The sequence below is a fragment of the Chiloscyllium plagiosum genome, unplaced genomic scaffold (genome assembly GCF_037043375.1).
Source record: "Chiloscyllium plagiosum isolate Xiang-an unplaced genomic scaffold, Cpla_swu_hap1 HiC_scaffold_33, whole genome shotgun sequence".
Classification (NCBI taxonomy): Eukaryota; Metazoa; Chordata; class Chondrichthyes; order Orectolobiformes; family Hemiscylliidae; genus Chiloscyllium; species Chiloscyllium plagiosum.
In genome coordinates this window covers 62,940,350-63,517,065 of record NW_028270171.1, presented here as the reverse complement: position 1 = coordinate 63,517,065, position 576,716 = coordinate 62,940,350, and the positions used below count along the sequence as shown (strand labels likewise).

General features: G+C 47.9%; 2 long non-coding RNA genes and 2 other non-coding genes across 4 annotated transcripts; 3 read left to right on the top strand and 1 right to left on the bottom strand.

The window, feature by feature from the left end:
- Positions 1-187,084: 187,084 nt before the first annotated feature.
- On the top strand, positions 187,085-187,166 carry trnas-uga (transfer RNA serine (anticodon UGA)). Its single transcript has one exon. It is a non-coding gene; the product is annotated as a tRNA-Ser (tRNA).
- Positions 187,167-203,590: 16,424 nt separating this feature from the next.
- On the top strand, positions 203,591-203,672 carry trnas-aga (transfer RNA serine (anticodon AGA)). Its single transcript has one exon. It is a non-coding gene; the product is annotated as a tRNA-Ser (tRNA).
- Positions 203,673-233,017: 29,345 nt separating this feature from the next.
- On the bottom strand, positions 233,018-481,903 carry LOC148141511 (uncharacterized). The gene is made up of 3 exons (XR_015752546.1): positions 481,811-481,903; positions 302,897-303,043; positions 233,018-233,111 (listed from the first exon to the last, which is right to left on the bottom strand). It is a non-coding gene; the product is annotated as an uncharacterized LOC148141511 (long non-coding RNA).
- Positions 481,904-505,486: 23,583 nt separating this feature from the next.
- On the top strand, positions 505,487-567,503 carry LOC148141510 (uncharacterized). The gene is made up of 3 exons (XR_015752542.1): positions 505,487-505,603; positions 536,892-537,020; positions 567,153-567,503. It is a non-coding gene; the product is annotated as an uncharacterized LOC148141510 (long non-coding RNA).
- Positions 567,504-576,716: the final 9,213 nt, after the last annotated feature.

Here is a 576,716-nt window from a genome sequence, read left to right as displayed (position 1 = left end):
ACACCAAAACTGCACACAACATTGCATTCTGTTGGGAATGGGGTCTCACCAAGGCCCTTCACATGACCCTTACTCCTGTACTCTAAATCCCCCTGAAATGAAGGTGAATAAACCATTTATCTTCCTACCTGTTTTCTGCTCCTGCCATATTGCTTTCAGTGACTGGTGTACAGGGAGATCCAGATTCGTTCAATGTTACAGCTCCCACTTGCTGGTCCTATGTAGGCTTTATACAGCGTGCTAATGCCATTCCTAGTATTGATTTCTGTGTTCAGAACTCACTGCCCTACATGGACTCAGAAGGCTGCGCAGGAATAAACAAAAATGCAGCTTAATTTCATTTATAGATCAACATCTTTCAACCAATCCCTTTTCAAATGATAGGCTGCCATTCAATTGATCTTATCAAAGTACACAATCTCTCATCTCTGCTATTGCTCTCCATCTGTCAGGTATTTGCCCAGTCACTCCACTTGTCTCAATCACCGTGAAGCCTTTTTTTTACATCCTCCTCATCCACTCACAAGCTGACATCGTTTAGTGCTGTCAGCAGACTTGGGAATATTGCAATTGAGCCCCTCAACCAAAGATATGATGTTTATTGGGAATAGCTGGATGCCAAGCCTTCCATTAAAAAAAAAACATGGTTTTATTCATACTCAATGTTTCCTGCCAGCTCTCCCATACTAAAACATTAACAAAGCATTAGCCCCAGTCCCACAGGATTCGAATTTGCTCAAAAGGCTTAGGGCTTTATCAAAAATATTTCTGAGATTCAATCGTATTGCGTTGATACCTTCTCCATAATTTTGCTAACAGCCACTTTCTCAAATATGATTCTTATTTCATAAACCTCAGTTGACTTTGTCTATGCTCATTAATTTCAGTCCAATCTTTTCTCTAAAACGTTTTAGTTGCTAATTTCATTCTATTCCCTTTTTCTCACCAGACTAAAGTTCCCTCGTATTGCGAGGAAATTTTATTTTTGTTTTTTTCTTCTGTGAAGGCATAACTGAAGTACTTGCTCCATTAATCTGGTATTTCCCTGTCCTCAATTATCTGGTATCAGACTGGAAGGAAACTGCACATTTTTCTCTTTATATTTCCATTGATGTATTTTCAGAAGATATTACACGTTCAATCAGAAACACTTTGACAAAATATTCTTCAGAAACCCATCAATTCCTATCTTAAGCTACAGCCATACAATCGCAGAAACACAGACTCTGTACTATCATAAATACAGCACGGTCTACATTAACCCCACTTTCCAACACAAAACCTGTCGCTGTGAATCTTATGGCATTTCAAGTGCACAACCATGTATTTTCTAATGGTTTTGAGGTTACCATGACAATTCCACTCTCACGAAGTGCATCCCAGACCCCAACGTACTTTGGGTGAAAAACAGTCCTCCAATTCTCACTAAGCGTCAAACCCTTTACTTTAAAAGTGTGTCCCTTTGAGTAAAAGGACCAGCTGCTGTCTATCCACCCCGTCCATATCCCTCGTAATCTTCTCCTCCTGATTCATTTCCCTCTTAGCCTTCTCTGCTCCAAACTAAACAACCCGAGCTTATCCAGCCTCTCTCCATCCCAGGGAACGTCCTGGTGAATCTCCTCTGCACCCCTCCAGTGCAATTACATCGTTCTTGTAATGGAGCTCCCAGAACTACACACAGTTTTCCATCTTGGCCTAATGAAAGTTCCGCATAGCTCTTATAATCTATGCTTCGATGTGTGAAGGTTGTGTTTATGCTCGCGTACGCATTCTCAAATTGTGTGTTACCCTGTCCAGCCACATTCAGGGATATGTGGAGAAGCACCCTCTCAGCTTCCTAGTGTGCTGTCATTCATTGAGTCCTTGCCTGCCTTGTTCCTTCTTCCAAAGTGCATGACGCCATATTTATCCTGGTTACATTCCATCTGCCATTGACGTGACCATCTTACCATTCCATCTGTATCTTCCAGTAACATAAGGCCTTCCTCCTCACTGCCAACTACCCGGCCAATCTTTATATCAAACACAAACTTACTTATGACACCCCCAACTCTTGTCGATATTCACAGCTGCATCCTTTATGATAAGGTTTAAAAATCAGGAAACATCAGCTTATAGTCCAACAGGTTTATTCGCAGGCACGAGCTTTCGAAGCACTGGTTTTTCATCAGGTGGTTGTGCACTTTAATGAAGCACTTCGAAAGCTCGTGCCACCGAATGTACCTTTCGGAGTATAACCTGGTATTATGCGATTTTTAGCTTTGTCCACCCCAGTCCAACATCAACACCTCCGAATCACAAATATTAAGAGAAACAGCACTGATCCCCGTGGTAGACCATTGGACACTAGCCTCCAATCACACAAACAGCCTTCTACCACCACCGCCTGTTCCCTACCACTAAAGTTGATTTGGATGCAACTTGGCAAGTCACGAATGAGTCCTACCTGTTCCCTGGTTATTCTGTTCCGCTGGACACACTTGGAGAATATCTGTAGATTCTCACCAATCTTGCCCTGCCAGTAGGTTTCCATACCCCTGTGTTAGTTAGTCCCCTCCATGTGAAAAATGTTCAACTTATTGCAGTCTTAACTGTCCTATCCCAGATCCTGCCATTATTTGCCTTGAATGTGGAATAGACAGATGTTTTGTGAATTTTCTAAATTTCACTGTGACCCACCTCTCATTCTTTGAAACTCGAGAGAACACAAGCCGAGTTTCCTCATCAGGCAATCTCACCATCTGAGGGATTAATCAGGAGAATGTCCACTGCACTTCCTCTCAGGTCAGTATATTCTTTCTGAGATTGGGTCACCAAAACTGTATACAATACTCCAGGTACAGCCCCATTAAGACGCAGTGAAACTGCTTCAACATGTCTTTACATCAATGTTCTGACTCCCTTAAATAAAAGCGAACCAAACTTTAACTTTCCACTTACATATATTCCTCCAAATAACCTTCACATTCATTGCATTTACGAACTCCCTGAGACCTTATAGAAACCCTTCCGAAAATCCAATATATGCCACTTCTACTGGATCCCCATTATCTATGCTGTTAGAAACAACTTCAAACAATTCCGAAGTTTATCAAGTACGATTTTTCTATCAGAAATGCATGCGGATTCTCTCCATTGTTGCTGTTGATTTCTAAATTGTCATCCTGTGTAATAGCTTCCTACAGTTTCACTATAAATCTAATGCTTGTTTCACATTTATCCACAATATTTTCCGGTCTCTGCAGAATGTACAGGAAAATAAAACACAGTCATCGACAGTGTAATTAATACTTCTATTGGTGATTTATTTCCGACATTTTGACAGGAAGTACATCTGTTTCGCCAGTCTTAGCAATGCTCAATCCAGCACCATGTTCAAGTACTACCTTGTTACTGATATAAAATGACGTTATGTCTTTAGCTCCAGAAGGCCAATATGATTACTTGGTATTACTGGGTGATTTTCTGGATCTTCCTCCATGAAGACAGATGCAAAGTAACTGGTTGTTTTCTTGGCCATTTCCCTGTTCTCCAAATGACCTCTCCTCTCCCGATTACAAATTTCCACATTTGACCTTGCATTTAATTTGTTTCCTTTGAAATATAGATGCAGATTGGTGCAGTCTTTGTGTTCCTGTTTGTTAGCATGTATGTTCTCGTTTTGATTTCCTTTTCAGTTTCATGGCCTTTCATTTTTGGATCGTTAATTTCTGAGAATTCTCAGGTTTCCACAATAGCTGGAATTCTTCTGAAGTCACTTCCTCTGATTAACGTATTTTCTAATTTGTTAAGTTAACCATCATTGAATCACTTTCTCACTCTTTGGTGTTTGTACATATGTTTCAGACTTTGCAGTATTTCTAAAAGCTCCTGGTCCTGACCAGATATATTCAGGAACACCACAGGAGGATAGGAGGATAGAGAAGAAATTGCGGGACCATTGCTTGCCTATTTTCTATCATCGCTGGCCAACGAATGAGGTCCTGGACAACTGGAATATAGCGAATGCTGAGCCCGTATTCAAGAAATGCTACAGAGACAGATCTGGGAACTAAAGACCAGCAATCCTAAAAGCGAGTGGGTAGGTTCCTTTAGAAGATTCGGAGAGATTGGATATACATGCATTTGGAAAGACAGGGTGTGTTGCGGAGTAAGATTAGAATGGTGCTGGAAAAGCAGAGCAGGTCAGACAGCATCCGAGGAACAGGAAAATCGATGTTTCGGGCAAAAGCCCTTCATCAAATTCAGCATGGGAGTTTATGCAAGGGAGATCATGACTCAGAATTTTATTGGAGTTCTTTGCTAAAGTGACCAGCAACGTTGAGGAGGTCCGGGTGGTATACGTAGTCTGGATGAATTCCAGTAAGGTCTTCAATAAGGTTTCACATGGGACGCCGCTCTGGAAGGTTGGATTGCATGGAATTGAGGGAGAGCTGGCAAATTAGGTACAAAATTGCCTTGATGATAGGAAGCAGAGAGCAATAGTGTAAACATGCTGATAAGACTGGAGACCTGTGAATAATGGAATGCCTCAGGGGTTGATGCTGGGGCCATTACATATTACATGTATCTATGATTTACATGAAAATATACCGGCATGATTTGTAAGTTGGAAGACGGCACTAAATCAGGCGGCATCATGGAAAGGGAGGAAGGTTATCAAAAAATTTCAGAAATTACAGCAGTATCTTGATCAGCTGGAGAAGTGGGCTGAGAAATGGCAAATGGATTTTACTATAGATTAATGTAAGTTCTTGCATTTTAGAAAGTCAAATCAAGGTTGGAGTTTCATGGTGAATGGTTGGATCCTAAGGAGTGTAGTCGAACAGAGGTACCTTGGAATTCAGGTGCATGGATCTCTGGAAGTTGATTCAGAGGTAGACAGTGAAGAAAGCTTTTGGCACACTGGCCTTAATCGGTTTGTATCACTGAGTATCGAAATTAGGGAGTTATGTTGCAGTTATGCAGGATGCTGGTGCGGCCATATTGGTAGCGTTATGTTCAGTTTTGTTCACTTTGCTGTCGGAAGGATGTTATTAAACTGGAAAGAGTGCAGAAAAAATTTACAAGGATGTTGCCAAGGTCTCAATGATCTGAGTTATAGAAAGAGATCGGACAAGCTCGGAGTTTTTACTTTTGTGTGCATGAGACTGAGGGAGGATCATATTGAAGTTTATATAATCAAGTCAGGCATGGATAGAGTGAATGCACCAAGTCTTTTTTCCCAGGGTTCGGCAATCACAGACTAGAGGGCATCAGTTTAAGGTCAGAGGGGACAGAATTAAAGGGAAGCTGAGGAACAACGTTTTAATACGGGCTGTTACACACATAGAATGAGAAGTTATTGAGGCGGATACATTAACAACATTCAAAAGGAATTTGAACAAATACACGGATTGTAAAGGATTAGAAAGATACGGGGCAATGGCAGGGAAATGGGGTCAGCGTGGATAGGCATTTTGGTCGGAATGGACCAGTTTGGGCCGAAGGGCCTGTCTCTGTGCTGTCGGAACTCTATGACTCGAACAATCATTGCTTGTCTCCCACTGAATGTTACATTGTACTTTCCAAATTCCCTGAAGGTATCTTGAAACTCTAGCCTCCAGTCTTCCATGATGTTTGACTGGAATATTCAAGCATTCTATAATGTATGCAGACACCTTGTAAAATGCATCTTATAAATGCCATTATTCCTTAAAAGCTGCTTCAGACCAAGGTTAATAATTCGTCCTTCTGACCACACAACACCAAATCTGAAATAACCTGCTCTCTAGTTTGCTTCACAACATACTCTTCCACCCACCTCATATACACGTACGGAACTTATCTTTCACAGCTTCAGCTGCCATAGTTAACGCAGTTTGGATACAACTTGAGACCATCCAATAAGACTGCAGTATCCACAATACTTGCCTATCTAATTTCCAGAGCATATGATGCTTAGACTTTCTGCTACCGTTTTGGTTTCGATATATAACACACCAATATGTGATTCTCCTTGCTATCTGTAAGCTCTACCTGAACTGATTCTGTGGAAGCTGAGGGACAGGTCTGTGTCGTTATTAGTGACCGACTTGGACAAGACATTCGGATAGGCTCACCTCGACGCTGAGATGATCTGAAGAAATGTCCCACAATACTGGGCAAGCAACAATATCCTCCTCGCTCTGTTAGGATAAGAGTTACCATATACTCTCTGCTCCCACACACTCACTGTATATCCGTTATAGCACCTAACCTCGAACAAGGTTCACGCTCTGTCTCCAAATAAGGCCCAGGTACTACCATCTCACTATTGAATTCAGCAACTAATCATATTATATTGATTCAAAACTGTCGACTACTCATTCAAGACACCTCACAACTCCCCCCCCCCCCCCCCCCACCCCACCCCTACACCAGCACATACAGCCGGGTCACCCATTCCCACTCTCCCTCCACCCCTTTCTCCCATTCCAGAAGAAACAGCCTGAATAGGATAAAAAGGGACAAGCCAGGTAGTGGAGTGCCCGATATCCATTCCTTCACTCCCCTCCCACCGTCATGTGGGGAGGACTCTTAAATAGCTGGAGAGGACCAGGACGCCTCGTGTGGAGAATCTGAAACATCCACGTCCTGCTGACCAGTTAAGGAGCAATGTTCAGTAAAAGACAATTCTCACTTTAAACCCACTGGCAGTTCCAACAATAGGCCTTGCACTTCCAAAAAAAAAACACAGATACCTAACTGCACAGGGACGTAGACGCAGACATACACAGACGAACACACAAACTACTTACAAGGAGATAGGTATACATTCACGTATAAACACAAATACATATACAATGACATACAAATCGACATAAATACAGATCGAAACACAGGCTGAAACACAGACTGACAGATGTAGACACACAAACACACAGATAACAAGCACATGGACACACACGCACAGACACAGGCACAGACACATGCAGACACACACAAACAGATGCACAAATAAACACACAGACACGCACAAACACTTACTAACATACAGACACACAGAGTCACAGACGCTAGTGTCATTAAGACACAAATCGATTTGTTTTTGATTTGTAAGGGGATCAAGGATTCGAGGGAGAAGGCAGAAGAATGATTTCGAGGTACATATAAGAAATTATTGAACGGAATTTCCGATTCGATAGGCTGAATGGCCTCAATCTGCTCATTTCCTTAATGCTCCTGCAGTATTATGCTATCAGGCATTCTCTTCCTGAGACAGCAGCAGAGGCTGAGTGCGATACATATTTGATTGGAAAGGATCAGAGGGAATGTGGGATAGGTTTGGAGTCCGGAATGGATTATGTCCCTAAGTATACCGAATTGTTCTGTCCTTATCTCTGAAAAGAGGTGGTGATTTTATGTTCGGTTAACATTGTTTTAAAATAACAGTTCCCCCAGTGATATAAAGACTTCCCTTCCCCTTTAGTGTTGTGCTACCTGTGGTGTCCTCATCCTCAGTGAGCAGTGAAGACTCGGTTATTGAAAGTATTCAAGGCTGAGCTCGACTGATCTTTACTGGACAGAAGGGTCAGTGTTTATTGGGAAAAGACAGGATATGGATGGTCAGACACAGTCGGATCAGCCATGAACATTGTGAATGGTGCAGCCGAATGGGCAATTGCTGCCCCATCCCATGTGGTGTTCCCTCAATCCACCCTCGATGCTGTTACAGGGTTGGGGACCGCTCCATTCTGTCAGACAGGATCGTTACACTGACACAGGAGGAGACCACTCTCCCCCTCTAAGGAATTACACAGGAATATAGAATGAAGTAATTCAGCTCGTTCAGTACATTACACAGCCCAGGAGGAGGCCATTCGACCCACCTGAGCTGCTACACAGGAACAGGGAAGCTGTTGCTTACAGGAAATAGAAAGTAGAGATAAATGTTTATTTGCAGGCTGCAAAGCTGCAACTGATGGAGTGCCGTAGAGATCACTGTGGGGACATCAATGATCAACAATCTGTATCAAACATCTGGAGGAAGGGGTGGGAATGGCTTGGAGGTCAATTAGCTCGTACACCAAGATGGTCATTCGATGTGTCGTCAAATGGAGGTAGTGAGTCTGCAATGTGATACAGGCAGGGAAGGTTAGTGAGCAAACCTTCAGCAGAAATAACATAACGTAAGTTGTCTATTTTGGTATGAAGGTTGAAACAATGGTAAATAATTTAAGTGGAGAGAGATTGCCGAACTCTGTGATACAGGAGGTTTCCATGTTCTTGCGACATGAATAATATGAAGTCAGATGCAGCAAGTGGAATGATGCTGTTTTTGTCAAAAGGTATCAGGTTTAATTGCAGGAATGTTTTACTGTATCTGTACAGGGCATTGCTGAGACCACACATGATGTACTGTGTGCAGGATTGATCTCCGAAACTAAAATAAAAATATACTTATTTTCGAAGATTTTCAAAGAGGTTTCCCTTTGCTCATTCCTGGAATGCTGACCTTTTGTTATGGGGCCTTATCAGTTTTGATCTTAGCTGAGAAATTGTATTGAACCATCCATGACTTTCTGAAAAATGTATCAGCTGGATGCATATTATCTCCTGTCAGGTAGACTAAAGCTAGAGAATAAATTTTAAGAAAAAGATGCATTGATATTAGCACACATACTATGAAGACACCTACCAATTTTTACAAATTACACAGACACATGTAAGCATGTCTTCAAATTATAAAGTGGGGACATTTTTTTGCGATTGGAAGGAATTGCGTACAAGAGCAATGACGCACCTGCATATAATCCATAATCAAGTTTTCCAGAGAATGTTGCAGGAGATCGCACATGGTCCAGTTTGGTGTTCAGTGACAAAATTGTATGTTCCAACACAGAGAGGTAGAAAAATGTTCCCTGTCTGAGAGGCAGCAGCCGATTGATCCCTCTCTCTTACTTTGTTCCGCCAGATAACAAAATGTGAGACCATAAAATCCTTGCGTCATCTTTAACACTTGTGAAGGATTCCTGGTGAGGATTCATTGGAATCTCTCCACTGCCTGAAAGGAAGGGAATTCAGCCAAATCCCACTGTTCCAGAAAGAAATCCCACTACCAGTAGCTTGTGTGAGCAGAATAACTTCAATGGCAGAAGAACATTTTGGGGAACTCTATAATTTTACCATTTGTTATAAGTTCAACATTCTGTGTCTCACATTTTTCTAGAAAATGGCGGAGTCTGAGACCTAAATCATTGGCCACCTCTCTAAACTGTCTGCATTTATGATGGGTGTAACCAGTGGAGAAGTAGGACTGGAAAAGGACATAGTGACCCTCCAACATTTGTTGGAACTCAAATGAGAAATTCTCAAAGGGTTGATCAAGTGGAAATTCCCTTCCCCAGAGGATTGTGGTGCCTGGATGTTTGCATTTATTCAAATTTGTTTTTGAAATGTAGTAAAATGATATACAGACAGAAACGTGTTGCTTTGAGCAAAAGCACATGAAGCGGTGACAAAGTATCTCATAGCCCACTCCTGCTCCTCAGTCCTGTGTTGCTGTATTCTATTCAACCCCTCACATCTCCTGCAAGGAGCAGATGGAGGCCACTTGCTCCAAATATCTGGTCAACAGTAATGCAGGATCTCATTCAGTCCCTCAAGACTGTCACACATGGTTTGCTGTCGTTTGGAAAATGTTATTTGTTTCGACAGACGCCTCTGGTCTCTTTACAGAGTGTTTCCTCTCTGCAACACGTGGTTCATTTGTTGGTGATATTATAGAGCCAGATTCACCGTGAATACAGTCCCCATACCTCAACCAGTGATGACTCACAAAATACTTTATCTCTCTGATTGCAACGTTCAATAATAGAACAATGAGGAAAATTACAGCCATTAACATTGCAATTACTGAATATGAGCACAACAGGAACAGGATCAGGCAATTTGGACGATCAAGCCATTGTATACCATCATGGCTGATCATCTTTGACAGTAACTCCTCTTTTTTAAGCCCAATTCTTCACCCCTTAGCTCTTTGGCATGTGAAAAATCTATCTAACTACTCCTTAGATGTTTTTAGTGATAAACCTCACCTAGCTCTCTCGCCCAGATAATTCCTGACAGTGATTACTTTCTGTGAGAGGAAAACCCTCCCGACACATACACCGTCACCTATTGATATGAACAAGAGGTGAACACAGGGGGTCAGGGAAGAGCGAATGGCTTTCATATCAAGACAGTATTTGACTGAGGATGGCATCGGGAGCACCTACTTGTTATATCTGAATGTGGATCAGGTGTAACCTTCCCACTGGACGGGGGTCTTTCAGAACACAAATAAAGAGGTTTGGGGTCAGTTGCCAACAATCCTCTCAGTCCCCGGACAACTCTGCAGGACATCCTCAGGTGAGACTCCTCAGCACAAACATCTTCAGCTGGTCCATCAATGTAATTCTCTATCATAAGATCTGAAGTACGTATGATGACTGAAGATCACAGAATGTTCAGAACATTTTTTCCCCCATCAGCTCCTGAACGATTCTGTGTCTATGAGCAACAAGACCCGGACAGCATTCCGCTTTGTGCTGATAAAGTGTCGGCAACATTTATGAAACAGCACAGCCAGACACTGCACATTTCCACAGTTAAAAGAGGAGATCATTCATCATCTCAAGCTGGATGCATACGGGTATGAGCTATCATTCAGGAACAGGAAGAGTGACAGCACATTCAATACGCTTGCCTATGACACATGAAGAAGAGTCGTCTGCTCAGTGCATCGAGCTGTTAAACAGAAACAGGTAGAGCCCAATCAGACCCTTAAACCAGTTCCATGAGACCAGGAGGAGGCTATTCAGCCCCACGAGATAGTTATACAGGAACAAGAGGGGATCACCGATATTCCAACATGACAAACCAATGAAACCGAGACTGCACTGATAGACGACTCCATGATGTTAATCTTGGTTCCATTGTTTGTAGAACGTGTGCTGCTTTAACATAGTTTGCTGGCAATGAGGAGGGAAGCCAAATGATTTGTGCCAAGTCTCAAGGAGGCATTTTCCATCGCCGAGAAGACACACCCATCTTCTCCAGAATCTGGTGGGAATAGTTCACTGTTTTGGCATGAAGGTATTGTGGCTGCTGTAGGGATTGCGGATAACGAGACTTTCAGTGCAGGACCCATACACCAAATGCACTGTATTAATGTGGGGAGAGTTTATTCAAAGGCTGGTCCTCTGTCTCCCTCATGCGACATGGGGATTGGGTGTGGAGTGAGGGGAATATTCTCAGAGGCTCTTAAACTATCGACAATCATGCAACCCGAGTACAAAAGAAGCCATGGAATTTTTCACCGTATCAGTGTCTATTTAGAACATTGTGAGTGACTGTCCTCCCCCTCAAGTTTCAATGCAATCGCCCCTCATTCTTTCACAACGCCAGAGATTAATCTTCACTTTCTCCTCACGGTACCATTATCACATGGATTAGTCTGGTGAAACTCCATTGCACTCAGTCTGTGGCAAGGCGATCATTCCTTACAAAGGAGAGAAAGTCTGTCCACAATATCCCAAATCCTGCCTCAACAACACTCACAGCGATGACCACAATAACTCTTTTTCCTCCGAAACATCTCCGTTTCTTTCCTGTAGCATAGAAAGAATTTCCTTCTCTCTATAATGCTGGAAAGAGTTAACACATTTATAATGAAGGTACTGTTCCTGCTGTCGGGATTATGGATGACAAGACGTTCATGGCAGGATCACGCACCAATTGAAATGCATTAATGTTGGGAGAGTTTATTCAAAAGCCTGAACCTGTCTCTCTCTCGCTCGCTCTTTCTCTCTCTCTCTCCCTCTCTCTCTCTTCTCTTCTCTCTTTCTCCTCTCTTTCTCTCTCTGTCTCAGTTGAAATAGGGAGTGGGCGTGGTTGGGGAACGTTCCTCAGACGCTCTTAAACTATCGAGAATCATGCAATCTGAGTGAAAAAAGTCATGAAACTTATCACTGTATCAGTGTATGTTTAGAACATCATTAATGATTGTCCATCACACTTAAGGTTCAATGCAATCACCTCTTATTCTCTCACTGAGTTTCACTCACTGCTCATGGTTCCATCATCCCAGGGATTAGTCTGGTGAAACTTGAGATAAAATCTAACCACAGTATCCGAAATGCTGCCTCAGCAACACTATCAGGGATTGTCAAAAAACATCTTTTCTCTCGCTTAGACATCGCCATTTCTTTCCTGTGCCACAAAAAGCCATTCCTTCTCTATGCACTAGGACTGACATGGAATGTACAAGTCCTTTACATCTGTACGGCGCATCAATAAAGCTAGCACCAGAGATACCTATGGAGATGTGTATCACTCTCGGGGAGAATTTTAATGAGATTGATCCTAAAATAGGGGATGATCATGTACCTGAATGGAAATGAGATGTAGCAAGTCAGAAAACAGGCAGAGAAAGGGAACTATCTTTACCTTTGTTCTTCTCGCACAGGATGGATGAAACCCTGGACAGGGCAGCATGTTATGCAGATCTTGAACTGAGTGGCTGATTCAGGTGTTTCACAGTACCGTAAAGAGTAAAACACATTGCTATGGGTTTGTAGCGTTGCAACACAGGTAAATCTTCCTGCCTATTTAAAACCAGCAACAGAGAAAAGACTTATCCCATGCGGTAATCTCTGATAATTCTAGAGTCTAAATATATTTAAAGTAAAAATTAACAACTTTATTTCTAAAAGTATGACAGAGAATAATAAACGAACGACTATTTACAACTTCTTCCTCTAAACTGTCATTTAACTTCCCCTGCCACAATACTAGTCCGATAAGACTCCTAATTAAGATTTACAAAACAAAAATTCTTATCTCAAAACCAGGAAGCTTTCGGTTCTTCTCCATATTCCTGTCTTATTTTCTTCTTGGGGACTCTGCTTCACCAGTTACTCTTCAATAAAGGTACCAATAGGAGAGGTATTTCTCAGGCAGTCTTAGGATGCTGGTAGCTTGGCAGTTCTCCTCTGAACTGTTCAATCTTCCATGGTCTTGTACTGCCAAACTATTGGATTGCATCATTGGCTGTTAAGATTGTCAATATAATAAATTGAAACTCGGTTGGAGGTGGGTATTTTGGGGTATAATTTAAAATGTTTTGCTGAATTCGTTTTGAGACAATGAGCTAATCGGGTTGTTTGACAAAATGTTACATTATATCTATTTTTCAGAACTTTTGGTGCTGTCAGGTAGTTATTGTTGGTTTTTCATTCTCTCAATGGTACAGTACACCCACGTGTTCATCACAGAAGTCACAAGGAAACCTGACGATGGAAGCATGACACTTTGACTTCCCGAAAGGACTTGAGGCAAGCGGATTGTTTTTTTATATAACAAATGATAAAGTTTGCTTTTAAACTCTCCAACTTCCTTCATAAGATATCAACAGACTATTATTCTGTGGCTTTCGATTATGAGTACATGCCTTGACCACCATAAACTGTCTTCCTTTATGTGCAGAGAACAAGTTAAACATTCTCAAGAGCAATTATTTAGTGACGGACATGGTTACTAGGAACGTGAAACTGTTGCATCCGGATTGAACGAAGGCACAAATGGTTTATTCAGATATTGCACTGAGACTGAGGACGAGACTGGGATATCATGATGGTGATATTGGACAGAATTGGTGATTGGCGAGGACATGGAGATGTAAATCTGTGAAGGACAAAATGGATTATGGAGTTTGAGAAGAATCTGGTCCCTTCTCGCATATCACTGGGTAACTTATAAATCGTAGTTTGATAGTTATAATATATAAGGAAATGAATTTTGGTTTGGAACTGAAGATATTGACTTGCACTTTCCAAAATGCACATATCATGCGCAAAAAATCAGTTTAACCCGGTTTAGTAGACAAACATAGTGACTTACCAGGAACACCAACTATTGTGAGGATGGGATAGTAACCACCTTGAATAATCCAAAGTCTATTCTGGATCCGATATGCTAATGATATCCAGGGCTGAGAAAGCCAGTAAAGACCCAAGGATAAACTCCTGTCCATTGTTGGAATATTTCATTCTAATGTTATCAGATTCTGATCCATTGTTGGAACATTCCAATACATGGCCTCAGATTATGAACAATTATTATAACGTTCCCGTCTAATGTTCTCAGATTCTGATCTCTCCTCCCCCCCCCCCCTCTCGAGCTGCTCATCCCTGTTAGTGCTGTCAGTGATGTTCCCACTCAAACTATGGGATAACACATTGAATAGAGCCCACTTATCTTTCAACGATAGAAATTCTCCACTGGGATAATTAGGATCCACGGAGATGGACATTAATCACAGTCAATGAACAAATAGCTTCATTTAAGCCCTTTAAGTTGAATATTCATTGTACTAAAATTCAAAAGAACGTTTAAAATTTACTCATGTAACTTAGGATTTATTGGGGGTGGCTGAGGGAAGGAATATTGGAGATGGTAGATGGATTGCGTGTAATCATTCATTCTGCCTTTGATATGGGAGTAACGTCAAAGGATTGTCAGGATAACCAAGTTTCTCCGTTTATAAATGGAAACATACAGACTGTAACTACTGATCAGTGATTATAGTGTCAGTATAATATGGAGACAACTTTTCTAGCCCATAATCTGTCAGGCAAATGTGCCTACGACAACATGAGTTATAACAGACAAATGGAATGTATATGTTACAGAGAATATGATGCGACACACAATTCAGATGGTTAGTCGAGGATCAGAGAGGGCAGGTGAAGGTCATGCTGTTAATATTGTCGGTGTCAATCAACTGTGATTAAGTACCATGCACTGGTTTTCAATTTGAGTGTGATTATGATATTGGGGACATGGCTGCAGAGACTGGAGGGAGGGAACATGATATTTCCCAGTCATCAGTATTGGGATGTTACTCTTTATTAAGCATAAGAAGGTCAAATTCCAGGATACATCTCCAATGAGGAATGAGGAGAGCCAATATTAGCCATACGAACAGAAGACATTGGAGCAGAAATGTGGCCTTTCAGCCCATTGAGCTGACTCCGCCATTCAATGATGGCTGTTAAGCTTCTCAACCCCATTCTTCCGCTTTCTATCTGTAACGTTTCATCCTTTTTACAATCAAGAGGGTATCTGTTTTAAACATACTCAATTAACTGGCCTCGACAGCCTTCTGTAGTAGTGAATTCCCTAGATTCACCACTCTCTGGCTGAAGAGTTTCGTCTTTATCTGTGTTTGAAAAGGTCTTCTCTTTACTCTGTCCCATCGGGTCCTAGTCTCCCCTCCATTGGAAATATCTTCCCAAAATCCACGCTGTCCAGGTCATTCAATATTCTGTAAGTTTCAATTAGACCTTCTAACATCCTTCTGAACTCTATCAAATATAGACCCAGATCCCTCAGATGTTCTTCATATGTTAAGCTTTGCATTCCTGGGATCACTTTCGTGAAACTTATCGGAAAATGTTCTAGATCCAGCTCAAAAATCCAAATGTAGCCTAACCAAAATCTTATAAAGCCTCAGAAATATATCCCTGCATTTATATTCAAGCCCTTTTGAAATGAATGGAACCATTTTATTTGCCTTCCCAACTGCTGACAACCTGCATATTTACCTTTCAAGATCCTTGGACTAGAACACTCCCCCCCCCCCCCCCCCCCCCCCGCCAAGTCTTCTGAACTTGCTCGCGATTTATAAGATAGTCCATACCTTTATTTTTCCCGGCAAACTGCATGACCTCACACTTGCCCACGTTATACTCCACCTGCCACTTCTTTGCTCAATCCCATAACCTGTGCAAATCCTTCAGCAGGAGAAAGCGAGGACGGCAGATGCTGGAGATCAGAGTGAAAAAGTGTGGTGCTAGAAAAGCACAGCCAGTCAGGTGGACTCCGAGGAGCAGGATATGCGACGTTTCAGTCATAAAGCCTTTATCAGGAATGAAGTGGGTGGGCGGAATGGGGTTGAGAGATGAATGGGAGGGGCTGGGAGGAAGATAGCTTGGAAGGCGATGGCTAAATGAAGGTGAGTGGTGAAAATGGAAGGTGGAGTAGATAGATGGGAAGGAAGATAGACATGTAGGACAGTTCAACAGGCAGTGCTCAGTTGGAGGGTTAGATCTGGGATAAGGTAGAGGGAGGGGAGATGAGGAAACTGGTGACATTGCGCTGGATACCGTGAGGTTGAAGCGTCCCAAGGTGGAAGACGATGCAGTCTTCCTCCAGACGTCTGGTGGCTAGAATGTGGCAGTGGAGGAGGCCAAGAACTTGCATGTCCTTGGAGGAGTGGTAGGGGGAGGCGAAGTATTCAGCCACAGGGAAGTGGGGTTGTTGGGTGTGTGACAGAGAGTATTCCCTGAACCTTTCTGCAAGTTGACTTCCAGTCTCCCCAGTGTAGAGGAGACCAGGAGCAATGGACAGAGTATATGAGGTGTTTGGATTCACAGGATATTCTCTGCCTGATTGAAGGATCCTTTGGGGCCTTGGATGGAGTTGAGGAGGAAGTTGTTGGCACAGGTTTCATACGCCTTACAATGGCAAGGGATTGGAAGATGGCTTGTTGGGGTGTGGGAGGGGCGACGTGTGAACCTAACGAGGCAATCATGAAGGGAATGGTTTCTGCAGAATACTGATGGGGTGGGGAGGGACGCATATCTTTGGTGGTGTGGTCTGACTGTTGGTGGCAGAGGATGATGCGTTGTATCCTGAGGTTGGTGGTCTGGAAGGCGAGCATCAGAGGGGTGCTACTGCACCTTCCTGCAGCCGAACCACCTCTTCGATGCTACTTATCCCTCTATTCCATCTTTGCACTGTTTGCAAACTTAGCCGGAATTCCGTCAGTGTTCTTCATGTAGACCATTAATGCACCAAGCGAATTTTGTGGTCCCAACACTGAGTCTTGAGGAAAACCACTTGTCTCTGGATACCATCCTGAGCAGGACACTTTTATCCCCACTGTCATACAGCCATGCATCACTCCAAGCTCGCACCTTGCCAGAAACACCAGGGGCCCTAATCTTTCTCAATAGCCTCCTGCGTGGCAACTTATCAAAGGGATTTAGAGAAGCAGGTGGATGACATCTACTGGTTCTCCTTGGTCAAATCTGCTCGTTACTCCCTCAAAGTATTCCAGCAGGTTTGTCAGGCATGACCTCCCATTGATCAAACAATGATGACTTTGCAGTATTTTACTAAATACTTTCAAGTATTCAGAAATCCCATCCTTCACGATGGATTCCAGGATGTTACCCACAACCAAGGTTAGGCTAATCAGTCTGTAATTTTCCATCTTCTGCCTAAATCCCTTATTAAATGGAGTGTCACATTAGTAATTTTCCAGCCTTTCCTGATTTTAGTCATTCCTGAAAGATTACCACTTTCACTTTCACTACCTCTTCAGTTATCTCCCTTACAATGCTGGGGTGTAGTCCATATGGTTCAGGTGATTTATCCAAATTCAGGCCATTCGGTTTTCTAGCATGTTCTTCTTGGTGATGACCACCATACTCAGCTCTGCCCTCTCACTCTCTTCAATTTTTGGAAATTGCTCGTGTCTTTCACCATGAACGTTGATGCACAGTTCCTCATTCATTTCTTTGTTTTCTGATACTGTTTCCCCAGCATCATTTTTCAGTGGTCCATATTCACGTCTTCCTCTCTTTTGCACTTTATATATCTAAAGAACCTCTTACAATCTCCTTTCTATTACTGGTTAGCTTACCCCCATATCTAATCTTCTCTGTCCTTTTTTGCCCTCTGTTAGTCTTTGTAAGTTTCCCAATTCTCTAGTTTCCCACTGCCCCTCACCACATTATACGCTTGCTCTTTTGCTTGTATGCAATGCCTGACTTCCGTCGTCAGCCCTGGCTGTCTCATCCTCCCTGTACCATGTCTCTATTCCTCGGCAAGAGTCTCTGCTGTGTCTCCTGAATTAACCTTGGAATCTGCTGCCATTGCTGTCCCCCTGTCTTTCATGCTTGACCCCTCTCCCAGTCAATTCTACCCAGCTTCTCCCTTATGCCTCTGCAGTTGCCTTCATTCAGCTGAAATACTGTTACCTCTGATTCTATCTTCTCTCTCTCAAATTGCAGAATAAATCCGTCCATGTTCTGATCATTGCTTCCGAAGTTTACATTCACCCTAATCTCCCTTACGAATCCTGCGTCATTACATCCAATATCATCTGCTCCCGAGTGGGCTCCACCAGAAGTTGGTCCAAAACGCCATCTCATAAATATTCCTAAAATTCATTTTATTGCGAACCACTACCAATCTAATGTTTCCAGTTCCTCTGCATACTGAAATCACCGATGATTACTGAACTTAGCCTTTCTGACACATATTTTCTAGGTCATGGCGTATCTTGTGCCCCAGCTCCTGACTATTCTTTGGAGCCCTGTACAAGACTCCAACTGTGGTTGTCTTGCCTTTGTCGTTTCTCAATTCTACCCACGCACATTCTACAACATCTGACCTTACTTCCTTTCTTACTATTGATTGAATTTCATTTCTTACTAGCAATGCAAATCCACGCCCTCTGCCCAACTGCCAATCTTTTCGATAGGATAAATATCCTTAAATATTCAGATCGCATTGTAGCCACATCTCCGTGATGCCCATCGCTTCATACCTGCCAATTTAATTCTGCGCCACAAGCTCATTTACCTTAGTCCTTATACAGCATGCGTTCAGTTGTAACCCCTTCAGTCCTGCATTAACCATCCCTCTTCTCATTGACATTCATTTGTGCAGCGAGCTTGAAGTGTGATAGGTTAAACATTTCCAGATGCTCTATCCTATTTGTGTCAGTGCTGGAGATTTTAGTAACCTCTCCTGAGTTCGGTACTCTTACCTCCTCTTTTAATTCGGCTTTTCTAATTAAACCCTAGAAATGCACCCCCACCCCGAGCACACACATACACAAACACACAGACTCACAAACACACACACACACACCCGCACACACACACAGACAGACACACACAGACACACACACATACACATACACACACACGCACACAGACACACAAACACAAACACACACCCGCACACACACACACACTCACACTCACACACATACTCACACACATACAGACACACACACACACACACACACACACACACACACACACACACACACACACACACACACACACACACACACACACACACACACACACACACACACACACACACACACACACACACACTCCCCTAATCAGTTTAAAGCTCTGTCTCCAGCCCTGGTTAGGATTCACTCGGATTCTGCTCCCAGCGCGGTTCAGATGACGACTGTCCCATCGGAGCAGGTCCTTTCTTCCTCAGTAATAAAATGTGTTTATTCAACACAAAATGCAAGGATAAAAAAGCTTTTCTGTACATACCAAAATATGAAAACTACAAAAAGACAATATTGTTAAAATACACTTACTATGTGGAGCTATATAAATTGAAATGTGAATTACAAAACCATGGAAGTGGTGTGCAGACTTTATCAATCATTATTTGACCCAGAGCTGAGATCCTGATTTTACCTCTGCCAGTGAGTCCCTTCACTAAGACTCCACCCTGCCCCTCACGCAGTGTCTAGAGGGGCGACAAGTTCCTGTTGGCCCAGAATATTTAAATTAATCCACCTTCTCCCTGAAACCAATCTATTGTTCTATTGGATTTTGTTTAGCTGTCAGCAACTCACCTCTGGGATGTTATTGGCGATAAATGATCTGGGATGACAGCCAGTATCAGCATGGTGCTCACAGGGTATGGCACCAGACAAAGCGCTTACAGTCTGTTGGAGTTCCTAAGAAAATTTTCTGTGCATTTCTCCTCATGCTGTCTCCTGATCTAACTTCACATTCGTCTGACACCCCTTGCTCTCATTCATTCTGTCTCTCCTTTTTTTCACTCTGTTTATCTCACTTCACTGTCTTTCTTTCTGTTTATTTCTCTCTCTTTCAGTCTAGGTCCGATCATTCCCTCTATTTCAAGTTGTTAAGTTGGAGAGCTCATGGACGCATGGTGGGCTGAATGGCCTCCTCCTGTGTTGTATTAATTCTGAAGTTCTCTGACCCACAGTCACAAGTTTTGGTGCCTGCACAGACAAGCTAGTCCAGTGAAGGACACAGTGGACAATTAACCATTATCTCTTCCTATTTTCTGACATGCAGCGACATCGAAATATCTGTTTTCCAAACAGATTCCTCATGTTACAATCAGTACACTTCAGACTGCCAGGCCACTGAACACAGTGGCCTCTGTTTTGTTATTTTGGTCTTAGCTGTACTGGGATTAGTCTCAACTCCTCCTCAGTCACTGTACCTGTGGATCTATTGCTGTAGCTCCATACACTCCTCCCCCACCGCCGCCACACACTAGTTTAAACCCTCGTAAAGGACAATAGCAAACCTGCCTGCCAGGAGATTTCTGCCAGTTCAAGTCCATCCCGTCCATCTTGTTTATATCCTACCTACCCGGGAATCCCAATGATCCATATATCGGAGATTGTTATCAGTTCATGTGCATCCCGTCCTTTCTGTGTGTATCCTACTGACCTGCGAATCCCAATAATCCACATATCGTAAATTGCTGCCAGTTCAGGTTCCTACCGTCCTTTTTGTGTATATCCTACCGACTCGTGAATCCCAATTTCCACATATCGGAAGTATTGCCTCCTCGACCAGCTCTTTGATCGTGTATTTAACTGTGCTAACTTACGATTCCTCACCTCACTCGCACGTGACATATTCTAATGTCTCCAAAATTCAAATACCCTTTCCACACAACTCCAGCAAGGCCTTTTCTTTAATCAAGATAGACTTGATAATAAACACTTAAGTGTGACGTCAGGAAAGTGAGACCAGTGAATCAGTCCAATGACCACCGGATCTGATATCTATCCCCGCCACCAAACCTGTTTGACAAGGCATAAATATGGGCCATCTATTTGCAGATGGACGAGGGTAAACAGAAGAGTAGAAAATGTCAGAGCAGATGGATGTAATTAAACCTACTTACTCAGCTTTGCTATTCAATTGGATTCTAGTTATTTTATTCCTTTCAATGGCGGGGTCTTTACCCAGCATGCCCAGCGTTCGGAAAGTTCCCAGTGTCGTTTTGTGCACAGTCCTGCGAAGAGAGTATCCAGTGCCAGGCAATGGGTTGTGGGGAATCCCTGGGTGGCACAAGAAAAGGCTGCATGTAGTGACGATGGACTGAGGGAACTGAGAGAGATGGAATGGGCATCCAGGGACACTGCACTCAGACAAGTGGCCGGGCAAGATTCCTAAACACCCAGAGGAAACGGCCGCTTTTACAAAAACCTATCACATTTGCTGCAGTTTTCCATCGAACAAAAGCAAATATACTGTAGATTGTTTCAATCTGTAGCAAACACAGAGACGTACTGTGGAGAGAGAAAAGAGTTAATGCTCACAATTCAGACACGGGAAGAATGTACAAAGTCCACACAGACAGGGTCCAGAGATTGGAAATGAACACAAATCCCTAGCACTGTGAGCAGCATTGCTGTGTCACCAGGCTGGCCAATGCAGGATAATAGGGGATAGTATAGTTAAAAGCATATATACTGCTCTCCGTGTTCGGGATTAAGAGTTCTGAAGGTTGTGTTGCCTACATGGTGCTCGGGTTTGGGATATATCATCTGGGTTGCAGAACTTGGAGCGGGAGGGGAATGATCCAGTGGTCAGGTTCCGTGTATGTACCAACAGCTGGACAAACAAATGACAATGAGAAGAGCGACAGGTAATACAGAACTGAACTATTACACAGGGAATGCATGCAGTATAAGGAATAAGGTAAACGAAATTGTGACTCATCCATAAATTGGCAGGTACGACATAGTGGGCATTACATTTACAGTGACATCGCTGCAAAAGCATCAGGATTCGGAGCTGTATATTCAAGGATATTCATCCTGTCGAAAAAATAGGCAGTTGGGCAGAGAGATAGAGTTGTCTCAGTATTAAGAATGGATTTGAATCAATAATCAATAATAAGAAATGAAATAAGGTCAGATGGTGTAGAATCTGTGTCGGTAAAATTGAGGAATCCAAAAGGTGGAAAAATGCAGTTGGATTTATATACAGGGAGCTGGGGTGTAAGATATGCCAGGAGCTAGAAAGATCTGCAGGAAAGGTAAAGTTACAGTGATCATGTGGGATTTTATTATACAGATGGACTCGGAATTCAGATTGATAATGGTTGGCAGGAAAAGGAATTTGTGGAATGTCTACGAGATGGCTTTTGGAGCAGCTTGTGCAGGCAGACTAGATGAGTGGAGCTGAAAGTGACAGTCATCATAATATGATTGAATTTACTCTGCAATTTCAGGTGGAGAAGTTATAATCAGAAGAAACGGTGTTACAGCTGAATAAAGGCAATTACACAGATATGAGTGAGGAGCTGGGTGGAATTGACTGAGAGACGGGCCCAACAGGAAAGACAGTACAACAGCAATGGCAAGAGATTTTTGGAGTAATTCAGGATACATCAGAGATTTATCCTAAGGAAAAAGAGGCTTGTATAGGGAGGATGGGATAGCCATATCTGACTAGGGAAGTCAGGTACAACATAGAAGCAAAAGAGAAATGATATAATGTGGCAAAGTGCAATGGGAAACCTGAGGATTGGAAATCTGACAAAGACAAAACAGAGGGCAAATTAAAAAAAATAAAGAGGGAGATTATTAAATATGGGGGTAAGCTAGGCAGTAATATAAAGGAATACTGTAACAGTTTCTTTCAATATATAAAGTATAGAAGAGCGGCAAAAGTGAACATTGGAATGCTGGAAAATGATATTGGAGAGGTCGCAGTGGGGAACGAGAAAATGGCCAAGGAACTCAATAATTACTTTACATCAGCTTTCATGGTGGAAGCTACGAGTAATACCTTAAACATTCAAGAGATTGAGAGGCCAAAGGTGAGGATGATGGCCCCCACCATGGAGAATATGTAGAAACAAAATCACGAGGGTAAGGAACGATCCCAGAGCACTGGAAATCCACGAACGTGACACCCCTTTTTAACAAGGGAGCAAATAAAAAGACAAAAAAAAACACGAATAGTTTATCCTCTGTCATGGGAATCCATTGTGAAGGATGAGGTTTCTGAATATTTGAAACTGTTTGGTAAAATAAGGCAAAGTCGACATGCTTTCATCAAGGCAAGTTAATGCCTGACAAATCTATTGGAATTCTTTGAATTCTTTGAAACGGAAATGAGCAGCTCGACCAAGCACAGCTAATGGGTGTTATCCACCTGGAATTCAAGAAGGCCTTTGACAAGGTGTCACACAGGAGATTACTGAGTATTATTAGGGTCCGTGGTGTTAGAGGCAAGGTAGTGGCATGTCTGTCTTGTCTGTCTGGCAGAAAGCAGAGAATGGAGATAAAAGAGAACTTGTCAGTATAGCAGCCGGGAACAAGTGGTGATCCAGAATGCTCAGTGTGGAATCATAACTTTTTACTTGTTACATTAACGAATCCAGATGAGGGAATTGGGGGCACTCTGGTTTGGTTTGCAGACTATACAACGACAGGGAGATGGTCAGGTCGTGTTGAGGAAGTGGAGAGGCTGAACAAGGATTTGGACAGGTGAAGAGAACGTCAGATGCATTCCAACGTTGGAAAGTGTGAGGTCATGCAGTTTAGCACGAAGAATAGAGGCATTGTCTATTTTCTAAATGGCGAGAAAATTCAGAAATCTGAACTGTAAAGGGAATTGGGAGTTTCAGTGCAGGATTCTCTCAAGATCAGCTTGCAGGTTGAGGCAGTAGTTAGGAGGGCAATTGCAATTATGATTGGGAGCATTTACTACGAGAAGAATTGAATATAAGAACTGACTGTATACGGCTCTGCTCAGACGACATTTGGAGTATTGTGCTCATTTTTGAGCTCCATACCTCAGGAAGAATGTACTGGTCCTGGAGCTTGTTCAGAAGATTTTCACGAGAATGGTCATAGGAATGAAAAGCTTATTGCATGAGGAATGTTTGAGTACTCTGGGTTTATACTTGATGAAGTTTGAAAGGAGGAGAGGGAATGTAATTGAAATAGACAGGATACTGAATGACCTGGAGAGAGTGGATGTTGATAAGATGTTTCCATTGGATGAGAATCCGAGGGCACAGCCTTAAATGAAAGGGAACACTTTTTAGAACAGTGATAAGGAGGAAGTTATTTAACCATAGAATGGTGAATCTTTGAAATTTATTGCCACAGTAGGCGGTGGGGTCAGGTCATTGAATATATTTGACACGGAGATAGATAGTTGTTGATTATCCAGGGGATGAAGGGTTATGGGGAGAAGGTCGGAGATAGGGTTTGAGAAATCTATCAGCAATGATTGAATGACGGAGCAGACCCGATGGGCTAACTGTCTTAATTTATGCTCCTATGTCTCATAGTCTTATGGTCTAAACCTTAAGGAGGCACCTTGCATCTCCGAGAATATGGATTCATGTTCTTCATGAAGGTCAGCAGATGTTAGGAATAGTTAACTGTTTTAGAATGAAGGGACTGTGGCTGCTGTCGGGGTGATGGATAATATAGCATTCAATGCAGGATCAAACACCAACTGCACTGTATTAATGTGGAGAGAGTTTATTCAAAACTTGGACCTCTCCGTCTCTCTCTCTCTCAATGGGGATTAGGGGTTGGGGTGGGTGGGCGTAACATCTGCCCAGGGACTTAAACTATCACGAATCATGCATCCTGAGTGAAATAGCACTCATGGAATTTATCAGCTTCCCATTGTCTGTTTCGAATAAAAGGAGTGATTATCCATCCCTCTCAGGGTTCAATGGAATCACCGCTTATTCTCTTACACCGCTACAGATCAACCTTCACTCACTCCTCATGGTGCCATCATCCCAGGGATTAATCTGGTGGAACTCATCTTCACTCTCTCTGTGCTAAGGAGATAACTCTATATAAAGGAAAAAAATCTATCCATAATCTCCCAAATACTGCCTCAACAACACTTTCAGGTTTGATCACAATAATTCATTTCCCTCACTTATCTGGCTCCATTTCTTTCATGTGACACAGAGACCAATTCATTTACAATGCACTGCCACTGATGTAGAATTTAAAAACATCCTCACATCTGTAGGTCAGCATCAATAAAGCCAGCATCAGAGGTGCCCATGGAGATGGACATCACTCTTGGAAGGGAGTCAATCACAAAGAATACATCCAAATCAGTGAATGGCTACCTACCTGAATGGCAATGAGCCGTTGCAATATGGGATGCAGGCAGAGGAAGGGAGCTACCTTTCCTTTTGTTCTGCCCTCACGGGATGTGTGCAGCCATGGTCAGGCCAGCATGTTATGCCGATCTTGAACTGAGTGGCTGGTTCAGCTGTTCCACAGGACAAGAAATAGTAAAACAAATTGCCGTGGGTTTGCAGTTAAACAGAGACTTGACCCGAGAAGGATGACCCACTGCTTTCTCTAATGGGCATAAGGCAAGCCGATATCAACAGATTATTATTTTGTGGTTCTAGAATACGAACCAATGACGTGACCCACCATATACTGTCTGCCCATCTTTCAGATTTTGTCCAGAGAACAAGTTAAACAGCTTAAGTGCAATTATTTTGCAATGGACACGTGGTTAGAAGGGACTTGAAACTGATGTATCTGGAATTAACAAAGAACAAACGATGGTTTATTCAGGAATTGAACTGAGGCTGAGGAGGAGACTGGGACGTCTTCATGGTGGTACTGGACAGGATTGGTATGTGGGGAGGATATGGAGATGTACACTTTGCAGGAGAAGACGAATCAAAGAGGTTGAGAACAGTGTGTTTTACCCTCGCATATTTGTGAGTAATTTGTAAATAATAGTTTGCTAGTTGTAATTCTTAAGGAATGGAATCTTTGATTGGAGCTGTAAACGTTGGCTTGCATCTTTCCAAAATCTGCACATCATGACCATCGAATCAGTTCATACCGTTTCACTAAACAGACAGAGTGACTTACCAGAAACACCAACTATAGCAAGGATAGGATAGTAGCCAGCTTGAATAACCAACAGTACATCTTCAGTCCGCGATGCTAATGATATCCAAGCCTGGGAAAGCCAGTAAAGACCGTAGGATAAACTCCTATCCAATGTTGGAACATTCCAGTCTAATGTTCCCAGATTTCCATCTCTCCTGCCCTTCTCTCTGAAGCTGCTAATCCCTCTTATTGCTGTTGGACATGCTCCCGCTCACACCACGGGATAAAACACTGAAACCATTACCTTATTGATAGAAGAGAGAAACACCCTTGGGATGCATACGATCCATGGAGACTGACATAATTACAAATAGCTCCAGTTAATCCCTTTGAATTCAATGCTACTTTATTAAAATTCAAAATAACTTTGAACATTTATGCATTCTGGTTGTGATATGCGAATGTGACTGAAGGAAGGAATGTTGAAGATGGCAGATTGAATGTGTGTAATCATTCAGTCAGCCTTGGATATGGAAGTAATGCCAGAAGTTTAATGGAACATAACCATGCTTCTCTGTTCATAAATACAGAAATAAATCCCGTAACTACTGATCAGTTATTGCAATATCTGTAAAACATTGAGAAAACAACTATCATCCATGATGTGATCGCAAAATGTGCCAAAAAAGCCCTGGGTTACAACAGACAAACGGCATGGATACGTTAACAGAGAATTGCACATGGCAAACACAGTTCAGATTGTTATTCCAGGATCAGAGAGGGCAGCTGTGGGTCATGCTGTTGATGTTATCGATATTAAGAAACTGTCATGAAGTAACATTTAATGGGCTTCGATTACATTGTGATTATGATATTGGGGAAAAGACAGAAGACGGAGAGGACTGGGGGACATAGCTTATTAGGCTGGATGGAGGGACAGTGATGTTCCCCATTTACCAGAATTGGAATGTTACTCTTTATAACTCATATGAAGAACAGATTCAAGAATACATCTACGATGAGGAATTAGCAGATACAATATTAATTAAATGTGTTTATGCAGTAAAAATACAGGAACAAAATGATTTTCTGTACACACCATTATATGCAAAGTACAAAGAGATAAGGTTGTTAAAATACACTCCTGATATTGAGCTATATAAATTGAAATGGGAATTACATAACTAGGAAAGTGGTATGCAAACTTTATCAATCATTATTTGACCCAAAGCTAAGATCGTGATTTCACCTCTGTCAGTGAATCCCCTCAATGAGATTCTCTGGCCTAGTCTCTCGTACAGTATCGGTGTGGGCGGGAGGGGGGGTCGTGGAGGCGGGGTAGTGGTTATCATTTCCTGCTGCTCTTGGCACAGTCTATTTAAAACCTTTGCTTTCTCCATGGAACCAATCTCTTGGCCTAATGGGTTCTGTTTAGCTGTCAGAAACCCAGCTCTGTGATATTGTTGGAAATAAAAAAATTGGGAGTATCAGCACAGTATCAGCACAGTGCTCACAGTGGATGGAACCCAGACAAAGGGCTTGCCGTCCAGAGGAATTTCTAAACAAAGCTTTAAACTTTTGTCTGTTCATATTTATCTCCCGTTATTCACTCTTCTGATCTATCAGACTTCACCCTCATCTAACACCTTTCCTCTCACACTCAGTCAGTCGCTCCCCTTTCAATCCTCTCTCAGTTTATCTCCCTTCACTTGCTTTCTCTCTGTTTATTTCTCTCTCACACAATCTCTCTTCACACACTCTCTGCATCTCCAATTGTGCAGTTGGAGAGGTTGTGACTCCACAATGGGCTGAATGGCCTCCATCCATGCCATAATAATTGAGGTTCTCTGACCCACAATAAATACTTCCTGGACAGACCTGCCGGCCCGGTGACAGGTACAGTGCACAATCACCCATTATCTTTTCCAGCTCTTCTCTCGTGTACGGCTGCCTTGAAATGTCTGTTCAAACAAAACAGACTGAATGAAATTCGAGCAGTCGAGAAGACGTTCATGAGTGTATATTTCAATCAGGATTTAATGAAGGATGAGATTCCAGAATAACATAAGCAATGAATGAAAAACATGTGGTTCCAAATAGGTCTCATGTTATTACCAATAAATTATCAATCCAGAAAAATCAGCTCCTGTTCTGTGGACCCAGGTTGAATCCCGCCACTGCAGATGGTGGAAATTAAATTCAATAATGTAAAAATATCCGTGGAATTAAGAATCTACTGATGACAATGCAATCATTGCCGATTGTCAGAAAAATCCATCTGTTTCACCAATATACTGCAATGAAGGAATCTTCCATCCTCACCTGGTCTGGCTGACATGTAACTCCGGACCCAAAGCAATGTCATTGACTCCTTATCGCCCCCTGAAATCGTCTAATGAGTCATTCAGTTGTACCAATCGCTACAAAGGTACAAACAAATGATACCGGATGGACCACCTGGCATCGAAATGGGCACTGGAAAAGTCAACATTACAAACATCACTGTAGCACGTGCAAAGTCTTCCTTACTAACATCTGAGGTCGAGTGCCAACATTGGAACAACTGCCTGACAGACTAGTTAAGCAACAGCCTTACATAGCCATACTCACGGAATCATACCTTACAGAAATAACAGAAATTAAACATGGACAAAGGAGTGTCTTACTGATTACCACGTAACGTCGTTCCTCAGCTGAATCAGTCCTCCTCCATGTTAAACAACACTTGGAGAAATCATTAACTGTGGCAAGGGCACAAAGTGTATTCTGGCTGGGGGATTTCAAAGTCGACTGTCAAAAGTGGTTTGGCAGCAGTACTACTGATCATGCTGGTCGGCTCCTAAGGATATAGCTACTAGATTGGGTCTGCAGAAGGTGGTGACGGAATGAACGAGAGAGTAAAAAAGCATACCTGACCTCATCCTTACCAATCTACCAATTGCAGTTGTATATGTCCATTACAGCATCAGTAAAAGTGACCACCACACTGTCCTTGTGGAGACAAAGTCTATTGTATCCATATACTCTATTATGGGACTAATACCATGCTAAATGGCACAGAAGATCTAGCAACTCAAGACTGTCCGTCCATAAGACACTGTGGACCATTAATAGCAGCAGAACTATACTCCAACACAAACTGCAACGTCACAGCCCAGCATGTCCCCCACTCAATCATGACCATCAATCCAGAGGATTAACCCTGGTTCAATGGAGAATGCAGGAGGCCATGCCAAGAGCAGAACCAGGAATATATAAAGATAAAATGTTCATCTGCTGAAGCTTCCAAACAGAAATACTTGCGTGCTCGATAGCATAAACAGCAAGGGACAGACAGAGCTTAGCGATCACAGAACCAATGCATCAGAATTAAACTCTGCTGTCCTGCTAATCCGATCGTGAATGGTGGCGGACGATTAAACAACTCACCGAAGTAGGAGTCTCCACAAATATCCTCAACCTCAATGACGGAAGAGCCCAGCACATCAGTGCAAAAGATAAGGCTGAAACTTTCGTTGCAATCTTCAGTCAGAAATTATAAATGGATGATCCATTTCAGAAATGTTAATGGAATACTGGCTGACACTGAATCTTCCCACCGTCCATATCACAGGGGTTACCATTGAACAGAACGTGAAGTCAAATCAACATACAAATACAAGCGTTACAAGAGCAGGTCAGAGACTTACAAGTCTATACTGAATAATAGACACTATGACCTAAACGGCATGAGATATAGCAATAGATTTAGGCCATTCAGTCCATTCCTTCACTCTGATAATGTGCCATTTTGTCATTGTCGCTATGAAGAGTGGAAATATCTTCTCCATACTGACTGTATCAATCTTTGCAGTAATCCATTAGTTTCAATCAGAAACCCCAACCCCCCACAATTCTTCTAAATTCCATCGAGTACACACACTGCTGTTCATATGACAAGTCGTCATCACCTGGAGGGATCACCTCCAACACCAGCAGATCTTTCTCCAGAGATAGTGTCCAAAACAGCTCACAACTGGCCAAATGCCGTCTGTCCATAGCCCATTACATTCTCAGCAGTATGTCTCCCATCTTGCATTCTTGCTCTCTTGAAATGAATGCGAACATTGCTTTTGATTTCCTAACTGCCAACTGAACATGCACATTAACCATAAGAGAGGACGAGTGCTTCAAAATCCTTTTGTGCTTCAGATTTAATGGATCCTATTAGAACAAATTGTCTCCTCTATTCCGCCTACCAAAGTACATATTCTCACACGTTCCCATATTGTGTTCCATCAGCCACGTGTTTTCCCACAGTCCTAAACTGTTCAAGCTTTTCTGCAGCTTCCCTACTTCCTCAATGTCATCTGTAAACTGAGCAAAACTGCCCTCAAGTCCTTTGTTCAGTTTGTTCATATGTAATATATTTCCTGGCTCCCTAAGGATCATCCACCATCTACAAGGCACAACACTCAAGGTGCTTGACTCCATTCAGGTTGAAGCAGTGGCTTGACTTGAACTACACCTGTAAAGTCTTCACTCCCTGCACCACTGACTCTCAGTGGAAGCACACCCTACCTCCTTTTGTTGTGAGTTTACTTCATTATGGCGCACAATCCCAGTCTATTGATGTCACTCCCTCTCAACACTAACTGAGTTGTACTCACACCAACCATGTCACTGTGTATTGATGATGATGGAGGGAGGTCAGCGAAGGGATGTCTATGATGAATAACTGTGTGACTGCCAGGCTGAAACCTGCCCCGACAGCCTCGGATGTACCTGTCTCCGCTGTCACCGCTGCAGGCATGATCAGTCTTCCTGCAGGTCAAATCAAGGAAAGCGCCAGGACTGGATAGTGTTCCCGGCTAAGCACTCAGATCCTGGGAGGACCAACTGACAGACGTATTCAGCCTTTCCCTCCCACAAGCTGAAGTCACAATCTGCTTCAAGAAGACCAACATCAACCTTCATCATTGTGCTTCCAATTAAACCTGTTGGACTATAACCCGGTGTTGTGTGATTTTTAACTTTGTACACCCCAGTCCAACACTACCACCTCCAAATCTGTAAGTGAGAAAGCTCATGCTTTAATGACTTAATGATTACCTCCCAGTAGCTCCAACCTCAATAAATATGGAGTGATTTGAAAGGCTGGTTATGGCCCACATCACCTCCAATCTCCCAGCCTGACTTGATCCCCTATAATATGCCAACTGATATAACGGGTCCACAACAGATGCCATATCCGAAGCCCTGCACTCATCCCTAGGACATCTGGACAACGAAGACACCTACACCAGACTCCTGCAGATTGACGACAACTCCACCTTAAACATCATTGTCCCCTCCAGACTGATCTCAAAATTCCGTGACCTTTGTCACGGCTCCACCGTCTGCAACTGGAGGCCCCGGTTTCCGAACCACAGACCACAATTAGTGAAGATAGGTGTCTGCACCTTTGCCATATACCACTCAACACTGGAGTTCCTGGAGGATGTGTCCTCAGCCCCCTAATGTACTCCCTGTACACCCACGGCAGTATCCCTCAGCCACCTACTGCACTCCCTGTGCACACACGGCTGTGTCCTCAGCCCCCTACTGTACTCCCTGTACACACACGGTTGTGTCCCTCAGCCCCCTAGTGTACTTCCTGTACACACACGGCTGTGTCCTCAGCCCCCTACTGTACTCCGGTACACACGCGGCTGTGTCCTCAGTCCCCTACTGTACTCCGGTACACACACGGCTGTGTCCTCAGCCCCCTACTGTCCTCCCTGTACACACGTGGCTGTGTTGCCAAATTCCAAACAATGCTGACTGTAAGTTTGCTGATGACATCACCAAAGCAAGAGGGATATCAAACAACGATGAGTCTGAACACAGAAAGGAGTCATTGGGTTTGGAGGCATGGTGGAATGATAAATTCGCCAAAAGTAAAGAACTGATCATTGACTTTAGAACGCAATGAGGGGAACAAGCCACTATCTACATCAACGGTCGAGACAGTGCAGAGAGTCAAGTCCCTCGGAGTTCTGATAACTGGCAACCTACCCTGGACTTCTCACATAGGTGTGACAGTCAAACTGGTTCAAAAACGTCTCTCCTTCCTCACTTGTCTCAGGATATTTAGCATGTACTACTTCTGCAGATGCACTATTGTGAACGTACTGTCCGGATGCATAATGGCCCACACTCTGCCCAGGACCATCAGAAACTACAGAAGATTGTGTTCACAGCCCAGACGATGACGGACTCCAATCTCCCAACCATTTACACGGCTCGTTGCCACAGAAAGGCTGCCAACATCTATTCAAGATTACTGAGGGAATAGAGAGAGGAAATAGCTAGGGCCTTAACAGATATCTTTGTAACATCCTTGAACACAACTAAGGTCCCGGAGGACTGGAAAGTTTCTAATCCCCTTGTTTAAGAAGGGTAGCATGAATAACCTAGTTAATTATAGACAGGTGAACCTGACGTTTGTGGTAGGGAAGCTGCGAGAGAAGATACCGAGGGATCGAATCTATTCTCATTTGGATGAAAATGGTATTATCAGTGAGAGGCAACATGGTTTAGTGCAGGGAAGGTCATGTCTATCCAAGTTAATAGAATTATTTGAGGAAGTGACAAAGTTGATTGATGAGCGAGGGGCTGTTGATGTCATCTACATGAACTTCAGGAAGACGTTTGATAAGATTTCCCATGGTCGGGTTATGGGGAAAGTGAAGGCACATGGTGTTCAGGTTGTGCTAGATACATGGAGGAAGAACTGGCTTGGCAACAGGGGAAAGAGCGTAGTAGGGGAACCGAGTTTCTCAACATGGAGAACTGTGATCATTAGTGCTCCATTTAAGATGTTTCGGGAAATATACATGAATGGGCAGGGAGCATAGGGATACAGACCTTTAGAAAATAGGAGACAGGTTGAAATGGAGGATTTGGATCGGCACAGGCTTGGACCCCCGAATGGCCTGTTCCTGTACTTGAATGTTCTTTGTTCTAACATTGCCAAAGTCCCATCATATACCTGTAAAGATATCCCATAACCTCTTCCATCAGGCTAAATGGTACAGACGCTTGAACACACAGAGCAGTAAGTTCAGGAACAGCTACTTCCTAGCTGTTATTAAACTGATGAATGGACTCTCTAATCTCAGGTAATGCTGATTTTGTTCATATTGATCACGCCTAGCGCACGCCCTGTGCAGCGTAATCCAAATGTCTCTCAGACATGTTTTACAGCCATCGTTCAGTACATCCATGTTTACCATGATCTTCGTGGACATCATGGCACAGGACAAAATAAATCCTCACCAACCTGCCCCCAGTTCCCACCAGTGCTCACGCCCATGTCTCTCCAGTCCTCAAACCTAGCTCCTCACATTTCTCCCCAGTCCCCTTGACCCCATCCCCAGCTCCCTTTGACATTTGTCTCTCAATGTTTCTCTCACACTGCCTATTTCCCTGTGTTTTCTTTTTCCCTGTCTTCTGTTTCTTTCCATGAACCTATTATCTTCCCTGCTCCCTGCACATGCGACTGTTTGTTTCCTTGTTTTGTTTCCTGTCCATCTGTACCCTTCGCTGTGTTCTCTCTCTTTCCTTCCCTTTGTTTCTGTCTCTTTATCTTTCGTTGTGATGGTGATGGCTTCTCTATTCGTTTGAAGCAGGTTCGATGTTGGCTCATTGGTTCGATGTTGGCAACACAATACACTCAATAAGGTTTTGGTGTAGAGGACATAATTTAAAATTATCAGTTAAATTTCAATTGTTGTCAAAACAGCAACCGGAACGTGGGTGTCCATTTAACAGCCAATTGTTACATCCAACTATTTTGAGACCGCTCGTCTCCCAGTGCTCTGTATACTGGCAAATCAAAGCATTCTTTTCGGGTGCATAATGACCTGATATGGTAACTGCTCTGCCTAGGACCATAGGAAACTACAGACGGTTGTGTGCACAGTCCAGACCATCACGGAAGACAACCTTTCGTCCATTTATACTTGTCATTGTCGCAGAAAGGCTGGCAACATTAAAGATCTCTCCCAAACCAGTAATGATCTCCTAAAACCTCTTCCAACAGGGAGGAGACACAGAGGCTTGAAAACATGAACCAGCATGCTCAGGAACACTTCCTTCTCTACCATTATTAGACTGACAAATTTACATCTCTCACTTTTCAAATAATACTAATCGTACTAATGTCGATCTTACTTTTCACACCTCCTGTGAAGCTGTAACCTTGTTTGCCTCACTCTGTCCAAAGACCCTGTGATCTCTGTTTTCTTGGTTAGAGTCATGTGCCTGCACTACAATAAAAACAAACCTTTTGATTGTACATTTGACTGAAATAAACGAAACCAAATCAGATCAAACACGTGGACTGCAGAGGCTCCAGGTCTTCTCAAGGGCAACTGGAAAAATGAACTAATGCTGCCCCAGTCAGAGACACGCATATCTAATTAATGAATATAAGAAGATGACCACACTTAGGAAGGACAGACAGAGGGAATCAAATCGCTTTAAACATGATCTTAGATATATCCAGTTTCCCCTCACTATTTGTAAGTAGAGTGTTCCTACAAAACCATTCACAAGCAGATATGGTGTAAAGTGCAGTAGCACTGATTTATAAGGGAAAATTTTCGGCTTTTTTCGTAAAAGTGGAAATCCTGTTCGGATTTCTTTTGGTTAGCGAAACAATGTCCTGATGTAAGTCATTCGAAAAGGGAAGTGGCGAAAAACGAACTTTTGAAAAGTGTGGGATCCCTGTGTTTACAAGGGCATGATGTTCAGGAAGATGGAAAAGGCGAAAAATAAATGAGGTGAATCTTACATTTTATTTCCAGCCCAGCTGATCATCATTCTCTTTGTTTGCTGTTTTTCTTCTATATCTCTATATCTTCTTCTATCTCTCTCTCTCTCTCTCTATTGATTCCTCCTCCCCTTCAAAGCAGACTTCCTTGTCAATGGTATTAATCACACTTCTTTCCAGCTGCTTTCAGTTCAGGAAAGTTTCCCAGCACTTTCTGTTTGTTTCTTTGCATTTCTATAATTTCAGAATTTCAGCTACATTTGATTTCACCTTCAATTTTGTTAATTTGTGGGATGTTGGCATTTGTGGGAAGGGCAGCATTCGGTTACCATCACTAATTGCTCTAATTATGAGGCCATTCCACAAGCCAATATAAAGTAAAGCACATTGTCATGGGTCTCAAGTCACAATTAACCCAGACCGGGTAATAACATTAGATTTCTTTACCGAAGGTGATCAGTGAAAGATGAAGGTTTTCAGACAAAATGTTGCATTTATGTTTGTTTTTCTTGAAATTCACTTTTGTTCCAAATCTTATCATTTTTATTTAAGTTCTGTCATCAGCTGTGGTGGACTTGAAACACTATTTTTCGTTTAATAAGCTTAGTTTCTGAATTACATCCAGTGACATTCCTACATTTATAAATTGTCCTAATCATGAAGTAACTTCCGAGGCAAGAACAATTTTATGATTGAAATATTTGTAATTGGAAAATTGGTCAGAAGAGAGCTTGAAACATTAAGTCTGAATTTTACCAACGTGCAGCCAATGGTTTGTTCAGTAACAATACTGACACAGAGATGAAGATGGTGGATATGAGCAGCTGCGAGTGGACAGGTTTGGTGACAGAGAGAAAAAGAGACATAAATCAATTCAGGGCAAAAAGGGATCGCGAGGTTGTGCACAGTTTTGTTTGCAGATGTTTGTGAGGGAGTGGTTTACAATTCATGGGTAATGAATGGAGACTGCAATTGAAACTGAAGACAATAGTTTCTTTCTCTGACAAATATAGATAACAGAAATTGCAAAGAAGTTCAAACTTGTTTGCGGGATTAATGAATGGACAGAGGTAGAGAACACCAACAATAGCGAGAATAGGTGAGTAGCACACCCTCCACCCCACCCAGAATAATCATCAGCATTGCTGATATCCGATATGGTAGAAATCCCCAAGATAGGGAAATCTTGAAAAGACTCAAGGAAAACCTCCTCTCCATTGTAATAATGCTCCAGTCCGCTATTCTCAGACTCAGACCTGTGCAGCTGTTGATCTCTGTTACTGTTGGAGCTGATACATCTGTTAGTACAGTGGGATAGCGCACTGAATGAAGCCTCTTACTAATAGGAGAGGGAAACCCTCCGTGACACAGTTGCATTGCATGGAGACCGATATCAATCACAGTCAGAACAATACAACTTTCAATACAGCACATTCGTTCACAATATATCTGGACTGGATTATATGTTGACATTGCTCGCTATTGGTCACATTTCCAATCACCAATTGCTGTTGTGACTTCAATTGTGAGGGAGAATAAAAATATTTTCTTTTTGTAGGCTACATGATTCTGCTCTGTTGTCCGTTTACTATGGCGTAACCATCTTTCCAAAAATCCCTCCACCCTCCAAAAGAATCACAGTCAGGATGTTGTGGCTGTGCTGATCTCTCCTCCACCGGAGCAAACACTAGCGAAGAGACTGTCATTGGGCACAGTCGCCATGAACATAGACAGGAAGTGTGGACTTCTCTGAATGTTCCTCTCACTACTCGAATAAGGCAACTTTGGAACTTCCATAGAGAACATGCTTCAGTAATTTATTTATAAAAATTGACAGACTTCTTAATGCAGTTTCATTTGCTGTAAACCATACTTTTTTATGCATTTTGTCTTCAGTCCAACACTAAAAGTGACAATTAGAATGAACGTATATATTTAGACGTATGAATTAATGAGGCAGGTTCGAATGAACATGTTATTGGCTGGGAGATAGGGCAGAATGGGAGCAGTGGCTGTGGAGACTGCAAGGGGAGTACAATGATATTCCCCATTCATCATCCCTCTTTCTGACAGACAGAATTAAATCTAATGCATAACAAGGAAATAGCCAACATTTGGGAGATGCAATACTGAATGACATTGTGAACTAAAAGGATATTATTCAATGTGATAAAGTGAACTATACTTTATATACATACCATTTTATCATTGGGAATACAGATCGAGTAGCGTCACCGGACCTGAAACATTCACTTTGATTTCTCTTCACAGATACTGCCAGACTTCCTGAGCTGTATATTTGAGATTTATCATGTTGTTCATATCTGGCAGAGTACTTACAATTAAAAGCAGACACTCGTAACAAGATGTGAAAGGCAATGGGGACAATACAGGAGTCTAACAGTAGAGATATAGTCATTCCAAATTGGAAGAGACGATGGACTGAGTTTCCCCCACTTTTGCTGTAAATAATTCTGTGATATATAATGAAAGCCTTTAGAGAGGGGGTAGACAAGCTAGTTTAACGAAGGTCACAGAGTGCTCCATCATCAATAATCTATTCCTAATATCTCATGAAATTTCAGCTGCCTCTAAAATGTCTTTTCAAACAAAGTGGAGTTCCTGAGATTTACAGGATAATCAGAAAAATATTCTTTTTTTTCCCTTTGAGTCTTAAAGAAGAAACAGATTTCTGTCGTAACACAGGTGTCACAGACACGCCAACTATAATAGGAACAGGAAAGGACTACATTGTCAATATATAACTAAATCCAGCATGTAACCCTGTCCGGAAACATGAAATATAGTGATACAGAAACATGACATACAAACAGAAATTGATGGTAGAAGCGCAACAGATGAGTAAGTATCGGCAGAGGGAAACAGAGTTAACATATCGAATATGATGTGACACTGTTCTGAAAAAGTCATATTGAAATCAAAGGTTAATTCTGTGTATCTCTGCTCAGAAGGTGCCAGACCTGCTGAGTTTCCCTCTATCGATTTCTTTTTCTTTCTGAACTATGACAAATTGACTGATCTGAATGATATAAGCAAAGCTGCTCCCTCAATTGAATCTCGAATATTTGTTTATGCACATTAAATGAGAAATTACAAAGTTCCTATGTTTGACAGAGCTCCAAATATCCATGACGTATTGCATTGTGATACAAGTACATTGAGAGACATTGTTGAAGCAAAAACCGAAGTTGCTGCAAACACTTCTGTGCAGAGAAATCAGAATTAACGTTTCTAGTTCAGTGGCCCTTCATCAAAACGGATGGTAGCCCTGAAACTGCTGATTAATATACCGAAGAGGCTGAATAGCCGTTAATGGAGACTGTTAGTCGCTAACAATAGGGGATGAGTAATGGGAAGCCACGTGAGAACTAGGCCTGGTGTATGGGAATGGGGCATTGAGGAGTTCAGTCCTTAAAATTATTGAACATTGTTTTGAGTTTGATTGGCTGCAGGGTTCGCCCGCGGAAAATGAAGTGTTGTTCTTCCAGCTTGTGTTGAAATGTCCTGGAACACTGCAGCAAGCCTGACACAGAGATATTGGCCAGGGAACAGGATGGAGTATTAAACTGGCAAGAAACTGGAAACTCAGGGTTATTTGCTTGGGAAAACCTTGGATATTCTGTGGAGTGGTCACCCAGTCTACCTTTAGTTTCCCCAATGGAGAGCAGATAACAATGTGAGCAGCAAACGCAGTAGAACTGATTGTGGGAATGGATAGTGACAAGGGAGGAGGTAAATGGGAAAGTGGAACACCTCCAGCAGGGGAAAGTGAGTTGTACCTGTGGTGGGGGCTGGGGGAGGTGATGGGAGGGAGGTGTGGGCAGTGAATAACGAGCCGACCAGGGTGTCCTGGATGAAATGGTCACTTCAGATGGCGGAAAAGGGAGAGGAGGAAAATATGTGTCTGGTGGTAGCATCTCGCTGGAGGTGGGGGAATGCAGACTGATGATCTTCTGCATGTGAATGCTGGTGCGATGGTAGGTAAGGACAAGGAGAACTCTAACACCGTTGCAGGAGGGAGGACAGAGGGTGAGCGTAGAAGTGCAGGAGGTGGGTCAAAACTGGTTGAGGCCCCTGTCGAGAAGAGTGATGGGGAATTCTGGTTGATGAAGAAAGTGGACATTTCAGAGGCCACATTTTTGAAATTGTCATCATCAGAACCAATGTCGTGGAGACGGAGGAACTGGGTGAATGGAATTGAGTCTTTGCAGGAAACAGTGTGTGAGGATGTATACTCTAGGTATCTGTGGAAGTAGGTGGGTTAATACTGGATATCAGTGACAGGTCTATCCCCAGAAATAGAAACAGATATTTCGAGGAAAGGAAGGGAGGAATCGAACTAGAAAGTGTGAAAGTGAGAGAGGGGTGCAAATTGGAAACGATGAACTTTTCTAATTCTGGACAAAAGAGAGGAGCAGCAGCGATGATATCATCGTCGTATCGGAGAAAGAGTTGTGGATGGGGGATGGAATAGAACTGGAACAAGGAAATGTCCACGAACCACACGAAGGAGCAGGTATAACATGGGGCCGCGTATGTCTCCATGCACCCCCTCTGTATGGCAGGAGCAGGCTGAAGCAATGGACTTGCATGGGCAGTTCTGTTTGTGGATTTTCAGCAGGAGATAAAAGCGAACTCTGATATCAGAGGACCATCAGCCTCGGGACTTTTAGGTGGGGGGGGGGGAGTGGCTGGGAATCTCCAGATAAAAGGGTTATAGAACAGCAGATGACGTGTGGAGGTATCTGTAAGCTGGCAATCAGCCTCTGAAATGTAGAGGTGAGTCCACCAGACTACAGCAGCACCACCCTTATCGGCACAGGCTGAGTAACATAGTCAGGGTTGGATCAAAGCATACAGCGTACATTCTGTTGAATGGTGATAGGTTGGAAAGAATGACGGGACACAGAGAAGTTAAGACAACCAAACTCCCGTGGAGCGTTCTCAATGAACAGATTGAGTTCAAGTAAACGCCAGAGGAATGGGAGAGTTTTGGAGCTGGGCGAAGGGGCTATGGGATAGGAGAGTGGATTCTTGCCCAAAGAAATGGACACGGAGGAGAAGACGGTGGAAGAGAAGTACAGCATTATGTCGTTCCTGAAATTCATTAAAGTGGGGCACAGAGGGATAAAGCTGTGACCATTGCTGAGTACAGAACATTCAGCATTAGAGCGTGGAAGGTTAGGAGGGATGGTGAATACACGACAGGAGGTTGGCTTGGGGGAGGGGATGGACTCAGATTGCAGGGCATGGGTGGGATGGCAGGTTCCAGAGGCTCATAGTCATCTCTGAGTTATTCCGTCTTGTGGGCCTCATATATCTGGTGAGCATGGCAAATGAGCTGGAGAATGAAGTAGAATTTGGGAATGGTGCAACCTTGAGCCAATGTGATGTGATGCTGTTGGACAGAGAAAATGTTGGTCTCAGTGGCACTGACATCGCACGGTCAATCCTCAGAAAGTAACGGACTGAAAATTGGAATCGCTATCTTATTGTAATGCTCTGATTTCATTGGGGTGACACTCAACCATCAAGGTCTTACTTTTCTAAGACTTTAGACCAAACTGTGAAAACAGATGTACCCAATGTTATTAATAAGACAAGTCCATCCATGGTTTTAGAAGGCACTATCAAGAGCTGAGTTTATTTGTCATTCCCAATAGCTCTCGGGAAGGTTTCATTATTCATTGAGGAAATTACCAGCACAGAATTTCCTCTGATTTCCATTAACCACAGTTTGCTGAGGGTGGATGATGCTACATGAGTCAAATATTACTTTGATACAAGGGAAGTTACTCTGATATCACCCTCAAATGAAATTGGAAAATCAGTTAAAATGGCAAAGAGCAAAATGATAGAACACGGGTTGTTCGAACACTGTGGTGCATGTCCTCACAAGGTTTAAGGATAAACTGATGCATGAACTTCTGATTCTGAGGAGAGGTTCATCCTATTTGTGATGAGGCTGTTTTGTTACGCACTGTGACACAGAGACAGAAGAAAAAAGTTCCACTCTGTATGTGGAACAAAACCACCCTCTTCAGAGTGCATTGGACAGTGACAGACACACACTATTGTCTGTTCCTAACTGGACATTGATCATCCAAATCTCATAATTCGCTGATGACCAATAGCAGCACAGAAGCCAGCAGTTCCCATCACCCCAGTTGAAAAGCAAAAAAGGAAAGGAATGGCCAGTGGAAGTGGGAGTAACTTGGGAACTGGTGTAACTTACAGTGGGAGTGGCAGAGGAAAGATGTGAAAAGATATCATTAGTGGAAGAGTATGTAGCAGCAGAAGGGATAATGCAAGGGAAGTAGGAGTGTCAAAAACGAGTATGAAGGCGGAGGAAAAATGGCTAATGAAGTTTTAGTGACTGGGAAAAACTTGCCTTAGCAAAAGTGAGATTGGGTGAAAAACATGACTGTTCAAGAAAATTGGGATGTTGTTCCATTGAAAATTAAGATTTGATGTACTTCTGTTTCTTTTCACTCTATATTTCTGTATGTCCATCAAATGCAGATCACGTGTTTTTTCTCCCCTGGTATGGTGTCTGAACATTTTTGAATTTTTTAACAGTATGTATTTGCTTCCAATTCAAGGTAGACATAAGAATATGATTTGATCTCCTGCAGTTTGTCCATAACATAGAATTTAATTGAATATTTATCCTCATCACATTAGCTGATTCAAGCAATGAGTCTGTGTCCATCCTGCAGATGAAAAATTTCTTCAGTTCTGACTATTGTTACAAAGAACAGTACCACACAAAAGGCTAAATTTCCAGTGGAAGGTGCCAAACCCTTGAGCAGGTAATCTCACAAACTGTCTAAAAAGCCTTGGTCGTGCAGGCTCGCAGGTTCATTCAATGATTCTATGTGGTGGCAGCCATAAACACTCTGATATATTCTGAAGCAATAGGTAATGGTAGTTGCTGGTTTGTTCCATTTACTGTACTCAGTAAGTGAGCCTCCAGTGAAGTGCTGGTGTTATCTTCCACTTTCTCTTTAAGTGTTTCGGTTTCCTGAAGTTGGTACTGTAATTTCCTGTGTCGATGATGTCATTTCCAGCTCTTTTTCTCAGAGAGTGATCGATGGAGTCAAGATTCATGTGTTAGTTGATGTAGTTCCGGTTGGAATGCCATGTTTCCAGGAATTATTGTTCTTGTCTCTGTTTGGCATGTCTTAGGAAGGATATGCAGACCTAGTCAAAGTGACGTACTTCCTCATCAGTTCGTAAGAAATTAAGGTTGGGGTCTTGTGGCTAGTTGATGTTCATATATCCTGGTGACTAGTTTTCTGCTTGTTTTCCGTTGTAGTGTATGTTACAGTTCTTGCAAGGCTTGTTGCTGGAGCAGAACAGACAAAGGTGTGAATTTATTGCGGTGCTCAAAAGTATGAAAAAAGTTGCTCAGTAAAAAAAATACTCTGTTAGTTGGCATGACAGCCTCAAGGAATTCTAATTTCAAGGTTGACAGCAAAAGAGCTAGGTGTGAAATAGGGAAAAACGTCTTTATTTAGAGAGTTGTAACGAATTGGAAATGACTGGCTGGGAAATTTGTGGATGAAGATTCAAAAGAGAACTGGATATATATTTGAAAATTATGAATTTAACGAGCAACAGAGAGAGGGCTGGCAAATGGGAGGAGGTTGGGAGACATTTCTGGAGTTGATGCATACATAATGGCCAATTGTCTCCTCCTGTACTTTAAAGATTTGTACTCTATCAAGTGTCAGCTGTGAATGAAAGTCAGTATACAATTATTTCACAGTGTAAATGCTCGCAAATATCTGTTTATTTGGTGCAGCATAAGCATTTAAGATGCAAGTATTGCAAGGTCAGCTTCATTATGAAATCTAATTATTACTCAGAGCATAAAAAGTTTACATGTCGTATTCCAATTCCTAAAACAAATACATCATTGCTTTGGCACAAAACACTTTGGAAAGTTCTGACTTTTCCCTGACACGATATTATCTTCGTTGTTTTTGTTTTCACTCTCCACATCTCATATTAAACATCATTCATTCTAAAAATTGAAAGTTTTCAAATTATTGTTCACTAACATTTGATAACAAATATTTTATTTAGTTTAATATTCAGTCTATGTTGAATTGTTGCCATTTTAAAATTACTAGTAAATAGCTGAAGATCGTACATTTCAGTAAGAAATTAAACTGATTGATTATATATAAATGAATAAGAACGCTAATTCTATTTGTATGTTCAATCTTCTGCTCACGCTGAACATGGAATTATCCAGAAACCAACCACCTTAAAAATATTGGAATGGCAAAAATTGCTTTGAATCCTGACATTAAATATTTAATTCTAATCACAAGAGTTATGTTCTTTTTTCGCTAAGTAAAATATACGTGTTTTATTTCTGTGTTAGAAAATCTTGACAGTAGTTTATATTTTATTTCCATAAATATAGAATCAACATAATTGATTTAAGAGATTATAGTTCAGTTGAATGATTATTGTTCACATCTTAGTTTTGCCCAATTCATGAAATATAGCAAACATCCGATTATTGTTCTGGTCAGTAATCTCACCTTGCAATGAGCTACGCTTAAAATTGCTTCCAGTAGATCTGAAATCATTTACAGTGCGATTGTACCTAATAGCTGCCTGGGATATAGACAGACTCAGTGGCCCGTTCCAAAATCTGTGCAGAGAGCGTCTAACCTGGTCCAGGGAAATCAATCAAACATTACTTCAAAACAAATAATTTGGCATCCACCTTGGGCAGGAGAAGAACCCGTCAACAGGCTATCACTGGTCTCAGTGTAGGTACAAATATTGTCCAGGTTAAATAATAATGGCTGACCAGCAACCAGGTTTTGAAATTCATCTTCAGTCAGAGACTGACCCAGAGAGCAGTGTTGATCTGGAGAGCCAGAATCTCACCATGCAAGTGACCTATGGTGATGAAATCTGACCTTCCTCCCAGGCCCCATACTTCTGCACCCCGGACCAGACATGGGTGAAGACTTTAACAAGTTGACAATCTGTTGCAGTGCCTTGTGTCTCACAAAGAAACCTCGAAAGCCATATCCAATAAATGTCACCTTCACATTCTCCAGTGTCATAATAAAATTGTACCTCTCTATGAATGGTCAGAGATTACTACATGGATCACACAGTAGAATGTATGTGAAGTAACCAGCAGCAAACAGCAATCCACAAATCACATTAATAACTGAACTTGGTGGATTCTGTCTGGGCTAAGTAACCACACAGATTATACTGGCTTTCAGGTGACTGTAACAATGGACACCATAACTGGAGGTTTGGCCATTCACCCCTCCAAAGCTTCCTGCTCTCACACATATCACTCCCGCACAAATTCAACAATTGATGAGAATCCACATGCTGAGTGAAACTGGAAACATAGAACAGTGCAGCACAGTGCAGGCCCTTCGGCCCTTGAAGTTCTGTCGCCCTTTTATCCTAGTCTAAGTTCAGAGTAACTTACATACTTCTCATTATACTATCATTCATATGCCTATCCAATTAAATATCCCTAATAGAGCTGACTTTACTACAACTGCTGGCTGTTCATTGCACACACCCACCACTCTCTGTGTAAAGAACGTACCTTTGACATCTCCTCTAAACCTTCCTCCAATTACTTTAAAATCATACCCACTCGAGATAGCCATTTCCACCCTGGGAGAAAGTCTCTGGCTGTCCACTCTATGCCTCTCATCATCTTGTACACCCCTGTCAAGTCACGTTCCATTCTTCCTCGTTCCAATGAAGAAAACACCTTAGCTCCCTCAAATTTTCTTTGTAGGACATGCCCGCTAGTGCAGGCAGCATCTTGATAAATCTCCTCAGCACCCTCACCAAAGCTTCCACGTCTTTCTTATAACGAGGTAACCAGAACTGATCACAATATTCTAATTGTGGACTCAACAGGGCTCCATAGAGTAGCAGCATAACCTTGCAGCTTTTGAACTCAATCCCTCGGATACTGAACACATCAAATGCCTTATTAGTAACCGTATAAACCTGGGTAGCAACTTCGTGGGGGCTATGCCATGGACCATATATTTCACCCTGTTCCTCCACAATGTAAGAATCCTGCATTTAACCCTGTATTCTGCATTCAAATTCGAATTTCCAAAACGAATCGTACCCCACTTTTCAATATTGAACACCATCTGCCATTCAGCAGCCGAGTCCTGCATCCAGTCAATGTCCTGTTGCAACCTACAACAGCCCTCCGCACTATCCACAGTTCCACCAACCTGTGTTACATCATACAACTTACGAACCTACCTTTGTAAGTCCACTTCGTCATCCAAGTCATTTATCAAAATCACAAAGAGCAGAGGTCACAGAACCGATCCTTACGGAACACCCCTGGTCACCTAGTTCCAGACTCAATATTTCCCATTTACCACCACCCTCTGTCTTCTATGGGCTAGCCAATTCTGTATCCGGCAGATAGGTCACCCTGTATGCCATGCCTCCTTACTTTCTAAATGAACCTACCAAGGGGAAGCTTATCAAACACCTTGTTAAAATCCATGCACTCGGCATTCACTGCTCTACCTTCTTCAGTGTGCTTAATCCTATCCTCAAAGAATCCAATAAGAGTTGTGAGGTATGACCTGCCCCTCACAAAGCCATGCTGACTATTTCTAATCAAACTATGATTTTTCAGAATCTTCTCCAATACTTTGCCCAATACTGATGTAAGACTGACTGGTCTGTCATTCTCAGGACAATCCCTGTTTCCTTGCCTGACCAAGGGAGTAACATTTGCCACTCTCCAATCATCCGACGCTACTCCAATAGAGAATGAAGACACAAAGATCATCGCCAAATGCACAGAAATCTCTTGCCTCTCTTCCTGTAGTAACCTCGGGAGTTTCCCTTCTGGCCGAGTGATTTTTCTATCCTTATGTTCAATCAGCCTGTATTTCACCTCAACTTGTTTACTCCCCGTCCCACCAACTGATTGACTGCTTTCCATTTCAGGGCTCTGTGCAGTTCTGCTTTCCTGAGCATCTATGGTTCCTAATATCCTGTGTATTATGGAATGGAAAACATGGGAAGGGCAGATGTCCAAAGCTTTGACTCTGCTGCTCCTCAGATGTTGCCTGACTGCCTGTGCTTTTCCAGCGCCACACTTTTCGACTCTGATCACTAGGATCGGCAGTCCTCACTTTCTCCATTACTGAGCGCTGTCCCCCCTGCACACTGAGCAGGGAACTAATCAGCCGAAACTCATTCAGTTCTGAAAAGTTGCATTTGATGAACACATTTACTAAAAGCGAAATTAAAATTCAACAAATATTCATTAAGTCACTGTGTTACAGTTTTTGTTCATGAATTGGACAGGTTGATAACGAACAATTAATGACTGAAGATCTCCAAGATACAGAGTATTCCAGGTGATATATTCCAGGTTGGATGTGCTTTACCTTAATGCTGATAATTTTAACAGACAGACAGATAGATAAAGAAAGAAGGTGACATGTCGAAGTTTTTTTTGTACCATTTCTGAGATGAGTTTGAGGGAGGTCAGGGCTGACAACTCAATATTCTGTGGTAGCAGAACTATAGTCAGGACAGGAGAGAGGGTAAAAAATGAGGTGGTGTTGCCTTATTAATTATGGAGTCAGTTACTGGCGTAAGAAGGGACGATATCTTGAAAGGATCTTCGAATGAGGTTTGGTGGTTAGAGCTCAGGATCAAAACCATGACAGAAACACTGCTATGGATATATTATAGATTCCCCGATAATGAAAGTTAGGGAGCATATACAGAGTACGGTATTAACCAAGTTATTGAGGTGTGTTAAAACAATAATATAATCATTATATTCAGGCATTTCAATTCCAAATATTCATTAGGGCAGTGATAACATTTTTTAAGAGAGGGCAGGTGCTTTGAGCTATATTCCAGAGAGCTTCTTACATTAACACCGAGCAGATGCAGCAAAGGGCAGTGCAGTTCTGGGCCTCACTGTGGGGAACCAAGCCAGTCAGCTGTTCCAGCCAGAGGTCGGAGAGCATTATACAACCAGTGACCGTGACATCACACATTTTGAGTTTGCTAAGGAAAAGACCCTCAAAAAATTTGAAAAATGAAAGCTTTTTGGATTGGGGAGACAGATGTTATGGAAAAAAATGACAGGATCTGGCCAAAGTGTAGTTGCTTCTGGGTGAAAGTGTAGCAGAACTGCGTGGGGCGGGGGGTTAGGGGATCATTTGATTAAAATGGAATTGAGGACAGTGTCGGCCCAGCATGTTACACCGCAGATAAAATTTAGGAAAACAAGCCCAAAGAACCTCAGATGTCGACACAAATTCCGAACAGAAAGAAAAAGGAAAGAAAAGCTTAAAGCAGGTATCAAGTGAGCAGGTCAATGGGGGTCTTAAAAGAACATAGAAAGTGTAGGGCTAAGCTTAAAAAGTAGTGGTGATAAAATAGTAGGGGGTAAGATTAGCAAGAATCCAGCGTCATTTTGTTTTGTTTCTTAAGGGGAAGAAGTTAACGTGAGAAAGAATGGGGAGTACTAGGAACCAAGGGGACAGCCTATTCACAGAGCCAGAGAATATGTTATATACATCCAACGAATCGGTCTTCAGATTACAGAAGCAGTTCCTGGATTCAGGGAGATTGACTGTGTGACCCGTGAGCGAATTGATATAGGAGCTGAGGAAGAATTGGAAGTTTATACAAGATAAAGATTTGGCACATACCCAGATTAAAGACCACCACGTCTCACATCAGTGAGAGGGAAACACTTGTAGAAAATTCAGAGGGCTGTTGAAGCTGGATCATTAAATATCTTCAAGTCTGAGACAGACAGATTTTTATACAAGTGTTACTGGGAAATTGCAGGAAAGTGGAATGGGGCATTATCAAAATAAATATAACCTAATCGAAGGAAAAGCAGACTCAGTGAGCGGACAGACATATTGTTGCCCCTATGTCTAATGGCGTTCTTTTCCAATAGCCCTGTATCCACAAGAACATCCACTTCTCTCACTATGGAGTGAGACACAGTTTGGAATGCAATCGAGGGATTCCAGGAATTCAGAAACGCGATATTAATAGACAGAAAGGACCAGAGGACTGCGACAATACAGATTGCCGGACGGGGTGAGGATTTGCAGCGATACAGTCACCCCTTCCAGAAAGAAGATTTTAGTAAGACTCTCTCCAAGGCCAAGCAGCGACCTGCACTAGGGAGCAGAGTAACACGGGGGCCTGTGTTAACATACGTGGCCCTTCCTTGATAGCAGGGGCCAGGAATCAAGGAGTGCTGACGGTCCAAACACTACATTACTGTAGTGTCTCCTTCCTTCCCTGACCAAAACTAAATGTGGAGGGGTAGAGAGACATGCCGTTGGTAGCAGAATAAGCAGTAAGGCTTTGACACGAGAGGTTTTGGACAACAGCCAAGAGGAGATTTTGGACGTACTAGAATGTTTGAAAGTGGATAAATGTCGCGGTCCTTACCTGTTACAGGAGGAGGCCAATCAGCCCTCAAGGTCTGTAAAACTGCACCTCGAGTAGATCATGCAGCACCAGTGTCCAGCTACACGGCAACATGATTAGTCTATTCAGCTACATTAAGTCAGTAACACAGGAAATGGAAGAGGCCACAAAATGACAGGTCTATAGGGTATACTGGAATAACAGCAGGTTACATAGCCCCTCAGGCCCGTCCTTAAATTCAGTAAGGTAGGGGCTGATCTGCATTCGGCTGCAATTTCTCTTTCATGCCCAATTCTTTGTAGCCCTCGACTTTCTAACGGTTGAAAATCCATTGACACCCACTACCACCCCCCAACATTTCAGTGATGTAGCCTCCCCTTACTGTCTGGTCCCAACCATCATTGTCCTCTGAGAGAAGGAAACACTCCCCACACATATACCTTGGCCTATTGACATGAACAAAAATGCTAACACAACTTGAGAGTGATTGGCCCTGATATCACGGCAGCATTTGACTGAGCAAGGTGTGAAGGAGACTGAGCAAAATTGAACTTGATGGGAATCAGTTGTGAACTCCCCACTGGTTGGATCATTCGGAACACAATGGGGCTGGTGGACATCAATCCTCCCAGTCCCTGATATCTCAGTGGGGAATACTCAGGGTAGCTTCTTCGGCACAAACATCTTCAGCTGCTTCATTAATGTCTTTCCCTCTGTCATACGATCAGAGGTGGGGATGTTCTGTGAAGATTATGTAATGTTCAGAACAATGAGTCAACACCGAAGTTATTAAAGTATCAAACCTGGACAACATTCAAGCTTGTGTTGTTAATGCATAGGTAACGTTAGTGAAACGCACTGCTGGACACTAAATATTTTCACTGTTAATAAAAAGAGGAACCCCTTTAGCAACTCTAGCTTATTTTACAGTTATATAAGAAAGTCATTCAGCCCATCAGACCTATTGGATAACAAGAGGCTCAACACATTCACTCTCTCCTGCCTATTAGAACATAGAACATAGAACAATACAGCACAGAACAGGCCCTTCGGCCCACGATGTTGTGCCGAACTTCTAACCTAGATTAAGTACCCATTCATGTACCTATCCAAATGCCGCTTAAAGGTCGCCAATGATTCCGACTCTACCACTCCCACGGGCAGCGCATTCCATGCCCCCACCACTCTCTGGGTAAAGAACCCACCCCTGACATCTCCCCTATACCTTCCACCCTTCACCTTAAATTTATGTCCCCTTGTAACAGTCTGTTGTACCCGGGGAAAAAGTTTCTGACTGTCTACTCTATCTATTCCTCTGATCATCTTATAAACCTCTATCAAGTCACCCCTCATCCTTCGCCGTTCCAACGAGAAAAGGCCGAGAACTCTCAACCTATCCTCGTATGACTTCCTCTCCATTCCAGGCAACATCCTGGTAAATCTTCTCTGCACCCTCTCCAAAGCTTCCACATCTTTCCTAAAGTGAGGCGACCATAACTGCACACAGTACTCCAACTGTGGCCTAACCAAAGTCCTGTACAGCTGCAACATCACTTCACGACTCTTGAATTCAATCCCTCTGCTAATGAACGATAATACTCCATGGGCCTTCTTACAAACTCTATCCACCTGAGTGGCAACCTTCAAAGCTCTATGTACATAGACCCCAAGATCCCTCTGTTCCTCCACCTGACTAAGAACCCTACCATTAACCCTGTATTCCGCATTCTTATTTGTTCTTCCAAAATGGACAACCTCACACTTGGCAGGGTTGAACTCCATCTGCCACTCCTCAGCCCAGCTCTGCATCATATCTAAGTCCCTCTGCAGCCGACAACAGCCCTCCTCACTGTCCACAACTCCACCTATCTTCGTATCATCTGCAAATTTACTGACCCAACCTTCGACTCCCTCATCTAAGTCATTAATAAAAATTAAAAACAGCAGAGGACCCAGAACTGATCCCTGCGGAACTCCACTTGTAACTGGGCTCCAGGCTGAATATTTACCATCTACCACCACTCTCTGCCTTCGACCGGTTAGCCAGTTTTCTATCCAATTGGCCAAGTTTCCCTCTATCCCATGCCTCCTGACGTTCCGCATAAGCCTACCATGGGGAACCTTATCAAATGCCTTACTAAAATCCATGTACACTACATCCACTGCTCTACCCTCATCCACATGCTTGGTCACCTCCTCGAAGAATTCAATAAGACTTGTAAGACAAGACCTACCCTTCACAAATCCGTGCTGGCTGTCCCTAATCAAGCAGCGTCTTTCCAGATACTCATAAATCCTATCCCTCAGTACCCTTTCCATTACTTTGCCTACCACAGAAGTAAGACTAACAGGCCTGTAATTCCCGGGGTTATCCCTATTCCCTTTTTTGAACAGGGGCACAACATTCGCTACTCTCCAGTCCCCTGGTACCACCCCCGTTGCCAGTGAAGACGAGAAGATCATTGCCAACGGTACTGCAATTTCCTCTCTTGCTTCCCACATAATCCTAGGATATATCCCGTCAGGCCCGGGGGACTTGTCTATCCTCAAGTTGTTCAAAGTGTCCAACACATCTTCCTTCCTAACAGGTATCTCTTCTAGCTTACCAGTCCATTTCACACTCTCCTCTTCTGCAATACGGTCCCTCTCGTTCGTAAATACTGAAGAGAAGTACTTGTTCAAGATCTCTCTTATCTCTTCCGACTCAATACACAGTCTCCCACTACTGTCCTTGATCGGACCTACCCTCGTTCTCGTCATTCTCAGGTTTCTCACATACGCATAAAATGCCTTGGGGTTATCCTTGATCCTATCCGCCAACGATTTTTCATGCCCTCTCTTAGCTCTCCTAATCTCTTTCTTCAGGTCCCTTCTGGCTATCCTGTATCCCTCCACTGCTCTGTCTGAATCCTGTTTCCTCAACCTTATGTAAGCCTCCTTCTTCCTCTTTACCAGACATTCAACCTCTCTCGTCAACCAAGGCTCCCTCACACGACCATTTCTTTCCTGCCTGATAGGTACATACATATCATGGACACGTCGTATCTGCTCTTTGAAAAAGTTCCACATTTCCACCACATCCTTCCCTGACAGCCTATGCTCCCAACGTATGCTCCTCAAATCCTGCCTTACAGCATCGTAATTTCCCTTCCCCCAATTATAAAATCTACCTTGTTGTGCGCACCTATCTCTCTCCATAACCAAGGTGAAAGTCACAGAATTGTGGTCACCATCACCAAAATGTTCACCCACTAACAAGCCCACCACTTGTCCCGGTTCATTACCGAGCACCAAATCCAATATGGCCTCCCCTCTGGTTGGACAATCTACATACTGCGTTAGAAAAGCTTCCTGGACACACTGCACAAACACCGCCCCATCCAATCTACTTGATCTAAAGAGCTTCCAATCAATATTTGGGAAGTTGAAGTCGCCCATGACTACTCACCTGTGGCTTCTGCACCTTTCCAAAATCTGTTTCCCAATCTGTTTCTCCACATCTCTGCTGCTATTGGGGGGCCTATAGTAAACATCCAACAAGGTGACTGCACCTTTCCTATTTCTGACTTCAGCCCATACAACCTCCAGAGGCAGATCCCCCTCAAACTTCCTTTCTGCAGCCGTTATACCATTTCTAATTAGCAATGCCAACCCCCTCCTTTTTTCCCACCCTCCCTAATCTTACTGAAACACCTGTAACCAGGAACCTCCAACAGCCATTCGGGTCCCTCATCTATCCACGTTTCCGTGATGGCCACAACATCGTAGTCCCAGGTACCGATCCACGCCTTAAGTTCACCCACCTTATTTCTGATACTCCTTGCGTTGAAGTATACGCACTTGAGCCCATCTCTGTGTCCGCAAGTAGTCCCTGTCAGTGCTACCTTCTCCACAGCCTCCCTACAGTCTTGGGCATCCTGACACACAGCTAGCTTACTTGCTGGACTACAAGTCCGGATCCCATCCCCCTGCCAAATTAGTTTAAACCCCCCCGAGGAGTGCTAGCAAACCTACCCCCCAGGATATTGGTGCCTTTCTGGTTCAGGTGCAACCCGTCCTGTTTGTACAGGCCCCACGTTCCCCAGAATGCAGTCCAATTGTCCAAATATCTGAAGCTCTCCCTCCTACACCAGCCTTGCAGCCACGTGTTCAACTGCACTCTCTCCCTATTTTTTGCCTCACTGTCACGTGGCACCGGCAACAACCCAGAGATAACGACTCTGTCTGTCCTAGCTTTTAGCTTCCAGCCTAACTCCTTAAGCTCTTGAATGACCTCCCCACCCCTCTTCCTACCTATGTCGTTGGTGCCAATGTGTACCACGACTTCTGGCTGCACACCCTCCCCCTTAAGGATTCTAAACACACGGTCTGAGACGTCTCGGACCCTAGCACCCGGGAGGCAACAAACCATCCGTGAGTCTCGCCCATGTCCACAGAACCGCCTGTCCGTCCCTCTAACTAGAGAGTCCCCTATAACTAGCGCAAGAACATATTTTTAAAAACAAAAACAGCGGTTGTTGGAATCCAAAATAATCAAGCAGGAATCTGGAAGAACAGAATAAGCAAACCAGCTTCAAGACATTGAGAAGTCAACGCCTTGGATACAACCCTTCATCAGGACTGTGGGTGGAAGCAAGGGGTCTATAGATAAAGGGGCAGGTGAGAGAGGAGGAGGTAGAGTGGCGAGGTCGGGACAAGTGAACACTGATAAAGGGTATCAGCGGGTTGGTGATGGGAGGGCTGAATCCAATTGGTAGCTGGACAGAGTGTCGCTCACAGGAATGGAAGGTAGGGGAGGGCCTGGGAAGGGAGTCAGGGGATTGAAAGGGAGGTTATTTGAAATTGGTGAATTTAATGTTGAGTCCCTGGGGTTTAGGCTGCACAGGTGACAGTTACGATCTTTAGATTAGATTTTTAGATTACATTACAGTGTAGAAACAGGCCCTTCGGCCCAACAAGTCCACACCGACCCGCCGAAGCGAAACCCACCAATACCCCTACATTTACCCCTTACCTAACACTACGGGCAATTTAGCATGGCCAATTCACCTGACCCTGCACATCTTTTGGACTGTGGGAGGAAACCGGAGCACCCGGAGGAAACCCACGCAGACACGAGGAGAATGTGCAAACTCCACACAGTCAGTCGCCTGAGGCGGGAATTGAACCCGGGTCTCAGGCGCTGTGAGGCAGCAGTGCTAACCACTGTGCCACCGTGCCGCCCTCCAATTTATGGTTTGGTTCATTGTGGCAATGGAGAAGGCCAAGGATGGCCATGCTTGAAAGGGATTGGGAGAGAGAATTGAAATAAGAAGTGACTAGGATGTCAGGTCAGCCCTGACAAGCCCGACTGAGATACTCAGCAAAATATTCCCATCATTTACATTTGGTCTTCCCAATGCAGAGAAGACCACATCGGATGCACCAGATGCAGTATATTCGGATTGGATCCCACTACCGGGCCCATCTCCGACTAATCAACACAATTGCCCCCAGGTACCTTCTCCTACAACTTCAAAAGATGCAAAAGTTGCTGGCACAGCACCTCCTCCACCTCCTCATAGGGCTTTAAACAGTACTTCCTGCTCAGTCAGAGGTTAACTTACCTCTCTTCCAACCTACTATACTTCATCAGGTGCTCCTGATGTGGTGTTCTCTGTATTCCGGAGACCGAATATAAACATTTCACCGAGCATCACACTTGGGCCTGCAGGGGCTGACCTGACCTCCCAGCCATCGCCCATTTGAATATTCCTTCCCACTCCCTTTCCGACATAACCATCCCTGGCCTCCTATTTTGCCATGGTGAGGCAGAACTGCAAATTGGAGGAACAAAGCATTATCTTCTAGGTAAAAACAAGGACTGCAGATGCTGGTAACCAGAGTCTAGATTAGAGTGGTGCTGGAAAAGCATGGCAGGTCAGGCAGCATCTGAGGCACAGGGAAATCGTCGTTTTGGGTAAAAGTCCTTCATTAGGAATGAAGGCAGGGTGGCTGCAGAGTGGAGAGATGAATGGGAGGGGAATGGGATGTGACAAAGTAGCATAGAGTACAATAGTTGAATGGGGGTAGGGATGGAGGTGATAGATCAGAGAGGAGGGTGGGGGAAGGTAGCAAAGAGAACAACGGGTGAATGTGTGTGGGGATGAAGGTGATAGGTCAGAACGGAAGGTGGAGTGGATAGGTGGAAAGGAAGATAGGCAGGTAGGACAGGTCATGCGGGCGGAGCTGAGCTGGAAGTTTGGAGCTGGGGCGAGGTGGGGGAAGGGGAAATGAGGAAACTGGCGAAGTCCACATTGATTTCATGGAGTTCAAGTGTTCCAAGGTGGAAGATGAAGCGTTCTTCTTCCAGGCATCGGGTGGTGCGGGAGCGTCGATGGAGGAGGCCCAGGACCTCCATGTCCTCTGCAGAATGGGCGAGGGAGTTAAAACTTTGGTCCACAGGGCGTTGGGGTGATTTGGTGCGGATGTTCCGGAGATGTTCCCTAAAGTGCTCTACTCGGAGGCATCCAGTCTCCCCAATGTAAAGTAGATCGCTTCGGGAGCAACGGATACAAGAAATGATATCGATAGATGTGCAGGGAAAACGTTGATGGATGTGGAAGGCTCCTTTGGGGCCTTGGTTGGAGGTGAGGGGGGAGGTTTCGGCGCAGGTTTTGCCATTCCTGCGGTGGCAGGGGAGAGTTCCAGGAAGGGAAGGTGGGTTGAAGGGGGGCGTGGACCTGACCAGGGAGTCACAGATGAAACGTCTTTGCGGAAAGCGGGAATGGGTGGGGGAGGGAAATATATCCCTGGTGGTCGGGTCCGTTTGGAGGTGACAGAAATGTCTTCAGATGATGTGGTTTATGCAAAGGTTGGTCGGGTGGAAGGTGAGCTCATTTCCAATTGCGGCCGAGACATTAACTGCTTCAACCTGTCTAAACCCGTCCCCCACTCCAACCTTTCACCTCACAATGCTCAGAACTCCACTCCCTCTGTTCCAATCCCAACCTCATCATCAAACCAACAGATAAAGGGTGTGCAGTGGTAGTTTAGTACACTGACTACTACACTGCTGAAACCAGACGCCAACTCGAAGTCACCTCCTCCTACCGCCCCCTTGAACATGACCCCAACTCTCACCACGAAACCATCATTTCCCAGACCACACAGAACCTCATCGCCTCAGGAAATCTCCAAATCACAGCTTCCAAACTCATAGTCCGGGAACTCCACACTGCCCGGTTATACCTCCTTCCCAAGATCTACAAACTTGAGCACTCTGGCCGACCCTTTGTCTCAGCAAGCTCCTGCCCCATCGAACTCGCCTCCACCAACTTTGACACTGTCATATACCCCCAATCCCGGAACTCCCCATATACGTTCGAGACACCACCCACGCCCTTCACCTCCTCCACGACATCTGTTTCCCAGGCCCCCAACGCCTGATCTTCACCATGGATATCCAATCCCTCTGCACGTCTATCCACAACGACCACAGCCTCCACCCCTCCGTATCTTCTTCTCGCGACATCCCCAACAATACCCTTCGACTGACACTCTCATTCGTTTGTCTGAACTGGTGCACACCTTAACAATTTCTCCTTCAAATCCTCCCACTTCCTCAAGTCCAAAGGGGTAGCCATGGGACTCCGTATGAGCCCCAGCTATGCCTGTCTCTTTGTTGGCTACATAGAACCGTCCATCTTCCATAATTACACCAGCACCACTCCACACCTCTTCCTTCACAATATTGATGACTGTGTTGGCGCCACCTCATGCTCCCGCGAGGAGGCTGAGCAATTCATCAACTTCACCAACACATTCCATCCTGACCTTAAATTCACCTGGACTATCTCTGACACCTTCCTCCCCTTCCTGGACCTCTCCATGTCTATTAATGAAGATCGAATTGACGCTGACATTTTTTACAAACCCACCGACTCCCACAGCTACCTGGATTACACCTCTTCCCCCTCTGCCTCCTGCAAAAATGCCATCCCTTATTCCCAATTCCTCCGCCTCCGCCATATCTGCTCCCATGAGGTTCAGTCGCACCATTGAACACACTAGATGGCCTCCTTCTTTGGAGAGAGCAATTTCCCTTCCCACGTGGTTAAAGATGGCCTCCAATGCATCTCATCCACACCCCGCCCCTCCGCCCCCAAACCCCACCCCTCTAATCGTAACAAGGACAAAACGCCCCCGGTGTTCACCTTCCAACCTACCAACCTTCGCATAAACCACATCATCCGAAGACATTTCTGTCACCTCCAAATGGACCGCACCACCAGAGGTATATTTTCCTCCGCATCCAGTTCCGTTTTCTGCAAAGACCGTTCCCTCCTTGACTAAATGGTCAGGTGCACGCCCCCGAACAACCCACCCTCCCTTCCTGGAACCCTCCCCTGCCACCGCACGAATGGGAAAATCTGCGCCCACACCTCTTCCCTCAAGTCCATCCAAGGCTCCAAAAAAGCCTTCCAGATTCCCATTCACCCATTGTACTCTTTGCTACCTTACACCAACTTCTCTCTGATCTATCACCTTCATCCACACCCCAATTCACCTATTGTGCTCTATGCTGCTTTCCATCCACGCCCACCCCCTCTCATTTATCTCTCCACTATGCAGGCATCCTGCCTCTATTCCTGATGAATAGCGTTTTCCCGAAACATCGATTTTTCTGCTCCTCGGATGCTGCCTGACCTGCTGTGTTTATTTTCCAGCATCACTCTAATCTAGACCTTATCTTCTGCCTGTCAAGCCTACAGCCTGGAGGACGCAACGTTTTGTTCTCCAATTTGAAATAACATTCCTACCCATGCCCCTTCTCCCTTTCCAGCCAAACTCCCTCGCTTCCATTCCACCTAACGACGATGTCTTCCAGCTCCCAACTGGATAAATCCCTCCCATCGTCCAACTACGTGTCCTCGTATCTGTACCTTCCCATCCCGCTGCTCTCCCCACCCCAACCACTCCTTTCCCTCTTTACCTGCAGCGCTTCCTACCCTCACCCCCAGTCCTGAAGAAGTGTTATACCTGAAATGTTGACTTTCCGACCTCATGATGCTGCGTGGTTTGTTGTGTTCTTTCAGCCTCTTGTTTGTCTCCTATAACTCAGGAAGATAGAGTCTAGTCAGCACAATACGCCGGTAAGCAGGAAGCACGGGTTGCCAATTGGAGTCCTTAAACCTCTACCCTCGGGCCAGGAGGAAGACATGCAGTTCCTCGAGACACTGACACATGAACGGAAGAGGCCATTCAACCCCACCAAACTGTTACACTGAAATAGGAGGTTGTCATTGATGCTGCGGGGCGACAAATCAATGAAGCAGAAACTGCACAGGCAGGCTCCTCCATGTTGTTCCTCTTGGTCCCATTGCTAATGGTACACACATGTTACGTTAACATGGTTTGCTGACCATGAGGAGAGAACGTGATTGGTTTGTATCAAGTACCAAGGAGGCATTTTCTATCGTCGAGATGTTATGGACTAGGCTAGACCACTCAAATTGCCCGGAGCATAACTTGGCAATTTATTTCGCTAAGTGTATAACGAAAATTACCAGGAGTAATTTAGCTGATTGACTACTTGATTTTAAAGCAGACAAAAACTTTATTCATAAAATTACACAATGCAACACAAAGGACAGAATAAAGAATCCCGACAGTATTCAACCCATTCAGCTCAACTCAATTACGCTGTTCCGAATATACACAACTCTTCCAATAAGCAAACTCCTAATTAAAACCAGTATCAATGGAATACATGCTTCCAGGTTGAAGTTTAAGGTCATAAAACAGAAAGAGTTTCCACACAGCAGTCTGTTGAAAATTACAGTTCAAGACTCAACTGAAAACTACTCTGCTCAGCTCAGCTAGGACAGTGAAAAGAGCTCACCCCTCCCCATTCATTATACAGGTCACTAATAAAGCATGGCCACTTCGGCCTGAAGTCTCATCTGTTTCCAAAAAACAAAAGGCCTCTGAAAATCCTTTTCATCTCGATAATAAACGAGCCCGGCACCGTTTTATTGTCCCTCTGAAAAACATCAAGGACAGATACAAGGAACAATTTTTGGACAAAAAAGGGACTAGCTTTGTGACACCTCCCCCTCCCTTGAATGAAATAACCCGAGTACAAAAAGATGGTTGCATTTTTATCCCTTCAAACCCAGACATATAAACTATACTAACTAAACATGCAAACATGCACAAACCCATGCAAATTCAGACCTCCACCGAACGCCTCCGTATCTCATTGCAGTCTGAATAACTCATCAGCTTACATGTTTTCGCGACCTGCCACATGCACAATTGTCAGATTGAACGACTGCAACAACATCTAAACAGTCTGGCATTTTTGTCCTTGAATCTTTCCACAAACGTCAATGTGTTGTGATCAGTGTCTATGATTGTCTCGGATGCATTGTTGGTAATATAAACACTGTGATGTTTCAATGGCAACACCAAGCTTAAGGTCTCTTTCTACATCGTTGAACATTTCTGTTGATACAGGTTCGACTTCTTAGAAAAACACCCGATGGATCTTTCCATTCCCTCGTCATCCTCCTGCAGGAACACCAGACTGGCACCCACATTACTGGCATCGATAGCCGCCTTGAAATGCTTCGTGTAATCCTGTGTAGCTAATACTGGGGGCAATGGTTAACACAGTTTTTAGGCTGTCAATTACCATTTGACAGTTCTCTGTCCACTGAGAGCTTTTGCCCTTGACAATTCAGTGAGGGGAGCAGCCACACTGCTTAACGTTTGGCATAAATTTTCAGTAGAATCCAGTCAATCCCAGGAACCGTAGTACTGTGTTTTGTATATGTCGACGGTGTGGAACATTCCCAACTACGTTTATTTTCGTATCTCATGAGTCCATTTGTCCAAGTCCAATAACGTGACCCAGGAACGTGACTTGGACTTTCGCAAATTCACTTGTAGCTGAGTTTACCACCAAACTTGCCTTCTGAAGTCGATGGAAAAAGTCCGAAAAATGCTGTAGATGTTCCTTCCATGAGTGACTAAAAATCATCGGGTAATCAATGTACACCACATGATTGGGTAATTCGGCAATGACCTTATTATCAGTCTCTGAAATGTGGCTGGATCGTTTCCCATAGCAAATGCCACGGCTGTGAACTGATATACTCCATTTGGCATTACGAAAGCCGAAATTGCCTTTGCTCTCTCTGACAGAGGTCCTTGCCAGTAGCTTCTCAGCAAGTCCAACTTAGTAACATAAATAGCTTCTCCTACTTTTTCGACACAGTTCTCCAAACATGGAATTGGATATGCATCAGTCTTTGTAACAGCGTTGACTTTGTGATAGTCCACACATGACCGTTGGGTGAAATCTGGCTTTGGCACCATGACTATAGGCAAGGTCCAGTCATTGTAACTCACATCAATTATGCCATCTTGGAGCATGCGCTCTACTCCTTCTGAACCTGTGCCAATTTTGGAGGGTCATGCCTATAAGAATGATGCTTAATCAGAACAACATCTCCTGTATCTAAATCATGCACAATTACGTTCGTACTTCTCAGTTTATTTCCGCATATCTCCACATGAGATAGTAATGCTCGCTTTGCTTTTCTTGTGGAAGGTAACTCAATAATTTATCCCAATTTTTGACAACTTCCTCATTGTTCAAATTGATTTGAGGAATGTCCAATTCAGAATCCTCTGAACTTGGTTCTTCCTTCTGTGCTGTAATCATTAAAATCTTATCGTCTTGCTTTCCTTCCCTATATAAATGCCTTTTGAGCATATTCACATGACACACACTGTGAGATCTCTTCCTGTCTGGAGTCCGTATCAAGTAGTTTACCTCATTGAATTTATTCCCAATTTGATAAGGTACACTAAAACTTGCTTTTAAAGTCTTAATTGTTACTGAGAGTAACACTAATACCTTATTCTCAATTGCAAAATTCCGAATTTGTGATTTCTGATCCACTTCCTATTTCATTGTATACTGCGATACTTTTAAATGCTGTCAACCCAAATCTCCAGCCCTATTTAATCGTTCCCTAAAATTTGACACATCATCCAAATGGGTGGTCTCTGAATTCTGACTTATTAATGCTCCTTAACCAATGTTAACGGTCCTTTTACTTCATGCCCCAAAAAATAATTCAAATAGTCTGAATTTGGTCGATTTGAATTGCTTAATTCCCAAGTTATCCATCACTGCCTTGAATAGTTCGGATGTGAGTTTGATCCTTGATCTACCTGGATATCGATTGGCAGTCCGTATCTAGTCAAAAACGTAAGTATTGTTTTCTACAATTCTTTTATCTGTGATGCTGCATAATGGGATTGCCACTGGACATCTAGTGGACACACCCATTATTGTTAATAAATTGCTGTTCCCACTTTTTGTTTGATGTAGGGGAGCTACGCAATCTATCAAGACACTTGGGAAAGGTTCCTCAAATGCTGGAATAGCTATTAAAGTCGCAGGTTTTATTACTGCCTGTGTAACACGTTTGAGAAGTCTGGCAAAATTCAACTACACCTTTGTGTAGTCCAGGCCAGTGAAAATATATTTGTATCTCAATCTGCATTGTCCAACACACCGAAATGATCTCCAAGTGGTCGCTCATGTGCCACTCACAACACCTCCTGTCTATACCCAAAAGGCAAAACATTTGATGAATTTATTCCCAAGTCTGATCTGCTTCAATGTGTGCTGATCTCCATACCCGCATTAAGATATCATTTGTTAAGTAATAACACACAGGAATACATTCATTTTCTTTTTGCTAAATGTCTTTTGATATTACTGTTTTAATTCCCCATCTTTCTGCTTCAAATCATTCAGCTAGCAGAGCTAAAAATACTTGCATGTTTTCTTACTTGCTCCTTCTCTGTTCCACTTAACTGGTAAAAAAAAATGGTTTCGGATAACTTTATGTCAGCTTCTTTATCTGTGCCTCTTGATCTCTCCTGCCTCAAACTGTGCATCTGTGATCTTGTGATCACGCAATCAGGGAAACTTCCTGTATAACCATTCTCCAGTTCTCCACTGGCCTTCCAATTAGATTAGGCAGCATGCCTACTGTTGAATCAGCTATATCATTTGCAAGGACAAATGTTATTCCTTGAGCTGAGGGTTTGAGGTCCAGTACTCCTACCACACATTCTCCACTCTTCTTTGGGCTCTCTAGCCTCACTTTACATAACTGAGCATTTCTTGTCTCACCATGAAACCTGCTACCCGCACATTTTCTGGCAATAGTCTGTCAGGAGTACATATCTCGTCATCCCTCAGCATTACAGACTGAGAAGATCATGTGTCCCTTAATATTGGAACCTCCATATCTATTACTCGTGGTCGATGTGAATAAACTTTACCCTTGCGTGTAGATATTTTAAGCAGATCTGGCACGTCCTCCTTGATCAACCTCTGACCATCTTGAACACTCTGAGGCAGTTGTCTAATTTCCCTTGAGCTTTTTATTACTTTCCAACAAATCTTACAGTCTTCTCTGGTTTTCTTACAGCTGGTTTTCTCCTCGCACAACCACTCTGTGATTTTGTGTGGCTCACTTTATTGTAATGAAAACGCTTGTGTCTTTTATCTTGTTTGTTTCCCTCAAGGGTTGTTTTTTGACCTTGTGGTAAATTCGCCTTATGATCTTCACTGAGATCTACTTTTCCCTTTCCACGTGAGGACATCTCTTTGCTCCAATTTGTATTTGTGATGGACTGAAATTGATTCTGGAAGCCAAACCGAGTTTATGGAACAGCTGATATTCCTCAGTTACTTCAGCTGCTAACCTTGATGTTATCACACTCTGCTCTTCCAGATGAGTTCGCACAACTTCAGGCAGTGAATTTGTGAATTACTCCAAAATAATTACCTCTCTAAAGGCATCATAGGTTGCTTGGCTTTTTGAAGCTCTTATCTTTCTATCGAAATTACTCTGTTTGATCCTTTCAAACTCAATATATGTTTGACCTGGGTATCTGTTCGATTCCTGAAACGTTTACTATAGGCTTCTGGTACAAGTTCATATGCAGTTAAAATGGCTTTTTCCAGCACCTCATATTCCGCCGATAACTCCTCTGATAGGGATGCGAATACCTCACTAGCCCTACCTACAAATTTCGTTTGGATCAACAAAACTCTTATTGCCTCTGGCCATAAGAGGCAATTTGTTTAGCCACCTTTCAAATGAGTGAAAAAGACTTCCACATCTTTCTCATCAAATTTAAACAATGCTTGTAATCGGCTACGCTTCTGACTACTGGGGCTTGCTCATCCTCACTCTCTTCCTCACTAACGCTACCCCAAACTTTCTCTCCTGCCTTCTACGCTGACTTTCCTTTTGAAGTGTCAGCTTTTGCTGTTCAAAAGCTTCTCTTTCTTTCTCCTCTACTGCTCTCTCTTTTTCTCTCTCTTTTTATGCTCTCTATTTTCCCTCTGTTCTGCTTTTAATCGTAACAGAAACTGTTTCATTTCTGCTGCTCATTTCCTACCTTTCGCCGCTAAGTCAAGCTGCTTCCTTTGCAATTGAATTCTTACCATCTGTATAGATTCTGATGGTTTCTCTAGCAAGTTTAATTGATGACTTACTACTACAACTAACTCTCCTTTCCACACAGAAGCAGGCAGTTCTGATTCCAGCTTCTCTGCTAATTCATGCAACTTGGTCTTATTCATTTTCTTCAAAACTTCCAATCACTGCATCCACAAACTTTTAGCGACTGAAAGAGCCATTGCTATGCCAAGCTTTGTCTACCCACCAAAACCAAAATCCGAAATACAGATTCGAGCATCTGACGCTTGCTGATTAAAATCCTGCAAAGAGCCCCCAATCTGTTATGGACTAAGCTAGACCATTTAAAATATTCTTAAGCAGGCAGCCCAGGGCATAACGTTGCAATTTGTTTCGGTAAGTGTACAATGAAGTTTAGCAAGAGTAAGATCGGGAGGTTGTCAACTAAATTTTAAAACAGACAAATACTTTATTCACAAAAGTACACAATGAAACACAAAGAACAGAATGAGGACCCCCTATCGAACTCAACCTATCCAGCTAGACTTAATCATGCTGCTTCAAATATACACAATAGTCCCAATATGAAGCCCCCTTTTAAAACCAGTAGAAATGGAACACATGCTTACAGTTTGAAGTTGAAGGATAGAAAAGCGAGAGAGTTTCCACACAGTTCCCTGTTGAACTCCCCAGTTCTAGACGTAACTGAAAACTGCTCAGCTCAGCTCAGCTCGTTCAGCTAAAACAAAATCTGACCGCTCCCCTTTTATTATACACGTCCCTCCTAAAACATGACCCCTTTGGCCGAAAGTTACATCTACTTACATATATCATGTCTGTAAGAGGCCAGACTGATCGGAGTCACGCCCCATTTTAATGCTCCTCTGAAAACAATCAAGGACAGAGTCTCCTTGAGCCAAGGAAAAGCATTGAGAAAAAAAGCTCTGTGACAGAGAAGACGGGCTAGTTTTCTGTACGGAGGTCAGAAGCTGGTGGGATTGGCTAATTCTATCAGAGTGTGACTGCTGACTAGTTTGTGAACAACAAGACGTTCAGTGCAGGGTCACAAACTAACTGCACATTGAGGCCGTGAAAGTTCATTCAGAACCCGGAGCTCTCTCTCCAACAACATGTGGGTCCATAGAGCTATGTAAACTAACATAGAATCATAGAGCCCAACACCACGGAGACAACCCCATTAGCCTAAAATGGTCCATGCTGACCAAAATGTCCATCCATGCTCACCCAGTTTTCCTGCACTTGGCCAATATCCTTCTCAAAGTTTCCTATCTGTATATTTGTACAAACGTGAAGACGTGTATTGCAGAAAATTCTTTATATTTCACGGTATCAACGTTTGGTTTTGGAAATACTGAGTGTTAGTTCATAACACTCAAGTTTCAATGCAATCAGTTTTTATTATTTTGTAGCGATACAGATTCAGCAGTCCTTTCCTTCACAGTCTCCTCATGGTACCACCACTGCAAGGAGAGTCTGGTGAAACTCCATTACACTCTCTGTCTGCAGCAAGGAGATCATTCATTATAAAGGAGAGAAAATCTGTTCACAGTGCCCCAAATACATTACAACTGCAGGATGGTGTCTTCACTCTTAGACTTAATCATTGTGTAATGAAGGACACCACTCATTTACTGTGCTGATTAGTTACTGCTTCATATGAATTTTGTCAGTGACTCATCACCAAGGACCATTTCGCCTTCTCATAAAAACAAAATGAGAAGGATGATATGTTTTACCAAATCATTTCTTTGCCCTATGAAGCAAAGCCAGACCAACAGCAACATCACTATTGCCATTGGAGATGGTTGGAAATGCTGAGGAGGCAACGGAGGATGTATTTTCTCTGGAATATTAACCCAGGAACCCAAACAATGATCCAGACCCCGGATTTGAATTCCACCACAGCAAATCTTGGAATTTGAATTCAATAATATATAAGGAATTAAGAATCAAATTAAACGATGAAGCCATTGTTGATTGTCATACCTGGCACCTTTATGCCCAAAGTTGTGCGAAGATTTGTAGCTCGGGTGCTCGTTGTTGTGGTTCTGTTCGCCGAGCTGGAAGTTTTTGTTGCAAACGTTTCGTCCCCTGGATAGGCGACATCATCACCTTTGTGCCCTTCAGGGAAATCTACCATCTTCACCTGGTTTGGCTGACGTGTGACTCCAGACCTACAGCAATGTGGTTAACTCTCAGTTGAAGTTTGCATTGGCCAAGCCAGGCACTCAGTTATATCACTCACTACAAATTTTCAAATAAATGAAACTGGATGGACCTCAGCACTATCAACTTACAGTCCACGGACTGCATTGGGTCAGAAAGGTTGCTCACCAACACCTTCTCAAGGATAATGAGGAAAGGGAATTTAATACTGAACCAACATCCCATTATTGAAAAGTAAATGATCACACTTTACCAAAGAGAGACAAAGGGACATAACTCACTTTACGCAGGGACTTTGATGCATTCCCTAAATGGGTATGATTTTCAGTAATATGGAAACAGGAGAAAAATAGATGAGGTTAATCTTGTTTCTCTTTCCATTCCAGCAGATCATCAACAATTCATTTGTTTTCTTCATTCTGTCTACGTGTCTCTTTCTACATCTATTCAACTCACTCCTTCTGCCCTTCACAACAGACGTCCCTGTCATCAACATCAATTACACTATTTCCCAGCGATGTTCAGTTCTGATGTGTGATCATTGGACTCGAAGTGTAAATTCTGTTTTTCTCTCGACCCGAAGCTGCAAATGCTCCTCAGTTTCTCTGAAAATTTCTTGTTGTTTTTGTTTCTGATCTTGAGCATCATGCTTTGTTTTAGTTAATGTTGTTATTACATGGGATGCCTGCATCACTGGCAAGGGCAGCATTTGTTGACCATCACAAATGCCCTTTATTTTGATGTCATTCTTTGAGGCAGTATAGAGCCAAGCACATTACTGTGGGATTGAGTCAGACCAGATAATAATGCTAGATTTCTTTACCAAAGGATATCAGTGAATAGATAAAATTATAGATAAAATGTTGGTGATGTTATGGTTGTTCTTAGTGAAACTCGCTTTTATTTTCAATTCCTGCATTTACATATATGTTCTGACATCATTTGTGGTAGCATATGAAACAGTGTCTTTATGTGTAATAACCTGTGCCTCTAAATTACATTTCTTGCAATATTACTGCTCTGACACAGTAGTAGTAATCGTGGAGTTACGTTTGAGACAAGAACAAGGTGGTTATCGAAATATTTGCAACTGAAAGAAAGCTCACAGGAGAGTTGGAACCATAAAGGCAGAATTTTACCAAGGCATAGATAATGGTTTATTAAACATCAGCATTGACACCAAGGTATAATCGAGCTGGTCATGGATAGGTTTAGTGATGGACAGAATACTGAGACATAAATTAATTCAGGACAAAACGATACATCGGGATTGTGAACAGTGTTGTTCTGAGATGTTTGTGAGGCTGGAGGTGTGGGTGGTTCTGAAATGTGTGGGTAATGAAAAGAAGTTACATTTGAAACTGAAGGCAATAGTTTTCGTCTTTGCCAGATATAGATAACAGAAATAGCAATGGGTTTCACCATGGCTAATGGGCTTAATAAATTGATAGAGATGCGGACACTTACCAGGAACACCAACAATAGCGAGGAAGGGATAGTAACCTGCCTGGAGAATCAAAAGTACACAGTATATCCGATATGATACTGTCATCCAAGGCCAGGAAAGATACAAAAGACCATCGGATAAACTCCTGTCCATTGTTACAGCATTGCTGTCTACTGTTCTCAGATTCTGATCCATTAATGGAACATTCCAGACTATTCTCAGATGTTTATCTCTCCCCTTCCGGTCTCTGCAGCTGTTGATCCCTGTTAATGTGAAGGTGGTGCATCTGCTGCTACAATGGGACAAAAAATTGCAAGAAGCCCCTTACTAATAGAAGAGGAAACCATCAAGTGACACAATTAGGATCCATGGAGACTGACATCAATTACAGCCACTGAACAAACACATCCAGTTAACCCCTTTCAGTGTGGTTAGTTCATGTCACAATAACAACTGAAATGAATTGAATGTTGGTATCGCTTGGATATTGGTCACATCTCCCATCACCAATTGCTCTCGTGAAGTTCGTTGTGAGGGAGAATGATGCTTGTTTTCTTATCACGGGCAAGATTATTCTGCGGTGTTTGTCTGTTTGCAATGTTGTAACTGTCTGAACCTCCCACCACCCCCAGAAAACACAATCTAGATGTTGTTATCATGTTGATCCCTCCTCGACTAGAACACGTGCCAATCTGTAGATTTACAGTGGACATATTTGCCCTGATCATACTCAGGAAGTGTGTATCTGCCTGGACTTTACTCTCATTGCTCTAATAAGGCAATTTTGTTTCTTCAACACACAAAGTGCGTCAGCACTATTTTATATAAACTCACAAACACTTTAATGCACTTTATTGGCTTCAAAGGAATAAGACTCACATTTTTTGAATTCAGTCCAAAGCTAAATATGACATGTTGTCACAATGCCCGTCCCTTTACAACGTCATGTAGTCATTGATTTTTTTTTTTGTCACAGAGGGTCGAAACAATCAGGATTCCAATATGTTTGAATTTAGAAATGTTCATTGGGTCACTTTTATTTATACCTAGGAGGTAATGCCTCAGGCAATGGGCTTTCAAGTCGTAAAAAATGTCTTGTATAATCAAGAGGATGCGGTCATCTCTCTAGCTCGGCAGATTGGTTCAGTTTGGGGGTTAGTTGAGTCAGGGTAATTGTTGAAACTGGATGCTCTCCCACTTCTACTGCCCTTCTGACCGCATAACCTGTAAGTTTTTTGTATCAGATTTACTCCTTTTGCTCAGGGGCTTGTTTATTGTGAATTTGCAAGCATTTGGAACAGTATCCTGAAGTCGGGATACCCTGTCGAGTTTGGATAGGATAGGTTATTCGGGTATTCCATTTTGTTCCTTGTTTTTCATTCGGTAATTTGGTAAATACATTCTGTTTGCTTAAAACCCAGCATTCTGACCAGTTAGTTCACTCTGGGAATATCTATGATAGACTAAACATCAAAAAATACCAGAATTACTGGTGGACTACCTGCTTAAAGATATTTGGGGGGGCCTGGCCTGGTACATCACAGATTGGGGCCATTTGTGGGATTTAGTCAGCGAGTGGCAGGTGTTAGTGTCTCTTACTTCGGGTGTTGATTTGGTCGAGTAAACAGAGCTTCGGATAGCAATGGCTCTTGCAGTCACCAAGTATGTTTTGGAGGTGGAAGAATTAACTTTGTGGCTTTTTACAAAATGCACTTTAAGTCCAAGCTGCGGGAATTAGTGGACGAGCAGAAGTTGAAGGTATCTCCTTGCGTGAGGAAAGATGAGATGCTTGCAACAGTGGCTCACCATTCCAATTTGCTGGAAACACCAGCAGGATCTGTAGAGATGACTAAACTTCAATCGCAGATGAAGCAGCTTACGTAATGACCATTATCAGAAGAGAAAGAAAGAGAATGAATAGGTTTAGCAAAGGAAATAGAAAAAAAATAACAAATAGCTCTTGTAGGAGAAAAAGGAAAAGAGGGAGCATTTGAGCTTTAGAGGTGGACACTTAGAATGGAAAGTCAGCTTAAAAGGACGGAGATGACGGCTGTAGGTAAGCTTAGTGAGGAACAGCGTGAGGGTGAGCAAACCCATGGTGGTCGAAAGCCTGGACAGAAAGACTTTAGGTATATTCACGGAAAAGCACCACTGGAGACAGAGCAGGATATCCAAAATAAAGGATATACATGGTATATTCACGGAAACCTTTTTCATTTCACTTGAAAAAAGTAGCTAAACAATTGCAGTGGCCAATGAGCATGTGGGTTGTGTTGATCGAAACAGATCTTGTGGGTAGATCTAGTGAGGTATTCGCAACACTATTAAAGGAGAGATCTGGGGAGTATGACGAGGGGGAAAAGTGCATATGAGCTTGTGCCAGAAGCCTACAGACAACGTTTCAGGAATCTAAGGCCAAATCTGTTCAAACCCATATTGAGTTTGAAAGGATCAAAAAAGTAATTTTGATAGATGGATAAGAGGCTTTAAAAAGACAGCAAAGTTATGATGTTCTTCGAGTGAAAATTAATTTGAAGGAGTTCAAAACTTCACTTATTGACATTTTGCAAACTCATTTTAAGAGCAGAGAGTTAAAACTGCAAGGCATGTACATGAAGTTGCTTACGAATGTGAGTATGTCTAGTGATTAATCATTCTAAAACTTTGTTTAGCTTCCAGAATCAATTTCTGTCCTTGAGGGATAGAAATTGAGGCAAAGAGAAATCTTCACGTGGAAAGGGAAAGGTAGATCTCGGTGAAGGTCATAATGATAACTTACCACAGGGAAAAAAGGAAACACTTGAAGGAGACAAAGATGTTAAAAAGTTGTGGTGTTTTCACTGCAACAAATTAGATCATATGAATCACCGTGTTGGTAGGTTCAGGAATAAACACAGATGCAGGAAAAGAGGATAAGCCTAGGAGTTTTGTTGGAGTGGTAAGAGAAGGCGCAGTGGAAGCTGGAAAGCTGCATCAGCATGTACAAGCTGATTGGAGGTTTGTTATGTTGGAAATGCCGGATCTGCTTTGAAAATATACCTGCAAATGGAATGTTTATTCACATAGGGCAGGTAAAGAGGATGCAATATTAAGAGACACAGTATCCTCTCAGACTGTGATGTTGAAAGATAAGGAGGTATGTACTACTGAAGGACTATTTCCAGAAAAAAAAGGTACTGCTAAAGGAAATTCACCGAGAGAGAAAAAGTGCAAAATTATGTAAAGCGAAGGTAGAGTGCCCAGAAAGGTGTGGAGAAATTGTGGTAGGAAAATTGGACAAACTCTCAGCTCCAGGAATACAATTTGTCCTTGCGAAAAATATAGCTGATTCACTAGTACGAGTGCTATCTGCTCTGGTTGAAAAGCCAGTGGAGACGCAGGCAACTGAAGCAATGCAGGAGTCTTATCGTGGAAACTTTCCTGATTGTTGGGTAACAAGGTCCCAATGTCACCAGTTCAAACAGGAGAGATCAAAAATGAAAAGATAAGGAAGCTTAAGTGGCATTAACAGAGACTTGCTCCATCAGATAGTTGAAAAAAAAGGAACAAATAGGTGATCATGCAAATGTTTTTAGCTCAGCTAAGCTGATTGATTACAGTGGAAAGATAAAATGTTTAAGTAGTTGTATCAAAAAGTACATCCACTAGGAATTTTGCATGTATCCTCGAGTGTTATTACCTTAAAAATGATGTCCGAATGAGGAAATAGAGACGATCATATATTCAAGGAGATGATAATTGGGCAGAGTTTCATCAAATCGTATTGCCCATGGGGTACAGAAAGGAGGTGTTGCGGATTGACTAGGTCCCCGACCTCAAACAAAAAAAAAGTGGACGCCAGTATTTGTTAACAGTAATGGACGCATCAACTAGATTTCCAGAGGCAATCCCGAGATGCCATAGCTGAAAGAATTGCAGAAGAATTAATCTTTTTAAAGAGATACAGACTACTAATTGAGATACAGTGAGATCAAGGTTCAAACTTCACATCCAAATTACTCACTATATTGTCATAGGAATAAAGCAATTCAAATCGACTGCGTACCATCCAAAATTGCAGGGATCGCTACAAAGGTGACATTAAACATTAAAGATCATGTTGAGGGTTTATGGTCAGGGTTATCCTGATGATTAGGGTAAGGGAATCCCATTCATGCTTTATGTGATCACGAATGCACCAAATTAACCCAGAGCAAATTCAATCCATTTCGAATTAGGTTCTGGGCATTAAGTGAGAGGACCATTATAATAGATTAATTAGAAAATAATAAATCAGAATGCAAAGGCCACACATTTGGACTAGGTCGGAAATTTTAGAGAACAATTAATAGCGCTGGGGAGTTGGCTAGACAGCATTTAAAAGTAATGCAACATGCAATAAAACAGGAAGCTGACAGGAAGTCAAAATTTTGCAATTTTAAAATCGGTGTAAGGTTTTACTGTTACTTCCAGGGATAGGTGAACCTTCAAAAGTAAGGTTTAGTGGAGCTTAGCAAATACAAAGGATATTGAATGAGAGCAACTACTTGATAAGGACTCCAGACAGAAAGAAATCTCACAGTGTATGTCATGTGAATAGGCTCAAAATGTACTTTGACAGGGAAGAATTGCAAGAAGACAAGGTGTTAATGATTACGGCACTGAAGGAAGAACCAAGTTCAGAGGATTAAAATTGGATATTGCTCAAATTAAAGTAGACAATGAGGTTTTTGTCTAAATTGGGATAAATTATTGAGTTACCTTCCTGAGAAAGATTGAAATGACTAGAAAGAGATATTACTATTACATGGGGATATGCAGATATTAACTTGGAAGTACTAACCGAATTGCGCACAATGTAGCAATAGAAGATGCAGTTACGTTTAAGCAACATTCTTACAGGGATAATTCTCTAAAGCAGGCATAGGTTCAGAAGGCGATTACCAGCAAGGTGTCTGAGAATCTTTTGGTGACATTTAAGGACAGAAGTGCTGAACTGTTAACTTGGAGCCTGTTGTAACAGCCATTCAATTCGAAAATTGTGACGGGGCAGGTCTTGAAAACATGATTGCCAATGCATTGTTGAGACTTGAGTGACAAATGGAGGCACTCAATAATGGGAATACCGCACACTGAATCCGGATGTTGTACACATTTACATGTTTATAGTAAACGAATGTACATGCGCATTTTAAAGTACGAACCATTACTTTTGGGAGTTTTGAAAACCGAAGCCATCTTTGGATATTGATGATTCAATTATATATCTGAGGAGCTGTCACAGAGGCGGTCTCTTTACAATATTATGTTGTCTTTGAATTGTTTTTAGAGAGGTTCTAAGCGACCAAAGGTTCCAACATGTCTCAATTTTGAACGCTTCATTGGAGTACTTTGTTTTTCCCTAACAGATAATGCCTCGTAAAGAATGCTTTCAAGTCTTTTTTTTTAAAAAAACTGGTGTAATCAAGAAGATGTGGCCAGCTCTCCGGCTGCACGGGTCAGTTCAGTTCGAGGGTTAGTTGAGTCAGGATCACTGTTGAAACTGGATGCTCTCCCCCTCTTTTAGCCCTCTGACTTCGTAACCTATAAGCTTCTTTTTTTGTGTAATTTTTGCTCTTTGTGATTAGGGGTTTGTTTATTAGGATTGTTGTAAGTAATTTGGATCAGCGTCATTAATTAGAGATTGCCTGTCAAATTTGGATAGGATGAATTATTCAGGTACAGTATTTTCAGTTCGTGGTGTTACATTCCTTATTTTTGTCAATACATTCTATTTATTTAAAAATCGGTAATCGGACCAGCTCTGGGAATATCCACTATACACTTAACTTCAACAAATGGCAACATTATGATCTGGGCAATGTGCTTAAGAATGTTTTGAGGGGTCGGCCCTGGTCCATAACAATGTACAATAACCTTGATAAGTAACAGTCATGAATTAATGAGTCAGTGACAGAATGAACATGATAATGGCTATGAGACAGAAAGGGCTGCGGACAGTGACTGAGGAGACCTGAGGGGAGTACCGTAATATCTCTCAGTCACGAGTATTCAGCCATCACTGTTTCTGACAAATGGAATGAAATGCAATGCTGAGCAAGATAATACATGAACTTTGTTACATGGAATGCTGAACAACAATTTGAATAGAGCAGGATAATTTTAAATGTGATGTGCAAAAGTATATCTGACATACAAACTGTTTAATCACAGGTAATACAGGTTGTTAAGATTGTTTATATCGGGACGGGATATTCAGAAATAAAAACAGACACAAATAAGAAAATGTGTTGGTTTACTGTGAGTTACAACAGAGTAACAATTAGGATACAGCTCATATCAAGCTGGTACAGAGATGATGGGCTACATGGCAACCATTCTTGATGAAATTATTCAGAGAAATATATTGAAAATGTTCAGAGACTGAGGAGACAAATTTAGACATAAAATGCACAGACAATGCCATAATTAATAACCTATTCCTATTTTTACATCAAGTGTAGCTGTCTCTAAAAGGCTCTTTACATCAAAATCACTTTGATGAGATCTGCGCATTTATTTTCAGAACTTAACGAAGAAACAGACTGTAGTGCAATACATGTGTCACTGGCACAAGTGATAGGAACAGGAGTGGAGCATATTATCCAAATATAACCGGGGTCAACATCCACACCAACCAAGAAAAAGCAAAATATTAGAGATCGTGGAAATCTGAAAGACTAATGCAGAATGATGGAGAAATGCAACAGATGACGCAGGATCTGGGCAGATAAACAGAGTTAACATATCGACTCTTCTATGAACCTGTTCTGAACAAGTTATGTTGGAATCAGTAAGACTTAATTCCATTTTGCTCTGCTCGGATACTGCCTGAACTGCTGGGTTTCTCTCCAGCACATTCAATTGTTGCAATGGCAGGAGATAGAGAGTAATGGTGGGCACTTGCTTTTTGGACTGGATCCTTTTTCCACAGAGGTTGGTTCTTGGTTTTCATTGTTTGACATTTATGTAAATGATTTGAGTGAGAATATCGAAGGCATGGTTCGTACGTTTGCAAATGACACCAAAACCGGTGACATAGTGGACAGTGAAGAAGGATTTCTACGAATAAAAAAAGATTTTGATGAAATGGGTCAATAGACTGACAAATAGCAGATAGAGTTCAAGCTTGATGAATGTGAAGTGCAGTCAATAGTGTGTGTTTGCTGCTGTCTGATTCACCAAGAATGGAATGATTTTAATCCCCATTTCCTGGGTTCAAAACATCGATATCCTTCATGATCTTTGAGAGATCTTACCGTCTTGCTGTGAATGTAGTTGCACAATGTCTTTGGATTATCCTTACAATTATCTGCCGAAGCTATCTCACATCTCCTTCTTGCTTTCCTGATTTCTCTCGACATAATGTCCCACACTCTTTATATTGATGAAGAGATTAAATTGAATAAAGTTGTCCATATCTAAAGTAAGGTTTTCTTTGATTCTTGAATAAAATGTCAATAACTGTACTTGACCATTGCTCCTTAATACTACCGGCCTTGCACTTCATTCTAATTGGAACATAATGCCTCTCAACTGCCATCGTCAGGCAGTTGAGCGCTTCCCACTTGTCATACAGCGTTTTACTTGCTAACAGTCTACTCCAATCAAACTTGCTAAGTCCTGTCCCATGCCATTAACATTTATGGTACTCCAATTAAATAACTATAATGAAAACCTTATTCTTTTCCATAACTATTATGAAAGGAATAGCGTTATGATTACAATACACAAAATATTCCCTCGTTTACTTCAGTCACTTGCACTGCCTCTCGCACAAAAGAAGGCATGGTTTTGCCCCTTCTCTGTTAGAATCATCCGCATATTGATGAAGTATGTCTTCTTAAACACATTTGACAAATTCTTCACCATCCAACCCTTCCTTACGTTGAAATAAATGCAATTTCGTGCTTCAGAATTACAATATACTCTTGACTCTCTCGTTTTTTTTCTAATTGACATGCTCTCCTCATATTCATAAACTTCTACAACCATCCTACCATTTGTACTGCTACTTGGAATATCCCCCTTGCCGTCTCTATCAATATAACGTCTCCCTACATAGAATGAGCAAATCTCCCTGCGAAGATATTCGTTGCATTACAGTTTAGATTAGACCAATCCATTCTGAACAGGTCATTTGTTTCTAAAATAGATTCCAATTTCCCAAAAATCTAAATCCCTCAGCAACACAGTAGCTCTTCAGCCGTTAATGTTTCTCCTTTAACCCTTTGTTCCTTCCCAGCTGAATTTGGCGTTGAGAGTAGAGCAGGAAGTATTGCTTTAAAGGTTTTTCTTTTTAAAAATACTCACATTCACCTCTTAAGTACACCCTGTACTGCTTTAATCTATCCTTAAAAAATGTCATTCCTACCAATATCTACAATAGCCTTTGGCTACTCAACCTCACCTTTATCAACGTGCTTAAAATGTTTCGATATGTTCTTAATCCAGCACAGGGAAAGCACCAACCCATCCTAAATTAACGATCACTGCCCCAGATTCTCCTGTTGATGCCCTGAAGCAACAATTCTACTAAATCTTCTCAAACGCTGCTAAACATAAGAATAATTCCAAGTGTCCAACAAAGGACAATCCCCTTCTTCTGTTCGAAAAGCTGAAAATCATTTTGATAGAGGAATAGCCACCGGAGAATTTTGAACTACTTTCTTATCTTTCCGGACAGACAAACATCTAAATGACTGATGTGCGGTATAATGTTTTTTTTTCTAAATCTTCCAGCCATCCTCTCTGTCCCTTATTTGTCACCTTAATAATATTATGACGAAAAGCCGGACTTTTATAACACCTTCTGATAACTTTCATTATCTACAGACAATAATGTTAAAATTAAATAAATATATACATATGCGTATCAAACAAAGAAAAATTGTACAAAATCAAATATTCAGCTAATTAAATGAAAAAAATCCTCTTCAATAAACTCCAAGATGAAAATAGTCTTTTCCGGAGCTGAAAATGTGTAGGTCTTTTTGGAAGGAAGGTATAATTCCTTTTTTTTTAAAATAGAAACTGATTAATTTTACAAAACAAAGAAAGCGTTCACAGTGTAATAAAAGAAACCATTTAAAAACATGAATTGTCCATTCCTTTTTTTTGTAAACTAGCATTAAAAAGTTATTTTAAAAAATATTCGTTTGAAAGAAAATCGTGAGTTTGTTTTGTTTTTTTGATCGGATTTGAATGTAAAAAAAATTAGCAAAAATAATGTTAAATTAATAAACTATAATATCAACTGCAAAAAGGACTACATTAAATATTTAACTGCCTGCAATTCCAGGAGCAGCTATACGATCAATGCTACTCTAAGAACATTTTTTGAAACTGTTTTTACAAGATGAAGAAAACTGGGCGTATGTTTTAATAAAGAGTTTCCAACTCAAGATGGACTCGCCGATATGATTTGAACTCTTGCTGTGAGTCGATATGTAGAATTTGTTTGAATCGCATCACTCCAGCTCTTTCAAACAAAATTATGAATTTCTGCCTGTTGTAGACGGAAAGTTTCTTCAGCTCTGCCTATTGCAGGGAATGATGCAATGAAAATTATCCAGGACCATGTAGAACACAAATGTTGCAGTGAAAGCCACCAAAACCTAATTCAATACTAATTACGTATAAGCATAATTAATAAAACATACAGAGGCGCATACTATAAAAGGAGAATTCAGCTCCACGTCCAAAATAAAAATTGTGGCTCCCTCGTCAAATAAAACCCAACTGCATCATGCTGCAAATTCACCAAAATAGGAAAAGCAAGAGAATGGAATTCTCAATGCTTTCCCTGTGAACAACGTCTGAAGAACTAGATAAAATCAAGGCTTAGTTGCGAACTTCATAAACGATGATGATGAGAATGGGAGGGATGGAGTTTGGGGGAAATGATAAATAATGTTGTAGATGACACAAAGATGAGCTGGTGGTTCACAGTGAGGAGGAACGTGTGATGGTACAGGAGGGTATAAATCGATTGTTCAGGTGGACAGATCAATCGCTGGTGAAATTTAACACTGATAAAACGGATACCTTTCTGAAGTAACAAACAAGAGTGTTCTCAAACTGAAGAAAGGCCAGATTTACTTGATTTCACTTTTAAGCAAAGAAAGTTGAGAGGTGCTCCTGGTGGAGGTGTTCAACAGCGTGGGGGGTATGCACAGGGTGAACAGAGAGCAGCTCTTCCCCTTACTCGAAGGCTCAATAATAAGGAGACACACTTGTAAATTGAAAGTGCCTTCACCATTAATCTCTACATTGTAGATATAAACTTGCCTATTTCTAAATGCATTTGGTTTTAAAATATTTCAAGATTTATATTGCCTCCTGAAAAAATGTGATGTTGACGCAGAGGTTTTGTTTTGTGATCCAGGTTCACTGTTCCTTGTGCATCAGTTTTGCAATCGATTCATTGAAATAATACACTTTTTTTTCCATTCAACTCGCCACTGTGCTCAAACACAGACACATTTTCCCAACTAATATCCACAAATCAATATTTGCCCGTTCCCTTGACATGCCAAGAACTTTTAAAAGACTTATATCGGCTTCACATTTTCCTCTTCTAACCTTTTCAATGTTTGTATTCTCCCACAATACATTCAAAACACTTTCCATAACATATAGGTTGTGGACACTTTCTAACAGAATTGATGATGTGATATTTTTATTCAATATTGAAACTATAAAGTTGCAACAATGCTGACGTATTTTGTTGTCCCATCATCCAGTTCCAGCCTGCAGTTGCACCAAACAGTTATTACATCTCAGAAGAATTGCCAGGTCTTTACTTCTGATCTAAATGGTCGTTTGTACCTTTATTACGAAATGGGCATATTAATTACGGACTGTCTGTCTGACTGCAACATTTTGATGCGGTTTACTCCAGGCAATTAAACATCAGGCGGTAAGAACAGGGATAGGCCATCTGGTTGCCAGGCCTGTTGTCGTAATCAACAAGGCCTGACTGCTGTATTTTATCCACACTGACGTCATGTGTCCTACTCACAGAGCACCTGCACCTCCCTCAACCAAACCCCTCGACCCCTGTTACCCCAGTCACCAACGGTGAATAAAATCCAAAGAACTGTAGATGGACCAAACAAGAAAATAGAAATTAGCAGTGGCGGTAGGAAATTAAACTGTGCAGTTATCCACATTTAAAACCGTCTGCCAGATATAGCAATCAGCCCCATTTTCTAAGCCTATCAGTATTCATCTGTAACCTTTTTAGCTCCTCATTACAGCCTGTTTGAAAACCTAGTTGAATACGATCTGTGAATTTAGTTACTACACTCTGTCTCTGCTTCCAGGTCATTTGGGCAGATTGCAAACAATTGAGGTTTGAGAACTGAATCCTCACTAGTTTCTGTTTGCCAGAGAAAGAACATTTATCCTAATGCTCTGCTTTCTGTTAATCAGCAAATCCTCCATCCAATTCAATACTCTACCATTAACACCTCGGATCTAACCTTCTAGATCAGTCTTTTACTCAACACCTTGTCAAATGCCTTCTGAAGTTTAGATGTACAGCATTTGCTGCATCCCCATTATCCAGCTTGTTGGTTACATTCTCAAAGAACCCCAGCAGGTATGTCAGACACAACCTGCCCACCATGAAACCGTGCTGACATGGTGAATTCATCTTTGTTTTTCTAATTGTTCAGTTCTTTCCTACTTTATGGTTGACTGAAGAAACTTCCCCACTACAGAGGTTAAACTCACTGGTCTATAGTTTGTGAAATTTTGCCTATCTGCACGTTATTACTTTTTCAATACTTCATACCGTTCCAGAATCCAAGGATTTTTTTCAATATCCTAACTAACACATCCACTATCTCTGCTGTTACCTCATTTAATATGATAGACAGCAGGCCAAGGATCTGACCTGCCTATAAACCCATCAATGTATTTAATATCTTCTTTCTCGTCATCGTACCTCCATCATGATCCTTTGCTGTTTTAAAGTTTGGGAAGAAATTATCTTGCACTGTGAAAACAGGAAGTGTTGGTTTTACCTCTGCCGTTTCTGAGTTTTGCATTATTACCTCGCCATTTTCATCCTCTCAAAGTCCAACATTTACTTTCAGCATTCTGTGACTTTTTTTTCAACTTGGAGAAGAGTTCTTTATTATTTCTTAAGTTTTCTACTGTTTTTCCTTCGTAGCCATTTTGATTTTGTTTTTAGTAACCATTTGCTGACAAATAAAGTATTTTTCCGAAATTCAGAAAACGATGAGCGTGTCGCTGGTTGCACAGCACTCATTGTCTGTCCCTAATTGCCCCGAGGGTAGTTAAGCGTCAACCGAATTTGTATGAGTTGAAAGTCACATATAGGTCAGACCCGGTAAGGATGGCGGTTTCCGTCCCTAACGAACATTCATGAAACATAAGGCTGTTTCCAACAATGAGCAACGAATTCATTATCATCAATAGATTCTTAATTGCAGATTCATATTGAATTTAAATTCCACCATCTGCCATGGTGGCATTTGAACCTGAGTCCCCAGAACATTATCTGGATTAGCATTCAGCAATAATACCATCAGGCAAGAACCTTCATGTTATTGTTGACGTCCATGTATCGCTTTTACAATTCGTCTTCCACTCAGGATTACCCTTTAGTTGAGGGGGTTTGACGATCTCTCTAAGTAGTTGCCATTGTCCTTCAAATGTCCTGCACTATAATCTTTTTGACTTGTCCAATCAGGCCAAGCCTTTCTTCAGGCCAGTTAGGGTATCATTGTCCAATACTAAACCTCTGCTATATGACTCTGTCTTCACTGTTACAGTCTGAATGTGAAACTCCACTCTTTCTAAGATGATACTGTACTACAATATGATTTATAACTCCCTCCTCATGAAGTAATACCAAAGCCAGTTCTCAGGTTGGTTGCTTTACATGTTGTTCAAAGAAATAATCCGTCTATATTCGATGCCCGTGCCAAATTGATTACTCCAGTCAATATGCATGCTCAAATTCACATAATCAATCTTGTGTCCTTGTCTCAAGCCATCGTTATTCCCTGGTTCATGCTATTCCCTACACTGAAAGTAATTTGTGAGGGGTGGGAGTGGTTTGTGGGCTGTAAATGCTCATATCAATGGGTTTCTTTTCATCTGTTTTATTTCAAACCAAACTGATTCATCAGTTTTGACCCACGTGTTAATATCATTTCTTAATACAGCCTTGGCATAATTCTTAACCAATACAGGCACTCCACCTGCTGTTCCTTCTTGTCTGAATACTGAGCAGCCTTGGGCATTTAACACCGCAGTCCTGACGTTCATGTAACAACATTTCAGTCATGCCCACCATGCCATAAATTTTTATCTCTATTTGCGCTATCAGCTCATTCATTTTATTCCAAATACTGCACACATTTAGTTAAAAACGTTTCTGGCATTAGTTCTATTGATTTCTCTTTCTCCTTTAATACTTGTGTTCACAAGCTCTCCATCCTTATTTAATGATCCACGATAATAGTGAGCCTCACATATACTTCAACTTTCAACTCACAGTTTTAAAATTGCTATGATCCCTTCAGTCAGCGTGGTCATTAAAATGGCTCAGCATGTTTATTTGACAAACCTTTACTTTCTGCTCAGTTTCTGACCTGCTATTTTGGTTCCCAGTCTCCTGTATCATTAGCTTAAATCTGCACGATCAAACCTCCCTTTCAAGTTGTTGGGGCCTCTCCATTTAAAGTGCACACTTTCCGTTTTGCACAGGTCCCACCTGCCCTGGACGCGATCTGAATCATCCAAAAATCAGAAACCCTCCTCCCAAACTAGCTTTTTACCACATATTGAACTCGACTATCTTCCTCTTCCTTGTCTCACTTCCAGGTGCCCGAGGAGTAATCCCAAGAATATAACGCTTGAGATTCTGCTTTTATATGCACTCCTAACTCCCTGAACTTCCTTTGCAGGTCGTTTCAACCATTCACTCTTCTCACCTATGTCATTGGTATCAATGTGAACCACGACCGCTGTCTGTTCACCCTCCCACCTCTGTACGCCCTGAGCATGCTCGGAGACATTGTTGATCCAGGTACCGACCACCCTTTTTATGAAGAAATCGTAGAATCATAGAATCCCTACGGTGGGGAAGCAGGCCATTTCACACAGCATGTTGACCCTGACACATTGAAGAGTAACCCATTCCGACCCATTCCCCTATCTATTATTCTACATTTACTGCTGACTAATGCACCTGACCGGCACATCGCTGAACACTATTGGCAAAACATAAACAACCCAGACCCATTCCTCTACATTATGTTCAGTTTGCTTTCTCACAAAAGATACTGACAGAACTATTGTGCATTTCTAGCAACTTCTGCTTGTGTCACAGATGATGATTGTATATTCATAAAAACGTATGCAACACAGAATTGAAAACAAAAGCTGAATTTAAACTCTCAAAAGAAAACTAAATATTTGGTCGTTCAATGATCCCAGTAAAGGTTCATTACATTACTGCTGTTCGGTCCATGAACGTCATTTCTTCACTTTCCCAATCCATGAGTAAAGGAGGTTCTCTGTCTTCCAACTATCTCAATGATCTATCTCTCCAGCCTCTCTGGGATAGAGAAGTCCCGATGGTCACTCCCCTCTGTGAGAAGGAAACACACCGCACACTTACACTGTGACATTTTGACATCAATAAAATATATGAACACCAGGTAAGAGTGACTGTCCATGACAACAAGGCAGTATTTGGCTGATGATGGTACCAAGGAACCTGAAGTAAATGGAACATAATGGAGATTAGAAAGAATCTCCCCACTGTTTTCTGTTTGAGTAGGAGCAGCAGCAAAGTTAAGGCGAACTAGGAAGGCTACAGCTAAGGAGCGGGAGATTTTTTAAATTAGCTACCGGTGTTGACCAGCGGTGTTTCTCGTCTACAGTAGGAGCGGGAGCAGCGGCGAAAGTGACGCGGACCAGAGGAGTTGCCGTGAAGGAAAGTAAGTGACCATATATATTAGCAAGGCTCTGTGGCCAAGAAGGAAAGGGGTCAGAATAGAAAAGCGCTAGTGGTAGGCGACTCGATTGTTAGGAGAATTGACAGGAGATTTTGTGGTCAGATTCGGGATTTCCGGAAGGTATGTTGCCTCCCTGGTGCGGGTCTGGGACGTCTCCGATCAGATGTATCAGTGTTCTCGTGTTAACTACCAGTGCCACGAGATAGCGAGACGAGGAACAGGGAGCGTGCACAGCTTAACACGTGGCTGTGCAGCTGGTGCAGGAGGGAGTGTTTCAGATATGTAGATAATTAGGATGCCTTCTGGGGAAGATGGGACCTGTACATGAAGGAGGGGTTGCATCTGAACTGGAATGGGACCAATGTCCAGGGTGGAAAGTTTGGTCGAGTGGTTCAGGAGGGTTAAAATTGTATGGCGGGGGGTGGGAACCTGAGCTATAAACCGGTGGTGAGCGTTGATGGAGATGAGGCAATAGCAAGAGGTAGCGCAGCCAGTGGGAAGGTATTTCCTGGGGAAGAACCAAGGGATTAGTTAAAGTGTGTTTGCTTTAATGCAAGGAGTATCAGGAAAATACGTGATGAGCTTAGAACATAGATCAGTACCTGGTATATGATGCTGTGGCCATAACAGAGACGTGGGTTTCTAAGGGGCAGGAATGGTTGCTGGATGTTCTAGGGTTTAGAACTTTTTAAAAATAGGGAGGGGGAAAATAGGAAGAGGTGTAGAACTGCTAATCAGAGAGGGTATCACAGCTACAGAGGTTACCATTGTCATGGAGCGTCTGCCGACTGAGTCAATATGGGTGGAAACTAGGAACTGTAAGGGAGCTGTCACCTGATTAGGGGTCTATTACATGCCCACCAAGAGGAACAGGGAGATTGAAGAATGCAAAGGTCGGCAGATTTTGGAAATGTGTGAATGGAGTAGGGTTGTTGTAATGGGTGACTTTAACTTTCCCAAGTTTGATTGGAACCTCCTTCGAGCAGATGGTTTGGAAGGAACTGTTTTTGTACCGTGTGTTCAGGAGGGTTTCCTAACTCAGTACGGTGACAGGCCGACGAGGGGAGAGGCCATTTTGGATTTGGTGCTCCGCAATAAGCCGGGGCAGGTGTCATATCTTGTGGTGGGAGCGCATTTTGGTGATAACGACCATAACTGCCTCACATTCTACATAGCTATGGAGAAGGAGAGAAACAGGCACAATAGGAGGATATTTAATTGGGGAAAAGGAAACTATGATACTATCAGACGTGCGTTGGGAAGCATGGACTGGGAGCAATTGTTCCATGGAAAGGACACTACAGACATGTGGAGACTGTTTAAGGGACAGTTGTTGCGAGTGATGCATGAATGTGTTCCTTTGAGACAGGCAAGAAGGGGCAAGATAAAGGAACCTTGGATGATGAGAGCGGAGGACCTTCTCGTAAAAAGAAGGAAGCAGCTTACGTAAGGTGGAGGCAGCAAGGGTCTTGCTCAGCTCTAGATTATTACACGCAGGCGAGGAAGGAGCTCAAAAATGGTCTGAGGAAAGCCAGGAGAGGGAAGGAAAAAGGCTTGTCAAGAAGGCTAAGGGAGAATCCCAAGGTATTTTACATGTATGTGAGGAATAAGGGTATGATCAAAGAACGAGTAGGACCGATCAGGGATAGCATAGGATTCTTGTGTATAGAGTCTGTGGAGGTAGGGGAAGCCCTAAATGAGTTTTTTTTTTTGCTTCTGCCTTTACTGAAGAAACGGATCTTATAGAGAATGAAACCATTGAGGAGCAGATAAGCATGCAAGAACAGATAGAGATAGAGGAAGCTGATGTTGAAAATTTTGACAATCATTAAGATTGAAAAGTCACTAGTGCCAGACCAGATTTGTCTTCGGCTGCTTTGGGAAGTGAGAAATGTGATTGCTTCGCTGTTTGCGAACATCTTTGCATCCTCGCTCTCCACCGGAGTCGGACTGGAGGACTGGAGGGAGGCAAATGTAATTCCTCTCTTCAAGAAAGTAAATAGGGAAATGCCGGGCAATTACACGCCAGTCAGTCTCACGTCTGTCGTCTGCAAGGTGTAAGAAAGAATTCTGAGGGATAAGATTGATGACCGTCTGGAAAAGCATGGCTTGATTAAAGGCAGTCAGCATGGCTTTGTGAGGGGCAGGTCATGTCTCACAAATCTTATTGAGTTCTGTGAGAATGTTACTAGACAGGTTGATGTGGGTCGAGTGGAGGATTGTGTGGATGCGGACTTCAGTAAGGCATTTGGGAAGTTTCCCCATGGTAGGTTCGTTCAGAAGGTCAGAAGGAATGGGATACAGGGAAATTTAGCTGTCTGGATACAGAATTGGCTGGTCGATAAAAGACAGCGAGTGGTAGTGGAAGGAAAATATTCTGCCCGGAAGTCAGTGGTGATTGGTGTTCCACAGGGCTCTGTCCTTGGGCCTCTATTTTTGTAATTTTTATTAATGACTTGGCTGAGGAGATTGTAGAATTGGTTAGCAAGTTTGCAGACGACACAAAGGTTGGAGGTGTCGTTGACAGTAGGGAGGACTGTTGTAGGCTACAGCGTGACATTGACAGGATGCAGAGATGGGCTGAGAGGTGGCAGATGGATTCAAACTGGATAAATGCGAATTGATGCATTTTGGAAGTTCGAACTTGAAATTTGAGTACAGGATTAAAGTCAGGATTCTTGGCAGTGTGGAGGAACAACGGGATCTTGGTGTGCAGGTACATAGATCCGTTAAAATTTGCACCCAGGTGAACAGGGTTGTTAAAAAAGCATATGGTGTTTTGGCTTTCATTAATGAGGGATTGAGTTTAAGAGCCGTGAGATCTTGTTGCAGCTCTATAAAACTTTGGTTAGACCGCACTTGGATTACTGTGTCCAGTTCCGGTCGCCCTATTATAGGAAAGATGCGGATACTTTGGAGAGGGTTCAGAGGAGGTTTACCAGGATGCTATCTGGAATGGAGGGCTTATCTTTCGAAGAGAGGTTGAATGAAATTGGACTTTTTTCTTTGGACAAAAGAAGGAAGAGAGGGGACCTAATTGAGGTGTACAAGATAATGAGAGGCATAGATAGATTTGATAGCCAGAAACTTTTTCCCAGGGCAGAAATTGTTAACACGAGGGGTCATAGTTTTAAGCTGTTTGGCGGAAAGCATAGAAGGGATGTCAGAGGCGGGTTCTTTACGCAGAGAGTTTTGAGAGCTTGGAATGCGTTGCCAGCAGCAGTTGTGGAAGCGAGGTCATTGGGGATATTTAAGAGACTGTCGGACATGCATATGGTCACAGAAATTTAGGAGTTCATACATCAGGTTTACCTCACATGAGGATCAATGGTCGGCACAACATCGTGGGCTGAAGGCCTGTTCTGTCCTGTACTGTTCTATGTTCTGTGTTCGAAATAGTAAACAGTGACAAAACACAACAGATGAGTCAGGATCTGGAGGTAGAAATAGAGCTAGCATATTGAGTCTGATATGATCCTCTTCTGAAAAACATATTGGTTGATTGTGTTTCTCTCTGCTTAGAACCTGCAAATGTTTTCCTGCACTTTCAACTTAGTTACTCTTTTGGACAATGGATATTTGTCTGATCTGAAAGGGAACAGTGAAGCTGCCAGTTATGTTGATGCTCAAGAATTTGGTTATGGTTTTGAATGAAAAATGAAAAATTATGTGCCTGACAGCTTCCCAAATAACGATATTTTATTGCCACTGTCATAATGCATTATGAAAATGTTGAAATTGGTGGTCAGGACATCACATGATCAAACCTCTGAAAGTAACTGTTTGAAGTCCTGATCCCAACCGTTATCAATATCTTATCATGCTCCTGATGTCACTGGCATCATACTATCCAGCAAGGTTTTACCTTTTCGAGAGTTTACATACAACGATGAAAACATAAACTATCTTTGTATTTTTAACAGGACATATTCATCCCGGGATTTGGAAGGCACTAGCAAGGGCAGAGTTTATTTGTCATTCCCAATGACTCTGGAATAAGCGATACAGAGTTGTCCAGTTTTACCCCTTCAATCCAAAGTGATACAGATCCAGACAGAGCTGTTTGTTGGGGCATTCCAACATTTTTCACAAGTACTTGTGAAGGAACGGCAAATGAGTCCCTAGTCAGGATGACATGCAGTTTAGAAGATGCCTTGCAGAGACTGATTTTTCTATTGCTCCCATTCACAGTGCAGAATGTTCTCTAATTCCCATTAATCACAGTTTTGCTCAGTGTCCTTGATTCCACCCTCAGTCAAGTCCTGCTTCGATTGAAAGGGAAGTCACTCCGATCTCACCTCAAATTACATGGGAAGATCAGTTGAAAGAATAAGGAGCAAAAGACAAGAGCACTGTTTGCTTGAACAATGTCCTCACAATATTCAAAAGAAAATTGATGCATGGTCTTCCTTAATGCATTATTTCAACATGACATCACTTTTCAAACAATATTCAGAACGGTGGGTATTTGGTTTCTTTTTTCATTTTCTTCCAATTCAACGTAGAAATGAGAACGTGAATTGATCTTCTACAGTGTGTTTATAATCCAGAATTTGACTCAATCTTTATCATCATTGCTCTAGCTCTTCCAAACAAAATTAATGAATGAGCCTGTGTCCACCCTGCAGATGAAAAATGTTCTTTCAGCTCTGACTATTGCAATGAATGTTGTAAAGGATTTTCTGCAGGCCGAAATAAAAATGGAAATGTTGCAGGACAAGGTGCCAAAAGTGAATCCAAGGTGAATGATGTCCAAGCATTATGAATAATACATGCAGAGGGGCGGAGTATAAAAGCAGAATTCAGCTCCATGCCAAAAATACTATTTGTGGCTCCCTCACAAAAGACCACAACTGATCCACGCTGTAAATTCACCAAAATAGAAAAAACACGAGACTGGAATTCCCAATTCTGCAACAACGTGTGTAGAACAGGAAGAAAATCAAGGTTTGTTTCTGAAATTCATAAATGTTGATGAGAAGAATGTGGGAGATGGAGGGGATATTGGAGGATGATAAACTATGTTGTAGATGACACAATGATTAGCCGGGTGGGTCACATTGAGCAAGAACGTGTTGGTTAAAAGAGGATACAACGGATTGTCAGATGGTCAGATCAATTAATGATAAACGGTAACACTGAAATATGTTAGATGCTGCATTTTGGAAGGTGTAATAAGACAAGAGAGAACTCAAACCATGAAGATACGTTATATTTGCTTTTGCAGCAGAGAATAGTGAGGGGTGAACCTGACAGAAGTGTTTTATAGCATGAGAGGTATGGGACGAGTGAACAGACAGCAGCTATTCCTCCTAATCAAAGGATCAAAAACAAAGAAATACATTTGAAGCGAAAGAGAAGATACTAAGAGAGGATTTGTGAAATCTGTTTTGAGCCCAGAGCATGATATGTGTAAAAAAATACATTGCCTGGGAGGGTGGTTCAGGAAGGTAACCTCACAAACATTACAGAGCACTTGTATCATCACTGGGTGGTGCAGACTCAATGGGCCTTGTCTTTATTACATGATTCCATGTGGTGACAGACATGAAAACTCTCATATATTCGGAAGCAGCAGCCAATTGGACTTGTTGGTTTGTTAAATCGAACTGTGCTCAGTAAGTGACGAGACACAACCTAGGAAAGCCGATCCATCTCTGAAATCATCCAGGATAATTCACATGCTCAGTGCAAGAATCGTCCAACAACATCATCAACATTATTCCAGCTGTTTAACGCCATTATTTTAAGTTCACCAATAACATAGAATCAGACTTCGTTTCATTATTATATCGACTTCTCGTGTAAGGTTGTTATTTATCTAATGCATTCCTTCCCATATATTCGTATTGACAAAGAGTCTGTTATCCTACGAGTTGTTCATCACAGCGTGGCGGCTTGTGTAGCACTCCATCCACCACCAGTAATATTTCCTTCCAGTTACACCGGCAGGTGAGATGCACAGCTGGCACTCTCTCTCAACAGCCACGTGGATGGACCAACATAAACTGGACTAGAACTTCTCAAGGACAATTAATGCTGGTCTAGCTCCACTAAAATCCCAAATGAACTAAAAATACAATCCGATTTTCTAATAATTATTAAACAATGAGGACATTTTGTTGATCTGTTGAGCTTGTCGCTGTCTTTGAAGTTGTGTGATCTATTTCAAGAATCTGCCTGCGTCTTCCTCAGGAATATTCAATGCCTTATCCTGCACCGCTCTCTAGGGAGAGAATTGTACAAAGGCACAACACTCTGAGAGGATGACAGCAAATCACCGTCTTCTTAACAGAGACGTTTTTCAGTTTTATAGTCAGCAGATCCAGAGCTGGTCATTTCAAGATTTCCTCCTGAAATAAGCACCCCTCCCAGGAGTCAGCTAGGTGAATCTTCTCTGGATTGCATTTCATATCATTGTGGCCATCGCTCTCTCGATGTGGTTACACCGCTACATTGTAAATCTGCAGAAGATTGTCTCTATTTTTAAATGTATTCTGTTTCAGAAAGTTTCAACATTTGACTTACATCCCTAAAAATGTGATGTACACGTAAAGTTTTTATTTTGTAATCCAGGTGCCCGGTTCCTCTGTGCCTCAAACCAATCGCTCCACTGAAATAATTCACAACATTTACATTGAACCCGCCAATATATTTTAGTATAGACACATTTTTCCTAATATGTTCCATACACCAATATTTGGCTGTTCACTTGACCCACCTTAATCTCCTTATAGACTCATGTCCTCTTCATATCTTTCTTCTCGAACAATTTCAAATTTGTATTCTTCCGAACTACAGTCAGAATATTTGACTAAAGAAATTCACTGTGGCCATATTGCAAAATAATTGACAATGAAATATTATTACTCCATGCCTAAACTATAAATTTGAGACAATGCTAAAGTGTTTTGCAGTCGCATCACTCAGTTCCATTACTTAAAATAGAGTTTGATGGTGTGAAATGTGTGTGGGTAGAATTGAGGAACCGTAAAGGTGAAAAACCGTAGTTGGGGTTAGGTATAGGTCTAAACATCGTAGTCAGAAGCTGGGGCGTATGATAGACGAGGAGATATGAACTATATGTCGGAAAGGCAACGTTACAGTGACTGGGGGATTTCAATAGCTAGGTGGACTGGGAAAATCAGTTGTAGTGGCTTGCAAGGAAGGGTATTTGTGAAATGTCTTCGAGATGGCTTTTTGGAACAGCTTATGGTGCAGGCAATGAGGGATCGGGCAATACTGGATTTAGAGGTGTGCAGTGAGGCAGACTTGATAAGGAAGCTTAAGGTAAAGGAACCTTCAGAGGCTGTGATTATAATATTATTGAACCTACTCTTCAATTTGAGAGGGAGAAAGTAGAATCGGAGTTAATATTACAGCTGAACAAAGGCACCTTCAAAGACGCACGTAGAATTGACTGGGAGAGGAGCCGAGCAAGAAAGACAGTGGAACAATAATGGCGAGAGTTTCTCGGAGCAATTTAGGAGTCACAGCAGAGATTTATCCCGAGGTAAAAGATGCATTGTACAGCGAGGATGAGGCAACCATGGATGACTGGGACAGTCATGGCTAGGGTAAAAGAAACAAAGAAAGGAGATAACATCGCAAATAGCAGTGGGAAACCAAAAGCTTTGGAAGCTTTCAAAGATGAACAGATGACAACAAAATAAGAAATAAGGACGGAGAAGATTAAATATGAGGTTAAGCTATCCAGTGATATAAAGGAAACTGTAAGAGTTTCTTTAGACATATAAAGGGCAAAAGAGAAGCAGAAGTGGATATTGGGGCACTGGAAAATGACGCTGGAGAGATAGTCGTGTGGAACAAGTAATAGATGAGAAACTGAATAACTATTACGAGAGTGGGCAAAGAAGTGGCAGATGGAGTACAACTTGGGAAAGTGCGAGGTGATGCACATTAGTAGGAAGAAGACAGGCATGGGCTACTTTATAAGTGGAGAGAAATATCAGAAGTCTGAAGTGCAAAGAGAGTTGCGAGTTCCAGACCAGGATTGTCTCTAGTTAAACTTGCAGGTTAAGTCAGCAATTAGGAAGGTGTTGTATCTGGTGCACAGTGTGTTTGAAATCTTATATTCAGCAAAAGAACTGAGTTAACTCTTACAAACAATATTTGTTTATTGAACACAATTAATATTAGAACAATAAATCGCATTATAACGCAATGATAAACGCTACAAATTATCTTATGCTTTAACGTATCTTTGGATGGTCACAAACCACCCCACTAGAAGTTGACCGGGCTCGACTTGGTGATGTCTTCTTGTCCTGATGATCTTGGAGGTGTCTTCTCTTTCCGTGGTTATTCTCGGGTTACTGAACTGTGTGGGGTTTTGTGGTGATTCTTATCCTTCCAAGTCTTCACGTCCTTTTGGGAAGGTAAGAAGGATCTGTCAATGGAATGATCAGGTTCATTTACCCTGATCAATCAGACTCAATCATGGGTTGGCTCAAGGGCAACATTCCATTGTCCCATTCAGGTCCACCTTCAGGTGAGTATTACAGGGTCTGGAGCTGTGAGGTTTGTTTGCAAACCGTCTGTGGGTAGCTGCAGCCTGTCTGGATTCTGCAGCATGTGGATTTTCACAGAGACTTTAGTCAAGGCTGGAATCCATTTCCCAGCATGCATTAATCATTGTTCATTTTTGTAACTCGATGGTTAATTTATTATTGCCCATCGTAAGATTATTCTTTCAGGTGGCCCACCCGGTCAAAAAGGCAAATACAGTGATGGCATTTATTTTGAGAGTACTTGAATATTAAAGCAGGGATGGATTTCTGATGCACGGCAAGACTCTGGTCAGACCACATTGGAGTATTTTGTACCGTTTTGTGCCCCATAACTAAGGAAGAATGTACCGTCCCTGGAGTGTGTTCAGACGAGATATTCAAGAATGGTCCCAGGAATGAAAATCTTAACAGAAGAGGTCTCTGGGTCTATACTTGTGGAGTTTATAAGGATGAAGTGGGTTCTAATTGAAGCATACAGAATGCTTGTTGCCTGGTCAGAGTAGATGTTGGGAAGATGTTTTCACTGTTAGGTGAGAAAGAACTCAAGGACATAGCCTGAGAGTCAAGAGAAGATCTTTTAACCGGAGATAAGAATAAATGCCTTCAGCCTGAGAGTGGCGAATCTATGGTAGAATGGCAGTTTCCTTCCCTAAAGGACATCAGTGAACCAGGTGAGTTTTCCTTGGCAATCGATTAATAACCACCATCTTCCCCTTAATTCCAGATTTCAAGTCACGCTCCGCCATTTGCTGTGGCAGGATTTGAACCCAGATCACCAGAACATTGTCTGGGTTTATTACATAAAAAGTCACTGATAACACCACGAGGCCATTAACTTGCCTAATCCTCCACAGTGTGACTAACCTGTGCAGCATGATATGCCCTGGGATTTGCCTTCATGTTATCTTTGACTTCCTTATCAAGATATGAATGATTTTTTCTCCGTTATGCAATTCATCTTCGGTTTTTAGTATCTCCCTAATTATTTGCCAAATTTCTTCAGCTGTCCTGCCTTTGACTGTTTATTTCTCCCCCAGTCCACCCAGGCCAAATCCTTCATTAGACCAGTATAATTATTATTGCCTAACACTAAAACTCTCATTTATGACTCAGTCTTCACTCTTTCAATCTGAATGTGAAACTCCAGCATATTGTGGTTACTCTTTCCAAGGACAAGCTCATCCATCAATCCTTCCTTGTAACATAATATCAAATCTAAATTGGCCCATTATCTAATGGGTTCTATAACATTCTGCTCGCAGAAATAGTCTCTCATAGACTTAATGTAAATTTATTCGAAGATATCATTGTCGAGATGATTAATTGAGTCAATTTGCATGTTCAAACCACCCATAGTTACTGTTTTGCCCTTGTTACAAGTCGTCACTCTTTTCAACCTCAGAAGTACTTCTGGGGGACAATAGCTGAAAATTACTCTTCCCAAGGGTTTGCTTCCCATGTTTTTTTTTATTTGCACTGAGACGGATTTCAAATATATTTTGGCACAAAACACTTCGAAAATGTCTGAGTACCCACTCACACGAACAAGTGTTTATTTTCTTTTCACTAACCACATTTGACAGTAAATATCGAGAATTAAGAGGGCGAAAAGTGGTCATGAGATATCTTTAGCAAACAGGATTGAGGAAAATACCAAAACCTTTGTTTTCATATATAAGGAGCAAGAGGGTAATGAGAGAACTGTTTGGCGCACACAAGAAAGTTATGCATGGAGTCAGAGAAAATGGTTGAGATTCTTAACGAATACTTTGCATCTGTATTCAGTAAGGAGAGGGACATGATGGGTGTTGAGGTTAAGGATAGATCTTTGAGTACTCTTGGTCAAGTCGACATAAAGAGGGAGGGGTTTTGGATATTCTAAAAGGTATTGATGTCGACAAGCCCATAGGTCTGGATGGGATCTACCAGGTGTTACTAAGGGAATTGAGAGAGGACATAAGTGGGGCTTTAACTTGTATCCTTGCAGGATCTTTGAACATGGGTGAAGTCCCAGAGGCTGGAGAATTGCTAATGTTGTCCCCTTGTCTAAGAAGGGTAGCGGGGATAATCCAGGTAATTTTTGACCGGCGATTCTGACATCAGTGGTCAGGATGCTGCTGGAGAAGCTACTGAGGGACTTGAGTAAGACTTTTTTTTCGGTTCCCTATAGTAGGCTGATTGAGTAGGTGAAGTCGCATGGCGTTCAAGGTGTTCTATATTGATGGATAGAGAACTGGCTGGGCAACAGGAGACAGAGAGTAGTAGTAGTAGAAGGGGATTTCTCAAAACGGAGACCAATGACCAGTGGTGTGCAACAGCGATTCGTGCTCGGACCACTGTTGTTTGTGATATATATTAATGATTTGGAAGAAAGTATCGTTTGCTTGATTAAGCAAGTTTGCAGATGACACCAAGATTATTGGAGTAGCAGATAGTGAAGAGGACTGTCAGAGAATACAGCAGAATATAGCTGGATTGGAGAAATGGGCACAGATATGGCAGATGGAGTTCAATCTGTGCAAATGCGAGGTGATGCATTTTGGAGGATTCACTTCGAGAGCAAACTATGCATTAAATGGAAAATTCCTGGGGAAAATTGACGTACAGAGAGATCTGAGTGTTAAGGTTCATTGTTTCCTGAAGGTGGCACCGCAGGTCAGTAAAGTGGTCAATAAGGCATACGGCATGCTTTCCTTCATTGGATCAGGTGTTGAGTACAAGCGTTGGCAGGTCATGTTACAGTTGCATCGGATTTTGGTTTGGCCTCATTTGGAATACTGCGTATAGTTCTGGTCAACTCATTACCAAAAGGATGTGGATGCTTGAATCAAGTGCAGAGTAGGTTCACCAGGGTGTTGCCTGGTATGGAGGGTGCTGGTTATGGAAAGAGGTTGGGTAGATTAGGACTATTTTAATTATAAAGAAAAAGGTTGAGGGGGGAATTGATTGAGGTCTACAAAATCAAGAAAGATATAGACAGGGTGGATACCAAGAAGCTTTACCCCAAATTGTGTACTCATAACCCCGAGTAATTGATTTCCAAAGTGAGAGGGAAAGGTTTAGGGCCTGAGGGATATACGTGGGAAGCTCTTTACACATAGGATGGTGGCAGCCTGGAACGTGCTGCCAGCGGAGGTGGTAGGGGTAGGAACGATAGTGTCATCTACGATGAATCTGCTTGGAGGGCCGAAGGGTCTGTTCCTGTGTTGGAATGCTCTTTGTTCTTTATCATTCATTCTAAAAATTGCAAGTTTTAAGCTAATTGTATGCTACAATTTAGTAATACAAACCATTTATTTATTTGACAGTGCGTGTAAAATTATTGTCATTGCTAAATTACAGTCACAGAGTCATACAGATGTACAACATGGAAACAGACCCTTCCGTCCAACTCGTCCATGCCGACCAGATATCCCAACCCAATCTAGTCCGACCTGCCAGCTTTCAGCCCATATCCCTCGAAACACTTTCTATTCATATACCCATCCAGACGCCATCTAAATGTTCATTCCATACACGTACCACCCTGTGTGTGAAAACGTTGCCCCTTACGTCACTTTTGTATTTTTGCTTCCCAACCTAAACCTATGCCGTCTAGTTCTGGACTCCCCCACACCAGGGAAAATACCTTGTCCATTTCCACATTCATGCCTCTCATGACTTTATGAACCTCTATAAGGTCACCCCTCGGCCTCCAACGTTCCAGGGAAAATATCCCCAGCCTATTCAACCTCCACCTATAGCTCAAACCCTCCAACCTTGGCAACATCCTTGTAAATCTGTTCAGAACCCTTTCAAGTTTCACAGCATCCTACCGATAGGAAGGAGAACAGAATTGCACACAATATTCCAAAAGTGGGCTAACCAATTTCCTGTACAGCTGCAACACGAACTTCTAACCACCGTATTCAATGCTCTGATCAATTAAGAAAAGAATGCCAAATGCCTTCTTCACTGTCTTATCTATCTGTGACTCTACTTTCAAGGAACAATGAACCTGCACTCCACGTTCTCTTTGTTCAGCAACACTCCCTTTAACCTCACCATTAAGAGTATAACTACTGCTAAGATTTCCATTCCCAAAATGCAGCATTTTGCATTTACCTAATTTAAAATCCATCAACCACTCCTCAGCCATAGGCCCATCTGATCAAAATCCCGTTGTAATCTGAGGTAACCTTCTTCGCTGTCCACCACACCTCCAATTTGGGTGTTATCAGCAAAGTTACTAACTATACTTCTTATACTCACATGCAAATCATTTATATGAATGACTAAAAGTAATGGACCCAGCACCGATCCTTGTGACACTCCACTGGTGACACGCAAACAATCTGAAAATCAACTCTCCACCACCACCACCCTCAGTCTTCTACCTTTAGACAGTTCTGTATCAAAATGGCTAACTCTCCCCGTATTCCATGAGATCTAACCTTGCTATCCAGTCTCCCATGGGGATCCTTAACGAATGCATTACTGAAGTCCTTATAGATCACGTCCACTGCTCTGCCCTCATCAATCATCTTTGTTACTTCTGCAAAAAACTCAATCAGGTTTTTGAGACATGTTTTCCCACGCACAAAGCCATGTTCACTTTCCTTCCCTTTCCAAATACATGTACATCCTGTCCCTCAGGATTCCCTGCAACAACATGCCCTACCGTGACGTCAAGCTCACTGGTCAATAGTTTCCTGGCTTGTCCTTAACACCTTTCTTAAACAGTGGCACCATGTTCTGGCACCTCATCTGTGATTATCAATGGTACGATTATCTTGGTAAGAGGCCCAGCTATCACTTCCCTAGCTTCCCTCAGAATTCTAGTGTACACCTGATCGATCGGTTCATGGGGATTTATCCACTTTTATGCGTTTCAAGACATCCAGCACTTCCTCCTCTGTAATATGGACAATTGGCAAGATGTCACCATCTATTTCTCTGTATACCTACATCTCCCATGTCCTTCTCCTGAGTAAACACTGAAACAAAATACTCTTTTACTATCTCCCTATCTCCTGCGGCTCCACACAAAGACCACTTTGCTGATCTTTGAGGGCTCTGTTCAAGCTATATCATGTCCCTATTTGGCCCTCCAGATTTCCCTCTTTAGTATACTCACACGAGCTTTATACTGTTCTAAGAATTCACTCGATCTACCCTGCCTCTACCTGTCATATGCTTCCTTCTTTTTCTTAACAAGACTCTCAATTTCTTTAGTCGTTCAACACTCTCTATATCTACCAGCCTTTCCTTTCACCCTAACAAGAATGTACTCTCTCTGCTCTCTGGCTATCTGATTTCTTAAGGCTTTCCATTTTCCAGCCATCCCTTTACCTGCGAACATCTACCTCCGATCAGTTTTTGAAAGTTCTTGCCTAATACCATCAACATTGGCCTCTCTCCAATTTAGAACTTCAACTTTTTGATCTAGTCTATCCTTTTACATCATTATTTTAAAACTAATAGAATTGTTGGCAAATAGCTGAAACTCACACATTTCAAGTGAGAAATTAAATTGATTGATTATATTTAAATACGTAAAGAGTTATAAGTCTATTTGATTGTTCAATCATTTGTTCACTCTGAATATGCAATCAGTCAGAGGTCAACCACTTTGCAAATGATAGAGCGACAATGTGTGTATTTGAATACTGAGGTTCAATGTGTAATTGTGATCACCAAAACAGTACGAAAACATGTTCTTTTTTGGTACAAAACAAAATGTGCATTCTTTACTTTTGTATCATAAAAGGTTATTCGGTGTTTATATTTTACTTCCATAAATATCGAATCCATTGTTTTCAGATATGTTGCAGCTTTTGTTCAGTTGAATAATTGTAAATCATACTTATTATTGCCCAATTCACAAACATGGCAAACTCCTGATCATTGTTCATGTCAGTAAACCCATCACATTGCAGCATGACCGACATTAAAAGTGGATTCCAAAAGGCCTGAATTCGGATACAGTGTTACTGGGCCTCACAGCTGCCTGTGACACTAAGTGAGACACTGGCCTGCTCCTGAATCTGTGAAGAGAGTTTCCAACTTTGGTCAGGGCAGTCATTCAAACATTCCCTCACAGAGAATCATTTGAAATCCACCTTGAGCAGGAGGAAACTAGCCAACAGGCTATCACTGCTGTCACTGCAGGTTCAAATGTTGTCTAAATTAGATACCAATGACTGAACAGGAGCCAGGTCTTACAAATTCATCTTCCGTCAAAGCCTGGCCCAGGCAGCAGATTTATGGACATGGAGGGTCAGAATCAAACCGCACAGGTTACTTGTGGTGATGACCTCTGGCATGACCCCAGGACACCATAAACCTGCACCCTAGACCAGACACCTGGGTGAAAACATTCACACTTTGATAGTCTTCTGCAGTATCTTGTGACTCACAATGACCCTTTGAAACTTTATCCAATAAATGTACCTTCACATTCGCCAGTATCAAAATAATATTGTACACGTCTGTGGATGGTCAGATATTAATATATGGGTCACCCAACAGAATGTATCTGAAGCAACCAGGAGCAAACAGCAATCCAAAAATCACATTAGTAACTGAACTTTGTGGATTTTGTTTGGTCTAGGGAACCACACGTATTGTGCTGACACTCAGATAACAGTAACCATACACACCATAACTGGAAATATAGGCCTAACGCCCCTCCCAGCTTCCTGTCCTCACACACCTCACTCCCTCACACATTTACCAACTGATGAGAATCCACAAGGTGGATGAATCCTGGAACATAAAAAGTACAGCGCAGTCAGAGCCCTTCAGCCCTCAATGTTTTGCCTGCCTTTTATCCTACTCTAAGATCAGGCTAACCTTCATAACCTTCAACGTACTAACTTCCATGTACCCATCCAAGAGTCTTCTTAAGTTTCCCTAATGTATCTGATTCTACGACCACCGCTGGCGGTGCATTCCGCTCCCACCACTCTCTGTGTTATGAACCTACCTCTGACATCTCCCCTAAACCTTCCTCCAATCATTTTAAAATTGTTCCCCTTGTTGAAAAGACTCTGGCTATCTAATCTTTGTCTCTCAACATCTTGTACACCTCTATCAAGTCAGCTGTCATTCTTCTTCACTCCAGGGAGAAAAGCCCTAGCTCACTCAGATTTTCTTACTAAGACATGTCCTTCATTCCAGGCAGCATCCTGGTAAATCTCCTCTGCACACTCTCTGAGCCTTCCACATGTTTCCTCTAATGAGGGAACCACAACTGAACACAATATTCCAAGCATTGTTGAACAACAACTTTATAGAGATAAGCATTAACCTCGGTATTCTTAAATTCAATCCCCCTGCTAATGAAAGCCAACATACCATACATCTTCTTCACAACCCTGTCATCTTGGGTGGTAACTTTGCGGGATCTATGGACATGGACCCCAATTTCCCTCTGTTCCTCCCCTTGGCCAAGAATTCTGCCTTTAATCCTATATTCTGTATGCAAACGCAAAATTCCAAAATAAATCACTTCACACTTTTTTTAAGCTTGAACTCTATCTGCCACTTATCAGTCCAGCTCTGCATCCTGTCAGTGTCCTGTTGCAACCTACAACAGCCCTCCACACTATCCATAACTCCATCAACCTTCATGTCATCGGCACATTACTAACCCACCATTCCACTTCCTCGTCAAGGTCATTGATAAAAATCATAAAGAGCACAGGTCCCAGAGCCAATCCCCGGTGAACACCGCTGGTCACTGACCTCCAGTCTGAATACTTTCCATCTGCTACCATCTTCTGCCTTCTATGGGCGAGCCAAGTCCATATCCAGACAGCCACATTCCCTGCATCCCATGCTTCCTTACTTTATGAATGAGCCTACAATGGGGAACCTTATCAAACATCTTTCTAGAATTCGTGTTCACCACATCTACTGGTCTACCTTCATCAACATGTTTTTTCACACCTTCAAAGAATTCAGTATGTTTTCTGAGGGATGACCTGCCCCTCACAAAGCCATGCTGACCATCTCTAATCAAACTATCGTTTTCTCAATAATTGCAAATCCTTTCTCTCAGAATCGTCTCCAATACTTTGCCTACCGCTGATGTAAAACTTACTGTTCTATCATTCCCAGGGTAATCCCTATTCCCTTCCCTGAACAAGGGAATAATGTTTGCCACCCTCCAATCATCTGGTACTACTATAGTGGACAGTGAAGACACAAAGATCATTACCAAAGGCACATCAATCTCTTTCAATACTTCCTGGAGTAACCTCGTGTATACCCCATTTAGCCCAGGGCGTTTATCTATCCTTATGTTTGTACTTCAATCAGACTGTACTTCCCCTCAACTTGTCTAACCCTGTCCAACCAATTGATTGACTGCTTTCATCTTCAGTGCTATATGCAGTGCTGCCTTCCTGAGTAAGTACAGTTCCCAACGTCCTGCGAATCACGGAATCCAAAAAAATGCACCAATGCCTTCCTGATAAGGAGCACATGCACGAACTGTTGACTCTCCTGCTCGTCGGATGCTGCCTGACCTGCTGTGCTTTTCCAGTAACACACTTTTCGACTGTGATCTCCATCAACTGCATTCCTCACTTTCTCCACTACTGAAGGCTGTCCCCTCTGCACACTGAGCGGGGAATTAACCACCAGAAACTCATTGTATGTGGAGCTGACTGCTCAGATCTGGAAAGTTGCACTTGATGAATTCATTTTTTTAGAAGAAGTTACAATTCAATAAATATTCATTCAGTCCCAGAGTTACATTTTTGCTTCATGGATTGGGTAGCCTGATAACAAATTGTTAATGATTGAAGAGCTCTGAGGCACAGAATATTCCAGGTGTTATATTCCAGCTTATATTAATGCTGGGAGTATTATCAGACAGACTGATGAGATAATAGCATGAGTTGACATATGGAGGTGTAACATTTTGCCATCTCAGAGACGTGTTTGAGAGAGGTCAGGGCTAAAACTCAATAGTCTCTTGTACTGGAACTATAGGCAGGACAGGAGAGGGTGTTAAAGAGGAGGTAATGTTGCATTATTAATTAAGGAACAGTTACTGTAGTAAGGAGGGACGATATCTTGGACGTGTCTACAAATGAGGCTTTATCAGTCAGGGTGAGGGTCCAAACAATGACAGACATAAGGCTGGAGATATTTTATCGAGCTCCAGAAAGATGAAAATACAGGAGCAGATATATAACCAATTCACTGACGTGTGAAAAAGCCATTTCACTGAGGTGTGAAGGAAAGCAAGGCTGGAGATGTTACAGAGAAAGGAAAGCATGGCTGGTGATATCACAGTTATAGGAAAGACTGGCTGGAGATGTTACAGAGAGAGGAAAGCAAGGTTGGAGATGTTAGAGAGAGAGAGAAAAGCAAGGCTGGAGATGTTGCAGAGACAGGAAAGCAAGGCAAGAAATATTACAGAGACAGCGTGGCCTGTGCATGCTAGAATAGATTAGTGAGATATTTTTAAATTCATTCACAGGATATGGAGAAAGGTGAAGCATCTGGAGGTGAGAGAGATGCGGAGAGGTGTGGGGACTGGCGGAATTTACAGTGATAGATGGGGCTGGAGTATGAGATACATATTGTGGCTTGGAAAAGTAGACTCCAAGGCAAGAGTGTAAATGATATGTGGAGCTTGTTCAAGGAGCAACTATTGAGTGTCCTTGATAATTATGTACCTGTCAGGCAGGGAGGAAAGGGTCGTGCGAGGGAGCCGTGGTTTAATAAGGAATTGGAATCCCTTGTTAAATGGAAGAGGGCGGCCTATCTCAAGATGAGACGTGAAGGTTCAATTGGGGCGATTGAGAGTTATAGGGTAGCCAGGAAGGACCTGAAGAGAGAGCTAAGAGCAGCAAGGAGGGGACATGAAAGGTCCTTAGTCGGTAGGATTAGGGAAAACCCTAAGGCTTTCTATAGGTATGTTAGGAATAAAAGAATGACTAGGGTAGGAATAGGTCCAGTCAAGGATAGTAGTGGGAAGTTGCGTGTGGAGGCGGAAGAGATTGGGGAGACACTGAATGAATACTTTTCTTCAGTATTTACTCAGGAACAGGGCATTGTCGTCGATGTGAATACTGAGTCACAAATAGGTAGAATGGATGGCTTTGAGGTATGTAGAGAAGAGGTGTTGGAAATCCTGGAAAAGGTGAAAATAGATAAGTCCCCTGGGCCTGATGGCATTTATCCTAGGATTCTCTGGGAAGCAAGGGAGGAGATTGCAGAGCCATTGGCCTTGATTTTTATGTCCTCTTTGTCTACAGGAGTAGTGCCAGAAGACTGGAGGATAGCAAATGTGGTTCCCTTGTTCAAAAAGGGGAGTAGGGATAACCCTAGTAACTATAGGCCGGTGAGTCTCACTTCTGTTGTGGGCAAAGTCTTAGAGAGAATTGTAAGGGATAGGATTTATGCACATCTGGATAGGAATAATGTGATCAAGGATAGTCAGCATGGTTTTGTGAAGGGCAGGTCGTGCCTCACAAACCTTATTGAATTCTTTGAAAAGGTGACGAAGGAGGTTGATGAGGGGAAAGCGGTAGATGTGGTATATATGGATTTTAGTAAGGCGTTTGATAAGGTTCCCCATGGTAGGCTACTGCAGAAAATACGGAGATATGGCATTGAGGGTGAGTTGGAGGTTTGGATTAGGAATTGGCTGGATGGAAGAAGACAGAGGGTAGTAGTTGATGGCAAAGTTTCTTCATGGAGTGCCGTCACTAGCGGTGTTCCGCAAGGATCTGTTTTGGGACCATTGCTGTTTGCCATTTTATAAATGACCTGGAAGAGGGGTTAGAAGGTTGGGTGAGCAAGTTTGCGGATGACACGAAAGTCGGAGGAGTTGTTGACAGTGAGAAAGGATGTGGCAGGTTACAGCAGGATATAGAGAAGCAGGAGAGCTGAGCAGAAAGGTGGCAAATGGAATTCAATGTAGCTAAATGTGAGGTGATTCACTTTGGGAAGAATAACAAAAAGATGGGGTACTGGGCTAATGGTCGGATACTTGGTAGTGTGGATGAGCAGAGGGATCTTGGTGTCCATGTACACAGATCTCTGAAAGTTGCCACCCAGGTAAATAGTGCGGTGAGGAAGGCATATGGCGTACTGGCTTTTATTGGTAGAGGAATTGAGTTCCGGAGTCCTGAGGTCATGATGCAGTTGTATAAGACTCTGGTGCGGCCGCATCTGGAATATTGTGTGCAGTTTTGGTCGCCATACTATAGGAAGGATGTGGAGGCACTGGAACGGGTGCAGAGGAGGTTTACCAGGATGTTGCCTGGTATGGAAGGAAGATCGTATGAGGAAAGACTGAGACACTTGGGGCTGTTTTCATTAGAGAAAAGAAGGTTTAGGGGTGACTTGATTGAGGTGTACAAGATGATTAGGGGGTTAGATAGGGTTGACAGTGTGAACCTTTTCCCGCGTATGGAGTCGGGTATTACAAGGGGGGCATAGCTTTAAATTAAGGGGGGGTAGATATAGGACTGAAGTTAGGGGTAGGTTCTTCACTCAGCGAGTCGTAAGTTCATGGAATGCCCTGCCAGCAGCAGTGGTGGACTCTCCCTCTTTATGGGCATTTAAGCGGGCATTGGATAGGCATATGGAGGATAGTGGGTTAGTATAGGTTAGGTGGGCTTGGATCGGCGCAACATCGAGGGCCAAAGGGCCTGTACTGAGCTGTATTCTTCTATGTTCTATGTTCTATGTTCTATGTTCTATATTGTAGTGATACGGAAGGTTACTGAGATACATATGGATGTAGCGGCTGGAGGACATGATAGGGAAAGATAGAGATAAACATAGATAACATAGATAGTTTAAAAACGGAATTGTGCAATGTCTCAAAAGAGAAAATATTGCAGAAATCAGTGGAATAGACAAGGCAATTGGATGAACTGAAGGAGAGAGACCTGGACTGTCCAATCACAAGCGTCATAGAGTGAGTGTCATACAACACAGAAGAGGCCCTTCGATTGATAGTTACAAAAAATTAAAAGCCCTGCAGACACTAGAAATCCCTCCTTCCTAACGTCTTGGGACGAGTGATAGATGTAGGAGAGACGTCCTACAGACTTCTAAAGCAACAACGTGACATAACGAAACCTCTCGGTGTCAGATCAAACTCTGACACGGAAACCTCCTGCTGAATGCCTTCCCTCAGCTGATGAATCAGTGTCCCTCTACATTGAACAACACATGGAGGACTCACTGACAGAGTTCATGAGCTGGAGAATGTAGACTGGGTGGCCATTTCAAAACCACCACCCAGAGGGGCACAGCAGCAGCATTGCTGATCGAGATGGTCGGGTCCAAACGAACATAGCTGCGAGACTGGTTCGGCACCGGGTGGAGAGGGAACGATTGACAGGGAGAAACATATTTGACCTCATCCTCAGCAACCTATCGGCTGCAAAGACATTAATCGATGAGCACATTGGGAACAGTGTATACCGCACACACAGTATATCTGGAGACAAAGTCCCACTTTTACTTATTGTGCCTGTCCGTGTGTGTGTGCACGTGCGTGTGTGTGTACACGCATCAGCGCACATGTGAGATACACATGTCCCGAGCTTAACGGGACAGATTTTAAAGAGATCTAGAACTCAGCTCTGGCCTGTGTGAGGTGATTCGAGTCATCAGCAACAGAATTGTACTCTCGCAAAATTTTCACTGTCACTGCCTGGCATATGCTCAACTTTACCCTGACCATCAGGCCAGGGTATAAACACTTGTTCAATGGAGAATACAGGAGGGCTGGCCAGGAGGAGCACCAGGTACACCTAAAAATGAGGCGACGTTACTGAACAGGAACCACTTACTCACCAAATAGCATAAACAGCCAGTGACAGACAGATCTAACTAACAATTCGATCTAATCGCTACAATCCTGTCATATGCAGTCAGGTTGAATGGTGGTGTCAATCAAACAACTCTGGATGAGGAGGATCTCCACATATCATCTTCCTCAATGATGGAATGGCCCAACACAACAACAGAAAAGCTCAGTCTGGAACGACCACAACAAAGTTCAGACAGAAGTATCGATAGGAGGATCTATGTTAGTCTCCTCCAGATGGCAGTCTTCAGCGAATTCGAATCACTGTGTGTGGTAATTCCAAACGACTGGAGAGATGGGGAATGCAAAGGCTGTGGGCCCTGATAAGATTCCATTCAAGCTGTTCCTGCTGGGATACAGCACTGGCATCGACCTGTCAATGTGGGAAACTCTCCGGGTGTGTCCTGTACACACACAGACAAACCATCAGACAATCAATGTCTACCCCATTGCTCTCCTCTCTATCATTAATAAAGGGATGGAAGATGTTACTCACAGTGGGATCAAGCAGCACTTTCTCAGCACCAAACTGCTCACTGAAGCTCAGTTTGGGCTCTCATCCCTTGGGCTCATTGAAGCCTTGGTTTAACGATGTACAAGAGATCATGCAGCTGAATTCTAGAGGCGAGGCAACAGTGACTGAGCTTAACACCATCATATCTGCAGTTGACAAAGTTTCCTATCAAGGACTAATGACAAAACTGGAGCAAATAGGAACCGTTTGCACTGTTTGAAGTTATACCTGAAAGGAAGGTGGCTGGGGTTGGAGGAGAGCATCCATCTCAGCTCCAGGACAGCTCTGCAGCAGTTCCCCAGGGGAGGGGTTTCTGGGTAAACCTGTAGATCAGAAGTGGAAAGGTAAGGCACCATACCCCGACAGGATGATGGGGCTGCTCTCTCTTTGGACAGAGACGATTGGTGGCAGTTTAACTGGACAGTCATCATGCCTCAAATAAGGGAGAGGTTGAGTTCTCCCTTTTCAGTCACGTCAGTCAGTGCAGAATTGAACCCACACTGTCGGCATTAATCTGCATTACAAACCGGCGGTCCAACTGATTGAGGTAGCCAAGTCCTCGCTCAGTTATTTGGGGAAGCTACTGTAACATTATTGTTTTCAGATATGTTGTTAGATACCTCTGGAGGAGGTGGAACTAGAAGCCAGCTTCCGAGCTCAGAGAGAGGGACAGCATCAGTGAGCTGTCAGAGTGCTTTCTGCCCTCGGCCCAATAATTTTCAGCTGCTTCATAAATAACAATCCCTACATTGTTAAGTCACAACTGGGGATGTTTGCCAATGATTGGACAATGTTTAACACCATTCGTGATTTACTCAGATGCAGAAGCAGTCCTTGTCCAAATGTACTAGGACCTGGAAATATGCAGGTGTGTGCTTCACAGTGACAATACCATTTCCATTACACATGTGCCAGTCAACGATTACTTCTAACAATGGAAAATTAAACCAAATCCTCTAACGGTCAATGCCACCAGCATAACTGAACACATACCAAGCAATATCGCGGGGATTATCGTTAACGTGAACTGAACCTACCATATGATTCAATTACCTATTCCTGTGAAGGGCTTATGCTAAAACATTGAACCTCCTGTACCTCAGCTGCTGCCTGACGTGTTTTGCTTTTCCAGCTTTTTGACGCATATAAATTCATTGGCTACAAGAATATGTCAGAGGCTAGAAATTCTGCAGTAATAACTCACCTCAAAATTTCCAAAAGCCTGTCCCCTATTGTTAAGACACATGTTGAATACTTCCATTTGCCTGTGTGGGCGCAGCTTCACCCCTCATCCACTGATGCTCAGTAGCAGCAATACCTGCCATCTACTTGATGCTCTGCAGAAATTTACCAAGGCTCCTTACAACGAACCTCTGAACCCCCGAACATCAATAAGGACAAGGAAAGCAGATACACGGGACCTCCACCATGTTCGCGTTCTGTTCTAAACCGCCTACCATCCTGATTGGGAAGTATATTGCCGTTCCTACAGTGTCACTCTTTCAAGTTCCATATCTATCAATAAATGCCGTCCCAATCACATTGCATGAATAAATTAACATAAAGAATATTGTCGAGACCTGTTTAATGCTGGACACGGTTTTGGGTTTTGTGAACTCAGGGTGGTTGTTCCAGGCAGTTCCTTGCTTGTTGTGAACAGCTGAAGGGATATGATGTTTGAAACAATCTGTCAGTCTCTCAAAGGCATGGCCTACATACCGAGCATCCCAGACACTGGCATTCTCATCCCACATTACTGAGCTCTAAGATAGACAGAAGCAACTGAAAATGTACTCATATCTGACTGGGGCATGTTTAAACACACAGTGACATTGTTGCCATGAAAATGATTATGATTATTAGCAGGGAGAAAGCGAGGACTGCAGATGCTGGAGATCAGAGTCAAAAAATGTGGTTCTGAACAAAACCTCAGACGTTCAGGCAGCATCTGAGGAGCAGGAGAATCGACTATTAGTTAACAGTATTAATACAAGGGAAAATAATTGTATATTTTCAAAGTCCTTGTACTGAATAATAATTTGGTCTTGGGTGTGGCAATAAGACTAATCATTTCTATGCTAATTACTGCGAGTTTTCATCATATTGTTGTTATAACAGTGTACTGAATAAATGGGTGATTTTGTGCTTTTTGGACAATCTAAAAGTTGGTATTACGAAAGGATATCGGACCTTCAGTAAAGAGACAGTACTTAAAGGCTGTTAATGGTTAGAAAAATGCTGCAAACATTTACACAGAGATTTCCAGCTCAAGTTACACACAAGCTCGTTGGGCTGGGATCATACTGGCCATCAATGGAGCTGCACAATTCTGTTTGGATACTAACATTGTGGGGCTAATATACACTGGATATGGTTTATGACGGATTCAATGTTAGATACCATATGCTGCGGGAGTCCATCACCTTTATAACACCTTCATTCAGGATCAGGACCAAGGTTCAGAATTACAGAGTTTAGGTGGCACAAAAGAAGAGATATATTTGCAAGACATGGCTGTTTACAGGTTGTTTTAATTGAACTGCGTCTGGACCAGCGCCATGTGCTAGTCCATTGACCAGTCTGCCCCACACACATTTTCCTATTGTTCAGGTATGTCTCTAACCAGTCTATTGTGAGGGATTGTGTGAGTAACTGCCCAGCTCCAGTTTGGAAGGTCTCTGGACACATTTTGGAGATGGTCAGTGTTTTGGAGGTCGTGGTGAGGGCTAGTAATACTGTATCGGAATTCAGGCTTTTCCTCAAAGTCATTTTCAATAGCTTTGCTGCTTGCAAGATGGTGGGTTCACTGATCTGAACATGAATCAGCTCTTTACTGTAGTCACTGAATTGTGTATTAGTTAGGTGGACGCTCTGGTAGTTCAATTATTGTACACTTCAATTGTTTTCTACTGAAAAACAATGATGTTTGGTTTATTTCAAAATATGTAAGAAATAAAGTGATATTAACTCTTCATTACAGAAAATGTGAAAGTGACCAGGTATATATTTCCCATGGACTAATCAAGTAACAGTCAGATATTGTCTGTTAAGCAGGATTCTGTGAACAGGACTATGTCCCAGGCAACATCACCACTCTCTCTCTGTTAGGTTCTATCCCACTGACAGGACACAGACAGGCAGAGGGGACAGCTCCTTGGTATACAGTCAATATAGGTTGTCATGGTGGCTCAGTGGTTAGCACTGCTGCCTCATAGCACCAGGGTCCCAGGTTTGATTCCAGCCTCTGGCAACTGCCTGTGCGGCATTTGCACATTCTCTCTGTGCCTGCGTGGGTTTCCTCCCACAGTCCAAAGATGTGCAGCTCAAGTGAATTGGCCATGTTAAACTGCCCATAGTGTTCAGCGAGGCGTGTATTGCTCTTCTGAGGTTCGGTGTGGACTGGTTGGGCCGAAGGGCCTGTTCCCATCCTGTAGGGAATCTAATCTAATGATAGTACTCAGCATTGATGCTGGATCCTGTGGCTGCTAGACTGCGCTGTGGCAGGTTATGGTGGAATCAATAAAAGGGCAACATATAACTGACCACATCATCACCGATCTGCCTGCTGCAGATACACCTCTCCATTTCATACATCAGGAAGAATGGTCACTGCACAATGGGGAGCAAGGGTTACCTTCGCATTTTGCAGACCCCCCACACCATGATATGTAGCTCCATGAGTACTGAATGGAACAGACTTTACAAAGATTGAATAACCAATGATGATGCAGCCATGAGGTGCAGAGGGCCATCGGCATCAGCAGAATCATACTCTGTACAGATCATACAGTCTGCAACTTCACAGCCAGACAGACTCCCCACTGTACAGTAACCATCATGGCCCGACAAACCTCCCACTGTACAGTAACCATCACGGCCCGGCATACGTCCCACTGTACAGGAACCATGACGGCCCGACAGACCTCCCACTGCACAGTAACCTCACAGTCAGACATACCTCCCACTGTACAGTAACTATCACGGCCTGACATACCTCCCACTGTACAGTAACCATCACAGCCTGACATACCTCCCACTGTACAGTAACCATCACGGCCCGACATAGGCCCCACTGTACAGTAACCATCACGGCCTGACTTACCTCCCACTGTACAGTAACCAACACGGTCTGACATACCTCCCACTGTACAGTAACCATCACGGCCCGGCATACCTCCCACTGTACAGTAACCATCACGGCCTGACATACCTCCCACTGTACAGTAACCATCACGGCCCGGCATACATCCTACTGTACAGTAACCGTCACGGCCCGACGTATCTCCCACTCTACAGGCACAATCAAGAGAGGCACGGTGGCTCAGTGTTCAGCACCGCGACCTCACAGCGCCAAGGTCCTATGTTCGATTCTGGCCTTTGGCGACGCTCTGTTTGGAGTTTGCGTATTCCCCCCCCCCCCCCCCCCCGCCCCGTGTCTGCGTGAGTTTCCTCCCACAGACCAAAGATGTGCAGGCCAGATGAATTGGCCATACTGGATTGTCAAGTGTTTTAGTCAGAGAGAAAAGGATCTGGGTGGGTTACTCTTCGGACGGTTGATGTGGACTGGTAAGGCCGAAGGGCCTGTTTCAACACTGTAAGGAATGCAATCTACTCTCCAAGGTTCAAGTCAGGATTATGATGCAATAATCACTTGGCTGAATGAGTGCATCTCCAACAGTACTCTAGTATGGACTAGCAACAGGCAACACATTTGTGTGGGGAGGATCATGTCTCACAAAATTCATTGATTATATTGAGGAAGTGATAAAATTGATTGATGAGGGCATGGGACTGGATGTTTTTGACCTTAGGAAAGCCTTTGATATGGTTCCTTATGACAGGCTCATACAGAATGTGATGTGAAACGGGATCAGCGGTAAGTTAGCAAGATGGATAGAGAACTGCTTGGCCATAGAAGACAGAGTAGTGGTGGAACAGTGATTTTGTGACGAGAGATCTGTAAATTGATTGGCAGAGTTGCAGATTGTGATGATGATTGCCAGAGAATAAGGCCGGATATAGGTCAGCTGCAGACTTGGATAGAGAAAACACAGATGTAACTTTATTTGGACAATTGTGACGTGATGCCTTTTGGAAGGACTAATGCAGGAAAGAAGTATAAAGTGGATGGAAAAAACTACTGATCTCATCAACATCTGAAGGCATCTTGGTGTACAGCTCCAAAGTTCCCTGAATATGGCAACACGGTGGATAGGGTGATCAAGAAGACTGACGGAAAACTTGCAGACATGCATTGGAGCATGCAATATGAATAAATACAGGTCATATTGCAGCTGTAGAGAAACTTAGTTCGAGGTGCATTTAGAATACTGTGTAGGTAAAAACAATGACTGCAGATGCTGGAAACCAGATTCTGGATCAATGGTGCTGGAAGAGCACAGCAGTTCAGGCAGTATCCGAGGAGCTTCAGCAAAATCGACGTTTCGGGCAAAATCCCTTCATCAGGAATAAAGGCAGAGAGCCTGAAGCGTGGAGAGATAAGCTAGGGTAGGATGGGGATGGGGAGAGAGTAGCATAGAGTACAATGTGTAAATGGGGGAGGGGCAGTAGGGGTGGCGGAAGTCACTGAGCATGTGGCATCGGCAATGATGTGAGGGCCGGAACTGGCTATGGGAGTGGCCATGATGGGTGCGGAAGTGGCATCATCAATCAGCGTGGGGGTGGTAGCTGCATCAGCCGCATGGCTAATGGTGTTTCCGAGGCCAGGGGAATCTTCTGGAATGTTTGAGGTGCACTGGTTATGGACGTGGGTGGATAAAAGTTTGTTATACTTGCAGTTTTTGATGTTTGAGATGGAATTGAAATACTGTTTGTTCAGAGTATTTATTCTCCTGAGGATGTAGTACAGAGTGGGTCCTTTGCAATTCTGAGAGAGTGTGGCCCTCAGCTGAGGCAGGGCAGACTGTATACCTGTCTCTTGTTGGCGACGTAGAACAGTTGATCTTCCGTAGTTACACCGGCACCACTCCCGACGTCATCCTCCGCTACATTCATGACTGCATTGGCGCCACCTCGTGCTCCCGCGAGGAGGTTGAGCAATTCATCAACTTCACCAACACATTCCACCCTGACCTTAAATTTACCTGGACCATCTCTGACACCTCCCTCCCCTTCCTGGACCTCTCCATCTCCATTAGTGACGACCGACTTGACACTGACATTTTTTACAAACCCACCGACGCCCACAGCTACCTGGATTACACCTCTTCCCACCCTATCTCTTGCAAAAATGCCATCCCCTATTCCCAATTCATCCGCCTCCGCCGTATCTGCTCCCAGGAGGAGCAGTTCCACCATAGAACACACCAGATGGCCTCCTTCTTTAGAGATCGCAATTTCCCTTCCCACGTGGTTAAAGATTCCCTCAAACGCATCTCGTGCACATCCCGCACCTCCGCCCTCAGACCCCACCCCTCCAACCGTAACAAGGACAGAACGCCCCTGGTGCTCACCTTCCACCCTACAAACCTCCGCATAAACCAAATCGTCCGCCGACATTTCTGCCACCTCCAAAAAGACCCCACCACCAGGGATATATTTCCCTTCCCACCCCTTTCCGCCTTCCGCAAAGACCGTTCCCTCCGTGACTACCTGGTCAGGTCCACGCCCCCCTACGATCCACCCTCCCATCCTGGCACTTTCCCCTGCCACCGCAGGAACTGTAAAACCTGTGCCCACACCTCCTTCCTCACCTCTATCCAAGGCCCTAAAGGAGCCTTCCATATCCATCAAAATTTTACCTGCACATCCACTAATATCATTTATTGTATCCGTTGCTCCCGATGCGGTCTCCTCTACATTGGGGAGACTGGGCGCCTCTTAGCAGAGCGCTTCATGGAACATCTCCGAGACACCCGCACCAATCAACCAAACCGACCCGTGGCCCAACATTTCAACTCCCCGTCCCACTCTGCCGAGGACATGGAGGCCCTGGGCCTCCTTCACCGCCGCTCCCTCACCGCCAGACGCCTGGCGGAAGAACGCCTCATCTTCCGCCTCGGAACACTTCAACCCCAGGGCATCAATGTGGACTTCAACAGCTTCCTAATTTCCCCTTCCCCCACCTCATCCTAGTTTCAAACTTCCAGTCCCCTTGACTTGTCTGGACTTGTCCGACCTACCTAGCTCCTTTTCCACCTGTCCACTCCACCCTCTCCTCCCTGACCTATCACCTTCATCTCCTCCCCCACTCACACATTGTACTCTATGCTACTCTCTCCCCACCCCCATCCTCCCCTAGCTTATCTCTCCACGCTTCAGGCTCTCTGCCTTTATTCCTGATGAAGGGCTTCTGTCCGAAACGTCGATTTTGCTGAAGCTCCTCGGATGCTGCCTGAACTGCTGTGCTTTTCCAGCATCATTGATCTAGAATACTGTGTACACTACTGGTTGCCACACGATATTGAAATGTTGGAGAGGGTATGGAAAAGCTTTACCAGCATGTTGTCTGGTTTGGAGGGTATTAGCCAGAAGGATAAATTGAAAACACATGGTTTGTTTGCACCTGGGCATCATTGGCTATGGGGTTACCTGATAGATATTTATAAAGTTATCAGAGGCATAGATAGAAGGACAGTTAGAGGCTTTTCCCCCCAGAGTAGAAGTATCAATTACTCAGGACCGTAGATTTTATGTAAAATGGAGAAAGTTCAGGAGATGTGATCGGTAAATGTTTTTTTTTTGCTGTTCCAGACAGAATGTGAAAGTGCCTGGAATGCACTGTTAGAGGGGAAGAAGCCAATATAGCAAGGTTTCAGAGGGATCTTGGCACGATTATGAGTTAGTAAGGAATAGAATGACATAGAAGGTATTGGAGCAAATACTTTTGTTTTAACTTTGGAATGACACCATGTGTTGGTGCGGGCTTGCTGGGCTGAAGGGCCTGTTCTTGTACTGGACTGTTGTTTAATTTTATCATTATGGATCTGGGTCTGCAACATGACCAACAAATGAATACAAATGATAAAATGAATGATCGTTCTAAACACACGCAAAAATCCAAAATCAAAACAAAGCCAATTACACGGCATGAGGGGAGAACTGACCAAGATTGGATAAACAGGCTAAAATGTTTGACTGTAAATGAAGTTTGAGAAACTTGTCAAGAAGTCCTGCAGGACAGGACGTAAATGTATGTGGAAAGGCAAGGACTGATTAGGAATAGTCATACGGCTTTGTGCGTAGGAAACTATGTCTCACAAACTTGATAGAGTTTTTTTTTAATGAAGTAACAAAGAGGATTGATGAGGACACAGCAGTGGACGTCTTCGATGTGAACTTCAGCAAGTTGTTCGACCAGATTCGACTGTTTACCCAGTTTAGATCTCACCGAATACAGTGAGAACTAGCTACTTGGATACAGAACTGGTTCAAAGGTAGAAGACATAGGTGGTTGTGGAAGGATGTTTTTCAGATTGGAGACCTGTGACCAGTAGAGTGCCACAAGGATCGGTGCTGGGCCTACTACTTTTCGTCATTGATATGAATGATTCGGATGTGAGCATAAGAGGTACAGTTAGTAAGTTTGCAGATAACACCAAAATCGGAGGTGTAGTGGACAGCGAAGAAGGGAACCTCAGATTACTACGGGAACTTGATCAGATGGGCCTATAGCCTGAAAACTGGTATATGGAGTATAACTTAGATAAATGTGAGGTTCTGTATTTTTGGGAAAGCAAATCTTACCACAACTTATGCACTTGTTGGTAATGTCCTCCAGTGTAATGCTGAACAAACAGACCTTGGACTGTAGGTTCATAGCTCCTTGAAACTGGAGTCACGGATCGATAGCATAATGAAGAAAATGCATGGTATGCTTTCCATTATTGGTCAGAGCATTGAGTATAGGAGTTGGGGCTGATGTTGCGGATGTACAGGATATTGGTTGGGCCAATTTTAGAATATTGCGTGCAATTCTGGTCTCCTTCCTATCGGAAAGATGTCATGAAACTTGAAAGGTCTCAAAAAAGACTTACAATGATGTTACCAGGGTCGGAGGATTTGAGCTATAGGGAGAGGTTGAATAGGTAACGGTTGTTCTCCCTGGAGTGTCAGGAGCTGAGGGGTGACCTTGTTGAGGTTCATAAAATCTTAAAGGGCGTGGATAGGATGAATAGACAAAGTCTCTTCCCTGGAGTGGGCGAGTCGAGAACTAAAGTACATCGGTTTAGCGTGAGAGAGGAAAGATATAAAAGAGACCTGAGGGTCAACTTTTTCAGACAGAGGGTGGTACGTGTATGGAATGAGCTGCTAGAGGAAGTGGGGGAGGCTAGTATGATTGTAACATTTAAAAGCCATCTGTATGGTATATGAATAGGAATGGTTTGGAGGGATATCGAGCAAAGAGTCTGTTTCCATGCTATACATCTCTGACTGTATGAGTCTATAAATCATTCAAAATTATCAATGAAACAACAATCCATTGAAAACCAAGTTAGAAACCCCAGCCACCGGCTGAAGGTGCCCCATGCATTTCCCTGCAGTCCGTTCCCCTGAGACTATCAGACGTATCAGAGACTTTGTTGCAGATGCAGTGTGTTTGGTACGATCACTCTTGCCATGTGGTATAAGGGTTAGAATGACATTGGAACAGTGATATATAACAGGTGCAAATGTCCCTGACTGAGGACAAGACACAGTACCGCCAGTAGCCTGGTTGTGTGTCTGTGCCAACTGCCATCACAAGGCGCTGACAGGGCAAGGTAAAGCATGCTGTGGGCATGCTTGGAGGCAGGGAAATGCATGCTCATGTAGCAAGGGAGCAGCCCTGATAGGCAGCCTGATCTGGGATGTGAACTGGGTGATTTTCCTTGGCAGTAACTGCATGCCATGCAGCCATACATTCCTAGTTGTTGGTCTACACTTCTCGGCAATAGAGTGAGGAGACAGAACTGAGTATGGTGGTCATCACGAAGGAGAAGATGCTAGAAAAACGGAATGGCCCGAGGTTGGATAAACCTCTGTTCCAGCTGGACTGCACCCCAGGGTTCTATGGGAGATACCTGAAGTGACAGTCGTAGCCTTGTTGGCAATCTTTCAGGAATTTGTAGAATCAGGGAAATTCCGAGAGGACTGGAAAATCACCAAAACAATATCCCCGTTTAAAATGGGAGTAAGGCAAAAGACAGAAAATTACAGGACAATTACCTTAATCTCAGTTGTGGGTAAAATCCTGGCATCTATTGTGAAGAATGAAATTTCTGCATACTTGGAATTGCATGGTAAAACACGGAAAAGTCAACATAGTTTCATTCAGAGAAGTTCATGCCTGACCAATCTGCTCGATTTATTTGAAGAAGAAACGAACAGGTAAGACTGAGGAGAGCGAATGGATGTTATCTGCCTGGGCTTTAAGAAGGTCTTTCACGAGATGACACACAGGAAGCTACTGAGTAAGGGTCCATGGTGTCAGAGGTATGGAGAAAAGTTTGGCTGTTTGGCAGAAAACAGAGAGTGGGGATAAAAGAGTTTTTCTCGGTCTGGCAGCCGGTGACCTGTGGTGTTCTCCAAGGCTCAGTGTTGAGAGCACAACTTCTCACTTTTTATTGAATCTCTACATTGTGGAAACCTGCCCTTCTGCCTAACTAGTCCACATCGATCCTCCAAAGAGCAACCCATCCAGACACATTCCCTTTCCCTATCACTCTTCATTTTACCCCGACTAATGCACCTAACCTACACATCCCTGATTTCTGTGGGCAATTTATCAGCCTCGTCCCTCCAACATGTCCATCATCCAACATTCTGTTCAATCCATCAACTCCACCTTCCCTGCCATCTACCTCCATCAGTTGCCACCTGCTTGCAACAATTCATGTGTTCTACTATATAAGCACATTCCACAATAAGCCCTCACCCACAATCCATTTCTCCCACTATTCACTCGTCTGTGGAGTTTTCAGAGATCCAGGCTGTTCACATTGATCCCAAGTAGAGGGAGCTGGACCATTCCAGCTGCTCACAACGAGACTCACATTTTAGAGAGCGCGAGCACCTGTCTGTTCACACTGAGATTCCCAGTTCAGGGAGCTGGATATTCCCATTGTTCACAACAAGTTTCCCAATTTAGGGAGATAGACCAAACTGGCTGCTCACAACGAGATTCCTGGTTGAGGGAACGGGACCATGCCGGCCATTCACACTGAGATTCCCAGTTTAGGGAGCTGGACTATCATGGCTGTTCACACTGAGATTTCCGGTTTAGGGAGGTAGACCACCATGGCTGTTCACATTGAGATTTCCAGTTTAGCGAGTCAAACCATCCCTCTGTTCACACTGAGAAGCCCACTTTAGACAGCTGGACAATTCCAGCTGTTCACACTGAGAATCCCAGTTTAGGGAGCTTGATCATCCCCCTTTTTAACACTGAGCATCCCAGTTTAGAGAGCTGGTCCATCTTGGCTGTTCACAATGAGCATCCCAGTTTAGAGAGGAGGAAAATTCCAGCCGTTCACACTGAGAATCCCAATTTAGTGAGCACAGTCATCCCAGCTGTTAACGCCGAGATTTCCAGTTTAGAGAGCTGGACCATCCCGGCTGTTCACACTCAGAAGCCTAAATTAGAGAGCTGGACCATCCCGGCTGTTCACAGTGAGATTTCAAGTTGAGGGAACTGGACCATCCTAGTTGCTCAGAAGGAAATTCTCAGTTTAGAGAGCGGGACCATCTCGGGTGTTCACACTGAAATTCCCAGTTTATGCAGCTGGATCATCCAGCTGTTCGCAACGAGATTCCAAGTTTAGAGAGTAGGTCATCGCGACTGTTCACACGGCGATTCTCAGTTTAGGGAACTGGACAATCCCAGTGCAAACAATGAGATTCCTAATTTCGAAACACGGACTATCATAGCTGATCGCACTGAGATTCCCAGTTCAGGGAGCCTGACCCATCCCACCTGTTCACACCGAGATTTCAAGTTTAAGGAGCTAGATCATTCCATTGTCCACACTAAGTTTCCAATTTTAAAGAGTTGGAACATCATGGTTGTTCACACTGATATTCTCAATTTAGAGAGATGGACCTTCCCCCCTTTTCACACTGAGAATCGCAGTTGAGAGAGTAGAACCATTCCAAATGTTCACACAGGGATTGACAGTTTAGAGACTAAAACCATTCCGACTGTTCACTCCGAGATTTCCAGTTTAGAGAGTTGGATCATCCCGGCTGTTTACACTCAGATTCCCAGTTTAGGGAACTGTATCATCCCGTTGTTCACACCGATATTCAAAGTTTAGAGAACTACGCAATCCCGGCTGATCAAACTGAAATTCGCAGTTTAGGGAACTGTGTCATCCCACCTATTCTCGTCGATATTCCCAGTTTAGGGAACTGTATCTTCCCTGCTGTTCTCTCAGACATTCCCATTTTTGAAATCTGCACACCCCGACAGTGGTTGAGACCCATATGCAAGTGGAAACAGCTTCAGTTCATCTAGTCTTTTCCAGACACAAGCTCTACTGCCTAGGAAAATACTGACATGCTCCCCAGGACGTTCATGTTTATATGCACATACTCCCTAATGCACCCCAGCACATTCTGACACAACCACGAGCGACACACTCCCTGGGACCCCCTGTGAATCGCAAAACCCTCTCCAGGACGCCCCTGCAAAAAGCAAATGAAACGCGATGGATCCACCTGTAAATCCTGACACACTGCCCCGGACGCACGTGTAAATAGTGACAGAAGCACTGGGACACCCCTGTAAATGCAGACACACTCCCCGGGACCCGCCTGTAAATACCGATACACGTCACAAGACCCCATTGCAAATAATGACACATTCACTAGCACCGTCCTGTGAATACCGATACAGACCGCAGGACACCCTTGTAAATAACAAAACACTCGTTGGGACAACCCAGTAAATACTGACACACTCCATGGTATCCCGATAAATACTGACACAATCCCCGGTAAACTCCGTGTATATACCAACACACTCCCCGGTAAACTGCCTGTTAATAGCAACACACTTTCTAGAACTGTTCCACAAATACTGATACATTCCATAGGAACCCCCTGTAAATACTTGCTGACTCCACGGGACTAACCTGTGAATACTGACACAATCCCAGAGATCCCTCCTGTAAATGATGACAGATTCCCCGTGACTACTCTGTAAATACCAACACACTCCCTGGTAAACACCTGATGAGTACGCTTCCCAGGACCACCCAGTAAATATCGACACATTCTGTACGTATTCCCTATCGATACTGACGCACTCCCATAGACCCTGCTGCAAATACTGACACACTCTCCATACTCCCACCCTTGCAAGTACAGACACTCACCAAGGCACCCCTGTAAATACTGATACACTACCTGGGACTCCCCTGTAAATACTGACAAAATCCCCAAGACATTCCCTCTCACCTATATTTCCTGAAAAATTTCCCAACAACACTCTGTCAATACTGACACACAACCCAGGACCCCACTTTAATACGGACACACTCTGCAGGAACCCCTGTCCATACAGAGAGACACCACGGGATATTCGTTTAAAAATTGACACAGACCCTGGGAATCCCCTGTAAACAATGACACCCTCCCCGTGGCACATTTGTAAGTACCGCCGCAGAACCCTGTGAACCCCATGTAAATACTGACGCATCTCCTTAAAGCCCCTGTAAATACTATCAAATTCCCCAGGACTCCTTGAAAATGCTGATACATTTCCCGGTACACCCTTGCAAGTACTGATACACACCCGCGACACTCTTGTAAATAACAAACCACCCCCGGGAACATCCTGTAAATAATGACACCCACCTGGCGCACCCTTGTAAATGAGACACAGCTCTATGGAAACCTCCTCTAAACACTTACACACTCGACAGGACAGCCCTGTATGCTGACACACACCGTAGGACCATCTTGTAAATACTGACATGCTCTCCCGGACGATCTTGCAAATACGGACACACTCCTTGGGACCATCCTGCAAATAGCAACTCACTCTTTGGGACCCCCTGTAAGTACTGACACTCCCAGGATCATCATGTAAATATCAAAACATCCTTGGGACCTTCAGTGTGAATACGGTGATATTCATTGTGACGACCCTGTAAATACTGACACACAATCCGTAACCACCTATAAAATACCGACAAGCTCCCCAGAATCCGTGCAAATACCTAAACACTCTGTGGGATACTCTGTAGAAGCCAATCCACCTCACGGGACTCCCCCTGTAAGTACCAACACAATCCCCGAGAATCTTGTAAACACCAACATACTCCAGGGAACTCAAGGAAACACCGAGACACTCCCCTAAATACCCTGCAATTACCGACATAGGCCCTGGAACACTCTCTGTAAGTACCAACACACTCCCCGGAATCAGTACAAATACCGACACACACCTGTGGCACTCCATAAGTACCAACACATTCGATAGTACACTTCCTGCAAATACAGATACACTCCCCAATAAACACCTTATTAATACCAACACACTGAACAGGGACTCCCTGGAAATAGCGACACAATCCCCGCGAAATCCCTGTCGATACTAACACACTCTCCTCGCTCATGTTGTAAATAAATTCCGACACACTTCCTGGACAACTCCCCTGCAAATGCATATACTCAACGGGACCGCTTTCTTGTACCTGCACACTCCCTGGGACCCCCCGTAAATATTGACACAATCCCCGGGAATTCCGCCCCCCAGTATTTACTGACATTACTGACAAATTCCTCTGCAGCACCCTCTAAATTCTGACACACTCAGGGCCACCCGCAAATACGGACACACTCTCCGGTAGACGCCTGGGAGATACTGACACATAAATGCCCTGGGATGCATTTCTAAATAATGATACTGGGAATCCTCTGAAAAGAATGACAAGCTCCCCGGGGCACCTTGTAAATAATGACACCCTACCAGGGGCACCCTTGTAAATAATGATATCCATCTCGGCGCACCATTGTAAATAATGACACCTTTCCCAAGAGCATCTTGCAAATGCAAACACAATCCCGGGGCATCTTACAAATAACGACACCATCCCCAGTGCACCTTGTAAATATCAACACACTCCCTGGGAACCCTGTCTGAATACTGACACATAACCTGGTTCCCCCTGTACATACCGACACCCTTTCTGGCATCCGCCCTGTGAATACTGACACACTCCATGGGACACCTTGAGAATACGGGCGCTCTTTGAAATACCGATACACACTCCAGGAACACTCCAGTAAAGACTCAAATACTCCAAGGGAACCACCCGTACTGCCTGTACATACCGAAACACACCTGGGTCACCGTTGTAAATACCAAACCACTCCCCAGGACTAACCCTGTAAATAATGACACCCTGCCCAGCACACTTTTGAAAATAATGGCAAAATTCCCTGGAACCTTCTTATAAGTACCAACACACGTGATGGGGCTAATCCTGAAATAATTATACATTCCACGGGACCCGCCTATAAATAAAGACACATCTCCAGGACCTCCTTGTTAATATGGACACACTCCACAGGAGCCCTTTGTCAATACTGACACACTGCTCGGGAGCCTCCTGGCAATATTGACACACTCCCCGGGCCCCACTCAGGAATACTGACACAGTCCTCAGAAAATCATTGGAAATACTAACACGCTCCCCAGAACATCCCTGTCAATATCGAAACCCATCCCAGGACAACCCCTGTAAACACCAACGCAATCCAAGGAGCCCCTGTTAAATACAGACAAACTTTCTGGAAATTACTCTAATTACTGACAGCCTTCCAGAACACCCGGTAAACAGCAAAACACTTTCCAGATCCCCTGTAAACACCGGTTCAATCCCTGGGAGCCCCTGTCAATACTGACACACTCCATGGGACATCTTGTGAATGCCAGCACAGTCCCCGGAACCACCATCTTGAAGACCGACACACTACCCGGGAAACAACTATAAATAACGACGCACTTACTGAACCCACCACTGCAAACACTGGCACACACACGTGGACAGCCTCTGTCAACACGTTTTTCTAGTGACACTCTTCCCCCGGAAATACCAACACACTGTCGGGTACCCCTTGTAAATAACGACACAGTCACTGGAAATCCCTTGCTAATACCCATGTTTTTTTCAGTGCCCCAGCATTTTCACACACTGATGCAGTCCTCAGGAGCCCAAATCCAACCCAATAATAACGATGCACTAACCGGGACAGCCCTGTAAATACTGACAAATACATCAGGACTCCGCTGTCGATACCGACGTTCTGCCCGTGACATCCCACTGGAAACACCAACAGACTACCAGACTACCTCGCTGCAAATAACAACACATTCCCCGAAACCCTTTCTTTACTACCGGCGTTAAGCCTGTGACCCTGCTTTCCAAATACTGACACACTCTACAGAACTCCACCCTGAAAATTCCGACACTTTCGCTGGGACACACCCATGCATACCGACACACTCCCCGGGAAACACTTATAAATATTGACACACTCACTGGACCCACCCTGTAAATACTGATGAACGCCCTTGGAACCCACTTGTCAATACCAATCTTCTGATCATGACAGCCCCCCTGGAAATACCAACACTCTCCCAAAATTCCTCGCTATAAATAAAAACACACTCCACAGAACCCCTCCTGTTAATACTGACATTCTGCTCGTTACCCCTACTTTGAAATTACCGACACACTCCCAGAACACCTCCTATACATACCGGCACACTCTCTGGGAACGCGGTATAAATACCGACCAACCCAATAAAACATACCTGTACATACTGACACAATCCCAAGAACCCCCGGTAAATACTGACATACTGCCTGGGAACCCCCACCCCGCCGCATGTACTGAAAACTCCCAGGACCCCCATGCAAATGCCAACACATTCCTCAGGTCCAGCCGATAAATACTGATACACACTCCGTGGGACGGCTTGTAAATACTGAAAAACTTCCCGAGACCACCACGTCAACACTGATACACACCTCAGAACAACCCTGTAAACACTGACAAACTCCAAGCGATCATTCTGTAAATACTGTCACACTCCATGGTACCTCACTGTAAATACCCGGGACCCAGCTCTCAATACTGAAACATGCCACGGTACTACACTGTATACACCGAGACTTGCCCAGGACCCCATTGTAAATACGGATCCACTCCTCGGGACTCAACATGCCAAACCTGACACGCTCCCTTTCACATCTTGTCAAAACACCAACACACTTCCCAGGACTCACGACTTCTCAAGAGTCGTGAAGTGATGTTGCAGCTGTACAGGACTTTGGTTAGGCCACATTTGGAGTACTGTGTGCAGTTCTGTTCGCCTCACTTTAGGAAAGATGTGGAAGCTTTGGAGAGGGTGCAGAGAAGATTTACCAGGCTGTTGCCAGGAATGGAGAATAGGTCATACGAGGATAGGTTGAGAGTGCTAGGCCTTTTCTCGTTGGAACGGCGAAGGATGAAGGGTGACTTGATAGAGGTTTATAAGATGATCAGAGGAATAGATAGAGTAGACATTCAGAAACTTTTTCCCCGGGTACAACATAGTGTTAGAAGTGGACATAAATTTAAGGTGAAGGGTGGAAGGTATAGAGGAGATGTCAGGGGTGGGTTCTTTACCCAGAAAGTGGTGGGGGCATGGAATGCGCTGCCCGTGGGAGTGGGAGAGTCAGAATTATTGGTGACCTTTAAGCGGCAATTGGATAGGTACATGGATGGGTGCTTAAGCTATGACAAATGTTCGGCACAACATCGTGGGCCGAAGGGCCTGTTCCGTGCTGTATTGTTTTATGTTCTATGTTCTATGACTCCCCTGTGAATACTGACACACTCCAGGGATCGTCTCCCTGTAAATAAAGACATCCTTCCCGGGAGTCTCCCGTAAATATTGACAACATAATGATCCAAGAATTAAAGCAGAGCGAAAAATTCCGTTTAAATGTAAGCTTCAGAGAAACATATAATGAATTGTTAAAGCTCCTGAAGGCATATGCAGGGAAAAAAGAACGATTATTGAAAACAAATCCCTTACAATGAGAAACAGAGGACGTTATAATGTGGGATTAATATATCCCATACCAAACAAACATGTATATTGGTTCTGCCATCACAAATGATGACACAAGTAATATTCCTAAATTACTGGGAAGAAAAAGAAAGGAAAGAACTGAAGGAAATCAGTATTATCAGGAAGATGTTGTTGTGGAAATTGATGCGATTAAAGACAATAAATTCCACCAACTGCGAATCAAACAACCATGTACTTAAAGTCACCCGAATTGCAGTGAATGCCTTGCGTAACTAGAGTGTGGAGGATACGTAGAGCAAAGTAATTTTCATATTTCAATATTCTATCGACTCTGAAACATTATCTATGAATAGGAGGTCAGTTAATGTGACCTGACTATTTATAAAAGGAAGTAGTGAGAAAACATGGAATGACAGAGAAGTTAGCCTCACACTGGAAAACAGTAACTGAATTGGACAGAACCATCATAAATTTACGAAACTAAAATAGGAAAACAGATCTCATCTTCTTGTATACAAATCATTGAACGTAAGCATGCCAGCGCAGCAGCAGTTGAGGAAGACAAACGGTGTTTTAGTCTTGGTACTGAGAGGATTTGAACACAGGAACAGGGATGACTTGCTGAAATTGTGCAGGGTCTTGTTGATATCATAACCTAGAATGTTGTGTGCAGTTTTATAATCCTTTCATGACAAAGATGTTCTCCATACGGAAACTGCGCAACAAAGGTTTACCAGACTGATTCATAGGGTGGCAGGACTAACGTATGAGGAAAGAATGGATTCGTGAGAATGGAAAACAATCACGTTTGGAATGAGGTAGGATGCCACAGAAACGAACAACATTCTAAAAGGTATGAACAAGGTAAATGTAGGAAGGATGCTGTCAGTGACCAGGACGTCCATAACGTAGGGGGTGGAAAGGTGGCGTCACTTCTAAGAATTTGGGTTAGTTCATTTAAAACTGAGATGAGGATTTTATTTTTTAATCAAAGACTGGTTACTCAGTGGAATTTGCTGCCACATAAAGCAATTAAATCCAGAACTTGTAATGTTTACAAGATGAAAATGTCCATAATTTTGAGGGTACGAGCGATCAAAAGGTACAGGTCAAGGGAGGTAGCAGGTTACTGTGCGAAATGACCAGCCAAGATCATATTAAATTATGGAGAAGGATCAAACATCACAACAAGCTAGTCCTGTTCTGATATTTTAAATTTCCATTCTGTTAAACGTGGGATATAAAAAAAACAATTGTCTTGAACTGACACAGATATCAGTAACACATTATCTAGATTACAAAAAGTCCTGTAAAGCCTTACCAAACAGCAATCGGTGAGCAATTTTAGCACAGAGCTTCAGCAGTTCGAGGAGGTGCAAAATGATTGTTGATGTTCATACACTGGCTGCCCTCTCTCTCAATTTCAATCCAGTCCACAAATTACTGAATGCTTTGACAAAGCGAAATATTATGTATGAAATAAGTAAACGTCTTTAAAACGTTGCTGATACTGGGTGGAGGGAGTAGTAGGGTAGGGTGGGGAAGAGGAACAGTGAGTAAAACAATGGGTCTTTTTTTGGTGTTGGGATTAGCAACGAATGACCCCAAATTCCAAATACCCCGCGACCCGTTAGCCTGCTCAGGAGTCCTGTCCCTTCACTTCCTGCTCCATTCTTTCCGTCTCTGTCACATTTACAGCAAGTTAAGTGGTAGGAATATTCATGGGGTACACTTTCCCACCCATCTCAGTCACTAATACGCAAATATACGTCTCCAAAAAACATTAAATAATCATGGACCACAGCAATGATTTAAAACAATATCATTTATTTTCAGCTCTATTCACACGAAAGGTAGATAAACCAACAGTGACCTGATAAAATTAAAAAAGAAACAAAATAAAACTGAGCCAGGAATAGCGGGCCTGTTTCTGGGAAGAAGTTCAGGGTCTCTGTGGCTTAAATCGCGGCCCCAGATACAGTATGTTTGGTTCCAGAATCATACTATGACCAAACATGAAACCTCTAACTGGGATTTAGCACCTGGTGCTTCCATCCCCTTTCGCCCTCACTCACCGACTGTCGATTGGAGACAACAACATTTCGGTCCAATGATCACTCGCCGCGAGCATGCGCACAGTTCATGTTAACCCTGTGCATGCTGTTGTTGACGTATAATGGCCAACTGCGAAGAAGAGGCGGCCCTACAGGACAAAGCAGGAGGCACTGGTCCTCCAACCAATCAGAGGAACTATTGGGCGCGCTGGGAGCCCTGATAAATCAAAGAATGCTGTTGGGCTAAATTAAGCTAAGCAGAACTTCCACACCTCAACTCTCAACCAAACTTCGCTTGAAAGATTCTTCCAGTTCAAAAGAAAATTGTTAATGATGACTCTGTTTCCTTTCATTCAGGTGAAAATGAGGACTTCAGATGCTGAAGATCAGATTCAGCATCGGAGTGGCACTCAAAACACACAGCAACTCACGCGGCTTCCGAGGAGCATGAAAATTGAATTTCAGGCAGGCAGCCTTCATCAGTAACCTATCACGCAGCCAATTTATGATCAATATTGTTACTTTACGTTATATTCCTTCATCGCCAGGTTTCATGGACAGCGGGATCACAGAACATTTGCCATTTCCCCCCCAATCTACATTTATCTGATCGTTTTGGAATATTATCATCAAGACGTCTGCCTACCTCATCAAAAACATCGGCAGACAGTTCACTGCAATCTTCTATGAACAATTCTATTTTAGCTTTCCTGACAGAAACATATATTTCTTCACGTGGTACCTTATTTTGACTGGTAAGACCGTTTGCAACACGCTTCATACAGCTTTGAACGGTTGTCCTTTCAGTACCGAATTAATTGACAAAACGTTTCTCATGGCAAACTAAAGGCGTGCATTCCTTTTTAAGATGAGGAAACGTGTCTGAATGAGTTGTGACTTGGGCATTAGTTATCATGAATACAAAGTAAAGACAATCAGGTTGTGATGCCGTTGATCTCGACCACACTTTCAGAAGCTGCCAGACAACTTGAATATTTCCAGTATTTTCTGTTTTTTTTTTCATAAATAACAGATTGCCAGTATTTTGCTTCTGCACTTGTTCTTGGGAAGAAAGGAATTAAAAGTTGTGGGTCGAAAGCAGGAGCAGTAGCCTCCTTCCGTCATGAAACTCCCAGCTCCTCCTCTGCTTTTGTAGTTTTGCGAAAACACTAACTGGCTTTAATATTGGATTTTATTGATAATCTAAGAGTTTGCGTGTGGCTCTTTCTGACCAAATATGGAATTTAAAAATCAGATCAATTTTTATCAATTTCACCATTTATGTGCTTATGTTCAGGTTCATAATTTTACTTTAAGGCGAAGGCCACATTTCATATTGGTAACGAAAAATGCTAACGATTTGCAGGCCATGGCTGTGTGAGCACGGAAACCAAATGACGAGACTTCCAGGAACAGTCTCTTTCTTTCACCCTGGACACTGTCTGATTCGGCATTATATTCTCTCATCCTTCTGCACATGATGCCTTCAGTTCTGTCTTGGTTTTGTTACGACTGATTTCTAATGCACAGGCTATCATTTCATCTATTATGTTGCAGTTTCTAATGAATGAGAATCCTTCTCTCAGAGCACACTGCCTCCGTCGCTCAATGCTTTGATAGGGGAGGAACACGGACACGGGAATGGCTGAATGTTTCCTTTCTTTGCTGTAACCAGACTCTTGTGTTAAAATCTGAAATGACACAAAATAAGTGAATTGAGTGAAATCCTTCCGTCTGGTTGATCTCTCCTGAGCCCTCAGTCACTCCGCCAGAACGTGTCTGTGTGTTTCCTTCTATATTGGAAATGGGGTTCAGCTAACCGAGGGGATATGAACACAGGTTGTCCATCTTAACCTTCAGTCACATTCATTGTAAAACGTGATTGGATAATAGCATTTGACGAGTGCTTGAAAAGTCTGAGAACACAAAGGGACAGGCCAAGTGCTGAAAACTTGGATGATGGGCCTCTTTCTGTTCAGTAAACAGTGGATGACTTGTTCAAACTTATGACCTGATAATTAAAACACCAAACGCTTTGACAGTAAGAAGCTGTGCAACAACTCATGAGGCAGCACTGGTGGTGTAATGGTGGTGTAAGAGTCGGTGTTTCCTTCACTGCAGCCAAAGTTGGGTGCCTGGTCAGGGAATCAGGTTTTATTGTTGCTGACAGTGACAACAGCGAGAGGGGAGCAACACTGATGGGGATACTTTCAATGTCTCAGATCAGTTCATGCCTCGAGAACATCAGAGTTATTCCCCTGCTCCTTCCAGAAGGGGAATGCCCCTTGACAGTCTCGCTCAGTCGGTCAGGTCACCCTTCATTCCCCTCCAACAGAGTTTCTAAAGATTCACAGATTTGAAACGAGGCTCTGTTTAATAGTTTTCTTTTCGCTCCCAGGGATTGCAGAGATTGGGTTGGGTTGAAATTGATAATGTGCAAAAGAGCAGCGTGCGAGACTATTCTATCTTTCCCTCTTCTGACAGCGCCTTTAGATTGACTCTGATGTTCTCGGTTACATTTATCGATCGGAGACGTTAACCAGAATATTAAGAATTGCCACAATTAATTCCAAACACAATGAAATTCTTTCAAATGTTCTGACTACAAAGTACTCAGAAACTGCACAGTTTAGAGAGATATTGAGGAATATCAAGTTTTAGAAGATAAACCATTTACTTTACAAGATGCATGTAATGAAGACCGTCAATTCTTTTGAATGATTCGGTGCAATTGTTTTCATCATGTTAGTACTTTCTATTATCACACCGAACTTCCGTTTAAAAGCGAATCTGATAAACAAAGAATTGCGGTATAATCGATTGAAACATTGTCAACAGTAAATCTTGGCAGCCGACAATACTTATAAGTGGAAAATAGATTGAAGTTGGGCAAAGGTTCATATCAATAGTTCAGACATCCCAGCATTTCAAACATTCTTGTACATAAGGAAGCGGTGCATTGTTGTTGAGGAAAAATTCTTCCTCCTGCAGATAAGGAACTCAAAGCACATCTCGACTTTGGGGCAATTAGTTTGCAAGTGTAATAAAATGCGGCAGTGTTCTTGTGAAATTGAAGAGTCGAATGAACAACCCCCAGATTTCCAAAAAGCAAATCATGAAGCCACTGATTCAAGTCTGTGCAGGTCTGTGATGATATCAGGGACAGGAGAAACAATTGTAACCGTCTCAGGGTGAACAACTAGTAAATATAATCAACTTCACCACTAACTGCAATAGTTCCCACATTGTGAAGCGGACAATTTCGCAAAGAAAACACACTTGTTCTCATAAAGCTTTGATTCACCCTATGTCTGCATATTCAAAGGAATTACCACTTATCTTAAAAAATCTACGTCTACTTTCGTGCTTTTCCTCGATATGTCGACGTTAAGTTGAGCTGAATGAAAATGTCGAGTATCTCATTAGTTTGGGAGTTTCGCGGCCATACAACTCAGTTTCTCTGAATGGTAATTAAATATATGTGATCGTTGTCAGCAGTGATTACTTCCACTTATGAGGTAAAGGCTGAAGTAAATGATGTTAAACTACATGACAATTGAAACATACACTTCAACAATATCCCAGGCTATCCTCTCAGCCTTTGATATTCTGTGCAAAACAGTTCATATCAGTCGTCATTCATATCCATTGATGGAAACTCCACAGCCTCTGGAAATATCGAAGTTGAAGTTTCAGCCCATTCTGAGTTCCAACATCTCAGTCGAGACTTCGCTAAGTGGTCTTCCTATGTTTGTGTTGTTGTTTCTGATATATCCTCTGCCACTGTTAGTATTTTTCTTTAAGTGTGTTAGTTTTTGTGATGCCGCGTTAGTATTCAGTGGTCAATACCTTGGTTTATGGCCGCATCAGTACATTTAGAATGCGAGTCATGGTACGTAATATGTTCCCCCTTTTACTCTATGTGACATGTACTAAATCAGCACAGCATGGAATCAGTTGTTTTCACATGAAAATATTATCCAAGGTGATGATTTTCTTTCTTCAGAACCTGCTCTCTCACATCTCGGCCTGTTATGTATAAGGAATCGGAACCACCCATTGTCGGATATTTTTGTCTTTCTCCCACACTTACTGACCCTTCTCTCAATATCCTCTTCAAGTTCCCTCAGGTACTGCGCAATCTAACACTTAATTTCACATTGACCCCATTCAATCTGTGGTGCTGCAGTCATTCTGCTGGGTGCACATGCTCCAATCTCAGCTTTGGCAACTTGAAACGAATGGATCCTGTTAGATGACGTGGTTGTTCGAACAAAGCTCAAGTAGCAACTTTAACTGGCATGAACCAGAGATTCTTGGAGCACGAGTATCAGGAGACGAGAAGATTTAGGTGAATTGGCCATGCTAAATTTCGCATCCTGTTCAGGCATGTGGAAGTTGGGCGCATTAGTTAGTGGTAAATATACAATAAAAGGACAGGAGAATAGGTCTGGTTGAGTTACTCTTCGGAGGGTCAGTGTGGACTTGTTGAACTAAACGGCCTGTTTCCACACTGTACAAGTTCCATGATTCTATGAAAAGGACACAAGATATTATTGAGCAAAAGAGAGTTTTCTGGAAAAGTGTATGTGACTTTCTGATCATTTATTTGATTTGTTCATTCGGCTCTAGCTGGACTATTGTGTGCAGTCTGCAATTCACTTTACCAAGGAGATGTGATCGCTTAAGAGACGGTTCAGAAGAGATTTATCAGGATATTGTCTGGGCTGAGGAGTTTCAGTTATAAAGAGAGTTTGGGCTTTTATTTTTTCTTGTAGCAGAGGAATTGAAAGGAGACAAGATCGAGATGTGTAAAGGAACGACGGATATGGAAAGGTTAAAGTTAAAGAAACAATTCCCCTTGATGGAGTGGCCAATCACCAGGGATGCAGAGATTTAAGAGGCAGAAAGATTTGAGTATGTGTTTGTGAAAAAAAAACTCCTTTTCAGCCATCGCGTGTTTGGAATCTTGAACTCGCAGTAAGGGTCAGAAACCCTCATCACTTGAAGAACTATTCAGGTGTGAATTTCTGAAGCCATCACATGGCTATGGTATCAGTGGTTTTAAAGGGATTAGGATAGTGAAATAATTGTTATTGCCCAGTCCCGACATAGAAACTGAGGGGGCTTCGTTTTTCACAGTCGCCCTGGGTAGTAAGTCTGCCTGTCACCGCGCATATCCGAGGTTCAGCTACCCATCGAGAAAAGTGCTTGCCTTTTCAGGCAACTCTGTGGTTAACACTGTTGTCTCTCGGCGCCAGGAAACCAGTTTTTTATATTAACCTGGAGTGATTGATAATGTAGAGTTTGCACATTATTCCGCATGGGTTTCCTTTGGCTGCTTAGATTACTTCAAAGTACCCAGTGATGAGCACGTTAGGAAGATGGTAAATAAAATGCCGAAAGAGATGAAAGTACTGTAAATCAGAGACAAAAAATAGGAATTAAAGCATCAGAGAATTCGGAGTTAACATTTCGACTCGAGTGAACTCCCTCAGAACAGTTCTTGATAGAAATGTTAACTCTGATTGGTCTCCACTGATGCTGTCAGCTTTTTTTAGTTGCTTGGTAAGTGCGGGGCTGGAAAGAAAGGGTCACGGAGTGTGAAGCTCTTCGGATTTGCGGGAGATCAGAAATGTAGTTTCTGCACGTGGTGGGTGGGGTGTTGCGGGGATGGGACATTATACAAACGGTCGCAGAATTCTTGTAGCATGTAGAATGTAGCATACTTAAGGCTAAGACTTTAAAGAATATAGAGGGTCTTTTAACGAAAATAGTTTCAAGCTAGGAAATAACTTTAAAGTGATGTAGTTGACCACAAAAAGAGGCAGCGGGGACATTTCACAATAAAGATTACAGTATGATAAGAGAAACTGGATAAAAGAACAAAATGTAACAAACAAGGAACAAAAAATGCAACCATATAAGGACAACAGGATGGCCAGATAATAAAATAACGAGAGAAAGAAAACAACAAGTGAGCTAATCGGCTTATGATAGGATGGGAAAAGGGAGGCGTGATTCCACAACTTGTAAACTGAATAAGAAAGCTAGCATGTTCTGTTTTCGCGCGCATTTCTGCTTGATTGTAGAAGCGTCCGGTACTTGCAAGGCTGTAATAAATTGTTCTTGTTTCCAAGGCTTTTTCTCAGGCTGATTTATGAGTGAGTTCTGTTTCTCACAATTGGGGACCTCGTTCCGGGATCCAAAACTTCGACCGCTCGACACTATTGGGACGACGGGGGAGGTGCACCTCGCCGATTTCGGTGATCTCCGACTCCCTTGCTTGCTATTCGCGGTTCGGGTGAGTATGAGCCGGACTTAGAGAAGCTGAAAACAAGGCGGCAGACGCGGCGGGTTCAGTCGGGCAACTCTTGTGCACAAGACACGGGTAGGGAAAGGTCTTAAAGGGTATATCTGGGCGACCGAGGACAGCAGTTTTTGCTGCAGGAATTGCCGGGGGGGGGGGCGGGGCACACCAAAACGCCCAAGTAACTCTGTGCACAGACGATGGTAAGAAAAGAGACCTGAAAGTATGGCCTTGGTGGTCAGGATGCACGAAAGTACGGGGAATTGGCGAGATATAAAATAAAGCAGATGTCAATGGAAAACAAACCGTGTCAGAAGGGCTAGTCACTGAAGGGCTACTGAGGGTGCACTTCGTAACTAACTTACGGCCAGACGTCCAAAAAAATATTCAAAAGCTCGAGGAGTTGTTGCGGGAAGCTCAAAGTGTCTGTGAGACACGGTTTCTGTGTGTGTCTGTACAGCTTGTAGAAAGTTTAACCCTTTGTGATTCGGTTTCAATGCACATTTGTTTGTTGGTGATTGAATGCTTGTACTTTGTTCCTTGGAGCTTCAGATCCGGGACTGTTTTGAATCTGATTTCTACTATGGAAATTTTAATACGATTTCTTTTAAGGTTCAGGATTTTAAAGATTATGAAATAAAATGTAAACTCCTGTTATTTTTACAGGTCATGACTGCCTTGCTGTCAGTTTCTAACTAATCACTTTTGTCCTTGCGTAAAAGTGATTTATGGAGAACAGTTGAAGTTTAAAAAACATATAATTGGTCAGATTAATCGGACGAGTAAGGTGTCTAGTCAGGACACTGAAGGGGGTGTGGAAGAAAGTGACACCGGACCTCGTTAAGATTAATTAAATTAGCAACAATGGGAGGCACGGGGAGTTGCCTGTGTAACGATCGATTTGTAAGTAACGTTAAAGGGGGTATATCCCGCCCGACAGTTCTTTGGGGAGAATGTTGAGTAAGTGGGAGAAAGATAAGGCTACAATGATAAACTATTGTTGTTTCATTTGGACGAGAGAAATTATTAAGGCACCTGGTATTTTTTTGGGCCAAATATGGGTCCGATGAGGATTGGCTGTGTCAAGATCTTAATATATATGTCAATCGAAAAGAACCATACAGTCAAAAACGGTCCGATTATTCGGCTTGTTGGGTAGGGAGCGCGGGAGTAAAATTATGTCCCATGAATACGGAGGAATCAGGGAAAGTACAGAAAAAGAATGAACAAGGGAAGCCACAATGGGATCCCTTAACGTGTTTGCCGCCCCCATATCCTACACCCCGGAACGAGCCGACAGATCCCGAAGTAGAACCGAGTCCAGACACAGAAAGGGGAACGGACTCTGAACTAAAAGACACAGAACTTAGGGGGCACAGAATCACTCGATCCACCACACGTAAAGGAGAGACAAGGATAATGGAAAATGCAAAATTATGTCCCTTAAGAGAGGTTCCAATTGGGGAATGTGCAATCGGATATGTAAACGCTCATTTATCCAGCAGTGAAGTTAGGGTCTTTCAAAAGGAACTGAAAAGTTTAACAGAGGATCAGGTTGGACTAGCCGAACAGTTAGATCAATTCCTAGGACCTAATTTATATACCTGGGGAGGACTGATGGCAATTTTAGGAACGTTATTTTCAGGGGAAGAACGACTTATGATTAGGAGAGCGGCTTTATAGGAATGGGAAAAGAAGCACCCAGTTGGGGAAGAAGGGGCTCCAGCAGAACAGAAATTCCCAAATGTTGACCTCATTAGGAAAACAAGGTCAGAGAAGATAGGGAGTCAATGCGGGATCTATGAGAAATGAGAACATTAGGAATTAAAGAGGTGGCACCTCGATCACAAATCTTTGTTAATGCCTTTGAAGAAAGATAAGAGAAGGATGAAACCGCTTCTGCAATTCTTAAAAGGCTCAAGGAGGCCACAAGGAAGTATTCGGGAATGGGTCCCAATAATCCGATAGCACAAGGACTCTTAAAGGTCCAGTTTCTAACTAAATCATGGCCGGACATAGATGGATGGAGTGAAAGAAACAGATGGAAGAACTGTTATGTGAGGAACAGAAAGTGAATGTCAAAAGGGGAGACGAGAAGCAGAAAAAGAAAGCCAAAATGATCATGGAGGCAGTAGAAGAAATAACAAAAAGGAGACTGGGATCAAAGGATAATAGGAAGGGTAGGGGCGGACACGAAAGACAAAGGTCAGACATATGGGGAAGGAGGCAACAGGCAGGGTCTTACCATTGCGGGAAAGTGGAGCATTTTAAACGGGAATGCCCAGAATTAGCACGAGAAATGGAAGCCGTTTCCATAATAACCTTAGCTGAAGATTAGGGGAGTCAGGAGTTCCTTGCTGCTGAGACCCACTGTGAACCCTTGATAAATTTAAAGGTGGAACCTGAAGGGGAGGAGGCAGTATTTTTGGTGGACACGGGAGCGGCCCGATCATCCCTAAGTTTGAGACCTACCGGTATTAAACTGACTAACAAGAATCTCCGGGTTTCGGGAGTAAAAGGCGAGGAGTTCTTGGTGTCTATTTTTGAACCAACCCTAATTAGAAGAAATGATGAGGAAGTGATAGGACAATTACTATATATTCCTGACATTGGAAGTAATCTATTAGGTCGGGATTTGATTATATTGCTGGGCTTAAAGGTTGGGGTGGAGGGTAGTGCAGGAACTGTAACGATGGCTAATTCATCCCAAGGAAGATGGGTCCTCCCAGATGGAAGGGAGTTATTAAATAAACCAGTCATGAGAAACATCCTAACCACCTTGCATCAATGCAGCCATTGGTGCCCACAAGCTATGTGTGACATAGTGTTAAGGAAGTATGTTCGTAAAGGGATATACACATTAGCCAAGCAGGTATGCGCAGGATGCCCGACTTGCCAAAAGATTAATAAGAAAGTAACGGGGTGGGGGGAAGAGGTGGAAGAAAACATAGGGTAAGACCTTTTCAAAGAATACAGGTGGATTACACAGAATTACCCCCAGTAGGGAAACAAAAGTACTTATTAGTCCTAATGGATCACCTAACTGGGTGGGTGGAGGCATTGCCAATGTGCTCAGCTACCAGGAAGGGAGTAGTGAAAACTCCTTTAGAACATATAATTCCACAATATGGAGTGGGGGAATGTATAGATTCAGACGAAGGTAGCCATTTTACCTCTGAGATCCTACAAGGAGTAATGGCGGGATTCGAAATCTCTTAGGAATTCCACACACCTTGGCACCTGCCTTCCTCTGGATGGGTGAAACGAATGAATCAAACCTTAAAGGAGCAATTGTCTAAGCTAGTCCTAGAGACTCGTATACCATGGACAGAATGGTAAAAACAATGACTGCAGATGCTGCAAACCAGATTCTGGATTAATGATGCTGGAAGAGCACAGCAGTTCAGGCAGCATCCAATGAGCAGCGAAATCGACGTTTCTGGCAAAAGCCCTTCATCCTGATGAAGGGCTTTTGCCCGAAACGTCGATTTCGCTGCTTCTTGGATGCTGCCTGAACTGCTGTGCTCTTCCAGCACCACTAAACCAGAACCATGGAGAAAATGTTTACCTGTCGCGTTGCTACGCATTAGGACTGCGCCGAGGTGTGATATAGGCCTCTCTCCTTATGAGATGATGTTTGGATTACCTTTCGTGTGTGGAAGAGGGGAATTACCAACTGCAGAGTTCAATGATAAGTTTTTAAAGTACTATATTGTGGCTCTTGGCACTTCTTTGTCTGTCCTTCAGAAGAAGCGTCTTTTGATTCAGACACCTCCACTTGAGTTCGCCGTACATCGAATACAACCGGGTTATTGAGTCCTGATCAAAACCTGGAAAGATACCACACAAGCTGGGCGGGATCGTTCGTAACCCCCCTGACTACCGAAACAGCCGTCCGAACTTCTGAAAAAGGGTGGAGTCATCACACTCGTGTTCAGAGCCCCGTGGACGCTCCTTCCCCTTCGGCAGAGTGGCAAGCTCATTCTACAGACAACTCTCTGACAGTCAAGCTGAGCAAAAAGAATGGACTGAGATAAGAGACTATTAAGTATTAGTTGAAAAGAACGTTCTTCCAAAACAATTGTAAGTGTTGCATGGACTCACTCCTCCCTGGCATACAAAGGGTTAGGGAATAGACAGATAGGGTTGTGAGCTGAAATGAGTGGTCAGCTTTATATTGTCACGATAATATTGGCGCTAGCTGCCAAAGGGGGTGGAAAAATCATTTTACCACTTTTTGTCAGAATTATGATAAACCAAAGGGGCATACCGACTGTTGGGTATTTGCGGAGATCCCACCCCATGGTGAACCTGGAATTCCTCTCACGGTAGTACCACTTAAAATAGAATAAGTGGACGATGCACAACAATGTGACTCGGGCTCAAACAATCCAAAATGGAGATCTGACAGGTGTATTTAAAACTTTGCAGGATGGTTCCGTCGACCAGCCCCGAAAACTCTGGGTACTATCGATGGCCTGAGAGTTTCACCCCCGCAAGGAGCAGTAATAACCACTTGTTTCTGTAATCAAAATGATGCCACACCATTCCGATTAGGAAAATCATCTTGTGTCTACACCAGCCAAGCCACTGCCACAACCAGTCCCCAAGTGTTGAATGGGACATATTGAGGGGGTTGCTTAAAGGCCTTCACATTTATCCCCGACGAGAAGTATGTTCGGAGTGGCGAATGTAACGGGAATGGGTGCTGGGACCATCCAGTTGAGACACTACGTCAAAACAAGAAAGTATGGTGTGGCTGCTGCTACCTAGCCGATATATTTCCCCACTTGAGGCTGTTATAGGGAGCCCCAAAAATAGCACGGAATAAACAGGGAGGAAGGTAACTAACCCGGAAAGTAACCAAAAGAGATCGCCTCCTCTGGACTTTGATACCTATGTATGGGACTGCTCGAGCAGGAGTAGAAATACAAAAGTTAGCGGCTCCCTTGGAGGAGTTGGCCAACAATACTGCTCATGCGTTGGCCGAAACTCAATCCTAAGTAACAGCCATAACGACCGAAATGATTACCACTAGGCCAACGACTCTTCAGTACAGGATGGCTCTAGATTATATTCTGGCAGAGAAAGGTGGTACCTATACACTAATTGGGGAAGGTGATTAGTCAATCTGGCTATCTATGGATTGTTGATATTAGTGGGTCTGGTGATAGGGTTCAATGTCCTAAAATGGGTCATGAGCCGACTGATGACATCCCTTGGGGAAGGTACCCAAATAAATCATCAGATGCTTTTACAATCAGCCGGTGATATGCAACAAAGAGAAAGTCAAAGAATGCTTCTGGAATTCGAGGGACGAACAACACAAATATAAAACGTAAGATTGTGAACCTCATCGCCAAACGGCGTAAGAGGGCAGAACAGAAGAAAACGGATTAAAAGAGACTTAATAAGTGAAGAAATAACAGTTCTTAAAAAAACAAAAAGGGGGAATTGTGGGAGGTTAGAAATGTAGTTTCTGCACGTGGTGGGTGGGGTGTTGCGGGGGTGGGACATTATACAAACGGTCGCGGAATTCTTGTAGAATGTAGCATACTTTAGGCTAAGACTTTAGTAAATGTAGAGGGTCTTTTAAAGAAAATAGTTTTAAGCTAGGAAATAACTTTAAAGTGTTGTAGTTGACCACAAAAAGAAGCAGCAGGGACATTTCACAATAAAGATTATAGTATGATAAGACAAATTGGATAAAAGAATAAGCCGTAACAAACAAGGAACAAAAAATGCAAACATACAAGGACAGCAGGATGGCCAGATAATAAAATGAGTAGAGACAAAAAAAAACAAGTGAGCTAATCGGCTTATGGTGGGATGGGAAAAGGGAGGCGTGATTCCGCAACTTGTAAACTGAATAAGAAAGCTAACATGTTCTGTTTTCGCGCGCATTTCTGCTTGATTGCAGAAGCGTCCGGTGCTTGCAAGGCTGTAATAAATTGTTCTTGTTTCCAAGGCTTTGTCTCAGGCTGATTTATGAGTGAGTTCTGTTTCTCACAGATTAAATGTGCAGATTCAATGGGCTGAACGGTCTTTGTCTGCAGTGAAGGGATTCTATCAGTTGTTTCCCTCCGACGTTTTGTCGTTTGTATATTTTTTTCTTCATTCTTTAACACCCATCCTAAAATGTGACTTGCAGATCTTCACACAAGATTCTAGCTTTAGCCAAATGAACAAATTAAACAAGTTTAGGAATTGTAAATTGTTCATTTCATTCCCAAACGGGGGTTACTTAAACATCTGCTTCCATGATCAATATGATTTGTTTCAGGAAGGACGGTGCTGTATGAGTCTGGGTGGGGAAGGAACGCAGCTCCCGGAGAGACACAGTGTCAGTGAAAGTGAAAACACGTTTGTTCTGGAAACCGTAACCTGTCCCCGTGTTGAAATGCGAACCATTTGATAGGTATGTTCCAAATTGAAATGCTTACTGGAAGCAGGAAGCGGTGGAAGGTATACATTCTGTTCCACTTTCACCAATGTCCAATCACACTGAACTCCACACCTTGCCACCACAATGCAGGACATTTTCTCTTGCAACCCCCTGTTCCAGAATTCCTTGCATCCAAGCAACTGCCCATACAGCAGCATTCCATAAAATCACAGAAGGTGTGGCTCGACCAACTGGTAGGGCTCCATCTGGAGTATTGCATGCAATTCTAGTCACTGAATTTTGGAAATATGTGAAAGTTTTTAAAAGGGTTCAAAGGAGATTTACTGGGATGTTGACTGGTGTGGATCGAAGGTCTTACGAGCAAAGTCTGAGGAGCCTGAGGTTGCTTTCGTCGGAGAGAAGAAGGTTGGCAGGTGCATTAATCGAGACTTATATGATTATCAAAAGGTTAGATAGAGTGGACAGTGAGAGCCTTTTTCTTTGGACGGTGAAGGCCAACACGAAGAGGGATAGCATTAAATTGAATGGCGATTGATTTAGGACAGATAAATGTACAGGCGTGGATTAGCCTGCCTGCAACAGTCGTAGACTCGCTGAGTATATGGGCATTTCAATGTGCATTGGACATACATATGGATAATAATGTAACAGTGAAGGTTAGATGGGCATCACATTTTTATTCACAGGTCAGTGCAAGATCGAAGGCCGAAGGGCCTGCCCTGCACTATAATGTTCTATCTTCTAAGCCATAAAACCTTCTGGGTTCCGATATCTCTCCTCATTGTGTAACTTTTCAGAGACATCTTTCAGTGCTTAGTCTGCACTTCATTCAGTCCAGGCGACTGTACTTCCTCCTCAGAATGTTATCTCTCAACAATGGGGAGTGAAAAACAGAGTCAGCGACAAAGCTGATATCGCCTACGTTCTGTATGGAACAAACAAATGTTATCCTGATCTTCCAGTCTCCTGTCACTTGAATGTTGCACTGTGTTCCAAAGGCACGATTTCAGACTCCGGTCCGCTGCAGTGATACTTGAAGGCACAGCTCAAGCTGGAAGAATCGCACCTCATTTTCTACTGACAGACTATGCAGTGTTCAGGACCCAGCAGCGAGTTCAATCATTTCAGAACCCGTCCGCCTTCTTCCATATTCTTTCCCCACCCACACGTCCCATTAGTTCCAAAGACGGATCATTGGACTCGAAACATTAACTCTCCGTTCTCTCCACAGATTTGCAAGAGCGAATGATTTTGTTCATACGTTTTGGCATTTCTTCAGAGAACGTTTTTCCATTGTAGGCTGCCGGAAGCGTCTGATTGCAGGAGATGGTGTTCATGGGAGATGATAAGAATGACAACGGCTGAACCATTCCCGTTGTGAAGGGAGACAAGCCAAGCTGGCGCTGATTATGTAAGTGCAGAGAAGGCTGTGTGAGAAACTGATAAACATGCACATATTATGAAGAGGACAGATAAGTGTGACAGAAATGAGCTTGTTTTTGGGAAGTAAAAATAACCAGTTGCACAGATGAAAAACAAGAGACAAGGGATTAAGAGGAGATTTAGGATAAATGTTTTCACCCATACAGTGTTGCTTATCTGGAATTCACTATATGAAAATGTGGTAAAGCTAAATGTCAGCAGAACATTTCACCAGTATCTCGCCAAACATTTGAATAACCAGAGCACACTTGGATAAGCAGCAGGTACTGGAAATTGTGACAAAGGCAGACATACGTGAATTTGGAGTCCCGAGTCAAAGGTAACCCTGTGTGCTTAGGCGCATTGGTCCGTGCGGCTATGTGGCGCAATGGTAAGCGCGTTGGCGTTTTATGTGGTTATTCAAGCTTTTGCAAAAAGGTCGTGTGTTCGAATTCCACCAGAGTAGAGTTTGGTTTGAAACGTGATCAGAGCAGATTCGGCTGGTCCTCTGTAAAACCGGTATTATGCCTGCAGAATCCCAACTGTCTTGAAACGGGAAAAATCTACTTTTCCCAAATGAACAATTTCGATGTCTGTTGAAGGTAGAGCTCGATAAATGTCTGTTAGCCAATAGGCAACACGATGATGTTGATAGGCTGAAAAAAGACATTAATATGCTGGCTCAGCCATGATGATTTTGAATGGCTGGGCTGGCAGGCGTGGCCTCCTCATGCACTGTCTGTGCAGTTTCTGGCCCAGGTTTCTAAACACTAACATAATGAGGACAGTGTGAATCTACGTCATCAGTGGCACGGTGGCTCAGTGATTAGTACTGGTGCCCCACAGCAACAGTGCTCCAGATTCGATTCCATCCTTGGGTACTGTCTGGGTGGAGTTTGCACGTTCTCCCCGTGTCTGCGTGGGTTTGCTCTGGGTACTCCGGTTTCCTCCCGCAATCCAAAAATGCGCAGGTCATGTGAATTGGTCATGCAAAATTGCCCGCAGTGTTAGATGCATCAGTCAAAGGGAAATGGGTCTGGGCGGATTACTCTTCGGAGGTGTGGACTGGTTGGGCCGAAGAGCCTGTTTTCACACTGTAGGGAATGTAATCTAATCTAAACTGAAATTCAATTTGCCCCTGCATAACGTTGCTCCATCTCTACTATTTATACAAACCACGCCACGTGCCCTTGGATGTAGTAATGCTGAAGATTGTTGACGTCGTGTGCAATGTGAGTCACTGTGTCGTATGAACTGTCCAAAGGAAGTTGGAGAAGTGTCAGTGATTCGAATTCTGTGGCGAGTTGAAACTGATGGAAGGAAAATCTCATGACAGTGGCGATGCAAAATTGTCCGTGATCAACGCAGGAAGGCATGATAAACTTATATTCAGTATTATCTGTTTTTCACAAGTTTTCTCTGTGTTTTTCCTGAACCTGATGCGACATGATCGATGATCCATTCTCATTACAACCACCTCTAAGCTGATTTTCATTTCAGATCCACAGCAAAAAATTGAGTAATTGGATTTATGGCTTCAGTGGCAAGATCAAGAGCCGTTGGTCGTCCTCTTTTGCCAGGTCCAGTGCTAAAATTTATCAGGTTGCCGTGCTTCTATAACAGATTAGAAGTGTGTGAGCTGCCGAAATTGCGAGATTGATCCTCGCCAGGCGCTCATTTCACTGATAGTAACCAGGGATGATTGCAACATCAGGCTGAAGAACAGTTCGAGGACCGAATATTACTGTGCAAAAAAGGGTCTTTGGCCCTTGATGTTGAAAGCAACCTGTGATATTAATCAGGAGTCCAGCTTAACGACATTTCATCATTGTAACTCAAAAGATTATCCCCTGATCATTTAAAAGCCCTGAAAGTTGATGAGTCTTCGACTGTTGAATGCAAGAAGTTCTGCACCTTTCCTACTCTCTGAGAAAAGAACCTACCTCGCCATCTGTCAGTCTCAACTTTAAACTGTGTGCCCGTCTGCCAACCATTACCATTTGAAGAATAAAGTCATTCACTGTCCACCTTAACCAAACCTCTGATTATCTTGTATGTATCTAGTAAATCACTTCCCAAACTTCGTATCTCTCTCATAAACAACCTCACGTCCCGCAGTCTTTCCTCGTAAGACGTTTCCTCCATACAAGACAGCATCGTAGTAAATCTCCTTTGCGCCCTTTCAAATGCTTGCACATCAGTCCTATGATGTGGCGACCGGAACTGTATGCAACTTCACAAGTGCAGCCACGCCAGAGAATTTCTGGAGTGCAACATGACCTCATGGCTGTGAAACTCAATCCTTCTCCCAATAAATCTAACATCACGTGCTCCTTCCCAACAAACCTATCAACATGGGTGGCAACTTTCAGAGTTTTATGCACATTAGCACCAAAATCTCTCTGCTCACCTAAACTTCAAAGAATATGACTTTTGGCCCAGAACTTTTTCTTCTTGTTGTTCCTTCCAAAGTGAATGACGAGACATGTTCCCACATTAATCTCTGTTTGCGACCTCTGAGTTCAGCTCTGCATATTGTACATGTCCCACTGCAACCTGCTGCAGCATTTAACACAGTTGACAACTCCATCGAGCTTCAAGCCATTGACTAATTTACTGACCCATCATTCCATGCCCTAATCCAGGTTATTTATACAAATGTCAACTGCAGTAGATCAACGAAAAAGCTTCTGGTATACCATTAGTCTCTGAACTCCAGGACGAAGGTTTCCCATCAACTAACCACTCTGTCTTCTTTCAGGTGGCCATTTTTTGATCCAAACAGCTAAATAGCTTTCAATCCTATGCCTGCGTAATCTATGCAATAGCCTACCGTGGGGAATATTATCAATGCCTTCGTGAAAACCATATCCACCATTTCAATCGCTTCACCCTCATCACCTATTTGCACACATTCTCAATGAGCTCCTTAAGATTTGTGAAGCACAAACTACTCTTCACAAAATCGAATTGACTATCCCGAATCCACTTCTTCCTTATTAGATAATGATAAATCCTATCTCTCATAATCTTTTCGAAAACTTTACCTTCACCAAAACAAAGACTCATTGTTTTACAATTACCAGAGATTTCTCTACTCCTCATGTTGTAGAAGGGGACAAGATTTGCTAAATTTGAGTCTTCTCGTGCTAATCACATAGACACGGATGACACAAAGTTCATAGTTAAAAGTACAGCACTCTCCACCCACGATTCCCTGAGAATCCGAGGATAAGTACCATCAAGCCCAAGGGAAGGTCTATTTTCACATTTTAAAGAATTGCCCAAACAAGCGACCTATGACCATCAATTTCATATATTGCAATAGGTTGCATCTCAATATTCTTCATGACATCATTGTCTAATTTCATTTGTGACACTGATGAAAAATATTCATTCAGCGCCTTACCTTTCCTCGGTCTGCACGGACAACCTCCCACTACGATTCCTGACAGCTTCTAATCGTATGCCAGTCATTCATTTGTTCCTGAAATGCCAATAAAAAGCTTCAGAGTTTTCCTCCATCCTGCCAGCCAAATACTTCTCGTGTCCCCTCTTAGATCGACTTAGCTCTCTCTTTAGGTCCTTCCTGGCTCATTTCTAATTCTCAAGCACTCGATATGATCCTGAACATCTCATCTTTACATCATCCTCCTTCTCCCTCTTGACAAGAGTTTCAACATTTTCAGTAGACACAGCTCTCTGACACGACCACATTTTCCCTGTATGATGCATACATACTTATTAAGGGCATTGCAGTTGCTCCTCCATGAGCAAGCTCCAGATTTCAGTTGTACCCAACACCTGCAGTTAATTTCTCCATCGTATGCATCCTAACTCTTGCTTAAACACCTTTCTCCCAGAAATATCTCTTACCCCAAAATATAAACCTGTTCCTATCACAAAAGTGCTCACTTCCCTCCAAATCGGACACATGGCTTGCATCATTATCCAGTACCAAATCGAATGTGGCTTTGCTTTTTGTTGGCCTGTCTATATGCTGTGTCAGGAAACCTTCCTGCACACATTGGACAAAAATTCACCGATCGGATTTACTCAAACTATAAATTATCAAATCAATATTTGGACAGTTAAGTTCCGAGAACAACTACCCCGTTATTTTTGCTCCTATCCAGAATCATCTTTGCAATCTTTTACTCTATATCTCAGGAACGTTTCAGTGGGCTATTGAAAACTCCATTCGCAGGGATCTCTCCATTACTGAGTCTGATATCAGATCATTCTAGCTCAGTCGACTCTGTAGAGTGCTCATCAAATATCCTTTCTGCGACTGTAAGACTGTCCTTGGTTAATCATGTTACACCTCACCCTCTTCCACCACCTTGCTTGCTCTTACTGAAAGATCGAGACTGCGGCACCAGGAACACCCAGTCCTTTCACTGCTCTATTCATTTCTCTTTAATGGCCACAACTTCAAAATCCTCGTGAACAACCCATGCTATACGTTATCCTACATTATTCCAGATGATCCTGGCGTTGAAGTAAACACCCTTCAAACCATCTTCATCCTTGCCAGGACACTCTTGCAAACCTGAAAACATAATTATGTCCTCACAACTCAAAACCTCGTGTACAATTGAGCTAAAATTCAGGTTCCCATTCGGCTGCTGAATTCGTTTCCTAAAGAGCATTAGCAAATTATCCCCGCCCCTACCCGCAGGATATTGGTTCTCCTGTGGTTCAGGTGAAAACCATCCTATGTGTAGAGGTATCATCTACTCCAGAAACAGACAAAATTGTCCAGGTGTCCGAATCCGTCCCCCCTGCACCATGCCAGTAGCCACATTTTCAAAAGCTCTGTCTGTGTTCTTCAACTTTGTAGGATGTGTCAGAGGTAACAAATCAGAAAGAACAACTGTTAGATCTGGATCGAAGATGTCACTCTAGCTCCCTGAATTTCTGCCTTACATCGACATGCCTTTTCTTATCTGTGTTGTTGGTGCATATGTGGACCATGACTTGGTTCTGGTCCCCGCCCTCTTAAGGATAGCAAAAACACGATGCGAGACATCACAAACTGTATGAGCTGGGAGGCAACACACCAAACGTACGCGTGTCCCATACCCACTGAAACTGCAATCTATTCCCCTCAATATGAAGTCTCCAAAAATAATGGTCTCCTTCTCTCTCCCCTACCGTTCTGAGCAAAAGTGACAATCTCTGTGCGAGAGACCTGTACCCCATGTCTAACCCCTGGTAAGTGACTCCCCCTCAAAAATATCAATAACGGTATGCTTGTAACAGAGGAGTACGGCCACAGGAGATGCATGCACTGTCCAGCAGGTCCCTTTTCGTTTCCCGACTGAAACCCATCGACTTTTTTCTTGTACCTGAGGTGTTACCGACTGCTTATAACTCATCTCAATTATCTCCTCAGTCTCCCGAATAATCCAATGTCTAGCATCTTTTCCCGAACACGCTTTCCAAGGAACTAGGTCTGGATGCCGTTCCCGCTGATGCAGATATCTGGGACACTATTAGTGACTCTTACTTCCCGCATTTACAGGAAGAACATTCAATTGCCTGACCATCTATTTCCAACCATCTCAATTCTTACAAACACACACACACACAAACGCACATATTTACACACACAAACACGCACACACATAAATATAAATGAGTGCATGCATGTATGAATGCATGTGCGTGCATATGTATTTAAACGTTACAAAACTACGTTGAATAAAACAGTTTTTACTCTAAACATCTAACTTCTGATTTTGTGGAGTCTTCTGTACCTGGGAAATGCCTCCGTTACTTACGAACAGTCAGAAATACTCCCCAGGAGAATATCCACCTCTCGACAGAGATACCGAGATGACGTTTGAGATGGATTCTCTTTCTCATAACGCTGATCCTGCACTGTGTCATACTGTGGAGAAAGTGAGGACTGCAGATGCTGGAGAGGACTGCAGTTGAAAACTGTGGTGCTGGAAAAACACAGCAGGCCAGGCAGCATCCACGAAGCAGGAGAATCGACGTTTCGGGCATCAGCCCTTCCCTTCTTCCAGCACCACACTTTTCAACTGTGTTATGCTGTGGAAAGGACGCGGAGCATTTTTCATATTGTTGCAATTGCTGTATACTCATACCGGTTATTAAAACAATGCAAAAAGAATGATGCTTATCTCATTGGACATTTTGAATGTTGTTGGAAAATTCAAATCGAAATGATAAAGTTATTTTAAATTTCTGCTGTGAAGTTTAGAGGATTCAAACAAGAATATATTTCGAGTCTTTTCAATGGATATTTTGGAGGTAGACGAGTGTGCAGCAAATGGACTCAATCCCTTCTCTGTGATTGCAGCGAAATGTTCAAGGCAACAAATGAAAACAAAAAGGTGCTTGATATCGATAGATCAGTACAAACTCACTATGGTATAATTTCCCTTTGATTCTCGCCATCGTCTAATGGATTAGGCAAGTGGGGTTATCAGGATCAGAATGGTAAACTGAGACATTGCGAGAATTAATCCCACACTGTTGGTATCACTTTATATCGTAACCAGTTTTGCAACGGTCTGAACTAACCAGCTTTCCTGAAATGTTGAGCTAACACAAACAGTTCAGTTCTTACAGAATTTATAGAAGTTGATTAGATCAAGCTGCAAAACCGTTCCTAACAATAGGATATTTTCACACTTAGTCGTACTCAATTGTTGGTGTTATACAATTTCTTTCCAATTCACCTTAGCAAATTAGAGAATGTGCATTTAACACAACCCCATCCGTACAGCGCAGAATCTCTGTCCCGTTTAAATTCATTCTTTGTGTGTCGATTCGCACCTTTATAAATATTTTAGAATTAGCTATTGAAACTACTTTTCTCTGAAAAAAATCATTCCCGATTTCAATAACTGTGGAATGAAAACAAAACAAGCCGTGTTCCAATTTTTTTCTTTATAATCCATCACTGGTTTTGAGATTCTAAACTTTAGTTATAGATTCATCTGCCCGTGGGAAATTCCTTCCTGTTTATTCTCACCAAATTCACATCATCTGGAAAACTTCCATCTGGACACAACTGTGTTTTTCAGACCACGTGATCTATTAGTCAGTTCCACCACCCCATGAAACCCCGCCTTGCCTTTTCTAATGGCTTTATCCATTAGGACCTCAGTGGCTTCCTTTGCAATGTTTTTAACCATTTGGCTTCTTCTTCCTTCACTTTAGATTTAAAACCAGAGTCTGTTTACGTAAGCAAAGAGGTAAACCAGCAGCAGGCTGCCGTGGGAGGACAGGCCCAGCCATGAAGTATTGATACATGCTGAACGTATACCTCCTGAGGCAGCCTGGCTTCCGGTGTTCTTCCAACCCCTGCGTGTTTTCTTTGGATTCGCGTAGTTGTTTTGTCGCTACGTAAGGAACAGGAGCATTAAGCCGCTTCCCTGTACTTTTCCTCCCCCACTGTTTCCCCATTGCTCTATGGCTTCTACTGTGTCATATTCTTCGCATCAGTTGCTTGTTTCCTCATGTTTCTCGAAGGGGAAACACAGAAGTGGAAATCCAAACTCAAACAGATTAGCCCTGGAGAGAATGGCTTCACGCTTTTTCATCAGAAATAATTCCGAATATCAGTGAGAAAGCACATTCGACTATTTGCTGCAGTATATGTGAGAAAATGCAGCAAGGCCCCAGTGGGACTTCTCATAACCACTGGCAAACAAGACGAGAGCTCCAATCACTGAGCTGTGGATCCATGCGCGAGTGTGTTGCTTTTATACTGACAAGAAAATGATGGTTTTGTGTAGAACAAACTCCATGACCCGAGGTTTGTGATGCAACCAGAGTTTTGTGATGTAAACTTCTGCTTGAATCCTTCTGGCTTGATCACTTGTTTCTTATAACACTTCGTTAGCTTCCCAATATTTCGTTATGCGACTGCAATCAAAATTTGCTTAAACTCCTTTCAGAGGAATAGCTTTGAAGTTTCCATATATGAAAGGCATGATGCAGGATTGATACAATTTACTGCCGTTGATTTCAACTCGTATCACAGATTTTCTACATCACTTGGTGAGTTACTCCTTTTCTATCGGCATTCTGCGATCTCCTGAGTGAAGAGATTTCATGCTTTATGGCCTTGATACGTGAGATCTCGGGCGCCAGACATGAAACAGTTAAAATCGACAGTGATCAAAAGGTTGGAATTCGAGGGAAGGTAGATATCTGAGAGAGTTTTTTTAAAAAAAAAGAAATAAAATCTTGGTGTGTTTCGCTGGCTGGGTTGGCAAATATTGACCATCTCTAATTGTTCTTGAGTGGGCTGTAGGACATTGCAACAATAGATTGAGCGGAGACAGTTTAAACATTTGAATAAAATGACGAAAATTTTGATAAGTAGCAGAGCAGTGATCGGTGAAGAACCCCTGTTGCGAATACTCCTACGTGCAGCAGAGTTGTTCAAAAACCTCAGGATTGGAACATTGGGTGAACAACCGACAAAATTCAGGTAAGTGCTGAATTTTGCTTGTATTATTTAGACACAGTTTTTGTTTAAACAGTTAGCTTTAGAGGGATGGCAGTGAAGGCAGTGCAATGTTCCTCCTGCAACATGTATGAGGTGAGGGATGCCATCGACGTCCCTGCCGATTACACTTGCAGGAAGTGCACCCATCTCCAGCTCCTCCAAGACCGTGTTAGGGAACTGGAGCTGGAGTTGGATGAACTTCGGATCATTCGGGAGGCAGAGGGGGTCATAGATCAGAGTTATAGGGAAGTAGTAACTCCAAAGATGGCAGATAGATGGGTTACAGTGAGGGGGACTGGGAGGAAGCAGCCAGTGCAGGGACCTCCTGCGGCCATTCCCCTCAAGAACAAGTATACCGTTTTGGATACTTGTGGGGGGGATGACTTACCAGGGGTAAGTAACGGGGCTCAGGTCTCTGGCACGGAGCCTGTCCCCGTTACTCAGAAGGGAAGGGTGAAGAAGAGCAGAGCAGTAGTAATTGGGGACTCGATAGTTCGTGGCACAGATAGGCGGTTTTGTGGGAACGAGAGAGACTCACGTTTGGTATGTTGCCTCCCAGGTGCAAGGGTACGTGATGTCTCTGATCGTGTTTTCCGGGTCCTGGAGGGGGAGGGGGAGCAACCCGAAGTCGTGGTCCACATTGGCACCAACGACATAGGTAGGAGGAGTGCTGAGGATGTTAGACAGGCTTTCAGGGAGCTAGGTTGGAAGCTTGGAGTTAGAACAAACAGAGTTGTTGTCTCTGGTTTGTTACCCGTGCCACGTGATAGAGATTCGAGGAATAGGGAGAGAGAACAATTAAATGCGTGGCTTCAGGGATGGTGCAGGAGGGAGGGGTTCCAGTTTTTGGATAACTGGGGCTCTTTCTGGGGACGGTGGGACCTCTATAAACAGGATGGTCTACACCTGAACCTGAGGGGAACCAGTATCCTTGGGGGGAGGTTTGCTAGTGCTCTTGGGGGGGGTTTAAACTAACTCGGCAGGGGCATGGGAACCCAGATTGTAGCTTCAGGGTGCAGGGCCTGGAGTGTAGGGAGGTGAGGAACATGGCATCAATTTCCAAGGAGGGTGCCTGTAAACAGGGAAGTGGTTTGAAGTGTGTATACTTCAATGCAAGAAGTATACGAAATAAGGTAGGTGAACTTGCAGCGTTGGTTGGTACCTGGGACTTCGATGTTGTGGCTATTACGGAGACATGGCTAGAACAGGGACAGGATTGGCTGTTGCAGGTTCCGGGATTTAAATGTTTTAGTAGGTTTAGAGGTGGGGGTAAAAGAGGGGGAGGTGTGGCATTGCTTGTCAAAGATAGCATTACAGCGGTGGAAAGGACGATGGATGAGGACTTGCCATCTGAGGTAGTTTGGGCTGAGGTTAGGAATAGGAAAGGTGAGGTCACCCTGTTAGGAGTCTTTTACAGGCCTCCTAATAGTCCTAGAATCATTGAAGAAAGGATTGGGAAGGTGATTCAGGAGATGAGTGACAGTAATAGGGTGGTTGTTATGGGGGACTTTAACTTTCCTGATATTGATTGGGAAAACTATAGCTCAAGTTCGTTAGATGGGTCAGTGTTTGTTCAATGTGTGCAGGAAAGTTTCCTGACACAATATGTAGACAGGCCAACAAGGGGTGAGGCCATACTGGATTTGGTTCTGGGTAACGAACCAGGCCAGGTGTTAGAATTAGAGGTAGGTGAGCACTTTGGGGATAGTGACCATAATTCGGTGATTTTTACACTCGTGATGGAGAGGGATAAGTGTGTACTACAGGGCAAGAATTATAGCTGGGGTAAGGGAAATTATGCTGCGGTGAGGCATGACTTAGGATGTGTGGCTTGGAAAAGTAGACTCCAAGGCAAGAGTGTAAGTGATATGTGGAACTTGTTCAAGGGGCAACTATTGAGTGTCCTTGATAATTATATACCTGTCAGGCAGGTAGGAAAGGGTCGTGCGAGGGAGCCGTGGTTTAATAAGGAATTGGAATCCCTTGTTAAATGGAAGAGGGCGGCCTATCTCAAGATGAGACGTGAAGGTTCAATTGGGGCGATTGAGAGTTATAGGGTAGCCAGGAAGGACCTGAAGAGAGAGCTAAAAGCAGCAAGGAGGGGACATGAAAGGTCCTTAGTAGATAGGATTAGGGAAAACCCTAAGGCTTTCTATAGGTATGTTAGGAATAAAAGAATGACTAGGGTAGGAATAGGTCCAGTCAAGGATAGTAGGGGGAAGTTGCGTGTGGAGGCGGAAGAGATTGGGGAGACACTGAATGAATACTTTTCTTCAGTATTCACTCAGGAACAGGGCATTGTTGTCGATGAGAATACTGAGGCACAAATAAGTAGAATGGATGGCTTTGAGGTATGTAGAGAAGAGGTGTTGGAAATCCTGGAAAAGGTGAAAATAGATAAGTCCCCTGGGCCTGATGGCATTTATCCTAGGATTCTCTGGGAAGCAAGGGAGGAGATTGCAGAGCCATTGGCCTTGATTTTTATGTCCTCTTTGTCTACAGGAGTAGTCCCAGAAGACTGGAGGATAGCAAATGTGGTTCCCTTGTTCAAAAAGGGGAGTAGGGATAGCCCTAGTAACTATAGGCCGGTGAGTCTCACTTCTGTTGTGGGCAAAGTCTTAGAGAGAATTGTAAGGGATAGGATTTATGCACATCTAGATAGGAATAATGTGATCAAGGATAGTCAGCATGGTTTTGTGAAGGGCAAGTCGTGCCTCACAAACCTTATTGAATTCTTTGAAAAGGTGACGAAGGAGGTTGATGAGGGGAAAGCGGTAGATGTGGTATATATGGATTTTAGTAAGGCGTTCGATAAGGTTCCCCATGGTAGGCTACTGCAGAAAATACGGAGATATGGCATTGAGGGTGAGTTGGAGGTTTGGATTAGGAATTGGCTGGATGGAAGAAGACAGAGGGTAGTAGTTGATGGCAAAGTTTCTTCATGGAGTGCCGTCACTAGCGGTGTTCCGCAAGGATCTGTTTTGGGACCATTGCTGTTTGTCATTTTTATAAATGACCTGGAAGAGGGGTTAGAAGGTTGGGTGAGCAAGTTTGCGGATGACACGAAAGTCGGAGGAGTTGTTGACAGTGAGGAAGCATGTGGCAGGTTACAGCAGGATATAGAGAAGCTGCAGAGCTGGGCAGAAAGGTGGCAGATGGAATTCAATGTAGCTAAGTGCGAGGTGATTCACTTTGGGAAGAATAACAAAAAGATGGGGTACTGGGCTAATGGTCGGATCTTGGTGTCCATGTACACAGATCTCTGAAAGTTGCCACCCAGGTAAATAGTGCGGTGAGGAAGGCATATGGCGTACTGGCTTTTATTGATAGAGGAATTGAGTTCCGGAGTCCTGAGGTCATGATGCAGTTGTATAAGACTCTGGTACGGCCGCATCTGGAATATTGTGTGCAGTTTTGGTCGCCATACTATAGGAAGGATGTGGAGGCATTGGAACGGGTGCAGAGGAGGTTTACCAGGATGTTGCCTGGTATGGAAGGAAAATCGTATGAGGAAAGACTGAGGCACTTGGGGCTGTTTTCACTAGAGAAAAGAAGGTTTAGGGGTGACTTGATTGAGGTGTACAAGATGATTAGGGGGTTAGATAGGGTCGACAGTATGAACCTTTTCCCGCGTATTGAGTCGGGTATTACAAGGGGGCATAGCTTTAAATTAAGGGGGGGTAGATATAGGACTGATGTTAGGGGTAGGTTCTTCACTCAGCGAGTCGTTAGTTCATGGAATGCCCTGCCAGTAACAGTGGTGGACTCTCCCTCTTTATGGGCATTTAAGAGGGCATTGGATAGGTATATGGAGGATAGTGGGTTAGTGTAGTTTAGGTGGGCTTGGATCGGCGCAACATCGAGGGCCCAAGGGCCTGTACTGCGCTGTATTCTTCTATGTTCTATGTTCTATAACCCCTTCCTTGCCACCATGTGAGAGCCCGTGTGGAAAGATAAAGCTGCGATGGCAGCAGCACATGGTTGGGAAAATGGGCGGTGGTAAAAACTTCTTTCAAATAAGTTACAATAAAACATTGAACAAAGATCAAGTATGCGCATGAATAGAGGCAGAGGATGTTTGACCAGAGTAGAGAGGGAATGTGACAGGACGGATGGAATTGCATTACAATAATTTAGTCCAAAGGGATGGAAAAGAATTTGAGCTGCAGATGAGCAGAGATATCGAAGAGCCGTATGATGTTAATGAAGTGAAGTATGTCTCCATAGTCATGACGTAACTGGTTCAGACTCTGACAATTATCAAGGGGAAGATTGAGTCAGTGGTGAGGCAATTTCTCCACCAATGTGGCCGATTTTGCGCTCCAGCGCACCTCATCCACTTCCAGCAACTCCGCACTCAAGACCCACCCCTCCATCTATGAAAAAGACGGAATCCCCCGGTCATCACCTTCCACCCCACCAAATACCGTTGACATCATATCATCCTCCGCCATTTCCCAATATTCAAACGGACGCAATCAGCAGAGATGTATTTCTCTCCCCGCCTCGAGCCACTTTCTGTGAAGATCATTCCCTCCGTGACTCCCTTGTCAGGTCCACGTCACCCACCAAACCACCCTCCCCTCGAGGCATCTTCCCATTCCATCACAAGAATTGCAAATTCCACCCACACATCAGCCTTCAACTCCGTCCAAAGACTCAAAGGATTCCTCCACATCCATCAGAGTATATCCTGCATTTCCACACATGACCTTTACTCTATCCGTTGCTCCCAATGCAGTCTTCCCTACATTTGGGAGACAGAGTGCCTTATTGCAGAGCGCTTCACACCAAATGACATCTCTGCCCTGTGGCCGAACACTTCAATTCTCCCACCCACTCAGACAAGTACATGCAGGTCCTGGGCATCCACATTTGCTACACATTTACCACCCGACTCCAGGAGGAAGAAGGCCTCATCTTTCACATAGGAACACTCCAACCACACGGCAGCAATGTGCACTTCAATATATTTCTCATTTTCCTCCCATCTTATCCCAGTTCTAATGTTCCAAGTTGGCACCGATCTCATGATCTTTCCTATCTGTCCAGCTTCCTTCTCGACGATCTGCTCCACCATGATCTCCGACCGATCACCATTACCACCACTTCAACCCGCCTATCGCACTCTTAGCTACCAGACCTCCTCCTATTTTTCTCTCTACCGCCTTGGCTCACGAGCCTCATTTCAAATGATGGGCTCTTGCTTAAAACGTCGATTCCCCTGCTACTCGGATGCTGGCGGTCCTGCTGTGCTTTTCCAAGACCGCACTCTCTTCTCAGTGGCGAGGCCGTGGATTTGTGTTGGGGATTGAAGACAGAGGCCTCATCTTCCATTATTCAGTTAGAGGAAATGTCTGCTCCAACGGACAGGATGTCAGACAACTCCGGACAGTGTTTGACCTCGAGTGAACAGGGAGTTGATGGTGTTCACATCCACCTGCTAACCTGCTCATTCTCAGTAGTGGAGGGTGTGTTTATGAAAGATTCTGGCAGAATTCCAGTCAAATTGTTAGTGTCTAAACCCCTTAACTTCAATCCCTATCTTCAGGCACAATCCAGAGTCTATGAGAGACTCTTTCTCACTCTCTTGATTTTTAAAAATATACATCAATTTCGGAACATATTAGAAGGGGAAGCTTTAAAGAAAGAACTATCACTCCACCATGATCTGGTCAAATCACGCATTTTATCCCAAATAAAACTTGATCAAAGGTAGAACATGGAATGAAAAGGCTCCGGTTAGAGTAGGAGAGAATCGTTCACTTGTTGTGTTTGTGGACAAGGCTTCTGCTATCGTCAGAGCTCACAAACTACAACTGCGGTCATATTTATGTGAGACTGTAGACATTTGAGGATTCATTTCTACATCTGAGCTTGAACCCCATGAAAGCAATTATATCAGGAACAAGCTCTCTGTGTGTGAAGGCATGCATTCATTCTCTGACCTGCTGCGACCCCTGCTCGATCACAATGAGGATAAATCATCTCAATGGCTGGATTGCGTCAAATGGTTTAAAACGTCCGTTGATTGGATTATCCAACACAATGCTCATACTATTGATAAACCCTTTATCTGTCCAGACTTTGGAAAATATTATCAGACCTCTGTGCAGTTAATGCATGGAAAATGTGCTCACACGAATGAAAGTCCTTTAAAACGTACTCACCCGAAGGACAGACATCTTCAATTCCACAATTGTAGAACGTGCTGCAAATATCCGAACGACGTGAAGTCCCATCAACATTATTAACAGGTCTTTTCAACGCCCAGAGTGGGAAGTGCTGCAAATGTTCCTTGGCATGGCATGACATCAACGTGTTCACAAAGAAAAGACCTTTTAAACGCTCAAACTGTGGAAATCACTATACAAGATTCTTGGGATCGTTTTATCATGAACGTCTTCAAATTGAGGAGACACCTATCAAATATCTCATGTGTGGGATGTGCTCCCAGTATCTTCAGCACTGAACTTCCATCGATATTTTCACAAAATGAGAGACATTTCAACGGTTTTCATTGTGGGACTACGTTCAGGCTATTATCTCAACTCTCAGTACACCAGCGAGTTTGCACGGGGCAGAACATATTTACCTGCTTCATTTGAGAAAAACTGTTAGCTCACTCATCGACCCTGCTGAGTGAGCAGAGAGATCCACTGGGGGAAGGAATTCACTCTCTCATCGAGCCTGCTGAGACAGCGCAAGTTCACATATCTCAACTGCGAATGGATTTTGTTGTTCATGACATTCAGGACTGAAAACAAAGTGTTAGTATTTCAGATAAATGTCAAACACATCAATTTTGGATTTAATCACACATGAGAGGTCAACGTAAGGATGGGATTACGTAGTACTTGAAGCATCAGAATAGGTTCTCAAGGATAAATATATTAGAATTTTATGAGGCGATAATGAGCAAGGGAGAAAACGTCTATTCTGTGAATGTGATCAGCTTGAATTTCCAGTAGGCATTTGTCAAGGTGCAGTATCGGAAGCTGCGAAATAAGAGTCTCTGGTATTAGGGGCAAAGTACTGGCATGGCTTGAGATTTGGTTGACAGGCAGAAGGCAGACAGTTGGGTGAAGGGGAGTTTTTCCAGAATTGCTGGTCCGTTTGCAGAATACACAATGACAGGTGGAAGGAGAGATCGTATTGAGCAGGCAGACAGGCTGCGGAATGACGTGGACGGGTTGAGTGCTTGGATTAAAAATATTGCAGATAGAACACTATGTGAAAAAGAGTGAGGTCATAAAGTGATGGAATGATTAGAGGCCTCGACCATTTTGTGACGGGGAAAGGCTTCAGAGATCTATAGTTTAAAGGCACTTGAGAGATTTAGTTGAGTTTTCTCTTATGTTTAGCATGCAGGTTCTGTTGATTGTTAGGAGGGTAAATGCAATGTCAGCATTCATTCACGCGAGGTAAAAACCAACCACAGAGGTTTGCAGCAGACACGATAAGAGGCTCTCGTCAGAAGCATTTGGCTAATCGGGAGTAGCTTTTGGACCCGTGTCTAAGAGAAGATATATTATGAGTGGTGGATAGGAGGTTTACAGTGGCTGACTCAGTGGTGAGCACTGCTGTCTTCCAGCCTCAGCGACACTGGTTCAAGTTCATCTTCGGGCGACTATCTGCACATGAACATTCTTTCCGTGCCTGCCTGGGTTTCCTCAACATAGGAAAGATATGACGTCATTTGGCTATGGGAAATGCAGAGTTACAGGAATCGGGTAGACGTGTGAGCTTGAGTAAAATGATCTTCGCATGTTTCATGTGTTCTTCTTCGGCTGAATTGCCTGTTCCCACATTGTCGGGATTCTATTAGAACAACGTTGATCTCAGGGATGAAGGACTTGTCGTCTCAGAACTTATTTTTTTAAAACAATCACAGTTTCCATGCAAACATGCGCTCTCAAGTCAATCCCTTGAACAATATAAGGCGTGGAGGAGCGTTCTTCAAAGGAAATCATGAAGACAATGTGAACATATTAGATCGCTTTAGCGCACAAAGTTAAGGATGATCGAAAGAGATTTTATAATTACATTCAGAGCTGGAGACCAAATAGGATCCCTGAAAGATGTAAGATCTCACATTTGTCTTGGACGTCAGCAGATGGGAGAGATATTAAAAGTTCATTTCGCATTAGTTTATGCCATGGAGAGCAAAATGGCTGCGACAAACATTGATGTTTTAAAAGTAGTTCACATTGAAAAGAGGAAGTTCTGGAGGACTTGGAAGATATAAAGTTGGATATTTCTCTGGGATCTGATCTCGTGCAACCAGGGCTTTGTGGGAAATCAGGAAAATAAACTGTTGGGACCTAGTTAAAATATTTGCATCATCTATTACTGCGAGTCCTGTGTCGAATAATTTGGGGGCGGTTTTGTTGAGGAAGGGATGAATGGAGAAAACTGAAAACCATAGACCTGTGAGGCTGGCTAAGCTCGTGGCAAAGGTTTTGGAAGCAATTCTGAATGATAGGATTTATAAGCATTTTGAGAGAAGAGTAATGAATAGGGATAATCCCTATGGTTTTGTGCGATGCAATTTGTGTCTCACAAACATGGTTGGTTGTTTTGAGGACGTAACCAATAATATTGATGAGGACTGAGTTGTCGGCATTGTTCAGTTTGATTTAATACATCCTTTTAAAATGTTCCACATGGTCGATTAATTTTTAAAGTTAGATCACATCGAATTCAAGGTGAACTTTCAGATAAGATATAAAATTAATTAAATGGTAGTTGGATGGAAACGGTAGTGGAGGGTTGTTCTCAGACTGGAAGACTTTGACCAGCTGCGTTCCACAAGGATAAATGCTGAGCCCACTTCCGTTTTACATTCATACAAATGATTTAGATTAAAATACAGAAAGCATGGTCAGTGAGTTTTAATATGACATCAGGGTTGGTAGTAGACTGGACAGTACAAAAGGTCATGTCAGATTTTTTTAAAAAGGGTTTATCGTCAGATCAGTTTCTCTCTGTCTTCGAAATTTAAAAGCGTGGGTGAAAAGTATCATTCGTCCACCGTGCAGCGCAAGTCATCAGGGGTCCATATATTCCAGTCCCAGTTTGTAGCATTTTACGTGTTTTGATGTTTCCAGGGTAAATATCAATGATATTCTTTCTGTGATCTTACATGACACAACAATGGGACTGAAAATTGACATGGTCAGACTGCGTTGTAACCCCTTTGAGGAACTTATTCTCATGTTCACTCACACAGGCAGACACACCAGCACATTCCAGACAGAGACTGAAACCTCAGCGTTATGTTTTTCAAGTCTGCAAGTTTCTCTGGAAAAGAAAACTTCACGTACAACACAAGCCAATTCCACAGAAAATGTGAACCGTTGCTGGGAGCTTGGGTATGAAATGGAAAGTGAGTTGAAATAGTCCAATGCACTGCTCGTGTGTAACTTTAAATTTCCAAATTCCACCCAAACACTCCCTGCGACTCCTGGGATCTGACAGGATACCGTTTAGCAGACATTTACCAGTAAAAACAACCGACACACGCAAATTCGAAGCACTTTCAAGTCTCGTCTCTTCCTGTTTTTGTCCCTGCCACACTTCCAACTTCCTCATAACATCCAACTCCGTGCTCAATGAGCTGCTTGATACAAACAGAGACAGATAATGCAGGCAATCATTATCTCGAAAGCATAACTAAGTTTGGGACTAAGATATGATACAGAGCTGGCCTGAGGAGTGGCAGATGGAGTTCAACCCTGCCAAGTGTGAGGTTGTCCATTTTGGAAAGACAAAGAAGAATGCGGAATACAGGGTTAACGGTAGGGTTCTTAGTGATGTGGAGGAACAGAGGGATCTTGGGGTGTATGTTCATAGATCTTTGAAAGTTGCCACTCAGGTGGATAGAGCTTGTAAGAAGTCCTATGGTGTATTAGCGTTCATTAGCAGCGGGATTGAATTCAAGAGTCGTGAAGTGATGTTGCAACTGTACAGGACTTTGGTTAGGCCACATTTGGAGTACTGTGTGCAGTTCTGGTCGCCTCACTTTAGGAAAGACATGGAAGCTTTGGAGAGGGTGCAGAGAAGATTTACCAGGATGTTGCCTGGAACGGAGAATAAGTCGTGCGAGGATAGGTTAGAGTGCTAGGCCTTTTCTCGTTGGAACGGTGAAGGATGAGGGGTGACTTGATAGAGGGTTATAAGATGATCAGAGGAATAGATAGAGTAGACAGTCAGAAATCTTTTCCCCGGGTACAACAGAGTGTTACTAGGGGACATAAATTTAAGGCGAAAGGTGGAAGGTATAGGGGAGATGTCAGGGGTGGGTTCTTTACAGAGAGAGTGGTGGGGGCATGGAATGCGCTACCTGTGGGAGTGGTAGAGTCAGAATCTTTGGTGACCTTTAAGCGGCAATTGGATAGGTACATGGATGGGTGCTTAAGCTAGGTCAAATTTTCGGCACAACATCGTGGGCCGAAGGGCCTGTTCTGTGCTGTATTGTTCTATGTTCTATCTATGTTCTATAACCAGGAAATGTAAGACACAAGGGCTTGCACACGGCTGGAAAATGTGACACAACGATGTTATCTTCTTGATTATCCTGTGGACTGATTCCAGGAATGTGCACCATACCAGTTATTTCCAATGGAAATTTCCCAATGGATGCCGTGACTGACAGACAGATCAGGAGAGAGTTGTTCAAACCCTTCAACACTCCGGAACATTTTGCAAAAAAATTCGTTACTTCACAAACTGAGGTCCCCACAAATGGTCATGGTGATCACTAGCACAGAAAATGTGCTTTGGCCCACCAGGACAGCTCCAGTTCCACGTCATCTCCTCACTGTTCTTATCTCGTTTTGCAGCACTTGGCGCAGAGGTGCAAATGAAGTCAGTAATGGAAGTGTACAAGTAAATGGGTCTCACGTCTTCTGAAAGATTCTGCTTGTTCAACCTTGAAAAGCAATGGTTCCAGATTCCCAACATTCCCAATCTGGGTTATGTGCGTTTTTACCGAGTCAGTGTTTCGAATCTCAAACATGAAAGCAAAGAACACACTCTCTTCCAGTTTAGTCGCGGCTGCCAATTACAGTCAGCAAGATGTGAAACTGCACGAGAAAACCTTATTGTATTAAAACTCATCACCTTACCTACTTGGCAGCAACTGCAGCAGCACACGGCTGAACTGATTTGCCAGTTCTCTCTCCCTGTGGAGCTGAGGGACAGTGAACCATTGTTAGGTTTGTTTCCATTCAATCAGTACAGCTTCGACAGTGTTAAATGTCGGGGAAGCTATGGTCTGTGTGATCCATCCCGATAGTTGGAATGGATATTAAGTTAAAATCAGAAGCAGATATATCAGAGAAACCAAACACGTCTGGCAACATCTGCGGAATGAGAAACTGAGACAACAATTCAGAACTTCTTCCAAGGTTTGTTAGAACTCTGTTTTCTCCCACAGTTACTGCAAACCGGCTGAGTTTCTGCAGCAGTTTCAGCTTTTGTTTCTGATTCAAGGCATCCACAGCTCCTTGGTAGCCACAAAAAAATATAGAAACGCTTTTATGGTTCCTCACTGGGTAAGGTGTCCGTTTGGGGAACATATCCCTGACCACATTAAAAACACAAAACTATGCAACAAAGGAAACAGATGGAGTAAGTACAGCGACCATTCCATCCATGAGTGGGTGCAACCGAACACCCTCTCGATTAACTGCTGAACGCGCTAACCCATTGCACCACAGAGACTGGGGAATAAGCTTCTTGTAGCATCTCATAAAGCAGGCGGTTAGTGGATCCAAGCTTTTGCATGGCCTTCACAGAATAACAATTGCCATCTATCGGTTTTGCTTTTCCATTCTAAAGTCTGGAACATTAATTTTGGAAACTAGAGAACAGTCTGATCCCACACTCTGAAGGCACCTCCATGTCACTGGGAACCAGCTGTCCTCCAACTGGGATCTTCTTTCTTCGAAAATTTCAATGCCTTTTCTGTTCCCATATTTTCTCTTTGTTCCGGAACTGAGATGACTTTTGAATTTCTGACGTGCAAACACGGGAGTCCATTCAATGTTTCAGATTAGTTCTTATCCAGAAAATACCAGAGTCAATGTATCGGCCTCTTAAAGCATGGGAAGGGGTCGGGACTGTCTCTGCTCAGTCGGACAGTTCACCCTTCATTCTACTCTGAATCCGCTACCCAAGGAATGTCTAAAGATTCACAAAGCTGGAGAATGGAATTTCTTTTTGCCTCTTGATGATTTTTCCATGTGCACTTCGCAACATTTTCACAATCCCCTGCTTTGCACCAGGTCAAGAGATGAGGAAATCGTCTTTTGTGGAGAAATTCCCGTCTCTGCGAACGGTCTATTTGAAGCAAATAAAGTTAATGGGAGATATCCTGGGGAAGTTTCAAACGATGTTGGAAGGAACAATGGGGATGGGAGAGTTGATGATCAAGAGGAACATTTGCCTCTGACCAGTTCAACTCCCCAGAAGACTGGGATTGAGGACATTTAATTGAAAACAGCATTTGTGTCGAATAAACTTTGCGAATTCCAAATAAACTACAGAAGTCTGGAATTATCTGTGGTTGGAGGAACAGAGCGAACGTTTTGAGTCAGGTCCGTTTCCGGTTCACAACCCAAGTTTCCTGCATGTCAACAAATGAGCAGACCTGACAAAATGTAGGGTTATTGAGACGTGTTTCCTGTAGTTTGAGGGATTACGTATCCACCGGAAAGTCATTTAAAATCACCAGTTAAGGAATCGTAGTTGTGATTGAAATCTGCGCGGGAAACCCCTAATAGATATCTAATACATCGCCTTACCCACTCAGCCACAATTATTACCCTGAGATGCTGCTTAATATTTAAATTGGTGCTTCGAAGAGAAACGTGAGTACACTATTCGGTTTGTTCTGTCTGCGCAATGACTCCAAGATTTGGGGTCCCCCTGTAAGTTACTAGAATGGATGAGGCTGATAGGAAATTGGATTGAACGACACATATTGATGAGAGGTAGAATGCTTGGGAAGATGCATTTTTATGACCAGAGAGATGAGTAATAATGTAATGGATCGAGAAATGAAGATGTTATAGTATTTTAAAGCGCCTTAATATCATTATCTGTGTCCCAGGCACTGAAGAAAATTTGAAGCAGATGTGTCGTTTTCAAATCTAATGTGCCAATCCGGGCAGATTGTTCAACCAGAAGTTAAAAAGAAACTGCTACAAATACTTAGAACTGACACTGGAGACGCCAGTGAGATTATGCCTTACATTTAGCGTTTGTTCTGCTCTGATTGCTATCCGGGATAGTATAGGACTGGAGGTCCTAAAAAAGGAGAAGTGTTTACCCAATTAAGACACAGATAAGGAGGCTGTTGTCACATTCTCAGGAGAGCAAATATGTGTACTTACTTTCAACAGAGAGGTCTGTCAATACTGGGTATATTTACGGCTTCAATTACTCATCTCTTTGTTTATAGCATGGAGCAAGTGGCATTGTGAAATGTGTCCAAGTTTGCTGACGATAGACAATAAAGGGAGAGCATGTTATGGTGAGGACGTGGGAATCTGCAAAGGAGTATAAATAGTTTGAGTGAGTGGGCGAAACACTTTGCAGATGAAGTTTCATGTTGGGAGAGTCAGGTTGGAAGAGTCAAAAGGGAGAGCACCATTAAAATAGAGAAAAATAGAAAAAAAAACTTGAAGCACAGAGGAATCTTGGAGTTCTTGGGCCTGACGCAAACAAAGTTTTGTGTAATTTGTTTTCGGACAAAACCCAATGACCTCGTTTGCGAAAGGTTGCAATGAATGATGTTTTCCCGAAAAAAAACTATAAAACGAAGACAAGAAAAGACTTGTGCCGTTCTATTGGCCAACGTTGATGTGTATGGTTCAGTATAATTTGTTTACAATGGAGTCGGGAGTTAGAATTGTGGGAGCTGGGGAGTGGAAGTAAGGAGATCCATGATTACTACCATCCTTTGTCTGTCTTCCTCAATTTTTGGACGTTTTATTTCGCATTGTGGTTCTTGTGAGTGAACTTGTAAACTACACGCTCTGGTGACTTATTTCTCTCACTGTTTCTCGTCACTCCACGAAAGAATTCAATGATCTTAACTCCTGCATCTAGATAACGTCTAAATATTGTACAAATGTCAGTAAAACCTCGACGTTTCCCACAACTCTCTGGCTGTTTACAATATCCATTGATCCATCACTGTGTTACTAATGCACATATGAAGAGCAACGCAAAACAGCAGCAATCGATACTGGGTTACAAACACAGATGACTGCAGCCATGTCTCAGAGTACTGACAAATGTACGATCACAGAAGCACATATCGAAACGCTAGGAAACTCCATATAAGTACACTGCCAGAGGCCGTGCTAGGCATAGCACCGGAAACACAACAGAAATGCTCTTTTCTGCGAGGGACCTGGTTGTGTTTCTCAATCTGCAATCACATGTTACACTGGTGACATTAACAGTTCCCTCAAAGAGAGAACTAACCACTGCTGCAGACGGAAGTGAAAGTGAGGACGACATGTGCTGGAGATCAGAGTCGAGAGTGTGGTACTGGAAAGAATAGCTGGTCAAGCAGCATCCGAAGAGCAGGAAAGTCGACGTTTTGGGCATAAGCCTGATGAAGTATTCATACCCAAAACGTCGATTCTCCTGCTTCTTGGATGCTGCCTTACATGCTGTCCTTTTCCAGCAACAAAGTCTCCACTGCGACAGACTGCCGTATAATGTGAGTTCCCAGCGACGGAATCAGAGAGTCTGAGTGCCCTGAGAACACCTGCTGGGGACACCTCGCGGTGGTGTTTGGGGTTAGCTGTTCTTCATGAATGTGGGTCTCGATTTGCCTTCCTCTTGGTCCTTTACAATGTTTTCTGCAGTCGTTGCGTGGAGTATTGTTTCTCCACATGTGTTCAGCACATGCTGGGTTTTGGTCATTTGTTCTGGTGAGTTGTTGGCTGAACCTGGCTTTCGATTTATGTTCTCTCATAAATCCGAATGGTGAGAGGAGTGTGGCTGTCAGCTCTGAGATATTCTCTTCATATATAAGGTAGAGTGCTTAGGATATGGGGTCATAGCATGTCCTCCGAACGTTGTTTCTCTGTAAGGATTCTGCGGGAATATCTATTGCTGGCAAAGCATTTCTGGAGTAGCCAGTGAAAACAAAGGTTAGCTGCCCCTCGTCGCAATACACACAGTCGACTGGAAAAACAATTTGGACTGGGTCAACACATAAATAATAGGAGAAACCAAATAGAGGGCGGTCAGAGAATTTCTAGAAGGACAACACTCATCCATGAACTCCATCAACAAGCACATTGAGCTAAACCCAAAATACTGGGACCTGCAACGAAATAACAGAACCAACAAACGAAAGCAGTGCAAACGAACGCAAATCAATTCCAAATGCCACAGGACAGTCACGCTTCACAGGAGTCTCAGCACCCCTGAAGCTGTCGCCGAGAAAGGGGAGGAAACGGCTGCAAACCAACTTCCCAAAACCGCCAAATTTATTCACAACTGCACCCTGCACTAGAATTACAAATCTTTACACAAACCTTGAAATCCCAAAACAGTCCGGGCCGTGGCAGCAAGGAAATGAACTCTGGACACCCACGTGACAGGTGAGGATAGTAAATATCACACGACGGAGGAGGTCAGAGCTAGCCAAGCTCCCAGATCCTTGTTCGTAACCTTGTTAAAAATAACTGGTTGACTCTCCTCGTTCCGTTTTCCATCCTTCGGCCTTGTGTGCCGTCAGCATTACAAATTCACAAGTGAACACCTCAGAAGGTTATTAGGGTTTCTGCCGCTCTGACGCTTGGAGACAGGAGTTCCAGATTCCAAACACTCGCTGTCTGATTAAGTTTTATATACATCTACTCAAACGTTCTTGCATCTTACTTTAAATCTCCGGTTCACTGGTGATTGACAACTCCATCATAGGGAAAAGTTTCGCTCAATGTGCTTAATCCATACCCCTCATTATTTTCTGCATATCAATTATGTCTCCTGTCAATCTCCCCTGCTCTCAGGAAAATAATCCCAGTCTGTCGAAACACTTCAATAGCTGCGCTTCTTCAATCCAGACAATATCTTGACAAATCACTTCTGCACTGTTTTGATAGCTGTCATATCGCTTCTATCATGTGAATTGCAGAATTGTAGTCAATATCCTCGCGACAACTGAATGATGATATGAAACAAATGTGCAGAAACCACCAAAATTCGTCTTTTACAATAAAGTCTCTTTACTTCGATTCGGGTCAGAGCCTTTTTCGTGAGCCTGATGTTCCAATACTCTCTGGTCCATTCAAATAAATCACTATACGTGAGGATTGATCATGCAACCACCTTATCTGAGTGCATTAAGTGGTTTGTAGGTCCTGATGGTGATATTGGGGCACGTTCACCGAGCAACAGTGACTTAATGGTGTCAACGTGAAAGTGAGTGTTAGACGGTGGAATGCATCAGTGACATGGTAGGACTGACAGAAAGGGGGGATAGTGTTTGTGAAAGAGAGAGAAGTCTCCAATATTGGGTGAATTGGAATCCTGATAAATGTGCGCAATGACGTCAGAGAGCAGACTGAAGGAATAAAATTATCACCTTGGAGATGATTTTCCCGTTAAAAATGGATTGATTCATTTCGGTGTTTGTTTCACACAGGTTACGTCGCATAACATGGAACAAATGTGCCATGCCATTACTCAGAAATGAGCGGAGTTTGCTGCAGTCATAACGCAGAGTACGAACCACTATATGACCATGTGAAAAAAAAAACACGATATAAAAAGCAAAAAACGCAATGGCAAAGGTAGGTGAGGAACAGCACCGCATGAACAACAGGAAATCTTTTCACATACTGGACTGAGGTGTGGATACTGAGATTGAGTTGAAACCTTTTCTTCAATATCCCCAGAGACTGTGGATATTCGATCATTGAGGATGTTGAAGACTGAATCCGATAGGTTCCTACAAAAGATGAAATGTACAGGCGATAATTCACGGTATGGTCGAAATGTAGTTTTCAGTAACACCGAAGTTTCACATCGTTATTTTATCAGTTCCACGAGACAAGGAAGTAAATATTGTTCACACTCACATCACACCGGTTCCCAGGTCTGGAATCAGAGAAAATGAGTGGCGCAGAGGCGATAATCTAATGGGAAATGGGGAGTGGAGTGAATGCTTGTTTCTACTCTGTTGTCCGGTGATGAAATCCATGAGAACACAGTTCTTCTATGAAAATATAGGGCCGATAAAACGCTGAGGGTGGAAGCTCCAACCTCAGCTGGAGCAACTACTGTTCACTTGGAGAAGGGAGCATTGGGACATCGGGCTGGGAGGTCTAAGATCACCTGAAGATGCTTGAATTGACATGGCACAGGGTGCACTGGGTTGGGGGGGGGAGGGGTAAGATACTGAATGATTTTAATCAGAATTGAAATAGTTCCTGGCAGCACACATGATTGTGCATTGAGAGAGGATCTGCCCCAGGGAATTGTCTCAATTGTAAATAAACATTTCGCAAAGATTGAGCACGTATACAGTGAGAAAAATGATTTAATGATTTCGCTCTCTGACATTTCTTGTATGTCTGACTCAACAGTCGGTCCTTTCTGGAAGGGTTTTTAAAATCTTTTTTTTCAGACTATTCAATTTCCTGCAAGCTTGTTCAGGTCATTAAAGTAATCTAAAAGACCGAACATTAAAGGAGATATATGATGTCGTGATTCGACTTGCGTTTCCCTCGAATAATGGAGGAACAACAGGAGAGACGATGTGGAATTTATCAGATCGGCCGTAATCAAATTCAATATCTGGGCAGACATAGGGTGAAAGAAAGCTTCATGTGGACAAATGTGTTTTCTTTGCCAATGAAACTGACCATGGTACAAAGTGGTGATGGCATCAGTGGCAGGGTTCCTTTCGAAGCCTCGGTTCAATTAATCACCCGAGAACATGAGTGTCAATGTGTCGGATTCTGACATAAGGGGAAGATGCCTGGATATTCCCTTCTCTGTCGGTCATTTCAGCCTTTGTTCTCCACCAGTTCCGTTTCCAAAGGAGTTTCTGAGGATTTTGAAACTTGAGATTGGGTATTTGTTTGGTTTCCTTGCCATTCCCTGGAGCTGCAGCAGTTGAGCAGCTGGGTTTGGTAAATATAAAGTAGTAAGAACAAACTATTTCAGCTTCCACTTCTGTGGTGACCATAGTATACTCAGGGAATTTATGAAAGGGATTCCTGCACTTGCATATCAGGAATTAAATCTACATCTTAGCCTCACAGCAACTCGTCATCAGTTTGGTAAAGCCGAAAGGCCTTGCTGTCGAGCCAAACAGGATTCCAACCTACAAACTCCTGACCCGTAGACAGTTGCATTACCCATTGCACCACTGGCCAGGACATTACGGCATGTATCCAGGCTGCAAAGCAGTGTTATTAACATGAATATGAACAACAACGTTCATGTTCACAAGTTGAATAACCAGCAAAGATAATCACCATCACTGTTTCACATCAATGGCCCCTACTTTTTGAAGTAACAGCCACAAAGGAAATACATCTGCCCCCATGAAGCTGACATTCACCAGATATCTGCACTAGCATTCAGTACGATCACTGTTAATCTGATAAATTTCAACTTTAGCTCCCTGCTTTTCGTCCATAAATCGAGGTAAACTCGAGTGTAATCACAATGGATGTTCCGATTAATTTTCGTAGGTTTAGATTACTTAAACGATCTGTGCGACTTCGCAGGAAATTCAATAATATGAAACAAGCTAAAACATGCTTCTGTAAATTTAACTCAGTGCAGAGTCAGCCATATGAGAAAGGTCACAGAGCGTAAAAAATGCCCCTGTTTGTCTCTGCACAGAATAGTATTTCTCCCATTTCCTCATATCCCGATACAAATAATCTGATTTCCTGTTGTCTTCGTCCAGATATCCCACTTAAGGGTGCCCTACGCTCAATTTCGCATTTAAAGGTGCATTTCACATATTTTCTGATTTAGTTCCACTCTGCTCCATTTCTTCCATTAACTATTTCTCTGCAATGATTCTCCCATGTGGTGGTCCACTGCCAGAGTTTTCCAATTTTGTTTTTTTTTCTGCATAAAATCTCCAAATTGGCAAACCTGCACAAATCCTGACTTGCATGATGAACTGCACAAACTGTCCCATTGACTATTGTCTTGTCCCAACTCTCCCATTTGGTTGCTTCCTTGCATACATCTTCCACATAATCGTGCCATGTCCAATTCTATTCATTTTGTGTTGCCAGAATCGAATCTTCACTTTCCTGCTCTTTATAACATACCTCTGACCTACTCATTCCCTGCCCGTGTTCTCCCATTAGACATGCTCTGTTCCCATGCTCTATGTTGTGAGTACCCCACACCAATTCTCCCATTCAATGTTACCCGAAACAATTCTCATATACATTGATAATCAAACGAAATTCTCCTAGCGAGGGATGCCGTATTGTGACTCGCTGAGTTAGTGGTACCATACTCCAATTCGCTGTAAACCTTCCACTGCACAGTTTTTTTTTCATTCCCGTGGTTCGTACAACAATTTTCCCAATTGCAGCTTCACTTCCGTGCACCATTGTCCCATTTTAGAATCCTGCAGAAACCCTCTTTCAGTCAGCAACTGCACCTCCAGCTGCATTGAGTGTGATCCAGCACCATTTCTCCCACTTCCTGCACCAATTCTCTAATTTAGTGACTGGCACCAATTCTCATATTACTGACGTCCTCCATCATTTGTACCATTGAGTTGTTTCCTGATGCATTTTTTCCACATATGGCTGCCCTGCTAAAAGTGTTTTTTATTTTCATTTCGTGGTGGACGGACTCGAATCTCTAATTTATTGATGCTTGCAACATTGCTTCTTTTCACCGTTTCCCTCCCACTGTTCTCCCACATAGACGCGTTCTGCACCAATTCTGTAATGAATTCGCAATTCATAACATTTTTCTAATGGAATGGCACCGTGCAAATATCCCATTTACTGACACCGACCAATTTTTCCTCTTGCTGACAGCCTGACATTCATTCTCCCATACACTGATGTCCTAGCTCGTATTTCCTATTTAGGTGTGTCCTACTCTAATACTACCCTTCACTGGTACCATGCCCCCTTTTCGCTAATTTAGTTCCACTGTGCACCGGCTCTTCCATTTAGAATTTCCCTGCGACAATTCTCCCATTTAGTGGTCCCCTTCCAGGAATGTCTATTTTTGGCGTTTCCTGCATCAAATTCCAAGTTGCCAGTCCTGCACAAATTACCCCTTCAGTGGTGAACTACACCAACTCTCCCATTTGTACAGTACTGTATCATAATACATCAATAACAGCTTTATTAAAATTGTGATTTGGAGATGCCAATGTTGGACTGGGGTATACAAAGTTAAAAATCACACAAGACCAGGTTATAGTTCAACAGGTTTAATTGGAAACACACTAGCTTTCGGAGCGACGCTCCTTCATTAGGTGATTGTGGAGGGCTCGATCGTAACACAGAATTTATAGCAAAAATTTGCAGTGTGATGCAACTGAAATTAGACATTGAAGAATTGACTGTCTGTTAAGCCTTTCATCTGTTAGAATACAGTGACAGTTTCACTTCTTTCATGTGTAAATCACAAAACCCGATTTTTTAAAGTTGCATTCTAGGGTTCGCTCTTAACAATGGTGATAGCTAGACAATATGTTGATAGCATATTGTCTGGCATATTTTCTAGCAATCACCATTGTTAACAGCTAACCCGAGAATGCAACTTTAATCAAAACGGTTTTGTGATTTACACATTAAAGAATTGAAATTATCACTGTATTCCAACAGATGAAAGGCTAAACAGACCATCAATTCTTCAATGTATAATCTCAGTTACATCATAATGCAAATATTTGCTTTAAATTCTGTGTTACGATCGAGCTCTCCGTGGGCGGCACGGTGGTTAGCACTGCTGCCTCGCAGCGCCAGAGACCTGGGTTCAATTCCCGCCTCAGGCGATTGTCTGTGTGGAGTTCTCCCCGTGTCTGCGTGGGTTTCCTCCGAGTCCTCCGGTTTCCTCCCACAGTACAAAGATGTGCAGGTCAGGTGAATTGGCCATGCTAAATTGTCCGTAGTGTTAGGTAAGGGGTAAATGTAGGGGTAGGGGTGGGTTACGCTTCGGCGGGTCGGTGTGGACTTGTTGGGCCGAAGGGCCTGTTTCCACACTGTAAAGTAATCTAATATAATCACCTGATGAAGGACCGTCGCTCCGAAAACTAGTGTGCTTCCAATTAAACCTGTTGGTCTATAACCTGGTGTTGTGTGATGTTAAACTTATAAAAATTGAATCTAGACGGTCCGTTTTTTCCTTTAGTTAATCTCCATCACTAACCCTGAGCATTTATCCGATTTCCTGATTCGGTGCCTCTGTTCATCAATTTGTTGCAAGTCTCGAAGATATTAGTGTCTTGCACCATTTCGGTCATTAACTGATGCCCTGTACTAATTCTCCAGTTCAGTGTTGTACAATACCATTTCCCCCATTTCCTGATATCTGGGAGAGTTTCTCTACTCAATATTGTCCTGTGCAATTTTTACATTTACTGGTGCTCCAGTCCAGTTCTCTTATTTAACATTCTCTGCCCCATTTCTCCATTTTGGTTTTGTGCTCGCTGTGTTTTCCCATTTCGAGTGACAGTTCCCCAATTCTCCCGTTCAGAGCTACACCGCCCACATTCTCCCATTTAGTGCTGCGTTGCCCAAGTCTCCCATTCAGTGCTACACTGCACCAATGTTCCCGTTTAATGCTACACTGCCCCTTTGACACTGAGGCACTTCATCTGACATTGAGGCACTCTCAGACCCACCGTCTGACAAAGAGGCACTGCCTCATGCTGACCATCTGACCGTGTGGCACTGCCTCACGCTGACCCTCTGGCGGTGCTGCGTTGTCTCAGGCCGATCTTTGATCGTGAGACACTGCCACAGCCTGACATTCTGATGATGAGGCATTCCTCCAGGCTGCAACTCTAACGGCGAGACACCGCCTCACGAGTGAAATTGCAGTCCTCCTTCAGGAGTGCCCTCATTATCGATCTGCAATAACCACAGTGCTGATCCTCTCATTTTGACTGACTCCTTTCACACTAAAGTGTCAGACAGAATCTCCAGGAATAGTGCACTTCCTCAGTTCTGGCCATCTGAAAGCGCAGGCTCACGCACACGATACTGGCCGTTTGACGGCGCTTTTGTACTGCCTCTGACCTCACACTCCAATAGTATGAAATCCTTCGTTTCTGGTCTTGTTGCACTTTGCAACTGCGGAACTGAACTATTAACAAAGAGTCAAGACACAGCCAGTGGCTCTTTTCACTGCAGTTGCGGGGAGCAGAAATGAAGTATTCTGAGATGCTTGGAGGTTTAGAGCGGGGTAATGCTTCGTTTTAGAAGGGTCAGTGATGAGGACGTGCCTTATTGTCTGCGATTGATTCCTGAGCGAGTGACTTGTCAAACATTCAGAACTGTGTTAAAAATCGCGACGGTCCGAAAGCTAGTGTGCTTCCAATAAAACCTATTGGACTATAACCTGGTGTTGTGTGATTTTTAACTTTGTTCACCCCAGTCCAAAACTGGCATCTCCAAATCATTCAGAGCTGTGATATTGTCTGAGAACTGGTGGAGTGCCCTAGTTGCATTCTCCCATTTATGGGTTCTCTCCTTTAATTCTCCCATGCAGTATGTCCTGTTCCATTTACTGCTGCACTGCACAAAATCTCCGATTTACTCCTGCCCTGAACCAAATCTCCCATTCGCTGCTGTACCTAACCGTTTCCCCCATTATCTGAGGCCCTGTTCCAAATGTTCTTACTGAGATAAACACTTGGCTATGGTTCCATTTCGTCATTCTTTGCAATTATTGTCCCATTCATTGGCGCACTGTTAAATTCATAAATATTAGGGATGCACAAGTTGGACAGAGTGTCTGTTTCTATGCAGCGATTCTCCATCATTATGTTCAGTGTTTCACTACGCAGCACACTTTCTCCCATTTATCAACCCTGCACAAATTCTGGAAAAGCATCAACTCTTCCATTTAATATTATCCAGCCCCAGCTCTCCCACTTAGAATTTAACAGCACCTGCGTGAATTCTCCAATTATTGATGCCCTGTATCACTTCATTCCCTTCTGTTATTCCGTGTACACCTCTTGCACGTATGGGTGCCCTGCACAGTTTTTTATTTTCATTTCGTGGTGCTCTGACCCGAATACTTGTTTTGCTGTTGCTTCCAACATTTCTCCTTTAAACTGATGCCCTGCCCCGATTCACCGACTTAGACGTGTTCTGCTCCAATTCTCTCATATTTTGGCACTCCCACCAATTTTGTCATCTCCCACTTACGGATTACCCCATTTACTCATACCCCTATACTTATTCTCCCATTTCCTCATACTCCGACACTAAATTCTCCTGCTTATTCATATAATGATACTAATTTTGCCATTTCCTCATATCCCAGGATGATTCTCTCATTTTCTGATGTCCGAGTTCAAATCTCGCATTTAGGAGTGCCCTACTCTAATTCTACATTTTAATGGTTCCTTGCACCAAATATCTAATTTAGGTCCACTCCGCACCACTTCTTCCATTATCTATGTAGCTGCAACGATTCTCCCATGTCGTGGTCCACTGCTGTAATTCTCCAATTTTGGCGTTTACTGCATCAAATTCTCAAATTACCAATTTTGCACTAATCCATCCTTTTGTCATGATCTAAAGAAACTCTCCCACTGAGTATTGCCTTGCCCCAACTCTCCTGTTTTGCTGTTTCCTGACATACATCTTCCACATAATGGTTTACTGCTCAAAGCTTTTTCATTATTGTCGCCCTGCATCGAATGGCCACTTTCCTGCACTTTACAACATGTCTCCGACTTACTGATTCCTGCCCGTGTTCTCCCATTTAAATATGCTCTGTTCCAAGTCTGCATGCTTAAAGCACCCCACACGAATTCTCGAATTCAATACTGCCCTGAAACAATTCTCATGTTCATTGATACCCAAACCAACTTCTCCCAGTGTGGGAAACGCCACTCTGACTCTCTGAGATGGTGGTGCCATGCCCCAATTCGCTATTAAAGTTCCACTGTGCAATTTTCCCATTTTGTGGTTCGTGCAACAATTGTCCCAAATACAGCTTCAATTCCGTGCACCATTCTACCATTTTCGAATCCTGCACAATCTTCTTTTCGTCAGCATCTGCACCTCCACCACATTTAATATTATTCAGCACCAGTTCTCCCACGTCTTCCACCAATTCTCTACTTTCGTGACATCGGCACCAACTCTCCCATTATTGATGCCTTGCGTCAATTGTCCAATTGCGTTGTTTCCTGATACACTTCCTCCACGTATGGATTCCCTGCTCCAAAGGTTTTTTTTTTCATTTCTTGGTGGGCGAACTCGAATTTCGACTTTACCGCTGCTTGCAAAATTTTCCTTCTCAATGATTCCATGCCACTATTCTTCCAATTAGAGGTTTTCTGCTCAAATTCTTTAATGAATAGGCAATTTGTACTAATTTACCAATGTAATGGCACAGTGCAACAACTCTCCCATTTACTGATACCCAACAATTCACCCACTGCCTGACACCCTGACACCCTGACGCCTGTCGTGGAAATTTAATCGACTGGAATCAACTGCTAGCAAGAGCAAAGGAAAGGTTTTATTCAAAGTTTGTGCGAAGATTTGTAGCTCGGGTGCTGGTTGTTGTGGTTCTGTTCGCCGAGCTGGAAGTTTTTGTTACAAACGTTTCGTCCCCTGGCTAGGCGACATCATCAGGGCTTGGGAGCCTCCTGCGAAGCGCTTTTTGATGTTTCCTCCGGTGTTTATAGTGGTCTGTCCCTGTCGCTTCCGGTTGTCAGTTTCAGCTGTCCGCTGTAGTGGTTGGTATATTGGGTCCAGGTCGATGTGTTTGTTGATGGAGTTTGTGGATGAATGCCATGCCTCTAGGAATTCCCTGGCTGTTCTCTGTCTGGCTTGCCCTATGATAGTAGTGTTGTCCCAGTCGAATTCATGTTGCTTGTTGTCTGCGTGTGTGGCTACTAAGGATAGCTGGTCGTGTCGTTTCGTGGCTAGTTGATGTTCATGTATGCGGATTGTTAGCTGTCTTCCTGTTTGTCCTATATAGTGTTTTGTGCACTCCTTGCATGGTATTTTGTACACTACATTAGTTTTGCTCATGTTGGGTATCGGGTCCTTCGTTCTGGTGAGTTGTTGTCTGAGCGTGGCTTTTGGTTTGTGTGCCATTATGAGTCCTCGGGGTCGCAGTAGTCTGGCTGTCAGTTCTGAGATGCTCCTGATGTATGGTAGTGTGGCTTGTCCTTTTGGTTGTGGTATGTCCTCGTTCCGTGGTCTTTCTCTTAGGCATCTGTTGATGAAGTTGCGTGGAAAAAGGTTCTCATGGCCAACCTTATCTAAGCCCCTAATCATCTTGTACACCTCTGTCAAGTCACACATAAACCTTCTTTTCTCCAATGAAAACAACCCCAAGTGCCTCAGCCTTTCCTAATCTGATCTTCCAACCATACCAGGCAACATCCTGGTACACCTCCTCTGCACCCGTTCCAGTGCCTCCACATCCTTCCTATAGTATGGCGACCAAAACTGTACACAATACTCCAAATGCGGCCGCACCAGAGTCTTATACAACTGCAACATGACCTCAATCCTCCGGAACCCAATTCCTCCACCAATAAAAGCCAGTACGCCATATACCTTCTTCACCGCACTATTTACCTGGGTGGCAACTTTCAAAGATCTGTGTACATGGACACCAAGATCCCTCTGCTCATCCACACTACCAAGTATCCGACCATTAGCCCAATACCCCATCTTTTTGTTACACTTACCAAAGTGAATCACCTCAGACTTAGCTACATTGAACTCCATTTGCCACCTTTCTGCCCAGCTCTCCTGCTTCTCTATATCCCGCTGTAACCTGCCATATCCTTCCTCACTGTCTACAACTCCTCCGACTTTCGTATCATCCGCAAACTTGCTCACCCAACCTTCTAACCCCTCCTCCAGGTCATTTATAAAAACGCCAAAAAGCAATGGTCCGAAAACAGATCCTTGCGGAACACCACTAGTAACGGCACTTCAAGATGAACGTTTACCATCAACTACTACCCTCTGTCTTCTTCCAGCCAGCCAATTCCTAATCCAAACTTCCAACTCACCCTCAATGCCATACCTCCGTATTTTTTGCAGTAGCCTACCATGGGGAAGCTTATCAAACGCCTTACTAAAATCCATATACACCACATCTACTGCTTTCCCCTCGTCCACCTCCTTACTCACCTTCTCAAAGAATTCAATAAGGTTTGTGAGGCACGACCTGCCCTTCACAAAACCATGCTGCTATCCTTGATCACATTATTCCTATCCAGATGTTCATAAATCCTATCCCTTACAATTCTCTCTAAGACTTTGCCCACAACAGAAGTGAGACTCACCGACCTGTAGTTACTAGGGTTATCCCTACTCCCCTTCTCGAACAAGGGAACCACATTTGCTAGCCTCCAGTCTTCTGCCACTACTCCTGTAGACAACGAGGACATAAAAATCAAGATCAATGGCTCTGCAATCTCCTCGCTTGCTTCCCAGAGAATCCTAGGATAAATGCCATCAGGCCCAGGGGACTTATCTATTTTCACCCTTTCCAGAATTTCCAACACATCTTCCCTACATACCTCAAAGCCATCCATTCTATTTAATTGTGACTTAGTATTCACATCGGCAACAATGTCCTGTTCCTGAGTGAATACTGACGAAACGTACTCATTCAGTGTCTCCCCAATCTCTTCAGCAAATACTTAACTACACCATTATGGTCAAATGATGTCCCACTGTCACTACTAAGCCTAGAGTGTAGGTTTGCTCGCTGAGCTGCAGGTTTGATATGCAGACGTTTCTTTACCTGGCATATGGAGGTTAGTGTGCTAGTGTAGGTTAGGTGGGCTTGGATCGGCGCAACATCAAGGGCCGAAGGGCTCTGTATTTTAATATGTTCTTTGTTCTAGGTAACATCATCAGTGACGAACTCCAAGTGAAGAGAAGCTGTTGTCTCCTGCTTTCTAGTTATATGTTTGTCCAGGATGGGATTCCTGTAGTTTATGGTGATGCCATTTCCTGTTCGTTTTCTGAGGGGTTGATAGATACTATCTAGATATATGTCTTTTTATGGCATTGTGATTCGAGTGCTCGGTCTCAAAGAATTCTCTGGCATGTCTTTGCTTAGCCTGTCCCAGGATAGATGTGTTGTCCCAGACGAAATGGTGTTTATCTTTCATCCGTGTGAAGGGCTACGAGGGAGAGAGGGTCGTGTCTTTTTGTGACTAGCTGGTGTTCTGTAACCTGGGGATAACTTTCTTCCTGTTTGTCCTATGTAGTGTTTGTGGCAGTCCTTGCATGGAATTTTGTATATGAGGTTGGTTTTGTCCATGGGTTGTACTGGGTCTTTTAAATTTGTTAGTTTTGTTTCAGACTGTTGGTGGGATTCCGAGGGGTCTTAGTAGTGTGGCTGCCACTTCTGAGACTTCATTGATGTATGGAAAGGTCGATAGGGTTTCTGGCTGTGTTAGGTCCACTTGTCGTGGTTTGTTCCTGAGGAATCTGTGGACTGTATTTTTTTAAGTGTCCGTTCTTCTCCTCTGTTTTCCGAAGTTCGTCTGGGCTGAAATGTGTGGTGGTTCGTTGGAATAGTGTTCTGATACAGCTTCCTTTTTGCGCGTTGGGATGTTGCTGGTGTAGTTAAGTATTTGGTCAGTGTTTGTCGGTTTGCTGTATATGCAGACACACCAGAGAATTCCGGGAGACCTCACACTCCAATCACAACGCCATAAACAAACACATAGATCGATTTACCATCTGTCAACCCCTCAGAAAACGAATAGGAAATGACATCACCACGAACCCCAGGAATCCCATCCAGGACAAACATATGAATAGAAAGCAGGATACAACATCTTCGCTTCTCTTGGAGGTCGCCAATGATGATGTTACCCAGCCAAGTAATGCAACGTCTGGATAACAAACGTGCAGCTCAGCGAGCAAACCTACACCCTAAACCTCAACCAGAGCTATAAACGTTCATAAACCTTGGGACTACTAAGCATCGCAGGAAGGCTCCATCTCAGAATTATTTCAGTTAGGAAAGCTTTGGTTAGGGCACTGGCATTCTGTTTTGCCGTGGGGAACGCTTGCACCCATTTGGAAAACATATCAACTATTACCAGACAATACCTTTTTCTTTCGCTGGTGTTACTTTGGTAAAATCCAGTTGTAAATGTTCAAATTGTTTTTGGGGTTTCGGAAGTGCTACATAACTCATCTGTACTCCCCTCTCCACATTATTGTGGCACAGATAACACATCGTTCACAATATTTCTGGAAGTAATGAGTAAATCCCTCAATGTATCACTGTGGTGAAATGCTGTCATATCTCCCCTCTGTGGACACATGTTCCTTACCGTGTGTCAGTTTGGCATAGAATGGAAATAATGATCGTGGCAGAAAAGGTTTAACATTGGGGCCACACCATACCCCTTACCTCAAACTGCACTCTGCTTTTTTCCCACTCAAACGTGTCTTCAAGCCTGGACTTCGAGTGTGACTCCCGTACGTCTGCTGTTTGGGTAAGGATTTTTGTCATTCCCATGTCAACTGATCATTTACCGGCTGCTGGGCTGCCGTCCTAGCCGCTGAGTCTGCCCTTGCATTTCCTTGAGAAAGGGAATCGTTATTTTTCGTTGGGGCATCATAATTACACACAGCGATTGATTTAGGCAATACGACCACTTCCAAGAGGTCAGAAATCTGATCACGGTGTGTGATGGGCTTTCCGGTGAAGGTCAAGAAGTCCCTGTACTTCCACAGGGTTCCAACATCATGTGCAACTCCAATGCGTATCTGCTATCGGTTAAATATTCGCTGTGTTTCCCTTAGCCAATTTACATGCCTCAGTCAAGGCAATCAGCTCCGCTGCTTGCGCTGACAGTTGAGAAGCGAGTGATCCCGCTTTGAATACTTCATGGGTAGTTACTACAGCATGCCCAATAAAATTCTGGCCTATCTCCTTGTTCCTGAATGCTGACCCATCCACAAAAATAAAACGCCATATTTGGATTCTGAAGTGGTGAATTCTGCAAGTCTTGTCTAGGCAGCACATTTCATTAATTACAGCGATACAATCATGTGGGTCTCCGTCTCCTTCTCTAGTGAGAGGATTAACAGCATTAAGGACGTTAAATCGTTTCATTGCAATGTTAGGCTTCTCCAATAACTCAGTAGTGTATCTGAGTCAACGCGCTGCCGACTTTTGTGCTGTCTTTTGCTCGGAAAGCAGTAAGGATACTGCATGTGCGATCAGTTTGGTTCAGTCGCCATAGCCAATTATATCCCTGGACACTGCAACAGCCTTTTCAGCTGCAACCACAGCTCGCAGGCATTTACGCAATCCTGCAGCTACGCAGCTCGCAGGCATTTACGGCTAGCTTAGCCGTAAAATAAGCTGCCAGCCTGAATTTCCCCCCATGATCCTGCAACAACACAGATGTCATGCAGCCATGTTTCTCATCTACCGTTTGACAGAAGGCTTGTTTGGATTCGGAATCCCCAGTGTAGGTATACTTTGAAACGCCTTTTTCAATTCAACTCGGCCTCTGGGATCCTTTGCATCGGACCTTGGTTCTGCTACCCTTTTCCATGGGCCATGTCACTTCAGGGCGCCTCCAGATTTGTGTAATGTGGGATAAACGTTCTTCAGTAGGAGCGTATGCCGCAAAAGGACAGCAATTGTTTCTTCATGTGAGGCCTTGGAATTTGCTGAATTACTTGCACTCTGTCTTCACCAATGGCCCTCCCTTGTTCACATATTAAGTGACTGAAGGACTTCACCTGTTGTTGCATAAATCAAAGTTTTGTGAGACTGGCTTTATGCCCTTCCCTCGTGCAATGCAAGGGAATCCTTCTCACATTGTTCCTCTGTCGGTGCTACTATTAAGCAATCGTCTACAGATTGCAGAAGCTCAGACCCAGGGGTTAAAACAAGAGTCTCCAGACTCCTGCATAGAGCCTCATTATATCTGGTGGGTGACTCACAGTAACATTGACAAAGTCGTGTGAACTCATAGGATTTCCCTTTGAATGAAAAAGCGAACCAGAATTGACTATCTGGATGCACCGTTACACTAAAGAATGTATTTGCTAAATCCACAGCAGGGAACTATTTACTGTCCGGTCTAAATTGATCTAATACAGTATAGGGTTTGGGAACATTTTATGCGCGCGGGACAACACTGTTATTGACTGTTTGTAGGTCTTGAACAAACCTGCATTCCTCCGGTTCTCTTGGAATTTTTGCCTTTTTGATCAGAAAAATGGGAGTTCTCACCGGTGAGTTTACATAGAGGATTATCTCTCTAGCCTTTGGGAAGGATTGAAAGACTGGAGTAACTACGTTCATGGCCTCGGGTTTTAACGGGTTTTGTGCCCTGCAAGGACGATACACCGACTTCGTGGTTACTTGTATGGTTCACAACCTCGAATAAGCCCCAAATCATGTTTTCCTTTTACGCATAATTCAGTTAGGACCGTTATTAATCTTGGGTCTGAGAAGTTTATGTTAGGGAAACGCCAGGCCAGCCTTCTAGGCTCTTCAGGGCTCGCGGGGGTTACCTCGACTGTTCTATTGCCTGAGTTGGATAAATTAATTTCTTCCTATATGTCCGCACATCTGCATTAAACCACATACCCACATCGTCCCAGAACACCCAACATTTCGTTCTTTATGCCTTTAGTACCCATGGCCCCAAATCCTGCCACCAGTCACTGGACACCTTCGCCAGTGACACGCGAGGAGCATAGCCTTCCACATCAAAAATATAGAGTTTACTTGCCGTCACAGGTACCGTCATAAGTTCACACTGACTGCACATCTGCCATCCTTTCAATAAAATTCGCACAATAACAACTGACCTGGTTTAATCAATCTCCTAAACCAATACTTCTCTTATGGTTCCTCGGGGCCACCGTGGTGTATGTGTGCTGTGCAGTGCAGCATGTTCCCGCAAAAACAAAAATCGGTGTTAATAGGATTAACATGGTTACCTGCTTCCAGGGCGAGTGAATTGCTCAATGAACTCATTGCTCTCTAGCTTAATCGCCACTCATAGACATATACCAGGGGTCGTGCGTTGTAATTTGCAGTTTACACTTGTGAATCTTCCCTTTGAAGTACCTGCAAACCCGTCGGATTACTGAGCAAATACAACCCCAGTCTCACTATGAGATTCCGAGCCATCAAATGTAAAGGATGGAATTCCACTAACAAAATTGAGAATTAGAATTTTTACACATTACTGATTTCACACAATATGGGTGCGGTAAAACTCTCTCATATAACGACGCCTGATGCCTCCATTGAGTTCAGGAACATTCCACTCATCTTTATTGGCGTCAAGTTTCTGAACTGTCTTGATTTGAGGAGTGAATGTGCTGGTCATGTATCTACCAAATAGGTCCCTTCCACAAAAACATAGAGGTCGGCATCGACAGAAATGCATCATTGTTATATTGAACATATTGTCCACATTTCGCAATCTCAATGTTCAATATAGAGTTGGGACACATCTCAGTGCCCATTAGGTTCGTAGAAGTGATTAGCATAAGGGATTCTTCGTTGCCAAGTATAAAGGAAAGAGGTTTACCTGTACCTTGTGGCCTGCCCACCTCAACCTCAGTCGTCCCCTGTCAGTCACCATGCCGTCCCGTCTCCAGGACCGATTGAGGCTGTCTGTGCGGGCACTGTCTCGACCAGTGGTCCATTGCTCCGCAAACAAAGCACCAGCCAGATCTATCTCTGCAAGCGCACTTCCACGATCCCTTCCTCTTTTGCGAACTCCACCCGTGCCTCTCTCTTTTCCCGCAGTTTCTCCCTCCAACGGCTGAACGAACATTTGCATCATAATAATGGAATTGCTGTTCCATCTTTAATTTCCGGTTATGGTTCTCTTGAGCCAGCAATTTTTCAGCATGTATCACGTATTGTTCTTTCGAATTCAGCTTTCCCGTGTCCCAGGTAATACACATATATTGTTACCTATTTTGTTGTTTCATACTTCATTCCATTGATGAAGCTGCTCCTCAGGTGTACCTCATACGGTGTGATCTCTGCCGTCGTTATGTCCTTGGGTTGTATCAGTCCACGTAGACGTTATCGACTTTCGTGAGGTGCTTAAGGTACTGGGACATTGTCTCGAATTCTTTAGCGATTCTTTTCAATTGATTGTGGGTACGATATGCTATTGGTGATTCAGCAGAACTTGAGGCGGCGACCGTTGACTTGGAATCTTCGCGAAGTGGATCTCGTTGGGGGGGCTGTAGCTCTTCGTGGGCACCCATTAAGGTCAGGATCTGATCCAGTCTTAAGACACTGTACAGCTTCATTAGGTTGTTTTCCGTGTGTGTGTGCATGTGCACTGGTGTTTGTACCTGTACTTGACCTATCTTTTATTCGAGATTTTCTTTCCCTGTAATCAGGCTCAGCCTTCAACATGTTATAAGCACTCCAATTCACAGGTTCTATTTTAGCCTTCCGTTTCTCCTTCTCTCTCTCTCCTCCAACGGTGACCTCAACATTTGCAACTGCATGTTACTAAAACATCAACTAGCCACGAAACGACACGACCAGCTATCCTTAGTAGCCACACACGCAGACAACAAGCAACATGAATTCGACTGGGACAATACTACTATCATAGGGCAAGCCAGACAGAGAACAGCCAGGGAATTCCTAGAGGCATGGCATTCATCCACAAACTCCATCAACAAACACATCGACCTGGACCCAATATACCAACCACTACAGCGTACAGCTGAAACTGACAACCGGAAGCGGCAGGTACAGACCACTTTCAACACCGGAGGAAACATCAAAAAGCGCTTCGCAGGAGGCTCCCAAGCACTGATGATGTCGCCTCGCCAGGGGACGAAACGTTTGCAACAAAAACTTCCAGCTCGGCGAACAGAACCACAACAACGAGCACTCGAGCTACAAATCTTCGCACAAACTTTGAACTAAAACTTCCTTCGTCCAGAAAAACACATTCCTTGATTTATATTTTTACAGAATACAGAAACTGGGCCATAATTATTTAGCATATATTGTATTTTTTCTTGACCATTCCGAGTTTTCTGTCGACCCTCTTTTTGTTCGCTCTTGCTGGAGCCAATTTTCATGGATATTGGAAAAGTGTTCATCTCTCTCTGTCGGTCTCTCTGCCTGTATCTCTCTCTCTCTCTCTCTCTCTCTCTCTCTCTGTCACGATGCCATAATCTTCTCTTTGCCAATGTAACTTGTTGTTACCTCCGGAGGTCCCCTCTCATTGGATGCCACCGCCTCATTGCCTTGGTTTTCACAAACCAAGAACCCACGTAACCGGTACAGCTTTGGCGACTCCAACGCTGCCCATGGTGGCTCCAAGTCTCAAACCACCGTTAATCTTGCTGTCTCTTAAACTCTCGAGAGACGGCAATCCTTTCCCTTGAGTTTTACTCGAATAATGCACGAGAGTTCACTGATCCCTCTTCCTGGTTCATTTATTCTCTTCGAACGAGTCTCTATGTCGGATTACTTTAGCCACAACTCTTACCCCGACCCTATTCGATTCGGAACGCGACTCTGGGGCGATCCACTTATTCCCAGTCCTCTCACGTAAAGGTGTCAATTCAGCGCTCGAGATGAAGTGAAAGACCTTCAAGGCAGTGGCGCGTACACCTCCTGGGAATCTTCAAAATCTTACCCAGTCGCAGAGTCCCAGGCGAGCCCCCTAGTTTACTGCCGTGGAATTTCAATCGACTCGATGCAAATGCTGCCAAGAGCAAAGAAAAAGTTTACTTTTGAAATTTGCAGAGTGGACCTGACACATTTGCAAGACGCCTCATAAAATGGACGCCTGACGGTTTTCACATATTCCCTTTATACTATATATCGCGTTGCCTTATCACACCTCAAGCCAGGAACCTGGATCAGTCGAGTTCCTTTCCACACATGGAGTTGTTTTTTCTAATTCATTGGCTGCTGATATAATAGATTATTGGCCTTGAGAGTCAGCTGTAAAATAGGTTGAATTTTACATTTTTTCTGTCTTTTTGCAAAGTTAGGTCCATACTTCTTTGTTTCAACCATACTTTCTCAGATTTCACAATAAATGATCATTTTCCATTACAGGGGATCAGGCTGACAGTGACTCAATAAGTGGGATGGAGTGAGGATGATAGTGACACAATGAGGGTGAGGTGTTAGCGTGGCAGTGACGCAGACTGTGTGAGTGGATCAGGCCGATAGTTACGCAGTGAGGGGGTTCGGAGTGATAGTGATGCAGTAAGTCTGAGGGATCAGACCGATAGTGACGCAGTAAGTGTGAGGTGGTCAGACGATAGTGAAGCACTTCGTGTGAGGGGTCAGTGTGACAGTGACGCAGTAAGAGTGTGTCGTCAGGCTGATAGTGACGCAGTAATTGGAAGGAGATCAGGCTGATAGTGATGCAGTAAGTGTTACTGTGTCGGGCTGATCTTGACGCATAAAATGGGAGGGGACATGGTGATAGTGACGCAGTAAGTGTGATGGGGTCAGGCAGAGACTGACGCAGTGAGTGTGAGACAGTCAGGGTGATAGTGAGGGAGTAAGTGTGTGCGTTCAGGCTGGTAGTGACACAGTAAGATGAGAGCGTCAGGCTGACAGTGGACAATGAAAGTGAGGTGTTAGTGGAATAGTGACACAGTAAGTGTGAGGTGTCAGTCTGATAGTGAAGCAGAAAGTGTAATAGAGATGCAGCAAGTGTGGTGGGGTCAGGCAGATAGTGTCACAGTATGTGTGAGGGGTCAGGCTGATAGTGATGCAGTAAGTGTCCGTGAGTCAGAGTGATCCTAATGCAGGAAGTGAGAGGGGACAGGATGATAGTGACGCAGTGAGTGTGAGGGGGTCAGCGTGATGGTGACGGAGTAAGTGTGTGTGTTCAGGCTGATATTGATGCAGTAAGTTGAGGGCGTCAGGCAAATACTGGCCAGTAAGTGTTAAGTGACAGGGTGACAGTTATGCAGGAGATGTGAGGAGTCAGACTGATAGACACGGTGAAATTGTGAGGGGTCAGGCTGATAGTGATGAGGGAAGTGTGCGAGTATCAGGCTGATAGTGACGCAGTAAGTGTGTTGGGAGCAGAGTGACAGGAACGCAATAAATGCGAGCGGGTCTGGATGACAGTGACATGTCAGTATGAGGGGGAGGATGGTAGTGATGCAGTGAGTGTGAGATGTCAGGATGACAGTGAAGCAGACTGTGTGAATGTGTCATTTGTGATGGTGACATGGCAAGTGTGATGGGGTCAGGGTGACAGTGACGCAGGGGGTCAGGTTGTAGAGATGCAGAAATTGTGAGGGGTCAGGGTTATAGGGACGCAGTGAGTGTGAAATGTCAGTGAGATAGTGACGCAGAACATTTGAGGGGCCAGGCTTATAGTGACGCAGTATAGGCAAGGGGTCAGGGTAACAGTGATGTAGATGCACTCACAGGGCCAGGTTGTAGTAAAGCTGTAAGTGTGAGTGTCTCAGGCTGATAGTGATGAAGTAAATGGGATGGGGTAAGGTGGATAGGGATGCAGTAAGAGTGCGGGAGTAGTGCTAAAGTGACGCAGTAAATGTGAGTGTTGAAGCTGATAGTGACGCATTAGTTTGAGGGGATCATGCTGATCTTGACGCAGTAAGTGTGACGTTGTCAGGATGATAGTTACGCTGTAAGTGTATAGGGGCACAATGATCTTGACGCAGTAAAAGTGGGGAGTCACGGTGATAGTGACGCAGTAAGCATGTGTGGGTAAGTCTGATAGTGACGCAGTATATGTGAGGGAGTCAGCCTGGTAGTGGCGCAGTATGTGTGAGATGGTCAGGCTGATATTGATGCAGTAAGTGTGTTGGGGTCAAAGTGATAGTGACGCAATAGGTGTATGTGGCTCAGGATAATAGTGACACAGTGGGTGTGAGATAACAGTGTGATAGTGACGCAGTAAGTGTAAGGGGTCAGGATGACAGTGACACTAAGTGTAAGGCCCTCAGTGTGATAGTGCCGCAGCAAGTGTGGGGTGTCAGGGTGTAAATGACGTCGTAAGTGAGAGAGGGGCATTGCGATAGTGAAGCAGTAAGTGTGAGGGGGTCAGGCCGATAGTGACACAGTCAATGTGACGGAGCAATGTTTTAGTGACAAGATAAGAGTGAGGCGTCAGTCTGATAATGACACAATAAATGTGTTGGAGTCCGGCTGATAGTGACACAGAAAGTGTGAGGGGTCAGACTGATAGTGACACAATAAGTGTAAGGATTCAGGGTGATAGCAACATGGGAAGTGTGAGGCCGTGACACAATAAGTGTGTGGCGGTTAGGCTCATGGTGACGCAGTACAACTAAGGCCGGTAAGGTGAAAATGGCAAAGACTGTGTGAGTTGGTCAGGGTGATAGTGACGCAGTAAATGTGAGGAGGTCATGGTGATAGTGACGCATTAAATGAGAGAGGATCAGAGTGAGAGTGACGTAGTAAGTCTGAGGGGTCAGGCTGATAGTGACACAGTCAGTGTGAGGGGAAGAGATTTAGTTACACAGTAAGTGCGAGGCGTCAGACTGAAACTGATTCAAAAAGTGTGAGTGGGTCAGGGTGATAGTGACACAGTACGCCTGAGGGGTCAGGCTGATAGTGACGCAGTCAGTGTGATGGGGCAGAGTTTTAGTAACATGGTAAGCGTGAGGCTTCAGTCTGATACTGTCACAAAAAGTGTGATGGAGGCAGGCTGATAGTGACACAGTAGATTTTAGGAGTGAAGGTGATATTAACATAGGAAATGCGAGGGCGTCACTGATAGTGACGCAATATTTGTGTGGCTGTCAAGTTGATAGTGACGCAGTAAAAATGAGGATGTCAAGGTGAAACTGGTGCAGTAAGTGTGAGGTTCGCAGATGGACAGTGATGCAGTAAGTGTGAGGGGTTCACGCTGATATTGAGGCATGCAAGTGTGAGGGGCCAGGTTGATAGTGACGCTGTGTGCCGGCGGGTCTGGCTGATAACGACGCAGAAAATGTGAGTGTCTCAGTGTGACTGACGCATAACGTGTGAGAGGGTCAGGGTGATAATGACAGAGAAAGTGTGAGGTGGTCAGGTTGATAGTGATGTTGTAATTGTGAGCTTGGTCAGCGTGATAGTGAGGGGCTCAGGCTGATAGTGACACAGCAATTGTGAGGGGGTCAGGGTAGTAGTGACGCAAAACGTGTGAGTGGGTCAGGCTAATAGTGATGCAGTACGTGTGAGGTGTCAGGCCGATAGTGACGCAGTAAAGGTGAGAGTGTTGATGTGCTAGTGAGGCAGTAAGTGTGAGCCGCTCAGGATGATAGTGACGCCATAAGTGTGAGGTTTCAGGGAGACACCAATGCGGTATGTGTGACGTGTTCAGGGTGACAGTGACGCAGACACTTTGAGGGTGTCAGATTGAGAATGACGCAGGAAATGTGAGGGGACAGTTTGATAGTGACACAGTAAGTGTAAGGGGTCAGGCTGATAATGATATACTAATTGTGATGGAATCAGGATAATAGTGGTGCAGTGAGTATGAGTTGTCAGGGTGATAGTGATATACACGGTGTGAGTGGGATAGAGTTATAGTGATGCAGCAAGTATGAGGAGGTCAGAGTGATAGTGTGCAGGTTCTGGCTGAAGGTGACGCAAGAAGAGTGAAAGGTTCAGGGTGATCTGGACGCACTAAGTTTGGGGGGTCAAGGTGATAGTGATGCTGTAAGTATGAGTGGATCAGTCTGATAGTGACACAGTACATTTGAAGGGATCAGGCTGGTAGTGATGCAGTAAGCGTGAGGGGGTCAGGCTGATATTGATGCACTAAGCGAGAGAGTGTCAAGGTGATGATCAAGGCATTAAGTGTGAGCAGGTTAGAGAGAGAGTGACGCCGTTACTGAGTGGGGTTTCGCTGATAGGGATGGAGTAGGTGCGCATGTGTCAGGGTGTGAGTGATGCAGGAAGTATGAGGATGCCAGAGGGATAGTGACGCATTAAATATGAGGGGGTCAGAGTGATTATGACGCAGTAATTCTGAGGGGATCAGAGAGATACCAACGCAGAAAGCATGAGGGGGTCAGGCTGTTAGTGACGCTGTCAGTGTGAGTGCCTCAGCCTAATAATGATGAAATAAATTTGAGAGAGTAATGCTGATTGTCAGGTGATAAGTGTGAGTGAGTCAGGCTGGTAGTGACGCTGTAAGTGTGAGTGTTGAAGCTCATAGTGAAGCAGTGTGATTGTGACGCAGTAAATGTGAGCGGGTCAAGGTGATAGTGACATAGTAAGTTTGAGGAGGCAGTGTTGCAGTGACACGGTAAGTGTGAGGCGTCAGTCTGATACTTACATAATAAGTGTGATGGAGTCAGGCTGATAATGACACAGTAAGTGTAAGGAGTCAGGGTGATAGTAACATAGGAAGTGTCAGGGCGTGACTGATAGTGACAAAGTAAGTGCTTGGCAGTCAGGCTGATAGTGACGCAGTCAAAATGAGGGTCTCGAAGTGAAAGTGGCGCAGTAAATGTGAGGGCGCCAGATGGATAGTGATGCAGTAAGTTTGAGGGGTTCACGCTGATATTAAGGCGGTAAGTGTGAGGGGTCAGGTCTATAGTGATGCAGTAAGTGTCGGCGGGTCAGGCTGACAGTGATGCATTCAAAGACCAAATATCCAAGGCTCACTGTAGTGCTGAATCGTGAGACTTCTCAAGGCTAAGACAAAAATCAATAGTTCTCATCCTGGTCATAAATCACAATGCTTAATTTTAATATTGTCCTCTCCTGCTTCTAGGTTCACCAATGAGGGAACAAAATTTAATTGCACCACCCTGTTTATCTCTTCAAATATTTTGCAACTCTCAATGAGATTACCTCTCTTGTTTTGAAACTGTTAAGGAAAGGTGGGATTTGCCCAATTTCAATTCAGAGGACTAACGTTCATCCATTATATCAAGGCTAATCACCATTCGTGGTATTCCTCATATGGAATTGGTATCTTTCCTAAATTGAGGATTATAATTCCTCATACTGTAGTCCAAGTGCGTTCGAACTGAGCCACCATACATTGGAAATAATGCTTCGTTCTCGTGCCTTGAAATCCTTCTGCAGCTTTCACAACAGACTTCTACAACTGCTACTAGACCTCAATGACTTGTTAAAAACTTCTCCAAGGTGCATTTCTAAAAATCTGTACATCAGACTTTCTACTTCAAACCTTCGACAAATAATCTCCATATATTTCCCTCCTGACAAGTATGATAAAGTCAAATCGTTGCTATGTATTAGATCATGAGGGACATGGATAGGTTGACTCGTCAAGGTGTTTTCCGGCAGGTGAGGAAGTCAAAATTTAGAAAACATCGGTTTAAAATTAGTGGGTAAAGATTTAAAAGGGATGTCAGGGGCAACTTTTTCAGACGTGTCCAGAATGAGATGACAGAGAAATTGGTGGAGTCAGATACAACTGTAACATCGAATGGCATCTGGATGATATATGAGTAACAAGGTTTAGAGGGATGTGAGCCAAATGTTGGCAAATGGGACCTATTAATTTAGCATAACTGTCCACCATGGTCATGTTGGAAAGAAGGGCCACTTTCCGTGTTGCATTGTTCAACGACTTGATGACTCTACATCAACCGCAAAAACTTTGCAAATAATTCCGTCAAGACGATTTCAAGTTCCAAATCTTCGGTTAATCCTCCTCTCTTGTGCTCACAAGTTCATTACCTGGTGTCAGAACTTACAGATTAGTTGCTGGATCCATTCCCGTAAATTGGTTCTGCATTCTTTCTAATTCCGATTTTTTTTTTTACGAATGTAGCTAGTGTTTATGGACTTAGCATCAGTTTTTCTAATACCATATTTCGATGAATATTAAAACACAACAGCATATCTAATTTGGCACCAAATGATGAGCAATTGAGTCAAAATCGATCGGACGCAGTGAGACAATGATCCTCTCTTCGTGGTGTACATCCGCGATTCTATAATTCGACGAAGAATCATTCACACAACTTCAGCTGTGTCAGAATCTAGTTTGCGGTGAAAGCCTGTCAATCTGCTAAGGTAACGTTCGTCTGGGTCTCTGCAAAGGTACTGGGCTAATGGTCGGATACTTGGTAGTGTGGATGAGCAGAGGGATCTTGGTGTCCATGTACACAGATCTCTGAAAGTTGCCACCCAGGTAAATAGTGCGGTGAGGAAGGCATATGGCGTACTGGCTTTTATTGGTAGAGGAATTGAGTTCCGGAGTCCTGAGGTCATGATGCAGTTGTATAAGACTCTGGTGCGGCCGCATCTGGAATATTGTGTGCAGTTTTGGTGGCCATACTATAGGAAGGATGTGGAGGCACTGGAACGGGTGCAGAGGAGGTTTACCAGGATGTTGCCTGGTATGGAAGGAAGATCGTATGAGGAACGACTGAGACACTTGGGGCTGTTTTCATTAGAGAAAAGAAGGTTTAGGGGTGACTTGATTGAGGTGTACAAGATGATTAGGGGGTTAGATAGGGTTGACAGTGTGAACCTTTTCCTGCGTGTGGAGTCGGGTATTACAAGGGGGCATAGCTTTACATTAAGGGGGGGTAGATATAGGACTGAAGTTAGGGGTAGGTTCTTCACTCAGCGAGTCGTAAGTTCATGGAATGCCCTGCCAGCAGCAGTGGTGGACTCTCCCTCTTTATGGGCATTTAAGCGGGCATTGGATAGGTATATGGAGGATAGTGGGTTAGTATAGGTTAGGTGGGCTTGGATCGGCGCAACATCGAGGGCCAAAGGGCCTGTACTGCGCTGTATTCTTCTATGTTCTATGTTCTAAAGGGTTTGGCGAAATCTTTGGGTCTTGATAATTTGTTCTTCCAACAAATGAATTCAGTTGTTTTAGTGTGAAAATTGATGCTCTTGCTGTGGCTGTGATGGCCGAGAGGTTAAGGCGTTGGATTTGAAATCTAATGGCGTGTCCCTCCGCAGGTTCGAATCCTGTTCACAGTGTAGAATCATTTAAAAGTCATTAATTCCTTTACAGGCTTTGCATTCAATCAAGAGTAAATTTTCAACTGTGAAGAATCCGAAGTAATTTCAAGACTGACCCAGTCATCTAATTGTACAAATTATATGTCGAGACACAAAAAGCCACCAACTTCCAACACGAAATCAGTTTCAACACATTTGTCAAACTATCGTGAAATTTGGATATTCGGGGGGTGGTCTTCAGCAAAACAAGAAGCAATGTAATACACTTACCTGCAGGTGATGAATTTTTTTTTAGGATCAGTTGAAAGTCAAGCTGAGAAAGTTCAACCTAATTTACAGCTGACTCTCAAGGCCAATAATCTATTATATCAGCAGTCAATGAATTAGAAAAAAGCAACTCCATGTGTGGAAAGGAACTCGACTGATAAGTGGTACATAATGCACAGGTTTCCTTCTCGAAAGAAAGAGCGAAATCTTATTCAATGCAGACACAAATTCAAGCTGTCCCTGGTCGACCAGAAGACAGATGTCGCGAAACAAAGTGAATACAGAAAACAATCAATGTTTTCTGGGCGTCAAAAAGATGTACTGGAAGAACGGAAACATATATTTGGAACTAAAGTCACATACCACTTCCACAGACTAAATGTTCTTGAACCGTTATCTTAATTTGACCTTCATGCCCACCATTGCTGCAAAAAATATCTCAACAACTCAGAACTTTGTGTTCTTTGATATTCTCTCCTTCATGTTTCTCTTGATTTTGAAACTAAAACCGAGCAATAGTAATGCACCCTATTTCACTTGCAAAGATCAGATGAAGATCAATTTATAAGAGAACAGAAATAAAGCTACGTCTGTCTTTCGAGAGAAAACACAGTTACCATTTTGACTCCAAAAAGTCTTCTTCAGAAGTCTGCGCAATGAACTCGAAATAGTAGACCGAAAATGAAAAAAAGAAGCCAAAATGCCGCGAATACACCACCCGCAAGCGCATCAAGTCCTACTCGAATATGCCGGTTTACTACCATCAACATCAATGGAGAACGGAACAAAGCTCATTCTGCAGTTGTCAACCTGTTATGACGTAGTTTGTAAAGTCAGAAATATGATCAGGTAAAAAGCGGGATGAAAGCGGGATATAGGAACTCTGAAAAAAAAACAAGTGCGTGCTTTGGTTTGAAGAACGTTGGCAGTGATGAAAATGGAAATTAACTACAGTGAGGGGGGCTTAATGAATACTCAGCATCGTTGCAACACACAGGGACGCAATTCTTTGTGCTAGGTTTCTGTTCTGTCATTTTATAATCACGACTGCTGTCGGGTTTGGTTTCCATTCCAGGCTTAGGTGACAGCCTGATGGAAGTTTGCGCATTCGCCCAATTTCTTTGTGGTTGCTCTGGTTTGCTGCCACATTCTCAACATTTGCAGGTTATTTGGAATCGCCATTGAACGCACGCGTTTACAGAGACACTGATGTCTCTGTAATAGGAGTGTCTGGATAGGACGTACTTCAGAGGATTTTTGTGAACTTAAATAGACAGAGTGGGGTTAATCTGCTGTTTCCTGTGTGAGCTACATAGACAGAGAGGGGTCAGGGTCTTCTTCCCTGAGGGAGATACGTTGACAGAGTTGGGTAGTTGCTCTTACCTGTGTCAGTCACGCAGATACAGTAGGGTCAGTCTGCCCTTTCCTGGGCGAATTTCTTTCACAGAGTGGTGACAGTCTGCTCTTCCCTGCCTAAGTGAAATAGAAAGAGCGGGGTCAGTATTCTCTTCCCTCGATAATTTATGTTGAGAGTCTGGCCTCCGTCTGCTCTTCCCTGGCGAGTTACATTGGTAGAGTGGGTTTAGTGTTCATTCATTGGGTGAGTGCCATAGACAGAATGGGATCAGTCTGCTCTTCCCTGAGGGAATTATATTTATAGAGTGGTGTCAGACTGCTCTTCAGAGAATGACTTATATTGACAGTGTGGGATCAGTCTGCTGAGTTCCACTGAGAGTGTGGGGTCAGTCTGCCCTTCCCTGGGTGAGTAACACTGACTGAGTGGTGTCAGTTTGCTCTTCCCTCAGTGAGTTACATTGACAGAGTGGCGTCAGGAGTGGCGTCTTTGAGGAGTTGACAAAAGTCACTCGTCCCCTACATCTTTGGGATAATTAGGGATGGGCAGTGAATCTTATCTCAGTGAAAGACAACTGTATCCCAGAAATGCATTTCTAATAATTGCATGTACTAATTCGACACTGCAAGCGGTCGGGAATAATTTGAGGAGAGGTGCAGGGTAGAACAATTAAAGTCAAATGCATTGATGACGAGGAGACATGACACAAGATGTGAGTGTGGAGCTGATGGTGCAAGGCTCAGTGTCAGTGCTATTGGTTCAGCATTTATTGCTCACTGTTCGCAATGACTCACACACCACTGCTGTCAATTCACAACAATGAGCCTGTTCATCTTTGTTTGAAAATCCCTGCGTGTGTATTAACGTGGTTAATGGGACGCGAGAGGAGATGAGCACATCCTCTTTATTCTGTCAGTTTAAACAGATGAAAATATCTGTTGGATGCCAATGCAAGAGGATACTATCTTTTTCTATGCCTTTTCAGTGGGGCATGCTCAACATTGAAATGTCTGTTTTTGCACAAGCAGAGTTTGATTGCCATTCATACTGAGCAACGCTAATACAGAAAACGCGTTTTCGAATTCCTGTGATCAAGTGGTTCAGGCATTGCACATATGGACGAGAAATCTGGCTTTTAACGTGGCGCCGTGGCTTAGCTGGTGAAAGCATCTCCCATCACACTGGTGCCTGCTCATTGTATTGAAAGCTCGTTATTTCTCACAAGTATTGTGTTGCTGATCGAGAAACTCAGTGTCCTGTCTGAATTGATTTATATTCTGATTTCGAGTTCCGTCTTCATTTTCCAGGTTTAAATCCAGTAGTGTATGTTGCTCTTTTTAACTACTATTTTAACCTGGAGATTCTTCCCGCAGTTCCACAAGCACTTCTGCTTCTCATCCTCTTATTCTCATTCCTTCATTCCCAGATTTGTGGAAATTAAGTGGTGAGGCAGGAGACACTGCAGCATTCCCGGGGAATGTTATGGTAATGGCACTGACACCACGACATGATCACCCTCATTCTCTGCTGTCACCATTCATTGGTTGTACACCAACAGTAAATGCATCCTTCAGCTATCATGTAATTACTTTCTTTTTCTGTTGGATAAAGAATTCAACTTTAACTTCGAAAGGGTCTTTAGATTTTGAGGAAGAAATGTCTCCTTGCCTCAGGTCGAAGTGACAGACGCATTATCCAGAGAATGTGAGACTACTTCGACCGACTCCAGCCGGGCGTCAGAAAGCCTCTCAGCAGTTCGAATCTCAAACTGTCTCTGAATGTCAGGCTTTTCAAGAGCAGAAATGGGAAATGAGGGATATGAACAGCCAGAAAGTCGGAGAATGTGAAAAAGGCCCAGGAGGATACAAAGACAAATATAGAAAGAACAAAGACACATTTTGAGGCAGACACTAAAAGAAACTATTCTCCATTCGGCGTGACTGCTAAATAACAGAAAGCAAAAGGAAATGTTGCCATTAAAACATAGCCTTCCACCAGCTCAGGAAAATGAAAGTAGCATGACAGCTGATTAAGTCCTTTTAAGATTGTAAATTCGACGTTTGTAAGCTCAAGAGTGATTTTGATAAATATCCTGATTCGACAGGGAAGATTATCATTTTCCCAACAGTATAATCTAGAAATCTATAACTAACCTGTTTCATGTCCATCTAAAAACAAATCTGTTTCTCTTCACAGATGTTGCCAGGTGTAGTGGGTTTCTCTATCAATTCTCGTTTTTAGTTCAGCTTTCCAAAACCTGCATCTTTTTGATTTTTGATAACCTGGCACAAAACCAAGCATTACCAGGTTCGGACCAGTGGTCAGAAATACTGCTACCACGATATACTTGCACAATTAAACGTTCATTCCCTGTCCGAAAATAGAACTAATGTCATGGCAGTTCTAGTTCCAAATCCTAACTATGACATTACACGGAATGAAGACAGACGCTCTTGCACTTATTCTCAATGAAATGGCTTTTCCCTTTCATTCCTGATCAGTTTCACTGCAGATTGTTTTCTGCTCGTCTTCAAGTTTTGCAGAATGGGAAAGCCCATTTGGCCCATGGTGCAGTCTGGTTTAAAGACATTCGTCTATTCCATTCCCAGTTTCCAGGTTTGGTCCATAACCTTCTGTGTTCTGATGTTTCCAGTGCAAATGACAGTGAGGTTCTCGCTTTGATCTTAGATGACACAACAATGGGATTGAAGTTTGACATAGTCACACTGTGTTATTACCCACGTCGTGTCTCCCACAGAAAGAGACACACAGACACATTCCCCGAGAGTGGCAGAGTTCTCAGAATTTGACCAGCTCCTTGTGCTTCACTTCAGCTGTCCGCTCCAACATGCAAGCTCAACCGCCAAAAGGCAGCTTTTGGTTAAACCAAAGCCAGTTCTACAGACAATGAGAGACGTTGATCTGAGCTAGAATTTGAAGTGGGCGAAAGAAACTGTAAATTCGAAAACCCAAACCCTTCCGTTCCTGACAGATAACAGGAATGGACTAGCACGCTGCATCCTCGTGATTTTAAATGCGAACCGATAATCCCCTAACTCGATGTCAGGCGTGTTACCAATTCTGTCACTGACCCAAAGACCAGGTTTGGCTGTGACAGTTTGTCTCTAGGTAATGTAAACGTCCACATCAGGGAAACAGCATTCACAAGGTGAAAAATCAGCAAACATAATCACCGTCACTGTTTCACTTGGAATTCCCCACTCAGTGAACCATTTCCTTTCACTGTACTTTCATATTTGAAGTTTTTTACATTCCAGAGCCTGAACTAATTCAGCGAGAAACCACTGGTCATTTCGAGCCCGTCATCTGGAATGAGGCGATTTGAGCGATGCCTTTCTTGCTGCCAAAACATCAGCACAGCTCAAAACGAGCTCGTGTTTGCATCAGTCTTTACTTAACTTGCTGCAGTATATCTGCTGAACAACATCAGATTATCACAGCGTTGACTTCTTCACATTGAAACCAAGGGTGATAATATGAACCGACTTGGAAACTTGGAGAGAGAAACACTGCTGACGAAGACGATTATGACGTGAAGAGCAAGCACTAGAGTTTGTACAGGTCCCAGAGGCTACTGCAGTATCAATGGACATCCTTGCATACGGGTCTGAGTTTACATCGCCCAGAACAGGCTTTCATTCTCAGTTAGGAAATGTAGATTTAATTCTCTTCTTGTGAATTATCCGAATGAAAACTAAATCCTGGCTGCACCCAGAACGGATCCTGCCAGAACAATTCAGTGATCGATCAGCATCTGTCTGGAAGGACAATGGCAGCAAATACAAGCGAAAGCTATCACAGCAATTACCCCTCCAAGGTTCTCACGTTTCTCAGTTGAAAATATTTCGCTGTTCCTTCAATGTCACGACGTCTAAACCCTTGCCTCATGGCATCATACCTGTACCCCGCTACTGAGGACATCCAGGGTTATGCGGAGTAACTCAAAATCTCAATCTCTCGAGTAATTAGGGATTGACGGTGCATCCCATCACATTGATCAATGACTTTATCCCAGTAATACTTTTCCTAAAGCTGCAGTTTCTAAGGGAACACTTGCAAGCTGTCGGGAATAAGTGGAGAAGTGGAACGGACGAGAGGAAAATGTGAAAGGCAAAGATGACTGGGAGGCATGAGACAGCAAGTTAGTGAGGAGCTGGTGTTGCAACGTTCAATGTCAGTGTCAGTATTTACTGACCACTATTCACTCTGAAGCACACATCACTCCTTAACAATTCACCGCAATGAGCCCATTCCGCTTAGTGTGAGTTTACCTTTGCTGATATTAACGCGGTTAAAGGTGCCCAAGAGGATGGATGGATCCGCGTTATCCTGTCAGTTTAAACAGTCTAAGTTATCAGTTTACAACAAAAGCAATAAGAGATTGCCTCTTCCTGTGCATTTTCAGTGGAGAATATCCAGCTTTGAACTCTTCTGCATAACCAGAGGCTGTTTTAAATTTACACCGAGTAACTGTGAAACACACAAAAAATGAGTCCGAGTTCCTGTGTTCGAATAGTCAAGTAAATGCACACATGGTTTTGAATCGTTGAGCTTGGGCAGCCCCTCTGCCTTAGTTAGTGAAAGTTCCTGTGAAAAAACAGCCGAATACGGGATCAAATCCTGACATCTCAATGTTTATAGGTCTTTCATGAAACACAGAGTTCCCGACTTCACCTGTGGTTCAGGTCGTGGTGGGAATTCAAATCAATGACTGGATCGTGGTTATAGTTTAAAGACAGATCCTTCGACACCTCTGCCACGCTGCCACACAAACCCCCGCAACCACGTTTTTCAGGATGAGTGTTTCAGCATCGCCTCACTTCAGGCACTTTAACACACGCCCTTTCAATGGCGAATTTGGCGCAAGTTCGATAATATGTATGAGGATGTTGCAAGGCTTACAGTGTTAGGATTGTAGCGTAAAGCTGAGTAGGATATGAAAATTTTCCCTGGAGCTTGAGGGCTTAGGGATGGGCTTACAGAGGTTTATATAAATATGAGGGAGACTGCAGAGTAAATGGTCAATGAATATTTCTTCCCAAGACAGGCAAGTTCAAAACAAGGGAACACAGGTTTAAGGGGGGAGAGTGGTAAAATTTAAAAGGGATCTGAAGGACATTTTTTTTCACACAGAAAGTTTTGCGTGTTCGGAATGAATTGTCAGATTTAGTGGTGGAGTCTGGTACACTCTCAACATTTCAAATGCATATGGATCATTATACTGACAGGAATGTTGAAAAAGAATAAACGTGAAAATTTGGCAAATAGAGTGGTTGAGATGCTGCAGTGGCGATCACCAGTTTGAATAGCCACTCATCACTTGGTCAGTGCCTAGTTTTCTGGAAGATGGTTAGATTAGATTCCCTACAGTATGGAAACAGGCCCTTCCTCGCAACGAGTCCACCCCGACCCTACAAAGAGTAACTCACCCAGACCAATTTCCCTCGAACTAATGCACCGATCATTATGGGCAAATTAGCATGTCAAATTCACCTGCATTGAACATCTTTGCAGTGTGGGAAGAAACCCACGCAGACGCAGAGACAATGTGCAAACTACGCACAGGAATCAAACGTGGAACACCGGTGCTGTGAGGCAGCAGTGCTCACCACTGAGCCACGGTGCCGCCCTAAAAGGGGATGGAGAATGCAGCTAGCAACCCCGCAATCTCTCGTATGCAAAGCGAGTACTCTCCCATTTGAGATAACTCCCACAGGCTGCTTCGGTTAAAACCAGCAACGAATCATTTTTTTTTCTGGTCTTAGGCTGCCAATGACCATTCTTCTTGAAACATTCCCAACTTCTCAGTGGGAGATTTTGGCTGCGGAACATATCTCACAAATCATGTTGCACGTGCTGCTCTCCAGCGAAACCAAAACCTGACAACTGATGAACAGAAGCAGAACTGACAAAGACAACCTATGTTCAGACACACGGACTCATGAATGCTGTCTGTGAGGCAGAGCGAGTCGTCTGGGTCAAAGCTGCTCACACAAATTGCAGCGAGGCAATTACAAATGGTGCTTTCAACGTACTGGCGCCTTAGTGCACCAATACTTCCAGGAAAGTGCTCAAGTAACATGAATCAGAACTGACTAACAATGAACCATGAAAAGTGAAGATTACCAGTTACAGTCTCGATTAGATGAGGTTAACAATTGGGCTGATGTCTCCACCGGATCGTGAGGACCAATCACCAGCCTCTCTCATCAGGACAGAAATTAAGGAAATTAGGGAAAAGTAACCAAGTTTCATATCGCAATTACCCTCCTTTTCGCAACAACAACAGAAAACTGCGAGCAGATTCAATGTAGAACCTAATTTCACATAAACAGGAAAATAAATATCCCATTCACTTTCAGAGAAACGGTGAAAAATGCAAATTGTCTGGAATATGAATGATTGGCGCAGCCTGTTTTTGAGTCGCATATTATGCTGGTGGCCTTTCGAGCTGGAGGGGAACGTGACAACTACAGCACAAGGGGAAAACATGGGCACTGACATGTTGGTTGTTTTCTGCTGTGCCACATCACAGCCGGGTTAGAAGAAATGACTGCATTTTTTCTGTTCAACTTTAACAAAACTCATCCCTGCAATACGTTGCCAGCTTAGTCCATTAGCACACGTGGCCGCGCAGGGATGCAAACCCAAGCCTTCTGAATAAGTGGAATCTGAAATCAGAGTCTCAGGTTGCTCAGCCACGCGAGCACACTGGCCAAAACAGGGAACCCAAGAGTATGTACCTGATGATACCCTGCAGCATACTCACAGCAACTGCACCAGTTCTGCAGAATAAGCGGTGGGCAGGAATTGCTCTATCTGAGCGGTCGTGCTTGTTGTTCTCATCAGCAAATCTGGCTTTGAATTTGCTAGCCCATATCTGCTGCTATGCTGAAACGGAATGCAATTCCGATTAGTCGCTGTGTGAAACTTTGTTCATTTTCTCTCCTCAGATAAAGTGATCACTGGAGATGAAGAATTCTGCTCCTGCCAGAAACGCCGACTCTCCTGCTGCTCGGATGAACTGAAAAACTGGTTTAGCACTAGAATCCGAGAATGGCAGAACACGTAGCAAGATTATTCGAAACCCAGAGCCAATAAGAGTTCCAACTTTCCTTTTCTTTCTCCATAATAGTGCATTATCCAGCAGAGCCATGAGGAACTGCCACCTGGCTGCAAGCTGAGTTGGAAACCTATGTGGCAATCAAGGACATGCGACTCACTTATTGTCGGTAAATCAAACACTTCTCACTTTGAGGTGTACAAAAATTAGTTTCTATACATATTCAGGGAAGGTCAAAGGCGATCTGAGATGTCAAAGAGGTGGTCACTGTTCATGATTGCTCTTTGTTCGAGTTGTGAAAAGGTTTCCCGCTTTAGTCGCATTCACGTTTCTTGTTGATGACTGAATTAGACAGAAGGTGTTTCACCAGAGCTGCACTTGACTTGCATTCCTCTCCCTCGCTGTCATACTTTCCTGGAACTCTGTGAGAACAAGAAAACAAAATACATACTGCGTCATTCGGCAGCCTGTCTGCGATTTCCTCATTTTCAGTGACAACAAGGCTTAGACTTCAGGCCACACAGTAATATTATTACCAGTATGAGAACAAGAGTCGATAGTTCATCTGTGCCTGTAAATCTTTTCATTCTCGTGGTTGACTGAATGAACTGTGTGCGTGTCTGCTGCTTCGAAACTCGAATATGTGAACTCATCAGAACTATGATTGAGGATTTCTGCTTTTGGTTGACACACGTTGAGAAACGCCAGACAGCGTTCAAATGAAGCTTTCAGAGCACATTTTCGGATGCATTTGACAGAGATTAACATCATGAATCCAGTGTTCGCTGTGACAGAAGGAAATGAATGCTCTCCTTGTTACTGATCCAGGCCACCTTCGCATGTAAAGCAAATGCGGTACTGTTGTTACAGAAAGGATCAGTGCCCAGTAACCGTGTCCTTAAAGAGGACATGATTGAAAAAATAAAGAATACCATGTTGAAATATCCAAGAAATATTGGCTGAAACGGCGCAGACAATTTTCCCTGCAGCGCCAAGACAGAGGAACATATGTAACGGCACTCTTAAACAGGATGGCCAGCAGTGATATAGACATCACCACATATGAAGGACCACTGCAAATAGAAATTTGAAAATGAAATTCACGCAGCAGGTGTTCGGAATTATATTCTTTTCACCGCTACAGTAGTATTGGGCGAGTAAATTCAAAACAAGGTTTGCTGATGAGAATGCAATAAAGCCCCATCGATCATGATATGAAAGACTGTCGCCCGGAAAGAGGGAACAACAATGTTTCTTCTAAGCTTTGTACTGGGCCACTTTCGCACAAACTGATACTGCTACTCTCCAGAAAAGATCAGGGCCCGCGGCATGCACTCTTAGAAATGGTGACCATCAGTGCTGGAAACTCCCTGCATATTCAGAACAAGGAAGAATACATATCGAATAAAAGTGTAGATGGCAATAAATTGGACTTGCATTCCCTTTCATCACGACAGCTAGAATTTGCGGGGATATACAGAGTAAGGTTTACTGACCAGGTCAGAAAGCAATTACCTACACATATCTTGACACACAAGCCTATCTTTCTTTCTGTCCATTTTTTGTTTTGAAACGCCGATCCTTTCCGGAGGAGATGAAGATGATTACTGCTCCCCCGCAGGATCACAGTGGGGCCAGAGAGCCGATCGAGCTGCTCAGAACAGTTCGTGTTTGCCAGAATCACTGAAACTGAGATTGATGACACGTCGACACGGTGTAACAGCTGCCAACACATGTGGAGGGTTTTGGGACGGATTAGGACCCACTCTGGGTAAAAGACTGGATCCTAAGACTGGGGAGTAAGTGTTCAGGTAGAGGACTGGAGAATGGAGTTAAGAACGATATTAGCCAAGATCGAATGGCGGAGCAGACTAGATATTCTGAAAGCGCGAACCATCCTCCTATGTCTTCCAATCTCTGGCCATCTGGTATCTAAGGAAATAGAAACAGAGTTATTTGTTCAGTTGGAAGTCCTGGGCAAAGTCAGAGATAGAACAAGAGATACAATTTTAGAGACTGGAAAAATGTTTGGAGAGGAAGCAATGAGGGTGAAGCTGAATATAAAGTTTGAAGTCAGGACATATTCAATAAGAAGGAAGTTTGTAGAAAGACAGAGGGACATGAAGATGGAAAAAGAAGTGTCACCAGTCCCGAAATCTCATTCGGTTTTCATTTTCAAGATGCGACCGGACCTGCTGAGATTTTCCAGCAATTTCATTTGTTGATTCTGAAACAGAAGATGGGAGTGATCCTGGACCAATCAGCTCTCTCATGTTCTGGGAATATTTGACTTACTCATTCGATCAGATCAGGTCTGTCCCACACTGAAACCTCAGAATCCTTCCCCACCCCCACCCTCGTTACTGGCGCTAAACTGTTCATTACATAAACTTACATGAGCACACAACAAGAACAATTGCAAAACGTTCAGGGAGAGCTCCGTTCCGTTCCATCAGCACATTCTGAATCAGTTAATTGTCGTTCAGGGCCCATGAGACATTAAGCTGTCTCTGTCAGACCACTAACAAATGGCCATTCGCGTTCTGTGTCTTTGAACACTTTGGTTGGTGCACGGATGCAGTGGAATCTCATGTTGTTAAAATGGACACCATTCATAGCATTTTCAGCTGCACTGATAAACTTGTCTCTGGCGCTTCCAGTAAAGTGCAGACAGTTTTCACTCAGAAACCGACATGTGATCAAAGCAGGAGGACATATGTGTCTATGAAAGCAACAAGAATGCTCCACCAGCGTTGGCTTGCAATTCCGCATGCGGAACGAAGAACTGGAACTCGATTAAACAGTGAAAACGCCTATTATGGGGCTTGGACGCACGACTCTCTGATTAAACACCTCACATTTCACCGAACTGAGATATCCAGGGTTGGCACGCGATGAATTAGTTTGCTATTTCATTCTGAGCATAATTCACCTGGCACAACAATTTGCAAAGATCCAGCTCATTCCTCCCAATCACAAAGAACATCATTCGCATCTTTCACTTTTGTTATTTCTTCAAAACATTACAATCTATTTAACACTTGTCCCGGCATTTAATATTCAACCCGAATATTTTCATATGAAGTGATTTCCATTCACTCTGGCAGCAGTAAATCAGTCGGAAAATTACCTTAGGAAACCCAATCATTCCTGTTTACAATATTGGGAATTTCCCATCTGCTGACAAGACAGAGTCCTCACAATCAACATTTTCTTTGTTCTTCCGGCCTAAAACGTTTACCACTTCTTATTTTCAAGATAGGAGTTTTGTTTATACCACGTTCCAAGAACAGGAACAACCTTCCAATCTCCTGAATTTTCAATTTAAAATGGAAGTTTTGTTCCTTTCCCACGGGAAGAGCAGTTAATGAGAAAGGAGTTTCCACGAGCTGTGTCCCAGGGTTTGGCAGGAAGCCCTGATTGAAGCTGCAGTGGCCGCTTTCAGTTGGCATCGGCGGTTTGGAGAACATGGTGTCGTATTCTGCTGCGTGTAAACGTCTTGCTCCCTGTGGACTCGGGGTGAATCATGGATGAGATTTCGGAACAACACTGCCTTCCAGCCTCTGATCATTTGCTATCTAAGGAAATAGAAACAGAGTTATTTGTTCAGTTCGAAGTCCTGGGCAATGTGAAAGATGGAACAGTTCTGATACAAAATCGGAGACTGGGAAAATGGTTGGAGAGGAAGTAATAAAAGAGAAGCTGAATATAAAGTTGGAAGTCAGGAGACATTCAATAAAAAGGAAGAGTGTGCAAACGCAGGTGGAGATGCACATGGAAAAGGAGTGTCACTAGTCCTGAAGTCTTAAATCGATTTATATTTCCAAGATGCTACCAGCATTTTCCAATAATGTCATTTGTTGGTTTAGTAAGAGAAGATGGCAGTGATCCTGGACCAAACAGCTCTCCCGTGCTCTGGGGATATTTGACTTACTGTGTCTATGTCCCACACTGAAACCTCACGATCCTGCCGCACCTCCACCCTCGTTACTGACAATATACTGTTCATTACGTTAAACACAAGAAGAACAATTGCAAAACGTTGAGGGAGAGTTCCCTTCGGTGTCCATCAGAACAATCTGAATCACTAAAAATTGGTTCAGTACCCATGTGACATTGATCCGTTTCTGTCAGACCCCAAGCAAGTGGCCATTCGCTTTCCGTGCCTTTGAACACTTTGGGTGGTGCACGGTTGGTTTGGAACCTTACGTTTTGAAACGGACATCATTCATCGTATTTTCGGCTGCACTGATAAAGTTGTCTCTGGTGTCTCCAGTAAAATGGAAACAGTGTTCACTCAGAAACCGACGTGTGATCAAAAGCAGGCGGACAGATGTGTCAATGAAAGCAGCAAGAACATTCCCCTGAGAAGGGTTGCAATACTGCACGTGGAAAGAAGAGCCGGAATTGTATTAAGCGGTGAAAGCGCCCATTGTGAGGCTTGCACCCACCAACCACAGATTAAGCATCTCACACTGCACCGACTGAGCTAACCAAGCACGGTGCACTGTGGATTAGTTTGCTATTACTTTGCGAGCATAATTCATCAGCAATTTCTTAGGATCCAGTTCATTCCTCCTAATCACAAAAATATCATTCACACTTTTCATTTCAGTTATTCCTTCAATGCATTACAATCTATTCAGCACTTGTCCCGGGATTTAAGGTTCAACCTTAATATCTTCATATTTTTTACCCTCATCTTTATATCGCTGATGTGATTTCCAATCACTCTGGCAGACAGTAAATCAGTCGGGAAATTACCTAAGGAAACCCAATCATTGCCGTTTACAGTGTTGGGCATTTCCCATCTGCTGACGAGACAAAGTCGTCTCAATCAACACTTTCTTTGTTCTTTCTACCTAAAACCTTTACCACTTCTTATTTTCAAGTCAGGAGTTTTATTTATAACATGTTCCAAGAACTGGAGCAACATTCCAATGTCCTGAAGCCCTTTCCAATTTAAAGTGAAAATTTTGCTCCTTTCACACGGAAAGAGCTGTTACTAAGGAAGGAGTTTCCACGAGTTGTTTCCCATGGCTTGGCAGAAAGTCGCTGATTGAAGCTGCAGTGGCCGCTTTCTGTTGGCATCGGGAGCTGCGGACTTGGGATGAATCATGGAAGAGTTTTCCCAGTTACAATGTCAATACATGGTCGAGGTAAATGCTTGTGCTGAAATATTTGAGGCTTATTCCCTGGGTGGGCTCGAACCACCAACATTTCAGCCAACTGCGCTGACCATTTGAGATACAGAAACTGGCAACGCAGATATCCAAAAGCAATGTCATCGACGGGATATGAGGATACGTCGGACAGCAGGAACTTGCGTTGTTTTCAGAGACGGTCGCTGATTTTATCACCGAGAGGGTAAGCACACTGAGGAGCTGCAAACACTCAAATTAAAAGGCATCCACACATGCGCAGTTCTCTCACATACATCTCCACAAAGGAGCTCACTTTCGATGCTGGTATTTGAAGCCACGATTCGATAGAAACTGAAGCTTAAAATCCAGTACATTAGACCGCTCGACCACGCTACCACACAAAAGCCAGCACTGAGATTTGTTATGACTAGTGTTTCAGCATCGATTCACTTCAGGCAATTAGATCTCACAAATTTTGTAATGATATTGGCGTAATTTCAGAAGAAAGACCAAAGAAAATGCACAGACAAGGAACAGGCCCTTCATCTATTCAAGCCTGAGCCGATCCAAATCTACTGTTTAAACCTGTCACCTAATTCCTAAGCATCTGTATCCCTCTGCTCCCCACCTACTCATGCATCTGTCCAGACGCATCTTAAATGTGTCTACCGTGATTACCTCTCCCGTCTCTGATGACAACGCGTTCCAGACACCAACCACCCGCTGTGTCAAGTAGTTGCCGCGTGTATCCCTCTTAAACTTTTCACCTCTCACCTTGAAAGCGTGACCTCTCGGTATTTAATCCTTCAATCTGGGAAATAAAACTTTTCTCTATCTACCCTGTCTGTACCTTCATGATTTTGTAAACCTCATAAAGGACCCCCTCAAACTCCTTTTTTCGAATGAAAACAAACCTAACCTACTCAACCTCTCTTCCTAGATTGCACCTTCCATACGAGGCAACATCCGCTTAAACCTTTTACGTGCCCTCTCCAAAGCGTCAACATCCTTTTGGTAATGTGGTGACCAGAAATTTACACAGTATTCTAAGTGTGGCCAGAACAATGTATTGTTCAATTTTAACATGACTTGCCAGCCATTTTATTCAATACCCCATCCAATGAAGCCAAGCATACTATATGCCTGCTTGTCTACTCTATCCACGTGTGCAGCAACCTTCAGTGTATAATGGACCTGCACTCACAGATCTCTCTGTCCATCAACTTCCCAAAGCTCTTCCGTTCATTGTATAACCCCAGCTAGAATTAGACTGACCGAAATGCGTCACCTCACAGTTGTCTGTTTTGAACTCCAGCTGCCACTTTTCCGCCCAACTTTCCAGTATATCTCTATCCTCCTGTATTCTTAAACAGTCACTTATACTTTCTGCTAGTCCAGAAAACTTCGTGTCATCTGCAAACTTTCTGATAATTCCAACAGTGCTCTCTTCCAGATCATTTATGTATATCACAAACAACAGTGGCCTCAACACTGACCCCTGTGGAGCACTACTGGTCATCTTTCTCCATTTCCAGAAACTCCATTCAACTGCCATTCTCTGTCTCCTATTGCTCAACTAATTCTTTATCCACCTGTCTAGAACACCCTGCACACCATGTTACTTTACGTTCTGTATTTGGTTACCATGGGGAACCTTATCTAACTCCATACTGTAGTGCATGTATATGACATCAACAGCCTTTCCTTCATCTATCAACTTGGGCACTTCCCCGATAAACTCTGTGCCTCTCACTGATATGCACATTATTTTCTAAATATGAATAGATCCTATACTTCAGTACCTTCTCCAGCAACCTTCCCAACACTGATGTTAGGCCCATTGTTCTGTAGTTATCCAGAATATCCCTACTGTCCTTCTTGGACAGGGGACAATATGAGCAACGTTCCAGTCGGCCAGAACCTCACCTGTGCTGAAGCATGCCACGAAGATATCTGTCAGGGCCCCAGCTATTTCCTCTTTCACCTCGCTCAGGAACCAGGGATAGAGCCCATCTGTTCCTGGGGATTTGGCCACATTAATTACCCCTAGCCTGCCCAACACAGCTTCCCTACTTATGTCAACATGATCCAGACTAATCAAATGTTTTACTCTAGACTCATCATTCATCATGTTCCTCTCCTCAGTGAACACTGATGCAAAATAATCATTCAGAATCATACCCACTCTCTCAGATTCGACATACAGCCTTCCTTCATTTTCCTTCAGTGGACCAATCCTTTCTCTGGTTACCCGTTTGCTTCTTATATATGAATAATAGGCTTTAGGATTCTCCTCAATTTTGCTAGCGTGAAGTTGTTTCATGACCCCTTTTAACCCCCTTCATTCCTCGTTTAAGACTTGTCCTAATCTTCTCATGTTCCTCCAGGGACCATTATGTTCTTAGCTGCCGGGGCGTTATGTATGCTTCCCTTTTCCTCTTGGCGAGTCGTACAATTGTCCTGTCATCAACAGTTCACGAATATTGCCTTTCACATCCTTTGCCTTCAACGGGACATGCCTATCCTGCACTATATTATCCTACCTTTCAAAGCCTACCACATATGAACTGTGCTCAACCCTGCTCCACTGTCTGTAGTCATGTCCGAGTGGTTAAGGCGATGGATTAGAAATCCATTGGGGTTTCCCCACGTAGGTTCGAATCCTGCTGACTACGTTATGAATGCTTTCCTGCTGGAACAATTCTCGCTCAAAGTTCAGAAAACCTGTTTTGCAAAGCAGGCCGGTAATTTGATTCGACTTGGGAAACTCGAGTTCTTCATCAGAAATGACCCATATTTAAAACATTATCTCTGTCTCTCTTTCCAGATACACTGCTCGACACATCGGGTTTCTGCAGCTGTTATTGAACGTCCTAAGCAGAAGTGCTGCTTTTCATTAGATTCCTTTCATCCCTGTCCACTGTTCTCTGACTCGGGTCAGTGGCAACACTTCCTCCTGCTCGTCAAAGTGCTCATTCCCCACCGCTCCCTCTCCCATCATTAGAAACAACCGCAGGAAATTGCCACTTAACCATCTTTGTTCCAAAGTGAAACTCACCAGCCTCGGGAATCTCTCCACCAAACGGGATTTCTCATCCCTGGACATGGTGCAAGCTAGATGATTCTGAAGAGATACTGTGAAAATATTGTCAGTTGGCAGTTGGAAAAATGTTTAAGAAGCAAACCATATAATTTAGGCTCCAGCTTTGGAAATCTTGAGAAACTCTTTGGGAAATCGAATCAGAGGAGGATGAAGAAGTGTGAACTTTCGGACCGAGTAGAGGACGGGACATTGACTCTAATGTTGTCGGGACAGGAACTGATCTGAGACATTGAAAGAATTATCGCTCACGTACGTGAGGAATACAAACTTCATCTGGACTCTGGGACAATGAAAAACTCTGGAACACTCAAGACAAAATCCAAATATTGACTGGGATCACGACAGTACGAGTACTATAGATGGGTCAGTTTTTGCCCAGTGTGTGAAGGAGGGCTTCCTGACACAGTATGTCGACATGCCTTCAAGGGACGAAGCCACTTTCGATTTAGTACTGGGTAACGAGCCTGGCTAATTTTAGATTCGGGAGTAGGTGAGCACTTTGGAGACAGCGATCACAATTCTCTCAGGTTTACTTTCGTGATTGAAAGGGATAGGTGTACTCCACGGAGCAAGAGGTTCAGCTGGTGGAAGGGAAATTACGATGCAATGAGGTAAGATTTTGAAAGGGTAGAATGTGGTAGGAAACTGCAGGGGGTGAGCACATTAAAATGTGGAGCTTATTCAAGGAAAAGCTCCTGTGTGCCCTAGATAAGTATGTATCTGTCAGACAGGGAGGAAGATATAGAACGCGTGAGCCGCGGTTTACTAAGGGAGTGGAATCCCTGGTCAAGAAGAACAAGAAGTCTTATGTTAGGACAAAATGTGAAAACTCAGTTAGAGCGCTCGAGGTTTCCAACGATATCAGGAAAGACCTAAAAAGAGAGCTGAGAAGAGCCAGGAGGAGACATGAGAAGTTGTTGGCAGATAGGTTCAGGGTTAACCCAAAGGCTTTCCATAGGTATGTCAGGAATAAAAGAATGACGAGAGTTAAATTTGGGACAATCAAGGAGAATAGTGGGAAGTTGTGCGTGGAGTCAGAGGAGATGGGGGAAGCACTAAATAAATATTTTTCGAAAGTGTTCGCTATAGAAAATGAAAATGTTGGCGAGGAAGATACAGAGATACTTGCGTGTAGACTAGAAGAGATTGAGGTTCACAAGGAAGAGCTATTAGAAATACTGCAGAGTGTGAAAATAGATAAGTCAGCTGGGCCGGATGGGATCTGTCCTAGGATCCTCTGGGAAGCAAGGGAAGAGATTGATGAGCCTTTTGGCATCGATCGTCAAATCATCGTTGTCTACAGGAATAGTGCCTGTGGAATGGAGCATAGCATATGTTGTTCCCGTGTTCAAAAAGTGTCGTAGAGATAACCCTGGTAATTACAGACCAGTGAGTCTCACTGCAGTTGTTGGTAACGTGTTGGAAAAGGTTATTATAGATAGGATTTATGACCATCTAGAAAAGAGTAATCTGATCAGGGACAGTCAGCACGGTTTTGTGATGGGTAGGCCTTGCCAAAAGAATCTTATTGACTTTTTTGACAAAGTGACCAAACAGGGAGATGACAGTAAACCGGTTGACGTGGTGTATATGGGTTTCAGAAAGTTGTTCGATAAGGTTCCCCACAATAGGGTATTATACAAAATGCTGTGGAATGGAATTGTGGGAGAGATTGCAGCTTTGATCAGTAATTGGCTTGCCAATAGAAAACATTGTTGTAGTTGATGGAACATGTTCTTCTTGGTGTCCAGGTACTGGCGGCGTACTACGAAGGTCGATGATAGGTCCACTGCTGTTACATGAGATCTAACCTTGCCAATCAGTCTCCCATGGGGAACATTGTTGAACGCCTTACTGAAGTCCATATAGATCACAGTTACTGCTCTGCCCTCATCAATCTTCTTTGTTACTTCTTCAAAAAACTCAATCAAATTTGTGAGACATGATTTCCCACGCACAAAGCCATGTAAACTGTCCCGAATCAGTCCTTGCCTTTCCAAATACATGTACATTCTGTTCCTCAGGATTCCCGCCAACAATTGGAGTATTCTTGGCAGATGCAGTTTCATGTCGGGAATGCGAGGTCATATACTTTGTTGGGAAGAATCAAAAGACACGCTACTATTAAAATCGATAGAAACGCAAAAGATGTGCACTGCAGATGAGTCTCAGTGTTCTTATACATGAAACGAACAAAGATTAATCACATATTTATTTCTTGCTGGCAAATAAAAAGCCTTTTCTGATGCTCACAATTCAAGAGATGGTTTCCAAGAAAATAGCAAAATTAAGTCACCAGTAGAGTAATCAATTACCAAGATATTCCTTCGTGATGTTTTATGGGACATGTGGGATTTTTTTGATTATGGTTCTCCAAACGTTTTTACAATGGAACGGAGAGTTTTAGATGGGAAGTTAAGATCACGCATGATTATTGCCATTTTTGTCACTCACACAAAATTGTTTTTCCTTGTATGATTTATTTCGCTTTGTGGTTACTGCGAGTGGGTTTGTAAACTACACATGCTTGTGAGTTCATTCCTCACTGTTCCTCAACTCCAGCCAAACAGAGTTTACATCCTTCTTTTCTGAATCAAGGTAATCTCTAACCATTGCATAGATGTCATTAACACTTCGGTATTTCACAGGCCTCTGTATATCATCTTACAATATTAATTGATCCTTTACTGTGTTGCAGTTGTGCATAAGAAGAGAAAAATAGAATAGGGAATGGTGGACCTCCGCTTCACACACCCGTTATTGAAGCGAAAATACAGATTACTGCCCATAATACGATCGTGGAAGCATGTGCCAAACCCTCAGGAAACACAGAATAAGTGCAGTGCCACAGGGCATGTCTGGTACAGCACCACAAAGACAACAGAAATGCTTATCTGAGCTTCTATTTTGGATGTATTTCTAAATGAGCAATAGAGTGTTACGTGTGTTCCATTAGGAGTTACCTCACACAAGGAAGTAACCAGTGTTGCAGACGGTCATATCATCCGAGTTCCAAGCCCTGGAATCAGAGACATTCAATATTCTGTGCATAACTGCAAGGAACAGCTGTCCGAGCCGTTTACAGTCCAGATGAAATTATGAATGCAGCTCTCTAGCTGTCAGCCTCTTTCTCCTTTGTCGTGTTTCGTGCAGTCCCTGCGTGGAATCTCGTCAACCACGCTTGACCTGCACATGATGCGGATTGGGCCTTGTTTTCTCGTGAGTTGTTGTCTGAGTGAGGTTCTCGGTTTCTGTGCTGTCATACGTCCGAGTGTTCGGAGGAGTCTGGATATCGTTTTCCAGAATTTGTTTTTAATACAGGGAAGCATGATTTAAAAATTACCTCAAAGCATATCCTCGCTGCGAACTTTGTGTGCCATGCATTTGCGAATGAAGGTGTGTGGATATTGGTTCTTGGTAAAGAATTTGTGTGGGCGTCAGTCCAGCAGTCCCTAGTAGCAATACGTACAAACGGCAAGGGCCACACATTCGACTAGAATAGCACAACAATAATAGGACAGGGCAAGCAGAAGACAGCCAGACAATTCCTGGAAGCAGGGCACTCATCCACGGATTCCATCCGTTGGACCCAATCTGCAATCGCAACAAGCGGAAGCAGCGGTAATGAAACCAAATGAATTCGTACCAAAACGTGAGAGCAGCGTTTCACAGGAACCTCTGCAGCGCTGAGAATGTCGCCCAGACAGGCGAGGAAAAGTCTGCAAACCATATTCCTAGCGTCACCGAACTTTCCAACAAGAACTCCAGAAGCATCCGAGCTTCACATCTTTCTGCTCCAAAACACTCTGCTTTTCCACAACAGAGAATTGCACACTCAACTACCGCGTGTAAGATGAGAATACCAGCCCCTACACTACCAAGGGCGGCAGTAAGAGCGAGGGGAAATAGCTGACACTGTCATTCCACAGCTACAAACGCTCTCTTTGAAAGGTACATTTTCGTATGAATGTCAGGGCAGCATTAGAATATGAGATCTAAACAGCCCGCGCTGTGTATTCATATTCTGGACAATGTGAGTTGTTCACAGCTTTCCCTGAAAGTGAGTGGACGTCGTTATTTCACCGCTGTTGTGAAGCCAGATCCTGCACTGAATCTGCTCCCTCGTTTTTTGTTGTTGTGGCTAAAAGGTGGGCAATCGCAACGTGAAACTTTGTTATATTTCTCTCATTTCCTTCATTACTGTCCTGGTGAGGGAGCCTGGAGATTGGCTCGCTCGATCAGATGGAGGCACCAGCGCATTGTTGAGCTAATTTAATCGAGAATATAATTGGTAATATTCACTTTGCATGGGACATTTTTCTGTTTTGTTTTATGTTACTTGAGCACTTTCTGTTACTTGGCAATGCACTAAATCTCCAGAATGTCGGCAAGCTCCGTTTGGAATTGTTTCGGTGCTATTTGTGTGAACAGTTCTTGACATACACGTCTCGCACTGCCTCACAGACAGAAGTAATGAGTTTGTGTGTCTGATAATGACTCTGCCTTTTGAGTTTTGCACCTTGTCCACGTTAAGAGCTGTCAGTTTTTGGATTCTCTGGAGAGTTGAGGGGATAACACGATTTGGGAGGTTTTTTTTAGTCAACGAAATGATTTGATGGAGAACTTGGGAATGTATCAAGGAGAATGGTCATTGTCTGCAAATGCCTGGAAAACATTCCTCTCTGTGTCATTTCAAAACATTACGCCTCAAGAAAAAATAAAATTCAAACACGCTGACTTCGTAACAAACAGCATGCGTTTTTGCAAGTGGTCTATTGAAACTGTTGTCAGGTACTGGAGTGTCACAGAATTGCCGAGCACGGAAGCAAACCTTCCTATCCAACTTGCACCTGCTGAACAGATGACCGTAACTAATCTAAACATATTTGCCAATATTTGTCCCTTATCTCTCCGAACATTTCCTGTCTGCATACCCATTTAGATGCCTTTGAAGTGTTGTGAGTGCACCAAAATCTGCCACTAAATGTGGCAATTTATTCCACACGCACAAAAATGTCTGTATTAAAAACAACTGTCGCTCACATCCCTTTCAAATTGTACTGCTCTCACATAAAACCTATGCTATCTCGCTTTAAACTCACGTGACTTCTGAAAAAGTGAAGATTGACTCTGTTCTCTGCTCGTCTCCCTCATGATTCTCCCTCAGGCTTTCAGGGAGCTAGGTTGGAAGCTCAGAGTTAGAACGAACAGAGTTGTTGTCTCTGGTTTGTTACCCGTGCCACGTGATAGAGATTCGAGGAATAGGGAAAGAGAACACTTAAATGCGTGGCTACAGGGATGGTGCAGGAGGGAGGGATTCCGGTTTTTGGATAACTGGGGTTCTTTCTGGGGACGATGGGACCTCTATAAACAGGATGGTCTACACCTGAACCTGAGGGGCACCAGTATCCTTGGGGGGAGGTTTGCTAGTGCTCTTGGGGGGCGTTTAAACTAACTCTGCAGGGGCATGGGAACCCAGATTGTAGCTTCAGGGTGCAGGGCCTGGAGTGTAGGGAGGTTAGGAACATGGCATCAATTTCCAAGGAGGGTGTCTGTAAACAGGAAAGTGGCTTGAAGTGTGTATACTTCAATGCAAGAAGTATACGAAATAAGGTAGGTGAACTTGCAGCGTGGGTTGGTACCTGGGACTTCGATGTTGTGGCTATTACGGAGACATGGGTAGAACAGGGACAGGATTGGCTGTTGCAGGTTCCAGGATTTAAAGGTTTTAGTAGGGTCAGAGGTGGGGGTAAAAGAGGGGGAGGTGTGGCATTGCTTGTCAAAGATAGTATTACAGTGGTGGAAAGGACGATGGATGAGGACTTGCCATCTGAGGTAGTTTGGGCTGAGGTTCGGAATAGGAAAGGTGAGGTCACCCTGTTAGGAGTCTTTTACAGGCCTCCCAATAGTCCTAGAAACGTAGAAGAAAGGATAGGGAAGGTGATTCAGGAGATGAGTGACAGTAATAGGGTGGTTGTGATGGGGGACTTTAACTTTCCTGATATTGATTGGGAAAGCTATAGCTCAAGTTCGTTAGATGGGTCAGTGTTTGTTCAATGTGTGCAGGAGAGTTTCCTGACACAATATGTAGACAGGCCAACAAGAGGTGAGGCCATACTGGATTTGGTTCTGGGTAACGAACCAGGCCAGGTGTTAGAATTAGAGGTAGGTGAGCACTTTGGGGATAGTGACCATAATTCGGTGATTTTTACTCTCGTGATGGAGAGGGATAAGTGTGTACTACAGGGCAAGAGTTATAGCTGGGGTCAGGGAAATTATGATGCGGTGAGGCATGACTTAGGATGTGTGGCTTGGAAAAGTAGACTCCAAGGCAAGAGTGTAAATGATATGTGGAGCTTGTTCAAGGAGCAACTATTGAGTGTCCTTGATAATTATGTACCTGTCAGGCAGGGAGGAAAGGGTCGTGCGAGGGAGCTGTGGTTTAATAAGGAATTGGAATCCCTTGTTAAATGGAAGAGGGCGGCCTATCTCAAGATGAGACGTGAAGGTTCAATTGGGGCGATTGAGAGTTATAGGGTAGCCAGGAAGGACCTGAAGAGAGAGCTAAGAGCAGCAAGGAGGGGACATGAAAGGTCCTTAGTCGGTAGGATTAGGGAAAACCCTAAGGCTTTCTATAGGTATGTTAGGAATAAAAGAATGACTAGGGTAGGAATAGGTCCAGTCAAGGATAGTAGTGGGAAGTTGCGTGTGGAGGCGGAAGAGATTGGGGAGACACTGAATGAATACTTTTCTTCAGTATTTACTCAGGAACAGGGCATTGTCATCGATGTGAATACTGAGTCACAAATAAGTAGAATGGATGGCTTTGAGGTATGTAGAGAAGAGGTGTTGGAAATCCTGGAAAAGGTGAAAATAGATAAGTCCCCTGGGCCTGATGGCATTTATCCTAGGATTCTCTGGGAAGCAAGGGAGGAGATTGCAGAGCCATTGGCCTTGATTTTTATGTCCTCTTTGTCTACAGGAGTAGTGCCAGAAGACTGGAGGATAGCAAATGTGGTTCCCTTGTTCAAAAAGGGGAGTAGGGATAACCCTAGTAACTATAGGCCGGTGAGTCTCACTTCTGTTGTGGGCAAAGTCTTAGAGAGAATTGTAAGGGATAGGATTTATGCACATCTGGATAGGAATAATGTGATCAAGGATAGTCAGCATGGTTTTGTGAAGGGCAGGTCGTGCCTCACAAACCTTATTGAATTCTTTGAAAAGGTGACAAAGGAGGTTGATGAGGGGAAAGCGGTAGATGTGGTATATATGGATTTTAGTAAGGCGTTTGATAAGGTTCCCCATGGTAGGCTACTGCAGAAAATACGGAGATATGGCATTGAGGGTGAGTTGGAGGTTTGGATTAGGAATTGGCTGGATGGAAGAAGACAGAGGGTAGTAGTTGATGGCAAAGTCTCTTCATGGAGTGCCGTCACTAGCGGTGTTCCGCAAGGATCTGTTTTGGGACCATTGCTGTTTGTCATTTTTATAAATGACCTGGAAAAGGGGTTAGAAGTTTGGGTGAGCAAGTTTGCGGATGATACGAAAGTCGGAGGAGTTGTTGACAGTGAGGAAGGATGTGGCAGGTTACAGCAGGATATAGAGAAGCTGCAGAGCTGGGCCGAAAGGTGGCAAATGGAATTCAATGTAGCTAAGTGTGAGGTGATTCACTTTGGGAAGAATAACAAAAAGATGGGGTACTGGGCTAATGGTCGGATACTTGGTAGTGTGGATGAGCAGAGGGATCTTGGTGTCCATGTACACAGATCTCTGAAAGTTGCCACCCAGGTAAATAGTGTGGTGAGGAAGGCATATGGCGTACTGGCTTTTATTGGTAGAGGAATTGAGTTCCGGAGTCCTGAGGTCATGATGCAGTTGTATAAGACTCTGGTGCGGCCGCATCTGGAATATTGTGTGCAGTTTTGGTCGCCATACTATAGGAAGGATGTGGAGGCACTGGAACGGGTGCAGAGGAGGTTTACCAGGATGTTGCCTGGTATGGAAGGAAGATCGTATGAGGAAAGACTGAGACACTTGGGGCTGTTTTCATTAGAGAAAAGAAGGTTTAGGGGTGACTTGATTGAGGTGTACAAGATGATTAGGGGGTTAGATAGGGTTGACAGTGTGAACCTTTTCCCGCGTATGGAGTCGGGTATTACAAGGGGGCATAGCTTTAAATTAAGGGGGGGGGGTAGATATAGGACTGAAGTTAGGGGTAGGTTCTTCACTCAGCGAGTCGTAAGTTCATGGAATGCCCTCCCTCTTTATGGGCATTTAAGCGGGCATTGGATAGGTATATGGAGGATAGTGGGTTAGTATAGGTTAGGTGGGCTTGGATCGGCGCAACATCGAGGGCCAAAGGGCCTGTACTGCGCTGTATTCTTCTATGTTCTATGTTCTATGTTCTATGATTTTGTAAACTTTTCCAAGGACATCCCTCAGGCCTGAAGCTCCGGGGAAAGCTGTCGAAGAATATTCAGCTTTTCACTAATGTCCACACCGTGCAAACCTTTCAAATCGTTGTAAATATTTTTTTAATTATGCGAAGGTATTCATAGAAAGTGCCTGGGGAAATTGTCTGAAGTGAAGCGATGCTGAAACATTAGTCTTGACAGGTTTGGCGCTTAGTTATCATCAGGGAGCGTCGCCGAGTGGTTTAATGGAGGTAAAAACAATGAATGCAGATGCTGGAGACCAGATTGAGGATTAGTGCTGCTGAAGATCCCTGTATTCCTGATGAAGGGCTTTTGTCTGAAACGTCGATTTTACTGCTCCTCGGATGCTGCCTGAACTGTTGTGCTCTTCCAGCACCACTAATCCAGAGAGGTTTAATGTGCTGTGTTTAGGGTCCAGTCTCTATTGCGTCGTGGGTTTGAAACCACACTTTGCAATAGAACAACTGCAGGAAGCTTCTTATGACAGAACTACACAGGTCCTGATGTTGCTTTATGGGTGTGTTTGTTACTCCTCGGGTCTCTCACCCTCTCTGCGATAAACACGGGAACATGAGCAACTGATTCTTAAAATAATGAGAACTACTGCTGTCCACTTCCTCTCGAGCACTGTGCGTTTGGACGTGTAGACGCACAATTTTGCTGCCAGTTGCTGTGTCTCAAATGGTCAGAGCATTTGGCTGAAATGTTGGTTGTCCGAGCCCAAAAAGAGCACAGAGCCTCAAATATTTCACATCAAGTATTGTGACCGACCATATACTGACAATACAACCACGAGAACTCATCCATAATTGACCCTGAGTCCACAGTGAGTGAGACGGTCACGTGCAGCAAAATGTGACCCCACTCTCTACAAGCCCCTGCTGCCACCAGAAAGGGGCCACTGCAGTTTCAATCAGCGGCTTCCTGCCCATCCCTGGGACACACCTAATGGAAACTCCTTCCTCAGGAACGGCTGTTACCGTGTGAAAGGGTAAAAAATTCGAATTCAAATTGGAAATGGCTTCAGAAGATTGTCCCTGTTTTTAAAACATTTTATAATCAGAATTCCTGTCTCGAATATTAGAAGTGGTAAACTTTGTAGGCAGGTAGAACAAAGAAAGTGTTGAATTGTGAGGACTCTGTCTCTTCAGCAGATGGGATTCCCTACACTCCAATCAGAAATGATTTGGTTTCCTGAGGTATTTTCCCGATTGACTGGCAGTCTGCCAGAGTGTCTGGGAATCAGTTCGGCGACCTAAGGATCAGGGTCAAAATATGAACATATTAACAGAGAATCGTAAATCCCGGGGCAATGCCTAAATGGATTGTAATGGTCTGAAGGAATAAATCTGAGATTTGAAAGACTTGAATAATGCTATTTGCAATGGGGAGGAATGAACGAGATTTTTGAAAATTGCCATGTCAGCTGAATTAAACTCAGTATGAAATCATAAATTAACCAACACCAATCCTGTCCTGGTTCGCTCAGTCGGTAGAGCTTGAGACCTTTAATCTCAATGATGTGGGGTCGAGACCCACGCAGGGCGCTGTTGTTTGCTAATCGGTTTGCCGCTCTTCATTAATGTTGCAAGAGCGAAATCGCTCGCTGAGGCAGGTTTTGTTGACACATTTTTTCCTCCGTTTTTGATCATCTCTTGGTTTCTGAGTGAAAACTGTCTCCATTGTACTGCAGGTGCAAAAGACAAGGTTATCAGTTCAGCCGAATATGCTATAAACAATGTCCCTTCCAAAACGTGAGTTACCATTCCAAACGTGCCCCAACCAAAATGTCCAGAGACGTCGAATGCGAATGGCCACATGACAGTGACAGCTGCATGTCAAATGGTGCTGTAATATAATTAACTGAATGAGAATGTTCTGATGGAAACCGAATGGAACTCTCCCTGAAATTTTCCCAATTCACTCGGTAAATGATGCTGTTGTGTACCCACATGGGTTTACGTCATGAACAGCTTATTGTCAGTAACACGGGTGGGGGTGATGCAGGATAGTGAGGTTTTCGTGTGGGTCAGAAGTGATTTGTTCGAACAGGGAATTCAAACGTCCACAGAGCAGACATAGCTGATTGGTCCAGGATCGCACTTCTCCCTTCTGTTTCAGTACCAACAAAAGAAACTGCGGGAAAATTTCAGCAGGTATGGTAGAATCTTGGAATGGAAAACCGAGTTAAATCTTCAAGACCAGTGACACTTATTTCTCCATGTCCATCTCCGTCGACCTTTTTTATTGAATATCTCCTGACTCTCAACTTTATACTCAGTTTGTCTTTTATTACTCCGTCTCCAAACTTTCAATGAACTTTCAATGTACGGAAAGTGAAATATGGCGCTGTAAGTTTTCTCAATGAATCCACTTTTTTGTTCATTTGTGATCATTATAACTGCACATCAGTTTCTTTCTTTCTTCCATTTCTCTCCGCTAGGAAAAGGCCTTTCCGCCCATCTGCAGTTCGGGTTATTGAACATTCATCTTTTCGAGTCCAGGAGCTACTATTTCTTGGAGGACCTTCTGCACTGCATCTCGGGTGGGGTGGGTGCGAGGCTGTACCACTATATTCATCTGTCTATAGATATCGGAGCAGGGTCTATTTATTCCACACCACCAGGCTTCGTCATCGCTCTTCTGAATCTTGGTTATTATTACCCTTGCCATGGCACCTCCTTCCTTGATAACAGGAAACCGATATCACGTGTCAGGTGTATCTGTAGCCGTGGTGGATACTACTAAGTGCCAGTAACTTGGTACACAAGGATCTCTGCGTAAATATTTAGTGACTTATTTATAGTCGTCTTGGTTACCAAATGGGCATGGGTGGCATGTAAATGTCAACTTAACATCCTTGGTTAAGATTACCGACTGCGGTTGTATCCCAGACACCCCTGCCTTCACGATTCGTCCTGCCATGCAGCCCCATATTTCTATGAGTCTACTAATCACTACTTACACTGATTTGGATCCGGTGTTGTCCAATGTCTCCTCAAGGTCAGCTACACGTTTGCAATGGCTGGCGTGTATCAACGTGGCTCTTTCGGCGATCTTAACAGCTGTCTGTGTTGTAGGGAGCCCTTGGAACAATCCCAGCCAGCTCTTCGCCTTCATGCTTTTGCTCCTGAAGTCTTTCACCACCAGCCAGTCTTCAGGTTCTAGATTGTGCATCTTCCCTTCTGTAGGTTGTGGTAGTGCTGCCCTTCTTTTGATTCTGTATTTGAGACAGAAGTGTGGAGAGTTTTATTCCGCAACATAACATCTCGTCCTCACAGTGGTCTGATACCTGTCTTACAATCGGTCTTGGGCCAATTCCTGTATTGGGCCACCTTCCAAACAAAATCTCAAACGTCCAAAGATTTACTCTTCCTCTCCTTCATATACATTAGCACAATTGGAAATGCCTTTGTCCATGTCACCTCTAGTTCCTCACAACATTTTGTCAATTTATTTTAAAGGGTAATTTTCTCTCTTTCCACTGCCCCACCGCTCGCTGTGTGGTAGGCACAATGTTGCCTCACCTTTATTCCCAAGTAATCACTGATCTGCTGGAGGGCAATATTTATAAATGGCTTTCCATTGTCACTGATTAGCCTTTCAGGGATGCCCCATCTCGGAATTATTTCAGTTAGCAAAGCCTTGGCTACTGCACTGGCATCCTGTTTAGACGTGGGAGCACTTCCACCCCTTGGGAAAACATCAACTATTACCAAACAATGCCTTTTCCCTTCGCTGGGTGTTAGTTCAATAAAATCCATCTGTAAATGTTCAAAGGGTCTTTGGGATTGGGAGTGTTCTGCCTGATTCATTTGTATTCCCCTCCCCACATTATTAGTGGCATAGATAACAGACTATTCACATTCTTTTCTGAGTTATGAGTAAATCCCTTTCTGTACCAGCGTGCTGAAATATTGTTGTCCATCCCCACTTTTGACACATGGTCCTTACCGTGTGTTACTTTGGCATAGAAAGGGAATAAAGATCGTGGTAGACAGGGTTTACCATTGGGGCCACACCACACCCATTCCCTCATTCTGCACCCTGCCCTTGTCCATTCACGCTTCTCCTTCGATGTGGCCTGCGACTGTAACTCCCATAAGTCTGCTTTGGATTACAAATATTTGACATACACATGTCAAACTGATCACTTGGCGGCTGATTGGCTGCCGTCCTTGCCGCTCAATCTACATTTTCATTGCCTTGAGAAATTGAATCATAAATTTTCCTGTGGGCTTCACATGTACATACAGTGATTGATTTCGGCAATCGGACTGCTTTGAGGAGGTCAGACATCAGGCCATGTTATGTGATTGGCTTTCTAGTGGAGGTCAAGAAGCCCTTGTTTATCCACAGGGATCCAAAATTATGTACAACCCCGAATGCATATCTGCTGTCGATGTAAATATTCACTGTTCTTCCTTCGGCCAATTTACATGCCTCAATCAAGGCAATCAGCTCTGCTGCTTGCGCTGACAGATGAGAAGGAAGTGATCCCGCTTTGACTACCTCGTGGGTAGTTGCTACAACAAACCAGACACTGGCGAATCTCTTTGCTTCTGAATGCTGACCTATCCACAATAAAACGCCGTATCCAGATTCTAAATTGGTGAATCCTACACGTCTGGTCTCGGGCTTCAAATGTCATTAATTACAGCGACACAGTCATGTGGGTCTCCATCTCCTTTTGTGGGGAGAAGAGAAGCAGCATTCAGGACGTTACATCGCTTTATTGACATGTTAGGCTTCTCCAGTAGCATAGCATTGTATGTGAGCCAACGTGCTGCCGACATGTGTGCTGTGTTTTGCTCAGAAAGCAGTAAGGATACTGCATGTGGGACCAGTCGGTTTAATTCAACAAAGCCGACTATGTCCCTGGAAGCTACAACAGCCTTTTCAAATGCAGGCACGACACGGAGGCATTTATGCGATCCTGCCATTACGGGATCTCAGTTGAGGTGAGAAATAAGCTACTGGCCTCAATTTTCCACACGTAATTCTGCATCAGCACAGATGTCATGCAGGCACTCTTCTCATCCACTGTTTGTACAAAAGGCTTGTTTGGATTTGGAATCCCAGTGTCGGTGTAGTTTGGAGTGCCATTTCAATTCAACAAAGGCACTCTAGGCCTCAGGGGTCACTGCAACGGACTCTAGCTCTGCAAACCTGAACCATGAGCTATGTCACTTTTGGGCGCCTGAAGGGTTGCGTAATGCGGGTTAAACATTCTAAGTAGGATCACATGACCAAAAAGGATAGCAATTGTTTCCTCATGTGAGGCTTTGAATTTTGCTGGATTGCTTGAACTCTGTCTTGACCAATGACCTTTCCTTGTTCAGATATTAAGTGACCTAAGAACTTCAACTGTTGTTCCGCAAGTTGTAGTTTTGCGAGACTAGATGGCAGAGCATCGCAAGCCTACCTTTCTCACATTGTTTCTCTGTTGATGCTGCGATTAAGCATTCGTTTACATGCTGCAGAAGCGCTGACCCCCTCCCCGGTTAAAACAAGAGTCTCCAGACTCCTGTGTAGAGCCTCGTTAATTATGGTGGGGACTCACAGTAATCTTGAAAATGTCACGTGAAAGTATACTATTTGCCTTTGAATGGAAAAGTGAACCAGAATTGACTGTCGGCGTGTAACGGTACACAAAACAAGGCATTTGCTAAATCCACAAGTGAGCCATTTACATCCGGTGTAATTTGAGCCAATATAATATAGGGGTTGGGAACATTTGGGGTGTGCGGAACAACAGCGTTCTTGATAACCTGCAAGTCATGAACAAACCTCCATTTGAACGAAAAAAATGGGTGTTCTCACCAGTGATTATTCACGGGGGATTATCACTCCAGCCTATAAGAGCGATTCAAAGACTGGGGTAATTCCTTGCACAGCCTCGGGTTTTAACGGCTCTTTTGCTTTGCAAGGATGATACTCAGACTTCGGGGTTATCCTTAAGGGTTTGTATGAGCCCCACATCATGTTTGCCTTTTGCCCTGAAATCAGTTGGGACCCTTCTTAATCTTGGGTCCGAGACATCTACCGTAGGTAAACGCCAGACAACACTCCTGGTGGGGATTACCTGGACTGCCCTGTCTGCCTGAGTTAGCCAATTTAGTATCTTCGTATACGTCCTTATAACTGCATTGAAGCAAATAACCACACCGACCCTGAAGATACAATCTTTCGTTTTTTGTGCCTGTCGTACCCATTGTCCCAAATTCTGACACCTGTCGCTGGATGCCTTCGCCAATGATCCGTGAGGAAAAGAGCCTTCCACAGCAACAAAACAAGGTCTACTTACCGTCACAGATACTTAAAAAAGTTTAAAGTGACAGCACATCTGTGATCATTCCAATAAAATTGGCACAATAACAACTGATCTGGTTTAACCAATCTCCTGAACCAATCCTTCTGTAATGATTTGTCAGGACCATCGCGGTGTATGTGTGCTGTGCAGTGCAGCATATCTCCAGCAAGAAAATCGGTGTTAATGGGATTAACATGGCTACTTGCTTCTTGGGTGAGTGAATCGCTCACGGAACCTGTTGCTCTCTGACATGCATCAGGGGTCGTGATTCGTATTTTCCAGCCTGCACTATTAAATCTTCTTTTTGTATTACCTGCAAGCCCGTCGGGTACTGCGCAAATCCGACCCCAGTCTCACTATGAGATGCCGAGACATCAGATTTAAAGAACAGAATTCCGATAACAGAAATGAGAATTGGAATGTTTCCCCATTAATGGTTTCGCACAATAGGGGTGCGGTAAACCTCTCTCGTGTCACGACTCCTGACGCACCCATTGAGTTCAGGAAGCTTCCGTTCATCTTTATTTGCGTCGACTCTCTGAACTGCCTTGATTTATGACCTGAATATGTTGCCCTTGTATCTTCCAAAAAGGTAAGAGGTGCACCTTCCACATATAACATAGATGTAAGCATTGACCTATATGCGTCATCGTTGTACTGAAAATATAGTTCACGCTTCGCAAACTCAGTGCTCAGTATAGAGGTGGGACATGTTTCAGTGCCCATAAGGTTAGTAGTAGAGATGAGCATAAGCGAGTATTCGTTGACAAGCATAAAGCAAAGAGGTTTACCTGTAACTTTGGGGCTGTCCCCCTCCACCTCAGCCTTCCTCCATTAGTCACCCTGCTGTGCAGCCTCCAGGGCCGATTGAGGCCGTCTGGGCGTGCACTGCCTCATTCAGTGGTCCATTGCTCTGCAAACAAAGCACCCGCCAGATTTACCTCTGCCAGCCCTTCTTTTCACGCAGCACCTCCTTCCAACGGCTGGGCGACCATTTGCATCATAGTCAGCTGAGCTTTATGTGTTTGCTGTTCCATGTTTAATGTCCGTTTTTCCTTCTCTTGGGCCAGAAAGTTTTCAGCATGTAGCACGTTCCATCAAATTCAGGTTTCCCATGTCCCAGGTAATACATTGGCAAGAGGCCTCATGTAATGGGCGCCTGATAGCTTTCACATATTCCCTTTAAAGTACAACTCGCTTCTTCTTATCAACACTTCAATGTCAGTGGCAAGAAAGATTCGAGTTCCTTTCCAGATAAGGAGTTGTTGTTTTCCTAATTCCTTGGCAGTTGATATGGTAGTTTGCTGGCCTTGTAAGTCTGGTATTAGTTCGGTTTAAATATACATAGATTTTCTTTCTGCCTGCAACACTTGCCCTCTGCAAAGTCAGGCCCTTACTTTTTTGTTTCCCTGTGCTTCTATTGGTTTCAAAAGAAATGTTAATTTTCCATTGCAATGGACATCACATTATTTTCACAGGTCGGTGCAACATCGAGGGCCGAAGTGTCTGTACTGCACTGTAACGTTCTATGTTGTAAGATACATTTCCTGCTGGTTTCCGATGTCTCTCCTCAATGTGGAAACTTCCAGGCACATCTTCCAGTGATTTGTCTGCACTTCATTCAATCCAGAAAACTGTAGTTCCTGCTGAGAATGTGATCTCTCTACAATGGAGAGAGGAAAACAGAGTCGGTGACAAAGCTGAGATCACTTCAGTTCTGTCCAGAATCAACAAAAATTACCCCGGTCTTCCAGTGTCCTGTCACTTTAACATTGCATTGCATACCAAAGCCATCATACCAGTCTCTGGTCTGCTGCAGTTCTTCAAGGCACAGTGCAAGCTGGAAGATCGGCAACTCATTTTCTACTGAAAGACCATGCAGATTTCAGGACCCAACATCAATCATTTTGGATCCTGTCCGCCCTCTTCCACATTTTTCACCCAGCCACACATCCCATCAGTTCCGAACACGAATCTTTGGACTCGAAGCGTTAACTGTCCTTTCTCATCATAGATGGACAAGAGCTGCTGATTTTGTTCAGACATTTTGGCATTTCTTCAAAGAACATTTCTTTTTCCGTTGTAATCGCAACACTGCAGGAACTGTCTGATTGCAGGAGGAGAAGTTCACAGGAGATGAAAATAATGCCAAGGGCTGGAATATTCCCATTGTGAAGGTAGATGCGCTAAGCTGGGGCTGTGTAACTAAGCACAGAGAAGGCTGAGTGAGAAACTGATTAATATGCACGTATTATGAAGAAGATAGATATGTATGACAGGAATACGGCTTTTCGGGAAGGAATAATAACCAGTGACATAGATGAAAAGCAGGAGAAAAGCGGTTGAGAGGAGATTTTGGAAGAACGCTTTCACCCATAGAGTGTAGTTCGTCTGGAATTTCTTATCTGAACGTGTGGTAATGCTAAGTGTTAAGAGGATATTTCAGCAGTATGTAGCCGAACACTTGAAGGTTCAGAGCACACGCGGATAAGGACCAGATACTGGAAAGTGTGACGAGGTCAGACAGACGTGAGATGGGCGTCCCGAACGAAATCGTTCTCAGGCAAACTTTAGTGCTGAAAACTGGGTGAGACCGCGACTCTGTGGTGCAATGGAAAGCGCGTTGAATTTCTACGTCTTTCTTAAGACTGCCATTCAAAAGTTGTGGAAACAAATCTCATCAGAGTCGAGTTTTAGTTTATGGTTTGAAAGGTGTTCAGACCAGACTCGGCTGCTCATCTGCAAAACCTTTAACATTCATGCAGAAACCTAACTGTCCCGAAATGCAGCATTTTCCTCTCAGCGATGAATAACTTCGATGTCTATTTATGGTAGAGATCGATAAATATGTGTTAGCCACTTGGCAACACGATGATATGGATACGCTGGAAAAAGACAGAGAACTGCTGTGTGAGCTATGATAGTACAGAATGGCGTGCCGAGGCAGGAGCGGTGTTTAGAATGGCCTACTACTGCTCCTTTCTGCTTGAGTTTTTTCTGGCCCAGGTTTTTAAACAATCACAATGAGAACAATGTGAATCTACAACAATTAATATTTTCTGTCTCAAGTCCACTTCCCTACCCTCCAAGCTGGAATAGTTCCTGTTTCAGCTTTATGTCAGGCAGTGGAGGATTCTCATAAGGTCTCTGTCAGGCTGAACATTGCTTCACATAGGTTTCCACGTGTACACATGGAGCAAGCGATTATATGGGGATTCAGGGACAGATTTCCCTTTTGCTGGGCTAGAATTCTGGCCAAGGTAATGAACATGAATTTCTGACATTTTCAAACTTACTGTGGATTCTTGCGACTTTACTACTTAAACTAAAATTCAATTTGCCCTTGCATAACATGATTAATTTTTCACTATTTATAAAAGAAAAACCATGCCACGTGCCCTTGGATGTAGTAATGCAGAAGATTATTGACGTTGTGTACAGTGTAGGTCATTGTGCCATATGAACATTCCAAAGGATGCTGGTGAAGTACCAGTGAATCGAATTCTCTGACGAATTGATACCGATAGAAGGAAAATCCCAGTACAGTGGCGACAGAACATTGCCTGTGATCAATGCAGGAAGTCACGGTAAATTAACACAGAATTCTATTCTGCCTATTTTCACCACATTTTACTATGTCATTTTCCAGAACCTGATGCTCCATAATCGATGATCCATCATCAGTATAATCTCCTCTGCGCTGTGATTCATTTCAGATCTTTAGCAAAAAAGGAGTAATTGGTTTGAAGGTAAGATCAGTAGTCATTGGTCATCAGTGCACGGCAGCTCCAGTGGTGCAATTCGTCAGTTTGATGTAGTTGCACGACAGAATGTAAGTGCGTAACGTTCCAAAGTTGCACATTCGGTTCTCGCCAGGTGTTGGTTTTACTGATAGTGACCAGAGATGATTACAACTTCAAGCTGAAGAACAGTTCAAACACCGAATATGACACCGCAATAAAGGTAATTTTGGCCCTAACGTTGCACCGACCTGTGATACCAATCTGACTAGTATTTTACCATCATAATCCGCAAGTTTATACAATGACCATTGCCCTGAAAGTTGTTGAGTCTACGAGTGTTGAAGGCAAGGCGTTCAGCACCCTTACTACTCAATGATAAACAACCAACTCGGTATCTATCACTCTGAATTTACATCGATGTGCCCTTGTGCCAAAATTACCATTTGAAGAAAAATGCCTTCACTGTCCACCTTATGGAAACCTCTGATCATCTTCTATGTCTCTCTAAATTCACCCTTCAAACTTCTTGGCGCTATCAAAAACCACCTCAAGCCCCTCAACCTTTCCTCGTAAGACCATCTGTCCAAAGAGGGCAACATCCTTGAAATTGTCCTCTGCACCCTTTCCAATGCTTTCACATCCATCGTATAATGTGGCGACCAGAAATGCACGCAACGCTATGATTGCGGCCACACCAGTTAATTTCTGGAGCTGCAAAGTGATAATTTCACTCTGAAACTGAATCACTCTCCAAAGAAAAACTAACACACCGTGCTCCTTGCAAACAAACTTGTCAATGTGGGTGGTAACTTTCCGAGTTTTATATACATGGGCACCGAGATCGCTCTGCACATCTACACTTCCAAGAATATTACAATTAGCCAAGAACTCTTTATTCTTGTTGCTCCTTCCGAAGTAAATTATCTCACATTTTTCCACATTAAAATCCATTTGCCACTTCTGAGGTCAGCTCTGCAGATTATCCATGCCTCTCTTTAACCTTCAGCAGATATTGGCACTATTGACAACATCGTTGATCTTAATGTCATCTGCAATTTTACGAATCCATCATTCCATGCCCTAAACCAGGTCATTTATGAAAATGACAAACAACAGCAGACACAAAAAGGAACCTTGTAGTACACCATCAGTTACGGAACTCCAAGATTATCATTTCCCATGAACTGCCACACTCGATCTTCTTTCAGCGAGCCAATTTCTGATCCAAACCGCTAAACCATCCTCAATCCCATGACTCTGTATTTCATGCAACAGCCGACACTGCCTTACTGAAAACCATATCCACCACATCAACCAGTTTACTCTCATCCACCTGTTTGCTCACCTTCTCAAAGACCTCAACAAGGTTTGTGAGGAACAACCTGCTATTCATAAAATCGTACTCACTATCCCGAATCAACTTCTTCCTTTTTCGATGATCATAAATCCTATCTCTCATAATCTGTTCCAAAACGTTAGCTGCAAGAAAGCTAAGGATCACTGTTCTATAATTACCAGCATTGTCTCTACTCCCCTTCGTGAAGAAGGGGACAATATTTGCTAAACTCGGGTCTTCTAGCACTAATGACATAAACATTGACGAAATAATGTTTATTGTCAAAAGTTCTGCAATCTCCTCCCACGATTCACAGAGAATCCTCGGATACATCCCATCAAGTCCAGGGGACAAACCTATTTTTAGACTTTCATGAATTGCTAACAGCTCCTCTTTATGAATATTAATTTCGTTTCTTCTAATAGGTTGCATCTCAATACTCTCTTCCACAACATTGTCTTTTTCATTTTTGATATGATAAAAAAAATACATTCAGCGTCTCTGCTGTCCTTGGACTCCGCTGACAACTTCATAATTCTGTTCTTGACAGGCCATAATCATATGCTCGACATTCTTTTATTCTTGAACTATCAATTGAAAGCTTCAGGATTGTTCCTGCCAGACAAAGACTCCTCATGCCTCCTCTTCGCTCGAAGTAGCTCTCTCTTTGGCTCCTTCCTGGTTAGCTTTTAATTCACAAGCGTCCTACCTCAGCCTTTATATCTCATGTTTACATACGCCTCCTCCTTCTTCTTCTCAAGAGATTTAACCTCTTCAGTAAACCCAGATCCCTGTGTCGACCTCATATTCCTTGCACGACGCATAAATACTTACCATGGATATGCAGTAGCTTTTCCCTGAACAGGCTCCATATTTTAGGTGTGCACAACCTTGAAGTTACCTTCCATAAGTGGTGTATCTTAACTCTTGCCTAATCGCATCATAATGGCCTTTCTCCCCGCGATATCTCATGCTCTGCAATAAATATCTATTCCTATCCATCACTAAATAAACATAACCGAATTGTGGTCACTATGGACAAAGTGCTCACTTACCTCCAAAGGGAACAGCTGGCTAAGTTCATTCCCCATAAGCAAATCCAATGTGGCTTTGCGTCTTGTTGGCCTGTCTACATGCTGCGTCAGGAAACCCTCCTGCACACATTGGACAAAAACTCTCATACACTCACATTCTCTCTCACACACACATTCTCTCTCTCACACATTCTCTCTCTCACACATTGTCTCCCTCACACACACACCTTCTCTCACTCTCTCACTATGTGTGAGAGTGAATGAGTGTGCGTGAGAGAGAAAATGTGTGTGTGTGAGAGAGAATGTGTGTGTGAGAGAGAGAATGTGTGTGTGAGAGAGAGAGATTGTGTGTGTGAGAGAGAATGTGAGTGTGAGAGAGAGAATACGTGTGTGTGAGAGAGAGAATGCGTGTGTCAGAGAGAATACGTGTGTGAGAGAAAGAATATGTGTGTGAGAGAGGGAATGTGTATGTGAGAGAGGGAATGTGTGTGTGAGAGAGAATGCGTGAGTACGAGAGAGAGAGAATGCGTGTGTGAGAGAGAGAGAATGCGTGTGTCCGAGAGAGAGAGAGAGTGTGTGTGTGAGAGACAGAGAGAATGCGTGTGTGAGAGAGAGTGAGAATGCGTGTGTGTGTGTGAGAGATAATGCGTGTGTGTGAGAGAGAGAATGTGTGTGTGAGAGAGAGAGAATGCGTGTGTGCATGAGAGAGAGAGAATGCATGTGTGTGTGAGAGAGAATGCGTGAGTGAGAAAGTGGGAGAATGCGTTAGTGAGAGTGAGAAAATGTGTGAGTGAGAGAGTGAGAGAATGTGTGTGAGAGAGAGAATGTGTGTGAGAAAGAGAATGTGTGAGAGAGAGAATGTGTGTGTGAGAGAGAATGTATGTGTGTGAGAGAGAATGTGTGTGTGTGAGAGAGAGAATGTGTGTGTGTGAGAGAGAAGGTGTGTCTGAGAGAGAATGCGTGTGTGAGAGAGAATGTGTGTGTGCGAGAGAGAGAATTCGTGTGTGAGAGAGAATGCCTGTGTGCGAGAGTGCGTGCATGAGATAGTGCGCGCGCATGAGAGAGAAAATGTGCGCCTGTGAGTGAGAAAGAGAGTGAGCGTGTGTGAGATATGATGTGCTCATGCATGAGAGTGTGTGAGTGCGAGAAAGAAAGTGTGAAAGTGAGAGAGAGGAAGTGTGTGTGTATGTGAAAGAGTGAGAGACAGTGTGTGTACAAGTGAACGAGAGAGAGGGCATGTGTGAGAGACTTTGCAAGTGTGTGTGAGAGAGACAGAGTTTTGGAGAGAGAGAGAGAGTGAGTGTGTGGAAGTGAGCATATATGAGATGGTGAATGTGAGTGTGTGGGGGTGCGTGTGTTAGAAAGTATGTATGAGAGTGCGTGTGTAATAATGTGTGTAACTGAGAGAGGATGTGGAAGCGAGTGTGTGAGAGAAAGAGTGTAGAGAGAGAGAGAATGTGTGGATGAAAGTGTGTGTATGTCAGAGAGACAGAGAGAGAGAGTGTGCGCGTGTGTATGTTTGTGTGTGAGTGTGAGAGAGAGATTGTGATAGTGCGTGTGAAAATGTTTGAGTGTGCATTTGTGAGTGACTGCGTGTGCGTGTGCATGTCAGTGTGGATGTCTGCAAGTGTGTGAAAGGACATGTGTGTGAGGGACTGACTGTAGTGTGTGAGGGTGTGTGTGTGTACACGTGTGAGAGTGTGAGTAAATGACAGTGAGGGACAGTGTATGGTTTGAGTATCATTACTGGGACAGGGACATAAACACGTGGTTTATACACAGTTACATTATGGTGGGACAGCACTGACACAGAAACTGGGCACTCCAATGGAAGCACGCACACGGTCTCTCTCTCACACACACAGAGGCATGGTCTCTCTCTCACACAGAGGCATGGTCTCTCTCTCTCTCTCTCTCTCACACACACACACACACACACTAACACAGAGGCATGGTCTCACTCTCTCTCTCTCTCTCTCTCTCTCACTCTCTCTCTCTCTCTCTCTCTCTCTCTCTCACACACACACACACACACACAGGCATGGTCTCACTATCTCTGTCAAACAGAGACATTTTTGTAATAATACTTGAGCTCAAACCCTCACTGACTCTTCCTCCCCAGACTAAATCTGTGCACAGTGTCCATGTCATGTTTTGGGGTGTGTGTGTGTATGTCGGTCTGTCCTCTATATGTGTGTGTGTGTGTGTGTGTGTGTGTGTGTCTGTGTCTCTGTGTCTGTCTGTGTGTGTCTCTATGTGCGTGTGTCTGTGTCTATGTGTGTATGTGTCTCTGTGTGTATGGGGGTGGTGAAGGCAGGGGAGCAGTGGGGGTGAAATGTGGGTGTTGAGGGGCAGGCACGAGATCTATGTTTTAAATTCCCAAACTCTGCCAATAATTTTGAGAAAGGGAAAGGTAATAAAAGACTCAAAATCAAGTTAGAAATGGCTGGATGCAGAGCAGGACAGGGAGAGATAGAAAGAGAGAGACACACATACAGGAACATAAAGAGAGACAGAGAGAGAGGCAGAGACAAAGAGAGGAGAGAGACACAGGGACAGAGAGAGAGAGACAAAGAGTGGGACACACACGGACAGAGAGAAAGAGAGACACACACACACAGGAACAGAGAGATAGAGACAGAGAGAGGGACAGAGACAGAGAGAAAGAGAGTGACAGAGAGAGACACACACAGAGACAGACAGACAGGAACAGAGACAGAGATTAATTCTAGGAATCACACATACAGCAGGAAAATCTCAAGAAGACCTCAGCAAATATCCCCCTCTCCATTCCCAGCCCTGTGTGTGTGTGTGAGTGTCTCAGGAAGCCTATCTACAGTCAGGCTCTGAGACGCTAGTGTGGGAGTAATCTATAATATTTTCAAACTGCACTGACACAACTAATAAGGCTTCAATAAAAAAGTGAGTTGTAGCGACTGGGAAAGGTGACACTTTGTTGCCCCAGAATTAACATCTCAGTGGGCAGCAAGATTCCACAAGGCTCCTGTCCTAGGAATTAACATGTCAATCAGACAGAGCCCTCCCCAGGCAGCAGACTAACAGACGATGCAACGTTTCAGAGAGGGCAGGGGTGGGCTCCACTAACCCCTCACCCAGAATAAATGTGCGCAGGGAATTGATCAGATTCATTCTCCAACCCTGTTCTCTCTCTGTATGGAGAGTGAGCAGCCCTCCCTGTCTGGTTGTGACTGTGTGTGTGTGTGTGTGTGTGTGTGTGTGTGTGTGTGTGTGTGTGTGTGTGTGTGTGTGTGTGTGTGTGTGTGTGTGTGTGTGTGTGTGTGTGTGTGTGTGTGTGTGTGTGTGTGTGTGTGTGTGTGTGTGTGTTTAATAATGTTTCCAGCCTCTAGTTAATTGTTTCCATATGATTTGTTTGTATTTTGATGTTATGAAATACATTGGGGATGGGGGACGGGAGTGGTGGGATTGTGTTAAAGCTGGGATCTTGCTGTGTAATTTTGCATCACACTGCTCTCGCTCCCCCGGCCCCCCACCAACTCATCACTTCTTTCTTTTCTCCCAAGGAACTTTTGTTGGGAAAGCAGGAAAGTGAAGATCCAAAATGCATGGGGAACAGGAAAGCCTTGGACAAGAACAACCTCCAGATGGTGGTGAGCGCAGGCCTGAGGCCTGTTGTCTAGGCTGCAGCCCGTGGGTCCCAGGTGAGTGGGGGTCTGTGTCTTCCCCGAGGTTTCATATCCTCTGGGGTGGGGGGGGGAGCCTGGTTTGTCGGGGCCTCTGGTTAACTGGGACCTGTCAGATCACGGGTTTGAAGCCTGGGGTTAAAGTAACCGGGGCATTGGTGACACAAACACGTGAACCCTCCCAGGATCTGGGAGACGGGACTTCCTCGAGAGGGAACTCTAACCCAAAATATCTGACCCTCTGGAAAGAATTGTCACACTCTCAGATGAAAGTGGGTCACAGAGAGGGCAGGATGACCGAATTGGACACGGAGAGAAAGAGAGTGAGAGAAAGAAATGGAAAATGGTGAGAGCAAGAGAAACAGGAGAGAGAGAGAGAGAGAGAGAGAGAGAGGTGCAGTGTAAGTTTGTGAAATAGCTGCAATATTTGATTCTGAGGCGACAGAAAATAATTAAACTAGAAATAAAAACGATCAGATTATCGAGCTTCTGCAGCACTGTCACTTGTGGGATCTTGCTGTGCGTCAATTGCCCTAATGCCATCGTTGCAGGCAGTGAGTGGTTTTAATCAGCTAACCCGTCATTTCAAAAACTTTTCAACATGAAACTCAACTCACCACCCGACGTGTTTGTTTTTGGATATTGCTGAGAAATTGTCAGTCTCACTGAGAGGGGAAAAGCTGGGATCTTGCTGTGCTATCTCCCTGTGAAAGATTTTCTTGCTCAGCCTTCCCATTAATGCTGCCTCTTTCCTCCCAAAGGGATCTGCCTGGCCACGTGAGGATTTGAAAAGTGTGTGTTTGGGAGCAGGAAACCTTCAAACAAGAGCTTCCTCCAGAGGGGGAACACAATCCTGAGGCCTGTTTTGACAGGCTACAGCCTGTTGGGTCCAGGTGAGTTTTGTCTGCGTATTACCCCGAGGTTTAATCTCCTTTCTCTGGGGAGGGTTTTCCCGGGACCTCTGGTTATCCAGATCCTGTCAGATTGCGGCCTTGTCGTTTTTGAACAGGTTTGAAGCCTGTGGCTAAGGTAACTGGGGCCTTGGGATTTGATACAAATACGTCAACCCTGAACCAGCATCACCCACACGATGTGTGTGGTGTTAGATTGCTACTTCTGGGATCTTGCTGTGCGTACGTGTTTATTAATGTTTCTAGCCTCTGGTCAACTACTCTGCGGTGATGTCTGTGTATTTCAATGTCGCTGTGATGGTCAGCAATTCATTCATTCATTCTGCAATAATGACACTGACCCAGGGTCACGTGGGAGATTGGGGAAGGCAGAGAGAGCTGTGGGATCGTGCTGTGCTTTTGGAGCCACTGTTGTATTTTATTTCAAATTGATTTGTTTTTATGTTTCAGTGTGTTTCCCCACGCCCCCCCCCCCCCAACCCTGGGGGTGTGGAGGAGATTGGAACCAAGATCTGAAGCTCGGGACGATCCAGAGACAGAGAGAATTAAATCACTTCTGCTGCGAGGAATCATCAGACACACAGAGAGAGAATAATCAGAATAATCAGAAACTGTCCGGTTTCCTAGACACACACACACACCACACACACACACCACACACACACACCACACACACACACCACACACACACACCACACACACACCACACACACACCCACACACACACACACACACACACACTAAAGAATGGTGGGGTTCAGGCTGTCTCTGGGACTTTTACCACAAGGGGGTGTTTTCTGGTCTGGACTGGGGGAGACAAAGGGGTGGGGGGAAAGATGGAGGAGGAGCTGCTGCACAGTCTGATCCCACAGATGTCACTGCCTCCCTCTCTCACTCCAGCTCCATGGACAGAGAGAGGGGTGGAGGGAGAATGGGGATATGAAGGGGGCGGGAGTGAGAGTGAGAGACAGACAGTGAGAGAGCGCTGACGGTCAAAGTGGAAGGTTCATTGGTTTAAAATGGATTTGAGGGTTGGGGTTCAAGGACACAAACTGGTTACACCCCCAGGGTCTGGGGGGAAGGACTGCCGGAGGAGGGAATGAATACCTTATCATGAGAAAGTAACTCCAAAGTCCCTTTCTAATGTCAGAGTCACGTGCATAGGCCAGGGGGATAAAATGTGAGAAATCTGAGAGACAGGGAGAAAGATCTTCGAGATGGAGACAGCGAGAGAGGGGAACACAGAGGGAGACAGGGGAGGAACAGAGACATCTCGGAGATGGAGAGAGTAAGGTGGGGGGGAAACAGAAAGAGGGAGAGAGAGAGAGATCTCAGATGGAGAGAGCGCAAGACGGAGATCAGAGAGTGCAGGGCACAGAGAAGGAAGGGGGAAAATGTTTGGAATTTGTACAACAGGAGGATTGCTCCCTCTTGTCCGGGAGACAGAATCAAACCCTTAACCAGCATCAGGGACACACACCATCTGCCTGTGGTTTACACTCCTGCTCGTGAGATCTTGCTGTGTGTGTTTCAAGCAAGCATCTGGTTAAAAGCTCAATGGTGATCTTTATGTTGCGATGATGGAGATGACGGTGTTGGACTGGGACAACACTTGGTTATAGTGTAACAGGATTCTTCAAAAGCTAGTGTTGTGTGATGTTTAACGTTATATTTCGAGAGAGAGAGAATGCTTGTGTGTGTGTGAGAGAGAGAGAGAAAGAGAGAGAGAGAATGCGTGCGTGTGTGAGAGAGATATAAAATGCTGCATTAAAAGAGAGGTTTTTTAATCTGTGAATGCGTGGGGGGGAGAATGCGTGGTGGGGCAGAATGCGTGGGGGGTAGAATGCGTGGGGGGGAGAATGCGTGGGGGGGAGAATGCGTGGGGGGGAGAATGCATAGGGGGGAGAATGCATAGGGGGGAGAATGCGTAGGGGGGAGAATGCCTGGGGGGGAAATGCGTGGGGGGGAGAATGCGTGGGGGGGAGAATGCGTGGGGGGGAGAATGCGTGGGGGGGAGAATGCGTGGGGGGGAGAATGCGTGGGGGGGAGAATGCGTGGGAGGGAGAGAGACAGAGAGAGAGACAGAGAGAGACACAGAGAGAGAAAAGACAGAGAGAGAGAGAGAAAAGACAGAGAGAGAGAAAAGACAGAGGGAGAGAGAGAAAAGACAGAGAGAGAGAGAGAAAAGACAGAGGGAGAGAGAGAAAAGACAGAGAGAGAGAGGGAAAAGACAGAGAGAAAAGACAGAGAGAGAAAAGACAGAGAGAGAAAAGACAGAGAGAGAAAAGACAGAGAGAGAAAAGACAGAGAGAGAAAAGACAGAGAGAGAAAAGACAGAGAGAGAAAAGACAGAAAGAGAGAGAAAAGGAGAGAAAAGAGAGAGAGAAAAGAGGACAACCGGAGAGAGGGAGAGAGAAAAAGAGGACAAAGAGAGAGAGAAAGAGGACAGAGAGAGAGAATAAATGGAAGAAAGTGAGTTAGAAGGAGAGAACACAAGACAGAAAGGAAGGTGGATGGAGAGAACAGAGACAGAGAGGGAAGAGGGAAAGTGAGGTCAAGAGAAAAGTGAGGCAAGGGGAGACATGGAGAGGGTAAGGAGCCCCATACTCACCATCCCCCCAGCTGCTCTCGGCTCCATCTCCCCAAGGTCTCTCTCTGTGTCCCATCAGGGTCTGAGGCTGCTTCAAGGGTCAACTCTGGGTTTGAGATTCAAATACAACTCACATATTCTCTCTCTCTCTCTCTCTCTCTCTCTCTCTCTCTCTCTCTCTCTCTCTCTCTCTCTCTCTCTCTCTCTCTCTCTCTCTCTCTCTCTCTCTCTCTCACACTGAGAGACATAGAGACACTAACTCCCCAATACTCACCCCTAGGCACACCACATGTCAAAAGGAATGATGGCTTCCTGAGCCTGGTTTAAATAGCCCCAGGTCTGTCACTCAACCCCATCTCCTCCCAAATCCCCGTTCATCCAGTCAGCTCCCAGCTCCATTACCTGGAACCCAACTCCCCCAGGTATGGAACACACCAACTACCATCTTTGTGAGATTGCAGGGGGGTCTGGGAGGAAACAGCAGGTCAATGGCTTAGACCAGAGCTGACCCAGACTTTCCTGTATCTGTTCCCCCCTCAAACCAGCCACTCAGCCCACCCTGGGAATACATACACAGACACAGACACAAAGCTGCAGTTTCAAATCCTAAACAACCCCAGACACACACAACACAAAACCACACATGTTTCCCCAACAAACTGACACAAGATGTTTGTACAAGTTAACACACATTCTTTGAACAAATTCATCCAACATTTTTGCCTGGCTGAGCACAGGCTAAATGCACAAATTAAGACAAGAGCTTTGTGCAGATTGATACAACAGTTTAGCCCAAATTAACACAAGTTTATTCCACATGTTTACACAAGGTGTTTGCACAGACTGATGCAAACACAATGAACCAGTGAGCCTCTGGGAACTTGCTGAGTTTGAGTTTGATCCGAATGAGAATACATCTTCTCCGGATGAACACAGTCCCTTTCCTTTTCTGGGGTAAAGCTTCGGTCCTGTCACATTTGGATGCTCCTGAAAAAAAAAATGCTGCCTTACATTAATGTCCAGTTGAAGATATCCTCTTTTTAATATGTAATACTCTCCAAAAGCAGTTTGGTTTAGATGGCTACATAATACCTCTTTTCTCCTTGTCATTACAGCGGGCTTTACCAAGATGTAAAATGTTGGGAACTTTATACTGCTTCCTGTCTTCAGTGCATACATTTAATGGAATTTTATTCTGATCTCTGTCCAGAATCTGCCAGACTGCTCCATGGGAAGTTTACAATAGTCTGCCCTCTAGTGGGGTCATAGCACATTGCTGTGAGTCTGTCTGACCGCCCCATGGGAAGTTTACAATAGTCTGCCCTCTAGTGGGCTCAGAACACATTGCAGTGTGTCTATCTGACTGCTCCATGGGAAGTTTACAATAGTCTGCCCTCTAGTGGGGTCATAGCACATTGCTGTGAGTCTGTCTGACCGCCCCATGGGAAGTTTACAATAGTCTGCCCTCTAGTGGGCTCAGAACACATTGCAGTGTGTCTGTCTGACTGTTCCATGGGGAGTTTACAATAGTCTGCCCTCTAGTGGGGTCATAGCACATTGCTGTGAGTCTGTCTAACTGCTCCATGGGAAGTTTATAATAGTCTGCCCTCTAGTGGGGTCAGAGCATATTGCTGTGGGTCTGTCTGACTGCTCCATGGGAAGTTTACAATAGTCTGCCTCTAGTGGGTTTAGAGCATACTTCAGAATCTTCACTGAAATTCCAGTGAAATTTAAAAAAAAGATTCCTTTCTGCTGTTCATTCAATGATTCCTAAACTCCAGTCCCTGTTCCCAGTCCAAACAAATCCAAAACAACACTGAAGGGAAACAGGGATGGACATATACACTCCAGATTATTCTATCTTTCTAACTTTGTACAAAATTTTATTTGATTTGGTTGAACAGTAAAAACATGTCATATCTTTGATTAATCACTTCTTCATGAGATTGAGGAAGGGTTTAAGTGAAATGTAACTACTCTCTCTGACACACAAGGCAAATGTGCTGTTGTTGATGCTATGAGGGCCCATCGAATTGAGCAAAAGGTATCAAGGAGGCAGATGTTTTAATGCAGAGAGTTGTTATGGTCTGGGATATAATTCATATCAATTCCAATCCACAACAATATTTATGAAAAAACATGAACATCTCCAAAACAAAACAGGATTTCAGTATAAACATGAGCACTTCCCATCCACAACAATATTTGTATTTAATAACAAACAGTTCCCAAACAAAAAAGATTTCTAAATAAACTGAGATAGTTGGATACACAGTAATATTTACATGTAAACAGATCGGCTGCAATGCAAAACAATATTTATGCATAGACAAATAGCTCTATACAACAATGTATATGGTGTATTGTATGTACTGAATAATACAAAACCTGAAATAGCTCAGTCACTGAATTGTTGATTTGCAGCGTTACCCTCCCCTTCCCTGAGGACCAGGACTTGGGGCTGAGACTGTCTTTCTCCAGCTCAGCTTCTCCAACACAAAGACACACAACAACATTGGTCACTCTGCGGCCCGGCACACTTTAATGAACATTTTTATTGTTTACAAATGGAAGTGATGGATACAGTCAGTGGGATGGTGCCTTTTCTCACTGGCCCCTAAGTTGTGAGAAACATTGAAATGTTTCCCTGTAACCCCGCTGTGGGATAAGGATGGACAAACCAGCACTACCCTCAGTCTGTTACCATAGCGACAGGCTGCTCCATCGCTGAAACATTGAACTGAAATGGGAAAATCCCGGATGGATTGATTAATGAGGGAATTTGATGGATGGATGGATTTGGGTGAACGGATATTTCAGCACATTCTTCAGCTGCTGCCTGAACTTAGTCTGGGTTACGGCATAAATCGCGGTGTTTGGGCAGCAACTGAGGAGCTGCAGCATGAAGCCAATTCCCGCACAAAGGGATGGAGAGACACAGGGGTATTCACTTTATACCACATCCGTCTCCATATAGAATACAGCATTAACATTGACCATAACAGGATGAATTTGGCCGAGATCACAAACAGTAAAATGATGGATTTTTTTCGGTTTCTCATTTCTGTGTCAGACTGAGCGTCCCCATTGGTGTGAGCGCGGAGTCTCCTGCGGGCTCTGCTGGTCACTAAAATGTGCCTGACGGTGAGAACATTGAGCAGCAGAATCAGGAGAAATGGGACACACGGAGTTAGAATGTGGTGGAGGAACTCGATTGTGACCCAGACAATGGAGGATAGAACAGCGATTGTTACATCACAAAACCAGGGGGCGTTCCGCAGCCAATACCGAGCCGTGAGCATAAAATACCAGGAAATGTCCTTTAAACAGTTCAGCACAGTCACTGCTCCCAGAACCACAGCCGCCGTCTTCTCGCTGCAATATTTACTTTTCAGCTTCTGGCAACAAATGGCCACAAACCGATCAAAGGTGAAAGTGACGGTGAACCAGACAGAGCAGTCAGTGGCTGCATAAAGCAGGACGGCGTGGATATTACACACGGGGATGGAGTCCATCAGGAAATAAAACTGTTCCCGATAAACAATGGGAATGTGTCTCAGGATCAGGTCGAGGATAATAACCAGGAGATCCGCCGCTGCCATGGCCCCCAGGTAACGTCTGACACATGGAGACAATCCACAGTTTTTATAAAGCAGGACGTAGATGGTCACTACGTTAACTGTGAGGAAGGAAAACAAACCCATTATCCATCAGCCTGGAGGGAAAGGGACCCGTTTGATCGGGGACCCAGTGAGATTTTCAAATGTGTCCCTGTATTCAGGGATTTATTAAAATAATTGGAGCTTGAATAATAAATGGGAAGGTCGGAATTACTGACAAAAATGTGACATAAATCACAAGAAACCCTCCCTCCCCAAACACACAGAGACACATCCATAAGGACAGATGGTTTCTAGAACATTCCCACACACTCGATCACTCGAGACCAGACACAGGTCACTCCTTCCCAATTTCTAATATGGAGGGTATCCAGAAGGATTCTCTCCCAGTTTCCTGAAGACAAACAGAGTTTGGGAATTCCTGTATTTTGGTCTAAGTTGTGGTCGATCCTGTGTCGTGAAGAAATGTAAACACAGGGAAAACGTATTCACCCCTTTAACTGCCTGAGGGACCTTCGGAACAGTGTCTCCTTCTCCCTGGAACGGGATCTCTTCCCTCGGGATCTTATCATTTGTTCAATTCACTGACGTCCGGCCGTTCACAAACAATGTCAGGGACAGAACGTTCCGGGGAATGTCAGTTATAGAATGTCAGGGACAGAACGTTCCGGGGAATGTCAGTTATAGAATGTCAGGGACAGAACGTTCCGGGGAATGTCAGTTATAGAATGTCAGGGACAGAACGTTCCGGGGAATGTCAGTTATAGAATGTCAGGGACAGAACGTTCCGGGGAATGTCAGTTATAGAATGTCAGGGACAGAACATTCTGGGGAATGACAGTTATAGAATGTCAGGGACAGAACGTTCCGGGGAATGTCAGTTATAGAATGTCAGGGACAGAACGTTCCGGGGAATGTCAGTTATAGAATGTCAGGGACAGAACATTCCGGGAAATGACAGTTATAGAATGTCAGGGACAGAACGTTCCGGGGAATGTCAGTTATAGAATGTCAGGGACAGAACATTCCGGGGAATGACAGTTATAGAATGTCAGGGACAGAACGTTCCGGGGAATGTCAGTTATAGAATGTCAGGGACAGAACGTTCCGGGGAATGTCAGTTATAGAATGTCAGGGACAGAACATTCCGGGGAATGTCAGTTATAGAATGTCAGGGACAGAACGTTCCGGGGAATGTCAGTTATAGAATGTCGGGGCACAGAACGTTCCGGGGAATGTCGGTTATAGAATGTCGGGGGACAGAACGTTCCGGGGAATGTCAGTTATAGAATGTCGGGGACAGAACGTTCCGGGGAACCCCTTGACCTGTCCATGACCTTTCCCCCTACCCACCCCACCAACATGATGTTCTGTACCTGGACACACTGTAACATTAATGTGGTGAGAGACGGAGGGTCCAGTCACAGGAATGGGAACTAAAGGCATTGCCAGATCAGCTGAAATGGTTAGATATACCACATTCTCAATCCACCGCACAAAACCAGCCCAGACACCATACACCCAGAGGGGATATCTGTTCACCGTGGAACACTGTGCAGACCAGGCCAGTGTCCTGCTCAGTACAACCCAGCAATCTGTCCAGAGTGGAGCACTGCACAGATCAGATCAGGGCATTGACCTATAATCCCAGACCACTTATCTGTCCAACACGGGGAGCTGTGCAGACCACAGCAGTGCATTGATCTATAACCCCGGAGTAGATATCTGTCCAGCAGCGAGAGAAGTGCAGACCACAGCAGTGCATTGATCTATAAGCCCAGATTAGATATCTGTCCAACACGCGGAGCTGTGCAAACCACAGCAGTGCATTCATCTATAACCCCGTAGTAGATATCTGTCCAACACGGGGAGTTGTGCAGACCACAGCAGTGCATTGATCTATAACCCCGGAGTAGATATCTGTCCAGCAGCGGGAGAAGTGCAGACCACAGCAGGGCATTATCTATAAACCTCAACCAGAATGACTGACCAGCACAGTGACCTGTGCAGTGGTCACCCGTGAATTAATCTGTAAACCAGGAGCAGTTACCCTCCCAACATGTAGGACTGTGTACCCCACCCCAGTGCACTATCTGTAAACTAGGAGCAGTTACCCTCCCAGCATGTAGGACTGTGTACATCACCCCAGTGCATTGATCTGTAACACTGTGATAGATCACTGCCCAGCGTGGGGAAACTTGCAGCCCGGGCTGGAAGTGACAGGATGTGCAGCTCATGTCCATTTACAACTCCATATCTCCATTGTGCCCTGACAAGGGGGTGCTGTGACTGTGAACATCACTGCCACAGAGATACAGAGATGGAGGGGGAATCAGTTTAAACAGTAACAAATGAGAGGTATATGGGAAATAGACAGAGAGGGGGACACTGAGAGACAGTGTTATGAAAGGATGTGTTCCCAGGTTTTAGAATGCAGAAATGAAAACATTTTAACAGCATCCTGTAACATAAGTGTTTCCAGGAATTGTGGGTGAACATGATATTGGTGGGAGTTCGGATGGTGCAGAGTTTTGGATGAGTATTTGTTCTGCAGCTTTGTATCTGGGTGTAGGGTCAACAGAGTCTTTGACTCATTGGGCTAAATCTAACAATAATTTGTCTCAGTGCCATTTCCATTGACTGTGACGGAGGGATCATCTACACTAGGCCGAGCTAGTTTCCTGGTGCTATCTTATCGAACTCACCTCATTAACCACCCACCCCATGGTGTCCCTCTAATTCAATACCAGCCCGATTCTCCCACCCAATATGGCTGGAGGTACTCACCATCGCCCGGGTGTCCCTTGATATTCCATGATCCATAACACTGGCGCCATCTTTAAAAGGCCACTGAGCACACAGTTGAGCTTTCTCCGTTTGGAGCTGCCCTGCACAGTTTACCCCGAGCCTGGCAGATAAGGGGTAATTACACCACGGTTTGTCAACAGGAGCACGGTGGGCCAGGTGGATGGGCTAGTACAGAGGGGGACCATTCTCTTCCCAGAGTGGGCCACACGACCAGACCCACCGAGCATGGTCTGACCTCCCCACCCAGCTCAGTGCAGTATCTGCGGTCTGAAGAAATGTCCAGCAATACAGGACAAGCATCAATAGCCTTCCCCGCTCTGTCAGGATAAGGGTCACCGTATTCACTCTGCTCCCTCACACTCACTGTGTATCTGTTATAGCACCGACCCCCGAACAAGGCTCATGGTCCATCACTCTCACTGCCGCATGCTGCACCTTCTCGCTCTCTCTCTGTCTCTGTCTGTCTCTTTCTCTCTTTCTCTCTCTCTCTCTCTCCCTCCACTTTACCCCCCCCCCCCCACCCCCACCACCACATTAATAACACTGCATGGATACAACAAAGTGGACTGACTCCCTCCAGACACCTCACCATGACCATGTCCCCCACCTACACCAGCACTAACAGCAGGGCCACCCACTCCCACCCTCCCTCTCTCCCTCTCTTTCTCGCATCCCAGGAGAAACAGCCTGGAATAGGACAGGAAGGGCCTATCCGGGTGGTGGAATGCCCGATATCCGTTCCCTCACCCCCCTCCCCCTGCCATGTGGGGAGGACCATGGTATGAGCTGGAGAGGAGAGGGACACCTCGTGTGGAGATTCTGAAACATCCAGGTCCCACCGACCGAGTAAGGAGCTATGTTCAGTGAAGGGCAATTCTCACTTTAAACCCACTGGCAGCTCCGTTTCCCCCCGACACAACCTAGAAGCCGTGGCTCTGATGCCATCTCCCTTTTGTGTTGAGCTGGTACAAATGGAATCCCCACGGTCTCGGTGGGCAGGAGGGTGGGCTCACAACACATCGTCACCACCACCTCCCAGGAGGTGTAGGAGGGAGTCAGCTGTAAACAGCTCAGATACTGAAACTAATCTGTGATAGTTACTGCTCTCCCCACTTCTCCTGACATCTTCAACAATCTGTGCTCATATATACCCAGGACTCTCTGTTCCCACACCCCCTTTATAATGGCACAGCCTGTTTTAAACTGTCTTTCATTGTACTTCCTACCAAAGTGTATCATCTCACACTGCTCTGCACTGATCCCCATCTGCCTTACACCTGAACACTACACCAACGTGTCACTGTCCTGTTAGAGTTCCACACTGTCCTCCATAGACTTCAGAGTTCTTCCAGGTTCGGTGCCATCTACAAACACTGAGATTGTTATAGCGTCACAGTCCCCACGAAACAACTGAAATCCAGGCCCACACACACGAGTGTGAGCAAGTGAAATACTGATATATTCCTATGGACAAAGTTGAATAATGACATGCTGTCAATGGAGCAACAGAAGTCCTGACACACACCAGAGGGAGCAAATGAAATATTGACAAACCACAGAGCAAGAGAAATCCGGAAAGGTCCCACTTATCTATATTCACCAGGGTATAATGTGATGAAGTTGAAAGTGTGTACTGTACATTTAAGCGAGGGTGAATGCAGTTCTGAACTGAGAGCTTGCAAGCACCTGTGGTATGAGAGGATGGCAGACCCAGAAACAGTATATTACTGTAGAGCTGGAGTCGGGAAATAAGCAGTTAAGAGAAAGGGAGTCCCAGAGTTGTGAATAGTTGATGTAAAATGTTCACTTTCAGAGTTAAAAAATAAATTGATGTTTTTATTTAAACAGTGGGATTTGGTAGATCTGTCACTCATATTTTAACAGTTTACGAGGCGAATTGAGCATTTCTTTATGTTTCATTTAAGTTACCAGATGAGCTTCACGCCGTGGCCTAACCATTCCCGTGTGTGTATCTGTGTGTCTCTGTGTGGGGCAGGTCTGGCAGTCTCTGTGGTGCTTAAAGTGATGCAATGCCACCCTCTGCTGGCCTCCCCACGCCACTGCACAGACATTGGCAGAGGGTGAAAACCAACAGGGATTCATTCAGAGAGGGGGAGGGCGAGGGCAGCTGCTCACAGCACCATCCAAACTGATGTCTTATCCATGGACTGATCTAAATGTCTTTTAAACGTTGTAACTGTCCCTGCTTTCACCACTTCCTCTGGAAGTTCATTCCACACACAAGCCAGATTCTACCTCAAATAATTACCTCTCATGACTTACGTAAATCTTTTTCCTCGCACCTTAAAATATCCCTCAGTTTTGAATCCCCAACTCTAGGGAAAATACATCAGCCCTTCAGCTTATCTGTGCCCTTCATTATTTTATAAATCTCTGTAAAGTTACCCCTTCATCTCATCCTCTCCAGTGAAAAATGTCCCAGCATACCAAGCCTCTCCTTATAGCTCACTCCCTCCATTCCTAGCAACATCCAGGTTAATCTGTTCTCAACCCTCTCCAGCTTAATTATATCAAGGTCAATAATATCAAAGTGAATAGTCAAGGTGTTTTCGAAGGGTAGGGGAGACCAAAACTAGAGGACATAGGTTTAAGGTGAGAGGGGAAACATTTAAAAGTGACCTAAGGGGCAGCTTTTTCACCCAGAGGGTGGTGTGCCTATGGAATGAGCGGGCAGGATGACCAGACTGGACACAGTATTCCAGAAGAGGAATGAACTGTACAACCACAACATGACATCCCAATTCCGATAGTCAAAGGTCTGACCTATGAAGACAAGTGTATTAAACACCTTCTTAACCACACTATCTGTATGAGATGCAAATTTTAAAGAATTATACCTGACGGCCTAGGTTTCTGTACTACAGCACTGCCAAAGGCCCTATTTTTAATTGTATAGATTCTGCTCTTGTTTGATTTACCAAATCCAATACTTCGCATTAATCCAAACTAAACTCCATCTGCCACCCCTCAGTCCAGTGTGTGATATCATTGCCCCCTCACCCTCCCCCTTCAGTTTTAAAATGCCCATCCCCCTCTCCAGGAGGCCTGCACACTCCGGCCTTGATTTTCACAAAGACCCCGAGCTTGGGTTGCCTTGTGTGGATAGAGGGAGGTGGGACAGATTGAAGACACAGTCAGTCAGGAGGAGAGGCTGGACAGTAATAACCGGCCTGGTATCATTTCATTGTTTTAGGAAGAAGGCAGTCGCACGTTAGAGTTGGTTAAGAGTGATCGGTGTTTTGGGACCAGAAATTAAGCTCTTCCTTCGTCTCTGGTGTTCAGTAATAAATATCTATTTGAGATCCTTCATTGGGCAGAGTGTGTCTGCAAGATTTCTTTCCCTAATATTGCAGACTACAGATAATAGCGATTAAAGATGGTCATAGTTAATTTCGATGGCACAGCACGTACACTCAACCACCTACAGTTGAGACAAATATCTTGCATTTGATTAATAATACAGTGTTTTTTGTAATTCAGTAATGGTAACCTGATTATAATAAATCCACACCGAGCAGAAAGTGGGCTCTAAAATATGACTCAAAATCTGGGTATGGTAGTGTGCTGGGTAGTGTCCCTGCCTCTGAGCTAGATCTCTGGATTTGATTCCAATTCCTGAACTTGTGTGGTAGTGCTCCAAGCTCTGGACTAGAAGGTCTGGATTCAAGGCCTGCCTGTTGCAGAGGTATGTTACAGCATGTCAGAACGGGCTGATGAACAACCACACAGGATAATAATGTTACAGCTTTATGGGTATTGCTGAGTGAGTCTAGTGTCCCTACCTCCGGGCACAAACGTCTAGGTGTAAATCCCACAGAAGTGTCTCATAATACACCTGAACAAACTGATTAAAATGGATTTTGACTTGATGGAGAAGGAAGAGGTGTCAGTATTGCATTTCAGAATTTAGGCCCAGGATGACTGAAAGTCCAGCCATTCGTGTTGATTGGAGTCACATTTCGCAGCAGTAAAGGTTTATAAAATCAAAATGGCTATGGATAGGGTGAGTAGTCAGGGTTTTTCCCCAGGTTAGGGGCGTCCAATACGAGAGGGCATTGTTTGAAAGTGAGAGGGGAAAGGTTTTGATGAGGCCTAAAGGACACCTTTTCACACAGAGGGTGGTGTGCGTATGGAATGAGCTGCCAGAGGAAGTGGTGGAGGCTGGTGCAACTACAGCATGTAAAAGGAGCTTTTCCAGCTATTTCTGTATTTGTTTAAAAAAGCGTTCATTTTAACACAGGTATTCTGAATAAATTAAACATTTTATTTTTTTAATGACGCAGGGACATGTAAACATATTTCAAAATGACCGAGACCATTTTCTGCTAAGGGTATGGCTCTGTGTATGTATGACAGCAGCAATGGTGCACCTACATGGAACAGGGAATGTGATGTGGACATAGTTTGTACAATGTACAAGGAGACCTGACATGGTCTAGTTTGGGAGAGGATGGTATTACTGTGTGATTCAGCTCAGAGAGGGAGACAATGTAATCTGCCTGAGAAGGAACGGCCTCTTGCACTCTCACTCCTTCATTGTTCCTCATCACAGCAATGTGTGCGAGCTAAAAAAAAACTCTAAAGTCATCGTTACCATTCTTATTTTAATGGAATCCCTGCAGTGTGGAAACAGGCCTTTCGGGCCAACAAGTCCATATCCACCTTCCCAATCCATTTCCCTATATTTACCTCTGACGAATGTACGTAATCTAGATATCCCTGAACACTACAGATAATTTAGCATGACCAATCCATCGAACCTACACAGTTTGAGCTGTGATAGGAAACGGGATCACCCATTAGAAGCTCACACAGACAATGGGAGAATGTGCAAACTCCACATAGACAGTCACCCAAGGCTGGAATCAAACCCAATTCCCTGGTGCTGCGAGGCAGCAGTGCTAACCACCGTGCTACCCTTTGGGTGATCCCTAACCAGAATTCACTGGAATCTCCTCACTGTCTAAAGCAAAGGGAATTCAGCCAAATCCAACTCTCCCAGGATGTTGGTGAGGCCACTTTAAGAATACTGTGTACAACTCGGTTGTCTGCAGAAAAGATTTATACAGATGACCCAGGACTGGAGGTTTGAGCTTCGGGGAGAGGTTGATTAGGTTGAGGTATTTCCCCCTGGAGTGTAAGAGGCTGAGGGGTGACATTATAGAGGTGTATAAAATCATCAGGGGCATGGATATTCTGAATAGCCACGTTCTGATCCCAGTATAGGGGAGTCCAGAACAAGAGAGCATAGGATGAAGGCGAGAGGGCGAATGATTTAGAAAGGACCTGAAGATAAATGTTTCACACAGAGAGTGTTGTGTGTACAGAAATTGCTGTCAGAGGAAGTGGTCAAGTTGGGTACAACCACAGGAGGAATATTGGCCAAATGCTGGCAAATGGGACTAAATCAGATTTGATATCTGACCGGAGTGAACAGATGGACTAACGGGTCTGTTTCCGTTCTGCAGGGCTCTCTGCAGGATTCTATAAGAAGAATGACGAAAAATTCTTAAAGGACCTTTAAAGTGGGAAATCTCTTCACTAGAAGTTTTTATTGTGCCTTGATGTTCACATGGACTGAAAACTGCGTTAGTTAAATATTTGACAGGGAAGTGAGTCACGGATAATGGGATACAGTCAGGAAAGTGGGGCTGAGACCCCAACCTGATCAACCACAATCTTACTGCCTGGTGGAGATGGCTCAAAGTATCTAATGCCACACTCCTGCTCCTCAGTCCCATGTTTCTGTGTTCCATTCAGCCCCTCATACCTGCTAGACAGGAGCGGTTGGATGCTACTTACATCTATAACCTGATGCACAGAAACAGAGGAGACCATTCAGCCCTTCAAGACAGTCCCACAGGCTTTGAGGTGATTTGGGAAATGTAATTGGAAAACCCAGGCACGGGTATGAAAGAGGCCCCTCATCTCGCTTTACAAAATTTTCCCTCTCTGCAACTTGTGCTTTATTTGTTCGTCATGTTGTAGACCCAAATTCACTGAGAATACAGACAACTTACCTCACCCACAGATGACTCACAAAATCCTCTGGTCTCCCTGGCTGCAATATTCAGTAATTGCACATTCATGAAAATAACACCCACTAACTTTCCAATAACAGAATGTGAGAACATTAGAAACAGGGGCAGGTCGTTCACTCCCCAAGCCTGCCTTGTCCTTCCCTAAGATCATGGCTGATATGCTCTTGGTCTCAAATCCTCTTTCATTCCCAATTCTTCATAGCCCTCAATTCTCTGACAGGTCAATATCCATCGACCTTGTCTTGAAATACTTTCAGTCATCTAGCTCCCCGAACAGTGTTGAGAGCAGAAATCCTGACATTCAATACCACCTGTTTGAAGAAAGCACTCGCTGCTCCTATATCATGACCTCTTGATATGAACAAAAGAGGCTGACACAAGGGTTCAGACAAAAATGACTGGCCCCGATATCAAGGCAGTGGTTAACTTCTGAGGCATCAAGGAACTTAACAAAACTGGACTTAATGGGAATCAGAGTAAACTCTCCAGTGTTTGGGGTCAAACATGGCACAAAGGAAGATGTTCATCATCTCAGTCCTGGGTCACCTCTGTGGGAGATCCTCAGGGTAGCTTCCTCTTCACAAACATCTTCAGCTGCTTCATCAATGTCTCCCCGCCCCCGCGCTCCCCACCATAAGATCAGAAGTGGGGATGGTCACTGAAGATTCCACAAAGTTCAGAGCGTTTTGTCCCTCGTCAGCTCCTGAACTGGTCTCTGTCCATGTGCAGCAAGACCCAGACACCACTCAGGTTTGTTCCGGTAAAGTGTCTGTAACATTCATGTGACAGCACTGCCTGACACTGCACATTGCCACAGTAAAACAAGAGTTCATTCAGCAGCTCACTCTGGTTTCACAGGAATATGAGGAAGTCATTCAGACCATTGACAGTATTGGAGAAGAACAGGGACAGCCCATTCAGTGCCTCCAGCATATAACTCAGGAAGAGAAGGAGTCTAGTGTGATGGACCACGCCAGAGCCCCTCAAAAATATTTGAGGGCGGTCACCTAGACTCTAATATTTTCATATTTTAAATGAAATGTAAACTGTCTGTTCCAGATGCAATGTGACTGGTCAAACTACTCGTTGTGAAGCAAAACACCATTTATTTAAACACGGAAGATAAAATGAAACCAAGGAAAGGGAAATTTAGAATAACTTAATTCTATTGGCCAAGTTAACAGAATAATAGATCGTGGAGCTATTACTAATGAACTGTTCCAATACAGGAAAATCGCATAACCACAGCCCTTGGCAAAAAGGAATATTCAGACACAGAATGTCACAAATATTTCTCCAATCCAGGAATTAAAAACAGCAGCAAGAGAAAATTAAGTGAGTGTAGCACCCAGGAGACATCCACTGAAGCTTCCAACTCTGTGGAGACCCCAATAGTTTTTGTTATTACTGAGAAAGCAAAACCCAGAGATCCTAATCTGTGAGAGCTGGCCACACCCATTCAGTCTTTATTAAAATAAACACAAGGCTTCCCTAGCTGTTTACTCAAGTGGTCTTAACTAGCCAGCTTGGTAATGATCATTCAATCTCTCACTTAAAAGAAACCAGGACAAAATAACCTCTTAAAGCTGCAACATCATCACACTTGTCAGCACATCGAGCTGTCAAACAGGAACCAGGGGTAACCCAATCAGGCTCTTGGCCCTGTCCAAACAGACGATGAAGAAGCCATTCAATCCCTTGATACACTTACACAGGAACAGCAGGAGGCCATTCCCACCTCAATGCACTTACACGGGGACAGAATGAGATAATTGATGCTGATCCTGATGAATGGCTTATGCCCAAAACGTCGACTCTCCTGCTGTGCTTTTCCAGCAAACCAATGTCTACTCTGATCTCCAGCACCCACAGTCCTCACTATCTCCTAATGATGCTCTAATATGATGACCAAGTGGAGCAGAGGCTGCACAGACAGATTGCTCCACGTTGTTCCTCGTGGCGCCGTCGCTCATGATACACACTTAGCGTGGTTTTCTAGTGGTGAGGAGGGAAGACATATGTCTTGTGTGAAGTCTCAAAAAGGCATCTTTTATCTCCGAGAAGACAGCCTGGTGTTTCTATGTAGGGCGGATGCTGGTGGGAATGGCTACCTGTTTCAGATGGAATGTATTGTGGCTGCTGTTAGGGATTGTGAGCAACATGGCGTTCAGTACAGGTTCACACACCGACTGCACAATAACGTGGGGAGAGTTAATTAAGACATATAAACTATTAGGAAAGTCACGTTAGACTGATTAATGGATTCTCTAAGTTCAAATAATGATGGTATTACTCATGTTGATCTTGTCTATTGAACGTCTTGTTCAGTGTAACCTGAACGCCTTATTCTGTCCAAGCCTATTTCCACCCTATGATCTGCCTGTTCAACCTTACTATGACCTGCCTCCACTGCTCATAAATAAAGTGTTTCCCTGTACTGAGGTACACGTGACAATAAATCAAACCAATCAATCCTTGGTAAAATATGGAATTTCTCACCCTATCAATGTCTCTTTTGGAAATAAGTGATCGCTGCCACTCCTCGCGTTTCAGCATCACCATTTCTTCGTCTCTCACAGCTCTACTGATTAAACACTCAGCTTCTTCACTCTATCCTCATGTTACCATCACCCGTATCTGTGGTAAGGAGATAATTTCTTACAAAGGAGTTCAAATCTGTACAGAGTGCCCCAAATGATCTCTCAGCAAGGCTTTACAACAACAGGAAGATGGCTTTACTTATGTACTCGAATCATCTTACAATGAAGGACAGCATACCATTGACTGCACCCATTACTTACACAGGGTTTGATTCGGAGCAGTCAGCATAGACTTGTGAGTGGGAGATCATGCTTCCCAAATTTGTTAGAGTTCTTTGATGAAGTGACCAAGAAAGTTGACGAAGGCAGAGCAGCAGCCATCGTCTCTATGGATTTCAGTAAGACCTTTGATAAGTTTCCACATGGTTGGCTGTTCAGGAAGGTTACATCACATGGAATGCTGGGGGAACTGGCCAATTGGATACACAATTGGCTTGTTGATAGGAAGCAGAGGGTTTTGTGAAAGGATGCTTGTCAGACTGGAGGCTGGGTCCATTGCTGTTTGTTATCTATGACTTGGTTGAGAATGTACAAGATATGATTAGTAAGTTTGCAGATGACATTAAAGTGAGTGGGAGCATGTTCAGTGAGGAAGATTATCAGAAATTGCAGCAGGACCGTAATCAGGTGGGGAAGTGGGCCGAGAAATTGCAAATGGAATTGAATATAGAAGTGTGAGGTCTTGCATTATGGAAAATCAAATCAAGGTAAGAGTTTCACGGTGATTGAGAGGGCCTTAAGGGGTGTAGTGGGCAGAGAGACCTTGGTGTTCAGGTGCACTGTTCTCTCAGAGTGGAGTCACATGTAGAGAGGGCAACGAAGAAGGCTGTTGGCACACTGGCCTTCATCAGGCAGGATATTGAGTATAGAGTTGGGAATTTATGTTGCAGTTACACAGGACTTTGGTAAGGCCGCACTTGGAGTATTGTGTTCAGTTTTGTCACCTTTGTTATCAGGCGGATGTTATTAAACTAGAAAGAGTGCAGAAGAAATTCACAAAGACGTTGCCAGGACCCGATGGTCTGAGATATAGGGAGATGTTGGACAAGCTAGGACATTTTCCTTAGCGTGTAGGGTGTACTAATAGAACTATATAAGATCACGAGGGATATGAATAGGGTCAGTGCTCTCAGTCTTCTTCCAAGGTGTAGAGAATCGAGGACTGGATGGGATCAGTTTAAGGTTAAAGTGGAAGGAATGAAAGGGAATCTGGGGGTAACTTCTTTACCCAGAGATGGTACGTGGTTGAGCTGCCAGCAGATGGCTCTGAGGGAGTACATTAACAATATTTCAAAAGCATTTGGATAAATATGTGGATAGGAAAGGACTGGAAGGATATGGGCCAACTGCAGGGAAATAGGGTGAGCGTGGGTGGGCATTTACAAAGTAGAGTTGAACCCCTCTGTTAATTAAAGCCAAACACCCAGAAAAGCTCGTAATCTTTTAAAATATGAGCAACACAGATCTCCTACATTCCACTATTTAAACAAAAAATAACAAGTTAATTTCTAATCTTTAATAGTGAATACTAAACAACAACTATTCTCAAATACACGCCGCTCTTTTCTTAGCTACTTAATATCTGACTCCAACTCTGTAAAAAATATGCTGTTCCAACAACCCACATATTAAACATTACAATCTCAAGACCACACAGAATCCATCTTCCCCGCTGTGTTCACTCTTCCAACTGCTGATCTCCCTGGGTCATTTTTTTAATATATTGCAAGTAGCTTTTAAATGGACATGTATATTTGATAGAAAGTGTTTGAGATGGCCAGTTAACACTCCTGCTCTACAGCAGTTACACTGCTGTTGGATGGCAGTGGCTCTCCCTCTAGTGTTCAAAATGCTGGGATTATATCCTCCCCATGATACAATAATTCTCATAATTTGATTGCTTTCCAGATGTCCAAACAATAGTATTCAAATTCCGTTGGCTTCTGGTATCCTGAGCGTTATTTAAACTCTTTGGTTTTATTTGAATTGTTGTCAAAACAGAAACCAAAACTCAGGTATCCATTCCCCAGCTAATGGTGACATGTGGAACAGAGTGACCTTCAGCTGGCATCTGTGGCTGTACTTTCTATTCAGCAAAACCCGTTCTGTCTGAAAGTGACCGGACATGCCATCGGCTTCATAAGACCTCCCCGCTTCAGAAAAAAAAACATGAACCAGCAGAATGAAAAAATGGTTTCATTTCTTTTCCTCTAATTCTTAATCCCATTATTATGAATTCCAAAAGTATTAATCTCAGCCATACCATACATATTAATTCTGCACACATATATGACACTGCAATAAGTCAAATCTTATCGAAACTTTTTCCTTTAAATCTGGGATAACACATCTGCTATCACATTTTAGGACCCACTGCATGTACGTTTTGTAAGGTTAAAGTCGGTAACATAAGATTCCAATGAAATAGTCTCATATTCTGTTCTTTAAATATTAAAAAAAAGCGAGAGGGTTGTCGTTGCCCACAACCATCTCTGACAATTTGTTTGTCATATAAACATCAAAATATTGAGGTAAAAACAATGACTGCAGATGCTGGAAACCAGATTCTGGATTCGTGGTGCTGGAAGAGCACAGCAATTCAGGCAGCAGCCGAGGACAGGCAAAATCCTCGGACTGCCTGAATTGCTGTGCTCTTCCAGCACCACTAATCCCAACATCAAAATATTGTCAGTCCCGTGCGAAACCTAATCATTCTTTTACAATAAGGGAGATTTTGTATTTTTTTTTCTGGTGGATATTGTTTTTTTCGACAAGTAGCTAATTGGCCATTCAATTCCAACATCATCTTGCTGTATCAATACTTCTCCGACACCTATACCCCTAGCATCAAATACAATTTTCAAATTTTTCAAAATATTTGGTGCAGCTAAAACTGGTGCGATGATTAATCCGGCTTTAAAATTCTCTAATGCCTCCTGGCATTGTTCTGTCCACCACAATTCTGTGTTCTTCTTTAATAAATCCATCAGTGGTGCCAATACGCTGCTGAAGTTTGCAACAAACTTCCGATAGAATCCACTCAGTTCCAAAAATCGAAGAACCTCTTTCTTCGAGGATGGTCGTGGAAATTCCTCAAAGCCGTTCGTCTTTGTGTTCCGTGGGGTCAACCTTCCATGTCCAATGTAATGTCCCAAGAACATCACCTCTGCCTTCGCGAATTCTGTTTTCTTTAAGTTTATTACCAAGTTTGCTTCTTGCAATCATTCAACATGCTCTGCCAACTCTAATATGTGAGCTTTCAATCACTTGCTAACGATCACTACATCATACAGATAAACTTCACAATTTATTCAGCTGGCCACAACTCTGTTCCGGAGTCTTCAATGTATCTGGAGCATTATTCATTCACATGACATTCTCTCGCATTTTTTGTCATATCCAGTACCTTTACCAGATAGTTTAACTGACTCAACATTTTTTTAATTTGAAAGGGGCCACTAAACCTGGCTTTGAAGGGATTTCCTACCACTGCTGGCAATACTAATATGTCATCCCACGGGAAATCGTCAAAGTTTCAGCGTTTTTATCTGTCACCTGCTTCATTCCATGCTGTGCCCTCTTCAGGTGTTGTTTAGCTAACTCACCTACTCCATCTAATTTCTCCCTTCCCTCAGATACATCATCCAAGTGTGAGATCTCTGACTTCGGTCTGTCAATTTAAATTTAATTAATTTCAAAGGACCTCTCACTTCATATATGAATATTAACTCAAAGGATGTAAAGTGAGCAGATTAATTTGGGGCATCTCCAATGGCAAACAATATAATGAGACGCCTTTATTCCAATCATTTGGGTAATTCTGACAGCACGCTGTTAATATTGTCTTCAGCTTCTGATGCCAACTTTCCAAGGCCCCCTGCGATTCGGGATGCGATGCACTTGATTTAAACTGCTGCGTGCCGAAGCTATCCATGACGTCCTTAAACAGCTGAGCGGTAAAATGAGACTCTTGGTCTGTCTGAATCACACTGCGTAGCTAACAGTGAGTAAAGGTACCAACAACTCCTCTACCTCCCTTTTTGCCTTAACACCCCATAATGGAATTATCCATGGAAATCTGGTAGACACATCCATTATGATCAGCAAATATTGGTTTCCACTTTTACTTTAGAAAGGGGAGCTCCACAATTAATCATAAGCCGCGTGAAAGGTTCTACGAATACAGGAATTGGCAAGAAAGATTCTGGTTTTATTACTACCTGTTACTTACCTACCTCTTTCAGTCTCTCTCTTTATCTTCTAACTCCAGTTGCCCCACTTGCAATTTAAGTTTTTTTCCAACTCGACTGCAGTTTCCTGCTTCTCTGATACACCAAAGTGCTTGACCAACTCCATTATGGTGATAGCTTTCCTTTTGTCCCTGGTGAAACCCAATTCTAATCTACATGTTAATTCTAAAAGTATGCCCTTCCTTTGTCTTTCTAAACTTTGTCGGCAAACTTATGAATCATCTTCAAATCTCAGAACCTCTTCAGTAATGTTAAAAGCCATTTCTTTTAATTTAACCAACCACAAGGAAGCAAAATTAAATGAATTTTGTTACCTGTTTTATTTGAAGATCTAGGTCACTAACTGCCAAGTGATGGAATCTGCTGGGACCTTTTGTACCCCAAATCTGTTCAAATCCCATACGACAAGCCCTCAAACCGTTATGATGTCGATGTCTAACCCCTCTGTTAATTAAAACCACACACACAGAAAAGCTCACCTCGCCTCATAATCTGTTAAAAGATGAATGACAGAGAAGTCCCAAATTCCACTATTAAGAGAAAGATAGCCATTTACAAGTATGTAAGTGAGCTCGCTGAGCTTGAAGGTTTGTTTTCAGATGTTTCGTCACCATGACTAGGTAACATCATCAGGGAGATTCTCTGGTGACGCATTGTTGGTATGTCCTGTCTTTCTATTTATATGTCTTGGTTTCTTAAGGCTCATGATGTTATTTCCAGTTTTTTTCAAGGGAAGATAGATAGGATCTAAATTGATATGTTTATTGATGTACTTCTGGCTAGAATGTCATGCCTCTCAGAAGTTTCATGCGTGGCTTTGTCCTAGGAAGTGTGTGTTGTCACAGTCAATGTGGTGTCCTTCTTTATGATAGTGGGTCATGTCTTTTGATGGCCAGTTGGTGTTCATATGTCCTGCTAGCAGACAACAGGACAGTTTGAAATGGAGGAAAAATGATTTTATATACACTGTTTAATCAGTGTGTGTTCAGATAAATAAAATTTTTCATATGTGTACAACACATTCTGAATGAACAACGGAGATATAGTTAACGAAAAATGATGCACATGATGTATAAAATTTATAAAGCATTAAAACATTATTTGATCCTCATCTGCAGTGATACCTTCCCTTTCTCTCAACTTTCCCCCTTTTCTGATATTCCCAACTCTAGTCTCATTCTTATCAGGATGTGTGTTATAAATTCTTGCTTCTCGTGTCCCAACTTATTTTAGTTAATCCCCTTTCTACCGGGAATTCAATACATTGGCCTGCTGGGTTCTTTCCAAAGTTAGTGTGTGTCATATTATTGGAAAGAAAAGTTCTGGCATCAGACCCAGCATTTGAACATATTGTATGTGCACTGTACAAAGGACCACAGCACACAGGAATTGCCAAACATTGAGGGATATACATCCACTTCTTTCGATAATGTAGTTTTCTCATTTTCCATATCTCCATATCTATATCCTCTCTCTCGTTCTCCCTTTGCATCTAGGCAAGAAATCCATCAATTATTCTTCGTGGCCCATCTCTCAAAACTCCTCCTTTCAGTTTATATCTAATGTTCTCTTCAAGATGTAATGCGGTTATAATTAAGCAATGTAACTGCAAAGACATGCGGAAGGAGCTGTCCAGAGTTAATTGGATGGGGAGCTGAGCAAGAAAGACCATGGAGCAGCAATGGCAGGAGTTTCTGGGGATACGTCGGAAGATAATACCAGAAATGCAACTCCAAGAAGATGAAACATACTCATGGGAGGACAAGGCAGTGTGAGTGATAAGGCCTCAGACCAAAAGAGAAAACATACAAAGTGGTGAAGATGATTGGAAATCCAGAGAATTCAATGGCTCTGAAACTACATAAGGCTGGCATCACTGACACTACAGGGTCCAAGGAAGTTCCTGTGGAGTGAAGAGTGAGGCTTTTGCTCAGAAGTCTTTGACAAGGAGGTTGAGTGAAATGATTGCGCCACAGTTGAAGAGGGTGAAGACATGACTGCCCAGCTGGTTCAGTGCGCTACTTGCTTGATGTGGGAGGTCAACGACTCTGGTCTGTCTGGCTCGTTTAAGTGTGGAAAGTGTGTGCACGTTCAGCTACTGACCGAGCATGTTGCAGCGCTGATGAAAGAACTCGAGGACCTTAGGCTCATCCGAGAGAACGATATCTTTTTGGGCAAGACCTTCAGTGAGATTATTACACCGACCATACCAGAAGAGAGCAGAAGAGAGCAGACCTTGTGGAAGGCAGAGAGGAGACAGGTGCAAGAGACTCTGGGGGAAGTACCTGTCAGGAACAAGTTGAATCTTTTGGAAACAGTAGAGACAGATGACACTGCCAGTCGGCCAGGCGGCCAGGTCTGTCAATCAAAAGTTGGCGTGGAGACAGAGCGATAGAGTCGGACATCGCACAGAGCCGTGGTATTAGGGGACTCCACAGTGAGAGGAACTGACGGGGTTTTGTGGAAGCAGGCGGGACTTAAGGATGGTGTGTTGCCTTCCTGGTGCCAGGGTTAAAGACATCACAGACAGAGTACAGGAAATCCTCAAGGACGAAGGTGAAGAGCGAAACGTGGTGGTACATGTCGGCACAAATGATGTTGGGAAGAAGAGGAGGAATATACTACAGCGGGACTTCGGAGAACTAGGAAGAAGGCTGAAAAGCAGGACGTCCAAGGTGGTTATCTCCGGTTTGTTTCCATTTCCTCGGGCTGGAGAGGCCAGAAACAGTGAGATAATGGACTTGAACATGTGGCTGGGGAACTGGTGCAGGAAGCAAGGATTTAAATTCTTGGATCACTGGGGTATGTTTTGTGGTAAGCATAAATTATACAAGAGAGACAGTTTACACCTTAATAGGTTGGGGACCAGCATTTTGACAGGCAGGTTTGCTACTGCAACACAGCTGCGTTTAAACTAAGTGGGGCGAGGGGAGGGTGGAGGGAACAAACTGGTTGTTTAAGAAGGAAATTGAAGGGAAAGTTAGAACAAGGGAAGTCAAGGAAGACAACTGTATCAATGATGCAGAAAACGCAAAAAGGGATCATACTGTAAGGTTGCGTGAAATAGGAGTTGATGAGAAGAGTGAGTGCAGTAACAAATTAAAAAATACTTTAAATATGAATGCACGAAGCATGATAAATAAGAGCTTGAGGTTCTTTTGAAAATTGGCAGATACCATATTCTGGTGATAACTGAGACGTGGCTTCAAGTGGACAGTGCTTACGAAATGAATATTCAAGGCTACACGTGCTATCGTAAGGACAGACTGACGGGCAGAGGGGGTGGGGTGGCCCTGTTGGTAAGAGGTGATATTCAGTCCCTTGTGCGGGGGAACCTAGAGTCAGGGGATGTACAGTCAGTGTGGATAGAGCTGAGAAATTCTAAGCGTAAAAAGACCCTCTTGGGAGTTATCTACAGACCCCCAAACAGTCGTCTGGATGTCGGATGTAAGTGAGATCAGGAGCTGAAATTGGCCTGTCGCAAAGATATTACTACAATTATTATTGGGGATTTCAACATGCAGGTAGACTGGGAGAATCAGGATTGTATTGGACCTCAAGAAAAAGACTTTGTGGAGTGCCTCCGAGATGGATTCTTAGAACAGCTGGTGCTGGAGCCGACCAGGGAGAAGGCAATTCTGGATCTGGTATTGTGCAACGAACCAGAATTGATCAGGGACCTCGAAGTGAAGGAACCATTGGGAAGTAGTGACCATAATACAATAAGCTTCAATCTGCAATTTGAGAGGGAGAGGGTACAATAGGAAGTGACAATATTTCTGTTGAATAAAGGGAATAATGGAGCTATGAGGGAGGAGCTGGCCAAAGTTCAATGGTGCAATACCTTAGCAGGGATGACAGTGGAAGAACAATGGCAGATACTTCAGTGTATAATGCAGAAGATGCAGGATCAGTTCATTCCAAAAAGGAAGAAAGATCCTAGGAGGAGTCATGGGTGGCCGTGGCTGACGAGGGAAGTTAAGAAACATATAAAGTTAAAACAGAAAAAGTATAACACAGCAAAGATAAGTGGGAAAACGGAGGACTGGGAAGCTTTTAAAGAACAACAGAGAATTACAAAGAAGGAAATATGCAGAGAAAAATAAAAAATGAGGTACGAAGTTAATTGGCCAAAAATATAAAGGAGGATAGTAAAAGTCTTTTTAGGTATGTGAAAGGCAAAAAACAAGATGGTTAAGACTAAAATTGGGCCATTGAAGACAGAAACAGGGGAATATATTACGGGGAACAAAGAAATGGCAGAAGAATTGAATTGGTACTTCGGATCTGTGTTCACTGGGCAAGACACAAACAATATCCCTGAGGTAACAGTGGCAAATGGACCTGAACTGAAGGGAATTTATATTTGCCAGGAATTGGTGTTGGAGACACTGTTAGGTCTGAAGGTTGATAAGTCCCCGGGGCCTGATGGTCTACGTCCCAGGGTACTGAAGGAGGTGGCTCGAGAAATCGTGGATGCGTTGGTAATTGTTTTCCAGAGTTCGATAGATTCGGGATCAGTTCCTGCGGATTGAAGGGTGGCTAATGTTGTACCACTTTTTAAGAAAGGTGGGAGAGAGAAAGCAGGAAATTATAGACCAGTTAGTCTGACCTCAGTGTTGGGAAAGATGCTGGAGTCTATTATAAAGGATGAAATTACGACACATCTGGATAGTAGTAACAGGATAGGTCAGAGTCAGCATGGATTTATAGATGGGAAATCATGCTTGACTAATCTTCTGGAATCTTTTGAGGATGTAACTCTGAAGATGGACGTGGGAGATCCAGTAGATATAGTGTACCTGGACTTTCAGAAAGCTTTTGATAAAGTTCCACATAGGAGGTTAGTGACAAAATTAGGGCGCATGGTATTGGGGGCAAAGTACTAACCTGGATTGAAAGTTGGTTGGCTGATAGGAAACAAAGAGTAGTGATAAACAGCTCTATTTTGGAATGGCAGGCAGTGACCAGTGGGGTACCGCAGGGATCAGTGCTGGGACCGCAGCTTTTTACAATAGATATTAATGATATAGAAGATGGTATTAGTAATAACATTAGCAAATTTGCTGATGATACTAAGCTGGGTGGCAGGGTGAAATGTGCGGAGGATGTTGGGAGATTACAGGGTGACCTGAACAGGTTAGGTGAGTGGTCAGATGCATGGCAGATGCAGTTTAATTTGGTTATTTGGTTAAATGTATGGTTATCCACTTTGGTGGCAAGAACAGGAAGGCAGATTGCTACCAAAATGGAATCAATTTAGGTAAAGGGGCAGTACAAAGAGACCTAGGTGTTCATGTACACCAATCAATGAAGGTAAACATGCAGGTACAGCAGGTAGTGAAGAAGGCTAATATCATGCTGACCTTCATAACAAGAGGGATTGAGTATAAAAGCAAAGAGCTTCTTCTGCAGCTGTACAGGGCCCTGGTGAGACCACACTGTGTGCAGTTCTGATCTCCAAATTTGAGGAAATACATTCTGGCTATTGAGGGAGTGCAGCATAGGTTCACAAGGATCACAATTCCTGGAATGCGGGACTACCTTACGCTGAAAGACTGGAGTGACTGGGCTTGTATACTCTTGAGTTTAGAAGACTGAGAGGGGATCTGATTGAGACATGTAAGATTATTAAAGGATTGGACACTCTGGAGGCAGGACACAGCTTAAAAATACGGGGTGGACCATTTAGGACAGAGATGACGAGAAACTTCTTCACCCAGAGAGTGGTGGCTGTGTGAAATGCTCTGCTCAGAGGGCAGTGGCGGCCCAGTCTCCGGATTCATATAAGAAAGAGTTGGATAGAGCTCTTAGGGATAGTGGAATCAATGGTTATGGAAATAAGGCAGGAACAGGATACTGGTTAAGGATGATCAGCCATGATCATATTGAATGGTGGTGCAGGCTCGAAGGGCAGAATGGCCTACTCCTGCACCTATTGTCTATTGTCTATTGTCTACAGAGCTCTTAATCATGGTCAGGGAGAGAAACGGAGGAAACACATTCACTTAAACACAGAATATGGCATTTCTCAAGGAAAAAGATTCAGGTGAATTAAACATTTGAAATAAACATTTGAATTAAGATCAGTTAAATGCTTTTGTGGAATGTGTCAGATTGGAAGCAAGACCTGGGAGACAGACCCTCAGCAGAATGAGAATTTGAAAATGGAAGTATTTCCACATCAGAAACCAGGTTAGGTCACTGAGTTCAGGACTGATGGGTGAATGGGTGTCAGTGAGAATTGGGGAACAGACAGCAGAATTGCATTGCAGATATTGCAGCTCGAAACTGCGTATTTATGTAATGCTGTCGACCTCAGCAGCAGAAGAAGCAGACCTGCATTCAACCACAACCTTTTGCCAGGATAACACCTCAGTCTGTCATTACCATCAACACCATCTATGGCTCAGTGACGAGTGTGGGTGAACATGGCAGAGTCAGAATCACATGAACCTTAACCTGATGCTAACTCATTAAAGCTACCGGACTGGACCAAGAGATCTGATCGAAGCCCTGCAGTCAGTCATAAATGGTGATGGACGATTAAACAAATGAGTGGAGGCGAGGGCTCCACAAACATCCCCATCCTAAATAACGGAACAGACCTGCACATCAGTGTAAAAGGGAAGGATGTTTTATCTGCACAATCTTCTGCCAGAAGTGTTGAGTCGATGGTACACCTCACCCTCATCATGATGCCAACAAAATCACAGATGGCAGTCTTCAACTAATTTGATTCGCTGCACGTGACATGAAGAAATAGCTGAACAAATAGATACGACACAGACAATGGGCCCTGATCCCATTCCTGCAATAGGACTGAAGACTTGTGCTGCACAACAAGCCGTGTCCCTGGGGAAGCTGCTTCATTCCAGCTCCAACTCTGACATCTCCCTGGCAATGTGGAAAATTATTCAGCTGTGTCCTGTCCACTAAGGCGGGAAATATTACAAACTGACCAATTACTATCACCTCAGTCCCATCATGACAGCCAAATTGGTGGGAGTTCTTTTTGGCAGCACAGAAATAACCTGTTCAGTGTGGTTTCTGATAGATCCCCATGTGGAGATGGCGCTGTGGAAATGTCACTGGATTACTCATCCAGACCAGGCTACTGCACTGGCAGCTGGTGGAAGTTAAAGACAATTAATAAAATATCGAAATCTAAAATCTGGGTTCAGTAACAGTGACCTTGAAACTAATATGGATTGTAAACAGAATTTCCTTCTCCAATGTACTTTTACGAGGTGAATCTCCCATGATTTCCTGGGCAGGCCTAAAAGTGACTCCAAAGACTCTGGCATGTGATAAACATTTCAATGGTCTCTGAAATTGCCAAGCAAGGGCCCTCATTTATATCAAACTACTCCGAGGTCTGAAAGGATGAAACCGGACAGAACACCGGCCTCAGCATCAGTGTCGGAAAAGGGAATGGGAACACAGTCCTGTCGACCCTGCAGAAACCTCCTTCCTAACATCTGAGAGCTTGTGACAGCATTTACACAGCTTTCCCACAGAATGTACAGAAACATCGGGAATGGAAAACACATTTAGCCTCCCCATTCTAGTTCATGGAAAATATATCCTCAATGCACTTACCCCACAGATATACATATCCGTTAATGTTAGTAACCTTGGGAAGCTATAAAATATCGAAGCTATAAAATATCGTGTGGGCGGCATGGTGGTACAGTGGTTAGCACTGCTGCCTCGCAGCGTCAGAGACCCGGGTTCAATTCCCGCCTCAGGCGATTGTCTGTGTGGAGTTCTCCCCGTGTCTGCGTGGGTTTCCTCCGAGTACTCCGGTTTCCTCCCACAGTCCAAAGATGTGCAGGTCAGGTGAATTGGCCATGCTAAATTGCCCGTAGTGTTAGGTAAGGGGTAAATGTAGGGGTATGGGTGGGTTGCGCTTCGGCGGGTCGGTGTGGACTTGTTGGGCCGAAGGGCCTGTTTCCACACTGTAAGTAATCTAAAATAGGCAGTGCAGTAGTATGTTTGGTCCATCGAGTTTGCTAACCAATTCAATGTAATGATGGTTGGCTCTTTATATCCACACCGTACTCCTGCTCTCCCACCATCACTTTACTGTCTCTAAATCCTTATTTATAATCAGTGTCTCGGTTTCCAGGTGCGAGCGAATTCCCCAGGTTCCCCAGTCAGTGAGAGCAGACATTTATTATCATCTCAATGCAAAGTGACTGCCTGTACCTAAGACTGTGGCCCCTTGTTTTAGAAGTCCCAGCCAGGGGAATTATCATCCCTGCTTCCAATCTGTCTCACCCTGTCAGAGTTTTGTATATTTCACTGAGATCCAACTCATTTTCCTAAACCCAATGGAATACAGGGTATTCCAGTCGCCCCAAACTCTGCTCCCACAAGCCCGTCATCCCAGAGATCAGTCTGGTCATCCTTCACTGCTCTCCAACAATGTCAGGTTTGTCCTTTATTAAGTAAGGAGACCAAAACTGCCCACAATACTGCACAATTCTCGAGATGATATCTCACCAAGGTATGTACAGCTGCATTAAGACACCCTTTCTCCTGGACTCACATCCCCCTGAAATTAAGGTCAACACACCATTTATCTTCCTCGCTGCTTTCTGTTTCTGAAATATTACTTTCAGCGACTGGTGTACAAGGAGATGCAGATCCTTTTCAGTGTTACAGCTCCCCACTTGGTGGGTCTGTGTACACTGGTCAGCGTGCCAACGCCATGCCCAGTACTGACTTCTGGTTGCAGAACTCACTGCGCTGCAGGAAGCTCAGAGGTTTATGCAGAAGGAAACAACAAAAAGGAGCATACGTCCCTTTGTAGATCAATATGTTTCAACCAATCCTTTTCAAATGGTCGGCTGCCAATTTATCGTTTCCACCAAAGGGCACACCGTCACCTCTATCCACATTGTTCTCCATCTGCCACGTATTTACCCATTCACTCCACTTTTCTTAGTCTTCTCGATGCTTTTTTACATCCTCCTCACCCACTCACAATCCCACATCCGTTAGTGCTGTCAGCAGGCTGGAATATATTGTATCTGATTCCAGCAACCAAATGTTTGAAGGGCATTGTGAACAGCTGGGCCCCAAGCACCGATCCCTGCGACACCTCAGCAACCGTCCTCTGTTAATTTCTATTTATTTATTTCGTGAATCTGGGTATCACTGGCGGGGCCAGCAGTCATTGCTTGTCCCTAGTTGCCCTTGAGAAGGTGGTGGTGAGTTGCCTTGTTGAACGCTGCAGTCCACCTGCAGTGGTTGACCTCCAATGCCATTAGGAAGGGAATCCCAGGATTCTGACCCAGTGACTGTGAAGGGGCGGTGATATATTTCCAAGTCAGGATGGTGACTGGCTTGGAGGGAACATGAAGATGATGGTATTCCCATATATCTGTAGCCCTTGTCCTTCTAGATAGACATGGTCATGAGTTGGGAAATTGGTACCTAAGGATCTTTGGTGAATCATTTCATTGCAGCATGTAGATAGTAAAACACTGCTGCTGCTGCTGAACGTTGATGGTGGAGCATTGTGGATGAAGGGACAGTCAAACTGGGTGCTTTGTCCTGGATGGTATAAAACTTTTTGAGTGTTGTTGGGGCTGCACTCATCCAGGCAAATTGGGAGTCTCCTATTCCACTTCTGACTTATGCATTTTAGACGATGGACAGACTTTTGGAAGTCAGGATGTGAGTTACTTGCCGCAGTATTCCTCGCTTCAGACCTGCTCTTATAGTTACGGTATTCATGTGGCGAGACCAGTGAGTCTCTGAGCAATGATTACCCACCAGGAATCTGATATTGGGGGGGTTTCAGTGATAGTAACACCATTGAATGCCAAGGGGCAGGTTAGATTGTATTTTATTGGTGATGGTCATGGTCTGGCATTTCTGTGGCCTGAATATTACTTGCCACTTGCCAGCCTGGATACTGTCCAGATCTTGTCGCGTTTGAACATGGACTGCTTCAGTATCTAAGGAGCCACAAATGTTGCAGAATATTGTACAATCATTGGCGAACATCTGCACTTCTGACCTTAAAATGGAAGGAAGGTCATTGATGAAGCAGCCCTGGCGAAGTTTTCGGCCACTGCTCGAGGGACTCCTACAAACTTGGAGCTGGGTTGACTGAACTTTATCGACCATAACCATCTTCCTACGTGTCAGGTATGATTCTAACCAACGGGGAGTGTGCCCCTGATACTCATTGATTGCAGTTTTGCTAAGGCCCCTTAATGCCACACTTGGTAGAAGGCAGCCTTGACGTAAAGGACTGTCAGTCTCACCCCACCTCTGGAATTCAGCTCTTTTGTCCATGATTGAGCCACGGTAATGAGGTCAGGAGCTGAGTGGCCCTGGTGGAGGCTGAACTTGGCGTCATTGAGCAGGTTATTGCTGAGCAGGTGCTGCTTCAAAGCACTGAGACCTTCCACCACTTTACTGATGATCGAGAGTAGACTGATGGAGTGGTATTTGGCCGGATTAGATTTGTTCTGCTTTTTATACACAGGAGATACTTGGGGTAATTTTCCACATAATAGGAAAAGCCATTCTTGTAACTGAATTGAAACAGTTTGGCTAGTGGAGTGGCAAGTTATGGAGAACATGTTTTCAGTATTATTGCCAGAATGTTGTCAGAGTGTGGACCCTATGGTGTATCCAGTATCTCCAACCATTTCTGGATATCGTGTGGACTGAATCAAATTGGTTGATGACTGGTAACTGAATTGCTGAGGACCACTGGAGGAGGCTGAAATGGATCATCCACTCAGCACTTCTGACTGAAGATTGGATCAGTCTTATCTTATACACTGAAGTGCTGGGCTCGTCCATCATGGAGGAAGGAGTTATTTGTGGAATCGCTTCCTCCAGTGAATTGTTTAATTGTCCCCAAAGTTTCTCGACGAGATGTGGAAGGACTGCAGAGCTTAGATCTAATCCTTTGCTTGTGGGATCACTTAGCTCTGTCTATCACTTTCTGCTTATGCTGTTTGGCGCACAAGTAGTCCTGTTTGGTGGCTTCACCAGGCTGACACCTCATTGTCAGGTATACCTGGTGCTGCTCCTGCCATCCTGCACACTCCACAGAACCAATGTTGATCCTCTGGATTGATGGTAATTGTTGCGAGGGGGATATGCCAGGCCATGAGGTTATGTGGGAGTACAATTCTGCTGCTATTGATAACACACAACACCTTATGGACATCCAGATTTGAGCTGCTAGAGTTGTTCGAAGTCTGCCCTATTTAGCACCGTGATAAGACCATCCAAAATGGTGGATGTTATTCTCAATGTGAAGGTGTGACTTTGCCTCCACAATGACTATGCGGTGGTCGCTCTTACCGATACTGTCATGGACAGATACTTCTGCAACTTACAGATTGGTAAGGCTGTGGTCAAGTATATATTTTCCTCTTGTTGGTTCCTTCACCACCTGCCGCAGAACCAATCTAGCAGTTATATCCTTTAGGACCCCGCCAGCTCGATCAGTAATGCTGTAGCTGAGATACTGTTGGTGGTGAACATTGAAATCCACCATACAGAGTACATCTTGCGTACGTGTTACCCTCAAGTGCTTCCTCCAAGTGTTGGTCAGCATGGAGGAGTACTGATTCATCAGTTGAGAGAGGCTGGTACATGGTAATCAGCAGGAGGTTTCCTTTCCCATGTGCAAACTAATGCCATGAGACTTCATGGGATACGGAGTCACTGTTAAGGACTCCAAGAACAATTCCCTTCCAATTGTATCCCACTGTGCCGCAACTTCTGCTGTGTCCGTCCTGCTGATGAGACAGGAGATATCCGGGGTACGTAATGGGGAGTCTGGCACATAGTCATACTCACAGAATCATACCTTACATACAATGTCAGACTGTTGCTTGACGTGTCTGTTTATTTCTATTCACTGTTTCCTGCCAGATGTCCTATTCTGGAAAAATGGCCATATATTAGCCCCAATCCACTCAGATTTGACTTTGCAAATTGGGCTTGGAGCTTTACCAACATTTTTCTAAAAATCAAAGTGTTTTACATCCATTGTTTCTCTTTAATTTGCCAACAGTACATTATTACTGAAGTACCCACAAATGTGTATATCTCATTTCCTGTTTTATAACATGTCCAGCATTTGTATTGCAGCTTTCACTTTGATATATAACTCCCATCAATGTTTGCTCCTCCTTGCTGTTTTTGAGCTCCACCTTACTAGATTCTGTGCAATCTGAGCGACGTGGGCTCTGGGGAGATTAATGGTAGAGATCATCTCGCCACATCATTTATGACCTTCTCAAACATTAATTTCTCCAGATCTCCCGTTATGCTGGTGGAGAAGAGAAGGACAATGACCTTCCAACAATGCTCTGTATTCCCCTGTGTGTCAAGCTGGAGAACATTGATGGATTGTAACATGAGACCTTCACATCTATTTTACTTGGGAGAAGGAGGATGCAGGTACAGAATGCAAAAAGATGGACTGGAAAACTCTTGAACAGAGAGATGTAAAATACGAGCAGGTCTTTGAAGTTTTGTTACTTCAAATAAAACAAAAACTGTCGTGTACTCAAACAGCATAAAAGAAAACCAATACATTGTGGTCACTATTCCCAAAAGGTCCTTCCCAGCAAAATTTTCAATTAGCTCTTCTGATCACTCAACACCAATTCCTAAGTAACCTGATCTCGAGCTCAGTGCTCGACATAATGTTCATGTAAACCATCTCACACGTGGTCATGAAATCCATTTTTCCCAGCATTAGATATAATTTAAACAGTACATTATTACTGAAGTAGCAAAAATGTGTATATCTCATTTCCTGTTTTATAACATGTCCAGCATTTGTATTGCAGCTTTCACTTTGATATACAACTCCCATCAACGTTTGCTCCTCCTTGCTGTTTTTGAGCTCCACCTCACTAGATTCTGTGGAATCGGAGCGACGTGGGCTCTGGGGAGATTAATGGTAGAGATCATCTCGCCACATCATTTATGGCCTTCTCAAACATTAATTTCTCCAGATCTCCCGTTATGTTGGTGGAGAACAGAAAGACAATGACCTTCCAACATTGCTCTGTATTCCCCCAGAGAGCTGGGACAGCTATAACCTGGGTGGGAACTTTACAGCAGGCTGATAAAGTGTTGCTGCTACTGCACAGGGAGATCACATCTGGAGTAGTGTGCACAGATTTAGCGTCTTCTCTGAAGAAAGGATGTTGTTATATTGGAAGCAGCTCAGAGATGGTCCCCTCAACTGATTCCTGCAATGAAGGTGCTACCTTATAACGAAAGGATGATCAGGTTGACCCAGTAGCCACTGGAGTTTACAAAAATTAAAGATGATCTTATTTGAACATAGATGACAGAAGGAGTTAACAAGTGAAGCGAATTACACAGATAGTGGAGGAATCCATTCCGTTCTCCAGCCTGTTACACAGGAACAACAGGAGGATATTCAGGCCTTAGTACTTGTTACACAAAAACAGGACGAGGCTATTCAGTCCCTGGAGCCTGATATACATTTACAGAAGGAGGCCAATCAGCCACTCGAGCCTATAACAGTAGGTCATGCTGCACCAGTATCCTGTTAAACAGCAACAGGATCAGTCCATTCAGCCTCCTCAAGTCTGTAACATGGGAACTGGAAGAGGTCACACAGTGACTGGAGATTGTTACACTGGGATAACAGGAGACCATTCAGACCCACCGAGCCTATTGCAAGGGAATTGGATAAGGATAAAAACTATCTGAGACTTCTTTCATGAGAAAGGAAGAGGTAATTTAGACACGTGTCTGTTGTATGGGAACAAGAGAAGATCATCAATCCCTCGGTCCCGTATCCGGGATACATGAGGAGACCGTGCACTATATCCACTTGTTATGGAGAAGTATGATAAGACCCATCAGCCCCTCAAAATGTTAGGAACATTTAAAACAGGAAGTTTCATAATTATCCAGTCGTCTAAAGCATCAACAGGAGGAGGTCATTCTGGACTTGGAGATGGCAACATGGGAACATCAGAAAGACGTCAGCCCACCGAGTTTGTACACCAGCAGGATGATGAGTCCATTCAGCCACACAAGGCTCTTACTCAGCAATTGGAGCAGACCTCTTAAAGCCTTGTGACCATTAAACAGGAATTCAAAGAAAACGTGAAGGTTTTCCAAAGGGAAGAACTTGTAATAATGTTATACATCAGGGACTAAAGTGTAACAATAAACTATTGTAATTTAAGGCAAATTGTTAGAGTCCATTGTTCAGGACATTTGTAAACTCAAACCACAATTCGTCAGAGTCAACATGGTTTTACGAAGGCGAAATCGTGTTTGAATTGTTTGCTTGAGTTATGTGAAGATGTAACAAACAAGGTGGATTGTGGGAATCCTGGAGATGGAACATATCTGGTCTTCATGTCGGCATCGGATATGTCGCTTCTCCAATGAGTAAATGGTAAGATCAGACAACATGGGTTTAGGAGTAATATTTAGTTTGAATGGAGGATGGGTTAACCAACAAAAGGTAGTCAGAAGGAATAAATGTGTCATTTCTTTTTTGGCAAATGCAATTTGTGTGGTGCCATTGATTTCAGTACTCATGCCTCAACCATTCGCAATGGTTGGGATAGAAAATACAATGCCACATTTTCAGATGACACTAACATTGGTGGGAAATTACTTCGGAATGACGATGCAAGAAATTTTAAAACATATGGATAGTTTGGGTGAATGGGTCATCATTTGGCAAGGAAAGTTAAAGTGAATAAATATGGGGCTATTCGAGTTGGCCAGTATAATAGAAAGACAAATTATTATCTAAATAGAGATAAAGTTCAAAGTGTTTCGGTGCAGAGGGATCTGGGTATCTGCTTGCATATCACAGAAAACCGGCCTGTAGGTACTGCAAGTAATGAGAAATGCAAGCAGAATTTCAGTGTTTATTTATAAAAGAATAGAGTAGAAAGGTAGGGAGTGTTAGTGTAGCTATGCAAGGCATTAGTGAGGCTGTAACTGGAGTACAGTTTGGGTGTCCTGCAGAATGAGGTATTTCCATTGGAGGCAATTCAGAAGAGCTTCATTAGATTGATTCCATATTTGAAGTGTTTGTCTTATGAAGAGTAATTGAGCTGTTTAGGCCTATACTCTCGACATTATAAGAATGAAAGGAGATCTCATTGAGTTCTGTAAAATGCTAAACGTAATTGAAAGTGTAGATATGGAGTGGATTTTTTTTCATGTGGCGCAATCTACAACAAGAGACTAGAGTTTTAGGATGGAGAGATGGCAGGAAAGTGGAACAGAGGCCGCGTTGACATCAGCCTCATCGAGGGGTTGGATTCCTCACAGATGCTCCTTGTTCTTATTCAACTCTTCGACTGTGTTGGACAGGAATGGGGGAGCACTGGGTATCATACAGGAGCAGGCACTCAGGATAAATCAGTTAGTGAGAACGTAACCAGTAGGGTCACACAGTGACCAGCACTGAGTTTTCAGCTATTTACAGTCTATATTAATGATCAGGAGGATGGAACAGATATACAGATGCTGAGTTTGGTGATGTTCATAAGACCATGAGGCCAGAAGACATAGGAGTGGAAGTAAGGCCATTCGGCCCACCGAGTCCACTCCGCCATTTAATTATAGCTGGTGGGCACTTCAACTCCACTTACCCGCATTCTCCCCGTAGCCCTGAATTCCTTGTGACATCAATAATTTATCAATCTCTTCCTTGAAGACATTTAGTGTCCCAGCCTCCACTGCACTGCGCGGCAATGAATTCCACAGGCCCACTACTCTCTGGCTGAAGAAATGTCTCCGCATTTCTGTTCTGAATTTGCCGCCATTAATTCTGAGGCTGTGCCCACGGGTCCTAGTCTCCTCGCCTAACGGAAACAATTTCCTAGCGTCCGTCCTTTCCAAGCCATGTATTATATTGTAAGTTTCTATTAGATCTCCCCTTCGCCTTCTGAACTCCAATTCATATAATCCCAGGATCCTCAGCATTTCCTCGTATGTTAGTCCTACTATTCCAGGGATCATCCGTGTGAATCTCCGCTGGACACACTGCAGTGCCAGTATGTCCTTCCTGAGGTGTGGGGCCAAAAACTGGACACAGTACTCCAAATGGGGCCTAACTAGAGCTTTATAAAGTCTCAGTATCACATCGCTGCTTTTATATTCCAACTCTTTTGAGATAATTGACAACATTGCATTCGCTTTCTTAATCACTGACTCAACCTGCATGTTTACCTTTAGTGATTCCTCGACTAGCACTCCCAGATCCCTTTGTACTTTGGGGCTTTATGAATTTTCTCACCGGTTAGATGTAGCCTTTGCTTGTATTCTTTTTTCCAAAGTGCAACACCACGCATTTGCTCACATTGAATTCCATCAACCATTTCCTAGACCACTCTCCCAAACTGTCTAGATCCTTCTGCAGCCTTCCCACTACCTCAGTACTACCTGCCTGTCCACCTAACTTCGTGTCATCGGCAAACCTCGCTAGAATGCCCCCAATCCCTTCATCCAGATCATTAGTATATAATGTGAACAGCTGCGGCCCCAACACTGAACCCTGCGGGACACTGCTTGTCACCGGCTGCCATTCCGAAAAAGAAACTTTTATCGCAACTCTCTGCCTTCTGTCAGACAGCCAATCCTCAATCTATGCCAGTAGCTCACCTCAACCACCATGGGCCCTCACCTTACTCAGCAGTCTCCCGTGTGGCACTTTATCAAAGGCCTTTTGGATGTCTTGATAGACCGCATCCACTGGGTTTCCCTGGTCTAACCTACTTGTTACCTCTTCAAATAATTGTTATGTCGCTGTGATATGCAAGAGATTAAATTATCAAGAGAGGGTGGAGAGTCTGCAAATAGATTCAGAGAGGTAAAGACAATTGATAATAGTTTGGCAGGTGGAATTTAACATGATATAACCTGTCATTCCATATACAGAAATAATGGAAGGCAGTATGTTACTGAAATGGAGAGGGATTACAGGACTTAATGATACTGTGTACTAGGGGGATCCCTCAGATCCGTTCAGACATGGGAGGTTTTGCTCCATCCCTGATAGTCAGCTCCCAGGCACTCCAAATGACACCATTGCTCTCCGTACACATAGAATACTTTGATGTGGTTGATTAGTGGTGGGGATAGTGTTTTGAAACGTGCATCAAGGGGATGGCCTTTATCCAAGATATATTCATTGCTTTCCACGTGGAGACCCGATGACGATGGGAATGGATGACTGCTTCTGAATGAAGAGGCCGTGACTGCTGCCGGACAGTGGGTATTCACCAACATGATGTATTGTGCATGGGTGCACTCCAACATGAATAGAGAGAGAGCTCCTACTTTTCCTCTACCTCTCCCCATTGACATGGATACCCTGCAGATGCCATGTACACCATCGGCAAACCCACTATACTGGATACACCCGGCAGCTCCCTGCTGTGGGAGAAACAATGTATTTACCTCATCCACCAAATATATCCTCCATCACTGAATGGTGACATTGATGTTGAGATACTGGGAAATGATGGATATGTCACCTAGTCCTGCCTGGAAAATTCTGGATCATAGAAGCTGAATGAAACAGTGACCCGAACAGCCACTGGCAGCACCATCCTCCCCCTGATGTGAAGCTGCAGATCGTGTTGAAGTAGGTGACACTGCTCTGTGACCAGCTCCTTTTTCAGTCAGGGTCCCCTCACAATCTGCTCCTGGTTTAAGTGAAGCTTGGAAAGCTGTTCCTGGAAAACCCGATATGGATACAGCAGATCCCTTTCCCCACACACACTCACTCCGTGGTTTCAGAGCTTCCCCTCTCTGCAGCCTCTGCTCCATTTTTTGTTCACGTTGCTGGCTCAGATGCTGTAACTACAGTCCCCATGCTCCATACAGAGTTGGGTCACCACATTTTCAGGTCTCCCTGAATGTCTGAGGCAGCTCACAGCACAGCTTCCAGCAAACCATCTCCAGCCCCTCCACTAAACCTTCAATTACAGGGGCCAGTCAGAAACCCCTCGGTACAATTGTTGTGGACTAGACCAGATCCCCCCCCCCCCAGATTGTTTTAAGAAGGCCGCTTTGATCCAAACCTTTCCTTATTTTGAATATAGATAGGAAGTGTGCCTTACAGATATGTTGTGACTGGTCAAACTACTCAACATTAAGCAAAATATAATCTATTAAAATGCTTTAGTTAAAATACAATCAAAGAAAAGAACATTTTGGGATGGCTTATATGTTGGAACACTTACACAAACAATAGATACCATACCTTCTTGGTTTACACCGCTTGGCAAAGAGATATATTCAAATACAGATCCTTACAGCAGTTTCCCAATCCAGGGGGAATCAACATCAACAGAGATCTCAGAGAATAGCAGCTAGGTATCCTGTAATAAAACTTCCACCCCTCTGGGATCCCCAGCAGCTTCTGAATGCTGCAGCTAAAAACAAAATGAGAAACCCTGGTCTGGGAAAGCTGGCCACTGCCCTTCCATTGTTACCACCGTTTTAATGAAACCTAAAGGCTTTCTCAGTTATTTACTTGGAGTGTTTTCTGACAGCAGTTCTGCACCTCTGCCTTGAAAACGTCTCTTCAAAAAAAAACCCAAGAAAAAATACAGTGGTAATATTCTCACAACTCCATCTTTAATACAATAATATACATCAATATACAAAGGTGCATTCATTTTAGACATCCTAATCTTCCTCTATTAGTAGACTGAAATGCATATATTTTACATTGACTGTGAGCATACAAATGTTCACAACTAGTTTCAATTTAAATCATTTTACACCTGCCATAGAATGCCTTTGTCTTTCTTCATCCAATTCTCCACAACGTGTCAAAACTTAATTTTTCTCGCCCTGTCAACGGTATAATTTCAAACTGAATGGCAGCAATAATTAGCTCAATCGAAACAGACTGGTATTTTTCTCCCTAAACTTCTCCAAAAACTTGAAGAGGTCACGATCAGTGACAAATATTTGTCTCATGTATGTTATTCGCAATTTAAATGCTGAAATGTTGTAACGCCAACACCAAGCTCAAAGCCTCCTTCCCCATTGTGGAATAAACCTGTTGATGCTTCCACTGGACACTCCAACCACACGTTACATAATGGAGAACTTCTCATCTCTCCAATAATCCTTCTGAATGACATAACTCCTCATGTCTCAGCATAAAAGAGTTACATCCTTCTGTACCTCTTAATGCTGTAACCTCTTTACCTGCTATTCCTGGCCTATGCCAGTAAACCTTACTCTCACAGGGATATGTTTTAAGAAGATCTCGCACATTCTTCTCAATCTCTCACAGAAACCAAACTTTGACTTCTGAGCTTAATCAACATCATCAGACATTTCAGCTTCTAACCTTGCCATTGTAACTCTCTGCTTTCCACACGATTTCTCACGACTGCAGGAAGTGAATTGTTGAACTTCTCCAAAATAAGAATCTCTCTAAGAGTGTCATAGATTTACTCTGTTTTTAATACCCTTCTCCACCTTTCAAAATTACTTTGTTTGATCCTTTCAAACTCAGTGTGCGTTTAACCAGGGACCATTTTTTTAGATTCCTGAAATGCTGTCTGTCAGCTTCTGGCACAAGCTCATATGCACTTCAGATGGCTTTCTTCACATCCTCATACTCCCCAGATACCTCCTCCGAGAGGGATGAAAATACCTACCAGCTTTGTTTGGATTAGCTAATTTCACATGGTCACAGAGCACTGCATTTGTTTAGCCACTTTCTCAAATGAAATTCCAAAGGCTTCCCCATCCTTCTCATCAAATTTAGATAATGCCTGGATGCATTTAAACAGAGCCCCATTGGACCATTGGTTACAATAGGGTTGTTCAACCTCACTATCCTCCTCATCCCGCCGACCGTCTACCTTCATCTCCGCCTTCTATGTCAACTTTCCTCTCTAACTGCTAACTTTTTAAGTTGAAACTCTCTGTTCTTCTTCTGTCCTTTTCTCTCTTTCTTCTTCTTTTTTTTTTTCATTTTCTTTTATTTCTGCTTTTCATCATAATTCAAACTGTTTCAATTCCTTCTCATGTTGAAGGCGCCTCATTTGAAATTGAATTCTAGCCATTTCCAAAGAATCTGATGGCGTTTCCACCAAATGTAATTGCCGAGCTATAGCTGTAATTATCTCTCATTTTCTCACAGACAAACGCAACCCCAACTCCAGATTGTCTGTCAATTCCTATAGCTTTGCCTTCATTATCTTTTGTAAAATCCCCAATTTCACTTGTTCCACACCCAGAAAACTCTTAATGACTTAAAGAATCTTTATACACAAAACATTGTTTAAACCAATTCAACATCTGGAACAAAAGACGCTAACAGCTACCACACACGACCTTTGAACGCACTAGTCTCCCAGTGCATAATCTCCAGTGTCTGCATGACCTTATTCTGGATTCGCTGGTTTCCTCCCACAATCCAAAGATGTGCATGTCAGGTAAATTGGTCATGATAAATTGTTCATAGTTTTCAGGGATGTGTGGTTGGGTGCCTTAGTCGGGGTAAATGTGTAATAATAGGGTAAAGGAATGGGTCTGGGTAGGTTACTCCTCGGAGGGTCGATGTGGACTTGTTGGGTCGAATGGCCTGTTCGCACACTGTAGGGATTGTAATTCTAAACTCAATTTGATATTATAGATTGAGAACCAGACAAGAGTTCTCAGTTTGCTATAGACCAACCAGACCGCCTCAAACTAGTTTAAGAAGGTAGCTTGGATGCCAACCTTTTCTTATTTTAAAGGTAGATGTGAAGTGGGTGTTCCAGATGTGATGTTACTAGTCAAACCACTCACCATTAAGTAAAACACAATGTATTTAAACACTCTAATGAAAATCTATTCAACATGAAGAGGAATTTAGAATAATTTAACTATTGGAAACCTTAACCGAATAATGGATACAGTACTTTCTACAGATGAACTGTTCCATTATACTAACATGCCATAAACACACCCCTTGGCAAAAAGGAACAGTCAGACATACATTCTTGCATACAGTTCTCCAATCCGGGAGGAATCAACATCAAGTCAGGTTTCAGAGAGAGTAGCAGCTGGGGATAAGTTAATAACCGTTATTACTACTATTTATTAAAAACCCTAAAAGCGTCGTAAGTTATTTACTTGAGCCGTTTTCAGCAGGCAGTTTGGTCTTTAAGATCTCTTATTTGAAGAAAGGAGAAAATAACTTTTTTAAAAAAAGTGACAGCATTGTCACACAATTTAGATGCCTGGTCCTTTACTCTCGAGGCTTCCTCGTGCTACTGATCGTAAGGTCACCTGGGAGGGACAAACACAGGTACAGACCAAGTTACAAGGATGTGCCTCATAACTTCTGAAACACACCTGTCCATGGACCATCACATGGGACATACCGGGAAGTGAACAACAGTCTGACACACACCATTGCTCTGTTTCACAGCTTCACAATGATTGCACTCGATACACTAGGGAGCCAAAAGAAAAGGCCAGGGAAAGATACAGAGGGACAGAAAGATTCACATTAAAGACAGAAAGAGACAAACTGAAAAGATGTTGTGGAAATATGGGGAAAAAGACAGGGCAGTGGGACTAACTGGAGAAGTGAGATCTTCGAGAGTAAAATGACAAGAATGAGAACATTGAATAAAGGCATTGTCTGATCAGCTGGGATGGTTTGTTACATCAAATTCTCAATCTGCTTCACAGAACACCACAAACAACATGAACTGGGACAAGATGACAGCCCAGCATGGAGAGCTGTGCAGACCATGCTAGTGTGTTGCTCAGTAAACTGCACAGCATAGAGAGTATTGCAAACTTTACTATCATATGCGGATCAGATTACTGCCGACAATTGGAAGATTTGGTGTGTGTGTGTGTGCGTGTCTGTGTGTGTGTGTTCATCAGAAACTGAGGGACAGTACGTGTGTGCGCGCGATAGGTGTAGTTGAATGCGAAACTCATTGTTTGAGAAGGAATGCACATGGAAGAAACAATTTTCAGTAAGAATAGCTGGCAGACTTTTTGTTAATCGACAGAGAGAGAACGAGAGAAGTTTCATGGACAGATGAGATAAAGTGTTTGAGAATGTCAAAATAAAGGCATTGCCAGACACAACAGCAATATACATCGGCATACACATGAATAACAGATGGATAGGAGTTTGGTGTGAGTTCGAATCAAATTTGCTTCGGCAGGTTTGAAGCCGGGAGTGTCAGCAGCAGATTATTGGCTTCCTGAAGACTGCATTTCATAGCTCAAGATTCAAACAGCAGATGGAATAAACCAGTGAGATACATTCTGGAGTGGTGTGTACTTCAAGTTAGAAATGGTCAGGGTATGGTGTCAGGAATCAGCTCATGGTTCACCCACAGTTGTGACTTGTCTGCTTCAGCCACAGATATTGGTCAGGGATGAGATGGAAACAGTGGCAGGAAATGGAGTTTGTAACCAGAAAAGTGGAGATTGACCTCCATGCTGTTAATATTTAAATAACAAAGGCAATGATACAATAAATTGTAGTGCTCCGCTGAAACTGAGTAGGTCAACATAGATACCCATGAGTAACACTGCCAGAGAAGAGAGGGAGACAGGAATTGAACACATTCCTTGATGTAGTTAGTAGTGGTCTGTAGAGTGAATATATAGATTGAGAGTTTCAACAGGAAATAATAGTGACAAGAAGTGTAGACTATATAAAAGAACAGTAATACCGTCATAACTGGTTTATAGAAAAAAATCTGGACAGCAACACTCACCAGGAATACAGACGATAGCCAGGAAAGGATAATAAATGCATTGAATAATGAGAAGAGTGTAATAGATCCGCAATGATAATGACCACCAATAAAATGCAGAAAGATACCAAACATAATCGGATAATCTCCTGTCTATTATTGGAACATGCCAGTCTAATGTTCCCAGATTCTTATCCATTGTTGGAACATTCCAGTCTAATGTTCTCAGATTCTGATCTCTTCTCCCCCTCTCTCTAGATCTGCTGATCCCTGTCAGTGCTGTCAGTGATGGCCCCGCTGATGTTATGGGATAACGCATTGAACGGCGCCCATTTATCATTAAAAGATGGAAACCCTCCACTGGAATAGTTAGAATCCATGGAGATTGGCATTAATCACAGACACTGAACAAACACTGGGAAACCGAGCAAAGGCTTCAACAACAGATGAATGAGAACCGCACAACAATCAACAGGCAGGAGTGTTCCCTCCCAGTTGGGGAACACTTCAGTGGTCCAGGACCTTCAACCTCGGACTTTCTGGTGACCATCCTCCAAGGCGGACTTCAGGACAGGCAGCGGCGAAAGGTGGCCGAGCAGAGGCTGATAGCTAATTTCGATACAATAGGGAGGGCCTCAACCGGGACCTTGGTTTCATGTCACATTACAGGTGTCCACCATTGCACTATACACGCACAAATGCGCACACACACACACAGGCACTCCTAAACACACACAGACATACCGACATACATGTACACAGACACGTGCACAGACACTCACCCACACCCTTACAGACACACACACTACCACACTCACACGGCACTCTTTCAGAGACTTACACCACTCTACACTCATGCACACACATACACACTCTCCCTCACTGATACTCAAAACCCCCCACCCCAGACACGCACACACACTCCCACACTCACACATACACCCCCTCACAGACGTAAGACACTCTACATCACTACAAACACATATACATTCTCTCTCACACTCACAACCCCCCAACCCAGACAGACACAGACACTCATATACAAACCGACAAAGACCCACATGCACACATATATGTTGTGGGATGAATTTGTACTTGCAGAGTTACATTGTATTTTGCTCAAAAACTGCATTAATTCATGTAAAACTCTGAGCTCAAAAACTGCATGGATTCATGTAAAACTCTGTTATCTCACTTTTCAGATTAGAATCAATCTACACATCATAGCATAGACAGAGAACACAGGAGGATAACACCTTCAATATATTGTCTAGTTAACACTCACTGTTACAGCTAACCTGAGAATGCAACTTTTTTTAAAAAGGTTTTGTGATTTACACATGAAAGAAGTGAAACTATCATGGTATTCGAACAGATGAAAGACTCAACAGACAATCAACGTATTTTTCAAGGTATAATTTCAGTTACATCACACTATAAATTTTTGCTATAAATTCTGTGCCTTAGAAGTGTGTCCTCTACTATCACCTGATGAAGGAGCGGTGCTCCGAAAGCTAGTGTGATTCTAATTAAACTTGTTGGACTATAACCTGGTGTTGTGTGATTTTGAACTTTGTACATACCCGTCCAACACTGGCATATCCAAATCACGACTGAGCAAACAGGCTCAATTAACCAGTTCCACACAACACTTTCCATATAACTACAAAAGAGAACATTTACTGGGTTTGGATGGAATGGATGAGGGTTGCTGAGGGATGGACCATAAATCTTTAAATCGTTTTTTAAACTTGGAAATAAGAGTACTAACTGAACACTGCAGGGGTCTATATATGTTTCACTCTGTTTATGAAAAAGACAGTTACAAAATAATAGATCGGTTGCATAAAGAAAACTCGGGTGGGCAAGTTTCTAGATTCCTTATTGACCAGTGTGAGGCTACTCCTGGTTTTAAGTGCCCTGCTACCAAATCCTTTCATAACATTGAGATAGAGCATTGAGACTGCTGCTCAGCAACAGGCCGAAGCAATTCTGTCCCTATGGGCCTCTTACAGAGGGCTAAGAGAAGGCCATTTATCCCATATTATCATTGTGCAGGATAGGGGACTCTGCGACCCCCATCAGGCACTCTGCTTCCCTTCCCAAGAACAAAGACACGGAGGAGTTCGTCCAAAACTATTTATTCAGTTCTGCAGAACCGGGTGTTACCTCAATGGCTTCCCACGAGGCACACACACAGATTGTAATCCCCGCACGTTATATACATGTAGGAGTGGGCGGGGCCTTCTACTGTCTCAGCCAATGAGTGTTAAAGTTCCCCACTGTCCTCCTGATGGATGAGATTATTTGGTTATTCACCCAGCCAATCAGTGTTCGAGTTCCCCGCTTCTCCCTTATATGGATGATGACGTACAGCCGTGGTTGTGGGCGGTCCCTCAGCCACGAGGAAAGCTGTTTCCATTGTTCCATTCATGAAAATCTGGGGGAGTGTCTGCTCGTGCTTACTACAAGGTAGAGAAGACTAAAATGGTGGCTTTGTACTTACTATGTGCTTACTACAGCAGTTAATGATTTAAAAATTACACCACCCCCTACAAATCCCCCGTGTCTTTTCTTACGGTTTGTAATTTTTAAACTGGGAGTTTCTTCTCCAGGGCGTCCAATAGCTCCCGATCTTGTTTATCAAGCTGCCCGTCTCTAATGCTACCCCCGCCCAAGAGGGATTCAGACTGTTCTATCTCGAGGTTCATCCTTTCAACCTGCCCATAGGGATCATCCCTCTTAGTAAGGGCGGTTTCGATCAGTCGCTGAGTTAACCCCCTGGTGCAGGGAATGATGCAACACCCGAGGGCAGTTAGTACCCCTGCCACCACTATACATGAGACGAGAAAGGAAACGACCACCCCCTTCCATTTACCGAACCAAGCTTCCAACCAACCCGTGAGGCCAGAATCGATGCCCGAGTTTTCGACGAGTTCATCCGCCAATGTGGTGAGCCCATCCAGGGCGCGGGTGATGGACCCATCAGGGGCTGTGTTGTTGGGGATGAAAGTGCAGCACTGAGTGCCTATCATGACACAAACACCCCCCTTCTCTGCTAACATCATGTCCAGGGCCAACCTATTTTCCCACACCATTCTGCTAGTGGCGTCTAGTTGTTCTGCTATTCCTTTCACTCCATCCCGGGTATAATTAATGAACCTCTGCTGATTGTAGCAAATATAATTAATCCAATCCACGTTCTTATTGATGGTAACCCACCAGAACAGTGACGACTCAAAACCCGCCGCTATCTGGTTCCTAGCCTTGTATTCGTCAGGAACACCCCTGGGGACCCCTATGGCATCTAAATATATATTATCATCGAAAGAGGTCTCCAAAGCCCTCTTAGTTCTTCTACTGGAACGGGGTTGCTCTTGTTTTTCGAATGCCACGGTGAATGGGATGGCCAATTGAACGATTGCACAAGTGCCCGCCCATTTTTGGGGCAGGGTCAGTCGCAGAATCCTCCCACCACAGTACCACCAGAGGTCTGCCCTAGGCACATGAATGTGGGAGTAATTCCTGCCCCCGGTAGTTTCGTTGACCCGCCGAATTGATCCGCTGCACTTGTCAAATGTCCCCACATCATTGTCCCATTGCGGTCCCGTCCGAGAGACGCAGGCTTGGTGCGTACCCGTTACCCCTGTGAATGACGGACGGCGGGGCGCCCCTTTAGACCTGATGGGAGGAAACTTCAAACTTAAGGGTCGACAAGTGGGGTCGTTCCAGGCCTCTCGGTCCTGGTACAGCTTTACCATGCAGTCCAAGGCTTGTGGATGTTTCTCCCATCCCAGCGGGAATGGGACCACCTGAGGGTTAGGACGGGCACCCGTGCACGCGTAGCAATCACTCTTTTTCATGCTCCTTACCGTATATTTGACCCATTCCATCCAGGCATTCGCCTCCCCGTATCCCGTTTCTATTTCAAAGGTCCTTTCCAAGTCCATCACCTCAATTATCCTAACCTTTTCCTGCTCATCGGGGGTGGATGAGGCCCCAGACCCAGCTTCAATGACCGTGATGGTTGTGCAGCACAGCTGCAACCCTTTCTGTCCTGCCTGGCCCCCAACCCTAATACCCAGGATCGTTCCATTAAGGCTCGTCCCGTTGTTCCCCAAGGTCTTTATGGTCAGATAGAGTGGATTGCACTGATTCTGCTCACAATTCCGCCCAGGGGTGATGGGATCACGGACAATTGACACCATAGCCTGGACCCCGGGGGCCGGAGGCCTATTGATGCCTTCTTTGCCATGCAACTGTAATACTAACGTCTGACCCTGGAATCCCCTTTCTCTCTCTAGGTTATGCTTAGTCTGATTCAGTTCACTTTTAGTCGCACAGGGCACCAACCCACTTGGTCTAAACTAAGTGTCTGTGTTGGCTTGTTGGCGGGAACGGAGATGGAGAGCCACCAACGGTCCTCTGCCTGTTTTTTCCCCAGAGGCCGAATTGGGTAACACGCACACTATGACCCAGCCGAAGGATAATGACAAAGCAAGTTAACAATACGATTGACTGCATTTTGTTGCAACACTCGTGTCCGGCCGGAGGACACAGTCCTTTAAACTCGCCAAAGTCCAATTAGTCTGTTCTCAGGGTCTCTGTTCCTTAGATGCCTCTGTCAGAGAGGTTTGTTCGTCCTCCGTCGGTTGTGGCACCGGACCCTTGATCCGAGTATAATGTGTCCAGCCCTTTTCGGCCGTGCGGACAGCCGTTTCGGTCGTCAAAAGTACTAGGAAGGGACCGTCCCAAGTTGGTTCGAGGATGCGTTGCTTCCAGCTTTTAATCAGGACCCACTGACCCGGCTTGACGGTGTGCACCGCAAACTCGAGGGGCGGCGTCTGTGCCAAAAGTCCCTGTTGGCATAAACGAGATAGAGCAGACCCCAGAGCCACCACATATTTTTGCACAAACATGTCCCGAGACTCGAATAAGGGAGGTTCTCCCTTCGGCCCATGGAACGGGAGGCCAAACAGCATTTCGTAAGGGGAGACGCACAAATCCCGTCTTGGCTGGGTGCGAATTTGCAACAGGGCGAGGGGTAGGCATTTGGTAACTGTATTCAGGCCCTGCCTCCCTTCCCAAGAGATGGGGTATTGGCGCACTCTGACGTCGGGGCTCTGGGGCTTTAATTTTACCTCCACAGGTCGAATTGCGAGCCCCCCCCCGGTTCCCTTTGGCGACCCAAACCCTAGGGTCTATCTCTGTCAATCGGGACTCACTAAGGTATGACATGGTAATGGCTAATTCATCCTCTTCTCCCACTTCTATTCGTAGTCCGAAACGGACTATTAAATCCCGTCCCAACAACCCATAGGGAAGGTGCGGGAGGTGAAGGAGTTCCACCTGGAGCTCCTCCTCCTCCAGCCGCAAGGGTTGTGGTTCAAATATTCTTGCACTGCAAACCCCACCCTTTACTCCTGAAATGTTTAATGTTTTAGCCTGGAAGCCAACCCCCCCTCGGATGGAGGGGGATTGAGGACCTGCCGGCGCCTGTGTCAACTAAGAAAGTAACATCTTGTCTAAATGGGCCCACCCGTAAATTTACCAGGGGTTCTTGGTAGGCCCATGTTCCGATCCTCCCCTGACTTCCCTAATCCATTTGTTCACGCTCCATTTCATACATCCCTTCTCGCTCCCTTTTAAAATCGGGACAATCCCTCTTGAAGTGTCCCAGTTTCCCGCAATGGTAACATCCGGCCGCCTGAGGCCGTTCGATTCCATAAGATCCTCCTCTCCCACTTCTGCCCCGTCTCGCTCCTCTCCCTCTCCAACTTTTCCTCGACCTTCCTCTTTCCATCCCATAACCTTCTTCCCCCATTCCGGTGGATTTACAAGCTTCCCGTACGGCTGCCACCATCATTTTTGTCTTCTGTTTCTCCCTTATTACATCCCTCTGAACGTACACCTTCTGTGCTTCCCGTAATAATTCTGCAACATCTTTTTCAGCCCAATCCTCCACTTTCTGTAATTTCTTCTGAATGTCAGGCCATGACTTAGTCACAAAGTGCACCTTAAGCATGCCCTTGCCTATTTCCCCATCGGGGTCTAAACCTGAATACTTTCGTATGGACTCCCACAAACGGTCTAAAAACTCACTCGGGGATTCATCCTTTTTCTGTCCAACTTCGAATGCTTTCGCTAAATTCCGCTGTTTAGGCACGCAGATTTTGATTCCCCTGATTATAAGGTTTCTGAGGTCTGTCATATTAGCCCATCCCCCCTCGTCATTATGATCCCACCGGGGGTCCTCTAAGGGGTACTTCTGCTCTCCACGCTGAGGGCCGTCCTGATGCTCCCTATCCCAAATGGCCATTGCACTATTCCGGATCATGACAATTTCATCGTAATTAAATAGTATTCTCATCATGGCCTGCAATTCGGCCCATGTGTATATACTGGGCCCCAGAAATTGATCTAATTGTGTTCCCACACTGACAGGGTCGTCCAGTAGACGGGGTAGTTCATTACGGAGTTGTCGGATATCCCCAGAATTTAAAGGTTGTACTACGAATCCGGTCCGTTCGTTCCCAAACGGCACCTCTCGTAAAGGGTTCATCTGTTCAACATTGTTAACCCTCTCAGCACCCAATCTCTCTTCTTGATCTCTCCGCATCTCAATTCGGGCTGATCTCCTAATGCCTGGGGTGGGCTCTTCTTCCCTTCCTGTGTACCCCCCAGCAGGCTCTCCCTCACTGAGCATGACCTGCCGGGAACCGGGATTATCCGACGCAGGAGGGAGGTCCGCGCTGGACGCCTGGCCGTGCGCGGGTTGTACATACGGGGGCGGGGCAGAAGGGGGCAAATCCTCGGTGAGGACGTCCCAAGACTTCTGGGGCTTTCTCGGGTCTGTTTGGGGAATCAGAGGTAGAGACTTGTGGGGTCCCCGCAGTCACTCGCCAACCAGGCGGCGGCGTTTTTGCTCTCTTCTGGGTCAAACGGTTGTTTTCTGTTAACATATATATGTTTAGGAGTTGACACACCCAGTCTTCATCAGACCCATACTTGGGCCAAACTACCGAGGGGGCGCGGATAGGTTCTTTGGTCCATATAAAACAACAATATTTTATCATAGTCTCTTTCTTTAAGTCCTTTGTCCTACTGCTTTCCGTCCATAAACTCAATTTCCGACCTAGTGGACTATCGGGGGGTATTTCTTTTCCATTTACAGTCCTCCCTGACTTGTCCTTAGTGGACCTAAAAGTCTGATTTCCCATGGTCTATCTTCGGTCCTGGTCTTAAACGCCTAAAGCATTTTCACAGATAACCGTCAAAACCACAATTTCCCATGGTCTATCTTCGGTCCTGGTCTTAAACGCCTAAAGCATTTTCACAGATAACCGTCAAAACCACAATTTCTCATGGTCTATCTTCGGTCCTGGTCTTAAACGCCTAAAGCATTTTCACAGATAACCGTCAAAACCACAATTTCCCATGGTCTATCTTCGGTCCTGGTCTTAAACGCCTAAAGCATTTTCACAGATAACCGTCAAAACCACAATTTCCCATGGTCTATCTTCGGTCCTGGTCTTAAACACCTAAAACATTTTCACAGATGACCGTCAAAACCACGCGGCCAACAAGGAAGAACAAAAAAAAACTCTTACCTTGATCCGTGCACGGAGTTGTCTGGCCTTTTTAAATGTGTGTACCCCCGTGTATAGTCACTAACCGGTCGTCCCAGCACTCGTCCGTGTGTTCCTTTTCTCGGGATCCAAAATTATTTTAATGAGCCGGGTCACCCTCTTGGCCCATGGCTGACGGACCAAGCCGATCCAGTGAGCAGTATAAATATATACCAGACGCGTCTTTTTGTATCAGACTTGATCCACGAGCCGAAGAGAGCCCCGGCAATAATTATTGCATCCCGGAAGAGCCCCCAATTGTGCAGGATAGGGGACTCTGCGACCCCCATCAGGCACTCTGCTTCCCTTCCCAAGAACAAAGACACGGAGGAGTTCGTCCAAAACTATTTATTCAGTTCTGCAGAACCGGGTGTTACCTCAATGGCTTCCCACGAGGCACACACACAGATTGTAATCCCCGCACGTTATATACATGTAGGAGTGGGCGGGGCCTTCTACTGTCTCAGCCAATGAGTGTTAAAGTTCCCCACTGTCCTCCTGATGGATGAGATTATTTGGTTATTCACCCAGCCAATCAGTGTTCGAGTTCCCCGCTTCTCCCTTATATGGATGATGACGTACAGCCGTGGTTGTGGGCGGTCCCTCAGCCACGAGGAAAGCTGTTTCCATTGTTCCATTCATGAAAATCTGGGGGAGTGTCTGCTCGTGCTTACTACAAGGTAGAGAAGACTAAAATGGTGGCTTTGTACTTACTATGTGCTTACTACAGCAGTTAATGATTTAAAAATTACACCACCCCCTACATCCTGTTGCTACTTGAAAAGGTGGAAATCTAGAACATTGGCACATTTTCCCAACAAGAAGAAAGCGAGGGCTGCAGATGCTGGAGGTCAGAGCTGAAAAATGTGTTGCTGGAAAAGCGCAGCAGATCAGGCAGCATCCAAGGACCCGGAGAATCGACGTTTCGTGCTTTTCCAGCAACACATTGTTCAGCACATTTTGCCAACAGAATCATTTAAAACAAAGAGATGTGTCGCTGCAGCTGTATGAGGTGTTACTGAGAGGGCACCTGGAGTACATTGCGTTGGTTGTGTTACTGTAACTGAGAAGGGATGGACCTCCGTCAGATTCAGTTTAACGGCTGCCCGTAATCCATGGGTTGCTGTCTCATTTAATGTCTCGGGTCTGTTACACAGGAACAGGAGGAGGCCATTCAGCCTTTCCAGTCTATTACAGAGGGCCACAAGCAGCCCATTCAGCCTCTCGAGCCTGTTACAGAAGGGCAGGAAGTGTTTTTTTTTTACTTTCTGTTACGCATAAATATTAGGTTTAAATTAGTTGTGAAATGGGAAAGACCTGATATAAACATTAAAGTTCTAACTTTGAACAAGGCCAATTTTGAAATTGTTAGGTGAGTCCTGTGAAAGGCTAATTGGAATACCCTATTGACAGGTAAAGGGATGGTTGGAAAATGTAAGGCCATCAAAATGTCGTTTCAGAGAGTCCAGAGCCAACGTGTTCCTATTAGTGAGAGGGGCAAGGCTGGTGGGTGCAGGGAGTGCTGGATGGCTAGAGATATTGATGCTCTGGTCAAGGTAAGGAAGAAGGCATATGTCAGGTAAACAGAGCTGAGATCAAGTAAATCCAGAGAGGTGTATAAGGGAAGTAAGTGCATCGTCAACGGGGAAATCGGGCCAGAAAAATGTGGACATGAGATGGCTTTAAAAATAGGGTTAACGAGGCATTGAAAAAATTCTACAATTCCTTTAATGGTAAAAGATTAACTAGGGAGAGAACAGGGCCCCTTAAAGGTCAGTAAGGCTACCTATGTGTGGAACCACACGAGATTGGAGGGATATGAAACAAAGAAATCTTCTCAGTATTTAATGAGGAGGAGGTTACAGGAGCGAGAGAATGAATAAATATATAGTGATACGTTAAAAAGTGTCTATATTACAAGGAGGTGTTTGACATTTTAAAACACATAAAGGTGAACAAATCCCTGGGAACTGATGAGTTGTATCCCAAATGTTTGTGGGAAGCCAGGAAGGAGATTGATCAGCATTTTGATGATGTGTTTGTGTCATTGATTTCCACAGGTGAGGTGTCAAAAGACTGGAGGGCTGCTAACATATTGTCATTTTTTAAGAAAGTAAGAAAAAAACTGGTAATCATAGATCGCTGAGCCTGACGTCAATGGTGACTAAATTGTTGGAGGGGCTTTTGTGGGAAAGGATGTGTATGCATTTGAAAATACAAGGACTGAAGAGGGCTTTGTAGATTGGAGATCACGTCTCACTGACTCGGTGTAATCTTTTGACAAAGTGATGAAGATGATTGATGAAGGCAGGAGAGTGGATGTTGTCTTTACGGAATTCAGTAAGAAAACCAAAATGTTCAACATAGTAGAATGGCTAACAAGGTTAGACTGCCTGGAATCCAGGGAGAGCTTGCCATTTAGATCCAAAATTTTCTTGAATATTGCAGACAGGCCGTGAGAGTGGACATTTGTTCATTAAATTTGGAGACCTGTGACCAGTGGCGTGCCGCAAAGATCAATAGTGGGTCCACTGCCTTTTGTCACTTATACAAATCATTTGCATTTGAGTATATAAAGTATGGTCAGTATGTTTGTAGATAATAACAAATTTCGTCGGCCGTGAAGAATGACCTCTCAGACTATGATGGGACCTTGTTTAGGTGAGCCGCGGAGTGGCAGATAGAGTATATTTTAGTTTCATGTGAGGTGTTGCATTTTGGCAAGACAAATCAAACCAAGACATGATAGAACTCCATAGAAAGTATCGAATCCCTACAGTTAGGAAGAAGGCTTTTCGGGCCCATGGAGGCCACACCGACCCTCTAAACAGTATCCCACTGGACAAACCCCTACCCTATCCCTCTGAGCCTGCATTTCCCATGGCTAATCCACCTCCCCTACACAACCCTGGGTGCGGTGCGCAATTTAGCATGGCCAATCTACCCTTACCTGTGTATCCTTATACTGTCGGAGTAAATCATAGCAACCGCAGGAAACTCATGCAGACACGGGGAGAATGTACAAATTCCCACAGCCAGTGATTCAAGGATGGAATTATTCCCAGGTCGCTGCCCTGTGAGGCAGCAAAGCGAGCCTCGTGGTGCAGGTTCTCCGTTCCTTGAAAGTGCTGTCACAGGTAGACAGCGCAGTGAAGAAGGCATTTGGTGATCTTCCCTTTATTGGTGCGTGCTTTGAGTCGAAGCATTTGCATGACAAAATCTGTACAGGACATTGGTTTGGCCACTTTTGTAATATTGTCTTTAATTCTGGCCTCCCTGCTGTCGGAAAGACGTTGTGAAACTTGAAAGGGTGCAGAAGAGATTTAAAAGAACGTTGCAGGTTTTGGAGGGTTAGAGTCACAAGGAGAGTTTGAATAGGCTGGGGCTATTTTCAAGTGTTGAGGCTGAGGGGGGACTTTAAAGGGGTTTATAAAATCATGAGGGACATAGATAAGGTAAACAGTCAATGTCTTTTCCCAGGATAGACAAGTCCAAAATTAGAAGACAAAGGTTGAAGGTGAGAGGAGAAAGATTTAAAAAGGGACATGAGGGACAACATTTCCACACAGAGACCCCTGTATGTATGGATTGAACAGCCAAAAGAGGTGGTGGAGGCAGGTACATTTACACCATTTAAAAAGCATTTAGATGGGTAGATGCATGGGAAGCGTGTAGAAGGAGATGGGCCACCTGCTGGCAAAGGGAACGAGATTAATTTTGGATATTTGCGGTATGGAAGACCAGACCCAACGATCTTTTTCCTTGCTGTACATCTCTGAGAGTCTATTGACACTTCAGTGTATAACACTGGAACAGGAGGAGGCTATTCAGCATCTGAATTCTGCCAGTCGGCTTGTTTGCTCAATTCCTGAGAGTCAAATACAAAAATACATCATTCAGAATTTGATGGTGTTTTACTGAAACAGCAGAAAGGTCTTTAGTCAAGAAAAGCTGTAAAGAATGTGAAGAGGCCATTCAGTCCCTCACCTCAATTCCACAGGAGCAGCATGTGAGCATAGAGCTATTGGAACCGGTTACTCAGGAGCAGGAGGAGGACATGTATTTTCACAAACTTGGGATCAGGAGTGAATCATTTAACTGCTTGAAACTGGGACACAGGAACAGGAGACTCAACTGTTGGAGACTGGGACACAGAAACAGGAGGCAGTCACTCAACTGCTCAAAACTGGGGCACAGGGAAATCTGGAGGCTACTGAGGCCCGCGGATCCTGTTATGCAGGAACAGGAGGAGGTGACTCACTCCCCACCAGTATGGGACACTGGGAGAGAAGGGGAGTTTGCTTGGAACAAACAGAAATATATGAATAAATTGCATCAGTGGTCCATTCAATCCTGCCCCAACATTCACTAAGACCACGGCTGATCTGATGGTGATTCCCTCATTCCATTTTACGGAGACTGTCCTCTCTGCAGCCTCTGCTCCATTTTTTGGTCATGTTGCCGACACAGATTCTGTAACAACAGTTACCATGACTCATCCAGAGAGATGGGTCAAACCGGATGAATCAGGATTTGAAGAGTCCAATCACACGAATTAAAAAAACAAAATAAAGGCATTGCCAGATGTTTAGTTCTCTCACATTCGCAATCCAACTTACACAATCAGCCCATCCATTACATATTCAGGATGGAGTACTGTGTAGATCCGGCTCGTGTACTGCTGAATGCAACCCAGCAATATCCAGAGTGGAACTCTGTGCAGCTGGATCTATAATCCTGGCCTGAATGTCCAGCGTGGGGAGCTGTGCAGTCCGCACTGGTTCATTCATATATAAACCCAGGCTGTTGCATTGTTCGGTAATACTGTGTTAGATCACTGCCCGGTGTGGGGAAACTTGCAGCCAAGTTTAGAACTGACAGGATGTGCAGCTCCCATCAATTTACAGCTCCATATCTCCACTGAGCCTTGACAAGGGATGCGGCGAATGTGAAAGTCACTGCGAGGAAGAGATGTAAATAGAAACAATTTAAATACCAATAGTTCTGATTAAGGCGCGTATCACTCTAGTATTTAAAGATGAAATAACTGAGATAATATGCAATGAGACTGTGTAAATGATGCAAACAAGTAAGAGGGGGATGGTGATATTATAGTGGTTGTACTATACGCCTTCAAATAATCAATGGGAATTAGAAAAACAAATATGCAGGGAGACTGGCGAGACTTGCAGGAGCAATAGGGTTGTCATAATAGGTGATTTTAATTATCCTAACATAGACGGGGACTTTCAGTGGGTTAAGAACTTAGATGGAACGTAATTTGTTAAGTGTGTTCAGGATTATTTCCACAAGCAATATATAGCGAATCCTACTCGAGAAGGGACTAACTCGACCTACTTTTGGGAAATAGGGATGGATAGGTGACGGACCTAAAGTGGGGGAGCATTTTTGGAAAAGTGACCAGAGCTGTATTAATGTTAAAATAGGTATGGTAGGGACAAAATTGGTCCACAGATTCAAGTTCTAAATTGGGGCAAGGCGAATTTTGTTGGAATTAGGCAGGGGATTGCAGGGCTTGATTGGAGAAGTGTGTTTCCAAGCAAAAGGATCGCGGGAAAGTGAGAGGGCTTCAAAAGTGAGATAGCTCAAGTTCAAGGTCGATATGTTCCTGTGAGGGTGAAGGAAAAGCGAGGCTGGAAGAGAGAACCCTGGATGACATGAGATATTGAGGCTCTGACCAGAAAAAAAGGAGGCGTTGCTCAGGTACAGGCAGCTGGGACCAAGGGAATCTTTTGAGGTACACAGGGGATACAGGAGTTTACTGGTGAAGGAAATCAGCAAGGCGAAAAGGGGGTATGAGATAGCCTTGGCTGAACAGATTAGGATGAATCCAAATTCAGTATAGTAAAGAAAAAGAACAACTAGAGAGAGAATAAAATCCAAAATGGACATGCATGTGTAAAACCTCAAGAGATGGGTGAGGTCCTCAATTTCCCCTCTGTGTTTATTATGAAGGAAGACATGAAGACCTGTGACCTTTGGGAGGTTAGTTGAGATATCTTGGTACAGTCCATATCACAGTAGAAGTGCTGTTGGATATATTAGAATGCACAATGTCAGATAAATCTCTTGGTCCTGGCCAAATATATCTAAGAGAACTGCACGAGGCGAGAGAAGACAGTTCAGGGGCAAGGTCCCGGAAGACTGTGCAGTAGCAAATGTCGTGCCCTTATTTAGACGAGCTGCAAAGAAAAGCCTGGGAAATATAGACCAATATGCTTCACGTCTGTTTCTGGAAGCCACTTGAGAAGGTATGCAGATATAAGATATGCATGCATTTGGAAAAACAGAGTTTGACTTGGAGCAGTCAGCATAGCTTTGTGTCTGACAGATCATGCCTGACAAACTTTGATAGAGTTTTTGAGGAAGTGACCAGAAAGGTTGACAAGGGCAGGGTGGTAGACATATTCGATATGGATTTCAGTAAGGCCTTTGATAAGGTTCCACATGGTAGGCCGCTCTGGAAGGTTAGATTACATGGACTCCAATGTAAACTGGGAAATTGACGTTATGAAGCAAATAGCTATGGTGGAGGTATGTTTGTCGGACTGGAGGCCTGTGACTAGTGGAATGCCTCAGTGATCGGTCCTGGGCCCATTGAGGTTTTTTATCTATATAAATGATTTGGACCAGAGTGCACAACGCAACGTTAGTGAGTTTGCAGATGACACTAAATTAGGAGACATCATTTACAGTGAGGAACATTATCAGAAATTTCAGCAGTACCCTGATCAGCTGGGGAAGTGGGCTGAGAAATAACAAACGGAGTTTAATATAGATAAGTGTCTTGCATTTAGGAAAGTCAAATCCAGGTAGGAATTTAATGACAAATGATAGTGCCTTAAGGCGTGTAGTGCAACAAAAGGACGTTGGAGATCAGGTGCACAGTTGTCTGAAATTTGAGTCACAGATACACAGGACAGTGAAGAAGGCTGTTGGCACATTGGCCTTCATCAACGTATTGAGTATAGACTGTGGGACGTTATGTTGCAGTTGTACATGATGTTGGAAAGGCTGTATTGGAGTATTGTGTTCAGTTTTGTTCAGCTTGTTCTAGAAAGGATATTATTGAACAAGAAAGTACGTAGAACAAATTTCCAAAGATGTTCCCTCGGCTAAAGGCTCTAAGTTATAGGCAGAGGTTGGACAGATTAGAACTTATTTCTTTACAGCGTAGGAAACCGAAGGGTTTCTTATATAAGTGTAGCCCTTATAAAATCATGAGAGGTGTGCATGGGGTGAACACTTCAAAATTTGTTCCCAAGGTTGTGGAATCGAGGACTAGAGGATATGCATTAATGTTTGGAAAGGATAAAAAATATAAAAAGGAAACTGAGGGGCAACTTTTTCACACAGAGTGTGGTACGCATATGGACGGAGCTGTCAGTGGAAGCGATTGAGGTGGGTATAATAACAAGATTGAAAAGGCATTTGGACACATACACAGATAGGAAAGGATTAGAGGGATACAGAACAAGAGCAGGGGAATGGGGTGAGTCTGGATGGACATTTTGGTTGGCATGGACCAGCTGGGCCAAATGGCCAGTCACACTGGCAGTCTCGTGCAATATGACTGTAAATGAGTGTTTTGGGGTGAAGACAGGGTAGGGGGGAGACTGAGATAAAATGTCATGGAAGAATATGTTCACAGATTCAGAATGCTGAAATGAAGACATTTCGATAGTATCATGCAACACGGGTCAGTATTTCGAAGAATATTGAGTGAAAGGGATATTGCTGTGAGTTCAGGCGATGGAGAGTTTTGGATGAGCATTTGTTCTGCAGCTTTGTAACTGGGAGTGAGGACAGTCTTCGCCACACTGGGCTGAATCTAACAAAAAAACTGTCTCAGGGACATTTTTATTGAGTGTGTCAGAGGGGTTGTCTGCACGAGGCCGAGCTAGTTTCCTGGTGCGATCTTACCAAACTCATCTCATTAACTACACATCCCACTCCATAGTGTCCCTCTCATACAATGCCAGCCCGATTCTCCCACCCATCATGACTGGAGGTACTCACAGTCGCCCGGATGCCCCTGGATATTCCGTAATCCCTGACACTGGTGCCATGTTTAAAAGATCAATGGGAACACGGTTGAGCCTTCTCAGTTTGGAGCTGCCCTGCACATTTTCCCCAAGCATGGCAATGAAGGGGAAATTACATTACGGTTTGTCGACAGCAGCACGGATGTCCTGGTGGATGTGCTAGTACAAAAGGGGACCATTCTCTTCCCAGAGGGGGCCACACTACCAGATCCACCGAGCATGGGCTGAGCTCACCATCCAGCTCAGTGCAGTTTCTGGGGTCTGAAGAAATGTCCAACAAAACAGGACAAGCATAAATAAGCTTCCCCACTCTGTCAGGATAAGGGTCACCATATTTTCTCTGCTCCCTCACACTCACTGTATATCTGTTATAGCACCAACCCCCAAACAAGGATCATGCTCCACCACTCTCACTATTGCAGGCAGCACCTTCCCTCTCTTTCTCTCTTGCCTTTCAAATCCCCCCCACCACCACATTGTTAGAGAATATTCTGCAGAATGTCAATTATGGAATGTTCCAGGTATTGTTCCAACGTATTCCAGTTTCAAGAAAACGGCTGTGCCCCAGTACGTAACACGTAAGAGGATAGATTAGAGATGTACGTTTTTCAAATCACACACAATTAAAATCCATCATGAGGCCATTCAGTACTTCAAATATGCTCCAACGTTCAATTTGTTTGGGGGTGTTCTGATGGCTTTCTCAGCTTCATGTTACAGGAACTTCCAGTCATTCAACCCCGAGGTTCCTGTTACCGAGCAGACGATTCTCAGACACTTCATACCCCGGGTTTCTTCTAGCATGTGTTCAGAAGGCATTTCTCATGGGGACAGTCTTCTAACAATATATTACATCTGATATATAAATTCATGCAACAGTCAGCATGCTTTCTACAGACCAATCAAAAACATGCACTTATTTTATGGTTATCGATATCCAATCACAATTAGTCATTCTGGTTATTTCACTTGTCTCATCTTATTGTATTCAACCAAAGACAGCTTCCAAACACTTGTCTCATTATAAAATATAATTTCTAGCAGATAACATTTTTATCTCGAATCCACCTTTACCCATGTCATTAAAATTTCTCTTGCCCTTTTTTGTGACTGATTCTGTGTGCAATATTACACAGTCTCCCACTTAGTTGGCTGGATGGTTGGTTTGTGATGCAGAGGGAGGCCACCAGCGCAATTTCTCACACTGACAGAGGTGACCATGAAGATCTCTCAACCTCACCTCATCACCCATGTGGGGACCTTCAACGTAAACCATCATGAGTGGATTCTCTAATGAGAGTTATTTGGGACTCTAATCTATCAATGTTAGCATTTTAATTTTTTTAAACAATTCTTTTATTGAAAAAGATACTTTATTATTATATTAAACCAATAACAAAACAACTCAAATAACTGAACAAAATTACACCCATGTGCATGTATATACAAAATAAGTTAAAGTCTCTGAACGGACAGAAGAAAAACAAAAAGAAACAATAAATAATAAATAAATAATACGGCTCAGCATAACAAAGTGATAGCTCTCGTTCTTCGAGAGCATCAACTGATACACATTCATACGTTCATAATTCCTAATATGTGATTCATTAGACAATATCGTCATGGCTATATAAAAGCCCTTTTTAGAGTGGCAGATAAGCCTGTATCGAGGAAATCCGAAAAGGGTTGCCACATCTTATATAAATCTCTGTTTTTCGGTGCACCATACTGGTGAGAAAGTCCAAAGGGATATTCTCCATGACGAGCTTACAACCACCCAACAGACCCGGGGTTTTTTCAGACATCCAAAACAACAGAATATTTTTACTAGCACAGGAAGTGTGGGGGAGATACGAAAGGAGTATTGTGCATCAGTATTTACTGTTGAAAAGGATATGGAGGATATAAAATGTAGAGAAATAGATGGTGACACCTTGCAAAATGTCGATATTACAAAGAAGGAAGTGCTGGATGTCTTGAAATGTGTAAAGGTGGATAAATCCCGAGGACCTGATCAGGTGTCCCCTCGAACTCTGTGGGAAGCTAGAGAAGTGATTACTGGGCCTCTTGCTGAGATATTAGTAGTATGGATAGTCACAGGTGAGGTGCCGGAAGACTGGAGGTTGGTTAACGTTGTGCCATTGTGTAAGAAGGGTGTTAAGGACAAACCAGGGAACTATAGACCAGTGACCCTGACGTTGGTAGTGGGCATGTTGTTGGAGGGAATCCTGAGGGACAGGATGTGCATGTATTTGGAAAGGCAAGGACTGATGAGGGATAGTCAACATGGCTTTGTGCATGGGAAATCATGTCTCACAAACTTGATTGAGTTTTTTGAGAAAGTAACAAAGAGGATTGATGAGGGCAGAGGGGTAGATGTGATCTATACGGATTTCAGTAATGGTTTTGATGAGGTTCCCCATGGGAGACTGAATGGCATGTTTCGATCTCATGGAATACAGGGAGAACTAGCCATTTGGATACAGAACTGGCTCAAATGTAGAAGACAGAGGGTGGTGGTGGAGGGTTGTTTTTCAGACTGGAGGCCTTTGACAAGTGCAGCGTCACAAGGATCGGTGCTGGATTCACTACTTTTTGTCATTGACATAAATGATTTGGATGCAAGCATAAGAGGTACAATTACTAAGCTTGCAGATGACTCCAAAATTGGAGGGGTCGTGGAGAGCGAAGAGGGTCACTTCAGATTGACCAAATGGCCAATGGGCTGAGAAGTGGCAGATGGAGTTTAATTCAGATAAATGCGAGGTGCTGCATTTTGGGAAAGAAAATATTAGCAGGACTTATACACTTAATGGTAAGGTCGCAGGTAGTGTTACTGAACAAAGAGACCTTGGAGTGCAGGTTCTTAGCTCCTTGAAAGTAGAGTCGCAGGGAGATAGGATAGTGAAGAAGGCGTTTCCTTTATTGGTCAGAGTATTGAGTACAGGAATTGTAAGATCATGTTGTGGCTGTACAGGACACTGGTTAGGCCAGTGTTGAAATATTGCGTGCAATTCTGCTCTCCTTCCTATTGGAAAGATTTTGCGATACTTGAAAGGGTTCAGAAAAGATTTCAAGGATGTTGCCAGCGTTGGAGGATTTGAGCTATAGAGAGAGGCTGAACAGACTGGGGCTGTTTTCCCTGGAGCGTCGGAGGCTGAGGGGTGACCTTATCGAGATTACAAAATTATGAGGGCATTGATAGGGTAAATATTTAAAGTCTTTTCCCTGGGGTCGGGGAGTCAGAACAAGAGGGTATAGGTTTAGTGTGAGAGGGGAAAGATATAATAGAGAACTACAGGGCAACTATTTCACACAGAGAGTGGTACGTGTATGGAATGAACTGCCAGGAGATGTCAGGGAGGCTGATACAAGTGCAACATTTAAGAGGCATTTGGATGGGTAAATGAATAAGAAGGGTTTGGAGTGTTATGGGCCATGTCCTGGCAGATGGGACTAGATTGGTTTGGGATATCTGGTCGGCATGGATGGGTTGGACCGAAGGGACTGTTTCCATGCTGTACATCTCCATGACTTTATGATTCTATGACTTATATCAATCTCTGTTTTTTGGTGCACCATGCTGGTGAGAAAGTCCAAAGGGATATTCTCCATGATGAGCTTACAAAGTCTCAACAGACTCGGGGAGTTTTCAGGCATACAACACAACATAATTTTTTTCCTAGCATAGAAAGTAAGAATATATATTTTTTCCCATGTGCATCTGCGTAAGATACTCTGGGCAGACCCAGGAAAACAGAAACCGGGTCCATCTCCAATTCGGTCCCCAAGACCCACTCTACCACACCTAACGCAGTGTTCCAATATATACGAAGCCTGCAGCAGGACCACATGCAATGAGTAAGAGTGTCTGTAGTCATTCTGCATTTAGGACATGCTGAAGACAATCCCACTTTGAATTTTGAGAGAAAATCTGGGGTCAGATAGAACCTATGACGATTTTTCAACTGCATGGAATGGGTTCTATTACAGATAAAAATCCTCCGAGCATTTTCACAAATATCCTCGCATATCTCCGAAAAGATCTAAACCCCCAACTCTCTCACACAGACGTCACGAAGCTGCACAGTCTTGCCTGCGGGGACACTCTCTAACAAATGGTAAAGGGTACTGACATAGAGTGTATTCTTTACAATAATCACCTGCTTCTCTGTATTGGATCTATAAGTGTCTTTTAAAATTGTGTTTTTTAATCAAATCTCTAATCTGGAAAAAACATAGAAGAAGTCTCTACCAGGTAGTCCATACTTACGAGTTATTTGTTCAAACGTTATCATTGTTTCTCCTTCTAGTCATACATGATGGCTCAGTGGTTTGCACTGCTGACTCACTGCACCAGGGTCATGGGTTTGGTTCCAGCCTTGGGTGACTGGCTGTGTGGAGTTAGTATATTCTCAACTGTGTCTGCGTAGGTTTCCTCCCACAGTCATGTGCATGTTAGATGACTTGGCCATTGCTCAATCGCTCATGGTGTTCCAGGATCTGTAAGTTGGGGCATTAATCAGGGTAAATATAAGATGGTAGGGGAATGGGTGTGCGTGGGTTACTCTTCAGAGGATCGAATTGGACTTGCTGGGCCCAAGGACCTGTTCCACACTGTAGGGATACTATAATTCTAAATCACCCAAACAAGGTGTTTCCCTCGCTGACCACAGTTTCAACCTGGAATACATTATCCCCGGTATACCAATTATAGGGGTAAGAAACATGATTTTGGCTGTATTGCCTCGATCTGACGCATTGTCCTTCAAGATTTAACAGTATTGATAATCATTATTTTATGCCAATATTCCATAAATGTTGTCATTTTATCTAAGAACAACAGACTTTGTCTGAGAGGGCTCAATGTCTAGCCATATTGATGCCGAGACCTCAGCGGTCCAGGCACTAACATACGATGAAAAAAAAATTAATTGCTTGCGTTTAATCGGGGAGATCTACTCCTCACAATCTGTGGGGCAGTTGCAATTTTGTTAGCTAGATAAAGAATCGCTTATGGTGCCAAATAAAAGAGCTAAACCAGCCATTATGTTTCCGAAATATCTGTCTGGTAAACATCATAGAAAGCATTTGAACTGGGTGCAGGAAATGAGGAAGGACATTCATTTTGATAACAGCTATCTGACCGAGCCAGGATATTGGAAATGCCTCCATCTTTGAAGGTCTTGTTTAATTTTGTCAAACAAATGGACATAGTTCACGTTAAATACATGATCAAAGACAAATGTAATGAAGATACTGAAATAGGCAAACCACCCGCGTGACCATTTAAAAGGAATCCAGGATTTGTCCTCAGTATCAGGTATTTCCCTAAGACCTCCCATAGGCATGGCCTCCAACTTTGTAAAATTAATCTTATCGCCCGGAAAGGCAACAAGCGAATCAATGCATCGCATCACATGAACTACCGAAATTGCGGGATTTGACAAAAACATAAGACCCTAATCTGCATATAATGTAATCTTTCGTGACTTCGATCCCACCTCTAGGGCAGATATGTTGGCATCCCTACGAATGGCCTCTGCCAGTGTCTCAATCCCCAACGTAAACAACAATGGTGAAAGGTGCCAACCGTGTCGGCTGCCTGCAGAAACATTAATATTACAGATTAGTGAGAGCCGCAGCCAGAGGATCGCGGAAAATGACCCTCATCCACTTGATAAAAACTTTGCGTACACCAAACCATTCGAATGTACAGAAGAGATCCGGCCACTCAACCCAATCAAATGCCTTCTCTCATCTAAAGGGATCAATAATCCCTGCACAGATTCTTGTTGACACTATTGGATCATATTGAGTAAATTCTTAACATTGTAGGAAGATCTGCGGCCTTTTATAAAGCCGGTTTGGTCCTCTTTGGTAACGGAAAACAGCAAAGTTTCCACCATAATGCACGGATCTCAGACAGGATTTTGAGGCCAACATTTAAAAATGAGTTTGGCGTGTAAGAAGCACCATCCTCCGGGGTCTTCCTTTCTTCAGCATCAGAGAGATATGAGCCTCTATTAAGGATAGAGGGAGGGGTTCCTGACTGTATGAGTGACAGAACACGTTAAACATCAGCCCTGACAATAGGTTTATAAATTATTTATAAAGTTCACCAGGAAATCCGTCAGGAACGTGCGCCTTTACATTCTGAAGCTGCTTCACAACCTCCTGTGCTGACAATGGTGCATTAAGGCACAAAACTTCTTCAGGGATTACTCCTGGAAGACCCAGGTTCTTGAAAAATGACTCCATCTTAATCCATCTACCCTAAAAATGTTCAGTCTGGAATAATTCGATGAAAAATCTCGGACAGGAGACATTAATCTTTTGGAATTGAAGGTCAGGATCCCAATACCTTCTCTAATTGAGGTAATGGCTTAAGAGGGGCGCTCGTTTTCCTGGCAAGATAGAATAAATACCTGCCTGGCTTATCACCATGTTCAAACAGTCTTTGTTTTGCAAAACCTTCTTGGCTGTCCGTGTGAGCGTGGAATACACTGTAGACCGAAGCGTTGTGATCCTCTGCAGCTTAGCCACTGAGCGACAATCACAGTATGCACTCTCGGCTGCCCTCAGCTTTGCCTCAAACCAGCGTTCCTGCTCCCCCTTCTGCTCCATCATAAGGAATAATTATTCCCTTGGCATAAGCCTTAGCAATTTCCCATAGAGTGGATGAGTTATTGGTTGAATCTGAATTAATGGCTAAGGAAGATCTGAATTCGTTGTAGCGGTCAGCACAGTAGCACAATGGTTAGCACTGCTGTCTCACAGCGCCATAGACCCGGGTTTAATTCTTGCCTCAGGTGACTGTCTGTGTGGAGTTAACGCATTTATCCAGTGTCTGCGTGGGTTTGCTCCCACACTCCAAAAATGTGCAGGTTAGGTAAGTTGGCCATGCTAAATTGCCTATAGTGTTAGTTGAAGGAGCAAATGTCAGGGGCTGGATCGCTGTGAACTTTTTGGGCCGAAGGGCCTGTTTCTACACTGTAATTAATCTAATCTAACTACTAAATTGACCAACTAGTCTTAAGAATAAAGGGATACATTCGCTAGTGTCTCGAATCTATTATATTGCACTTAATGTTAATCAATAAGTATACTGCTTCATGGTCAGAAATGGTAATATTCCTAATTGTGCAGGATGCCATCGAATCTAAGATTGTTGCAGGAATGGGGAAGATATCAAACCTCGTGTGGCATTTATGCCGGTTAGAAGAAAAGAAAATCCCTGCTTGTGATGTGGATCTGCCACCAGACATCCACCAGCTCTCGTTCTGCACACATATCCACTAATTGCTTACATTATAACGAGGGTATTGGGGCACCTTTCGACATTCTGTCCACCGTGGGGTCCATAAAACTTTTGAAAACTTCTACAATAATGTGCCACGATGCAAGATAACTGAATTTGGAGGGTACGCTACGAGTGGGGGGCGGGGGTGGGGGGGGGGGGGGGGCGTGGGGCAATAAACATTCAAAATACTATATTTTTTACTATAGTTCAAGGTTTTGGGTATTATGAGCCTCCCTTGATTGTCAAATACAATCTAGTAGGTTAAATGGAAGATTTTCTTTATCCATTATGGCTTCTCCCCTCCTCCTAATATTAAAAGTCGAGAAATAAACCAGATCAAGCCCGACCTGCTGTATTGTCAATTGTTCCTTGTCATCAAAGTGCATCTCTGCAATAGGACAACATCCACTCTCTCTCTTTTTAAGACTAGAAAGTAAATTTTTCCTCTTTTCTGGCCAATGGCTCATCTTAATGTTCCAGGTAGACCATTTAAGCACATCATTACCCAGAACACACTGTCGCAACATTTGAACTCGAGAGAGGAAGAACTCTAATTACTGATAATTACTAAACAAAGTCTCATAGAGCTTAAAAACTACACAAACTAAGTCGACTACAACTGCCAACTCTCAAAACTTTCCAAAACTAAGCATTTAAGTAAATGGCTGGGATGGAGTGGGTTAGGGAACCACTTTGCCCGTGCTGTGATGCAGAGCCCAACAAAGCAGACCTTCCAGATCGCCACCATCTGGGATTTCCCCTTAACATTTTATCGATATTATCATTTCTTTTGCATTGTATTCCTGGATGTGCTGGAGCAGTGTGATTTTGTACCACTGTCAGCATTTCCCCAACACTGCACATTCCCCGATAATCCTTGACTCCGTTATTCTTTATGCACCTTCTGTCTGTGCTCAAAAATATTCAATATCTCTGCCTCCAATGCTCTGCAGAGAAGAGAGTTCCAAATACTCTCACCATTGAGAAAACAAAAAGTAACCTCATGTGTGTGTGAGATTACTTATGTCTCCTTACCTGAGAAAGGATATATTAAGTTGGAAGCAGTTCGGAGATGTTTCACTTCATGTATTCAGGGATGAGGGTCTTACATTATGGAGGCTTTAACAGGTTATTCTTGGAATCAGAGGTGATCTTATTGAAACATACAAAACCTAGAGGAGAGTGGATCAGATAGATACCCACTGGGTGTTTGTATCATCCAAACTTCTTGTTGTTTTTATAGAATCTCTACAGTGTGGAAGCAGGACATTCCGTCTATCATGTCCACATTGACCCTCGGAACAGTATCCCGCCCGGTCCTGCCCCCCTACTCTATCGATGTAACCCTACATTTCCCATGACGAACCTATCTAACCTACACATCCCTGGGCACTATGGGCAATTTAGCATGGCCAATCCGCTCTAAGCTGAATATCTATGGACGATGGGAGAAAACTAGAACATTGGGAGGAAATCCACACAGACATGGGGAGAATGTTCAAAATCCACATAGAGGGTTGCCCGAGGTTGGAACTGAACGCAGCTACTTGGTGACGGGAGGTATCAGTGCTAACCACAGATCCACCATGCGCATCCGTTAGTTTTATTAGTTACTTTTGGCTAACGAAAGAAATCTGCCTGACTTGTTCCTGTCACTGAACCTGATTCAGTCTGAGAACTTTATTATCGGCCATATCACCAACCTGGTTACATTTAAAATTTAATGTGAGCAGTGGAGGAATGGGACGAGAAAAGGAAACTGTGACACCTCCAACATCCATCAGAGCAGGAATTAGGATAAATCCACAAAGTGGGATTTCAGTCAAGTGGGAATTCTCTTTCCCAGAAGTTTGGGTTGGCTGGACCTTTATATTATATTGAAGCTGGCTTTGTCTGATTTTCCATGGACAGGTGAATCAGGGATAATGGTACATGGAAAGAAAAGTGCAGCTGAGATCACAATGAGATGATCCATGACTTTAGTTACTGGTGGGGTAGTGTGAAAGGGCCGAATGGCCCACTTGTGTCCCTCAGCCCTGTGTTCTGATGTTCCATTCAGCCCTCGGGCATGCTAAACAGGGGCAGATCGAGGCCACTCCAATGGTTCGGTGTAGTTTTGGAAATCTACTTGGAAAATCCAGGCTGGATCAGGAAGTGACCACCACCCCACCCGCCAGTCCCTGTTTCCAGGCTTCCCCTCTCTGTAACGTCTGCTCCAGATGTAGGTCATGTTGCAGACCCAGATACGCTGGGAATGCAGCCACATACCCCACGCAGGGTTAAAACAACAAATCCTCTGCTCTCCTCTCTGAATGCAACATTGTACAACACGATTTCCAGCAAAATAACCCGTTACTTTCGAAAAGCATAACATGTGAAATTAATAAATAGGAACAGGAGTAGGTCAATCGGCCCCTCAAGCTAACACTTTCATTTAATCAGAACATGGCTGATCTACTCCAGGGCTCAACTCCACTCCCTTGCCGACTCCTTGTATCCCTCCACACCTCTCTGAGTTAGGGAATTCCAGACATTTACTACCTTCGGAGAGAAGACATTACTCTACATCTCAGATTGAAATCGATGTTCCTTATACGGTATCTATATCATCGAGTTCGACACTTTGCTCAAGAATGAAAAAAACTTCTCAACATCTACCTTCTCCAACCCCTTCTGTGTCTTGTATTTTTCAGCATTATCACTCTTCATTCATTTAAACCCCAATTAATTATCGCCTCACCATCTTAGAGATTGTCAATAACGCAACCCTTTCTTCCCAGGAAACCGCCTCATGTACCAACCAAGTTATTGCTGCATCAGCATGCTGACTTTATTTTTCATACACAGAAAGACTTAATGCCTTTACTGTTCCTTTTCTGGAAGTCCTCTCCATTAAGTAACAGCCTGCCTTTTGATTCTCAGTGTCATCCTCAAACTCGGATGTATATTGCACTCAACTCCCTCCTTCAGACTGTCAGCATAGATTGTAAATAACTGATGCCATCAGACTGATAGTTGTGGTACTGCAGCAGATAAACCTTTACCATAAAGATCCATTAATCCTGACTCTTCTATTTCTGTGTTAACCAATCATCATCCCATGTTAATACAGTATCCGACGTCCTGGAGCTTCTGTTTTGTATAAGAACTTTTGTTTTGTAATACCTTGTGGAAAATCTCTCGTGTCTACCAGATCCCCTTTATCAAGTCCGTTGTTACATTCTCAGGTATCTCCAGAAATACTTTGCATGATTTTTACAGGGCAAAATATCATTTCCCTTTCACAAAATCACCCTGACTCTGCGTGAAGTTTTTCTAAATGTCCATGCTTGCCAGGTTTTCCAAACTATACTAGTCCTATCTGTTTTCATTAGGTCCATGTGCCTCTAAATGTTCCTCATCCATATGTTTTTCCAAATGAGTTTTAAATTTTGTAGCTGTCCTTGCATCTCCCACTCTTCCTCTGGAAGCTCATTCCATACCCACACCGCCCACTGTGTAAAATAGCTGCCCCTTACTCCCTTTTAAATCTACCCTCTTTCACCTTAAACCTATTCCCTCTATGTTTGGATACCCCTAGCCTTTGGAAAAGACCTTGGCTATTCACCCTATCCATACCTCTCATGATTTTATAAGTTTCTATAATGTCACTCCTCAACATCTTACACTCCATCTGATGCTAACTTCAAGAACAAGCGTTTGAAGATAATCACTGCAAAATTGAAACAATATTTAAAATGACAGGTAACCAACACTCAGCCGAAATGTCATACTGTGATTTGTTTTTCTCCATATTACAATACTAAGGCAGCATGAAACGCTTACTAGTGCCAATAAGAAGTCAAGCACCTGAATTCCTTTATCTAAAGGGGGTGATGATGACCACAGTGAAAACGTATCTGTGGCCAAATCTATATAATACCACATCGTCAACATTCTCCCTCCTGGCCTCCGTATAACTTTGTGTGGTTGTGTCTTTTTTATCTTGCATTCAATAGAGAGAACCCATTTCCCCCATTCGACCCATTATACAGAATATTTTCGTTCACCACTGCTAAAAGCCCGTTTTCTTTTGCCACACCCTCTTTTCCCTGCCACCCATCCTCCACATCTGGCAAGTAATTAAAAGACCATTTTGCAATTGTATTCAGTTTTGAAGAATTGTCACACTGGACTGGAAACGCTAACTCTGTTTCCCTTTCTCTGCAGATGTTGACAGACCTGCTGAGTTTCTCCAGAAATGAATAGGCGCAGAACAATTTTTTCAATTAAATAAATAATTATGGATACTGGAAATAAAAATAAAAAAAACCTTTATAGAAGGTTCACTGGTCCTTAAAGTTTAACTCTGCATGCACTCCAGAAATTTCTGCAACATCTTTCGCAATTTCTTCAGCAATTTCTGTTTATGAACAATTTCCAACGACATATTGTCAAAGATGCCCAAACATCCTGTCCAACATGGAGCGTCGTACACTGGGAACTGAACAGTAATGCATGGTGACAAGTTCCTTGACTCTGAAACTGCATAAAGCTGGCATCACTGACACTGCAGAGCTCTGAATCATGGTCAGGGAGAAAATGGAAGTATGTCCGCATCAGAAACCAGAGTAGATCACTGAGTACAGGGCTGATGGATGCATGGGTCTCGGTGCGAACTGGGGCGGGGGGGGGGGGGGGGGGGTTGGGGCGGGGGGGCTGGCAGTCAATATGCAGCTAAAACTGGGTTATCATCTGATGCTGTAGATTTCAATGACACTCTGTCACTTTTCCCCCAGGATAGTCCATCCATCTAAAATTTCCATCAAGCCGATCCATGGGTCAGTGACGTGTGTGGGTGAACATGGTCGGGTCGGAATCACGTGCACTTAAACCTGATTACAACCCATGAAACCTACTTGACTGGTTACACTACAAACAGCAGGACTAACATCTGATACAGAGGGAGAAATGATGCCAAGACTTACAAATCAGATCTAAGCTCTCTCGTCCTGTCAAATCCATGCATAAAAGTCGATGGACCATTAAACAACAGACTGGAGGAGAGGACTCCACAAATATCCCCATCCGAAATAATGGAACAGCCCTGTGCATCCATGTCAAAGATGCAGTATCTGCACCATCCTCAGCCAGAAGTGTTTAGTCGATTACCCACCTTACCCTCACTATGATACCCTCAGAATCACTGATGCCCGTCTTCAACCAATTCAATTCACTGCACGTGACATGAAGCAACAGCTGGACACTGTAGATACGACAAAGGCATTTGGCCCTGACACCATTCCTGCAATAGGACTGAGGACATTTGCTACAAAACAAGCCATGTACCTGAGGAAGCTGTTTCATTCCAGCTCCAACTCTGACAACTCCCTGGCAATGTGGATAATTAGCAACTGCAGTCCTCACTTTCTCCTAATGTGGGTAATTACTCAACTATGTCCCATCCCCTAAGAAGGGAATAATTACAAGCGGACCAATTACCACGCCCTCAGTCCCATCACGATAGTCAAATTGGTTGGGTTTTTTTTGATAGAGCTGTCACACAGCACAGAAATAATCGGTTCAGTGTGGTTTCCGATAGGCCCCCATGTGGAATTGTCATTGGATTGCTAATCCAGACCAGGCTAATTCTCTGGTAACTGGTGCAAGTTAATAACAATTAATTAAATTTCGAGATCTCATACCTGGTGTCAGTAATAGTGATCGTTTATTCAATATCGATTATAGATGTCGATCTCCTTCCCCAGCGTACTTTCAGGAAGTAAATCCCCTGTGCTTTCCTGTCTGGCCGAAACGTGACTCCAGACATGTGATACACTCTTCAATGGTCTCTGAAACGGGCAAGCAAGGCACTCAATTGTATCAAATTGCTCCGAGGTCTTAAAGGATAAACCCGGAGAGAACACTCGTTATCAGAAAAGGGAACGGGAAACACAATCCTGTTGACCCTGCAGAGACCTCCTTCCTAACAGCTGAGAGCTTGTGACAACATTTACAGAGCTTTCTCACAAACTGCACAGAAGCAGTGGGAAAGGAATACGTCATACAACTCATTGAGCTTTCCACATTCTACTTAATGGCCGAACATCTCCTCAACGCAGTTTTCCCCATACAATATTCATATCCCTGAATATGTTTAAACATTGTGAAACATAAAATGAGAACTGCTGTAGTCCATTCAGCCCGTCTGTTTTGCGCCTCCATTCTATGTACAGGCAGTTCACCAATAAAGCGTGTTGATTAAATACAACTTGGCTGCAATGCGATTCATGAACCTTTTTCTATAAAGTGAACCTAGCGTGTACTGTGACGCGATTCCTTGGTGGGTACCAGCTGAACAGCAAATCCTACCTCAGAAACCCTCTGTTTACAAAAGGTACAATCAATGTGTTCAGCAAAAACAGGAATGCAATCGGCTCTGCAGGCCTTGAAACTGAGCCTGAAACTGGGAATTGTAGTCTATATTTCGAAAGAACTTTATTTCAAACTGTGGGGAGAATCTTGGGGAGAACTAGAATTTTCCATCGTCCTCACATGGTCAATCAGCCCCGCGCGCTTTCTGGTGAAGATTGTGGTGAAAGGTACAGTACACCAGTGAGTGACTGTAGTGTGAAAGCGTTACATTTACAGCACTGTTCCATTACAACATATAATTTAAAGATTTATTTAGACTATCCTATTGTGTGTTAGATCAAATTTAATTTTTGGTTTTTACTGATATTTTTGGGGGTTCACCATTTACCCTCTTTTTTCCATAGACCCCATTATTAATATTGCACGATTTTGTACAACACAGTGTTGCACAGGAACACAGTTATTGCGTTATTGGAGAACAACCTGGAATGACAGCTGATTTTCTATCTTCACACCATACTCCTGCTCTCTCCCTATTCCTTTAGTTTCCAGAAATCCTTATTTATATTCAGCCCCTTGACTTCCACAGCCTGATCTGGGAGAGAGTACCCCTGGTTCGCCAGTCTCCGAGTGCAGGCATTTATTCTCATCTCAATGCAAAGTGGCCTATCTGTATCTAATATTGTGGTCCCTTGTTTTAGACGTCCCAGCCAGGGGAATTACCATCCCTGCTTCTAATCTGTCTCGCCCTGTCAGAGTGTTATACATTTCACTGACATTTCCACTCATTTTCCTAAACCCCATTAAATACAGGTGCAGTTGCCCAAAACTCTGCTCCCACAACAAGTCTGTCATCCCAGAGATCAGTCTGGTCATCCTTTGCTGCTCTCCCTCAATGTCAGGTTGGTCGTCTGTTAGGAAAAGAGACCAAAACTGCACACAATACTGCACAATGTTCGAGATGGGGTCTCACCAAGGCTCTGTACAGCTGCAGTAAGATACATAGAACATAGAACACAGAAGAATACAACGCAGTACAGGCCCTTTGGCCCTCGATGTTGCGCCGATCCAAATCCACCTAACCTACACTAGCCCACTATCCTCCATATGTCTATCCAATACCGGCTTAAATGCCCATAAAGAGGGAGAGTCCACCACTGCTACTGGCAGAGCATTCCATGAACTCACGACTCGCTGAGTAAAGAATCTACCCCTAACATCTGTCCTATACCTACCACCCCTTAATTTAAAGCTATGCCCCCTCGTAATAGTTGACTCCCATACGTGGAAAAAGGTTCTCATGGTCAACCCTATCTAAACCCCTAATCATCTTGTGCACCTCTATCAAGTCACTCCTACACCTTATTTTCTCCAATGAAAACAGCCCCAAGTGCATCAGCCTTTCCTCGTACGATCTCGTACGACTGGAATAGGTCCAGTCAAGGATAGTAGTGGGAAGTTGCGTGTGGAGGCGGAAGAGATTGGGGAGACACTGAATGAATACTTTTCTTCAGTATTTACTCAGGAACAGGGCATTGTCGTCGATGTGAATACTGAGTCACAAATAAGTAGAATGGATGGCTTTGAGGTATGTCCAGGTTGGAAATCCTGGAAAAGGTGAAAATAGATAAGTACCCTGGCCTGATGGCATTTATCCTAGGATTCTCTGGGAAGCAAGGGAGGAGATTGCAGAGCCATTGGCCTTGATTTTTATGTCCTCTTTGTCTACAGGAGTAGTGCCAGAAGACTGGAGGATAGCAAATGTGGTTCCCTTGTTCAAAAAGGGGAGTAGGGATAACCCTAGTAACTATAGGCCGGTGAGTCTGTTGTGGGCAAAGTCTTAGAGAGAATTGTAAGGGATAGGATTTATGCACATCTGGATAGAAATAATGTGATCAAGGATAGTCAGCATGGTTTTGTGAAGGGCAGGTCGTGCCTCACAAACCTTATTGAATTCTTTGAAAAGGTGACGAAGGAGGTTGATGAGGGGAAAGCGGTAGATGTGGTATATATGGATTTTAGTAAGGCGTTTGATAAGGTTCCCCATGGTAGGCTACTGCAGAAAATACGGAGATATGGCATTGAGGGTGAGTTGGAGGTTTGGATTAGGAATTGGCTGGATGGAAGAAGACAGAGGGTAGTAGTTGATGGCAAAGTTTCTTCATGGAGTGCCATCACTAGCGGTGTTCCGCAAGGATCTGTTTTGGGACCATTGCTGTTTGTCATTTTTATAAATGACCTGGAAGAGGGGTTAGAAGGTTGGGTGAGCAAGTTTGCGGATGATACGAAAGTCGGAGGAGTTGTTGACAGTGAGGAAGGATGTGGCAGGTTACAGCAGGATATAGAGAAGCTGCAGAGCTGGGGAGAAAGGTGGCAAATGGAATTCAATGTAGCTAAGTGTGAGGTGATTCACTTTGGGAAGAATAACAAAAAGATGGGGTACTGGGCTAATGGTCGGATACTTGGTAGTGTGGATGAGCAGACGGATCTTGGTGTCCATGTACACAGATCTCTGAAAGTTGCCACCCAGGTAAATAGTGCGGTGAGGAAGGCATATGGCGTACTGGCTTTTATTGGTAGAGGAATTGAGTTCCGGAGTCCTGAGGTCATGATGCAGTTGTATAAGACTCTGGTGCGGCCGCATCTGGAATATTGTGTGCAGTTTTGGTCGCCATACTATAGGAAGGATGTGGAGGCACTGGAACGGGTGCAGAGGAGGTTTACCAGGATGTTGCCTGGTATGGAAGGAAGATCGTATGAGGAAAGACTGAGACACTTAGGGCTGTTTTCATTAGAGAAAAGAAGGTTTAGGGGTGACTTGATTGAGGTGTACAAGATGATTAGGGGGTTAGATAGGGTTGACAGTGCGAACCTTTTCCCGCGTATGGAGTCGGGTAGTACAAGGGGGCATAGCTTTAAATTAAGGGGGGGGGGTAGATATAGGACTGAAGTTAGGGGTAGGTTCTTCACTCAGCGAGTTGTAAGTTCATGGAATGCCCTGCCAGTAGCAGTGGTGGACTCTCCCTCTTTATGGGCATTTAAGCGGGCATTGGATAGGTATATGGAGGATAGTGAATTAGTATAGGTTAGGTGGGCTTGGATCAGCGCAACATCGAGGGCCAAAGGGCCTGTACTGCGCTGTATTGTTCTATGTTCTATGTTCTATGTTCTATGTTCTATGATCTTCCTACCATACCAGGCTACATCCTGGTAAACCTCCTCTGCACCCGTTCCAGTGCCTCCACATCCTTCCGATAGTATGTCGACCAAAACTGCACACAATACTCAAGATGCGTCCGCACCAGAGTCTTATACAACTGCAACATGACCTCAGGACTCCGGAACTCAATTCCTCTACCAATAAAAGTCAGTACGCCATATGCCTTCTTCACCACACTATTTACCTCGTGGCAACTTTCAGAGATATTTGTACATGGACACCAAGATCTCTCTGCTCATCCACACTACCAAGTGTCCGAGCATTAGCCCAGTACCCCATCTTTTTTGTTACTCTTACCAAAGTTAATCACCTCAGACTTACCTACATTGAACTCCATTTGCCACCTTTCTGCCCAGCTCTGCAGCTTATCTATATCCCGATATAACCTGACACATCCTTCCACTGTCAACAACTCCACCGAGTTTTGTATCATCCGCAAACTTGCTCACCCAACCTTCTAGCCCCTCCTCCAGGTCATTTATAAAAATGACAAACAGCAATGATCCCAAAACAGATCCTTGCGGAACACCGCTAGTAACTGCACTCCAAGATGAACCTTTACCATCAACTACTACCCTCTGTGTTCTTCCAGCCAGCCAATTTCTAATCCAAACCTCCAACTCACCCTCAATGCCATACCTCCATATTTTTTGCGGTAGCCTACCATGGGGAACCTTATCAAATGCCTTACTAAAATCCATATACACCACATCTACCGCTTTCTCCTCGTCCACCTCCTTAGTCACCTTCTCAAAGAATTCAATAAGGTTTGTGAGGCACGACCTGCCCTTCACAAAACCATGCTGACTATCCTTGATCACATTATTCCCATCCAGATGTTCATAAATCCTATCCCTTACAGTTCTCTCCAAGACTTTGCCCACAGCAGAAGTGGGACTCACCAGGCTATAGTTACTAGGGTTATCCCTACTCCCCTTCTTGAACAAGCGAACCACATTTGCTATCCTCCAGTCTTCTGGCACTATTCCTGTAGACAACGAGGACATAAAAATCAAGGTCAATGGCTCTGCGATCTCCTCCCTTGCTTCCCAGAGAATCCTAGGATAAAATGTCATCAGGCCCGGACTGGACCTATTCCTACCCTAGTCATTCCTTTATTCCTGACATACCTATAGAAAGCATTTGGATTTTCCCTAATCCTACCAGCTAAGGATTTTTCATGTCCCCTCCTTGCTGCTCTTAGCTCTCTCTTCAGATCCTTCCTGGCTACCTTATAACACTCAATCGCCCCAATTGAACCTTCACACCTCATCTTTACATAGGCCGCCCTCTTCCATTTAACAAGGGATTCCAATTCCTTATTAAACCGCGGCTCCCTCACATGACCCTTTCCTCCCTGGCTGACAGGTACATACTTATCAAGGACGCTCAATAGTTGCTCCTTGAACAAGCTCCACATATCAATTACGCCCTTGCCATGAAGCCCACATTTACTCCTGTACTCAAATCCTCTTGAAATGAAGGTGAATATAACATTTATCTTCCTTCCTGATTTCTGCTCCTGCAATATTGCTTTAAGTGATTGGTGTACAGGGAGATCCAGATTCCTTTCAAAGTTACAGATCCCCACGTGCTGGGCCTACATACAATGGTCAGCGTGCCAATGCCATTCCCAGTATTGACTTCTGGCTTCAGAACTCACTGCCACACATGTACTCGAAGTGCTATTCAGAAAAAAAAAACAAAAATGCAGCTTTAGTTCATTTATCGTGCAACATTTTTCAACCACTCCTTTTTCAAATGAGATGCTGCCAGTCCATTGTTCCCATCAAAGTACACAACGTCTCATCTCCCGTATTTCTCTCCACATGCCACATATTTGCCCAGTCACTCCACTTGTCTCAACCACCTTGGAACTTTTTTACATCCTCCTCATCCACTCACAAGCTGACATCTTTTCGTGCTGCCAGCAGACTTGGGAATATTGCATTAGCGCCCCTCACCCAAAGATATGATGTGTATTGGGAATAACTGTAGCTCAAGACACGATCCTTACAATATCCTCCAAGCCTTCCATTTAAAAATAAATCATTGTTTTATTCCTACTCACTGTTTCCTGCCAGCTCTCCCATTGTAAATCTATGACCATATATTAGCCCGAGTCCCATAGGATTCGAATTTGCACAATAGGCTTGGGGCTTTATCAAAAATCTTTCTGATAATCCACTCGCATGGCATTGATACCTCCTACATAATTTTACTAAAAGCCACTTTCTCAAATATGATTTCCATTTCATAAATCTCTGTTGACTTTGTCTAATCCCATTAATTTCAGTCCAATGCTTTCTCTAAACTGTTTAGTTGCTATTTTCATTCCAGTCCCTTTTTCTCACAAGACTAAAGTTCCCTAGTATTACTAGGAAGTTTTCTTTTTTGATTTGTTTCCTTCTGTGAAGGCATAACTAAAGTATTTGCTCCATAGTTCTGCTATTTCCCGGTCCTCAATTATCTGGTATCAGACTTAAAGAAATCTGCAACTTTTTTCTCTTAATTTTGCCATTGACATATTTCCAGAAAATATTACAAGTTGTCTCTTATCAACTTTGTTAAGATAATCTTCAGACACCCATCAATTCCTACCTTAACCTACGAAATGATTGACCTTCCACAGCCATACAATCACAGAAGCACAGACTCTGTCCTACCAGAAATACAGCACAGTCTCCATTCGGCCCAAGACCTTAGCCGTGAAACTTAAAGCATTTGAAGTGCATAACCGTGTCGTTTGTAATGGTTTGAGGTTAGCATGACAACTCCACTCTCAAGAAGTGCATTCCAGAACCCAACCACGCTCTGGTTGAAAAACAATTCTCAAATCTTCACTAAACCGTAAACCTTTCTCTTTAAAAGTGTGTCCCTTTGAGTAAAATCAACAGCTGCTGTCTATCCAACCTGTCCATGTACCTCGTAATCCTATCCTTCTGAATCACAGACCTCTCAGCCTTCTCTCCTCCAAACTAAACAACCTGACCTTATCCAGCCTCTCTGCATAGCTGATATGCTCCATCCCAGGGAACATCCTGGTGAATCTGCTCTGCACTCTCTCCAGTACAATCACAACATTCCTGTAATGTTGTTCCCAGACCTACATACAGTATTCCATCTTGCCCTCCCCAAAGTTCCGCATAGTTCTTATAATCTATGCCTCGATTAATAACGGCTATGTTTTCATTCCACTATCCTTTCCCAGATTGTGTATTAATCTGTTCAGTCATATTCAGCGATGTGTGGAGAAGCACTCTCTGAACTTTCTAGTGTGTTGCTGCCATTCTTTGAGTACTCCCCTGACTGGTTCCTTCTTCCAAAGTGCATCACCTCATGGTTACATTCCATTGATCCACCCATTTGACCATTCCATCAGTATCTAACTGTAACATAAGGCCTTCCTCCTCACTGCCAACCACCCGGCCAATCTTTGTATCAAATACAAACTTACTTATTACACAACCCACCCCTCGTTCATATTCACAGCTGCATCATTTATGAATACCACAAATAATAAGGATAAAAATCACTCAACATCAGTTATATCACGTGGTTGTGCACGTTGATGAAGAAGCAGCGTTTCGAAAGATAGTGCTGCCGAATAAACCTGTTAGACGATGGTCTGGTGTTATGCTATTTTTAGATTTGTCTACCGCAGCCCAACACTAGCACCTCCGAATCACAAATAATAAGGGACCCAACACTGATGCCCGTGGTACACCATTGGACATTAGCCTCCAGGCACACAAACAGCCTTCTACCACTCCCCTCTTTTTCCTACTAGTAAAGTTGATTTAGATGCAACTTGGCAAGTCACGAATGAGTCCTACGTGTTCACTGGTTATTCTGTTCCGCTTGACACACTTGTAGGTTATCTGTGGATTCTCCGTAATCTTGTCCTGCCTTGCCCCTGTGTTCGTCATTCCCCTCCACGCGCAGGATTTCCTCCTTATTGCAGTCTTAAATGGTCTGTCCCTTATTCTGCCATTATGTGCCTTGAATGTGGATTAGACAGCCTGATAAATTTTCTGTTAATTTCCAACTTGCCGTATGTTTTGTGTGTTTTATAAAGTTCACAGTGACCCACCGCTGATTCACTGAAACTCAAGAGAACATAGGCCAAGTTTCCTCATCACGCAATCTCGCCATCTGAGGAATTTATCTGGATAATATCCATTACACTTCCTCTGTTGTCAGTATATTCTTTCTTAGATTTGGTCACCAAAACTGTTCTCAATACTCCAGGTACAGTACTCACCAACACTCTGTGAAATTGCTTCAACATGTCTTTACATCTATATTCTGACTCCCTTAAAGGAAGGCAAACCAAACTTTAAGTTTCCACTAACATATTTGCCTCCAAATACCTTTCACATCATTGCATTTTCAAACTCACTGTGTGAGTTCTTATAGAAAGCCTTCTGATAAGCTAACACCTATGCCAATTCTACTGGTACCCCATTATCTATGCTGTAAGAATCAACTTCAAACAATTCCAAAGTTTGTCAAGTATGATTTCCCTTTCAGAAATACATACTGAGTCTCTCAAAGTTTGCTGTTAATGTCTAAATATCCAATATCACATCCTATATAATAGATTCGAACAGGTTACCGACAAATGTCAAGTTAATTTGTCTGCAGTTCTCCACACTATCTCTTCTTCCCTTTGTAGATGCTTGGATCCCTACCATTCATCTGTAGTGCTTGGATCATATTTACTAATGTGCATTTATGTACACCAGCTTCCAGACTCTGCAGAATGTACAGGAAAATACAACACAGTCATCGACAATGCAATCAATGTTTCTATTTGTGATTTATTTCTGAAGATTTTGATATGAAGTACATCTGGTTTGTCAAGCTTAGCAATGCTCAATCCAGCTGCATGTTCAATATTGCCTTGTTACTGATATGAATTGACTTTATGTCTTTACTTCCACAAGTCCTATACGATCACTTCATATTTCTGGGTGATTTTCTGGATCTTACTCCATTAAGACAGATGTAAAGTAACTGGTCATTTGCTTTGCTATTTCCCTGTTATCCACCATAAACTCGTCTCGCCCGATTGCAAATGTCCACATTTGACTATTATTTTTTCTTTTGAAATATCGACCATAGATTTTTGCAGTCTTTGTTTTCCCGTTTGTTTGCATGCATGTTTGCTTTTTGACTTCCTGATCAGTTTCATGGCCCTCCTTTTTCTGGATTGCAATTTTCTGAGAATTCTTAGGATTCCACAATGTGTGGAATTCTTCTGAAGCCACTTCCTGTGATTAATGTATTCTTTAATTTGTTATGCTAATCATCATTAAGTCACTTACTCACTCTTTGGTGTTTTCCCCTGAAATAAGTAGACATATCTTTCAGACTATGCAGTATTTCTATAAATCTCCTGGTCCTGATCAGATATATTCAGGAACACTGCGGGAAGACAGAGAAGGAATAGCGGGGGCCACGGTTGGTACTTTTGTATCATCAGTAGCCAACGGGTGAGGTCCTGGAGGACTGGAGCGAATGCTGTGCCCTTATTCAAGAAGATCTACAAAGAAAAACCTGGGACTTATAGACCAGTAAACCTGACATCTCTAGTTTCTTGCAAAGATTCTGAGAGAAACAATATACATGCATTTAGAAAAGCAGGGTGTGATTATGGGCAGTCAGCACGTCCTTGTGCATGGGGGATCATGGCTTAAATATTTGTGAGAGTGCTTTGGTGAAATGACCAGTAACTTTGACGAGGGCATGGTGGTATACATAGTGTATATGGATTTCAGTAAGGCCTTCAGTAAGGTTCCACAGGGTAGGCTATTCTGGAAGTTTACATCATATGGAATTGAGGGGGAGCTGGCAAATCAGATCCGAAATTTGCTTGATGGTAGGAAACATAGAGTAATAGTGGAAGCATGCTTGTCGGACTGAAGGCCTGTGATGAGTGGAATGCCTCAGGAGTCGGTTCTGGGACTATTACTGTTTGTTTTATGCATGTATATTGTAGATATATTTACAGATAAGTGTCAGTTCTTGCATTTTAGAAAGTCAAATCAAGGTAGGAGTTTCATGGTGAATGACAGGGTCTTAGGGAGTGTATTGAGACAAAGGGACCTTGGAATTCAGGTTCAAGGTTCTCTGAAAGTGGAGCCACAGGTAGATAGGGAAGTGAAAAAGGCATTTGGCACACTGGCCTTCATCAGTCAGATTAATGAGTATCGAAATTAGGGAGTTATGTTGCAGTTATACAGGATGCTGGTGAGGCAATACTGGTAGTGTTATGTTCACTTTGCTATAGGAAGAAGGTTATTAAACTTGAAATTTACAAGGATGATGCCCACACTCAATGGTCTGAGATATGGTGAGAGGTTGGGCAAGCTAGGAGTTTATACTTTAGAGTGTATAATACTGAGGGGGATCTGATAGAAGTGTATAGGATCGTGGGAAGCATGGATAGAGTGAATGCACTCAGTCTTTTTTTCCACAAGATTGAGCAACCCACGGACTAGAGGGCATCAATTTAAGATCCAAGGAGAAAGAGCAAAAGATAATTTCTTTTACACACAGGGTGGTATACACATGGAATGAGCTGCCAGCAGAAGTGGTTGAGGGAGGTACATTCACAAAATTTAAAATGCATTTGGACAAATACACGAATAGGAAAGAATAAGAAGAATATGGGGCAAGGGCAGGGAAATGGGGTTAATGTGAATGGACAGAGAGAGAGGGGGGACAGAGAGAGGGGGGACAGAGGGGGGCGACAGAGGGGGGAACAGAGGGGGGAATAGAGAGAGGGGGCCAGAGAGAGAGGGTGACAGGGAGAGAGGGGACAGAGGGGGGGACTGAGGGGGGAACAGAGAGAGGGGGCCAGAGAGAGAGGGGGACAGAGGGGGGCGACAGAGGGGGAACGGAGGGGGGAACAGAGGGAGGTGGGCTGAGAGAGGTGAGGCAGAGAGAGAGGGGGACAGAGAGAGAGGGTGACAAGGAGAGGGGACGGGAGGGGGCAAAGCGGGGGAACAGAGAGAGGGGGACTGAGAGAGGGGGGACAGAGGGAGAGGGGGACAGAGAGAGGGGGACAGAGCGAGAGGGGACAGAGGGAGAGGGGACAGACAGATGGTGACAGAGTGGGGACAGAGAGAGGGGGACAGAGGGAGGAGGACGGGGGGCAGAGAGATGGGGAACAGAGAGAGGGGTACAGAGAGAGGGGTACAGAGAGGGGGGACTGAGCGGGGGGAGCAGAGAGAGGGAGGTCAGAGAGAGGGGGACAGAGAGGGGGTACAGAGAAGGGGGTACAGAGGGTGGGGGGACGGGGGGCAGAGAGACGGTGACAGAGTGAGGGCAGAAAGAGGGTGACAGAGAGAGGGGGCGGGGGGGCAGAGAGAGGGTGAAAGAGAGAAGGGGGCAGAGGGAGAGGGGGCAGAGAGAGGGGGCAGAGATAGGGGGACAGAGAGAGGGGACAGGGAGAGGGGTACAGAGGGAGGGGGACAGAGGGAGGGGGGACAGAGGGAGGTGGGACAGAGAGACGGTGACAGAGAGGGGGCAGAGAGAGGGGGACAGAGTGCAGGGGGTACAGAGAAACGGGGACAGAGAGAGGGGGGTAGAGAGAGGGTGAAAGAGAGAGGGGGACAGAGGGAGAGGGGCAGAGAGAGGGGGCAGAGATAGGGGGACAGAGAGAGGGGACAGGGAGAGGGGTACAGAGGGAGGGGGACAGAGGGAGGGGGGACAGAGGGAGGTGGGACAGAGAGACGGTGACAGAGAGGGGGCAGAGAGAGGGGGACAGAGAGCAGGGGGTACAGAGAAACGGGGACAGAGAGAGGGGGGTAGAGAGTGGGGGAGAGAGAGGGAGCGGGGACAGAGAGAGGGGCGACAGAGAGAGGGGGGGCCGAGGGAGGGGGGACAGAGAGACGGTGACAGAGAGGGGGCAGAAAGAGGGCGACAGAGAGAGGGGGTCAGAGAGAGGGGAGAGAGAAGGGGCAGAGAGAGTGCGAAAGGGAGAGGGGGGCAGAGAGATGCGGACAGAGGGGGGGTCCGAGAGACGGGGACAGAGAGAGGGGGACAGAGGGAGGGGGACAGAGAGAGGGGGACAGAGGGAGGGGACAGAAAGATGGTGACAGAGTGGGACCAGAGAGAGGGCGACGGGGGGGCAGAGAGAGTTGGGTCAGAGAGAGGGTGAAAGAGAGAGGGGGACAGATAGAGAGGGGGCAGAGAAAGGGGGCAGAGAGGGGGCAGAGAGAGGGGGACAGAGGGAGGGGGACAGAGGGAGGGGGGACAGAGGGAGGGGACAGAGAGATGGTGACAGAGTGGGAGCAGAAAGAGGGCGACGGGGGGTCAGAGAGAGGGGGGTCAGAGAGAGGGGGACAGAGAGAGAGGGGGACAGAGAGGGGGTCAGTGAGAGAGAGGACGGGGGGTGCGGGGCGTACCAGAGTGGGGGGGCAGAGAGAGGGGGACAGAGCGAGGGGTCAGAGAGAGAGAGGGATAGAGAGAGAGGGGGACAGAGAGAGAGGGGACAGAGAGAGAGAGGTCAGACAGGGGGACCAGAGTGGGGGGGGGCACAGAGAGGGGGACAGAGAGGGGGGGACAGAGAGGGGGAACAGAGAGAGGGAGAACAGAGGGAGGGGGACAGAGGGAGGGGACAGAGAGATGGTGACAGAGTAGGGGCAGAGAGAGGGCGACAGAGGGGGTGTAGTGAGAGGAGGGACAGAGAGAGGGGGACAGAGAGAGAGGGGGGCAGAGAGAGGGGGGAACAGAGAGAGTGGGGAACAGAGAGAGGGGGACAGAGGGAGTGGGGACAGAGAGAGAGGGACAGAGAGACGGTGACAGATATGGCGACAGAGAGAGGGGGACAGAGAGTGAGGGGGTCAGAGTGAGGGGGGAACAGAGAGAGTGGGGAACAGAGAGAGGGGGACAGAGGGAGTGGGACAGAGGGAGGGGGACAGAGAAGTGGTGAATGGGAGGGGGCAGAGAGAGGGGGACAGAGGGAGGAGGACAGAGAAAGAGGGGGTCAGAAAGAGGGCGAAAGAGAGAGAGGGACAGAGAAGGGGGACAGAGAGCGAGGGGGTCAGAAAGAGGGCGACAGAGGGAGGAGGGACAGAGAGGGGGCACAGAGAGAGGGGGACAGAGAGAGAGTGACAGAGAGACGGTGACAGATATGGCGACAGAGAGGGGGACAGAGAGAGATGGGGTCAGAGAGAGGGGGGAACAGAGAGAGAGGGGGACAGAAAGAGGGGGGAACAGAGAGAGAGGCTACAGAGAGAGGGGGGACAGAGAGGGGGACAGAGAGAGGGGGACAGAGTGTGCGAGGACAGAGTGGGGGGACAGAGAGAGGGGGACAGAGAGGGGGGGGACAGAGAGAGATGGGAACAGAGAGAGAGGTGGACAGAGAGAGAGCGACAGAGAGACGGTGACAGAAAGTGCGACAGCGAGAGGGGGACAGAGAGGGGTGGACGGGGGTGAACAAAGAGATGGTGACTGAGAGGGGGCAGCGAAAGGGCTACGGGGGGGGGGGCAGAGAGGGGAAGACAGAGAGAGAGGGGGACAGAGAGACTGTGACAGAGAGGGGGCAGAGAGCGAGCGACAGAGAGGGGTGACTGAGAGGGGGCAGAGAGAGGGCTACAGAGAGGGGGGTACAGAGGTTTGGGACAGAGAGAGGGTGGACTGAGAGAGGGGCAGAGAGACGGGGACAGAGAGAGGGGGAAAGAGAGATGGTGACAGAGAGGGGGAAGTGAGGGGGGGACAGAGAGAGGGGGGAAAGAGAGACGGTGACAGAGGGGGCAGAGAGACGGGGACAGAGAGAGGGGAACAGAGAGACGGTGACAGAGAGGGGGCAGAGAGATGGGGACAGAGAGAGGGGGGAAAGAGAGACGGTGACAGAGAGGGGGCAGAGAGAGAGGGGTCAGAGAGAGGGGAACAGAGAGACGGTGACAGAGAGGGGGCAGAGAGAGGGCGATAGAGATGGGGGAACAGAGAGCGGGGAACAGAGCGAGGGGGCAGAGAGAGGGGGGCAGAGAGAGAGGGGGACAGAGAGAGAGGGGGACAGAGAGAGAGGGGGACAGAGAGAGGGGTCAGAGAGAGAGGGTGACAGTGAGAGAGGGGGACAGAGAGAGAGGGGGACAGAGAGAGAGAGGACAGAGGGGGAAGGGGGGGCCAGAGTTGGGGGGGTCAGAGAGAGGGGGACAGAGAGGGGGGGACAGAGAGAGGGAGAACAGAGGGAGAGGGACAGAGGGAGGGGTCAGAGGGAGGGGTACAGATGGAGGGTACAGAGTGGAGGAGAGAGAGGGGCAGAGAGAGGGCGATAGAGATGGGGGGACAGAGAGCGGGGAACAATGCGAGGGGGCAGAGAGAGGGGGCAGAGAGAGAGAGAGACAGAGAGAGAGGGGGGACAGAGAGAGGGGGACAGAGGGGGGCGACAGAGGGGGGAACAGAGGGGGTAACAGAGAGAGGGGGCCAGAGAGAGAGGGTGACAGGGAGAGAGGGGACAGAGGGGGGGAGACTGAGGGGGGAACAGAGAGAGGGGGCCAGAGAGAGAGGGGACAGAGGGGGGCGACAGAGGGGGAACAGAGGGGGGAACAGAGAGAGGGGGACTGAGAGAGGTGAGGCAGAGAGAGAGGGGGACAGAGAGAGAGGGTGACAAGGAGAGGGGACGGGAGGGGGCAAAGCGGGGGAACAGAGAGAGGGGGACTGAGAGAGGGGGGACAGAGGGAGAGGGGGACAGAGAGAGGGGGACAGAGCGAGAGGGGACAGAGGGAGAGGGGACAGACAGATGGTGACAGAGTGGGGGCAGAGAGAGGGCGACGGGGGGGCAGAGAGAGGGGGACAGAGAGAGAGGGGGACAGAGAGAGGGGGAACAGAGAGAGGAGGACGGGGGTCAGAGAGATGGGGAACAGAGAGAGGGGTACAGAGAGAGGGGTACAGAGAGGGGGGACAGAGCGGGGGGAGCAGAGAGAGGGAGGTCAGAGAGAGGGGGACAGAGAGGGGGTACAGAGAAGCGGGTACAGAGGGAGGGGGGACGGGGGGCAGAGAGACGGTGACAGAGTGAGGGCAGAAAGAGGGTGACAGAGAGAGGGGGCAGAGGGGGGGGGGCAGAGAGAGAGTGAAAGGGAGAAGGGGGCAGAGGGAGAGGGGGCAGAGAGAGGGGGCAGAGATAGGGGGACAGAGAGAGGGGACAGGGAGAGGGGTACAGAGGGAGGGGGGACAGAGGGAGGGGGGGACAGAGGGAGGTGGGACAGAGAGACGGTGACAGAGAGGGGGCAGAGAGAGGGGGATAGAGTGCAGGGGGTACAGAGAAACGGGGACAGAGAGAGGGGGGTAGAGAGAGGGTGAAAGAGAGAGGGGGACAGAGGGAGAGGGGCAGAGAGAGGGGGCAGAGATAGGGGGACAGAGAGAGGGGACAGGGAGAGGGGTACAGAGGGAGGGGGACAGAGGGAGGGGGACAGAGGGAGGTGGGACAGAGAGACGGTGACAGAGAGGGGGCAGAGAGAGGGGGACAGAGTGCAGGGGGTACAGAGAAACGGGGACAGAGAGAGGGGGTAGAGAGAGGGTGAAAGAGAGAGGGGGACAGAGGGAGAGGGGCAGAGAGAGCGGGCAGAGATAGGGGACAGAGAGAGGGGACAGGGAGAGGGGTACAGAGGGAGGGGGACAGAGGGAGGGGGACAGAGGGAGGTGGGACAGAGAGACAGTGACAGAGAGGGGGCAGAGAGAGAGGAACAGAGAGCAGGGGGTACAGAGAAACGGGGACAGAGAGAGGGGGGTAGAGAGTGGGGGAGAGAGAGGGAGCGGGGACAGTGAGAGGAGCGACAGAGAGAGGGGGGCAGAGAGAGGGGGGGGGGGCGAGGGAGGGGTGGCAGAGAGACGGTGACAGAGAGGGGGCAGAAAGAGGGCGACAGAGAGAGGGGGTCAGAGAGAGGGGAGAGAGAAGGGGCAAAGAGAGTGCGAAAGGGAGAGGGGGCAGAGAGATGCGGACAGAGGGGGGGACCGAGAGACGGGGACAGCGAGAGGGGGACAGAGGGAGGGGGACAGAGAGAGGGGGACAGAGGGAGGGGACAGAAAGATGGTGACAGAGTGGGAGCAGAGAGAGGGCGACGGGGGGGGCAGAGAGAGGGGGGTCAGAGAGAGGGTGAAAGAGAGAGGGGGACAGATGGAGAGGGGGCAGAGAGAGGGGGGCAGAGAGGGGGCAGAGAGAGGGGGACAGAGGGAGGGGGACAGAGGGAGGGGGACAGAGGGAGGGGACAGAGAGATGGTGACAGATTGGGAGCAGAAAGAGGGCGACGGGGGGGCAGAGAGAGGGGGGGTCAGAGAGAGGGGGACAGAGAGGGTGTCAGAGAGAGAGAGGACAGGCGGGGGGAACCGGGGCGTACCAGAGTGGGGGGGCAGAGAGAGGGGTACAGAGCGAGGGGTCAGAGAGAGAGAGGGATAGAGAGAGAGGGGGACAGAGAGAGGGGACAGAGAGAGAGAGGACAGACGGGGGGACGGGGGGACCAGAGTGGGGGGGGCACAGAGAGGGGGACAGAGAGGGGGGGACAGAGAGGGGGAACAGAGAGAGGGAGAACAGAGGGAGGGGGACAGAGTGAGGGGGGGCAGAGAGAGGGGGGCGAGAGTGGGGTACAGAGGGGGGAACAGAAGGGGGAACAGAGAGAGGGGGACTGAGAGAGGGGGACAGAGAGAGGGGGACAGAGAGAGGGGACAGAGGGGGGACACAGAGGGGGGGAACTGAGGGGGGAACAGAGAGAGAGGGGGACTGAGAGAGGGGGACAGAGAGAGGGGGGACAGAGAGAGGGGGGAACAGAGGGGGGACATAGAGGGGGGAACAGAGGGGGAAACAGAGAGAGGGGGACTGAGAGAGGGGGGACAGAGAGAGAGGTGGACAGAGAGAGAGGGTGACAGGGAGAGAGGGGACAGAGGGAGGGACAGGAGGGGACTGGGGGGGGGGACAGAGAGAGGGGGCCAGAGAGAGGTGGGATAGAGTGAGGGGCAACAGAGAGAGGGGGCAGAAAGAGGGGGGACAGAGAGAGAGGGGACAGAGAGGGGGCAGAGAGAGGGTGACAGAGAGAGAGGAGACAGATAGCAGGGGAGACAGAGAGGGGGGAGAGAGGGGGGTGAAGGAGGGGGTGGTGAGAGAGGGTGTGCGAGTGGGGAGAGATAGGTGGAGAAAAAGGGGGGAGAGAGAGGGGTAGAGAGAGAGTGGGGGAGAGGGGCTGGAGAGAAAGCGTGCAGAGAGTGGGGAGAGAGGGGGAGAGAGTGGGGAGAGACAGGGGAGAGAGAGGGGTGGGGGGAAGAGGGGAGAGAGAGGGGAGGAGAGAGAGGGGAGTGAGAGAGGGGTGAGAAAAAGGGGGTGAAGGAGTGGGTGTGTGAGAGAGGGTGTGTGAGAGAGAGTCGGTGTGAGATAGAGAGGGGTGAGAGAGAGAGAGGGGTGAGAGAGAGAGAAGGTGTGAGAGAGAAGGGGTGTGAGAGCGAGAAGAGGTGAGAGACAGAAGGGGTGTGAGAGAGAAGGGGTGTGAGAAATAGGGGTGGAGAGGGAGAGAGAGACGTGGGGTGAGAGTGAGAGAGTGGGGTGAGAGAGTGAGATGGGATGGAGAGAGTGGGGGTGAGAGAGACAGAGGGAGATGGAGGGGAGAGAGGGGCAGAGAGAGGTGGAGAGAGAGGGGGTGGGGGTGAGAAGGGGTTTAGAGAGAAGGGTTGATTGAGAGAGAAAAAGTGGGGGGTAAGAGAGAGAGTGGAGTGAGAAGGAGAGGGTGTGAGATCAAGAGTGGGTGAGAGAGAGGGGTGAGGGGGAGGTGTTAGAGAGAGAGCGCGCGGAGTGAGAGAGAAAGCGTGTGAGAGAGGGTGGGGTTGAGGGGGTGAAAGGGAAGAGGGGTGAGAGCGGTGAAAGAGAGAGGTATAAGCGAGAAGGGATGAGAGAGTGAGGGGGGTTGAGAGAGGGGGTGGTGAGAGGGGGCGGTTAGACACCGAGGGAGTGAGAGAGAGGTGTGAGAGAGAGGGTGTGAGAGACACAGGGTGATTGAGAGAGAGAAAATGGGTAGGGGGTTAGAGAGAGAGTGGAGTGAGAAGGAGAGGGTGTGAGAGAGAGAGTGGGTGAGAGAGAGGGGTGAGAGAGAGGAGGAGAGAGAGGAGGAGAGAGAGGGGGAGGGGGGAGAGAGAGAGAGGTGGAAAGAGAGAGGGGAAGAGAGAGAGAGGGAGACAGAGAGAGGGGTGGAGAGAGAGGGGGAAGAGGGAGGGGAGAGAGAGAGGGGGAGAGAGGGGGCTGAGAGAGAGGTGTTGAGAGAGAGGGGGTGAGAAACAGGGGTGTGAGAGAGAAGGGGTGTGAGGCAGAGGGGGGAAGAGAGAGCAACGTGGGCTAAGAGAGAGAGAATGGGGTGAGAGAGTGAGATGGGAGTGAGAGAGAGGGGGTGTGAGAGACAGGGTGGAGAAACGGTCGAGAGTGGGAGGCAAGAGAGGGGGTAGAGAGAAGGGGAGAGAGGGGGGAGAGAGAGAGGGGGGAGAGAGAGAGGGGGAGAGAGAGAGAGAGGGTGAGAGAGAGGAGATGAGAAAGAGAGAGACTGAGTGAAAAAGAGAGCGTATAAGTGAGAAAGAGAGAGCTTGAGTGAGATAGAGAGAGTGGGTGAAAGAGAGGGTGCGAGACAGAGAGGTTAAGAGACAAGGGGTGATTGAGAGAGAGAAAGTGGGGAGGGGGTAAGAGAGAGAGTGGAGTTAGAAGGGGAGAGTGTGATTGAGAGAGTGCGTGAGAGAGAGTGGTGAGCGAGAGGGGGAGGGGTTAGAGAGAGTGCGTGGGGTAAGAGAGAAAGGGTGTGAGAGGGAGTAAGAGAGAGGGGTGAGAGAGGGGATGAAAGAGAGAGAGGGGGTGAGAGAGAGGGTTTGAGAAAGAGAGAGGGCATGAGAGATTGAGGGTGTGAGAGAGTGAGGGGATGAGAGAGTGAAGGGGGTTGAGAGAGGGGGTGGTGAGAGACAAGGGGGTGAAAGAGAGAGGAAGTGAGAGAGAGACGTGTGAGAGAGAGAGGAGGGTGAGAGAGAGAGGGGTTGAGAGAGAGGGGGTGAGAGAGTGAGGGTGTGAGAGAGTGAGGGGATGAGAGTGAGGGGGTTTGAGAGAGGGGGTGGTGAGAGAGAGGGAGTGAGAGAGAGGGAGTGTGGGAGAGAGGGATGAGAGCGAGGACTGAGAGCGAGGGGTTGAGAGAGAGGGGTTGAGAAAGAGAGAGGGGTGAGAGAGGGGGGTGGGGAGGTGAGAGAGAGGGGGGTGGGGGTGTAAGAGAGAGGGTTGAGAGAGAGGGAGGTGGGAGAGAGAGAGGGAGGTGGGAGAGAGAGAGGGGTGAGAGAGAGGGGTGTGAGAGAGGGGGTGAGAGAGAGGGAGGTGGGAGAGAGAGAGGGGTGAGAGAGAGAGGGGTGAGAGAGAGGGAGCGAGAAGGAGAGAGAGGGGATGAGGAAGAGGCAGAGAGATGGTGGGAGAGAGGAAGGGGTGAGAGAGCAAGGGAGTGTGAGAGTGTGTGCAAGAGAGGGGGATGTGAATAAGATTGGGGTGGGAGAGAGATGGGTGACGGAGAGAGAGGGGTGAGAGAGAGGGGAGTGAGAGAGAGATGCATTTGAGAGGCAGAGGGGTTGAGATATTGAGGGGTGTTGAGAGAGAGGGTGGTGAGAGGGGGACGGTGAGCGAGAGAGGGGGTGGTGAGAGGGGCACGGTGAGCGAGAGAGGGAGTGAGAGAGAGGGGTTGACAGAGAAAGAGAGTTCTGAGAGAGAGGGGTGAGAGAGAGTGTGTGAGAGAGTGGTGAGAGAGAGAGGGGTTGAGAAAGAAAGAGAGGGGTGAGAGAGAGAGGGTAAGAGAGAGAGGGGGTGACCGAGAGGGGTGAGAGGGGAAGGGGTTAGAGAGAGAGCGTGCGAGGTAAGAGAGAAAGGGAGAAGGGTTAATGGGGTGAGAGAGGGAGGAGGGATGAGAATGGGGCGACAGAGAGAGACTGTGGTGAGAGAGAGGGGATTAGAGTGGGGGTGGTGGGGGGGGGTGAGAGACACAGGGAGTGAGAGAGAGGTGTGCGAGAGAGGGGGTGAGACAAGGGGTGAGAAAGAGGGGTTCAGAGAGAGGGGGTGAGAGAGAGAGGGGGTTGAAAGTGAGAGGTGTGGGGGGTGAGACTGAGGGGGGTGAGAGAGAGGGGTGGGGGGGTGAGAGAGAGAGAGTGAGAGGGAGGAAGAGAGGGGGTGTGGGAGAGAGAGGGGTGAGAGAGAGAGAGCTGGGTGAGAGGGCGCTGAGAGGGAGAGGTGGGAGTGAGTGACAGAGAGGGGGTGGGAGAGAGAAGGGGTGAGAGAGAGGGGGGAGAGAGAGGGGAGTGAGAGAGAGGGCGCAAGAAGGAGAGAGGGGATGAGAAAGAGGCAGACAGATGGTGGGAGAGAGGGAGGGGGTGAGAGAGCAAGGGTGTTTGAGAGTGTGTGTGAGAGAGAGGGGGGATGTGAAAAAGATTGGGCTGGGAGAGAAAGGGATAAAAGAGAGAGAGGGTTGGGGGGAGAGAGGGAGATGGATGAGAGAGAGAGAGGTTGAGAGAGAGGAGGGTGAGAGACTGAGGGTGTGAGAGAGTGAGGGAATGAGAGATTGAGGAGTGGTGAGAGAGGGGGGTGAGAGAGAGGGGTGTGTAAGAGACTGATGAGGTGAGAGAGTAAGGGGATGAGAGATTGAGGGGTGGTGAGAGAGGGGGTGAGAGAGAGGGTGTGAGAGAGAGAGGTGTGTGAGAGACTGATGAGGTGAGAGAGTAAGGGGGTGAGAGATTGAGAGGGGTGAGAGAGGGGTTGAAGAGAGAGGGGGGTGAGAGAGAGAGATGGATGTGAGAGAGAGAGAGGGGTTGAGAGAGAGGGTGTGAGAGACTGAGGGTGTGAGAGAGTGAGGGGATGAGAGATTGAGGGGTGTTGAGAGGGGGGCGTTTAGAGAGAGGGAGTGAGAGAGAGGGGTGAGAGAGAGAGAGGAAGAGAGAGAGGGGGTGAGCAAGAGGGGTGAGAGGGAGAGGGGTTCGAGAAAGAGCGCGGGGTAAGAGAGAAAGGGAAAGGGGTGAGGGGGTGAGAGAGGGAGGAGGGTGAGAGGGTGTGACAGAGAGAGGGGTGAGAGAGGGGATGAAAGAGTGAGGGGGGTTGAGAGAGGGGGTGGTGAGAGAGGGGTGGTGAGAGACGCAGAGAGTGAGAGAGGTGTGAGAGAGAGGGTTGAGAGAAAGGGATGTTTGAGAGAGAGAAAGTGGGGAGGGGGTAAGAGAGAGAATGGCATGAGAAGGAGAGGGTGTGTGAGAGAGAGGGGTGAGAGAGGGGGAGATAGAGCGGGGGTGAGAGAGAGTGAGATGGGAGTGAGAGAGGGGGTGTGAGAGACGGGGGAGAGGGGGTAGAGAGTGGGGGGCAAGAGAGGGGGAGAGAGAGGGGAGAGAGAGAGGGAGAGAGAGGAGTTGAAAGAGAGGGGGGAGAGCGAGAGGGGGTGAGAAAGAGAGTGTGAGTGAAAAAGAGAGAGTGTAAGTGAGAAAGAGAGCGTGAGTGAGAAAGAGAGAGAGGGTGAGAGAGATGGGGTGAGAGAGAGGGGTGAGGGGGGTGAGAGTGAGGGGGTGGTTGAGAGAGAGAAAGTCGGGGGGGTAAGAGAGAGAGTGGAGTGAGAAGGGGAGGGTGTGATTGAGAGAGTGGGTGAGAGAGAGGGGTGAGCGAGATGGGTGAGAAGGTGAGGGGTTAGAGAGAGCGTGTGCTAAGAGAGAAAGGGTGTGAGAGGGAGTGAGGGAGAGGGTGAGAGAGAGAGTGGGGCGAGAGAAAGGGTTTAAGAAAGAGAGAGGGCGTGAGAGATTGAGAGTGTGAGAGAGTGAGGGGATGAGAGAGTGAGGTGGGTTGAGAGAGGCGGTGGTGAGAGAGAGGGGGGTGGAAGAGAGAGGGTGTGAGAGAGAGGGGTGTGAGAGGGAGGGGGTGAGAGTGAGGGCGTGTGAGAGTGAGGGGATGAGAGAGTGAGGGGGTTGAGAGAGGGGATGGTGGGAGAGCGAGGGAATGTGAGAGAGAGGTGTGAGAGAGCGAGGGGTTAGGGAGAAGGGTTGAGAGAGAGGGGGAGAGAGAGAGAGGGGGGGAGAGAGAGAGAGGTGGGTTGAGAGAGAGAGAGGGGGGGTTGAGAGAGAGGGGTGAGAGAGAGAGGGTTGAGAGAGAGGGAGGTGGGAGAGAGAGGGGGTGAGAGGCAAGGAGTGATTGAGAGAGAAAGTGGGGAGGGGGTAAGAGACAGAGTGGAGTGAGAAGGAGAGGGTGTGAGAGAGAGAGTGGGAGAGAGAGACGGGTGAGAGAGCGAGGGGTGAGAGAGAGGGGGTGAGAGAGAGGTGTTGAGAGAGAGGTTGAGAGAGGGAGTTGAAAGAGAGAGGGGGTGAGAGACAGGGGTTGAAAGAGATGGGGGAAAAGGGGTGAGTGAGAGAGAGACGTGGGCTAAGAGAAAGCGAGTGAGTTGAGAGAGTGAGATGGGAGTGAGAGAGAGGGGTGTGAGAGACAGGGGAGAGAGGGGGTAGAGAGTGGGGGGCAAGAGAGGGGCTGGAGAGAAGGGAGAGGGGGAGAGAGAGAGGAGTTGAGAGAGAGGGCGTGAGAGAGAGAGAGGGTGAGAAAGAGAGACAGTGAGTGAAAAAGAGAGAGAGTGTAAGTGAGAAAGAGAGAGCGTGAGTGTGAAAGAGAGATAGGGGTGAGAGAGCGAGGGGTGAGAGGGAAGGGTAGGGTGAGAAGGGGTGAGAGAGAAGGGGTGAGAGACAGAAGGGATGGGACAGAGAGAGAGAGAGAGACTGTGGTGAGAGAGGGGGGATAGAGTGAGAGGAAGTGTGAGAGAGGGCTAAGAGAGAGAGAGGGAGTGAGAGAGAGGGAGGTGGAAGAGAGGGAGACGGGTTGAGAGACAAGGGGTGATTGAGAGAGAAAGTGGGGAGACGGTAAGAGAGAGAGAGGAGTGAGAAGGAGAGGGTGTGAGAGAGAGGGGTGAGAGAGCGAGGGGTGAGAAAGAGGGCGGTGAGAGAGAGAGGGGTGGGAGAGAGGGGGGGTTGACAGAGAGAGCTGGGCGAGAGGACGGTGTGAGAGAGAGAGGAGTGAGAGAGAGCGGGGTTGACATAGAGAGGGGTTGAGAGAGAGAAGGAGGTAAGAGAGAGAGAGAAGGGGAGTGAGAGACTGAGTGGAGTGAGAGAGAGGGGAGTGAGAGAGAGGGGTGAGAGAGCGCGGTTGAGAGAAGGGGTTGAGAGAGAGAGGGGGTTGAGAAAGAGAGGGGGTGAGAGAGGGGTTGAGAGAGAGGGGTTGAGAGAGATGGGGGAAATAAGGGGTGAGAAAGAGAGAGACGTGGGCTAAGAGAGAGAGAGTGGGGTGAGAGAGTGAGCGTGGGGTGAGGGAGTGAGTGGGGTGAGTGAGATGGGAGTGAGAGAGAGGGGGTGTGAGAGACAGGGGAGAGAGGGGGTAGAGAGTGGGGGGCAAGAGAGGGGGTAGTGAGAGGGGGAGAGAGAGAGGAGTTGAGAGAGAGGGGTGAGAAAGAGAGAGAGTAAGTGAAAAAGAGAGAGAGTATAAGTGAGAAAGAGAGAGGGGGTGAGAGTGCGAGGGGTGAAGAGAGGGGGTGGGGTGAGAAGGGGTTGAGAGAGAAGAGGTGAGAGGCAGAGGTGATGGGACAGAGAGAGAGACTGTGGTGAGAGAGAGGGGGCTGAGAGAGTGAGATGGGAGTGAGAGGGGGTGTGAGAGAGGGAGGTGGGAGAGAGAGGGGGGTGAGAGACAAGGGGTGATTGTGAGAGAAAGTGGGGAAGGGGTAAGAGAGAGAGTGGAGTTAGAAGAAGAGGGTGAGAGAGAGAGAGGGGTGAGAGAGAGGGGGTAGGAGAGAGAGGGGGTGAGAGAAAGAGAGCTGGGTGAGAGGAGGAGGTGGTAGTGAGTGACAGAGAGGGGGTGGGAGAGAGAGGCATTAAGAGAGAGAGGGGGTGAGAGAGAGGGGGTGAGAGAGAGGGAGTGAGAGAGAGGGAGTGAGAAGGAGAGAGAGGGGATGAGAAAAAGGCAGAGAGATGGCGGGAGAGAGGGCGGGGAGTGAGAGCGAGTGTGTGTGTGAGTGTGTGTGAGAGAGAGGGGGGGTGTGAAAGAGATTGGGGTGGGAGAGAGAAGGATAACGGAGAGAGAGAGGAGAGAGAGAGGGGTGAGAGAGAGATGGATGTGAGAGAGAGAGAGGGGTTGAGAGAGAGGGGGTGAGAGAGTGAGGGTTGTTGAGAGAGGGTGTGGTGAGAGGGGGGCAGTGAGCGAGAGAGGGAGTAAGAGAGAGAGCAGTGAGAGAGAGGGGTTGACAGAGAAATAGAGGTGTGAGAGAGAGCGGGGTGAGAGAGAGGGGGTGTGAGAGAAAGTGGTGAGAGAGAGACGGGTTGAGAGAGAAAGAGAGGGGTGAGAGAGAGAGGGTTAGAGACAGGGGGTGACCGAAAGGGGTGAGGGGGGGGGGGGTTAGAGAGAGAGAGCGCAGGGTAAGAGAGAAAGGGAGAGGGGTGAGGGGGTGAGAGATAGAGGAGGGGTGAGAGGGGTTGACAGAGAGAGGGGTGAGAGAGAGGGGATGAGAGAGTGAGGGGGGTTGAGAGAGGGGGTGGTGCGAGAGGGGTGGTGAGAGACACAGGGAGTGAGAGAGAGGTGTGAGAGAGAGTGGTGAGAGACAAGGGGTGTTTGAGAGTGAGAAAGTGGGGAGTGGGTAAGAGAGAGAATGGCGTGAGAGGGCAGTGAGAGGGAGAGGTGGGAGTGAGTGACACAGAGGGAGTGGGAGAGAGAGGGGTGAGAGAGAATGGGGTGAGAGAGAGGGAGCGAGAAGGAGAGAGAGGGGAGGAGAAAGAGGCAGAGAGATGGGGATGTGAAAGAGATTGGGGTGGGAGAGAAAGGGGTGACAGAGAGAGAGGGGGGTGAGAGAGAGATGGATGTGTGAGAGATGGGTTGAGAGAGAGGGGGGTGAGAGACTGAGGGGGTTAGAGAGTGAGGGGATGAGAGTTTGAGGGGTGTTGACAGAGGGGGGTGAGAGAGAGGGGTGAGAGAGAGGGTGTGAGAGAGAGGGGTGAGAGAGAGGGGTTGAGAGAGAGGAAGGTGGGAGAAAGAGAGGGTTGAGAGAGAGGGGGGTGTGAGAGAGAGGGGTGAGAGGGCGGTGAGAGGGAAAGGTTTAAGTGAGTGACAGAGAGGGTGTGGGAGAGAGGGGGGAGAGAGAGGGGGTGCGAGAGAGAGGGTGTGTGAGAGTGTGTGTGTGAGAGAGGGGGGATGTAAAAGAGATTGGGGTGGGAGAGAGAGGGGTGACGGAGAGAGGGGAGAGAGAGGGGGGTGAGAGAGAGATGGATGTGAGAGAGAGAGATGGTTGAGAGAGAGGGGTGAGAGACTGATGGGGTGAGAGAGTGAGGGGATGAGCGATTGAGGGGGGTTGAGAGAGGGGTGAAGAGAAAGGGGAGTGAGAGAGAGAGGGAATATGAGAGAGAGAGGGGTGAGAGCGAGGGGTTGACAGAGAAGGACAGGGTTGAGAGAGAGAGTGGAAAAGAGAGAGGGGTGAGTGAGGGGGTGAGAGAGTGAGGGGATCAGAGAGTGAGGGGATTTGAGCGAGGTGGTGGTGATGGGGGGTGAGAGAGGGGTTAGAAGAGAGCAGGGTTGAAAGAGAGTGGGGTTGAGAGAGAGAAGGGGGTGAGAGAGAAGGGGGGTGAGAGAGAGGGGGGAGTGAGGGGTTGAGAAAGATGGGTTGAGAGAGAGGAGGTGAGGGAGGATACTGAGAGAGAGACGGGGAGAGAGAGCAACAGACAGAGAGAGAGATAAAGCAAGAGTGAGAGAGAAGAGGTGAGGGAGGTAGGGTGGACTGAGAGAGAGGTAGAGAGAGAGTGAGAGTGCCAGACAGAGAGAGCATGAGCGACAGAGAGAGAGAGAGAGAGAGAGAGAGAGAGAGCACGAGCAAGAGAGAGCGAATGAGAGAGACCGTGAGATAAGAGAGAGAGGGAGGCAAGAGAGAGGGAGAGAGGCAGGGAGAGAGAGATGTGTGAGAAGAGGATGAGAGAGTGAGAGAGACCGCAAGGGGAAGAGAGCGAGCTGAAGTGTGAGAGAGAGAGAGACGTAAGAGAGGGGGGTGTGAGAGAGGGGCGAAAGAGGAGGGGAGACAGGAGGAGAGAGAGAGGGGACGGGGGAGGGGGAGGGAGAGGGAGAGGGGAGAGAGAGGGGGCAGAGAGCTGGGCGGATAGAGGGGGAGAGAGTGGAGGAGAGGGGGGAGAGAGGGGGAGAGAGAGGGTGAGAGAGAGGTGTTGAGAGAGAGGGGGTGAAAGAGAGGAATTGAGAGGGGAGGTGAGAAACAGGGGTGTGAGAGAGAGAACGGGTGTGAGAGAGAAAGGGTGGGAGACAGAGGGGGTGGGAGAGAGAGAGACATGGAGGGAGAGAGTGAGAGTGGGGTGAGAGAGTGAGATGGGAGTGAGAGAGAGGGGATGTGAGAGACGCGGGAAACAGGGGGTATAGGGTGGGGGCAAGAGAGGGGGGGGTGAGAGGGGAGAGAGAGAGGAATTGAGAGACAGAGAAGTTGAGAGAGCGTGGTTGAGACAGGGGGTTGAGAGAGAGGGGTTGAGAGAGATGGGGGAAATAAGGGGTGAGAGAGAGAGACGCGGGCTTAGAGAGAGAGAGTGGGGTGAGAGAGTGTGTGTGGGGTGAGAGAGTGAGATGGGAGTGAGAGAGAGGGTGTGTGAGAGACAGGGGCAGAGAGAGGGTAGAATGTGGGGGGCAAGAGAGGGGGTAGAGCGAAGTGAGAGAGAGAAGGAGAGAGAGGAGTTGAGGGAGAGAGAGAGGAGTTGAGAGAGAGGGCGTGAGAGAGAGGGGGTGAGAAAGAGAAAGAGAGTGAGTGAAAAAGAGAGAGAGTGTAACTTAGAAAGAGAAAGAGTGAGTGAGAAAGAGAGACCAGGTGAGAGAGCGAGGGGTGAGATAGGGGGTGGGGTGAGAATAGGTTGAGAGAGAAGGGGTGAGAGACAGAGGTGATGGGACAGAGAGAGAGAGACTGTGGTGAGAGAGAGGGGTGAAAGAGTGAGCGGGTTGAGAGAGGGGATAGTGAGAGAGGGGTGATGAGAGACACAGGGAGTGAGAGAGAGGTGTGCGAGAGAGGGAGTGAGAGACAAGGGGTGATTGAGAGAGAGAAAGTGGGGAGGGGGTCAGAGAGAGAGTGGAGTGAGAAGGAGAAGGTGTGAGAGAGAGGGGGTGAGAGAGGGGTGAGAGAGAGGGGGTGAGAGAGAGGTGGTGAGAGAGAGAGAGCTGGGTGAGAGGGCGGTGAGAGGGAGAGGTGGGAGTGAGTGACAGAGAGGGGATGGGAGAGAGGGGGGTGAAAAAGAGAGAGGGGGTGAGAGAAAGGCAGTGAGAAGGAGAGAGAGGGGATGAGAAAGAGGCAGAGAGATGGTGGGAGTGAGCGAGGTGTGTGTGAGAGAGAGGGGCGGATATGAACGAGATTGGGCTGGGAGAGAGAGGGGTGATGGAGAGAGAGGGGTGTGAGAGGGAGATGGTTGTGAGAGAGAGGGAGTGGTGAGAGAGGGGGGTGAGAGAGGGGTTGATAGAGAAAGCGAGGGGTGAGAGAGCGAGGGGTGAGAGAGAGGGTGTGAGAGAGAAAGAGAGTGGTGCGAGAGAGAGGGGAAGAGAGAGTGAGTGAGCGAGAGGGGTGAGAGGGGGAGGGGTTAGAGAGAGCGCAGGATAAGAGTGAAAGGGGATGAGAGAGTGAGGATGGTTGAGAGAGGGGGTGGTGGGGGGGAGAGACACAGGGAATGAGAAAGAGGGGTGAGAGAGAGGATGAGAGAGACAAGGGGTGATTGAGAGAGAGAAAGTGGAGAGGTGGTAAGAGAGAGAGTGGAGTGAGAAGGAGAGGGTGTGATTGAGAGAGTGAGTGAGAGAGAGGGGTTGAGCGAGAGGGGGAGAGTTTACAGTGAGAGCGCGGGGTAAGAGAGAAAGGGTGTGAGAGGGGGTTAGAGAGGGATGGGGTGAGAGGGGGCGAGAGAGAGATGTGAGAGAGAGGGATTGAGAGAGAGGGGGGTGAGAGACTGAGGGGGTGAGAGAGTGAGGGGATAGGAGATTGAAGGGTGTTGAGAGAGGGGGTGGTGAGAGAGGGGGCGGTGAGAGAGGGGATGTGAGACAGAGAGGGGTGAGAGAGAGGGTGTGACAGAGAGTGGTGAGAGAGACGGGTTGAGAGAGAAAGAGAGGGGAGTGAGAGAGAGAGGGAAAGAGAGAGAGGGGTGAGTGAGGGGGTGAGAGAGTGAGGGGATGAGAGAGTGAGGGGGTGTTGAGAGAGGGGTTGGTGAGGGGTGTGAGAGAGAGGGGTGAGAGAGCGGGGTTGAGATAGAGAGGAGTTGAGAGAGAGAGAAGGGGCTGAGAAAACGACTGGGGGTGAGAGAGTGGGGTTGCGAGGGGTGAGAGAGAGTTAGTAAGGTGTGAGAGAGAGTGGAAAAAGAGAGGGGGTAAGAGAGGGGTGCAGTGAGAGAGAGGGGCTGAGAGAGACATGGGGTGCAAGAGAGGGTGGGTGAGAGTAGGAAGGGCTGAGAAAGAGAGGGGCTGAGAGAGAGATGGGCTGAGAGAGATGGGTGAGATGGGGAGTGTGTGAGAGAGGAGGGATGAGAGTGGGAGGGGGAAAGAGGGACGGGATGAGAGAGGGAGGGTGATAGAGAGGGGTGTGAGAGAGAGAGGGGTGAGAGAGAGGGGAGAAAGAGGGGGAGAGAGGGAGGGTGTGAGAGTGGAAGGGGGTGAGAGAGGGACGGGATGAGAGAGGGAGGGTGGGAGAGAGAGGAGTGTGAGAGAGAGAGGCGAGAGAGAGGAGTGAGAGAGGGGGGAGAGAGAGGAGTGAGAGAGGGGGAGAGAGGGGTAGAGAGCGAGGGAGGGAAGGTAAGAAAGTTAGAGTGGTGAGAGAAAGAGAGGGGTGACAGAGAGAGGGGCTTGAGAGAGAGAGGAGGTGTAAGGGGGTGGGAGAGGGGGGTGAGAGGGGTAGGTAGGTGAGAGAGTGTGGGGGGGGTGGGGGTGGGGGGGGTGAGGAAGGTGGGAGGGAGATAGAGGGGGTGTGAGAGGGGGTGGGAGAGAGAGGTGTGTGAGAGAGAGCTGGGTGAGAGGGAGTGAGGGGGGTTGAGAAAGAGAGGTGGGTGAGAGAGAGAGTGGGTGTGAGAGAGAGGTTGGTGAGAGATGGGGAATGAGAGAAAGTGGGGTTGAGAAAGAGAGAGATGGGAGTGAGAGAGAGAGGGTGTGAGAGAGAGGGGAAGAGAGAGGGGGGAGAGTGAAGGAGTGAGAAGGAGAGAGAGGGGATGAGAAAGAGATAAAGAGAGGGTGGGAGATAGGGAGGGGGTGAGTGAGAGGGGATGAGAGAGAGAGGGGTGAGAGAGCGGGGTTGAGAGAGAGAAGGTGGTGAGAGAACGAAGAGTCGTGAGAGAAAGGGGAGTGGGAGAAAGAGGGTGAGAGAGCGCGGTTGAGAGAGAGGGGGAGAGAGAGATTGAGAGAGAGGGATTGACAGAGAGGGGGTTGAGAGAGAGACGGGGGAAATAGGGTGAGAGAGAGATGGTTTGAGAGAGAGGGGTTGAGAAAGATGGGTTGAGAGAGAGAGGAGGTGAGGGGGAGGTCTGAGAGAGAGAGAGACGGAGAGAGAGCAATATAACAGAGAGAACGATAGCGCAAGAGTGAGAGAGAAGAGGTGAGAGAGATAAGGTGGACTGAGAGAGAGGGAGACAGAGAGTGAGAGTGACAGACAGAAGAAGGGGAGAGAGGGGGTGAGAGAGAGGAGGAGAGAGGGGTGAGAGAGGTGTTGAGAGAGAGGGGGTGAGAGAGTGGAATTGAGAGAGAGGGGGTGAGAAACAGGGCTGTGAGAGAGAGAGAGAAGGGGTGTGAGAGAGAAAGGGTAGGAGATAGAGAGGGTGTGCGAAAGAGAGACGTGGGGGAGAGAGTGAGAGTGGGGTGAGAGAGTGAGATGTGAGTGAGAGACAGAGACGTGGGCTAAGAGAGAGAGAGTGGGGGAGAGAGAGTGAGAGTGGGGTGAGAGAGTGAGATGGGAGTGAGAGAGAGGGGTGGAGAGTGGGGGGCAAGAGAGGGGAGAGAGAGAGGGGAGAGAGGGAAGAGAGAGGGGGGGGCGGGAGAGAGAGGAGTTGAGAGAGAAGGGGTGAGAGAGAGGGGGTGAGAAAGAGAGAGGGTGAGTGAAAAAGAGAGCGCGGGTGAGAGAGAGGGAGGTGAGAGAGAGGGGGTAGGGGTGAGAGGGGGTGAGAGAGAAGGGGTGAGAGAGAGGGGTGGGGTGAGAGGGAGATGAGAGAGAAGGTGTGAGATACAGAGGGGGTGGGACAGAGAGAGAAAGATTGTGGTGAGAGAGAGGGGTGAGAGAGTGAGATGGGAGTGAGAGAGGGGGAGTGAAAGAGAGGGAGTGTGTGAGAGAGAGGAGTAAGAGAGCGAGGGGTGAGAGAGAGGGGTTGAGAGAGAGAGGGTGGGTGGTGAGAGAGAGAGCTCGGGGTAAGAGAGAAAGGGTGTGAGAGAGGGAGAGGGGTGAGGGGGTGTGAGAGGGAGGAGGGGTGAGAGAGAGGGGATATGAGAGTGAGGGGTTGAGAGAGAGATGGGGTGAGAGAGAGAGGGGGGGAGAGAGAGGGAGGAGTGAGAGAGAGGGGGGTGAGAGAGATGAGTGAGAGAGTGGTTGAGAGACAGAGGGGTTGAGAGATAGAGGGGGAGAGAGAGGTTGAGAGAGAGAGAGGGGGGAGAGAGAGGGTTTGAGAAAGATGGGTTGCGAGAGAGAAGAGGTGAGGGGGAGGATTGAGAGAGAAAGACGGAGAGAGAGAGAGCAACAGACAGAGAGAACGATAGAGCAAGAGTGAGAGAAGTAGGGTGGACTGAGAGAGAGGGAGACAGACAGACAGACAGAGAGCATGAGCGACAGAGAGAGAGAGAGAGAGAAAGAGCGAGTGAGAGAGAGCGAGAGAGACCGTGAGATGAGAGAGAGAGTGAGGCAAGAGAGAGGGAAATAGCCAGGGAGAAGAGACAGTGTGAGAAGAGGGTGAGAGAGTGAGAGAGAGCAAGAGGAAGAGAGCGAGTGGAAGAGTGAGAGAGAGAGAGGATGCGAGAGAGAGAGGGTGGAGAGAGAGGGAGGCGAGAGAGGAGGGGAGAGAGGAGGAGAGAGAGGGGGAGAGGGAGGGGGAGAGGGAGGGGGAGAGATGGGTAAGAGAGAAGGGGAGAGAGGGGAGAGAGAGATGGGAGAGGGGGTTGTGAGGAGGAGAGAGCGGAGGAGAGGGGGTGAGAGAGGGGGCAGAGAGAGGGGGAGAGAAGGGTCAGAGAGAAGAGGAGAGAGAGGGGGAGAGAGAGGAGGGATAGAGATGGGGAGGGAGTGAGGGGGAAGGAGTGGAGGAGAGGAAGAGAGGGGGGTGAGAGAGAGGGGAGAGAAGGGGTGAGAGAAAGGTGTTGAGAGAGAGGGGGTGAGAGAGAGAGGGGTGTGAGAGAGAAGGGGTGTGAGAGAGAAGGAGTGGGAGGGAGTGAAATGTGGGGTGAGAGAAAGAGTGGGGTGAGAGAGTGAGATGGGAGCGAGAGAGAGGGGATGTGAGAGACAGGGGGAGAGAGGGGGTAGAGATTGGGGGGCTAGCGAGGGGGTAGTGAGAGAGTGTAGAGAGAGGGGAGAGAGAGAGGGGGAGAGAGGGGGGAGAGGGGATGAAAAAATTGGGCAGAGAGTGGGAGAGAGAAGGGGAGAAAGAGGGGGGAAGAGAGAGAGGGTTTGAGAGCGCGGGTGAGAGAGGGGTTGAGAAAGAGAGAGTGTGAGTAAAAAAGAGAGAGAGAGTGTAAGTCAGAAAGAGAGAGTGAGTGAGAAAGAGAGCGCGGGTGAGAGAGGGGGGTGAGAGAGAGGAGGTGGGGGTAAGGGGTGTGAGAGAGAAGGGGTGATTGAGAGAAAGAAAGTGGGGAGGGGATAAGAGAGAGAGTGGAGTGAGAAGGAGAGGGTGTGAGAGAGAATGGGCGAGAGAGAGGGGGTGAGCGAGAGGGGTGAGGGGTGAGGGGGTGAGAGAGAGGGGTGAGAGAGAAGGGCTGAGATAGAGGGGTTGAGAGAGAGAGGGATGAGAGAGTAAGGGTTGGAGAGATTGAGGGGATGAGAGAGTGAGCTGGGTTGAGAGAGGGGGTGGTGAGACAGAGTGGGGTGAGAGAGGGGGAGAGAAGGGTGAGAGAGAGGGGGAGGGGTGTAGAGAGAGAGGGGATGAGAGAGACAGGGTTGAGGGAGAGAAGGGGGTGAGAGAGAATGGGGGAGTGTGATAGAGAAGGGGTAGAGAGAGGGGTTGAGAGAGGGAGAGAGGATGAGAGAGGGGGTTAGAGAGAGAGGGAGAGAGAGGAGTGGGAGAGAGAGGGAGGTGAGTGAGGGAGTGGGGTGAGTGAGAGAGGGCGATGTGAGGGGGGTGAGAGAGAAAGTGGGAGAGACAAAGGGGGAGTGAGAGTGAGTCAGAGAAAGACTGGAGGTGAGACAGAGAGGGGCTGGGAGAAAGGGCATGAGAGAGAGAGGGTTTGAGTGAAATGGAGTGAGAGTGAGATGGGGTGAGAGAGAGAGGGAGTGAGAAGGAGAGAGAGGGTATGAGAAAGAGACAGAGAGAGGGTGGGAGAGAGGGAGGGGGTTGGAGAGAGGGAGGGGGTGAAAGAGAGAGAGGGGTAAGAGAGAGAGGGGGTGTGAGAGAGAGTATGGGTGAGGATGTAAGAGAGAGAGAGAGTTTGGGAAAGAGAGAGGAGTGAGAGAGCAGGTGAGGGGTTGAGAGAGAAGGGGGTGAGAGAGTGGGATGTGAGAGAGAGAAGGATAAGACAGAGAGAGAGCAAGGGGTGAGAGAGAGGGGATTTAGAGAGGGGGGGTTTGAGAGAGCGAGAGAGAACGGGTGAGAGAGAGAGAGGAGGATGAAGGGGTGAGAGAGAGAGGTGAGAGAGAGGGGTTGAGAGAGAGGGTGTGAAAGAGAGAAAGGGGTGAGAGAGAGTGGGGTGAGAAAGGGAGAGAGGGCTGAGAAAGGGAGAGAGTGGAGAAAGAGAGAGGGGAGAGAGAGGGGGCTGAGAATGAGAGAGAGGGGAGAGAAAGAGAGGGGGTCAGAGAAAGAGTGAATGTGTGGGAGGGGGTGAGAGAGAGGACGTGGGAGAGAGGGATTAAGAGAAAAGGGGAGAGATAGGGAAGGGGTGAGAGAGAAAGGGAGGCAGCGAGCGAAAGAGGGATGAGAGAGATGGGACGTGAGACAGAGAGCGAAAAGGGTGAGAGAGGGGGTGAGATAGACAGTGAATGATGGGTTGAGAGAGAGAGAGAGACAGACAGACAGACAGAGAGAGAACGAGTGAATGGATGAGAGAGTTAGAGTGGTGTGAGGGAGATGGGCTGAGAGAGTGGGCGCTAGAGAGTGACAGAATGAGAGCAAGGAGGAGGGAGGAAGAAAGGGGTCAAAAGAGAGAGAGAAATGGGGTGAATGAGAGAAAGAGGGCACGAGGGAGGGGGTATATAGAGAGAGAGAGAGCGGGGGTGTGAGACAGAGCACGGGAGGGAAGGGGAATGAGAGAGAGAAAAAGGGAGCAAGAGACAGCAGGCAATAGAGCGAGAGAGAGTGCGGGAGAGAGACAGTGGTGCGAGAGAGAAGGGTGTGAGAGAGAGACACAGAGAGGTGGGTAAGAGACATGGGGTGTGGGCGGGGGAGATAGAGTGAAGGGGTGAGCGAGAGAGGGAGTGAGAGAGGGTATAAAGGGGAGAGAGGGTGAGGGGTGACAGAGAGAAAGGGGTGAGAGTGACAGAGGAGGGTGGAGGGAGAGGGGGTAAGATAGAGCGAGGGGGAGAGAGATAACAAGGTGAGAGAGAAAGGGGGTGTGAGAGAAAGTGGCTGAGAGAGAGAGAGGCAGTGAGAGAGAGAGGGTGAGAGAGATAGTGAATGGTGAGAGAGAGAGGGCGTGAGAAAGAGAGTGGGTAAGAGAGAGGGCGTGAGAGAGAGAGGGGTGAGAGAGGGGGAGAGAGAGGGGGAGAGGTGGTGAAGAGGGGGGTGAAAGGGTGAGAGAGTTAGTAGGGTGTGAGAGAGAGGGTGTTATAGAAAGGGAGGGAGAGTGGAATTAGAGAGGGGGTGAGAGAGAGGGGGGCAGTGAGAGAGAACGGCTGAAGGAGAGAGGGGGTGCAAGAGAGGGTGGGTGAGAGCGGGAGGGGCTCAGAGAGAGATGGGCTGAGAGACAGATGGGCAGAGAGAGAGGGGTGAGATAGGGAGAGTGTGAGAGAGGAGGGATGTGAGTGGGAGGGGGAAAGAGGGACGGGATGAGAGAGGGAGGGTGATAGAGAGGGGTGTGAGAGAGAGGGGTGAGAGAGAGGGGAGAGAGGGGGGGAGAGAGGGAGAGTGTGAGAGTGGAAGGGTGTGAGAGAGGGATGGGATGAGAGAGGGAGGATGTGAGAGAGAGGGGTGTGTGTGAGAGAGAGAGAGGTGAGAGAGAGGGTGAGAGAGAGTAGTGAGAGACGGGGGAGAGAGAGGGGAGAGGGGAGGAGAGAAGGTAAGAGAGTTAGAGTGGTGAGAGAAAGAGAGGGGTGACAGAGAGGGTTTGAGAGAGAGAGGGGGTGGAAGAGGGGGGTGAGAGAGGAGGGTAAGAGGGGTAGGGAAGGTGTGTGGGGGATGGGGGTGGGAAAGGGGTTTGGAGGGGGGTGAGGGAGGTGGGGGGAAGATAGACGTGGTGTAAGGGGGGTGGGGGAGAGAGAGGTGTGTGAGAAGGGGTGAGGGGGGCTGAGAGAGAGAGGTGGGTGAGAGAGAGAGGGGGGATGAGAGAGAGGTTGGTGAGAGATGGGGAATGAGAGAGGGGGGTTGAGAGAGAGAGAGAGAGGGTGGGAGAGAGGGAGGGGGTGAGAGAGAGGGTGAGAATGAGTGGGGTGAGAGAGAGGGAGTGAGAAGGAGAGAGAGGGGATGAGAAAGAGATAGAGAGAGGGTGGGAGAGAGGGAGGGGGTGAGAGAGAGAGAGAGAAGTGTGTGAGAGCGGGAGGGGTGCAAGAGAGGTGAGTAAGGGAGAAGGGTATGAGAGAGGAGATTTGATAGAGAGAGGGGTGAGAAAGAGCGCGGGTGAGGGGGTAAGAGAGAAAGGGGTTGAGAGAGCGGGGGTGAGAAAGCGAGGGGCTGACAAAGAGAGAGGGGGTTTGAGAGAGCGGGTGAGAGAGAGAGAGGAGGATGAGGGGGTTGAGAGAGAGAGGGTGAGAGATGGGGATTGAGTGAGAGAAGGGTGAGAGAGAGGAGGATGAGGGGGGTGAGAGAGAGAGGGTGAGAGAGAGGGGTTGAGAGAGAGAAGGGTGAGAGAGAGCGAGAGAGAGCAGGTGAGAGAGAGAGAGAGGAGAATGAGGGGGTGAGAGAGAGAGGGTGAGAGAGATGAGTTTTAGAGAGAGGGGTTTGAGAGAGCGAGTGAGAGCGGGTGAGAGAGAGGGAGGAGGATGAGGGTGGTGAGAGAGAGAGGGTGAGAGATGGGGATTGAGGGAGAGTAGGGTGAGACAGAGCGAGAGAGAGAGGGTGAGAGAGAGAGAGGAGGATGAGGGGGGGTGAGAGAGAGGGGTTTTAGAGAGAGACGGGGTTTGAGAAAGCGAGAGAGCGCGGGTGAGAGACAGAGAGGACGATGAGGGTGGTGAGAGAGAGAGGGTGAGAGAGAGGGGGTTTAGAGAGAGAAGGGGTTTGAGAGAGCAAGAGAGAGCGGGTGAGAGAGGGAGGAGGATGAGGGGGTGAGAGAGAGGGGTTGAGAGAGAGAGAGGTATTGAGCGAGAGAGAGAGCCTGAGAGAGAGAGGAGGATGAGGGGGGTGAGAGAGAGGGTGAGACGGAAGGGGTTTGAGAGAGCAAGAGAGAGCGGGTGAGAGAGAGGGAGGAGGATGAGGGGGGTGAGAGAGAGAGGGTGAGAGAGGGGTTGAGAGAGAGAGGGGGTTTGAGAGGGCGAGAGAGCACTGGTGAGAGAGAGAGAGAGGAGGATGAGGGAGGTGAGAGAGAGAGGGTGAGAGAGGAGGGTTGAGAGAGAGGGGGGGTTTGAGAGAGCAAGAGAGAGCGGGTGAGAGAGAGAGAGGAGGATGAGGGTGTGAGAGAGAGAGGGTGAGAAAGAGGGGCTGAGAGAGAGAGGGGGTTTGAGAGAGCGAGAGAGAGCGGGTTAGAGAGAGAGAGGAGGATGAGGGGGGTGAGAGAGAGGGGTTGAGAGAGAGAGGGGGTATGAGAGAGAAAGAGAGAGCGGGAGAGAGAGAGTGAGGAGGATGGGGGGGTGAGAGAGAGAGGGTGAGAGAGAGGGGTTGAGAGAGAGGGGGTTTGAGAGAGCGAGAGAGAGCGGGTGAGAGAGAGGGAGAGGAGGATGAGGGGAGTGAGAGAGAGAGGGTGAGAGTGAGGGGTTTTAGAGAGAGAGCGGGCTTGAGAGAGTGAGAGAAAGCGGGTGAGAGAGAGAGAGGAGGATGAGGGGAGTGAGAGAGAGAGGGTGAGAGAGAGGGGTTGAGAGAGAGAGGAGGTTTGAGAGAGAGGGAGTTTGAGAGAGCGAGAGAGAGCGGGTGAGAGAGAGAGGAGGATGAGGGGGTGAGAGAGAGAGGGTGAGAGAGAGGGTTTGAGAGAGATGAGGATGAGGGGAGTGAGAGAGAGAGGGTGAGAGAGAGGGGTTGAGAGAGAGAGGAGGTTTGAGAGAGACGGAGTTTGAGAGAGCGAGAGAGAGCGGGTGAGAGAGAGAGAGGAGGATGAGGGGGTGAAAGAGAGAGGGTGAGAGAGTGGGTTTGAGAGAGAGGGGGTTTGAGAGAGCGAGAGAGAGCGGGTGAGAGACAGAGAGGACGAGGAGGGGGGTGAGAGAGAGAGGGTGAGAGAGAGGGTGTTTAGAGAGAGAGGGGGCTTGAGAGAGCGAGAGAGCGCGGGTGAGAGTGAGAGAAGAGGATGAAGGGGGTGAGAGAGAGAGGGTGAGAGAGAGGGGGTTTAGAGAGAGAAGGGGTTTGAGAGAGCAAGAGAGAGCGGGTGAGAGAGGGAGGAGGATGAGGGGGTGAGAGAGAGAGGTTGAGAGAGAGAGAGGTATTGAGCGAGAGAGAGAGCCTGAGAGAGAGAGGAGGATGAGGGGGGTGAGAGAGAGGGTGAGACAGAAGGGGTTTGAGAGAGCAAGAGAGAGCGGGTGAGAGAGAGGGAGGAGGATGAGGGGGGTGAGAGAGAGAGGGTGAGAGAGGGGTTGAGAGAGAGGGGGGGTTTGAGAGGGCGAGAGAGCACGGGTGAGAGAGAGAGAGGAGGATGAGGGAGGTGAGAGAGAGAGGGTGAGAGAGGAGGGTTGAGAGAGAGAGGGGGGGTTTGAGAGAGCAAGAGAGAGCGGGTGAGAGAGAGAGAGTAGGATGAGGGTGTGAGAGAGAGAGGGTGAGAAAGAGGGGTTGAGAGAGAGAGGGGGTTTGAGAGAGCGAGAGGGAGCGGGTGAGAGAGAGAGGAGGATGAGGGGGGTGAGAGAGAGGGGTTGAGAGAGAGAGAGGGGTTATGAGAGAGTAAGAGAGAGCGGGTGAGAGAGAGTGAGGAGGATGGGGGGGTGAGAGAGAGATGGTGAGAGAGAGGGGTTGAGAGAGAGGGAGTTTGAGAGAGCGAGAGAGAGCGGGTGAGAGAGAGAGAGGAGAATGAGGGGTGTGAGAGAGAGAGGGGTTTTTGAGAGAGAGGGGTTTGAGAGAGCGAGAGAGAGCGGGTGAGAGAGAGAGAGAGGAGGATGAGGGGAGTGAGAGAGAGAGGGTGAGAGTGAGGGGTTTTAGAGAGAGAGCGGGTTTGAGAGAGTGAGAGAGAGCGGGTGAGAGAGAGAGAGGAGGATGAGGGAAGTGAGAGAGAGAGTGTGAGAGAGAGGGGTTGAGAGAGAGAGGAGGTTTGAGAGAGAGGGAGTTTGAGAGAGCGAGAGAGAGCGGGTGAGAGAGAGAGGAGGAAGAGGGGGTGAGAGAGAGAGGGTGAGAGAGAGGGTTTGAGAGAGAGGAGGATGAGGGGAGTGAGAGAGAGAGGGTGAGAGAGAGGGGTTGAGAGAGAGAGGAGGTTTGAGAAAGACGGAGTTTGAGAGAGCGAGAGAGAGCGGGTGAGAGAGAGAGAGGAGGATGAGGGGGTGAGAGAGAGAGGGTGAGAGAGAGGGTTTGAGAGAGAGGGGGTTTGAGAGAGCGAGAGAGAGCGGGTGAGAGACAGAGAGGACGATGAGGGGGGTGAGAGAGAGAGGGTGAGGGAGAGGGTTTAGAGAGAGAGGGGGCTTGAGAGAGCGAGAGAGCGCGGGTGAGAGTGAGAGAAGAGGATGAAGGGGGTGAGAGAGAGAGGGTGAGAGAGAGGGGGTTTAGAGAGAGAGGGGGCTTGAGAGAGCGAGAGAGCGCGAGTGAGAGTGAGAGAAGAGGATGAAGGGGGTGAGAGAGAGAGGGTGAGAGAGGGGTTGAGAGAGAGGGGGGTTTGAGAGGGCGAGAGAGTGCGGGTGAGAAAGAGAGAGAGGAGGATGAGGGAGGTGAGAGAGAGAGGGTGAGAGAGGAGGGTTGAGAGAGAGGGGGGGGTTTGAGAGAGCAAGAGAGAGCGGGTGAGAGAGAGAGAGGAGGATGAGGGTGTGAGAGAGAGAGGGTGAGAAAGAGGGGTTGAGAGAGAGAGGGGGGTTTGAGAGAGCGAGTGAGCGCGGGTGAGAGTGAGAGAAGAGGATGAAGGGGGTGAGAGAGAGAGGGTGAGAGAGAGGGGGTTTAGAGAGAGAGGGGGCTTGAGAGAGCGAGAGAGCGCGGGTGAGAGTGAGAGAAGAGGATGAAGGGGGTGAGAGAGAGAGGGTGAGAGAGAGGGGGTTTAGAGAGAGAAGGGGATTGAGAGAGCAAGAGAGAGCGGGTGAGAGAGGGAGGAGGATGAGGGGGTGAGAGAGAGGTGTTGAGAGAGAGAGAGGTATTGAGCGAGAGAGAGCCTGAGAGAGAGAGGAGGATGAGGGGGGTGAGAGAGAGGGTGAGACAGAAGGGGTTTGAGAGAGCAAGAGAGAGCGGGTGAGAGAGAGGGAGGAGGATGAGGGAGGTGAGAGGGAGAGGGTAAGAGAGGGGTTGAGAGAGAGGGGGGGTTTGAGAGGGCGAGAGAGTGCGGGTGAGAAAGAGAGAGAGGAGGATGAGGGAGGTGAGAGAGAGAGGGTGAGAGAGGAGGGTTGAGAGAGAGGGGGGGTTTGAGAGAGCAAGAGAGAGCGGGTGAGAGAGAGAGAGGAGGATGAGGGTGTGAGAGAGAGAGGGTGAGAAAGAGGGGTTGAGAGAGAGAGGGGGGTTTGAGAGAGCGAGAGAGAGCGGGTGAGAGAGAGAGGAGGATGAGGGGGGTGAGAGAGAGAAGTTGAGAGAGAGGTGTTTTAGAGAGAGAGGGGTTTGAGAGAGCGAGAGAGCGGGTGAGAGAGAGAGGAGGATGAGGGGAGTGAGAGAGAGAGGGTGAGAGAGAGGGGTTGAGAGAGAGAGGGGGTTTTAGAGAGAGGGGTTTTGAGAGAGCGAGAGAGAGCGTGTGAGAGAGAGAGAGGAGGATGAGGGGGGTGAGAGAGAGAGGTTGAGAGAGGGGGTTTGAGAGAGAGAGGGGGTTTGAGAGAGCGAGAGAGAGCGGGTGAGAGAGAGAGGAGGATGAGGGAGAGAGGGTGAGAGAGAGGGGTTGAGAGGATGAGGGGGGTGAGAGAGAGAGTTTGAGAGAGGGGGTTTGAGAGAGAGAGGGGGTTTGAGAGAGCGAGAGAGAGCGGGTGTGAGAGAGAGGAGGATGAGGGGGTGAGAGAGAGAGGGTGAGAGAGAGAGAGGAGGATGAGGGGGGTGAGAGAGAGAGGTTGAGAGACAGGGGGTATAGAGAGAGAGGGGGGGTTTGAGGGTGCGAGAGAGAGCGGGTGAGAGAGAGAGGATGACGAGGGGGATGAAACAGAGCGCAGGTGAGAAAGAGGGGTTGAGAGAGAGGGGGTTTGAGAGAGCGAGAGAGAGCTGTTGAGAGAGTGAGAGAGGAGGATGAGGCGTGTGAGAGAGAGAGGGTGAGAGAGGGGGGTTTTTGAGAGAAAGGGTGTTTGAGAGAGCGAGAGAGAGCGGGTGAGAGAGAGAGAGAGGAGGATGAGGGGGGTGAGAGAGAGAGGGGTGAGAGAGAGAGGGGGTATGAGAGAGCGAGAGAGAGCGGGTGAGAGAGAGTGAGGAGGATGGGGGGTGAGAGAGAGTGGGTGAGAGAGTGGGGTTGAGAGAGAGGGGGTTTGAGAGAGCGAGAGAGAGCGGGTGAGAGAGAGAGAGGAGAATGAGGGGTGTGAGAGAGAGAGGGGTTTTTGAGAGAGAGGGGTTTGAGAGAGCGAGAGAGAGCGGGTGAGAGAGAGAGAGAGAGGAGGATGAGGGGAGTGAGAGAGAGAGGGTGAGAGAGAGGGGTTGAGAGAGAGAGGAGGTTTGAGAGAGAGGGAGTTTGAGAGAGCGAGAGAGAGCGGGTGAGAGAGAGAGAGAGGAGGATGAGGGGTTGAGAGAGAGAGGGTGAGAGAGAGGGTTTGAGAGAGAGGAGGATGAGGGGAGTGAGAGAGAGAGGGTGAGAGAGAGGGGTTGAGAGAGAGAGGAGGTTTGAGAGTGACGGAGTTTGAGAGAGCGAGAGAGCGCGGGTGAGAGAGAGAGAGAGGAGGATGAGGGGGTGAGAGAGAGAGGGTGAGAGAGAGGGTTTGAGAGAGAGGGGGTTTGAGAGAGCGAGAGAGAGCGGGTGTGAGAGAGAGAGGAGGATGAGGGGTGTGAGAGAGAGAGGGGTTTTAGAGAGAGAGGGGTTTGAGAGAGCGAGAGAGAGCGGGTGGGAGAGAGAGAGGAGGATGAGGGGGGTGAGAGAGAGGGTGAGAGAGAGGGGTTGAGAGAGAGAGGGTGTTTGAGAGAGCGAGAGAGCGCGGCTGAGAGTGAGAGAGGAGGATAAGGGGGTGAGAGAGAGAGTGTGAGAGAGAGGGGTTGAGAGAGAGAGGGGGTTTGAGAGAGCGAGAGAAAGCGGGTGAGAGAGAGGGAGGAGGATGAGGGGGTGAAAGAGAGAGAGGGTGAGAGAGTGTGGTTGAGAGAGAGGTGTTTTGAGAGAGCAAGAGAGCGCGGGTGAGAGAGAGAGAGAGGAGGATGAGGGGGTGAGAGAGAGAAGGTGAGAGAGAGGGGTTTAGAGAGAGGGGGTTTGAGAGACCAAGAGAGAGTGGGTGAGAGAGAGAGATAGGAGGATGAGGGGGGTGAGAGAGGGAGGGTGAGAGAGGGGTTTAGAGAGAGGGGGTTTCAGCGAGCGAGAGAGAGAGCGGGTGAGAGAGAGAGAGGAGGAGGTGGTGAGAGAGAGTGTGAGAGAGAGGGGTTTAGAGAGGGGGTTTGAGAGAGCGAGTGAGAGCGGGTGAGAGGGAGAGAGTATCATGAGGGGGATGAGAGAGAGAGGGTGAGAGAGAGGGGTTGAGAGAGAGAGGGGTTTTGAGAGAGCGAGAGAGAGCGGGTGAGAAAGAAGAGGATGAGGGGGGTGAGAGAGAGGGTGAGAGAGAGGGGTTATAGAGAGAGGGAGAGACGGGGTTTGAGAGAGCGAGAGATGGCGGGTGAGAGAGAGAGAGGAGGATGAGGGGGGTGAGAGACAGAGGGTGAGAGATAGGGGTTTTAGAGATTGACGGGGTTTGAGAGAGCGAGAGAGCGCGGGTGAGAGAGATAGAGGCGGATAAGGGGGGTGAGAGACAGAGGGTGAGAGAGAGGGGTTTTAGAGAGAGAGGGGTTTGAGGGAGCGTAAGACAGCGGGTGAGAGACAGAGAGAGAGGGGGGATGAGGGGGGTGAGAGATAGTGTGAGAGAGAGGGGTTTTAGAGTGAGGGGGGTTTTGAGAGAGCGAGAGAACGGGTAAGAGAGAGAGAGAAGAGGATGAGGGGGGAGAGAGAGAGGGTGAGAGAGATCAGTTATAGAGAGAGACGGGGTTTAAGAGAGCGAGAGAGAGCGGGTGAGAGAGAGAGAGGAGGATGAGACGGGTGTGAGAGAGAGAGGGTGTGAGAGAGGGGTTTTTGAGAGAGCGAGAGAGAGCGGGTGAGAGAGAGAGAGGAGAATGAGGGGGTGAGAGAGAGAGGGTGAGAGAGGGGTCTTAGAGAGAGGGGGTTTTAGAGAGCGAGAGAGAGGGGGTGAGAGAGAGAGGAGGATGAGGGAGAGAGGGTGAGAGAGAGGGGTTGAGAGAGAGGGGGGGTTTGAGAGAGCGAGAGAGAGCGGGTGAGAGAGAGAGGAGGATGAGGGAGAGAGGGTGAGAGAGAGGGGTTGAGAGATAGAGGGGGTTTGAGAGAGCGAGAGAGAGCGGGTGTGAGAGAGAGGAGGATGAGGGGGTGAGAGAGAGAGGGTGAGAGAGAGAGAGGAGGATGAGGGGGGTGAGAGAGAGAGGTTGAGAGAGAAGGGGTATAGAGAGAGAGATGGGGTTTGAGGGTGCGAGAGAGAGCGGGTGAGAGAGAGAGGATGACGAGGGGGATGAGACAGAGCGCAGGTGAGAAAGAGGGGTTGAGAGAGAGGGGGTTTGAGAGAGCGAGAGAGAGCTGTTGAGAGAGTGAGAGAGGAGGATGAGGCGTGTGAGAGAGAGAGGGTGAGAAAGGGGGGTTTTTGAGAGAGAGGGTGTTTGAGAGAGCGAGAGAGAGCGGGTGAGAGAGAGAGAGGCGGATGAGGGGGGTGAGAGAGAGAGGGGTTGAGAGAGAGAGGGGGTATGAGAGAGCGAGAGAGAGCGGGTGAAAGAGAGTGAGGAGGATGGGGGGGTGAGAGAGAGAGGGTGAGAGAGAGGGGTTGAGAGAGAGGGGGTTTGAGAGAACGAGAGAGAGCGGGTGAGAGAGAGAGGAGAATGAGGGGTGTGAGAGAGAGAGGGGTTTTTGAGAGAGAGGGGTTTGAGAGAGCGAGAGAGAGCGGGTGAGAGAGAGAGAGAGGAGGATGAGGGAGGTGAGAGAGAGAGGGTGAGAGAGGAGGGTTGAGAGAGAGGGGGGGGTTTGAGAGAGCAAGAGAGAGCGGGTGAGAAAGAGAGAGGAGGATGAGGGTGTGAGAGAGAGAGGGTGAGAAAGAGGGGTTGAGAGAGAGAGGGGGGTTTGAGAGAGCGAGAGAGCGCGGGTGAGAGTGAGAGAAGAGGATGAAGGGGGTGAGAGAGAGAGGGTGAGAGAGAGGGGGTTTAGAGAGAGAGGGGGCTTGAGAAAGCGAGAGAGCGCGGGTGAGAGTGAGAGAAGAGGATGAAGGGGGTGAGAGAGAGAGGGTGAGAGAGAGGGGGTTTAGAGAGAGAAGGGGATTGAGAGAGCAAGAGAGAGCGGGTGAGAGAGGGAGGAGGATGAGGGGGTGAGAGAGAGGTGTTGAGAGAGAGAGAGGTATTGAGCGAGAGAGAGAGCCTGAGAGAGAGAGGAGGATGAGGGGGGTGAGAGAGAGGGTGAGACAGAAGGGGTTTGAGAGAGCAAGAGAGAGCGGGTGAGAGAGAGGGAGGAGGATGAGGGAGGTGAGAGAGAGAGGGTGAGAGAGGGGTTGAGAGAGAGGGGGGGTTTGAGAGGGCGAGAGAGTGCGGGTGAGAAAGAGAGAGAGGAGGATGAGGGAGGTGAGAGAGAGAGGGTGAGAGAGGAGGGTTGAGAGAGAGGGGGGGTTTGAGAGAGCAAGAGAGAGCGGGTGAGAGAGAGAGAGGAGGATGAGGGTGTGAGAGAGAGAGGGTGAGAAAGAGGGGTTGAGAGAGAGAGGGGGGTTTGAGAGAGCGAGAGAGAGCGGGTGAGAGAGAGAGGAGGATGAGGGGGGTGAGAGAGAGAAGTTGAGAGAGAGGTGTTTTAGAGAGAGAGGGGTTTGAGAGAGCGAGAGAGCGGGTGAGAGAGAGAGGAGGATGAGGGGAGTGAGAGAGAGAGGGTGAGAGAGAGGGGTTGAGAGAGAGGGGGGGTTTTAGAGAGAGGGGTTTTGAGAGAGCGAGAGAGAGCGTGTGAGAGAGAGAGAGGAGGATGAGGGGGGTGAGAGAGAGAGGTTGAGAGAGGGGGTTTGAGAGAGAGAGGGGGTTTGAGAGAGCGAGAGAGAGCGGGTGAGAGAGAGAGGAGGATGAGGGAGAGAGGGTGAGAGAGAGGGGTTGAGAGAGAGAGGGGGTTTGAGAGAGCGAGAGAGAGCGGGTGTGAGAGAGAGGAGGATGAGGGGGTGAGAGAGAGAGGGTGAGAGAGAGAGAGGAGGATGAGGGGGGTGAGAGAGAGAGGTTGAAAGACAGGGGGTATAGAGAGAGAGAGGGGGTTTGAGGGTGCGAGAGAGAGCGGGTGAGAGAGAGAGGATGACGAGGGGGATGAAACAGAGCGCAGGTGAGAAAGAGGGGTTGAGAGAGAGGGGGTTTGAGAGAGCGAGAGAGAGCTGTTGAGAGAGTGAGAGAGGAGGATGAGGCGTGTGAGAGAGAGAGGGTGAGAGAGGGGGGTTTTTGAGAGAAAGGGTGTTTGAGAGAGCGAGAGAGAGCGGGTGAGAGAGAGAGAGAGGAGGATGAGGGGGGTGAGAGAGAGAGGGGGGTGAGAGAGAGAGGGGGTATGAGAGAGCGAGAGAGAGCGGGTGAGAGAGAGTGAGGAGGATGGGGGGGTGAGAGAGAGTGGGTGAGAGAGTGGGGTTGAGAGAGAGGGGGTTTGAGAGAGCGAGAGAGAGCGGGTGAGAGAGAGAGAGGAGAATGAGGGGTGTGAGAGAGAGAGGGGTTTTTGAGAGAGAGGGGTTTGAGAGAGCGAGAGAGAGCGGGTGAGAGAGAGAGAGAGAGGAGGATGAGGGGAGTGAGAGAGAGAGGGTGAGAGAGAGGGGTTGAGAGAGAGAGGAGGTTTGAGAGAGAGGGAGTTTGAGAGAGCGAGAGAGAGCGGGTGAGAGAGAGAGAGAGGAGGATGAGGGGGTGAGAGAGAGAGGGTGAGAGAGAGGGTTTGAGAGAGAGGAGGATGAGGGGAGTGAGAGAGAGAGGGTGAGAGAGAGGGGTTGAGAGAGAGAGGAGGTTTGAGAGTGACGGAGTTTGAGAGAGCGAGAGAGCGCGGGTGAGAGAGAGAGAGAGGAGGATGAGGGGGTGAGAGAGAGAGGGTGAGAGAGAGGGTTTGAGAGAGAGGGGGTTTGAGAGAGCGAGAGAGAGCGGGTGTGAGAGAGAGAGGAGGATGAGGGGTGTGAGAGAGAGAGGGGTTTTAGAGAGAGAGGGGTTTGAGAGAGCGAGAGAGAGCGGGTGGGAGAGAGAGAGGAGGATGAGGGGGGTGAGAGAGAGGGTGAGAGAGAGGGGTTGAGAGAGAGAGGGTGTTTGAGAGAGCGAGAGAGCGCGGCTGAGAGTGAGAGAGGAGGATAAGGGGGTGAGAGAGAGAGTGTGAGAGAGAGGGGTTGAGAGAGAGAGGGGGTTTGAGAGAGCGAGAGAGAGCGGGTGAGAGAGAGGGAGGAGGATGAGGGGGTGAAAGAGAGAGAGGGTGAGAGAGTGTGGTTGAGAGAGAGGTGTTTTGAGAGAGCAAGAGAGCGCGGGTGAGAGAGAGAGAGAGGAGGATGAGGGGGTGAGAGAGGGAAGTGAGAGAGAGGGGTTTAGAGAGAGGGGGTTTTAGAGAGCGAGAGAGAGGGGGTGAGAGAGAGAGGAGGATGAGGGAGAGAGGGTGAGAGAGAGGGGTTGAGAGAGAGGGGGGGTTTGAGAGAGCGAGAGAGAGCGGGTGAGAGAGAGAGGAGGATGAGGGAGAGAGGGTGAGAGAGAGGGGTTGAGAGAGAGAGGGGGTTTGAGAGAGCGAGAGAGAGCGGGTGTGAGAGAGAGGAGGATGAGGGGGTGAGAGAGAGAGGGTGAGAGAGAGAGAGGAGGATGAGGGGGGTGAGAGAGAGAGGTTGAGAGAGAGGGGGTATAGAGAGCGAGATGGGGTTTGAGGGTGCGAGAGAGAGCGGGTGAGAGAGAGAGGATGACGAGGGGGATGAGACAGAGCGCAGGTGAGAAAGAGGGGTTGAGAGAGAGGGGGTTTGAGAGAGCGAGAGAGAGCTGTTGAGAGAGTGAGAGAGGAGGATGAGGCGTGTGAGAGAGCGAGGGTGAGAAAGGGGGGTTTTTGAGAGAGAGGGTGTTTGAGAGAGCGAGAGAGAGCGGGTGAGAGAGAGAGAGGCGGATGAGGGGGGTGAGAGAGAGAGGGGTTGAGAGAGAGAGGGGGTATGAGAGAGCGAGAGAGAGCGGGTGAGAGAGAGTGAGGAGGATGGGGGGGTGAGAGAGAGAGGGTGAGAGAGAGGGGTTGAGAGAGAGGGGGTTTGAGAGAGCGAGAGAGAGCGGGTGAGAGAGAGAGGAGAATGAGGGGTGTGAGAGAGAGAGGGGTTTTTGAGAGAGAGGGGTTTGAGAGAGCGAGAGAGAGCGGGTGAGAGAGAGAGAGAGGAGGATGAGGGGAGTGAGAGAGAGAGGGTGAGAGTGAGGGGTTTTAGAGAGAGAGTGGGTTTGAGAGAGTGAGAGAGAGCGAGTGAGAGAGAGAGAGGAGGATGAGGGGAGTGAGAGAGAGAGGGTGAGAGAGAGGGGTTGAGAGAGAGAGGAGGTTTGAGAGAGAGGGAGTTTGAGAGAGCGAGAGAGAGCGGGTGAGAGAGAGAGAGGAGGATGAGGGGGTGAGAGAGAGAGGGTGAGAGAGAGGGTTTGAGAGAGAGGAGGATGAGGGGAGTGAGAGAGAGAGGGTGAGAGAGAGGGGTTGAGAGAGAGAGGAGGTTTGAGAGTGACGGAGTTTGAGAGAGCGAGAGAGCGTGGGTGAGAGAGAGAGAGGAGGATGAGGGGGTGAGAGAGAGAGGGTGAGAGAGAGGGTTTGAGAGAGAGGGGGTTTGAGAGAGCGAGAGAGAGCGGGTGTGAGAGAGAGAGGAGGATGAGTGGTGTGAGAGAGAGAGGGGTTTTAGAGAGAGAGGGGTTTGAGAGAGCGAGAGAGAGCGGGTGAGAGAGAGAGAGGAGGATGAGGGGGGTGAGAGAGAGGGTGAGAGAGAGGGATTGAGAGAGAGAGGGTGTTTGAGAGAGCGAGAGAGCGCGGCTGAGAGTGAGAGAAGAGGATAAGGGGGTGAGAGAGACAGTGTGAGAGAGAGGGGTTGAGAGAGAGAGGGGGTTTGAGAGAGCGAGAGAGACCGGGTGAGAGAGAGGGAGGAGGATGAGGGGGTGAAAGAGAGAGAGGGTGAGAGAGTGTGGTTGAGAGAGAGGTGTTTTGAGAGAGCAAGAGAGCGCGGGTGAGAGAGAGAGAGAGGTGGATGAGGGGGTTGAGAGAGAGAGAGGGGTTGAGAGAGAGGGGGGGTTTGAGAGAGCGAGAGAGAGCGGGTGAGAGAGAGTGAGGAGGATGGGGGGGTGAGAGAGAGGGTGAGAGCGAGGGGTTGAGAGAGAGCGTGTTTGAGAGAGCGGGTGAGAGAGAGAGAGAGAGAGGAGGATGGGGGGTGAGAGAGAGAGAGGGTGAGAGAGAGAGAGGTTTTAGAGAGAGTGCGTTTGAGAGAGCGGGTGAGAGAGAGAGAGGAGGATGAGGGGGGTGAGAGAGAGAGGGTGAGAGAGGGGGGGTTTGAGAGACCGAGAGAGAGCGGGTGAGAGAGAGAGGGTGAGAGACAAGTGTTGAGAGAGGGGGGGGGGTTGAGAGAGCGAGAGAGCACGGGTGAGAGAGAGAGAGAGGGAGAGGAGGATGAGGCGGGTGAGAGAGAGGGTGAGAGAGAGGGGTTGAGAGAGAGGAGGTTTGAGAGACCGAGAGAGAGCTGTTGAGAGAGTGAGAGAGGAGGATGAGGCGTGTGTGAGAGAGAGAGGGTAAGAGAGAGGGGTTTTTGAGAGAGAGGGGGTTTGACAGAGCGGGTGAGAGAGAGAGAGAGGATGATGAGGGGGGTGAGAGAGAGAAGGTGAGAGAGAGGGGTTTAGAGAGAGAGGGGGTTTGAGAGACCAAGAGAGCGTGTGAGAGAGAGAGAGGAGGATGAGGGGGTGAGAGAGAGAAGGTGAGAGAGAGGGGTTTAGAGAGAGAGGGGGTTTGAGAGACCAAGAGAGAGTGGGTGAGAGAGAGAGATAGGAGGATGAGGGGGGTGAGAGAGGGAGGGTGAGAGAGGGGTTTAGAGAGAGGGGGTTTCAGCGAGCGAGAGAGAGAGAGAGCGGGTCAGAGAGAGAGAGGAGGTGGTGAGAGAGAGTGTGAGAGAGAGGGGTTTAGAGAGGGGGTTTGAGAGAGCGAGTGAGAGCGGGTGAGAGGGAGAGAGTATCATGAGGGGGATGACAGAGAGAGGGTGAGAGAGAGGGGTTGAGAGAGAGAGGGGTTTTGAGAGAGCGAGAGAGAGCGGGTGAGAAAGAAGAGGATGAGGGGGGTGAGAGAGATGGTGAGAGAGAGGGGTTATAGAGAGAGGGAGAGACGGGGTTTGAGAGAGCGAGAGATGGCGGGTGAGAGAGAGAGAGGAGGATGAGGGGGGTGAGAGACAGAGGGTGAGAGATAGGGGTTTTAGAGATTGACGGGGTTTGAGAGAGCGAGAGAGCGCGGGTGAGAGAGATAGAGGCGGATAAGGGGGGTGAGAGACAGAGGGTGAGAGAGAGGGGTTTTAGAGAGAGAGGGGTTTGAGGGAGCGAGAGACATCGGGTGAGAGACAGAGAGAGAGGGGGGATGAGGGGGGTGAGAGATAGTGTGAGAGAGAGGGGTTTTAGAGTGAGGGGGGTTTTGAGAGAGCGAGAGAGCGGGTAAGAGAGAGAGAGAGAAGAGGATGAGGGGGGTGAGAGAGAGGGTGAGAGAGATCAGTTATAGAGAGAGACGGGGTTTAAGAGAGCGAGAGAGAGCGGGTGAGAGAGAGAGAGGAGGATGAGACGGGTGTGAGAGAGAGAGAGGGTGTGAGAGAGGGGTTTTAGAGAGAGAGGGTTTTTGAGAGAGTGAGAGAGAGCGGGTGAGAGAGATAGAGGAGGATGAAGGGGGGGTGAGAGACAGAGGGTGAGAGATAGGGGTTTTAGAGAGGGGGGTGTTTAAGAGAGCGAGAGAGAGCGGGTGAGAGAGAGAGAGGAGGATGAGGGTGTTGAGAGAGAGAGGGTGAGAGAGACGGGGTTTAGAAAGAGAAGGGGTTTGAGATAGCAAGAGAGAGCGGGTGAGAGAGCGGGAGTAGGATGAGGGGGTGAGAGAGAGAGGGTGAGAGAGAGGGGGTTTGAGAGAGCGGGTTAGAGCGGGTGAGAGAGAGAGGAGGATGAGGGGGGTGAGAGAGGGTGTTAGAGAAGGTGTTTGAGAGAGCAAGAGAGAGCGGCTGAGAGAGAGGGAGGAGAATGAGGGTGATGAGAGAGAGAGGGTGAGAGAGAGGGGTTGAGAGAGAGAGGGGGTTTTTGAGAGCGAGAGAGAGGGTGAGAGAGAGAGAGGAGGATGAGGGGGTGAGAGAGAGAAGGTGAGAGAGGGGGGTTTAGAGAGAGAGGGGGTTTGAGAGAGCAAGAGAGAGCGGGTGAGAGAGAGAGATAGGAGGATGAGGGGTTTAGAGAGAGGGAGGGTGAGAGAGGGGTTTAGAGAGAGGGGGTTTCAGAGAGCGAGAGAGAGAGCGGGTGAGAGAGAGAGGAGGAGGAGATGGTGAGAGAGAGTGTGAGAGAGAGGGGTTTAGAGAGGGGGTTTGAGAGAGCGAGTGAGAGCGGGTGAGAGGGAGAGAGTATCATGAGGGGGTTGAGAGAGAGAGGGTGAGAGAGGGGTTTTAGTGAGAGAGGGGGTTTGAGAGAGCGTGAGAGTGCGGGTGAGAGAGAGAGGAGGATGAGGTTGGTGAGAGTGAGTGTGTGAGAGAGCGGGAGGATGATGAGGGGGTGAGAGAGAGGGTGAGAGAGGGGTTTTAGTGAGAGAGGGGGTTTGAGAGAGCGAGAGAGAGCGGGTGAGAGAGAGGAGGATGAGGGGCGTGAGAAAGAGAGGGTGAGTGAGAGGGGTTGAGAGAGAGAGGGGGATTGACAGAGCGAGAGAGAGCAGGTGAGAGAGAGAGGAGGATGAGGGGGCTGAGAAAGAGAGGGTGAGAGAGAGGGGTTGAGAGAGAAATGGGGTTTGAGAGAGCGAAAGACAGCGGGTGAGAGAGAGAGAGGAGGATGAGGGGGGTGAGAGAGAGAAAGGGTGAGACAGAGAGAGGAGGATGAGGGAGGTGGGAGAGAGAGGGTGAGAGAGGGGGTATAGAGAGAGAGAGGGTTGAGAGAGCGAGAGAGAGCGGGTGAGAGAGAGAGAGGAGGATGAGGGTGGTGAGAGAGAGAGAGGGGTTTGAGAGAGCGAGAGAGCGCGGGTGAGAAAGCGAGAGGAGGATGAGGGGGGTGAGAGAGAGAGGGTGAGAGAGGGGGGTTGAGAGAGAGGGGTTTGAGAGAGCGAGAGAGCGTGGGTGAGAAAGAGAGAGGAGGATGAGGGGGGTGAGAGAGAGAGGGTGAGAGAGAAGGGTTGAGAGAGAGGAGCTTTGAGAGAGAGAGAGAGCTGGTGAGAGAGAGAGGAGGATGAGGGGGTGAGAGAGAGAGGGTGAGAGAGATGGGGTTTTAGAGAGAGTGGTTTTGAGAGAGCGAGAGAGCGCGGGTGAGAGAGAGAGAGACGAGGATGAGGGGGGTGAGAGAGAGTGTGAGAAAAGGTGTTTGAGAGAGCAAGAGAGAGCGGGTGAGAGAAAGGGAGGAGAATGAGAGGGGTGAGAGAGAGGGTGAGAGAGAGGGGTTGAGAGAGAGAGGGGGTTTGAGAGAGTGAGAGAGAGCGGGTGAGAGTGAGAGAGGAGGAGGAGGTGGGTGAGAGAGAGGGGTTATACAGAGAGACGGGGTTTGAGAGAGTGAGAGAGAGTGGATGAGAGAGAGAGAGGAGGATGAGAGGGGTGAGAGAGAGAGAGGATGCGAGAGAAGGGTTTTAGAGAGAAACGGGTTTGAGAGAGCGAGAGAGAGCGGGTGAGAGAGAGAGAGGAGGAGGGGGTGAGAGAGAGAGGGTGAGAGATAGGGGTTTTAGAGAGAGTGGGTTTGAGAGAGTGAGAGAGAGCGGCTGAGAGAGAGAGAGGAGGATGAGGGGAGTGAGAGAGAGAGGGTGAGAGAGAGGGGTTGAGAGAGAGAGGAGGTTTGAGAGAGAGGGAGTTTGAGAGAGCGAGAGAGAGCGGGCGAGAGAGGAGGATGGGGGGGTGAGAGAGAGAGGATGAGAGAGAGGGGTTTTCGAGAGAGGGGGGCTTTGAGGGATCGAGAGAGCGGGTGAGAGAGAGAGAGAGAGGAGGATGAGGGGGTGAAAGAGCGAGGATGAGAGAGAGGGGTTGAGAGAGAGATGGGGTTTGTGAGAGCGAGAGAGCACGGGTGAGGGAGAGAGAGGAGGATGAGGGGCGTGAGAGAGAGGGTGAGGTAGAGGAGTTTTAGAGAGAGAGGGGGTTTGAGAGAGCGAGAGAGAGCAGGTGAGAGAGAGAGGAGGATGAGGGGGTGAGAGAGAGAGGGTGAGAGAGTGGGGTTTTAGAGAGAGAGGGGGTTTGAGAGAGCGAGAGAGAGCGGGTGAGAGAGAGGAGGATGAGGGTGTGAGAGAGAGAGGGTGAGAGAGAGAGGAGGATGAGGGGGTTGAGAGAGAGTGGTTGAGAGAGAGAGGGTTTAGAGAGAGAGGATGTTTGAGAGAGCGGGAGAGAACGGGTGAGAGAGAGAGGAGGATGAGGGGGGTGTGAGAGAGAGGTTGAGAGAGGGGGTTTGAGAGAGAGGGGGTTTGTGAGTACGAGAGAGAGTGGGTGAGAGAGAGAGAGGAGGATGAGGGTGGTGAGAGAGTTAGAGAGGGTGAGAGAGAGGGGGGTTTTAGAGAGAGAGGGAGTTTGAGAGAGCGGGTGAGAGAGAGAGGAGGATGAGGGGGATGAGAGAGAGGGTGCGAGAGAGGGGTTGAGAGAGAGGGGGGGTTTGAGAGAACGAGAGAGAGCGGGTGAGAGAGGGGGAGGAGGATGAGTGCGGTGAGAGAGAGAGTGTGAGAGAGAGAGAGGGGTTTGAGAGAGCGAGAGAGAGCGGGTGAGAGAGAGAGAGGAGAATGAGGGGGGTGAGAGAAAGAGGTTGAGAGAGAGGGGTTGAGAGAGAGAGAGGCGGTTTGAGAGAGCGAGAAAGAGCGGGTGAGAGAGAGAGGAAGAGGAGGGGGGTGAGAGAGAGAGGGTGAGAGAGAGGGGTTTTAGAGAGAGGGGGGCTTTGAGGGATCGAGAGAGCGGGTCAGAGAGAGAGAGAGAGGAGGATGAGGGGGTGAAAGAGCGAGGATGAGAGAGAGGGGTTGAGAGAGAGATGGGGTTTGTGAGAGCGAGAGAGCACGGGTGAGGGAGAGAGTGGAGGATGAGGGGGGTGAGAGAGCGAGGGCGAGAGAGAGGGGTTGAGAGAGAGATGGGGTTTTAGAGAGCGAGAGAGAGCGGGTGAGAGAGAGGAGGATGAGGGGGTGAGAGAGAGAGGGTGAGAGAGAGAGGAGGATGAGGGGGTTGAGAGAGAGAGGTTTAGAGAGAGAGGGTTTAGAGAGAGAGCGTGTTTGAGAGAGCGGGAGAGAACGGGTGAGAGAGAGAGGAGGATGAGGGGGGTGTGAGAGACAGGTTGAGAGAGGGGATTTGAGAGAGATGTGGTTTGAGAGAGCGAGAGAGAGCGGGTGAGAGAGAATGAGGAGGATGAGGGGGGTGAGAGAGAGAGGGTGAGAGCGAGGGGTTGAGAGAGAGGGGATTTGAGAGTACGAGAGAGAGTGGGTGAGAGAGAGAGAGGAGGATGAGGGTGGTGAGAGAGTGAGAGAGAGGGGGGTTTTAGAGAGAGAGGGGGTTTGAGAGAGCGGGTGAGAGAGAGAGGAGGATGAGGGGGATGAGAGAGAGAGGGTGCGAGAGAGGGGTTGAGAGAGAGAGGGGGTTTGAGAGAACGAGAGAGAGCGGGTGAGAGAGCGGGAGGAGGATGAGTGCGGTGAAAGAGAGAGTGTGAGAGAGAGAGAGGAGGGTGAGGTGGTGAGAGAGAGAGGGTCAGAGAGAGGGGTTTTGGAGAGAGAGAGAGGGTTTGAGAGAGCAAGAGAGATTGGATGAGAGAGAGGAGGATGAGGGGCGTGAGAGAGAGGGTGAGGTAGAGGAGTTTTAGAGAGAGAGGGGGTTTGAGAGAGCGAGAGAGAGCAGGTGAGAGAGAGAGGAGGATGAGGGGGTGAGAGAGAGAGGGTGAGAGAGTGGGGTTTTAGAGAGAGAGGGGGTTTGAGAGTGCGAGAGAGAGCGGGTGAGAGAGAGGAGGATGAGGGGAGTGAGAGACAGAGAGGGTGAGAGAGTGGGGTTTTAGAGAGAGAGGGGGTTTGAGAGTGCGAGAGAGAGCGGGTGAGAGAGAGAGAGGAGGATGAGGGGGGTGTGAGAGAGAGTGTGAGAGAGAGGGGTTTTAGAGAGAGGGGGTTTGAGAGAGCGAGAGAGAGCGGGTGAGAGAGAGAGAGGAGGATGAGTGTGGTGAGAGAGGGGGTGCGAGAGAGAGGGGTTTTAGAGAGGGGGGTTTGAGAGAGCGAGAGAGAGCGGGTGAGAGAGAGAGGAGGATGAGGGGGGTGAGAGAGAGATGGTGAGAGAGAGGGGTTTTAGAGAGAGAGGTGTTGGAGAGATCGAGAGAGAGCGGGTGAGAGAGAGAGAGATAGGAGGATGAGGTGGGTGAGAGAGAGAGTGTGAGAGAGAGGGGTTTTAGAGAGGGGGTTGAGAGAGCGAGAGAGAGCGGGTGAGAGAGAGAGAGAGAGGAGGACGAGGGGAGTGAGAGCGAGTGTGTGAGAGAGCGAGAGGATGATGAGGGGGTGAGACAGAGAAGAAGGTGAGAGAGAGGGGTTTTAGTGAGAGAGGGGGTTTGATAGAAAGAGAGAGGGCGGGTGAGAGAGAAAGAGGAGGATGAGGGGGGTGAGAGAGAGAGTGTGAGTGAGAGGGGTGTTAGAGAGAGGGGGTTTGAGAGACCGAGAGAGAGCGGGTGAGAGAGAGAGAGGAGAATGAGGGGGGTTGAGAGAGGGGGTGTGAGAGAGAGGGGTTTTAGAGAGAGAGGGGGCTTGAGAGAGCGGGTGAGAGAGAGGAGGATGAGGGGCGTGAGAGAGAGAGGGTCAGAGAGAGGGGTTTTGGAGAGAGAGAGGGTTTGAGAGAGCGAGAGAGATTGGATGAGAGAGAGGAGGATGAGGGGCGTGAGAGAGAGGGGTGAGAGAGAGGGGTTGAGAGAGAGAGGGGATTTGAGAGAGCGAGAGAGAGCGGGTGAGAGAGAGAGAGGAGAATGAGGGGGTGAGAGAAAGAGGGTGAGAGAGAGGGGTTGAGAGAGAGAGAGGCAGATTGAGAGAGCGAGAGAGAGCGGGTGAGAGAGAGAGAGGAGGAGGGGGGTGAGAGAGAGAGGGTGAGAGATAGGGGTTTTAGAGAGAGTGGGTTTGAGAGAGTGAGAGAGAGCGGCTGAGAGAGAGAGAGGAGGATGAGGGGAGTGAGAGAGAGAGGGTGAGAGAGAGGGGTTGAGAGAGAGAGGAGGTTTGAGAGAGAGGGAGTTTGAGAGAGCGAGAGAGAGCGGGTGAGAGAGAGAGAGGAGGATGAGGGGGTGAGAGAGAGAGGGTGAGAGAGAGGGTTGTGAGAGAGAGAGGCGGTTTGAGAGAGCGAGAGAGAGCGGGCGAGAGAGGAGGATGGGGGGGTGAGAGAGAGAGGGTGAGAGAGAGGGGTTTTCGAGAGAGGGGGGCTTTGAGGGATCGAGAGAGCGGGTGAGAGAGAGAGAGAGAGAGGAGGATGAGGGGGTGAAAGAGCGAGGATGAGAGAGAGGGGTTGAGAGAGAGATGGGGTTTGTGAGAGCGAGAGAGCACGGGTGAGGGAGAGAGAGGAGGATGAGGGGGGTGAGAGAGCGAGGGTGAGAGAGAGGGGTTGAGAGAGAGATGGGGTTTTAGAGAGCGAGAGAGAGCGGGTGAGAGAGAGGAGGATGAGGGGGTGAGAGAGAGAGGGTGAGAGAGAGAGGAGGATGAGGGGGTTGAGAGAGAGAGGTTGAGAGAGAGAGGGTTTAGAGAGAGAGCGTGTTTGAGAGAGCGGGAGAGAACGGGTGAGAGAGAGAGGAGGATGAGGGGGTGTGAGAGACAGGTTGAGAGAGGGGATTTGAGAGAGAGGGGGTTTGAGAGAGCGAGAGAGAGCGGGTGAGAGAGAATGAGGAGGATGAGGGGGGTGAGAGAGAGAGGGTGAGAGCGAGGGGTTGAGAGAGAGGGGATTTGAGAGTACGAGAGAGAGTGGGTGAGAGAGAGAGAGAGGAGGATGAGGGTGGTGAGAGAGTGAGAGAGAGGGGGGTTTTAGAGAGAGAGGGGGTTTGAGAGAGCGGGTGAGAGAGAGAGGAGGATGAGGGGGATGAGAGAGAGAGGGTGCGAGAGAGGGGTTGAGAGAGAGAGGGGGTTTGAGAGAACGAGAGAGAGCGGGTGAGAGAGCGCGAGGAGGATGAGTGCGGTGAAAGAGAGAGTGTGAGAGAGAGAGGGGAGGGTGAGGTGGTGAGAGAGCGAGGGTCAGAGAGAGGGGTTTTGGAGAGAGAGAGAGGGTTTGAGAGAGCAAGAGAGATTGGATGAGAGAGAGGAGGATGAGGGGCGTGAGAGAGAGGGTGAGGTAGAGGAGTTTTAGAGAGAGAGGGGGTTTGAGAGAGCGAGAGAGAGCAGGTGAGAGAGAGAGGAGGATTAGGGGGTGAGAGAGAGAGGGTGAGAGAGTGGGGTTTTAGAGAGAGAGGGGGTTTGAGAGAGCGAGAGAGAGCGGGTGAGAGAGAGGAGGATGAGGGTGTGAGAGAGAGAGGGTGAGAGAGAGGGGCTGAGAGAGAGGGGGGTTTGAGAGAACGAGAGAGAGCGGGTGAGAGAGGGGGAGGAGGATGAGTGCGGTGAGAGAGAGAGTGTGAGAGAGAGAGAGGGGTTTGACAGAGCGAGAGAGAGCGGGTGAGAGAGAGAGAGGAGAATGAGGGGGGTGAGAGAAAGAGGGTGAGAGAGAGGGGTTGAGAGAGAGAGAGGCGGTTTGAGAGAGCGAGAAAGAGCGGGTGAGAGAGAGGAAGAGGAGGGGGGTGAGAGAGAGAGGGTGAGAGAGAGGGGTTTTAGAGAGAGGGGGGCTTTGAGGGATCGAGAGAGCGAGTGAGAGAGAGAGAGAGAGGAGGATGAGGGGGTGAAAGAGCGAGGATGAGAGAGAGGGGTTGAGAGAGAGATGGGGTTTGTGAGAGCGAGAGAGCACGGGTGAGGGAGAGAGAGGAGGATGAGGGGGGTGAGAGAGACAGGTTGAGAGAGGGGATTTGAGAGAGAGGGGGTTTGAGAGAGCGAGAGAGAGTGGGTGAGAGAGAATGAGGAGGATGAGGGGGGTGAGAGAGAGAGGGTGAGAGCGAGGGGTTGAGAGAGAGGGGATTTGAGAGTACGAGAGAGAGTGGGTGAGAGAGAGAGAGGAGGATGAGGGTGGTGAGGGAGTGAGAGAGAGGGGGGTTTTAGAGAGAGGGGGTTTGAGAGAGCGGGTGAGAGAGAGAGGAGGATGAGGGGGATGAGAGAGAGAGGGTGCGAGAGAGGGGTTGAGAGAGAGAGGGGGTTTGAGAGAACGAGAGAGAGCGGGTGAGAGAGCGGGAGGAGGATGAGTGCGGTGAAAGAGAGAGTGTGAGAGAGAGAGAGGAGGGTGAGGTGGTGAGAGAGAGAGGGTCAGAGAGAGGGGTTTTGGAGAGAGAGAGAGGGTTTGAGAGAGCAAGAGAGATTGGATGAGAGAGAGGAGGATGAGGGGCGTGAGAGAGAGGGTGAGGTAGAGGAGTTTTAGAGAGAGAGGGGGTTTGAGAGAGCGAGAGAGAGCAGGTGAGAGAGAGAGGAGGATGAGGGGGTGAGAGAGAGGGTGAGAGAGTGGGGTTTTAGAGAGAGAGGGGGTTTGAGAGCGCGAGGGAGAGCGGGTGAGAGAGAGGAGGATGAGGGTGTGAGAGAGAGAGGGTGAGAGAGAGTGGAGGATGAGGGGGTTGAGAGAGTGGTTGAGAGAGAGAGGGTTTAGAGAGAGAGGGTGTTTGAGAGAGCGGGAGAGAACGGGTGAGAGAGAGAGGAGGATGAGGGGGGTGTGAGAGAGAGGTTGAGAGAGGGGGTTTGAGAGAGAGGGGGTTTGAGAGTACGAGAGAGAGTGGGTGAGAGAGAGAGAGGAGGATGAGGGTGGTGAGAGAGTGAGAGAGGGTGTGAGAGAGGTGGGTTTTAGAGAGAGAGGGAGTTTGAGAGAGCGGGTGAGAGAGAGAGGAGGATGAGGGGGATGAGAGAGAGGGTGCGAGAGAGGGGTTGAGAGAGAGGGGGGGTTTGAGAGAACGAGAGAGAGCGGGTGATAGAGGGGGAGGAGGATGAGTGCGGTGAGAGAGAGAGTGTGAGAGAGAGAGAGGGGTTTGAGAGAGCGAGAGAGCGGGTGAGAGAGAGAGAGGAGAATGAGGGGGGTGAGAGAAAGAGGGTGAGAGAGAGTGGTTGAGAGAGAGAGAGGCGGTTTGAGAGAGCGAGAAAGAGCGGGTGAGAGAGAGAGGAAGAGGAGGGGGGTGAGAGAGAGAGGGTGAGAGAGAGGGGTTTTAGAGAGAGTGGTTTTGAGAGAGCGAGAGAGCGCGGGTGAGAGAGAGAGACGAGGGTGAGGGGGGTGAGAGAGAGTGTGAGAAAAGGTGTTTGAGAGAGCAAGAGAGAGCGGGTGAGAGAAAGGGAGGAGAATGAGAGGGGTGAGAGAGAGGGTGAGAGAGAGGGGTTGAGAGAGAGAGGGGGTTTGAGAGAGCGAGAGAGAGCGGGTGAGAGTGAGAGAGGAGGAGGAGGTGGGTGAGAGAAAGGGGTTATAGAGAGAGACGGGGTTTGAGAGAGCGAGAGAGAGTGGATGAGAGAGAGCGAGGAGGATGAGAGGGGTGAGAGAGAGAGGGTGCGAGAGAGGGGTTTTGGAGAGAGAGGGGGTTTGAGAGAGTGAGAGAGAGCGGGTGAGAGAAAGGAGGATGAGGGGGGTGAGAGAGAGAGGGTGAGAGAGAGGGGTTTTCGAGAGAGGGGACTTTGAGGGATCGAGAGAGCGGGTGAGAGAGAGAGAGAGAGGAGGATGAGGGGGTGAGAGAGCGAGGATGAGAGAGAGGGGTTGAGAGAGAGATGGGGTTTGAGAGAGCGAGAGAGCACGGGTGAGGGAGAGAGAGGAGGATGAGGGGGTGAGAGAGCGATAGTGAGAGAGAGGGGTTGAGAGAGAGATGGGGTTTGAGAGAGCGAGAGATCGCGGGTGCGAGAGAGAGGATGATGAGGGGGGTGAGAGAGAGAGGGTGAGAGAGAGGGGTTTTAGAGAGAGAGGGGTTTGAGATAGCGAGAGAGAGCGGGTGAGAGAGAGAGACGAGGATGAGGGGGGTGTGAGAGAGACGAGTTGAGAGAGAGGGGTTTTAGATAGAGAGGGGGTTTAAGAGTGCGAGAGAGAGCGGGTGAGAGAGAGGAGGATGAGGGGAGTGAGAGACAGAGAGGGTGAGAGAGAGGAGTTTTAGAGAGAGGGGTTTTGAGAGATCGAGAGAGAGCGGGTGAGAGAGAGAGAGGAGGATGAGGGGGGTGTGAGAGAGAGTGTGAGAGAGAGGGGTTTTAGAGAGAGGGGGTTTGAGAGAGCGAGAGAGAGCGGGTGAGAGAGAGAGAGAGGAGGATGAGGGGGGTGAGAGAGGGGGTGCGAGAGAGAGGGGTTTTAGAGAGGGGGGGGTTTGAGAGAGCGAGAGAGAGCGGGTGAGAGAGAGAGGAGGATGAGGGGGGTGAGAGAGAGATGGTGAGAGAGAGGGGTTTTAGAGAGAGAGGTGTTTGAGAGATCGAGAGAGAGCGGGTGAGAGAGAGAGAGAGAGAGAGGAGGATGAAGGGGTGAGAGAGCGAGGACGAGAGAGAGGGTTTGAGAGATAGATGGGGTTTGAGAGAGCGAGAGAGCACGGGTGAGGGAGAGAGAGGAGGATGAGGGGGTGAGAGAGCGAGAGTGAGAGAGAGGGGTTGAGAGAGAGATGGGGTTTGAGAGAGCGAGAGAGCGCGGGTGCGAGAGAGAGGATGATGAGGGGGGTGAGAGAGAGAGGGTGAGACAGAGGGGTTTTAGAGAGAGAGGGGTTTGAGATAGCGAGAGAGAGCGGGTGAGAGAGAGAGACGTGGATGAGGGGGGTGTGAGAGAGACGAGTTGAGAGAGAGGGGTTTTAGATAGAGAGGGGGGTTGAGAGTGCGAGAGAGCGGGTGAGAGAGAGAGGAGGATGAGGGGGATGAGAGAGAGGGTGCGAGAGAGGGGTTGAGAGAGAGGGGGGGTTTGAGAGAACGAGAGAGAGCGGGTGATAGAGGGGGAGGAGGATGAGTGCGGTGAGAGAGAGAGTGTGTGAGAGAGAGAGGGGTTTGAGAGAGCGAGAGAGCGGGTGAGAGAGAGAGAGGAGAATGAGGGGGGTGAGAGAAAGAGGGTGAGAGAGAGGGGTTGAGAGAGAGAGAGGCGGTTTGAGAGAGCGAGAAAGAGCGGGTGAGAGAGAGAGGAAGAGGAGGGGGGTGAGAGAGAGAGGGTGAGAGAGAGGGGTTTTAGAGAGAGTGGTTTTGAGAGAGCGAGAGAGCGCGGGTGAGAGAGAGAGACGAGGGTGAGGGGGGTGAGAGAGAGTGTGAGAAAAGGTGTTTGAGAGAGCAAGAGAGAGCGGGTGAGAGAAAGGGAGGAGAATGAGAGGGGTGAGAGAGAGGGTGAGAGAGAGGGGTTGAGAGAGAGAGGGGGTTTGAGAGAGCGAGAGAGAGCGGGTGAGAGTGAGAGAGGAGGAGGAGGTGGGTGAGAGAAAGGGGTTATAGAGAGAGACGGGGTTTGAGAGAGCGAGAGAGAGTGGATGAGAGAGAGCGAGGAGGATGAGAGGGGTGAGAGAGAGAGGGTGCGAGAGAGGGGTTTTGGAGAGAGAGGGGGTTTGAGAGAGTGAGAGAGAGCGGGTGAGAGAAAGGAGGATGAGGGGGGTGAGAGAGAGAGGGTGAGAGAGAGGGGTTTTCGAGAGAGGGGACTTTGAGGGATCGAGAGAGCGGGTGAGAGAGAGAGAGAGAGGAGGATGAGGGGGTGAGAGAGCGAGGATGAGAGAGAGGGGTTGAGAGAGAGATGGGGTTTGAGAGAGCGAGAGAGCACGGGTGAGGGAGAGAGAGGAGGATGAGGGGGTGAGAGAGCGAGAGTGAGAGAGAGGGGTTGAGAGAGAGATGGGGTTTGAGAGAGCGAGAGAGCGCGGGTGCGAGAGAGAGGATGATGAGGGGGGTGAGAGAGAGAGGGTGAGACAGAGGGGTTTTAGAGAGAGAGGGGTTTGAGATAGCGAGAGAGAGCGGGTGAGAGAGAGAGACGTGGATGAGGGGGGGGTGAGAGAGACGAGTTGAGAGAGAGGGGTTTTAGATAGAGAGGGGGGTTGAGAGTGCGAGAGAGCGGGTGAGAGAGAGGAGGATGAGGGGAGTGAGAGACAGAGAGGGTGAGAGAGAGGAGTTTTAGAGAGAGGGGTTTTGAGAGATCGAGAGAGAGCGGGTGAGAGAGAGAGAGAGAGGAGGATGAGGGGGGTGTGAGAGAGAGGGTGAGAGCGAGGGGTTGAGAGAGAGCGGATTTGAGAGTACGGGAGAGAGTGGGTGAGAGAGAGAGAGAGGAGGATGAGGGTGGTGAGAGAGTGAGAGAGAGGGGGGTTTTAGAGAGAGAGGGGGTTTGAGAGAGCGGGTGAGAGAGAGAGGAGGATGAGGGGGATGAGAGAGAGAGGGTGCGAGAGAGGGGTTGAGAGAGAGAGGGGGTTTGAGAGAACGAGAGAGAGCGGGTGAGAGAGCGGGAGGAGGATGAGTGCGGTGAAAGAGAGAGTGTGAGAGAGAGAGAGGAGGGTGAGGTGGTGAGAGAGAGAGGGTCAGAGAGAGGGGTTTTGGAGAGAGAGAGAGAGGGTTTGAGAGAGCGAGAGAGATTGGATGAGAGAGAGGAGGATGAGGGGCGTGAGAGAGAGGGTGAGGTAGAGGAGTTTTAGAGAGAGAGGGAGTTTGAGAGAGTGAGAGAGAGCAGGTGAGAGAGAGAGGAGGATGAGGGGAGTGAGAGCGAGTGTGTGAGAGAGCGAGAGGATGATGAGGGGGTGAGACAGAGAAGAAGGTGAGAGAGAGGGGTTTTAGTGAGAGAGGGGGTTTGATAGAAAGAGAGAGGGCGGGTGAGAGAGAAAGAGGAGGATGAGCGGGGTGAGAGAGAGAGGGTGAGAGAGTGGGGTTTTAGAGAGAGAGGGGGTTTGAGAGAGCGAGAGAGAGCGGGTGAGAGAGAGGAGGATGAGGGGGTGAGAGAGAGAGGGTGAGAGAGAGAGGGGTTTTAGAGAGAGAGGGGGCTTGAGAGAGCGGGTGAGAGAGAGGAGGATGAGGGGCGTGAGAGAGAGAGGGTCAGAGAGAGGGGTTTTGGAGAGAGAGAGGGTTTGAGAGAGCGAGAGAGATTGGATGAGAGAGAGGAGGATGAGGGGCGTGAGAGAGAGGGGTGAGAGAGAGGGGTTGAGAGAGAGAGGGGATTTGAGGGAGCGAGAGAGAGCGGGTGAGAGAGAGAGAGGAGAATGAGGGGGTGAGAGAAAGAGGGTGAGAGACAGGGGTTGAGAGAGAGAGAGGCAGTTTGAGAGAGCGAGAGAGAGCGGGTGAGAGAGAGAGAGGAGGAGGGGGGTGAGAGAGAGAGGGTGAGAGATAGGGGTTTTAGAGAGAGTGGGTTTGAGAGATTGAGAGAGAGCGGCTGAGAGAGAGAGAGGAGGATGAGGGGAGTGAAAGAGAGAGGGTGAGAGAGAGGGGTTGAGAGAGAGAGGAGGTTTGAGAGAGAGGGAGTTTGAGAGAGCGAGAGAGAGCGGGTGAGAGAGAGAGAGGAGGATGAGGGGTGAGAGAGAGAGGGTGAGAGAGAGGGTTGTGAGAGAGAGAGGCGGTTTGAGAGAGCGAGAGAGAGCGGGCGAGAGAGGAGGATGGGGGGGTGAGAGAGAGAGGGTGAGAGAGAGGGGTTGTCGAGAGAGGGGGGCTTTGAGGGATCGAGAGAGCGGGTGAGAGAGAGAGAGAGAGGAGGATGAGGGGGTGAGAGAGCGAGGATGAGAGAGAGGGGTTGAGAGAGAGATGGGGTTTGTGAGAGCGAGAGAGCACGGGTGAGGGAGAGAGAGGAGGATGAGGGGGGTGAGAGAGCGAGGGTGAGAGCGAGGGGTTGAGAGAGAGATGGGGTTTTAGAGAGCGAGAGAGAGCGGGTGAGAGAGAGGAGGATGAGGGGGTGAGAGAGAGAGGGTGAGAGAGAGAGGAGGATGAGGGGGTGGAGAGAGAGAGGTTGAGAGAGAGAGGGTTTAGAGAAAGAGCGTGTTTGAGAGAGCGGGAGAGAACGGGTGAGAGAGAGAGGAGGATGAGGGGGGTGTGAGAGAGAGGTTGAGAGAGGGGAGTTGAGAGAGAGGGGTTTTGAGAGATCGAGAGAGAGCGGGTGAGAGAGAATGAGGAGGATGAGGGGGGTGTGAGAGAGAGGGTGAGAGCGAGGGGTTGAGAGAGAGGGGATTTGAGAGTACGAGAGAGAGTGGGTGAGAGAGAGAGAGAGGAGGATGAGGGTGGTGAGAGAGTGAGAGAGAGGGGGGTTTTAGAGAGAGGGGGGGTTTGAGAGAGCGGGTGAGAGAGAGAGGAGGATGAGGGGGATGAGAGAGAGAGGGTGCGAGAGAGGGGTTGAGAGAGATGGGGGGTTTGAGAGAACGAGAGAGAGCGGGTGAGAGAGCGGGAGGAGGATGAGTGCGGTGAAAGAGAGAGTGTGAGAGAGAGAGGAGGGTGAGGTGGTGAGAGAGAGAGGGTCAGAGAGAGGGGTTTTGGAGAGAGAGAGAGGGTTTGAGAGAGCGAGAGAGATTGGATGAGAGAGAGGAGGATGAGGGGCGTGAGAGAGAGGGTGAGGTAGAGGAGTTTTAGAGAGAGAGGGGGTTTGAGAGAGCGAGAGAGAGCAGGTGAGAGAGAGAGGAGGATGAGGGGGTGAGAGAGAGAGGGTGAGAGAGTGGGGTTTAGAGAGAGAGGAGGTTTGAGAGAGCGAGAGAGAGCGGGTGAGAGAGAGGAGGATGAGGGGGTGAGAGAGAGAGGGTGAGAGAGAGAGGAGGATGAGGGAGTTGAGAGAGAGAGGTTGAGAGAGAGAGGGTTTAGAGAGAGAGGGTGTTTGAGAGAGCGGGAGAGAACGGGTGAGAGAGAGAGGAGGATGAGGGGGGTGTGAGAGAGAGGTTGAGAGAGGGTGTTTGAGAGAGAGGGGGTTTGAGAGTACGAGAGAGAGTGGGTGAGAGAGAGAGAGGAGGATGAGGGTGGTGAGAGAGTGAGAGAGGGTGAGAGAGAGGGGGGTTTTAGAGAGAGAGGGAGTTTGAGAGAGCGGGTGAGAGAGAGAGCAGGATGAGGGGGATGAGAGAGAAGGTGCGAGAGAGGGGTTGAGTGAGAGTGGGGGTTTGAGAGAACGAGAGAGAGCGGGTGAGAGAGGGGGAGGAGGATGAGTGCGGTGAGAGAGAGAGTGTGAGAGAGAGAGAGGAGGATGAGGGGGGTGAGAGAGAGAGGGTCAGAGAGAGGGGTTTTGGAGAGAGAGAGGGTTTGAGAGAGCGAGAGAGATTGGGTGAGAGAGAGGAGGATGAGGGGCGTGAGAGAGCGGGGTGAGAGAGAGAGAGGAGAATGAGGGGGGTGAGAGAAAGAGGGTGAGAGAGAGGGGTTGAGAGAGAGAGAGGCGGTTTGAGAGCGCGAGAAAGAGCGGGTGAGAGAGAGAGAGGAAGAGGAGGGGGTGAGAGAGAGAGGGTGAGAGAGAGGGGTTTTATAGAGAGAGTGGTTTTGAGAGAGCGAGAGAGCGCGGGTGAGGGAGAGAGAGACGAGGATGAGGGGGGTGAGAGAGAGTGTGAGAAAAGGTGTTTGAGAGAGCAAGAGAGCGCGGGTGAGAGAAAGGGAGGAGCATGAGAGGGGTGAGAGAGAGGGTTTGAGAGAGAGAGGGGGTTTGAGAGAGCGAGAGAGAGCGAGTGAGAGTGAGAGAGGAGGAGGAGGTGGGTGAGAGAGAGGGGTTATAGAGAGAGACGGGGTTTGAGAGAGCGAGAGAGAGTGGATGAGAGAAAGAGGAGGATGAGGGGGGTGAGAGAGAGAGGGTGAGAGAGAGGGGTTTTCGAGAGAGGGGGGCTTTGAGGGATCGAGAGAGCGGGTGAGAGAGAGAGAGGAGGATGAGGGGTTGAGAGAGCGAGGATGAGAGAGAGGGGTTGAGAGAGAGATGGGGTTTGAGAGAGCGAGAGAGCACGGGTGAGGGAGAGAGAGGAGGATGAGGGGGGTGAGAGAGCGAGAGTGAGAGAGAGGGGTTGAGAGAGAGATGGGGTTTGAGAGAGCGAGAGATCGCGGGTGCGAGAGAGAGGATGATGAGGGGAGTGAGAGACAGAGAGGGTGAGAGAGAGGTGTTTTAGAGAGAGGGGTTTTGAGATAGCGAGAGAGAGCGGGTGAGAGAGAGAGAGAGGAGGATGAGGGGGGTGAGAGAGAGAGTGTGAGAGAGAGGGGTTTTAGAGAGAGGGGGTTTGAGAGAGCGAGAGAGAGCGGGTGAGAGAGAGAGAGGAGGATGAGGGTGGTGAGAGAGGGGGTGCGAGAGAGAGGGGTTTTAGAGAGGGGGGGTTTGAGAGAGCGAGAGAGAGCGGGTGAGAGAGAGAGGAGGATGAGGGGGGTGAGAGAGAGAGGGTGAGAGAGAGGGGTTTTAGAGAGAGAGGTTTTTGAGAGATCGAGAGAGAGCGGGTGAGAGAGAGAGAGAGGAGGATGAGGTGGGTGAGAGAGAGAGTGTGAGAGAGAGGGGTTTTAGAGAGGGGGGGTTGAGAGAGCGAGAGAGAGCGGGTGAGAGAGAGAGAGAGGAGGATGTGGGGAGTGAGAGCGAGTGTGTGAGAGAGCGAGAGGATGATGAGCGGGTGAGAGAGAGAAGGTGAGAGAGAGGGGTTTTAATGAGAGAGGGGGTTTGAGAGAGCGAGAGAGCGCGGGAGAGAGAGGGAGAGGAGGATGCGGGGTGTGAGAGAGAGAAGGTAAGAGAGAGGGGTTTTAGTGAGAGGGGGTTTGATAGAGCAAGAGAGAGCGGGTGAGAGAGAAAGAGGAGGATGAGGGGCTGAGAGAGAGAGTGTGAAACAGAGGTGTTTTAGAGGGAGGGTGTTTGAGAGAGCGAGAGAAAGCGGGTGAGAGAGAGAGGGGAGGATGAGGGCGGTGAGAGAGAGAGGGTGAGAGAGAGAGAGGTGGATGATGTGTGTGAGCGAGAGAGGGTGAGAGAGAGGGGTTTTAGAGAGAGGGAGTTTGAGAGAGCGAGAGACAGCGGGTGAGAGAGAATGAGGAGGATGAGGGCGGTGAGAGAGAGAGGGTGAGAGAGAGGGGTTGAGAGAGAGAGGAGGTTTGAGAGAGAGGGAGTTTGAGAGAGCGAGAGAGAGCGGGTGAGAGAGAGAGAGGAGGATGAGGGGGTGAGAGAGAGAGGGTGAGAGAGAGGGTTTGAGAGAGAGAGAGGCGGTTTGAGAGAGCGAGAGAGAGCGGGCGAGAGAGGAGGATGGGGGGGTTGAGAGAGAGGGTGAGAGAGAGGGGTTTTCGAGACAGGGGGGCTTTGAGGGATCGAGAGAGCGGGTGAGAGAGAGAGAGAGAGGAGGATGAGGGGGTGAAAGAGCGAGGATGAGAGAGAGGGGTTGAGAGAGAGATGGGGTTTGTGAGAGCGAGAGAGCACGGGTGAGGGAGACAGAGGAGGATGAGGGGGGTGACAGAGCGAGTGTGAGAGAGAGGGCTTGAGAGAGAGATGGGGTTTGAGAGAGCGAGAGAGAGCGGGTGAGAGAGAGTAGGATGAGGGGGTGAGAGAGAGAGGAGGATGAGGGGGTTTGAGAGAGCGAGAGAGAGCAGGTGAGAGAGAGAGGAGGATGAGGGGGTGAGAGAGAGAGGGTGAGAGAGAGAGGAGGATGAGGGGGTTGAGAGAGAGAGGTTGAGAGAGAGAGGGTTTAGAGAGAGAGGGTGTTTGAGAGAGCGGGAGAGAACGGGTGAGAGAGAGAGGAGGATGAGGGGGGTGTGAGAGAGAGGTTGAGAGAGGGGGTTTGAGTGAGAGGGGGTTTGAGAGTACGAGAGAGAGTGGGTGAGAGAGAGAGAGGAGGATGAGGGTGGTGAGAGAGTGAGAGAGGGTGAGAGAGAGGGGGGTTTTAGAGAGAGAGGGAGTTTGAGAGAGCGGGTGATAGAGACAGGAGGATGAGGGGGATGAGAGAGAGGGTGCGAGAGAGGGGTTGAGAGAGAGAGGGGGTTTGAGAGAACGAGAGAGAGCGGGTGAGAGAGGGGGAGGAGGATGAGTGCGTTGAGAGAGAGAGTGTGAGAGAGAGAGAGAGGAGGTTGAGGGGGTGAGAGAGAGAGTCAGAGAAAGGGGTTTTGGAGAGAGAGAGGGTTTGAGAGAGCGAGAGAGATTGGATGAGAGAGAGGAGGATGAGGGGCGTGAGAGAGAGGGGTGAGAGAGAGGGGTTGAGAGAGAGAGAGGGGGTTTGAGAGAGAGAGAGAGAGCGGGTGAGAGAGAGAGAGGAGAATGAGGGGGGTGAGAGAAAGAGGGTGAGAGAGAGGGGTTTTAGAGAGAGAGTGGTTTTGAGAGAGCGAGAGAGCGCGGGTGAGAGAGAGAGAGACGAGGATGAGGGGGGTGAGAGAGAGTTTGAGAAAAGGTGTTTGAGAGAGCAAGAGAGAGCGGGTGAGAGAAAGGGAGGAGAATGAGTGGGGTGAGAGAGGGTGAGAGAGAGCGAGAGAGATTGGATGAGAGAGAGGAGGATGAGGGGCGTGAGAGAGAGGGGTGAGAGAGAGGGGTTGTGAGAGAGAGGGGGGGTTTGAGAGAGCGAGAGATCGCGGGTGCGAGAGAGAGGATGATGAGGGGAGTGAGAGACAGAGAGGGTGAGAGAGAGGTGTTTTAGAGAGAGGGGTTTTGAGATAGCGAGAGAGAGCGGGTGAGAGAGAGAGAGAGGAGGATGAGGGGGGTGAGAGAGAGAGTGTGAGAGAGAGGGGTTTTAGAGAGAGGGGGTTTGAGAGAGCGAGAGAGAGCGGGTGAGAGAGAGAGCGGAGGATGAGGGGGGTGAGAGAGGGGGTGCGAGAGAGAGGGGTTTTAGAGATGGGGGGTTTGAGAGAGCGAGAGAGCGGGTGAGAGAGAGAGGAGGATGAGGGGGGTGAGAGAGAGAGGGTGAGAGAGAGGGGTTTTAGAGAGAGAGGTGTTTGAGAGATCGAGAGAGAGCGGGTGAGAGAGAGAGAGAGGAGGATGAGGTGGGTGAGAGAGAGAGTGTGAGAGAGGGGTTTTAGAGAGGGGGGGTTGAGAGAGCGAGAGAGAGCGGGTGAGAGAGAGAGAGAGAGGAGGATGAGGGGAGTGAGAGCGAGTGTGTGAGAGAGCGAGAGGATGATGAGGGCGTGAGAGAGAGAAGGTGAGAGAGAGGGGTTTTAGAGAGAGGGAGTTTGAGAGAGCGAGAGAAAGCGGGTGAGAGAGAATGAGGAGGATGAGGGGGGTGAGAGAGAGAGTGTGAAACAGAGGAGTTTTAGAGAGAGGGTGTTTGAGAGAGCGAGAGAAAGCGGGTGAGAGAGAGAGGGGAGGATGAGGGCGGTGAGAGAGAGAGGGTGAGAGAGAGAGAGGAGGATGATGTGTGTGAGCGAGAGAGGGTGAGAGAGAGGGGTTTTAGAGAGAGGGAGTTTGAGAGAGCGAGAGAAAGCGGGTGAGAGAGAATGAGGAGGATGAGGGGGGTGAGAGAGAGAGGGTGAGAGCGAGCGGTTGAGAGAGAGGGGGTTTGAGAGTACGAGAGAGAGTGGGTGAGAGAGAGAGAGAGAGGAGGATGAGGGTGGTGAGAGAGTGAGAGAGGTTGCGAGAGAGGGGGGTTTTAGAGAGAGATGGGTTTTAGAGAGAGCAGGTGAGAGAGAGAGGAGGATGAGGGGGATGAGAGAGAGCGGGTGAGAGTGAGAGAGGAGGAGGAGGTGGGTGAGAGAGAGGGGTTATAGAGAGAGACGGGGTTTGAGAGAGTGAGAGAGAGTGGATGAGAGAGAGAGAGGAGGATGAGAGGGGTGAGAGAGAGAGAGGGTGCGAGAGAGGGGTTTTGGAGAGAGGGGGTTTGAGAGAGTGAGAGAGAGCGGGTGAGAGAAAGAGGAGGATGAGGGGGGTGAGAGAGAGAGGGTGAGGGAGAGGGGTTTTCGAGAGAGGGGGGCTTTGAGGGATCGAGAGAGCGGGTGAGAGAGAGAGAGAGGAGGATGAGGGGGTGAGAGAGCGAGGATGAGAGAGAGGGGTTGAGAGAGAGATGGGGTTTGAGAGAGCGAGAGAGCACGGGTGAGGGAGAGAGAGGAGGATGAGGGGGGTGAGAGAGCGAGGGTGAGAGAGAGAGGGGTTGAGAGAGAGGGGGTTTGAGAGAGCGAGAGAGAGCGGGTGAGGGAGAGAGAGGAGGATGAGGGGGGTGAGAGAGCGAGAGTGAGAGAGAGGGGTTGAGAGAGAGATGGGGTTTGAGAGAGCGAGAGATCGCGGGTGCGAGAGAGAGGATGATGAGGAGAGTGAGAGACAGAGAGGGTGAGAGAGAGGTGTTTTAGAGAGAGGGGTTTTGAGATAGCGAGAGAGAGCGGGTGAGAGAGAGAGAGAGGAGGATGAGGGGGGTGAGAGAGAGAGTGTGAGAGAGGGGTTTTAGAGAGAGGGGGTTTGAGAGAGCGAGAGAGAGCGGGTGAGAGAGAGAGCGGAGGATGAGGGGGGTGAGAGAGGGGGTGCGAGAGAGAGGGGTTTTAGAGATGGGGGGTTTGAGAGAGCGAGAGAGAGCGGGTGAGAGAGAGCGGAGGATGAGGGGGGTGAGAGAGAGAGGGTGAGAGAGAGGGGTTTTAGAGAGAGAGGTGTTTGAGAGATCGAGAGAGAGCGGGTGAGAGAGAGAGAGAGGAGGATGAGGTGGGTGAGAGAGAGAGTGTGAGAGAGAGGGGTTTTAGAGAGGGGGGGGTTGAGAGAGCGAGAGAGAGCGGGTGAGAGAGAGAGAGAGAGGAGGATGAGGGGAGTGAGAGCGAGTGTGTGAGAGAGCGAGAGGATGATGAGGGCGTGAGAGAGAGAAGGTGAGAGAGAGGGGTTTTAATGAGAGAGGGGGTTTGAGAGAGCGAGAGAGCGCGGGTGAGAGAGAAAGAGGAGGATGAGGGGGTGAGAGAGAGAGTGTGAAACAGAGGGGTTTTAGAGAGAGGGTGTTTGAGAGAGCGAGAGAAAGCGGGTGAGAGAGAGAGGGGAGGATGAGGGCGGTGAGAGAGAGAGGGTGAGAGAGAGAGAGGAGGATGATGTGTGTGAGCGAGAGAGGGTGAGAGAGAGGGGTTTTAGAGAGAGGGAGTTTGAGAGAGCGAGAGAAAGCGGGTGAGAGAGAATGAGGAGGATGAGGGGGGTGAGAGAGAGAGGGTGAGAGCGAGGGGTTGAGAGAGAGGGGGTTTGAGAGTACGAGAGAGAGTGGGTGAGAGAGAGAGAGAGGAGGATGAGGGTGGTGAGAGAGTGAGAGAGGGTGAGAGAGAGGGGGGTTTTAGAGAGAGATGGGTTTTAGAGAGAGCAGGTGAGAGAGAGAGGAGGATGAGGGGGATGAGAGAGAGAGGGTGCGAGAGAGGGGTTGAGAGAGAGAGGGGGTTTGAGAGAACGAGAGAGAGCGGGTGAGAGAGGGGGAGGAGGATGAGTGCGGTGAGAGAGAGAGGAGGATGAGGGGGTGAGAGAGAGAGGGTCAGAGAGAGGGGTTTTGGAGAGAGAGAGGGTTTGAGAGAGCGAGAGAGATTGGATGAGAGAGAGGAGGATGAGGGGCGTGAGAGAGAGAGGGGTGAGAGAGAGGGGTTGAGAGAGAGAGGGGATTTGAGAGAGCGAGAGAGAGCGGGTGAGAGAGAGAGAGGAGAATGAGGGGGTGAGAGAAAGAGGGTGAGAGAGAGGGGTTGAGAGAGAGAGAGGCGGTTTGAGAGATCGAGAGAGAGCGGGTGAGAGAGAGAGAGGAGGAGGGGGGTGAGAGAGAGAGGGTGAGAGAGAGGGGTTTTAGAGAGAGAGCGGGTTTGAGAGAGTGAGAGAGAGCGGCTGAGAGAGAGAGAGGAGGATGAGGGGGTGAAAGAGCGAGGATGAGAGAGAGGGGTTGAGAGAGAGATGGGGTTTGAGAGAGCGAGAGAGCACGGGTGAGGGAGAGAGAGGAGGATGAGGGGGGTGAGAGAGCGAGGGTGAGAGGGGTTGAGAGAGAGATGTGGTTTGAGAGAGCAAGAGAGAACGGGTGAGAGAGAGGAGGATGAGGGGGTGAGAGAGAGAGAGTGAGAGAGAGAGAGGAGGATGAGGGGGTTGAGAGAGAGAGGTTGAGAGAGAGAGGGTTTAGAGAGAGAGGGTGTTTGAGAGAGCAGGAGAGAACGGGTGAGAGAGAGAGGAGGATGAGGTGGGTGTGAGAGAGAGGTTGAGAGACGGGATTTGAGAGAGAGGGGGTTTGAGAGAGCGAGAGAGAGCGGGTGAGAGAGAATGAGGAGGATGAGGGGGGTGAGAGAGAGAGGGTGAGAGCGAGGGGTTGAGAGAGAGGGGGTTTGAGAGTACGAGAGAGAGTGGGTGAGAGAGATAGAGAGGAGGATGAGGGTGGTGAGAGAGTGAGAGAGGGGGGGGGTTTTAGAGAGAGGGGGTTTGAGAGAGCGGGTGAGAGAGAGAGGAGGATGAGGGGGATGAGAGAGAGAGGGTGCGAGAGAGGGGTTGAGAGAGAGAGGGGGTTTGAGAGAACGAGAGAGATCGGGTGAGAGAGGGGGAGGAGGATGGGTGCGGTGAGAGAGAGAGTGTGAGAGAGAGAGAGGAGGATGAGGGGGTGAGAGAGAGAGGGTCAGAGAGAGGGGTTTTGGAGAGAGAGAGAGGGTTTGAGAGAGCGAGAGAGATTGGATGAGAGAGAGGAGGATGAGGGGCGTGAGAGAGAGGGGTGAGAGAGAGGGGTTGAGAGAGAGAGAGGGGGTTTGAGAGAGCGAGAGAGAGCGGGTGAGAGAGAGAGAGGAGAATGAGGGGGTGAGAGAAAGAGGGTGAGAGAGAGGGGTTGAGAGAGAGAGAGGCGGTTTGAGAGAGCGAGAAAGAGCGGGTGAGAGAGAGAGAGGAGGAGGAGGGGGGTGAGAGAGAGAGGGTGAGAGAGAGGGGTTTTAGAGAGAGAGTGGTTTTGAGAGAGCGAGAGAGCGCGGGTGAGAGAGAGAGAGACGAGGATGAGGGGGGTGAGAGAGAGTGTGAGAAAAGGTGTTTGAGAGAGCAAGAGAGAGCGGGTGAGAGAAAGGGAGGAGAATGAGAGGGGTGAGAGAGGGTGAGAGAGAGGGGTTGAGAGAGAGAGGGGGTTTGAGAGAGCGAGAGAGCGCGGGTGAGAGTGAGAGAGCAAGAGGAGGTGGGTGAGAGAGAGGGTTTATAGAGAGAGACGGGGTTTGAGAGAGTGAGAGAGAGTGGATGAGAGAGAGAGAGGAGGATGAGAGGGGTGAGCGAGAGAGAGGGTGCGAGAGAGGGGTTTTAGAGAGAGAGGGGGTTTGAGAGAGTGAGAGAGAGCGGGTGAGAGAGAGAGGTGGATGAGGGGGGTGAGAGAGAGGGTGAGAGAGACGGGTTGAGAGAGAGATGGGGTTTGAGAGATCGAGAGAGAGCGGGTGAGAGTGAGAGAGCAAGAGGAGGTGGGTGAGAGAGAGGGGTTATAGAGAGAGACGGGGTTTGAGAGAGTGAGAGAGAGTGGATGAGAGAGAGAGGAGGATGAGAGGGGTGAGCGAGAGAGAGGGTGCGAGAGAGGGGTTTTAGAGAGAGAGGGGGTTTGAGAGAGTGAGAGAGAGCGGGTGAGAGAGAGAGGTGGATGAGGGGGGTGAGAGAGAGGGTGAGAGAGAGGGGTTGAGAGAGAGATGGGGTTTGAGAGAGCGAGAGAGCACGGGTGAGGGAGAGAGAGGAGGATGAGCGGGGAGAGAGCGAGGGTGAGAGAGAGAGGGGTTGAGAGAGAGATGGGGTTTGAGAGAGCGAGAAAGAGCGGGTCAGAGAGAGAGAGGAGGAGGAGGGGGTGAGAGAGAGAGGGTGAGAGAAGGGTTTTAGAGAGAGAGGGTGTTTGGGAGAACGAGGGTGAGCGGGGAAGAGAGAGAGAGGTGGATGGGGGGGATGAGAGAGAGAGGGTGAGCGAGAGGGGTTTTCGAGAGAGGGGGGCTTTGAGGGATCGAGAGAGCGGGTGAGAGAGAGAGGAGGATGAGGTGGGTGTGAGAGAGAGGTTGAGAGAGGGGATTTGAGAGAGAGGGGGTTTGAGAGAACGAGAGAGAGCGGGTGAGAGAGAATGAGGAGGATGAGGGGGGTGAGAGAGAGAGGGTGAGAGCGAGGGGTTGAGAGAGGGGGGGTTTGAGAGTACGAGAGAGAGTGAGTGAGAGAGAGAGAGTGGAGGATGAGGGTGGTGAGAGAGTGAGAGAGAGGGGGGTTTTAGAGTGAGGGGGTTTGAGAGAGCGGGTGAGAGAGAGAGGAGGATGAGGGGGATGAGAGAGAGAGGGTGCGAGAGAGGGGTTGAGAGAGAGAGGGCGTTTGAGAGAACGAGAGAGAGCGGGTGAGAGAGGGCGGGGAGGATGAATGCGGTGAGAGAGAGAGGGTCAGAGAGAGGGGTTTTGGAGAGAGAGAGAGGGTTTGAGAGAGCGAGAGAGATTGGATGAGAGAGAGGAGGATGAGGGGCGTGAGAGAGAGGGGTGAGAGAGAGGGGTTGAGAGAGAGAGAGGGGTTTGAGAGAGCGAGAGAGAGCGGGTGAGAGAGAGAGAGGAGAATGAGGGGGTGAGAGAAAGAGGGTGAGAGAGAGGGGTTGAGAGAGAGAGAGGCGGTTTGAGAGAGCGAGAAAGAGCGGGTGAGAGAGAGAGAGGAGGAGGAGGGGGGTGAGAGAGAGAGGGTGAGAGAGAGGGGTTTTAGAGAGAGAGTGGTTTTGAGAGAGCGAGAGAGCGCGGGTGAGAGAGATAGAGACGAGGATGAGGGGGGTGAGAGAGAGTGTGAGAAAAGGTGTTTGAGAGAGCAAGAGAGAGAGGGTGAGAGAAAGGGAGGAGAATGAGGGGTGAGAGAGGGTGAGAGAGAGGGGTTGAGAGAGAGAGGGGGTTTGAGAGAGCGAGAGAGAGCGGGTGAGAGTGAGAGAGCAAGAGGAGGTGGGTGAGAGAGAGGGGTTATAGAGAGAGACGGGGTTTGAGAGAGTGAGAGAGAGTGGATGAGAAAGAGAGAGGAGGATGAGAGGGGTGAGCGAGAGAGAGGGTGCGAGAGAGGGGTTTTAGAGAGAGAGGGGGTTTGAGAGAGTGAGAGAGAGAGCGGGTGAGAGAGAGAGAGGAGGATGAGGCGGGTGAGAGAGAGGGTGAGAGAAGGGTTTTAGAGAGAGAGGGTGTTTGGGAGAACGATGGAGAGCGGGTAAGAGAGAGAGAGGTGGATGGGGGGGGGTGTGAGAGAGAGAGGGTGATCGAGAGGGGTTTTCGAGAGAGGGGGGCTTTGAGGGATCGAGAGAGCGGGTGAGAGAGAGAGGAGGATGAGGTGGGTGTGAGAGAGAGGTTGAGAGAGGGGATTTGAGAGAGAGGGGGTTTGAGAGAGCGAGAGAGCACGGGTGAGGGAGAGAGAGGAGGATGAGGGGGGAGAGAGCGAGGGTGAGAGAGAGAGGGGTTGAGAGAGAGAGATGGGGTTTGAGAGAGCGAGAAAGAGCGGGTGAGAGATAGAGAGAGAGTAGGAGGAGGGGGGTGAGAGAGAGAGGGTGAGAGAGGGGTTTTAGAGAGAGAGGGTGTTTGGGAGAACGAGGGAGAGCGGGTAAGAGAGAGAGTGGAGGATGAGGGGGGTGGGAGAGAGAGGGTGAGAGAGAGGGGTTGAGAGAGAGGGGGGTTTGAGAGAGCGAGAGAGAGCGGGTGAGAGAGAGGAGGATGGGGGGGGGTGAGAGAGAGAGGGTGAGAGAGAGGGGTTTTCGAGAGAAGGGGGGATTTGAGGGATCGAGAGAGCGGGTGAGAGAGAGAGAGGAGGATGAGGGGGTGAGAGATCGAAGGTGAGAGAGAGGGGTTGAGAGAGAGATGGGGTTTGAGAGAGCGAGAGAGCACGGGTGAGGGAGAGAGAGGAGGATGTGGGGGAAGAGAGAGCGAGCGTGAGAGAGAGAGGGGTTGAGAGAGAGATGGGGTTTGAGAGAGCGTGAGATCGCGGGTGCGAGAGAGAGAGGAGGATGAGGGGGGTGAGAGAGAGAGGGTGAGAGAGAGGGGTTTTAGAGAGAGAGGGGTTTGAGATAGAGAGAGAGAGCGGGTGAGAGAGAGGAGGATGAGGGGGGTGAGAGACAGAGAGGGTGAGAGACAGGAGTTTTAGAGAGAGGGGTTTTGAGAGATCGAGAGAGAGCGGGTGAGAGAGAGAGAGAGGAGGATGAGGTGGGTGAGATAGTGTGAGAGAGTGGGGATTTAAAGAGGGGGGGTTGAGAGAGCGAGAGAGAGCGGGTGAGAGAGACAGAGAGAGGAGGATGAGGGGGGTGAGAGCGAGTGTGTGAGAGAGCGAGAGGATGATGAGGGGGTGAGAGAGAGAAGGTGAGAGAGAGGGGTTTTAGAGAGAAAGTGGTTTTGAGAGAGCGAGAGAGCGCGAGTGAGAGAGAGAGACGAGGATGAGGGGGGTGAGAGGGAGTGTGAGAAAAGGTGTTTGAGAGAGCAAGAGAGAGCGGGTGAGAGAAAGGGAGGAGAATGAGAGGGGTGAGAGAGAGGGTGAGAGAGAGGGGTTGAGAGAGAGAGGGGGTTTGAGAGAGCGAGAGAGAGCGGGTGAGAGTGAGAGAGGAGGAAGTGGGTGAGAGAGAGGGGTTATAGAGAGAGATGGGGTTTGAGAGAGCGAGAGAGTGTGGGTGAGAGAGAGAGAGAGGAGGATGAGAGGGGTGAGAGAGAGAGGGTGCGAGAGAGGGGTTTTAGAGGGAGAGGGGGTGTGAGAGAGTGAGAGAGCGGGTGAGAGAGAGAGGAGGATGAGGGGGTGAGAGAGAGAGTGTGAAACAGAGGGGTTTTATAGAGAGGGGGTTTGAGAGAGCGAGAGAAAGCGGGTGAGAGAGAATGAGGAGGATGAGGGGGGTGAGAGAGAGAGGGTGAGAGCGAGGGGTTGAGAGAGAGGGGGTTTGAGAGTACGAGAGAGAGTGGGTGAGAGAGAGAGAGAGGAGGATGAGGGTGGTGAGAGAGTGAGAGAGGGTGAGAGAGAGGGGGGTTTTAGAGAGAGAGGGGTTTTAGAGCGAGCAGGTGAGAGAGAGAGGAGGATGAGGGGGATGAGAGAGAGAGGTTGAGAGAGAGAGGGTTAGAGAGAGAGGGTGTTTGAGAGAGCGGGAGAGAACGGGTGAGAGAGAGAGGAGGATGAGGTGGGTGTGTGAGAGAGGTTGAGAGAGGGGATTTGAGAGAGAGGGGGTTTGAGAGAGCGAGAGAGAGCAGGTGAGAGAGAATAAGGAGGATGAGGGGGGTGAGAGCGAGGGGTTGAGAGAGAGGGGGTTTGAGAGTACGAGAGAGAGTGGGTGAGAGAGAGAGAGAGGAGTATGAGGGTGGTGAGAGAGTGAGAGAGAGGGGGGTTTTAGAGAGAGGGGGGGTTTGAGAGAGCGGGTGAGAGAGAGAGGAGGATGAGGGGGATGAGAGAGAGAGGGTGCGAGAGAGGGGTTGAGAGAGAGGGGGGGCTTGAGAGAACGAGAGAGAGGGTGAGAGAGGGGGAGGAGGATGAGTGCGGTGAGAGAGAGAGTGTGTGAGAGAGAGAGGAGGATGAGGGGGTGAGAGAGAGAGGGTCAGAGAGAGGGGTTTTGGAGAGAGAGAGAGGGTTCGTGAGAGCGAGAGAGATTGGATGAGAGAGAGGAGGATGAGGGGCGTGAGAGAGGGGTGAGAGAGAGGGGTTGAGAGAGAGAGGGGGGGTTTGAGAGAGCGAGAGAGAGCGGGTGAGAGAGAGAGTGGAGAATGAGGGGGTGAGAGAAAGAGGGTGAGAGAGAGGGGTTGAGAGAGAGAGAGGCGGTTTGAGAGAGCGAGAAAGAGCGGGTGAGAGAGAGAGAGGAGGAGGAGGGGGGTGAGAGAGAGAGGGTGAGAGAGAGGGGTTTTCGAGAGAGAGTGGTTTTGAGAGAGCGAGAGAGCGCGGGTGAGAGAGAGAGAGACGAGGATGAGGGGGGTGAGAGAGAGTGTGAGAAAAGGTGTTTGAGAGAGCAAGAGAGAGCGGGTGAGAGAAAGGGAGGAGAATGAGAGGGGTGAGAGAGGGTGAGAGAGAGGGGTTGAGAGAGAGAGGGGATTTGAGAGAGCGAGAGAGAGCGGGTGAGAGTGAGAGAGCAAGAGGAGTTGGGTGAGAGAGAGGGGTTATAGAGACGGGGTTTGAGAGAGTGAGTGAGAGTGGATGAGAGAGAGAGGAGGATGAGAGGGGTGAGCGAGAGAGAGGGTGCGAGAGAGGGGTTTTAGAGAGAGAGGGGGTTTGAGAGAGCGAGAGAGCACGGGTGAGGGAGAGAGAGGAGGATGAGGGCGGAGAGAGCGAGGGTGAGAGAGAGAGGGGTTGAGAGAGAGATGGGGTTTGAGAGAGCGAGAAAGAGCGGGTGAGAGAGAGAGAGGAGGAGGAGGGGGGTGAGAGAGAGAGGGTGAGAGAAGGGCTTTAGAGAGAAAGGGTGTTTGAGAGAATGAGGGAGAGTGGGTAAGAGAGAGAGAGGTGGATTGGGGGGGTGAGAGAGAGAGGGTGAGCGAGAGGGGTTTTCGAGAGAGGGGGGCTTTGAGGGATCAAGAGAGCGGGTGAGAGAGAGAGGAGGATGAGGTGGGTGTGAGAGAGAGGTTGAGAGAGGGGATTTGAGAGAGAGGGGGTTTGAGAGAGCGAGAGAGAGCGGGTGAGAGAGAATGAGGAGGATGAGGGGGTGAGAGAGAGAGAGGGTGAGAGCGAGGGTTTGAGAGAGAGGGGGTTTGAGAGGACGAGAGAGAGTGGGTGAGAGAGAGAGAGAGAGAGGAGGATGAGGGTGGTGAGAGAGTGAGAGATGTGGGTTTTAGAGAGAGAGGGGGTTTGAGAGAGCGGGTGAGAGAGAGAGGAGGATGAGGGGGATGAGAGAGAGAGGGTGCGAGAGAGGGGTTGAGAGAGAGAGGGGGTTTGAGAGAACGAGAGAGAGCGGGTGAGAGAGGGGGAGGAGGATGAGTGCGGTGAGAGAGAGAGTGTGAGAGAGTGAGAGGAGGATGAGGGGGTGAGAGAGAGAGGGTCAGAGAGAGGGGTTTTGGAGAGAGAGAGAGGGTTTGAGAGAGCGAGAGAGATTGGATGAGAGAGTGGAGGATGAGGGGCGTGAGAGAGGGGTGAGAGAGAGGGGTTGAGAGAGAGAGGGGGGGTTTGAGAGAGCGAGAGAGAGCGGGTGAGAGAGAGAGAGGAGAATGAGGGGGTGAGAGAAAGAGGGTGAGAGAGAGGGGTTGAGAGAGAGAGAGGCGGTTTGAGAGAGCGAGAAAGAGCGGGTGAGAGAGAGAGAGGAGGAGGAGGGGGGTGAGAGAGAGAGGGTGAGAGAGAGGGGTTTTCGAGAGAGAGTGGTTTTGAGAGAGCGAGAGAGCGCGGGTGAGAGAGAGAGAGAGACGAGGATGAGGGGGGTGAGAGAGAGTGTGAGAAAAGGTGTTTGAGAGAGCAAGAGAGAGCGGGTGAGAGAAAGGGAGGAGAATGAGAGGGGTGAGAGAGGGTGAGAGAGAGGGGTTGAGAGAGAGAGGGGGTTTGAGAGAGCGAGAGAGAGTGGATGAGAGAGAGAGAGGAGGATGAGGGGGGTGAGTGAGAGGGTGAGAGAGAGGGGTTGAAAGAGAGATGGTGTTTGAGAGAGCGAGAGAGCACGGGTGAGGGAGAGAGAGGAGGATGAGGGGGGAGAGAGCGAGGGTGAGAGAGAGAGGGGTTGAGAGAGAGAGATGGGGTTTGAGAGAGCGAGAAAGAGCGGGTGAGAGATAGAGAGAGAGTAGGAGGAGGGGGGTGAGAGAGAGAGGGTGAGAGAGGGGTTTTAGAGAGAGAGGGTGTTTGGGAGAACGAGGGAGAGCGGGTAAGAGAGAGAGTGGAGGATGAGGGGGGTGGGAGAGAGAGGGTGAGAGAGAGGGGTTGAGAGAGAGGGGGGTTTGAGAGAGCGAGAGAGAGCGGGTGAGAGAGAGGAGGATGGGGGGGGGGGTGAGAGAGAGAGGGTGAGAGAGAGGGGTTTTCGAGAGAAGGGGGGCTTTGAGGGATCGAGAGAGCGGGTGAGAGAGAGAGAGGAGGATGAGGGGGTGAGAGAGCGAAGGTGAGAGAGAGGGGTTGAGAGAGAGATGGGGTTTGAGAGAGCGAGAGAGCACGGGTGAGGGAGAGAGAGGAGGATGTGGGGGAAGAGAGAGCGAGCGTGAGAGAGAGAGGGGTTGAGAGAGAGATGGGGTTTGAGAGAGCGTGAGATCGCGGGTGCGAGAGAGAGAGGAGGAAGAGGGGGCTGAGAGAGAGAGGGTGAGAGAGAGGGGTTTTAGAGAGAGAGGGGTTTGAGATAGAGAGAGAGAGCGGGTGAGAGAGAGGAGGATGAGGGGGTGAGAGACAGAGAGGGTGAGAGACAGGAGTTTTAGAGAGAGGGGTTTTGAGAGATCGAGAGAGAGCGGGTGAGAGAGAGAGAGAGGAGGATGAGGTGGGTGAGATAGTGTGAGAGAGTGGGGTTTTAAAGAGGGGGGTTGAGAGAGCGAGAGAGAGCGGGTGAGAGAGACAGAGAGAGGAGGATGAGGGGGGTGAGAGCGAGTGTGTGAGAGAGCGAGAGGATGATGAGGGGGTGAGAGAGAGAAGGTGAGAGAGAGGGGTTTTAGAGAGAAAGTGGTTTTGAGAGAGCGAGAGAGCGCGAGTGAGAGAGAGAGACGAGGATGAGGGGGGTGAGAGGGAGTGTGAGAAAAGGTGTTTGAGAGAGCAAGAGAGAGCGGGTGAGAGAAAGGGAGGAGAATGAGAGGGGTGAGAGAGAGGGTGAGAGAGAGGGGTTGAGAGAGAGAGGGGGTTTGAGAGAGCGAGAGAGAGCGGGTGAGAGTGAGAGAGGAGGAGGTGGGTGAGAGAGAGGGGTTATAGAGAGAGATGGGGTTTGAGAGAGCGAGAGAGTGTGGGTGAGAGTGAGAGAGAGGAGGATGAGAGGGGTGAGAGAGAGAGGGTGCGAGAGAGGGGTTTTAGAGGGAGAGGGGGTGTGAGAGAGTGAGAGAGCGGGTGAGGGAGAGAGGAGGATGAGGGGGTGAGAGAGAGAGTGTGAAACAGAGGGGTTTTAGAGAGAGGGGGTTTGAGAGAGCGAGAGAAAGCGGGTGAGAGAGAATGAGGAGGATGAGGGGGTGAGAGAGAGAGGGTGAGAGCGAGGGGTTGAGAGAGAGGGGGTTTGAGAGTACGAGAGAGAGTGGGTGAGAGAGAGAGAGAGGAGGATGAGGGTGGTGAGAGAGTGAGAGAGGGTGAGAGAGAGGGGGGTTTTAGAGAGAGAGGGGTTTTAGAGCGAGCAGGTGAGAGAGAGAGGAGGATGAGGGGGATGAGAGAGAGAGGTTGAGAGAGAGAGGGTTAGAGAGAGAGGGTGTTTGAGAGAGCGGGAGAGAACGGGTGAGAGAGAGAGGAGGATGAGGTGGGTGTGAGAGAGAGGTTGAGAGAGGGGATTTGAGAGAGAGGGGGTTTGAGAGAGCGAGAGAGAGCAGGTGAGAGAGAATAAGGAGGATGAGGGGGGTGAGAGCGAGGGGTTGAGAGAGAGGGGGTTTGAGAGTACGAGAGAGAGTGGGTGAGAGAGAGAGAGAGGAGTATGAGGGTGGTGAGAGAGTGAGAGAGAGGGGGGTTTTAGAGAGAGGGGGGGTTTGAGAGAGCGGGTGAGAGAGAGAGGAGGATGAGGGTGATGAGAGAGAGAGGGTGCGAGAGAGGGGTTGAGAGAGAGGGGGGGCTTGAGAGAACGAGAGAGAGGGTGAGAGAGGGGGAGGAGGATGAGTGCGGTGAGAGAGAGAGTGTGTGAGAGAGAGAGGAGGATGAGGGGGTGAGAGAGAGAGGGTCAGAGAGAGGGGTTTTGGAGAGAGAGAGAGGGTTTGTGAGAGCGAGAGAGATTGGATGAGAGAGAGGAGGATGAGGGGCGTGAGAGAGGGGTGAGAGAGAGGGGTTGAGAGAGAGAGGGGGGGTTTGAGAGAGCGAGAGAGAGCGGGTGAGAGAGAGAGAGGAGAATGAGGGGGTGAGAGAAAGAGGGTGAGAGAGAGGGGTTGAGAGAGAGAGAGGCGGTTTGAGAGAGCGAGAAAGAGCGGGTGAGAGAGAGAGAGGAGGAGGAGGGGGGTGAGAGAGAGAGGGTGAGAGAGAGGGGTTTTCGAGAGAGAGTGGTTTTGAGAGAGCGAGAGAGCGCGGGTGAGAGAAAGGGAGGAGAATGAGAGGGGTGAGAGAGGGTGAGAGAGAGGGGTTGAGAGAGAGAGGGGATTTGAGAGAGCGAGAGAGAGCGGGTGAGAGTGAGAGAGCAAGAGGAGTTGGGTGAGAGAGAGGGGTTATAGAGACGGGGTTTGAGAGAGTGAGTGAGAGTGGATGAGAGAGAGAGAGGAGGATGAGAGGGGTGAGCGAGAGAGAGGATGCGAGAGAGGGGTTTTAGAGAGAGAGGGGGTTTGAGAGAGCGAGAGAGCACGGGCGAGGGAGAGAGAGGAGGATGAGGGCGGAGAGAGCGAGGGTGAGAGAGAGAGGGGTTGAGAGAGAGATGGGGTTTGAGAGAGCGAGAAAGAGCGGGTGAGAGAGAGAGAGGAGGAGGGGGGGGTGAGAGAGAGAGGGTGAGAGAAGGGCTTTAGAGAGAAAGGGTGTTTGAGAGAATGAGGGAGAGTGGGTAAGAGAGAGAGAGGTGGATTGGGGGGGTGAGAGAGAGAGGGTGAGCGAGAGGGGTTTTCGAGAGAGGGGGGCTTTGAGGGATCAAGAGAGCGGGTGAGAGAGAGAGGAGGATGAGGTGGGTGTGAGAGAGAGGTTGAGAGAGGGGATTTGAGAGAGAGGGGGTTTGAGAGAGCGAGAGAGAGCGGGTGAGAGAGAATGAGGAGGATGAGGGGGGTGAGAGAGAGAGAGGGTGAGAGCGAGGGTTTGAGAGAGAGGGGGTTTGAGAGGACGAGAGAGAGTGGGTGAGAGAGAGAGAGAGGAGGATGAGGGTGGTGAGAGAGTGAGAGATGTGGGTTTTAGAGAGAGAGGGGGTTTGAGAGAGCGGGTGAGAAAGAGAGGAGGATGAGGGGGATGAGAGAGAGAGGGTGCGAGAGAGGGGTTGAGAGAGAGAGGGGGTTTGAGAGAACGAGAGAGAGCGGGTGAGAGAGGGGGAGGAGGATGAGTGCGGTGAGAGAGAGAGTGTGAGAGAGTGAGAGGAGGATGAGGGGGTGAGAGAGAGAGGGTCAGAGAGAGGGGTTTTGGAGAGAGAGAGAGGGTTTGAGAGAGCGAGAGAGATTGGATGAGAGAGAGGAGGATGAGGGCGTGAGAGAGGGGTGAGAGAGAGGGGTTGAGAGAGAGAGGGGGGGTTTGAGAGAGCGAGAGAGAGCGGGTGAGAGAGAGAGAGGAGAATGAGGGGGTGAGAGAAAGAGGGTGAGAGAGAGGGGTTGAGAGAGAGAGAGGCGGTTTGAGAGAGCGAGAAAGAGCGGGTGACAGAGAGAGAGGAGGAGGAGGGGGGTGAGAGAGAGAGGGTGAGAGAGAGGGGTTTTCGAGAGAGAGTGGTTTTGAGAGAGCGAGAGAGCGCGGGTGAGAGAGAGAGAGACGAGGATGAGGGGGGTGAGAGAGAGTGTGAGAAAAGGTGTTTGAGAGAGCAAGAGAGAGCGGGTGAGAGAAAGGGAGGAGAATGAGAGGGGTGAGAGAGGGTGAGAGAGAGGGGTTGAGAGAGAGAGGGGGTTTGAGAGAGCGAGAGAGAGTGGATGAGAGAGAGAGAGGAGGATGAGGGGGGTGAGAGAGAGGGTGAGAGAGAGGGGTTGAAAGAGAGATGGGGTTTGAGAGAGCGAGAGAGCACGGGTGAGGGAGAGAGAGGAGGATGAGGGGGGAGAGAGCGAGGGTGAGAGAGAGAGGGGTTGAGAGAGAGATGGGGTTTGAGAGAGCGAGAAAGATCGGGTGAGAGAGAGAGAGAGGAGGAGGAGGGGGGTGAGAGAGAGAGGGTGAGAGAGGGGCTTTAGAGAGAGAGGGTGTTTGGGAGAACGAGGGAGAGCAGGTAAGAGAGAGAGAGGAGGATGAGGGGGGTGGGAGAGAGAGGGTGAGAGAGAGGGGTTGAGAGAGAGAGGGGGTTTGAGAGAGCGAGAGAGAGCGGGTGAGAGAGAGGAGGATGGGGGGGTGAGAGAGAGAGAGGGTGAGAGAGAGAGGTTTTCGAGAGGGGGGGCTTTGAGTGATCGAGAGAGCGGGTGAGAGAGAGAGAGGAGGATGAGGGGGTGAGAGAGCGAGGGTGAGAGAGAGGGGTTGAGAGAGAGATGGGGTTTGAGAGAGCGAGAGAGCACGGGAGAGGGAGAGAGAGGAGGATGTGGGGGGAGAGAGAGCGAGGGTGAGAGAGAGAGGGGTTGAGAGAGAGATGGGGTTTGAGAGAGCGTGAGATCGCGGGTGCGAGAGAGAGAGGAGGATGAGGGGGGTGAGAGAGAGAGGGTGAGACAGAGGGGTTTTAGAGAGAGAGGGGTTTGAGGTAGCGAGAGAGAGCGGGTGAGAGAGAGGAGGATGAGGTGGGTGAGAGAGTGTGAGAGAGAGGGGTTTTAGAGAGGGGGGGTTGAGAGAGCGAGAGAGAGCGGGTGAGAGAGAGAGAGGATGAGGGGATGAGAGCGAGTTTGTGAGAGAGCGAGAGGATGATGAGGGGGTGAGAGAGAGAAGGTGAGAGAGACGGGTTTTAGAGAGAAAGTGGTTTTGAGAAGCGAGAGAGCGCGGGTGAGAGAGAGAGACGAGGATGAGGGGTGTGAGAGGGAGTGTGAGAAAAGGTGTTTGAGAGAGCAAGAGAGAGCGGGTGAGAGAAAGGGAGGAGAATGAGAGGGGTGAGAGAGAGGGTGAGAGAGAGGGGTTGAGAGAGAGAGGGGGTTTGAGAGAGCTAGAGAGAGCGGGTGAGAGTGAGAGAGGAGGAGGTGGGTGAGAGAGAGGGGTTATAGAGAGAGACGGGGTTTGAGAGAGCGAGAGAGAGTGGGTGAGTGAGAGTGAGAGGAGGATGAGAGGGGTGAGAGAGAGAGAGGGTGCGAGAGAGGGATTTTAGAGAGAGAGGGGGTGTGAGAGAGTGAGAGAGCGGGTGAGAGAGAGAGGAGGATGAGGGGGGTGAGAGAGAGGGTGAGAGAGAGGGGTTTTAGAGAGAGAGGGTGTTTGAGAGAACGAGGGAGAGCGGGTAAGAGAGAGAGAGGAGGATGAGGGGGGTGGGAGAGAGAGGGTGAGAGAGAGGCTTTGAGAGAGAGAGGGGGTTTGAGAGAGCGAGAGAGAGCGGGTGAGAGAGAGGAAGATGGGGGGGTGAGAGAGAGAGAGGGTGAGAGAGAGCGGTTTTCGAGAGAGGGGGGCTTTGAGGGATAGAGAGAGCGGGTGAGAAAGAGAGAGAGAGGAGGATGAGGGGGTGAGAGAGCGAGGATGAGAGAGAGGGGTTGAGAGAGAGATGGGGTTTGAGAGAGCGAGAGAGCACGGGTGAGGGAGAGAGAGGAGGATGAGGGGGGTGAGAGAGCGAGGGTGAGAGAGAGGGGGTTTGAGAGAGAGATGGGGTTTGAGAGAGCGAGAGAGCGGGTGAGAGAGAGGAGGATGAGGGGGTGAGAGAGAGAGGGTGAGAGAGAGAGGAGGATGAGGAGGTTGAGACAGAGAGGTTGAGAGAGGGGGTTTGAGAGAGAGGGGGTTTGAGAGAGCGAGAGAGCAGGTGAGAGAGAATGAGGAGGATGAGGGGGGTGAGAGAGAGAGGGTGAGAATGAGGGGTTGAGAGAGAGGGGGTTTGAGAGTACGGGAGAGAGTGGGTGAGAGAGAGAGGATGATGAGGGTGGTGAGAGAGTGAGAGAGGGTGAGAGAGAGGGGGGTTTTAGAGAGAGAGGGGGTTTGAGAGAGCGGGTGAGAGAGAGAGGAGGATGAGGGGGATGAGAGAGAGAGGGTGCGAGAGAGGGGTTGAGAGAGAGAGGGGGTTTGAGAGAACGAGAGAGAGCGGGTGAGAGAGGGGGAGGAGGATGAGTGCGGTGAGAGAGAGAGTGTGAGAGAGAGAGAGGAGGATGAGGGGGGTGAGAGAGGGGGTGTGAGAGAGAGGGGTTTTAGAGAGAGGGGGTTTGAGATAGCGAGAGAGAGCGGGTGAGAGAGCGAGGAGGATGAGGGGGGTGAGAGAGAGAAGGTGAGAGAGAGGGGTTTTAGTGAGAGAGGGGGTTTGATAGAGCGAGAGAGCGCGGGTGAGAGAGAGAGAGGAGAATGAGGGGGGTGAGAGAGAGAAGGTGAGAGAGAGGGGTTTTAGTGAGAGAGGGGGTTTGATAGAGCGAGAGTGAGCGGGTGAGAGAGAAAGAGGAGGATGAGGGGATGAGAGAGAGAGTGTGAAAGAGAGGGGTTTTAGAGAGAGGGGGTTTGAGAGAGCGAGAGAGCGCGGTTGAGAGAGAGAGGAGGATGAGGGGGGTGAGAGAGTGTGTGAGAGAGCGAGAGAATGATGACGGGGGTGAGAGAGAGGGGTTTTGAGAGAGAGGAGGTTTGAGAGAGCGAGAGAGAGCGGGTGAGAGAGAGAGAGGAGGATGAGGGCGGTGAGAGAGAGAGGGTGAGAGAGAGAGAGGAGGATGATGTGTGTGAGCGAGAGAGATTGAGAGAGAGGGGTTTTAGAGAGAGAGGGCGCTTGAGAGAGCGGGTGAGAGAGAGGAGGATGAGGGGCGTGAGAGAGAGAGGGTGAGAGAGTGGGGTTGAGAGAGAGAGGGGGTTTGAGAGCGCGAGAGAGCGCGGGTAAGATAGAGAGAGGAGGATGGGGGGTGAGAGAGAGAGGGTGAGAGAGAAGGGTTGAGAGAGGGAGGGTGTTTGAGAGAGTGAGAGAGAGCGGGTGAGAGAGAGAGAGGAGGAAAAGGGGGGTGAGAGAGAGAGAGGGTGAGAGAGAGGGGTTGCGAGTGAGATGGGGTTTGAGAGAGCGAGTAAGAGCGGGTGAGAGAGAGAGAGAGAGGAGGATGAGGGGAGTGAGAAAGAGAAAGTGAGAGAGGGGTTTTGGAGAGAGAGAGGGGATGAGAAGGAGGGAGAGGGGTTGAGAAAGTGACAGTGAGAGAGAGGGTGGCTGAGAGAGAGATGAGAGTGAGAGAGAGGGGGTTATGAGAGAGGGGTGAGGGAGAGCGGGTGAGAGTGAGAGGGGGTGAGAGCGAGCGAGTTGAGAAGGACTGAGAGGGGATTAGAAAGAGACAGAAAGAGGGGTGGGAGAGAGGGAGGGTGTGTGTGAGTGTGTGAGAGAGAGAGAGTGAGAGAGGGAGGTGAGAGAGAGGGGAATAAGAATAAGAGAGATTGGGGTGCGAGAGACAGCGGGGTGACAGAGAGAGAGGGTGAGAGAGGTAGTGAGGTGGGGGAGAGTGAGGGGGTTGAGAGATGGGGGTTGTGAGATGGGGGTTGAGAGAGGGGTATGAGAGAGAGAGAGGTGGTGAGACAGATGGGCTGAGACAGATGGGGTGAGAGAGGGGGTGAGAGAGAAAGCGGGTGAGACAGAGGGGCGGTGAGAGAGAGAGGGGGTGAGAGAGAGGGGGTGAGAGAGGGGGAGTGAGAGAGTGGTTTGGGAGAGAGAGAGGGGAGAGAGAGGGGTGAGTGGGGTGTTGAGAGAGAGGGGCAGTGAGAGAGAGTGGGTGGAGAGAGGGAGTGAGAAAGAGAGGGGGTGAGAGAGCGGGGTGAGAGAGGGGTGAGAGAGAGAGTGAGAGAGAGAGTGGGGGTGAGAGAGAGGGGATGAGAGAGAGAGGGGGTGAGAGAAAGGGGAGTGTGGGGGGTGGGGTGAGAGAGAGTGGGGGTGAGAGAGAGGGGATGAGAGAGAGAGGGGGTGAGAGAAAGGGGAGTGTGGGGGGTGGGGTGAGAGAGAGGGGCGGTGAGAGAGAGGGGCGGTGAGAGAGAGGGGTGAGAGTGAGAGTGAGAGAGAGTGGGGGTGAGAGAGAAGGGATGAGAGAGAGAGAGAGAGGTGGGTGAGAGAAAGGGGAGTGTGAGAGGGGGTTGAGAGAGAAGGACGGTGAGAGAGTGGGGTGAGAGAGAGAGGTGTGAGAGAGAGCAGGGTGAGAGAGAGAGTGCGAGAGAGTGGGGGTGACAGAGGGAGTGTGAGAGAGGGGGGAGCGAGAGAGGGGGGAGCGAGAGAGAGGGGCGGTGAGAGAGAGGGGGGTGAGAGAGAGGGGGGGTTGAGAGAGAGGGGCGTTGAGAGAGCGGAGTGAGAGAGAGGGGGGTGAGAGAGGGGGGAGCGAGAGAGAGGGGCGGTGAGAGAGAGGGGGGTGAGAGAGAGGGCTGAGAGAGAGAGAGGTGAGAGAGAGAGTGAGAGAGAGTGGGGCTGAGAGAGAGGGGATGAGAGAGAGGGGGGTGAGAGAAAGGGGGGTGAGAGAGAGGGGCGGTGAGAGAGAACGGGGTGAGAGAGAGAAGGGTGAGAGAGAGAAGGGTGAGAAAGAGAGGGAAAGTGAACGAGACGGGGTGGGAGGGGGTGAGGGGGGGGGAAAAGGGGGAGAGAGGGGGCGTGAGAGAGAGGGGGGAGAGAGAGAGAGGGGTAAAAGAGAGATGGAGTGAGAAAGAGAGGGGGTGAGACAGAGGGGGTGAGAGAGAGGGGTGAGAGAGAGAGGGGGAGAGAGAGTGACGGGTTGAGAGAGAAGAGAGTGAGGGAGAGGAGTGTGAGACAGGGGTTGAGAGAGAGGGATCGAGAGAGAGCGGGATGAGAGAGAGAGGGCTGAGAGAGAGGGGATGAGAGAGAGAGGGGGTGAGAGAAAGGGGGGTGAGAGAGAGGGGCGCTGAGAGAGAACGGGGTGAGAGAGAGAAGGGTGAGAGAGAGAAGGGTGAGATAGAGAGTGAGAGAGAGTGGGGGTGAGAAAGAGAGGGAAAGTGAACGAGACGGGGTGGGAGGGGGTGGGAGAGAGGGGGAGGGGGGAGAGAGGGGGCGTGAGAGAGAGGGGGGAGAGAGAGAGGGGTAAAAGAGAGATGGAGTGAGAAAGAGAGGGGGTGAGACAGAGGGGGTGAGAGAGAGGGGTGAGAGAGAGAGAGAGGGGGAGAGAGAGTGACGGGTTGAGAGAGAAGAGAGTGAGGGAGAGGAGTGTGAGAGAGGGGTTGAGAGAGAGGGATCGAGAGAGGGGGGGTTGAGAGAGAGGGTGTGAGAGAGAAAGGGATTCGAGAGAGACAGGGTGGGAGAGCGATGGGGATGGGAGAGAGAGTGGTGAGAGAGAGAGAAGGATGAGAGGGAGAGGGTGAGAGAGAGTGGGTGGGAGAGAGAGGGATGAGAGAGAGTGGGTGGGAGAGAGAGGGGTGGGAGAGAGAGTAGGGTGGGAGAGACAGCGGGTGAGTGAGAGAGGGTGAGAGAGAGAGGGCGATGTGAGGGGCTTGTACGAGAAAAGGGGAGAGACAAAGGGGGTGTGAGAGTGGGTCAGAGAAAGAGTAGAGGTGAGATAGAGAGGGGCTGGGAGAGAGGGCGTGGGAGAGAGAGGGGTTGAGAGAGAGACGGTGTGAGTGAGATGGGGTGAGAGAGAGACACTGAGTGGGAGAGAGGGAGGGAGTGAGAGAGAGAAGGGTAAGAGAGAGAGGAGGTTTGAGATCAAGAGAGAATGTGGGTGAGGGGTTGAGAGGGGAGTGAGAAAGGGGGTTGAGAGAGAGAAGGGGGTGAGATAGTGATGCTGAGAAAGAGAGAGGGGTGAGAGTGAAAGAGAGAGGAATGAGAGAGAGGGGGTAAGAGAGAGATAGTTTGAAAGAGCGAGAGACCAGGTAAGAGAGAGAGGGGATGAGAGGTGTGTGAGAGAGGGGTGAGATGAGAGGGTGAGGGAGAGAGAAGGGGGTGAGAGAGAGGGGGTGTGAGAGAGAGTGGGGTGAGAGAGAGCGCGCGGGTGAGTGAGAAAGAGGGGGTGATGTGAGGGGGTCGAGAGAGAAAGAGGGAGAGACAAAGGGGGAGAGACAAAGGGGGAGAGAAAGAGGGGAGGTGAGACTGAGAGGGGGTGGAAGAGAGGGCGTGAGAGAGAGAGAGGTGGTTTGAGAGAGCAGGTGAGAGAGTGGGGGTGAGGGGGTGGGAGGGAGAGGGTGAGAGAGAGGGGGTGTGAAAGAGAGGTGGGTTGAGAGATGGGGTGAGGGGGGTGAGAGAGAAGGCAGTGAGAGAGAGAGGGTGTGAGAGAGGGGAGAGAGAGGGGGGATTGAGGGGGGTGAGAGAGAGAGTGAGGGGGTGAGAGAGAGTGTGTGAGAGAGAGGGGAGAGATGAGAGAGGGAGTGGGGTGAGGGGGGTTGAGAGAGAAAGTGGGCTGAGAGAGGGGTGAGAGAGAGGGGGTGAGAGAGAGGGGTGAGAGGAAAAGAGAGAGTGAGAGGGGCAGAGAGAGGAGATGAGAGATAGAGCGGGGTGAGAGAGAGGTGGTTGAGAGAGAAAGGGGGTGAGAGAGAAAGGTGGGTGTGAGAGAGAGGGGGTGTGAGAAACAGAGAGAGAGTGCGAGGTTAAGAGGGTGAGAGAGAGAGGGTGTGAGAGAGGGGTGAGAGAGTAAACGGGCTGAGAGAGAAAGGGGGCTGAGAGAGAGGGGGTAGGGAGAGAGGGGGTGAGGGAGAGAGGGGTGAGAGAGTGAACGGGCTGAGAGAGAAAAGGGGCTGAGAGAGGGGGGTAGGGAGAGAGGGGGTGAGAGAGAGCGGGGTGAGAGAGCGAGTGGGCTGAGAGAGAAAGGGGGCTGAGAGAGAAAGGGGGCTGAGAGAAGGGGGGGGCTGAGAGAGAGGGGGGTAGGGAGAGAGGGGGTAAGAGAGCGGGGTGAGAGTGCGAACGGGCTGAGAGAGAAAGGGGGCTGAGAGAGAGAGGGGATAGGGAGAGAGGGGGTGAGAGAGTGGGGTGAGAGAGAGGGTGTCAGAGAGGTGGGGAGAGTAAAGGGTGTGTAAGGGAGGGGGGAAGAGAGAGGGGGAGAGAGAGCGTGCAGAGAGAGAGTGGATGAGGGGATGTGAGAGAGAGGGTGAGATGAGAGGGTGAGAGAGAGAAGGGGGTGAGAGAGAGAGAGGAGGATGAAAAAGGGAGAGAGAGGGAGAAAGAGAGAGGGGAACGAATGAGAGGGGGTCAGAGAAAGAGTGGAGGTGAGGGGGTGAGAGAGAGGGAGTGGAAGAGAGGGGGTTGGAGAGAGAGAGAGGGCGAGAGAGAGAGGGAATGAGAGAGAGAAGGGTGAGAGGGTGAGAGAGAGGGAGAATGAGAAAGATCGGGGTGGGGGAGAGAGCGGGTGCGAAAGAGAAAGGGGTGAGTGAGAGGGGGGAGAGAGACGGGGTGAGAGAGACGTAAGAGAGAGAGGGGAGTGAAAGAGAGAGGGGTAACAGAGAGAAGGTGAGAGAGAGAGGTGTGAGAGAGAGATCAGCGTGGGAGAGACTGGGGAGAGAGAGAGGGCTGAGAGAGAGAGATGTGAGAGAGAAGGTGTGAGAGAGAGATCAGGGTGGGAGAGACTGGGGTGAGAGAGAGGGGTGAGAGAGAAGCGGTGAGAGAGAGAGGTGTGTGAGAGAGAGGGGGGTAAGAGAGAAAGGGGGGGTGAGAGAGAGACAGGCAGAGAAAGAGAGGGTGAGAGAGAGGCGTGAGAGAGATGGGGTAAGAGAGAGGGGAAAGAGAGACAAGGTTGAGAGAGAGAGGGGTGAGAGAGAGGAGGTGTGAGAGAGAGGGGTGTAAGAGTGAGAGGGGGTGAGAGAGAGGGGGTAAGAGAGAGGAGTGTGTGAGAGAGGGGCTGAACGAGAGGGACTGAGAGGAGGGGTGAGAGAGGCGGTGAGAGACAAGGGGTGTGAGAGGGAGGTGTGAGAGAAAAAGGGTGTGAGAGAGGGGGGTGAGAGAGAGAGGGGTGAGAGACAGGTGGGTGAGAGAGAGAGGGGTAAGAGAGAGGGAGAGAGAGAGGTGTGAGTGAGAGAGAGAGAGGGGTGAGAGCGAGAGAAGGGTGAGGGAGAGAGAGGGGTGAGGCGATGGAGGGTGTGAGAGAGAGATCGGGGTGGAAGAGATAGCGGGTGAGAAAGAGACGGGGATGAGAGAGAGAGACAGGCTGAGTTAGAGAGACAGGGGTGAGAGAGAGAGGGTGAGAGGGAGGTAAGAGAGAGAGATAGAGATGGATGAAAGAGAGAGAGGGGCTGAGAGAGAGGGGGTGAGATAGAGAGAGGGGAAAGAGAGAGAGGCGTGGGAGAGAGAGAGTGTGAGCGAGAGACGCGTGTGAGACAGATCAAGGTGGGAGAGACTGGGGAGAGAGGGATGGGTGCTGAGAGAGAGAGAGGGGTGAGAGAGAGAGGGGTGAGAGAGAGAGCGGGATGAAAGAGAGAGGGGTGAGAGAGACGGCAGAGAAAGAGAGGGTGAGAGAGAGAAGGTGAGAGAGAGGTGTGAGAGAGAGGGGGTAAGAGAGAGAGGGGGAAAGAAGGAGAAGGGTGAGAGGGTGAGACAGAGAGGGAGGATGAGAAAGATTGGGGTGGGGGAGAGAGTGGGGTGAGAAAGAGAAAGGGGGTGAGTGAGAGTGGGGAATAGAGAGGGGGTGTGAGAGAGGCGTAAGAGAGAGAGGGGTGAGATAGAAAGGGTGAGCGAGAGGGGTGTGAGAGAGAAAGGGGGTGAGAAAGAGAGAGAGTGAGTGAAAGTGAGAGAGAGTGTAAGTGAGAAAGAGAGAGTGTGAGTAATAAAGAGTGAGCGGGTGAGAGAGGGGTGAGAGAGAGGGGTTGAGAGACAAGGGGTGATTGAGAGAGAGAAAGTTGGGAGGGGGTAAGAGAGAGAGTGGAGTGAGAAGGAGAGGGTGTGATTGAGAGAGTGGGTGAGAGAGAGGGTGTGAGTGAGAGGGGTGAGAGGCGGAGGGGTTAGAGAGAGCGCGGGGTAAGAGAGAAAGGGTGTGAGAGGGGGTGAGAGAGAGGGGTGACACAGAGGGGAAGAGAGAGGGGTGAGAGAGAGAGGGTTTGAGAAAGAGAGAGGGCGTGAGAGATTGAGGGTGTGAGAGACTGACGGGATGAGAGAGTGAGGGGGGTTGAGAGAGGGGGTGGTGAGAGAGAGGGGTGAGAGCGGGAGGGGTTGAGAGAGAGGGAGTGAGAGAATGAGGGGGTGAGAGAGAGGGGGTGAGAGGGGGGGTGAGAGGGGGAAGGTGAGGGGGGGGTTGAGAGAGAGAGGGGGGATGAGAGAGAAAGATAGGTTAGAGAGAGGGAGGTGGAAGAGAGAGAGGGGTGAGAGAGAGGGGGGTTGAGAGAGAGGGGTGGGGATGAGAGAGAGAGATAGGTTAGAGAGAGGGAGGTGGGAGAGAGAGAGGGGTGAGAGAGAGGGGTGAGAGAGTGAGGGGGGTTGAGAGAGGGGGCAGTGAGAGAGAGGGGGTGAGAGATAGGTGGAGAGAGAGAGGGGTGAGAGAGAGGGGTGTGAGAAAGAGGGATTGCGAGAGAGGAGGTGAGAGAGTGTGGGTGTGAGAGAGTGAGGGGATGAGAGAGTGAGGGGGTTTGAGAGAGGGGGTGGTGAGACAGAAAGGGAGTGAGAGAGAGAGGGGTGAGAGCGCGAGGGGTGAGAGACGGGTTGAGAGAGAGAGGGGGTGAGAGAGAGAGAGGGTGAGAGAGAGAAGCAGTGTGAGAGAGAGAAGCGGTGTGAGAGAGAGGGGTAAGAGAGAGGGATAAGAGAGAGACGGGGGTGACAGAGAGAGTGGTAAGAGAGAGACGTGTGTGAGAGGGAAGGGAGAGTGAGAGAGAGGGGCTGAAAGAGTGGGCGTGAGAGAGGGAGTGAGAGAGAAGGGGTGAGAGAGAAGGGGTGAGAGAGAAGGGGTGAGAGAGAAGGGGTGAGAGAGAGAGAGGTGAGAGAGAGGGGTAAGAAATGGACCGGTCAGAGAGAGAGAGGGTGAGAGAGGATGTGAGAGAGAGGGGGTGAGAGAGAGGGTGAGAGAGAGAGGGCTAAGAGAGAGAGCCGTCGGAGTGAGAGAGGGCGAGAGAGAGGGGGATGTGAGAGAGAGGGGGGGAGAGAGAGAAGGGTGAGAGAGAGAGGGGTCAGAGAGAGAGGGGTGAGTGAGAGAGAGGGGTGAGTTTGAGAGCTTGTGTGAGAGAAATCGGGGTGGAAGAGAGAGCGGGTGTGAAAGAGAGAGGGGGTGAGAGACAGGCTGAGAGAGAGAGAGGGTGAAAGAGAGGGGTGAGAGAGAAGGGGTGAGAGAGAGGGGATGAGAGCGCGGAGATGAGAGAGAGGGGGTGAGAGAGAGGGGGTGAGAGAGAGAGAGACGGGCAAGAGAGAGAGGGGTGAGAGGGAGAGAAGGGTGAGGGAGAGAGGGGTGAGGGAGAGAGAGAGGGTGTGAGAGAGAGATCGGGGTGGAAGAGAGAGTGGGTGAGAAAGAGACGGGGGTGAGAGAGAGACAGGCTGAGTTAGAGAGACAAAGATGAGAGACAGAGGGTGAGAGAGAGGGTGAGAGGGAGGTAAGAGAGAGAGAGGGTGAAAGAGAGAGAGGGGCTGAGAGAGAGGGCCTGAGAGAGAGGGGGTGAGATAGAGATAGGGGAAAGAGAGAGAGAGGGGTGGGAGAGAGAGAGGGTGAGAGAGAGATGCATGTGAGAAGGTGTGTGTGAGAGATCAGAGTGGGAGAGACTGGGGAGAGAGGGAAGGGGCTGAGAGAGAGAGGGGTGAGAGAGAGAGGGGTGTGAGAGAGAGGGGTGAGAGAGAGAGGGGTGTGAGAGAGAGGGGGTGTGAAAGAGAGGGGGTGTGAGAGAGAGGGGTGAGAGAGAGGGGTGTGAGAGAGAGGGGGTGTGAGAGAGAGGGGTGAGAGAGAGAGAGGTGAGAGAGAGTGGTGAGAGAGAGTGGTGAGAGAGGGGGTGTGAGAGAGATCGGAGTGGAAGGGAGAGGGGGTGAGCTGGAGAGAGGGGGTGAGAGAGAGAGGAAGAGAAAGAGAGGGTGAGAGAGAGAAGGTGAGAGAGAGGGGGTAAGAGAGAGGGGGGGAAAGAGGGATAAGGGTGAGAGGGTGAGACAGAGAGGGAGGATGAGAAAGATTGGGGTTGGGGAGAGAGCGGGTGAGAAAGAGAAAGGGAGTGAGTGACAGTGGGGCAGAGAGGGGAGAGAGAGGGCGGGAGAGAGAGGAGTTGAGAGAGAAGGGGTGAGAGAGAGAGGGGGTGAGAAAGAGAGAGAGTGAGTGAAAAAGATAGAGAGTGTAAGTGAGAAAGAGAGAGAGTGAGTGACAAAGAGAGAGCAGGTGAGAGAGATGGGGTGTAACAGAGAGGGGGTGAGAGAGAGGGGGTGGGAGATGGGGATGAGAGAGAGAGGTGTGAGAGAGTGAGAGGGGTGAGAGAGAGGGGTGTGACAGAGAGAGGGTGAGAGAGAGGGGGTGAGAGAGAGGGGGTGTGACAGAGAGAGGGGTGTAAGAGAGAGGGGGATGAGAGAGAGAGGGCCTGAGAGAGGGGGTGAGAGAGAATGGGTGAGAGAGGGAGAGGGATGTGAGAGAGCGGGGGTTGAGAGACAGGGTGAGACAGAGGTGTGTAAGAGAGAGGGGTAAGAGAGACAGGGGTGACAGAGAGAGGTGTGAGAGAGACAGTGGGTTGAGAGAGAGGTGTGTGAGAGAGAGGGGAGTGTGAGAGAGAGGGGCTGAAAGAGAGGGTGGGAGAGAAGGGGTGAGAGACAGAGGGTGAGAGACAGAGGTGAGAGACAGAGAGAGGTGTAAGAGAGAGGGATAGGAGAGAGAGAGGTGTGTGTGGGGGGGGGTAATGAGAGAGAGGGTTGAGAGAGAAAGGGTGAGAGAGAGAGGGGTGAGAGAGTGGCGCGTTGTGAGAGAGAGACAGGCAGAGAAAGAGAGGGTGAGAGTGAGAAGGTAAGAGAGAGAGAGGGGAAAGAGAGAGAAGGCTGAGAGAGTGTGAGAGAGAGAGGGGATGGGAAAGATCGGGGTGAGAAAGAGAAAGGGGGTGAGTTAGAGTGGGGGAGAGAAAGGGGGAGAGAATGGGGGAGAGAGAGGGTGTGAGAGAGGGGATGAGAGAGAGGGGTAAGACAGAGAGGGGGTGAAAGAGAGAGGGGTAAGAGAGAATGAGAGTGGTGAGAGTGGGAGGGGTGAGAGAGAATCAGAGTAGTGAGAGTGGGAGGAGTGAGAGAGTGAGAGGGCTAAGAAAGAGAGGGTGTGAGAGTGAGGGGGTGAGAGAGAGGGGAGAGAGGGAGGGGATGACAGATAGAGCGGGGTGAGGGAGAGAGGGGGTGAGAGAGAGAGAAGGGTGAGAGAGTGAGGGGTGTGAGAGTGAGGGGGGTGAGAGAGAGGGTGTGTGAGAAAGAGGGGTGAAAGAGAGGGGTGTGTGACAGAGAGGGGATGAGAGAGAGGGGGTGAGAGGGAGTAGAGAGAGAGGGGGTGAGAGAGAGGGGGTGAGAGAGAGGGGGTGAGGGAGAGGGGTGTGTGAGGGAGAAGGGTGTGTGAGAGAGAGAGGGGTATGTGAGAGAGAGGGGTGTGAGAGAGAGGGGTGTGAGAGAGAGGGGTGAGAGAGAGAGAGGGGTGAGAGAGAGAGGGGTGAGAGAGAGAGGGGTGAGAGAGAGAGGGTGCCTGAGAGAGAGGGTATGAGAGAGAAGGGGGTGAGAGAGAGAGGGGTGAGAGAGTGGCGCGGTGTGAGAGAGAGACAGGCAGAGAAAGAGAGGGTGAGAGTGAGAAGGTAAGAGAGAGAGAGGGGAAAGAGAGAGAAGGCTGAGAGAGTGTGAGAGAGAGAGGGGATGGGAAAGATCGGGGTGAGAAAGAGAAAGGGGGTGAGTGAGAGTGGGGGAGAGAAAGGGGGAGAGAATGGGGGAGAGAGAGGGTGTGAGAGAGGGGGTGAGAGAGAGGGGTAAGACAGAGAGGGGGTGAAAGAGAGAGGGGTAAGAGAGAATGAGAGTGGTGAGAGTGGGAGGGGTGAGAGAGAATCAGAGTAGTGAGAGTGGGAGGAGTGAGAGAGTGAGAGGGCTAAGAAAGAGAGGGTGTGAGAGTGAGGGGGTGAGAGAGAGGGGAGAGAGGGAGGGGATGACAGATAGAGCGGGGTGAGGGAGAGAGGGGGTGAGAGAGAGAGAAGGGTGAGAGAGAGGGGTGTGAGAGTGAGGGGGGTGAGAGAGAGGGTGTGTGAGAAAGAGGGGTGAAAGAGAGGGGTGTGTGACAGAGAGGGGATGAGAGAGAGGGGGTGAGAGGGAGTAGAGAGAGAGGGGGTGAGAGAGAGGGGGTGAGGGAGAGGGGTGTGTGAGGGAGAAGGGTGTGTGAGAGAGAGAGGGGTATGTGAGAGAGAGGGGTGTGAGAGAGAGGGGTGAGAGAGAGAGGGGTGAGAGAGAGGGGTGAGAGAGAGAGGGGTGAGAGAGAGGGGTGAGAGAGAGAGGGTGCCTGAGAGAGAGGGTATGAGAGAGAAGGGGGTGAGAGAGAAAGGGTGAGAGAGATAGAGGGGTGAGAGAGTGAGAGGGGCTGGAAGATATAGCCTGAGAGAGGGGGATGAGAGAGGCAGTGAGAGAGAAGTGGTGAGAGAGAGAGTGTGTGAGAGAGTGGGGGGGGGGGATAAGAGAGAGGGGTGAGAGAGAAAGGGTGAGAGAGATGTGTGTGAGAGAGAGAGGGTTAGGAGGGAGAGGGGTTAGTGAGAGAGAGGGGTTAGAGAGAGAGGGTGAGAGAGAGAGAGAAAGGTGTGAGAGAGAGAAGGGGGTGAGAGAGAGGGTGAGAGAGAGAGGTGTGTGAGAGAGACAGAGGGTTGAGAGAGAGTTCTGTGAGAGAAGTGGGGTGTGAGAGAGAGAAGGGCTGAAAGAGAGAAAGACGTGTGAGAGAGAGGGGGTGAGAGGGAGAGGTAAGAGAGAGAGAGGGGTGAAAGACAGTGAGAGGGTGAGAGAGAGAGGGGGTGAGATAGAGAGAGGTGTAAGAGAGAGAGGCGTGAGAGAGAAGGTGAGTGAGAGAGATCAGGTTGGGAGAGACTGGGTAGAGCAAGAGGGTTCTGAGAGAGAGTGGTGTGTGTGTGAGAGAGAGAGAGGTAATAGAGAGAGGGGTAAGAGAGAGGGGTGAGAGAGAGCGTGTGTGAGAGAGATCGGAGTTGAAGAGAGCAGGTGAGAAAGAGAGAGGGGGTGAGAGAGAGACAGGCAGAGAAAGAATAGGTGAGAGAGAGAAGGTGAGAGAGCGGCATGAGAGAGAGGGGGTAAGAGAGTGAGAGGGCTAAGAAAGAGAGGGTGTGGGAGAGTGAGAGAGGGGAGAGAGAGAGAGAGGGGAGACAGATAGAGCGAGGCGAGGGAGAGAGGGGGTGAGAGAGAGGGGTGAGAGAGAGGGGGTAAGAGAGAGGGTGTGAGAGAGGGGTGTGAGAGTGAGGGGGGTGAGAGAGAGGGGTTGTGAGAAAGAGGGGTGAAAGAGAGGGGTGTGAGAGAGAGGGGGTGAGAGAGAGGGGTGAGAGAGAGGGGGTGAGAGAGAGGGGTGAGAGAGGGACGGTGAGAGAGGGTATGAGAGAGAGAGGGATGAGAGAGAAAGATGTGAGAGGGAGAGCGGGATGAGAGAGAGGGGTGAGAGAGAGGGAGGTGTGAGAGAGGGGGGGGGTGTAAGAGAGAGAGGGGTGAGAGAGAGGTGTGAGAGAGAGGGCCTGAGAGAGGGGGTGAGAGAGAATGTGTGAGAGAGAGAAGGTGAGAGAGAGGAGGGTGAGAGAGAGAGGGGTGAGAGAGAGAGAGGGTGAGAGAGAGAGAGGGGCTGAAAGAGAGGGCCTGAGAGAGGGGTGACAGAGAGGGGTGTGATAGAGAGGGTGTGAGAGAGGTGTGAGAGAGAGAGGGGTAAGAGAGAGAGGGTGTGTGAGAGAGAGAGGTGAGAGAGAGGTGTGTGAGAGAGAGAGAGGGGTAAGAGAGAGGGGTTGAGAGAGATAGAGGGTGAGAGAGAGAGAAGGGTGTGTGAGAGAGAGGGGGAATGAAAGAGAGGGCCTGAGAGAGAAGGGGGTGTGAGAGAGGGTTGAGAGAGAGAGAGAGAGAGAGAGAGGAGTGTCAGAGCGACAGAGGGTTGAGAGAGAGGTGTGTGGGGGGGGGGGGGTGAGAGAGCAATGGGCTGAAAGAGAGGGCTTGAGAGAGAGGGGTTGAGAGAGAGAGTGAGGGAGAGTGGGATGAGAGAGGGAGAAAGGGGTGAGAGTGAGAGACGGGTGAGAGAGAGAGAAGCGGTGTGAGAGAGAGGGGTAAGAGAGAGAGAGGGTGTGAGAGAGTGGGTGTGAGAGAGGAGGTGAGAGAGAGGTGTGAGAGAGAGTGGGATGAGAGAGAAAGGAATGAGAGAGAGAAGAGCTGAGAGAGAGGGGCTGTGAAAGAGAGGGTGAGAGAGAAGGCGTGAGAGAGAGAGGTGTGTAAGAGAGAGAGATGGGTAAGAGCGAGAGGGTGAGAGAGAGAGGAGTGAAAGAGAGAGGGGTGAGAGAGAGAGGGGTGAGGGAGAGAGAGGGGTGGAAGGGAGAGCAGATGAGAAAGAGACAGGGGGTGACAGAGAGACAGGCTGAGAGAGACAGGGGGTGAGAGAGGGGGTGAGACAGAGGGGTGAAACAGAGCGAGAGGGGTGAAACAGAGAGAGAGGGGTGAGAGAGAGAGGGCCTGAGAGAGGGGGGTGCGAGAGAGGGGCTAACACAGTAGGGGTGAGAGAGAGAGGGTGAGAGAGAGAGGTGTGAGAGAGAGGGTTAAGAGAGAGAGGGTTGAAAGAGAGGGGTTGAGGGAGAGAGAGTGGTGGAAGAGAGAGCGGGTGAGAAAGAGACAGGGGCTGACAGAGAGACAGGATGAGAGAGTGAAGGGGTGAGAGAGAGATGGTGAGAGAGAGTGTGTGAGAGAGATCAGGGTGGGAAAGACTGGAGTGACTAGGTGGGCTGAGAGAGAGAGGGCTGAGAGAGAAGGGGTGACAGAGGGGTTGAGAGAGAGGATGAGAGAGATGTGTGTGAGAGAGAGGGGTGAGAGAGAGAGGGATCAGAGAGAGAGGGATGAGAGAGAGTGAGGGGTGAGAGAGAGAGGGACTGTGAGAGAGATCAGGGTGGGAGAGACTGGGGAGAGAGAGAGGGTCTGAGAGAGAGAAGGGCTGCCAAAGAGAGGGAGAGAGAAGGCGTGAGAGAGAGAGGCTGAGAGAGAGAGTTGTGAGAGAGGAAGAGACGGGTTAGAGAGAGAAGGTTGAGAGAGAGGGGTGACAGATAGAGGGGTGAAAGAGAGAGAGGAGTGAGGGAGCGAGGGGGTGTGAGAGAGATAGGGGGTGAGAGAGAGAGACAGGCTGACAGAGAGAGAGGGTGAGAGAGAGAAGCGGTGTGAGAGAGAGAGGGGTAAGAGAGAGAGAGGGGTGTGTGTGAGAGAGAGGGGGGTGAGAGTGAGAGAGGGGTGAGAGAGAGGGGGGCTGAAAGAGAGAGCCTGAGAGAGAGGGGGTGAGAGAGGGTGCAAGAGAGATGGGGTGAGAGAGAGAGGGTGAGAGAGAGGTGAGAGAGAGAGGGGTGAGAGAGAGAGAGAGGGGTGTGTGTGAGAGAGAGGGGGGTGAGAGTGAGAGAGGGGTGAGAGAGAGAAGTGGTGTGAGAGAGAAGCGCTGAGGGAGAGTGAGAAAGAGGTGTGAGAAGAGAGAGGTGTAAGAGAGAGAGGGTGAGAGAGAGAGAGACAGGTGAGAGTGAGAGAGGGCTGAGAGAGAGTGAAGCGGTGTGAGAGAGAAGCGCTGAGGGAGAGTGAGAAAGAGGTGTGAGAAGAGAGAGGTGTAAGAGAGAGAGGGTGAGAGAGAGAGAGACAGGTGAGAGTGAGAGAGGGCTGAGAGAGAGTGAAGCGGTGTGAGAGAGAAGCGCTGAGGGAGAGTGAGAGAGAGAGGTGTGAGAAGAGAGAGGGGGAAGAGAGAGGGGTGAGAGAGAGAGGGTGTGTGTGAGAGAGAAGGGGTAAGAGGCAGAGGGTGAGAGAGAGAGGCCTGAGAGTGAGAGAGGGCTGAGAGAGAGAGAAGCGGTGTGAGAGAGAAGCGCTGAGAGAGAGAGAGAGAGAGAGAGAGGGGTGAGATAGAGGGGAGTGAGAGATAGAGGACCACATCAGCTGTGTCCCTAACTGCACTCACCATGATATACCTCGGGATACCGGTGGTTAGGATTGCAGGCTGTAACAGATGGGTACGGTCATGGTGAATAATACCTGGACACACCCTCAGGGGCTGGAAGGTAGATGGAACTCCCCGGGTGATCACCTTAGTTTCATTCATTTGCAACGTTTGAGTGTTCCTGGCTGGGCCCAGTATTGATTGCCTGTCCGTAGCTGCTCGGGAGCTGGTTTTGGTGGTGAGCTGCCTCCTTGAACTGTTGCAGGTGGTGGACCCACAAAGTCCTTAGGGAGGGAATTCCTGGAGTTTGAGCCAGCAGGTCTCATTCCCTTGCATTTATTCTGCTCACTGGATGTTGGCTATGCATCCCAATTCTGTATGGATTCTCAGAACGGAATATGTTTTGTCGAAACAGTTAGGAGTGCCACAGTCGCTCAGTGGTGAGCACTGTTACCTCACAGCACCAGAGACCTGGGTTTGATTCCACTCCTGAGCGACTGTCTGTGTGGTGTTTGTACATTCTCCCTGCATCTGCACATTTTTGACAGATTGCCCATAGTGTCGAGGGATGTTCAGGTTAGCTGGAATAGCCATGGGAAATGCAGGGTTTCAGGGATATCATCAGGGGATGAATCTGAGTTGGATTCTCTTCAGAGGGTCATTGTGGACTCGATGGGCTGAAGGGCCTGTTTCTGCTCTGTAGGGATTCTATGATATCACTTATCAGCCAGATGACAATCGGTTTGACCAATGTACAAAATGGCTTTCGCTCAAACAGCAGGCTACTCTGACAACAAACATAACCAGCTTTTAAAATTAAGATTGTAATTCATTGTATACGCTTCTTTCCATTCTAAAGACTGGGTGGGGGGAGGGGGAATGGGTGAAATGTTGCGGCCTCCTTGCTAAAACACAGATAGACAGCCAAGAGATGCTGGGTATATTGGACAAGTTATACTCCCAAATCACAAAAGCCAGACAGCAGCCAGATGGTTATCCCATCAGCATAATGTCAAAGGCAGCAGGTCCCCTGGGCAGACATATCCCTAACAACGTCTCCACCAAACAAAGGAGGGCCCAGACAGGAAGGCACCAGGTCCTGCTACACAAAGAAACTAACAGGAACAAGACATCCAAATGATCAGCAACGCTTCAAACTATTAACTGAATCTCCTGACTGGCCAGAAGTATAGAAAGTTCTGGGAAACCATCCAGAAATGAACAAAACCAGGGATCACCTGCAGACTGATCTCTTGAATTTTCTGGAGGCTTTCTGAGGTGACCAACATGGTAAGGGACAGAGACCAGCTCACCACCCAGAGAGAGGGAGAGAGAAAGGGAGTGAGACAAGCTGAAGGAAACCCCAGGAGCATGGGAGAGAGGGAGTGTGAAAACCCATTGAGAGAGAGGGAGCTGGAACCAACTGGAATACTGAGTGTCCCCCCTTCAGTCTGTCCATGCTTCAACGCCTGTTTCTCTCAGTCTGACTTCCCCTTCTCTCTTTGTCCTTCTCGCTCCCTGTCTGTCTCTTTCTCTCAATCTGCCTTTCTCTCACACCCTCCCTCTCACTGTCTGTCTCTGCCCCATCTTTCTCTCATCCCCTTCTCCATCCCCACTCTCTCTACCTCTCTCTCTTTTTCTCACCCTCCCTTTCTCTTTTTCTTTATTTCAGACCTGAAAGTGCTCGCCCAATTTTGAACCCCCTAAAAACAATTGCCCATCATTTTCACTCTCCTCCCAAATTTATTCCCTTCCCCAAATACCTTCCCTCCAAAATACCTACCTCACCAACTGTGCCCCCCTCAAATATTTTGCTGCCCCCCAACATTGCTGTGAGACCCATTCCCTGGGGCAGAGGGAGTTGAGTGGAAAAGTGTGGAGCTGGAAAAGCCCAGCAGGTCAGGCCTGAACCATCGACTCTCCTGGCTGACCTGCTGTGCTTCTCCAGCTCCTCACTTTGTAACTCTGACTCTCCAGCATCTGCAGTCCTCACTTTCTCACACCGGTAAATGTGTCTGGGTTGACTGACCTGTGACTTATTTTAATGTACAGCAAGATCCCAGCCCGAGAATTACAGAAGGTTTGCATCACAGATGGAGTCCTTTCTGCCCATCATCCCCCTGCCCCATTAAATGATCCTGGTCCTCTTCAGGATCCTCAGGATTGGCCCCTGAATGGCCTCATTGACTATCCTTCGTGTGGAGACCTCTTCTCCACCCTGTCTCAGACTTTGCACCACATGCTATCCCTCCCTCCATCTCTCTATGACAACAGCCCCTCCTTTCTCCACCAACCCCAAAACCCCATCAAACCCTCCCCCTGTCTCTGGCTGTCCCATTCCCTCCGTGTCTCCCACTCTCCCCCTTCCCATGCAGACTTACAGCCCCTGGGCTGGAGGACATAGTGCAGAGACTAACTCGCCTTTTGACACTGACTGCTGTAATGCACAGCAAGATCCCACTCTAAAACCATCGCCAAGTACACACACTGTCCTTCTCCCTCCATATATGTCCATCTCACTCTCTCTCTCTCCCTGTCTCTCTCACTGTCCTTTTCTCACTCCACCTCCCTGACTCTCACTGCCCATTTCTCTCTCTCCACTTTCTCCATCTCCACTCTCTCCATGTCTCTCTCTTTTTGTCACTCTCCCTTTCTCGTTCTCTTTCTCTCTTTTTCAGACGCACTCAGAAAAGTACTTAATGTTCCTTCCATTCACCCCCTCCCCACAGTCGGGGTAAATCCTGGGAGAGACCAGGCACTGAGGCAAACTCTTCCCAATGCCCCTTCCCCAGTCACTGGGACAGAGCAGAGGGGTCCAGGGAGAAAGAGGGAAAGAAACTACCGGAGAGAAAGAGAGATGGACGGACAGACAGCGTGAGGGAGGGAGAGAACAAGACAAAGACAGACGGGGGGGAAAGGGGAGAGGAAGTGAGAAGAACTGAGAGAGAGCAGGACAGAGAGAGACAGAGAGAGAGAGAGTGAAACTCCAGGAAGAGAAATACAATGTCAGACAGATACAAGGTGAAAATGGGCAGAGAAAGACAGGGAGAGAAGTTCAGGCAGACAGCAAAACGGAAATCCCAGGGAGAGAGATAGGACAGAGAGAGAGAGAGAGGAGCTGCAGCAGCAGAGAGATAGAGCTGAGAGAGTGGGGTGGTGGTGTGGGCTGTGATGTGGCTAGAGTGATGTACAGACAGGAATAGCAAGATCCCACAGAGCTGTCAGACAGATGCAGAGAGAGATTTGCAGAACACTGGGAAATCTACATTGGACAGAGATGTGAAGGATGTTGAGAGATAGGGATTGAAGGAAAGATGTGGGAGAGAGAACTGGGAACACAGAAATAGACATGAGAGCCGCAGAGAGAGAGGGAAGCAGTGAAATCTGTGGGATCAGATCCCTCTCTAGCATTTTGCTCCTTTGTCTCTCCCCGTTCCCACAGACAGCCTGAATCCCACTGTGTGTGTTTGTGTGTGTGTGTGTGTATATGTGTGTGTGTGTGTCTGTGTGCGTGTATGTCTCTGTGTGTGTGTGCGTGCGTGGTATGTGTGTGTGTGTGTCTGTGTGTGTGTAAGTGAGTGTGTGTGTGTGTCTGCGTGTGTGTGTGTCTGTGTGTGTGTGTCTGTGTGTGTCTGTGTGTGTGTCTGTGTGTGTGTGCCTGTGTGTGTGCCTGTGTGTGTGTCTGTGTGTGTGTGTCTGTGTGTGTGTGTGTGTGTGGGTGTGTCTGTGTATGTGTGTCCGTGTGTGTGTGTCTGTGTCTGTGCCTGTGTGTGTGTGTCCGTGTCCGTGTGTGTGTCTGTGTGTGTGTGTGTCCATGTGTGTGGGTGTGTCTGTGTGTGTGTGTCCGTGTGTGTGTGTGTCTGTGTGTATGTGGGTGTGTCTGTGTGTGTGTGTCTGTGTGTGTGTCTGTGTGTGTGTGTTCGTGTGTGTGTGTGTGTGGGTCTGTGTGCGTGTGTCTGTGTGTGTGTGTGGGTGTGTCCGTGTGTGTGTGTGTGCTTTCGTTGATGATTCCTCATGGCAGAATAATTTGATTCTCTGTCTCTGTATTGTCCTAGTTTCAGCTCCCAAATCAAATGTTGAATCATCCACGATCCTATTGAATACCAGAGCAGGCTCGAGGGGCTGGATGGTCTCCTGTTCCTATTTCGGATGGTCTTATATTCTTAACACTACCTCCCAGCTCTTGGCCCACACACTGGAGGTTCGGACGACACAAGGGCCTGATCTGTAGAGGGCTGCCCTCTTCCGTGAGTCTCGGAGGGAACCAGCCTGATTTGGATTGGAGTTGCAGCCTCTCAGTGAGAAGTGAAATCTCCTTGAGGTTCCCCTCAGTCTCTCACTGTAAGGTGGAGCAGGCCAGTCTCGGGGAAGCAAACAGCAGGCCAGATGTGCTCTGTCCCTCCACCTCCATTTCAGACGGCCAGATGGGAGGGGCTTGTTTCCTTCATCAGCTTCCCGTGCTCTCCCTTCTGGGTTAGGGTGGGGCCGAATGGCCTTGCTCCTGCTCCTATTGAGGTGCAGGCTGGCTATGAGTGGGTTATACAGGGCATGCCCCTGGAGTGAGGTTGGTTAGCTCAGTTGGCTGGGCAGTTAGCTTACCACACTAGCTAGAGTTACTCTGAAGGACTCTCCTTCCAAACCTCTCCCCTCAGCCGGACCATGGTGACCCTCTGTTTACATCCCCACCAGACACCGCTCTGTAATGAGGAGCTGTCCCATGCTCTGGTAAGGCTATGGTGACATTACATTGGTTTGTACCTGGAGCACTGTGTGCAGGACTAGTCACTGCATTGCCAGAGGGATGTTCGTGTGTGGGGAAGGTTTACTGGATGAATCCCCACTGGAATGAACAGCACTCTCTTTCCCCCAGTTAAGTCACTCTTACAGCTTTTGTGTCTTTGGAGACGCAAGGACCAATTCACTGAAACAGCAGCTGGATTTTATATTCACGGGCACCCAATAAGATTGGCTCGTTTACATAGACACACACACACACACACACACACTCCCTCAAACACAAACACAGACACAGACACACTCTCACAAACACATACACACAGGCACAACTCTCTCACACACACATACACACACAAGCACACACTTTCTCTCTCACACACATACACGCACAGACATATGCTCCCTCAAATACACACATGGACACGCTCTCTCACACATACATGCAGACACACTCTCTCTCTCTCACAGAAACACTCTCTCTCACAACCACAGACACTCTCTCTCATGCACACACAGACACACACTCTCTCACACAGACACACACACTCTCTCTCTCACACACATACACACACGCTCTCTCATTTACACACACACTCTCACACACACATTCTTATTCTCTCACACACCTACTCACTCTCACGCACATAGACACACTCTCTCACACACACTCTGTCTCTCACACACACACTCTCTCTCACACACACATACACACAGACAGACACACGATCCCTCAAACACACACAGACACACTCTCTCACACACAAACATAAACACACAGTTACTCTCTCTCACACACATACACACGCTGACACACGCTCCCTGAAACACACATAGACACACTCTCTCTCACACACACTCTCTGTCTCTCACACACACTCTCTCTCACACACACAGACAGACACACGATCCCTCAAACACACACAGACACTCTTTCTCACACACACAAAAACACACAGTTACACTCTCTCTCACACAGACATACACACGCACACACACTCCATCAAATAAACATAGACACACTCTCACACACACGCACACAGACACACACTCTCTCTCACACACATACACACTCTCTAGCACACAAGACAAACTGTCATACACACACATAGACACACAGACACAGACACACACACACATAGACACACAGATACATTCTCTCACACACAGACACACTCTCTCACACACACAGACACACACACACACACATACACACAGACACACTCTCTCACACACATACACACACATACACACTCTCTCACGCACACCCTCACTCACACACATGCACACAGAGACACACACACCCTCAAACATACACAGCTACACGCTCTCACATGAGCATGCACTTTATCTCTCACGCACACATATACAGACACACAGAGATACACATGCATCCACTCTTTCACACACACAAATACGGGCAGTCTCTCTCTCTCTCTCGCACACACACACACACACACACACAGAGCTGTAAAGGCATGGTTGAGGTATTGCTGGAGAAATGATTTCTCCGAGGACTGAGCCATGATCTCACATGATGACTGCTCCAGGGGGACAGACAGCAGCTACAGAGACTTGTTGGATCTTCCCGTGCACCACCTCTTGCATCGACAGCATTAGTCTGTTTGGGTGCCTGATTTTCTAAAATGTCTCCAAACAACAAGTAACAATAGATTGATGAAAGTTTTCCCCCAAACCATGTTTCAGACACATGCTGCTGTTATTTTTCACTGATTGTGTAAAATGATCTGGATCTGCTGAAATGGGGAGTGGCTTCCATTTCAAATTACGACACCAGAGTGCCTCGGGGACCCTGAGGAAATGATCAGGGAATTGCATCTGTTCCTTTCTACCCTCTGCACTCTGTACCACCAGATAGTGCTCCCTCAATACCTCAGATAGTGCTCCCTGAATACCCCAGATAATTCTCCCTCAATACCTCAGATAATTCTCCCTCAATATCTCAGAAAGTGCTTCCTCAATACCCCAGATAGTTCTCCCTCAATAACTCAGAAAGTGCTCCCTCAATACCCCAGATAGTTCTCCCTCAATAACTCAGAAAGTGCTTCCTCAATACCTCAGATAGTGCTCCCTCAATAACTCAGCAAGTGCTTCCTCAATACCTCAGAAAGTGCTCCCTCACTACCTCAGATAGTTCTCCCTCAGTACCTGAGATAGTGCTTCCTCAGTACCTCAGATAGTGCTCCCTCAGTACCTAAGATAGTACAACCTCAGTACCTCAGAAAGTGCTCCCTCAATACTTCAGAAAGTGGTCACACAGTACCTCAGATAGTTCTCCCTCAGTACCTCAGGTAGTGCTCCCTCAATACATCAGAATGTGCTCCCTCCATACCTCAGAAAGTGCTCCCTCAATACCTCTGATAGTTCTTCCTCAATACCTCTGAAAGTCCTCCCCAAATACCTAAGATAGTTCTCCCACAATACGTCAGATAGTTCTCCCTCAAAACCTCTGAAAGTGCTCCCTCAATACCTCAGAAAGTGCTCCCGCAATACCACAGAAAGTGCTCCCTCAGTACCTCAGATAGTTCTCGATCAGTACCTCAGCAAGTGCTCCCTCAGTACCTCAGACATTGCTCCCACAATGCCTCAGATAGTGCTCCCTTAATACCTCAGAAAGTGCTCCCTCAGTACCTCAGATAGTTCTCCCTCAGTACCTCAGATAGTTCTCCATAAATACCTCAGAAAGTGCTCCCTCAATACCTCAGAAAGTGCTTCCTCAACACCTCAGAAAGTGCACCCTCAGTACCTCAGATAGTGCTCACTCAATACCTCAGAAAGTGCTCGCTCAATACCTCATAAAGTGCTTCCTCAATACATTAGATTGTGTTCCCTCAATACCTCAGAAAGTGCTTCCTCAATACCTCAGATAGTGCTCCCCCAATACCTCAGAAAGTGCTCCATCAATATCTCAGATAGTTCTCCCTCAGTACCTCAGAGTGTGCTTCCTCAATACCTCAAAACTTGCTCCCTCAGTACCTCAGATAGTTCTCCCTCAGTACCTCAGAAAGTGCTTCCTCAATACCTCAGAAAGTGCTTCCTCAACACCTCAGAAAGTGCACCCTCAGTACCTCAGACAGTGCTCCCTCAATACCTCTGAAAGTGTCCCCACAGGACCTCAGAAAGTGCTCCCTCAATACCTCAGAAAGTGCTCAAACACTACCTCAGATAGTTCTCCCTCAGTAACTCACATAGTGCTTCCTCAGTACGTCAGATAGTGCTCCCTCAATACCTCTGAAAGTGCTCCCTCAATACCTCAGAAAGTGGTGCCTCAATACCTCAGAAAGTGCTTCCTCAATACCTCAGAAAGTGCTACCTCAATACCCCAGATAGTTCTCCCTCAATAACTCAGAAAGTGTTTCCTCAATAACTCAGCAAGTGCTTCCTCAATAACTCAGAAAGTGCTCCCTCAATACCCCAGATAGTTCTCCCTCAATAACTCAGAAAGTGCTCCCTCAATAACTCAGCAAGTGCTTCCTCATAACTCAGAAAGTGCTCCCTCAATACCTCAGAAAGTGCTTCCTCAACACCTCAGAAAGTGCACCCTCTGTACCTCAGATAGTGCTCCCTCAATACCTCAGAAAGTGCTCCCTCAATACCTCATAAAGTGCTTCCTCAATACATCAGATTGTGTTCCCTCAATACCTCAGAAAGTGCTTCCTCAATACCTCAGATATTGCTCCCTCAATACCTCAGAAAGTGCTCCCTCAATACCTCATAAAGTGCTTCCTCAATACATCAGATTGTGTTCCCTCAATTCCTCAGAACGTGCTCCATCAATATCTCAGATAGTTCTCCCTCAGTACCTCAGAGTATGCTTCCTCAATACCTCAGAACTTGCTCCCTCTGTACTTCAGATAGTTCTCCCTCAGTACCTCAGATAGTTCTCCCTCAGTACCTCAGAAAGTGCTTCCTCAATACCTCAGAAAGTGCTTCCTCAACACCTCAGAAAGTGCACCTCAGTACCTCAGACAGTGCTCCCTCAATACCTCAGAAAGTGTTCCCTCAATACCTCATAAAGTGCTTCCTCAATACATCAAATTGTGTTCCCTCAGTACCTCAGAAAGTGCTTCCTCAATACCTCAGAAAGTGCTCCCTCAGTACCTCAGATAGTGCTCCCTCAATACCTCAGAAAGTGCTCCATCAATACCTCAGATACTTCTCCCTCAGTACCTCAGAGTGTGCTTCCTCAATACCTCAGAACTTGCTCACTCAGTACCTCAGATAGTTCTCCCTCAATGCCTCAGAAGGTGCTCACTCAGTGCCTCAGGTAGTTCTCCCTCAGTACCTCAGAAAGTGCTTCCTCAATACCTCAGAAAGTGCTTCCTCAATACCTCAGATAGTGCTCCCTCAATACCTCAGAAAGTGCTTCCACAATACCTCAGAAAGTGCTTCCTCAATACCTCAGAAAGTGCTCCCTCAGTACCTCAGATAGTGCTCCCTCAATACCTCAGAAAGTGCTCCCTCAATACGTCAGAAAGTGCTTCCTCAATAGCTCAGATAGTGGTCCCGCAATACCTCAGAAAGTGCTCACTCAATACTTCAGAAAGTGGTCCCTCAGTACCTCAGATATTTCTCCCTCAATACCTCAAAAAGTGCTCCCTCAGTACCTCAGATGGAGCTTCCTCAGTACCTAAGATGGTGCTCCCTCAATACCTCAGATAGTGCTCCTCAATATCTCAGATAGTTCTCCCTCAATACCTAAGATAGTTCTCCTTCAATACCTCAGATAGTTATCGCTGAAAACCTCTGAAAGTGCTCGCTCAATACTTCAGATAATTCTCCCTCAATACCTCAGATAGTGCTCCTCAATATCTCAGATAGTTCTCCCTCAATACCTCAGATAGTGCTCCCTCAATACCTCAGATAGATCTCCCTCAATACCTCGGAAAGTGCTCCCTCAATACCTCAGATAGTTCTCCCTCAATGCCTCAGATATTGCTCCCACAATACCTCAGATAGTTCTCCCTCAATACCTCAGATAGTGCTCCCGCAGTACCTCAGAAAGTGCTCCCTCAATACCTCAGAAAGTGATCCCTCAGTACCTCAGATAGTACTCACTCAGAACCTCAGCTAGTGCTTCCTCAGTATGTCAGAAAGTGCTCCCTCAATACCTCAGAAACCGCTCCCTCAGTACGTCAGATAGTTCTCCCTCGGGACCTCAGATAGTTCTCACTCAGTATCTCAGAAAGTGCTCCCTAAATACCTCAGAAGTGCTCCCTCAGTACCTCAGATATTGCTCCTTCAATGCCTCAGATGGTGCTCCCTTAATACCTCAGAAAGTGCTCCCTCAGTACCTCAGATAGTTCTCCCTCAGTACCTCAGAAAGTGCTTCCTCAAGACCTCAGAAAGTGCTTCCTCAACACCTCAGAAAGTGCACCTCAGTACCTCAGACAGTGCTTCCTCAATACCTCAGAAAGTGTTCCCTCAATACCTCACAAAGTGCTTCCTCAATACATCAGATTGTGTTCACTCAGTACCTCAGAAATTGCTTCCTCAATACCTCAGAAAGTGCTACCTCAGTACCTCAGATAGTGCTCCCTCAATACCTCAGAAAGTGCTCCATCAATACCTCAGATACCTTTCCCTCAGTACCTCAGAGAGTGTGTTTCCTCAATACCTCAGAACTTGCTCACTCAGTACCTCAGATAGTGCTCCCTCAATGCCTCAGAAGGTGCTCCCTCAGTACCTCAGAAAGTGCTTCCTCAATACCTCAGAAAGTGCTTCCTCAATACCTCAGATAGTGCTCCCTCAGTACCTCAGATAGTGCTCCCTCAATACCTCAGAAAGTGCTCCCTCAATACGTCAGTATGTGCTTCCTCAATAGCTCAGATATTGGTCCCTCAATACCTCAGAAAGTGCTCACTCAATACTTCAGAAAGTGGTCCCTCAGTACCTCAGATATTTCTCCCTCAGTACCTCAAAAAGTGCTCCCTCAGTACCTCAGATAGAGCTTCCTCAGTACCTAAGATGGTGCTCCCTCAATACCTCAGATAGTGCTCCTCAATATCTCAGATAGTTCTCCCTCAATACCTAAGATAGTTCTCCTTCAATACCTCAGATAGTTCTCGCTCAAAACCTCTGAAAGTGCTCGCTCAATACCTCAGTTAGTTCTCCCTCAATACCTCAGGTAGTGCTCCTCAATATCTCAGATAGTTCTCCCTCAATACCTCAGATAGTGCTCCCTCAATACCTCAGATAGATCTCCCTCAATACCTCTGAAAGTGCTCCCTCAATACCTCAGATAGATCTCCCTCAATGCCTCAGATAGTGCTCCCACAATACCTCAGATAGTGCTCCCTCAATACCTCAGAAAGTGCTCCCTCAATACCTCAGAAACCGCTCCCTCAGTACGTCAGATAGTTCTCCCTCGGTACCTCAGATAGTTCTCACTCAGTATCTCAGAAAGTGCTCCCTAAATACCTCAGAAGTGCTCCCTCAGTACCTCAGATATTGCTCCCTCAATGCCTTAGATAGTGCTCCCTTAATACCTCAGAAAGTGCTCCCTCAGTACCTCAGATCGGTCTCCCTCAGTACCTCAGATAGTGCTCCCTCAGTACCTCAGAGAGTGCTTCCTCAATACCTCAGCACTTTTTCCCTCAGTACCTCAGATAGTGCTCCCTCAATACCTCAGAAAGTGCTCCCTCCGTACCTCAGAAAGTGCTTCCTCAATACCTCAGAAAGTGCTCCATCAAAACCACAGATAGTTCTCCCTCAGTACCTCAGATAGTGCTCGCTCAATACCTCAGAAAGTGCTCCCTCAATACCTCATAAAGAGCTTCCTCAATACATCAGATTGTGATCCCTCAGTACCTCAGAAAATGCTTCCTCAATACCTCAGAAAGTGCTCCCTCAGTACCTCAGATGGTGCTCCCTCAATACCTCAGAAAGTGCTCCATCAATACCTCAGATAGTTCTCCCTCAGTACCTCAGAGTGTGGTTCCTCAATACCTCAGAACTTGCTCACCCAGTACCTCAGAAAGTGCTTCCTCAATACCTCAGAAAGTGCTTCCTCAATACCTCAGATTATGCTCCCTCAATACCTCAGAAAGTGCTTCCTCAATACCTCAGAAAGTGCTTCCTCAATACCTCAGAAAGTGCTCCCTACGTACATCAGATAGTGCTCCCTCAATACCTCAGAAAATGCTCCCTCAATACCTCAGATAGTTCTCCCTCAATACCTCAGGTAGTGCTCCTCCAACACTCAGATACTCCTCCCTCAGTTCCTCAGATAGTGCTCCCTCAATGCCTCAATAGTTCTCCTTCAATACCTCTGAAAGTGCTCCCTCAATACCTCCGATAGTTCTCCCTCAATGCCTCAGATGGTGCTCACACAATACCTCAGATAGTACTCCCTGAATACCTCAGATAGTTCTCCCTCAGTACCTCATAAAGTGTCCCCTCAATACCTCAGAAAGTGCTCCCTCAGTACCTCAGATAGTACTCACTCAGAACCTCAGCTAGTGCTTCCTCAGTACGTCAGAACGTGCTCCCTCAATACCGCAGAAACTGCTCCCTCAGTACCTCAGATAGTTCTCCCTCAGTACCTCAGACAGTTCTCACTCAGTACCTCAGAAAGTGCTCCCGAAACACCTCAGAAAGTGCTCCCTCAGTACGTCAGGTATAGCTCCCACAATGCCTCAGATAGTGCTCCCTTAATACCTCAGAAAGTGCTCCCTCAGTACCTCAGATAGTTCTCCCTCAGTACTTCAGATAGTTCTCACTCAGTACCTCAGAAAGTGCTCCCTAAATCCCTCAGAAAGTGCTCCCTCAGTTCCTCAGATATTGCTTCCTCAATGCCTCAGATAGTGCTCCCTTAATACCTCAGAAAGTGCTCCCTCAATACCTCAGATAGTTCTCCCTCAGTACCTCAGAGAGTGCTTCCTCAATACCTCAGAACCTGTTCCCTCAGTACCTCAGATAGTGCTCCCTCAATACCTCAGAAAGTGCTCCCTCAGTACCTCAGTAAGTGCTTCCTCAATACCTCAGCAAGTGCTCCATCAATACCATAGATAGTGCTCACTCAGAACCTCAGCTAGTGCTTCCTCAGTACGTCAGAAAATGCTCCCTCAATACCTCAGAAAGTGCTTCCTCAATACATCAGATTGTGTTCCCTCAATACCTCAGAAAGTTCTTCCTCAATACCTCAGAAAGTGCTCCAACAATACCTCAGATAGTTCTCCCTCAGTACCTCTGAGTGTGCATCCTCAATACATCATAACTTGCTCCCTCAGTACCTCAGATAGTGCTCCCTCAATACCTCAGAAAGTGCTCCCTCAGTACCTCAGAAAGTGCTTCCTCAATACCTCAGAAAGTGCTTCCTCAACACCTCAGATAGTGCTCCCTGAATACCTCAGAAAGTGCTTCCTCAGTACCTCAGAAAGTGCTTTCTCAATACCACAGAAAGTGCTCCCTCACTACCTCAGATAGTGCTCCCTCAATATCTCAGAAAGTGCTCCCTCAATACCTCAGAAAGTGTTTCCACAATACCTCAGATAGTGGTCCCTCAATACCTCAGAAAGTGTTCCCTCAATACTTCAGAAAGTGGTCCCTCAGTACCTTAGATAGTTCTCCCTCAGTACCTCAGATAGTGTTTCCTCAGTACCTCAGAAGATACTCCCTCAATACCTCAGATAGTGCTTCCTCAGTACCTCAGAAAGTGCTCCCTCAATACCTCAGGTAGTTCTCCCTCAATACCTCAGAAAGTGCTCCCTCAATACCTCAGAGAGTGTTCCATCAGTACCTCAGAAAGCGCTCCCTCAATACCTCAGAAAGTGCTCCATCAATACCTCAGATAGTTCTCCATCAGAACCTCTGATAGTGCTTCCTCAGTACGTCAGATAGTGCTCCCTCAATGCCTCAGAACGTGTCCCCTCAGTACCTCAGAAAGTGCTACCTCAATACCTCAGAAAGTGCTCCCTCAATACCTAAGATAGTTCTCCTTCAATACCTCAGATAGTTCTCCCTCAAAACCTCTGAAAGTGCTCGCTCAATACCTCAGATAGTTCTCACTCAATACCTCAGATAGTGCTCCCTCAATACTTCAGATACTTCTCCATCAATACCTCTGAAAGTGTTCCCTCAATAGCTTAGATAGTTCTCCCTCAATATCTCAGATAGTGCTCCCTCAATCCCTCAATACCTCAGAAACTGCTCCCTCAGTACCTCAGATAGTACTCACTCAGAACCTCAGCTAGTGCTTCCTCAGTACGTCAGAAGGTGCTCCCTCAATGCCTCAGAAACTGCTCCCTAGTACATCAGATAGTTCTCCCACAGTACCTCAGATAGTTCTCACTCAGTACCTCAGAAAGTGCTCCCTAAATACCTCAGAAAGTGCTCCCTCAGTACCTCAGATATTGCTCCCTCAATGCCTCAGATAGTGCTCACTTAATGCCTCAGAAAGTGCTCCCTCAGTACCTCAGATAGTTCTCCCTCAGTACCTCAGATAGTTCTCCCCAGTACCTCAGAGAGTGCTTCCTCAATACCTCAGAAGTAGTTCCCTCAGTACCTCAGAGAGTGCTTCCTCAGTACCTCAGAAAGTGCTCCCTCAATACCTCAGGTAGTTCTCCCTCAATACCTCAGAAAGTGCTCCCTCAATACCTCAGAGAGTGTTCCATCAGTACCTCAGAAAGTGCTCCCTCAATACCTCAGAAAGTGCTCCATCAACACCTCAGATAGTTCTCCATCAGTACCTCTGATAGTGCTTCCTCAGTACGTCAGATAGTGCTCCCTCAATGCCTCAGAACGTGTCCCCTCAGTACCTCAGAAAGTGCAACCTCAATACCTCAGAAAGTGCTCCATCAATACCTCAGAGAGTGCTCCTTCAATACCTCAGATAGTTCTCCCTCAAAACCTCTGAAAGTGCTCGCTCAATACCTCAGATAGTTCTCACTCAATACCTCAAATAGTGCTCCCTCTGTACCTCAGATAGTGCTCCCTCAATACCTCAGAAAGTGCTTCCTCAATACCTCAGAAAGTGTTTCCTCAATACCTCAGATAGTGGTCCCTCAATACCTCAGAAAGTGCTCCATCAATACCTCAGATTGTTCTCCATCAGTACCTCTGATAGTGCTTCCTCAGTACGTCAGATAGTGCTCCCTCAATGCCTCAGAACGTGTCCCCTCAGTACCTCAGAAAGTGCTCCATCAATACCTCAGAGAGTGCTCCCTCAATACCTAAGATAGTTCTCCCTCAAAACCTCTGAAAGTGCTCGCTCAATACCTCAGATAGTTCTCACTCAATACCTCAGATAGTGCTCCCTCAATACTTCAGATAGTTCTCCCTCAATACCTCTGAAAGTGCTCCCTCAATACCTTAGATAGTTTTCCCTCAATGCCTCAGACAGTGCTCCCACAATACCTTAGATAGTTCTCCCTCAATATCTCAGATAGTACTCCCGCAGTACCTCAAAAAGTGCTCCCTCAATACCTCAGAAAGTGCTTCCTCAATACCTCAGAAAGTGTTCCCTCAATACCTCATAAAGTGCTTCCTCAATTCCTCAGAAAGTGCTCCCTCAGTACCTCAGATAGTGCTCCCTCAATACCTCAGAAAGTGCTCCATCAATACCTCAGATACCTCTCCCTCAGTACCTCAGAGTGTGTTTCCTCAATACCTCAGAACTTGCTCACTCAGTATCTCAGATAGTGCTCCCTCAATGCCTCAGAAGGTGCTCCCTCAATACCTCAGAAAGTGCTTCCTCAATACCTCAGAAAGTGCTTCCTCAATACCTCAGATAGTGCTGCCTCAATACCTCAGAAAGTGCTTCCACAATACCTCAGAAAGTGCTTCCTCAATACCTCAGAAAGTGCTCCCTCAGTACCTCAGATAGTGCTCCCTCAATACCTCAGAAGGTGCTCCCTCAATACATCAGAAACCGCTCCCTCAGTACGTCAGATAGTTCTCCCTCGGTACCTCAGATAGTTCTCACTCAGTATCTCAGAAAGTGCTCCCTAAATACCTCAGAAGTGCTCCCTCAGTACCTCAGATATTGCTCCCTCAATGCCTTAGATAGTGCTCCCTTAATACCTCAGAAAGTGCTCCCTCAGTACCTCAGATCGGTCTCCCTCAGTACCTCAGATAGTGCTCCCTCAGTACCTCAGAGAGTGCTTCCTCAATACCTCAGCACTTGTTCCCTCAGTACCTCAGATAGTGCTCCCTCAATACCTCAGAAAGTGCTCCCTCAGTACCTCAGATCGGTCTCCCTCAGTACCTCAGATAGTGCTCCCTCAGTACCTCAGAGAGTGCTTCCTCAATACCTCAGCACTTGTTCCCTCAGTACCTCAGATAGTGCTCCCTCAATACCTCAGAAAGTGCTCCCTCCGTACCTCAGAAAGTGCTTCCTCAATACTTCAGAAAGTGCTCCATCAAAACCACAGATAGTTCTCCCTCAGTACCTCAGATAGTGCTCGCTCAATACCTCAGAAAGTGCTCCCTCAATACCTCATAAAGTGCTTCCTCAATACATCAGATTGTGATCCCTCAGTACCTCAGAAAATGCTTCCTCAATACCTCAGAAAGTGCTCCATCAATACCTCAGATAGTTCTCCCTCAGTACCTCAGAGTGTGCTTCCTCAATACCTCAGAACTTGCTCCCCCAGTACCTCAGAAAGTGCTTCCTCAATACCTCAGAAAGTGCTTCCTCAATACCTCAGATTATGCTCCCTCAATACCTCAGAAAGTGCTTCCTCAATACCTCAGAAAGTGCTTCCTCAATACCTCAGAAAGTGCTCCCTAAGTACATCAGATAGTGCTCCCTCAATTCCTCAGAAAGTGCTCACTCAATACCTCAGATAGTTCTCCCTCAATACCTCAGATAGTGCTCCTCCAAAACTCAGATACTTCTCCGTCAGTTCCTCAGAAAGTGCTCCCTCAATGCCTCAATAGTTCTCCTTCAATACCTCTGAAAGTGCTCCCTCAATAACTCCGATAGTTCTCCGTCAATGCCTCAGATGGTGCTCCCTCAATACCTCAGATAGTTCTCCCTCAGAACCTCATAAAGTGCTCCCTCAATACCTCAGAATGTGCTCCCTCAGTACCTCAGATAGTACTCACTCAGAACCTCAGCTAGTGCTTCCTCAGTACGTCAGAACGTGCTCCCTCAATAGCGCAGAAACTGCTCCCTCAGTACCTCAGATAGTTCTCCCTCAGTACCTCAGATAGTTCTCACTCAGTACCTCAGAAAGTGCTCCCTAAATCCCTCAGAAAGTGCTCCCTCAGTTCCTCAGATATTGCTTCCTCAATGCCTCAGATAGTGCTCCCTAAATACCTCAGAAAGTGCTCCCTCAATACCTCAGATAGTTCTCCCTCAGTACCTCAGAGAGTGCTTCCTCAATACCTCAGAACCTGTTCCCTCAGTACCTCAGATAGTGCTCCCTCAATACCTCAGAAAGTGCTCCCTCAGTACCTCAGTAAGTGCTTCCTCAATACCTCAGCAAGTGCTCCATCAATACCATAGATAGTGCTCACTCAGAACCTCAGCTAGTGCTTCCTCAGTACGTCAGAAAGTGCTCCATCAATACCCCAGAAAGTGCTTCCTCAATACATCAGATTGTGTTCCCTCAATACCTCAGAAAGTTCTTCCTCAATACCTCAGAAAGTGCTCCAACAATACCTCAGATAGTTCTCCCTCAGTACCTCTGAGTGTGCATCCTCAATACATCAGAACTTGCTCCCTCAGTACCTCAGATAGTGCTCCCTCAATACCTCAGAAAGTGCTCCCTCAGTACCTCAGAAAGTGCTTCCTCAATACCTCAGAAAGTGCTTCCTCAACACCTCAGATAGTGCTCCCTGAATACCTCAGAAAGTGCTTCCTCAATACCTCAGAAAGTGCTTTCTCAATACCACAGAAAGTGCTCCCTCACTACCTCAGATAGTGCTCCCTCAATATCTCAGAAAGTGCTCCCTCAATACCTCAGATAGTTCTCCCTCAGTACCTCAGAGAGTGGTCCCTCAATACCTCAGAAAGTGCTCCCTCAATACTTCAGAAAGTGGTCCCTCAGTACCTTAGATAGTTCTCCCTCAGTACCTCAGATAGTGTTTCCTCAGTACCTCAGAAGATACTCCCTCAATACCTCAGATAGTGCTTCCTCAGTACCTCCAAAAGTGCTCCCTCAATACCTCAGGTAGTTCTCCCTCAATACCTCAGAAAGTGCTCCCTCAATACCTCAGAGAGTGTTCCATCAGTACCTCAGAAAGTGCTCCCTCAATACCTCAGAAAGTGCTCCATCAATACCTCAGATAGTTCTCCATCAGTACCTCTGATAGTGCTTCCTCAGTACGTCAGATAGTGCTCCCTCAATGCCTCAGAACGTGTCCCCTCAGTACCTCAGAAAGTGCTACCTCAATACCTCAGAAAGTGCTCCATCAATACCTCAGAGAGTGCTCCTTCAATACCTCAGATAGTTCTCCCTCAAAACCTCTGAAAGTGCTCGCTCAATACCTCAGATAGTTCTCACTCAATACCTCAGATAGTGCTCCCTCTGTACCTCAGAAAGTGCTCCCTCAATACCTCAGAAAGTGCTTCCTCAATACCTCAGAAAGTGTTTCCTCAATACCTCAGATAGTGGTCCCTCAATACCTCAGAAAGTGCTCCATCAATACCTCAGATTGTTCTCCATCAGTACCTCTGATAGTGCTTCCTCAGTACGTCAGATAGTGCTCCCTCAATGCCTCAGAACGTGTCCCCTCAGTACCTCAGAAAGTGCTACCTCAATACCTCAGTAAGTGCTCCAGCAATACCTCAGATAGTGCTCCCTCAATACCTAAGATAGTTCTCCTTCAATACCTCAGATAGTTCTCCCTCAAAACCTCTGAAAGTGCTCGCTCAATACCTCAGATAGTTCTCACTCAATACCTCAGATAGTTATCCCTCAATACTTCAGATAGTTCTCCCTCAATACCTCTGAAAGTGCTCCCTCAATACCTTAGATAGTTCTCCCTCAATGCCTCAGACAGTGCTCCCACAATACCTTAGATAGTTCTCCCTCAATATCTCAGATAGTGCTCCCGCAGTACCTCAAAAAGTGCTCCCTCAATCCCTCAATACCTCAGAAAGTGCTCCCTCAGTACCTCAGATAGTACTCACTCAGAACCTCAGATCGTGCTTCCTCAGTACGTCAGAAAGTGCTCCCTGAATGCCTCAGAAACTGCTCCCTCAGTACCTCAGATAGTTCTCCCATAGTACCTCAGATAGTTCTCACTCAGTACCTCAGAAAGTGCTCCCTAAATACCTCAGTAAGTGCTCCCTCAGTACCACAGATATTGCTCCCTCAATGCCTCAGATAGTGCTCACTTAATGCCTCAGGAAGTGCTCCCTCAGTACCTCGGATAGTTCTCCCTCAGTACCTCAGATAGTTCTCCCTCAGTACCTCAGAGAGTGCTTCCTCAAAACCTCAGAACTAGTTCCCTCAGTACCTCAGATAGTGCTCCCTCAATCCCTCAGAAAGTGCTCCCTCAGTACCTCAGAAAGTGCTTCCTCAATACCTCAGAAAGTGATCCATCAATACCACAGATAGTTCTCCCTCAGTACCTAAGATAATGCTTCCTCAATACCTCAGAAAGTGCTCCCTCAATACCTCAGAAAGTGCTTCCTCAATTCCTCAGGAAGTGCTCCCTCTGTACCTCAGAAAGTGCTCCCTCAATACCTCAGAAAGTGCTTCCTCAATACCTCAGGAAGTGTTTCCTCAATACCTCAGATAGTGGTCCCTCAATACCTCAGAAAGTGATCCATCAATACCTCAGATTGTTCTCCATCAGTACCTCTGATAGTGCTTCCTCAGTACGTCAGATAGTGCTCCCTCAATGCCTCAGAACGTGTCCCCTCAGCACCTCAGAAAGTGCACCCTCAGTACCTCAGAGAATGCTTCCTCAATACCTCAGAAAGTGCTCCCTCAATACCTCAGAAAGTGCTTCCTCAATACCTCAGTACTAGTTCCCTCAGTACCTCAGATAGTGCTTCCTCAGTACCTCAGAAAGTGCTCCCTCAATACCTCAGGTAGTTCTCCCTCAATACCTCAGAAAGTGCTCCCTCAATACCTCAGAGAGTGTTCCATCAGTACTTCAGAAAGTGCTCCCTCAATACCTCAGAAAGTGCTACATCAATACCTCAGAGAGTGCTCCCTCAGTACCTCAGATAGTTCTCCGTCAGTATCTCAGATAGTTCTCCCTCAGTACCTCAGAGAGTGCTTCCTCAATACCTCAGAACTAGTTCCCTCTGTACCTCAGATAGTGCTCCCTCAATACCTCAGAAAGTGTCCCTCAGTACCTCAGAAAGTGCTTCCTCAATACCTCAGAAAGTGATCCATCAATACCACAGATAGTTCTCCCTCAGTACCTCAGAGAATGCTTCCTCAATACCTCAGAAAGTGCTCCCTCAATACCTCAGAAAGTGCTTCCTCAATACCTCAGGAAGTGCTCCCTCTGTACCTCAGAAAGTGCTCCCTCAATACCTCAGAAAGTGCTTCCTCAATACCTCAGAAAGTGCTCCATCAATACATCAGATTGTTCTCCATCAGTACCTCTGATAGTGCTTCCTCAGTACGTCAGATAGTGCTCCCTCAATGCCTCAGAACGTGTCCCCTCAGTACCTCAGAAAGTGCTACCTCAATACCTCAGACAGTGCTCCCTCAATACCTAAGATAGTTCTCCTTCAATACCTCAGATAGTTCTCCCTCAAAACCTCTGAAAGTGCTCGCTCAATACCTCAGATAGTTCTCACTCAATACCTCAGATAGTGCTCCCTCAATACTTCAGATAGTTCTCCCTCAATACCTCTGAAAGTGCTCCCTCAATACCTTAGATAGTTCTCCCTCAATGCCTCAGACAGTGCTCCCACAGTACCCTGGATAGTTCTCCCTCAATATCTCAGATAGTGCTCCCGCAGTACCTCAGAAAGTGCTCCCTCAATTCCTCAACACCACAGAAAGTGCTCCCTCAGTACCTCAGATAGTACTCACTCAGAACCTCAGCTAGTGCTTCCTCAGTACGTCAGAAGGTGCTCCCTCAATGCTTCAGAAACTGCTCCCTCAGTACCTCAGATATTGCTCCCTCAATGCCTCAAATAGTGCTCACTTAATGCCTCAGAAAGTGCTCCCTCAGTACCTCAGATAGTTCTCCGTCAGTATCTCAGATAGTTCTCCCTCAGTACCTCAGAGAGTGCTTCCTCAATACCTCAGAACTAGTTCCCTCAGTACCTCAGATAGTGCTCCCTCAATACCTCAGAAAGTGCTCCCTCAGTACCTCAGAAAGTGCTTCCTCAATACCTCAGAAAGTGATCCATCAATACCACAGATAGTTCTCCCTCAGTACCTCAGAGAGTGCTTCCTCAATACCTCAGAACTAGTTCCCTCAGTACCTCAGATAGTGCTCACTCAATACCTCAGAAAGTGCTCCCTCAGTACCTCAGAGAATGCTTCCTCAATACCTCAGAAAGTGCTCCCTCAATACCTCAGAAAGTGCTCCCTCAATACCTAAGATAGTTCTCCTTCAATACCTCAGATAGTTCTCCCTCAAAACCTCTGAAAGTGCTCGCTCAATACCTCAGATAGTTCTCACTCAATACCTCAGATAGTGCTCCCTCAATACTTCAGATAGTTCTCCCTCAATACCTCTGAAAGTGCTCCCTCAATACCTTAGATAGTTCTCCCTCAATGCCTCAGACAGTGCTCCCACAGTACCCTGGATAGTTCTCCCTCAATATCTCAGATAGTGCTTCCGCAGTACCTCAGAAAGTGCTCCCTCAATCCCTCAACACCTCAGAAAGTGCTCCCTCAGTACCTCAGATAGTACTCACTCAGAACCTCAGCTAGTGCTTCCTCAGTACGTCAGAAGGTGCTCCCTCAATGCTTCAGAAACTGCTCCCTCAGTACCTCAGATATTGCTCCCTCAATGCCTCAAATAGTGCTCACTTAATGCCTCAGAAAGTGCTCCCTCAGTACCTCAGATAGTTCTCCGTCAGTATCTCAGATAGTTCTCCCTCAGTACCTCAGAGAGTGCTTCCTCAATACCTCAGAACTAGTTCCCTCAGTACCTCAGATAGTGCTCCCTCAATACCTCAGAAAGTGCTCCCTCAGTACCTCAGAAAGTGCTTCCTCAATACCTCAGAAAGTGATCCATCAATACCACAGATAGTTCTCCCTCAGTACCTCAGAGAGTGCTTCCTCAATACCTCAGAACTAGTTCCCTCAGTACCTCAGATAGTGCTCACTCAATACCTCAGAAAGTGCTCCCTCAGTACCTCAGAGAATGCTTCCTCAATACCTCAGAAAGTGCTCCCTCAATACCTCAGAAAGTGCTTCCTCAATACCTCAGTACTAGTTCCCTCAGTACCTCAGATAGTGCTTCCTCAGTACCTCAGAAAGTGCTCCCTCAATACCTCAGGATTTTCTCCCTCAATACCTCAGAAAGTGCTCCCTCAATACCTCAGAGAGTGTTCCATCAGTACTTCAGAAAGTGCTCCCTCAATACCTCAGAAAGTGCTCCATCAATACCTCAGATAGTTCTCCATCAGTACCTCTGATAGTGCTTCCTCAGTACGTCAGATAGTGCTCCCTCAATGCCTCAGAACGTGTCCCCTCAGTACCTCAGAAAGTGCTACCTCAATACCTCAGAAAGTGCTCCATCATTACCACAGAGAGTGCTCCCTCAATACCTAAGATAGTTCTCCTTCAATACCTCAGATAGTTCTCCCTCAAAACCTCTGAAAGTGCTCGCTCAATGCCTCAGATAGTTCTCACTCAATACCTCAGATAGTGCACCCTCAATACTTCAGATAGTTCTCCCTCAATACCTCTGAAAGTGCTCCCTCAATACCTTAGATAGTTCTCCCTCAATGCCTCAGACAGTGCTCCCACAATACCTTAGATAGTTCTCCCTCAATATCTCAGATAGTGCTCCCGCAGTACCTCAAAAAGTGCTCCCTCAATCCCTCAATACCTCAGAAAGTGCTCCCTCAGTACCTCAGATAGTACTCACTCAGAACCTCAGCTAGTGCTTCGTCAGTACCTCAGAAAGTGCTTCCTCATTACCTCAGAAAGTGCTTCCTCAATACCTCAGAAACTGCTTCCTCAATACCTCAGAAAGTGCTTCCTCAGTACCTCAGATAGTGCTCCCTCTATACCTCAGAATGTGCTCCCTCAATACCTCAGAAATTGCTCCCTCTGTATCTCAGATAGTGCTCCCTCAATACCACAGAAAGTGCTCAAAAAATACCTCAGATAGTTCTCCCTCAGTACCTCAGATAGTTCTCCCTCAGTACCTCAGAAAGTGCTCCCTCAGTACCTAGTATCTGCTTCCTCAATACCACAGAAAGTGCTTCCTCAATACCTCAGATAGTGCTCCCTCAATACCTCAGAAAGTGCTTCCTCAATACCTCAGAAAGTGCTTTCTCAATACCACAGAACTTGCTCCCTCAGTACCTCAGGTAGTTCTCCCTCAGTACCTCAGAAAGTGCTTCCTCAATACCTCAGAAAGTGCTCCCTCAATACCTCAGATAGTTCTCCCTCAATACCTCTGAAATTGCTCCCTCAGTACATCAGATAGTTCTCCCTCGGTACCTCAGATAGTTCTCACTCAATGCCTCAGATAGTGCTCCCACAATACCTCAGATAGTTCTCCCTCAATACCTCAGATAGTTCTCCCTCAGTACCTCAGATAGTGCTCCTCAAAACCTCATATAGTTCTCCCTCAATACATTAGATAGTGCTCCCTCAATACCTCAGCTAGTTCTCCCTCAATACCTCTGAAAGTGCTCCCTCAGTACCTCAGATAGTTCTCCCTCGGTACCTCAGATAGTTCTCCCTCAATGCCTCAGATAGTGCTCCCACAATACCTCAGATAGTTCTCCCTCGGTACCTCAGATAGTTCTCCCTCAATGCCTCAGACAGTGCTCCCACATTACCTCAGATAGTTCTCCCTCAATATCTCAGATAGTGCTCCCGCAGTACCTCAGAAAGTGCTCATTCAATACTTCGGAAAGTGCTCCCTCAGTACCTCAGATAGTACTCACTCAGAACCTCAGCTAGTGCTTCCTCGGTACGTCAGAAAGTGCTCCCTCAATACGTCAGAAACTGCTCCCTCAGTACCGCTCATATTGCTCCCTCAATACCTCAGAAGGTGCTCCCTCAGTACCTCAGAAAGTGCTCCCTCAAGACCTCAGAAAGTGCTTCCTCAATAAATTAGAAAGTGCTCCCTGATTACATCAGAAAGTGCTCCCTCAATACCTCAGAAAGTGCTCCCTCAATACCACAGGAAGTGCTTCCCCATACCTCAGATAGTGCTCCCTCAATGCCTCAGTAAGTGCTTCCTCTGTACCTCAGAAAGTGCTCCTCAGTACCTCAGATAGTGCTCCCTCTATACCTCAGAAAGTGCTCCCTCAATACCTCAGAAAGTGCTTCCCCAATACCTCAGATAGTGCTTCCTCAATGCCTCAGATAGTGCTCCATTAATATCTGAGAAAGTGCTCCCTCAGTACCTCAGAAATTGCTTCCTCAATACCTCAGAACATGTTCCCTCATTACCTCAGATAGTGCTCCCTCAATACCTCAGAAAGTGCTCCCTCAGTACCTCAGAAAGTGCTTCGTCAATACCTCAGAAAGTGCTCTGTCAATACCACAGATAGTTGTCCCACAGTACCTCAGATAGTTCTCCCTCAGTACCTCAGTGAGTGCTTCCTCAATACCTCAGAACATGTTCCCTCAGTACCTCAGATAGTGCTCCCTCAATACCTCAGAAAGTGCTTCCTCAATACCTCAGAAAGTGCTCCATCAATACATCAGATTGTTCTCCATCAGTACCTCTGATAGTGCTTCCTCAGTACGTCAGATAGTGCTCCCTCAATGCCTCAGAACGTGTCCCCTCAGTACCTCAGAAAGTGCTACCTCAATACCTCAGACAGTGCTCCCTCAATACCTAAGATAGTTCTCCTTCAATACCTCAGATAGTTCTCCCTCAAAACCTCTGAAAGTGCTCGCTCAATACCTCAGATAATTCTCACTCAATACCTCAGATAGTGCTCCCTCAATACTTCAGATAGTTCTCCCTCAATACCTCTGAAAGTGCTCCCTCAATACCTTAGATAGTTCTCCCTCAATGCCTCAGACAGTGCTCCCACAGTACCCTAGATAGTTCTCCCTCAATATCTCAGATAGTGCTCCCGTAGTACCTCAGAAAGTGCTCCCTCAATCCCTCAACACCTCAGAAAGTGCTCCCTCAGTAACTCAGATAGTACTCACTCAGAACCTCAGCTAGTGCTTCCTCAGTACGTCAGAAGGTGCTCCCTCAATGCTTCAGAAACTGCTCCCTCAGTACCTCAGATATTGCTCCCTCAATGCCTCAAATAGTGCTCACCTAATGCCTCAGAAAGTGCTTCCTCAATACCTCAGATAGTTCTCCGTCAGTACCTCAGATAGTTCTCCCTCAGTACCTCAGAGAGTGCTTCCTCAATACCTCAGAACTAGTTCCCTCAGTACCTCAGATAGTGCTCACTCAATACCTCAGAAAGTGCTCCCTCAGTACCTCAGAGAATGCTTCCTCAATACCTCAGAAAGTGCTCCCTCAATACCTCAGAAAGTGCTTCCTCAATACCTCAGTACTAGTTCCCTCAGTACCTCAGATAGTGCTTCCTCAGTACCTCAGAAAGTGCTCCCTCAATACCTCAGGTAGTTCTCCCTCAATACCTCAGAAAGTGCTCCCTCAATACCTCAGAGAGTGTTCCATCAGTACTTCAGAAAGTGCTCCCTCAATACCTCAGAAAGTGCTCCATCAATACCTCAGATAGTTCTCCATCAGTACCTCTGATAGTGCTTCCTCAGTACGTCAGATAGTGCTCCCTCAATGCCTCAGAACGTGTCCCCTCAGTACCTCAGAAAGTGCTACCTCAATACCTCAGAAAGTGCTCCATCATTACCTCAGAGAGTGCTCCCTCAATACTTCAGATAGTTCTCCCTCAATACCTCTGAAAGTGCTCCCTCAATACCTTAGATAGTTCTCCCTCAATGCCTCAGACAGTGCTCCCACAATACCTTAGATAGTTCTCCCTCAATATCTCAGATAGTGCTCCCGCAGTACCTCAAAAAGTGCTCCCTCAATCCCTCAATACCTCAGAAAGTGCTCCCTCAGTACCTCTGATAGTACTCACTCAGAACCTCAGCTAGTGCTTCGTCAGTACGTCAGAAAGTGCTCCCTCAAAGCCTCAGAAACTGCTCCCTCAGTACCTCAGATAGTTCTCCCACAGTACCTCAGATAGTTCTCACTCAGTACCTCAGAAAGTGCTCCCTAAATACCTCAGAAAGTGCTCCCTCAGTACCTCAGATATTGCTCCCTCAATGCCTCAGATAGTGCTCACTTAATGCCTCAGAAAGCGCTCCCTCAGTACCTCAGATAGTTCTCCCTCAGTACCTCAGAGAGTGCTTCCTCAATACCTCAGAAATGGTTCCCTCAGTACCTCAGATAGTGCTCCCTCAATCCCTCAGAAAGTGCTCCCTCAGTACCTCAGAGAATGCTTCCTCAATACCTCAGAAAGTGCTCCCTCAATACCTCAGAAAGTGCTTCCTCAATACCTCAGGAAGTGCTCCCTCTGTACCTCTGAAAGTGCTCCCTCAATACCTCAGAAAGTGCTTCCTCAATACCTCAGAAAGTGTTTCCTCAATACCTCAGATAGTGGTCCCTCAATACCTCAGAAAGTGCTCCATCAATACCTCAGATTGTTCTCCATCAGTACCTCTGATAGTGCTTCCTCAGTACGTCAGATAGTGCTCCCTCAATGCCTCAGAACGTGTCCTCTCAATACCTCAGAAAGTGCTACCTCAATACCTCAGTAAGTGCTCCATCAATATCTCAGACAGTGCTCCCTCAATACCTAAGATAGTTCTCCTTCAATACTTCAGATAGTTCTCCCTCAAAACCTCTGAAAGTGCTCGCTCAATACCTCAGATAGTTCTCACTCAATACCTCAGATAGCGCTCCCTCAATACTTCAGATAGTTCTCCCTCAATACCTCTGAAAGTGCTCCCTCAATACCTTAGATAGTTCTCCCTCAATGCCTCAGACTGTGCTCCCACAATACCCTAGATAGTTCTCCCTCAATATCTCAGATAGTGCTCCCGCAGTACCTCAGAAAGAGATCCCTCAATCCCTCATCACCTCAGAAAGTGCTCCCTCAGTACCTCAGATAGTACTCACTCAGAACCTCAGCTAGTGCTTCCTCAGTACGTCAGAAAGTGCTCCCTCAATGCCTCAGAAACTGCTCCCTCAGTACCTCAGATAGTTCTCCCACAGTACCTCAGATAGTTCTCACTCAGTACCTCAGAAAGTGCTCCATAAATACCTCAGAAAGTGCTCCCTCAGTACCTCAGATATTGGTCCCTCAATGCCTCAGATAGTGCTCACTTAATGCCTCAGGAAGTGCTCCCTCAATACTTCAGAAATTGGTCCTTCAGTACCTCAGATGTTTCTCCCTCAGTACCTCAGATAGTACTCGCTCAGAACCTCAGATAGTGCTTCCTCAGTACGTCAGAAAGTGCTCCCTCAATACCTCCGAAACTGCTCCCTCAGTACCTCAGTTGTTCTCCCTCAGTACCTCAGATAGTTCTCACTCAGTACCTCAGAAAGTGCTCCCTCAGTACCTCAGACATTGCTCCCTGAATGCCTCAGATAGTGCTCCCTTAATACCTCAGAACGTGCTCCCTCAGTACCTCAGATAGTTCTCCCTCAGTACCTCAGAGTGTGCTTCCTCAATACCTCAGAACTTGTTCCCTCAGTACTTCAGATAGTGCTCCCTCAATACCTCAGAAAGTGCTCCCTCAGTACCTCAGAAAGTGCTTCCTCAATACCTCAGAAAGTGCTCCATCAATACCACAGATAGTTCCCCCTCAGTACCTCAGAGAGTGCTCCCTCAGTACGTCAGAAAGTGTTCGCTCAGTACCTCAGAAAGTGCTCCCTCAATACCTCAGAAAGTACTTCCTCAATACCTCAGAAAGTGCTCCCTCAGTACCTCAGAAAGTGCTCCCTCAATACCTCAGAAAGTGCTCCCTCAATACCTCAGAAAATGCTCCCTCAGTACCTAGGATAGTGCTCCCTCTATACCTCAGAAAGTGCTCCCTCAATACCTCAGAAAATGCTTCCTCAATATCTCAGATTGTGCTCCCTCAATACCTCAGAAAGTGCTCCATCAATACCTCAGAACTTGCACCCTCAGGACCTCAGATAGTTCTCCCTCAGTACCTCAGAAAGTGCTCCCTCAATACCTCAGAAAGTGCTCCATCAATACCTCAGAGAGTGCTCCCTCAATACCTAAGATAGCTCTCCTTCAATACCTTAGATAGTTCTCCCTCTAAACCTCTGAAAGTGCTCGCTCAATACCTCAGATAGTTCTCCCTCAATTCCTCAGATAGTGCTCCTCAATACTTCAGATAGTTCTACCTCAATACCTCAGATAGTGCTCCCTCAATGCCTCAGATAGTGCTCCCAAAACACCTCAGATAGTGCTCCCTCAATACCTCAGAAAGTGACCCTCTGTACCTCAGAAAGCGCTACCTCAATACCTCAGAAAGTGCTCCATCAATACCTCAGAGAGTGCTCCCTCAATACCTAAGATAGTTCTCCTTCAATACCTCGAAAGTGCTGAATCAATACCTTAGAGAGTGTTCCATCAGTACCACAGAAAGTGCTCCCTCAATTCCTCAAAAAGTGCTCCATCAATACCGCAGATAGTTCTCCATCAGTACCTCTGATAGTGCTTCCTCAGTACGTCAGATAGTGCTACCTCAATACCTCAGAAAGTATCCCCTCAGTACCTCAGAATGTGCTACCTCAATACCTCAGAAAGTGCTCCATCAATACCTCAGAGAGTGCTCCCTCAATACTTAAGATAGTTCTCCTTCAATACCTCAGATAGTTCTCCCTCAAAACCTCTGAAAGTTCTCGTTCAATACCTCAGATAGTTCTCCCTCAATACCTCAGATAGTGCTCCTCATTACCTCAGATAGTTCTCACTCAATACCTCAGATAGTGCTCACTCAATACCTCAGATAGTGCTTCCTCAGTACCTCAGAAAGTGCTCCCTCAATACCTCAGGTAGTTCTCCCTCAATACCTCGAAAGTGCTGAATCAATACCTTAGAGAGTGTTCCATCAGTACCACAGAAAGTGCTCCCTCAATTCCTCAAAAAGTGCTCCATCAATACCGCAGATAGTTCTCCATCAGTACCTCTGATAGTGCTTCCTCAGTACGTCAGATAGTGCTACCTCAATACCTCAGAAAGTGTCCCCTCAGTACCTCAGAATGTGCTACCTCAATACCTCAGAAAGTGCTCCATCAATACCTCCGAGAGTGCTCCCTCAATACTTAAGATAGTTCTCCTTCAATACCTCAGATAGTTCTCCCTCAAAACCTCTGAAAGGTCTCGCTCAATACCTCAGATAGTTCTCTCTCAATGCCTCAGATAGTGCTCCCACAATACCTCAGAATGTTCTCCCTCAATACTTCAGAAAGTGCTCCCTCAGTACCTCAGATAGTACTCACTCAGAACCTCAGCTAGTGCTTCCTCAGTACGTCAGTAAGTGCTCCCTCAATACCTCAGAAACTGCTCCCTCTGTACCTCAGATAGTTCTCCCTCAGTACCTCAGATAGTTCTCACTCAGTACCTCAGATAGTTCTCCCTCAGTACCTCAGAGAGTGCTTCCTCAACACCTCAGAACTTGTTCCCTCAGTACCTCAGATAGTGCTCCCTCAATACCTCAGAAAGTGCTCCCTCAGTACCTCAGAAAGTGCTTGCTCAATACCTCAGAAAGTGCTCCATCAATACCACAGATAGCTCTCCCTCAGTACCTCAGAGAGTGCTTCCTCAATACCTCAGAAAGTGCTCCCTCAGTACCTCAGAAAGTGCTTCCTCTGTACCTCAGAAATTGCTTCCTCAATACCTCAGAAAGTGCTCCCTCAGTACCACAGAAAGTGCTTCCTCAATACCTCAGAAAGTGCGTCCTCAATACCCTAGAAAGTGCTTCATCAATACCTCAGAAAGTGCTTCCTCAATACCTCAGAAAGTGCTCCCTCAGTACCTCAGATAGTGCTCCCTCTATACCTCAAAACGTCCTCCCTCAATACCTCAGAAAGTGCTTCCTCAATACCTCAGATGGTTCTCCCTCAGTACCTCAGATAGTGCTCCCTCAATACCTCAGACCTTGCTCCCTCAGTACCTCAGATATTTCTCCCTCAGTACCTCAGAAAATGCTTCCTCAATACCTCAGAAAGTGCTCCCTCAATACTTCAGAAATTGGTCCTTCAGTACCTCAGATGTTTCTCCCTCAGTACCTCCGAAAGTGCTCCCTCAATACCTCAGAAAGTACTTCCTCAATACCTCAGCAAGTGCTCCCTTAGTACCTCAGAAAGTGCTCCCTCAATACCTCAGAAAGTGCTCCCTCAATACCTCAGAAAGTGCTCCCTCAGTACCTAGGATAGTGCTCCCTCTATACCTCAGAACGTGCTCCCTCAATACCTCAGAAAATGCTTCCTCAATACCTCAGATAGTGCTGCCACAATACCTCAGAAAGTGCTCCAGCAATACCTCAGATAGTTAGCCCTCAGTACCTCAGAAAGTGCTCCCTCAAAAGTTCTGAAAGTGTCCCCTCAGTACCTCAAAAAGTGCTACCTCAATACCTCAGAAAGTGCTCCATCAATACCTCAGAGAGTGCTCCCTCAATACCTAAGATAGTTCTCCTTCAATACCTCAGATAGTTCTCCCTCAAAACCTCTGAAAGTACTCGCTCAAGACCTCAGATAGTTCTCCCGCAATACCTCAGATAGTGCTCCTCAATACTTCAGATAGTTCTACCTCAATACCTCAGATAGTGCTCCCTCAATATCTCAGATAGTGCTCCCTCAATACCTCTGACAGTGCTCCATCAATATCTCAGATCGTTCTCCCTCAATGCCTCAGATAGTGTTCCCAAAATACCTAAGATAGTGCTCCCTCAATACCTCAGAAAGTGTCCCCTCAGTACCTCAGAAAGAGCTACCTCAAGACCTCAGAAAGTGCTCCATCAATACCTCAGAGAGTGCTCCCTCAATACCTAAGATAGTTCTCCTTCAATACCTCAGATAGTTCTCCCTCAAAACCTCTGAAAGTGCTCGTTCAATACCTCAGATATTTATCCCTCAATACCTCAGATAGTGCTCCTCAATTCCTCAGATAGTTCTCACTCAATACCTCAGATAGTGCTCCCTCAATACCTCAGATAGTTCTCCCTCAATACCTCTGAAAGGGCTCCCTCAATATCTCAGATAGTTCTCCCTCAATGCCTCAGATAGTGCTCCCACAATACCTCAGATAGTGCTCCCTCAATACGTCAGATAGTGCTCCCGCAGTACCTCAGAAAGTTCTCCCTCAATACCTCAGATAGTGCTCTCTCAATAGCTCAGAAAGTGCTCCCTCAGTACCTCAGAAAGTGCTTCCTCAATACCTCAGAATGTGCTTCCTCAATACCTCAGAACATGTTCCCTCAGTACCTCAGATAGTGCTCCCTCAATACCTCAGAAAGTGCTCCCTCAGTACCTCAGAAAGTGCTTCCTCAATACCTCAGAAAGTGCTCCATCAATACCACAGATAGTTGTCCCTCAGTACATCAGATAGTTCTCCCTCAGTACCTCAGTGAGTGCTTCCTCAATACCTAAGAACGTGCTCCCTCAGTACCTCAGATAGTTCTCCCTCAGTACCTCAGAGTGTGCTTCCTCAATACCTCAGAACTTGTTCCCTCAGTACTTCAGATAGTGCTCCCTCAATACCTCAGAAAGTGCTCCCTCAGTACCTCAGAAAGTGCTTCCTCAATACCTCAGAAAGTGCTCCATCAATACCACAGATAGTTCCCCCTCAGTACCTCAGAGAGTGCTCCCTCAGTACGTCAGAAAGTGCTCGCTCAGTACCTCAGAAAGTGCTCCCTCAATACCTCAGAGAGCGCTCCCTGAATACCTAAGATAGTTCTCCTTCAATACCTCAGATAGTTCTCCCTCAAAACCTCTGAAAGTGCTCCCTCAATACCTCAGATAGTTCTCCCTCAATACCTCTGAAAGGGCTCCCTCAATATCTCAGATAGTTCTCCCTCAATGCCTCAGATAGTGCTCCCCCAATACCTCAGATAGTGCTCCCTCAATACCTCAGATAGTGCTCCCGCCGTACCTCAGAAAGTTCTCCCTCAATACCTCAGAAAGTGCTCCCTCAGTACCTCAGATAGTACTCACTCAGAACCTCAGCTAGTGCTTTCTCAGTACGTCAGAAAGTGCTCCCTCAATACCTCAGAAACTGCTCCCTACTTACCTCAGATATTTCTCCCTCAATGCCTAAGACAGTGCTCCCTTAATACCTCAGAAAGTGCTCCCTGAGTACCTCAGAAAGTGCTTCCTCAATACCTCAGAACATGTTCCCTCAGTACCTCAGATAGTGCTCCCTCAATACCTCAGAAAGTGCTCCCACAGTACCTCAGAAAGTGCTTCCTCAATACCTCAGAAAGTGCTTCCTCACTACCTCAGAACATGTTCCCTCAGTACCTCAGATAGTGCTCCCTCAATACCTCAGAAAGTGCTCCCTCAGTACCTCAGAAAGTGCTTCCTCAATACCTCAGAAAGTGCTCCATCAATACCACAGATAGTTGTCCCTCAGTACCTCAGATAGTTCTCCCTCAGTACCTCAGTGAGTGCTTCCTCAATACCTCAGAACATGTTCCCTCAGTACCTCAGATAGTGCTCCCTCAATACCTCAGAAAGTGCTCCCTCGTACCTCAGAAAGTGCTTCCTCAATACCTCAGAACGTGCTCCATCAATACCACAGATAGTTGTCCCTCAGTACCTCAGATAGTGCTTCCTGAATACCTCAGAAAGTGCTCCCTCAGTACCTCAGAGAGTGCTCCCAAAAATACCTCAGATAGTTCTCCATCAGTACCTCAGATAGTTCTCCCTCAGTACCTCAGAACTTGCTCCCTCAGTACCTCAGATAGTGCTCCCTCAATTCCTCAGAAAGTGCTCCCTCAGTACCACAGAAAGTGCTTCCTCAATACCTCAGAAAGTGCTTCCTCAATACCTCAGATAGTGCTGCCTCAATACCTCAGAAAAAGCTTCCTCAATACCTCAGAAAGTGCATTCTCAATACCTCAGAAAGTGCTCCCACAGTCCCTCAGTTAGTGCTCCCTCAATACCTCAGAAAGTGCTACCTAAATTCCTCACATAGTGGTCCCTGAATACCTCAGAAAGTGCTCCCTCAAAACTTCAGAAAGTGGTCACTCAGTACCTCAGATAGTTCTCCCTCAGTACCTCAGATAGTTCTCCCTCAGTACCTCAGAAAGTGCTCCCTCAGAACATCAGAAGTTACTCACTGAATACCTCAGATAGTGCTTCCTCAGTACCTCAGAAAGTGCTCCCTCAATACCTCAGGTAGTTCTCCCACAATACCTCGAAAGTGCTCCCTCAATACCTTAGAGGGTGTACCATCAGTACCACAGAAAGTGCTCCCTCAATTCCTCAAAAAGTGCTCCATCTATACCGCAGATAGTTCTCCATCAGTACCTCTGATAGTGCTTCCTCAGTACGTCAGATAGTGCTACCTCAATACCTCAGAAAGTGTCCCGTCAGTACCTCAGAATGTGCTACCTCAATACCTCAGAAAGTGCTCCATCAATACCTCAGAAAGTGCTCCATCAATACCTCAGAGAGTGCTCCCTCAATACTTAAGATAGTTCTCCTTCAATACCTCAGATAGTTCTCCCTCAAAACCTCTGAAAGTTCTCGCTCAATACCTCAGATAGTTCTCCCTCAATACCTCAGATAGTGCTCCCGCAGTACCTCAGAAAGTTCTCCCTCAATACCTCAGAAAGTGCTCCCTCAGTACCTCAGATAGTACTCACTCAGAACCTCAGCTAGTGCATCCTCAGTACGTCAGAAAGTATTCCCTCAATACCTCAGAATCTGCTCCCTACTTACCTCAGATATTTCTCCCTCAATGCCTAAGATAGTGCTCCCTTAATACCTCAGAAAGTGCTCCCTGAGTACCTCAGAAAGTGCTTCCTCAATACCTCAGAACATGTTCCCTCAGTACCTCAGATAGTGCTCCCTCAATACCTCAGAAAGTGCTCCCACAGTACCTCAGAAAGTGCTTCCTCAATACCTCAGAAAGTGCTTCCTCACTATCTCAGAACATGTTCCCTCAGTACCTCAGATAGTGCTCCCTCAATACCTCAGAAAGTGCTCCCTCAGTACCTCAGAAAGTGCTTCCTCAATACCTCAGAAAGTGCTCCATCAATACCACAGATAGTTGTCCCTCAGTACCTCAGATAGTTCTCCCTCAGTACCTCAGTGAGTGCTTCCACAATACCTCAGAACATGTTCCCTCAGTACCTCAGATAGTGCTCCCTCAATACCTCAGAAAGTGCTCCCTCAGTACCTCAGAAAGTGCATCCTCAATACCTCAGAACGTGCTCCATCAATACCTCAGAGAGTGCTCCCAAAAATACCTCAGATAGTTCTCCCTCAGTACCTCAGATAGTTCTCCCTCAGTACCTCAGAACTTGCTCCCTCAGTACCTCAGATAGTGCTCCCTCAATTCCTCAGAAAGTGCTCCCTCAGTACCTCAGAAAGTGCTTCCTCATTACCTCAGAAAGTGCTCCCTCAGTACCTCAGAAAGTGCTTCCTCATTACCTCAGAAAGTGCTTCCTCACTACCTCAGAACACGTTCCCTCAGTACCTCAGATAGTGCTCCCTCAATACCTCAGAAAGTGCTCCCTCAGTACCTCAGAAAGTGCTTCCTCATTACCTCAGAAAGTGCTCCCTCAGTACCTCAGATAGTTCTCCCTCAGTACCTCAGATAGTTCTCCCTCAGTACCTCAGAAAGTGCTCCCTCAGAACCTCAGAAGTTGCTCACTCAATACCTCAGATAGTGCTTCCTCAGTACCTCAGAAAGTGCTCCCTCAATACCTCAGGTAGTTCTCCCACAATACCTCGAAATTGCTCCCTCAATATCTTAGAGAGTGTTCCATCAGTACCACAGAAAGTGCTCACTCAATTCCTCAAAAAGTGCTCCATCAATACCGCAGACAGTTCTCCATCAATACCTCTGATAGTGCTTCCTCAGTACGTCAGATAGTGCTACCTCAATACCTCAGAAAGTGTCCCGTCAGTACCTCAGAATGTGCTACCTCAATACCTCAGAAAGTGCTCCATCAATACCTCAGAGACTGCTCCCTCAATACTTAAGATAGTTCTCCTTCAATACCTCAGATAGTTCTCCCTCAAAACCTCTGAAAGTTCTCGTTCAATACCTCAGATAGTTCTCCCTCAATACCTCAGATAGTGCTCCTCATTACCTCAGATAGTTCTCACTCAATACCTCAGATAGTGCTCCCTCAATACCTCAGATAGTTCGCCCTCAATACCTCTGAAAGTGCTCCCTCAATACCTCAGATAGTTCTCTCTCAATGCCTCAGATAGTGCTCCCACAATACCTCAGAATGTTCTCCCTCAATACGTCAGATAGTGCTCCCGCAGTACCTCAGAAAGTTCTCCCTCAATACCTCAGATAGTGCTCCCTCAATACCTCAGAAAGTGCTCCCTCAGTACCTCAGAAAGTGCTTCCTCAATACCTCAGAAAGTGCTTCCTCAATACCTCAGAACATGTTCCCTCAGTACCTCAGAATGTGCTCCCTCAATACCTCAGAAAGTGCTCCATCAGTACCTCAGAAAGTGCTTCCTCAATACCTCAGAAAGTGCTCCATCAATACCACAGATAGTTGTCCCTCAGTACCTCAGATAGTTCTCCCTCAGTACCTCAGTGAGTGCTTCCTCAATACCTCAGAACATGTTCCCTCAGTACCTCAGATAGTGCTCCCTCAATACCTCAGAAAGTGCTCCCTCAGTACCTCAGAAAGTGCTTCCTCAATACCTCAGAAAGTGCTCCATCAATACCACAGATAGTTGTCCCTCAGTACCTCAGATAGTGCTTCCTCAATACCTCAGAAAGTGCTCCCTCAGTACCTCAGATAGTTCTCCCTCAATACCTCAGATAGTTCTCCCTCAGTACATCAGAACTTGCTCCCTCAGTACCTCAGATAGTGCTCCCTCAATTCCTCAGAAAGTGTTCCCTCAGTACCACAGAAAGTGCTTCCTCAATACCTCAGAAAGTGCTTCCTCAATACCTCAGATAGTGCTCCCTCAATACCTCAGAAAGTGCTTCCTCAATACCTCAGAAAATGCATTCTCAATACCTCAGAAAGTGCTCCCTCAGTCCCTCAGTTAGTGCTCCCTCAATACCTCAGAAAGTGCTCGCTCAATACCTCAGAAAGTGCTTCCTAAATTCCTCACATAGTGGTCCCTCAATACCTCAGAAAGTGCTCCCTCAATACTTCAGAAAGTGGTCACTCAGTACCTCAGATAGTTCTCCCTCAGTACCTCAGAAAGTGAACCCTCAGTACCTCAGATAGTGCTTCCTCAGTACCTCAGAAGGTGCTCACTCAATACCTCAGATAGCGCTTCCTCAGTACCTCAGAAAGTGCTCCCTCAATACCTCAGGTCGTTCTCCCTCAATACCTCGAAAGTGCTCCCTCAATACCTTAGAGAGTGTTCCAACAGTACAACAGAAAGTGCTCCCTCAATACCTCAGAAAGTGCTCCATCAATACCTCAGATAGTTCTCCATCAGTACCTCTGATAGTGCTTCCTCAGTACGTCAGATAGTGCTACCTCAATACCTCAGAAAGTGTCCCCTCAGAAACTCAGAAAGTGCTACCTCAATACCTCAGAAAGTGCTCCATCAATACCTCAGAGATGCTCCCTCAATACTTAAGATAGTTCTCCTTCAATACCTCTGATAGTTCTCCCTCAAAACCTCTGAAAGTGCTCGCTCAATACCTCAGATGGTTCTCCCTCAATACCTCAGATAGTGCTCCTCATTACCTCAGATAGTTCTCCCTCAATACCTCAGATAGTGCTCCCTCAATACCTAGGATAGTTCTCCCTCAATACCTCTGAAAGTGCTCCCTCAATACCTCAGATAGTTCTCTCTCAATGCCTCAGATAGTGCTGCCACAATACCTCAGATAGTTCTCCCTCAATACTTCAGAAAGTGCTCCCTCAGTACCTCAGATAGTACTCACTCAGAACCTCAGCTAGTGCTTCCTCAGTACGTCAGAAAGTACTCCCTCAATACCTCAGAATCTGCTCCCTACTTACCTCAGTTATTTCTCCCTCAATGCCTAAGATAGTGCTCCCTTAATACCTCAGAAAGTGCTCCCTGAGTACCTCAGAAAGTGCTTCCTCAATACCTCAGAACATGTTCCCTCAGTACCTCAGATAGTGCTCCCTCAATACCTCAGAAAGTGCTCCCACAGTACCTCAGAAAGTGCTTCCTCAATACCTCAGAAAGTGCTTCCTCACTATCTCAGAACATGTTCCCTCAGTACCTCAGATAGTGCTCCCTCAATACCTCAGAAAGTGCTCCCTCAGTACCTCAGAAAGTGCTTCCTGAATACCTCAGAAAGTGCTCCATCAATACCACAGATAGTTGTCCCTCAGTACCTCAGATAGTTCTCCCTCAGTACCTCAGTGAGTGCTTCCACAATACCTCAGAACATGTTCCCTCAGTACCTCAGATAGTGCTCCCTCAATACCTCAGAAAGTGCTCCCTCAGTACCTCAGAAAGTGCATCCTCAATACCTCAGAACGTGCTCCATCAATACCTCAGAGAGTGCTCCCAAAAATACCTCAGATAGTTCTCCCTCAGTACCTCAGATAGTTCTCCCTCAGTACCTCAGAACTTGCTCCCTCAGTACCTCAGATAGTGCTCCCTCAATTCCTCAGAAAGTGCTTCCTCAATGCCTCAGAAAGTGCTCCATCAATACCACAGATAGTTGTCCCTCAGTACCTCAGATAGTTCTCCCTCAGTACCTCAGTGAGTGCTTCCTCAATACCTCAGAACATGTTCCCTCAGTACCTCAGATAGTGCTCCTTCAATACCTCAGAAAGTGCTCCCTCAGTACCTCAGATAGTGCTTCCTCAATACCTCAGAAAGTGCTCCCTTAGTACCTCAGATAGTGCTCCCTCAATACCTCAGATAGTTCTCCCTCAGTACCTCAGAACTTGCTCCCTCAGTACCTCAGATAGTGCTCCCTCAATTCCTCAGAAAGTGTTCCCTCAGTACCACAGAAAGTGCTTCCTCAATACCTCAGAAAGTGCTTCCTCAATACCTCAGATAGTGCTCCCTCAATACCTCAGAAAGTGCTTCCTCAATACCTCAGAAAATGCATTCTCAATACCTCAGAAAGTGCTCCCTCAGTCCCTCAGTTAGTGCTCCCTCAATACCTCAGAAAGTGCTCGCTCAATACCTCAGAAAGTGCTTCCTAAATTCCTCACATAGTGGTCCCTCAATACCTCAGAAAGTGCTCCCTCAATACTTCAGAAAGTGGTCACTCAGTACCTCAGATAGTTCTCCCTCAGTACCTCAGAAAGTGAACCCTCAGTACCTCAGATAGTGCTTCCTCAGTACCTCAGAAGGTGCTCACTCAATACCTCAGATAGCGCTTCCTCAGTACCTCAGAAAGTGCTCCCTCAATACCTCAGGTAGTTCTCCCTCAATACCTCGAAAGTGCTCCCTCAATACCTGAGAGAGTGTTCCAACAGTACAACAGAAAGTGCTCCCTCAATACCTCAGAAAGTGCTCCATCAATACCTCAGATAGTTCTCCATCAGTACCTCTGATAGTGCTTCCTCAGTACGTCAGATAGTGCTACCTCAATACCTCAGAAAGTGTCCCCTCAGAAACTCAGAAAGTGCTACCTCAATACCTCAGAAAGTGCTCCATCAATACCTCAGAGATGCTCCCTCAATACTTAAGATAGTTTTCCTTCAATATCTCAGATAGTTCTCCCTCAAAACCTCTGAAAGTGCTCGCTCAATACCTCAGATGGTTCTCCCTCAATACCTCAGATAGTGCTCCTCATTACCTCAGATAGTTCTCCCTCAATACCTCAGATAGTGCTCCCTCAATACCTAGGATAGTTCTCCCTCAATACCTCTGAAAGTGCTCCCTCAATACCTCAGATAGTTCTCTCTCAATGCCTCAGATAGTGCTGCCACAATACCTCAGATAGTTCTCCCTCAATACTTCAGAAAGTGCTCCCTCAGTACCTCAGATAGTACTCACTCAGAACCTCAGCTAGTGCTTCCTCAGTACGTCAGAAAGTGCTCCCTCAATACCTCAGAAACTGCTCCCTCAGTACCTCAAGTAGTTCTCCCTCAGTACCTCAGATAGTTCTCACTCAGTACCTCAGAAAGTGCTCCCTAAATACCTCAGAAAGTACACCCTCAGTACCTCAGATATTGCTCCCTCAATGCCTCAGATCGTGCTCACTTAATACCTCAGAAGGTGTTCCCTCAGTACCTCAGATAGTTCTCCCTCAGTACCTCAGATAGTTCTCCCTCAGTACCTCAGAGAGTGCTTCCTCAACACCTCAGAACTTGTTCCCTCAGTACCTCAGATAGTGCTCCCTCAATACCTCAGAGAGTGTTCCATCAGTACCACAGAAAGTGCTCCCTCAATACCTCAGAAAGTGCTCCATCAATACCTCAGATAGTTCTCCATCAGTACCTCTGATAGTGCTTCCTCAGTACGTCAGATAGTGCTACCTCAATACCTCAGAAAGTGTCCCCTCAGTACCTCAGAAAGTGGTACCTCAATACCTCAGAAAGTGCTCCATCAATACCTCAGAGAGTGCTCCCTCAATACCTAAGATAGTTCTCCTTCAATACCTCAGATAGTTCTCCCTCAAAACCTCAAAAAGTGCTCGCTCAATACCTCAGATAGTTCTCCCTCAATACCTCAGATAGTGCTCCTCATTACCTCAGATAGTTCTCCCTCAATACCTCAGATAGTGCTCCCTCAATACCTCAGATAGTTCTCCCTCAATTCCTCTGAAAGTGTTCCCTCAATACCTCAGATAGTTCTCTCTCAATGCCTCAGATAGTGCTGCCACAATACCTCAGATAGTGCTCCCTCAATACTTCAGAAAGTGCTCCCTCAGTACCTCAGATAGTTCTCCCTCAGTACTTCAGATAGTTCTCACTCAGTACCTCAGAAAGTGCTCCCTAAATACCTCAGAACGTGCTCCCTCAGTACCTCAGATATTGCTCCCTCAATGCCTCAGATCGTGCTCACTTAATACCTCAGAAGGTGTTCCCTCATTACCTCAGATAGTTCTCCCTCAGTACCTCAGATAGTTCTCCCTCAGTACCTCAGAGAGTGCTTCCTCAACACCTCAGAACTTGTTCCCTCAGTACCTCAGATAGTGCTCCCTCAATACCTCAGAAAGTGCTCCCTCAGTACCTCAGAAAGTGCTCCCTCAATACCTCAGAAAGTGCTTCCTGTGTACCTCAGAAAGTGCTTCCTCAATACCTCAGAAAGTGCTCCTTCAGTACCTCAGAAAGTGCTTCCTCAATACCTCATGTAGGGGGTAGTGTAATTTTTAAATGGTTAGCTGCATTTTAGTCTTTTCTACCTTATAGTAAACACAAGTGCCTTATAGTAAACACAAGCAGACACTCGAAACCGGTGCCGGACCTCCCCCATGTTTTTATGAATGAAACAATTGTAACAGTTTTCCTCGATAGCTGAGAGACCGCCCTTAACCACAGTTGTACAACATCATCCATATAAGGAAAGAACGGGGAACTCGAACACTGATTGGCCAAGTGAGTAACAAAATAATCGCAGGCACCAGAACCCAAATAAGGAAAACAGTGGGGAACCCTAGCACTCGTTGGTCAAGACAGCAGTAGGAGACCCAGCCCACATTTACGTGTATATAATGTGTGGAGATTATTATTAAGGTGTGTGTGTACCATTTGTTTCCTCACACCCGACTTTGCAAAGTTGAATGAAAAGTTTTGGACAGACTCCTCCGTGTCTTTGTTCCTGGGAAGGGAAATAAAAGTGCCGGAGATGGGGCTGGACAGCCGCATATCTCGCACACTCAGAAAGTGCGTCCTCAATACCTTAGAAAGTGCTTTATCAATACCTCAGAAAGTGCTTCCTCAATACCTCAGAAAGTGCTTCCTCAATACCTCAGAAAGTGCATTCTCAATACCTCAGAAAGTGCTCCCTCAGTCCCTCAGTTATTGCTCCCTCAATACCTCAGAAAGTGCTCCCTCAATACCTCAGAAAGTGCTTCCTAAATTCCTCACATATTGGTCCCCCAATACCTCAGAAAGTGCTCCCTCAATACTTCAGAAAGTGGTCACTCAGTACCTCAGATAGTGCTCCCTCTATACCTCAGAAAGTGCTCCCTCAATACCTCAGATAGTAATTCCTCAATACCTCAGAAAGTGCTCCATCAATACCTCAGATAGTTCTCCCTCAGTACCTCAGATAGTGCTCCCTCAATACCTCAGAACTTGCTCCCTCAGTACCTCAGATATTTCTCCCTCAGTACCTCAGAAATTGCTTCCTCAATACCTCAGAAAGTGCTCCCTCAATACTTCAGAAAGTGGTCCTTCAGTACCTCAGATGTTTCTCCCTCAGTACCTCAGATAGTACTCGCTCAGAACCTCAGATAGTGCTTCCTCAGTACGTCAGAAAGTGCTCCCTCAATACCTCAGAAACTGCTCCCTCAATACCTCAGTTGTTCTCCCTCAGTACCTCAGATAGTTCTCACTCAGTACCTCAGAAAGTGCTCCCTCAGTACCTCAGACATTGTTCCCTCAATGCCTCAGATAGTGCTCCCTTAATACCTCAGAACGTGCTCCCTCAGTACCTCAGATATTTCTCCCTCAGTAACTCAGAGTGTGCTTCCTCAATACCTCAGAACTTGTTCCCTCAGTACTTCAGGTAGTGCTCCCTCAAAACCTCAGAAAGTGCTCCCTCAGTACCTCAGAAAGTGCTTCCTCAATACCTCAGAAAGTGCTCCATCAATACCACAGATAGTTCCCCCTCAGTACCTCAGAGAGTGCTCCCTCAGTACCTCAGAAAGTGCTCGCTCAGTACCTCAGAAAGTGCTCCCTCAATACCTCAGAAAGTACTTCCTCAATACCTCAGAAAGTGCTCCCTCAATACCTCAGAAAGTACTTCCTCAATACCTCAGAAAGTGCTCCCTCAGTACCTCAGAAAGTGCTCCCTGAATACCTCAGAAAGTGCTCCCTCAATACCTCAGAAAGTGCTCCCTCAATACCTCAGAAAATGCTTCCTCAATACCTCAGATAGTGCTCCCTCAATACCTCAGAAAGTGCTCCATCAATACCTCAGATAGTTAGCCCTCAGTACCTCAGATAGTGCTCCCTCAATACCTCAGAATTTGCACACTCAGTACCTCAGATAGTTCTCCCTCAGTACATCAGAAAGTGCTCCCTCAATAGTTCTGAAAGTGTACCCTCAGTACCTCAGAAAGTGCTACCTCAATACCTCAGAAAGTGCTCCATCAATACCTCAGAGGGTGCTCCCTCAATACCTAAGATAGTTCTCCTTCAATACCTCAGATAGTTCTCCCTCAAAACCTCTGAAAGTGCTCGCTCAATACCTCAGATAGGTCTCCCTCAATACCTCAGATAGTGCTCCTCAATACTTCAGATAGTTCTACCTCAATACCTCAGATAGTGCTCCCTCAATACCTCAGATAGTTCTCCCTCAATACCTCTGAACGTGCTCCCTCAATATCTCAGATAGTTCTCCCTCAATGCCTCAGATAATGCTCCCAAAATACCTCAGATAGTGCTCCCTCAATACCTCAGAAAGTGTCCCCTCTGTAGCTCAGAAAGAGCTACCTCATTACCTCAGAAAGTGCTCCATCCATACCTCAGAGAGTGCTCCCTCAATACCTAAGCTAGTTCTCCTTCAATACCTCAGATAGTTCTCCCTCAAAACCTCTGAAAGTGCTCGTTCAATACCTCAGATAGTTCTCCCTCAATACCTCAGATAGTGCTCCTCAATACCTCAGATAGTTCTCCCTCAATACCTCAGATAGTGCTCCCTCAATACCTCAGATAGTGCTCCTCAATACTTCAGATAGTTCTACCTCAATACCTCAGATAGTGCTCCCTCAATACCTCAGATAGTTCTCCCTCAATACCTCAGATAGTGCTCCTCAATACCTCAGATAGTTCTCCCTCAATACCTCAGATAGTGCTCCCTCAATACCTCAGATAGTGCTCCTCAATACCTCAGATAGTTCTCCCTCAATACCTCAGATAGTGCTCCCTCAATACCTCAGATAGTGCTCCTCAATACTTCAGATAGTTCTACCTCAATACCTCAGATAGTGCTCCCTCAATATCTCAGATAGTTCTCCCTCAATGCCTCAGATCGTGCTCCCAAAATACCTCAGATAGTGTTCCCTCAATACCTCAGAAAGTGTCCCCTCTGTACCTCAGAAAGAGCTTCCTCAATACCTCAGAAAGTGCTCCATCAATACCTCAGAGAGTGCTCCCTGTATACCTAAGATAGTTCTCCTTCAATACCTCAGATAGTTCTCCCTCAATACCTCTGAAAGGGCTCCCTCAATATCTCAGATAGTTCTCCCTCAATGCCTCAGATAGTGCTCCCACAATACCTCAGATAGTGCTCCCTCAATACCTCAGAAAGTGCTCCCTCAGTACCTAGGATAGTGCTCCCTCTATACCTCAGTAAGTGCTCCCTCAATACCTCAGAAAATGCTTCCTCAATACCTCAGATAGTGCTCCCTCAATACCTCAGAAAGTGCTCCATCAATACCTCAGATAGTTAGCCCTCAGTACCTCAGATAGTGCTCTCTCAATACCTCAGAATTTGCACCCTCAGTACCTCAGATAGTTCTCCCTCAGTACCTCAGAAAGTGCTCCCTCAATAGTTCTGAAAGTGTCACCTCAGTACCCCAGAAAGTGCTACCTCAATATCTCAGAAAGTGCTCCATCAATACCTCAGAGAGTGCTCCCTCAATACCTAAGATAGTTCTCCTTCAATACCTCAGATAGTTCTCCCTCAAAACCTCTGAAAGTGCTCGCTCAATACCTCAGATAGTTCTCCCTCAATACCTCAGATAGTGCTCCTCAAGACTTCAGATAGTTCTACCTCAATACCTCAGATAGTGCTCCCTCAATACCTCAGATAGTTCTCCCTCAATACCTCTGAAAGTGCTCCCTCAATATCTCAGATAGTTCTCCCTCAATGCCTCAGATAGTGCTCCCAAAATACCTCAGATAGTGCTCCCTCAATACCTCAGAAAGTGTCCCCTCAGTACCTCAGAAAGTACTTCCTCAATACCTCAGAAAGTGCTCCCTCAATATCTCAGATAGTTCTCCCTCAATACCTCAGAAAGTGCCCCCTCAGTACCTCAGAAAGTACTTCCTCAATACCTCAGAAAGTGCTCCATCAATACCTGAGAGAGTGATCCCTCAATACCTAAGATAGTTCTCCTTCAATACCTCAGATAGTTCTCCCTCAAAACCTCTGAAAGTGCTCGTTCAATACCTCAGATAGTTCTCCCACAATACGTCAGATAGTGCTCCTCAATACCTCAGATAGTTCTCCCTCAATACCTCAGATAGTGCTCCATCAATACCTCAGATAGTTCTCCCTCAATACCTCTGAAAGGGCTCCCTCAATATCTCAGATAGTTCTCCCTCAATGCCTCAGATAGTGCTCCCACAATACCTCAGATAGTGCTCCCTCAATACCTCAGATAGTGCTCCCGCAGTACCTCAGAAAGTTCTCCCTCAATACCTCAGAAAGTGCTCCCTCAGTACCTCAGATAGTACTCACTCAGAACCTCAGCTAGTGCTTCCTCAGTACGTCAGAAAGTGCTCCCTCAATACCTCAGAAACTGCTCCCTAGTTATCTCAGATAGTTCTCCCTCAGTTCCTCAGATAGTTCTCACTCAGTACCTCAGAAAGTGCTCCATTAATACCTCAGAAAGTGCTCCCTCAGTACCTCAGACATTGCTCCCTCAATGCCTCAGATAGTGCTCCCTTAATACCTCAGAAAGTGCTCCCTCAGTACCTCAGATAGTTCTCCCTCAGTACCTCAGATAGTTCTCCCTGAATACCTCAGAAAGTGACCCCTCAATACCTCAGAAAGTGCTCCCTCAATACCTCAGAAAGAGCTCCATCAATACCTCAGAAAGTGCTTTCTCAATTCCTCAGAAAGTGCTCCCTCAGTTCCTCAGAAAGTGCTCCCTCAATACCTCAGAAAGTGCTCCCTCAATACCTCAGAAAGTGCTCCCTCAGTACCTCAGAAAGTGCTTTCTCAATACCTCAGATAGTTCTCCCTCAGTACCTCAGATAGTTCTCCCTCAATACCTCAGAAAGTGCCCCCTCAGTACCTCAGAAAGTGCTCCCTCAATACCTCAGAAAGTGCTCCATCAATACCACAGATAGTTCTCCCTAAGTACCTCAGATCGTTCTCCCTCAATACCTCAGAAAGTGCCCCCTCAGTACCTCAGAAAGTGCTTTCTCAATTCCTCAGAAAGTGCTCCCTCAGTTCCACAGAAAGTGCTCCCTCAATACCTCAGAAAGAGCTCCATCAATACCACAGATAGTTCTCCCTCAGTACTTCAGATCGTTCTCCCTCAATACCTCAGAAAGTGCCCCCTCAGTACCTCAGAAAGTGCTTTCTCAATACCTCAGATAGTTCTCCCTCAGTACCTCAGATAGTTCTCCCTCAATACCTCAGAAAGTGCTCCCTCAGTTCCTCAGAAAGTGCTCCCTCAATACCTCAGAAAGTGCTTCCTCAATACCTCAGAAAGTGCTCCCTCAGTACCTCAGAAAGTGCTTCCTCAATACCTCAGAAAGTGCTTCCTCAGTACCTCAAATAGTGCTCCCTCAATACCTCTGAAAGTGCTCCCTCAGTACCTCAGATAATTCTCCCTCAATGCCTCAGATAGTGCTCTCACAATACCTCAGAAAGTGCTCCCTCAATACCTCAGATAGTTCTCCCTCAATACCTCTGAAAGTGCTCCCTCAATACCTCAGATAGTTCTACCTCAATGCCTTAGATACTGCTCCCACAATACCGCAGATAGTTCTCCCTCAATACTTCAAATAGTTCTCCCTCAGTACCTCAGAAAGTACTCCCTCAATACCTCAGAAAGTACTCCCTTAGTACCTCAGATAGTACTCACTCAGAACCTCAGCTAGTGCTTCCTCAGTACGTCAGAATGTGCTCCCTCAATACCTCAGAAACTGCTACCTCAGTACCTCAGATAGTTCTCCCTCAGTACCTCAGACAGTCCTCACTCAGTACATCAGAAAGTGCTGCCTAAATACCTCAGAACGTGCTCCCTCACTACCTCAGATAATTCTCCCTCAATGCGTCAGATAGTGCTCCCTTCATACCTCAGAAAGTGCTCCCTGAGTACCTCAGAAAGTGCTTCCTCAATACCTCAGAAAGTGCTTCCTAAATACCTCAGAACATGTTCCCTCAGGACCTCAGATAGTGCTCCCTCAATACCTCAGAAAGTGCTCCCTCAGTACCTCAGAAAGTGCTTACTCAATACCTCAGAAAGTGCTCAATCAATACCACAGATAGTTATCCCTCAGTACCTCAGATAGTTCTCCCTCAGTACCTCATTGAGTGCTTCCTCAATACCTCAGAACATGTTCCCTCAGTAACTCAGATAGTGCTCCCTCAATACCTCAGAAAGTTCTCCCTCTGTACCTCAGAATGTGCTTCCTCAATACCTCAGAAAGTGCTCCATCAATACCACAGATAGTTGTCCCTCAGTACCTCAGATAGTGCTTCCTCAATACCTCAGAAAGTGCTCCATCAATACCTCAGAGAGTGCTCCCTCAATACCTAAGCTAGTTCTCCTTCAATACCTCAGATAGTTCTCCCTCAAAACCTCTGAAAGTGCTCGTTCAATACCTCAGATAGTTCTCCCTCAATACCTCAGATAGTGCTCCTCAATACCTCAGATAGTTCTCCCTCAATACCTCAGATAGTGCTCCCTCAATACCTCAGCTAGTGCTCCTCAATACTTCAGATAGTTCTACCTCAATACCTCAGATAGTGCTCCCTCAATACCTCAGATAGTTCTCCCTCAATACCTCAGATAGTGCTCCTCAATACCTCAGATAGTTCTCCCTCAATACCTCAGATAGTGCTCCCTCAATACCTCAGATAGTGCTCCTCAATACCTCAGATAGTTCTCCCTCAATACCTCAGATAGTGCTCCCTCAATACCTCAGATAGTGCTCCTCAATACTTCAGATAGTTCTACCTCAATACCTCAGATAGTGCTCCCTCAATATCTCAGATAGTTCTCCCTCAATGCCTCAGATCGTGCTCCCAAAATACCTCAGATAGTGTTCCCTCAATACCTCAGAAAGTGTCCCCTCTGTACCTCAGAAAGAGCTTCCTCAATACCTCAGAAAGTGCTCCATCAATACCTCAGAGAGTGCTCCCTGTATACCTAAGATAGTTCTCCTTCAATACCTCAGATAGTTCTCCCTCAATACCTCTGAAAGGGCTCCCTCAATATCTCAGATAGTTCTCCCTCAATGCCTCAGATAGTGCTCCCACAATACCTCAGATAGTGCTCCCTCAATACCTCAGAAAGTGCTCCCTCAGTACCTAGGATAGTGCTCCCTCTATACCTCAGTAAGTGCTCCCTCAATACCTCAGAAAATGCTTCCTCAATACCTCAGTAAGTGCTCCCTCAATACCTCAGAAAATGCTTCCTCAATACCTCAGATAGTGCTCCCTCAATACCTCAGAAAGTGCTCCATCAATACCTCAGATAGTTAGCCCTCAGTACCTCAGATAGTGCTCTCTCAATACCTCAGAATTTGCACCCTCAGTACCTCAGATAGTTCTCCCTCAGTACCTCAGAAAGTGCTCCCTCAATAGTTCTGAAAGTGTCACCTCAGTACCCCAGAAAGTGCTACCTCAATATCTCAGAAAGTGCTCCATCAATACCTCAGAGAGTGCTCCCTCAATACCTAAGATAGTTCTCCTTCAATACCTCAGATAGTTCTCCCTCAAAACCTCTGAAAGTGCTCGCTCAATACCTCAGATAGTTCTCCCTCAATACCTCAGATAGTGCTCCTCAAGACTTCAGATAGTTCTACCTCAATACCTCAGATAGTGCTCCCTCAATACCTCAGATAGTTCTCCCTCAATACCTCTGAAAGTGCTCCCTCAATATCTCAGATAGTTCTCCCTCAATGCCTCAGATAGTGCTCCCAAAATACCTCAGATAGTGCTCCCTCAATACCTCAGAAAGTGTCCCCTCAGTACCTCAGAAAGTACTTCCTCAATACCTCAGAAAGTGCTCCCTCAATATCTCAGATAGTTCTCCCTCAATACCTCAGAAAGTGCCCCCTCAGTACCTCAGAAAGTACTTCCTCAATACCTCAGAAAGTGCTCCATCAATACCTGAGAGAGTGATCCCTCAATACCTAAGATAGTTCTCCTTCAATACCTCAGATAGTTCTCCCTCAAAACCTCTGAAAGTGCTCGTTCAATACCTCAGATAGTTCTCCCACAATACGTCAGATAGTGCTCCTCAATACCTCAGATAGTTCTCCCTCAATACCTCAGATAGTGCTCCATCAATACCTCAGATAGTTCTCCCTCAATACCTCTGAAAGGGCTCCCTCAATATCTCAGATAGTTCTCCCTCAATGCCTCAGATAGTGCTCCCACAATACCTCAGATAGTGCTCCCTCAATACCTCAGATAGTGCTCCCGCAGTACCTCAGAAAGTTCTCCCTCAATACCTCAGAAAGTGCTCCCTCAGTACCTCAGATAGTACTCACTCAGAACCTCAGCTAGTGCTTCCTCAGTACGTCAGAAAGTGCTCCCTCAATACCTCAGAAACTGCTCCCTAGTTATCTCAGATAGTTCTCCCTCAGTTCCTCAGATAATTCTCACTCAGTACCTCAGAAAGTGCTCCATTAATACCTCAGAAAGTGCTCCCTCAGTACCTCAGACATTGCTCCCTCAATGCCTCAGATAGTGCTCCCTTAATACCTCAGAAAGTGCTCCCTCAGTACCTCAGATAGTTCTCCCTCAGTACCTCAGATAGTTCTCCCTGAATACCTCAGAAAGTGACCCCTCAATACCTCAGAAAGTGCTCCCTCAATACCTCAGAAAGAGCTCCATCAATACCTCAGAAAGTGCTTTCTCAATTCCTCAGAAAGTGCTCCCTCAGTTCCTCAGAAAGTGCTCCCTCAATACCTCAGAAAGTGCTCCCTCAATACCTCAGAAAGTGCTCCCTCAGTACCTCAGAAAGTGCTTTCTCAATACCTCAGATAGTTCTCCCTCAGTACCTCAGATAGTTCTCCCTCAATACCTCAGAAAGTGCCCCCTCAGTACCTCAGAAAGTGCTCCCTCAATACCTCAGAAAGTGCTCCATCAATACCACAGATAGTTCTCCCTAAGTACCTCAGATCGTTCTCCCTCAATACCTCAGAAAGTGCCCCCTCAGTACCTCAGAAAGTGCTTTCTCAATTCCTCAGAAAGTGCTCCCTCAGTTCCTCAGAAAGTGCTCCCTCAATACCTCAGAAAGAGCTCCATCAATACCACAGATAGTTCTCCCTCAGTACTTCAGATCGTTCTCCCTCAATACCTCAGAAAGTGCCCCCTCAGTACCTCAGAAAGTGCTTTCTCAATACCTCAGATAGTTCTCCCTCAGTACCTCAGATAGTTCTCCCTCAATACCTCAGAAAGTGCTCCCTCAGTTCCTCAGAAAGTGCTCCCTCAATACCTCAGAAAGTGCTTCCTCAATACCTCAGAAAGTGCTCCCTCAGTACCTCAGAAAGTGCTTCCTCAATACCTCAGAAAGTGCTTCCTCAGTACCTCAAATAGTGCTCCCTCAATACCTCTGAAAGTGCTCCCTCAGTACCTCAGATAATTCTCCCTCAATGCCTCAGATAGTGCTCTCACAATACCTCAGAAAGTGCTCCCTCAATACCTCAGATAGTTCTCCCTCAATACCTCTGAAAGTGCTCCCTCAATACCTCAGATAGTTCTACCTCAATGCCTTAGATACTGCTCCCACAATACCGCAGATAGTTCTCCCTCAATACTTCAAATAGTTCTCCCTCAGTACCTCAGAAAGTACTCCCTCAATACCTCAGAAAGTACTCCCTTAGTACCTCAGATAGTACTCACTCAGAACCTCAGCTAGTGCTTCCTCAGTACGTCAGAATGTGCTCCCTCAATACCTCAGAAACTGCTACCTCAGTACCTCAGATTGTTCTCCCTCAGTACCTCAGACAGTCCTCACTCAGTACATCAGAAAGTGCTGCCTAAATACCTCAGAACGTGCTCCCTCACTACCTCAGATAATTCTCCCTCAATGCGTCAGATAGTGCTCCCTTCATACCTCAGAAAGTGCTCCCTGAGTACCTCAGAAAGTGCTTCCTCAATACCTCAGAAAGTGCTTCCTAAATACCTCAGAACATGTTCCCTCAGGACCTCAGATAGTGCTCCCTCAATACCTCAGAAAGTGCTCCCTCAGTACCTCAGAAAGTGCTTACTCAATACCTCAGAAAGTGCTCAATCAATACCACAGATAGTTATCCCTCAGTACCTCAGATAGTTCTCCCTCAGTACCTCATTGAGTGCTTCCTCAATACCTCAGAACATGTTCCCTCAGTAACTCAGATAGTGCTCCCTCAATACCTCAGAAAGTTCTCCCTCTGTACCTCAGAATGTGCTTCCTCAATACCTCAGAAAGTGCTCCATCAATACCACAGATAGTTGTCCCTCAGTACCTCAGATAGTGCTTCCTCAATACCTCAGAAAGTGCTCCCTCAGTACCTCAGATAGTGCTCCTACAATACCTCGGATAGTTCTCCCGCAGTACCTCAGATAGTTCTCCCTCAGAACCTCAGAACTTGATCCCTCAGTACCTCAGATAGTGCTCCCTCAATTCCTCAGAAAGTGCTCCCTCAGTACCACAGAAAGTGCTTCCTCAATACCTCAGAAAGTGATTCCTCAATACCTCAGATAGTACTCCCTCAGTACCTCAGATAGTTCTCACTCAGTACCTCAGAAAGTGCTCCCTTAATACCTCAGAAAGTGCTCCCTCAGTACCTCAGATATTGCTCCCTCAATGCCTCTGATAGTGCTCCCTTAATACCTCAGAAAGTTCTCCCTCAGTACCTCAGATAGTTCTCCATCAGTAACTCAGATAGTTCTCCCTCAATACCTCAGAAAGTGACCCCTCAGTACCTCAGAAAGTGCTCCCTCAATACCTCAGAAAGTGCTCCATCAATACCACAGATAGTTCTCCCTCAGTACCTCAGATCGTTCTCCCTCAATACCTCAGAAAGTGCCCCCTCAGTACCTCAGAAAGTGATTTCTCAATAACTCAGAAAGTGCTCCCTCAGTTCCTCAGAAAGTGCTCCCTCAATACCTCAGAAAGTGCTTCCTCAATACCTCAGAAAGTGCTCCCTCAGTACCTCAGAAAGTGCTTCCTCAAAACCTCAGAAAGTGGTTCCTCTGTACCTCAGAAAGTGCTCCCTCAGTACCTCAGATAGTGCTCCCTCAATACCTCAGAAAGTGCTACATCAATACCTCAGATAGTTAGCCCTCATTACCTCAGATAGTGCTCCCTCAATACCTCAGAACTTGCCCACTCAGTACCTCAGATAGTTCTCCCTCAGTACCTCAGAAAGTGCTCCCTCAATACTTCAGAAAGTGGTCCCCCAGTACCTCAGATAGTTCTCCATCAGGACCTCAGGTAGTTCTCCCTCAGTACCTCAGATAGTGCTCCCTCAATACCGCAGATCGTGCTACCTCAGTACCTCAGATAGTTTTCCCTCAGTACCACAGAAAGTGCTTCCTCAATTCCTCGGAAAGTGCTCCATCAATACCTCAGAAAGTGCACCCTCAGTAACTCAGATAGTGCTCCCTCAATACCTCAGTTACTTCTCCCTCAGTACCTCAGAAAGTGCTCCCCAATACCTCAGAAAGTGCTCCCTCAATACTTCAGAAAGTGCACCCTCAGTAACTCAGATAGTGCTCCCTCAATACCTCCGAAGGTGCTCCCTCAATACATCAGATTGTGTTTCCTCAATACGTCAGAAAGTGCTCCCTCAATACCTCAGAATGTGCTCAATGCCACAGATAGTGCTCCCTCACTACCTCAGAAAGTGCTTCCTCAATACCTCAGAAAGTGCTCCCTCACTACCTCAGAAAGTGCTTCCTCAATACCTCAGAAAGTGCTCCCTCACTACCTCAGAAAGTGCTTCCTCAATACCTCAGATAGTTCTCCCTCAGTACCTCAGAGTGTGCTTCCTCAATACCTCAGAAAGTGCTTCCTCAATACCTCAGAAAGTGCTCCCTCAGTACCTCAGATAGTGCTCCCTCAATACCTCAGAAAGTGCTTCCTCAATACCTCAGATAGTGCTCCCTCAATACCTCAGAAAGTGCTCCCTCAATACCTCAGAAATTGCTTCCTCAATACCTCAGATAGTAATCCCTCAATACCTGAGAAAGTGCTCCATCAGTACCTCAGATAGTTCTCCCTCAGTACCTCAGATAGTGCTCCCTCAATACCTCAGAACTTGCTCCCTCAGTACCTCAGATAGTTCTCCCTCCGTACCTCAGAAAGTGCTTCCTCAATACCTCAGAAAGTGCTCCCTCAATACTACAGAAAGTGGTCCTTCAGTACCTCAGATGTTTCTCCCTCAGTACCTCAGATAGTTCTCACTCAATACCTCAGAATGTTACCCCTCAGTACCTCAGATAGTTCTCCCTCAGTACCTCAGAAAGTGCTTCCTCAATACCTCAGAAAGTTCTCCCTCAATACTACAGAAAGTGGTCCTTCAGTACCTCCGATGTTTCTCCCTCAGTACCTCAGATAGTTCTCAATCAATACCTCAGAAAGTGACCCCTCAGTACCTCAGAAACTGCTCCCACAGTACCTCAGATAGTACTCGCTCAGAACCTCAGATAGTGCTTCCTCAGTACGTCAGAAAGTGCTCCCTCAATACCTCAGAAACTGGTCCCTCAGTACCTCAGTTGTTCTCCCTCAGTACCTCAGATAGTTCTCACTCAAGACCTCAGAAAGTGACCCCTCAGTACCTCAGAAAGTGCTCCCTCAATACCTCACAAAGTGCTCCATCAATACCACTGATAGTTCTCCCTCAGTACCTCAGATAGTTCTCCCTCAATACCTCAGAAAGTGCCCCCTGAGTACCTCAGATAGTTCTCCCTCAATACCTCAGAAAGTGCCCCCTCACTACCGCAGAAAGTGCTTTCTCAATACCTCAGAAAGTGCACCCTCAGTTCCACAGAAAGGGCTCCCTCAATACCTTAGAAAGTGCTTCCTCAATACCTCAGAAAGTGCTCCCTCAGTACCTCAGATATTGCTCCCTCAATGCCTCTGATAGTGCTCCCTTAATACCTCAGAAAGTTCTCCCTCAGTACCTCAGATAGTGCTCCCTCAATACCTCAGAAAGTGCAACATCAATACCTCAGATAGTTAGCCCTCAATACTTCTGAAAGTGCTCCCTCAAAACCTCAGAACTTGCACCCTCAGTACCTCAGATAGTTCTCCCTCAGTACCTCAGAAAGTGCTCTCACAATACTTCAGAAAGTGGTCCCTCTGTACCTCAGATAGTTCTCCATCAGGACCTCAGATATTTCTCCCTCAATACCTCAGAAAGTGCTCCCTCAGTTCCTCAGAAAGTGCTCCCTCAATACCTCAGAAAGTGCTTCCTCAATACCTCAGAAAGTGCTCCCTCAGTACCTCAGAAAGTGCTTCCTCAATACCTCAGAAAGTGCTTCCTCAGTACCTCAAATAGTGCTCCCTCAATACCTCTGAAAGTGCTCCCTCAGTACCTCAGATAATTCTCCCTCAATGCCTCAGATAGTGCTATCACAATACCTCAGAAAGTGCTCCCTCAATACCTCAGATAGTTCTCCCTCAATACCTCTGAAAGTGCTCCCTCAATACCTCAGATAGTTCTCCCTCAATGCCTTAGATACTGCTCCCACAATACCGCAGATAGTTCTCCCTCAATACTTCAAATAGTTCTCCCTCAGTACCTCAGAAAGTACTCCCTCAATACCTCAGAAAGTACTCCCTTAGTACCTCAGATAGTACTCACTCAGAACCTCAGCTAGTGCTTCCTCAGTACGTCGGAATGTGCTCCCTCAATACCTCAGAAACTGCTACCTCAGTACCTCAGATAGTTCTCCCTCAGTACCTCAGACAGTCCTCACTCAGTACATCAGAAAGTGCTGCCTAAATACCTCAGAACGTGCTCCCTCACTACCTCAGATAATTCTCCCTCAATGCGTCAGATAGTGCTCCCTTCATACCTCAGAAAGTGCTCCCTGAGTACCTCAGAAAGTGCTTCCTCAATACCTCAGAAAGTGCTTCCTCAATACCTCAGAACATGTTCCCTCAGTACCTCAGATAGTGCTCCCTCAATACCTCAGAAAGTGCTCCCTCAGTACCTCAGAAAGTGCTTCCTCAATACCTCAGAAAGTGCTCAATCAATACCACAGATAGTTATCCCTCAGTACCTCAGATAGTTCTCCCTCAGTACCTCATTGAGTGCTTCCTCAATACCTCAGAACATGTTCCCTCAGTAACTCAGATAGTGCTCCCTCAATACCTCAGAAAGTTCTCCCTCTGTACCTCAGAATGTGCTTCCTCAATACCTCAGAAAGTGCTCCATCAATACCACAGATAGTTGTCCCTCAGTACCTCAGATAGTGCTTCCTCAATACCTCTGAAAGTGCTCCCTCAGTACCTCAGATAGTGCTCCCACAATACCTCGGATAGTTCTCCCGCAGTACCTCAGATAGTTCTCCCTCAGAACCTCAGAACTTGATCCCTCAGTACCTCAGATAGTGCTCCCTCAATTCCTCAGAAAGTGCTCCCTCAGTACCACAGAAAGTGCTTCCTCAATACCTCAGAAAGTGATTCCTCAATACCTCAGATAGTCCTCCCTCAATACGTCAGAAAGTGCTTCCTCAATACTTCAGAAAGTGCATTCTCAATACCTCAGAAAGTGCTCCCTCAATACCTCAGAAACTGCTCCCTAATTACCTCAGATAGTTCTCCCTCAGTACCTCAGATAGTTCTCACTCAGTACCTCAGAAAGTGCTCCCTCAATACCTCAGAAAGTGCTCCCTCAGTACCTCAGATATTGCTCCCTCAATGCCTCTGATAGTGCTCCCTTAATACCTCAGAAAGTTCTCCCTCAGTACCTCAGATAGTTCTCCCTCAGTAACTCAGATAGTTCTCCCTCAATACCTCAGAAAGTGACCCCTCAGTACCTCAGAAAGTGCTCCCTCAATACCTCAGAAAGTGCTCCATCAATACCACAGATAGTTCTCCCTCAGTACCTCAGATCGTTCTCCCTCAATACCTCAGAAAGTGCCCCCTCAGTACCTCAGAAAGTGATTTCTCAATAACTCAGAAAGTGCTCCCTCAGTTCCTCAGAAACTGCTCCCTCAATACCTCAGAAAGTGCTTCCTCAATACCTCAGAAAGTGCTCCCTCAGTACCTCAGAAAGTGCTTCCTCAAAACCTCAGAAAGTGGTTCCTCTGTACCTCAGAAAGTGCTCCCTCAGTACCTCAGATAGTGCTCCCTCAATACCTCAGAAAGTGCTACATCAATACCTCAGATAGTTAGCCCTCATTACCTCAGATAGTGCTCCCTCAATACCTCAGAACTTGCCCCCTCAGTACCTCAGATAGTTCTCCCTCAGTACCTCAGAAAGTGCTCCCTCAATACTTCAGAAAGTGGTCCCTCAGTACCTCAGATAGTTCTCCATCAGGACCTCAGGTAGTTCTCCCTCAGTACCTCAGATAGTGCTCCCTCAATACCGCAGATCGTGCTACCTCAGTACCTCAGATAGTTTTCCCTCAGTACCACAGAAAGTGCTTCCTCAATTCCTCAGAAAGTGCTCCATCAATACCTCAGAAAGTGCACCCTCAGTAACTCAGATAGTGCTCCCTCAATACCTCAGATACTTCTCCCTCAGTACCTCAGAAAGTGCTCCCCAATACCTCAGAAAGTGCTCCCTCAATACCTCAGAAAGTGCACCCTCAGTAACTCAGATAGTGCTCCCTCAATACCTCCGAAGGTGCTCCCTCAATACATCAGATTGTGTTTCCTCAATACGTCAGAAAGTGCTTCCTCAATACCTCAGTATGTGCTCAATGCCACAGATAGTGCTCCCTCACTACCTCAGAAAGTGCTTCCTCAATACCTCAGAAAGTGCTCCCTCACTACCTCAGAAAGTGCTTCCTCAATACCTCAGAAAGTGCTCCCTCACTACCTCAGAAAGTGCTTCCTCAATACCTCAGATAGTTCTCCCTCAGTACCTCAGAGTGTGCTTCCTCAATACCTCAGAAAGTGCTTCCTCAATACCTCAGAAAGTGCTCCCTCAGTACCTCAGATAGTGCTCCCTCAATACCTCAGAAAGTGCTTCCTCAATACCTCAGATAGTGCTCCCTCAATACCTCAGAAAGTGCTCCCTCAATACCTCAGAAATTGCTTCCTCAATACCTCAGATAGTAATCCCTCAATACCTGAGAAAGTGCTCCATCAGTACCTCAGATAGTTCTCCCTCAGTACATCAGATAGTGCTCCCTCAATACCTCAGAACTTGCTCCCTCAGTACCTCAGATAGTTCTCCCTCCGTACCTCAGAAAGTGCTTCCTCAATACCTCAGAAAGTGCTCCCTCAATACTACAGAAAGTGGTCCTTCAGTACCTCAGATGTTTCTCCCTCAGTACCTCAGATAGTTCTCACTCAATACCTCAGAATGTTACCCCTCAGTACCTCAGATAGTTCTCCCTCAGTACCTCAGAAAGTGCTTCCTCAATACCTCAGAAAGTTCTCCCTCAATACTACAGAAAGTGGTCCTTCAGTACCTCCGATGTTTCTCCCTCAGTACCTCAGATAGTTCTCAATCAATACCTCAGAAAGTGACCCCTCAGTACCTCAGAAACTGCTCCCACAGTACCTCAGATAGTACTCGCTCAGAACCTCAGATAGTGCTTCCTCAGTACGTCAGAAAGTGCTCCCTCAATACCTCAGAAACTGGTCCCTCAGTACCTCAGTTGTTCTCCCTCAGTACCTCAGATAGTTCTCACTCAAGACCTCAGAAAGTGACCCCTCAGTACCTCAGAAAGTGCTCCCTCAATACCTCACAAAGTGCTCCATCAATACCACTGATTGTTCTCCCTCAGTACCTCAGATAGTTCTCCCTCAATACCTCAGAAAGTGCCCCCTGAGTACCTCAGATAGTTCTCCCTCAATACCTCAGAAAGTGCCCCCTCACTACCGCAGAAAGTGCTTTCTCAATACCTCAGAAAGTGCACCCTCAGTTCCACAGAAAGGGCTCCCTCAATACCTTAGAAAGTGCTTCCTCAATACCTCAGAAAGTGCTCCCTCAGTACCTCAGATATTGCTCCCTCAATGCCTCTGATAGTGCTCCCTTAATACCTCAGAAAGTTCTCCCTCTGTACCTCAGATAGTGCTCCCTCAATACCTCAGAAAGTGCAACATCAATACCTCAGATAGTTAGCTCTCAATACTTCTGAAAGTGCTCCCTCAAAACCTCAGAACTTGCACCCTCAGTACCTCAGATAGTTCTCCCTCAGTACCTCAGAAAGTGCTCTCACAATACTTCAGAAAGTGGTCCCTCTGTACCTCAGATAGTTCTCCATCAGGACCTCAGATAGTTCTCCCTCAATACCTCAGAAAGTGCTCCCTCAGTTCCTCAGAAAGTGCTCCCTCAATACCTCAGAAATTGCTTCCTCAATACCTCAGAAAGTGCTCCCTCAGTACCTCAGAAAGTGCTTCCTCAATACCTCAGAAAGTGCTCCCTCAGTACCTCAGATAATTCTCCCTCAATGCCTCAGATAGTGCTCTCACAATACCTCAGAAAGTGCTCCCTCAATACCTCAGATAGTTCTCCCTCAATACCTCTGAAAGTGCTCCCTCAATACCTCAGATAGTTCTACCTCAATGCCTTAGATACTGCTCCCACAATACCGCAGATAGTTCTCCCTCAATACTTCAAATAGTTCTCCCTCAGTACCTCAGAAAGTACTCCCTCAATACCTCAGAAAGTACTCCCTTAGTACCTCAGATAGTACTCACTCAGAACCTCAGCTAGTGCTTCCTCAGTACGTCGGAATGTGCTCCCTCAATACCTCAGAAACTGCTACCTCAGTACCTCAGATAGTTCTCCCTCAGTACCTCAGACAGTCCTCACTCAGTACATCAGAAAGTGCTGCCTAAATACCTCAGAACGTGCTCCCTCACTACCTCAGATAATTCTCCCTCAATGCGTCAGATAGTGCTCCCTTCATACCTCAGAAAGTGCTCCCTGAGTACCTCAGAAAGTGCTTCCTCAATACCTCAGAAAGTGCTTCCTCAATACCTCAGAACATGTTCCCTCAGTACCTCAGATAGTGCTCCCTCAATACCTCAGAAAGTGCTCCCTCAGTACCTCAGAAAGTGCTTCCTCAATACCTCAGAAAGTGCTCAATCAATACCACAGATAGTTATCCCTCAGTACCTCAGATAGTTCTCCCTCAGTACCTCATTGAGTGCTTCCTCAATACCTCAGAACATGTTCCCTCAGTAACTCAGATAGTGCTCCCTCAATACCTCAGAAAGTTCTCCCTCTGTACCTCAGAATGTGCTTCCTCAATACCTCAGAAAGTGCTCCATCAATACCACAGATAGTTGTCCCTCAGTACCTCAGATAGTGCTTCCTCAATACCTCAGAAAGTGCTCCCTCAGTACCTCAGATAGTGCTCCCACAATACCTCGGATAGTTCTCCCGCAGTACCTCAGATAGTTCTCCCTCAGAACCTCAGAACTTGATCCCTCAGTACCTCAGATAGTGCTCCCTCAATTCCTCAGAAAGTGCTCCCTCAGTACCACAGAAAGTGCTTCCTCAATACCTCAGAAAGTGATTCCTCAATACCTCAGATAGTACTCCCTCAATACGTCAGAAAGTGCTTCCTCAATACTTCAGAAAGTGCATTCTCAATACCTCAGAAAGTGCTCCCTCAATACCTCAGAAACTGCTCCCTAGTTACCTCAGATAGTTCTCCCTCAGTACCTCAGATAGTTCTCACTCAGTACCTCAGAAAGTGCTCCCTTAATACCTCAGAAAGTGCTCCCTCAGTACCTCAGATATTGCTCCCTCAATGCCTCTGATAGTGCTCCCTTAATACCTCAGAAAGTTCTCCCTCAGTACCTCAGATAGTTCTCCCTCAGTAACTCAGATAGTTCTCCCTCAATACCTCAGAAAGTGACCCCTCAGTACCTCAGAAAGTGCTCCCTCAATACCTCAGAAAGTGCTCCATCAATACCACAGATAGTTCTCCCTCAGTACCTCAGATCGTTCTCCCTCAATACCTCAGAAAGTGCCCCCTCAGTACCTCAGAAAGTGATTTCTCAATAACTCAGAAAGTGCTCCCTCAGTTCCTCAGAAAGTGCTCCCTCAATACCTCAGAAAGTGCTTCCTCAATACCTCAGAAAGTGCTCCCTCAGTACCTCAGAAAGTGCTTCCTCAATACCTCAGAAAGTGGTTCCTCTGTACCTCAGAAAGTGCTCACTCAGTACCTCAGATAGTGCTCCCTCAATACCTCAGAAAGTGCTACATCAATACCTCAGATAGTTAGCCCTCATTACCTCAGATAGTGCTCCCTCAATACCTCAGAACTTGCCCCCTCAGTACCTCAGATAGTTCTCCCTCAGTACCTCAGAAAGTGCTCCCTCAATACTTCAGAAAGTGGTCCCTCAGTACCTCAGATAGTTCTCCATCAGGACCTCAGGTAGTTCTCCCTCAGTACCTCAGATAGTGCTCCCTCAATACCGCAGATCGTGCTACCTCAGTACCTCAGATAGTTTTCCCTCAGTACCACAGAAAGTGCTTCCTCAATTCCTCAGAAAGTGCTCCATCAATACCTCAGAAAGTGCACCCTCAGTAACTCAGATAGTGCTCCCTCAATACCTCAGATACTTCTCCATCAGTACCTCAGAAAGTACTCCCCAATACCTCAGAAAGTGCTCCCTCAATACCTCAGAAAGTGCACCCTCAGTAACTCAGATAGTGCTCCCTCAATACCTCCGAAGGTGCTCCCTCAATACATCAGATTGTGTTTCCTCAATACGTCAGAAAGTGCTTCCTCAATACCTCAGAAAGTGCTCCCTCAGTACCTCAGATATTGCTCCCTCAATGCCTCTGATAGTGCTCCCTTAATACCTCAGAAAGTTCTCCCTCAGTACCTCAGATAGTGCTCCCTCAATACCTCAGAAAGTGCAACATCAATACCTCAGATAGTTAGCTCTCAATACTTCTGAAAGTGCTCCCTCAAAACCTCAGAACTTGCACCCTCAGTACCTCAGATAGTTCTCCCTCAGTACCTCAGAAAGTGCTCTCACAATACTTCAGAAAGTGGTCCCTCTGTACCTCAGATAGTTCTCCATCAGGACCTCAGGTAGTTCTCCCTCAGTACCTCAGATAGTGCTCCCTCAATACCGCAGATAGTGCTACCTCAGTACCTCAGATAGTTTTCCCTCAGTACCACAGAAAGTGCTTCCTCAATACCTCAGAAAGTGCTCCATCAATACCTCAGATAGTTCTCCCTCAGGACCTCAGGTAGTTCTCCCTCAGTACCTCAGATAGTGCTCCCTCAATACCGCAGATCGTGCTACCTCAGTACCTCAGATAGTTTTCCCTCAGTACCACAGAAGGTGCTTCCTCAATTCCTCAGAAAGTGCTCCATCAATACCTCAGAAAGTGCACCCTCAGTAACTCAGATAGTGCTCCCTCAATACCTCAGATACTTCTCCCTCAGTACCTCAGAAAGTGCTCCCCAATACCTCAGAAAGTGCTCCCTCAATACCTCAGAAAGTGCACCCTCAGTAACTCAGATAGTGCTCCCTCAATACCTCCAAAGGTGCTCCCTCAATACATCAGATTGTGTTTCCTCAATACGTCAGAAAGTGCTTCCTCAATACCTCAGAATGTGCTCAATGCCACAGATAGTGCTCCCTCACTACCTCAGAAAGTGCTTCCTCAATACCTCAGAAAGTGCTCCCTCACTACCTCAGAAAGTGCTTCCTCAATACCTCAGAAAGTGCTCCCTCACTACCTCAGAAAGTGCTTCCTCAATACCTCAGATAGTTCTCCCTCAGTACCTCAGAGTGTGCTTCCTCAATACCTCAGAAAGTGCTTCCTCAATACCTCAGAAAGTGCTCCCTCAGTACCTCAGATAGTGCTCCCTCAATACCTCAGAAAGTGCTTCCTCAATACCTCAGATAGTGCTCCCTCAATACCTCAGAAAGTGCTCCCTCAATACCTCAGAAATTGCTTCCTCAATACCTCAGATAGTAATCCCTCAATACCTGAGAAAGTGCTCCATCAGTACCTCAGATAGTTCTCCCTCAGTACCTCAGATAGTGCTCCCTCAATACCTCAGAACTTGCTCCCTCAGTACCTCAGATAGTTCTCCCTCCGTACCTCAGAAAGTGCTTCCTCAATACCTCAGAAAGTGCTCCCTCAATACTACAGAAAGTGGTCCTTCAGTACCTCAGATGTTTCTCCCTCAGTACCTCAGATAGTTCTCACTCAATACCTCAGAATGTTACCCCTCAGTACCTCAGATAGTTCTCCCTCAGTACCTCAGAAAGTGCTTCCTCAATACCTCAGAAAGTTCTCCCTCAATACTACAGAAAGTGGTCCTTCAGTACCTCAGATGTTTCTCCCTCAGTACCTCAGATAATTCTCAATCAATACCTCAGAAAGTGACCCCTCAGTACCTCAGAAACTGCTCCCACAGTACCTCAGATAGTACTCGCTCAGAACCTCAGATAGTGCTTCCTCAGTACGTCAGAAAGTGCTCCCTCAATACCTCAGAAACTGGTCCCTCAGTACCTCAGTTGTTCTCCCTCAGTACCTCAGATAGTTCTCACTCAAGACCTCAGAAAGTGACCCCTCAGTACCTCAGAAAGTGCTCCCTCAATACCTCAGAAAGTGCTCCATCAATACCACTGATAGTTCTCCCTCAGTACCTCAGATAGTTCTCCCTCAATACCTCAGAAAGTGCCCCCTGAGTACCTCAGATAGTTTTCCCTCAATACCTCAGAAAGTGCCCCCTCACTACCGCAGAAAGTGCTTTCTCAATACCTCAGAAAGTGCACCCTCAGTTCCACAGAAAGGGCTCCCTCAATACCTTAGAAAGTGCTTAATCAATACCTCAGAAAGTGCTCCCTCAGTACCTCAGATATTGCTCCCTCAATGCCTCAGAAAGTGGTTCCTCTGTACCTCAGAAAGTGCTCCCTCAGTACCTCAGATAGTGCTCCCTCAATACCTCAGAAAGTGCTACATCAATACCTCAGATAGTTAGCCCTCATTACCTCAGATAGTGCTCCCTCAATACCTCAGAACTTGCCCCCTCAGTACCTCAGATAGTTCTCCCTCAGTACCTCAGAAAGTGCTCCCTCAATACTTCAGAAAGTGGTCCCTCAGTACCTCAGATAGTTCTCCATCAGGACCTCAGGTAGTTCTCCCTCAGTACCTCAGATAGTGCTCCCTCAATACCGCAGATCGTGCTACCTCAGTACCTCAGATAGTTTTCCCTCAGTACCACAGAAAGTGCTTCCTCAATTCCTCAGAAAGTGCTCCATCAATACCTCAGAAAGTGCACCCTCAGTAACTCAGATAGTGCTCCCTCAATACCTCAGATACTTCTCCCTCAGTACCTCAGAAAGTACTCCCCAATACCTCAGAAAGTGCTCCCTCAATACCTCAGAAAGTGCACCCTCAGTAACTCAGATAGTGCTCCCTCAATACCTCCGAAGGTGCTCCCTCAATACATCAGATTGTGTTTCCTCAATACGTCAGAAAGTGCTTCCTCAATACCTCAGAAAGTGCTCCCTCAGTACCTCAGATATTGCTCCCTCAATGCCTCTGATAGTGCTCCCTTAATACCTCAGAAAGTTCTCCCTCAGTACCTCAGATAGTGCTCCCTCAATACCTCAGAAAGTGCAACATCAATACCTCAGATAGTTAGCTCTCAATACTTCTGAAAGTGCTCCCTCAAAACCTCAGAACTTGCACCCTCAGTACCTCAGATAGTTCTCCCTCAGTACCTCAGAAAGTGCTCTCACAATACTTCAGAAAGTGGTCCCTCTGTACCTCAGATAGTTCTCCATCAGGACCTCAGGTAGTTCTCCCTCAGTACCTCAGATAGTGCTCCCTCAATACCGCAGATAGTGCTACCTCAGTACCTCAGATAGTTTTCCCTCAGTACCACAGAAAGTGCTTCCTCAATACCTCAGAAAGTGCTCCATCAATACCTCAGATAGTTCTCCCTCAGGACCTCAGGTAGTTCTCCCTCAGTACCTCAGATAGTGCTCCCTCAATACCGCAGATCGTGCTACCTCAGTACCTCAGATAGTTTTCCCTCAGTACCACAGAAGGTGCTTCCTCAATTCCTCAGAAAGTGCTCCATCAATACCTCAGAAAGTGCACCCTCAGTAACTCAGATAGTGCTCCCTCAATACCTCAGATACTTCTCCCTCAGTACCTCAGAAAGTGCTCCCCAATACCTCAGAAAGTGCTCCCTCAATACCTCAGAAAGTGCACCCTCAGTAACTCAGATAGTGCTCCCTCAATACCTCCAAAGGTGCTCCCTCAATACATCAGATTGTGTTTCCTCAATACGTCAGAAAGTGCTTCCTCAATACCTCAGAATGTGCTCAATGCCACAGATAGTGCTCCCTCACTACCTCAGAAAGTGCTTCCTCAATACCTCAGAAAGTGCTCCCTCATTACCTCAGAAAGTGCTTCCTCAATACCTCAGAAAGTGCTCCCTCACTACCTCAGAAAGTGCTTCCTCAATACCTCAGATAGTTCTCCCTCAGTACCTCAGAGTGTGCTTCCTCAATACCTCAGAAAGTGCTTCCTCAATACCTCAGAAAGTGCTCCCTTAGTACCTCAGATAGTGCTCCCTCAATACCTCAGAAAGTGCTTCCTCAATACCTCAGATAGTGCTCCCTCAATACCTCAGAAAGTGCTCCCTCAATACCTCAGAAATTGCTTCCTCAATACCTCAGATAGTAATCCCTCAATACCTGAGAAAGTGCTCCATCAGTACCTCAGATAGTTCTCCCTCAGTACCTCAGATAGTGCTCCCTCAATACCTCAGAACTTGCTCCCTCAGTACCTCAGATAGTTCTCCCTCCGTACCTCAGAAAGTGCTTCCTCAATACCTCAGAAAGTGCTCCCTCAAAACTACAGAAAGTGGTCCTTCAGTACCTCAGATGTTTCTCCCTCAGTACCTCAGATAGTTCTCAATCAATACCTCAGAAAGTGACCCCTCAGTACCTCAGAAACTGCTCCCACAGTACCTCAGATAGTACTCGCTCAGAACCTCAGATAGTGCTTCCTCAGTACGTCAGAAAGTGCTCCCTCAATACCTCAGAAACTGGTCCCTCAGTACCTCAGTTGTTCTCCCTCAGTACCTCAGATAGTTCTCACTCAAGACCTCAGAAAGTGACCCCTCAGTACCTCAGAAAGTGCTCCCTCAATACCTCAGAAAGTGCTCCATCAATACCACTGATAGTTCTCCCTCAGTACCTCAGATAGTTCTCCCTCAGTACCTCAGAGTGTGCTTCCTCAATACCTCAGAACTTGTTCCCTCAGTACCTCAGATAGTGCTACCTCAATACCTCAGAAACTGCTCCCTCAGTACCTCAGTGTTTCTCCCTCAGTACCTCAGTTAGTTCTCAATCAGTACCTCAGATAGAGCTCCCTCAGTACCTCAGATATTGCTCCCTCAATGCCTCAGATAGTGCTCGCTTAATACCTCAGAAAGTGCTCCCTCAGTACCTCAGATAGTTCTCCCTCAGTACCTCAGAGTGTGCTTCCTCAATACCTCAGAACTTGTTCCATGAGTACCTCAGATAATGCTCCCTCAATACCTCAGAAAGTGCTCCCTCAGTACCTCAGAAAGTGCTTTATCAATACCTCAGAAAGTGCTCCATCAATACCACAGATAGTTCTCCCTTAATACCTCAGTTAGTGCTTCCTCAGTACGTCAGAAAGTGCTCCCTCAATACCTCATGAACTGCTCCCTCAGTACCTCAGTTGTTCGCCCTCAGTACCTCAGATAGTTCTCACTCAGTACCTCAGATAGTGCTCCCTCAGTACCTCAGATATTGCTACCTCAATGCCTCAGATAGTGCTCCCTTAATACCTCAGAAAGTGCTCCCTCAGTACCTCAGATAGTTCTCCCTGAGTACCTCAGAGTGTGCTTCCTCAATACCTCAGAACTTGTTCCCTCAGTACCTCAGATAGTGCTCCCTCAATACCTCAGAAAGTGCTCCCTCAGTGCCTCACAATGTGTTTCCTCAATACCTCAGAAAGTGCTCTATCAATACCACGGATAGTTCTCCCTCAGTACCCCAGAGAGTGCTCCCTCAATAACTCAGAAATTGCTCCCTCAGTACCTCAGAAACTGCTCCCTCAATACCTCAGAAAGTGCTTCCTCAGTACCTAGGATAGTGCTCCCTCCATACCTCAGAAAGTGCTCCCTCAATACCTTAGAAAGTGCTTCCTCAATACCTCAGATAGTGCTCCCTCAATTCCTCAGAAAGTATTCCTCTGCACCTCAGAAAGTGCTCCCTCAGTACCTCAGAGAGTGCTCCCTCAATACCTCAGAAAGTGCTCCATCAATACCTCAGATAGCTAGCCCTCAGTACCTCAGATAGTGCTCCCTCAATACCTCAGAACTTGCACCCTCAGCACCTCAGATAGTTCTCCCTCAGTACCTCAGAAAGTGATCCCTCAATACTTCAGAAAGTGGTCCCTCAATACCTCAGATAGTTCTCCATCAAGACCTCAGGTAGTTCTCCCTCAATACCTCAGATAGTGCTCCCTCAATACCGCAGATAGTGCTACTTCACTACCTCAGATAGTTTTCCCTCAGTTCCACCAAAAGTGCTTCCTCAATACCTCAGAAAGTGCTCCATCAATACCTCAGATAGTTCTCCCTCAGTACCTCAGATACTACTCCCTCAGTACCTCAGGAAGTGCTCCCCCAATACCTCAGAAAGTGCTTCCACAATACCTCAGAAAGTGCACCCTCAGTAACTCAGATAGTGCTCCCTCAATACCTCAGAAGGTGCTCCCTCAATACATCAGATTGTGTTTCCTCAATATGTCAGAAAGTGCTTCCTCAATACCTCAGAAAGTGCTCAATGCCACAGATAGTGCTCCCTCACTACCTCAGAAAGTGCTTCCTCAATACCTCAGAAAGTGCTCCCTCAGTACCTCAGATAGTTCTCCCTGAGTACCTCAGAGTGTGCTTCCTCAATACCTCAGAACTTGTTCCTTCAGTACCTCAGATAGTGCTCCCTCAATACCTCAGAAAGTGCTCCCTCAGTGCCTCAGAAAGTGTTTCCTCAATACCTCAGAAAGTGCTCTATCAATACCACGGATAGTTCTCCCTCAGTAACCCAGAGAGTGCTCCCTCAATACCTCAGAAATTGCTCCCTCAGTACCTCAGAAATTGCGCACTCAATACTCAGAAAGTGCTTCCTCAATACCTCAGAAAGTGCTCCCTCAGTACCTCAGAAAGTGCTCCCTCAATACCTCAGAAAGTGCTTCCTCAGTACCTAGGATAGTGCTCCCTCCATACCTCAGAAAGTGCTCCCTCAATACCTTAGAAAGTGCTTCCTCAATACCTCAGACAGTGCTCCCTCAATTCCTCAGAAAGTATTCCTCTGCACCTCAGAAAGTGCTCCCTCAGTACCTCAGAGAGTGCTCCCTCAATACCTCAGAAAGTGCTCCATCAATACCTCAGATAGCTAGCCCTCAGTACCTCAGATAGTGCTCCCTCAATACCTCAGAACTTGCACCCTCAGCACCTCAGATAGTTCTCCCTCAGTACCTCAGTAAGTGCTCCCTCAATACTTCAGAAAGTGGTCCCTCACTACCTCAGATAGTTCTCCATCAAGACCTCAGGTAGTTCTCCATCAATACCTCAGATAGTGCTCCCTCAATACCGCAGATAGTGCTACGTCAGTACCTCAGATAGTTTTCCCTCAGTTCCACAGAAAGTGCTCCCTCAATACCTCAGAAAGTGCTGCATCAATACCTCAGATAGTTCTCCCTCAGTACCTCAGATGCTACTCCCTTAGTACCTCAGAAAGTGCTCCCCCAATACCTCAGAAAGTGCTTCCTCAATACCTCAGAATGTGCACCCTCAGTAACTCAGATAGTGCTCCCTCAATACCTCAGAAGGTGCTCCCTCAATACATCAGATTGTGTTTCCTCAATACGTCAGAAAGTGCTTCCTCAATACCTCAGAAAGTGCTCAATGCCACAGATAGTGCTCCCTCACTACCTCAGAAAGTGCTTCCTCAATACCTCAGAAAGTGCTCCCTCACTACCTCAGAAAGTGCTTCCTCATTACCTCAGAAAGTGCTCCCTCACTACCTCAGAAAGTGCTTCCTCAATACCTCAGATAGTTCTCCCTCAGTCCCTCAGAGTGTGTTTCCTCAATACGTCAGAAAGTGCTTCCTCAATACCTCAGAAAGTGCTCAATGCCACAGATAGTGCTCCCTCACTACCTCAGAAAGTGCTTCCTCAATATCTCAGAAAGTGCTCCCTCACTACCTCAGAAAGTGCTTCCTCATTACCTCAGAAAGTGCTCCCTCACTACCTCAGAAAGTGCTTCCTCAATACCTCAGATAGTTCTCCCTCAGTCCCTCAGATAGTGCTTCCTCAATACCTCAGATAGTGCTACCTCAATACCTCAGAAAGAGCTCCCACAATACCTCAGAAAGTGCTTCCTCAATTCCTCAGATAGTAATTCCTCAATACTTCAGAAAGTGCTCCATCAATACCTCATAGAGATCTCCCTCAGTACCTCAGATAGTGCTCCCTCAATACCTCAGAACTTGCTCCCTCAGTACCTCAGATAGTTCTCCCTCAGTACCTCAGAAAGCGCTTCCTCAATACCTCAGAAAGTGCTCCCTCAATACTACAGAAAGTGGTGCTTCAGTACCTCAGATGTTTCTCCCTCAGTACCTCAGATAGTACTCGCTCAGAACCTCAGATAGTGTTTCCTCAGTACGTCAGAAAGTGCTCCCTCAATACCTCAGAAACTGCTCCCTTAGTACCTCAGTGTTTCTCCCTCAGTACCTCAGTTAGTTCTCAATCAGTACCTCAGATAGAGCTCCCTCAGTACCTCAGATATTGCTCCCTCAATGCCTCAGATAGTGCTCGCTTAATACCTCAGAAAGTGCTCCCTCAGTACCTCAGATAGTTCTCCCTCAGTACCTCAGAGTGTGCTTCCTCAATACCTCAGAACTTGTTCCATGAGTACCTCAGATAATGCTCCCTCAATACCTCAGAAAGTGCTCCCTCAGTACCTCAGAAAGTGCTTTATCAATACCTCAGAAAGTGCTCCATCAATACCACAGATAGTTCTCCCTCAGTACCTCAGAGAGTGTTCCCTCAATACCATAGAAAGTGCTCGCTCAGTACCTCAGAAAGTGCTCCCTTAATACCTCAGAAAGTGCTCCCTCAGTACCTCAGAAAGTGTGCCCTCAATACCTCAGAAAGTGCTTCCTCAATACCTCAGAAAGTGCTCCCTCCGTACCTCAGAAAGTGCTCCCTCAATCCCTCAGAAATTGCTTCCTCAATACCTCAGAAAGTGCTCCCTCAATACCTCAGAAAGTGCTACCTCAGTACCTCAGATAGTTCTCCCTCAGTACCTCAGAAAGTGTTCCCTCAATTCTTCAGAAAGTGGTCCCTCAGTACCTCAGATAGTGCTCCCTCAATACCGCAGATAGTGCAACCTCAGTACCTCAGATAGTTTTCCCTCAGTACCACAGAAAGTGCTTCCTCAATACCTGAGAAAGTGCTCCATCAATACCTCAGCTAGTTCTCCCTCAGTACCTCAGATACTTCTCCCTCAGTACCTCAGAAAGTGCTCCCCCAATACCTCAGAAAGTGCTTCCTCAATACCTCAGAAAGTGCTCCATCAATACCTCAGATAGTTCTCCCTCAGTACCTCAGAGTGTGCTTCCTCAATATCTCAGAACTTGCTCCCTCGGTACCTCAGGTAGTGCTCCCTCAATACCTCAGAAAGTGCTTCCTCAACACCTCAGAAAGTGCTCCCTCAGTACCTCAGATAGTGCTCCCTCAATACCTCAGAAATTGCTCCATCAGTACCTCAGAAAGTGCTTCCTCAGTACCTCAGAAAGTGCTACCTCAATACCTCAGAAAGTGATCCCTCAGTACCTCAGAAAGTGCTCCCTCAATACCTCAGATAATGCTCCCTCAATACCACAGAAAGTGCTCGCTCAATACCTCAGATAGTTCTCCCACAATGCCTCAGATAGTGCTCCCTCAATACCTCAGATAGTGCTCCCTCAATACCTCAGATAGTTCTCCCTCAATACCTCTGAAAGTGCTTTCTCAATACCTCAGATAGTGCTCCCACAGTACCTCAGATAGTACTCCCTCAGTACCTCAGATAATGCTTCCTCAGTACGTCAGAAAGTGCTCCCTCAATACCTCAGAAAGTCCTCCCTCAGTGCCTCAGATAGTTCTCCCTCAGTACCTCAGATAGTGCTTCCTCAGTACCTCAGAAAGTGCTCCCTCAATACCTCTGAAAGTGCTCCCTCAGTTCCTCAGATAGTGCTAAATGCCACAGATAGTGCTCCCTCAATACCTCAGAAAGTGCTCCCTCAGTCCCTCAGATTGTTCTCCCTGAGTACCTCAGATAATTCTCCCTCAGTACCTCAGAAAGTGCTCCCTCAATACCTCAGAATGTGCTCCATCAATACCTCAGATCGTTCTCCCTCAATACCTCAGAGAGTGCTTCCACAATACCTCAGAAAGTGCTTCCTCAATACCTCAGAATGTGCTCCATCAGTGCCTCAGATAGTGCTCCCTCAATTCCTCAGAATGTGCACCATCAATACCTCAGATCGTTCTACCTCAATACCTCAGAGAGTGCTTCCTCAATACCTCAGAAAGTGCTTCCTCAATACCTCAGAATGTGCTCCATCAATACCTCAGAAAGTGCTCCCTCAATACCTCAGAAAGTGCACCCTCAGTACCTCAGATAGTGCTCCCTCAATATCTCAGAAAGTGCTCCCTCAATACCTCAAAACGTGCTCCCTCTGTACCTCAGATAATTCTCCCTCAGTACCTCAGATAGTGCTCCCTCAATACCTCAGAAAGTGCTCACTCAGTACCTCAGATAGTTCTCCCTCAGTTCCTCAGATAGTGCTTCCTCAGTACCTCAGAAAGTGCTCCCTCAGTACCTCAGATATTTCTCCCTCAGTACCTCAGATAGTGCTCCCTCAATACCTCAGAAAGTGCTCCCTCAGTACCTCAGGAATTTCTCCCTCAGTTCCTCAGATAGTGTTTCCTCAATACCTCAGAAAGTGCTCCCTGAATACCTCAGATAGTTCTCCCTCAATACCTCCAAAAGTGCTCCATCAATACCTCAGATAGTGCTCTATCAATAGCTCAGATAGTGCTCCCTCAATACAGCAGACAGTGCTACCTCAGTACCTCAGATAGTTTTCCCTCAGTACCACAGAAAGTGCTTTCTCAATACATCAGAAAGTGCACCCTCCGTACCTCAGATAGTGCTCCCTCAATACCTCAGAAAGTGCTCCATCAATACCTCATAAAGTGCGCCCTCAATACCTCAGAAAGTGCACCCTCAGTACCTCAGATAGTGCTCCCTCAATACCTCAGAATGTGCTCCATCAATACCTCAGAAAGTGCTCCCTCAATACCTCAGAAAGTGCACCCTCAGTACCTCAGATAGTGCTCCCTCAATATCTCAGAAAGTGCTCCCTCAATACCTCAAAACGTGCTCCCTCTGTACCTCAGATAATTCTCCCTCAGTACCTCAGATAGTGCTCCCTCAATACCTCAGAAAGTGCTCACTCAGTACCTCAGATAGTTCTCCCTCAGTTCCTCAGATAGTGCTTCCTCAGTACCTCAGAAAGTGCTCCCTCAGTACCTCAGATATTTCTCCCTCAGTACCTCAGATAGTGCTCCCTCAATACCTCAGAAAGTGCTCCCTCAGTACCTCAGGAATTTCTCCCTCAGTTCCTCAGATAGTGTTTCCTCAATACCTCAGAAAGTGCTCCCTGAATACCTCAGATAGTTCTCCCTCAATACCTCCAAAAGTGCTCCATCAATACCTCAGATAGTGCTCTATCAATAGCTCAGATAGTGCTCCCTCAATACAGCAGACAGTGCTACCTCAGTACCTCAGATAGTTTTCCCTCAGTACCACAGAAAGTGCTTTCTCAATACATCAGAAAGTGCACCCTCCGTACCTCAGATAGTGCTCCCTCAATACCTCAGAAAGTGCTCCATCAATACCTCATAAAGTGCGCCCTCATTACCTCATTTAGTGGTCCCTCAATACCTCAGAAAGTGCTCCATCAATACCTCAGATAGTTCTCCCTCAGTACCTCAGAGTGTGCTTCCTCAATACCTCAGAACTTGCTCCCTCGGTACCTCAGATAGTGCTCCCTCAGTACCTCAGAAAGTGCTTCCTCAACACCTCAGAAAGTGCTCCCTCAGTACCTCACATCGTGCTCCCTCAATACCTCAGAAATTGCTCCATCAGTACCTCAGAAAGTGCTTCCTCAGTACCTCAGAAAGTGCTACCTCAATACCTCAGAAAGTGATCCCTCAGTACCTCAGAAAATGCTCCCTCAATACCTCAGATAATGCTCCTGCAATACCTCAGAAAGTGCTCGCTCAATACCTCAGATAGTTCTCCCACAATGCCTCAAATAGTGCTCCCTCAATACCTCAGATAGTGCTCCCTCAATACCTCAGATAGTGCTCCCTCAATACCTCAGATAGTTTTCCCTCAATACCTCTGAAAGTGCTTTCTCAATACCTCAGATAGTGCTCCCACAGTTCCTCAGATAGTACTCCTTCAGTACCTCAGGTAGAGCTTCCTCAGTACGTCAGAAAGTGCTCCCTCAATACCTCAGAAAGTGCTCTCTCAGTACCTCAGATATCTCTCCCTCAGCATCTCAGAAAGTGCTCCCTCAATTCCTCTGAATGTGCTCCCTCAGTGCCACAGTTCGTGCTCCCTCAATACCTCAGAAAGTGCTCCCTCAGTCCCTCAGATTGTTCTCCCTGAGTACCTCAGATAATTCTCCCTCAGTACCTCAGAAAGTGCTCCCTCAATACCTCAGAATGTGCTCCATCAATACCTCAGATCGTTCTCCCTCAATACCTCAGAGAGTGCTTCCTCAATACCTCAGAATGTGTTCCATCAGTGCCTCAGATAGTGCTCCCTCAATACCTCAAAAAGTGCTCCCTCAGTACCTCAGATAATTCTCCCTCAGTACCTCAGAACGTGCTTCCTCAATACCTCAGAAAGTGCTTCCTCAATACCTCAGAAAGTGCTCCCTCAGTACCTCAGATATTTCTCCCTCAGTACCTCAGATAGTGCTCCCTCAATACCTCAGAACGTGCTCACTCAGTACCTCAGATTGTTTTCCCTCAGTTCCTCAGATAGTGCTTCCTCAGTACCTCAGAAAGTGCTCCCTCAGTACCTCAGATATTTCTCCCTCAGTACGTCAGATATTTCTCCCTCAGTACCTCAGAAATTGCTCACTCAGTACCTCAGATAGTTCTCCCTCAGTTCCTCAGATAGTACTTCCTCAGTACCTCAGAAAGTGCTCCCTCAGTACCTCAGAAAGTGCTCCCTGAATACCTCAGATAGTTCCCCCTCAATACCTCTGAAAGTGCTCTCTCAATACCTCCGAAAGTGCTCCATCAATACCTCAGATAGTGCTCTATAAATACCTCAGATAGTGCTCCCTCAATACCTCTGAAAGTGCTCCCTAAATACCCCAGATAGTTCTCCCTCAATAACTCAGATAGTGCTCCCTCAATACCTCTGAAATTGCTCCCTCAATACCTCCGATATTTTTCCCTCAATGCCTCAGATAGTGCTCCCTCAATACCTCAGATAGTGCAACCTCAATACCTCAGAAAGTGCTTCCTCAATACTTCAGATAGTTCTGCCTCAATACCTCAGAAAGTGTTCCCGCAGTACCTCAAAAAGTGCTCCCTCAATACCTCAGAAAGTGCTCCCTCAGTACCTCAGATAATTCTCCCTCAGTACCACAGATAGTTCTCCCTCAGTTCCTCAGAAAGTACTCACTCAGTACCTCAGAAAGTGCTCCCTTAGTACCTCAGATAGTGCTTCCAAAATGCCTCAGATAGTGCTCCCTCAATACCTCATAAAGTGCACCCTCAGTACCTCAGATAGTTCTCCCTCAGTACCACTGATAATGCTTTCTCAATTCCTCATATCGTTCTCCCTCAATACCGAAGAAAGTGCTCCCTCAATAACTCAGAAAGTGCACCCTCAATAACTCAGAAAGTGCTCCCTCAATAACTCAGAAAGTGATCCCTCAATACCTCAGAAAGTGCTCCCTCAATAACACAGAAAGTGCTCCCTCAATAACTCAGAAAGTGCTCCCTCAATACCGAGGAATTCATCACTTTGTTGTGTTTAACCCCCAAAGCCCCTTAGACAGTAGCTCCACAAAACATTCATATCCTCAACACTTCAGGGCTCAGCCCAGCTTCCCCGTCAGACTGTGTTCAAACCCCTTCAGACTGTAAGGACCCACATCCACCCCTGTCCAAGATTGGAACCCAGGTCCCCAGTACATTACTTGTTTCTCTGGATTAATTTTAGATTTCCTACAGTGTACAAGCAAGCCATTCCGTCCATTGGCTCCACACTGACTGTCTGAACAGCATCGCACCCAGACTCACATCCTCTACTCTATCCCTGTAATGCTGCATTTCCCATGGCATCTTTGGGTGGTGGGAGGGAACTGGATCACCCGGAGGGAACCCGCACAGATACAGTGAGAATGTGTAAACTCCACACAGACAGTCACCGGGAGTTAGAATCAAACCACTGAGGCACCATGCTGTCCTCTCTCCTTGGATGCCATCTCATCTAACCTTTTACTAAGCAATCTCCCATGTGAAACCTTCTCATCTGTTTCCTTGGTCATCCCTTCAAAAGCTCTATCAAGTTGGACACATCATTTCCACAAACAAAGCCAAGCTGACCATCCCTAATCAATTCTTGCTTTTCCAAATACATGTAAGTTGTCTCTCAGAATGCCCTCCAACAGCTTACCCACCACTGCCATCAGGCTCACAGCTCCATAGTTCAATGGCTGTTCCTTGCAGCCTTACTTCAATAATGGCCCATCATTAATCACCCTCCAGTCTTCAGGCACCTCACCCGTTGTCACTGATCGGTCCACCTGACAAGGCCATCTCCATCCTTCTGTAACCTAAGGCTATCCTCCTCAGTATTTATCACCCCACCAATACCCATATCATTCATGAACCCAATGATGAACCCTCCACCATTCAAACCTAAATCTTTTCTATCAACTACATCAGCAAGACCCCAACAGTGAGACATGAACAGACAGAGATTTCTAACTGGGCCATCACTGTCTGCTTCCTGCCACTCAGCATTCTGTGCCAAATTCCTTGGATCTTGAGTTTTTATGTTCACTATCAGTTTCCAGTCTGGATCCTGATAAAAGCCTGACTGACCTCCAAGCAGGCGGCAGGAAAGTATTGCCCTTATTTACACAGCTGGTCACCTCCTTAAAAAGTGCAATCCCATTGGTCAGACCTGAGCTCCCCTTAACACAACCATTCTGACTGTTCTTCATGAACTCCAGTCTCTGTAAATGCTGATTAATTCTATCTCCCAAAATTGCTTCCAACAGACGTCCCACCCATGATATTAGCCTGACTGGCCTGTAGCTGCCTCGTATATCCCATGTTCCTTCTTGAATAACAGGACCACATGGTCAGTCCGACGGCACCTCTCCTGTGGCCAGAGGGGATTTGAAAATGTTTGCAAGTGTATCTGTTTCTTCCTCCATCACCTCATTCAGTAAACTGAGATACATTTCCACCGTCTTTGAAGATTTACTGGTTTGTAAGAAGGCCAGACCACTCAGAACCACCTCTCTCCCTATATATGCTAATAGATTTAATTGTATCACAGAGCATCTCCACGATTTCATACCAACCCTATCCCAATGAGCATTGACAAAATGCATCCATTCACTGTTGCCTCTGGGTCCATGCACAAATTCTCACTGTGTTCCACAACCTACTCTTTCTCTCATTATCAATTCACCCTTAATGTCACTGTAAAGTCCTTTCAGATTTTTATTTCCTCTCTTAGCACTCCTCGTTCCCAGACAAATAGCCTGCAATACGATTTGGAGGAGTGTGGGATGTCATTCTGGATGTGGAATAGCATTGGGAAGCTCAGAAATAAGGAACACATGACTGTGCTGAGTGTGGGGCAGTGGGATTCATTTGGGATGAGCAGACGGAAGCTGAGGAATAAGCCTCAGCCCTGTCGGCTGCAAAGGGACTTGGATATGATGCAGAGCTGGGCTGAGGAGTGGCAGATGGAGTTCTACCCTGCCAAGTGTGAGGTTGTCCATTTTGGAAAGACAAATAAGAATGCGGAATACAGGGTTAACGGTAGGGTTCTTAGTAAGGTGGAGGAGCAGAGGGATCTTGGGGTCTATGTTCATAGATCTTTGAAAGTTGACACTCACGTGGATAGAGCTTGTAAGAAGGCTATGGTGTGTATTAGTGTTCATTAGCAGAGGGATCGAATTCAAGAGTCGTGAAGTGATATTACAGCTGTACAGGACTTTGGTTAGGCCACATTCGGAGAACTGTATGCAGTGCTGGCCGCCTCACTTTAGGAAATATGCGAAAGCTTTGGCGAGGGTGCAGAGAAGATTTACCAGGATGTTGCCTGGAATGGAGAATAGGTCGTACAAGGATAGGTTGAGAGTGCTAGGCCTTTTCTCGTTGGAACGGCGAAGGATGAGGGGTGACTTGAGAGAGGTTTATAAGATGATCAGAGGAATAGATAGAGTAGACAGTCAGAAACTTTTTCCCCGAGTACAACAGAGTGTTACAAGGGGACATAAATTTAAGGTGAAGGGTGGAAGGTATAGGGGGGATGTCAGGGGTAAGTTCTTTACCCAGAGAGAGGTGGGGGCATGGAATGCGCTGCCTGTGGGAGTGGTCGAGTCAGAATCATTGGTGACCTTTAAGTGGTAATTGGATAGGTACATGGATGGGTGCTTAAGCTAGGACAAATGTTCGGCACAACATCGTGGTCCGAAGGGCCTGTTCTGTGCTGTATTGTTCTATGTTCTATGTTCTATATCCTCTGACAGTGCAGCGCTCCCTCAGTACTGACCCTCTGACAATGCAGCTCTCCCTCAGCACTGCTCCTTTGACCCTGCAGCACACCCTCAGAAATGACGCTCTGACACAACAGCTTTCCCTCAGTACTGACCCTCTAACTCTGCAGCACTCTCTTTGTACTTACATTTCCACAGTGCAGCATTCCCTCAGTACTGACACTCATACAGTGTGGCATCCCCTCAGTACTGACCCTCCGACAATGTGGCACTCCCTCAATACAGATGCTCTAACAGTGCAGCACTCCCTCGGTACTGACCCTCCGATAACGTGGCATTTTCTCAGTACCAACCCTCCGGCAGAGCAGAACTCCCTCAGTACTGACAGTCTGACAGTGCGACACTGCCTCATTCCTGCACTTCTGATAGTCCAGCAATGCCTCAGTACTGACCCTTTGGCAGTGCAGCACTCCCTCAGTACTGACCCTTTGGCAGTGCAGCACTCCCTCAGTACTGACCCTTTGGCAGTGCAGCACTCCCTCAGTACTGACCCTTTGGCAGTGCAGCACTCCCTCAGTACTGACCCTTTGGCAGTGCAGCACTCCCTCAGTACTGACCCTTTGGCAGTGCAGCACTCCCTCAGTACTGACCCTTTGGCAGTGCAGCACTCCCTCAGTACTGACCCTTTGGCAGTGTAGCACTCCCTCAGTACTGACCCTTTGGCAGTGCAGCACTCCCTCAGTACTGACCATCTGACTGTGCAACTCTCCCTCAGTACTGACCCTCTGACAGTACAGCTCTCCCTCAGTACTGACCTTTTGGCAGTGCAGCACTCCCTCAGTACTGACCCTCTGAAACAACACTCCCTCAGAACTGACACACTGACCGTGTAGCACTCCCTCAGTAATGACCCTTTGAGTGTGCATTACTCTCTCAGTACTGACCCCCTGGCAATGCAGCAATCACTCAGTACTGACTGTCCGACAGATAGCATGGCACTCCCTCAGTACTGACCCTTCACAGCATGGTGATCCCTCAGTACTCATCCCCTCAGAGTGCGTTGCTCCCTCAGTTCTAACCCTTTCACAGTGCAGCGCTCCCTCAGTAGTAACTCTCTCACAGTGCGACACTCTGACAGCATGGCGATCCATTAGAACTGACCCTCAGAGAGTGCGCACTTCATCACTACTGACCCTCTCCCTGCACAGCAATCCCTCCATCCTGACGTTCTGACAATGCAGCACTCCCTCCACACTGATACTCTGACAATGCTGCACTCCCTCCATACTGACCCTCTGACACTGCTGCACTCCCTCCACACTGACCCTCTCACAATGCTGCACTCCCTCCACATTAATCCTCTGACAATGCTGTACTCCCTCCACACTGACCCTCTGACAATGCTACACTCCCTCCACACTGACCCTCTGACAATGCTATACACCCTCCACACTGATCCTCTGACAATGCTGCACTCCCTCCACATTAATCCTCTGACAATGCTGTACTCCCTCCACACTGACCCTCTGACAATGCTACACTCCCTCCACACTGACCCTCTGACAATGCTATACACCCTCCACACTGATCCTCTGACAATGCTGCACTCCCTCCACATTAATCCTCTGACAATGCTGTACACCCTCCACACTGATCCTCTGACAATGCTGCACTCCCTCCACACTGACCCTCTGACAATGCTGCACTCCCTCCACACTGAACCTCTGACAACGCTGCACTCCGTCCACACTGATCCTCTGATAGTGATGCGCTCCCTCAGTAGAGTGGAAGTGGCCCTATACTGACCCTCCGACATTGTGGCCCAATCTCAGGACAAAACCTCCGACAGTACAGCACTCCATCACAAATGACACTCTGACAGTACAGCACTGCCTCAGTACTGACTCATTGACAGTGTATCACTCCCTCAGTACTGACCCTCTGCCTCGGTCCTGCACCTCTGACAGTCCAGCAGTGCCTCAGTACTGTCTATCTGACTGTGTAGCATTCTCTCTGTACTAAACCTCTGACAGTGCAGCACTCTCTCAATACTGACCATCTGACTGTGCGGAACGCCCTCAGTACTGACCCGCTGATAGTTCAGCACCCGCTCGGTACTGATCCTCTGACAGTGCAGCACTCCCTCAGTACTGACCCTCTGACAGTGCAGCACTCTCTCAATACTGACCATCTGACTGTGCGGAACGCCCTCAGTACTGACCCGCTGATAGTTCAGCACCCGCTCGGTACTGACTTTCTGACAGTGCAGCACTCCCTCAGTACTGACCCTCTGACAATGCAGCACTCTCTCTGTCCCGACCCTCTGAAATAGCACTCACTCGGAACTGACACTCTCACTGTGTAGCGCTCCCTCAGTACTGACCTTTTGATAGTACATGCTCCCTCAGTTCCTACCCTATGACAGTGTAGTGCTCATTCAGTACTGACCCTCTGATGGTGCAGTGCTCTCAGACTACAGAGCCTCAGACAGTGCGGCATTCCCTCTGGACTGAACCTCTGACAGTGAGGTGCTCCCTCACTACTGACTGTCCGACAGTGCGGTGATCCCTCAGTGCTCACCCTCTGGCAATGCAGCAGCCCCTCAGTACTGACCCTCTGACAACGCAATGATCCCTCAGTGCTGTTCCTCTGACAGTGCGGCACTCACTCAGTACTGACGCTCACACAGTGCAGAACTTCCTCAGTACTGACCATCTGACACTGTGGCAGTGCCCCCATACCGACCGTGTGACAGTGCGGTACACCCTCAGTACTGACACTCTGGCAGTGTAGCTCTTTGACTGAGCAGCGCAACTTTAGTTCTGACATTCTTACTGTGCAGCGCTCCCTCAGTACTAACTCTTTGAGAGTGCAGCACTCCCTCACTACTGACACTCTGACAGTGCAGCACTCCCTCAGTACTGACCCTCCGACAGTGCAGCACTCCCTCAGTACTGACCCTCTGACAGTGCAGTACTCCCTCAGTACTGACACTCTAACAGTGCAGCACTCCCTCAGTACTGACCCTCTGACAGTGCAGTACTCCCTCAGTACTGACCCTCTGACAGTGCAGCACTCCCTCAGTACTGACCCTCTGACAGTGCAGTACTCCCTCAGTACTGACCCTCTGACAGTGCAGCGCTCCCTCATTACTGACCCTCTGACAATGCTGCACTCCCTCAGTACTGATCCTCTGACAGTGCAGCATTCCCTCAGTACTGACCATCTGACAGTGCAGCACTCCCTCAGTACTGATCCTCTGACAGTGCAGCACTCCCTCAATACTGACCCTCTGACACTGCAGCACTCCCTCAGTACTGATCCTCTGACAGTGCAGCACTCCCTCAGTACTGAGCCTCTGTCAGTGCAGCACTCCCTCAGTACTGACCATCTGACAGTGCACCGCTCCCTCAGTACTGACCTTCTGACAGTGCAGCACTCCCTCAGTACTGACCCTCTCACAGTGCAGCACTCCCTCAGTACTGACACTCGAGCAGTGCAGCACTTCCTCAGTACTGACACTCTGACAGTGCAGCACTCCCTCAGTACTGATCCTCTGACAGTGCAGCACTCCCTCAGTAATGATCCTCTGACCGTGCTCCACTCCCTCAGTACTGATCCTCTGACAGTGCAGCACTTCCTCAGTGCTGACCCTCTGACAGAGCAGCACTCCCTCAGTACTGACCCTCTGATAGTGCAGCACTCCCTCAGTACTAACCCTCTTTTCTTCTATTTCATAGAGTCTTGTGGAAATTTGGAGACATTGGGTCTGCAGATTCTGAGGAAGCATGAGAGAGACACACAAACCAAACCCTGTCTGAAACTCTCTGCAATAGACTATTCAGAGGCACAGAGTCACAGAGATGCACAGCTTGGAAATGGACACTCCTGTCCAACTCGTCCATGCCAACCAGATATTCTCATCTCATTTCATTCCATTAGCTAGCACTTGGCTGATATCCCTCTAAACCCTTCCTATTCACATACTCATCCTGATGCCTTTTAAATGTCACAATTGTACCAGCCCCATCACTTCCTCTGGCAGCTACCTGCATGCCCTTGAATAAGTGCTCAAACATTCATACTGTCGATACAAACTCTAAAAAACACCAACCTACGAAAGCTATCATTGTCATTTTCAACCCACCTTGAGCTTCTTCATTACACTGATTTCAACACAGGGAAAGAAACAGAGTTAGTGACCATCCACCGTGACCCTGTTATAAAACTTATTTTCAAATGTGGCTTGTATGTGATTCCCACACCCTCTAATAGTTGCCTGGAAGGTGTGGATGAGCTGTACTCTCCTGCTGCAGTCCTTGGGTGTCCCACAGTGATGTTAGGGAGAGAGCTCCAGGATTTTGACCTGAACCACGTAAAGAGCTCTCTTACTGGAGTGTCCTTTTTAAAGTTGGGAAGTTAGTATAGACCAGGAGGACCCAAGAGCTGCTGTCTTGTCAGAGAGAGAGGCCTGGTGGGTCACACACCTCAGGTGAGGGGCGATGTTGTGAAGCTGGGGCCTTCATGATAATTTCAGACATGATAGAGATTGAGCCAACAATGTTGGCATCACGAACCTGTTAGCTGTGGGAAGTGATCCTCCTTTGTAGCAGAGGGATTCAATCCCTTTAATCGACCAAGCTTGAGAATTCAACACTAAAGTTAATCTGTACGGACGCGCTGGAGACCTGAACTGTCAATACAGAGATTGCTGAAGAAACTTAGCATGTCTGGCAGCATCTCTGAAGGGAGCGGGAAAAAGAGACAGAGAGAGAGTTCACCTTTCAATCCAGTGATTTCTGCGGGAAGGTTCCATCAGAACAGACCGTTTGAGGAAGGGTCACTTGAAATGCGAATTATTCCTCTCTCTCTTCACCGCTGCTACCTGCTGAATTCTGCTGAATATCACCAGCCATCTGTTTGATTGAGAATTTGACCTGATCCAAGCGTCACTGAGTCATTCAGGCAGTGTTCAATGCCCTGAGGCTGCTTCTGCTGAAAGTTGACAAACAGGTTTAAGGCTTTGTAAGGTATTGTGTTCGGAGGGCGGGGTACATGGGAGAACAGATACAGAGCACAGGCACTTCACAAAGTTCCTTCTCAATATAACTTTGTGATGTTAATTCAGAAGGAATCGCTCAGAGCTAACATTTCAGTTTATCAGCCAAGGGGAGTATATATGTCATGACAAAGACTTGTTGTAAAGACTGTACCGAACCGAACTTTAGTGACTATGTTTGTACGTAAAGTTTTTTTGTGAATAAAGTATCTTTTTGAAATTGATATAAATATTTTTTCGAGGGGGACCAAGCATCTTGAGGTTGTGGAGGCATTGCCCTTAAATAAACGCTAGACAAGTTCGATACTCCCCGGGTATAGACATCAAACGGTCATCAACGGGGAGGAGATGGTGGGATGGTCACCGGGGCTCAGTGTTGCCTCACCCCACCCGGGTTCGATTCCAGCCACGGGCGACTGTCTGTGTGGAGTTGGCACATTCTCCCCGTGTCAGCCTCCGGGTGCTCCAGTTCCCTGTCACTGTCCAAAGATGTGCAGGCTAGGTGGATTAGTCAGAGGAAATGAAGGGATCCAGAGATGGTGGGGGGGCGGGAGGATGGGCTGTTCTGCCGAGGGTCAGTGTAAACCTGATAGGCCGAATGACCTGCTTCCCCATCTTAGGGATTGTATGATCAATCCAGAGACTCAAATAATGTTCTGGGCCCTGGGCTCCAATCTTGGAGGTGGCTGTGGGTCATCACAGTGAGAACAGGTTTGGGGATGAACACGGTCCAAGGGGGCAACAGGTTTGCTTTCTGAGGTGTTGAGGGCGTGAATGTTCTGTCGAGGTGCTTTGGGGATAAACATACTGAGGGGATGGTTTCTAAGGTATTGAGGGAGCACTATCTGTCAGTACAGGGTACAGATGGTCGAAAGGTACAGATACACTTCATAGAACATAGGACATCGAACAGTACAGTACAGAACAGGCCCTTCAGCCCTTGATGCTGTGCCGACCATCGATCCTCATGTAAGGTAAACCTAAAGTATGACCCCTCAAATTTCTATGACCATATCCATGTCCAGCAGTCACTTAAATATCCCCAATGACCTTGCTTCCACAACTGCTGCTTGCAACGCATTCCATGCTCTCGCAAATCTCTGCTTAAAGAACCCGCCTCTGACATCCCCTCTATACTTTCCTCAAAATAGCTTAAAACTATGACCTCTCGTGTTAACAATTTCTGCCCTGGGAAAAAAGTGTCTGGCTATCAACTCTATCTATGCCTCTCATTATCTTTTATACCTCAATTAGGTCCCCTGCCTTCCTTCTTTTTTCCACTGAAAGAAGTCCGAGCTCAGTCAATCTCTCTTTGTTAGATAAGCCCTCCATTCCAGGCAGCATTCTGGTAAACCTCCTCTTAACCCTCTCCAAAGCATCCACATCTTTCCTATAATAGGGCGACCAGAACTGGACACAGTATTCCAAGTGCGGTCTAACCAAAGTTTTATAGAGCTGCATCAAGTTCTCACGGCTCTTAAACACAATCCTCCTGTTAATGAAAGCCAACACACCATATGCTTTCTTAACAACCCTGTCCACTTGGGTAGCCATTTTAAGGGATCTATGTACCTGCACACCAAGATCCCTCTGTTCCGTCACACTGCCAAGAATCCTATCCTTAATCCTGTACTCAGCTTTCAAATTCGACCTTCCAAAATGCATCACCTCCATTTATCCAGGTTGAACTCCATCTGCCACCTCTCAGCCCATCTCTGCATCCTGTCAATGTCCCGTTGCAGCCAACAACAGCCCTCCATACTGTCAACGTCACCTCCAAACTTTGTGTCGTCTGCAAACTTGCTGACCCATCCTACAATCCCCTCATCCAAGTCATTAATAAAAATTACAAACAGTAGCGGCCCAAGGACAGAGCCCTGTGGAACACCACTCACCACAGATTTCCAGGCAGAATATTTTCCTTCTACTACCACTCGCTGTCTTCTGTAGGCCAGCCAATTCTGTATCCAGACAGCTAAGTTTCCCGGTATCCCATTCCTCCTGATCTTCTGAATGAACCTACCGTGGGGAACCTTATCAAATGCCTTGCTGAAGTCCAGATACACCACATCCACAGCTCGACCCTCATCAACTTGCCTCGTAGCATCCTCAAAGAACTCAGAAAGGTTTGTAAGGCATGATCTGCCCCTCACAAAGCCGTGTTGACTGCATTAAAACAAGCCATGCTCTTCCAGATGCTCATAAATCCTGTCCCTCAGAATCCTTTCTAACTCCTTACAGACGACAGACGTGAGAGTGTCTTGTCTGTAATTGCCGGGGATTTCCCTATTTCCTTTCTTGAAGAGAGGAATTATATTTGCATCCCTCCAGTCCTCAGGTACGACTCCAATGGAGAGCGAGGATGTAAGGATCTTCGCAAGCAGCAAAGCAATCACATTTCTCACTTCCCAAAGCAGCCGAGGACAAATCTGGTCTGGCCCTGGCGACTTGTCAATCTTAATGTTTGTCAAAATGTTCAGCACATCAGCTTCCTCAATCTCTATCTGTTCCAGCATGCTTACCTGCTCCTCAGTGGTTTCATTCACTACAAGGTCCTTTTCTTTAGTAACGACAGAAGCAAAAAACTCATTTAGGGGGTTCCCCTGCCTCCTCAGACTCTACACACAAGCTCCCTATGCTATCCCTGAGCGGCCCTACTCTTTCTTTGATCATTGTCTTACTCCTCACATCCGTGTAAAATGTCTTTGGATATTCCCTAATCCTTCCTGTCAAGCCTTTTTCCTGCCCCCTCCTGGCTCTCCTCAGGCCATTTTTGAGCTCCTTCCTCGCCTGCCTGTAATCCTCTAGAGCTGAGCAAGACCCTTCCTTCCTCCACCTTACGTAAGCTGCCTTCTTTCTTTCGAAAAGAAACTCCTCCGCTGTCGACATCCACGGTTCCTTTATCTTGCCCCTTCTTGCCTGTCTCAGAGGAACACATTTATGCATCACTCGCAACAACTGTTCCTTAAACCGTCTCCACATGTCTATAGTGGCCTTTCCATGGAATAATTGCTCCCACTCCATGGTTCCCAACTCACGTCTGATAGTATCATAGTTTCCTTTTCCCCAATTAAATATCCTCCCATTGTGCCTGCTTCTCTCCTTCTCCATGGCTATATAGAATGTGAGGCAGTTGTGGTCACTATCACCAAAATGCTCTCCCACCGCAAGATCTGACACCTGCCCCAGCTCATTGCCGAGCACCAAAATCAAAATGGCCTCTCCCCTCGTCGGCCGCTTCAAGGTGCTGAGTTAGGAAACCCTCATGAACACACCTTACAAAACCATCTGCTCGAAGCAGGTTCCAATCTATATTGAAAAAGTTAAAGTCACCCATTACAACAACCCTATTACATTCACTCTTTAACAAAATCTGCTGACCTATGCTTTCTTCAATCTCCCTGCTGCTGTTGGGGGGGCCTGTAGTAAACCCCTAATGAGGTGACTGCTCCCTTACTGTTTCTAATTTCCACCCATACTGACTCAGTAGGCAGACCCTCCTCGACAATGGTAACTTCTGTAGCTGTGATACCCTCTCTGATTTCCTTTCTGAATTCATTGCATGTGGTGTCTCTCAAGGGTTGGCCAGCACGGTGTATAAATGGTGGGCACTGCTGCCTCACAGCATCAGGGACCCAGGTTCGAATCCAGACTCGGGCGACTGTCTGTGTGGGGTTTGCACATTCTCCCAGTGTCTGCGTGGGTTTCCTTCGGATGCTCCGGTTTCTTCCCACAGTCCAAAGGTATGCAGGTTAGGTGAAATGGCCATGCTAAAGTGCCTGTAGTGTTAGGTGCATCAATCAGTGGTAAGCGTAGGGGAATGGGTCTGGATGGGTTCCTCTTCGGAGGGTCGGTGTGGACTTGTTGGGACAAAGGGACTGTTTCCACACTGTAGGGAATCTAAGGATCTATCCTTGGACCCTCCTTTTTCTCACCTAAATACTGCCAGGAGGTGACATTGTCCAAAGGCACTGTGTTAGGTTTCACATGTAAACTGACACTGCCCAGCTCTCCCTCCCCATCATCCCTCTCCATTACTCCACTGTTACTCAGTTATCAAACTGCTTACCACGATCCCACTACTCGATTAGCTGCAATTTTCTCCAGTGAAACATTGTAATGGTTAGAACCATTGCCTTCAGATGCTATTACAAATTCCTTTCCCTTACTGCTGAGCCACTCCCCCCCACTGGGAAATATCTGAGGTACACTACATTCTTTACAATATTGCTGTTATATCTGACCCCAAGGTGACCTTCTGATCAGACATCCACACAATCCCAAACACCAGGAATTCCATTCTGTTAAACGTTCCTTGTCTCCCCCTCACCCCAGCTCCTTTGCTGCTGAAACCCCTTACCCGTGTCGGTGTTGCCTTAAACTTGACGAATCTGAAACCGAACCCTTGATTCCGTGGCTGACCCAGAATCTGCTGCTTCCTGTGTTTCCTGCACAATTACCCCCTGGTCCCTTTGTGGTGCAGCTTTCTACAGTTTCCATCATTTAAATATCACTCTGTTCTTTTATTATCCCCTCCAAAATGACCAACTTCCCATTTTCCCAAATTATACTCCATCTGGCAACTTGTTGCCCCCTTCTCCTGTGCATCTCTCTCACTTCACAATCCTCTTATGCCTTTTCTGACAGATATCCCCACCCCCCAATTCTTCTAACCGTTTACTGGGAATCCTGGGCAGTGGGAAGCGTGCAGTGTTGCTCTGTTGTCCGTGAGACTCTATCGGATGACAGGGAGGAGCTTGCTGCCCATTGGTCAGGATGGAGACAACTTGCCCATCGAGCTGCATGAGCCTTTCACTCCCCATGTCTTATTGATGAGGCACAGCAGCAGCACGGAAGGAAAGAAAAGGAAGGAACTCCTGCTCTCCACATCTCACTGACTCTTGGATCATTCTGTCCCATCTATGAAAGATCTGCCCTGTTCAGTCACATGAAGTCCCAAGGTGGAAACTCCTAGGAACCCACATAGATTTCCCCCTGAACTAACTGCTGTCCTCCACAAGGGGTAATGTGCCCAGTCATCCTGGGCCAGGAGGAGGGGATGGTGTGAGTTTCTAACCTGAACTGACAGTGACGGATTTTATAAACTTGTATTACAGGATACTACAGGTGGACATTCAGATGGTAATCTCAGTAACTGTAACGCCAAACGCTTACACAATTCATCAGGACCTGGATATTCACATTGTGCGTGAGTATTGTGTTCCAGCTCAATCCCATTTACTGCATAAAAGTTCTCCTTTCAATCATCCCATTCTTTCAATGGTTCTCCCCACACCTTCAATGTGTCCTGTAATCCTTGTATAATGAGCTGATGGGTGTCAGGTTTATTATTATAACGGGTAGCTTTTCTAAACCCCTCTGTCACAGCTCCCCAAATTTCCTTTGCTACAAGGAGAGCAATCTCAGTTTCTCCAAACCCCTGATTCCCCAATGTCTGTTTGCTCTCCATAAGGTACACATCAGAGTTGTGTTGGAACAATGTCCACTCACCTACATCAGTGCAACCCCGCCCCAGCAATGTTAAAGAAAGGGAACATCCTCCAGGACAAAGCACTGTGCCTGAGTGGTGTCCCATCCACCACCTTCAGCATTCCTTCTCTCTACCCTCGAGGTACAGTGACATCACTGTGTAAGAGGCAAAGTCAGTAATGTCCTACCAGACCATAGGGCTGCTCTCTCATTAGGGAGAGATGACTGGTGGTGGTTTAACCTGAAGGTTACCCCAGCCCAGGCAAGGGGAGAGGTTGGGAAGGAGAGTCCATCTATTGTAGATCGATATTATCTACCCAATGTATCAGCAACAACTATATCATACCAATGAATAATGTAAAATAATATCCAAAACATGCTGCTACAATCCCCCATTCCTTGAACCATCCTGGTAAATACCCTGTGCCCCATCTCAGGGACCCTGCCATCCTTCCCAATGTGTGGGCGATCTCTGGTTTGCACAGACCCAGCTGCTCTGTGTTCCTGTGGGTGATGCCATCATCGAGCACCAGTTGCACTAAACCTCACTGTCTGTGAGGGTGGGAGACACAGAATTCCAAACAGCATTTAAGACACATTTCGGTGCACACTGTGATACCAAGACAGATGGTGCGAATGACAGTGTATTGGAAAATGGATCAGGATAGTTTGGTTATAGTTTTCTTTACTGGCACAGACTCAATGGCCCACAGAGCCTTTTTCTGTGCTGTAAACCTCGAGACACTTAATGTAGGAATATGACCGGCCACCTTTGAAACCAGGTCAGAAGAAATGATCGTAGAATAGATGACACATGATTGGTCAATGTGTTTGGGAGGAAAGTAAGATGGAGCGGTTTAGGAGGAAATTCTGGAGCTCGATGCAGGAATCTGAAAGAGCCATCATCAAGTGAGAAATAAAAATGGGGTATCCTCAAGGCTGGAATCAAAGACAGGCACATATAGCACAGCTTTGAGAGACTGGAGGGGATTAGAGTTAGGGAGGGGTCTGAGGCTGGAGAGGAATTATTAGAGATAAGGAAGATGTTCGCCGAGCTGGAAATTTGTCTTGCAGACGTTTCGTCCCCTGTCTAGATGACATCCTCAGGGCTTGGGAGCCTCCTGTGAAGCGCTTCTGTGATTTTTCCTCCGGCATTTATAGTGGCCTGTCTCTGCCGCTTCCGGTTGTCAGTTCCTGAACCACTATAAATGTCGGAGGAAACATCACAGAAGCGCTTCACAGGAGGCTCCCAAGCCCTGAGGATGTCACCTAGACAGGGGACGAAACACCTGCAAGACAAATTCCCAGCTCGGCGAACAGAACCACAACAACGATCACCCGAGCTACAAATCTTCTCACAAACTTGGAAGATAAGGAAGAGTTGTGAGGCTGGGTGAGGTGACAGAGATAGGGAGAGATGTGAAGAGGGAGGGATGCAGAGATAGCAAGAATTAGAGTCGTAATGTTATGTAGCATGGAAACAGACCCTGTGATCCAATCAATCTATGTCAAACATAATTCCAAACTGAGGTAATCTCACCTGCCTCCCCTTGGTCCACATGTATCCAAACATTTCCTATGAGGTACCTGTCCAAATGGGTTTCCCGTAGAGTCACTGTGGTGTGGAAACTGGCCATTTAGAGTCAGAGCCATTGAGATGTACAACATGGAAACAGACCCTTCCATCCAACCCATCCATGCCGACCAGATATCCTAAGCTGAAAATGTGTTGCTGGAAAAGCGCAGCAGGTCAGGCAGCATTCAGGGAACAGGAGAATCGACGTTTCGGGCATAAGTCCTTCTTCTGGATGCTGCCTGACCTGCTGCGCTTTTCCAGCAACACATTTTCAGCTCTGATCTGCAGCATCTGCAGACCTCACTTTCTCCTCCGACCAGATATCCTAACCCAATCTAGTCCCATTGGCAGCACCCGGCCCATATCCCTCCAAATCCTGGAAGACTAGTGCCATTATTTGAGAAAGGCAGTAAGGAAAAGTCAGCAAACTATAGACCGGTGAGCCTGTAGTCAGTAGAAGGCAAGTTGTTGGAAGGGCTTATAAGGGGTAGGATGTACATGTAATTGGAAAGACAAGAATGATTAGGGATAGTCAGCATGAAATTGTGCACGGAAATCACTAACTTGGATTTCAGAAAGACGTTCAGCAAGGGTCCACATAACAGACGGGTTAGCAAGTTCATCACCATAGAATACAAGGAGATGGAGAGATTTGGATACAAAATTGGCTGGAAGGTCATAGAGTCAAAGAGATACACAAAACAGAAACAGACCCTTCGGGCCAACCCGTCCATGCTGACCAGGTATCCCAACCTATTCTAGTCCCACCTGCCAGCATCTGGCCCATATCCCTCTAAACCCTTCCAAATCATGTTCCCACCGACTGACGAATCTCAATTATGTGAACGAGTTGGGTGGGCACTAATTCATTCGGATAATCAATGATTCGGTGAATCGATTAAATGCCTTTCCTCTGGGGCTCGGAGTTTTCAAAGTCTGCTCCCCATTCAGGAGACTGCAACAGCACACAGCACGAATGCCCACCCACACACGGCCCCCAGCCTGACCCCTACCGCCGTGCAACACCACTCCCAGCCTGACCCTCACTGCCGCCCACACACCACCCCCAGCCTGACCCTCACTGTCTCCCACACACCGCCCCCAGCCTGACCATCACTGCCACCCACATACCACCACCAGCCTGACCCTCATTGCTGTCCAATACCTCCCCCAGCTTGACCCACACTGCCGCACACACACCGCCCCCAGCTTGACCCTCACTGCCGCCCACACACCAATCCCAGCCTGACCCTCATCGTCGTCCAACACCGCTCCCAGGCTGACACTCACTGCTAACCACATTCCGCCTCCAGCCTGTCCCTTACTGCCACCCACGCATTGCCCCACAGCCTGACACTCACCGCCGTCCACTCACCACCCCCAGCCTGACCCTCACTGCTGCTCACACAACACCCCCAGCCTGACCCTCAGCATTGTCGAACACCGCTCCCAGCCTGAACCTCAACGCTGCCCACACATTGTCCCACAGCCTGACACTCACCACCGTCCACTCACTGCCCTCAGCCTGACCCTCACCATCATCCAACACCGCTCCCAGCCTGACCCTCAAAGCTGCCCACACATTGTGCCACACCCTGACACTCACCGCCCCCCCCCGCCTAACCATCACCAGCATCCGCACACCACCCCAGTCTCACTCTCACCGGAATCCACATTGCCCCCAGCCTGACCCACACTGCCGTCCACACACCGACCCAGCCTGACCTTCACTGCCATCCACACACCGACCCAGCCTGACCCTCACTGCCATCCACACACCGACCCAGCGTGACCCTTACCACCATCCGCGCACCACCACAGTCTGACTCTCACCAGAATCCACATTGCCCCCAGCCTGACCCTCACCGCCGTCCACACACCGCCCCCAACCTGAACCTCTCTGCCGTCCACACATCGTCCCCAACCTGACCTTCACCAGCATCCACACACCACCCCCAGCCTGATCCTCACTGCCATCCACACACCGACCCAGCCTGACCCTTACCACCGTACACTGTCTGCATACCACCCCAGTCTGACTCTCACCAGAATCCACACTGCCCCCAGCCTGACCCTCACTACCGTCCACACACCGCCCCCAACCTGACCTTCGCCGCCATCCACACATCGCCCCAGCCTGACCTTCACCAGCATCCACACACCACCCCCATGCCTCACCCTCACTGCCATCCACACACCGACCCAGCCTGACCCTTACTGCCATCCACACACCGACCCAGACTGATCTTCACTGCCGCCCATACAATGCCCCCAAGACTGACCCTCAGCGCCATCCATACACCGCCCCTAGCCTGACTCTCACCACCTTCCAAAGACCGCCCCCAGGCTGGCCCTCACTGATGCCCACACACCGCACTCAGCCTGACCCTTACTGCTACCCACAAACCACCCCATCCTGACCCTAAGCGCCATCCACACACTGCCAACAACCTGATCCTCACCACCATCCACACACTGCCCTCAACCTGACTCTCAGCGCCGTCCACACACCGCCCCAACCTGACACTCACCACCCTCCACACACTAGCCACAGCCTGACCTTCACCACCGTCCACACCCTGCCCCCAGCCTGACACTCACCACCGCTGACACTCCACCCCCAGTCTGAACCTCACTGCTGTCCACACACCACCGCAGCCTGTCCCTCACTGCCGTGCACACACCGCCCCCAGCCTGACCCTTACCACCGTTCACACACCGCCCCCGGCTCGACCCTCACCACCGTCGACACACCGCCCCCAGCCTGACCCTCACCAACATCCACACGCTACCCCCAGCCTGACCCTCACCGCCCCCGACTCACTGCCCCCATCTGGACCCTCACCGCCCCAGCCTGACCTTACTGCCCCCAGCCTGTTCCTCACCGCCGTCCACCATTGCCCCCAGCCTGACCCTCACCGCCGTTCAACACCACCCCCAGCCTGACCCTCACTGCCGCCCACACACCGCCCCCAGCCTGACCCTCACCGCCGTCCAACACCGCCCCCGCCTGACCCTCACTGCCACCCACACACCGCCCCCAGCCTGACCCTCACCGCCGTCCAACATCGCCCCTAGCCTGACCCTCAGCACCGTCCACACACAGCCCCCAACCATGCCCTCACTGACGCCCACACACCGCCCCCGTCCTGACCCTCACTGCTGTCCAACATTGCCCTCAGCCTGACACTCACTGCTGCCCACATACAACCCCCAGCCTGGCCCTCACTGCTACCCTCATACCACCCCCAGACTGACCCTCAATGCCATTCACACACCGCTCCCAGCCTCACCCTCAGTACCATCCACACACTGCCCCCAGGCTGACCCTCACTGCCACCCACACACCACCGCCAGACTGACCCTGAATGTCATTCACACACCGCCCCCAGCCTGACCCTCACTTCCGCCCACACACCGCGCCCAAACTACCCTCACTATTGGCCACACACCGCCCCCAGCCAGACCCTCACTGCTCTGCCACACACCACCCCACAGCCTGACCCTCACCGCCCTGGACGCACTGCCCCCTGCCGGACCCTAACGCACCCAGCCTGACCTTACCGCCCCCAGCCTGACCCTCACCACTGTCCAACATTGCCACCAACCTGTCCCTCACCACCATTCAACACCACCCCTGCCTGACCCCCACTACCGCCCACACACCACCCCCAGCCCGACCCTCAGCGCCATCCACATACCGCCACCAGCCTGATCCTCAGCACCATCCACACTCCGCCCCCAGCCTGGTTCTCACTGCCACCCACACACCGCCCTCAGCCTGACCCTCAGCGCCATCTACACACAGCCCCTAGCTTGACTCTCACCACAGTCTACACACTACCCCAAGCATTACCATCGCTGCCACCCACACACCACCCCTAGACCGACCCTCAGTGCCATCCACACACCGCCCCCAGTCTGACCCTCGCTGCCGCCCACACACGGTCCTCAGTCTGACCCTCACCACCACGCAAATACCGTCTTCAGTCTGATCCTTTCTGCCATCCACACATCACCCCCAGCCTGACCCTCGCCACCGTCTACTCTCCATGCCCAGCCTGACCCTCACAGGGTCCCTCACAGGGACAGCGGTCAGGGTCAGGCTGGGGACCGTAAGGTCAGGCTGGGTGTGGTGAGGGTCCGGCTGGGGGCAGTGCGTCTGGGTTGGTGAGGGTCAGGCTGGGGGGTGGGGTGTGGCGGAGCAGTGAGGTTCTGGCTGGGGGTGGTGAGTGGACGATGGTGAGGGTTAGTTTGGGGGTGGTATGTGGGCGGCAGAGAGGGCCAGTCTGGGGGCGGTGTGTGGTTGGCGGTGAGGATCAAGCTTGGATGGTGCTGAATGGCAGCGAGGGTTAGGCTGGTGGCAATGTTGGACAGTGGCGAGGGTCAGGCTGGGGGCGGTAAGGTCAGGCTGGGGGCAGTAAGGTCAGGCTGGGTGCGGTGAGGGTCCGGCTGGGGGCAGTGCGTCCGGGGCGGTGAGGGTCAGGCTGTGGGGTGGTGTGTGGCGGAGCAGTGAGGGTCTGGCTGGGGGCGGTATGTGGACGATGGTGAGGGTTAGTTTGGGGGCGGTGTGTGGGCAGCAGTGAGGGGCGGCGTGGGGATGGCGGTGAGGGTCAAACTGGGGATGGTGTCTGGGCAGCAGTGAGGGTCAGGCTGGGGGCGGTGTGTGAATGGCAGTGAGGGTCAGCCTGGGGGCAGTGTGCGGATGACACTGAGGGTCAGGTTGGGGGCGGTGAGTGGACGGCGGTGAGTGTCAGGCTGTGAGGCAATGTGTGCGCGACTTTGAGGGTCAGGTTGGGAGCGATGTTGGATGACGGTGAAGATCAGGCAAGGGGTGGTGTGTGGGTGGCAGTGAGGGTCAGGCTGGGGGTGGTGTTGGACGGCGGTGAGGGTCAGGCTGGGGGTGGTGTGTGGGTGGCAGTGAGGGTCAGGCTGGGGGTGGTGTTGGACGGCGGTGAGGGTCAGGCTGGGGGTGGTGTGTGGGCGGCAGTGAGGGTCAGGCTGGGGATGGTGTTGAATGGCGGTGAGGGTCAGGCTGGGGGTGGTGTGTGGGCGGCGGTGAGTGTCAGGCTGTGAGGCAATGTGTGGGCGACATTGAGGGTCAGGTTGGGTGCGATGTTGGATGACGGTGAAGGTCAGGCTGGGGGTGGTGTGTGGGTGGCAGTGAGGGTCAGGCTGGGGCTGGTATTGGACGGCGTTGTGGGTCAGGCTGGGGGTGGTGTGGATTCTGACTGGGGTGGCGTGCAGACGGTGGTAAGGGTCAGGCTGGGCGTGGTGCGTAGATGCTGGTGATGGTTCGGATGAGGGCGGTGAGTGTCAGGCTGTGGGACAATGTGTGGGCAGCGTTGAGGGTCAGGCTGGGAGTAGTTTTTGACAATGCTGAGGGTCAGGCTGGGGGTGTTGTGTGAGCGGCAGTGAGGGTCAGGCAGGGGGTGGTCAGTGGACGGCGGTGAGTGTCAGGCTGTGGGGCAATGTGTGGGTGGCAGTGAGGGTCAGGCTGGAGGCGGTATGTGGTTGGCAGTGAGTGTCAGCCTGGGAGCGGTGTTGGACGACGATGAGGGTCAGGCTGGGGTTGGTGTGTGGCCGGCAGTGAGGGTCAAGCTGGGGGCGGTGTTGGACAGCGGTGAGGGTCAAGCTGGGAGTGGTGTGTGGGAGGCAGTGAGGGTCAGGCTGTGGACGGTGTGTGGACAGCAGTGAGGGTCATGCTGCGGGTGGTGTTGAATGGTGGTGAGGGTCAGGCTGGGGGTGGTGTGTGGGCGGCAGTGAGGGTCAGGCTGGGGGTGGTGTTGAACGGCGGTGAGGGTCAGGCTGGGGGCAATGTTGGACGGCGGTGAGGGTCAGGATGGGGGCGGTAAGGTCAGGCTGGGGGCAGTAAGGACAAGCTGGGGGCGGTGAGGGACAGGCTGGGGGCAGTGAGTCCGGGGCAGTGAGGGTCAGGCTGGGGGGTGGTGTGTGGACGGCAGTGAGGGTCTGGCTGGGGTCACTGTTGGACATTGGTGAGGCTAAGGCTAAGGGCAGTGTGTGGACGGCAGTGAGGGCCAGCCTGGGGGCGGTCTTTGGAAGGTGGTGAGGGTCAGGCTGGGGTCGGTGTGTGGACGGTGGTGAGGGTCAGGCTGGGGGGCGGTGTGTGGACAGTAGTGAGAGACAGGCTGGGGGTGCTGTGTGAACAGCATTGAGGGTCAGCCTGGGGGCGGCGTGTCGGCGGTGGCGAGTGTCAGGCTGGAGGCACTATGTGGACGGTGGTGAGGCTCAGGCTGGGGGCGGTGTGTGGATGGTGGTGAGAGTCAGGCTGTTGGCTGTGTGTGAGCGGCAGTGAGGGTCAGGCGGGGGGCAGTGTTGGACGGCAGTGAGAGTCAGGATGGGGTGATTTGTGGGTAGCAGTAAGGGTCAGGTTGAGGGCGGTGTGTGGGCATCAGTGAGGGCCAGCCTGGGGGCGGTCTTTGGAAGGTGGTGAGGGTCAGGCTGGGGGCAGTGTATGGATGGCGCTAAGGGTCAGTCTTGGGGGCATTGTTTGGGCGGCAGTTAAGATCAGTCTGGGTCGGTGTGTGGATGGCAGTAAGGGTCAGGCTGGGTCGGTGTGTAGATGGCAGTGAGGGTGAGGCTTGGGGTGGTGTGTGGATGCCGGTGAAGGTCAGGCTGGGGGCGATGTGTGGACAGCAGTGAGGGTCAGGCTGGGGGCAGTGTGTGGACGGTGGTGAGTGTCAGGCTGGGGGCAGTGTGTGGACGGCGCTGAGAGTCAGGCTGAGGGCAGTGTGTGGATGGTGGTGAGGGTCAGGCTGTGGGCGGTGTGTGGATGGCGCTGAGGGTCAGTCTGGGGGCATTGTGTTGATGGCAATAAGGGCCAGGCTGGGGGTGGTGTGTGGATGGCAGTGAGGTTCAGGCTGGGGGTGGTGTGTGGATGCCGGTGAAGGCCAGGCTGGGGGTGGTGTGTGGATGCCGGTGAAGGCCAGCCTGGGGCGATGTGTGGATGGTGGAGAAGGTCGGGTTGGGGGCGGTGTGTGGACGGCGGTTAGGGTCAGGCTTGGGGCAGTGTGGATTCTGGTGAGAGTCAGACTGAGGTGGTGTGCAAATGGTGGTAAGGGTCAGGCTGGGTCAGTGTGTGGATGGCAGTGAGGGTCAGGCTGGGTTGGTGTGTGGATGGCGGAGAAGGTCGGGTTGGGAGCGGTGTGTGGACGGCGGTTAGGGTCAGGCTGGGGGCAGTGTGGATTCTGACTGGGGTGGCGTGCAGACGGTGGTAAGGGTCAGGCTGGGCGTGGTGCGTAGATGCTGGTGATGGTGGCGGTGAGGGCGGTGAGTGTCAGGCTGTGGGACAATGTGTGGGCAGCGTTGAGGGTCAGGCTGGGAGTAGTTTTTGACAATGCTGAGGGTCAGGCTGGGGGTGTTGTGTGAGCGGCAGTGAGGGTCAGGCAGTGGGTGGTCAGTGGACGGCGGTGAGTGTCAGGCTGTGGGGCAATGTGTGGGTGGCAGTGAGGGTCAGGCTGGAGGCGGTATGTGGTTGGCAGTGAGTGTCAGCCTGGGAGCGGTGTTGGACAATGATGAGGGTCAGGCTGGGGTTGGTGTGTGGCCGGCAGTGAGGGTCAAGCTGGGGGCGGTGTTGGACAGCGGTGAGGGTCAAGCTGGGAGTGGTGTGTGGGAGGCAGTGAGGGTCAGGCTGTGGACGGTGTGTGGACAGCAGTGAGGGTCAGGCTGGGGGCGGTGTGTGGACGGAGTGAGGGTCAGGCTGGGGGTGGTGTGTGGACAGCACTGAGGGTCAGGCTGGGGCGGTGTGTGGACAGCAGTGAGGGTCAGGATGGGGGCGGTGTGTGGACAGCAGTGAGGGTCAGGCTGGGGGCGGTGTGTGGACGGAGTGAGGGTCAGGCTGGGGACGGTGTGTGGACAGCAGTGAGGGTCAGGCTGGGGGCGGTGTGTGGACAGCAGTGAGGGTCAGGCTGGGGGCGGTGTGTGGACAGCAGTGAGGGTCAGGCTGGGGGAGGTGTGTGGGACGGAGTGAGGGTCAGGCTGGGGACGGTGTAAAGATGGCAGTGAGGGTCAGGCTGGGGACGGTGTGTGGGACGGAGTGAGGGTCAGGCTGGGGACGGTGTGAGGATGGCAGTGAGGGTCAGGCTGGGTGCCGTGTGTGGGTGGGCAATCGTGCTGTGTGCTGTTGCAGTCTCCTGAATGGGGAGCAGATTTGAAAACTCCGAGCCCCAGAGGAAAGGCATTTAATCGTTTCACCGAATCATTGATTGTCCGAATGAATTAGTGCCCACCCAACTCGTTCACATAATTGAGGTTCCTCTGTCGGTGGGAACATGATTTGGAAGGGTTTAGAGGGATATGGGCCAGGTTCTGGCAGGTGGGACTAGAATGGGTTGGGATACCTGGTCAGCATGGACGGGTTGGACCGAAGAGTCTGTTTCTGTGCTGTATATCTCTATGACTCTATGACCTTCCAACCAATTTTGTATCCAAACCTCCCCATCTCCTTGTATTCTATGGTGATGGACATTTATACCCGTGTGTTATGTGGACTCTTGCTGACCGTCTTTCTGAAGTCCAAGTTAGTGATTTCCATGCACAAAACCATGCTGACTATCCCTAATCAATCTTGTCTTTCCAATTACATGTACAGCCTGCCCCTCATACGCCCTACCAACAACTTGTCTTCTACTGACTACAGGCTCACCGGTCTATAGTTCGCTGACTTTTCCTTACGACCTTTCTCAAATAAGGGCACCAGTCTTCCAGAGGCTAGTCCAGAACCAGAGGGCATAGGTTTAGGGTGACAGTGTAAAGATATAAAAGAGACTGAAGGGGCAACTGTTTCACACAGAGGGTGGTACATGCATGGAATGAGCTGCCAGAGGAAGTGGTAGAGGCAGGTACAAATGCAACATTTAGGAGGCATTTGGATGGATATATGAATAGGAAGGGTTTGGAGGGATATGGGCTGGGTGCTGGCGGGTGGGACTAGATTGGGTTGGGATATCTGGTCAGCATGGATGGGTTGGATGGAAGGGTCTGTTTCCATGTTGTACATCTCAATGATTCTGACTCTAAATGGCCAGTTTCCACACCACAGTGACTCTACGGGAAACCCATTTGGACAGGTACCTAATAGGAAATGTTTGGATACATGTGGACCAAGGGGAGGCAGGTGAGATTACCTCAGTTTGGAATTATGTTTGACATGGATTGATTGGATCACAGGGTCTGTTTCCATGCTACATAACATTACGACTCTAATTCTTGCTATCTCTGCATCCCTCCCTCTTCACATCTCTCCCGATCTCTGTCACCTCACCCAGCCTCACAACTCTTCCTTATCTTCCAAGTTTGTGAGAAGCTCGGGTGATCGTTGTTGTGGTTCTGTTCGCCGAGCTGGGAATTTGTCTTGCAGGTGTTTCGTCCCCTGTCTAGGTGACATTCTCAGGGCTTGGGAGCTTCCTGTGAAGCCCTTCTGGGATGTTTCCTCCGACATTTATAGTGGTTCAGGAACTGACAACCGGAAGCGGCAGAGACAGGCCACTATAAATGCCGGAGGAAAAATCACAGAAGCGCTTCACAGGAGGCTCCCAAGCACTGAGGATGTCACCTAGACAGGGGACGAAACGTCTGCAAGACAAATTTCCAGCTCGGCGAACATCTTCCTTATCTCTAATAATTCCTCTCCAGCCTCAGACACCTCCCTGACTCTAATCCCCTCCAGTCTCTGAAAGTTGTGCGATATGTGCCTTTCTTTGATTCCAGCCTTGAGGATATCCCATGTTTATTTCTCACTTGATGATGGCTCTTTCAGATTCCTGCATCGAGCTCCAGAATTTCCTCCTAAACCGCTCCATCTTACTTTCCTCCCAAACACATTGACCAATCATGTGTCATCTATTCTACTATAATTTTTTCTGACCTGGTTTCAAAGGTGGCCGGTCATATTCCTATATTAAGTGTCTTGAGGTTTACAGCACAGAAAAATGCTCTTGGGCCATTGAGTCTGTGCCAGTAAAGAAAACTATAACCAAACTATCCTGATCGATTTTCCAATACACAGTCATTGGCACCATCTGTCTTGGTATCACAGTGTGCACCGAAATGTGTCTTAAATGCTGTTGGGAATTCTGTGTCTCCCACCCTCACAGACAGTGAGGTTTAGTGCAACTGGTGCTCGATGATGGCATCACCCACAGGAACACAGAGCAGCTGGGTCTGTGCAAACCAGAGATCGCCCACACATTGGGAAGGATGGCAGGGTCCCTGAGAGGGGGCACAGGGTATTTACCAGGATGGTTCAAGGAATGGGGGATTGTAGCAGCATGTTTTGGATATTATTTTACATTATTCATTGGTATGATATAGTTGTTGCTGATACATTGGGTAGATAATATCGATCTACAATAGATGGACTATCCTTCCCAACCTCTCCCCTTGCCTGGGCTGGGGTAACCTTCAGGTTAAACCACCACCAGACATCTCTCCCTAATGCGAGAGCAGCCCTATGGTCTGGTAGGACAACACTGACTTTGCCTCTGACACAGTGATGTCACTGTACCTCGGGGGTGGGGAGAGGGGTGGTGGATGGGACACCACTCAGGCACAGTGCTTTGTCCTGGAGGATGTTCCCTTTCTTTAACATTGCTGGGAGCTGCACTGATGTAGGTGAGTGGACACTGTTCCAACACAACCCTGATGTGTACCTTATAGAGAGCAAACAGACATTGGGGAATCAGGGATTTAGGGAAACTGAGATTGTTCTCCTTGTAGCAAAGCAAATTGAGGGGAGCTGCGACAGAGGGGTTTACAAAAGTTACCCGTTATAATAATAAACCTGACACCCATCAGCTCATTATACAAGGATTACAGGACACATTGAAGGTGTGGGGAGAACTACTGAGAGAATGGGATGACTAAAGGAGAACTTTTATGCAGTAAATGGGATTGAGCTGGAACACAATGTTCACGCACAATGTGAATATCCAGGTCCTGATGAATTGAGTAAGAGTTTGGCGTTACAGTTACTGAGATTACCATCTGAATACCCATCTGTATCCTGTAATACAAGTTTATAAAATCCATCACTGTCAGTTCAGGTTAGAAACTCACACCATCCCCTCCTCCTGGCCCAGGATGACTGGACACATTACCCCTTGTGGAGGTCAGCAGTTAGTTCAGTGGGAAATCTATGTGGGATTCTAGGAGTTTCCACCTTGGGACTTCATGTGACTGAACAGGGCAGATCTTTCATAGATGGGACAGAATGATCCAAGAGTCAGTGAGATGTGGAGAGCAGGAGTTCCTTCCTTTTCTTTCCTTCCGTGTTGCCGCTGTGCCTCATCAATAAACCATGGGGGGTGAAAGGCTCATGCAGCTCGATGGGCAAATTGTCTCCATCCTGACCAATGGGCAGCAAGCTCCTCCCTGTCATCCGATAGAGTCTCACGAAAAACAGAGCAACACTGCACGCTTCCCACTGCCCAGGATTCCCAGTAAACGGTTAGAAGAATTGGGGGGTGGGGATATCTGTCAGAAAAGGCATAACTGTAAAGGTCTAAGAGGATTGTGAAGTGAGAGAGATGCACAAGAGAAGGGGGCAACAAGTTGCCAGATGGAGTATAATTTGGGAAAATGGGAAGTTGGTCATTTTGGAGGGGATAATAAAAGAACAGAGTGATATTTAAATGATGGAAACTGTAGAAAGCTGCACCACAAAGGGACCAGGGGGTAATTGTGCAGGAAACACAGGAAGCAGCAGATTCTGGGTCAGCCACGGAATCAAGGGTTCGGTTTCAGATTCGTCAAGTTTAAGGCAACACCGACACGGGTAAGGGGTTTCAGCAGCAATGGAGCTGGGGTGAGGGGGAGACAAGGAACGTTTAACAGAATGGAATTCCTGGTGTTTGGGATTGTGTGGATGTCTGATCAGAAGGTCACCTTGGGGTCAGATATAACAGCAATATTGTAAAGAATGTAGTGTACCTCAGATATTTCCCAGTGGGGGGGAGGGGCTCAGCAGTAAGGGAAAGGAATTTGTAATAGCAACTGAAGGCAATGGTTCTAACCATTACAATGTTTCACTGGAGAAAATTGCAGCTAATCGAGTAGTGGGAGCGTGGTAAGCAGTTTGATAACTGAGTAACAGTGGAGTAATGGAGAGGGATGATGGGGAGGGAGAGCTGGGCAGTGTCAGTGTACATGTGAAACCTAACACAGTGCCTTTGGACAATGTCACCTCCTGGCAGTATTTAGGTGAGAAAAAGGAGGGTCCAAGGATAGATCCTTAGATTCCCTACAGTGTGGAAACAGTCCCTTCGTCCCAACAAGTCCACACCGACCCTCCGAAGAGGAACCCATCCAGACCCATTCCCCTACGTTTACCACTGATTGATGCACCTAACACTACAGGCACTTTAGCATGGCCATTTCACCTAACCTGCATACCTTTGGACTGTGGGAAGAAACCGGAGCACCCGGAGGAAACCCACGCAGACACTGGGAGAATTTGCAAGCTCCACAATCGCCCGAGGCTGGAATCGAACCTGGGTCCCTGATGCTGTGAGGCAGCAGTGCCCACCATTGAGCCACCGTGCTGGCCAACCCTTGAGAGACACCACATGCAATGAATTCAGAAAGGAAATCAGAGAGGGTATCACAGCTACAGAAGTTACCATTGTCGAGGAGTGTCTGCCTACTGAGTCAGTATGGGTGGAAATTAGGATCAGTCAGGGAGCAGTCACCTTGTTAGGGGTATACTACAGACCCCCCAACAGCAGCAGGGAGATTGAAGAAAGCATAGGTCGGCAGATTTTGGTGAAGAGTGAATGTAATAGGGTTGTTGTAATGGGTGACTTTAACTTTCCCAATATAGATTGGATCCTCCTTCGAGCAGATGGTTTTGTAAGGTGTGTTCATGAGGGTTTCCTAACTCAGCACCTTGAAGCGGCCGACGAGGGGAGAGGCCATTTTGATTTTGGTGCTCGGCAATGAGCTGGGGCAGGTGTCAGATCTTGCGGTGGGAGAGCATTTTGGTGATAGTGACCACAACTGCCTCACATTCTATATAGCCATGGAGAAGGAGAGAAGCTGGCACAATGGGAGGATATTTAATTGGGGAAAAAGGAAACTATGATACTATCAGACGTGAGTTGGGAACCATGGAGTGGGAGCAATTATTCCATGGAAAGGCCACTATAAACATGTGGAGATTGTTTAAGGAATAGTTGTTGCGAGTGATGCATAAATATGTCCCTCTGAGACAGGCAAGAAGGGGCAAGATAAAGGAACCGTGGATGTCGAGAGCGGAGGTGCTTCTTTTCGAAAGAAAGAAGGCAGCTTACGTAAGGTGGAGGAAGGAAGGGTCTTGCTCAGCTCTAGAGGATTACAGGCAGGCGAGGAAGGAGCTCATAAATGGCCTGAGGAGAGCCAGGAGGGGGCAGGAAAAAGGCTTGACAGGAAGGATTAGGGAGAATCCAAAGACATTGTACACGGATGTGAGGAGTAAGACAATGATCAAAGAAAGAGTAGGGCCGCTCAGGGATAGCATAGGGAGCTTGTGTGTAGAGTCTGAGGAGGAAGGGGAACCCCCTAAATGAGTTTTTTGCTTCTGTCGTTACTAAAGAAAAGGACCTTGTAGTGAATGAAACCATTGAGGAGCAGGTAATCATGCTGGGACAGATAGAGATTGAGGAAGCTGATGTGCTGAACATTTTGACAAACATTAAGATTGACAAGTCGCCAGGGCCAGACCAGATTTGTCCTCGGCTGCTTTGGGAAGTGAGAAATGTGATTGCTTCGCTGCTTGCGATAATCCTTACATCCTCACTCTCCATTGGAGTCGTACCTGAGGACTGGAGGGATGCAAATATAATTCCTCTCTTCAAGAAAGGAAATAGGGAAATCCCCGGCAATTACAGACCAGACACTCTCATGTCTGTCGTCTGTAAGGAGTTAGAAAGGATTCTAAGGGACAGGATTTATGAGCATCTGGAAGAGCATGGCTTGTTTTAATGCAATCAACACGGCTTTGTGAGGGGCAGGTCATGCCTCACAAACCTTACTGAGTGCTTTGAGGATGTTACTAGGCAAGTTGATGAGGGTCGAGCTGTGAATGTGGTGTATATGGACTTCAGTAAGGCATTTGATAAGGTTCCCCACGGTAGGTTCATTCAGAAGGTCAGGAGGAATGGGATACCGGGAAACTTAGCTGTCTGGATACAGAATTGGCTGGTCTACAGAAGACAGCGAGTGGTAGTAGAAGGAAAATATTCTGCCTGGAAGTCAGTGGTGAGTGGTGTTCCACAGGGCTCTGTCCTTGGGCCGCTACTGTTTGTAATTTTTATTAATGACTTGGATGAGGGGATTGATGGAGGGGTCAGCAAGTTTGCAGACGACACAAAGGTTGGAGTGTCGTTGACAGTATCGAGGGTTATTGTATGCTGCAGCGGGACATTGACAGGATGCAGAGATGGGCTGAGAGGTGGCAGATGGAGTTCAACCTGGATAAATGGAGGTGATGCATTTTGGAAGGTCAAATTTGAAAACTGAGTACAGGATTAAAGACAGGATCCTTGGTAGTGTGACGGAACGGAGGGATCTTGGTGTGCAGGTACATAGATCCCTTAAAATGGCTACCCAAGTGGACAGGGTTGTTAAGAAAGCATGTGGTGTTTTGGCTTTCATTAACAGGAGGATTGTGTTTAAGAGTCGTGAGATCTTGATACAGCTCTATAAAACTTTGGTTAGAACGCACTTGGAATACTGTGTCCAGTTCTGGTCGCCCTATTATAGGAAAGATGTGGATGCTTTGGAGAGGATTCAGAGGAGGTTTACCAGAATGCTGCCTGGAATGGAGGGATTATCTAACAAAGAGAGATTGACTGAGCTCGGACTTCTTTCAGTGGAAAAAAGAAGGAAGGCAGGGGACCTAATTGAGGTTTACAAGATAATGAGAGGCATAGATAGAGTTGATAGCCAGACACTTTTTTCCCAGGGCAGAAATTGCTAACACGCGAGGTCATAGTTTTAAGCTGTTTGGAGGAAAGTATAGAGGGGATGTCAGAGGCGGGTTCTTTAAGCAGAGATTTGCGAGAGCATGAAATGCGTTGCCAGCAGCAGTTGTGGAAGCATGGTCATTGGGGATATTTAAGTGACTGCTGGACATGCATATGGTCACAGAAATTTTAGGGTTCATACTTTAGGTTTCCCTTACATGAGGATCGATGGTCGGCACAGCATCAAGGGCTGAAGGGCCTGTTCTGTGCTGTACTGTTCGATGTCCTATGTTCTATGTTCTATGAAGTGTATCTGTACCTTTCGACCATCTGCACCCTGTACTGACAGATAGTGCTCCCTCAATACCTTAGAAACCATCCCCTCAGTATGTTTATCCCCAAAGCACCTCGACAGAACATTCATGCCTTCAACACCTCAGAAAGCAAACCTGTTGCCCCCTTGGACCGTGTTCATCCCCAAACCTGTTCTCACTGTGATGACCCACAGCCACCTCCAAGATTGGAGCCCAGGGCCCAGAACAGTATTTGAGTCTCTGGATTGATCATGCAATCCCTAAGATGGGGAAGCAGGTCATTCAGCCTATCAGGTTCACACTGACCCTCGGCAGAACAGCCCATCCTCCCGCCCCCCCACCATCTCTGGATCCCTTCATTTCCTCTGGATAACCCACCCAGCCTGCACATCTTTGGACAGTGGGTGGGAACTGGAGCACCCGGAGGCTGACACGGAGAGAATGTGCCAACTCCACACAGACAGTCGCCCGAGGCTGGAATCGAACCCGGGTGGGGTGAGGCAACACTGAGCCCCGGTGACCATCCCACCATCTCCTCCCCGTTGATGACCGTTTGATGTCTGTACCCGGGGAGTATCGAACTTGTCTAGCGTTTATTTAAGAAAGATTAGGGACAAGGGTAATGCCTCCACAAGCTCAAGATGCTTGGTCCCCCTCGAAAAAATATTTATATCAATTTCAAAAAGAGACTTTATTCACAAAAATAACTTTACGTACAAACATAGTCACTAAAGTTCGGTTCTGTTCAGTCTTTAAAACAAGTCTTTGTCATGACATATATACTTCCCTTGGCTGATAAACTGAAATGTTAGGTCTGAGCTGTTCCTTCTGAATTAACATCACAAAGTTACATTGAGAAGGATCTTTGTGAAGTGCCTGTGCTCTGTATCTGTTCTCCCATGTACCCCGCCCTCCGATTACAATATCTTACAAAGCCTTAAACCTGTTTGTCAACTTTCAGCAGAAGCAGCCTCAGGGCATTGAACACAGACTGAATGACTCAGTGACGCTTGGATCAGATCAAATTCTCAAGCAAACAGATGGTGGGGAAATTCAGCGCAATTCAGCAGGTAGCAACGGTGAAGAGAGAGAGGAACAATTCACATTTCAAGTGACCCTTCCTCAAAACGGTCTGTTCTGAAGGAACTTTCCCGCAGAAATCACTGGATTGAAAGGTGAACTCTCTCTCTGTCTCTTTCTCCCTCTCCCTTCAGAGATGCTGCCGGACATGCTGAGTTTCTTCAGCAATCTCTGTATTGATGTTTCAGGTCTCCAGCGCGTCCGTACAGATTAACTTTAGTGTTGCATTCTCAAGCTTGCTCTATTAAAGGGATTCAATCCCTCTGCTACAAAGTGGGGTCACTTACCACAGCTAACAGGTTCGTGATGCCAACACTGTTGGCTCAATCTCTGTCATGTCTGAAATTACAATGAAGGCCCCAGCTTCTCAACCTCACCCCTCACCTGAGGTGTGTGACCCACCAGGCCTCTCTCTCTGACAAGACAGCAGCTCTCGGGTCCTCCTGGTCCATACTAACTTCCCAACTTTAAAAGGGCACTCCAGTAAGAGAGCTCTTTCCATGGTTCAGGTCAAAATCCTGGAGCTCCCTCCCTAACATCACTGGGGACACCCAAGGACTGCAGCAGGAGAGTACAGCTCATCCACACCTTCCAGACAACTATTAGAGGGTGTGGGAATCACATACAAGCCACATGTGAAAATAAGTTTTATAACAGGGTCACGGTGGATGGTCACTAACTCTGTTTCTTTCCCTGTGTTGAAATCAGCGTAATGTAGAAGCTAAGGGTGGGTTGAAAATGCCAATGATAGCTTTCGTAGGTTGGTGTTTATTAGTGTATGTATCGACAGTATGAATGTTTGAGCACTTATTCAAGGGCATGCAGGTAGCTGCCAGAGGAAGTGATGGGGCTGGTACAATTGTGACATTTAAAAGGCATCAGGATGAGTATGTGAATAGGAAGGGTTTAGAGGGATATCAGCCAAGTGCTAGCTAATGGAATGAAATGAGATGAGAATATCTGGTTGGTATGGACGAGTTGGACAAGAGGGGCTGGTTCCAAGCTGTGCACCTCTGTGACTCAGTGCCTCTGAATAGTCTATTGCAGAGAGTTTCCGACAGGGTTTGGTTTGTGTGTCTCTCTCAGGCTTCCTCAGAATCTGCAGACCCAATGTCTCCAAATTTCCACAAGACTCTATGAAATAGAAAAAAAGAGAGTCAATACTGAGGGAGTGCTGCCCTGTCAGAGGGTCAGTACTGAGGGAGTGCTGCACTGTCAGAGGGTCAGTACTGAGGGAGTGCTGCACTGTCAGAGGGTCAGTACTGAGGGAGTGCTGCACTGTCAGAGTGTCAGTACTGAGGGAGTGCTGCCCTGTCAGAGGGTCAGTACTGAGGGAGTGCTGGACTGTCAGAGGGTCAGTACTGAGGGCGTGCTGCACTGTCAGATGGTCAGTACTGAGGGAGTGCTGCACTGTCAGAGGGTCAGTACTGAAGGAGTGCTGCACTGTCAGAGGATCAACACTGAGGGAGTGCTGCACTGTCGGAGGGTCAATACTGAGGGAGTGCTGCATTGTCAGAGGGTCAGTACGGAGGGAGTGCTGCACTGTCAGAGGATCAACACTGAGGGAGTGCTGCACTGTCGGAGGGTCAGTACTGAGGGAGTGCTGCACTGTCAGATGGTCAGTACTGAGGGAGTGCTGCACTGTCAGAGGGTCAGTACTGAGGGAGTGCTGCACTGTCAGAGGATCAACACTGAGGGAGTGCTGCACTGTCGGAGGGTCAGTACTGAGGGAGTGCTGCACTGTCAGAGGGTCAGTACTGAGGGAGTGCTGCACTGTCAGAGGGTCAACACTGAGGGAGTGCTGCACTGTCGGAGAATCAGTACTGAGGGAGTGCTGCACTGTCAGAGGGTTAGTACTGAGGGAGTGTCACACTGTCAGAGGGTCAGTACTGAGGGAGTGCTGCACTGTCAGAGGGTCAGTGCTGAGGGAATCCTGCACTGTCAGAGGGTCAGTACTGAGGGAGTGCTGCACAGTCAGAGGGTCAGTACTGAGGGAGTGCAGCACTCTCAGAGGGTCAGTACTCACGGATTGCTGCACTGTCAGAGGGTCAGTACTGAGGGCGTGCTGCACTGTCAGAGGGTTAGTACTGAGGGAGTGTCACACTGTCAGAGGGTCAGTACTGAGGGAGTGCTGTACTGTCAGAGGGTCAGTACTGAGGGAGTGCTGCACTGTCAGAGGGTCAGTACTGAGGGAGTGCTGCACTGTCAGAGGGTCAGTACTGAGGGAGTGCTGCATTGTCAGAGGGTCAGTACGGAGGGAGTGCCGCACTGTCAGAGGGTCAGTACTGAGGGAGTGCTGCAGTGTCAGAGGGTCAGAACTGAGGGAGTGCTGCACTGTCAGAGGGTTAGTACTGAGGGAGTGCTGCACTGTCAGAGGGAGTGCCGCACTGTCAGAGGGTCAGAACTGAGGGAGTGCTGCACTGTCAAAGGGTCAGTACTGAGGGAGTGCTGCACTGTCAGAGGGTCAGAACTGAGGGAGTGCTGCACTGTCAGAGGATTAGTACTGAGGGAGTGCTGCACTGTCAGATGGAGTGCTGCACTGTCAGATGGTCAGTACTGAGGGAGTGCTGCACTGTCAGAGGGTCAGTACTGAGGGAGTGCTGCACTGTCAGAGGGTCAGTACTGAGGGAATGCTGCACTGTCAGAGGGTCAGTACTGAGGGAGTGCTGCACTGTCAGAGGGTCAGTGCTGAGGGAATCCTGCACTGTCAGAGGGTCAGCACTGAGGGAGTGCTGCACAGTCAGAGGGTCAGTACTGAGGGAGTGCAGCACTCTCAGAGGGTCAGTACTCACGGATTGCTGCACTGTCAGAGGGTCAGTATTGAGGGTGTGCTGCACTGTCAGAGGGTTAGTACTGAGGGAGTGCTGCACTGTCAGAGGGTTAGTACTGAGGGAGTGTCACACTGTCAGAGGGTCAGTACTGAGGGAGTGCTGTCCTGTCAGAGGGTCAGTACTGAGGGAGTGCTGCACTGTCAGAGGGTCAGTACTGAGGGAGTGCTGCACTGTCAGAGGGTCAGTACTGAGGGAGTGCTGCATTGTCAGAGGGTCAGTACGGAGGGAGTGCTGCACTGTCAGAGGGTCAGTACGGAGGGAGTGCTGCAGTGTCAGAGGGTCAGAACTGAGGGAGTGCTGCACTGTCAGAGGGTTAGTACTGAGGGAGTGCTGCACTGTCAGAGGGAGTGCTGCACTGTCAGAGGGTCAGTACTGAGGGAGTGCTGCACTGTCAGAGGGTCAGAACTGAGGGAGTGCTGCACTGTCAAAGGGTCAGTACTGAGGGAGTGCTGCACTGTCAGAGGGTCAGTACTGAGGGAGTGCTGCACTGTCAGAGGGTCAGTACTGAGGGAGTGCTGCACTGTCAGAGGGTCAGTACTGAGGGAATGCTGCACTGTCAGAGGGTCAGTACTGAGGGAGTGCTGCACTGTCAGAGGGAGTGCTGCACTGTCAGAGGGTCAGTACTGAGGGAGTGCTGCACAGTCAGAGGGTCAGTACTGAGGGAGTGCTGCACTGTCAGAGGGTCAGTACTGAGGGAATGCTGCACTGTCAGAGGGTCAGTACTGAGGGAGTGCTGCACTGTCAGAGGGTCAGTACTGAGGGAGCGCTGCACTGTCAGAGGGTCAGAACTGAGGGAGTGCTGCACTGTCAGAGGGTCAGTACTGACGGAGTGCTGCATTGTCAGAGGGTCAGTACGGAGGGAGTGCTGCACTGTCAGAGGGTCAGTACTGAGGGAGTGCTGCACTGTCAGAGGGTCAGTACTGAGGGAGCGCTGCACTGTCAGAGGGTCAGTACTGAGGGAGTGCTGCACTGTCAGAGGGTCAGTACTGAGGGAGTGCTGCATTGTCAGAGGGTCAGTACGGAGGGAGTGCTGCACTGTCAGAGGGTCAGTACTGAGGGAGTGCTGCAGTGTCAGAGGGTCAGAACTGAGGGAGTGCTGCACTGTCAGAGGGTTAGTACTGAGGGAGTGCTGCACTGTCAGAGGGAGTGCTGCACTGTCAGAGGGTCAGAACTGAGGGATTGCTGCACTGTCAAAGGGTCAGTACTGAGGGAGTGCTGCACTGTCAGAGGGTCAGAACTGAGGGAGTGCTGCACTGTCAGAGGATTAGTACTGAGGGAGTGCTGCACTGTCAGATGGAGTGCTGCACTGTCAGATGGTCAGTACTGAGGGAGTGCTGCACTGTCAGAGGGTCAGTACTGAGGGAGTGCTGCACTGTCAGAGGGTCAGTACTGAGGGAATGCTGCACTGTCAGAGGGTCAGTACTGAGGGAGTGCTGCACTGTCAGAGGGTCAGTGCTGAGGGAATCCTGCACTGTCAGAGGGTCAGCACTGAGGGAGTGCTGCACAGTCAGAGGGTCAGTACTGAGGGAGTGCAGCACTCTCAGAGGGTCAGTACTCACGGATTGCTGCACTGTCAGAGGGTCAGTACTGAGGGAGTGCTGCACTGTCAGAGGGTTAGTACTGAGGGAGTGCTGCACTGTCAGAGGGTTAGTACTGAGGGAGTGTCACACTGTCAGAGGGTCAGTACTGAGGGAGTGCTGTCCTGTCAGAGGGTCAGTACTGAGGGAGTGCTGCACTGTCAGAGGGTCAGTACTGAGGGAGTGCTGCACTGTCAGAGGGTCAGTACTGAGGGAGTGCTGCATTGTCAGAGGGTCAGTACGGAGGGAGTGCTGCACTGTCAGAGGGTCAGTACGGAGGGAGTGCTGCAGTGTCAGAGGGTCAGAACTGAGGGAGTGCTGCACTGTCAGAGGGTTAGTACTGAGGGAGTGCTGCACTGTCAGAGGGAGTGCTGCACTGTCAGAGGGTCAGTACTGAGGGAGTGCTGCACTGTCAGAGGGTCAGAACTGAGGGAGTGCTGCACTGTCAAAGGGTCAGTACTGAGGGAGTGCTGCACTGTCAGAGGGTCAGTACTGAGGGAGTGCTGCACTGTCAGAGGGTCAGTACTGAGGGAGTGCTGCACTGTCAGAGGGTCAGTACTGAGGGAATGCTGCACTGTCAGAGGGTCAGTACTGAGGGAGTGCTGCACTGTCAGAGGGAGTGCTGCACTGTCAGAGGGTCAGTACTGAGGGAGTGCTGCACTGTCAGAGGGTCAGAACTGAGGGAGTGCTGCACTGTCAAAGGGTCAGTACTGAGGGAGTGCTGCACTGTCAGAGGGTCAGTACTGAAGGAGTGCTGCACTGTCGGAGGGTCAGTACTGAGGGAGTGCTGCACTGTCAGAGGGTCAGAACTGAGGGAGTGCTGCATTGTCAGAGGATTAGTACGGAGGGAGTGCTGCACTGTCAGAGGGAGTGCTGCACTGTCAGATGGTCAGTACTGACGGAGTGCTGCACAGTCAGAGGGTCAGTACTGAGGGAGTGCTGCACTGTCAGAGGGTCAGTACTGAGGGAATGCTGCACTGTCAGAGGGTCAGTACTGAGGGAGTGCTGCACTGTCAGAGGGTCTGTACTGAGGGAGCGCTGCACTGTCAGAGGGTCAGAACTGAGGGAGTGCTGCACTGTCAGAGGGTCAGTACTGAGGGAGCGCTGCACTATCAGAGGATCAGTCTGGGGGATACCTGCATTGTAAGAGAGTCAGTATTGAGTGCCACTCTATCAGATGAACTGAATGGCCTAATTTATGCTCCGATGTCTTGTGGTCTGAGAAGAACATGTGGAATTGTTCAGTCCATTTCTGCCTCTGCTTCCTACAGACCCTGCTCAGAAATGATTCCCACGTCCAGGTTCCAGAGACTGTGTTAGAACAGACTGTCTTCATTTGGTTACCACCCTCTTTTCCCAGGGATCAAGTTTTCGTTTCACGTGACTGACCTGCCAGCTCAAAGGGATATTTTCATGCTGCAGGGCTGAGGTTTATTCCTCAGCTTCTGTGTGCTCATCCCAAATGAATCTCACTGCCCCACACTCAGCACAGTCGTGTGTTCCTTATTTCTGAGCTTCCCAATGCTAATCCACATCCAGAATGACATCCCACACTCCTCCAAATCGTATCGCAGGCTATTTGCCTGGGAGCGAGGAGTGCTAAGAGAGGAAATAAAAATCTGACAGTACTTTACAGTGACATGAAGGGTGAATTGATAATGAGAGAAAGAGTAGGTTGTGGAACACAGTGAGAATTTGTGCAAGGACCCAGAGGCTACAGTGAGTGGATGCATTGTGTCAATGCTCATTGTTACAGGGTTGATATGAAATCGTGGAGATGTTCTGTGATACAATTAAATGAATTAGCATATATATATAGAGAGAGAGATGGTTCTGAGTGGTCTGGCCTTCTTACAAACCAATAAATCTTCAAAGACAGTGGAAATGTATCTCAGTTTACTGAATGAGGTGATGGAGGAAGTAGCAGGGACACTTGCAAACATTATCAAATCCCCTCTGGCCACAGGAGAGGTGCCGTCGGACTGACCATGTGGTCCTGTTATTCAAGAAGGAACATGGGATATACCAGGCAGGTACAGGCCAGTCAGGCTAATACCGTGGGTGGGACGTCTGTTGGAAGCAATTTTGGGGAGATAGAATTAATCAGCATTTACAGAGACTGGAGTTCATGATGAACAGTCAGAATGGTTGTGTTAAGGGGAGGGCAGGTCTGACCAATGGGAGTGCACTTTTTAAGGAGGTGACCAGGTGTGTAAATAAGGGCAATGCTTTCCTGTCGCCTGCTTGGAGGTCAGTCAGGCTTTTATCAGGATCCATACTGGAAACTGATAGTGAACATAAAAACTCAAGATCCAAGGAATTTGGTGCAGAATGCTGAGTGTCAGGAAGCAGACAGTGATGGCCCAGTTAGAAATCTCTGTCTGCTCATGTCTCACTGCTGGGGTCTTGCTGATGTAGTTGTTAGAAAAGATTTAGATTTGAATGGTGGAGGGTTAATCATTGGGTTCATGAATGATATGGGTATTGGTGGGGTGATAAATACTGAGGAGGATAGCCTTAGGTTACAGAAGGATGGAGATGGCCTTGCCAGATGGACCGATCAGTGACAACGGTGAGGTGCCTGAAGACTGGAGGGTGATTAATGATGGGCCATTATTGAAGTAAGGCTGCAAGGAACAGCCATTGAACTATGGAGCTGTGAGCCTGATGGCAGTGGTGGGTAAGCTGTTGGAGGGCATTCTGAGAGACAACTTACATGTATTTGGAAAAGCAAGAATTGATTAGGGATGGTCAGCTTGGCTTTGTTTGTGGAAATGATGTGTCCAACTTGATAGAGCTTTTGAAGGGATGACCATGGAGACAGATGAGAAGGTTTCACATGGGAGACTGCTTAGTAAAAGGTTAGATGAGATGGCATCCAGGGAGAGAGGACAACACGGTGCCTCAGTGGTTTGATTCTAACTCCCGGTGACTGTCTGTGTGGAGTTTACATTCTCTCTGTATCTGTGCGGGTTCCCTCCGGGTGATCCAGTTCCCTCCCACCGCCCAAAGCTGCGATGGGAAATGCAGCATTACAGGGATAGAGTAGAGGATGTGAGTCAGGGTGCGATGCTGTTCAGACAGTCAGTGTGGAGCCAATGGACGGAATGGCTTGCTTCGACACTGTAGGAATTCTAAAATTAATCCAGAGTGACAAGTAATGTTCTGGGGACCTGGGCTCCAATCTTGAACAGGGATTGATGTGGGTCCTTACAGTCTGAAGGGGTTTGAACACAATCTGAGGGGGGAGCTGGGCTGATCCCTGAGCCCTGAAGTGTTGAGGATGTGAATGTTTTGTGGAGCTACTGTCTAAGGGGCTTTGGGGGTTAAACACAACAAAGTGATGAATTCTTTGGTAATGAGGGAGCATTTTCTGAGGTATTTTGGAAGCACTTTCTGAGGCATTGAGGGAACAAAATCTGATGTATTGAGGAAGCAATTTATGAGGTATTGATGGAGCACTTTCTGAGGTATTGAGGAAGCAATTTCTGTGGGACTGAGGGAAAACTATCTGAGGTACTGAGGTAGCACTATCTGCAGTATTGAGGGAGCACTATCTGAGGTACTGAGGGAGAACTACCTGAGGTCCTGATGGAGAACTATCTGAGGTACAGAGGGAGCACTTTCTGAGGTATTGAGGGGGCACTTTCAGAGGTATTGAGGAAGCACTATCTGAAGTATTGAGGGAGCACTTTCTGAGGTATTGAGGGGGCACTCTCTGAGGTACTGAGGGAGAACTGTCTGTGGTATTGATGGAACACTTTATGAGGTATTGAGGAAGCACTTTCTGAGGTACTGAGGCAGCACTTTCTGAGGTATTGAGGATGCACTTTCAGGGGTACTGAGGGAGAAATATCTGAGGTATTGAGGGAGCACTTTTTGAGGTACTGCGGGAGCACTTTCAGAGGTATTGAGGCAGAATTATCTGAGGTACTTAGGGAGCACATTCTGAGGTATTTAGGGAGCACTTTCTGAGGTACTGAGGAAGTACTATCTGAGGTTCTGAGCGAGTCCTATCTGAGGTACTGAGGGAGAACTATCTGAGGTACTGAGGGACCACTTTCTGAAGTATTGAGGGAGCAATTTCTGTGGTATTGAGTAAGCACTTTCTGAGGTACTGAGAGAGAACTATCTGCGGTACTGAGGGAGCAAGTTCTGAGGTATTGAGGGAGCACTATCTGAGGTACTGAGGGAGAACTATCTGAGGTATTGATGGAGCACTTTCTGAGGTACTGAGGGAGCACTATCTGAGGTACTGAGGGAGCACTTTCTGAGGTTTTGAGGGAGCACTTTCTGAGGTATAGAGGGAGCACTTTCTGAGGTACTGAGGGAGCACTTTCTGAGGTATTGCGGTAGCAATTTCTGAGGTATTGAGGAAGCACTTTCTGAGGTATTGAGGGAGCACTTTCTGAGGTACTGAGTGAGCACTCTCTGAGGTATTGAGGAAGCACTTTCTGAGGTATTGAGGGAGCACTTTCTTAGGTACTGAGGGAGCACTATCTGAGGTATTGAGGTAGCACTATCTGAAGTACTGAGGGAGAACTATCTGTGGTATTGATGGAGCACATTCTGAGGTATTGAGGAAGCACTTTCTGAGGTACTGAGGGAGCACTTTTTGAGGCATGGAGGGAGCACTATCTGAGGTACTGAGGGAACAAGTTCTGAGGTATTGAGGAAGCACTCTCTGAGGTACTGAGGGAGAAGTATCTGAGGTATTGAGGGAGCAGTATCTGAGGTACTGAGGGAAAACTATCTGAGGTACTGAGGGAGCAGTTTCTGAGGTATTGAGGGAGCACTTTCTGACGTACTGAGGAAGCACTAGGTGAGGTTCTGAGTGAGCACTACCTGAGGTACTGAGGGAGCACTTTCTGAGGTACTGCGGGAGCACTATCTGAGGTATTGAGGGAGAAATATCTGAGATATTGTGGGGGCACTCTCTGAGGTATTGAGGGAGCACTTTCAGAGGTATTGAGGGAGAACTATCTGAGGTATTAAGGAAGCACTATCTGAGGTATTGAGGGAGAAATATCTGAGGTATTGAGCAAGCACTTTCAGAGATTTTGAGGGAGAACTATCTGAGGTATTGAGGAGCACTATCTGAGGTATTGAGGGAGAAATATCTGAGGTATTGAGCAAGCACTTTGAGAGGTTTTGAGGGGGAACTATCTGAGGCATTGAAGGAGAACTATCTTAGGTATTGAGGGAGCACACTCTGAGGTGTTGAGATAGCACTTTCTGAGGTACTGAGGGGACACTTTCTGAGCTATTGAGGGAGCACTATCTGACGTAATGAGGAAACACTTTCAGAGGTACTGATGGAGAACTATCTGTGGTATTGATGGAGCACTTTTTGAGGTATTGAGGGAGCACTTTCTGAGGTACTGAGGAAGCACTGAGGTATTGAGGGAGCACCTTCTGAGGTACTGAGGAAGCATTATCTGAGGTACTGAGGGAGCACTATCTGAGGTACTGAGGGAGAACTATCTGAGGTACTGAGGGACCACTTTCTGAAGTATTGAGGGAACACTTTCTGAGGTATTGAGGCATCACTATATGAGGTATTGAGGAAGCACTTTCTGAGGTATTGAGGGAGCACTTTCTGAGGCATTGAGGGAGAAATAACTGAGGTACAGAGGGAGCAAGTTCTGAGGTATTGAAGAAGCACACTCTGAGGTACTGAGGGACAACTATCTGAGGTATTGATGTAGCACTTTCTGAGGCACTGATGGAGCACGATCTGAGGTACTGAGGGAGCACTTTCTGAGGTATTGAGGAAGCACTTTCTGAGGTATTGAGGGAACACAATCTGAGGTACTGAGTGAACAAGTTCTGAGGTATTGTGGAAGCACCCACAATATTGGGGCGGCACGGTGGCACAGTGGTTAGCACTGCTGCCTCACAGCGCCTGAGACCCGGGTTCAATTTCCGACTCAGGCGACTGACTGTGTGGAGTTTGCACGTTCTCCCCGTGTCTGCGTGCGTTTCCTCCGGGTGCTACGGTTTCCTCCCACATCACAAAGATGTGCAGGGTCAGGTGAATTGGCCATGCTAAATTGCCCGTAGTGCTAGGTAAGGGGTAAATGTAGGGGTATGGATGGGTTTCGCTTCGGCGGGTCGGTGTGGACTTGTTGGGCCGAAGGGCCTGTTTCCACACTGTAATGTAATCTAATATAATCTAATCACCCTCTGAGGTACTGAGGGAGAACTATCTGAGGTACTGAAGGAGCACTATCTGAGGCATTGAGGGAGCACTATCTGAGGTACTGAGGGAACAAGTTCTGAGGTATTCAGGAAGCACTCTCTGAGGTACTGAGGGAGAACTATCTGAGGTACTGAGGGTGCACTTTCTGAGGTATTTAGGGAGCACTTTCTGATGTACAGAGTGAGAACTATCTGAGGTACTGAGGGAGAACTATCTGAGGTATTGAGGGAGCACTTTCAGAGGTATTGAGGGAGAACTATCTGAGGTATTGTCGGAGCACTATCTGAGGCAATGAGGGTGAACTATCTGAGGCATTGAGTGAGAACTATCTGAGGTATTGAGGGAGCACTATCAGAGGTATTGAGCTAGAACTATCTGAGGTATTGAGGAGCACTATCTGAGGTATTGAAGGAGAACTATCTGAGGTATTGAGCGAGCACTTTCAGAGGTTCTGAGGAAGCACTATCAGAGGCACTGATGGAGAACTATCTGAGGTATTGATGGAGCACTTTCTGAGGTATTGAGGGAGCACTTTCTGAGGTAGTGATGGAAGACTCTCTCAGGTATTGAGGGAGCACTTTCGAGGTATTGAGGGAGAACTACCTGAGGTATTGAGGGAGCACTTTCTGAGGTACTGAGGAAGCACTATCTGAGGTATTGAGGGAGCACTATCTGACGTACTGAGGAAGCATTATCTGAGGTACTGAGGGACCCCTTTCTGAAGTATTGAGGGAGCACTTTCTGAGGTATTGAGGCACCACTATCTGAGGTATTGAGGAAGCACTTTCTGAGGTATTGAGGGAGCACTTTCTGAGGTATTGAGGGAGCACTATCTGAGGGACTGAGGGAGCACTTTCTGATGTATTGAGGAAGCACTTTCTGAGGTATTGAGAAAGCACATTCTGAGGTATTGAGGATGCACTTTCTGAGGTACGATGGAGAACTTTGAGGTATTGAGGGAGCACCATCTGAGGTCCTGAGGGAGCAAGTTCTGAGGTATTGAGGAAGCACACTCTGAGGTACTGAGGGAGAACTATCTGAGGTATTGAGGAAGCACTTTCTGAGGTATTTAGGGAACACAATCTGATGTATTGAGTGAGAACTATCTGAGGTAATGAGGGAGCACTTTCAGAGGTATTGAGGGAGAACTATCTGAGGTATTGAGGAGGCACTTTCTGAGGTATTGAGGGAAGACAATCTGACGTACTGAGGAAGCACTAGCAGAGGTTCTGAGTAAGTACTATCTGAGGTACTGAGGGAGAACTTTATGAGATATTGAGGGAGCACTTTCTGAGGTACTGAGGGAGAGCTATCTGAGGTACTGAGGGAGCACTATCTGAGTTATTGAGGGAGAACTATCTGAGGTATTGAGGAGCACTATCTGAGGTATTGAGGGAGAGCTATCTGAGGTATTGAGCGAGCACTTTCAGAGGTTCTGAGGGAGAACTATCTGAGGTATTGAAGGAGAACTATCTTAGGTATTGAGGGAGCACACTCTGAGGTACTGAGGGGACACTTTCTGAGCTATTGAGGGAGCACTATCTGACTTACTGAGGAAGCAGTATCAGAGGTACTGATGGAGAGCTATCTGTGGTATTGATGGAGCACTTTCTGAGGTATTGAGAGAGCACTTTCTGAGGTACTGATGGAACACTCTCTGAGGTATTGAGGGAGCACTTTCGAGGTATTGAGGGAGATCTACCTGATGTATTGAGGGAGCACTTTCTGAGGTACTGAGGAAGCACTATCTGAGGTGTTGAGGGAGCACCTTCTGAGGTACTCAGGAAGCATTATCTGAGGTACTGAGGGAGCACTATCTGAGGTACAGAGCGAGCAGTTTCTGAGGTATTGATGGAGCTCTTTCTGACGTACTGAGGAAGCACTAGCTGACGTTCTGAGTGAGTACTATCTGAGGTACTGAGGGAGCACTTTATGAGGTATTGAGGGAGCACTTTCTGAGGTACTGAGGGAGAACTATCTGAGGTATTGAGGGAGCACTATCTGAGGTATTGAGGGAGAACTATCTGAGGTATTGAGCGAGCACTTTCAGAGGTTCTGAGAGAGAACTATCTGAGGTATTGAAGGAGAACTATCTTAGGTATTGAGGGAGCACCCACTGAGGTGTTGATGGAGCACTTTCTGAGGTACTGAGGAAGCATTATCTGAAATACTGAGGGAGCACTATCTGAGGTACTAAGGGAGAACTATCTGAGGTACTGAGGGACCACTTTCTGAAGTATTGAGGCAGCACTTTCTGAGGTATTGAGGCACCACTATCTGATGTATTGAGGATGCACTTTCTGAGGTATTGAGGGAGCACTTTCTGAGGTATTGAGGGAGCACTATCTGAGGTATTGAAGGAGAATTATCTTAGGTATTGAGGGAGCACTCTCTGAGGTATTGATGGAGCACTTTCTGAGGTATTGAGGTAGCACTTTCTGAGGTACTGAGGGGACACTTTCTGAGGTATTGAGGGAGCACTATCTGACGTACTGAGGAAGCACTGATGGAGATCTATCTGAGGTACTGATGGAACACTCTCTGAGATATTGAGGGAGCACTTTCGAGGTATTGAGGGAGAACTACCTGAGGTATTGGGGGTGCACTTACTGAGGTACTGAGGAAGCACTATTTGAGGTATTGAGGGTGCACCTTCTGAGGTACTGAGAAAGCATTATCTGAGATACTGAGTGAGAACTATCTGAGGTACTGAGGGACCAATTTCTGAGGTATTGAGGAAGCACTTTCTGAAGTATTGAGGGAGCACTTTCTGAGGTATTGAGGCACCACTATCTGAGGTATTGAGGAAGCACTTTCTGAGGTATTGAGGGAGCACTTTCTGAGGTATTGAGGGAGCACTATCTGAGGTATTGAGGAAGCACTTTCTGAGGTATTGAAGGAGCACTTTCTGAGGTATTGAGGAAGCACTTTCTGAGGTATTGAGGGAGCACTATCTGAGGTACTGAGGAAGCACTTTCTGATGTATTGAGGAAGCACTTTCTGAGGTATTGAGGAAGCACTATCTGAGGTACTGAGGGAGCACTTTCTGAGGTATTGAGGAAGCACTTTCTGAGGTATTGAGGGAACACAATCTGATGTATTGAGGAAGCACTTTATGAGGTATTGAGGGAGCACTTTCTGAGGTATTGAGGGAGAACTATCTGAGGTACTGAGGGAGAACTATCTGTGGTATTGATGGAACACTTTCTGAGGTATTGAGGAAGCACTTTCTGAGGTACTGAGGGCGCACTTTCTGAGATATTGAGGGAGCACTATCTGAGGTACTGAGGGAGAACTATCTGAGGTACTGAGTGAAAACTATCTGAGGTACTGAGGGAGCACTTTCTGATGTATTAAGGGAGCACTATCTGAGGCATTGAGGGCGCAAGATCTGATGTACTGAGGGAGCACTTTCTGAGTTATTGAGGGAGCACTATCTGAGGTACTGAGGGAGAACTATCAGAGGTACTGAGTGAAATCTATCTGAGGTACTGAGGGAGCACTTTCTGATGTATTAAGGGAGCACTATCTGAGGCATTGAGGGAGCAATATCTGAGGTACTGAGGGAGCACTTTCTGAGGTATTTAGGGAGCACTTTCTGAGGTACAGAGTGAGAACTAGCTGAGGTTCTGAGTGAGTGCTATCTGAGGTACTGAGGGAGCACTATCTGAGGTATTGAGTGAACACTTGCTGAGGTACTGAGGGAGAACTATCTGAGGTATTGAGGGAGAACTATCTGAGGTATTGTGGGAACACTATCTGAGGCATTGAGGGAGCACTATCTGAGGTATTGAGATAACACTTTCTGAGGTACTGAGGGAGAACTATCTGAGGTATTGTGGGAGCACTATCTGAGGTATTGAGGGAGAACTATCCGACGTATTGAGGGAGAACTATTTGAGGTATTGAGGAGCACTATCTGAGGTATTGAGGGAGAACTATTTGAGGTATTGATCGAGCACTTTCAGAGGTTTTGAGGGAGAACTATCTGAGGTATTGAAGGGAACTATCTTAGGTATTGAGGGAGCACTCTCTGAGGTATTGATGGAGCACTTTCTGAGGTATTGAGGGAGCACCATCTGAGGTACTAAGGGAGCACTTTCTGATGTATTGAGGAATCACTTTCTGAGGTATTGAGGGAACACAATCTAATGTATTGAGGAAGCACTTTATGAGATATTGAGGGAGCGCTTTCTGAGATATTGAGGGAACACTTTCTGAGATATTGAGGGAGCACTTTCTGAGGTATTGAAGAAGCTCTTTCTGAGGTATTGAGGGAACACAATCTGATGTATTGAGGAAGCACTTTATGAGGTATTGAGGGAGCACTTTCTGAGGTATTGAGGGAGAACTATCTGTGGTACTGAGGGAGAACTATCTGTGGTATTGATGGAGCACCTTCAGAGGTATTGAGGAAGCAGACTCTGAGGTACTGAGGGAGAACTATCTGAGGTACTGAGGGAGAACTATCTGAGGTACTGAGGGAGCACTTTCTGAGGTATTAAGGGAGCACTATCTGAGGCATTGAGGAATCACTTTCTGAGGTATTGAGGGAACACAATCTGATGTATTGGGGAAGCACTTTATGAGTTATTGAGGGAGCATGTTCTGAGATATTGAGGGAGCACTATCTGAGGTACTGAGGGAGAACTATCTGTGGTATTGATGGAGCACTTTCTGAGGTATTGAGGAAGCACTTTCTGAGGTACTGATGGAGCACTTTCTGAGATATTGATGGAGCACTATCTGAGGCATTGAGGAATCACTTTCTGAGGTATTGAGGGAACACAATCTGATGTATTGAGGAAGCACTTTATGAGGTATTGAAGGAACAAGTTCTGAGGTATTAAGGAAGCACTATCTGAGGTACTGAGGGAGAACTATCAGAGGTAATGAAGGAGAACTTTCTGAGGTATTAAGGGAGCACTATCTGAGGCATTGAGGGAGCAATATCTGACATACTGAGGGAGCACTTTCTGAGGTATTTAGGGAGCACTATCTCAGGTACTGAGTGAGAACTATCTGAGGTACTGAGGGAGAACTCTCTGAGGTACTGAGTGAGCAGTTTCTGAGGTATTGAGGAGCACCTTCTGACGTACTGAGGAAGCACTAGCTGAGGTTCTGAGTGAGTACTATATGAGGTATTGAGGGAGCACTTTCAGAGGTATTGAGGGATAACTATCTGAGGTATTGAGGGTGCACCATCTGAGGTATTGAGGGAGAATTATCTGAGGTATTGAGGAAGCACTATCTGAGGTATTGATGGAGCACTTTCTGAGGTATTGAGGTCGCACTTTCTGAGGTACTGAGGGAGCACTTTCTGAGGTATTGTTGGAGCACTTTCTGAGGTATTGAGGGAGCACTTTCTGAGGTATTGAGGGAGCACTTTCTGAGGTACTGAGGGAGAACTATCTGAGGTATTGAGGGAGCACTATCTGAGGTATTGAGGAAGCACTTTCTGAGGTACTGAGGGGAGACCTTCTGAGGTACTGAGGAAGCACAATCAAAGGTACTAATGGAGATATATCTGAGGTATTGAGGGAGCACTTTCTGAGGTACTGAGACAGAACTATCTGAGGTATTGAGGGAGCACCTTCTGTGGTACTGAGGAAGCACTTTCTGAAGTATTGAGGGACCACATTCTGAGGTATTGAGGGAGCACTATCTGAGGTATTGAGGAAGCACTTTCTGAGGTATTGAGGTAGCACTATCTGTACACAAATCTTTGAAATTTGCCACCCAGGTAAATAGTGCTGTGAAGAAGGCATATAGCATACTGGCTTTTATTGGTAGAGGAATTGAGTTCCGGAGTACTGAGGTCATGTTGCAGTTGTATAAGACTCTGGTGCGGCCGCATCTGGAGTATTGTGTGCAGATTTTGTCGCCATACTATAGGAAGGATGTGGAGGCACTGGAACGGGTGCAGAGGAGGTTTACCAGGATGTTGCCTGGTATGGTAGGAAGATCGTATGAGGAAAGGCTGAGGCACTTGCGGCTGTTTTCATTGGAGAAAAGAAGGTTTAGGGGTGACTTGATAGAGGTGTACAAGATGATTAGGGGTTTAGATAGGGTCGACAGTGAGAATCATTTTCCACGTATGGAGTCAGCTATTACAAGGGGGCATAGCTTTAAATTAAGGGGGGTAGGTATAGGACAGATGTTAGGGGTAGGTTCTTTACTCAGCGAGTCGTGAGTTCATGGAATGCCCTGCCAGTAGCAGTGGTGGACTCTCCCTCATTATGGGCATTTCAGCGGGCATTGGATAGGCATATGGAGGATAGTGGGCTAGTGTAGGTTAGGTGGGCTTGGATCGGCGCAACATCGAGGGCCGAAGGGCCTGTACTGCGCTGTATTCTTCTATGTTCTATCTTCTATGTTCACTATCTGAGGTATTGAGGAAGCACTTTCTGAGGTACTGAGGGAGCACTTTCTGAGGTATTTAGGGAGCACTTTCTGAGGTACTGAGTGAGAACTATCTGAGGTACTGAGGGAGCACTTTCTGAGATATTGAGGGAGCACTTTCTGAGGTATTGGGGAGCACTTCCTGAGGTACTGGGGGAGAACTATCTGAGGTATTGTGGGAGCACTATCTGAGGCATTGAGGGAGAACTATCTGAGGTATTGAAGGAGCACTTTCAGAGGTATTGAGGGAGAACTATCTGAGGTAATGAGGGAGCACTATCTGAGGTATTGAGGGAGAACTATCTGAGGAATTGAGCGAGCACTTTCAGAGTTATTGAGGGAGAACTATCTGAGGTATTGAGGAAGCACTTTCTGAGCTACTGAGGGAGCACTTCCTGAAGTATTGAGGGGACACTTTCTGAGGTATTGAGGAAGCACTATCTGAGGTACTGAGGGAGAACTATCTGAGGTACTGAAGGTGCACTGTCTGGTGGTACAGAGTGCAGAGGATAGAAAGGAACAAATGCAATTCCCTGATCATTTCCTCAGGGTCCCCGAGGCACTCTGGTGTCGTAGTTTGAAATGGAAGCCACTCCCCATTTCAGCAGATCCAGATCATTTTACACAATCAGTGAAAAATAACAGCAGCATGTGTCTGAAACATGGTTTGGGGGAAAACTTTCATCAATCTATTGTTACTTGTTGTTTGGAGACATTTTAGAAAATCAGGCACCCAAACAGACTAATGCTTTCGATGCAAGAGGTGGGGCACAGGAAGATCCAACAAGTCATCTGTAGCTGCTGTCTGTCCCCCTGGAGCAGTCATCATGTGAGATCATGGCTCAGTCCTCGGAGAAATCATTTCTCCATCAAAACCTCAACCATGCAGTGACTAGTCCTGCACACAGTGCTCCAGGTACAAACCAATGTAATGTCACCATAGCCTTACCAGAGCATGGGACAGCTCCTCATTACAGAGCGGTGTCTGGTGGGGATGTAAACAGAGGGTCACCATGGCCCAGCTGAGGGGAGAGGTTTGGAAGGAGAGTCCTTCAGAGTAACTCTAGCTAGTGTGGTAAGCTAACTGCCCAGCCAACTGAGCTAACCAGTCAGGGAGAGAGAGAAACAGTCAGGGAGAGAGAGAGAGAGAGACTGCCCGTGTTTGTGTGTGTGAAAGAGTGGATGCATGTGTATCTCTGTGTCTGCATATGTGTGCGTGAGAGAGAAAGTGCATGTTCATGTGAGAGTGTGTGGCTGTGTGTGTGTTTGACGGTGTGTGTCTCTGTGTGCATGTGTGTGAGTGAGGGTGTGTGTGAGAGAGTGTGTATGTGTGTGTATGTGTGTGAGAGTGTGTCTGTGTGTATGTGTGTGTGAGTGTGTCTGTGTGTGTGAGAGTGTGTCTGTGTGTGAGAGAATGTATCTGTGTGTCTATGTATGTGTGTGTCTGTGTGTGCATGTGTCTGTGTGTCTATGTGTGTGTATGACAGTTTGTCTTGTGTGCTAGAGAGTGTGTATGTGTGTGTGAGAGAGTGTGTGTCTGAGTGCATGTGTGTGAGAGTGTGTCTATGTGTATTTGATGGAGTGTGTATCTGCGTGTGTATGTGTGTGAGAGAGAGTGTAACTGTGTGTTTTTGTGTGTGAGAAAGAGTGCCTGTGTGTGTTTGAGGGATCGTGTGTCTGTCTGTGTGTATGTGTGTGAGAGAGAGTGTGTGTGTGAGAGACAGAGAGTGTGTGTGAGAGAGAGAGTGTGTCTATGTGCGTGAGAGTGAGTAGGTGTGTGAGAGAATAAGAATGTGTGTGTGAGAGTGTGTGTGTAAATGAGAGAGCGTGTGTATATGTGTGTGTGAGAGAGAGTGTGTGTCTGTGTGTGCATGAGAGAGAGTGTCTGTGTGTGTGAGAGAGAGTGTTTCTGTGAGAGAGAGAGAGTGTGTCTGCATGTATGTGTGAGAGAGCGTGTCCATGTGTGTATTTGAGGGAGCGTATGTCTGTGCGTGTATGTGTGAGAGAGAAAGTGTGTGCTTGTGTGTGTGTGTGAGAGAGAGAGTTGTGCCTGTGTGTATGTGTTTGTGAGAGTGTGTCTGTGTTTGTGTTTGAGGGAGTGTGTGTGTATGTGTGTGTCTATGTAAACAAGCCAATCTTATTGGGTGCCCGTGAATATAAAATCCAGCTGCTGTTTCAGATGAATTGGTCCTTGTGTCTCCAAAGACACAAAAGCTGTAAGAGTGACTTAACTGGGGGAAAGAGAGTGCTGTTCATTCCAGTGGAGATTCATCCAGTAAACCTTCCCCACACACGAACATCCCTCTGGCAATGCAGTGACTAGTCCTGCACACAGTGCTCCAGGTACAAACCAATGTAATGTCACCATAGCCTTACCAGAGCATGGGACAGCTCCTCATTACAGAGCGGTGTCTGGTGGGGATGTAAACAGAGGGTCACCATGGCCCAGCTGAGGGGAGAGGTTTGGAAGGAGAGTCCTTCAGAGTAACTCTAGCTAGTGTGGTAAGCTAACTGCCCAGCCAACTGAGCTAACCAACCTCACTCCAGGGGCATGCCCTGTATAACCCACTCATAGCCAGCCTGCACCTCAATAGGAGCAGGAGCAAGGCTATTCGGCCCCACCCTAACCCAGGAGGGAGAGCACGGGAAGCTGATGGATGAAACAAGCCCCTCCCATCTGGCCGTCTGAAATGGAGCTGGAGGACAGAGCACATCTGGCCTGCTGTTTGCTTCCCCGTGACTGGCCTGCTCCACCTTACAGTGAGAGACTGAGGGGAACCTCAAGGAGATTTCACTTCTCACTGAGAGGCTGCAACTCCAATCCAAATCAGGCTGGTTCCCTCCGAGACTCACGGAAGAGGGCAGCACTCTACAGATCAGGCCCTTGTGTCGTCCTAACCTCCAGTGTGTGGGCCAAGAGCTGGGAGGTAGTGTTAAGAACATAAGACCATCCGAAATAGGAACAGGAGACCATCCAACCCCTCGAGCCTGCTCTGGTATTCAATAGGATCGTGGATGATTCAACATTCGATTTGGGAACTGAAACTAGGACAATACAGAGACAGAGAATCAAATTATTCTGCCATGAGGAATCATCAGAAGAAAGCACACACACACACGGACACACACACATGCACAGACACAGACACACACACAGACACACACACAGACACACACACACACAGACACACACACACACAGACACACAGACTCACACACAGACACACACACTCACTTACACACACACAGACACACACACATACCACGCACGCACGCATACACACACAGACACACACACACACACACAGACACGCATACACACACACACACACAAACACACACAGTGGGATTCAGGCCGTCTGTGGGAACGGGGAGAGACAAAGGAGCAAAATGCCAGAGAGGGATCTGATCCCATAGATTTCACTGCTTCCCTCTCTCTCTGCGGCTCTCATGTCTATTTCTGTGTTCCCAGTTCTCTCTCCCACATCTTTCCTTCAATCCCTATCTCTCAACATCCTTCACATCTCTGTCCAATGTACATTTCCCAGTGTTCTGCAAATCTCTCTCTGCATGTCTGACAGCTCTGTGGGATCTTGCTATTCCTGTCTGTACATCACTCTAGCCACATCACAGCCCCCACCACCACCCCACTCTCTCAGCTCTATCTCTCTGCTGCTGCAGCTCCTCTCTCTCTCTCTCTGTCCTATCTCTCTACCTGGGATTTCCGTCTTGCTGTCTGCCTGAACTTCTCTCCCTGTCTTTCTCTCCCCATTTTCGCCTTGTATCTGTCTGACATTGTATTTCTCTTCCTGGAGTTTCACTCTCTCTCTCTCTGTCTCTCTCTGTCCTGCTCTCTCTCAGTTCTTCTCACTTCCTCTCCCCTTTCCCCCCCGTCTGTCTTTGTCTTGTTCTCTCCCTCCCTCACGCTGTCTGTCCGTCCATCTCTCTTTCTCTCCTGTAGTTTCTCTCCCTCTTTCTCCCTGGACCCCTCTGCTCTGTCCCAATGACTGGGGAAGGGGCATTGGGAAGAGTTTGCCTCAGTGCTGGTCTCTCCCAGGATTTAACCCGACTGTGGGGAGGGGGTGAATGGAAGGAACATTTAATACTTTTCTGAGTGCGTCTGAAAAAGAGAAAAAGAGAAAGAGAAAGGGAGAGTGACAAAAAGAGAAAGACATGGAGAGAGTGGAGATGGAGAAAGTGGAGAGAGAGAAATGGGCAGTGAGAGTCAGGGAGGTGGAGTGAGAAAAGGACAGAGTGAGAGAGACAGGGAGAGAGAGAGAGTGAGAAGGACATATATGGAGGGAGAAGGACAGTGTGTGTACTTGGCGATGGTTTTAGAGTGGGATCTTGCCGTGCATTACAGCAGTCAGTGTCAAAATGCGAGTTAGTCTCTGCACTATGTCCTCCAGCCCAGGGGCTGTAAGTCTGCATGGGAAGGGGGAGAGTGGGAGACACGGAGGGAATGGGACAGCCAGAGACAGGGGGAGGGTTTGATGGGGTTTTGGGGTTGGTGGAGAAAGGAGGGACTGTTGTCATAGAGAGATGGAGGGAGGGATAGCATGTGATGCAAAGTTTGAGACAGGGTAGAGAACAAGTCTTCACACGAAGGATCGTCAATGAGGCCATTCAGGGGCCAATCCTGAGGATCCTGAAGAGGACCAGGATCATTTAATGGGGCAGGGGGATGATGGGCAGAAAGGACTCCATCTGTGATGCAAACCTTCTGCAATTCTCGGACTGAGATCTTGCTGTACATTAAAATAAGTCACAGGCCAGTCAGTCAACGAAGACACATTTACCGGTGTGAGAAAGTGAGGACTGCAGTTGCTGGAGAGTCAGAGTTACAAAGTGAGGAGCTGTAGAAGCACAGCAGGTCAGCCAGGAGAGTCGATGGTTCAGGCCTGACCTGCTGGGCTTTTCCAGCTCCACACTTTTCCACTCAACTCCCTCTGTCCCAGGGACTGGGGCTCACAGCAATGTTGGGGGCAGCAAAATATTTGAGGGGGGCACTGTTGGTGAGGTAGGTATTTGGGAGGGAAGATATTGGGGAAGGGAATAAATGTGGGAGGAGAGTGAAAATGATGGGCAATTGTTTTTAGGGGGTTCAAAACTGGGTGAGCACTTTCAGGTCTGAAATAAAGAAAAAGAGAAAGGGAGGTTGAGAAAAAGAGAGAGAGGTAGAGAGAGTGGGGATGGAGAAGGGGGATGAGAGAAAGATGGGGCAGAGACAGACAGTGAGACGGAGGGTGTGAGAGAAAGGCAGATTGAGAGAAAGAGACAGATAGGGAGAGAGAAGGACAAAGAGAGAAGGGGAAGTCAGACTGAGAGAAACAGGCGTTGAAGCATGGACAGACTGAAGGGGTGACACTCAGTATTCCAGTTGGTTCCAGCTCCCGCACTCAATGGTTTTTCACACTCCCTCTCTCCCATGCTCCTGGGGTTTCCTTCAGCTTGTCTCACTCCCTTTCTCTCTCCCTCTCTCTGGGTGGTGAGCTGGTCTCTGTCCCTTACCATGTTGGTCACCTCAGAAAGCCTCCAGAAAATTCAAGAGATCAGTCTGCAGGTGATCCCTGGTTTTGTTCATTTCTGGATGGTTTCCCAGAACTTTCTATACTTCTGGCCAGTCAGGAGATTCAGTGAATAGTTTGACGCATTGCTGATCATTTGGATGGCTTGTTCCTGTTAGTTTCTTTGTGTAGCAGGACCTGGTGCCTTCCTATCTGGGCCCTCCTTTGTTTGGTCAAGACGTTGTTAGGGATATGTCTGCCCAGGGGACCTGTTGCCTTTGACATTATGCTGATGGAATAACCATCTGGCTGCTGTCTGGCTTTTGTGGTTTGGGAGTATAACTTGTCCAATATACCCAGCATCTCTTGGCTGTCTATCTGTGTTTTAGCAAGGAGGCCGCAACATTTCACCCATTCCCCCTCCCCCCACCCAGTCTTTAGAATGGAAAGAAGCGTATACAATGAATTACAATCTTAATTTTAAAAGCTGGTTATGTTTGATGTTAGAGTAGCCTGCTGTTTGAGCGAAAGACATTTTGAACATTGTCAAACCGATTGTCAGATGGCTGATAAGTGATATCATAGAATCCCTACAGAGCAGAAACAGGCCCTTCAGCCCATCGAGTCCACAAAGACCCTCTGAAGAGAATGCAACTCAGATCCATCCCCTGATGATATCCCTGAAACCCTGCATTTCCCATGGCTATTCCAGCTAACCTGAATATCCCTCGACACTATGGGCAATCTGTCAAAATGTGAGTTATTGAACAGTGGGAGAAAACCCGTGCAGACGCAGGGAGAATGTACAAACTCCACACAAACAGTCGCTCAGGAGTGGAATCAAACCCACTCTGCCGCCGTGAGATAACATTGCTAACCACTGAGCGACTGTGGCACTCCTAACTGTTTCGTCAAAACATATTCCGTTCTGATAATCCATACAGAATTGTGATGCATAGCCAACATCCAGTGAGCAGAATAAATGCAAGGGAATGAGACCTGCTGGCTCAAACTCCTGGAATTCCCTCCCTAAGGACATTGTGGGTCCACCACCTGCAACAGTTCAAGGAGGCAGCTCAACACCAAAACCAGCTCCCGAGCAGCTACGGACAGGAAATCAATACTGGGCCCAGCCAGGAACACTCAAACGTTGCAAATGAATGAAACTGAAGGTGATCACCCGGAGAGTTCCATCTACCTTCCAGTCCCTGGGGGTGTTTCCAGGCATTATTCACCATGATCGTACCCATCTGTTGCAGTCTGCAATTCTAACCACCGGTACCCCGAGATATATCAAGGTGAGTGCGGTTAGGACCACAGCCGATGTGAGAGGAGCCGAATTCGTTAATAACAGGCGGTGGGAATGCCGTGGTACGGGCCTGTTCCTTCACATTTACCTAAGTGTGGTCCCTGTCAATGTCCCCTCTATCTCCACCACATGTGGGAGGGAATCATAATAACCCATCCAAATACCTTTTTTAATGTAATCCGATACTTTCGACTTCAATGATCCCCATCCAAACTTTGTCACTTGGGATAATTGGAATCCCTCGCACCAAACCCAGTGCACCACCGAAAGTGTCCTTACAGCTGTTACTAAACCAGCCCTTGGTGAGCTGCTGAAACTGACAGTGAGACATGTTGGTGTGGGTGTTCTCCTGGAACAAATATTTACGCTGTTTGTCTCTAAGCCGGGATGGGATTTTTCTCGAGCAGTGAGGACCGCTGCCTTCTTTCATCATGGATGCCCCTCCCTCACTGTTGTCCCTCAGGGAGGGCTGAATGGCCTGGTGGACAAAGTCACATGGTGATTAATTTAGTTTGTTTGTCAGCATCCAGTCCGTGTATGACAGACTGTCGGTCTGTCTCATCCAAAAATGTATCTGGGTTTGAGACAGGATCAAACAGAGTGGCATTTTTGGTGCTGCCCACCAGGTGGGTGCCTGGAATGGCTGTTGTGTACGGAGTGAGACCATCAGCTGTCTGACACTGGGTAACCACAGGGTTCATGGAATCGGGGTCCGTCTGTGGGTCAGCGCTGGGGGCAAAAGGAGCAGTTAGCTGGGAGAAAGGCAGTGGGAGTTCCCATCTGTGGGCGGGCGTGGATGTGTCAGGGAGGGGCCTGTCATTATCTCCCTGGGGATGTAGAATCCCAAAGGCACACACTATCCATTCTGGGAGGAGCCCTGGTTCCCTCGGGATTGTATTTGCTCCTGGGACCTCCTACTAGGGCCTGATGTGTGTTGCTCAGTATTGCAGGTGTACAGGACCCATGCAGCTGCCTGGAGCTCATACACTGTCCTTCCAGATTGTCAATGTAACCTGAGGCTGCCTCCCCATCCTCAGAGACCCCCCTGTCACTGGATTGGGCTCTTCCCAATTGTAACTGGAGTAGTCCCATGTGGGTGAACTTTTCCTGCAACGTTCTGTCCTGCTCATTGTGTCAGAGACCTAGCTCAGTCACAGCCTGTAGGTTTCCCTGGGGTGACTGGATCCCAGCCAGGGATCCTCCAGGCTATCGGCAGTGGAGTGAGCTTTCCATATTCCTTCCCCAGTTCTCTATGGGCTTCTCACCACAGCTCCTGTGCCAGGAATCCTTCGCTGCAAGGCCAGGCTGGCTTCCTGCCAAATTCTGCAGGACTGTTTCACATTTGTACCGGTTCGTGTTCATGTTGCTTTGGCTGCTTCTGTATTATGGGACACCTGGGTATGTTCATAGAGTCACAGAGTTCTGCAGCATGGAGGCAGGTTCAAACTGGCCCATCCATGCTAACCCCGTTTCCCTGCACTTGGCCAATATCCTTCCAATATGTTCCTTTCCATGTATTTGTCCAAGTGCCTTTTAAATGTTATTAAATGTATCCTCCTTGTCTACTTCCACTGGTAGTTCACTCCGTATGTGTATCACCCTCTGGAGAAAAGGGTTGTCCCTCGGGTTCACTTTTAATCTTTCCCCTTTCACCTTAAACTAATGCCCTTTCGTCCTCAATGTCCCAAGCCTTGGATAAAGACTGAGTGCATTCCCATGCCTCCCATGATCTTATACAGGATAAGGATACCCCTCAGTCTCCTGCACACTAAAGGCAATGCCTTAGCTTGTCCAACCTCTCTCTATAACTGTCTAGTTGAGTTCTGGCAACATCCTTGTAAATTTCGTCTGCACTCTTTCCAGTTTAATAACATCCTTCCGATAGCAAGGTGGCCAAAACTGAATCCTGTACAACTGCAACAGAACTGCCCAACTTCGATATTCCATGCTCTGACTGATGAAGGGCCCAGTCTGCCAAAAGCCTTCTTCACTGCCCTGTCTACCTGAGTTCAGAGAGCCGTGCTCCTGGAATCCAAGGGCGCTCTGTCCCACTACACTCCTTCAGGCCCTACCATTCACCATGAAACCCCTGTCTTGATGTGACTTTCCAACATGCTCGATGTCGCCCTTGTCTGTATTAACCTCCATTTGCCATTTCTCAGCCCAATTCCCCAGCTGATCAAGGCCCTGTTGCAATTGCTGAGAACCTTCCTCACTTATTTTAGTGTAACCTGCAAACTTACTAATCATGCCTTAAACATCCTCATCCAAATCATTGATCTCGAAAACAAACAGCAATGGGCCTAGCACTGACCAGCTCACTGGCTCAGTGGTTAGCACTGCTACCTCACAGCACCGTGGATCTGGGTTCAATTCCAACCTCACAGGATACTCTGTGTGGGTTAGATCCTGTTAGGGTTAGATTTCCTACAGTATGGAAACAGGCCATTTGGCCCAACAAATCCACACCGACCTGCCGAAAAGTAACCCACCCAGAGCTATTCTCCCTGCCCAATATTTACCCTGGACGAATGCAACTACAATTCTGGGCAATTTAACATGGCCAATTCACCTGACCTGTACATTTTTGGATTGTGGGAGGAAACCGGAGCACCCGGAGGAAACCCACGCAGACACGGGGAGAATGTGTAAACTCCACACAGACAGTCACCGGGGGCTGGGGTCGAACCCGGGTCCCTGGCATTGTGAGGCAGAGTGCCAACCACTGAGCCACTATTCCACACAAATTGAGTTTGTACCATCTCCCCATGTCTGCGTGGGTTTCCTCTGGGTGCTCCGGTTTCCTCCCACAATCCAAAGATGTGCAGGTCAGGTAAATTAGCCATGCTCAATTGCCTATAGTATTCACGGATGTGTAAATAAGTTGCGTTAGTCAGGGGTAAATATAGAGTACCAGGGTAAGGGAATGGGTTAGGGTGGAATAATCTTCAGAGGACCAGGAGACGTGTTGGACCGAAGGGCCTGTTTCCACAGAGGAGGGATTCTATGATTCTGAGACACACCACTAGTCACAGGCCTTCAGTCTGACTATTACCCTCTGCTTCCTACCATCAAGCCAATTGTGTACCCAGTTAGCCAATGCCCCCTGGATTCCGTGCGATCTAACCTTCCGGCGGGGGGGGGGGGGGGGGGGGTGAGTGGTGAGTGCAGAGTTGTGTAGGTATCAGTAAGGAAGGGGGAGATTGCAGTGTTGGGTAGGGAACAGTCAGGAAGGGAGACATTACAGTGTTGTGTAGGGATCAGTCAGGGAGGGGGAGATTACAGTGTTATGTAGGGATTAGTCAGGGAGGGATTGAGTGCAGTGTTGTGTAGGGATCAGTCAGGGAGGGGGTGAGTGCAGTGTTGTGTAGGGATCAGTCAGGGAGGGGGTGAGTGCAGTGTTGGGTAGGGATCAGTCAGGGAGGGGGTGAGTGCAGTGTTGGGTAGGGATCAGTCAGGGAGGGGGTGAGTGCAGTGTTGGGTAGGGATCAGTCAGGGAGGGGGTGAGTGCAGTGTTGGGTAGGGATCAGTCAGGGAGGGGGTGAGTGTAGTGTTTGGTAGGGATCAGTCAGGGAGGGGGTGATTGTAGTGTTGGATAGGGATCAGTCAGGGAGGGGGAGATTGCAGTGTTGGGTAGGGATCAGTCAGGGAGGGGGTGAGTGTAGTGTTTGATAGGGATCAGTCAGGGAGGGGTGAGTGCAGTGTTGTTTAGGGATAGAGGGAAATCAGGAGGGCAAATCAGGAGTACACAACACTGCACTCAATCCCTCCCTGACTAATCCCTACATAACACTGTAATCTCCCCCTCCCTGACTGATCCCTACCCAACACTGTAATGTCTCCCTTCCTGACTGTTCCCTACCCAACACTGCAATCTCCCCCTTCCTTACTGATACCTACACAACTCTGCACTCACCACTCACCCCCCCCCCCCCCCCCCCCCCCCCCGCCGGAAGGTTAGATCGCACGGAATCCAGGGGGCATTGGCTAACTGGGTACACAATTGGCTTGATGGTAGGAAGCAGAGGGTAATAGTCAGACTGAAGGCCTGTGACTAGTGGTGTGTCTCAGAATCATAGAATCCCTCCTCTGTGCTTTGGCAAATAGGTTTAAGGAGAATCCAAAATGTTTTTACAATTCCATAGAGGACAAAAGGGTCACTGAGGAGAGAATAAGGTCCCTCAAAGATCAAGACAGCCTGCACGTGGAGCTGCGGGAGATGTGGACATACTGAACAAGTATTTCCTGTGGAGAAGGACAAGTAAGATATAGAATAGAATGATGCTTTGGGAAATATCTTTGGGAAATAGATGATGTCATCTTGCAAAATATCCACATTACAGAGGAGAAGGTGTTGGATGTCTTGAAATGGTTAAAGGCGGATAAGTCCCCAGGACCTTATCAGGTATACTCTCGATCTCTGTGGGAAGCTGGAGAAGTGATTGTTGTGCCCCGTGCTGAAATATTTGTATCATCGATAGACACAGGTGAGGTACCAGATGACCGGAGGTTGGGCTAACGTGGTACTACTGTTTAAGACGGGTGGTCAGGACAAGCCAGGGAACTACAGACTGGTTCGTCTGACGTCAGTCATGGGCACGTTGAAAGACGGATACATGAGGGACAGGAATTACATGTGTTTAGAAAGGCAATGTCTAATTGGGGATAGTCAGCATTGCTTTGTCCGTGGGAAATCATGTCTCAAGGTATTGAGATGTTTGAAGAAGTCACAAAAGGATTGATGAGGGCAGAGCGATGGATGTGAGTGATATGGACTTCAGTGAGGTATTCGAAAAGTTTCCACATGGGAGCTTGGACAGCAAGGATAGATCTCATGGAAAACCAGCCATTTGGATACAGAACTGGCACGAAGGTAGACGACAGAGGATGGTTGTGGAGGGTTGATTTTTCAGACTGGAGACCTGTCACCAGTGGAGTGCCACAAGGATCGGTGCTGGGTCCACTACTTTCCATTAATTATATAAATGATTTGGATGTGAACATAGCAGGTATAGTTAGTAAGTTTGCAGATGACACCAAAATTGGAGGTGTAGTGGATAGTGAAGAATGTTACTTCACATTACAACGGGATGGTGAACTGGTGGGCTAATGGGCTGAGGAGTGGCAGATGGAGCTCAATTCAGATAAATGGGTGGTGCTGCATTTTGGCAAAGCAACTCTTCACAGGACTGATACACTTAATGTTTAGGTCCCAGGGAGTGTTTCTGAACAAAGAGACCTTGGAGAGCAGGTTCATTGTTCCTTGAAAGGAGAATTGTGGGTCGATAGGATAGTGAAGAATGTGTTTGGTATGCTTGCGTTTACTGATCAGGGCATTGAGTAGATGAGTTGGGAGGTCATGTTGTGGCAAAACAGGACATTGGAATAGTCACTGTTGGAATATTGCGTGCAATTCTTCTTTCCTCCCTATCGGAAGGATATTGTTTAAATTGAAAGGGTTCAGAAAAGATTTACAAAGATGCTGACAGATTGGAGGATTTGAGCTAAAGGGAGAGGTGAAATGGGCTGGGGCTGTTTTCCCTGGAATGTCTGAGGCTGAGGGGTAACCCATATGGAGGTTTATAAATCCATGAGAGGCATGGTTAGGATTAACAGACAAGGTCTTTTCCTTGGGGTGGGGTGGTCCAGAACTGGAGGGCCGAGGTTGAGGGTGAGAGGGGAAAGATATAAAAGGAACATAAGGATAACATTTTGATGTGGAGGGTGATGCGTGTATGGAATGAACTGCCAGATGAAGTGGTGGAGACTGGTAGAGTAACTGCATTTAAAAGGCATCTGGATGGGTATACGAACAGGAAGGGTTGAGAGGGATTCGGGCCAAGTGCTGGCAAATGTGACGAGATTATGTTAGGATAGGTGAGTGGCGTGGATGAGTTGGACAACGAAGGGTCTGTTTCTGTGCTGTACATCCCTATGACTGTAAATGTTTTCCACTGTCCATTACCAGCCATACACTTCACTGTTTCCCCTGTTTACCTTGGTCAGTTCTCCTCTCAAAAACATGTCAATGGCTTTGGTTGTGATTGTAGGGTGTGCTTTATGGTCATTTTAAAAATCCATCATCTCACTGAATTCCACTATACTGCAATTTCCCCAAGGATATCTTAGTGTGACATTACTCCTTCCCTCAGCGTCATCACCCAATGGTCGATCTGAGACAGTCACGTCCCTGGCCGTTTGCACAACGTGTTATTCAAACAAACACTGACAGAAACATTCAAAGAGGAGTTCCGATAACATCACTTTTGCCAATGTGACTGTCCCAGATTATACAAAGACTGAAATCTCCCAAAATGATCACAGTGCCTTTGCGTTACACAGGAATTCATTGGAATGTGTAACAGGGTTGAGCAATGAAATGCTGTTCGGCAGCCTCTAAACTCTTCTCCTGCTTGTGTTTTTGACACGTGCTACCCAGAATCTGCATTCAGGCTGATTCAGCTTCATCATCTGAGGCCAAGTGCTCTCTCTGTCCTGCCTTTGTTCCCCATTACTGTCAGGGTTACCCATCCTGCACTCCCTGACACCCCTCAAGGAGGTGGACAATAGAATATTCATGTTCCACCTTTTGTTCACAGTGTCACCACTAAACCTAATTTATCTCTGTACCAGAGACCTTATTGCAGAGACTTTAGCCAGTCCAAAAAAAGTACATTACGATTGACTCTTTCCACAATTTCTTGTCACAGTCCAATTCACTGATGTACAGTTTCAGTTAAACTCTGTCTCTTCCTGTTCCTTTCTGCTTGTCTTCAGCTACATTGCCATTTCTCTTTGGATTTGGAAAGCTCCTTTCACCTGAACCCTGGCCCTGCAACCTCTCTGTCAGCTGAAAGTCCTGTCCATAAGCCTACCGACATGATTGGCCAGGACCCTGGTCCCAGCAATGTTGTGTTTAATTCACTCATGGGATGTTGCTGTCTCTGGCTGGCCAGCATCGCATGCCCACCCCGAGCTGCCCTTGAGCTGAGTGTTTTGGTGGATCATTACAGAGAGCAGTTTAGAGTCAACCCCATCGCTCTGGAACTGGAACATGTGTAGGCCAGACCTGCTGCCTATAACAGATTTCCCTCCTGAAAGGATATTAGGTAGTTAGATGGGTATCCTGGACACCGGCATTAACATCTGGATGAACAGTTGGGTGAAAATAACACGAGGCCATCACCTGTCCCACTCATAGCTCACCCGTCAGTGAGTACTGATCCCCGTGCACCATGAATCACAACCCTTTCATCATGACCATCGTGTGATCCTGATACCGTGCTGCACTCTGGTGATATCACTCAATCTCTCTCCATGTGGTATCCCTCACTGTGTGGTTCTAATTGCTTCCTCTGTCAACTTCTCTCGCTCTTGCAGCTATTCCAGATCCTGAGCCAACAGAATTCCCCACTCCAGAGAGACGCAGCTGCACAGGCCAGGGATGGAGACTGGGATTTTCCAGGTCTCTGTGGGACTCAGTGCCATCCTCCATGTGTAACTCTGACTGCATCAGTCTAATTTCCCATTCTGTCTGCTTCCCTATCTCCTGTAGGTACTCAGGATGTTCCTGTCTCAGCCGAATTCCTAACTCCTGTCTCGTCCATAACCACATCAAAGACGCTTGGTCAGCCAGAAAGAGATGGAGAGGGAGGTCTGGAACCTTCAGTAAATCCTGCAGCCGGTAAGATCACTCACAGTAAACAGCACAGTGTGGAGACAGTAGACTTCTGTATTCAGACCTGGAAGGCAGGACATAGATACAGAGCTGGGCAAGGAACAGCAACATTCTAGGCTTCATTCGCACCACCTTGTGAGGGTCCTGCTTTCACCTCTTCTGTACTGGTCCTCACTGATACATCTCTCTCTGACTCTCTCTGACTCTCTGTCTCTTTTTCTCGATCCCCTCTCACTCCCTCACTCTCTATCTCTCACCCTCTCACTCTCATTCTCTCTCTCAGCCCCTCTCTCACCTTCTCTCTCTTGTCCACTTATCGCACTCTTTCTCTCTCGATCTCTCAGACTCTCTCTCATTTCCGTCCCTTCACTCACTCACTCACACTTGCACCTCTCTCTCTCCCGCTCACCCACTCTCTCGCCTGTCTCTCTTGCTCGCTTCTCACGCTCCCCATCTCTCACCCCTCACTCTCTCTCTCCACTTTCTCTCATTTTCTCCCCCATCTCTGGCCCCTCTCTCTGCCCCCTCACCCCCACTCTCTCTCTCTCCACTCTCTCTCCCCCACTCTGTCCCTCCTCTCTCTCCCCCCTCTCTCTCACCCCGCTCTCTAACCCCTGTGTCTCCCGCTCCCCTCACTCTCCCCCCTATCGACCCACTCTCTCGACCCACTCACTCGAGCCCCTCAATCGACCCTGTCTCTCGACCCCACTCTCTCAACCCCCTTCTCTCGACCCCCCCTCGACCCCCTCACTGGATCTCCTCTCTCGACACCCCTCTCACGATCACTCCCGTCGAAAGCCCTCACTCGACTCCCCTCACTCGACTCCCCTCTCTCGACCACCCTCTCACGACCCATCCGACCCCCTCACTCGACCCCCTCTCTCGACCCCCTCTCTCGACCCCCTCTCTTGACCCCCTCTCTCAACCCCCTCTCTCGAACCCCTCACTCGACCCCCTCTCTCGACCCCCTCACTCGACCCCCTCACTCGACCCCCTCACTCGACCCCCTCTCTCGACCCCCTCTCTCGACACCCTCTCTCAACGCCTGCACTCGACCCTTTGATCTCCCATTCTCTCTCTCTAATCCATCTCGCTCTAACCCCTTTCTCTCCCCTATCTTTCCCCTTCTGTTTCCCCTTCTCTCTCCCCATCTCTCCCGCTATCTCTCCCCTATCTCTCCCCAATCTCTCACCAAATCCCTCCCCAATCTCTCCCCCAGTCTCTCCCCAATCTCTCCCCTTATCTCTCCCCCTTATCTCTCCCCTTGTCTCTCCCCTTATCACCCCCCCTCTCTTCCCCTCTCTCTTCCCTCGCTCTCTCTTCCCCTCTCTCTTCCCCCACCTCTCTGTGCCACACCGCCCTCTCAATTACCTCTCTATCTCCCTCACCTCTCTCTCTCCCCACCTCTTTCTCCCCCTCTCTCTCCTCTCTCTCTCCCACGCTCTCTCGTCCCCTCTCCCCTCGCTCTCTCCCACTCTCTCCCATTCTCTCCCCCTCTCTCACCCCTCTCTTCCCCTCTCTCTCCCCTTCTCTCTCCCCCTCTCTCTCTCCCCCTCTCTCTCTCCCTCTCTCTCTCCTCCTCCCTCTCTCCCCCCCCTCTCTCCCCCTCCCTCTCTCCCCCTCTCTCTCCCCCTCACTCTCGCCCCCTTCTCTCTCCACACTCTCTCTCTATCCTTCTCAATACTCCCCTCTCTCTACCCCTATCTCTCTACCCCTGTCTCTCTACCCCGTCTCTCCTCTCTCTCCCCTCTATCTCTCCCCTCACCACTTTCCCTCTCACCTCTTCGATCTCCATCTCCCCCTCTCTTCCCCACTCTCTACCCCGCTCTCTGTCTTCCCCCTCCCCGCTTCTCCCATCCCTCTCCCCCACCCTCTGTCTCCGCCTCTCCCTCCTCAGCCTCTCTCTCTCGCTCTCTCCCTCTCTCTCTCCCCCTCTCTCTTTCCCCATCTCTTGCCCCCTCTCTTGCCTCACACTCTCACCTTTTTCTCTCTCTCCCAATCTCTCTCTCGCCCCTCCCTCTCCCCCTCTCTCCCCACACTCTCTCTCTGCCCCCTGTCTCTCCCCCTCCCTCTCGCCTCCCTCTCTCCCCCCTCCTTCTCTCCCCATCCTTCTCTCCCCGTCCTTCTCTCCCCCTCCATCTCTCCCCCTCCCTCTCTCCCCTCCATCTCTCCCGCTCTCTCGCCCCCTCTTTTGACCCCCTCACTCTGTCACCTCACTCTCCCTCCCCCTCTCACTCACTCCCTCTCCCACCCCCCACTCTTTACCCCTCCTCTCCTCCTCTCCCCACACTCTCTACACCTACTGTCTCCCCCCACTCAATCCCCCCACTCACTCCCGCTCTCTATCTCCCCACCCTCTCTCTCCCCCTCTCCCTCCCCCTCTCTCTCACACTCTCTCTGTCTCCCCTCTCTCTCGTCCCCCTCTTGGTCGTCCCCTCTCTCGCCCCTCGCTTTCCCGCTCACTCTCCCACTCTCCCTTCCCCTCTCTTTCTCCCCGTCTCTCTGCCCATTTCATTCACCTCTCACTCTCTCCCCCCTATCTTGACCCTCTCTCTCGCCTCCCTCTCTCCCCCCTCCCTCCCCTCTCTCTCTCACACCCTCTCTGTCTCCCCCTCTCGCTCGTCCCCCTCTCTCGCCCCTAGCTTTCCCGCTCGCTCTCCCCCTCTCCCTTCCCCTCTCTTTCTCCCCCTCTCGCTGCCTGTTTCACTCTCCTCTCTCTCTCTCACCCTCCTTGCCCCCTCTTTCTCCCCCTCTCTCCCCCTCCCTTGACCCCATTCTGTTGGCCCTACTGCCCTCTTTCGCCCTCCTTCTCTCTGCCCTTCTCTCCGTGCCCCTCTCTCTTTCCCCTCACTCTGTTAACCCTCTCTCCCACTCTCTCTCCCCCTCTCCTCCCTCTCCCCCTCTCTCCCCCTCTCCCCTCTCTCCCCTCACTCTCCCCCTCTCTCTCCCCGCTCACTCTCCCCGCTCTCTATCCCCCTCTCTCTCCCCCTCCTCTATCCGCCCTCTCCCTTGACCGCTCTCCCTTGTTCCCCTCCCCTTTTTCGCCCTTCTCTCTCTTCCCCCTCTCTCTTTCTCCTTCTCTCTCTTCCCCTCTCTCTTTCCCCATGTCTCTCCCCCCACATCTCTCTCACTCACCTCTCTCTCCCATCTCTCTCCCTCTCCCTGCTCTCGCGACCCCCCCGTCCCCTCTCTCTCCACCTCTCTCTTCCCTCCCTCTCCCCGCACTCTCTCGCCACTCTCTCACTCCCTTTCTGTCCCCCCTCTCCACTTCCCTCGCCCCTCTCATCTCCCTCCCCTGTCTCTCTCCCCGTCTCTCTCTCCCTCGCTCTCTCACCCCCGCTCTCTCTCCCACTCTCCTCCCTCTCTCTCCCCCACTCTCTGCCCCCTGTCTCTCATTCCCCGCTCTTTCACCCCCGCTCTCTCACCTCCCTCATTCCCCTCTCAACCTCTCTTACTCTCTCTCACCCTGTCTCTCCCCATCTATCGCTCCCCCTCTCTCTCCCTCACACTCTCCCGCGCTCTCTTCCGCCTTTCTCTCGAAACTCTCTCTCTCTCCGCCCCTATCTCTCCCCATCTCTCTCCCCTCTCTCTCCCTGCTCTCTACTCCCCCTCTCCCCCCTCACCCCCTCTCTCTCACCCCTCTCTCCCTTTTTCGCGCCCCTCTCTCACTCCCCCTTTCTCGCCCCTCTCTCACTCCCCCTCTCTCGCGCCCCTCTCTCGCACCCCTCTCTCACCCCCCTGTCTCGAACTCACTCTCTCGCCACCCACACTCGTCTCCTCTCTTGTCCCTTCTCTCACCCCCCTCTCGCTCTCCCTCGTCTCTCCCCGTCTGTCTTCCCGTATCTCCCCCCTCCCCCCTCCCCTCTCTTTCTCCACCTTTCTCCACGCCTCTCCCCCTCTCTCTTCCCCCGCTCTCTCTCCTCTCTCTCTCACTCTCCCTCTCACCCCCTCACTCACCCCCACACTCTCCCCATCTCTCTTCCCCCACTTTCTCCCCCCGCTCTCTGTCTCCCCTCTCCTGCCCTCTCTCCCCTCTCTCGTCCCCTCTCTCTCCCCTTCTCTCTCCCCTTCCCTCTCCCCCCACCCCTCTCTCTTCCCTCACTCTCTCCCCTCTCTCTCTCCCTCTCTCTCTCACCCCCTCAATCACCCCCACACTCTCCCCATCTCTCTTCCCCCACTTTCTCCCCCCGCTCTCTGCCTCCTCTGTCCCGCCCTCTCTCTTCTCTCTCCCCCCTCTCTCCACACTCACTCTCTCCCCCTCTCTCTCGCCTCTATCTTCTTCTCTCTCCCCCTCTCCCTTGCCCCTTCTCCCTTGCCTCCTCTCCTTCCCACTTTTGCCCTCCCTCTCTCGCCCCTATCTCTCTGCCCCTCTCTCTCCTCACTCTGTCACCACACTCTCTCTCCCTCTCTCAATCCCTCCCTCTCTCACCCTCTCTCTCTCACTTTTCTCTCACCCCCTCTCTCCTCCTCCCTGTCTCTCTTCCCCCTCTCTATCTCTCTCTATCGCCTCTCTCTCTTCCCCCTCTCTCCCCTCCTCTCTCCCCTTCTCTCTACCGTCTCTCTCAGCCCCTCTCTCGGCACCTCTCTCTCGCACCCCCTCTCTCTACTCCTCACTCTCTCTCTCTCCCCTGTCTCTTCACTAACTCTCTCCCCTCTTTCTCACTCCCTGCCTAACCCTCTCCCTCCACCATTCTATCCCCACTCTCTCCCCCACTCTCTCTCCACCCCTTTCTCCCCCCCTCTCTCCACATCCATCTCCCCCTCTCTCTCTCCCTGGATTCTCTCTCTTTTCATACTCTGTCCCCCTCCCTCTGTTCCCCTCCCTCTGGCCCCCACTCTCTCCTCTCTCTCTCCACCCCGACTCTCCACTCTCTCTCCCCTACTCTCCTCGTTCTCTCCCCTCTCTCTCTCCCCCTCTCTCTCCCTCCATTCTCTGCCCCCTCCTTCTGTCCCACTCCTCCTGTCCCCCTCCCTCTGTCCCCCTCCCTCTGTCACGGTCTCTCCTTCACTCTCACCCCCGACTCTCCCCTCTCTCTCCCCCACTCTCCCCCTCTAACCAATCTCTCCCCTCCCCTTCTCTCCAACCTCCCTCTCCTCCACTCTCCCTCCCCCACTCTCACCCCCACTCTCTCCCCGCACTTTCTCTCCCCACTTTCTCTCCCAACCACTCTCCCCCCACTCTCTCTCCCCACTCTCTCTCCCCACTCTCTCCCCACACTCTCTCTCCCTTCCCTCTCTCCCCCTCCCTCTTTCCCCCTCCCTCTGTCCTCCTCTCTCTCCTCTCTCTCAGCACACTCTCCCCTCTCTCTCCACACTCTCCCTCCTCTACCTCTCCCCCTCCCTCTCTCCTCTCTCTCCCCCAATCTCTCACCTCCTCTCTCTATCCCGTCTCTCTCTACTCTGCTCACCCTCTCTCTCTACCCCTCAAACTCTCTCTCTCCCCGTCTCACTCTTCACTAACTCTGTTGCCTAAATCTCTCCCCTCTCTCTCCCCTTCTCTCACTCCCTCCCTCTCTCACCCTCTCCTTCTCCCCTCTCTCTCCCCCCACTCTCACCCCCTTTCTGTCCCCCTCTCTCCCCTTCCTCGCTCCTTCCTCTCCCTCCCACTCTCTCTCCCCGTCTCTCCCCCTCCCCGTCGCTCTCCCCATCTCTCTCCCCTCCCTCTCCCCCACTCTCTTTCCCCGCTCTCTTTCCCAACTCTCTCCACCACGCTCTTCCCCCACTCTCACCCCCATCTCTCTCCCTTCTCTGTCCCCCCTGCTGTCACCCCCTTTCTGTCCCCCAGTCTCCCCCTTCCTCGCACCTTCCTCTCCCTTCCCTCTCTCGCCTTGTCTCTCCCCCTCTCTCCCCGTCACTCTCCCCGTCTCTCTCCCCCTCTCTCTCTCCCTCCCTCTCCCCCCTCTCCCTCTCCCCTCTCACCCCCAACTTTCTTCCCCCAATCTCTGCCCCATCTCTCTCCCCTGTCTCTCCCTCCGCTCTCACCCTCTTTCTGTCCCCCTCTCTCACCCTCCCTCGCACCTTCCTCTCCCTCCCACTCTCTCTCCCCTTCTCTCTCCCCGTCTGACCCCCCCCCCTTCCCCTCGCTCTCCCCGTCGCTCTCTCCGTCTCTCTCCCCCTCTCTCCCACTCTGTCACGCCCTCCCCGTCTCTATTCCCCCTATCTCTCTCTCTGCCACCTCTCTCTCTTCCCCCTCTCTCCACACCCCTCTCACCCCTCTAACCCCTCTCTCCCCCTATCCCCTCCTCTCTCCCCTTCACTCTACCGTCTCTCTCACCCCCTCTCTTTACACCTCTCTCTCTCACCTACTCTCTCTACACCTCACTCTCTCTCCCCTCTCTCTTCACTAAATCTCCCCCCGACTCTGTCACCTAAATCTCTCCCCGCTTTCTCACTCCCTCCCTAACCCTCTCTGTCCCCCACTCTCTCCCCCACTCTATCCCCCACACTCTCCCCCACTCTCTCCCCACTCTCTCCCTGACTCTCTTCCCGCACTCTCTCTCCCCACTCTCTCTCCCCACTCTCTCCCCCACTCTGTCCCCACACTCTCTCTCCCTCCCCCCTCTCTCCCCCTCTCCCTCCACTCTCTGTGCCCCTCCCTCTTTCCCCCTCCCTCTGTCCGCCTCTCTCTCCTCTCTCTCCCCCACTCTCCCCTCTCACTCCCCCCACTCTCCCCCTCCCTCTCCATTCCCTCTCACCTCTTCTCTCTATCCCGTCTCTCTCTACCCCGCTCACCCTCTCTCTCTACCCCTCAAACTCTCTCCCCCTCACTCTTCACTAACTCTGTCGCCTAAATCTCTCCCCTCTCTCTCCATCTCTCATTCCTTCCGTCTCTCACCATCGCACTCTCCCCCTCTCTCCCCCACTCTCACCCCCTTTCTGTCCCCCTCTCTCCCCCTTCCTCGCACCTTCCTCTCCCTCCCACTCTCTCCCCGTCTCTTCCCCCTCCTCGTCGACATCCCCGTCGCTCTCCCCGTCTCTCTCCCCCTCTCTCTCCACCTCCCTCTCCCCACTCTCTTTCCCCACTCTCTTTCCCCACTCTCTCCACCAAGCTCTTCCCCCACTCTCACGCCTATCTCTCTCCCCTCTCTCTCCCCCTCTCTCACCCCCTTTCTGTCCCCCTCTCTCTCCCCTTCCTCGCACCTTCCTCTCCCTCCCCCCTCTCTCTCCTCCCTCTCCCCCTCCCATTCTCCCCTCTCCCCCACTCTCTTCCCCCACTCTCTGCCCCATCTCTCTCCCTTTTCTCTTCCCCGCTCTTACCCTCTTTCTGTCCCCCCCTCATCCTTCCTCGCACCTTCTCTCTCACACGCTCTCTCTCACACCCTCTCTCTCACACCCTCTCTCACATCCTCTCTCTCCCCACTCTCACTCCCCTCTCTCTCTCTACCTCTCTCACCCTCTTTGTCTCACACCGTCTCTCTCACCCCCCTCTCTCTCACCCCTCTCTCTCTCTCCCCCTCTCTCTCCCCGTCTCTCCCCCTCTCCCCGTCGCTCTCCCCCACTCTCTCCCCCTCTGTCGCCCTCCCCGTCTCTCTTCCCCCTCCCTATCTCTCTCTTTGCAACCTCTCTCTCTTCCCCCTCTCTCCACACCCCTCTCACCCCTCTAACCCCTCTCTCCAACCTCTCCCCTCCTCTCTCCCCTTCTCTCTACCGTCTCTCTCTCACCGACTCTCTCGGTACACGTCACTCTCTCTCCCCTCTCTCTTCACTAACTCTCCCCCGACTCTGTCACCTAAATCTCTCCCCTCTCTCTCACTCCCTCCCTAACCCTCTCCCTCCCCCACTCTCTCCCACACTCTCTCCCCCACTCTCTCCTCCCCTCCCTCCCTAACCCTCTCCCTCCCCCACTCTCTCCCCCACTCTCTTCCCCACTCTCGCTCGCCACTCTCGCTCCCCACTCGCTCCCCCACTCTGTCCCCACACTCTCTCTCCCCTTCCCTCTCTCCCACTTCTCTCTCCCTCCATTCTCTGTCCCACTCCCTCTGTCCGTCTCTCTCACCTCTCTGTCCCCCACTCTCCCCCTCTCTCCGCCGTCCCTTCTCTCCCCCTCCCTCTCCCCCTCTCTCTATCCACTCTCTCACCACCTCTCTCTACCTCTCTCTCTCTACCCCACTCACCCCCTCTCTCGACCCTCAATCTCTCTCTCCTCTTCTCTCTTCACTAACTCTCTCTGTCGCCTAAATCTCTCCCTCTCTCTCCCTCTCTCACTCCCTGCTTCTCCCATGCTCTCACCCTCTCCTCTCTCTCCCCACTGTCTTTCCCCATTCTCTCCCTCACTCTCACACCATCTCTCTCCCCTCTCTATCTCTCACTCTCCCCTCTCTCTCCACCCTCTCTCCCCCTCCCTCTCTCACCATCTCACTCTTCCCCTCACTCTCTTTCCCACTCTTTCTTCACTGTCTCCCCCAATCTCACTCCCCCTCTTCCTCTCCCCCTTTCTCTGTCCCCTTCTCTGCCCACACACCCGTCTTTCCCCTTTTCTCAACACCAACTCACCCCCTCTCTTTCACCCGCTCTCTCACCCCCTCTCTTTCACCCCCTCTCTCTCACACCCCTCTCTCCCACACCCTCTCTACCCCTAACTCTCACACCCTCTCTCTCACCCCCTCTCCCACACCCTCTCTCACACCCCTGTCTCCCACCCCCTCTCTCTCACTCACTCTCCCCTCTCTCACACCCCCTCTCTCCTCCTCTCTCTCACCCTCTCTCTCTCACCCCCGTCTCTCTCACCCCCCTCTCTGTCACCCTCTCTCTCTCACACACCCTCTTTCTCACCCCCCTCTCTCTCACCCTCTCTCTCTCTCACACCCTCTCTCTCACCCCCCTCTCTCACCCCCTCTCTCTCACACCCTTTTTCTCCTCCTCCCTCCCGCCTCACGACAACCTCTCTCTCCCTAAACTCTCTCCCCTCTCTCCCCCTCTCTCTTCCCCTCTCTCTCACACCCTTTTTCTCCCCCTCCCTCCCGCCTCACGAGATCCTCTCTCTCCCTAAACTCTCTCCCCTCTCTCTCCCCCCTCTCTCCCCCTCTCTCTCCCCCTCTCTCTCTCCCCCTCTCTCTCCCCCTCTTTCCCCAACTCTCTCATTCTCTACCCCCTCTCTCCCGCCTCTCTCTAGCTCCCTCTCTCCAATCTCTCGCCCCCGTCTCGTCCTCCTGTCTCTCCCCTCCTCTCTCACACCCTCTCTCGCCCCCTCTCTCGCCCCCCACTCTCACCCCTCCCTCGCCCCCCACTCTCACCCCCCTCTCGCCCCCTCTTTCATCTCCTCTCTCACCCCCTCTCTCGCCCCACTCTCGCCCCCCACTCGTCTCCACTCTCTCCCCCTCTCTCACCTCCTCTCCTCTCGCTCCCCTCTCTCACCCCCTCTCTCACCCCCTCTCTCACCCCCTCCCTCACACCATCTCTCTCCCCCCTCTCTCCCCCACCTCCCCCTCTCCAAGCTCTCTCTCCCCTCTCTCTCCCCTCTCTCTATCTTCCACTCTTTCTACCCCCTCTGTCTCTCTCTCCCTCTCTCTTTCCCACTGTTTCTCTACTCTCTCTCTCCTCTCTCTTTCCACCCCTCTCTCTCTCCCCTCTCTCCATCTCCCCTCTTTCTCGCCCCACTCTCTCTCTTCTCTCTCCCTCCCCTCTCTCCGTCCCCTCTCACCCTCCCCTCTCTCTCCCCACAGTCTTACCCTGTTCTCTTATCCCGCTCGCTTACCCCAGTTTCTCTCTCCTCTCTCCCAACGCACTCTCCCCACCCACTCTCCCCACCAACTCTCCCCACCCACCCTCCACCCCCACTCTACCCACCCACTCTCCCTTCCCCACTATTTCCCCCACTCTCTCCCCACCACTCTCTCCCCCACTCTCTTTCAACCCTTCTCTCTCTACCCCTCTCTCCCCTCTCTCTTCCCCATCTCTCTCTCCCCCTCTCTCCCACCCCTCTCTCCCCCCACTGTCTACCCCCACTCTCTCCGCCTCTCTCTTTCCCTCTCTCTCCCCCTCTCTCTCCCCCAGTCTCGCCCCCTCTCCCCCTCTCTTCCCCCTCTCTCTCCCCACGCTCTCTCCCCCCTCTAACGCCGCCTCTCACCCTCCCTCCCCACCTCGCTCGCCTCTCTCTCGCCTCTCTCTCTCACCCCTCTCTCTCACCCCGTCTCTCTCCTCTCACTCTCTCCCCTCTCTCACCCTCTCTCCCCCCAGCTCCCTTGCCCTTCTCTCTCATCTCTCTCTCTCCCCACTCTCTCTTCCCCACTCTCTCCCCCTTTCTCATCCTCTCTCTCTCTCCCCCCTCCCCTCTTGTCCCGCCTCTCTCCCTCCCCCCTGTCTCTCCCCTCTCTCTCCCCCCTCTTTTCCCAACACTCCCCTGATCCCCTCTCTCCCCTCCCTCTCTCTCCCCTCCCTCCCCCCTCTCTCTCGCCCCCCTCTCGCACCCTCTCTCTCGCCCATCTCTTGCCCCCTGTCTTGCCCTCCTGTCTCGCCCCTTCTCTCTCGCCCCCTCTTTCGCCCCAACCCTCGCCCCCTCTCACGACCGCCACTCTTGCCCCCACTAACGCCACTCTCTCGCCCCCTCTCTCGCCCCAACTCTCGCCTCCCATCGTCTCCACTCTCGTCCTTCTCTCTCACCCCACTCTCTAACTCCTTCTCTCTGTCCTCTCTCTACCCCTCTCTATCCACCTCTCTCCAGCCCTCTCTCTCCCCTTCTCCACCTCCCCCTGTCTCACCCCTCCCCCTCTCTCTTCCCCCTTTCTCCCCCCTCTCTCTTCCCCCTCTCTCTCCCCTCTCTCTCCCCACTCTCTCCCCTCTCTCTCCCATCCTCGCTCTCCCCTCCTCTCTCTCCCCGCCTCTCCCCCCCCTCTCTCCACCGTCTGTCTCCCCCCTCGCCCCCCCTCTCTCTCCCCCATCTCTCTCCTACCTCTCTTGACCCCCTCTCTCTGTCCCCATCTCCCTCTCGGTGCCCCACTCTCACTGTCCCCTAACTCTGTCCCCCTCGCACTGTCCCTGCACTCTCTGCCCCTCCTGTCTCTCTGTCACCCCTCTCTCTGTGCCCCCTCTCTCTGTCCACCCTCTCTGTCCTCCCTCTCTGTCCGTTCCCCTCTCTCTGTCCCCCTCTCTCTGTCTCCCCCTCTCTGCCCCCCCTCTCTGTCCATTCCCCTCTCTCTGTCCCCCTCTCGCTGTGCTCCCACTCCACCCTCTCTGTCCCCCCTCTCTCTGTCCCTCCTCTCTCTCTGTTCCCTTCTCTCTGACCCCCTCTCTCTGACCCCTCCTCTCCTTCTGTCCCCATCTCTCTGTCCACCCCTCTCTCTCTGTCCCTCTCTCTCAGCCCCCTCTCTCTGTCCCCCAACTCACTGTCTCCCTCTCGGTCCACCCTCTCTCTTCCCCCTCTTTTTACCCCTCCTCTCTCCCATCTCTTTTCTCCCTCTCTCTCTCCACTCTCTTACCCCCACTCTCTCTGTCCCCTCTCTCTCTGACCGCCCCTCTCTCTGTTCCCCACACTCTCCCCCCTCTCTCTGTCCCACTCTCTCTGACCCCCTCTCTCACCGTTGCCCTCTCTCTGTCCCCGTCTCTCTATCCCCCCTCTCTCTATCCCCCCTCTCTCAATGCCCCCCTCTCCGCCCCCCTCTCTCTGTCCCTCTCTCTCCATTCCCCTCTCTCTGTCCCCCCTCTCTCTCCGTTCCCCTCTCTCTGTCCCCCTCTCTGTCCCCCCTCTTTATCCCCCTCTCTCTGACTTCTCCTCTCCTTCTGTCCCCATCTCTCTGGCCACACCTCTCTCTCTGTCCCTCTCTCTCAGCCCGCTCTCCCTGTCCCCCCTCTCCCTGTCCCCCCTCTCCCTGTCCCCCTCTCCCTGTCCCCCTCACCCTGTCTCCACTCTCCCTGTCTCCCCTCTCTCTAACCCTCTCTCTCTGACCCCTCTCTCTGTCCCCCTTTCTCCCCGTCACCCCCCTCTCTGTAACCACCTCTCTGTCCCTCTCTCTAACCGCCTCACTGTCCCTCTCTCTCTGTCACCCTCCTCTCTGTCCCCATTCTCTCTGTCCACCCATCTCTCTGAACCCTCCCCTCCCTCTGTCCTCATCTCTCTGTCCACCCCCTCTTTCTGTCGCCACTCTCTCTCTCTGTCCCCCTATCACTGTCCCCCTCTCTCTCTGTCCCCCTTCTCTGTACACCTGTTCTGTCACCCGCCTCTCTGTCCCCACTCTCTCTGTCACCTTCTCACTCTGTCCCTCCCTCTCCCTCTGTCCCCATCTCTCTGTCCACCCCAATCTCTCTGCACCCCTCTCGGCTCCCCCCCCTCTCTCTCCCCCCTCTCTCTTTGTTCCCCTCTCTCTCTCTGACCGCCCCTCTCTGTCCCTCTTCTCTCTGTCCCCTCTCTCTGTCCCCCTCTTTCTCTGTCCCTCCCTCTCTCTGTCCCCACTCTCCCTGTCCGCCCCCTCTGTCCCCCTCTCTCTTTCCTCCCTCTTTCTTTCCACCCTCTCTCTGTCCCCATCTTTCTGTCCACCCCTCTCTCTGTACCCTCCTCTCCCTCTGTCCCCATCTCCCTGTCCACCCCCCTCTCTCCGTCCCCCTCTCTCTCTTTCTCCCCTCTCTCTGGCACCCCCTCTCTCTATCCCCACTCTCTCTCTGTCCCCCCATCTCTGTCCCCCTCTCTCTCTGTCCCCCCCTCTCTCTGAACCCCTCTGCCTCTGTTCCCTCCTCTCTCTGTCACCCCCCTCTGTCTCACCGCTCTCTGTCCCTCTCTCTCTGTCCCCCCGTCTCTCTCTGTCCCCCCGTCTCTCTGTCCTCTCTCTGTCATCCTCTCTCTGCACACCTCTCTCTGCCCCCTCTGCCGCCCTCTCTCTGTGTCCCCCACTTTCTCTGCCCCCCCGTCTCTACCACTGTCTGTCCCCCTCTCTCGGTGCCCCTCTCCTCTGCCCCTCCTTCTCTCTGTCCCCCCGCTCTCAGTCCACCCCCTGTGTCCCCCTCTCTCGTTCCCCCTCTCTCTGTCCCCCGCTCCGTCCCCCTGCCCCCCTCTACTGCGCCCCCGTCTCTCAGTCCCCCCACTCACTGTCACAACTCTCTCTGGCCCCCCTCTCTCTGTCCCTCTCTCTCCCTGTACCCCCCTCTGTTCCCACTCTCTCTGTCCCCCTCTCTCTGTACCACCTCTCTCTGTCCTCTCTCTCTCTCTGTCGCCCTTCTCTCTATCCGCCCTCTTCCTCTGGCCCCTCTCTCTGTCCGCGCTGTCTTCCCCCCTCTTCCTCTGTCCCCCTCTCTCTGTCCCCCTCTCTGTCCCCATCTCTCTATGTCCTCCTCTCTCTCTGTCACCCACATCTCTTCTCCCTGCCATCCCTCTATCTGACCCCCTCTCCCTCTGTTCCCTCCTCTCTCAGTCCCCCTCTCTCTCTGTCCCCCCTCTCAGTCCCCCTCTCTCTCTGTCCCACTCTCTCTGTCCCCCTCTCTCTCTGTCCCCCTCTCTCTGTCCGACTCTCTCTCTGTCGCCCCTCCCTCTGAACCTCATTCTCTCTGACCCCCTCTCTCTGTGCCCCCTCTTCCTCTGTCCCCCTATCTCTCTGTCCCTCCTACTCTCTGGCCACCCGCTCTCAGTCTGACCACTCTGTGCCACTCTCTCTGCACCTCCGTCCCCCTCACTCTGTCACCCCATCTCTCTTTCTCCCCCTCTCTGTCCCCCCTCACTATCCCCTCTCTCACCGTTACCCTCTCTCTGTCCTCTCTCTGTCTGTCCCCCACCTCTCTGTCCCCCTCTCTCTGTTACCCTTCCCTCTCCGTTCCTCTCTCACTGTCCCCCCCTCTCTGTCCCCCTCTTTCTGTCCCCGCTCTTTCTATCCCTGCTCTCTCTGTCCCCCCGTCCCCCTCCATCTGTCACCCCCTCTGTCCCCTCTCTCTGTCCCTCTCTCTCTGTAGCTCTCTCACTGTCCCTCTCTCTCTCCCCTCTCTCTGTCCCCCTCTCCGTCACTCTCTCTCCGTCCCTCTCTCTCTGTCCCCCTCTCTCTGTCCCCCTTCTCTCTCTGTCCCCCTCTCTCTGTCCCCACCTCTCCGTTCCCCACTCTCTTTCCCCCTCTCTCTTTCCCCCTCTCTCTGCCCCCCCTCTCTGTCCAACACACTCTCTGACCCCTCTCTCTGTCCCCCTTTCTCCCCGTCACCCCTCTCTCTGTCCCCCCTCTCTCTGTCCCTCTCTCTGTCACCCTCCTCCCTGTCCACCCCTCTCTCTGTACCCTCCTCTCCCTCTATCCTCATCTCTCTGTCCACCCCCCTCTCTGTCCCTACTCTCTCAATGTCCCCTATCTCTGCCCCCCCGTCCCCCTCTCTATACCACCTGCTCTGTCACCCTCCTCTCTTTCCCCACTCTGTCTGTCACCTTCTCACTCTGTCCCGCCTTCTCCCTCTGTCCCCATCTCTCTATTCACCCCTCTCTCTCTGCACCCCTCTCTCTTTCCCCCCTCTCTCTTCCCCCTCTCTCTACCCCCTCTGTCTCCCCATCACTCCAGCCTCTCTCTTCCCCCACTCTCTTGTCCCCCTCTCAGTCCCTCCCTCTCTCTGTCCCCACTCTCCCAGTCCGCCCCCTCTGTCCCCCTCTCTCTGTCCCCCCTCTTTCTTTCCACCCTCTCTATGTCCCCCTCTTTCTATCCACCCCGCTCTCTGTACCTTCCTCTCCCTCTGTCCCCATCTCTCTGTCCACCCCCTCTCACTGTCCCCCTCTCTCTCTCTTTCCCCTCTCTCTGTCCTCCCCTCTCTCTCTGTCCTCCCCTCTCTCTCTGCCCCCCCCTCTCTCTCTGTCCCCCTCTCTCTCTGTCACCCCTCTCTCTTCCCCCTCTGCCTCTGTTCCCTCCTCTCTCTGTCCCCCTCTCTCTGTTCCCCTCTCTCTGTCCCCCGTCTCTCTCTGTCCCCCCGTCTCTCTGTCCTCTCTCTCTGTACTTCTCTCTGTACACCTCTCCCCCCCGCCACCTCACTCTGTGACCCCCACTCACTCGACCCCCCCGTCTCTCCCGCTCTCTGTCCCCCTTTCTCTGTGCACCTCTCTCTCTGCCCCTCCTTCTCTCTGTCCCCCCGCTCTCAGTCCGCCCCCTCTGTCCCCCTCTCTCTTCCCCCTCTCTCTGTCACCCCCTCCTTCCCCCTGTCCCCTCTCTAGTGTGCCCCGTCTCTCTGTTCCCCCCTCTCTCACTGTCACAACTCTCTCTGCCCCCCCTCTGTTCCCACTCTCACTGTCCCCCCTCTCTCTGTACCACCTCTCTCTGTCCTCTCCCTCTCTTTGTCGCCCTCTCTCTGTCCCCCCTCTTCCTCTGCCTCCCTCTCTCTGTCCGCGCTCTCTGCCCCCCTCTTCCTCTGTCCCCCTCTCTCTGTCCTCTCTCTCTGTCCCCCTCTCTCTCTGTCCCCCTCTCTCTGTCCTCCTCTCTCTCTGTCACCCCTCTCTCTTACACCCTGCCACCCCTCTCTCTGACCCCCCTCCCTGTGTTCCCTCCTCTCTCAGTCCCCCTCTTTCTCTGTCCCCCTCACGTAGTCCCCCCTCTCTCTGTCCCCCCTCTCTCTGTCCCCCCTCTCTCTGCCCCCCTCTCTCTGTCCCCCTCTCTGTCAACCCCTCTCCATCCCCCCGTCTCTCCGCTCCCCTCTGTTCCCCCCTTTCTATCCCCCTCTCTCTGTCCCCCGTCCCCCTCCCTCTGTCACCCCCTCTGTCCCTCTCTCTGTCACCATTCTCTGTCCCCTTCTCTCCGCCCCCCTCTCTCTGTCCCCCTGTCTCTGTCCCCCTCTCTCTGTCCCCCTCTCTCTGTCCAACCCTCTCTCTGTCCCCCTCTCTCTGACGCCCTCTCTCTGTGCTCCCTCTCTCTTTACCCCTCTCTCTGTCCCCCTCTCTCTATCTCCCCCTCCCCGTTCCCCTCTCTCTGTCCCCCTCTCTGTCCCCCCATCTCTGTCCCCACCCTATCTGCACCCCGTCCCCCTCTGTCTGTCCCCCTCCCTCTGTCCCCTCTCTCTGTCCCCCTCTCTCTGTACCCCCTCTCTCTGTACCCCCTCTCTCTGTCCCCCTCTCTCTGTCCTCCTCTCTCAGTCCCCCCTCTCCCTGTCTCCCTCTCTCTCTGTCCCCCTCTCTCTAACCCTCTCTCTCTGTCCCCCGTCTCTCTGTCCCCCCTCTCTCTGACCACTCTCTCTGTCCCCCTTTCTCACTGTCACCCCTCTTTCTGTCCCTACCCTGACTGTCACCTCACTCTGTCCCTCCCTCTCCCTCTGTCCCCATCTCTCTGTCCACCCCTCTCTCTCTGCACCCTTCTCTCTTTCCCCCCTCTCTCTTCCCCCTCTCTCTACCACCGTCACTCTCCCCTATCACTACACCCTCTCTCTCCACCCACTCTCTTGTCCCCCTCTCTCTGTCCTCCTCTCTCCTTGTCACCCCCTCTCTTCCACCTTCCACCGCTCTCTCTGACCCCCTCTCCCTCTGTTCCGTCCTCTCTCAATCCCCCTCTCTCTGTCACCCTCACTCCGTCCCCCTCTCTCTCTGTACCCCTCTCTCTGCCCCCTCTCTCTCTGTGCCCCCTCTCTCTGCCCCCCTCTCTCTCTCTGTGCCCCCTCTCTCTGTCCCCTCTCTCTGTCCCTCCTCTCTCTGTGCCCCCTCTTCCTCTGTCCCCCTCTCTCTCTGTCCCTACTTCTCTCTGCCCCGCCGTTCACAGTCTGCACCCCCTGCCCCTCACTCTGTCACCCCATCTCTCTTTCTCCCCCTCTCTGTTGTCATCTCTCTGTCCCCCTCTCTCTGTCCCCCTCTCTCTGTCCCCCTCTCTCTGTCCCCCCTCTCTCTGTGCCCCTCTTCCTCTATCCCCCTCTCTCTCTGTACCTACTTCTCTCTGCCCCCCCTGCTCTCAGTCTTCACCCCCTGCCCCCACACTCTGTCACCCCATCTCTCTTTCCCCCCCTCTCTGTTGCCCTCTCACTGTCCCCCTCTCACTGTCCCCTTCACTGTTCCAACTCCCTCTGTCCCCCTCTCTCTGTCCCCTCTCTCTGTATCCTCCTCTCTCTGTCCCCTCTCTCTCTGTCCCCCCTCTTTCTGTCCCACCTCTCTCTTTCCCCCCTCTCTCTTCCCCCTCTCTCTACCACCGTCACTCTCCCCTATCACTACACCCTCTCTCTCCACCCACTCTCTTGTCCCCTCTCTCTCTGTCCTCCTCTCTCCTTGTCACCCCATCTCTTCCCCCTTCCACCCGTCTCTCTAACCCCCTCTCCCTCTGTTCCGTCCTCTCTCAATCCCCCTCTCTCTGTCACCCTCACTCCGTCCCCCTCTCTCTCTGTACCCCTCTCTCTGCCCCCCTCTCTCTCTCTGTGCCCCCTCTCTCTGTCCCCCTCTCTCTGTCCCTCCTCTCTCTGTCCCTCCTCTCTCTGTGCCCCCTCTTCCTCTGTCCCCCTCTCTCTCTGTCCCTACTTCTCTCTGCCCCGCCGTTCTCAGTCTGCACCCCCTGCCCCTCACTCTGTCACCCCATCTCTCTTTCTCCCCATCTCTGTTGTCATCTCTCTGTCCCCCTCTCTCTGTCCCCCTCTCTCTGTCCCCCTCTCTCTGAACCACTCTGCCTCTGTTCCCTCCTCTCTCTGTCACCCCCCCCCTCTGTCTCACCGCTCTCTGTCCCTCTCTCTCTGTCGTCTCTCTCTCTGTCCCCCCGTCTCTCTCTGTCCCCCCGTCTCTCTGTCCTCTCTCTGTCATCCTCTCTCTGCACACCTCTCTCTGCCCCCTCTGCCGCCCTCTCTCTGTGTCCCCCACTTTCTCTGCCCCCCCCCCCCCCGTCTCTACCGCTGTCTGTCTCCCTCTCTCGGTGCCCCTCTCTCTCTGCCCCTCCTTCTCTCTGTCCCCCCGCTCTCAGTCCACCCCCTGTGTCCCCCTCTCTCTTTCCCCCTCTCTCTGTCCCCCGCTCCGTCCCCCTGCCCCCCTCTACTGCGCCCCCGCCTCTCAGTCCCCCCTCTCACTGTCACAACTCTCTCTGGCCCCCCTCTCTCTGTCCCTCTCTCTCCCTGTACCCCCCTCTGTTCCCACTCTCTCTGTCCCCCTCTCTCTGTACCACCTCTCTCTGTCCTCTCTCTCTCTGTCGCCCTTCTCTCTATCCCCCCTCTGCCTCTGGCCCCCTCTCTCTGTCCGCGCTGTCTGTCCCCCCTCTTCCTCTGTCCCCCTCTCTCTGTCCCCCTCTCTGTCCCCATCTCTCTATGTCCTCCTCTCTCTCTGTCACCCCCATCTCTTCTCCCTGCCACCCCTCTATCTGGCCCCCTCTCCCTCTGTTCCCTCCTCTCTCAGTCCCCCTCTCTCTCTGTCCCCCCTCTCAGTCCCCCCTTCTCTCTGTCCCCCCTCTCAGTCCCCCTCTCTCTCTGTCCCACTCTCTCTGTCCCCCTCTCTCTCTGTCCCCCTCTCTCTGTCCCCCTCTCTCTCTGTCGCCCCTCCCTCTGAACCTCCTTCTCTCTGAACCTCTCTCTCTGTGCCCCCTCTTCCTCTGAACCCCTATCTCTCTGTCCCTCCTACTCTCTGGCCACCCGCTCTCAGTCTGACCACTCTGTGCCACTGTCTCTGCACCTCCGTCCCCCTCACTCTGTCACCCCATCTCTCTTTCTCCCCCTCTCTGTCCCCCTCACCATCCCCTCTCTCACCGTTACCCTCTCTCTGTCCTCTCTCTGTCTGTCCCCCACCTCTCTGTCCCCCTCTCTCTGTTACCCTTACCTCTCCGTTCCTCTCTCACTGTCCCCCCCTCTCTGTCCCCCCTCTTTCTGTCCCCGCTCTTTCTATCCCCGCTCTCTCTGTCCCCCCGTCCCCCTCCATCTGTCACCCCCTCTGTCCCCTCTCTCTGTCCCTCTCTCTCTGTAGCTCTCTCACTGTCCCTCTCTCTCTCCCCTCTCTCTGTCCACCTCTCCGTCACTCTCTCTCCGTCCCTCTCTCTCTGTCACCCTCTCTCTGTCCCCCTTCTCTCTCTGTCCCCCTCTCTCTGTCCCCCCTCTCCGTTCCCCACTCTCTTTCCCCCTCTCTCTTTCCCCCTCTCTCTGCCCCCCTCTCTGTCCAACACACTCTCTGACCCCTCTCTCTGTCCCCCTTTCTCCCCGTCACCCCTCTCTCTGTCCCCCCTCTCTCTGTCCCTCTCTCTGTCACCCTCCTCCCTGTCCACCCCTCTCTCTGTACCCTCCTCTCCCTCTATCCTCATCTCTCTGTCCACCCCCCTCTCTGTCCCTACTCTCTCACTGTCCCCTATCTCTGCCCCCCCGTCCCCCTCTCTATACCACCTGCTCTGTCACCCTCCTCTCTTTCCCCACTCTGTCTGTCACCTTCTCACTCTGTCCCGCCTTCTCCCTCTGTCCCCATCTCTCTTTTCACCCCTCTCTCTCTGCACCCCTCTCTCTTTCCCCCCTCTCTCTTCCCCCTCTCTCTACCTCCTCTGTCTCCCCATCACTCCACCCTCTCTCTTCCCCCACTCTCTTGTCCCCCTCTCTGTCCGTCCCTCTCTCTGACCCCCTCTCTCTCTCTGACCGCCCCTCTCTGTCCCTCCCTCTCTCTGTCCCCACTCTCCCAGTCCGCCCCCTCTGTCCCCCTCTCTCTGTCCCCCCTCTTTCTTTCCACCCTCTCTCTGTCCCCCTCTTTCTATCCACCCCGCTCTCTGTACCCTCCATTCCCTCTGTCCCCATCTCTCTGTCCACCCCCTCTCACTGTCCCCCTCTCTCTCTTTCTCCCCTCTCTCTGTCCTCCCCTCTCTCTCTGTCCCCCTCTCTCTCTCTCTGTCCCCCTCTCTCTCTGTCACCCCTCTCTCTTCCCCCTCTGCCTCTGTTCCCTCCTCTCTCTGTCCCCCTCTCTCTGTTCCCCTCTCTCTGTCACCCGTCTCTCTCTGTCCCCCCGTCTCTCTGTCCTCTCTCTCTGTACTTCTCTCTGTACACCTCTCCCCCCCGCCACCTCACTGTGACCCCCATTCTCTCGAACCTCCCGTCTCTCCCGCTCTCTGTCCCCCTTTCTCTGTGCACCTCTCTCTCTGCCCCTCCTTCTCTCTGTCCCCCCGCTCTCAGTCCGCCCCCTCTGTCCCCCTCTCTCTTCCCCCTCTCTCTGTCACCCCCTCCGTCCCCCTGTCCCCTCTCTAGTGTGCCCCGTCTCTCTGTTCCCCCCTCTCTCACTGTCACAACTCTCTCTGCCCCCCCTCTGTTCCCACACTCACTGTCCCCCCTCTCTCTGTACCACCTCTCTCTGTCCTCTCCCTCTCTCTGTCGCCCTCTCTCTATCCCCCCTCTTCCTCTGCCCCCTCTCTCTGTCCGCGCTCTCTGCCCCCCTCTTCCTCTGTCCCCCTCTCTCTCTGTCCTCCCTCTCTGTCCCCCTCTCTCTCTGTCTCCCTCTCTCTGTCCTCCTCTCTCTCTGTCACCCCTCTCTCTTACACCCTGCCACCCCTCTCTCTGACCCCCCTCCCTGTGTTCCCTCCTCTCTCAGTCCCCCTCTTTCTCTGTCCCCCTCACTTAGTCCCCCCTCTCTCTGTCCCCCCTCTCTCTGCCCCCCCTCTCTGTCCACCCTCTCTCTGCCCCACTCTCTCTGTCCCCCCTCTCTCTGCCCCCTCTCTGTCAACCCCTCTCCATGCCCCCGTCTCTCTGCTCCCCTCTCTCTGTTCCCCCCTTTCTATCCCCCTCTCTCTGTCCCCCGTCCACCTCCCTCTGTCACCACCTCTGTCCCCTCTCTCTGTCCCCATTCTCTGTCCCTTTCTCTCCGCCCCCTCTCTCTGTCCCCCTGTCTCTGTCCCCCTCTCTCTGTCCCCTCTCTCTGTCCAACCCTCTCTCTGTCCCCCTCTCTCTGACGCCCTCTCTCTGTCCCCCCCTCTCTCTTTATCCCTCTCTCTGTCCCCCTCTCTCTATCTCCCCCTCCCCGTTCCCCTCTCTCTGTCCCCCTCTCTGTCCCCCCATCTCTGTCCCCACCCTATCTGCCCACCGTCCGCCTCTCTCTGTCCCCCTCCCTCTGTTCCCTCTCTCTGTCCCCCTCTCTCTGTACCCCCCTCTCTGTACCCCCTCTCTCTGTCCCGCCTCTCTCTGTCCTCCTCTCTCAGTCCCCCCTCTCCCTGTCTCCCCTCTCTCTCTGTCCCCCTCTCTCTAACTCTCTCTCTCTGTCCCCATCTCTCTGTCCCCCCTCTCTCTGACCACTCTCTCTGTCCCCCTTTCTCACCGTCACCCCTCTTTCTGTCCCTACCCTGACTGTCACCTCACTCTGTCCCTCCCTCTCCCTCTGTCCCCATCTCTCTGTCCACCCCTCTCTCTCTGCACCCCTCTCTCTTTCCCCCCTCTCTCTTCCCCCTCTCTCTACCACCGTCACTCTCCCCTATCACTACACCCTCTCTCTCCACCCACTCTCTTGTCGCCCTCTCTCTCTGTCCTCCTCTCTCCTTGTCACCCTCTCTCTTCCCCTTCCACCCCTCTCTCTGATCCCCTCTCCCTCTGTTCCCTCCTCTCTCAGTCCCCCCTCTCTCTGTCACCCTCACTCCGTCCCCCTCTCTCTCTGTCCCCCTCTCTCTGTCCCCCTCTCTCTCTCTGTGCCCCCTCTCTCTGTCCCCCTCTCTCTGTCCCCCCTCTCTCTGTGCCCCTCTTCCTCTATTCCCTCTCTCTCTGTCCCTACTTCTCTCTGCCCCCCCTGCTCTCAGTCTTCACCCCCTACCCCCACACTCTGTCACCCCATCTCTCTTTCCCCCCCTCTCTGTTGTCCTCTCACTGTTCCCCTCTCACTGTACCCTTCACTGTTCCAACTCCCTCTGTCCCCCTCTCTCTGTCCCCTCTCTCTGTATCCTCCTCTCTCTGTCCCCTCTCTCTCTGTCCCCCCTCTCTCTGTCCCCCCTCTCTTTTCCCCCCTCTCTCTTCCCCCTCTCTCTACCACCGTCACTCTCCCCTATCACTACACCCTCTCTCTCCACCCACTCTCTTGTCCCCCTCTCTCTCTGTCCTCCTCTCTCCTTGTCACCCCCTCTCTTCCCCCTTCCACCCCTCTCTCTGACCCCCTCTCCCTCTGTTCCGTCCTCTCTCAATCCCCCTCTCTCTGTCACCCTCAATCCGTGCCCCTCTCTCTCTGTACCCCTCTCTCTGCCCCCCCTCTCTCTCTGTCCCCCTCTCTCTCTGTCCCTACTTCTCTCTGCCCCGCCGTTCTCAGTCTGCACCCCCTGCCCCTCACTCTGTCACCCCATCTCTCTTTCTCCCCCTCTCTGTTGTCATCTCTCTGTCCCCCTCTCTCTGTCCCCTTCTCTCTGTCCCCCTCTCTCTGTATCCTCCTCTCTCTGTTCCCGCTCTCTCTGTCCCCCTCTCTCTGTCCCCCTCTCTCTGTCCCCCCCTCTCTGTCCTCCTCTCTCTCTGTACCCCTCTCTCTGTCCCCCCTCTCTCTGTCTCCCCTCTCTCTGTCCCCCTCTCTCTGTCCCCCCTCTCTCTCTCCGTTCCCCCTCTCTGTCCCCTCTCTCCGTCCCACTCTCTTTGTCCCCCTCTCTCTCCATTCCCCTCTCTCTGCCCCCCCAGCCGTTCCCCTCTCTGTGTCCCCCTCTCTGTGCTCCCCCTCTCTATTCTCCTCTCTCTGTCCCCCATGTCTCACCGTTCCCCTCTCTGTCTGTCCCCTCTCTCTCTGCCCCCTCTCTCTGTCCCCCCGTCCCCACCTCTCTCTCCGTTCCCCTCTCTCTGTCCTCTCTCTGTTTGTCCCCCCCTCTCTGCCTCCCCCTCTCTCTGTCCCCCTCTCTCCCCGTCACCCCTCTCTCTGTCCCCCCTCTCCCTGTCCCCTTCTCTCTGTCCCCCTCTCTCTGTGCCCCCTCTTCCTCTGTCCCCCTCTCTCTGTCCCTACTTCTCTCTGTCCCCCTCTCTCTGTGCCCCCTCTTCCTCTGTCCCCCTCTCTCTGTCCCTACTTCTCTCTGCCTCCCCCGCTCTCAGTCTGCCCCCTCTGTACCACACTCTCTGCACCCCCTGCCCCTCTCACTCTGTCACACCATCTCTCTTTCTCCCCCTCTCTGTACCCCTCTCACTGTCCCCCTCTCACTGTCCCCCCTCACTGTTCCCCCTCTCTCTGTCCCCCTCTCTCTGTCCCCTCTCTCTCTGTCCCCCTCTCTCTGTCCCCCCTCTCTCTCCGTTCCCTCTCTCTGTCCCCCTCTCTCTGTCCCACTCTCTCTGTCCCCTCTCTCTCCATTCCCCTCTCTCTGTCCCTTCTCTCTAGCCGTCCCACTCTCTGTGTCCCCCTCTCTGTGCCCCCCTCTCCATTCTCCTCTCTCTGTCCCCCATCTCTCACCGTTCCCTTCTCTGAATGTCCCCTCTCTCTCTGCCCCCCTCTCTCTGTCCCCCAGTCCACATCTCTCTCTCCTTTCCCCCCTCTCTGTCCTATCTCTCTCTGTCCCCCCTGACTCTCTGTCCTCTCTCTCTCCTCTTCTCTCTGCACACCTCTCTCTGCCCCCTCTGCCGCCCTCTCTCTGTGACCCCCACTTTCTTTGCCCCCCCGTCTCTCCCGCTCTCTGTCCCCCTCTCTCGGTGCCCCTCTCTCTCTTCCCCTCCTTCTCTCTGACCCCCGCTCTCAGTCCGCCCACTCTGTCCCCTTCTCTCTTTCCCCCGCTCTCTGTACCCCCCTCCATCCCCCTGCCCCTCTTTACTGCGCCCCCGTCTCTCAGTCCCCCCTCTCTCACTGTCCCCACTCTCTTTGTCCCCCCTCTCTCTGTCCCTCCTTCTCCCTGTACCCCCTATGTTCCCCCTCTCACTGTACCACTTCTCTCTGTCCTCTCTCTCTCTCTGTCGCCCTCTTTCTATTTCCCTTCTTCCTCTGTCCCCCTTTCTCTGTCCGCACTCTCTGTCCCCCCTCTTCCTCTGTCACCCCTCTCTCTGTCCCCCTCTCTGTCCCCATCTCTCTATGTCCTCCTCTCTTTATGTCAATCCCTCTCTTCCCCCCTGCCACCCCTCTCTCTGACCCCCTCTCCCATTCCTCCCTCTCTCTGTCCCCTCTCTCTCTGTCGCCCCTCTCTCTGTCCCCCTCTCTCTCTGTCCCCCTCTCTCTGTGTCCCCTCTTCCTCTGCCCCCCTCTCTCTGTCCCTCCTACACTCTGCCCCCCGCTCTCAGTCTGCCCGCTCTGTACCACTCTGCCTGCACCCCCTGTCCCCCTCACTCTGTCACCCCATCTCTCTTTCTCCCCCTCTCTCTGCACCCCCTCTCTCTGTCCCGCCTCTCTTTACCCCCCTCTCCGCCCCCGTCTCTCCGTCCCCCCTCTCTCTGCCTCCCCTCTCTCTGTCCCCCCTCTCTGTCCCACCCTCTCCATCTCACCTGTCTCTCCGTTCCCCTCTCTCTGTCCCCCCCTCTTTCTATCCCCACTCTTTCTATCCACCCTCTCTCTGCAACCCCGGCCCCAACCCTCTGTCACCCCCTCTGTCCCCCTCTCTCTGTCCCTCTCTCACTGTCCCTCTCTCACTGTCCCCTTTCTCTCTCCCCCTCTCTGTCCCCCTCTCTCAATCCCCCCGTTCCCCCTCTCTGTCCCCCTCTCCGTCAGTCTCTCTTCGTCCTTCTCTCTCTGTCCCTCTCTCTCTCTGTCCCCCTCTCTCTGTCCCCCTCTCTCTGTCCAACCCTCTCTCTGTCCCTCTCTCTCTGCACCCCCTCTCTCTGTCCCGCCTCTCTTCCCCCTCTCTCCGTCCCCCCTGTCTCTCCGTTCCCCTCTCTCTGTCCCTCCACTCTCTGTTCCTCCTCTCTCCGTCCCTCCTCTCTGTCCCCCCCTCTCCGTCTCCCGTGTCTCTCCGTTCCCCTCTCTCTGTCCCCCCTCTTTCTATCCCCCTCTTTCAATTCCCCCTCTCTCTGTCTCCCCGTCCCCCACCCTCTGTCACCCACTCTGTCCCCCTCTGTCTCTCCCTCTATCTCTGTCCCTCTCTCACTGTCCCCCCCCTCTCTCTCCCCCCTCTCTGTCCCCCTCTCTCAATCCCCCCCGTTCCCCCCTCTCTGTCCCCCTCTCCGTCAGTCTCTCTTCGTCCCTCTCTCTCTGTCCCGTTCTCTCTGTCCCCCTCTCTCTCTCTGCCCCCCTCTCTCTGTCCCCTTCTCTCTGTCCAACCCTCTCTCTGTCCCCCTCTCTCTGTCCCCCTCTCTCTCCGTTCTCTTCTCTCTGTCCCCCTCTCTCTGTCCCCCTCTGTCTGTCTCCCCCCTTCCCGTTCAACTCTCTGTCCTCCCTCTCTCTTTCCCCCCATCTCTCCGTTCCCCTCTCTCTGTCCCCCGTGTCTGTCCCCCCTCTCTGCCCCCCATCTCTGTCCCCCCATCTTTGTCCCCACCCTCTCTGTCCCCGCTTCTGTCCCCACTCTCTCTGTCCCCCCTCTCGCTGTCCTCCTCTCCGTCCCGCACTCTCTGTCCTCCTCTCTCTGTCCAACCCTCTCTCTGACCCCTCTCTCTGTTCCCCCCCTTTCTTTCCACCCTCTCTCTCCATTCCCCTCTATCTGTCCCCTTCTCTCTGTCCCCCTCTCTCTCCGTTCGCCCCCTTCTGTCCCCCCTCTCTGTCCGTCCCCTCTGTCCTCCTTTCTCTTACCTCCTCTTTCTTTCCCCGGCGCTCTCTGCCCCCCTCTTTCTGTCCACCCACTCTCTGCGCCCCCATCTCTCTTTCCCCCTTCTCTCAATGTCCCCCCTCCCTCTGTCCCCTCTCTCTCTCTCTCTATCCAACCTCTTTCCCGCTCTCTCTGTCCCCTCCTCATTCTGTCCCCCCTGCTGTCCCCCTCTCTGTTCCCCTCCTTTCTGTCCCCATTCTCTCTGTCCCCCTCTCTCAGAACCACCTCTCTCTCTGACCCCTCTCTCTGTCCCGCTCTCTCTGTACCACTCTCTCTGCCCCCTCTAACCCTCCTCTTTCTCTGTCCCCCCGCTCTCAGTCCGCCCCCTATGTCCCCTTCTCTCTTTCGCCCTCTCACTTTCCCCCCTCTCTCTTTCCTCCACTCTCTTTCCCCCCTCTATCTGAGCCCCTCTCTCTGTCCCCATTCCCCCCTCTCTACTGCACCCTCTTCTCTCTGTCCCCCCTTCTCCCAGTCCCCACACTCTCTGTCCCCCTTCTCCCTGTCCCCACCCTCTCTGTCCTCTTCTCCCTGTCCCCACTCTCTCAGTTCCCCCTCTCTCTGTCCCCATCTCCGTCCCAACCCTCTCAGTCCACCCTCTCTCTCTGTTCTCCCTCTCCCTCTGTCCCCCTCTCTCTCTGTCCTCCCTCTCTCTCTGTCCCCCTCTCTCTGCCCCCCCTTCCTCTGTCCCCCTCTCTCTCTGTCCCCTCTCTCTCTGTCCCCCTCTCTCTGTCCCCCTCTCTCTGTCTCCCTCTTCCTCTGTCCCCCTCTCTCTCTGTCCCTCCTTCTCTCTGCCCCTCCGCTCTCAGTCTGCCCCCTCCATACCACTCATTCTGCTCCCCTCTGTCCCTGCAAACTCTGTCACCCCATCTCTTTTTCTCTCCCTCTCTGACACCCCCCTCTCTGTCCACCTCTCACTGTCCACCCTCTCTCTGTCCCCCTCTCTTTGTCCCCCCTCTTCCTCTGTCCCCCTCTCTCTCTGTCCCCTCTCTCTGTCCCCCCCCTCTTCCTCTGTCCCCCTCTCTCTCTCTGTCCCCTCTTTCTGACCCCCTCGCTCTGTCCCCCTCTCTCTCTGTCCCCTCTCTCTGTCACCTCTCTCTCTGTCCCTCTCTCTCTATCCCCCCTCGCCCCTCTGTCCCCTCTCTCTCTTTGTCCCTCCTTCTCTCTGCCCCTCCGCTCTCAGTCTGCCCCGTCTGTACCACTCTCTCTGCTCCCCTCTGTCCCCCTCACTCTGTCACCCCATCTCTCTTTCTCCCCCTCTCTGACACCCCTCTCACTGTCCTCCTCTCATTGTCCCCCCTCTCTCTGTTTCCCTCTCTCTGCCCCCACTCTCTGCCCACCTCTCTCTGTTCCCCCCTCTCTGTACACCCTCTCTCAGTCCCCCCTTTCTCTGTCCTCCCTCTGCCCTCTCTCTCTGACCCCTCTCTGTGCCCCACTCTCTGTCCCACTTCTCCCTGTCCCACTTCTCCCTGTCCCCTTCCCTCTCTCCCCCCGTCCCCCCTCTCTCTATCCCCCCTCTGCCCCCTCTCTCTGTCCCCCTCTATGTACCACCCTCTCTGTACTCCCCTCTCTGTCTCCCTTCTCCCTGTCCCCCTCTCCCTGTAACCCCTCCCTCTGCCCCCTCTCTCTCTCTATCCAACCTCTGTCCCCCCTCTTTCTGTCCCCCCTCTTTCTGTCCCCCGTTTCTGTCACCCTTCTCTCTGTCCCCACTCTCTCTGTCCCCCTTCTCTCTGTCCCTTCTCTCTGTACCCCTCTCTCTAACCCCCTGCCCCTCCTCTCTCTGTCCCCCTCTCTCTGTACCACACTCTCTGCCCCCTGCCCCTCCTCTCTCTCTGTCCCCCCGCTCTCAGTCTGCCCCCTCTGTCCCCCTCCCTCTTTCCCCCTCTCTCTTTCCCCTCTCTGTCCCTCCTCTATCTGACCCCCTCTCTCTGCCCCCCTTGTCCCTGTCCCCACTCTCTCTGTCCCACTTCTCCGTGTCCCCACCCTCCCTGTCCCCTTCTCCTGTCCCCACTCTCTCTGTACCCCTCTCTCTGTCCCCCATCTCCGTCCCTCCCCTCTCTGTCCAGCCTCTCTCTCTGTCCCCGCCACTCTGCCCCCTCCCTCTCTCCCCCTCTCTGTCCCCTCTCTCTCTGTCCCCCCTCTGCCCCTCTCTCTGTCCCCCTTCTCTCTGTCCCCCTCTCTCTGTCCCCCTTCTCTCTGTCCTCTCTCTCTCTGTCCCCTCTCTCTCTGTTCCCTTTCTCCATCTGTCGCCTCTCTGTCCACCTCTCTCTGTCCCCCTCTCTCTCTGTCCCCCTCTCTCTCTGTCCCCCTCTCCATCTCACCCCGTCTCTCTTTACCCCTCTCTCTGACCCCCCTCTCTGCCCCCCCCCCCCCCGTGCCGCCTTATTGGTCCCAGCCCTCTCTCTGTACCCGCTCTCTGTCCCCTCTCTCTCTGCCCCCCCTTGTCCCTGTCCCCACTCTCTGTCCAACTTATCCCTGTCCCCACCCTCTCTGTCCCCTTTCTCCTGTCCCCACTCTCTCTGTACCCCTCTCTCTGTCCCCCATCTCCGTCCCCCATCTCCGTCTGTCCTCTCTCTGTCCACTGTCTCTCTCTGTCCCCCTCCACTCTGCCCCCCTCTCTCTGTCCCCCCCTCTCTGCCCCTCTCTCTCTGTCCCCTCTCTCCCCCTCTCTCTGTCCCCTCTCTCTCTATCCCCCCTCTGCCCCCTCTCTCTGTCCCCCCTCTCTCTGTCCCCCCTCCCTCTGTCTCCCTTCTCTCTGTCCCCTCTCTCTCTGTCCCCCTCCTCCATCTGTCGCTTCTCTCTGTCCCCCTCTCTCTGTCCCCCTCTCTCTGTCCCTCCAGGTCTCTGTCCCCCTCTCTCTGTCCCCCTCTCTCTCTGTCCCCCCATCTCTCTGTCCCCCTCTCCATCTGTCCCCGTCTCTCTTTACCCCTCTCTCTGACCCCCTCTCTTCCCCCCCCTCTCTCTGTCTCGCCTTCTCGGTCCCAGCCCTCTCTCTGTATCCCCTCTCTCTGTCCCCTCACTCTCTCTGTCCCCTCACTTGCTCTGGCCCCTCTCTCTCTCTCTCTCTCTCTACCCCTCTCTCTCTATCCCTCTCTCTCTGACCCCCCTGTCCCTATGTCGCCTCTCTGTCCCGCATTATTGGTCCCAGCCTTCTCTCTGTACCCCCTCTCTGTGACCCCCTCTCTCTCTCTGTCCCCTCTCTCTCTGTCCCCTCTCTCTCTGTCCCCCTCTCTCTGTCCCCTCTCTCTCTGTCCCCCTCTCTCTGTCCCCCTCTCTCTGTCCCCTCTCTCTCTGTCCCCTCTCTCTCTGTCCCCCTCTCTCACTGTCCCCACTCTCTCTGCCCCCCTCTGTCTATCCCCCCACTCTGCCCCCCCCCCTCTCTGTCCCGCTTTCTTGGTCCCAGCCCTCTCTATTTACCCCCTCTCTCTGTCTTCTCACTCTCTCTGTCCCCCCTCTCTCTATCCCTCTCTCTGTGTCCCCCTCTCTGTCGCCCGTCTCTCTGTCCCCCACTCTCTGTCCCCCACTCTCTGACCTCTCTCTCATTATGTCCTCCCCTATTTCTCTCTCTCTCCCTCACATTATGTCTCCCTTGCCCCCCCCTCTCTCTCTTTCTCCCTGCTCCTTCACTTTCTCTCCACCTTCTCTCACTCTCGATCCACCTACCTCGGTCTCTCTTTCTCCTCACCTCCCTCTGTTTCTCTCTGACTAAATCTTTCTCCCTCCTTCCCCTCCCTCCCTCTCTGACGCAGTCTGTCTCCCTGATGCGTCCCTCTCCCTCTGATCCAGAAACTGGGAAGGCGGGTAGTGAGTGGTGCTGTGGCTGCATGTGGTTGGAGGGGTGGTTGTGAGATGATAGAGAGATGTGGGAGGTGAGAACAGGGGGAAAAATTGAGTAGAGTCGGAATTGCGGGAGGCAGACAGATGGCAGGAGAGAGAGTGCAGGGGAGGGGGAGAAGAAAGAGTGGAGGCAGGTGGAGAGAGTGGGGGAGAGGAAATGGGGAGGCCAGGTTGGAGTAGGAGGGGTGCAGACGGAGTTAAACCCAGCTCCTGAGCTCAGGGCGCGGTGCCCTCCCCTTCCCTGAGGACCAGGACTTGAGGCTGAGTCTGTCTCTCTCCAGCTCAGCTTCTCCAACACAAAGACACACAACAACATCGGTCACTCTGCTGCTCGGCACGCTTTAATCAACATTTTTATTGGTTACAAATGGAAGTGATGGATACAGTCAGTGGGATGGTGCCTTTTCTCACCGGCCCCTGAGTTGTGAGAAACATTGAAATGTTTCCCTGTAACCCCCCCGTGGGAGAAGGATGGCCAAACCAGCGCTACCCTCAGTCTGTTACCATAGCGACAGGCTGCTCCATCGCTGAAACACTGGACTGAAATGAGAAAATCCCGGATGGATTGATTAATGCGGGAATTTGATGGATGGATGGATTTGGGTGAAGGGATATTTCAGCTGCTGCCTGAACTTAGTCTGGGTCACGGCATAAATCGCGGTGTTTGTGCAGCAACTGAGGAGCTGCAGCATGAAGCCCAATTCCTGCACAAACAAATCTAGACACACAGAGTAATACCCAAAATCATACATCCGGGCCCACATAGAATACAGCATTAACATTGACCATAACAGGATGAAATTGGCCGAGATCACAAACAGTAAAATGATGGATTTTTTTCGGTTTCTCATTTCAGTGTCAGACTGAGCGTCCCCATTGGTGTGAGCGCGGAGTCTCCTGTGGGCTCTGCTGGTCACTACAATGTGTCTGACGGTGAGAACATTGAGCAGCAGAACCAGGAGAAATGGGACACACGGGGTTAGAATGTGGTGGAGGGACTCGATTGTGACCCAGACACTGGAGACTCGAACAGCGACTGTTACATCACAAAACCAGGGGTTGTTCCCCAGCCAATACCGAGCCGAGAGAATAAAATACCAGGAAATGTTCTTTAAACAGCTCAGCACAGTCACTGCTCCCAGAACCACAGCCGCCGTCTTCTCACTGCAATATTTACTTTTCAGCTTCTGGCAACAAATGGCCACAAACCGATCAAAGGTGAAAGTGACGGTGAACCAGACAGAGCAGTCAGTGGCTGCATAAAGCAGGACGGCGTGGATATTACACACGGGACGGAGTCCATCAGGAAATAAAACTGTTCACGATAAACAATGGGAATGTGTCTCAGGATCAGGTCGAGGATAATGACCAGGAGATCCGCCGCTGCCATGGCCCCCAGGTAACGTCTGACACATGGAGACAACCCACAATCTTTATAAAGCAGGACGTAGATGGTCACTACGTTAACTGTGAGGAAGGAAAACAAACCCATTATCCATCAGCCGAGAGGCAAAGGGACCCGTTTGATCGGGGACCCAGTGAGATTTTCAAATGTGTCCCTGTATTCAGGGATTTATTAAAATAATTAGAGCTTGAATAACAAATGGGAAGGTCGGAATTACTGACAAAAATGTGACATAAACCACAAGAAGCCCTCCCTCCCCAAACACACAGAGACACATCCATAAGGACAGATGGTTTCTAGAACATTCCCACACACTCGATCACTCGAGCAGGCACAGGTCACTCCTTCCCAGTTCCTCATACGGAGGGTGGAAACGTCGCTGTCCTGAAGGATTCTGTCCCAGTTTCCTGAAGACAAACGGAGTTTGGGAATTCCTGTATTTTGGTCGAAATTGTGGTCGATCCTGTGTCGTGGAGAAATGTAAACTCAGGGAAAACGTATTCACCCCTTTAACTGCCTGAGGGGCCTTCGGAGCAGTGTCTCCTTCTCCCTGGAACGGGATCTCTTCCCTCGGGATCTTATCGTTTGTTCAATTCAATGACGTCCGGCCGTTCACAAACAATGTCAGGGACAGAACATTCCGGGGAATGTCAGTTATAGAATGTCAGGGACAGAACGTTCCAGGGAATGTCAGTTATAGAATGTCAGGGACAGAACGTTCCGGGGAATGTCAGTTATAGAATGTCGGGGACAGAACGTTCCGGGGAATGACTGTCAGTTATAGAATGTCAGGGACAGAACGTTCCAGGGAATGTCAGTTATAGAATGTCGGGGACAGAACGTTCCGGGGAATGTCAGTTATAGAATGTCAGGGACAGAACGTTCCGGGGAATGACTGTCAGTTATAGAATGTCGGGGACAGAACGTTTCGGGAGATGACAGTTATAGAATGTTGGGGACAGAACGTTCCGGGGAACCCCTTGACCTGTCCATCACCTTTCCCCCCTACCCACCCCACCAACATGATGTACTGTGCCTGGGCACACTGTTACATTAATGGGGTGAGAGACGGAGGATCCAATCACAGGAATGGGAACTAAAGGCATTGCCAGATCAGCTGAAATGGTTCGATGTACCACATTCTCAATCCACCTCCCAGAACCAGCCAGACACCATCAATCCAGAGGAGATATCTGTTCACCGTGGAACACTGTGCAGACCAGGCCAGTGTCCTACTCAGTACAACCCAGCAATCTGTCCAGATTCATCCATTGCACTGGTCAATACAATGCAGCAATCTGTCCAGAGTGGAACACTGCGCAGATCAGATCAGGGCATTGATCTATAAACCCAGACCATATATCTGAAAATGTGTTGCTGGAAAAGCGCAGCAGGTCAGGCAGCATCCAGTGAACAGGAGAATCGACGTTTCGGGCATAAGCCCTTCTTCAGGAGAGACCATATATCTGTCCAGCACCGAGAGCTGTGCAGACCACAGCAGTGTTTATCTATAAAACTCAACCAGATAGTCTGACCATCACAGCGACCTGCACAGTGATCACCCATGAATTAATCTAAAAGCCAGGAGCAGTTACCCTCTCAGCATGTAGGACTGCGTACACCACCCCACTGCATAGATCTGTAACCAGGAGCAGTTACCCTCCCAGCGTGTAAAGCTGTGTACATCGCCCCAGTGCATTGCTCAGTAACATTGTGATAAATCACTGCCCAGCGTGGGGAAACTTGCAGCCGATACTGGAAGTGACGGGATGGGTAGCTCCCATCCATTTCCAGCTCCATCTCTCCATCGTGCCCTGACAAGGGGGTGCTATGGGTGTGAACATCACTGCCAGAGAGAGATGGCGGGCGAATCACTTTAAATATCACCACATGCGATGCCTTTGGGGTATAGACAGAGAGGGGAAGACTGAGACAAAGTGTCATGGAGGTTGTGTTCCTAGTTTTCAGAATGCTGAAGTGAAGACACTTCGATAACATCCTGTAACATGAGCCTGTCTTCCCAGTAAAGATGGGAAAAAGGGATACTGGTGTGACGTCAGCTTAGCATATGTTCTGCATCTTTGTAACTGGAATTAGTTTCAACCGAATCTATGACTCATTGGGCAGATTCTAACAACAATTTCTCTTTGTTTGATTTTCCTTGAGTGTGACAGAGGGATAGTCCACACGAGGCTGAGCTAGTTTCCTGGTGCTATCGTATCGGACTCACCTCATTAACTGCCCAGCCCACCCCATGGTGTCCCTCTCATTCAATACCAGCCCAATTCTCCCACCCATTATGGCTGCAGTAACTCACCATCGCCCGGATGCCCCTGGATATTCTCTGATCCCTGGCATTGGTGCCATCTTTAAAAGGCCAATGGGCACATGTTTGACCTTTCTCCGTTTGGAGTTGCCCTGCACAGTTTACTCCGAGCATGGCAGGTATTGGGCAATTACACCACGTTTGTCGACAGGGGCACGGAGTTCCTGGTGGAGGGCCTAGTACAGAGGGGGCCATTCTCTTCCTAGAGTGGGGGGCACACCACCAGACCCACCGAGCATGGTCTGAGCTCCCCACCCAGCTCAGTGCACTATCTGCGGTCTGAGGAAATGTCCAGCAATGCAGGACAAGCATCAATAACCTTCTCTGCTCTATCAGGATAAGGGTCACCGTATTCTCTCTGCTCCCTCACACTCACTTTATACCTGTTATGCCACCAACCCTCGAACTAGGTTCCTGCTCCACCACTCTCACTGCTGCTTGCAGCACCTTCTCTCTCTCTATGTCTCCATCCACTTTACCCCCTGCATAGATACAACACTGTGGACTGACTCCCTCCGGACACCCCACCATACCTCCCCCAACCCCCACCTACACCAGCACTAACAGCAGGGCCTCCCACTCCCTCCCTCCCTTCCTCCATTCCAAGAGAAACAACCGGGAATAGCACAGGAAGGGCCAAGCTGGATGGTGGAGTGCCCGATATCCATTCCCTCACTCCCCTCCCCCAGCCATGTGGGGAGGACCCTGGTAGGAGCCGGAGAGGACCAGGACGTCTCGTGTGCAGATTCTGAAACATCCACGTCCCACCGACCGAGTAAGGAGCAATGTTCAGTGAAGGGCAATTCTCACTTTAAACTCACTGGCAGCTCCGTTTTCCCCCGGCACAACTTAGAAGCCGTGGCCCTGATGACATCTCCCTTTTGTGTCGAGCTGATACAAATGGAATCCCCACGGTCTCGGTGGGCAGGAGGGTGGGCTCACTACACATCGTCACCACCACTTCCCAGGAAGGGAGCATGGAGACTCCCTCCTACACCACTCCCTGTAAACAGCTCAGATACTGAAACTAATCTGTGACAGTTACTGCTCTCCCCACTTGTCCTGACATCTTCAACAATCTGTGCTCATATATACCCAGGACTGTCTGTTCCTGCAGCCCCTTTATAATGGCACAGCCTGTTTTAAACTGTCTTTCGTTGTCTTTCCTACCAAAGTGTATCATCTCACACTGCTCTGCACTGATCCCCATCTGCCTTACACCTGAACACTACACCAACGTGTCACTGTCCTGTTAGAGTTCCACACTGTCCTCCATAGACTTCAGAGTTCTTCCAGGTTCGGTGCCATCTACAAACACTGAGATTGTTATAGCGTCACAGTCCCCACGAAACAACTGAAATCCTGCCCCATACTCACGAGTGTGAGCAAGTGAAATACTGCTATCGTCCCACGGGCAGAGTCGAATAATGACATGCTGTCAATGGAGCTACAAAAGTCCTGACCCATACGAGACAGGGTAGATGAAATATTGACAATCCACAGAACAAGAGAAATCCAGATCGGTCCCACTTATCGATATTCATCAGGGTACAATGGGATGAAGTTGAAAGTGTGTCCTGTACCTTTAAGCAAGCGTGAATGCTGTTCTGAACTGAGAGCTTACAAGCACCTGAGATATGAGAGGATGGCAGACCCAGACACAGTATATTGCGATAGAGCTGGAGTCGGGTAATAAGCAGTTAAGAGAAAGGGGGTCTCAGAGTTGTGAACAGTTGATGTAAAATGTTCAATTTCAGAGTGAAAAAATAAATTGATGCTTTTATTTAAACAGTGGAATTTGGTAGATCTGTCACTCATATTTTAACAGCTTACAAGGCAAACTGAGCATTTCTTTATGTGTAGTTTAAGTTACCAGATGAGCTTCACGCCATGTCCTCACCATTCCCGTGTGTGTATCTGTGTGTCTCTGTGTGGGACAGGTCTGGCTGTCTCTGTGGTGTTACAATGCCACCCTCTGCTGGCCTCCACACGCTACTGCACAGGTATTGGCAGAGGGTGAAAACCAACAGAGATACATTCAGAGAGGGGGAGGGAGGCGGCAGCTGCTCACAGCACCATCCAAACTGATGTCTTAGAAATGGACTGTTCTAAATGTCCTTTAAACATTATAACTGTCCCTGCTTTCGCCACTTCCTCTGGAAGTTCATTCCACACACAAGCCAGATTCTGTCTAAAATAATTACCTCTCATGACTTTTGGAAATCTTTTTCCTCGCACCTTAAAATATCCCTCAGTTTTGAATTCCCAACTCTAGGGAAATGACATCAGCCCTTCAACTTATCTGTACCCCTCATTATTTTGTAAACCCCTGTAAAATTACTCCTTAATCTCATCCTCTCCAGTGAAAAACGTCCCAGCCTACCCAATCTCTCCTTGTAGCTCAATCTCTCCTTTCCCAGCAACATCCAGGTTAAGCACTACTGAACCCTCTCCAGCTTAATAATATCAAGGTCAATAATATCCAAGTGAATCGCGAAGGTATTTTCTAAGGGTGCGGGAGCACAATACTAGAGGACATAGGCTTAAGGTGAGAGGGGAGCATTTAAAAGTGACCTAAGGGGCAGCTTCTTCACCCAGAGAATGGTGTGCCGATGGAATTATTGGGCAGGATGACCAGTCTAGACACAGTATTCCACAAGGGGCCTTACCAATGTCCAATACAACCTCAACATAATGCCCCAATTCCAATACTCAAAGGTCTGACCTATGAAGCCAAGTGTGTTAAGCACCTTCTTAACCACACTATCTATATGAGATTCAAACTTTAAAGAATTAAACCTGACGGCCTAGGTCTCTGTATTACAACACTGCCAAAGATCCTACTTTTAATTTATAGGTCCTACTCTTCTTTGATTTACCAAATCCCATACCTCACATTAATCCAAACCATACTCCATCAGCCAGCCCTCAGCCCAATGTGTGATATTACTGCCACCTCACCCTCCCCCTTCAATTTTAAAATACCCATCCCTCTCCAGGAGGCCTGCACACTCCGGCCTTGATTTTCACAAAGACCCTGAGCTTGATTTGCCTGGTGTGATTAGGGGGAGGAGGGACAGATTGCAGACACAGTAGGTGGGAAGCAGAGGCTGGACAGTCATCACCGGCCTGATATCATTTCATGGTTTTAGGAAGAGGGCAGTCGCACGTTAGAGGTGGGTAATACTGATCGGTATTGTGGGACCAGAAATTAAGCTCTTCATTGATCTCTGGTATTCAGTAATAAATATCCATTTGAGACCCTTCATTGGGCAGATTGTGTCTGCAGGATTTCTTTCCCTAATATTGCAGACTACAGATAATAGCGATTAAAGTAGTTCACAGTTAATTTCGATGGCACAGCACGTACACTCAATATCCTTCAGTTGAGACAAATATCTTGCATTTGTTTAACAATACTAAGTGTTTTGTGTAGTTCAGTAATGGTAACCTGATTATAATAAATCCACACCGAGCTGAAAGCGGGCACTCAAATATGACCCAAAATCTGGGTATGGTAGTGTAGTGGGTAGTGTCCCTGCCTCTGAACCAGAACTCTGGATTTGATACCAATTCCTGACCTTGTGTGGTAGTGTTCCTAGCTCTGGACTAGAAGGACTGGATTCAAGTCCTGCCTGTTGCAGAGGTATGTCACAGCATGTCAGAACAGTCTGATGAACAAACACATAGGAGAATAATGTTACAGCTTTGTGGGTATTGCTGAGTGATGCCAGTGCCCCTACTTCCGGGCACAAAGGTCTAGGTATAAATCCCAGAGAAGTGTCTCAGGATATATCTGAACAAACTGATTAAAATGCATTTAGAATTGTGACTTGATGGAGAAGGAAGGGGTATCAGTATTGAATTTCAGAATTTAGGCGCAGGATGACTGAAACTGCAGCTATTTGTGCTGATTGGAGTCACATTTCGCAGCAGTAGCGGTTTATAAAATCAGAATGGTCATGGATAGAGTGAGTAGTCAGGGTTTTCCCCCGATTGGGGGTGTCCAAAACTAGAGGGCATTGGTGGAAAGTGAGACAGGAAAGGTTATGAAGAGGCCTAAAGGGCACCATTTCACACAGAGGGTGGTGTGTGTATGGAATGAGCTGCCAGAGGAAGTGCTGGAGGCTGGTACAAATACAGCATGTAAAAGGCACCTGGATGCTGACAGACTTGCCGAGCCTTTACAGCAATTTCTCTGTTTCTTTAAAAACTGCATTCATTTTAACACAGGTATTCTGAATAAATTAAACATTTTATTTTTAATGGCGCAGGGCCATGTAAACATAGTTCTGCTCAGGGTATGGCTTTGTGCATGACGGCAGCAATGTTGCACCTACACGGAACAGGGAATGTGATGGAGACATAGTTTGGACAATGTACAAGGAGACCTCACATGGTCCAGTTTGGAGAGGATGACAAAACTGTATGATTCAGCTCAGAGAGAGAGAAAATGTAATCTGCCTGAGAAGGAATGGCCTATTGCAGTCTCTCTCCTTCATTGTTCCTCATCACAGCAATGCGTGCAAGCTAAAAATAAAGCTCAACAGTCATTGTGACCATTCTTATTTTTATAGAATCCCTGCAGGCCCTTCGGCCCAACAAGTCCACACCAACCTTCCCAACCCTTTCCCCTACATTTACCCCTGACTAATGCACCTAACCTAGAAATCCCTGACTACAGACAATTTCGCATGACCAATCCTACACAGTTTGAGCTGTGGTAGGAATATGGAACACCCATTAGAAGCTCACACAGATACAGGGAGAATGTGCAAACTCCACACAGACAATCACCCAAGGCTGGAATCGACCCCAAGTCCCTGGTGCTGTGAGGCAGCAGTGCTAACCACCGTGCCACCCTTTGGATGATCCCTGACCAGAATTCATTAGAATCTACTCACCGCCTAAAGCAAAGGGAATTAAGCCAAATCCAACTCTCTCAGGATGAAATCCCATTGTCAGCAGCTTGTGTGTGGGTAGAATATTTTCAGAAGCAGAATAAAATTTTGGACAATCTGAATTTTTACTTTTGTCATGAGTTACACTAATATTTGGACAAAGGTCTTTCAAATTAAAATTGCAGAGATTTGGTTAACCGGTTTGTGTGTGTGTCTGTGTGTGTGTGTCTGTGTGTGTATGTGCGTGTGTGTGTGTGTGTCTGTGTCTGTGTGTGTGTCTGTGTGTGTGTCTGTGTGTGTGTGTGTGTGTGTCTGTGTGTGTGTGTGTGTCTTTGTGTGTATGTGTGTGTTTTAATCATGGAACTATCGATTATATATTTGCAATACCCGATCACTTTTCCATTCATCTTTCCATCATAGTTTGAGTAACATTGCTGTGGATCATAAATGTGTTAAAGAAACTAGCCTGACTTGTTCCTAAATCTGTCCCTGACCCAGTCTCAGACCGATATCATCGGTCATATCACCGACCTGGTTACATTTAACATTTGTTGTGAGCAGTGGAGCAGTGGGACTAGAAAAGGAAACAGAGACCCAAAACGCCAGGGAACTATAGACCAATTCGCCTGATGTCAGTGGTGGGTAAGTTGTTGGAGGGGATTCTGAGGGCCAGGATTGACATACATTTGGGAAGGCAAGGGCTGATCAGGGTAGTCAACCTGTCTTTCTGCATGGGAAATCATGTCTCATTATTTTGGTTGAGTTTTATAAAGAGGTGACAAAGAAGATTGATGAAGGCAGTTTGGTAAATATTGTCTATGTGTACCTCAGCAAGGTGTTCATAACATTCCGATTGGTAGACAGATGAGTAAGGTTCGGTCATTTGGGATACAGGGGAAGCGAGTCATAATTGGCTTGAAGGAAGAGGGTAATTTTCTGATTGGAAGCCTGTGAGCAGCAGTGTGCTGTAAGAATCAGGACTGAGTTCACTGAATTTCATCATTTATATCAAGGATTTGGATGCAAACATTGGCGCCATAGTTAGTAAGTTTTCAGATTACATCAGAAAGGTGGTGTAGTAAATTATCTCAGAGTACAACGAGACCACAATTAAATGGTACAAAGGGGCAAGGAGTGAGAGATGAAATGTAATTTAAATAAATGCGAGGTTTTTTATTTTGGGAAGGCAAATCAGGGCAGAAATTATACACTTGATGGTAGGGTCCTGGGGAGTGTTGTGGAACAAAGGGACATAGGGCTGCAGGTACTTTGTTCCTTGAAAGTGGAGTCGTAGGTAGACAGTGGTGCAGTACACATTTGCCTTCATCAGTAAGAGCATTGAATATAGGAGTTGTGGGGGCATGTTGCATCTGTGGTAGGAAACTGGAGGAGCACCCATTAGAAGCTCACACAGACACGGGGAGAATGTGCAAACTCCACACTGACAGTCACCCAAGGCTGGAATCGAACCCGAGTCTCTGGTGCTGTGAGGCAGCAGTGCTAACCACCGTGCTACCTTTTGGATGATTCCCGAAACAGAATTCACAGGAATCTCCTCACTGGCTAAAGCAAAGGGAATTCAGCCAAATCCAACTCTCCCAGGATGTTGGTGAGGCCACTTTAAGAATATTGCGTGCAACTGGTTGTCTGCAGAAAAGATTTATGTGGATGTTCCAGGACTGGAGGTGTGAGCATCGGGGAAAGGTTGATTAGGTTGGGATCGTTCCCCCAGGAGTGTCAGAGGTTGAGTGGTGACATCAGATGTATGGATATTCTGAATAGCCACGT